Source organism: Somniosus microcephalus, chromosome 18 (genome assembly GCF_052327205.1).
Source record: "Somniosus microcephalus isolate GS21.2 chromosome 18, FLI_Smic_1.0, whole genome shotgun sequence".
In the NCBI taxonomy this organism is placed as follows: domain Eukaryota; kingdom Metazoa; phylum Chordata; class Chondrichthyes; order Squaliformes; family Somniosidae; genus Somniosus; species Somniosus microcephalus.
In genome coordinates, this window is record NC_141004.1 from 52,811,036 (window position 1) to 53,387,751 (window position 576,716).

The following is a 576,716-nucleotide window of genomic DNA, read 5'->3' on the forward strand; positions in this document are numbered from 1 at the left end:
AGATCTGGTCCTGTGTAATGAGACAGGATTAATAAAAAATGTCCTAGTAAAGGATCCCCTTGGAATGAGTGACCATAATATGGTTGAATTCTAAATTCAGTTTGAGGGTGAGAGAGTTGGATCTCAAACCAGCGTACTAAGCTTAAATAAAGGAGACTATGAAGGCATGAGAGTAGAATTGACTAAAGTGGACTGGGAAAACAGATTAAAGTGTAAGACGGTACAAGAGCAGTGGTCTACATTCAAGGAGATATTTCACATCTTTCAAGATAAATATATTCCACTGAGGAAAAAGGGGAGTAAAAGAAAAGACAGCCATCCGTGGCTTAGTAAAGTAATAAAGGATAGTATTCGACTGAAAACAAGGGCATATAAAGTAGCCAAATCTAGTGGAAGGATAGAAGATTGGGAAGCATTTAAAAGCCAGCAAACAATAACTAAAAGATTAATTAAGAAAGGGAAGATAGATTATGAAAGTAAACTAGCAAAAAATATAAAAACAGATAGCAAGAGTTTTTACAGCTGTATAAAAAGAAAAAGGGTGGCTAAAGTGAACGTTGGTCCCTTAGAGGATGGGACCGGGAAACTAGTGGTGGGGAACATGGAGATGGCAAAGACGCTGAACAAATATTTTGTATCAGTCTTTACAATAGAGGGCACTAAAAATATCCCAACACTGGACAAACAGGGGGCAATGGGGGGGGGGAGGAGCTAAACACGATTGAAATCACTAAGGAGATGGTACTCAGTAAAATAATTGGACTTAAGGCGGATAAATCCCCCGGACCTGATGGCCTACATCCTAGGTATTATGTCCGTGTATAATTGAGACACGGACTGCAGGAGTTGATTATAACAAGTCTTTACTGAATGGAGACAACCTGGAAACTGAAACTACAGAAGCCTGCCAGGGCCTTTTATACAGGGGTGGTCACTGCCGGTACTGCAGTCTGAGACCAGTTATTCCCTTAAAGGTACATACACAACAATTCCTCCCCTTTTAGATAAACAGTACATAACATTCATTTAACAACTAAATAATAACTAATTACAATTACAATTACGGCTGCTAGATACATTGGTTGAAGTTAAGCAATTATAAGTTCAGTCTCTGAGGAGGCTTCCTGATTCTGTCTGGATAACGCCTCTTTGGGATATCAGGTTCTTCTTGCAAGGTTGCGTCGGGATCAATGTCGTTGTTTGGTTCGTCTGCTTCCAATATCACCGATTCTGCAGTAGATGCAATTGGTACTTCGGTTTCATCGCCAGGTGTATCAGATCGTGGTGTGGAGTTGACGTTTTCCAGTGACTCTAGAATCTGGTCAGCATGGCGTCTTACAATGCTCTCTCCAACGACCACGGTATACATTAGAGGTCCTTGCCGTGTACAGATCGTTCCTGGCTGCCATTTCTCTGTGCGGTAGTCCCGGGCCAAAACTGGTTGACCTACCTTAAAACTCCTGGTCGGCCTTTCATTCATATTCTGAAACTGCCTGTTCTCCACATCTCTTCTGACGTTTGGCTTAACCAAATCCAAGCGGCATCGTAGTCTTCGATTGAAGAACATCATGGCTGGAGTTTGGTTGGTAACCGCATGTGTCGCATTCCGGTAGGCAAACAAGAAGTTATCCACCCTGTGCTGTAGGGGTATCTCTTCATTACACATTGCCTTGATAGCCTTCTTGAATGTTTGAACAAACCTCTCGGCCAATCCATTAGTGGCTGGATGATATGGGGCGGATGTGTAATGCTTAACACCATTGTTCTTAAAGAACCTCCGGAACTCATCAGACACAAACTGTGGTCCATTGTCAGAGCAAATCTGTTCAGGCAGCCCATTCCTGGCGAATATGGTTCGTAAGACTGTGATAGTTTTTTCTGTGGTGGTTGAGGACATTTTTATTACCTCTGGCCACTTTGAATGTGCATCCACCGCAATTAAAAACATCGAGTCCATAAAGGGACCAGCAAAATCAATGTGCACCCTTTGCCATGGAGATGAGGGCCACTCCCATGGATGTAGAGGGGCTTGTGGTGGGGCGTTTTGAACCTTCTGGCATCCTGTACAGCTCTTGGTCATCTCTTCGATTTCTCTATCGATTCCTGGCCACCACACAAACGCTCTGGCTAAGTTCTTCATTTTTACCCCTCCCAGATGACCCTCATGAAGCTCATTGAGCACTCTATCCTTCAATTTGGGTGGAATTACTACTCTGGATCCACACATCAAGGTTCCTCTGCACACTGACAGCTGTTCTCTTCTCGGCGAGAATGCTGGCAGCAGTGGTTCGCCATGTGCTGGCCATCCCTTCACCGTTAAATCATAGACCCAGGAGAGTATCGGGTCATTTCGTGTTTCCTTTTCTATGTTTGCATTCGTCACAGGGAGACATTCGACTATAGTCGAGTGGAATAACTCCACTGGATCCACTGCCAGTTCTTCTTCCACCATCGGCAACGGTAGGCGCGACAATCCATCAGCATTCCCATGCTGTTTAGTTCCTTTGTACTCGATGTCATATTGGTGTGCCCCTAGGAAAAGGGACCACCTCTGTAGCCGTTGTGCCGTCATTATCGGTACGCCCTTCTGAGGGTTGATGATCAGTTAGTAGAGTAAATTTCTGACCGTGCAGGTAGTGATTGAACTTCTTCACCCCCCACACCAGGCTGAGGGCCTCTCTGTCAATCTGGGCGTAGTTACGCTCGGCTGAAGTTAACGAGCGTGACGCAAAAGCTATCGGCCTCTCTGAACCATCAAGGAATTTATGTGACAGTACCGCCCCAACGCCGTAGGGAGACGCATCACACGCCAGTCTTATCGGTAGTGATGGGTTGTAGTGAGCCAATACTTCTCTTGAAGTGATTAGGTCCTCAATCTTCTGAAAGGCCCGCTTACATTCATCGCTCCATTTCCATGCTACTCCCGTTCGTAGTAGGGCGTTCAGTGGATGCAGAATTGTGGACAAATTCGGCAAAAACTTATGGTAGGAATTCACCAATCCGAGGAATGACCTCAGTTGCGACACATTTTCAGGCGCTGGAGCCTTAACTACTGCTTCAATTTTGTCAGGGGACTTATGCAACCCCTCTTCATCAATCACGTGGCCACAATACGACATCTGTTTCTTAAAAAACTCGCACTTGGGGCGATTGGCTCGTAGCCCATGTTCTCTTAGTCCAGTGAGCACCTGCTGTAGGTTGGCAAGGTGTTCACTGTCATCTTCACCTGTCACTAGGATGTCGTCTAAGTAACACTGAGTCCCCGGAATCCCTTGCAGGACTTGTTCCTTCGCTCTTTGCCATATCGCTGGAGCTGATGCTACTCCGAATACCAGTCGATTATACTGGTAAAGGCCTTTGTGAGTGTTTATCGTGAGATACTTCCTAGAGGATTCTTCAACCTCCATCTGCAAATATGCTTGTGCTAGGTCAATTTTTGTAAAACGCTTCCCTCCAGATAGTGAGGCGAAGATATCTTCTATCCTTGGAAGAGGATATTGTACTGTGTGAAGGACTGGGTTCACCGTCACCTTGAAGTCCCCACAGATGCGAACCTTCCTTGGCTCCTCAGACTTATTGTTTAACGTTTTCTTCATGACAGGAACGATGGGTGTCGCCCACTCGCTCCCGTCTACCTTAGATAACACGCCTGCATTCTCCAGATTCTCCAGCTCTGCCTCGACGGCTGGGCGAATTGCATATGGTGCCGGTCTTGCTTTGAAAAACTTGGGAATTGCATTCTCCTCTATTTTTATCGAGGCGGTTACGCCTTTAAGAGTGCCCAGTTCTTGTTGAAATACCTCTTTGGCGTCAGCTAAGATTGTTGACAATCGTCCAGGAGTGACGTCGTCATCGTTTTTACCAGCCACCATCAGTGCCTGAATGGAATGCCAGTCTAAACCTATCTTTCTGATCCATTCACGTCCCAATAACGGTGGTCCACCATCTTGCAGAATGTAGAGATACAATTTCCGTATTTTCTTGCCGTTGTATTCGACAGGCACCCTTATTTTTCCTCTGGTGTATACTTTTTGCCCGTATACGTCCTCAAGACAATGGATGTCTCTCTCAAGGGTATGTGTGAGAATAGCCGCTCGTAGTCTCGTCGATTCATGACGGTTAGAGCTGATCCTGTATCCAATTCCATTTTGACTTGGGACCCTGCTATCGTGAGGGTGACCCAAATGGTTCAGAGATCCTCTTTTGCGATTATGTTGTGAAGTTTGAGACAGCTTAGTCTCTTGTTCCCGGATTCACTATCGCTCATCTGGTCTTCGGAACTACTGTCCGTCATCTTTTGTACTTTCCTGTACGGTTCCTTAGTAGCCTTTTTGTTGTCGCTGGTCTTCTTCCCAGACCTGCAAACTCGTGCAATGTGTCCCATCTTTCCGCATTGCCTGCATATTTTGTCCTTGGACCAGCAATCCTTCTGGTCATGGTTTGTTCTGCCGCAGCGATAACATTTTGCAAATCCCCGTGTCATTTCGTGGGTGCCATATTCCTGTGGCTTTTGTTGTATTTCCGCAGCTCCCATTGCTGCTGCTTCGTACGATACTGCCACACTGAAAGCCTTATCTAGCGTCAGCTCTTTCTCTGAGAGTAACCTCTTCTGGGTTCCTTCCCTCAAGAGTCCACAGACAAATTTGTCCCGTAAGGTATCTGCCAGTCCTGCTCCGAACTGGCAGTGCTTTGATAGCTTGCGTAGTTCTGTAAGGTAATCAGCATTGCTCTCATTTTTATGCTGATTTCTCCTGTGGAATTTAAATCTTTCTGCTATCAGCAGCGGTGTAGGATTTAGGTGTTCCTGTAGGATAGCAACAATTTCGTTAAAACTCTTCGCCTTCGGTTTGGCTGGAGTAATCAGGTCCCGCAATAGGCCGTACGTTCTTGCGCCCATTAAATTTAGCAATACCGATGCCTTTTTCTCATCGGCTATTTCGTTTGCCTCGCAATATACCTCGACTCTTTCCACATACGTGGTCCAGTCTTCTATTGCATTATCAAAGGCAGTGATATCGCCAGTCTTTGGCATCTTGAAAATCTAAGATGGCGCCTCCCGCGCTTTGCCTTCGTCCCCGATGGATCAAAATGGCGCCTCCCGCGCTTTTCCTTCTTCCCCGCTGAGTTAAGATGGCGCCTCCCGCGCTTTCCCGCCGCTGCCGCTGCTGCCACGCTGTTGCTGGCGATTATATTTATTTTACTATCCTGTAATGGCGACGCCCTATGGTCTTCGCGCCTCCCCGATCGCTGCCGCCAACACCGCGCTCCGCGGTATTTTTATTTTTCTATCGCGCTTCAATATTTGCTCCGTTAATTGAAGAACCGTTCCCGTCGTGGAGCGGACCCTCTGGGACACTTCCCTCCCTCTTCTTAGTTCCGAACGCTGCCCGGCTTCGAAGCACCGGCCGCGCCCTGTTTGCTCCACCCTCTCTCTCTCTCTTTGCTTCCTGACTCGCTGCCCGGCCCCGTTGCAGAGCCACCCAATCGAGCTCTAGCCCGCCGCAGCCCAGGAAGGATCAGTGCACTACCTGCCACCAGCCCAATTAGCTGGGAAACCACAGACTGGAGAACCAAGCCTGGCTCTCGCAGTCTCTCCTGCACTTTTCAATTCGATGATTTGGAGGGCGGTTGCCCACGGCCGACGCTCGTTTCTCGAGTTTCTTTGGATTATTTTTTTTTCTTCTGGCTTCGACCTTCAATAACGTCGTCTGAGGTGCTGCCGAGTTGCAGGTAAGTTCGTTTCTTACTCGTCGCCAGTATTATGTCCGTGTATAATTGAGACACGGACTGCAGGAGTTGATTATAACAAGTCTTTACTGAATGGAGACAACCTGGAAACTGAAACTACAGAAGCCTGCCAGGGCCTTTTATACAGGGGTGGTCACTGCCGGTACTGCAGTCTGAGACCAGTTATTCCCTTAAAGGTACATACACAACACTAGGGTCTTGAGAGAAGTGGCGGTAGGGATTGGGGATGCATTGGTGATCATTTTCCAGAACTCCCTGGACTCAGGAAAGGTCCCGGCAGATTGGAAAACTGCTAATGTAACACCCTTATTTAAGAAGGGAAGTAGACAAAAGGCTGAAAACTATAGACCAGTTAGCCTAACATCTGTGGTTGGCAAAATGTTGGAGTCCATTATTAAAGAAACAGTAACAGAGCATTTGGATAAACATAATTTAATAGGACAGAGTCAGCATGGTTTTACGAAGGGGAAGTCATGTTTGACAAATTTGCTTGAATTCTTTGAGGATGTAACATACAGGGTGGATAAAGGGGAACCAGTGGATGTAATGTATTTGGACTTCCAAAAGGCATTTGACAAGGTTCCACACAAAAGATTACTGATCAAGATAAAAAAAAATCACAGGATTGGGGGTAATATATTGGCATGGGTGGAAGATTGGCTATCTAACAGAAAACAAAGAGTTGGGATAAATGGTTCGTTCTCGGGCTGGCAATCAGTAACTAGTGGTGTTCCGCAGGGGTCAGTGCTGGGACCCCAACTCTTTACAATCTATATAAACGATTTGGAGGAAGGGACCGAGTGCAACATATCCAAGTTTGCCGATGATACAAAGATGGGAGGGAAAGCAGTGAGTGAGGAGGACATAAAAAGCCTGCAAAAGGACATAGACAGGCTAAGTGAGTGGGCAGAGATTTGGCAGATGCAATGCAATGTTGGAAAGTGTGAGGTTATGCACTTTGGCAGAAAAAATCAAAGAGCAAGTTATTATCTAAATGGAGAGAAACTGCAAAGTGCTGCAGTACAAAGGGATCTGGGGGTCCTGGTGCATGAAACACAAAAAGTTAGTATGCAGGTGCAGCAGGTGATCAGGAAGGCCAATGGAATCTTGGCTTTTATTGCAAGGGGGATGGAGTATAAAAACAGGGAAGTCTTGCTGCAGTTATACAGGGTATTGGTGAGGCCACACCTGGAATACTGCGTGCAGTTTTGGTTTCCATATTTAAGAAAAGATATACTTGCTCTCGAGGCAGTTCAGAGAAGGTTCACTCGGCTGATTCCAGAGATGAGGGGTTGACGTATGAGGGAAGGTTGAGTAGGTTGGGACTCTACTCATTGGAGTTCAGAAGAATGAGAGGTGATCTTATCGAAACATATAAGATTGTGAGTGGGGCTTGATCGGGTGGATGCGGTGAGGATGTTTCCACTGATGGGTGAGACTAGAACTAGGGGGCATAATCTTAGAATAAGGGGCTGCCCTTTGAAAACTGAGATGAGGAGAAACTTCTTCAGTCAGAGGGTAGTAAATCTATGGAATTTGCTACCCCAGAGAGCTGTGGAAGCTGCAACATTAAATAAATTTAAAATGGAGATAGACATTTTCCTAGCAGATAAGGGAATTAGGGGTTACGGGGAAAGGGCAGGGAAGTGGACGTGAGTCTAGATTCAGATCAGCCATGATCCTATTGAATGGCGGAGCAGGCCCGAGGGGCCGTATGGCCTACTCCTGCTCCTATTTCTTATGTTCTTATGTTCTTATCTGTTCCGCTCTCTGGGACCTGAAGCTGAGGATTGCTGCCTTCCAAGCTTGTATTGTGTACCTGGGTCTTACCTACTGTTGAGATTAACTTATCTCTGGTACTTCCAAATAATCAGGATCGACTGCAATCAATATGGCGGGTATATTGTGTTTAATCAGTGTTTAAGGCAGAATATAACACACGAGTTACACAGCAAAAACATACGACCGTAACAAATAGCAAGTACCGACCCCAATTGGACAAACAGCTCTCCTTCTCGTCTCGCGTGGCTTCTCTCTCTCTCTCTTCTTGAACTGCCCAAGAGTGTTAGACCAGAGTCCGCATGGATTCACCCTCGGGAACTCTCCACTCCACCGTCTGTGCTAGGGACTTTTTCAGGTCTTTCTTTTATATTCTTTTTAGGGGTGGACCTGGGATAGAATATTGACAAGACCATTTAACCTATAGAGGTTCCCCTTAATACAAGGTGCCCAATGGTATGTCACGTTTTTTGTTTAAGCCATGGAAAAAGGGTCAACCCTCCTGTTATCTTCCACCTGTCAGGGGTCCTTTTAGCCATTACACATGGTTTCTGTACCTAGCCAATCATGGTCTTACAGCATGTTGAGGCCTGTTTTCCCCTTATCTCATCTGCCCTGTCCTCCCAAGGCTAGAGTCAACAACTCAGACATACCAGACTTGGCCTTCAGGCTCCTCCAGTCAGAGGCCCCATTGTTGGAACTGCTTGTTATCAGTTATTTATGTTCATACAGCCAGCCGTGCAAACTAACTATTTCATTTCATTATCAGACTATTGTACCGTGAAATGAATTATTAAATTCCCAAAGATATCCTCTATTCGATTCTCACAAATTGGTTAACTTAGGCATTTTAGCAAACAGCTTTGTTGAACAAAGTCAAAATCCTAACTTAGCATTATAGTATGGTTATTAGCAGTAATGGAAGAAACACAGATATTGGGCCTTGGTTGGCCAAACTAAAGATACAGTCAGCAGCCTTCCTAGCACAAAAACAGCAGATAGCTAGCCTGGGAAGCAAGGTAATATGTGACTACCACTGTATGGAATATTATAACATCTTTGCAAGTTTTCCAGGAAAATGAAACTTAAGCAGTTCCATTAAAACACAACTTATACATTAACCCCTTACTTGTCTCGAGCTCTAATACAATCATTGAAACACAGTATTATTCACGTCACAGCTTCATTCACATAACCATATACATTTTAGGTACCCCTAATTTCTAACACTAATTCAAGAGGCTCAACCAAGTAGAAGAGACTTTCCAGAATGCACCAATATCACTGTAAATTTTGTACTGATGGACTACAACTCCCAGAATGCACCAATGTCACTTCTGTTAATCTGGTGAACAGAAAAAAAGACTTGCATTTATATCATGCCTTTCATGACCTCAGGATGTCCCAAAGTGCTTTACAGTCAATGAAGTACTTTTGAAGTGCAGTCACTGTTGTAATATAGGAAACATTGCAGTCATTTGCACACAGCAAGCCCCCACAAACAGCTATGTAAGAATGACCAGATAATCTGTTTTTAGTGATGTTGATTGAGGGATAAATATTGGCCAGGACTCCAGGAAAGAACTCCCCTGCTCTTCTTCAAAATAGTGCCAATGGATCTATTACGTCCATCTGAGAGGACAGACAGGGCCTCGGTTTAATGTTTCATCTGAAAGACAGCACCTCCGACAGTGCAGCACTCCCTCAGCACTGCACTGAAGCGTCAGCCTAGATTTTTGTGCTCAAATCTCTCTGGAGTGGGACTGCAGATAAACACCGCCATCTTGTCCTGAGTCTAATAGTGGTCAGGGAGGGAGGGATCACAAACAGGAAGTCAGGCCCACAGTTCTACTGCTTTAATGATGCATCCCAATTCTCTGATTAGACAAATAATGTTGGGGTCAGTGTCTGTTAAGTCGCTGTGATGTGTTCATTGCAGGCATAATTTAGTCCTCCCGTAGATTCTGTGCACATTGCCTGCTTGTTTTATTCTAAAATTCACCAAGATATTTGTTCAGCAAATAAAGCAATATCTCACAGTCCAACCAAGTGTTCACCGCTAGGAGGCGAGCTGATCAATTTACAATCTGCTGATGCCTCGGGGATGCAATTCTGTGACAGCAGACTATTTCTGTTTTGAATCCTATGAATGATTGATAGTTTTATTTAATGATGAACAATACCCGTTTGAGGTTGTTTGGTCCCTGTTGGAACATCAAAGCATCTGGAGTGAGGGGGGGAGTGGGGGGTGGCTATCTGGCATCTGCCTACACCAGATCTTTACAAAGTATTTACACCACAGAAACAGGCCATTCGGCCCAACTGGTCCATGCCGGTGTTTATGCGCCACATGAGCCTCCTCATCTAACCCTCTCTTCATCCCCTCTTCATCTAACTCCATCAACGTATCTTTCTTTACCTTTCTTCCTCATGTGCTTATCTGGCTTCCTCTTGAATGCATCTCTTATTTCACAATCACAGAATCACAGAATCCCCACAGTGCAGATAGAGGCCATTTCAGCCCATCGAGCCTGCACCGACACATATCCCACCCGATCACCGTAACCCCTACACCAACACATATCCCACCCTATCCCTGTAACCCCGCTAACACTAGAGCCCCAGCCTGTTCAGCCTTTCCTGGTCGGTATAACTTCTCAGTTCTTGACCTTACTTCTTCTGGTTTCATGTTACTCACGGTAAGTTGAAGAATTAACCCTGAATCATGGTGAGTCACATATTGGAGAATACATGGGGTGCCCATTACATTCACCACAGAAAGGTAGAAAATAACACTTCGCCAACCAATGCGTACTGGTTAAAGTTATTGGTCAGACTTTATTTAAAGCTGAAATGTACAGAAGCAAAATGTCATTGCAAGATAAGAATGCACTGCAATAAACAAATTTACACACCGTAAGAGTTGGTCTATCCAGTTAAAAACAAGAAAAGACAAAGTCCTTGCAGTTTTTCTCAGAAAACCCTTGCAAATGCAGAGAGTGGCAGTGTGACACGGGAAACAAATATTACACCAAGGCAACTAGGGAACTAGAGACCCTGAGAGGATCTACAAGTTATAAAGTTGTCTTGTGTCTGATGTAAAAGCAGAACGTTTAATAATTTGCCCGTATAAACATACTTCATGGCAAACCATATATTAATGGTCCAAGAAACAAGGTTCTCCTAAATGGCATTCACACCTTCCTCGTTGTACGACTTCTCAATACCCAGCAGTGATTGCAAAATACAAATCTGTCTTTTTTTTAATTAATTCATGGGATGTAGGCGTCGCTGGCAAGGCCAGCAATTATTACCCATCCCTAGTTGCCCTTGAGAAGGTGGTGGTGAGCCGCCTTCTTGAACTGTTGCAGTCCGTGTGGTGAAGGTACTCCCACAGTGCTGTTAGGTAGGGAGTTCCAGGATTTTGACCCAGCGACGATGAAGGATCGGCGATATACTTCTAAGTCAGGATGGTGTGTGACTTGGAGGGGAACTTGGAGGTGGTGGTGTTCCCATGCGCCTGCTGCCCTTGTCCTTCTAGGTGGTAGAGGTCGCTGTAAGCTTTTTATTTCGACTGCCATTAAATTGACAGCAAGACCAATTCTTTTGAAACAATTTGGAATAAGTTTATTAAACACACACACATGCACATAGCCTATTGGACAAAACAATCAGTCTACTGGTATCCTATGGACTCTACTTGATTACAACAAAAAGGTAATGGGTTACAGATTTAAACAGACTTATACTTCCCTCTGAGTCAAGCAATGCACGCGGCCTTCTTCCTTGCTTCTTGGTCTGGTCTGTAGAGGGGGGCTTCCTGCTTTTCCACGTGGTCATCAAGAGAGAGCGCGAGAGAGCGAGCAACCTCCTGGGTTCCTTCTTTTATTTCTTTTTAAGTCCATTGTCTCTAGCATAAATTGCTAAAACCCCAGGATTGGGTCTTAGTTTCATGGCAGTTCTTAATTGGCTTTCCTTACCCATGTGTCTGTCTGCAGAGGCTGGTGCCATTTCTTGATTAAGTTCATTGTTTTGTTAACACCTTTTAATGGCTCTGAGTTTCGATGGTGAGTTCCGATGGGTTTTTGATGTGTTTGTTTACCCTGAAAGTCATGCTGTCTCTGTGGGGTTATCTTGTTATGCAGGTTTCTTTTGTTAAGTTTCGCGCCGTTGCCTTGTGCTCCGCTCCCAGGGAGATCCATACACATTAAATTCATCTTTATTACACACATCTTATATTAATAGTCTCGAGTCCATCACACATCATCATTTTGACAGAACATATATTTTTATTTTTACATTGTGGGTTTGGGTGGTGCTATCAAAGAAGCCTTGGCGAGTTGCTGCAGTGCATCTTGTAGATGGTACACACTGCAGACACGGTGCACCGGTGGTGAAGGAAGTTAATGTTTAAGGTGGTGGATGGAGTGCTAATCAAGCGGGCTGCTTTGTTTTGGATGGTCTCGAGTTTCTTGAGTGTTCTGAGAGATTGGAATTGAATTAATAGATAAAACACTTCATGTCCTTGAAAAAACCTGTAATTCGATTAATGTTGGGGTCAAAACCACCGGGATTGTAAAGCAGATGCACAAAACCTCCACTTTTGCCACATAATGGATTGTGGTGTAGGCCAAAGATAATGGCCCAGAACTTGGTGTCGGGGGCTTGCCGCGCGTGCAAGCCCCCAATCTGCACTCACCCTGCGCGCTGACATCTGAAGCCCGGGCCTGCTTGCATTTCCTGTCACAGGCCCGGTTCTGATGTCAGCGCGCAGTGCTTACCTGATCCAGCGGCGTAGTTAGTGCAATGTGCCGGCTGGGATCAGGTGAGCACTGTACAACCAATCAGGGGAGGGGAAGGTTCATTCATGAGTTTGAGAGTAAGAACTGTCAACTCATGAAAACTACGGGGGCCCAAAACACTATTTAAACTTTAAATAAAAATTTAAAAAACATCCCAATCATTAAATTAAGTATAAATAAGTTTTTAAAAATAATTTAAACAATAATTTTTTTTTTGAAAAAAATAAATTTTTAATAAAAAGGGTCTAAAATTAAACTTACCTTATTGTAGATTCTTTAAAATAATAAACCTGTGGAAAAAAAATTCTAAATTACACTAAAACACCACTTACCTGTAAAAATAAATACTTACGTGTGCTTTTTACAAGCGTAAAGACCGGAGGCCTTTAGACATGCGCAAATCCCCCAAAACAGAGGAAATCCAAGACGCACGCGCTGCCCCCTACAGCGCACGCGCTAGCCTCTTCAACTCTTGGGTTAGAGGAGAGGAAATGCCGGTTTTCAGCGCATGCGCTGTGCATGCTGAAAACCGGCATTTCCTCCGGCCAGACGCGTGAGTACCCCTTCCGTACTCACGCGTTTGGGGAGGAATTACTGCCCCATGATGTACTTGGCAGGGAATGTGGTGTGTATATATAAGGGACTGCACATATATAAGGGAATGTGACACATGTAAGGTAATTTGGTGTACAATGGGGTAAGAGAATGTGGTGTATATATAAGGGAACGTGGACAAATATAAGGCAATGTGGTGCTTATATAAGGCAATGTGGGGTTTATATAAGGCAATGTGATGCTTATGTTGGGGTATGGGATGCATAGAAAATGCTATGTAGGATAATGTGCTGTATATATAGGGCAGTGTTCTGTCCACGAGGGAAAGCGGTATCTATAAGAGAATGTGATTACATATAAGACAGGAATTTATATTTTGTCATGCAATGCTCGGCTTTCCACCCACTGACTAGAAATGGGTAGAAAGTCGCACCCTGTGCCGAGGAGGAAATCATTCCCATAGACTCTTAATATCATGAAGTGAATGACTGGCTGGATGTAGAGAATTCCTCACGGCTGGACCAACGAGAAGAGACCTGGGGGAAGTGATTATCTGCTGAAGAACCCTCAACCTATACAAAAAGGAAAACGAAGCATTTGTGAGGGAGTTTAAGGCATTATTTTAAACTCTCAACCTGCTGTTCAAAAGCTTTCTTGGTCTTTGTCTCATCAGAAATGTAAGTATTGAATCAGTTTTGTAACTCACTGCCAGCCATCCATTATATTATGGTATACAATACTATGTTACATTGTATTATGTTAAATAAGTAGCATATATTATCATTGTATTTCAATAGGATTGCTCTGACACTCAAAGGTCGAATGCAAATCAGCAAGAAATTCTAAATAATAAAAGAAAACATATTCTTAAATGCACCAAAATGTGTTAATGGTAGGGGCCCTTTTAAAAGGAAAGATTTACAATTATCATCGACCTTTCTGTTTTATTACTGTCTGTTTATTTCTTGAATGCTTTTACTTAAACTGATGACATCGCTGGGAGAACTGGTGGGAGGAATTACTCTGCCCAACAGTGTTAAGGAGCTCGTCAGTGTTTGTTAATTGAGCTGCATCAGCAACACAATTCCCAGGAAGGTCCCAATGAGGCCATCACCATTACTGCTTACACTTTTCTATAAGAAATGGGTTTTGATGAGGATACTGTGACTGAACATTAATAATATTTTTGTTCACAATCCAATCTGGATACTTAAATTTTTTGCAAAGCAATAAATCTTAAATATCGATAAATAATAAGCTGATTCATGTGTGTATCAAATCACAGTCAGGTTGCTGGTTGTGTCGGATGTGCATTTTAAGGAATTTTCCAATGGACTACCAGGTGTTCTCAGAGATGAAACGCTCTCAGAAAAATAACATCGCACGTTGCTCACTCTCCCCATCAATGTGCTGCTTGAAAGTATTCTGTAATAACCACAGCAAGAAAGAATTTGACAGGTAAATGTGCTGAAAATGCCGCTTTCTACATATTGCTCTTGCATTGTGCTCAGTTGCTGAGTGCTTGGGATGACAGCCCTTTATTAAGACGAGCAGGTCACAATATTTGCAGGAATACATTCTCATGCTATTAGTTGTAAACGTTTATGCTACTATACAAAGTGGTTCACAGATAATTTAACACTTTTTTTTCTCCCTTAAGAAATTCAGGAATAAAATAATGTATCTAATTTCAAAAGAAATCAAATCAAAGGGAAGGAAGCTACCTGCGCACTGACAGTAAATCACTGCTGGAACTATTAATAAGCAAAGGGCAAGTCCAAGAAGCCTCAGTCAATTTGATGGTGGCTGTGTGCTGAGTGGGTGGATGTGTTGCAACGTCTTATCACTGATATACAGGAGACTTTAGCTATGTTTTAGTCACCTTGTATGGCCATAAGACTGATTGGAATAAACATGAAGATATGCAAGTTAAATTAGGACTTAATATGGAATTAATTCTTCCAATTAAAACTGCCTACGTTACGTAATATTCAAACTGTCAGCATTATGTAAGAGATAAGCAATTTCCTCTGGTTTGACCCACTGCACTGACTTGTTAACCACACAAGACCTTCCAGCAAGTGAGAATCCTTGATGGAACTATGCAGAGCCCAGCCCTGCCTCACACAGGCATTAAGCCCCAGCAGTTGCTTGTTAGTTATGTGACCTCATTGTTTAGGAGCTTCAGTAATGAGTAAACCATATGTCCCTGCTGCCTGCTTACAGCGAATGGCTGACGTTTTTCACATTCTCAAAATTAAAGGCATGCTTTTTGCAACTTCTTTATTAAGGCTACAATTTTGGACTATTTCCCTCTCCGTCCATTCAGTTCTAAATAGTCTTTTCAATTTTCAGAGAATCCTGTGCACTATCTGCACAAAATTGATTAGCCTAGAAACGTTAGCGCTGGCCGGTAAGACCTGTTTTGAGGGAAAGAAATGGCGGCTGCTTCACCTCCGCCCGCTGGTCCCACAGCGGCCGTCATTTTCGGGAGGTCGGCAGCGCTGCCGCTGCCTGTGCTCGTCGCAAGTATTGAAATTAGCAGGAGCGTGACGTCAATCGGCGTACAACGCCGAATCGACACCCGCTCATCCATTTTGGAGATCGCCGCTCCTCTTACCGCCCTCTGCAAAGCACGCCTATGCGCGCATCTGCCGACAGTGCTTCACCATCGTAAACAGCAATTCCCTCCAAGTGACAAATTTAAGACAGCTAGAAAGTAAAGATAGAATTATTTCCACGTAGCTAATGTAGTGTTTATATTCATCGCAAACCTAGGTCTTGATAGCTAACCCTTGGGACTTGTAGGTACAGTTTAATTTTTTTTCCAGTGGTTTGCTTATTTGAAACTGTCCTGGTTGAGGTTGCAAGACTGAATGTGTAACAAATGGGAAGATGCAGAATATTGCAAGTGATTACTTCTGAGTGACTATAAGAGTAAGCTTAAGGTTTGGATTAGGAATCACCTCTGGATGTTCAGTCTTTCAATCTCTGAAATCTGAAGTGTGAATTCAACTTCTTGAAGTTATCAGCTATGAGTACTCTCTCCTCACCATGGAACAGTAAAAAGCCCTCAATTGTCAGACCCTCCTAAGCCAGTGACGAAAGTGACCTCAGCATATCAATGAAATTAGGACTACAGTATAATGGTTTCAAAAACTACAAAGCGCGAATTCGATCGTTCCTGTGCTGTATCTTTTTCTTCCTGCTTAATGAAAATTTAAACAAGCATTTAAAATAAATAGCTTTGCTTAGTCGCTATTCCTTTTGAATGAGATGTGAGGGTAAAGTGATAGGGGAGAGTCCTTGAAAGCACTAAATGGGCCATCTTGGCCCAATTGCAAAACAAAATGAAGAGTGTTCCCTTTTAGCTATGGCGTCCGCAGGGACCGCTTTCTCTTTAACCAACAATGAATGCTGCATGCCTTCTTCAGCGCAATGAGAGGTACAGACTGCAGTACAAACAAAATAATGAATCTGCCCAGTTTTACACCCACACCCTCCCCCTCCTCCTCCTATAAATGAAAGGAGGATCCCATAAAACCCGACGTACGAGCAAACCACAGACTTTCCCGGCGCAGTTGACAGAATCCCCACAAATGAGTAAACAAGTTGCCGAACCCTTTTTCGATTATTAGAAGTTTTGCGAGCCGGAGCCTGAGCTGATTTAAAAGTTAACACTTCCATAAGTAGGTTCCAGAGCTTTGCTTGTGTCACTTTGATGTACTTTAAATGACGAGAGCTTTCGCCACAAGAGCTGAATGCAATACCGTAACACTGACAGATTGGTGAGCAAGTGGCAGGTAAATTGCTGTAATAAACACAGGAACTGTTCCGTACATGGGCTACAGGTTGACTCATTTGCTCCTTGTTCTCCTTAAATCCAAGTGGTAACAGACACGGCCTTCGGCCTCCTGCTCAGTTTAGTACCAGAAAGAGCACGTTGCACCACAGGTTCTCTGCTCCACTGATGTAAATTGGCAGGCAGCACCAAAATACCAGCGCTCTTTCTGCGGGCGGCCTTTAGCCTTGGCCAGCGCTGTTACCGGCAGGTTTCCGGCCTACTTGAATTTCTAGGCCATCATTTTTAATATTTGTAATCATCTGCGGATATGATAATTGTGAAAGGACAAATACATCTTAAATTTTAATACACATTGGGTAAATATTTAATAAAGGAATTGCATCCAGCAGGCACTCAATAAGTCATCATTATCAGGATCAGGAACATAAGAATATAAGAAATAGGAGCGGGAGTAGGCCACTCGGCCCTTTGAGGCTGCTCCACCATTCAATAAGATCATGGCTGATCTTCTACCTCAACTCCACCTTCCTGCATTATCCCCATATCTCTTAATTCCCTTAGTATCCAAAAATCTATCGATCTCGGTCTTGAATAAACTCAACGACTGAGCCTCCACAGCCCTCTGGGGTCGAGAATTCCAAACAATCACAACTCTTTGAGTGAAGAAATTTCTCCTCATCTCCGTTTTAAATGGACGACCCCTTATTCTGAGACTGTGACCCCTAGTTCTAGACTCCCCAGCCAGGGGAAACAACCTCTCAGTATCAACCCTGTTAAGCCCCTTAAGAATTTTATATGTTTCAATGAGATCACCTCTTATTTTTCTAAACTCCAGAGAATATAGGCCTAGTCTACTCAATCTCTCCTCATAGGACAATCCCCTCATCCCAGGAACCAGTCTGGTGAACCTTTGTTGCACTCCTTCTATGGCAAGTATATCCTTCCTTAGGTAAGGAGACCAAAACTGTACACATTACTCCAGGTGTGGTCTCGCCAGGGTCCTATATAATTGCAGTAAGACTTTTTTACTCATATACTCCAATCCCTTTGTAATAAAGGTTAACATACCATTTGCTTTCCTAATTGCTTGCTGTGCCTGCATTTTGACTTTCTGTGATTCGTGTACAAGGACACCCAGGTCCATCTGATTACCAACATTTACCAGTCTCTCACCATTTAAAAAATATTCTGTTTTTCTATTTTTCCCACCAAAGTGGGTAACGTCACACTTCTCCACATTATATGCCATCTGCCATGTGCTTGCCCATTCACTTAACCTGTCTATATCTGTTTGCAGCCTCTTTGCAACCTCCTCACAGCTTAATTTCCTACTTAACTTTGTATCGTCAGCAAACTTGGATACATTACATTCGGTCCCCTCATCTAAGTCATTGATGTAGATTGTAAATAGCTCAGGCCCAAGCACTGATCCTCACGGTACCCCGCTAGTTACAGCCTGCCAACCCGAGAATGGCCTATTTATTCCTACAAACCTGCAACCACAGTTAGCAAAGGTGTGTGCTAGGAATAAGAGAAGACCAGATGGGAATGTTTCCTGTTGTTTTCCCATTTTGAACTGTTTGCATGATGCAGCGTCATAGGTACCGGTGGCTATGGATGAGCACAGCACAATTGCAAGCAGAAAGATTAGATCTGAAACAGAGAGAAACTGTAATTAGTGGTGCCGAAGGTTAGTATCGATTGAGATGTATGAAAATGTTATGTAGATTCATTATATGTGTGGTTTTAGAAAGAACTACTATGTGTTTCAGGTGGAAGGCAGAGGGATTGGTGAGTGAGGGGACATGGCAGAAGATAACCTGCAGTCCAGCAACCAGCAATTAGCAGAGAAATGTTGAGTATATTTGGGGCTTTCTAATAATCAGTTGTTGTCATGTTTTGTTTACAGGTTTTCTGGCACACCAACCAGTAAGAAAAGATCTTACACTGTGAATGGACCTTTTCCATGAAAACTGGGCACGGCTAATTGGCTTTCTACACACCACGTAGGGTTATTTAAGCGGTCAATCTTTAATAAGGCCAATAGATGTTGCTCTTAAATCATTTGACTGCTTGACAATTGCGTGTTATGAGTTTACAACTTTAATTGTGTCATCTTGGCTTGGCACAATACCATTGCTTGGCACAGTCATATTCGGAAGCCAATCGGATATCCTCTCACACATTTATCTATACAGAAAAATGGCGTATCAATGTTCAGCAATCTAATATGAAACAAAGTCCAACTCCAAATCAGGCCACTTTTTATGTTATTTTGTGAAGAACTGAATATGCTGCCTGCCTCTTTAAAACACACACTGAGGAGGCAGTGGGAACGTAATGTTAGATGGCGATCCTGGAGGGTTGCTTGATTGCCTTGGGCCAGTGAAGCGTTTCCACAGAGTTTTCTCTTTGAAGTTTTACCTCTTTTTATTAGTCTTCCTCAAGAGATGAAGCAAACATGGGATGTGTGTGGCCCAGTGCTTTGAAACTCCAGCAGACTGTGGCAGGAATTGGTAGGATAGGGGTCTGTGTCTGTGGTTTGCCATATGGTGAGCTCCTGATCTCAAGAGTTCCACAGTCGGAGGCACCAAGATGAAGTCAACGACATCCCCGCAAGGAGGGAACGGGAAAAATCCGAGCTCTTGTCACCCTAGGCTAACATGGAGCACCTTGGAAGACATATTTCCCCATAACAGCAGGTAAAATAAATCCTAATATCATTTCTGACTTGTAAAAATGAAACATGAGATGGAGCAGATGACCCATCACTGTCTGCAAAGACATCGTCACAGGAAAAAAAGCATAAACAAAAAAGAGGGTAAACTGAACATAGGTAAATGTAAGAAATTACTGGGGTAGAAATTAGGCTCGGGCAGTAGCGCTAAACGGGCGGTATCGCATCGGCGGCCCGTTATACGACACGCCCGATATTCAGTTCTATTGAACTGAATGGAACTGAGTATCAGGCGTGGAGTACAAGAGGTACATCCCGAGACGAATTTCTACCCACCCCATCATGTTTATATTCATTATAAAGAACATTGCACTCCAAAGTACATTGCACGTTAATGACACATCTTGGGACTAGGCCACTGTTCACAAACTGCTCGAGCTTCACTTTGATGCCTTATAATAAAAAAAACTTCACATCACATATTAATATAATTATTCATATCTTAAAAATATGTACAAATATTTCTCAGGACTTTTACTGCTTTATTCCAAAGAATATTTTAACTGCTAGAGAAGGGCGAGTGAGAAAGCTAATGAACTAACTGTAAGATATAAATCAAAGCGGCCTTATGCTCGCTCAATTAATTTAGTTCACTATATTTTGTAAGTAAATGTGATTATTTTAGCTATCAAACCTCTGATCTGTCTATCATTTTCCCCATCTATCAAAATGAACCTGGATGTGTAGCATAAGATGATATTTAATCCAATAGCAATCCTGTAATTAGAATAATTACTAATCTCGGGATCCACGCAGGAGTGAAAAACAAAAAGAGATTTCAAATCATAAAGACAAGGCCCACTCACAGAAACTGGCATCAGCCATTGAACATGTAAACCCGTGTATAAGAACCACAATATATACAAAGACATAAAATGGGAGCATCCAATATTAATATTCATATTCCTTCATATTATTCAGTCCTGTCACTAACTATTCCTGACTGGTCCTGACCTACTATACTAACAGATCAATGGATTCCGCTTGCTGCAGTACATATTTCATACTGTATGTGCGGTCTGATGAGCAATGTTTGGCTGACCCTCGGGATATTCCTTAAATAAAAACAGAAAATGCTGGAAATGCTCAGCAGGTCAGGCAGTACCTGTGGAGAGAGAAACAGAGTTAACATTTCAGGTCGATGACCTTTCGTCAGAACTGGAAAAAGTTAGAGATGTAACAGATTTTTCAGCAAGTGCAGGGGCAGGGAAAGGGGGGGGGGTGGTGGGGGGGGGCGGGGAGGAAAGAACAAAAGCAAAGGCCTGTGATAGGAATTTGCTTTTGTACCCGGGATATTTCTGATGTGCATCGCATGCCTCTAACGTGCCAGAGACGTGTGACGGTGCCCAGTGACAGCTGTTAATCTGAACTCCAAATATTCGTAACTCTTTGTAGCACTGAACATCTTTTGGAGGGCTCGATATCTCTACACTCTTCAACATCTACAAAGATCATTTCTGTAACTATCCTATTATTAACGTGAAAAATAAATGTTACAATCAGAGGGGAAAAAAGAACACAATTGAAGCTTATTACAGATTGTGGTAAACCACTGTTATACCTGTCTGTATGTGTATGTGTATTCCACTAGGTACAGGTCTGGACATGCCTCGGCTGACTCCTCCCACTATTCCAGGTATATAAGTGACTACCTCCCAGGCCCTTAGTATTCTGGACGGGTCGACCACTCGAGACTAGACCTTCATTCTTTAGTTAATAAAAGCTTGGTTGTTACTCGCTTAACCTCAGTCTTTTGAGTAATTGATGGCGCATCAATTTTATTAACTAAATTTTTTATAATGGAGAAGATCCTCACACCAGCATGCCTGGACCTGGACAGTCGGGAAGCGGACGCTTCCACCAAGTTTGCTCACTGGCTCATGTGCTTCTAGGCATTCCTGACTGCCTCCACTGCGGTCGTAACGGATGCGAACAAACTGTCTGTCCTGATCTCCAAGGTGAACCACCGAGTGTACTCAGTCATCCGGGACGCGACCTCGTACACAGCCGCCCTCCAGCTCCTCAAGACCCAGTACACGCGCCCTGTGAACGAAGTTTACGCCAGGCACCTCCTGGGGAGTCGCAAGCAACAACCTGGGGAATCGACTGAGGAATACCTCCAAGCACTGTCCGTGCTTGGCCGGGCCTGTGGGTGTAAGGCGGTAACGCCCACTAAGTACACGGAGGAACTGATCCGGGATGCCTTCGTAGCGGGCCACAGGTCCAACTACACCCGACAGCGACTGCTGGAGCAGAGTGACCTCACCCTCGACAAAGCCCCCGAAATCGCACTAACGCTGGACGCAGCCTACCGGGGCATGGATGCCTACTCCTCTGCACCGTGGACGCCGCGGGGAACGACAACCTGGGAAACGGTAGGACAGCCCCATAGCACCGTGCCACCCCAGCCACAGCCCAACAACGGCCCAACCACCGCAGCAGTGTCCCAAAGCCAGACAGCAGTATCCCAAGGCCAGAAATGCTACTTCTGTGGCCAGGCCAAACACCCCAGAGCGCGCTGCCCGGCGAAGAATGCGACCTGCTCGGGCTGCGGGAAAAAGGGACACTACGCTAGCGTCTGCAAGGCCAAAGCCACCCCGAATGCCAGCAGCGCCGCGTGTGGGCCGTGTGAGCCGCCATCTTGGGCCCCCAACAGCGCCGCGTGTGGGCCGTGCGGGCCGCCATCTTGGGCCTCCCCAGCCATGTGCGAACCACCGCAGCAGCAGCCATCTTGGACGACTCCAGCCACATGGGAATCATGGACGCCGTCATCTTGGACACCAGCCGGGACGCAGCAGGCCGCCAACCCCCCCCCATCTGATAACCGCAGCGACACACCGACCCCTACGCTGGCCTCTGTTACGCTGGACCAAACGAGACCGCACCAACTAGCTCGGTCCAAAATGGACGTTAAGGTAAACGGCCATGCAATAAACTGCCTTTTTGACTCCGGGAGCACAGAGAGCTTCATCCACCCCGACACGGTGCGGCATTGCTCTCTCCCAGTCCTGCCTGTGCACCAGCGGATTTCTATGGCCGCCGAGTCCCAGTCAGCGGACATTGGCGGCTACTGCGTGGTGACGCTAGTAGTAGACGGACTGTGTTCAATAATTTTAAACTCCTGGTCCTGCCCCAACTTTGCGCTGCCGTTCTACTGGGGTTGGATTTCCAGTGCCACCTCAAAAGCGTTACGATGGCGTACGGTGGCCCCCTCCCCCCACTCACAGTCCGCAGCCAGCAGCCTCCAAATTACCCACCGCACACCAGATGCAACCTCTCCACACTCAGAGTCCCACCCCCCGCACTGTTTGCTAACCTCACCCCCGACTGTAAGCCCATCGCCACAAAGAGCAGGCGATACAGTGCCGGGGACAGGGTTTTCATCAAAACCGAAGTGGAGCGGCTCCTGAAGGAGGGGATTATTGAGGGCAGCTCCAGCCCCTGGCGAGCCCAGGTTGTGGTCGTTAAGACCGGCGAGAAACAACGCCTGGTCATCGACTACAGCCAAACAATAAACCGCTACACCCTGCTGGACGCCTGCCCACTCCCCCGCATAGCTGACATGGTCAACCAGATCGCGCAGTACCGCGTCTTTTCGACCATTGACCTGAAATCAGCGTACCACCAGCTCCCCATCCGCCCCGAAGACCGCCAGTATACTGCTTTTGAGGCAAACGCCGCCTCTATCACTTCCTTAGGGCGCTGCAGGCCACTTTCCCTTACCTAGACAATGTGACCATCTGCGGCCATGACTTGCAGGACCATGACGCAAACCTCGAGAAATTCCTCCGCACCGCCCAACCCCTGAACCTGACATATAACAAGGAGAAGTGCATATTCCGCACAGACCGCCTCGCCATCCTTGGCTGTGTTGTGGAACACGGGGTCATCGGTCCCGACCCAGACCGGATGCGTCCCCTTATGGAACTCCCACTGCCCCACTGCCTAAAAGCTCTGAAGAGGTGCCTAGGGTTTTTTTCCTACTACGCCCAGTGGGTCCCCTACTATGCAGACAAAGCCCGTCTGCTGATCAAATCCACCTCTTTTCCCCTGATGGCAGAGGCCCGCTCGGCCTTCCACCGTATCAAGGAGGACATTGCCAAAGCCACCATGCACGCAGTGGATGAATCCATCCCCTTCCAGGTGGAAAGCGATGCGTCCGACTTCGCTCTGGCCGCCACCCTTAATCAGGCAGGGAGACCTGTGGCATTCTTCTCACGAACCCTCCAGGGCCCGGAGACCAGACACTCCGCAGTCGAGAAGGAGGCCCAGGCTATTGTGGAGGCTGTGCGTCATTGGAGGCACTACCTGGCCGGAAAACGATTTACCCTGCTCACTGACCAGCGTTCAGTTGCTTTTATGTTCAACAACAAGCAGAGGGGCAAAATCAAAAATGACAAGATCTTGAGGTGGAGAATCGAACTTTCCACCTACAATTACGAGATCTTGTACCGGCCTGGGAAGCTCAATGAACCCCCAGATGCCCTATCGCGTGGCACCTGCGCCAGCGCGCAGATCGATAGGCTGAGGGCCCTCCACAATGACCTCTGCCACCCGGGGGTCACCAGGTTCTTCCACTTCATCAAGGCCCGCAACTTGCCTTACTCCATTGAGGAGGACCATGACCAAGAACTGCCAAGTCTGCGCTGAGTGCAAACCGCACTTTTATAGACCAGACAGAGCCCACCTGATAAAAGCCACTCGCCCTTTCGAACGCCTGAGCGTCGATTTTAAAGGGCCTCTCCCCTCCTCCGACTGCAATGTGTACTTCCTCAACATCATTGACGAGTACTCCCGTTTCCCGTTCGCTATCCCCTGCCCGGACATGACCAGTGCCACGGTCATTAAATGTCTGAACAGCCTCTTCACCCTGTTCGGTTTCCCCAGCTATATCCATAGCGACCGGGGCTCATCGTTTATGAGCGACGAACTCCGCCAGTACCTGCTCGCTAGGGGTATAGCCACAAGCAGGACCACCAGTTACAACCCCCGGGGGAACGGACAGGTGGAAAGAGAGAATGCAACAGTTTGGAAGGCCGCCCTACTAGCCTTAAAGTCTAGGGGCCTTCCGACCTCCCGCTGGCAGGAGGTGCTCCCCGATGCACTCCACTCGATTCGGTCACTGCCCTGCACTGCCACCAATGCCACCCCTCACGAGAAAATGTTTGTCTTCCCAAGGAAGTCCACATCGGGGACAGCGTTACCACCATGGCTGACGTCCCCAGGGCCGGTACTACTGAGAAGACACGTGAGGACCAATAAAACGGACCCCCTGGTCGAGAGGGTCGACCTCCTCCACGCCAACCCCCAGTACGCTTACATTGCGTACCCGGACGGGCGGGAGGACACAGTCTCCATACGAGACCTCGCACCCTCGGGGACCGCTGTAACCCACTACCCATTACCACCCCCCCCCACGACACCCTCGGGGACCGCTGTAACCCACTACCCATTACCACCCCCCCCCCCACGACCCGATATCCAACCCCAGCAGCCGGCTCGCCTTGGACCGTCACCCATGAGGACTACACTCCAGTGCCCCAGCCTACACGGGACGCGACGCCGGAAGCTCCACCACCCCTGCCGTCGCCACGTCGATCACAGCGGCAGACAAGACCTCCAGAGAGACTCCAATACACGAACTTTTAAATAAACTTCACCCCGCCGGACTCATTTTTAAACAAGGGGTGAATGTGGTAAACCACTGTTATACCTGTCTGTGTGTGTATGTGTATTCCACTAGGTACAGGTCTGGACATGCCTCGGCTGACTCCTCCCACTATTCCAGGTATATAAGTGACTACCTCCCAGTCCCTTAGTATTCTGGACGGGTCGACCACTCGAGACTAGACCTTCATTCTTTAGTTAATAAAAGCCTGGTTGTTACTCGCTTAACCTCAGTCTTTTGAGTAATTGATGGCGCATCACAGATGTTTTAAAAATACTGTTGCTTCCAATTTTTTTTTAATTCATTCACAGGATCTGGGTGTCACTGGCAAAGCCAGCATTTATTGCCCATCCCTAATTGCCCTTGAATACTGGGTGTCTTGCTGGGCCATTTCAGAGGGCAGTTAAGAGTCAACCACTTTGCTGTGGGTCTGGAGTCACATATAGGCCAGACCGGGTAAGGACAGCGGATTTCCTTCCTTAAAGGACATTAGTGAACCAGATGGGTTTTTACAGCAATCCAGTAGTTTCATGGTCAACATTACTGACACTAGTTTTTTTTTTCAATTCAGATTTATTTAATTAACTGAATTTAAATTCCCCAGCTGCCGTGGTGGGATTAAAACTCATGTCCCCGGATCATTAGTTTAGGCCTCTGGATTACTAGTCTAGTAACATAACCACTACACTATCATTCCCAAATGAAACTAATAAAATATATGTAAAACTTTAGGAATATAATAAATTATCATGCCTGCCAGTGTACTACAGGTTATTTATGCCCCCTCATTAAATGTTACTGAAAAAGGATGTATCCCTCGTTTTAGCTGCTGACTCTCATGTCTCCCACCAGTTAACTTTGTTCAGTAAGTCCCGTGGACATTTTTGTGCTCAAGTCCCACTCCAGGGACCTGAGCACAAAAATCTAGGCTGACACTCCAGTGCAGTGCTGAGGGAGTGCTGCATTGTCGGAGGTGCCGTCTTTCGGATGAGACGTTAAACCAAGGCCCCATCTGCTCTCTCAGGTGCACGTAAAAGATCCTATGGCACTGTTTCGAAGAAGAGCAGGGGAGTTATCCCCGGAGTCCTGGCCAATATTTATCCCTCAATCAACAGATTATCTGGTCATTATCACATTGCTGTTTGTGGGAGCTTGCTGTGCGCAAATTGGCTGCCGCGTTTCCCACATTACAACAGTGACTACACTTCAAAAAGTACTTCATTGGCTGTAAAGTGCTTTGGGACGTCTGGTGGTCGTGAAAGACGCTATATAAATGCAAGTCTTTTTATTGGTCTTTCAGTGGTCGGGAAGTCACAGTAAAAATGACATTCATGAGAGCAAACAGAAGATGCTGAAAAAGAGCAGCTCCGTCCATCTGATGAAAGATGAGACCTGTTAGCATTTCAACTGAAGACCGACCCTCTTGTGATATTAAAAAAAATTACATTTTCGCCCATGTATATATAATTTCAAAGTTGTCATAATACAAAGGTGGACTCCCAAAGGTCTATTAAGCAAAACCAGTTTTTGATCCTCAGTCAGCCCTCTCTTACCTCATGGGATCTGTTACCTGCATTCCTCCTGATGTGATGGCAGGCATTCCACCTTCAGTCACCTACCCCTGTTTACGCATGTATCGTCCGCCAATCAATCGGGAGAGCCCTCCGAGGAAAGTCACCCCATAGTTTCCAATTATAATCAGGTGTTAAAACCACCAAAGTGAGGGAACACCACCATCGCCAGCCACTCTTCCATTGTTGATGAAGATGTTAGAACATTTTGATTACCAGACCAGAATAACTTTATGTTGATACCATTAGAGGTTGTATGTTTCTAAGAAATTGCTGAGAGGAATATAAGGACTGCCGACAGTGGTCCTAAATTTCTGTAGCGCTTGTTGTGATCTCCTGTCATAACCTCAATAACCTCACCAGGAGACTGTTGGAACCCCAGTGCAATGACCTAAAAGGTAATTTATACTGTTCCGCCGATCATACGTCGAAGTTACAGCAGGAGATTCAGACAACACCCACAGAAGTTTCAGGCAACTGTCTTTCTAAATCAAGCAACAACAACAACCTGTAACCTAGAAAAGCATCACAGAGGCTTAGTCAGGGAAAAAAATGAATGTCAAGCCAAAGGAGGAGAGATTAGGAGGGTGACAAAGAGCTTGGTCAAAGAGGTGGATTTTAAGGAGAGTCTGAAAGGAGGAGAGGTGGAGTGGCAGAAGGGTTCAGGGAGGGAATTCCAGAGCATAGGGTAGGTGACTGAAGGTGGAATGAAGGAAAGGAGGGACAGAGAGTTCGGTGGGGGGGTGGGGGAGGTTGTGGTTGTAGAGCTGGAAAATGTGAAAGAGATAGGGAAGGATGAAGCCATCAACGGAGTTAAACACAAGGATGAGAATTTTAAATTTGAGGCTGGGACCAGTAGAGATCAGCAAGGACAGGGGTGACGTGTCAGCATGAGGTTGTGTATGACACCAAAGTTGCGAACACTCTAGTCCAACCTAAGACAGTGGATGGAGTGGAAGCTAAAACCAGTGCCAAGGATGCAGAGTTTGTGGCAGAGCCCAAGACAATGGTTTTGGTCCTCCCAAGGTTCAACTGCAGGAAATTGCGACTCACCTGAGACTATGGGGGGAATTTTGCCAGCCCTGGGGAGGCGGGTATGGAGGCGGGACTGCCGGGAAAATGGCAGAAACTGAGAGCGGGTACCGACCCCGCTCCCAACCCGCCTCCATGCCATCTTCTTGGGAGGCGGGTCCCCGACTTGCGCAGAGACTCATCTCCTCGAGGCAGGAAGGGGGTTACAACCAATTAACTGCCTGTTAACAGATAGTTAACAGGCAGTTAAGAGGCTTATCCCCAATTTATCCACACAAGTGCGGGCTCCCCGATGGCTGTGAACCTCGCCAGGGTCGGTGAGGTGAGCAGTGGGTCTGCGGGGGTGAGAGGGATCGAAAAGTGTGCTGTGGAGGTGAGTGATGGGTGCAAGTGTGGAGAGGTAAGTATGGGAGGTGAGTGTAAAGTGTTAGAAAAAGTTTACTTACCTCTGCTTCTTCCTGCAGGCTTCAACCCTTGGAGATCCGAAGACTCCTCATCTGAACGACAGAGATGACAGAATGGCTGCTGCATTCTCCGATGGAACAACTATCTGATTTCTGCTCAGGAAAGAGGTTTGGTGAGTCTTCAGTACAAGGACTCACCATAGAACAGAGATTGTCAGTGTTTGAGTGACATCTTCTCAAAGCTGTCAAATGCTGACAATTCATCTGTCAAAAATTTGTGACAGATGAAACGTCATACGCTGATGTCCTCTGTCACCAGCTTTCCCTTAATTGGCCTGCTAAGCCCGTAGGCCTGCCCCCAACGCGTCCCCATTGATAAAATCCAGCCCTATATGTTGAACAAACAGTCTGACAGCACAGAGACAGTGGAGGAGTCAAGAGAGTTCAAAGAGAGCTGGGTGTTGTCAGCGTACATGTGAACCCAACCTCATGTCTTCGGAGATGTCACCAAGGGGCCGAATGTAGCTGAGGAAGGGAGGGGATCCAAAGTAAATGCCTAGGGAGGCTCTAGAGGTCATGGTGCAGGCGAGAAGAGAAACCATTGCCAAAGATGTACTGGATAGGATCATATAGGTAAGAGTGGAACCAAGTGAGGGCAGTGCCAATGAGCTGTACAACAGAGAAGAGGTGTTGGAGGAGAATGGTGTGGCCGACCATGTGATAGGCTGCAGGGAGGTTAAGAAGGACGAGGACGGATAGTGCACCATGGTCATACTCACAGAGGACATCATTTGTGGCTTTGATTATGGTCATTTTAGTGCTGTGACAAGGGTGGAAACCTGATTGAAAAGATTCAAAATGGAGTTGTGGGAAAGATGGTTATGGATTTGGGCAGTGACAACACGTTCAAGAACTTTGAAGAGGAAACAGAGGTTGGGTAGTAGTTTTCAAGGACAGAGGAATCGAGGGTGGGTTTTGGAGGAGAGTATGATGACAGCTATTTTGAAAGGGAGAGGGTCAGTACCTGAGGAGAGGGAACCATTTTCAATGTCAGTTAGCATGAAGGCCAGGAAGGAAAGTTGGGTGGCGAGTAGTTTAATGGGAATCGGGTCCAGGGATCAGGAGGTGAGTCTCACAGACAATCTGAACTCAGAGAGGGCATATGGGGAGATAGGCTATAGAGAAAGACACAGGGTCAGGGCTAGAATGGGGGGGGGTGCCTGGGGTGAGGAGGCTTGACTTGGTGGGCAAAGGGATGAGAGCAGAGACAGCTGATGGTCTTAATCTTGCAAAGAAATTCATGAGGTCTTCGCACATATTGGAAGTGAGGGTGGAGCAGGCAGGGGAGAGGGGTTTAAGGAGAGAATAGGGGAGAAAAGAAGCCGGGCATGATCCTTTTTCTCCAGGGTGATCCTAGTGAAGTGGGCCCAAATGTATGCAGTATAAGTCTGATTATTGTACAGTCGGGCAGGAAGGTTCAAACTCTGAGCAACATAAGGCCCTAGGCTCTGGAAATCCAGTCTTTGAAGCTTAGGCAATTCAATCATATTTATGCTTAGATTTCTTACTCACTGGCTTGTTCTATTTAAACTTTGTGTGCACTTCCTGTAGTGTATGTACCTTTAAGGGGAGAACTACTTTTTACAGCTCCTGTATACTGTAGTACTGGCAGTGACCACACCTGTATATAACCCTGAGTAGGGATCTGTACAGTTAGTTTAGAGTAACCCTCATCCAGTAAACACCTGTTCATTCTTCCCTGCAGTCTCTTGTCTAATTATTGAAGGACACACAACATCAAGATACACGGATCTAACATTGGCGACGAGAAGATTCAAACCTACCTGCAACTCTGCATCACCTTCCAGGGATTCGCTCCTGGAGAACAGTGAAAGAAGAAGGCCGAGTCCAGAAGCACGGGCGTCGACCATCCAGCGGAGACTCCAGCGAAACGGGCTGGCAACAGGTACGGCGCAGACCCTTCCCGGACAGCGGCGGCTAGAGCCGACCGACGGCACAGAAAAAGGCCGAGCAGCATCGACGGGAGAAGAGAGAGGGTAGAGCGCACAGGGCGCAGCCGGTGTTCAGGACTGAGCGGCGTCGACGGGAGAAGAGGGAGGGTAGAGTGCACAGGGCGCAGCCGGTGCTCAGGGCTGAGCAGCGTCAACGAGAGAGAGAGGCGCGCAGGAAAATGCGCAGATCGCAGCCGGTGTTCAAGGGCCGAGCAGCGTCAGCGGGGAAGAAAGGAAAGTGCGGGAGACGCCATTTTGAGCCGCAGCGGAGAAGAAGGGAGAGCACGGGAGACGCCATTTTGAGCCAGTCTAACCACACCCAGGGATGCCGAAGAGTGGCAGTGTCACAGCGTTCGACAATGAAGTCGAAGATTGGACGACATATGTCGAACGCATAGAAGTGTACTGCAAGGCAAATAAAGTGCCAGATGACAGGAAAGCGCTGGTATTGTTGAATTCAATGGGTGCAAAAACGTATGGCTTACTGCGAAGCCTAGTAACCCCAGAGAAGCCAGTGGAAAAGGATTTTGAAAACATAGTGTCAATCCTACAGGACCACTTAGACCCCACACTGCTGCTGATAGCGGAAAGATTTAAGTTTCACAAAAGGAACCAGCATAAAGATGAAAGTAATGCTGAGTTTTTAACGGAACTGCGCAAGCTATCGAAACTCTGCCAGTTTGGAACGGGACTAGCAGATACTTTAAGGGACAAGTTTGTGTGTGGGCTTCAAAGTGAAGGAACCCAGAAACGGCTTCTATCAGAAAAGGATCTTACGCTGGACAAGGCTTTCAGCATGGCAGTATCACATGAAGCAGCAGCACGGGGTGCTGCAGAGATACAACGGAGACCGCAAGAATATGGCACAAATGAAATGTCATACGGAACAGTGAAGTGCTATCGCTGCGGGAGAACAACACACGACCATAAGGATTGCTGGTTCAAGGACCAAGTGTGCAGACAGTGTGGAAAAGTAGGACACATAGCAAGAGTCTGCAGGTCAGAAAAGAAAACCAGCAGCAAGAAATCCCCACAGGAGAAGTACAAGAAGGTACATAAGGTGACGGAGAGTAGTGCAGACGAACAGAAAAGTGATACAGACTCTGGAAGCAAGGAGCTGGGTTGTCTGAAACTACATAATGTGATCAAAATGGAGGATCACCAAACTATCTGGGTCACGCTCAAGATAGCCGGAGTCCAAGTGAAAATGGAATTGGACACAGGATCAGCCCTAACAGTCATAAACCGAAGGGACTACAAGCGGCTGTTCTCACATATACCCTTGAGAGATACAGAGATTGTCTTGAAGACGTACACGGGGCAAAAACTCTACCCCAAAGGAAAAATAAGGGTGAACGTTATATATAACGGCAGGGAAACACCAAAAATGGACCTATATGTATTGCCAGATGGAGGACCACCACTATTAGGACGTGAATGGATCCGGAAGATATAGCTAGATTGGCATTCAATACAAGCACTGACTAGATGCCAAAAAGGATGACGACGTCACACCTGGACGACTGTCAAAAATGCTAACTGATGCAGAAGAAGTGTTCCAGGAGGGACTCGGAACACTAAAAGGCATAACAGCGACGATCAAAATAGAGGAAAATGCAAGCCCAAAGTTTTTAAAGGCCAGACCGGTACCTTATGCGATCCGCCCAGCCGTCGAAGCAGAGCTGGAAGGTTTGGAACATTCAGGAGTACTGTCCAAAGTGGACTGGAGCGAGTGGGCTACACCCATCGTTCCTGTAATGAAGAGGTCATTGAGTAATGCGCCTGGGGAACCAAAGAAGGTTCGCATCTGTGGGGACTTTAAGGTGACAGTGAACCCACTCCTTCACACTGTACAATATCTGCTTCCGCGGATTGAAGATATTTTCGCCTCGCTATCTGGAGGGAAACGCTTCACTAAGATTGATCTGGCCCAGGCGACCTGCAAATGGAGGTAAAAGAAGCCTCGAAACAACACTCATAAATGTCTCTACCAATACAACCGGCTAATGTTCGGGGTAGCATCAGCTCCGGCTATTTGGCAAGGGGCAATGGATCAAGTCCTGCAAGGGATTCCAGGGACCCAGTGTTATTTGGACAACATCCTGGTCACGGGCGAAAATGACAGTGATCACCTCGCCAACCTGGAGCAGGTGCTCACTAGATTGAAGGAATATGGGCTCCGAGCTAATCGCCACAAATGCGAGTTTTTCCAGAAGCAGATCTCGTATTGTGGCCACGTTATTGATGAAGAGGGGTTACATAAGTCCCCTGAAAAGATTGAGGCAGTAGTCAAGGCTCCAGCACCGGAAAATGTGTCACAACTGAGGTCGTTCCTCGGGCTGGTGAACTACTACCATAAGTTCTTGCCGAATTTGTCTACAGTACTACACCCACTGAACACCCTACTGCAAACAGGGGTACCATGGAAGTGGAATGACGAATGTAAACGAGCTTTCCAGAAGTGCAAATAATTGGTCACATCAAAAGAGGTGTTGGCTCATTTCAACCCAGCACTATCAATTCGGTTGGCGTGTGATGCATCACCCTATGGCATTGGAGCGGTGCTGTCGCACAAATTCCCGGACGGCTCAGAGAGGCCAGTAGCCTTTGCGTCTCGGTCACTAACCTCAGCCGAGCGTAACTACGCCCAGATTGACAGGGAGGCCCTCAGCTTAGTGTGGGGAGTGAAAAAGTTCAACCACTATCTGCACGGGCAGAAGTTCACCTTGCTGACTGACCACCAACCACTTGTCTCCATCTTTAATCCAAAGAAGGGCGTTCCGGTGATTACTGCGCAACGGTTACAAAGATGGTCACTTTTTCTAGGGGCGCACCAATATGAAATCAAGTATAAGAGCATGAAACAGCATGGAAACGCTGATGGGCTATCATGCCTGCCACTGCCTACTGCGGAGGAAGAACCAGCAGTGGACCCTGTCGAAATATTTTATTTGACTATAATTGAGCGCTTGCCAGTAACTAACGCTGATATAGAGAAGGGGACCCGAAATGACCCGACATTGTCTCGGGTGTATGACTTCACGGTGAAGGGATGGCCAACACATGGCGACTCACTGTTGCCAGCATTCTCATCCAGAAGAGAACTGCTGTCAGTATGCCAGGGGACCTTGATGTGTGGATCCCGAGTGGTAATTCCACCCAAGTTAAGGGAGAGAGTGCTCAATGAGCTTCACGAAGGCCATCTGGGAGGGGTGAAAATGAAAAGCCTTGCTAGGGCTTATGTGTGGTGGCCGGGGATCGATCAGCAAATTGAGGACCTGACAAAGAGCTGCTCAGGATGCCAGAAGGTCCAAAATGCACCACCACATGCCCCTCTACACCCATGGGAGTGGCCCTCATCTCCATGGCAACGGGTGCATATTGATTTTGCTGGTCCATTCATGGACTCAATGTTTTTAATAGCAGTGGATGCGCACTCGAAATGGCCTGAGGTGATCAAAATGTCCTCCACCACCATGGAGAAAACTATTGCAGTCCTATGGACCATATTTGCCACGAACGGCTTGCCAGAGCAGATTTGCTCTGATAACGGACCACAGTTTGTGTCCGAAGAGTTTCGAAGATTTATGAAAAGGAATGGGGTAAGGCATTACACATCCGCCCCGTATCATCCAGCCACAAATGGATTGGCTGAGAGGTTCGTACAAACCTTTAAAAAAGCAGTAAGGGCCATGTGCGATGACGACATTCCACTGCAGCATAAGGTGGACAATTTCCTGTTAGCCTACAGAAATGCGACACATGTAGTCACCAACCAGACCCCGGCCATGATGTTCTTTAACCGAAGGTTGAGATCTCGTCTGGATTTGCTCAGACCAAATGTACGAAGAGATGTTGAGAATAAACAATTCCTGCACATCAATGAGAAGCCGACAAGGAGCTTCAATGTAGGGCAACCAGTCTTGGCCCGCGACTACCGAACAGAGAAATGGCAGCCAGGAACGATATGCACACGGCAGGGGCCACTAATGTACACAGTGGATGTTGGGGAGAACATTGTGAGACGCCATGTTGACCAGATCCTAGAGTCACAGGAATGAGTCAACCCCACGTCTCGTGTACCTGGTGATGAACCCGACATACAGGCAGCATCTACCCCAGAAACAGCAGCATCGGAAGCTGATGAACCAACCGACGACAGGGGGCCAGAATCGCCTCCGCACCAAGAGCAAGACACTCAGGAAAGGCGCTATCCAGAAAGGATCAGGAAGCCTCCCCAAAGACTGAATTTATAAATAGACTATTTTCAGTTAATGTTGCATGTTAAAAGTGTTAATTGTAATTAGTTGATATTTAATTGTTAAATGAATGTCATGGTACTGTTAATCTAAAAGGGGAGGAATTGCAGTCTATGTACCTTTAAGGGGAGAACTACTTTTTACAGCTCCTGTATACTGTAGTACCGGCAGTGACCACACCTGTATATAACCCTGAGTAGGGATCTGTACAGTTAGTTTAGAGTAACCCTCATCCAGTAAACACCTGTTGATTCTTCCCTGCAGTCTCTTGTCTAATTATTGAAGGACACACAACATTAAGATACACGGATCTAACACTTCCAATAATACTTATTTTCTGCAATAGTTTTCTGCCATAGTTTACTGTCATGTTTAAATTTTAATATTTCTTATACGGAGTCTCATCGGTGACTGCTGTGGTATTAATGTATTGCTTATACTGATTGACTGAGTTGACTATGTAATCCATTCTAGCCTTGGCCCTCCCAGCAGCAACTCTCAGGTCCATTGGGGCCCTTCACCACAGTTGCCACCTCCACTCTATTCACATTACTGCTCCCCCACCATCAGCCATTCCTTTCACTTGCTCCCTTCCCTCCTGACTGTTGCTGTAATTTCCTAATCTGTAGCAATGTCTCAAATCAAATGTGTGAAAAAAGCAGGTAGATAACCTTCCAATGAAAAACTACTGAGGGCAGAAGGAAACAGTCACATCCAGAATGGTCAGTCAGCAAAAGCCACCAATTTAAAAAATAAATGGCGAATCAATGAAAACGCTCAAAATAATTTTTTCAGTTCCCAAATTCCTTTCTTTACTAAGCTGAGTACTTACTGCCAGAAATAAATTTATAGCATAATAAAAACATTAAAAAATACACATTGTCCAAGTAAATTAAATCTAAAGGCTTAGATTTTCCACCGAAATTATGTACAGAAGGCAGCATAACTCCATCAGACAACAATAAAAAAATTGCCCTCACCACATTACCAACTCTGCACTTAAGCAGTTAAAAAAAATATCCTTACTGAGACTCGTTCTTTATTTTCTTTTAATGCACTTTTGTGGCATAAGTATAAGTCACATTAAAAATTGGAAAGCTTCCCTGATTGCAGGTTATTAAACGTGCTGGGGAGGATTTTAACTCGGGTGCGGGATGGTGTCGTGTTATCCGAATTTTGTGTTTCCCACATGAATCTAAATGGATGTGGGAGATTGGTGCAATTTTAACTGAATTGGCCAATTGATTTCCAACGTGTGGGATGCCTTTGCAAATGGTTTTTTCATGACTGAAAGTCCCCTCCGATGACATCATCATTGCTGCTGCATTTAAGGTCCACAGCAAGCCTTGCTTCTTCTGCAGACTGCCAAGCTTCTTGACTGTGCAGTGTGAAGGAGCTGCAGCAAATATGACAAGCGGGAGGGCCAGATCAGCTCCTCGCTTTGACGAGGTGGCACTGCAGACATTAGTGGATGGGGCTAGGGTCAACAGGGAGGTGCTCTTCCCTTCATCAGGGAGGAAGAGGCCTCCCACTCAGACCAAGGCAGTGTGGATGCAGGTGGCTGAGGAGGTCAACTCCTTGGGAGTCACCCGCAGAACCTGGATACAGTGCAGGAAAAGATTTCATGACCTTCAGCGCACTGGAAAAGTGAGTATGAATTTCCCATCACCCTCAATCTGATCCTCATTGCCTTTCCTCACCAGCACTCAGCTTTAGCAATCTCTTCCTCCACATCCCACTTGACACTGACATCCATGCACCCTTACCCATTCCCTCTCTCTCTATGGTCACATTCACATAACTATTCCATCATGCAGCGCTCACACTCCCTATCACTGTGATGCTTTGAACACAACTGACAACACACAGGGAGGGCCCTTGGTCTTGCAACCTCACTCCATCTTTGTCTCACATCTCTGCCTCTTTCCTTTACTCCCCCACAGGACCATCACAAGCATCCGTTCCCCCTAGCCAGGAAGAAGAGGCTGAGCAGCCAGACTCCTCAGAGGAAGCTGCAACCTCTGAGGGCGCAGCGTCAGCAGAATTCTGCGCACCCAGCACCAGCGCAGACACTCACACCTCGTGGGACTTTCGGGATATAGAGTAGTGTTGTCACCTGGTGTATCACAGCTCACAAGTGAGCATCAGCAGATTGTGGAGACAGGGACAGCAGTGGAGAGTCCTAGTCGGAGGGCACAGGACTCTGCCAGCTCGGCTCAGCAGCATGTCGACCCTCTGTCTCTGGGTCCATCCATAAGATCAGAGGTGATGGAACTCTAGGCACAGATGCAGGAGTCTCTGGCAGGTTTTGTCTCCAGGGTCGCTGCGAGTGTGGAGCGAATGGAGGAGTCCATAGCGAACATGAGCAGAGCCTTTGTGGAGTCATTGGTGCATGAACGCATCACCACGGAAAGGATGGCTACCTCCGTGGAAAGGATTGCTACCTCCGTGGTAAGGCTGGCTACCATAGAGAGGATGGCTACGGTAGAGGAGAGGATGGCTACGGCCATGGAGGAGCTTAGTCGCCAGGGTATGGAAAACATGGTGAGTGTTCAGAATAGAATGACATCTCTTGAGGAGCGATGGGCATCTATTGAACAGAGAAACCAGACCTTCATGGAAGTCCTTCTGAATAGGACTGCATTTGCAGATACGGGTCCCCATGGCCCACCTGATGTGCAGCAAGGTGCTCTCCAGCCACTTGCAGGTGCTGAGGGGGACCTGACCCATGAGAGGGAGGTTGGTGACAGACCTCAAGGAAGTGGAGGCTCCTCTTCAAGCGCTCACACTTCCATGCCACTGCAGAGCCCTCGGTCAGAGCCCCACCGGAGTCCACACCCAAGTGAGATAGACGTCTCAACCCCTGCACAGCCGCAGGAGCAGCAGACTGTTGACGAGCCCTCACAGGCTCGCAACCCCAGAGGACGCCAGCCAAAGGTGTCGAGACAGGAGCAGCAGGAAAGTGAGCAAGGGGCCTCCACATCTGCTGAAGCCACAGGGGAGGCACCACATAGGAGCACGCGTAAGAGGAAAATTCTGCACAAATATTCACAAGGGTAGTCACTTGGGTGCAATTTTGTGTTTATTGTAAAAATGCCATCACGTCGTTATTGAACATAAAAATTCTGATGGCAAATGTTGCAGTTGTGGCGTGTGTCATTTTGCTATTGGGACTTCCACATTGAGGCCTTAGGAATACTTGCAACTGTCAATATGGTGGTCAGAGTGCTAGGAATCCTCTGGTTCTTGGACATTGTCAAAGCTCTGGTAAGAAGCTGCGAGGCAAAAGTGTTTGATTGACTAGGCTAAGCAAATCTGGCCAGGATGAGTGCATTCCTTGCATCCCGGGCAGCAATGTTCTCACGTAATGCTGCCGTTGGTTGATGGGCCTCTGCATGATGTTTGTTTTCGCACTCGTCCTCCTCCTCCTCCTCCTCCTCCTGAGGAGGATATGTGAGGAGCTACTTGGTCCTCAGGAATCTGCAAGCCACGACGCTGTGCCATGTTGTGAAGTGCACAGCAAACCACGACGATTCTGGAGACCCTGGCTGCTGAGTACTGTAGGGCTCCACCTGATCTATCCAGGCATCTGAAGCGCATCTTCAGCAAACCGATGGTTTGCTCGATAATGGATCTGGTGGAAATGTGGCTGGAGTTGTAGCGCTCCTCAGCTTCGTTGGCTGGCCTCCTCAACGACGTCATTAGCCATGTCCTCAGGGGATAGCCCTTGTCTCCAAGTAGCCATCCGTTAAGTTGGTTTGGCGGACTGAATAGCGGAGGCACACTAGAGTGGCGCAGTATGACGGAGGCATTGCAACTGCCAGGGTACATGGCACAAACATGCAAAATTTCCTTCTTGTGGTCACACACCAGCAGAACGTTGAGGGAGTGGAAGCCCTTGCAGTTGACAAAAATACCTGGATTGCGATGGGGTGCCCTAAGGGCCACATGTGTGCAGTCATTAGCTAATCCAAGCGCTCGTGCTGTGACACTTGCTCGATCCTTGGTGAAATGGATGTGATTGTGTGCGAGGGCAAAGAAGGCATCGGTTACCTGCGTGATGCAAGTGTGTGCGGCCGTCTGGGAGATGCCGCTGATGTCTGCTGCTGATCCCTGGAATGAGCCTGAGGCAAAAAAGTTGAGTGCGGTGGTGACTTTGACGGCCACTGGTAATGCTTGTCCACCTGGTCCTCTGGGCAGCAGGTCTTGCTGTAGCATTGCGCAGATGTCAGTCACTACCTCACACGAAAGTCGGAGACGCCTTTGGCACTGCTGCTCAGACATGTTGAGGTAGCTGACCCTGCATCTGTAGACCCTGTTGGGGGGTATCTCCTGCGCCAACGAGCTTCCAGGCGCTGGCCCCTTCTGGCCTGTGCAGCCTCAGGTGGGTGAGCAGCAGCCTGGCGCTCCTGCTGCTGCTGCTGTTGCTGGTGCTGCTGTTGTTCCTGGTTCTGCTGCTGCCGCAGCTGGTGCTCGAGCTCCTCTAATGCCCAGATGTGAAGGAAATAAATGGCTCCCATGCTTCTGGTATATGCCTCCGTTGAGGAAGTGCTGAGTGAAGGTGGCGAGAGGGGTTTCCCAGGAGGTCACACTGGAGATGGGTGTGAGGCTCCAACCTTCCACAGGTGTGGTTAAGCCTTCTAAAAGTTGCCCCAGACCTGAGACCACTAAGTCCTGCCACCTGCAAATCATGGCTGATCAAATCTCCTCTTTACTGGTTGACCTGCAGTTGATAGTCACCAATGCAATAGTGCTCCCGCCAGGTTTCACATTCGTGTTTCCCACCAGGCGTGTTTCATGTGGGAAAAGGGTTAAATTCGCAAGGGCCTTTCAAAATAGGATTATAGAGGCCATTTAGTGGTTGTTAAGGGCCTGTTGGCTGCAGGACGGAGTCGGGACCATCAGACATGACTGAGTAAAAATTGCTCGGAGTAGGGAACCAGGCGGGGGCGGGGGGGGGGGTCCCGCCCGCCAGTTTTTGCGATTTTAACCCCCCGCACGCCTCCAAGCCCAACTCCACAGATCAATGAAAATCGAGGCCGCTGCGTCTGATAGTCATGAATAGGCCCCAATTGTTTTTGCTGATTTATGCCCATTTTAAGTTTGGCCGTATTCTAATGAGATTGGGAGGATACTTGGGTATAAATTGACATCTGCAGAATGGGTGCAGCTTCGGGTGCGACTTCCAGGTTACGCCCACGGAGGAAACTCCAGGCCAAGTTGTTTAATCTAGTCTCCCAGTTGTCTTCCAACTGCACACAGCCCATGTACTTTGAACCAATCACAGGTGAAAGCAGAAAAGCAAGCGTTGGTTTGTCTTGCTTTCATTCCTCCTTAAGTATTCGATGGACCACAACATTGTTTTATTTAAAGCCAAGTTCTAAAATAAAATTGAATATTTTCCGACAACCCTCCCCACAGAGTGTACAGTTGCAGTGATTCCAGCAGCATTCACGGGGCTAAATATAACCATCGCAGGCTTGGGCAAGTTTTACTTTTTGTAGTCAGCAGCTGGCTATAATAAGTCTATGAATGTGAACATACCACCAGTGTTCATCACCCGCTACCAAAAATATTCTACAAGAGGGCAGCCTATTCATGTTTTACATTGTACCGTCTACTTAGGGCTCAGATGGATCGAAAGTGCTTTCTGCTTATTTATTAAAAGGCACGGCCGGATAGTTCCGTTTCGTTGAACACGGGACTCAGGTAGCGTTGCCAACCCTCCCGGGTTGTCTGGGAGTCTCCCGGGATCGGCAATCCATCTCCCTGGCGCTGCCGCTGGCAAACCGGGAGAAATGTACTTTGTACGTGCAGTTCGCGCCTCCATAACTCGTACTCTCCATTCCTGCCTTATTTGTACAGAGGTGTGGCGTGCATCACAGCGCCTTATTTGACGCAGGCAATGGGGTTTGTTTCTAGTCCTGCAATCATTTACTGATTGTGGGGGGAGTCCAGAACAAGGGGGCATAACCTTAAAATTAGAGCTAGGCCGTTCAGGGGTGATGTCAGGAAGCACTTCTTCACACAAAGGATAGTGGAAATCTGGAACACTCTCCCAAAAAAGCTGCTGAGGTGAGGTCAATTGAAAATTTCAAAACTGAGTTGGTTGATTTTTGTTAGGCAAGGTTATTAATTGTTACAGAACCAAGGCGGGGAGATGGAGTTGGGATACAGATCAGCCATGATCTAATTGAATGGTGGAACAGGCTTGAGGGGCTGAATGGCTTGTACTTTATTCCACTCTCCATACTGACATTCTGTCCTTCCTTTGCCTTCCTTCAGAGTTCACACTGCCACTCTTTCCTCCTGCCGTCACTCTCCCCCCACAACACTCTCAGTTAATGCTGACCACCTCCTTCCTCCCTACCCCAGAGCACTGTCCCCAGCTTCTCTCCCTCCCCGGTCCTCTTCATAGGAACATGATTAGGCCATTCGGCCCCTTGAGCCTGTTCTGCCATTTAATTAGTTCAGGGCTATCTGGATCTTAACTCCATCCACCCACTTTGGTTCCGTCACCCTTAATCCCCTTGCCTAACAAAAATCTACCAATCCAGTTTTGAAATTTTCGAGACTCAGGTAGGGCTACCAAACCAAAAGCCAAAATACTGCAGATGCTGGAAATCTGATATATAAACAGAAAATGCTGGAAATACTCAGCAGGTCAGGCAGCATCTGTGGAGAGAGAAACAGAGTTAACGTTTCAGGTCAATGACCCTTCGTCGGAACTGGAAAATGTTACAGATGTAACAGGTTTTATGCAAGTACAGGTGCAGGGAAAGGGGGGGCCTGAAGGGAGGAGGCTACTGAGCTTCCCGGGTGGTCTGGGAGTCGACGATTACGATCTAATCCCCCTCTCCATTGCCATCCATCTCCCTCCCTTTCATTGCCATCCATTTCCCTCTTCGACTGCCATCCATTTGCCTCCTTCAATTGCCATCAGTAACCCGCCCCCACCTGCCCAACCCATAGTTCGCCCTTACTGTGTCTAGTTGGTAACATACTAGACCAAGTCTTCCTCTCCTCTCACACTGGAGCAGAATTGTGGCCTTTGTGTACTGTAACCAGGAACTCTCTCTACCTACAATATACAGAGGCCACAATCCTTGCCATTAGCGCTGGGAATGGCAGTGAGGGGAGAGAGAGACCTGGGCTGGGACAATCGCAGCTTGGGTAGATGTGGCACGGTGGGGGGAGATGAACCTATTTTAGACTGATCTTTGTAAGTTAACAGTGATACGCTATCCAGGTCACCAAAATGCCATCAACATGAAACGTTGACTACTGGCATGTATGGCTTCAAGTAGAAGAGGCACTAGGGGAGAGAAGCCTAGATTTTGTTGATTTTTGGCAGCAAATACTGACCCACTGACCAAGCCCCCAAATCTACTACTGTCAGTATAAACACTGAGGCACAAAATTCGGATCAGTAGCGTCCGTTGTTTGGGCGCTACGGGTGCCAAAATGGTGTCCGTGCGCAGGTGGGGCAAATCGCGGCAGATGCCATATTGGTGAGGGGGTTAGTGTGCGTGCAGTGAACATCCGCCGGAAGTATGCAGATTAGGCAGATCATGGCGTCAATCAGCGTGCAACGTTGATTTGACGCCAGCAGTGCCATTTTGGAGCTCAACACTTCAGCTAACATCCTCTCTTAACCTCACACAGCTGAACATGCATTCCATAGCAGGAAGGACCCCCCACCGGCGCTATTTAAAGGGATCATTACCTACTTATAGGTTAGTTGCTGATTGATTTCTACTGGCTGTTGCTACAATTCTACAAGTGGTTGGTGCTTTCTATAGTTGTTTCAAGTTGCAAAGGTCTACAGGGATTGGTGTGGCAGGTACTGAAGGACTTTATCTTGACTTCCAGGCTTCTGCACTAATCACTTGCTGTCTAACATGGATGCACTAGTTGGAATTCCCCTTGGAAGACAGCATGACTTGGAGAATGAAGAGTCCAGAGCAGGACAAGCTGCTGGAAGAGGGAGGAGGAGGAGGGGAGAAGGGCTCTCAGCAGGAAGCCATATCTGCCCAGGGTGTTCAGGGAGCAATTCTCCTACCTGAACCTCAGTGAGGAACAATGTGTGAGATGTCTGCGCTTCAGTAAGGATGTCTTCACTGAAATCTGCCACCTGCTGCAGCCACAACAGCAACGTCAGATCAGGGCAAGGACCGCACTGCCAGTGGCTGTGAAGCTGACAGCGGCGATGAACTTTTATGCGCCAGGCTCCTTCCAAGCTGGAGCTGGAGATATTTGTAACATCTCACAGTTTGTCATCCTCTGTTGCATGAGGGAGGCCACCGACGCTCTCTATTCCAAGAGAGCTGATGACATTTCATTCTCTGTTGCTAGAGACCAGCAGGCAGAGCGAGCCGTGGCTTCGTGAGGATTGCTGGTTTCCCCATGGTGCAGGGTGCCATTGACTGCACGCACATCGCTTTGTGGGCACCGCATGTCAACTCTGCCATATACCAGAACCAAAAGGGATTGCACTCCCTCAACGTCCAACTGGTGTGCGGCCATGGGCAGTGAATCATGTAGGTCAATACCCAGTATCCAGATAACAGTCATGATGCCTTCATTCTGTGGCAGTCCGCTGTGTGCGTTTCAGCTAACACGGCAAACCATAGGGTGGCTACTGGGCAATAAGGGATACCCGCTGATGACATGTTCGCAGCACGCATACAATGAAAGACATGCTCCCACACAAAATGTGCTGAAACAACACTTCCGCTGCCTGGACGACTCTGGAGGAGCCCTGCAGTACTCGGCAGAGCTGGTATCAAGATTCGTGGAGGTCTGCTGCATACGGCACAACCTCGCCATCATGAGGGCACAGCCCTTGCCACCAGCTATACGGTGAGCAGCTGAGGAGGAGGAAGAGGAAGGAAGGAAGCAACCAGCACATCCCGTCTCCAGCCGAACTGTCTGTGATCGCCTCATTCAACTACGGTTCTACTGAACACAATCCCAAATCCCCATTGTACAACAGTCACACACTTCATCAGCCCTCAGTTCCTCACCATCACTGTGTCCTCTTGACCACAACACTGAAATAAAAGCTACCACAAAAGAAACATTCCAAACCAAATTTATAAATCAAACTGACGTAATAAAACTCACTACGCACTTGGTTTGAGTATAAAGCAAGGCTTTAATCAACTTGTTTCAGAACATGGAGGTCTAGTTGTACTTTACTAGTTCCTGTCTTACAAAATGTCCCTGGACAAGCTGGGCCCACGCCCAAGTATTTATACTCCTTGGACGGTGCCACCAGCTGGCTATCCAGTGTTATTTCATGAGTAGTTTCTTTATAATGATGAGATTTATAACATTCTTCCTGCCTAAAAGATTTGGAACTCCAACGACTTCCTCCTAACGGATTAGACGGACCACGAATAGCCGCAGACTTTTAGATCTTTGTTTATGGCTGGAAGGCACGTCTCCCCGGACCGTGTCTTGGTCCCTGGGCCACTTGATCCGTACCGGTGGATCAACAGGGCCCCTGTTGCCCTGATCGACCCGAGGGAGGCTGGGGAGATCGTGACTCCGGGTGCGGGTCCCCACAGGTGCAGAGCTGGCTTCATCCTGTTTGATAGCTGGGAATTGACCGGCGTCCTGGCCTCAGGTGGCCATCCCACGGGGAGCGCTCGGCTCCCCGAGTGGATCCGGTGGGGCAGCCGGCAGATCTCTCGATGTCCCAGGTAGGGCGTCATCTTCAAGGGAGCGCCGAGTGTCAGCATCATCACCGTGGGTCCCTCTATCAGTTGGGTCCGTGGGACCGACTGGAGAGGGAGCCAGGTCCTGGAGCGAAATGGTGGACTCCCGGCCATCATGGTGCTGAACGTGCACGTATGTGGGGTTAACGTCAGTGAGTTCTACCTCATCGACGAGGGGATCATTTTTAGAAGATCGGACGAATCTTCGGAGCAGCACGGGGCCAAGAGCTGCCAACCATGATGGTAGGGACGTCCCATGAGTGGAGCGACGCTGGAACCTGAAGAATAGTTCATGAGGCGTGACATTGGTGGACGTAGAAAGAAAAGACCTGATCGAATGCAATACGTCAGGGAGCATAGTTTCCCCCTGCTGGTCTGGTAGGTTGCGTGACCTTAGTGCAAGATGAACAGCGTTCCAAATGATAGCGTTGTATCTCTCAACCTGTCCATTACCGATGGGATGGTACGGTGTCGTTTTACTTGTGGCGATTCCCCGTTGGGAAAGATAACTTTTGAGTTCGCTTGACATGAAGGAGGTACCCCAATCAGAGTGGATGAAATTGGCCATACCGCAAAGGGGAAAGACTTGATCAAGGCATTTGATCACAGTGGCAGTAAGCATATTGGGACAGGGGAAAGCAAAGGGAAAGCGTGAATATTCATCCACCATAGTAAGTAAGTAGGTGTTTTACGTTGAGGAAGGCAATGGCCCTTTAAAGTCAATGTTGAGTCGCTGCATAGGCTGCATAGCGTGTATGAGCGAGCCATCCAATGGATGGAAAAATTGCGGTTTTAATTCCGCACAAATTCTGCAGGAGGAGCATGTTCTTTTCACATCTTCCGTAGAAAATGGGAGATTTTTAGATCGCACAAAGTGCAACATACGGGTAATGCCAGAATGGCATAAGTCAGTATGAAGATCCGCAAGAGTCGAAGTTGACATAGAAGAGCAGAATGCCCGCGTGAGGGTATCCGGGGCCACATTCTCTTTGCCGGGTCGATAATGTATGGTGTATCCAAAGGCGGCCAATTCCATCCTCCAGAGTTGTATTTTGTTATTCTTGATCTTAGTGCGTTTCCGGTTATCCAGCATAAAGGCCACGGAGCGCTGATCGGTTATAAGTTTGAAATGGCGCCGAGCGAGTAAATTACTCCATTTACGTACCGCTTCAATGATGGGCGTAGCCTCCTTCTCGACAGGAGGATAATGGAGCTCGCTACCCTGCAAAGTTCTGGACAGAAATGCAACGGGTCGACCACCTTGATTCAAGGTAGCAGAGATCGTCACATCCGATGCATCGCACTCGACCACGAAAGGAAGATTTTCACCAATGGAATGAAGCGTGGCTTTTTCCAGTTGTCGCTTGAGGAGGTTGAAAGCTGAAATAGCCGTTGCCTCCAATGGAAATGACTTTGCGTGAAGCAGGGGCTGGATCTTGTCGGAGAAGTGGGGTATCCATTTCGCATAATAGGTAAACATGCCAAGAGCCCGACGAAGAGAGCTGAGATTCGTAGGGGGAGGGAGCTCCTGAAGCGGACAAAGTCGCTCCGGATCCGGTTTGATGACACCGTTGCCCACCCAGTAGCCAAGGATGTTGACTGATGGTACTGATTTCACAGATTTGGACTCATTTAAGGTTAAGTTGTGACAACGGAGAACGTCAAAAAATTTCTGGAGATTGGCATTATGCTCCTTCTGGTCATGACCAGCAATGGTGATATTATCCAGATATGGAAAACTGTCCGTTAAGTTCTCCTATTTGACTAGGCTTTCCATTGCCCGTTGAAAGACGGCCACCCCATTGATGACCCCAAATGGAAGGCAACGAAACTGGTAAAGCCGACCATTGGCCTCAAAGGCCTGTAAGATTCGCAAAATTTCCACATTTCCCCCAAGATTATTATTAATAAAAGGGACCCTGCATGGACATTTTTAAGAAAAAGGGTACCCAAAGATGGTGTCCGCACCTCGTGACCAAAAGCCTGCAAGATTTTAAAAGCTTGGACTCTGTGGCACAAGCAGCTTTTGGGGAACTCGAAACCTAAAATGCAGTTTCTGTGAAGAAGGACTTTGTATTTTGGAAAGCAGACAGAACTTTGAATATGCATTAAGCCAGATCGTAGACAGATCAAAACCAGTTAGGCCTATACTTGAGGTCATCAAGTTGTTTGCATAAATAATCGGAAACAGCTTAAGGAAGCCATCGAGGCTGGACAGGCTGATTAAAATGCATTAATAACAATACAGCTCAGACATCAGGCCATTAGGTGCGATCAACGGCCATCTAAAAACAGTTAGATTAGATTGCTACAATTATTTAAACTAGCCCGCCAAAATTGGAACAATGAACTAACCTGATCTGGCGCGCAGATAAGGGTTTTTGTAAGGAGTATAATTGCAGGACCCAGGTAGCAATCTCGCTCTTGGCTCTTGCTCTGCTCTCCTGCTCGCTTGCTGCTCTCGTGGCTCCGGCCTCTTGGGCTGCCGCTCGTACTCATGCCCTGGCCTCGTGGCAGGTTCTCTCCCCGTAGCAGATTTTCAGTAACCAGTTACACCATACCAACAGCAGGGGAGGGGAACGAGACCCAAGTCCATAGCCATCCAGGATGCCCAGGCCGAAGGGGCGAGACGAAGTCGAGCAGGTAGCCCAGGACTTGTATAGTAGTCTGGCGAGTTGAGACGAGTGGAGATGAAGAAAACGATAACAACTCGATAAGGGCAGAGCAGGGCAGCGAAAAACATATCGATAAAGACCCAGCGCCTAGTTATAAGCTGGCGCTTGGGAAGACAAACATCTCGTTGAACACTACGAAAACGCAGGTGGCCACGCCATAACGAATAGACTGGCGTTCTTAAGCTTGGGTAGGAAAATCTAGGCAGGTAAAACTGCCGACTGCCCTGTAGGCACAACGGTGCTGCCGACGACCGCCCAAGGGAGAAGAAGAGGAGAACCCATTGCGACGAGACGACAACGGCAGCGGAGGGGAGAAGGTGTGTCGCAGCAGCAGCTCCAGCACCGCGCCCCTGAAGACCACGTGGCGACGGGGTACCTAGAAGGACCAAAAACCAGACCTCAAAACTCGCACTCGTTAACAGTTGGCTTTGTTTTGGATTGGTGAGCATGAATTCTGGCCCCTCATAGCTTAATCTAGTTAGGTATAGGGGGTGGGATAAGGATAAGGGGATTGTTAAGATAGTTTGTTTTCCCTCGATGTGCCGTGTGTTCCCCATTTCCTGTATAAGTATAGTTATTTTGTATTTGCCTGTAATTTTATACTAGTAACTTCTCGTAAGACTGTGTTAATTTCTATTTTAATAAAATCTTGGTTTTCTTACATCCAAACAACCTGTCTACTCGAGTCTTTCTGTATCGCCGCCTGTACCTAAGTCCGGTGTCCAGAACCCAGGGGCGTGGGAGCGATTCGAACCGCTCACAAACAGTCGGGCATAACTAACTGGGCACACGTGCCACCCAACCACACCACCACCCCCTACAGGCCGTATACTTTTTGTCAGAGTCCTTTAACGGTACTTGATGATATGCGCTCTTTAAATCAAAAGTTGAAAATACCTTGTAGTTGGCAAGGTTATTGACCATGTCATCGATGCGTGGTAGTGGGTAGGCATCCAGGTCGGTATACTGGTTAATAGTTTGCGAGTAATCGATGCAAAGACGTTTCTTGTGTTGCTTCAGAGGATTTTTAACAACGACGGCTTGAGCCCGCCAGGAAGATGAACACAGCTCAATGATATCGTCAGCTAGAAGGCAAGAGATTTCTGCCTCGATAAAGGATCGATCATCTTGGCTGAAACGTCGTGATTTAGTGACTATGGCCTTATATCGGGGGGAAAGATTGGCAAACAAGGAGGGCTCGTTGAGCAAAGCCACCGAAGGCACACAAAATGGTACTTTGGAAATAGTAAGCTCTGGCTTTGACCCTCCAAACTCGAAAGTGGGTCTTTTTTGTTGTTTCTGGAAATCCTGTCCCAGGAGCACATCACTGCATAGGTTCTTGAGCACCCCAAGCCGGGTGGAGAAATAAGTGTGGCCATTGAGAATAAGGTCGACAAGACAAAAGCCGGAAGAATTGGTGGTCAGTGTCGTCAGAGCCATTGCAATTTCCCTGTCCGAGAGGTAAATACGCAGTTTTAACTTACTGACAGCCCGCTCACTAATGAAGCTGTCAGAGCTGCATGAGTCGATTAGTGCACTCAAAATGTATCCATTTACCGAAACCTTCGTGGCTGCATGGGACAGACTTTGGGGAAAAACAGCTGTGATGGGAGGAGGGGCAGTTTTACCCTTGACAGCTGTAACCTTAGTAGTGGTTCTTGGGGGAGGAGCAGTTTCATAGATAGCAGCTGTAACCTTAGTAGTGGCTCTTGGGGGAGGAGCAGTTTTATAGATAGTAGCTGCAAAACTAACAGGAGCTCTCGACCGGTATACCTTAGAAAAGTAGCCTTTCTTACTAACAGCAGCTCTTGACTGGCATACCTTAGAAAAGTAACCTTTCTTGCTGCAATGATTGCAGGTCGCGTTACGAGCAGGACAAAATTTCCTATAATGGAATGCACCCCCACAGAAGAAAAACTTCCTTCCAGATTGCCAAGATGCCACTAGGGCAGGATCATCATCAGTGAAGGTTTCTAGGGTAAGGTTGTCATCAGCCAGGTTGGAGTCATCATCCGTGAGGGCTTCTGCCCGAGGCTTATCGAAGGAGTCACTAAAAGTGATAGCAGCAGCCTGTGCACGTGGTGAAAGATAGGTATCTGCATTCCACTTTGCTAAGTCCAGAGAACATGCCTGGTCATAGGCAGCCTGTAACTTGAGGGTTTTATTCTCCAACAGACGCTGACGTATGAAGGGAGACGCAATCCCATTAATAAAGGAATCATGAATTAACTCCTCCTGGTACTGCTCAGCTGTAACAGCTTTAAGATTACAATCCTTGCTGAGCCTGTGAAGTTTCTGAAGGAATTCGTCAAATGGTTCCCCGGGTTGTTGTCGAGTTGTGGCCAGTAGATGCCGAGCAAAAATTTCGTTTGGGGACTTGATATATAGCTGCTGTAGTATTTGGATAGCGGCGTCATAGTCTACGCAGTCTTTGATATAATCAAACACATGAGGGGATACGTAATTAGCAAGCATTCATAACTTATTAGGAACATTCTCACCACACTTCTCAAGGAAGTTGCTAAAGGTACGATACCAGTGTTTCCATACCTTAGCAGCTGTAAGTGAATTCGGGTCCAGGTCGAGACGGGCAGGTCTGAGTAGTTTCTCCATGATGGATCGATTACTTGTCTGAGTTCCCTTCTACAGTTCGAGTCGTAGCTGGCTGTTCCCGAAATCACCCAAAGCGTGGAGTCGATATCAAGTTGATTAAATTGACGTAATAAAACTCACTACACACTTGGTTTGAGCATAAAGCAAGGCTTTAATCAACTTGTTTCAGAACATGGAGGTCTAGTTGTACTTCACTAGTTCCTGTCTTACAAAATGTCCCTGGGCAAGCTGGGCCCACGCCCGAGTATTTATACTCCTTGGACGGCGCCACCAGCTGGCCGTCCAGTGTTATTTCATGAGTAGTTTCTTTATAATGATGAGATTTATAACACATACCATGCCATATTGCATACAAATGTCAACTAATCACCCATGTGCATTGCCTTAGTGTCTATCTTCCATGTGCCTTTGCCTTTCTAGTGCTCCTATGCAGTGCTACCCCAGTGGCTGCAGCATGGCTGGTGGAAGGCTGCTGATTTTCAGTGGGGTAGACAGCAGATGGCTTTGGAGGATGACCTAGAGCAGCTCTGGGCTTTGAAGGCCTGGCTTCAGACTGCACCATCTCGGCATAGGAGGCAGCAGCCTGGGGTGGCTGGCTGACAGGCAACAGCAAGGGCATGGTGGAGTGGCAGTGGTGGGAGGATGAATGCTGTCATCCTGAGAGAGGACAGCAGGTTCGTACTCCATGGGGCCACTGCCACTCCCCCGGGGTGGTGCCTCAGCAATCCTAGTAATCTGTTGGAGGACAGAATGCTGGACTGCTGTGACACCCTGCAAGTCCCTTTGGACACTGGTATCCGCAGCCATGATGGCAGCAATACTAGCTTGCATGGTAACAAGCTGACCATGCATGACAGCAGTCTGAGCTTCTACTGCAGCACCCAGACATTGGGTGGCTGCTGCTTCTTCTGCAATGGAAGCTGAGACATCGGCCATCAGATGCTGCATCATGGTTGGGTCCACAAGTGTGCTAATGGAGTTGGCCACCACTTCCATGCTGGAAACGATTGGCTCCAAGCTCTGCGCAAAGTCCTGTGCTAAGTTGGTGCTGGACTCCTCCATGCTCCTTGACATCGCACGCAGGTTTTCTGGCAGACCTGCCAATGCACCAAGCATTTCATTGTGCAGACCCATCAGTCTTCTTCTGTAGGTTGCCCCATCGACGTCTTCATTGGAGTCCTCTGCAACAAAACCCTTGTGCGACCTCGCCCTCCGAGGAGCTGGCAGCTGATCTACCCTTGCCCCCCTGCCCTGGCTGCAGGCCACTCGTGCCCGGTGTCGCACCACATGCAGATTTCGCCTCTATGCTATCCTCTAAATTACACGCAGTGTCAGCATCTGAGCTGGTGGCTGCGAGGGTGAAATAGATTGATGATGTTTCTTCATCATCACTGTATTGTTGCTCTTTCACCTGTTGCTCTTCCACCACTGCCTGGCCAAGTTGCAGCTCTTGGGTACCTGAAAGGAGAAAGACACAAGTGTTGGGTTGTGGTGAGGGGAGAGGGGAAATTAAGAGGTGCATGTTTACACCATCTGCAACTTGTAAATCAGAAGAGATTGTTGGATGTGGGGAAGTGGGATGTGAGAAGGAGGATTAGGTATGAGGATAAAGTCGTCTTCAATGAACTGGCTTGATGACCCAGCTGGACTTTTCTTGTCCATCATTTTTGTATGTTTGTAATACGCTTCTGTCAATGGCATCCAAGATACTGAACACACTGACAACCTCTGTCAAAATTAGACTAATGTGATAAGATCCTCCCAAACGCATACACAAACCATACAAAGTATGTTGTAAAAAATACAAGGCACTGAGGAGTGGGCTGAAGGTTATCAAACCATCTCTGAGTGCTGATTATGAGTAAAAACTGAATAGTGTTTGCTGTGATGGTTTATAGCTTTATTTGAACAATTAGATTATTTCCTTGTAACATGCTCTTTGGTGTCCAGTATCCTGTTATTTTCCTCAGTCTTTATAATGTATTTATAATCACTATATATTTAAACAATATTTGGGTTCTAAGAGACAGTCTCGCCATCATTTCCATAAAAATCAAAGAGTTATAATATTTAGCATCCATATTTTTGTTTCTATTTCAGTCAATATTTTTTATAATTAAATATTGGGTACTGATGACATTGGATGAACTAGCTTGAAAAAAGTAAGGTACAGAGACCAACAGCATTAAAGAGAAGAATTAACATACACCGTTGAAATGACATGATCTCTGAAGGCCACACACCAATCCTCGAGCTAATGACTAAATCTCTGCTAATATCAGTTCAGCTGTTGCGCACCAGTCATTCTCCGTGACTCCCGAGGCCAGTGTCAGCGATATCAACACAGACAGTTTAAACAAACCTTACACCAATGGAAAGACATAAACAAAAGGAAGTTGATGTCAATGATTCATTTCTGTAACGTTATTTTTCTTGGTAAAATGAAGGGTATTGATGCCTGGACTGTTTCTTTAAAGGGGTGCTGCATACATAAAAATAGCATTTGTCAATGTTTTCTTTTTTGGTTATACGCACACTTGTTATGTTCTAAAATCATGTTGAAACACATCACTGTGTCACATACGTGTGATGTAATGGCAAAAATGATGCACGACTCTTCTGGATTTTCTCTTCTCCAGAAAAACAAAACAAAAAAATAATTAAAAACTTTTTGAAGACGATGCCCCTTTAAATTTATTTCAGTGATCAAGCCACGTTTTATTGCGGCTACTTTCCTAAGAGTTCAGGTTTTTCTGCATTGGGTAGACATTGATTTCCAGCACAATGAATGACCAGTTAATCATTGTGTTTCAAACGGTTGCCAGCCCCTGCGAGCGCCGACTCGCCTCGTGTGCATCTGTTGCCTGTTGGGTGATTTTTATGCACCATGTGTGTCTGGGCGACATACTGCACCTGTGTTGGCAGTTCAGCAGGCGAAGACCTTCTGATGTAACCCTATGTAACAAGTTTGGTTACCCTGCATGTCATCGGGATTGTCTGCAGCTGTTCAAAACTTCACTGAAAATAACAGGAGATTGTTGGGGGTGGGGGAGGAGGGTTATTATCCTCCCTTTGTTAATTTCTGTGAGAAATTATATTTAAGTATGAAATGGTGTTTCCCCGTTTTCGACTCACATTTACTTGATTTAAATTAGAAAATTGTATAAAAAAGAAAGACTTGCATTTATAAAGCGCTTTTCATGACCACCAGACGTCCCAAAGCGCTTTACAGCCAACGAAGTACTTTTTGAAGTGTAGTCACTGTTGTTGTAATGTAGGAAACGTGGCAGTCAATTTGTGTACAGCAAGCTCCCACAAACAGCAATGTGATAACAAACAGATAATCTGCTTTTTAGTGACGTTGATTGAGGGATAAATATTGGCCAGGATACTGGGGAGAACTCCCCTGCTCTTCTTCAAAATAGTGCCTTAGGCTCTTTTACGTCCACCTGAGGGGGCAGACGGGGCCTCGGTTTAACATCTCATCTGAAGGACGGCACCTCCGACAGTGCAGCACTCCCTCAGTACTGCACTGGAGTGTCGGCCTAGATTTTTGTGCTGAAGTCTCTGGAGTGGGACTTAAACCCACAGCCTTCCGACTCAGAGGTGAGTGTGCTACCTACTGAGCCACAGCTGACACGAGGCTACAAGTGAACCCTCGAGGTATAAAGAAAGTCATATCTTTTGTCCTTGCCTGTCCGCCTCTCTACCTCTCTTTCCTCCTTTAAGACACACCTTAAAATCTACCTCTTTGGCCAAGCTTTTGGTCACCTGCCCTAATTTATCCTTATGTGGCTCGGTGTCAAATTTCTTGTCTTAAAATACTCCTGTGCAGCGTCTTGGGACGTTTTACTACGTTAAAGGCGCTATATAAATACAAGTTGTTGTTTTGCATTTAATAATCAATACTAAGGGTCTTATTGTTTTATATTTTGCCTCTTATTGGTATAAATGGCAGTTTACGACAATGCAAAAGATAGCACCTTTCTATATTAGTACCAATTCTGGTTGGTGTTACCCCCCTCAGTCTTTCCATTCCCCTACAATCTACAGGCTTTTAAACCCCAAACTGGGTGTCACATAATCACTGCCTTTTGATTTATCTCATCTTCTCTCCTACCCTTTTCAACCTTGACACTTTACCGAGGGTTTGAAATCCTATTCGCTGACGAGCCCGGACAAGTCACTTTCCAGCTATGGTGAGCTGAAAATAGCACCGATTTATATCAAGATTCCTACTCTCCTCTCTGCACTCTCACTCCTCCTTTCTCTGCAGCAATTTAGAATTTTCCCTGGTTGACGTTCAAGAAATCAACTATGGTGAATGAAGAGTTAACTTAAATAAAGCACTGTAGCAGCGCCAATATCATGAATCATTTGATTTGTGTTGTCAATAACTTCAAAAGAATATTGGTGTTCTGAGTCCTGAAATTAATATCCAAAAGTTACCCTACGAGGACCGTGTGTCAACATAATTAATGCCTGGTGTTCAACAGCACTGCCATGGTGAAATGTCACATTATTTCAAAGAACTCATGACCTTTAACAGCACACTTTGCTAACATTTTGCCAACAGTTTGCCAACTTTGCCAACAGTTCCCGTTCCATAAAGCAATAAAGCTGACAACATAATTCCTTCATTCGCAATACTACAACAACAACTTGAATTTACATGCGTTTCGAACATGACGGTGGCTTTCGGAACAGGAAGTGACATAAGCCGCATGGTATTTGCATTTCGATGTGACTTTGCTGCCACAAAGAAAAATAAATAAATAAAATTGAGATTTTGTGCCAGTGCCAAAGTTGCTTGAATTTGTACCAAATGTTTAATGTTACTGTCTCCCCATAATAAAATGAAAACCACTGTCTTTTGCTTTAATAGCCACTTGCAAACTGTCCTTTTATTTGAATATAAAATGCACGCATTATTTCTGAAGTTCCATAACATTTCAAGTTTTGCTTAACCGAAGCAAAGTGGCTTGTTTTGGTTCTATATGAATAATAACCCCAAAAAGCTGAATAATATGAGGTCATTAAGTTGCTCTCTGCTCTTCTATCATCCCATCCGTGGCCTCCTAAAGTCCAAATATCAGTCTTGAACCCTTTTCCGTTACCAAGTGTTGCATCAATTACTAATCCAAGTTTGAGAATGAGATCATACTGTGAATGGGGTGCTTCTGAGCAAGCATCCAACAGTTAGTCAAACATCCACATATCCTAGGGGTGTAATTGGGTCTCCTGTCCCTGTCTCAGTTAGGGAGAAAAGACTCTGCATGCACTAGTCCTCTACCAAAAGTCACCTCTGTTTGCAGAAGGGGGTGTGCAAGTACCATCAGGTGAGCACAAAGAAGACCTCTAGTTCAGTGTGACATGCCTGGTATCCATTGGTTGTTGCCCCTCTTCTCCCAAACACCTCAGAGTGAGATTTGCACTAGGAAATGGATTGGGGACAGCAAAAGTGGTAGGGCAAATAAACTGACAATTGGCACAAAGGTTTAGAAAAAAAATGTTGAAATGGAGTGTGATGGATTACTCGCCTGGATGACTGAAATATGCTCGCCGTAACATTACAGTGTCCTTTCCATGACCTTCCTTATATCTACTGCCACCTAGCAGCCTTGAACACCCATGGATGTGATTGCCAGCTAACATGTTACATGCCAGACCACTGGGAAATGGCATGCAGGATGTTCCCATCTCCAAATGAAGCAACCATCTCTTTGAGGTAGGCATTTTCAATGATGCTTGTCCCCATGGCCCCAGAAACTACATCAGGGCAGAAGTCAATGGAGTTTCAGCTGAATTGAACTTCCATCCATTTTCCATTTCCAGCCACCTGAATTCATTGCTGGAACAGAAAAAAAACTCTCAGTTTCCAGTTCAATTTTTGACCCATCCTTGACCTAAAGCAAAGCCTCTGTCTGCAAACATTGCTTCTGTTTCATCTCAATTCATGACTCCCTATCACCTCAGTCTCTTGGCCCAGAAATTCGGGTCGGAGGCTTCCCGCAGGTGCAAGCCACTGACCTGCACTTACCTAGCGCGCCGGCCGTTGTGCTGTGGGCCCGCATGGGATTCCGATCCTGGGCCTCCTCCAACTGTCGGCGCGCAGTGCTTGCATATCCCAGGGGCGCAGTTAGTTCAAAGTGTCCCCTGGGATCACGTGGGCCATGGAGAGCCAATGGTAGCAGGGAATGTCCATTCATAAATTTGACAGGAAGAGCTGTCAAAACTATAAATACAAATCAGCGCCAAAACATAACTAAAACTTCAAATAATTTTTTTATCACATTTTAAAAATAACCATTGTAGTGTATGTACTTTGAAGAAGGAACTATATTCTGCAGCCCCTGTATACTGCAGTACCAGTAGTGACCACCCCGGTATATAAGCCTGTATAGTAACTTTGTATAGTAGTTCCAGTTTTGTCTCCATTCAGTAAACACCTGTTATAACCAACTCCTGCAGTCCGTGTCTCAATTACACACGGACGTTACAACTATAAATTACATAAAATAACTATTTTAAACAATAATTTAAATTTTTGAAAAAATTAATTACAGTTTCTAACGGGGCTAAGAATAAACTTACCTTTAAAGTATTTAAAAATAATAAACCTGTGGAAAAAATGTTTTAATTTTACTTAATTCACCACTTACCTTGTTAAAAGCAAGTCTTGCGACTGCTTTTTAAAAGTGTAACTCCTGGAGACTTACCCTCCTGGAGAAACCTGTAAAAAAAACGTAAGTTCCAGGCGCACGCGCTGCCTCTCCGGCACACGTGTTTGACCTGTGAACCCCTTCCTTTAAGGGAACGGAAGTTCCGGTTTCCCGCGCATGCGCAGTGCATGCACGAAACCAGCACTTTCGTTGGGCCTACACGTGAGTACCCTGCGCGTACTCACCCGTGGGGACCCAAATTTCTGGGCCTGCAGTGTTTCCAAAGTACTACCATCAATGTAATACAGCACATCATAGAATCTAATCTTGGAACAAGCCTGTGATTGATAAGAGCTAAGGGAAGACCCACAATAACAATAACAGTATAGATTATATTAAGCAGAGAACAATTATTGAATGTAATGTGATAGCTCAGTGAGTAAAAGAACCTTGGAGTGTCCCAGATTTAATCCTGGTTCATGTTGAGTTAGCCAATCTCAACTGCAGCCACAATAGAGGCACTTCATATGCTGTCAGGGTTCCCACACTAGAGAAGAAAAGAAATGGACAGGGCTTTCACTTCCGATTGCCATCCAATGACTTGTTTTTATATATTAATTTACGGGATGTGGGTATTGCTGGCAAGGCCAGCGTGTATTGCCCATCCCCAATTGCCCTCGAGAAGGTTGTAGTGAGCCACCTTCTTGAACCGCTGCAGTCTGTGTGGTGACAGTACTCCCACAGTGCTGTTAGGGAGGGAGTTCCAGGATTTTGACCGAGCGACGATGAATGAACAGTGCTATATTTCCAAGTCAGGATGGTGTGTGACTTGGAGAGGAACTTGGAGGTGGTGGTGTTCCCATGCGCCTGCTGCCCTTGTCCTTCTAGGTGGTAGAGGTTGCGGGTTTGGGAGGTGCTGTCGAAGGAGCCTTGGCGACTCCTACTGGAAGTACAGGTGCTAATGGCAGGTGAGACGAGGGTCAGCCTCTTGACACATGCTTGAATAGCCCATGACTCTCTCTTGGTGCACACACATTTGAAAGCTGGATACGTACTTTACAACATTTGGCCTTTTAATTTAGGCAAATAAACAAAAGCTTCTCATATTATCCAGTTGATTAAAGAATGTGATGTACAATGAAACATGATAGATGGTAGAAGTGAATGGCAGGCACACTATGCTCAAGATTCGGGTCAACATTAATCAGTCATAGCAACATATACCCTGCAACTAGCAGCTGTCGGTCTGTCACAAGAAATCATACAGGGATCACTGAAATGTCATATCACATCTCATAACAGTCCAGGGTCTGAGAGACCCCTAACGACTAGATCCCAAATAAATATTAACACAGTACCTTTTACATTTATTTCTTTGCCAATATATCCTGTTAAAGGTAGGACTTCCTTGAAACACTGATTGACAAAATTCCCTCTTTACATGGATCACCTAGCAGGCTAGATATTTTTCAGCGTTTTTTTTGGTCAAACCAAATTGGTTTAATTTGAGATCAGATAATCTTAATAAAATACTGCATGGGATGTATACAAGGATATGATGGTGTTAAATTATTCAACCAACTAATGTGACATGGGGATCCAAAGACTAAATTTATAGCCCCGATTTTAACTCGGGTGAGAATCGGTCAGGCGGGGGCCAAGACAAGCGGCAAACACCCCTGACCTCGGCAGCGTGATCCCAGGCAATTTTAACTCCCGGCCCTTTTTTGAATAAGAACATAAGAAATAGGCCCCCAACCAGATACCCGCCCAAAACCAGTAGAAAGCGGCAGCTGGACAGCAGGCGGGAGCAGGAGGCCATCGGTGGGGACCGAAGGAACGGTCCCTGGAACTCAGGTAAGTCGTGGACAGGGGGGTTTCAGGAAGACATTTCAATCGGGAAGGGGGAGAGCCCAGGGCAGAAAAGGCCCAAACCTTTCTTGTGGAGAAGCACTCCTGCAACTCCAGGACCCCCAAGGAAAGTAAAGACAAATGTAATAGCTTACCTCCTTGGGCTTCTTCTGACCCCGACTCTTTTTCCCATGACCTTCACCTGGTAGGAAAGCCACAATGGCTTGTCCACTCAGCCATTAGTTAAAACAGCAGTCGGGCTCCAATGATGTCATCGAAGCCCAATCTACATATTTAAAGATGGACCCCTCTGGTTTCCGGCAGGCATTCTTGCCGTCTGCTCAGAAGAGTGGGTTAAAATTGAAGACTGCGGGAAGGAAGTTGGGTGTCAGTGGTTAAGTATCCAGGTGATTTTAACTGCCCACTCGGCCGATTTCTGGCAGGCGGGCTGGGTTATATAAACATAATAACAACAATTTGCATTTATATAGCACCTTTAACAATAGTAAAACGTTCCAAGGTGTTTCACAGGAGCGTTATCATACAAAATTTGACACCGAGCCACATAAGAAATTAGGACAGGTGACCAAAAGCTTGGTCAAAGAGGTAGGTTTTAAGAAGTGTCATAAAGGAGGAGAGAGAGGCGGAGAGGTTTAGGGAGGGAATTCCAAAGCTTTGAGCCTAGGTAGCTGAAGGCACGGCTGCCAATGGTGGAGCGATTAAAATTGGGAATGCACAAGAGGCCAGAATTTGAGGAATGCAGATATCTCGGTGGGTTGTATGGCTGGAGAAGGTTACAGAGATAGGGAGGGGCGAGGCCATGGAGGGATGAGAATTTTTAAAATGAGGCGAGCCAGACCGTGAGCACAGGGGTGATGGGTAAACGGGACTTGGTGCGAGTTAGGACACGGGCAGCAGAGTTTTTGATGAGTTCAGTTTTATGTAGGTTGGAAGATTGGAGTCCAGCCAGGAGAGTATTGGAATAGTCAAGTCTAGAGGTAACAAAGACATGGATGAGGGTTTCAGCAGCAGATGAGTTGAGGTGGAGCAGAGCCGAGTGATTTTACAGAGATAGAAGTAGGCGGTCTGGGACTGGGAATTCTGACTGAAAGAATTTTATTCCCCAGCATGAACATCCCTCACTTTAATGAGTAACATATTTGCAAGTATAGTTAGTTTTTATCCAACTCTAGTGTTTGATGATGTCTTATTGCATTGAGTTTGGCTGCTAGAGTACTTTCTGATGGCCTGGATTTTACTTCAGAGAATCAAAACAATTGCTCTGGATGTTCATGCTAATAATTCACTCATGTTACCATAGTTTTATATATTTGCAAATTGACATATTGAGAAATAATGCATCACACTGATAACTAACAACTAAAGTTTGTAAATTATACAACAGCAGAATGCAGCAAAGTTATTTTCTAATGTGTGTCCATTATATTATATTTTAGCACATCAACTGTGTCAGAAATTCTTCTTGAAGTTCTAATCAAATGTTTTATGTCTAATCTATAATAAAAACAAGAGAATCGCATCTACACTTCATCACAGTGCACTTGGGATCTTTTTGTCACATTTTGTCTTTCCTGCAAGATTATGTTTGGGACATAAGGTAAATTCACTTACCCAGGTCTACAGTTACATGTTGCGAAATTCAAAATCCTACTTTTTTTTTTCTATCTCAAGCCCTTGGTATTTGATTTAAACTGTTAATAATCCGACTAGGTCTGTAATTTTTATAAATAGGTGAATACTTTCTCGCGCTTATTACCTGTGGCAACAATTTTCACTGGAACCTTTCCAAGGAGAAAAAAAACAAACTCAATCACGTGAGGAAGGGATTTGATATCCTACGCAGCAGCCCTTCAAACAGAGGCAATACAGTGAAAGTGTAAAGAGAGTTGTCCACTGTGCTCTACTGTTACACTGGCCTGTGTGGTACAGTAACATGAGCTCAATTATTTGTTAAACTTCCAGGGTTGTAGCCTCCAACCTCAACATGACACCACTTGTTCAGTACTGTGAGCACTGTGACAGCTGGGAAAATCCCCGGTATTTTGTTTGTGAAACTGATTTTAAAATCACAAATATTTTTTTTTAAAGCTTCAGAGTAATGCTGTTTATATTGCTCATAGGTTCAAAGTCCAGTGAGGTGTAAAGATAACAAGATCTCATTCATCACTTGTGCAATGTACACCAGTCAGACACAGAGGCCCCGATATTTACAGGGAGACGGGGAGAAGGGGGGAGGCCGAAAAAGGCCGAAGAATCCGACAAAGCCGGGGACCCGGCGGTCCGTCCGAATTTAATGGCAGGACCTCACTATCAATTTTTTCTCAACCAGTGCCTGTCCAGCAGTTGGCCAAATTGGCAGCCTGACCAGCTGGTGGGAGGGAAAAAAAACCAGCGGGAGGAGGCCAGGGACCCTTAGGGACGATCCCCTGCAATCGGAAGAGGAGAAGGTCGGAGCTTGGTGGAGGGTGGAGGGGACGTGGGCTACGATCACAAAATCATAGAATCATAGAATGGTTACTGTAGTGTATGTAACTGTTCTACCTTTTAAGAGAACTATTGTATGTAACCGTCCACCTTTAAGAGAACTATTTTAGGTGTGGCACTACTTTATCTTGGCTGCTGTATACTGTAATACCGACGGTGACCACACCGGTATATAAGTGCTGTGTCAGGATTTATTGGGCAGATTCGCCCTGACCTTCGAATAGTAAAGTCCTGTTAAAGTTACTCTTGTAGTCTGTGTATTAATTCGCCATAATACCTACAGACTTTACAGTGGCGACGAGTTCGATCTTACCCTGCGGCAACAATACTTCCGAAGCAGTTAACGAGCGTCGAGAAGAGGCACCCGCCCTCGTCGTTCTGCTGAGAGAAAACTCGAGTCTGCAGAGCAAGGAAGAAGGAAGAATTCAGACACGAAGCCTTCCATCAGCAACAGGCACTGATTGTCCCTTCTGCCACGGTGGTGAGTGAGCCGATCAGCACGAGAAGCAAGTCGGCCACGGTGACTGTGAGTAAAGGGAAAATAAAAAAAAATAAACGGAGGATAAGGGCAGTGAACTCGACCACGGTCGGGGGAAAGGAGCCGGACAGAAGTCGGGCCCAGAGGCGCTGAGACTGGGGCAGCGTGGAGCACGGAAGCCGCGGTACAAGCGGGCTGGGAGACGCAACGGCGTCGTGAGACAGCTAGACCGCGACCGGCGGAAAAGGCCGGGCAGCTACCGAGGCCACGAGGCGCTGCGACCGGGATCGTAAGGCGCGGGAAGATATAAAAATAAATAAACCGCGGTGAACTCAGCCGCAGCCGGGGAGGAAAGCACCGGACTGCGAGAGGGCTGGGAGGCGCGATTGGAGTGAAAAAGGCCGGGCAGCGACCGAGGCCACGAAGCGCTGCGACCGGGATCATAAGGCGCGGGAAGATATAAAAATAAATAAATCGCGGAGAACTCAGCCGCAGCCGGGGAGGAAAGCACCGGACTGCGAGAGGGCTGGGAGGTGCGATTGGAAGCCGCTGAGGGAGAGACAGAGCCCGAGCGAGCGGGAGAGACAGAGCCCGAGCGAGGGAGACTGAGCGAGATCCAGCCCAGCGGCTGAAACTGTTCGCCGTCAACGGGTTGTACCCAGCGCCGGTTGCCCTGCCGAGAAAAGGGAACAAGGAACGCACTGAAGCCGACGCGCAGGCTGCGAACCCCGAAAGCCAGCGGTCGTCGCCCGAGGGAAAAGCTTACCCCTCCCGCCAGGGGAAGAAACGCGGGAAGCCGCCAGTAGGCGGGGAAGAAGACAGAAGCGGGAAACCGCCATTTTGAAAGTGGGCGGGGAAAGAAGACAAGCGCGGGAAACCGCCATTTTGAAAAAAAAAGTTAAAGAAATATTTCGTTGTTGTTTCTCAGGAAGAGTGTGAAGATGCCTAAGCGTAGTAACATCAACGGTTTCGATTCCGATGTGGAAGATTGGGCCACGTATGTAGAACGCATCGAGATATATTGTAAGGTCAATAAGATAGCAAATTATGACAAAGCTCTAACCTTACTAAACTCAATGGGTGCGAAGACATATGGGTTATTGAAGCATCTTCTATCACCAGCTAAACCGGCGGATCAGTCTTTCGCTAATATTGTTGCTGTCCTGAAGGATCATTTTAACCCTGCACCGCTGATGTTAGCGGAACGATCTAAATTTTACGTGAGAACGCAACGAAAAGAGGAAAGCAACGCGGAGTACCTGGTTGAACTGCGTAGGCTAGCAAAATACTGTCAGTTTGGGGTAAATCTGACAGAGGCACTGAGAGACAAGTTCGTGTGCGGGATGTCGGAGGAAGGAACACAAAAACGACTGCTCGAAGAGAACGATCTTACACTTGATAAGGCTGTCCTTATTGCAGCATCGCACGAAGCCGCAGCGAGAGGCACGGCAGAAATGCAGCGGAAGACAGCGGTACTCAGTGTGGATCAAATGACTTCGGGTACAACGAAATGTTATCGTTGTGGGAAGACAACACGCGACCAGAACCAATGCTGGTTTAAAAACCAGGAATGTAGAAAAGGTGGCAAGCTTGGTCACATAGCTAAGGTATGCCGGTCAGGAAAGAAGACCAGCAATAATAAGTCACCGCAGAAGAAGTACAGAAAGGTACATAAGGTGACTGGGAAGAGTCCAGATGAACAGAATTCGGACTCAGACTCCAACAGCAAGGAACTGGGTAGTCTGAGGATTCACAATGTGAGTAAAGAAGCTGACCGACAAACTATCTGGGTCACACTACAGATTGCAAAAGTCCAAGTGAAGATGGAAGTGGACACCGGATCGGCGTTGACGGTCATGAATAAGCAAGATTACAAAAAGTTATTCAAACATATTCCCCTACGGGATACAGAGATAGTATTGCAGACATACACGGGGCACAAAGTATACCCCATCGGAAAGATAAAAGTCAAGGTGAGATACAAGGACAAAGATCACCAAGGGATGGACATGTATGTGCTGCCCAAGGGAGGTCCACCACTTCTGGGACGGGAGTGGATCAGGAAAATAAAGATAGACTGGCATTCACTAAACACAATGACGGTAGATTCCGGAAAGGAAGATGTCATACCTGAACGGTTGTCCAGAATATTGGACGAAGCTAAAGAGGTATTCCAGCAAGGACTGGGAACACTGAGAGGAATTAAAGCAAAAATCAAGATTGCAGGACATGCAAGCCCAAAATTTTTCAAAGCCAGATCGGTACCTTACGCGATACGACCTGCTGTGGAGGCAGAACTGGAAGAGCTTGAACGTTCAGGGGTACTGTCTAAGGTGGACTGGAGTGAGTGGGCCACGCCCATTGTTCCCATCATGAAGTCTTCATCAAGTAACAAGCCAGGGGGACCGGGAAAGGTCCGCATCTGCGGAGACTTCAAGATCACAGTTAATCCGGTACTTCACACGGTACAATACCCGCTTCCGCGGATTGAGGATATCTTTGCTTCATTGTCTGGCGGGAAACACTTCACCAAGATAGACCTGGCACAAGCATACTTACAAATGGAAGTCGAGGAAGAGTCGCGCCAGTATCTCACAATCAACACGCACAGAGGCTTGTATCGTTATAATAGACTGGTTTTTGGAGTAGCTTCGGCTCCAGCAATTTGGCAGAGGGCCATGGAGCAGGTCTTACAGGGTATTCCAAGCACGCAGTGTTACTTGGACGATATCCTGATTACGGGAGAAGACGAGGAGGAACACCTCACAAATTTGAAACTGGTGCTCACCAGGTTGAAGGAATATGGCCTTCGAGTTAATCGCCAGAAATGTGAGTTCTTCCAGAAACGGATCTCGTACTGCGGTCATGTCATTGACCAAGAGGGGCTGCACAAGTCACCTGACAAGATAGAAGCTGTCGTGAAGGCCCCCGCTCCGGAAAATGTATCACAGTTGAGATCGTTTCTGGGGTTGATTAATTATTACCACAAGTTTCTGCCAAATCTATCCACGGTGCTGCATCCGCTGAATGCTCTGTTGCGGAAAGAAGTACCATGGAAGTGGAGCGAGGACTGTAAGAAGGCCTTTCGCAGAAGCAAGGCGTTGATTACCTCTGAGGAAGTGTTGGCTCATTTCAACCCAACGTTACCTCTTCGTCTAGCTTGTGATGCTTCCCCTTATGGAATTGGAGCAGTACTTTCACACAAGTTACCAAATGGCTTGGAAAGGCCAGTCGCATTTGCGTCCCGATCATTGACCTCCGCTGAGCGAAATTATGCTCAGATAGATAGGGAGGCCCTCAGCCTTGTGTGGGGAGTAAAGAAATTCAATCATTACCTGCAGGGCAAGAAGTTCACATTACTGACAGACCACCAGCCGTTGGTGTCCATATTCAACCCTAACAAGGCCGTTTCCACTATGACAGCGCAAAGGCTACAGAGGTGGTCCGTGTTACTTGGGGCACACCAATATGACATCGAATACAAAAGGTCCAAACAGCATGGAAATGCTGATGGGTTATCGCGCCTACCGTTGCCAGTAGTAGAAGAGGCGGCTACAGTGGACCCGGTAGAGATGTTCCACTCATCCATAGTGGAATGTCTACCAGTAACAAATTCGATGATCGAAAATGAAACAAGAAATGACCCGACTATCTCACGAGTCTACGATTTAACAGTGGAGGGATGGCCAGCACATGGCGAACCAACGCTGCCCGCATTTTCGCAAAGAAAAGAACAGCTGTCAGTGTGCCGAGGAACCTTGATGTGTGGATCTAGAGTGGTGATCCCACCCAAACTTCAGCATAAGGTGCTAAAGGAGCTTCACGAGGGGCATCTGGGTGGAGTGAAAATGAAGAACCTAGCAAGAGCGTTTGTGTGGTGGCCAGGTATTGATGGAGACATCGAAGAAATAACCAAGAGCTGTCTAGGATGCCAGAAGGTCCAAAACGCGCCACCACAAGCTCCTCTGCATCCATGGGAGTGGCCCTCATCTCCTTGGCAAAGGGTACACGTCGACTTTGCTGGTCCATTTATGGACTCAATGTTTCTAATCGCGGTGGATGCACACTCCAAGTGGCCGGAGGTAATAAAGATGTCCTCCACCACCACGGAAAAAACCATCACAGTATTAAGGACCATATTTGCCAGGAATGGGCTGCCGGAACAGATCTGTTCTGATAATGGACCGCAATTTGTGTCCGAAGAATTCAGGAAGTTCTTAAAAAGGAATGGGGTCAAGCACTACACGTCAGCCCCATACCATCCCGCCACCAATGGATTAGCTGAAAGGTTTGTCCAGACCTTCAAGAAGGCCATAAAGGCTATGGGTAATGAAGACATCAACCTACAACATAAGGTAGATAACTTCTTGTTGGCGTACAGGAATGCAACACATGCGGTCACAAACCAAACTCCCGCCATGATGTTTTTCAATAGAAGACTAAGATGCCGGCTGGATTTGATTAAGTCAAACGTCAGAAGGGACGTAGAGAACCGGCAATTTCAGGGCATGAATGAAAGGCCAACTAGATCCTTTCAGATAGGTCAACAAGTTTTGGCCCGGGACTACCGTACCGAGAAATGGCAGCCTGGAACTATTGGGAAAAGGCTAGGGCCACTGATGTATACCGTGGACATTGGTGACAGCATAATAAGGCGCCATGTTGACCAGATCATAGGGTCATCCACAAAGGACCAACCTATTCCACAACCTTACACGGCTAATGTTGAAGCAGAGATACCCAGAGCACCTACCTCCGATCTGGTAATACTGGAATCAGATGAACCTGACATTGTCCTTCAAGCCGAATCGACCTTGCCAGAAGAACCTACTACCCCGCCGAAAACTACTACACCACCGAGGCGTTATCCGGACAGAGTCAGGAAGCCTCCAGAGAGACTGAATCTGTGAACTGTTTTGCATAAGTTGTATATATGTTATGATGTTATGTTAATGGGGAATAAGTATGTTGTAAGCTAAAAAGGGAGGATTGTAGTGTATGTAACTGTTCTACCTTTTAAGAGAACTATTGTATGTAACCGTCCACCTTTAAGAGAACTATTTTAGGTGTGGCACTACTTTATCTTGGCTGCTGTATACTGTAATACCGACGGTGACCACACCGGTATATAAGTGCTGTGTCAGGATTTATTGGGCAGATTCGCCCTGACCTTCGAATAGTAAAGTCCTGTTAAAGTTACTCTTGTAGTCTGTGTATTAATTCGCCATACCGACAGACTTTACAGTTACAGCACAGAAGGAGGCCATTCGGCCTGTCGAGCCCGTGCCGGCTCTCTGCAAGAGCACTTCAGCTAGTCCCACTCCCCCGCCCATCTTCTATCGATGCCTGCCCTGCACAACTTATGTAGATATTTTATTAGATTGATGTTTAAACTTATTCTAGAAGCCCTTACTATCACGGATAAGTATTATCTGACAGGAAAATCCAGGACTAGTATCTGTGTCTATTACCAATATGCAAGGCGAATAATTTCAGGGTTTTTTGTGCAAAATAAGACAAAATTACAGAATACAAAACCCAAAATAAGTCAGAATCCAAAAGTAATGGAAATGGAAATTTGACTTATTCGCTCTGATTTTCTGAGGTACTGCTAGCAGATTTTCAATCTTCTTTTGCATCTCCTCATACTCTTTTTAGGTGAAGTCCTCAGAGAATTTCCAGAGTAAATGTTGCTCGAGTGTTGGTGAAGTCTTGACAAAGTGTCCCAGAAAGTCTCCCAATGTGTCTCAGAGGTCCTCTCACAGCTCCAGCAGCAATGATCATGAAATGGTGAGTATCCCTTTAAGTGGAGCATCCCTTTAAGTAGCGCTTGAAATCAACATCAACGCCGTGTTTACTCCCAGTAGCTGGTTGCTGTTAGGAGAGGGCGCTAGTTGAAGCGCTAGCCACCAAAATGCCATGCAACCTCTTTAATGAGCGCTAGCAGGTATTTTAATTGGCAATCAGCTGTTTAATCAGCCGCCAGGCGGCCATTCCTAGCGCTGGCTTCAACTCCTTTACCAAGATGTCTTGCGCTAAACGCAGGCTAAACCGGCATTGCAGCTTAAGACCCATCTCGGCCACTTCAGAGGCACGTTAGTGCCTAAGGTATCCGACGAAAATCGCCCCCTTATCTCTTAAAGGCGCCTTCAGGAGAGGTGAGCAGAAGAAAATAAAAATAGGCCATTAACATTTAGCAGATCATGTCATATATTAAAAACTTTAAATTTCCTTCCCAATGGACCAGTGAGTAAATGGTATGGTACCGAGTCATGCACATCAGGAGGTCCCAGGTTCATTCACAAATCTGTGTTAAGTTAGCTGACCTCAACCAAGATTGTAATAGAAGTACTGCAATTTTCCTCAGCACCCCTTGCCTAGGAAGAGTAAAATTCAGACAGACTCACGATCCTGATCTATATCCAGTGAACCCCGCCCCCCACCGCCCCGCTGAAAAATGCATGTGTACCGATGTGAGGTGAGGACAGGATTGCGGTCAGCTATGAAACCCAGCACAGTTGAATTCCCTCTTAATCGTCAAGCTTGGATTTTCCAAACCAGGGTTGCCTGCTTGGCAGGAATAAATCAGGTGAAATCAATTGGAAAATTGGGCAAGATGTGCTTACTGGATTGAGCACATCATTGGCATGTTGAAGGTCCATTGGATTGATCTGGCAATGTCCTGCAATATACTCCAGCTAGGGACTTAATGATCATGGTGGTCGGCTGTATGCTGTACTACCTTGCCTTACAAAGAGGCTTCATCACCAGGCAGCAAGGGGATCAGTAGGTGGAGCAACATCGGCCCAAAGAGGAATCATAGAGTGGGCTGGATTTTCATTGAGGAGTCGAGTAGGAGGCGGGACTACAACTTTCGGGGTTGTAGTCCCACCTCCATCGAGTTCTAGCCAACCCACGTGATTTTGACTTGATTGACCTTGTTGAGCCCACTCAGCGGGCTCAGCAGGCCAATTAAGGGCCACCCAGCAACAGGTGACATCACAGATTGATATTTCATCTGTCAAGACCTTTTGACAGATGAAATATCAGTGTTTCACAGCTGTTTAAAGCTGTCAAACACTGACAATCTGTACTCCAGGTTAATTCCTTCCTCTCAAGATGATTTAGAGATCTCCCTGGAACAGAAAGCTGAATGCTGAAATTTTTGACAGCTCGCAGCCATTCTGCTTTCTGTGCCAGTGAGATGAGGGACTCCCGAGACCTGAAGGAAGGAAGGCTGTAAAGGTAAGTAAAGGTATGTAAAACTTTTTTAAACACTTTACACACACCAAACACACTTACCTTTGCACTCATGCACCCATCACTCACCTGAACACCGGATATCTCGACCCCTCCAAGCCCTTCATCCCGACGGTCCGCCTCCTCTAACTTGGCGTGGTTTGGAGCCGTCGGGAATCCCACACTTCAACATTAAAAATAGGGATTAGGCTAAAAACTGCCTGTTAACTACCTGTTAACAGGCAGTTAATTGGCACTAATCCCCTTCCCGCCTCTGGGAGGCGGGTCCCAGGGCGGGGCGGGTACCCACCTCCTTTGAAACTGGCATGGAGGTGGGTTGGGTGCGGGATGGGTTTGTGCCCCCCGATTTCGGGATTTTAATCCCCCACACGCCTCCAATCCCGCCTCCACAGCCCAATGAAAATCCTGCCCATAGAGTCATAACGGTACAGAAGGAGGCCATTCAGCCCATCGAGTCCGTGCCGGCTCTCTGTAGAGCAATCCAGTCAGTCCCATTCCCCCGCTTTATCCCCGTAGCCCTGCAAGTTTATTTCCCTCAAGTGCCTATCCAGTCTCCCCTTGAAAACATCGAGTGTCTCCGCTTCCACCACTTCCGTCGGCAGCGAGTTCCAGGTCCTCACCACTCGCTGCATAAAAAAGTTTGTCCTCACGTCCCCCCTGTATCTCTTGCCCAAAACCTTAAATCTGTGTCCCCTAGTCCTTCTATCATCAACTAGTGGGAACAGCCTTTCCCCATCTAGCCTACCCAAACCCATCATAATCTTGTACACCTCTATCAAATCACCCCTCAACCTCCTTTGCTCTAACGAAAACAAATCCAGCTTCTCCAACCTATCCTTGTAGCTAAGATCCCCCATCCACACAACCATTCTGGTAAATCTCCTCTGCACCCTCTCAAGGGCCTTCACATCCTTCCTAAATTGTGGTGACCAGAACTGGACACAATACTCCAGTTGTGGCCTAACCAGCGTTTTATAAAGGTTCAGCATAACTTCTCTACTTTTGTACTCTATACCTCTATTTATGAAGCCCAAGATCCCATATGCTTTGCTAACCACTCTCTCAATATGTCCTGCCACCTTCAGGGACCTATGCACATTAACTCCCAGATCCCTCTGTCCCTGCATACTCTTTAAAACTGTGCCATTAAGTGTATATTGCTTCTCCCTGTTCCTTCTGCCAAAATGCATCACCTCACACTTCTCTGTATTAAATTCCATCTGCCACTCGTCTGCCCATTCTGCTAGCCTTTCTATGTCCTGTTGCAGTCGATTGGTATCATCCTCACTGTTTGCCACACCCCCAAGTTTGGTGTCATCAGCAAATTTAGAAATTCTACTCTGTATTCCAATATCTAGGTCATTTATATATATCAAAAAAGCAGTGATCCCAGCACTGACTCTTGGGGAACACCACTGTCTACCATCCTCCAGTCTGAAAAACAGCCATTTACCATAACTAACTGTTTTCTATCCTTAAGCCAATTCCTTATCCAAGCTGCCACTGACCCACCTATTCCATGAGCCTCAATTTTGTTAACCAGCCTTCTATGTGGTACTTTGTCAAACACCTTCCGAAAATCCATGTAGACAACATCCATTGCATCCCCTTCATCAATCCTCCCTATTACTTCATCAAAAAATTCAATTAGATTGGTCAAACACAATCTGCCTTTTACAAATCCGTGTTGGCTCTCCTTAATTAGCTTAAACCTCTCCAAGTGCCCATTAATTTTTTCCTTCATTATTGTTTCTAAAACTTTACCCACCACTGATGTTAAGCTGACCGGCCTGTAGTTACTAGGATTGTCCTTACACCCTTTCTTGAACAATGGTGTCACATTTGCCACTTTCCATCCTCAGGCATCTCCCCTGCATCTAGGAAGATTGGAAAATTATGGCAAGACCTTCCGCTATCTCCTCCCCCAATTCCCTTAGCAACCTGGGCTGTAAGCCATCAGGACCAGGCGACGCCAGGTTTTGGAGCTTGAGCGGCAGCTGGAGTCACAACAGTGCAACTGCGAGGCTGAGAAATACTTGGAAAGCACGTTTCTAGAAGTGGTCACCCTGCAGCCTCAGAATGTGAAGAAACTCCCATTCAATAATAGCTCATGATATATTCCCATTTATTCTATCTGAGGACAGAAACTCCAGAATCTTTTCAAGAACAATTTCTGTATGCACAACTTCAATGCAACTATAATTTTAATGAGAAACCATATTGAGTGGATCTCGTATTTATTACCGTGGCGCTTCCCACTGGTGCCCATGTGGCTACTTCATTGGCAAGAAGAATATACGGACCGAGGTTTTGTGGCCATCATATAGCAGAAAAAGAAAATAAATTAAAAATGTGAAGATTTCATGCTATTATAAAACTACCCAATGCAGAGTAAAGATTCATAAAGCACAAGGTTCAGATGGAATTTTTTTTATTTTTTTTATTCATTGATGGGATGTGGGCGTCGCTGGCTAGGCCTGCATTTAGTGCCCATCCCTAATTGCCCTTGAGAAGATGGTGGTGAGCCGCCTTCTTGAACTGCTGCAGTCCATATGGTGTAGGTACACCCACAATGCTGTTAGGAAGGGAGTTCCAGGATTTTGGCCCAGCGACAGTGAAGGATTGGCGATACAGGTCCAAGTCAGGATGGTGTGTGGCTTGGAGGGGAACTTGTAGGTGGTGATGTTCCCATCCGTCTGCTGCCCTTGTCCTTCTAAGTGGTAGAGGTCGCGGGTTTGGAAGGTGCTGTTGAAGGAGCTTTGGCGAGTTGCTGCAGTGCATCTTGTAGATGGTATACACTGCAGCCACAGTGCGCCGGTGGTGGAGGGAGTGAATATTGAAGGTGGTGGATGGAGTGCCAATCAAGCGGGCTGCTTTATCCTGAATGGTGTCGAGCTTCTTGAGTGTTGTTGGAGCTGCACTCATCCAGGCAAGTGGAGAGTATTCCATCACACTCCTGACTTGTGCCTTGTAGATGGTGGAAAGACTTTGGGGAGTCAGGAGGTGAGACACTCGCCGCAGAATTCCCAGCCTCTGGCCTGCTCTTGTAGCCACAGTATTTATATGGCTGGTCCAGTTCAGTTTCTGATCAATGGTAACCCCCAGGATGTTGATAGTGCAGGATTCAGCGATGGTAATGCCATTGAATGTCAAGGGGAGATGGTTAGAGTCTCGCTTGTTGGAGATGGTCATTGCCTGGCACTTGTGTGGTGCGAATGTTACTTGCCACTTGTCAGCCCAAGTCTGAATGTTGTCCAGGTCTTGCTGCATATGGACACGGACTGCATCAGTATCTGATGAGTCTCGAATGGTGTTGAACAATGTGCAATCATCAGCGAACATCCCCACTTCTGACCTTATGATGGAGGGAAGGTCATTGATGAAACAGCTGAAGATGGTTGGGCCTAGGACACTGCCCTGAGGAACTCCTGCAGTGATGTCATATGATTGAGATGAATGACCTCTAACAACCACAGCCAACTTCCTTTGTGCTAGGTATGATTTCAACCAATGGAGAGTTTTCCCCTTGATTCCCATTGACTTCAGTTTTGCTAGGGCTCCTTGATGCCACACTCGATCAAATGCTGCCTTGATGTCAAGGGCAGTCACTCTCACCTCACCTCTTGAGTTCAGCTCTTTTGTCCATGTTTGGACCAAGGCTGTAATGAGGTCAGGAGCTGAGTGGCCCTGGCGGAACCCAAACTGGGCGTCAGTTAGCAGGTTATTGCTGAGTAAGTGCCGCTTGATAGCACTGTCGACGACACCTTCCATCACTTTGCTGATGATTGAGAGTAGGCTGATGGGACGGTAATTGGCCGGGTCGGATTTGTCCTGCTTTTTGTAGACAGGACATACTTGGGCGATTTTCCACATTGCCGGGTAGATGCCAGTGTTATAGCTGTACTGGAACAGCTTGGCTAGGGGCGCAGCTAGTTCTGGAGCACAAGTCTTCAGTACTATTGCCGGAATGTTGTCAGGGCCCATAGCCTTTGCAGTATCCAGTGTCTTCAGCCGTTTCTTCACATCACGTGGAGTGAATTGAATGGGCTGAAGACTGGCATCTGTGATGCTGGGGACCTCAGGAGGAGGCTGAGATGGATCATCCACTCGGCACTTCTGGCTGAAGATAGTTGCAAATGCTTCAGCCTTGTCTTTTGCACTCACGTGCTGGGCTCCACCATCATTGAGGATGGGGATATTTTTGGAGCCTCCTCCTCCTGTTAACTGTTTAATTGTCCACCACCACTCATGACTGGATGTGGCAGGACTGCAGAGCTTTGATTTAATCCGATGGTTGTGAGATCGCTTAGCTCTGTCTATCGCATGTTGCTTCCGTTGTTTGGCATGCAAGTAGTCCTGTGTTGTAGCCTCACCAGGTTGACACCTCATTTTTCGGTATGCCTGGTGCTGTTCCCGGCATGCTCTCCTGCACTCTTCGTTAAACCAGGGTTGATCTCCCGGCTTGATGGTAATGGTAGAGTGAGGGATATGCTGGGCCATGAGGTTACAGATTGTGGTTGAATACAATTCTGCTGCTGCTGATGGCCCACAGCGCCTCATGGATGCCCAGTTTTGAGTTGCCAGATCTGTTCGAAATCTGTCCCATTTAGCACGGTGGTAGTGCCACACAACACAGTGGAGGGTATCCTCAACATGAAGACGGGACTTCGTCTCCACAAGGACTGTGCGGTGGTCACTTCCACCAATGCTGTCATGGACAGATGCATCTGCAACAGGTAGATGCACTGGAGACTACCAAACGACAAGAAGCATCAAACACGGGTAGAGTCATAGAGTCATAGAGTTATACAGCACAGAAAGAGGCCCTTCGGCCCATCGCGTCCCCGCCGGCCATCAGGCCCTGTCTAATCTAATCCCATTTTCCAGCACTTGGTCTGTAGCCTTGTATGCTATGGCGTTTCAAGTGCTCATCCAAATGCTTCTTGAATGTTGTGAGGGTACCTGCCTCTACCACCCTTTCAGGCAGTGAGTTCCAGATTCCAACCACCCTCTGGGTGAAAAAGTTCTTCCTCAAATCCCCTCTAAACCTCCTGCCCCTTACCTTGAATCTATGCCCCCTTGTTATTGACCCCTCTACTAAGGGAAAAAGTTTCTTTCTATCTACCCTATCTATGCCCCTCATAAATTTGTACACCTCAATTAGGTCCCCCCTCAGCCTTCTCTGCTCCAAGGAAAACAACCCCAGCCTGTCCAGTCTTTCTTCATAGCTGAAGCGCTCCAGCCCAGGTAACAGCCTGGTGAATCTCCTCTGCACCCTCTCCAAAGCAATAACATCCTTCCTATAGTGTGGCGATCAGAACTGCACACAGTATTCCAGCTGTGGCCTAACCAGCGTTTTGTACAGCTCCATCATAACTTCCCTCCTCTTATATTCTATGCCTCGGCTAATGAAGGCAAGTATCCCATATGCCTTTTTAACCACCTTACCCACCTGTTCTGCTGCCTTCAGGGACCTATGTACATGCACACCAAGGTCCCTCTGATCCTCTGTCTTTCCTAGGGTCTTACCATTCATTGTGTATTCCCTTGCCTTGTTAGTCCCTCCAAAATGCATCACCTCAAAATTTTCAGGGTTAAATTCCATTTGCCACTGTTCCGCCCATCTGACCAACCCATCTATATCGTCCTGCAGACTGAGGCTACCCTCCTCGCTATTTACCACCCCACCAATTTTCGTGTCATCTGCGAACTTACTGATCATACCTTTTACATTCACATCCAAATCATTAATGTAGACCACAAACAGCAAGGGACCCAGCACCGATCCCTGCGGTACCCCACTGGACACAGGCTTCCAGTCACAAAAACAACCTTCGACCATCACCCTCTGCCTTCTGCCACTAAGCCAGTTTTGGATCCAATGTGCCAAGGCACCCTGGATCCCATGGGCTCTTACCTTCTTGACCAGTCTCCTATGCGGGACTTTATCGAAAGCCTTACTGAAATCCATGTATACCACATCCACTGCACTATCCTCATCCACACACCTAGTCACCCCCTCGAAAAATTCAAATTAGTCAGACATGATCTTCCCTTGAAAAAGCCATGCTGACTATCCCTGATTAATCCTTGCCTCTCCAAGTGGAGATTAATTCTGTCCCTCAGAATTTTTTCCAATAATTTCCCTACCACTGATGTTAGGCTCACTGGCCTGTAATTCCCTGGTTTATCCCTACTACCCTTCTTGAATAATGATACTACGTTAGCTGTTCTCCAGTCCTCTGGCACATCCACTGTGGCCAGAGAGGTTCTGAAAATTTGTGTCAGAGCCCCTGCAATCTCCTCCTTTGCCTCACACAGCAGCCTGAGACACATCTCGTCCGGGCCTGGGGATTTATCCACTTTTAAGCCTGCTAAAACTGCCAGTACCTCCTCCCTCTCGATGCTAATATGTTCAAGTATATCACAGTCCCCCTGCCCGATTTCTATGTCTACATCGTCCTTCTCCATAGTGAACACAGATGCAAAAAATTCATTTAAAACCCCACCTACATCTTCTGGCTCCACACACAGATTGCCACTTTGGTCCCTAATGGGCCCTACTCTTTCCCTAGTTATCCTCTTGCCCTTAATATACTTATAAAACACCTTAGGATTTTCCTTTATTTTGCTCGCCAGTGTTATTTCATGGCCCCTCCTCGCTCTCCTAATTTCTTTTTTAAGTATCCCCCTGCATTTTTTATACTCTTCTAGGGCTTCCTCTGTCTTTAGTCCTTTGTATCTGCCAAAAGCCCTCCTTTTTTTCCTAATCCATTCTCGTATATCCCTTGACATCCAAGGTTCCCTGGGCTTGCTGGTCTCACCCTTGACCTTTATGGCAACATGTTGCCATTATACTCTCTCAATTTCCTTTCTGAAAGACTCCCATTGCTCCGATGTGGATTTTCCTACAAGTAGCTGTAGTGTCTGAATATAAATAATACACGGACTGCAGGAGAACAATAATAACAGGTATTTACTGAACAGAGGGTACTCTTTTATTTGGACCCAAAAAAAAAACAATTCGACTGTAAATAAACAAAAGTTCAACTAAAGCTTAACAAATCAAATTAAAATTTGGTTTTCCATGTTGATGATGCACTCCAGTCCCCGCGGCGCCCACCGGTCGCGGAAATACTCAAGCGCACCGGCGGACACCGCGTGCTCCATCTCCAGGGCCACCCGGGCGCGAACATGGCCGCGGAAGAGATGCAGGCAATCCGGCTGGACGACCCCCTCGACCGCCCGCTGCCTGGACCAATTGATGGCTCTTTTAGCCAGGCCCAGGAGCAGGCCCACAAGGAGGTCCTCCAACCTGTCCGCTCCCCTCCGCACCGGGTGACCGTAGATCAAGAGCGTGGGACTGAAGTGCAACCAAAAATCGAGGAGCAGCCCCTTCAAGTAGTGAAAGAGGGGCTGCAACCTCTCACAATCCATATAAACGTGAAACACGGACTCCTCCAGGCCGCAAAAAATGCAGGCGGCCTGGGAGTCCGTGAACCTACTTAAAACCTTATTGCACGGGACCGCTCCATGCAACACCCTCCAGGCCAAGTCCCCGATGGAACAAGGGAGGACTCCCGCATAGAGAGCCCTCCATTGGGGACCTCCGCTACCGCCGGTCGGCAAAACGCCACGCCAAGGCGTGTCCGGACGGTAGACGAAGATGGCAAAGTGGAGAGTGTGCAGGAGCAGCCCGTACAGGAAACCCCTCCGCGCGGAATGAAAAGGCACGGAGGGTATTTCCTCGAGACGGCTCAAGTTGTGAGGCGCCGGTTCCCGAGGGGAGTTTCGGGGCCGGGCGCCGATGAGGATTTCCGTCCGAACGGGGGTAAGCTCGGACGGGATCGCCCCACGTGCTTGAGCCGCCTCGATACACCTAGTGGAGTCGGGGCCCAGTGCCGCTTTTACCGATTCGATGGTTTCGACCGCGAGCTGGACGTTGGCCCAGGACAGGCGCCGCGCCAGCTCCTCCGGCGCCATCCAGCCCGCTCCTCCGCCATCGAGCAGGTCCCCGACTCTGGTCACCTTGCCAGCCACAGCCCTACCCTCCGCCAGCCATCCGAACCCGTGTTCGTGGAGGTGCGGATTCCTGAGCAGCGGCTCCCGAAGGAGAGCCGCCGCTCCTGACGGGGGAGAGCTCCGCCTGGAAGCGACGTAGTTCCAAACCCATAGTAGTTCCTGGTAGAAGACAGGCAGCTCCCGCAGGCCGGCACGCCTGCTGCCCACTTTCGCAAACAGGAGCTGCGTGTCGTAATTGAGGCCATGCAGCTGGCGGAAGAAAAACGTCGCCAGCGCACACCATCTCGGAGGATTGTCGACGTACAGGTATCTCTGCAGCGTCTGAAGATGGAAAGTCGCAGCCTGGGTGCGAAGGCACACCAGCGCCTGACCGCCCTCCCTAAGCGGGAGACACAGAACCGCGGCAGAGACCCAGTGCTTCCTTTTGTCCCAGAAGAAGTCGATAAGCTTCTTCTGAATCTTGGCGACAAACGCAGGGGGAGGGATCAAAGTGACCAACCGGTACCACAACATGGCGGCCACCAGCTGGTTTATGACCAGCGCTCGACCCCTGTAGGACAACACTCGGAGCAGTCCTGTCCAGCGTCCTAGGCGAGCGGTGACTTTGGCCTCCAGCTCTTGCCAGTTCGCCGGCCAAGCGTCCTCAGCAGGGCTAAGGTAGACTCCCAAATAGAGGAGGTGCGTGGTGCTCCAGGCGAAAGGCCTGAACTCCTCCGGCAGGGAGTCCACCCGCCACTGACCCACCAGGAGTCCGGAACATTTCTCCCAGTTGATCTTGGCGGAGGATGCGTCCGAGTAAATCTGCTGGCATTCCCGCATCCTCCGCAAGTCAGCGGGATCCGTGACCATGAGGAGCACGTCATCGGCATAAGCCGAGAGGACCACCTCCACGCCCGGCCCTTGCAGAGCCAGTCCCGTCAACCTCTTCCGCAAGAGTCGCAGGAAAGGCTCCACGCAAATGGCATATAACTGACCGGACATGGGGCATCCCTGACGCACCTCCCTCCCGAAGTGAAGGGGCGCCGTCAAGGACCCGTTAACTTTAATCAGACACTCCGCGGCGGCGTACAGAAGTCGGATCCGGGCGACGAAATGCGTCCCGAACCCGAATGCGCGCAGAGTCCCGAAGAGATACTCGTGATCCACCCTGTCGAACGCCTTCTCCTGATCCAGGGAAAGGAAGGCGACCGACAGACCAGCCCTCTGGGAGTGGTGGACCAGGTCCCGGACCAGATGGATGTTATCGTGGATGGTCCGGCCCGGGACCGTGTAGGACTGGTCGGGGTGGATCATGTGGGCCAGCACGGTGCCAAGGCGAGCAGACATGGCCCTGGCAAAGATTTTATAGTCCGTGCTGAGGAGGGAGACCGGGCGCCAGTTCTTAAGGAGGCGGAGATCGCCCTTCTTAGGCAGCAGGACAATGACCGCCCTGCGCCAAGAGAGGGGCATCTCCCCGGTCGCCAAACTTTCCCCCAGGACCCGCGCGTAGTCACCCCCCAAGACGTCCCAGAACGCCCTGTGGAACTCCACGGTCAGCCCGTCCAGCCCCGGGGACTTTCCCCTAGAGAGCTGGCGGAGGGCGCCAGTCAGCTCCGCCAGACTTAGCGGAGCGTCCAATTTTTCGGCGCCCTCCGGGCCAACCTTCGTCAGGTCCTCCCACAAAACTCTGCGCGCATCCTCGCTGGACGGATCCGGAGAGAACAGAGCCCCGTAATAGGCGCGGGTCTCCGCGCTGATTCCCTCCGGATCTGAGACCAGAGATCCGTCGTCGGCCAGCAGCCCCAAGAGCTGCTTACGGACCCCCCGTCTTTTTTCCAGCGAGTAGAAGAAGGGGGAGCCGCGGTCCAGGTCCCACAGGAGCTGGATCCGCGACCTCACGTACGCGCCTCGGGACCCAACGAGCTGCAGGTCCTTCAGCGCGCCCTTCTTCTCTTCGTACACCTTCCGCAGGGCCGGGTCCTCGACGACCTGACCGAGACGGGACTCCAGGTCGAGCACCTCCTTCTCCAACCGCCCGACCCGGGCCTCCCGCCTCTTGGTCGACCCCTTCGCGTACTCCTGACAGAAGAGACGGATGTGAGCCTTGCCCACATCCCACCATAGCCTCAAGGAGGGGAAGCCCCCCTGCTTCCTTCTCCAGTCGGCCCAGAATCGACGAAACGAATCCCGGAACCGTGCGTCCTCCAGCAGCAGGTTGTTAAAATGCCAGTACACGGACCCCCCCCCGCGCGCGCAGCGGAGCGAGCTCCGCCCACACCAGGTGGTGGTCCGTGCACGGCACCGGCCGCATGGAAGCTGCCGGAACGCAGGAGACGAACGCCCGGGAAATGTAGAGGCGGTCGATTCTGGACCTTCCTCCCCCAGACCTCACGCTAGTGAAGGCGCTGGAGTCGGGGTGGAGATTTCGCCAGACGTCCACCAAGTCGAAGGACCCAACCAGGTCCCTCAACTTCTCCATCGCCGCCGGGCTTCGCGGGGGACCCGAACGGTCCCTCGCCTCGAGGGTGCAGTTAAAATCCCCCCCGAGGATGACGCACTCGCCCACGTCGATGGAGCCCAAGAGAGCGGACACTTCTTCGAAGAAGCGCACTTGCTGCGCACTGGTCTGAGGGGCGTACACGTTCACTAGATGGAGCGGCACGCCCCCCAGGCGAACAGTGACATGGAGCAAGCGACCCGGCACGTGCTCCTTGACCCCCAAGATCTCCGGCTGAAAATGCGGGGCCAGCAAGATAGCCACCCCGCTGGAATTGTTGGAGAGGTGACTCATGCTGACCCCTCCTTGCCACTCCAGGAGCCACGTGGCTTCGTCTCCCGGAACGGTGTGGGTTTCTTGCAGGAAGCACACCGCATACTTCCCGTCCCGAGGGACCGAGAAGTTATTGAATCTGCGGCGCGCCTCCCTGCTGCCGTTGATGTTGAGGCTGGCTATGGTTATCTTCATGTCAGAAGCATAGTGCAACCTCTACCTACACCTAACGGGGCGAGGAAGCGCAGCCGCTGGTCCGCCGCCACTTCCTCAGCAGCCCAGTGAGAAACGTTGTGAGCCGACGCAGCTCGAGCGGGTTCACACCCTCGTCCGCGCCCAAGATCTTAACGGCGGCGCGGACGGAATCGATGAGCAGCGCCAGCTCCGACCACCTGTCGAGGGCCAGCCGGACCTTATTGCGCTGACCCAGGCACGTGGCCATAAAATCCCGGAGTTCCCTTACGGAAATGAGGGGAGACTCGGCAAGGGGCACGAGGTCATCCATCGCCACGTCGGCGCTGGAGTCCGAATCGTCCTCCGTGCCCATCACCGAGTCCCCATCCTCCTCCAGGGGGTCGTCACCAGCGGCCAACCCGTCCGCCGCGCAGTGCGAAGCGAACGACTCGGCCGCGCCAGCCAGCCCCGCCTCCGCCCGGATCCCACCCCCAGGATCGGCGGCAGAGGATTTCTCCCTGGGCTCCTCTAGGGGTGCCGGGCCAGAAGACGGCGGCGGTTCAGAGCTCCCCTCCACCTCAGACGCCGGAACGACCGGAGAAACCGGGGAGAGAACAATTTCCAGCTCCTCCAGTACGTCCGGCACCAGAGACGCAGCCAGGGGGCCATCCTCCTCCCCGCCACCAACCTCCGACCCAGCGGACGGGGGGTTTTGAATTAAAAGCTCTACCAGGACGAGCATCCCCTGGGAGACGTCCGGGTCGCATTGGGCGAGCTCATTATCCTCGAGCTCGCCCGACCCAACCCCCAGGCTGCCCGACCCGGCGAGGGGTAACGACACCGATAAAAGGTCAACTTCAATTACTGCCGCGGGTTGTTCCGCAACCCCCCCCACGGGCAGGGTCTCATCCCCATCCCCGGGAGGCACGTGCTGGACAGACACATCTGCCTCAGCCTCCCGAGGGACAGGCGACCCCTGCCGATCGCTGGTGATGACGACAGCGCTGGGGGGGCGGGGGGGCGCAGTACCCGCGGCGGGCGACGACTCCCCCTGCTTGGAGGGACCTTCCTCCTCCCGGTCCTCCTCCTCATCCAGGGGGTCGCGCCTTCTTTTTAGCACGGAGGGAGCGAGGGAGACCTCCATGTCTGCAAAGGCCTCCTCCTCGACTCCCTCCGGCGGAGCAGGTTTGTCGGGTTCCTCGGGCCCGAGCCCGGCCGCAGGTATTGGCATTACCGCTGCGGCGGTTGCGGCCACAGGCTCGGGCACGGGGCCCCTCCCGCTCACATCTGCCCTGATCAACTCCGCGAGGAGCGCGGGTGTAAGGGGCTCAAGGGGCAAGGGCTCACCATCCACGGGGGGACCTGCCCTAAGGTGCTTCTTTTTTCCCCGCGCCTTCTTTCCGGCCGGACACGCTCCCTCCCCCCCGCCGGAGGCCTTGGTGGCATCGGCCCCCGACGTCAACCGCGCATCAGACGTACTTGACGCGTGGGCAGATCCGGGGGGAAGGGCGGCGGCGGCGGCGCCAGCCTCGGCCGCACGAGATGATCCGGCGGCCTTGGAGGCAGGGCAGTTCCTCCTGATGTGCCCCACCTCCCTGCAGGCATGGCACCTCACACCGTCCGACGTCCAAAAGGCGCGGTAGGCGGTCCCCTCGTGGAGGACGACGAACGCCCCTTCAGTGTCCTCCTCCCGCGCCAGCTGGATAAACAGCTGGCGCCGGAAGGAGAAGACGTGGCGAAGGCTGGCCTCCCGGAAGCCGAGCGGGATGGGCGTGATCCCCGACCTCACCTCCCCAAGTTGTCGCAAATGGGGAAGGAGGAGCTCACCAGGAACATAGGGCGGGACGTTGGAAATAATGATCCTCTGCGCGGTGGCCTCGAGAGGATCCACCGGCAGGAAGGTCCCGCCCACGGTGAGCCCCTTGGCGACAGCCAGGGACACCGCCCGCTCCGACCCCAGGAAGAACACAGCCTTCCCATACATTTTCGAGGCCGCGACGATGGCTGAGGGGCCGACAACCCCAGCCATGGCCTTGACGCAGGCCTCGATGGTCATAGTGGGGTGAGTGTAGCTCTTCACCCCAAGCTTTTTTGTTATTAATCGAAAAGGTGACGGGGCAGCAGGAACAGCGGGAGCAGCTGTGGCCGTGGCTACCACTCTCGCATAGGTCCCGGCTGGCCCCGCCACCGGCGAAGACGCAGTCGCCATTCTGGGGTGCTTTTTTTAAGGGCTACACTCACCCCAAGTCACAGGCCTGAAGGTGTTAATGGCCTCGGTGTATATATATTTTTTTTGTCCTCTATTGAGCAGAGGGAGCTGATTAAAATGAGGACACACCTCTCTCCTTATTGATTTAAATTGGGAGAGTGGCCTCTCCCCTCTGCTCAATTGGCAATTAATAAAATAGATGAAACTAAGGTGCCTTAGAAAGACAGGCAGAGAGAGACAAAGAGAGAGAGAGAGAGGTGGGGGGGTGGGAAGGAGGGAGGCCGCAAAGGGCAGTGTTGCCACTCAGGATGGTGGGTGGGTGTAGGCAGGGTTGCACTCTCCGATGGAAAAAGTCTTTGGTGATGGTGGTCTTCTGGCAGGGGGAGAAGACGTCTTCACCTGGAAAAGCTGGAGAAGCCCAGGCTTAGTCCTGCAACAGGTCTTAACGATGTAATTAAATTAAATTAAAGACTTCACCTTGGGCAGCTCCAAGCTCTCCCAGGGCAGGCAATAGAAGGGATGCTAATTAGTGGTGTGTGTGGCCTAGCTTTTAACAAGAGCACACACACACACACACACTACACCCCTTGATGATCCGGCCTTGCTTCTTCTTTTCTCCCCCCACCTAAAATACAAAGTCTTGGGAGAGTGCCCCAAATAACACCCACCTGTAGATGTTCCGGATGAAGTTTTCTTCCCTCCTTTCAAGCAGTTGGTTTCTCTCCCCTCTCTCCCTCTCCTGAAGTGGAGGCCAAATTGGGGAGGCAGTGATAGAAAGGCCTCTCCCCTGGTTGATGTTGATGTAGGCCTCCTTTCTCCTTCTCCTCCTCTGTCCTCTCTCTCCAGGCACCTCAGTTGATGTAATGATGGTGGAGTTGGTGGTGGTGGTCCAACGTTCTCCTCCTCTTCCTGGTCAGGGGACCACCACTTTAATCCACTCTCCAAAGTCTGGCTGCTCCCTCTGCTCGTGCTTGCAGCTGAACAGAGGGTAACTTAAGACTGAAGTACAGAAGCCTGCTATGGCTTTATATACAGGGGTGGTCACTGCCGGTACTGCAGTATAGAATCAGTTCTTCTCTTAAAGGTACATACACAACAGTAGCTGATCCCAGTCCACTTTGGCCAGATCCTGCCTTAACATATTAAAATCGGCCTTCCCCCAATTTAGAACCTTTATTTCCGGTCCATCTCTGTCCTTTTCCATGACTACCTTAAATCTCACCGAATTATGGTCACTGTCACCAAAGTGCTCACCTACTAACACTTCTACCACTTGCCCGGCCACATTCCCTAGAATTAGGTCCAGTACCGCCCCCTCTCTTGTAGGACTTTCTACATGTTGGCTCAAAAAGCTCTCCTGGATGCACTTTAAGAATTCTGCACCCTCTAAGCCTTTCACACTCTATCCCAGTTAATATTGGGGAAGTTGAAATCCCCCACTATTATTACCCTATTATTTGCACAGTTCTCTGAGATTTGCCTACATATCTGTTCCTCTATCTCCCCCTGACTGTTTGGGGGCCTATAGTACACTCCCAGCAAAGTGCTTGCCCCCTTTTTGTTTTTAAGTTCTACCCATATGGCCTCATTAGAGGAACCTATTAATATATCATCCCTCCTTACAGCAGTAATTGACTCCTTAATTAATATTGCGACACCCCCTCCTCTTTTACCACCCCCCCCCCGTCTCGCCTGAAGATTCTATACCCCGGAATATTGAGCTGCCAGTCTTGCCCCTCCCTCAACCATGTCTCCGTGATAGCAACAATATCATACTCCCATGTGTTCATCAACACCTTCAGTTCATCCACCTTATTCGCAAGACTCCTTGCATTAAAATAAATGCCATCCAGCCTTGCCCTACTCCCTTGTGCCGTTACATATTTGCTCTGCCTTCCAAGCTGACTTGTTTTTTCCTCTATATTTGGCTGTACATCACCCCCTATTATAGCTCCACTCTGTATCCCATCCCCCTGCCAAGTTAGTTTAAACCCCCCCCCCCCCGCAACAGTGCCAGCAAACCTCCCCGCAAGGATATTTGTCCCGTTCTGGTTCAGGTGCAACCTGTCTGACTTGTACAAGCCCCACCTTCCCCAGAAGCAGGCCCAGTGATCCAGGAAGCTAAAGCCCTCCCTCCTGCACCAACTCTTTAGCCACGCATTCATCTGCTCTATCCTCCTATTCCTATACTCACTAGCACGTGGCACCGGGAGCAATCCAGAGATTACAACCTTTGAGGTCCTGCTCTTTAATCTGCTACCTAGCTCCCTAAATTCTTGCTGCAGGACCTCATCCCTCTTGCTACCCATGTCATTGGTCCCAATGTGAACCACAACCTCTGACTGTTCACCCTCCCCCTTCAGAATGCCCTGCTGCCGTTCAGTGACATCCTTGACCCTGGCACCAGGGAGGCAACAAACCATCTTGGAGTCACGTCTATGGCCACAGAAACGCCTATCTGTTCCCCTTACGATAGAATCCCCTACCACTATTGCTCTCCCACTCTTTTTCCTCCCTTCCTGAGCAGCAGAAGCACCCCTGGTGCCAGGAAGTTGGCTGCTGCTGCCTTCCCCTGGTAAGTCATCCCCCTCAACAGTATGCAAATCGGTATACCTGTTTGAGAGGGGGATGACCACAGGGGTCCCCTGCACTACCTGCCTGCTTCTACTGCTCCGCCTGATGGTCACCCATTTCCCTTCTGCCTGTGCAGCCCTTACCTGCGGTGTGACCAACTCACTAAACGTGTTATCCACGACCCTCTCAGCATCGCAAATGCTCCAAAACTCATCCATCCGCAGCTCCAGTGCCTCAATGCGGTCTGCTAGTAGCTGCAGCTGGATACATTTCCGGCACACATGGTCGTCAGGGACACCGGCAGCGTCCCTGAATTCCCACATAGCGCAGGTGGAGCATAACACGGGGCTGGGCTGTCCTGACATGACTTACCCTTTAATTAATTTAAATTAATTCAATACCACCAATTAAAGATATACTCTAGGGTGCTTGTATGCCAGAAGTCCCCGCTACACCAGAGAGACCCTAGAAAATATAAACCGCAGAATTGAAGTTACCTTACAGCTAAATGATATAATTTAAGGGCTCTGGTTTACAAACAAACTATAAACCACGGAGTTTAATTTTAAAAAGAGAAATACTTGCCACCCAATCACTTACCTGCTTTCTGATGATGTTACCCTTCGATTTCTTTTTACTTCTCTCCTTCCCTCTGAGTTCCGAGATTGGAGGTTAGTACGCCTACCTGGTCTCTTGGAGCCTTTTATACTCACCGCTCACCGCTCAGCCCGCGATTCCCGCCGACTCTCGCTCCGCACTGAGGCCTACCTGGTCTCTTGGAGCCTTTTATACTCACCGCTCAGCCCGTGATTACCGCTGACTCTCGCTCCGCACTGAGGCCTACCTGGTCTCTTGGAGCCTTTTATACTCACCGCTCAGCCCGCGATTCCCGCCGACTCTCGCTCCGCACTGAGGCCTACCTGGTCTCTTGGAGCCTTTTATACTCACCGCTCACCGCTCAGCCCGCGATTCCCGCCGACTCTCGCTCCGCACTGAGGCCTACCTGGTCTCTTGGAGCCTTTTATACTCACCGCTCAGCCCGCGATTCCCGCCGACTCTCGCTCCGCACTGAGGCCTACCTGGTCTCTTGGAGCCTTTTATACTCACCGCTCACCGCTCAGCCCGCGATTCCCGCCGACTCTCGCTCCGCACTGAGGCCTACCTGGTCTCTTGGAGCCTTTTATACTCACCGCTCACCGCTCAGCCCGTGATTCCCGCCGACTCTCGCTCCGCACTGAGGCCTACCTGGTCTCTTGGAGACTTTTATACTCACCGCTCACCGCTCAGCCCGCAATTCCCGCCGACTCTCACTCCGCACTGAGGCCTACCTGGTCTCTTGGAGCATTTTATACTCACCGCTCACCGCTCAGCCCGCGATTCCCGCCAACTCTCGCTCCGCACTGAGGCCTACCTGGTCTCTTGGAGACTTTTATACTCACCGCTCACCGCTCAGCCCGCGATTCCTGCCGACTCTCGCTCCGTACTACAGTTAAAAACAAATTGCAAAGCTACTTGGTTGCAGACTGGTAAATAAGTAATATGAGTCCAATTTTCGGAAAAGGTCAAACACATGATCCTGGGAATTATAGGCTGGTTAGTTTGATGCTTATACTGTATTTGATAATAAAGGAGGCAATTCAGATGCATCTTTGAAAATTAAAGTTGATATATCAAAGTCAACAAGGTTCATGAAAAAGCCACATTGTGGCAGGTAGGTTTATTGAAACAGTTTGAGGATATAAATAAGCAGAGGATGAGAATAATTTGAATGGTTCTGTACATCATGACTTTCACAATCACCAGATGAAGTCACACTGGAGATGTATAGTCAAAATAATAGCTTATGATATCATGGAAGAAGCTCCAAATTAGAGAATAAATTGGCTGGAGAGCAGGAAGCAGTGAAAGTTTCCGCAGTGATAGTGGAGAGTGAGCATCAGGGAGAAGCAGCGTTTTTTTAAATTAAGATATCTTAGTGAAAACCCCAAGGCTGATAGTTCAGGATGTTGCTATGGTTGAAAAGAATGGGAAAGCAACTGAAATGAAGGAAGTAGTAATAATCAGGTACATGAAAAGAAGTGGAGAAGGGTCCTCACCCGAAATGTTAACTTGCCCGTTCTCACCACAGATGCTGACTGACCTGCTCTGTGTTTCCTGGCTTTTGTTTCAGATTTCCAGCACCCGACTAATTTTGTTTTTTAGTGGTAATTAGGGGTTGAAGTGGGAAGAGACAGTCCGGGAGGTCCTTCCAGTTCTTGTCTCTCTGGGTACTTCTGATATCATTTCTTCATTTTCTCGCAAGATTTCCAAAGTTGGCTTTTTCCATTGCCTGTTGGATCTCACAATATTATGAAGAGACTTTATCGCGACTGCTTCTGCAGATTTGCTGGCATACACTCCCAGATCAGCCCATTGTTAATGTAGTTCATTTTATCGTTGATCTTGGTTTGCCAACACTGCCTCCCAATTCGCCCCAACAGCCTTGTAATCTGCCCGCTCAATAAAATCTTTCCAGGTTAAGGTTGGGGTAAACTGGTCTTTTTAAAGTGGGAATAGGCTTGGAGTTAACTTTAGTACTAGTGTTAGCATCAATTTATTTCAGGGAGTTTATTTTGAAGGCTTTGTGCTCAATGGATATGCTGGAGTGAAGGTGTGGGGGAGGGGGCGTGCGGTGTATTACAGGTGCCATGTGTTTCATGATAATAGACTTGCTGCCACCTCAATGGTTTTGCTGTTGTTTACCTTACTGTTGGCCATGCTGCTAAAACTCTCCAGGGCAAAGGTCATAGGTAGGGTCAATCATTTCATGAGCCAAAGGAACAGAAGCAATTGTTGGGTGCTCTTTTTTTTTAAAACATATTGGGGGGAAAATTCGTGTGGTTTGCGCCACACGTTAGCACCGCAAGATGGCGCTTAAATGTCATTGACAGCTGTAATGACAGCTGATGCCGGTCCCAGCGCCGCACGCCATATCGGTGTTGCCGGTAGCGCTGCCGGTAAACTCAATCACCAAGGACCTCACCATCACAGAGATCGTGACGTCAGTGAGTGTGCAATGCTCACTGGATGTCCGATCTCCCAACTTCGTTATAGCCACTTCCTTAACGGCAGCGCAGAACGACGACAGGGAGAGCTGGCATCTACCAGCAAGAAGCAGGCTGCACCGACGATATTTAAAGGCACCATCCCCAATCTGCTCCAACAGGGTTCTGCAATTTCAGTGCCTGTTTGCTACTTCCTGCAACTGAAACAGCTTTCTTTAGTTATTTTGAGTTTTTTTGGTGACAGGGAGTGTTGATTCAAGTGCAGAAGTCACTTATTATTTGTTAAAGGCTTCTGCTCACAACACTTCCTCACAGTCATAGGGGCTGCGGGATTGCAGGATTACCTCAGGAGGACAACAAGGCAGAGGAGGACGAGGAACAGGAGGATGAGGAGGAAGGGGAAGAGCAGGAGGAGAAGGATGAGGATGAGGAGGAGGACGAGAAGGAGGAGGAGAAGGAAAAGGAGGGAGGGCGGAGGAAGCAAGATAATCGGCCTTCTGGACGGGCTGTCCGTGACCGGCTCATCAGACTCCAATTCACATGAATGAAACCCCAGATCCCCGTAGCTCACCACATCCCCATCATACAATCTCTGTCTCATGGCATATCACAGCGTCCTCCTGGGCACAAAGGTGAAATGAGAGAGATCACAAAATATTATAAACACACTTATTAATGTATCTATAAACATATCACATATAACACAAGAATTCTAATAACTAGTGCCCTTTGTGCTTGCCATAGTTGAATAGCTGTCATTGTGTGCAAGGTGAGAGATGTGGGTGTTAGTGTTGCTAGGTAGAGATTGTTGGTGGGTGAGTGCTGGGGGTGTGGTGCATTGAGCAGTGTGTGAAGCTTGTGGTACAGGTGGTGGTATATAGCATTTGTTGAAGCCTTCACTTACCCTGACCACCTGTGTGAGCTCATTAAACTTCATCCTGCAATGTGTGTGGGTCCTGGGGAGCACAGTGCTGCCCATGACATGGTGTGCCACCTCCCTCCACATAGTCTGGTAGACTTGTGGTGAGGGCCTCCTGCGAGTTGATGGCTACAGGACCACCCACCTTCTCTCTACCGCTAAAACCAATGCCTCCAAAACTTCCTCGGAAAACCTCCGGGCTCTCTCCCTGGGGCGGAGATCTGCCATCAAGATTTGTGAGTAAGTGCTTCTTCTTGTCCTTCTTCTTATGGTTGTTGAGGCAGCTGCACGCCCAACAATGCAGAGAATGAGATGCTGCAGCATCAATGAACCTCCCTTTAAGTAGTGATAAAAGCCTGTGGCAATCATTACCTGTGTTTAGACTGCCCCCGATATTGGTCTATCTTTTCAGTGTAACACCAATGAGCTTAAGCTTTTAGAATAGAATCATGACTGCAATCATTTTAATGAGGAGTGAGGACGAATTTTATGTGCAGCCTAGACAATTTTCAACTGGCGCTACTTAACCATTTTTAGTCTAAACACTGCCCATTTCTTGACTATAATGAATTTCTAGCCTTTTCTATCTTAATCACTGAAAGTTCTGTGCTTTACTAGCCTAGAGATTGCAAGAAGAAGGGAAGGCAGAGAGAAGTCAAAAGTTCCATAGTTTGCAGATCTTGGGACAAGTCACAATTTCAATAGTAAGAATGCAGTGGCTCCAAAGACCTGAGAGCTTTTGATCCGGGCATAAATGTCAGGATCAGACCACCAGTGACTCCTGCAATGACCCCATCAAAGTGTATCGAATCAGGGCAGGATCACCTAATTTTTAGAAATCAGGCAGATGCCTGCCACAGGGGGAGAGGAGAGCGGGGGAGGAGAGGAGGAGGGGAGAGGGGAGGAGAGGGGGAGAAAAAAGGTGAGGAAGAGGAGAGGAAGAGGAGAGGAGAGTTCAGGAGGAGGAGAGAAAAGGAGAGGAAGAGAGGAATGGGAGAGGAGGGGAGGGGGAAGAGGAGAGGGGGAGTGGAGGATGTCCCTCCCCACCCCCACCCAGGAATATTTCCAATGGCGGTCAGGGGGAAGGGCGGTGGAGAAAAAGTTTTTAAAAATTCAAATCTCATAAGGTCCTAGCCCCAGGTGGAACAGGAAGAAATCCACAGGCCTCTTGTCCCAGCCCTCCCTCTCCCCACTGGCATCTGTTTCAGAACCTTGTGCCCTTAGGTCCCCGGCGACGGCCGGCTCCCACCTCAATTTCCGCGCACGCTCCCACCAGCCGGCCTTCATATCATTCTCGCCGGCTTCGAGTGGGACACTGATTTCAAATATGGGCCTTCAAATATAATCAGCCAGATCTCAACATCCCCGGACTCCGAGTGTGCCGCCCACTTCGGCGCTCGCACGCACCCATTTAAATTCGGGGCCTATATCTGGGCAAAGAGCAAACATGAATACTAATTACTGATCACTGGAGTAACAGAGGCTGAACATAATGGTGGCAAAATTAATTTTAACCTCATTCCAGTAGGAATGCAGAAGGTGACTGATCCACAGGCATCTGAAAATTGAATTATTGCTTTCAACCATACTATCAATAAGCAGTGGATGTGTGGAAGTAAAGTTCAATGTTCTGCTGCTGGCTGTGCTCCCAGTGCAGTGTTGTGAAAATGAAACAGCTTGAGTTAATCTGACAACATCATGCCATATCCTTAGTGTGTTTCGGTGTGGATTTACTGAATGCAAATGCATTGTTTTTTTTCTATATTATCCGTTCAGGGAACCTGCTTCTGTCCATTTTCTATATCTAGGTGCATTTTTCATCACCAATATGATGGGCTGTAAACTAAAGTGTCTATCTAAAGGTAAAGTGCTAAATCTAAAGATGAGGTCCTATTCCTCGAGCTAACATTGAGCTTCATTGGAACAGTTTAGGAGACCAAGGACAGAGAGGTCAGAGTGGGAATGGGGCGGAAAATTAAAATGCCAAGCGACCGGAAGCTCAGGGTCATGCTTACAGACTGGACTGAGGTGTCCAGCAAAGCGATCATCCAATCTGCGTTTGGTCACGCCAATGTAGAGGAGACCGCATTGTCAGCACCGAATAGGGCGTATTAAATTGAAAGAAGTACAAGTAAATCGCTGGAAGGAGTGTTTGGGGCCCTGTCTATCTAAAGGCATGGCAACAAAGGTCAAATGTCATGGCTATTACCAATCTAGTTAGAGCCTCCAAATTCTGGCAATTTAAGTAGGCTGATTAATCTGAAATTAATCAGTGTCCAGCGCCCAGAAATACAGGTGATTATTGTTTTCTCCAATAGTTTAATGAAGGAATAAACGTGTCTTTTTCCGAGTGGCAGGCAGTGACTAGTGGGGTACCGCAGGGATCGTTCCTTGGACCCCAGCTATTCACAATATATATTAATGATCTAGACGAGGGAACTAGATGTAATATCTCCAAGTTTGCAGACGACACAAAGCTGGGTGGGCGTGTGTGCTGTGAGGAGGATGCCGAGAAACTCCAGTATGATTTGGACAGGTTGGGTGATTGGGCAGAAGCATGGCAGATGCAATATAATGTGGATAAATGCGAGGTTATCCACTTTGGTGTCAAAAACAGGAAGGCAGATTATTATCTGAATGGCAATAGATTGGGAGAAGGGGAAGTGCAACGAGACCTGGGTGTCCTTGTGCACCAGTCACTGAAGGTAAGCATGCAGCTGCAGCAGGTGGTTAAGAAGGCAAATGGTATGTTGACCTTCGTAGCGAGAGGGTTTGAGTACAGGAACAAGAATGTCTTGCTGCAGCTGTACAGGGCCTTGGTGAGACCACATCTTGAGTATTGTGTGCAGTTTTGGTCGCCTTATCTGAGGAAGGATGTTCTTGCCATGGAGGGAGTGCAGCGAAGATTCACCAGGCTGATACCTGGGATGGCAGGAATGACGTATGAGGAGAGATTGGGTCGATTGGGCTTATACTCGCTGGAGTTTAGAAGAATGAGAGGGAATCTCATTGAAACTTATAAAATTCTAACAGGACTAGACAGACTAGATGCAGGAAGGATGTTCCCGATGGTCGGGGAGTCCAGAACCAGGGGTCACAGTCTAAGGATAAGGGGTAAGCCATTTAGGACACAGATGAGGAGGAATTTCTTCACCCAGAGAGTGGTGAACCTGTGGAATTCTCTACCGCAGAAGGCAGTAGAGGCCAATTCATTAAATATATTCAAGAAGGAGTTGGATATATTTCTTAAGGCTAAAGGGATCAAGGGATATGGAGCAAAGGCAGGAACGGGGTACTGAATTTGGATGATCAGCCATGATCTCATTGAATGGCGGAGCAGGCTCGAGGGGCTGAATGGCCTACTCCTGCTCCTATCTTCTATGTTTCTATGAATATGTTAACACCCAATAATGCCCAGGGAGACTATTCCTACCTCAGCGCTAAGAGTGAGATGTTGAAGGTGTGCTCTGTGTATTGGAATAAAAATTTGATAACTTTATGATTCGGTATTGTGCATACCTCATTGCAGCAGTCTGGGATTGCACAGGGCTGGAAAAGTGAAATGTACGGCATTCTTGATAAAGCAAACTGAACATCAGTATACAAATTGTAAATCAGTGTGATTATAATATCATACGTTATGCCAGCTTGACTTTGTATCCATATTAATATGTAGACGTAAAAAGAAAAAGTAATGCTGGAAATACACAGCAAATCCATCAGCACCTGAAAAGAGGTTTTCCTTATCCAGCCTGACAAATTGTCATACACCTCTAATATTAACAAGTATTTTCTCATTTCAGGTGTTGCTGGATCTGTTGTATATTTTCAGCATTTTCTGGGGGGTTTTTTTATTTCAGATTTCCTGCATTTTCAGCTTTTCTCTCTCTCTCTCTCAATAGATACATAACTTTAGAAAAAAAACTATCAGCCATTTATTAATTTAATAGCAGATGGCCTAAATATTAATTCAGCGATTCAACTGTGAACAATCTGAAGCGTGCCATTACGATCACTGAAATCACAGCGGCCAAATGCTGGGACACAAGACATAGCATTGTTAAAACTTGGTAATCTAACCCAACAACTTCTTTAAAAGGGTCTTTAGCATTTCTCCCTGGTGAAATCATTAATGCTCAGAGTTCAATTGCTTGCACGCTCCGAGTGCCAAAGTGCATATAGCTTTCTAAATCTCTTCATAGGAGCGGAGATCTCATCAAAAGATTAATTCGCTATCAGAGTAAAAATTTAGAAGCGCTGGTCAGAAAGAACTAAGAGCGTCGCACTGAAGGCAGCACCTGTCCCATGGAACAAATACAGCAGCTCATTCTGGTAGTTAGTAAGTGGAGAAACTGTTATTATTCTAGGCATTAGGCGCAAAGTGAGATATGGAAGCAATGCATTCCTTGGCTAATGTGGTCACGTTCTAGGCATTTCTTCACAATAAGTTATTCAGTGCACAGCTGCTCGAAGTCTGCTGCTGTATGTCACTGGCAGAGATTTAAATCGGGCAATTAAAGAGCCAGCAACAACAAGAACTCAGAACATTTTACCTGCTCAACAAAACAGTCTTCTTGGTGTAGTAACTTATTCATCCTCGACTAGCTGACGTGAGTGGAGCATAAATGCCGGCATGGACTGGTTGGGCCGAATGGCCTGTTTCTGTGCCGTATATCCTATGTAATCCTGTGTAAAACTCGCCGCTCAGGCCACAATGACAGCAGCTCCATTCGTGATCTGATAACATTCCAGTACTGGAAAGCGCCTAGTATTTTAGCCATTTTTTGCTCTCCCCAGGAAAGGTTTACATTAAGGTGAATTGGTTTTTTTGGGGGTGGGGTGGTCTTGGTCATCCAGTGAAAGAATGAAGTTAGCAACTTAGCACTGATGGCTTATGTCAGCTGTGGCTCAGTGTATAGCACACTTGCTGCTGAGTTCTAGAAGGTTGTGGGTTCAAGGACTTGAGCACATAAAGCTAGGCTGACAGTGCTGAGGGAGTGCTGCACTGTCGGAGGCGCCATCTTTTGGATGAAATGTTAAATCGAGGCCCCGTCTGCTCTCTCAGGTGGGCGTAAAAGATCCCATGGTACTTGTAGTGTCCGTGTGTTGATAAAGACACTGAAGACAGGAGTTGGTTCATAGGTATTTACTAAGCAAAGTCTGGGGGGGGGTTCTAACGGATATACACAATATACAGGCTTATATAGCCCGAGTGGCAATTACCAGCATTACAGCACACATGGGGCTCTTAAAGGCACATACACCACAATTCCTCCCCTTTTAGCTAACCAGTACATCATATTTTAAGTAATTATTAATTACATGTTATAAGCAAAATAATATACATTGCTGTAGTTAATTAATTATAAGTTAGTCTCTCAGGAGGCTTCCTGACTCAGTCCGGATAACGCCTCGGGGGTGTAGTAGTTTCTGGTGGTGTAGTAGGTTCTTCTGGCAAGGCTGATTCAGCTTGAATGCCAGTGTCGGGTTCATCGGGTTCCAGTATCACCGGATTGGAGGTAGATATGGGTATCTCTACTTCATCGTTAGATGTATAGAGTTGTGGTGTAGGTTGTCCCTTTTCGGATGACTTTATGATTTGGTCAGCATGGCGCCTTATTATGCTTTCTCCGATGTCCACGGTATACATCAGTGGTCCTAGTCGTGTGCAGATAGTTCCAGGCTGCCATTTCTCGGTACGGTAGTCCCGGGCCAAAACTTGTTGACCTATCTGGAAGGTTCTAGTTGGCCTTTCATTCATGCCTTGAAACTGTCGGTTCTCCACGTCCCTTCTGATGTTGGGCTTGACCAAATCCAGCCGGCACCTTAGGTTTCTATTGAAGAACATCATGGCGGGAGTTTGGTTGGTAACCATATGTGTTGCATTCCTGTATGCGAATAAGAAGTTATCCACCTTGCGCTGAAGTTTTATGTCTTCATTACCCATGGCCTTTATGGCCTTCTTGAAGGTCTGGACAAACCTTTCAGCCAATCCATTGGTGGCGGGATGGTATGGGGCGGACGTGTAGTGCTTAACCCCATTGTTTTTTAAGAACTTTCTGAATTCTTCGGACACAAATTGCAGTCCATTATCAGAACATATCTGTTCCGGCAGCCCATTCCTGGCAAATATGGTCCTTAATACTGTGATGGTTATTTCCGTGGTGGTGGAGGGCATCTTTATTACCTCCAGCCACTTGGAGTGTGCATCAACCGCGATTAAGAACATTGAGTCCATAAATGGACCAGCAAAGTCGATGTGCACCCTTTGCCAGGGAGATGAGGGCCACTCCCATGGATGTAGAGGGGCTTGTGGTGGAGCGTTTTGGACCTTCTGGCATCCTAGGCAGCTCTTGGTCATTTCTTCGATGTCTCCATCGATACCTGGCCACCATACAAACGCCCTAGCTAGGTTCTTCATTTTCACTTCACCCAGATGCCCCTCGTGAAGCTCCTTTAGCACTTTATCCTGGAGTTTGGGTGGAATCACCACTCTGGATCCACACATCAAGGTTCCTCGGCACACTGACAGCTGTTCTCTTCTTTGTGAGAATGTTGGCAACAGTGGTTCGCCATGTGCTGGCCATCCCTTCACTGTTAAATCGTAGACCCGTGAGAGAGTCGGGTCATTTCTCGTCTCCCTTTCAAATGGCAGAATTTGTCACTGGTAGACATTCCACTATGGTAGAGTGGAACATCCCTACTGGGTCTACTGTAGGTGCCTCTTCTACCGTTGGCAACGGTAGGCGCGATAAACCGTCAGCATTCCCATGCTGTTTTGACCCTTTGTATTCTATATTGTATTGGTGTGCCCCTAGAAAAAGGGACCACCTCTGTAGCCTTTGCGCTGTCATAATGGGAACACCTTTTTTAGGGTTGAATATGGAGATGAGGGGTTGATGGTCAGTCAACAAGGTAAATTTTTGTCCGTGTAGGGAATGGTTGAATTTCTTCACTCCCCATACCAGGCTGAGTGCTTCCCTGTCGATTTGGGCATAGTTACGCTCAGCTGAGTTTAATGAGCGTGACGCAAAAGCTATCGGCCATTCTGAGCCATCAGGGAATTTATGGGATAATACTGCTCCTATGCTGTAAGGGGATGCATCGCACGCCAGTCTGATTGGCAGTGATGGGTTGTAATGAGCCAAAACTTCTTCGGATGTGATTAAGTCTTTGCATTTATGGAAGGCACGTTTACAGTCTTCGTTCCATTTCCAAATCATTCCTGTTTGTAGAAGTTCATTAAGAGGGTGTAGAAGAGTTGATAAGTTCGGTAAAAATTTATGATAGTAATTTATTAATCCCAGGAACGACCTTAATTGTGAAACATTTTCAGGTGCTGGGGCTTTTATAACCGCTTCAATTTTTTCAGGTGACTTATGCAACCCTTCATTATTAATTATGTGGCCACAATATGATATCTGATTTTGGAAAAATTCGCACTTGGGGCGATTCGCTCGTAGGCCCCGTTCTTTCAGCCTAGTGAGCACCTGCTCCAAATTGGCAAGGTGCTCGTTGTCGTTTTCTCCTGTTACAAGGATGTCGTCTAGGTAGCATTGAGTCCCCGGAATCCCTTGCAGGACTTGCTCCATAGCTCTTTGCCAGATAGCTGGAGCTGATGCTACTCCAAAAACCAGTCGATTGTACTGGTACAGGCCTTTGTGTGTGTTTATCGTGAGATACTTTTTAGAGGCCTCCTCAACCTCCATCTGTAGATATGCCTGTGCCAAGTCAATTTTGGTGAAACGTTTCCCTCCGGATAGTGAGGCGAAAATATCTTCTATCCTCGGAAGAGGATACTGTACTGTGTGAAGGACTGGGTTTACAGTCACCTTGAAGTCACCACAGATGCGAATTTTTCTCTGTTCTTCAGATTTATCTTTATTCAATGCTTTTTTCATGACTGGAACGATGGGTGTTGCCCATTCGCTCCAATCTATTTTGGATAATACGCCTGCTTTTTCCAAATTCTCCAGCTCTGCCTCGACTGCTGGACGTATTGCGTATGGCACCGGTCTTGCCTTAAAAAATTTGGGAATTGCTGCATCTTCCACTTTTATTGAGGCGGTGATGCCTTTCAAGGTTCCTAGTTTCTCTTGAAACACTTCTTTGGCGTTGGCCAAGATGTCTTTTAATCGTTCAGGTATGATGTCATCATTGTTTTTTTCCTTACTGGTCACCGTCAGTGCCTGAATGGAGTGCCAGTCTAAACGTATCTTCCTGATCCATTCACGTCCCAACAACGGTGGACCACCATCTTGTAGAATGTATAAATACAACTTTTGTATTTCTTTGCCGTTGTATACAACAGGCACCCTTATTTTTCCTTTGGGGTATACTTTCTGCCCCGTATATGTTTTTAAGATAATCGATGTGTCTTTTAGAGGTATATGCGAAAATAGCCTCTCGTAATCCCGTCGATTTATTACGGTTAGAGCTGATCCTGTATCTAGCTCCATTTTAACTGGGGACCCTGCTATTGTGAGGGTAACCCAAATGGTTTGGTAATCATCTTTGGCAAGTACATTATGTAATTTGAGACAGCTTAGTCTCTTGTTTTCGAAGTCGCTATCGCTCTTCTGGTCTTCGGAGCTACTGTCCGTCATCATTTGTACCTTCCTGTACTTTTCTTTATTGATTTTTTTTTTCTGTCAGTGGATTTATTTTGTCCAGATCGGCATACCCGTGCAATGTGTCCAATCTTTCCGCATTGCCTGCATGCTTTGTCCTTGAGCCAGCAGTCCCTCTGGTTATGGGTGGATCTGCCGCAGCGATAACATCTTTCGAAACCCTGTGTCATTTCATGGGTGCCGAAGTCCTGTGTCTTTTGTTGTATCTCTGCAGCTCCTTTTGCTGCTGCTTCGTATGAGACAGCCATACTGAAAGCTTTGTCCAATGTTAAATCTTTTTCAGAAAGCAGTCTTTTTTGTGTTCCTTCACTTAAGAGACCGCAAACGAATTTGTCTCGAAGATAATCTGATAGTCCTGCCCCGAATTGGCAGTACTTTGATAGCTTTCTTAATTCGGTTAGGTAATCAGCGTTACTTTCATTCTTGTGTTGATTTCTCTTGAAGAACTTGAATCGTTCCGCTATCAGCAGCGGTGTTGGGTTTAAGTGCTCCTGCAGGGTATCAACAATTTCTTTAAAATTCTTGTCCTTTGGTTTGGCTGGAGTGATAAAGTTTCGTAACAGCCCGTATGTCTTTGCGCCCATTAAGTTCAGAAGTACTGAAGCTTTTTTTTCATCTTCTATTCCATTTGCAGTGCAATATAACTCTACTCTTTCCACGTATGTGGTCCAATCCTCTATTTCGCTATCAAAAGCATCAATATTGCCAGACTTAGGCATTTCAGAAAAGATATGGTGCTTCCCGTGCTTTTTTTTCTTTTCTGTAGCAAAGATATGGCGCTTCCCGCGCTTTCCCGCCGCTGCTGCCAATAACAACGCTGTTTACTGCGGTTTCCGTTCTCTTTTTTTTTTAATTTACTGTTGGAGACTCGTTCCCGCCGGAGGTCTGAACGCTGACCTGCTTGCCGCGCCGGCCGTCTCCCGAGTGCTCCCTCCCAGTCCGTTATTGCTTGCCTCCGATTTCGCTGCCTGTCTCAGCTATAGAGCCAGCTGCTGGAGCCCCAGCCTGATGCCCAGGAAGGATTAGCGCAGTACCTGCCACCAGCTTGGCCAGCTGGTGAAACCACAGCTTCTCTCACTTCCTTGAGTCTTCTGGACGCCCGAGGAATCGATGTCCTTGAGGTGCTGCCGAATTGCAGGTAAGTCCGTTTCCACTTCGTCGCCACTGTAGTGTCCGTGTGTTGATAAAGACACTGAAGACAGGAGTTGGTTCATAGGTATTTACTAAGCAAAGTCTGGGGGGTGGGTTCTAACGGATATACACAATATACAGGCTTATACAGCCCGAGTGGCAATTACCGGCATTACAGCACACCTGGGGCTCTTAAAGGCACATACACCACAGTACTATTTTGAAGAAGAGCAGGGGAGTTATCCCCGGTGTTCGGGCCAATATTTATCCCTCAACCAACATAACAAAAACGAACAGATTATCACATTGCTGTTTGTGGGAGCTTGCTGTGCACAAATTGGCTGCCGCGTTTCCCACATTACAAGTGACTCCACTTCAAAAGTACTTCATTGGCTGTAAAGCGCTTTGAGACGTCCCATGGTCATGAAAGGCGCTATATAAATGCAGGTCTTTCTTTGGTTTTAAAGATTTGGGGGCTGAAAACAAGCGATAGTGAATCAGCAACCCCATTTTCCCATTGAAGCCATTCGCAATCCACGATCGCCTGTTTTCCACTGCCGCCCAAGACTAATCCACACCCCCCCCACCGTAGAGTTAAATTATAAGGTCATTTCAAACACAACATAATGTAGATTTTGTTCTTTGCTATGCCATTTTTATGCGTTTTAATTTTTCTGTTTGTTTTAATTTGTTAAATTAGCCATATGCTGCAGAGCCTGTGGTCTCCAGGCCCAAAGCCACATAAATAGTCTGTGGGCCATTGGGAAATACATTTTACTTGCCATGAGGACATGCTGGAAATTATTATTTTCTGAATGGGTCAGCTGCCTGGTAAAGGTTGTGTATTTTCTCCTCTCATCTCCCATAGATGCTGTCGTTAGCTGGTGTTTGGAGATCAGGTAGCAGATATATTGCTCAAAATAACAACAGAAAATGCTGGAAAAACTCAGCAGGCCAGACAACATCCGTGGAGAGAAATTAGAGTCAACGTTTCGGGTCAAAACCCTTTGTCAAGACTAAAGAGGCACAGGAAATGAAATAGATTAAGAGGCCAGGCTGGGAGAGAACAAAAGAGAAGAGACATTAAGAGGTATTCAAAATGAGACGAGATGGTGATAGGACTAGTGGAGACAAAAGACAGCTCTAGATTAGGTGTGAAACACGCTGGCAGAATGGGAGACAGCTGCCGTGTGGGAGAGAGAAAAAAAAATAAGTGAAAATGTAATAGGGGCCGAGGTTATGATCTGAAATTGTTGAACTCGATATTGAGTCCGGAAGGCTGTAAGGTGCCTAATCGGAAGATGAGGTGCTGTTCCTCGAGTATACATTGAGCTTTGGTGGAACAATGCAAGAGGCCAAGGACGGTGAGGTCCGAGTGGGAATGAGGCGGTGAATTAAAATGACAGGCGACCGGAAGCTCGGTGTCATCCTTACGGACTAAACAGAGGTGTTCCGCAAAGCGGTCACCCAATCTGCGTTTGATCTCCCAATAGGCATTTGAGCAAGATATCTTGCTCAAATGCCTATTCATTATGCATGAATCAACGCTGTGAATATTAGCCGGCCATTTAACCATGGCGGCATATCACCGATCCCACACCCGCACATTCCAGCTGGAGTAACCTAGCCAGAGATCAGGAAAGACAAACTGGCTCATTGGGTAAAGGGCTGGAGGGCATCATGTCCAAATTTGCAGACAATACTAAAACAGAAGGCACACTAAATAATTCTAAAGGCAGCTGATAAAGGATATTAATAAGCTGGTGGAATGGACAAAAAAGTAGCAAATGGAATTCAATGTCAGTAAATGTGAAGTGGGACATTTTGGTTAAAGAATGGGGTAAAGTTGGGGATGTGGAAGAGCAGAGGCATTTAGGGTTCAGGTTCACTAAACATTAAAAGCAACACCTAAAGTGGATAAGACCATAAAGAAAGCCAATGGAATACTGGGTTTTATGGCAAGAAGTATAAAATATAAAAATCGAGATATAATAGTGAATCTAGATAAAACCTTAGTCAGACAACAGGTAGAGTATTGTGTGCAGTTCTGGGCTCCACACGATAGGAAGGATGTTGAGACAATAAAGAAGGCACAATGCAGATTCCCTAGGCTGCTGCCTGGTCTGAGGAAATACAAACACAAAGCAAGACTTGAAAAACAAGGGCTGCTTTCATTAGAACAAAGTAGATTAAGGGCTGATTTGGTAAAGGTGTTTAGCATTATGCAGGGTTGGGACTGAGTAGATAGAAACAGACTGTTTCTGGCAGTTGAGGGGTCTTGACTGTGGGGGACATCGATATAAGATTAAATGTAAAAGATTTACGACAGAGAGTTTGAGAACCTTTCTTATACAGACGGTCGTGAGGCTGTGGAATGCACCACCGGAGTCAGTGATTGAAGCAGAGACCATGTCAACATTTAACATTTAAAAATAGGTTAGATAGTTGGTTGAAGGAAAGGGGAATATAGGGATATGGGAGCAGGATAGGCCCTTAAGAGTATGACTACTGCTCATATGGAGGATAACCGACAATGGGGACTGGTTAGGTCAAGCGGCCTGTTTCCGTGTTGTAATCTATATTTAATTCTAGGCAATTTTGGCAATGTAGCCCAATTGTAGTGCAATTATTACCACTCTGACTGAGGTCAGCTAGCTTGTCACAGACCAGGAGTAAATTCTGAGATCTTCCTATTCTGTATTACTCAGTTCCACACTAGGCAGTGAATTTACCAGCTGAGCCATGAAGTGATCTACCTGGGAAGATTTTCATTGGAATTCCTTGGTTAAATTGAGAGAGGTCGATAACAGAATAGGAGATCCAAAACTGATATTGGAATACACTGTCCAAAACTGATTCACATGCCGTTGAAGAAAATGAACAATATTTAAAAAAAATTCAAGTCACATTTAGGGGTAAACGTTCCAAGACTCCATGCTGCCAGCGAAGCCTCGTACACAAGCAATGCTTATCGGGGAATTGCGGGCAAGCTGCCAGGTTTTATCCACTGAAATCAATGGATGGAAAAACCTGGGCCGCCCACCTGCCATTTTCCATTACGTGCTGCATGCCTGTGAGGCTCTGCTGATGGTGTCAGGAAATGGACCCTCCAGTATGCTGCAAAACTGTTCCTGAGTAAATTGCCACAAAAATGTTATGCAAGACAGCAAAAAAGGCATCATTCTCAGATGATAATTGAAAGTGCACAGTTTTAGTGTTTTAGTGCAGCATGTTTTAGTCAACATAGGAGTGAGGAGGATCATTGCACTGAATTTCGAAAGGGACTTTGTCACAGGATGGGACATTGTTGAATTTGCCCATCACACAGATACAAAATGTTCCTAATTTCAGTGCTTAGTAGAATACACCACTGAAATTCCTAGAGCTATGGAAAATGGGGAGGCGGGGGGTGGGGGGCGGTTGCGGGGAAGGCCAATTGAGCCCGACAGACCAAGAAAGTTCCAGGTTTGATCCCCAGACTATACCAAGTTAACTGATCTCTACATGCAATACAGGAGGGGATCTAAAAGTGCCTCAGCCCTGCGGGTTAGAGAGAAGAACATAAGAACATAAGAAATAGGAGCAGGAGTAGGCCAATCGGCCCCTCGAGCCTGCTCCACCATTCAATAAGATCATGGCTGATCTGATCCTAACCTCCAATCTACTATCACTCTCTATCCCACCCGAACCCATGTGATCTCCCGGGAGAGGCGAAAAACCAGATAAAAAACCCAATGGCCAATTTGGGAGAAAAAATCTGGGAAATTCCTCTCCGACCCATCTAGGCGATCGAAACTTGTCCAGGAGATCACGCTGTCCCTGTATTTCCTACAGTACTTACCTTCTGTAAAAGGTGATCTCCACCCCAGCCAGGAACAGGCCCAATTTACTCTTGAAGGACACCTAGCTGGCAGCCTGTTCGATGTCTCCACTAATCCCTGTGAATAGAACCATCTCCTGAAATCTAACACAGAATTAGAACACAAGAAGTAGGAGCAGGACCAGGCTACATCGCCCCTGGGCACGCTCCGCTACCCACAGGGACATGACCGTTCCGAACCTAGACTCATGTCCAATTTCCTGCCCGCTCCCCGTAACCCCTAATTCCACTTACTTCTAGGAAACTGTCTATTTCTGTTTTAAATTTATTTAATGATGTAGCTTCCACAGCTTTCTGGGGCAGCAAATTCAACAGACCTACTACCCTCTGAGTGAAGAAGTTTCTCCTCATCTCAGTTTTGAAAGAGCAGCCCCTTATTCTAAGATTATGCCCGCCCCTAGTTCTAGTTTCACCCATCATTGGGAACATCCTCACCGCATCCACCCGATCAAGCCCCTTCACAATCTTATATGTTTCGATAAGATCGCCTCTCATTCTTCTGAACTCCAACGAGTAGAGTCCCAATCTACTCAACCTCTCCTCATATGTCCACCCCCTCATCCCCGGAATTAACCGAGTGAACCTTCTTTGTACTGACTCGAGAGCAAGTATGTCTTTCTTAAGTATGGACACCAAAACTGTATGCAGTATTCCAGGTGCGGTCTCACCAATACCTTGTACAACTGCAGCAATACCTCCCTGTTTTTATATTCTATCCCCCTAGCAATAAAAGCCAACATTCCATTGGCCGTCTTGATCACTTGCTGCACCTGCATACTAACTTTTTGAGTTTCGTGCACCAGGACCCCCAGATCCCTTTGTACTACAGTACTTTCCAGCTTCTTGCCATTAAGATAATAACTTGCTCTATGATTTTTCCTGCCAAAGTGCATAACCTCACACTTTCCAGTATTGTATTCCATCTGCCAAATCTCTGCCCACTTACTTAGCCTGTCTATGTCCCTTTGCAGGTTTTTTATGTCCTCCTCACTCACTACTTTCCCTCCCATCTTTGTATCATCTGCAAACTTTGATATGTTACACTCAGTCCCCTCCTCCAAATTGTTAATATAGATTGTAAAGATTTGGGGACCCAGCACTGACCCCTGCGGAACACCACTAGTTACTGATTGCCAGTCTGAGAATGAACCATTTATCCCAACTCTCTGCTTTCTGTTAGATAGCCAATCCTCCACCCATGCCAGAATATTACCCCCAATCCCGTGACTTTTTATCTTGAGCAATAATCTTTTGTGTGGCACCTTGTCAAATGCCTTTTGGAAGTCTAAATACACTACGTCCACTGGTTCCACTTTATCCACCCTGTATGTTACTTCCTCAAAGAACTCAAGCAAATTTGTCAAACATGACTTCCCCTTCATAAAACCATGCTGACTTTGTCCTATTAAATTATGTTTATCCAAATATCCCGTTACTGTCTCCTTAATAATGGACTCTAAAATTTTACCAATCACAGATGTTAGGCTAACAGGTCTATAGATTCCCGCCTTCTGCCTACTACCCTTTTTAAATAAGGGTGTTACATTAGCAGTTTTCCAATCTGCTGGGGTGTTTGCTGAGTCCAGGGAGTTTTGGAAAATTATTACCAATGCATCCACAATCCCGACCGTCACTTCCCTCAAGACCCTAGGATATAAGCCATCAGGTCCAGGGGATTTATCCGCCTTGAGTCCCATTATTTTACCGAGTACCACTTCCTTAGTGATTTTAATCGTATTTAGCTCCTCCCCCCCTAGAGCCCCCTGTTTGTCCAGTGTTGGGATATTCTTACTGTCCTCTACCGTAAAGACTGATACAAAATATTTGTTCAGCGTTTTTGCCATCTCCATGTTTCCCACCATTAATTTCCCGGTCTCATCCTCTAAGGGACCAACATTTACTTTAGCCACCCTTTTTCTTTTTATATAACTATAGAATCTTTTGCTATCTGTTTTTATATTTTTTGCTAATTTACTTTCATAATCTAGCTTCCCTTTCTTAATCAATCTTTTAGTTATTTTTTGCTGTCTTTTAAAGACTTCCCAATCTTCTATCCTCCCACTAGATTTGGCTACCTTATATGCCCTTGTTTTTAGTCGGATACTATCCTTAATTACTTTACTTAGCCACAGATGGCTATCTTTTCTTTTACACCCTTTTTTCCTCAGTGGAATATTTTTTTTTTGGAAGTTGTGAAATAACTCCTTAAATGTACACCACTGATCATGTACCGTCTTACCCTTTAATCTATTTTCCCAGTCCACTCTAATCAATTCCGCTCTCATACCTTCATAGTCTCCTTTATTCAAGCTCAGCACGCATGTTTGAGATCCAACCTTCTCACCCTCTAATTGAGTATGGAATTCAACCATGTTATGGTCACTCATTCCAAGGGGACCCTTTACTAGGACATTTTTAATTAATCCTGTCTCATTACACAGGACCAAATCTAAGGTTGCTTGCCCCCTGGTCGGTTCAGTGACATACTGCTCAAGAAACCCATCCCTAATACACTCAATGAACTCATGCTCAAGGCTGCCCTGCCCAATTTGATTTGTCCAGTTAATGTGATAGTTAAAATCCCCCATAATTATAGATGTTCCCTTATTACAAGCATCAACTATTTCCTGATTAATACTCCGTCCAACAGAGTTGCAACTGTTTGGAGGCCTATAGACTACGCCCACTAGTGTTTTTTCCCCCTTATTATTCCTTATCTCCACCCAAACTGTTTCACTATCCTGATCTTTTGACCCAATATAATTTCTCTGTATTACAGTGATTCCTTCCTTTATTAACATAGCCACCCCACCTCCCCTTCCTTCCTGCCTGTCCTTCCTGATTGTTAAATAACCTGATATGTTTAATTCCCAGTCATGGTCACCCTGCAGCCATGTTTCTGTAATGGCCACAAGATCATACCCATATATAGTTATTTTTGTTGTTAACTCGTCCATTTTGTTACGAATGCTACGTGCATTCAGATAAAGAACTTTCAAATATGTTTTGTGACACTTAGTTCCTGCTTTTTCCCCTTTTACTACTTTACCTTTTACTCCATACCTTCTGTCCCTTCCTGACACGCTCTGGTTTTTAATTCCCCCACTGCTACCTAAGTCTATGACCTTCTCCGTTGTCATTTTTATTATTTGCTCTCTAGAAACCTCCCTCCCACTAATTAGTTTAAAGCCCTCTCTACAGCCCTAGTTATTTAATTCGCCAGGATTCTAGTCCCAGCACTGGCCAAGTGAAGTCCATCCCATCGGAACAGCTCCCTCCTGTCCGAGTACTGGTGCCAGTGTCCCAAGAAGCAAAACCCATTTTTCCCACACCAGTCTTTGAGCCACGCATTTAACTCTCTCATTTTATTTGTCCTAGCCAAATTCGCTCGTGGCTCAGGTAATAATCCAGAGATTATTACCCTTGAGGGTCTGTTTTTTAATTTGACCCCTAGCTGCTCTTACTCCTTTAACAGAACCTTCTTCCTTGTCCTATCTACGTCATTTGTACCAACATGGACCACGACAACTGGATCCTCCCCCTCCCACTTCAAGTTTCTTTCCAGCCCAGAAGAGATGTCCTTAACCCTGGCACCGGGCAGGCAACACAGCCTTCGGGACTCCCGCTCTTGACTGCAGAGAACCCTATCTATCCCCCAAATGACACTATCCCCTACCACTACAACATTTTTTTTTACTCCCCCCTCTTGAATGGCCCCCTGTTCCATGGTGCTGTGGCCAGGTTGCTCATTCTCCCTGCAGTCCCCGCTCCCATCCTCACAGGGAGTAAGATCCTCAAACCTGTCTGACAAGAGCAAGGGCTGCGGCTCCTTCAACACTACCTCCTGGATCCCCGTACCTGCCTCACTCATAGCCACACCGTCCTGTCCCTGACCACAGACTACATCTGAATTAATTAATTTCATAGGTGTGACTACCTCCTGAAACAGAGTCCAGGAACTTCTCCCCCTCCCTGATGTGTCGCAGTGTCTGAAGCTCGGTCTCAAGCACCTCAATACGGAGCCAGAGTTCCTCTAGCAGCAAACACTTGTCGCAAATGTAATCACCGTGAGCCTCAATGGGGTCCATCGGCTCCCACATTTCGCAACAATAACACATCATCTGCTCCATTCTATGTAATTAATTTAATTTCTTATTATTAGTTATGAAGACCCTCTGCCCAGGTATAGATGATAATATCACACCACTATTTAATAGGACTTACCAACTTAGAGGTATAAAAGAGAAGGAAGAGAACCTACCAACCAGCTGATCACCAACCTCCCTTTTGAATGCTGTCTGTGGTGCCTGTTAGGTTGATTCGTCTCGCTGCTCCGCTTCCGCAGTGCTGTCTAAGCCTGGGAGTAGGGAACAAAACAGAGCAAAAACACCCCGACCTCCCACTTGCCCGAACTCTCCCACTTACCAAACTCTCGCTCCACTCAACGCCACCGCACTTGCGTTGCCGCACTAGGCCCGCCCCTTTTTATACCCGGATTCTACTTCTGGTTTAAACTCCCCAACAGCTTTACTTACTCTAAAAAATTAAACTTACTTTAAATAATTAACTTTTCCCCTCACTTAAATTCACTAAATACACTTAAATGACTTTTCTCCCACTTACCAAACTCTCGCTCCACTCAACGCCACCGCACTCGCCATTCCTGATTCTACCCAGTGGCCTCGACTGGGAGTGCACGTGTGTGGACATTAGGTGAGTACAGGGTCAGACTCAGCTATGATATACCCTGTGATCAAACAGCCTATGGCACTCAGTGTCAAGGCTCACACATTAACATTGGTGACTTTGGCAAGGTACTTGAGTGTGACTGCCAATAGAATCATATCCCAGCAAAGAGTCAATGCTTCCAAGAGGCAGGGGAAGAAAACTTAGGAACAGCAGAGTGCAATAGAATATTCAGATGCTTTGTAAAAAGAGCCTCACATTTTTATTGTAACTGGCTACTAAACTTTAAGGTAACACTTTGAACCAAAATATATAATCAGAGGTTACTGTCAAAACATTTCCATTGTTCCTTCTTGCCAATGTACAAACCAAATCCCAGCCATTCCCATTATGCAGGGTTCCAATATACTGACCACTTTGCAGTCATTCCTATTGTACAGAAATAGCCTGACATTTAAAAACAAAATCCTAGTCCGAGCATTATGGCTACACTATTCTTAGTGATCAGTGCAGTAAGTATAGTCCACCTCGAAAGAGCAGCACTTTTTACAATCTAATCCTATGTGTTAAAGTGTATGCTTTCTTAAGTAGTTACTATTTTTCTTTACAATGAATTGTTGTGTGTTACAAAGCTTAATTGTTAAAATCAGGATTTTATAGAATGACAAACCACACGATATACTGTTCCCAGAACGAGAAGTTTCAAAACAAGAAATGTCTTTATTCAGACAGGATGAAGATGTGCACTAAAATACAGGGAATAACCCTACATCTCACTGTAAGATACAGTGCATAATGCCCAAGAACAGTCACAAATCACAGCTTGCTTTTGCTAATATCCACTTTGTGATACATAATAGGAGTACGGTAGCATAGTGGTCATGTTACTGCACCATTAATCCAGAGGCCTGGATGAATAATCCAGAGAATATGAGTTCAAATCCACAGCTTGGGATTTTGAATTCAGTTTAGGAAATCATAGAAATAAAAAGCTGCTATCAATAAAGATTGTCGTAAAGCCCAATTGGTTCACTAATGTCCTTTAGGGAAGAACCTGCCATCCTTACCCAGTCTGGCCTATATGTGACTCCAGTCCCACACTAGCTCTTGACTCTTAACTGCCCTCTGAAGTAACCTAGCAGTTGTATCAAACCACTACAAAGAATAATTGCAGGGATTCAAGAAGGCGACCTACCATCACCTTCTCAAGGGCAGCTAGGAATGGGAAATAAATGCCGGCCTCGCCAGCAACACCTACATCCTGAGAATCAATTTTTAAAAATTGTCTGGTGACACCACTGTGATCATTTAAAAGGACAAGCAGAAATATGTCCATTCAGGTTAATGAGCAACGTTTAAAACTTTTGATCAAAAAGTCAACAACCAATAATTGAGCACAGTTTCACGAAGCTTTGAACAAGGCTACATTAACACATGGACCTAGGGGCCCGTGCCCAGGAGCCTCGACCAAATATGGGGCTCCCGCCAAGGGGCCCCCATAAACACAGCTCACCCTAAACTTAAACAGCACTGCCTGCCGGTTACTTCAATTGCAATGTACGGCAGGCAATGATTGGAATTTGAGCCTTGGGAAGAGGGTTAGTCACCTGACTGTGGTCGCGCCTGTGCCTTGCAGCCTGCATATGGTCCCAGCAATGGGAAGACGTGATGGAAGAAGCCTGTGAGCAGATAGCTAAGAGTGGAAGACACTGTCAGGGCCTCACAGCAGGGCAGGAAGACTCAGTGGAAGACCTTATGAGCAGTGTTTTGATAGATTAGGGGGGGTGGAAGGGAGGGGGCAGTTGTACGGAGGCGGGAGGGGACCCAAATGTTCCTGGTGCCCAGCAGCCAAGAATTCTTAATGCGGCTCTGGCTTTGAGTTTGGATGACACTGGATCTGTTCAAATGAAGCTCCTGTCATTAAGTTTCTGAGCTGGTTTTTGGTTAATTCTGGTATTTATTTTAATGGAGTAAATGATCCAGTGGCAGAGATGGTTTATTCAGGACTCATTTAAAGCAACAGCGACTGCGCTTCAAAGTACTTCATTGGTTGAGCGATATTTTGCGCTATCCTAAGGATGTGATAAGGCACTATATAAATGCAACTTCTACTTTTATTACAGATACTGATCTGAGACTGGTATCTACTGGCTGAAATGGGCAATTAGCCTACATATGCGGCAGACAAACCTTGGCCTAGCCAGCACTGAGGTGCAGGGATAATGGAACTCTGGGCACCTAGGCGGGTAGATGGAGATAAGATACAGATCAGCCATGATCTAATTGAATGGCGGAACAGGCTCGAGGGGCTGAATGGCCTCCTCCTGCTGCTGTGTTCTTCCTATGTTCCATTATGATGATGACCTGACACCAGTGTTAAACTGCCACTTTTGTGTCACTTCTTAAGAATATATTGAAAGAGGACTGAAAACTGTTCATGATTTGTTCTCTCAACCAGTGTGTGGCAGGGAGAGAGGCAGGAGGGGAATAAAAGGAAGTAAATATGTATATTAATAAAAATAAATAGGCGATAGAAAGGTGCTAAACACTGCCCACAAACTGAAATACTTTATGAGATGATGATGCAGTGCACCACGACTAGATATTATCATGTAGTGATACCTGATGCTTTAGGAATGCAAATCCAGCATACTTTGAGTTGTGGCTATGTATTAATTTACAGCTACAACACATCCCAGAAACACTTTAGATTCCTTTAACAGCATATCACAGCTATTAATTTATATGGAACTTAATACTGAAACATACAAACTGCATAATAATGTGCCCATTAATCATTTAGACCAAAGCAAGTTGGAAGGTCAGTTATTTCTATGGTCGTGTGATGTGCTATAATTATATATCATATTATAGAATTTTTTCCATTATATCATTATAATCTTGACATCAGAGAAATGAATGGAAAAAAACAAAGGAATAAAAGTTTAGTCTATCCATCAAACTGTTCCTTCCATGGAACAAGTAAAATCTACTCTATCACGAATGGTACCAAAATTAAGAATTCTAGCAGATCTCATGTTCATGGTGAGTCAAAGGCCATAGGGCTAGAAATTCATTATAGCCAAGAAATGGGCAGTGTTTAGACTAAAAATGGTTAAGTAGTGCCACCTGAAAATCATCTAGCATGCACGCAATATTCGTCCTCACTCCTCATTAAAATGATTGCAGTCATGATTCTAGTCTAAAAACCCAAGCTCATTGGCTTTACACTGAAAAGATGGAACAATATCGGGTGTAAACTAAACTCAAGTAATGATTGCCACCAGCTTTTTTCACGACTTAAATGGGAGGTTCTTTGATGCTGTAGCACCTCACTCTCAGCATTGTTGGTGTACAGCTGCCTCAATAACTATAAGAAGAAGGACAAGAAGGAGCACTTAACTTACAAATCCTGATGGCAGATCTCTGCCCCAGGGAGAGAGCCCGGAGGTTTTTGGAGGAAGCTTTGGAGGCATTGGTTTTAGTGGCGGAGAGAAGGTGGGTGGTCCTATACCCGCCAACTGGCAGGAGGCCCTCGCATCAAGTCTGCCAGACTCTGTGGAGGGAGGTGTCACACCATGTCACGGGCAGCACTGTGCTCCCCAGGGCCCACACACAGTGCAGGAAGAAGTTTAACAAGCTCAGACGGGTAGTCAGGGTGATTGAAGGCTTCAACAAATGCTACATACCACCATCTATACCACAATCTTCACACAATGCTCAATGCACCACACCCCGAGCACTTACTCACCAACAATCACACTCACATCTCACACCTTGCACACAATGACAGCTATTCAACTACGGCAGCCGCAAGGGTCATTAGTTCAGAAATCACAGAAATCACAGAAACCCCACAGTGCAGATAGAGGCCATTTCGGCCCATCGAGCCTGCACCGACACATATCCCACCCGATCCCCGTAACCCCTACACCAACACATATCCCACCCTATCCCCGTAACCCCACGTATTTAATCCCCCTAACACTAAGGGTCAATTTATCATAGACAATCATCCTAACCCGCACATCTTTGGACTGTGGGAGGAAACCGGAGCACCCGGAGGAAACCCACGCAAACACAGGGAGAATGTGCAAACTCCACACAGACAGTCACCCGAGGCCAGATTCGAACCCGGGTCCCTGGCGCTATGAGGCAACAGTGCTAACGACTATGCCACCGTGCCACATAGAATTCATGTCATATGTGTGATATGTTTATAGATAAATTTATTAAGTGTGTTTGGAATATTTTGTGGTCTCTCTCATTTCACCTTTTTGCCCAGGAGGATGCTGTGATATGGCATGAGACAGGGATTGTATGATGGGGATGTGGTGAGCTACGGGGATCTGGGGTTTCATTCATGTCAATTGGAGTCTGATAAGCCGGTCACGGACAGCCCATCCAGAAGGCCAATTGTCTTGCTGCCTCTGCCCTCCCCCCTCGGCCTCCTCCTCTGCCTCATCGTCCTCCTGAGGTAATCCCGCAATCCCACAGCCCCCATGACTGTGAGGAAGTGTTGTGAGCAGAAGCCTTTAACAAACAATGAGTGACCTCTGCATTTGAATCAACATTCCCTGTCACCAAAAAAACTTGAAATAACTAAAGAGAGCTGTTTCAGTTGCAGGAAGTAGCAAACAGGCACTGAAACTGCAAAACCCTGTCAGGTACAGCTGATTGGGGATGGTACCTTTAAATATCGCTGCTGCAGCCTACTTCCTGCTGGTAGGTGCCAGCTCTCCCTGTCATGCTGCACTGCTGTTAAAGTAAGTGGCTATAACGAAGTTGGGAGATCTGACATCCAGTGAGCATTGCACACTCACTGACGTCACGATCTCCCTGATGGTGAGGTCCCTGGTGATCGAGTTTACTGGCAGCACTACCGGCAACACCGATATGGCGTGCGGCGCTGGATACAGCATCAGCTGTCGTTACAGCTGTCAACGGCGTTTTAACACCATTTTGTGGCACTAACGTGTGGTGAAAACCACATGAATTTCTAGCCCGAACTGTTTAAAATGGCTGGGGGTTACTGGGGTGTGGGAATGGGGTAGCGTTGTGCATCTCCACAGAAAGTATTTGGAAAGATATAAGAGATCTGCTCAATGTTTTCTTGATTGCTTCCTAGAAAATAAAGTGTTTTCATTAAGCAAGTAGGAAAACCAATAGATTTGTTCCTCTAACATACCATATTTGCATAATTAAATAGAGCTACATTCACAGGTTGAAACAGCTCTTGATGTAGGATATCAAATGGGTGTGAATTTTATGGTGAGTGACAAGATTGTAAAACATAAGAAAAGAATAAGCTAATGTGCAGCTTTCTTTACTAAATATCTTAGCATCAGCACCTCATGTTACAGGAAAACTCCTCAGCCCTGTTACTTACCTCCTCTCCTTCAAAAGCCTTCGCAAAACCTACGTTCTTGTCTATGCTTTTGGTCACTTCCCCTAACGCTTCTCCCTTCAATGCTCAATCTCTGTTTTCACCTCTGAGAAGCATTTTATTGGATTAAAGACACTGCATACTGCAAATCATTATTGTGGTAGTTTTATGAAAGTCAAATTTGAGCCAATCAAGTCCAAGTGTTACAGGTACTTTGCATTTCAAGTGTGATATGTGCGGTATGATGGACACAGGTACGCAATGGACAAAAATTCTATAAATATATTAATAGATATACAGGGCACCCTGTAACATTGTGTGAAATGAAATATAATATCAATCCACTGTGAATCTTGGGGTGCAATATGGCTTCAGTGTGAACCATGTGATGACATTACAGGAGCATGCTGATCATTGAAATCGATTTACTATCCCTGTACTGAATAAGATTGGCCAGCCCTATTTAGTAAAAAGCTATAAGAAAGGACTCTCTTTCTATATAACACAGGTAGAAGTGTATTTCAAGGTAGTAACATCTTAATTTTCAGATGACAATGACAAACCACTCAGGATTGTGGTTTATAACATCATCTGAATTCAGTGATGTATTACTGTCTTGCAACTTACCCGAGTCTATTTCTCATATTCTATACATTTGAAAGATGTTTGGGAATAGGTAGAAGGGAGCAATCTAATCAAGGGATTCAGATAGTAATGCAAGTCATGCTGGATCCGTTTGCAACTCAGCCAATATATATAATTATGAAAACAGAGGCATCTTAGCCTTCACAAATAATATAGTATATCTATTACAAAAAAGCCTGCTGCTGTTCCGTAATATTCTAATTTATTATATAGCCACTGGCTACAGTGCACAATAACCTGGTAATATGCTGAAAATAAAACACAAAGTGCAAACTGTACCAGTCACAAAATGCTGCATTAATGGAATTGTTTATAAGCTTGAACACATTAAGGGAATTCAAATCTAAACTGCAGATATGAGGAAAGAAGCAGAGGATTTCTGAATCTAAACATTAGCTTTCTTTTTCATTTTTCACCCGTTCTCTTTTGGTGCTTCCTTCAGTTACACACCCTTCTAGCAGCCGAGAGAACAGACAGAGCTGATCTGCCCTCGGCCCTCTGTAGCTAGTTACATGGAGCTGTGGAACAGCAGCACCAAGCAGATTCATTCAATGGTTCCTCCTCCACCTTCTATGTCGGTGGAAGGACCGAGCCTTCCCCCATGGCCCAGCCAGAATTTGGAAGCCTCCACACAGAAAATTGTTCCTCATATTGTCCTGCAACTCATCTCTATGACATTGCATATTATCACCACTGTACCGCTGGGCTGCCAATGAAACACTGCTGATTTGTTAACAGTGTAATCAGCTTTCCAGGGCCCTGTGGCTTCACTTAACCTGGAACATACAAGGCTGCATCCAAACACCTACCTGAACATAACTGTTTAAAGAGTCAGAAACATCAACACTGGCACGGTACCACGCTGGCACCATTCACATCAATCTTGGCTTAGTGGCAGCTTTGAATGTTATCCCCATTTGTTTTCAGCACAAAGGCTTGTAATATCAATTTACTGATATCACTCACCACAGCCCACACAATGGAGAGCAATGAGGGTGAAAAACAGTTAGACAATATCACTTCAAAAGAATTCTACACACAAAACAAATTGCATAACTTATATAATGAAACATCTGTACATAACTTGTTTATATTATCCAAAATACACATTACAATGCATAGTATATACTTCACAAAATGTAATGAACATAAATTAAAATGCAATCTATGACTCATTGATTTTACATAAAATATGCCACATGATGTGTATATATTACACAAAGCAGCAAATCAGGGAAGGAGTAACAACAATATCAGGTTTGGGGTATGATTATGCTTATATTTTTTGGCATCATCTGAACTTCTTGATTATGTTGCAGGTTTGTAACTCCCTCCAAGGTGTCACTTATTCAGCAAATCCTGCTCCTGCACTTTAAAAACTTTTATTTCAATGTAAAATAGCAATGTTTTATATTCAGAGCAAGAGTGATATTCTGCCCTTGCAGCGCGTTCCTATGCAGAGCTAGACAGGTAGCTAACAACTTGATATCTTCCCATAAAAATCACAAGGCTTGACTTTTCTTGTAAACTTTACTGAAAGATTCTTACTGTGAAACTGAAATACAATAGAGAAATGGAAGCACACATTAGTATACAAGCACATAACTGATATGCATACACAAATTTAGGTGCGCCTGAGCAACACAGTACATTTGGCATGTAACTTACCAAAACACGTGGAAACACAGCTTACTGTGAATATACATTTAGCAAACTGAAAGGCATTCTCTTTAAATTAGCCCTGTACATAGTGCATCAAAATACAGCTACAAGTTAACCAGCTAGACAGAGAGCGAGCACTTCACGGCTAGCTGTGTAAGCTTGCTTACAGAGAAAAGTTACAAACTAAACATTTTCTGCAAAATATAGTGTACACTAATCATCTATAACATTCTCAAGTACTTACAGACAAATAGTGTCCAAGGCTGGAGCATGACAAGAATATAACTTCCCAGACCATGTGTGGCTGCAGGTCTGTAATATATAGTAGTTTACTTTACGGCACTTTACTGTGCTTTACTGCACTTTACTGTGCTTTACTGCGCTTTACTGCAGTTGCTAGGTACCAAATATCCACTAGGTGGCGGCACACAATGGAAATCGACCCAAATTACTCAAACCCCTGAATTAACTGGAAAACTAACATAAATTCCTAAAGAAAGGCAGCACAAGTGATGATTAGATTGGATTACAATCAGATTCCCTTCCCTTTCATATAAGAACAAAACGATTTTCACAAACAGAAATAGGTCATTAGAGAAGGAAAGATAGAAAGAACTATCATTTATATGGCGACCTTAATGACCTCAGGACGGCTCAAAACACTTTAAAACCAATTAAATATTTTGTAGTGTAGTTACTATTGTAATGTACAAACAACAACCCTACATTACAACAGTAACTACACTACAAAAGTATTTTGTAAGTAAAAGAACAGCAACCCTTGTGGACAGATCTATACTCCACTTACCCACTTCCTCATCATATCCCCAATGACACCTCTCTCCAGGACAACAGACTGGCTTCCTCCGAAAGGGCACAGGAATCTTTGGAATTCTCATGGAAAAGGGGGGGGGGTCGATAATACAGCGCTATGGAACCATTCACGGGGGCACTAGAGAAATTCACCGATTTGGTCAGTCCACCCTTCCTCCAGAAACACACCCAATTGCCACTTGAACACATTTTTACTGGCTGCTTCAATGTCTTTCCCATTTCCCAGTTAACTTATTCCCTTTATTACCTTTTGTGAGAAAAAGGTTCGCTTTTCTTTTCTTACCCCTAACCTTCTAATTGTTTTAATTGTGTTCCCTGTTTTTTTCAACCTTTCATCAAAATGAACAATGTCTTGCTCCTCGTGGAATTCTGGAAGTAACATTCATGGAGAAACAGCCCAATTACTCAAATATTACACAACGTCCAACAAGGAGAAACTCATAACAAAGATTTATTTTTTCATTAGATGATGTGAATATTGTCACCACTGTGTCAGCCAATGAGTTGAAGGCAGGGCGGGACTTACAACACAGTCTTTTTTACAGCAAACAAAGTCTATTTACTCAGTAAACAGCAAACAGAGTCTATTTAAACAGTGCTTTACAGCAAACAAACTATTTACTCAGCAAACAGTCTAGTTAAAAAGAATATCTACAAAGTACAGCAAACAGAACTCATGTCTGAAACTACAGCAGTCTCCCGATAAAAGCTGGGTTATTTCCCTAGCAAAATGCAGAGAGGATAGTTACATAATACAAATTTATGTGCATAAAATCAATCTCAGTCACTTACAGCAAGCGTGATTGACAGGGGAATTACTCAATCATTCCATTCTGGCCGGGAATAATGGTGTCACTATATGGAGCCTTAATTAGGTATTCTGTTCTGAGTTTGTGCTCTGCTTCCCAGGCTTACCTAGGGTAGAGCTTCTGCTAGTTTGCATTAGTTTTATCGGTGTAATCCGGGCCAAACCAACACAAAAGACCGGGGAATTTTAAAACGCGTTACGTCAAGCATAAATCGAAGTTCCGCGATCTTTAATGCTGGTTTAAAAATCATTTCGCCCGAAGTCAGCCCCCCCTCCCCCTCCCCCACCCCCCTATCAAAATAGTGCGTTTGGTGAGTTTCTGCAAAGTACGACAATTTTTGGCATATGAGGAGGGTCTTCAAATTGAGCTTGTTTTCTTAGCTGCATGGGTAGGCACATTTTAAAAGTTTTTATATACTAAGAAAGTGACTAGTGTACACCAATGAAACTAGTAAATGTTTCTGCATAGTTTTTTAAAGTCATTTTCAGTGATTTAAACTCAGGTTACTCACAGGTGGAGGACTAGACACTTATTAAAAATACTTATTTTTTGTGATAAACCCATTTTCAGCTGTATTAATAAAACTGTGCCAGGTTACAATGCTTAAATACATCCAAGAATATTTTTTAATGCAAAGAAAAAATAGAAATAAGTACATTCTAGTACGCTGACCGATTGCGCTGGTTCATGGCAAATTTTAAGTTTGTGATTATGCAAATGAATTTTGGCGGAAGCTTGAACCTTAACCTAACCAGCGCATTTGGCGCCCAATTTCCCAATTGCACCCAAACCGGAAATTTACCTTACCTAAGTTTTGCTATTTAACTATAAATAATAATAATAGAAAATCAAAGTATTAGATACAAATAATAACAGGATGCATGAATTTGAATGGATACTGAATTACATCTGCGCACCCTGGCCCAATTATTGCCAGCCCTCTAATTCCACTTGACTGGATGCCTATGCTTAATCTGACTCCCTGCATGCAACACCATGAGAGACTGACTAGTGTATGATATCAACTTGGATCAGTGGTAGTGCTCTCACCTCTGAGTCAGGAGATTGTGGGTTCATGTCCCTCTCCAAAACTTGAGCAATAAATCTAAGCTAAAACACTTTACAGACTCGTTGAAAGCCCAAGTCAATTACTTAAATCTATCTATCTGTACAAACATTTTGACAATATCTACCACATTCCAAAGTGTCTAAAGTATAAAAAATAGAAAAAGGCAATTATTTCAAACTGGTTTTTTTCTTACCTGGAACCAGAAATTTACAAGCATGTTCCAGTTTGCAAATTCCACTCATGAATTGCAATTAAACTCTGACTGACCTCAAGTTGTGCTTAATTACAGGCCAATTAGACTTTTAGACCTTAACAGGACAGACCACTTTAAGCTCCTCCTTAACAGCAGAATAAGACATTGTATGTTGCATTACAACACTCCTGGCACTATAAAGCGGAGTATTCTTCAACTTACCATGAGCATCATCATGGAACGTGAAAAGGAGTAGGTCTTTCAGCCCCTCGAGTTTGTTCCACCAGTCAATGAGATCATGGTTGATCTGTATCCTAACTCCATCCACCCGCCATGACTCCATATCCCGTAATATCCATGACTAGCAAAAATCCGTCGATCTCAGATTTAAAATTATTAATTGAGCTAGCATCTACTGCTTTTTGTGAGAGAGAGAGTTCCGCACTTCTACCACCCTTTGCGCGAAGAAGTGTTTCCTAACTTCTCTCCTGAATGGCCTGGCTCTGATTTTAAGGTTATGTGCCCTTTGTCCTAGACTTCCCCACCAGCGGGAAACATTTCTCTCTATCTATCCTATCAATTCAACAACAACAACAACTTGTATTTACATAGTGCCTTTAATGTAGTGAAACGTCCCAAGGTGCTTCACAGGAGTATTATAAGACAAAAAATTTGACACCGAGCCACATAAGGAAAAATTAGGGCAGGTGACCAAAAGCTTGGTCAAAGAGGTAGGTTTTAAGGAGTGTCTTAAAGGAGGAAAGAGAGGTAGAGAGGCAGGGAATTCCAGAGCTTAGGGTATAGGCAACAGAAGGCATGGCCACCAATGGTTGAGCGATTATAATCAGGGATGCTCAAGAGGGCAGAATTAGAGGAGCGCAAATATCTTGGGGGTTTGTGGGGCTGAAGGAGAGTACAGAGATAGGAAGGGGTGAGGCCATGGAGGGATTTGAAAACAAGGATGAGAATTTTGAAATCAAGGCACTGCTTAACCAGGAGCCAATGTAGGTCAGCAAGCACATGGGTGATGGGTGAATGGGACCTGGTGCGAGTTAGGACACGGGCAGCCGAGTTTTGGATGACCTCAAGTTTACATAGGGTAGAATATGGGAGACCAGCTGGAGTGCGTTGGAATAGTCAAGTCTAGAGGTAACAAAGGCATGGATGAGGGTTTTAGCAGTGGATGAGCTGAGGCAAGGGCGGAGATGAACAATGTTACGGAGGTGGAAATAGGCGGTCTTAGTTATGCCGTGGCTATGTGGTCGGATGCTCATTTCAAGGTCAAATATAACACCAAGGTTGCAAACAGTGTGGTTCAGCCTCAGACAAATCAAAATCGTAAAATCCTCATGGCTGACTGCGTAGCACTCTCACCTCTGACTCAGAAGGCTGTGGGTTCAAGTCCCACTCCAGGACTTGGAGGGGTCGTGATGTCGGTGTTCAGGTGAGTGATGGGTGCATGAGTGCAAAGGTAAGTATGTTTGGTGTGTCTAAAGTGTGTAAAGAAGTTTAAATTACCTGTACTTACCTTTACAGCCTTCCTTCCTCTAGGCGTCGGGAGTCCATCACTCAGCCGGCACTGAAAGCAGAATGGCTGCGATCTGTCAAAAGTGACAGCCTGCAGCTTTCAATGTTGGTGAGAGTTCTAACTGAGTCTGCGTAGAAGGACTCAGGTTAGAAGTCAGACTGTCAGTGTTTGACAGCTTCAAACAGCTGTGAAACGCTGATATTTCATCTGCTAACATCTCTTGACAGATGAGATTTCAGTCTGTGATGTTACCTGTTGCCGGGTGGCCCTTAATTGGCCTGCTGAGCCCGCTGGGCGGGCTCAACAAGGTCAATCAAGGGAAAATCGCGTGGATTGGCTGCATGTCGATGGAGGCGGGACTAAAACCCGAAAGTTGTAGTCCCGCCTCCTTCCTGACTGCTGAATGAAAATCCAGCCCTCCAGTGCAGTGCTGAGGGAGTGCTGCACTGTCGGAGGTGCAGTCTTTCAGATGAGACGTTTAATTGAGGCCCCATCTGCTCTCTCAAGTGGACGTAAAAGATCCCATGGCACTATTTTGAAGAAGAGCAGAGGAGTTATCCCCGGTGTCCTGCCAATATTCATCCCTCAATCAACATAACAAAAACAGATTATCTGTTTGTGGGAGCTTGCTGTACGCAATTGGCTGCAGTGTTTCCGACATTTCAGCAGTGTCTACACTTCAAAAGTACTTCATTGGCTGTAAAACACTTTGAGAAATCCTAAGGTCGTAAAAGGCGCTATATAAATGCAAGTCTTTCTTTTATATTCCAAGGAATAAAAGCTTAGTTTATTCAATATCACCTCATAATCTAACCCTATCAGCCTTGGTAACATTCTAGTGGATCTACTCCTTCCAAGGCCAGTATATCCTTTCTAAGGTGTGGTGCCCAGAACTGTACACAGTGCTCCAGGTGTGGTCTAACCAGGGCTTTGTATAGCTGTAGCAAAACATCCTCCCCTTTATATTCTAGCCCTCTAGTTATAAAGGCTAACATTCCATTAGCCTTTTTGACTACTGTCTTGTCTTCTACCGCCTAACCAATCTCCTAACCAGGTCAATAATTTACCTTCAGTTCCATGAGCTTTAATATTAGCCAACAGTCTCTTATGTGGAACCTTATCAACTGCCTTCTGGAAGTCCATATAAACTACATCCATAGACATTCCCCTCTCTACTACTTTAGTTACTTCCTCAACAAATGCATTTAGGCTTATTGGACGTAACCTACTGTTTACAAATCCATGTTGACTCTCTCTAATCAGATCAAATTTCTCTAAGTGCTCAGTCACTGTCCTTAATTATAGAATCCAATAACTTCCCCACAAAAGATGTTAGACTCACAGGTCTATAATTTCCTGCTTTCTCTCTCGCTCACCTTTCATATAAGAGTTACATTTGCAATTTTCCAATCTAAAGGGACAATTTCTGAATCTAGACAGCTTTGAGAGATTATGGATAAATCATCTGCAATTTCCTCACCTACTTCTGTTAAACTCCTGGGGTGGAAACCATCAGGTCCTGGGGATTCGTCAGTCTTTAATCTGCTAGGAAAAATAATCTTACTGAGAGGAAAAAGAAAACAATGGTAAGGGCAAAAGCTGTCACTGAGTTTTCATAGTACAGTCGTTACTATCAGGATATAAGAAAATCTGGAATAAGGAAAGACCAGTTACTAGGATTTAGTTTTTTTTAATCTTTTGAAATGAAGAATAGTTATAAACTATAATCTATGAAAATATATATTGCAGGACATGACATTATTTTGAGGAAAAAGTGCTCAGCAAGCTTTTTGGGAAGGATCAAGAGATAGAACAGGCATTCATTACTTCACTCCTAATGTTTCAACGTGATGCAATGTTACGCATCAACAAGATTGTAAATTATTGTACTGCCTTTATAAACAAACTAGCATGGTTTACCAAAGAGGCCAGTAAAGATTTTCTCATGAGAAGGGACCCCTTTAAAAGCTTCACTCTCGATAAGTTTTTAGTTTTTGATTAATACAGTTCAGTTCTGGTAAAATTACATAGAAATACATAGTTTACAGATAAAACAGACCACTCGTCCCAATAGGTCAGTGCCAGTGTTTATGATCCACACGAATCTCTTCCCACCTTACTTCATCTCACCCTATCAACATATCCAGCTATTCCTTTCTTCCTCATATACTTATCTAGCTTCCTCTTAAATGCATCAATTTAACAGAAACATTTACCCAGTTTACTGTGGTGGGTGTTGTAATATCTTACTATTGGGATGCATCAGGACATAGGCTCTCCAATTTGTCCATTAAAAGGACGTCAAAGATTCACTTCACCTTACATCAAAACAAGTATGGCTTAGTAGATTTAAGGTGTTGACTTGGGCTTTCAATGAGTGTAAAGTGCTGTGAGATGTTTCAAAATCACAATTCTTTATAAATTGTAAAACGTTGCATGTATGTAGCGCCTTCACCACACAATGAATAACTTTGAAGGGCACTGACTGTTGTTATGTCGGCAAACTCAATGGTGTAGAAGGAGTAACTGGAAAAAATGGATTTGATAAAAAAATTTAGTCATTTACGAACGTGTCCTTGTGAAGTCTGTCCCTGTGCTGTGAGTAAAGTATACGCTCAGTGTTGTCAGATGTTGTCTGTGTTAAGGGCAGCGCCTGCTCAAATCCCCAGTAATAGGGGACTCTGTGTTGTTGGCAGGAGCTGACTCTGTCTGACTGATTCCAACACGTTCATCGTTAATAATCGGCACAATGGAGGCGTTGTGCTATTGTACCATTCGCCATCATCCATCACTGTTTAACTTGACACCACGCATCACAGGGATCTAATCCTCGGGCAGGAATGAATCGCAAAGGGGTTTGAAAAAAGAAATAGTTCTTGATTGGTGCGTATGAAGACCATCCTGGGCACGGCAGTAATGTGGAAACTCGATGCGGACTCCGGAATAGTTGGGGGCTTTCTGTGCAAGTTTACAAGGTGTGAAGGCTGTCGGTGAAAGTGAAAACGGGTTCGGGCTGACCTTTCGCTGCCCGTGTCCAGAGACACACGTGTGTCCACAATGCCAAAACACATCAACACTGCGAGCATTTCAAACATCACCGCCTCGGTCTAAACTATTCCATTCAGTTACACCTTACATTGCCCCATCTCCAACAAGTCCAGACTGACCTTACAGGTGGATTTTAAAACACTGAGAATAGGTACACTGGACAAACTACGGTGAAGGGCGCTGCAGGTTATTTCTGAAAGACCATTTTTTCCCCAGCAGCTAAACATTGTATTGTTATTTCTGAGAGTTAAGTATTTCCATATTGAGATGAAACAATGAGTTCAGGCTCTCCCACACCTGACTCCAGCAGCTCCCAGGTCGCACAGGAGCTGCTCCCCGTATTTACTGACTCGGGAACGTCAGAAGCTTGGTTTATTAGCCCGTGTGGAAACTTGCCAAAACCCTGAGCCGGTTTGTTAGGATATTCACCATTTAGCACTCAGGAAAGCGCAGCGACTTTCCAAACTTGCAGGTTGAATTGGTTATAGTTTAGAAAACTACGATTATTTAAAAAAATCATTCGGGTCGTAACTCCCAGTGAGTTGGTCCCCGCTATCAGCACTCCAGGGAATAGGTGAAATCAGATTGAAGTTTTGATGCCTGTCGACAGCTAAGAGTTGGATAGAATGTCTGCGCTTTCTATATATATCCCGGTGATTTCATGCCAGCGGAGACTTTAAATGCCACCTAACAGTTGGCGTTGACATACTCTTCTGCAGTTGATGCTGGAGATAAGTGGAGACTAAATAGCCCCATTGATAATGGAGCTCTTTGAAACCAACCCTTACTACTTTTCAGACCAACGCTTTTTCGACAACGAAAATCTGTTCCCCACCCGTTTGCAAGGGTTTGAGCAGCCCGTGTACCAGGAGCGGCTGGGGACTGGTCTGTGCACCGATGCCAGATCGCTGGAAGCCGGCTTGGAGGAGCACGTGTACCCGGTATCGGAGCTCCAGCAGCAGCAGCAGCAACAACAGCAGCAGCAGGGCTGCCCCGGCCAGTGCTTGCTGTGGGCCTGCAAAACCTGCAAGAGGAAATCGGTGTCCTTGGACAGAAGAAAGGCGGCTACCTTGAGGGAGAAGAGGAGGCTGAAGAAAGTGAACGAGGCTTTCGAGGCGCTGAAGCGCAGTACTTTGCTGAACCCCAACCAGAGACTGCCCAAAGTGGAGATCCTCCGCAGCGCCATCCAGTACATCGAGAGACTCCAGGCTCTGCTCAGCACCCTGAACCAGCCAGACAAACTACATTACAGTGGCAGCAACACACGCCAAGGGGCAAGTATCCCGTGCACAGCACAGGGGACCGACCAAGTAACCCAGTCCAGACAGCTCAGCAACCGGGGTAGTCAACCTCACAACCCTGGAGACCTGACCAGAGCAAACCCATCAGTTGACTGGATCTTGCTCAATGGTTTGGGTTGAGTTGGCATTTCCCCTCCATCGCCCAGCTTAGCTCTGACACCATCTCCAGGATTGTAAAATGGTCGTTTTTTAAATAAAAGTTTGTCTCTTGTTGGCCGTGGTGATTGTTTCGCTGTCTGGTAAACCTTGTTTTCTAAGGTTAGAAAGAAATCGAGACTTCTATGTAACTAGCGCCTCTGAACGTCCCAAAGCGCTTTATGAAGCGCTGTTTTTGAAGTATTGTTAGTGCTGTAATGTAGGCAATCCTGCTCTGAAAGTTCAGCAGGGTCTAGTATCTGCAGTCCCTAACAGTCATCCGCTCAGACCCCATTTACCGTAGTTCTGTTCTACTAAAAAGTGACATTAATATTAACAAATTGATTTTGTGTAGAAATATCTGGAAAGATGAGTTGATGCAGGGCTAGATTGGTTTTAGTTGAGATTGAATTTTAAGCTTTTACCCTATTGGGCTCATTAAATATTTTAAAACGACAGTGGTACGGAAACATGAATTTGAAAAGAAGCTTAATGTGATGGCTCTGTCTGATGGAACGGATCAAGAAATTAATGAGAGGGTTTCCATTCGCACTGTTGGAGGTTGACCATAACTCGCTCAGTGTAACTCGCTCACTTGCATTTCTATAGCGCCTTTCACGACCTCAGGACGTCCCCAGGCGCTTTACAGCCAATGAAGTACTTTAATTGCATCATTTTATTGAAAGAAGTTATTGCAAAAAACTTATGAATGGCAGTCTATAAATTGACACTAAACGTGCGAGTGATTTTGGCAGATAAATCAGTAAAAAGGGGGTCAAGGTAACCATTTCACACGCGAGGCTAAATACAGGGCTGTGTAAAAGTTGGTGTTTTTTTATCACAGACAAGGGACGCCTCAGAGGGAACAGGTGCTTTGCGGAGTGTGTTAAACAACTGTTGAAAGAAAATAATAATAATTTGAAGCATTGTCATTCTGCATGTTTAGAAGACTGTAGGCAGTTTGACTTTGACTATAAATGCTCTCTGTAAATGCCATACCTGCTCATTGTTTCCATTACTGCGGTTGTAGGTCGGTGTCGCCAGCGAGTGCGGATCAACCAGCGCCTCCTGCAGCCCCGAGTGGAGCAGCTCCTCCGACCACTGCAGCACCCCGTACAACAATCCCAGGGGTAGGTATACTGCCGAGTGGGAGTCCCGGCCGAGAGTCGGTCGCTGGCGAGTTCTTTTATTTCCACCGCGAGGAACCATATCGCCTTCAGCAACACTGAGCGAGTTCTGGGCACCCTCCAAAAGTGGAAATGAAAACCCTCTCTCATGAACATGAATTGCTCTGTTTATACCTATTCATTTATTCAAATTAAATTCATATTTACTGCTCTTGAGAATGGGAATAAGTAATATAGTGAAATGGAAATATAATTTGCACTTTCATAGTTGTAGTCAACGTGGGTCCGAGGAGGTACATTTCTAGGCAATGACCCGCCGTCTCTCTATCTTGTCCAGTGTGTTGTAATGCTATGCTTTTAATTCTTCACACACACTATAGCCGCCTTTCAATACTGGTGTCTTTTTTAAAACGGGCAAAATTGCACTTTGCATAAAAACTACAAGACAACGGCAAAACTGCGGCAAAGGATCCACAAGCCCTTGGTCAGCCTGAAGCAAAGCAGAGTCCAGTTAATGGACACCTGCATGGATTTCAGCAACATTCTTTGGCCAGCCCATCAGGAAGCAGATTTTAGCAGACTTTAGTAGACTGGGAGGTGAGCCGCTCCCCCGCCTGATATCATTCCCTCGGACAATCCCCCAGCTCAGACCAGGAATAATCCTCATAAGGAAATCCAAGTGAAGCCCACTGTAACTCAGGTCTTAGACCTGACGTATAATGCGTCTGAATATCAGATCACTTAGGATATCACAAGTTAATAACACAGGCAGGTTTGCCTAGAGAAAATGCAACTTTTACACAAATTGTGTTTTTAAAAAAATGGTATGTGCTGTTCTTGTTTCTATGGGCTTGCCAGGTTTTGTAAGAATCAATTTGATTTTGTTTTATATTACACAAAACTGTGTCTAATCCCCCACTGTTACCCACAACAACTTTAACTCAGTGAACTATCCCAAGGCAATTCACAAGGGGCAACATCGAATATGGGAGAGAAGAGTTGGGAGGTGAACAATAGTGTGGTCGACGGGATATCTTTTGAGGAGAATTTTGAAGGTGGTAGGTGATGTAGTGAAGTGGAATGGTTTAGGAAGAGAATTCCAGAGTGTGAGGGCACAATGACTGAAGCTCTGCCATCGATGGTGGAGCAGAAGAAGAAGGAAATCACAGTAAACCAAGGTCAGAAGAAAAGTGGGTGAGAGGTGGGCGTAGGGTTGGAGGAGCTTGCAGAGGTAGGGTGGAGCAAGGCATTCAGTGATCTGTAAACAAGGACAAAGATGTTGAAAGCAATGCGCCGAGGGATTTGGCTCCAGTGAAAGATGATAAGCAAACAGGAATTAGTACGGGACAGGATGTGGTTAGTGGAACACTGGATAAGTTAAAGTTTGTGCAGGCTGGAGTTTGGGAGGCGGACTAGGAGATCATTGCAAAAGTTGAGCCTAGAGGTGATGAGAGGGTGGAGGAGGACATCAGTGGCACTGGGCATGAGGTGAATAATATTCTGGTGGTGGAAACAGGCAATCTTGGTGATGGACTGGATATAAGGTTTGAAACTTGACTCCAGTGAATAGGGCATGTTGTGCACTGTGCTGCCAGGTTCAGACAGAGCAAGGAGCCAGGGAAGGGGATATAATGGAGGGGGTCTATGGTACAATGATTTTGGTGGGATCTGAAAAGGTCAGCTTTGGTTTGGTTTTCCCAGTGTTGAGCTGGTGGAACTTTAGGCTCATCCATGACTTGATGTCAGCCAGGCAGCTGGACAGCACGGAACAGTCGTGGAGTCAAGGATGATAGTGGAAGGTCACAAGCTGGGTGTTGTCAGTATATATATATATTTGGAAGCTGAAACATGCTTATTAATAATGCTGCTGACAGGCAGCATGTAGATGAGAAATAAACGGAAGCCAAGGATGGGACCTTGGGAACGGGAGCAAAGCCATTGCTGGAGATGCATTGTCTATGTAAGAATCAATAGTAATGGAACCATGAAAGAGCAATGCCACAGAGGTAGACTACAGAGGAGAGGCAGTGGAGGAAGATGGGGTGATCAACCATACCAAATGCCACAGAGAGGTTAAGTAAAGCGAGAAGGGATAATGCAGCCCAGACAGTCATAAAGATTATCATTGGAACCGATTCAGATTCATTGTCGTGGTTTGAGCTTCAAACCAAGAAAGAAGACATCTCTTCTGGTATTCAAGTGATTTTGAACTTGAGGGCAGGAGCAAAATCTCAGACCTTTATAGTTACTGTACATCATTTGTCCCATGTCTGACAGCATTTCATGAGAGGGAAATGGCTATCTTCCAATGGGCAATAAATACATGAGCTCTGGTGCACCCTTTATTCTTACCTTCTAAATGCCAGAATTCAAACACCAATCTTTCCATGATATAACATTTCAGATTAATAATCAACAAATATAGTGTGACATTGGCTCATTATCAATGCTGTTCTCTTTTAGATCACCTACTATCTGTGAATAAGGTCCAGTCTTCTGGAGGTACCAGCTTGCGCTCTCTCTCCTCTATAGTGGACAGTATCGCACCAGAGGATTCGCCAAACAGCTATTTGGAGGACAACCCACCAAACTGACCGACTGCAGATGCTTTTTCCATGCATCTTTTTATAATAGGAAGCTTTTTTTATTTTTATACATTTTTGGTGTGTGTTATGCATAAGGTTTGTTGACTCAAAAGGCTTGTTTTATTAGAAAAAAATCATTCCTAATTCTTAAAGCTGTTTAAAATGGCCAATCCTTTTTATAGAGCTTTATGACCAATGTGTGCTTTTGTAACTAAAGAGTCAGAAGTTACCGATGTAAATATAAATTTCTCCTTTTTACTGTTCATTTGTTTTGAGTGAGTTTGTTACTTGGATTTTTTTGCTAAATTATTTTGCTTTTTACAATAAAGTTATAAAATATTTTAACTGTGGCATTAATGGAAGAAACTATGTAAAATAATTTATTGACTCATTTAGTAGTCCGTTTCTGTATGAATTGCGAGGGTGGGGAGAGGGACAATTATCGTTCCTTTTTGTAATGCCCACCTTAAAAAACAGACTCTTATTTAAAACAAATATCAAAATATGTATCAAATTTCTTCTATACCTATCCCTAAAACAGCATTTCACTGTACATCTCGGGAGGTTATTGTACTGTTGCTGTCTTTCCTTCTACAAGCCTTCGGATAACACTACTCGGATCACTTTATGGGACTAGGCCCAAATACTTGTAGCAGCACAACATGTTGAGGCCTGCATGATTCTTCTGTATATTGACTGTCACTTGATGCCTACATTCCCTCCTTTAGGTGATTGCTGCCACACAGTGTACATTGTACTTTGTTTTAGTGAGGGTGACGTGCAAGAGAGGTCTCAATAATTTCCACTGCCACACCTCTGCACAAATGCACTTTTATCATTAAGATCTTTTTAATAAGAACAAACTAAATTTAAAATATTTGCAGATCAAACCCTGGAACCTGTGAAAAGACAGATTTCAATTCAATTTTGTTTTTTCACTGCTTTTAGGAACAGCTCTCTACATACTTAGAATGGAGAGATTGAGTAGACTCGGCCTGTATTCGCTAGAGTTTAGAAGAATGAGAGGTTATCTCATTGAAACATACAAAATTCTTACAGGGCTTGACAGGGTAGATGCAGGGAGGATGTTTCCCTTGGCTGGGGAGTCTAGAACCAGGGGTCACAGTCTCAGAATAAGCGGTCGGCCATTTAGGACTGAGATGAGGAGAAATTTCTTCACTCAGAGGGTGGTGAATCTTTGGAATTCTCTGCCCCAGAGGGCTGTGGAGGCTCAGTCGTTGAGTATATTCAAGACAGAGATCGATAGATTTTTGGATATTAAGGGAATCAAGGGATATGGGGATAGTGCAGGAAAGTGGAGATGAGGTAGAAGATCAGCCATGATCTTATTGAATGGCGGAGCAGGCTCGAAGGGCCAAATGGCTGACTCCTGCTCCTATTTCTTATGTTCTTATGTTCTTAATGCTTAATGTGCAGATTCTCTACATCCCCCATGGTGAAATCAGGACTATTTTCCTACTCTAACTCATTGTTTAACGGGCACTGGAAACTCCTTACCTCCCTCTGGTCTTTCCTCCTACAACCTACAGGCTTTCAAAACCAAACCTTGGACTCAAGTAATCAGTACTTCCTGGTTTACCTCATACTTTCTCTTTGCAACCTTGGTGGTGCCATCCCAATGGGCCTTGGCCCTCACCTTGGTTTATCAGTTAAAAAAAGAGGTACAGTATTAGGAGTTAATAGGCCTCTTCTCAATGAGCAAACACTTCATTGTCATTTGGAGTGCACAAGGAATAATACAGCATGAGGTTACATTGTGACTTGAGAGTAGGCCTTTTGCATTCTGTTAATGATCACAACATCACTACACAGCGATTCAGTTTAAAAGTAACAGTGCAGAAACAATGGCAGCAACCTTTTCCTATCACAGTCCTGTAAAACCCTGAACTTCTGAATTCCATTTTTTTCTCTGCATGCCTTTTGCTCCCGCTGATGGTGAAATTATCTTTGTAATTTTAAATCTAGCATATTTATTTTATTAATGGAAAGGATAACTGGATGGATGAGTTCCATCACGACTTGATGCTTACCCACAGAGTTCTTCAATATAACAAAAACCCTGTGTTTCAGTTTTGCTGGAATCTTTGTTTATAGAGATGCCCCATGGAGCCCTGTAAACCTCCAGCTTAGCCAACCTGTCAGGGGTGGCGTCGGTCAGGGAAAATGCTAATATTGATTTCAGTGTTTTTTCTTTTAGCATCAAAATCAAAAGTACATTTTAAAGTGGCAGCGTTATGTTCATAAGACACACAGTAGTTTACCCTGTTACATATGAACAAACAAAACTGATGGGCAGGAAAAGATCAGCTGGTCCATCAAGCCCACCCCACACCACAATGGCCAGAGCAGCACGACCAACCCCTTCTTCCCTCCCACAACCTTCCCCTCCCCTCTTATAGACCTCTATCAGGTCACTGCTAAGCCTACACTGCTCTAAAGTAAATAGACCAAGGACCTTGACTCTGTGTAGCTGAGGTTCTTTAAGCTAGGAATCATTCTTGTAGCTTCTCCTCTGGACTTTTTCCAAGGTCACTACATCACCCATCATGTGGGGGGACCAAAACTGGGCACAGTACACCAGATGCGGTGTGACCAGTGAAACACTGATACACAGAGAGGGGTGCAGTCCCACGGACAACAATAGCATCATGGTTACATCTAAATATTTTTAATGCGAACTGGCAAAAAAGACAAATATCTGAAAACCAAATTGAAAAATTATGTCCTTCAGCAAAAAATATTGAATATTCCTCATACAGCTAAGATTTTGGAAAGGTGTATTCTGGAGGATGTGATAAAGTATTATATAGATGCCAGTTCTATCTAGCTATTCCTGTGAAGGCCTAAAAACTGCGAAATTGGTGACACCAGTCCTTTAAACTCTATGAAAGCGAGCACTGTGGTAGCAGTGGCAGCAGCGGCACTTGTTAGCTGACCCAAGACCACGGGGACACAAGCAGGACAGAGACTGAGGCCTCTCTATGGGTTTACTTAAGGCCTGCGTGTTTAAAGTGAATTCTGTTAAAAGTAAAGGACTTAAATCTCCTTGCAACGAAACCTCAGTCGCTGCAATTCACTTCATATCAGCAGAATAAGGAAATCCCAGTTTCCAGTTCTGACAAAAGGCTACACTGAATAATCAGCTTGTTTTTTTTAAAAACAAATATGACGAATCTGCTGTGTATTTCTAGCATTTTCAGTTTTTAATCATAATTTTAGCATTTGCAGTTTTTTTCTTTATATTTAAAAATAATCCTATTAATAAGTGTGTGTCATGTTTGGAGGAGATGTTTAAAATTCTACAATTATTAATGTTTTTATGAACATTGCATGTGTGCTCATGAAAGCAACTCCAAGTCATGCAAAGTCCTTCCTCTTTCACTCATTCCACCAGACAACAACTTGCATTTATATAGCACCTATAATGTAGAAACACATCCCAAGCTGACTTAAAGAGGCCTAATCAAACAAAAATGGATGTTGAGCTAAAGAACCAGAAATTAGGAGGAGTGACCAAAAGCGTCAAAGTGCTGGGTTTGAACAGAGGGTTTTAAAGGAGGAGAGGAGGAGGGAGTGATGGATTGCAACACACGTCTGGCTGGCCTCCCACATTCTACCCTACGTAAACTTGAGGTCATCCAAAACTCGGCTGCCCATGCCCTAACTCGCACCAAGTCCCATTCGCCCAAAACCCCTGCGATCGCTGACCTACATTGGCTCCTGGTTAAGCAGCGCCTCGATTTCAAAATTCTCATCCTTGTTTCAAATCCCTCCATGGCCTCATCCCTCCCTATCTCTGAAATCTCCTTCAGCCCCACAACCCCCCGAGATATCTGCGCTCCTCTAATTCTGCCCTCTTGAGCATCCGTGATTATAATCACTCAACCACTGGTGGCCGTGCCTTCTGTTGCCTAGGCCCTCAGCTCTGGAATTCCCTGACTAAACCTCTCCACCTCACTACCTCTCTTTCCTCCTTTAAGATACTCCTTAAAACCTACCTCTTTGACCAGACGGGTGGGGGTTAATGGAATCAACGGTGAGGGTACAGTATTTGTGGCGGAAATCAAAGACAGCCAACACTTGATAATCACCAAGAGCTAAGTTACAACTTTCAGATCTACCTTAGATATTCTCTTGGGTTCAGTGGTGTTGGTCACTTCTGTAAGTGGTCTCTGCGTCTTAGGTTCAGGAGTGTGTCCATATACCCAATGGGGCAGAAATTCGGATCGGGGGCTTGCCGCGCGTGCAAGCCCCCGATCTGCACTTACCTGACGCGCCTGCCGTTCACCTCCAGGGACGCCTGGAATTCCTTTTTGAAAGAGAAGAATCCCGGGCAGCGTCTGACGTCACGCCGCCCAGGAGTGCAGCCAGCGCAAAGCCTGGAGCGCGCTGTGCAACTGAGACACGCCCCTTGAGGTCTCAGTTTAATAGGACACGCCCCCAATGTTTCTCACAAGCAGCAAAGCATTTTTACATGCAGAGCAGCATTTTAAATAGGTTTTTGGTATTTTTATGAAGCTTTTGGTAACTTTTATAAACTTTTAAAAACGTTTACATTATTTTGAAGAATCTGAAGTAGTTTTAAACAGAATTAAAGCAATTTAAAGACTTTTAAAAGCCCTGAAAGAATTTTTTTCATTCCATTTATTTATTTAGCAACGTCGTCGTCATACGTGTCTTCACACTGTTCCCTTTGGGGAACTGTATGAAGTGGTGGAAGGATTTATGGCCGTGATTAACGCTCCTTCCGTGACCGTAACCATCTTCGTACCAGCCATTAGGGTGGTTAGTCCTATGGCAGGAGGGTTTTACGGGCTCCCACAACCTATACAAGGAGGGGGGCCACCCACACCCACGGACGCAAATATCCCACTGGATGTCAACCCAGAATTTAGAGCCGGACCTCCGACTCCACTTGCCGGGACTGTCTGGAGCAGGGTTCGAAACCCTACCCCGCCTGGCCCAGCGGCGGGGATCCTACCGCTACGCCAAAGGCCCAATCCGATTAGCAACGTGAAATGGCTGGAATGAGCACAATTCACGGCATTAAAAGAACTCACAATTGAACTGATGATGACCTCAGCAATCTCCTCAATGAGGTGGAGGCGCAGCGCCTGCTCATCATTGGTAATGAGAAGTCCAAGGCGCCGCAAAAAGGACAGATGATAGCTTGGTCTTTCAAGTGGCAGCATAGGGCTCCAGTCACGGGGAGGGAAAAGGCGCAGGAAACGTATGGGTGTCACCTTTTGCGCGGAGTGGGCCTTTTGCGTAGTGGTAAGCATCCCCGCCGCTGGGCCAGAAGGAGTAGGGTTTCGAACCCCGCTCCAGACAGTCCCGGCAAGTGGAGTCGGAGCTCCAACTATAAATTCTGGGTGGACATCCAGCGGGATACTTGCGTCCGCGGGTGTGGGTGGCCCCCCCCCCCTCAGATGGGTTGTGGGAGCCCGTAAAACCCTCACGCCATAGGACTAACCACCCTAATGGCTGGTATGAAGATGGTTATGGTCACGGAAGGAGCGTTAACGTGGCCAGAAATCCTTCCACCACTTCATACAGTTCCTGAAAGGGAACAGTGTGAGGATACGTATGACGATGACCTCTTGCGCAATGCACCTCCTTGGACCCTCAGTCGCAGATGCGAGGGGGCAAATCGTGCAATTGTTAAATTTTTCATTTTATTGACATGTAAAATGTTGGCCCAGTAATTCCGTTCCAAACGCGTGAGTACGGTCGGGGTACTCACGCGTCTGGCCGGAGGAAATGCCGGTTTTCAGCATGCACAGCGCATGCGGGGAAAACCGGTATTTCCTGTCCTCTGAACGAAGGGGTTCAGAGGCAGAACGCGTGCGACTGCACAGGCAGCGCGTGCGCAGTAAAATTCGCCGGTTTCATTCATGCTTTCAGTGAGGTTAAGTCCTTACAACTTACACATGAAAAGAGCATGAGTACAGTTGCTCCAGAGGCTGCGGAGGAAGATATATTTTATCGTGGAGCTTCTGAAAGGCATTTGTTTGGGAAAGGGAGGAAAGTTATTTTAAGAAATGCTGAGGTAAGTTTTAAAGTTTATTTTTGTTTTTTAAAACGGGTTTTCAGTACTGTAGGTAGAAGGAGCAATTGTGGCTATGTGAATTGAATTTGCTGTGTTTATTAAATGTGAAAATGACTCCAACATTTTTAAGAAAGAAACTTTTCATCAGTAATATACTCTTTTAAGTAATTATGTATGTATGTCTGTATATATTCTTTTGCGTATATGTATGTATGTATATATTCCTTTACTTATGTGTATGAATGTATGTATTTAATTATGACTTTCAGAGAAAGTAACTTATTGGAAAATCATAATTAAATACATACATTCATACACATAAGTAAAGGAATATATACATACATACATATACGTAAAGGAATATATACGGACATACATACATAATTACTTAAAAGAATATATTGCTGATGAAAAGTTTCTTTCTTAAAAATGTTGGAAATGTTACATTATTCATTTTAGAACAGTCATTTTCACATTTAATAAACACAGCAAATTCAATTCACACAGCCACAATTGCTCCTTCTACCTACAGTACTGAAAACCCGTTTAAAAAAAAAATTAAACTTTAAAACTTACCTCAGCATTTCTTAACATAACTTTCCTCCCTTTCCCAAACAAAAAAATGCCTTTCAGAAGCTCCACGATAAAATATATCTTCCTCCGCAGCCTCTGGAGCAACTTTACACATGCTTTTTTCATGTGTAAGTTGTAAGGACTTAACCTCACTGAATCCATGAGTGAAATCGGCGAAGTTCACTGCGCACGCGCTGCCTGTGCAGTCGCACGCGCTGTACCTCTGAACCCCTTCGTTCAGAGGACAGGAAATGCCGGTTTTCCCCGCATGCGCTGTGCATGCTGAAAACCGGCATTTCCTCCGGCCAGACGCATGAGTACCCCAACCGTACTCACGCGTTTGGAACGGAATTACTGGGCCAATATCTAATCATAAAATGGTGCAACCCAGGGGCATAACAATAGTACCCCCATCTGATCAGAACTAGATATCATGTTTTTCACACATGCAATCATGTGAACATCTCCAACCTTTCAGTAGGAGGACTGAAAACATTTTAGTGAGCTGAAGTCAGATATGAATTGTTAAGCTGCTTTATTTTACAAACAGCAAGTGAACATATCTGTTACGTTTGCAAAGATAATCCAGAGGCCGTAAACAGAGTTCAGTTCATGTTGCTTTTTAATGGCTGCTCCACACACACACACCCAGGCAAAAGCAATTGAATACCTATACACAATACAATGATAACAGCACTATCAAACTCCATGTGCTCAGGCCAAGGCAATCGAGTACCTATCACCAATGTCAGACATAACATTTCCTCCCCCCTCACAGGATTTCAAACATGAAATGTAGTGACAAAGTCCTGTAGGTGGCCAGGGCGAGAACGTGTACGAACAGGCTGAGGTGCGGACTGGTGAAGAGCAGGCCGAAGTGGGGACTGGCGAGGAGCAGGCTGAGGCACAATATCTGCTTGAGGGTTGGCTGGCTGAGCCACATGTGCATCCCGCCACTCTGGGGGTAAGGCTTGGGGATTAGGTCCGTATAATCCCGCATCAGGGGGTGCTGGCACCTTCCGAAGGCAGCTGGCATGCCACCGAGAGCCGTCAGTGAGGCAGAAAGTGGCTGGTCCAAGTTGGCGGCTGATTTGGAGAGGGGAGGACCAGAATGATGCCATCTTATTGTTGCAGTGAGGCCTGCGGACTCTGACCCAATTGGAGACTGAGATGTTGGGCGCCTTGGCCCTCTTCGACTGGTCGAAGTGGAGTTTCATCTTCTCCTGCTGTCTAGCGACTGTGGCTTGAGCCGGTGGAGCAGGGCTCTGAGCTAGCGAGGGGCGGAGCCTGCCAAGGGGCAACATGAGCTCACGGCCTAGCATGAGGGATGCGGGTGAGACCCTTGTAGTGGAATGCTGGGAGGCTCTGTAGTGCAGCAGTGTGTGGAGGGGGGCCTTGTCAAACGCACACCCCTGGGATAGGTGTGCTCTGAGGCCATTTTTCAGTGTCTGGTTAAAACGCTTCACCCCCCCATTTGACTCGGGGTGGTAGTACGCTGTGCGTATGTGACGGATGCCCTTGCTCTCAAGGTAAGAGGAGAGTTCCGAAGAGACCATTTGGGGGCCATTGTCTGTGGTGATGGCCTTTGGATGCCCCCAGCGGGAGAAGAAGGACTCAAGGATATCAATGGTGACCCGAGAGGTGAGGGAGCCCATGGCAGTGACCTCTGGCCATTTTGAGTGCAGGTCATAGGTCACCACTAGGAACCGTTGATGGTGGGGGACACCATGGATCTCCCCGCAGATGTCCAGCTGCAGGTGCTCCCAGGGCTGAGAGGGCCAGGCAAGGGGTTGCAGGGGTGGAGGAGCTTGGTGGCCAGTCTTGCCACTTACAAGGCAGGCTGCACAGTCCTTGACCAAGGCCTCAATTTCCCTGTCGATACCCGGCCACCACACTAGGTCTCGGCATCGTTGTTTGAGCTTCACTATGCCCAAGTGGCCCTCATGCGCCATGGATAAAACACGCGCACGAAGGGCACTTGGGACCACAGTGCAGAGCCCACGTGCAACACAGGAATCATTCCAGCAGGAAAGCTCCTCTTTAACTCTGGAGTAGGCAGACAGTTCCTCAGGCACCTTGCGAGGCCAGCCATCTCTGATGAAGGTGCACTGCTGGGAGAGGGCCGGATCCTGTTCAGAGGCCTCTTTGAGCTCCTGGAGAGAGACTGTGGTTTGGAGAGGCGTGTGCAGCATCTGGACGATATCCTGTTCCACATGGTCAGACCCGACGAGTGGGGCTGGGGCAGAGACAGTGCGGGAGAGCAGATCGGCAACAACATTGTCACGTCCTGGTGTGAACTGGAGACTGAAATTGTATTGGCGGAGGCGGTCAGACCAGCGGTGTAGACGCAGTGGTCTGTGGCCCGTGCCGGATGTCGACAGCAGGGCAGTGAGAGCCTGGTGATCGGTTCGCAGGGTGAAGGCACGGCCATACGTGTACAGGTGCCACCACTCACATGCCCAGACGCACGCCAGCGCCTCACGCTCGCCTACTGAGTACTTCTGTTCGGTGGGGCTAAGGGCTCGGGAGGCAAAGGCGATTGGTTTCTCCACTCCATTCTGTATCTGCGATAACACCGCCCCCACAGCTGCAGCAGACGCGTCGCAGGTGACGAGGGTGGGGCTGGCAACGTCAAAGTGAGCCAACACTGGAGGCGACGTGAGCTGCGATTTGAGGAGGCGAACAGCTTCTGTACAGACTTGTGACCACACCCAGGGCTCATCCTTTCGCAGGAGCTGGCACAGTGGGGCTGTGGTGGCTGAGTACTGGGGCAAAAACTTCAGATAGTACCCAGTCATGCCAAGGAAGGAGGCAACCTGTGCTGCAGAGCTGGGTTCTGGGATGCTGTGAATGGCATCCACGTTTGACTGGAGTGGGGATATACCGTCAGCCGACAACCAAAACCCCACAAATTCGAGCTCTGAAACAGCAAAGACACACTTTTCGCCATTCAGTGTGAGCTTGTGTTTTGCTAGAGCCGTGAAAACTCTGTGAAGGCGTTCGTCGTGAGTGGAGGTCGAGGGCCCATGCACGACGATGTCACCCAGGTAGATGGCCACCCCAGGAATGTCCGCGAGCACAGAGGACATCACCTTTTGGAAGCAGCTGGGTGCAGAGCTAAGTCCAAATGGCATCCTGGTGTACCAAAAGACACCAGCATGTGTCACAAAAGCAGTGAGGTCCCTGCTGCTGGGGTGGAGGGGAACCTGTAGATAGCCCTGTCGAAGGTCCAGTTTCGAGAACAGGATGGAACCATAGAACTGCGCTGTGAGTTCCTCTGACGTGGGCAGTGGATATTTGTCAGGGATTACGGCCTTATTCACTGCTCGATGAACGACACAGACGCGTAGACCACCTGACTTTTTCGTTGCAACCACCAGGTTGGAGACCCATGGGGAGGCATCAACTGGTTCGATGATGCCAGCTTCCAGTAGCTGCTTTAGTTCAGCTGTGACCCCGTCACGGAGAGCAAGCGGGATGCGGCGCAGTGGCTGAATGACAGGGGTAACGGTGGAGTCAACCATGGGCTGGTGGGTGAAGGTAGTCAGGCAGCCCAGACCCTCGAAGAGTGCTGGCCATGTTTGGCGCCACGGTGAGGCGACGTGCAGAATCGCAGACCCGCCGGTGTCCAAGAGAGAAAAACCCAGGTCAGTGAAAAGATCCAGTCCCATCAGGTTAGCTCCTTGGCGTGCCACATGAAAACAAAAATCTGGCAAAACTTTTGTTCCATAGCGTACAGTGAGGTTGACTAAGCCCACTAGTCCAATTTTTGAATTACCATACCCGCAAAGGGCAGTGGAGGGCGCAGAGAGTGGCAGGGAGCTGAAAAAGCGTTTGAATGTGTCCACATTCAGCAGTGAGACGCTGGCACCGGTATCCAACAACAGCGGAATGCACACATCATTCAGGTTAATTGTGCATGACTTGAAAACCACTACTGGCCCAGAGCTCACGTTGTGAATTATAGTGCTTGAGGACTGAGAGTGTTCATTTGTAACAACCGGGGCAGGCTTGGCTGCGCGCGGGGCAATTCTGCGCTCTGGTAGCATGTGAACGAGATCCACAGTTTCCACACTGTTGCCGCGGTAGTGCGCATTGCTGCTGTCGCGCGAGCATTACCGTGTCAGAGCTGTCGGGGCCGAGGGCGCCGTCACTGGGTGTGTGTGCTAGTTTCACTGCACATTCGGCTGCAGACTCCACTTGAAAGGCAATGTTGACTGCCTGTGACAACGACAGATCGTGGGACTCGAGTAACAGTCTTTCACGCACTCTCACGTTGTTGGTGTGCTCTATTAGTTGATCACGCACCATCTCATCTTGTAGTGCACTGAACTTGCATGAGCTAGCTAACCCCCTCAAATTAGCCACGTATTGACGCACAGACTCGCCGGGGAGTTGGTGACGCTGTCTAAAAATGAATCGCCGCAGGAGGGCACTTTGTGGGGCAGAGAAGTGTGTGCTTAACAGAGCCACAGCCTCATCATATGTTTGAATTGAGTCTGCTGTGCATAATGTCCCAAGAACACGCTGGCCCTCCGCTCCCAAGCAATGGGATAACAGTGCCTTTTTCCGTGATGTGCTCACATTTTCTAGTCCAAGAGCAATGAGATAGGTTTCAAAGGACTGTAACCAGCAAACCCATGGGATCAGCGGCTCACCGGGTAGTGCAAGGGAGGGAGGAGGTGGTGGAAGAGAGATTTCAGCCATCCTCGTCGCCAAATGTTGCGTTTGCAAAGATAATCCAGAGGCCGTAAACAGAGTTCAGTTCATGTTGCTTTTTAATGGCTGCTCCACACACACACTCCCAGGCAAAAGCAATCGAATACCTATACACAATACAATGATAACAGCACTATCAAACTCCATGTGTTCAGGCCAAGGCAATCGAGTACCTATCACCAATGTCAGACATAACAATATCAAATGATAGTTATAATCAAAGCTGATTTACTTCACTTAGCTTCAAACCCTTCCTCTTGATTAAGAGTAACCATACCACGCTACCCTAAGTTAGTGAGCTACCAACTTATCCAGTTAGCTCTCTGATTCTGACCAGCTCTGAGCACAAGATAAGTGAGTTCTCACTCACTGGGCTGGAGGCTGGGGCTCCTTCCCAGATCTAATTGAACTGACTGACCTTTGAACACAATGTTTTCTCTTGTTATCACTTCCGACAACCGGCAGTAGGTGGGTTATCACTCCAACTTCTTTCCTATTTCGTGATTTGCCAACAGACCCGTCAATAAAACCAGCTACCCACCATCACCACCAAGAGTGGATGCTCAGCGAACAGCACATGCTGAAATAAAAACAGAAAATGCTGGAGAAACTCAGCAGGTCAGGCAGCATTTGTGAAGAGAGAAACAGAGTTAATGTTTCAGGTCGATGACCTTTCATCAGAACTGGAAAAAAGCAGGAAATGGAACAGATTTTTAAGCAAATTTAGTGGCTGGGAAATGGGGGAGGGGATGAAAGAACAAAAGGGAAGGCCTGTGATAGGATAGAAGGCAGGAGAGGTTAAGAGACATTTAGAGATATTCAAGGCAAGAGGAGGTGGTAATGGGACAGGTTAAGAAACAAAGGCTGGCTCTAGATGAAGTGTAAATTGCGCTGGCAGAATGGAAGACAGCTGCCGTGTGGGAGAGAAGAAAAAAAGTCACAGACAAAAAGTGGATAAAAAATATATATAGGATAGGGGCCGAGGTTATGATCTGAAATTGTTGAACTCTATGTTGAGTCCAGAGGGCTGTAAAGTGCCTAATCGAAAGATGAGGTGCTGTTCCTCGAGCTTACACTGAGCTTCAGTGGAACAATGCAAGAGGCCGAGGACGGAGAGGTCTGAGTGGGAGTGGAGCGGTGAATTAAAGTGACAGGCGACTGGAAGCTCGGGGTCCCCCTTACGGACTGAGCAGAGGTGTTCTGCAAAACGGTCACCCAATCTGCGTTTGGTCTCCCCAATGTAGAGGAGACCACATCGTGAGCAGCGAATACAGTATACTAAATTGCAAGAAGTACAAGTAAATCGCTGTTTCACCTGGAAGGGGTGTTTGGGGCCCTGGACAGTGGGAAGGGGGGAGGTATAAGGGCCTGTATAAGGGCAGGTGTTGCATCTCCTGCGCTTGCACGGGAAGGTGCCGGGTGAAGGGGAAAGGCTGTTGGAGGTGATAGAGGAGTGGACCAGGGAGCGGTCCCTTCGGAATGCTGAAAGGGGAGGTGAGGGGAAGACGTGTTTGGTGGTGGGATCACGCTGGGGGTGGCGGAAATGGCGGAGGATGATCCGTTGAATGTGGAGGCTGTTGGGGTGAAAGGTGAGGACAAGGGGAACTCTATTGTGGTTCCGGGAGGGAGGGGCAGGGGTGAGGGCAGAACTGCGGGAGATAGAACGGACATGGTCAATGGCCGTGTCAACCACAGTAGAGGGGAATCCTCAGTTGAGGAAAAAGGAAGACATGTCGGAAGCACTGGTGTGGAAGGTGGCATCGTTGGAGCAAATGTGGCGGAGACGGAGAAACTGGGAGAATGGAATAGAGTCCTTACAGGAAGCAGGGTGGGAGGAAGTGTAGTCCAGGTAGCTGTGGGAGTCAGTGGGCTTGTAGTGAATGTTGGTCAATAACCTATCCACAGAGATGGAGATGGAGAAGTCGAGGAAGGGAAGGGAAGAGTCGGAGATGGACCATGTGAAGGTGAGGGAAGGGTGGAAATTGGAAGCAAAGTGAATGAAATTATCTAGTTCAGGGCGAGAGCAGGAAACGGCACCGATACAGTCATCAATGTACCGGAAAAAGAGGTGAGGGACGGGGCCTGAGTAGAAACATAAACATAGAAGATAGGAGCAGGAGTAGGCCATTCGGCCCTTCGAGCCTGCTCCACCATTCAATGAGATCATGGCTGATCATCCAAATTCAGTACCCTGTCCCTGCCTTCTCCCCATATCCCTTGATCCCTTTAGCCTTAAGAAATATATCCAACCCTTTCTTGAATATATTTAATGAACTGGCCTCCACCGCCCTCTGTGGCAGAGAATTCCACAGGTTCACCACTCTCTGGGTGAAGAAATTCCTCCTCATTTCAGTCCTAAATGGCTTACCCCTTATCCTTAGACTATGACCCCTGGTTCTGGACTCCCCGGCCATCAGAAACATCCTTCCTGCATCTAGTCTGTCCAGGCCTGACAGAATTTTATAGGTTTCGATGAGATCCCCTCTCAATCTTCTAAACTCCAGTGAGTATAAGCCCAATCGACACAATCTCTCCTCATACGTCATTCCTGCCATCCCAGGTATCAGCCTGGTGAATCTTCGCTGCACTCCTTCCATGGCAAGAACTGGAACAAAGAGTGTTCCACATATCCCATGAAAAGGTAAGCATAGCTAGGACCCATGCGGGTTCCCTTGGCAACACCTTTGATTTGGAGGAAGAGAGTGGAGTCAAAGGAGAAGTTGTTCAATGTGAGAACAAGTTCAGCCAGGTGGAGGAGGGTGGTGGTGGATGGGGATTGGTTGGGCCTCTGTTCAAGGAAGAAGCGGCGCGCCCTCAGGCCATCCTGGTGGGGGATGGAGGTGTAGAGGGATTGGACGTCCATAGTGAAAAGGAGGCGGTTGAGGCCGGGAAACTGGAAACTGTTAAAGTTGCGGAGGGCGTCGGAAGAGTCGCGGATGTAGGTGGGAAGAGACTGGACAAGGGGAGAAAAAATAAAGTCGAGATAGGAAGAGATAAGTTCCTTGGGGCAAGAACAGGCTGAAACAATGGGTCTACCAGGGCAGTCCTGTTTGTGGATCTTGGGAAGGAGGTAGCAGCGGGCTGTGCGGGGTTGGGGAACTATGAGGTTGGCGGCTGTGGGGGGAAGATCTCCAGAGGAAATGAGGTCAGTGACAGTCTTGGAAACGGTGGCTTGATGTTCGGTAGTGGGGTCATGGTCCAGGCGGAGGTAGGAGGAGGTGTCGGAGAGTTGGCGTTCAGCTTCCGCTAGGTAGAGGTCAGTTTGCTAAACAACAACAGCACCACCCTTGTCAGCGGGTTTAATGACAATGTTGGGGTTGGATCTGAGAGAATGGAGTGCTGCAAGTTCAGAGGGAGGTAGGTTGGAGTGAGTGAGGGGAGCGGAGAAATGGAGACGGCCGATGTCACGCCGGCAGTTTGCAATGAAAAGATCTAGAGAGGGTAAGAGGCCAGAGGGAGGGGTCCAGGTAGAACGAGAATTCTGAAAGCGGGAGAAAGGGTCAGCCGTGCGGGAGGAAGACTCCTGGCCAAAAAAGTGGGCACGGAGATGAAGGCGGCGGAAAAAGAGCTCAGCATCGTGCCGTGCTTGAACTTCATTGAGGTGGGGGCGTAAGGGGATGAAGCTCAGGCCTTTGCTAAGGACTGATCCTTCGGGGTCAGAGAGGGATAGGTCAAAGGGGATAGTGAAAACGCGGCAGGGGGTGAGATTGGGAGAAGGGATGGGGTCAGAGGAAAGTGAAGAGGAAGAAGGTTCCGGAGGGGCGTTGGTGTCCAAGAATTGTTGAAGCTAGCGATCCTTGACACCTGAAAGGAATAAATTAAGTTTTTTCTTAAAGCGCCGGATGAGGCGAAGGATGAAATGGAACTGTGGACCCAGACAGCTTTGAGATAGAGTGAGTCAGTGCTGCTGAAGAGAGAGGACGAGGGTGTTCATGTGGCGGCGCATGGCATTCAGCGTGGATCTCAGGATACGGCGAGAGCAGTAGTTTGAGGAACGCTGAATATCTTGGAGATATCTATAATCCCGGGTGGATCCAAAACACGAAGGGTGGAATTTCAGTTGGAATCCATGTGGAGTAAGTCAAAACCGGAGAGAGTTGCTGAGGAAAGATATGTGGCTGTGAAAGCGAGTTTTGGTAGATACCTGATCAAACATGAGAAGAGAGACGGAAAGCAATGAAGATGAACAAGGTAAAAGAGACAAACGGAAATCCCGTCGGAGAGAAGAGCTTAACTTCTTCAAGGTGGGCACTCCTGGAAGAGAGGTGGCAGTGAATTAAACACTAATACAGAAAGAAAATACTGCAGATGCTGGAAATCTGAAATAAAAACAGAAAATGCTGGAGATACTCAGCACGTCAGGCAGCATCTGTGAAGAGAGAAACAGAGTTAACGTTTCAGGTCGATGATCTTAAACATAGAAACATAGAAACATAGAAGATAGGAGCAGGAGTAGGCCATTCAGCCCCTCGAGCCTACTCCGCCATTCAATGAGATCATGGCTGATCATCCAAATTCAGTACCCTGTTCCTGCCTTCTCTCCATATCCCTTGATCACTTTAGCCTTAAGAAATATATCCAACTCCTTCCTGAATATAGTTAATGAATTGGTCTCTGCTGCCTTCTTTGGTAGAGAATTCCACAGGTTCACCACTCTCTGGGTGAAGAAATTCCTCCTCATCTCTGTCCTAAATGGCTTACCCCTTATCCTTAGACTGTGGCCCCTGGTTCTAGACTCCCCGACCATCGGGAACATCCTTCCAGCATCTAGACTGTCTAGTCCTGTTAGAATTTTATAAGTTTCGATGAGATCCCCTCTCATTCTTCAAAACTCCAGCGAGTACAAGCCCAATCAACCCAATCTCTCCTCATGCGTCATTCCTGCCATCCCAGGTATCAGCCTGGTGAATCTTCGCTGCACTCCTTCCATGTCAAGAACATCCTTCCTCAGATAAGGCGACCAAAACTGCACACAATACTCAAGATGTGGTCTCACCAAGGCCCTGTACAACTGCAGCAAGACATCCTTGTTCCTGTACTCAAACCCTCTCGCTACGAAGGCCAACATACCATTTGCCTTCTTAACCGCCTGCTGCACCTGCATGCCTACCTTCAGCGACTGGTGCACAAGGACGCCCAGGTCTCGTTGCACTTCCCCTTCTCCCAATCTATTGCCATTCAGATAATAATCTGCCTTCCTGTTTTTGACACCAAAGTGGATAACCTCGCATTTATCCACATTATATTGCATCTGCCATGCTTCTGCCCAATCACCCAAACTGTCCAAATCATACTGGAGTTTCTCGGCATCCTCCTCACAGCACACACGCCCACCCAGCTTTGTGTCGTCTGCAAACTTGGAGATATTACATCTAGTTCCCTCATCCAGATCATTAATATATATTGTGAATAGCTGGGGTCCAAGGACCAATCCCTGCAGTACCCCACTAGTTACCGCCTGCCACTCGGAAAAAGAGCCGTTTATTCTAACTCTTTCCTTTCTGTCTGCCAACCAGTTCTCTATCCAAGTCAATACCCTGCCCCCAATCCCATGTGCCTTAATTTTACACGCTAATCTCTTATGTGGGACCTTATCAAAAGCCTTTTGAAATTCCAAATACACCACATCCACTGGTTCTCCCTTATCTATTTTACCAGTTACATCCTCAAAAAATTCCAGTAGATTAGTCAAGCACGATTTACCTTTTGTAAATCCATGTTGACTTTGTCCGATCCGGTCACTTTTTTCCAAGTGCTCTGCTATTACATCCTTTATAATGGACTCTAGCAATTTCCCCACTACCGATGTCAGGTTTACCGGTCTGTAATTCCCCGTTTTCTCTCTACCACCCTTTTTGAACAGTGGGGTAACATTAGCTACCCGGCAATCCATGGGTACTGTTCCAGAGTCTATCGAATTTTGGAAGATGACCAGCAATGCATCTACTATTTCTCGGGCCACTTCCTTAAGTACCCTAGGATGTAGATTATCAGGCCCTGGGGATTTATCGGCCTTCAATCCCATCAATTTCCCTAACACCATTTCCCTACAAATACTGATTTCTATCAGTTCCTCCCTTTCATTAGATCCTATGTTCCCTGACATCTTTAGGAGGTTATTTGTGTCCTCCTTTGTGAAGACAGAACCAAAGTATGTATTTAATTGGTCTGCCATTTCTTTGTTCCCCATTATAAATTCCCCTGATTCTGACTGCAAGGGACCTATGCTTGACTTCACCAATCTTTTTCTCTTCACATATCTATAAAAGCTTTTACAGTCAGTTTTTATGTTCCCTGAAATCTTACTCTCATACTCTATTTCCCCCCTCTTAATTCTTCCGTCAGAACTGGAAAAAAGCAGGAAATGGAACAGATTTTTAAGCAAGTATAGGGGCTGGGAAAGGGGGCAGGGGATGAACAAACAAAAGGGAAGGTCTCTGATGTTACATGCTGAGCTTTGAATAAATCAACCTGACAATAATAGGTTCCTAGTCATTGTGTAAACAGTCCTCATGAGCCTAGCTCATTAACACATACATGCTTCCTTTTCTCAGGGGCTGCAGCATATTACTGTAACGAGAATTCTAATTCTTTGTGGGCCCTCTTAATTTAAATCACACCATTTAAATGCAATTCATTTCCAAATCATTTCTGTGGCAAAATGGTCAAACAAATCCTGAAACTTGATGAGCTTCATTACTCATGTCCATCAGTGAGGAGCTCCATTAAACCAGCGTGGATCTTTCCTGAATGCTAGTCTGTGCTACCTTTTGTAACAGTTTTGTTAAAAAATTAATTTAGTAGTATAAAGCAAATATTGTCTATTCAAATGAAATTCTAGGAAAATAAGTCAAAATTAATATTACTGATACCAAAACCCTTTGCTATTCTGAGCATAACGTAAGGATCACTCATATTTTACATATAAAGCCCTTCCAATTTGCAGTAGTTTCTTTTATCTCTAGATCTCATTTGGGCATACAGGGTAGGATAAAGGAAAAAAGGGAAGCTTATGACAGATACCGAGGACTCAATACTGCAGAAAGCCGAGAGGCGTATAGAAAGTGCAGGGGTGACATTAAAAAGGAAATTAGGAAAGCAATGAGAGGGGGCATGAAAAAATATTGGCAAGTAAAATCAAGGAAAACCCAAAGATGTTTTATAAATACAGTAAGAGCAAGAGGACAACTAAAGTAAGAGTAGGGCCTATTAGGGACCATAAAGGTAACCTGTGATGGAAGCAGAAGACATGGGTATGGTTCTTAATGAATACTTTGCGTCTGTTTTCACAAAAGAGAGGGATGATACAGACATTACAATCAGGGAGGAGGAGTGTGAAATATTAGAGGAAATAAACATAGTGAAAGAGGAAGTATTAAGGGGTTTAGCATCTTTGAAAATGGATAAATCCCCAGGCCTGGATGAAATGTATCCCAGACGGTTAAGAGAAGTAAGAGAGGAAATAGCAGAGGCTCTGACCATCATTTTCCAATCCTCTCTGGCTATTGGTGTGGTGCCAGAGGACTGCTAACATGGTACCGTTGTTTAAAAAGGGAGAAAGGGATAGACCGAGTAATTACAGGCCAGTCAGCCTAACCTCGGTGGTGGGAAAATTATTGGAAAAAGTTCTGAGGGACAGGATAAATCTTCATTTAGAAAGACACGGATTAATCAGGGACAGTCAACATGGATTTGTTAAGGGAAGGTCATGTCTGACTAACTTGATTGAATTTTTTGAGGAGGTAACAAGGAGGGTCGATGAGGGTAGTGCATTTGATGTAGTCTATATGGATTTTAGCAACGCTTTTGATAAGGTCCCACATGGCAGACTGGTCACGAAAGTAAAAGCCCATGGGATACAAGGCAAAGTGGCAAGTTGGATCCAAAATCGACTCAGAGGCAGGAAACAAAGGGTAATGGTCGAAGGGTGTTTTTGTGACTGGAAGGCTGTTTCCAGTGGGGTTCCGCAGGGCTCAGTACTGGGTCCTTTGCTTTTTGTGGTATATATCAATGATTTGGACTTGAATGTAGGAAGTATGATTAAGAAGTTTGCAGATGATGCAAAAATTGGCTGTGTGGTTGATAATGAAGAAGAAAGCTGCAGACTGCAGGAAGATATCAATGGACTGGTCAGGTGGGCAGAACAGTAGGAAATGGAATTCAATCTGGAGAAGTGTGAGGTAATGCATTTGGGGAGGGCTAACAAGGCAAGGGAATACACTATAAATGGTGGGACACTGAGAAGTGCAGAAGATCAGAGGGACCTTGGAGTGCATGTCCACAGACCCCTGAAGGTAGCAGGACAGGTAGATAAGGTGGTTAAGAAGGCATACGGGATACTTGCCTTTATTAGCCAAGGCATAAAATATAAGAGGAGGGAGGTTATGCTTGAACTGTATAAAACACTAGTTAGGCCTCAGCTAGAATACTGCGTGCAGTTCTGGTCACCACATTACAGGAAAGATGTGATTGCACTAGAAGGGGTGCAGAGGAGATTTACGAGGATGTTGCCTGGGGTGGGGAATTTTAGCTATGAGGAAAGATTGGATGGGCTGGGGTTGTTTTCTTTGGAACAGTAGAGGCGGCTGAGGGGAGACCTAATTGAGGTGTATAAAATTATGAGGGGCCCAGAAAGAGTGGCTAGGAAGGACCTATTTCCCTTAGCAGAAGGGTCAATAACCAGGGGGCATAGGTTTAAATTAATTGGTCGGAGGTTTAGAGGGGATTTGAGGAGAAATCTTTTCACCCAGAGGGTGCTGGGGGTCTGGAACTCACTGCCTGAAAGGGTGGTAGAGGCAGAGACCCTCATCACATTTAAAAAGTACTTGGATATGCACTTGAAGTGCCGTACCCTACAAGGCTACGGACCAAGTGCTGGAAAGTGGGATTAGACTGGATAGCTCTTTGTCGGCTGGCGCGGACAAGATGGGCCGAATGGCCCCCTTCTGTGCTGTCAATTTCTATGATTTCTATGATCACTCATATTTTACGTACAGAGCCCTTCCAATTTGCAGCAGTTTCTTTTATCTCTCGATCTCATTAACAAACTGGGTCAGGGAGAGATGCTGCAGTGTGAGGTATAGGCCAGCTCGTGCTGCCTTCAGAAGCTGTGCAGCTGAAAGAGCAGCTGGTTCATATCGTCATGCTTCCTCATCCCTTGATATGCAACTAGAGAGGACTCCGGGGACGGAGTTTTCCTTAAATCCTATACATTGGAGTAGGCTTACAAAGTATGTGTGGTAGTCTGGATTCCCCCAGACGCACCCTAAATCACCAGCAGCATGGTGCGCAGAAATCTTTGCAGCCGAGACTCATGCAGTTGCAAATCTGTGTCAGTTACCAGACTATGGGTGATTATAGTTGGCAATACTGGCTCAGTTTTATTTTGTCACCAGATTGCACTTTAGTTGGTCCAGTAAGAATGCGGGGGGTGGCGGGCGGGGGGGGAAGAAAAACAAAACAGAGTAACCATGATCACCGCAATGCTCATATCACTCTCTGACGATACTTTACTATTACTGGTTATTGATAAAGGTGTACCTGGAGCAAGTCATTGTTTCAGGAAATTGTACACCAAGTATTATATTTAACCGACTTTTACAGACTTAGTGGCGCGTAATTTACGGTCGGGCTGACGGCAAACTGGCAGCGTTCGCCGTCATTCTGCCTTTGAAACTGACCGCAACTTTGGGATTTGGCGCAGGCGGAAATCCTGAAGTTACTGTCTGTCATTGACAGCTCGAAACAGGCTGCGCTTTGCTTCCCCCACCCCCCTCCACCCACAGAGCCGGCAATCTGTGTAATCATCCAAATCACCGACACTGACAAAACCTTCGGCTCTTCCGCAGTAATATCGCTGTTAAATTCCCCACTAAAAGTTAGACCCAAAGGGATTAGGTGTAACTGCGGTTTTGACAGCGTATTGACTGCTAAACAAAGGTTAAGAGCCTGGAAAACTAATTTTAATTTTGTGCAGTTTGAAATTTGTCCATTTAAATAAAAATTATTTTTAAGGAACCTTTAAAACCAAACATTTTTTTTAAGAGTTTGTCCATCTTTAGTTCAGGTTTGTCTTTTCCCCATGTGAAAGCCCCAATTTTTCTTTTGCTCTCTCTAACATTTTTAAAAAGTTAGAATTTTAAGTGTTTACTCATATTTGCTGTCTGTGAAAATTCTGCGTTTTGATTGGCTGCTCAGACAGCTTGTTGATGTCACAGCAGTTTGCACAAGGGGATCCCCACTATACTCTGTTGATTTGAATTGAATGTTGGAAAACCCGAAGTTCTTGACACAGAGATCGCAAGATCTTTGTGTAAAGCTTACTTCAGGGCCAGGAGTGAACACCTTCGTTTCGCTGCTGACTGCAAATTCCAGGCCACCATGTACTTGGTTTGTTAAATGCAACTTTTATTTCCACTTGCACCTTAGAATAACAAAGGATGGTTAAAGCTTAGTGCTATAATCTTATAAGGAATACACAATACAAGATTTCTACTGTCCTACTTAGATACCAGTGATAAGACTTATTGCGCTAATCAAATTATTTTGACACATGGTCCTGTCCCATGTGAATCCATTGGCTGTCGGTGCAGAAAGTGACTCGATGAGACCTGGGTAAACCAGGGCCCATGATGAGATCGATGTACATCTTTATGTCATCTCCAACTTCAACTCCATCCCAACATCCAAGTCAACTCTATGTCTGGGTCCAGATCAACTCCAGCTCCTCTGGCACTTCATGTTCATTTCCAAGTCAGTACCAACACCACATCTATATCCATTTGAGGTCAGCTACACTCCATTTACAGGTCCACATTCACCTCCAGATCTGCTGCACTAGTTGATCTTAAGGGGGAACTTCCTTCCGGACTTCAAACTCTGGGTCCTAGCTTTCTTTGTTGCACAATGGGTCTGTAGGTCAATTACTAAATATCACGCAAATGCAATAAAATGAAACATCGCATTTGATATTTTGCCATTTTTAATCTATTCCTAGTTGGGGCAGTGGCATCGCTTTTATTTCTGCATATCTGAGAGACAACACAAAAATAATGTAGGAAAAGGATTAACATAACGGAGGGAAATCCTGGAGAAACTGTACCATTATTAAAGTTTGAGGAGGGGGTTCTAAAGTCTTAAATTTAAACATGCCTTTGTCTTTAGTCTGTTGAATTATTTTTCAGATACTTTCTTGAACACAGCACATGGAAGGTGCTTTTAGTAACACTCAGTACTATTTCATAGATATAATGAGATATGCAAATCAATTAAAAATTTTCTTGAATTTTATGGGGAAATTTTCAACGTCATTGGGCAGTAACCTGGCAATCAGCTCTGCTCGGTACCACCCCAGCAGTGAAGTTGCAAGTGACCCCCTATATAGTTTGGTTTTCATAAGAATCTACACTTTAAAATGATGTTACCTTTAGTACTGAATCAACAGACTGTAAGAACTGTTCTGTTCAATCCCTCACTACAAAACTTTGAAATGAATTATAATTTAATCAAAACACTTCTATGCCTCTAACCATGAAGGAAAAAGAAACTGTAAAGAAGAATATTAATATTAATATTTAAAATAGTTAATTAGAGAGAGAGAGAGTTTTACAGCACAGAAAGAGGCCCTTCGGCCCATCGTGTCTGCGCCGCCCATCCATCCCTGTCCAGTCTAATCCCATTTTCCAGCATTTGGTCCATAGCCTTGTATGCAATGGCATTTCAAGTGCTCATCCAAATGCTTCTTGAATGTTGTGAGGGTTCCTGCCTCCACCACCCTTTCAGGCATTGAGTTCCACATTCCAACCACCCTCTGGGTGAAAAGGTTCCTCCTCAAATCCCCTCTAAATCTCCTGCCCCTTACCCTGAATCTATGCCCCCTTGTTATTGACCCCCCCACTAAGGGGAAAAGTTCCTCTTTATCTACCCTATCTATGCCCCTCATTATTTTGTACACCTCAATCAGGTCCCCCCTCAGCCTTCTCTGCTCCAAGGAAAACAACTCCAGCCTGTCCAGCCTCTCTTCATAGCTGAGGCGCTCCATCCCAGGTAACATCCTGGTGAATCTTCTCTGCACCCTCTCCAAAGCAATCACATCCTTCCTATAGTGAGGCGACCAGAACTGCACACAGTACTCCAGCTGTGGCCTCACCAGCGTTTTGTACAGCTCCATCATAACCTCCCTGCTCTTATATTCTATGCCTCGGCTAATGAAGGCAAGTATCCCATATGCCTTTTTAACCACCTTATCTACCTGCTCCGCTGCCTTCAGGGATCTATGTACATGTACACCAAGGTCCCTCTGACCCTCTGTACTTCCTAGGGTCCTACCACTCATTGTGTATTCCCTTGCCTTATTTGTCCGTCCAAAATGCATCACCTCGCACTTTTGAGAGTTAAATTCCATTTGCCACTTTTCCGCCCATCTGACCAACCCGTTTATATCGTCCTGTAGCCGGAGGCTTTCCTCCTCGAAATTTACCACCCCACCAATTTTCGTGTCATCTGCGAACTTACTGATCATACCTTTTACATTCTCATCCAAATCATTTATGTAGATCACAAACAATAAGGGACCCAGCACCGATCCCTGAGGTACCCCACTGGACACAGGCTTCCAGTCACAAAAGCAACCTTCGACCATCACCCTCTGCCTCCTGCCACTCAGCCAGTTTAGGATCCAACGCGCCAAGGCACCCTGGATCCCATGGGCTCTTACCTTCTTGACCAGTCTCCTATGCGGGACTTTGTCAAACGCTTTACTGAAGTCCATGTAAACCACATCCACAGCATTTCCCTCATCCACCCCACTAGTCACCCCCTCGAAAAATTCGATCAATTTTAGGAAGTTTTAACACTCCGGTATTTCAGTATAGTGTCAATGCCGAGCTGTAAGTGGAGCTTGAGTCTCCTACAAACTTAGTGTGTCTTTATCTGACCAGTATCTAGGTAAATGTAACAAATCCCAGGAATTGAATAGAGAACCCTTGTCACCGTATTCTGGCTTACCAGAAGATATCATGAACTGCTACTTGATCTCCTAATCTTCAGTAGGCAGATGAATATACATTTTAATCAAACTGAGGCTCAAGCTAAAAACCAACAGAATAATTTATTCAACATTATACAGGAAATAGAACAGTATTCTGTACAAGCAATATATTTTCAGTCATTGAAATCTTTACTATTCTGCTTGAAATGTCAGAACAACAAACACACATCTGCTGCACTACCTCACAACATAACATTGATCTTAAAAACACAGTCAATTCCTATATGGCAAAAAACTGCCACTGATCTCACCCAGTCTCCCCGCTGGCTTCAGAATGACTGACAAGCTGGAATAAAGTCTTACGCAGAGACATAATTCGACATCCTTCGAAGACAGACTGAATCAAAAGGTTAGACAGCTATATCTCTTTTAATTACAACAGGTTAACAGCCCTTCACAGTTTGTCAATTACATATGATGTTTGCCCACACAAGTACATCTGCCATTTATAGAAAAGTTCAAAGATGTTCTCTCAGCCGTTTTGTACCTGACCACTATGTCAAGCTAAGCAAATTGAATAGAGTGGAATGGCTTGACTTATTGATCTGTGTTAAAGATTTTGAATAACTTGTCAGATGGGTCCCCATTCATGTATAATGACAAGAATGAAAACATGCAGACCAAGGTCTTCCTGGACTTAATATATTTCCACCTTGTCCTGAATTGCAAAAAATAGCCAGACTGTAATAGTACTCCATACAATTTGCAGAAACAGCTCGCAGTGACTAACCTTAACCTTCCATGTGCTATGTTCAACAAGGAAGAATCTGAAAAATAATCTAACAGACTAAAGTACTTCATTTTGTCACAGGTGTGTCTACAATTGTAAGACAAGCTATAGCTTACAACACCAATCAGGTAAATCTAGCTTTTTTTGTTATGCACCATCTGTGACTTTTGGATTCCTAAGAGAATTATTGGGCCCTATATTCCGATCCCTAAGGGTGAGTACACGCTGTGTACACACCCATAGGGACATCGGAAATGCCGGTTTCAGGCATGCCGAGCACATGCGCTGAAAACTGGCATTTCCGATCTGTCAAGAATGCTCTTGGAGAAGGGCCTCTGCGGGCGGATAGTTCCGTTTTCTGGAGAACCTCCGCCCACAGAAAACCCTTAGAAATCTTACGCCTGGTAAAAGCGTAAGGCCTGCTTTTACCAGCATAAGTGTTGAAAAAGTTAAAAAAAAAAAAATTATTTTCGTTCATTTATCATTTAAAAATACTTTTAAAAAGTTAAGTTTATTTTTAGCCCTGTGAAAAAAAAATTTCAAAAAATTAAATTTTTGTTTAAAATATTTAATTTATTGTAATTTCAACTCATTTTAAAATGTGATTAAAAAAATAAATTATTTAATGTTTTACAGTGTTTTTGGGGTGATCTCCATTCATATATTTGACAGGTCTATCTGTCAAATGTATGAAGGGAGATTCCCTTCTCCTATTGGTTCACCATGGCCAACGTGATCCCAGGGATGCTTGCGAAGCGTAGGCGCCTCTGGGATACCTGGGCCCTGCGCATTTCGAGTTGGAGAGGCCCAGGAGCGGAAATGTCCGGACCTCTGGAGCCCTCAGGTAAGTCCATAGATTTTTTCCAGATCGGAGGCCTCCGCACGCAGGAAGCCTCTGATCGGAAAATACGGGCGATTAGTTTTGAAATCAATCTGCTTATTAGACATTGTAGCTGGCAATTACATGTGGCCCCAAGCCAGTCAGGGGCCCTGAATGCATCCCGTTCCTGTAACCGGTCAGCGGTCAGTCTAGCCAGGCTGAGATCTCAGTGAAACGTACTCATTTTCTATATGGCTGGTCGGTCTGCCCCATCATCGGAGAAATCAGGAGGGGTGCTAGGTCTGTGCAACCTGGACAATGGCACAGTCAGGGACCCTGAACGGATCCAGTACCCAAACCGAGCCCGTGCCTGGATACCTCATAAGGCAAATGCCACCCCTGCTGATATCATAGATCAGAAAAGTCAGATTTTTGAGTTAATAAAACCAAACCGGTAAAGATAAACTTGCTGGAGTTTTGAAGAATGAGAGGGGGTCTCATTGAAACTTATAAAATTCTAACAGGACTAGACAGACTAAATGCAGGAAGGATGTTCCCGATGGCGGGGGAGTCCAGAACCAGGGGTCACAGTCTAAGGATAAGGGGTAAGCCATTTAGGACAGAGATGAGGAGGGATTTCTTCACCCAGAGAGTGGTGAACCTGTGGAATTCTCTGCCACACAGGACAGTTGAGGCCAATTCATTAAATATATTCAAGAAGGAGTTGGATATATTTCTTAAGGCTAAAGGGATCAAGGGATATGGGGAGAAAGCAGGGACAGGGTACTGAGTTTGGATGATCAGCCATGATCTCATTGAATGGCGGAGCAGGCTCGAGGGGCCGAATGGCCTACTCCTGCTCCTATCTTCTATGTTTCTATGTTTCTAAATAGAATTGATTTGCTCTTGATTCTAACAAATTCAATCAGAAAAGTACGTGTCAAAGAAAGATAAAAGCAAAATACTGCGGATGCTAGATATCTGAAATAAAAACAGAAAATGCTGGATAATACTCAGCAGGTCAGGCAGCATCTGTGGAGAGAAACAGAGTTAATGGCTGCAATTTCGCCTACCTGGGCGGCTTCACGGTGGGAGAGGTCGGCGGCGGGGGGGGAGGGCGACCCCGCTGCTGCGTGGATCCCATTGATAAATTGAATCTTGCCCTAATGGGCCTTGTTAGGCCCGCCCTGCGCGTTTCCCGGCCTTATTAAAGGGTGCGGGTCTGGTAACATCACCGGATGACGCGATTATTGTCGGTTTATTTAAAGGGGCCATGGCCCCAGTTACTGTCAGTTGCAAATTGATAGCATTCAGTGCTGTCAGTGTTTGAATCTCTGCACTATGAGCTTACAGCACCAACGAGCAGCACCTCGCTCTTCACAGATGAGTCCCTCCATCATCTTGTGGAGGGAGTGAGAGCACGTAAGGAGGTTCTCTTCCCTGCAGACGGCAGGAAGAGGCCTCCCCAGCAGACAAAGGCAGCGTGGCTGCAGATATCGCAGGAGGTTACGGGGCTGTCAGTGGTGTTCGTACCTGGGTGCAGTGCCGCATGAGGTTCAATGATCTAGTAAGATCAGGAAAAGTGAGCATTAAGCCACAATTACCTTGATGCTGCTGTGCATCTCATCACATTTGCACCACTCTACATTGCCACCCCTACTCCTGCACAACGCTACACAGCCCAACATCCCTTGTACCTTCATCCATCCCTCTAACTCTATCTACATTATCAGGTCACCATCTTACTATGCAGCCCTCACACTGAGCCTTATCGTTATGCAAAGACAGCAACCAACAACACAAAAGGAGGCAGCTTGGTATTACCAACCCAATATTTCCATACAATTGCATGCCTTTCATCATTGCCTCATATGGGGTGTGATGTCATGACAAGATGAATGCTCATCATGTGGGTAATGGTATGTGTCTGCAGTAGACATCCTGTATATCTAACTGATGTCTTCACTCTCCCACAGGTCCATCACGAGCCCCCCCCGCAATGTCCAGGAGAAACAGCAAGAAGACTCCTCAGAGGAGCCTCCTGCCTCTGAGGGCGCAGCGTCACCTCAGACAACGCAACCCAGCACCAGCGCAGAGTCGCACACCTCGGTGGGTATGTCGCGAGATAGAGTAGTGTTGTCACCTGGTGTCTCACAGATCACAACTGAGGAGCAGCAGATGGTGCAGAGATCGACAGCAGTGGAGAGTCCTCATCAGAGGGCGCAGGATTCTCCTAGCTCTGCTCAGCTGCATGCAGATGTTGAGGCTCAGGGGCCATCCAGGAAGCGGGCGATCCTGGAGCTGCAGGAACAAGTGCAGGAGGCTCTGACTGGTTTTGCGACCGCGGTGACTGCGAGTGTGCAGAGAATGGAGGAGTCCATCTCCAGCATGAGCAACACTGTGGCACAGTCACTGGCAACTATAGCTTCCTCCATGGATAGGATGGCCACCAGCATGGAGGAGACACAGCGCCAGTCGCATGAGAACATGGTTTCTCTTCAAAATAGATGCTCATCTATGGAGGAGAGAAATCAGAGGCTCAGAGACATCCTTTGTAGGAGGGATGTCAGTATAGACCTGAGCCCTCATGGCCCCACTGAAGTGCAGCAAGGTGCTCTCCAGCTTCTTGCTAGCATGAGAGGGATGATGTTGGGAGGGGACATGGAAGTGGGGGCTCCGCTCCAAACACTGTGACTCCACCCCCTTGCCAACCCCTCGGTCAGAGCCCCAGATGCCTCCCGGACAGTGATGGCCGAGTCTGCGCCTGCACAGTCGCCGGAGGAGCAGACTTTGGCAGAGCAATCAGTGACTCCGAAACCCAGAGGACGACCGCCAAAGGCGTCTAAGCAGGCACAGCATGGAGGTGAGGAGGCTGCCTCTACCTCTGCTTCAGCCACAGAGGTAGCACGACATAGAAGCACCAGGAAAAGAAAGATCCCACACAAATAGTTACAAGAGTAGTCAATCGGGTGTGTCTTTCTTCATCAATGTCATGTTCGTAGTCTATGAAGTGCTGTTAATAAATCATCTAATTGTCACACTTGGAGGTCGTTGGCAAATTCGTGTGATAAAATGGAAGTGGCAGAGTGAAGGGTCAGGGCTTATTTCACACCCAGCAATGGTGGTGAGAGTCAAAACAAGAGACGAATCATTGTGTGACTGCTGCATGGTGTTGGTGTTAGGTGATGCAAACCTGGGTGGCAGCCACATGTATGAGCTGCATGAAGTTATTGAAATCTGCCATTGATAAGGGTATCCCTGGCATGACGGGCAGCAACGTACTCACGTACTGGTCGCAATGGGACCGCTGGCTCGTCCAGGTGTTCCTCATCCTCGTAACCAACCTCATGGTGAACCGTCTTGTCCTCATCCTCCTTGACCTCCGATGAGGCTCTGCGCTCAACGGTGTCTTCCTTATCCAGTACTAATCCTCGCTGCTGTGTTATGTTGTGCAGGGCGCAGCACACCACGACTATTCGTGAGACCCTAGCTGGTGGATCCAGATCTGTCGAGGCATCTGAAGCGTACTTTGAGCAAGCCTATTGTCTGCTCAATTACACTTCTGTTGGCGATGTGGCTTTGATTATAACATCCCTCAGGCTCATTTATTGGCCTCCTCAAAGGTGTCATGAGCCACGTCTTCAGGGGATTGTACTTGTCTCCAAGCAACCAACTGACAAGACTGTTTGGCGGTGTGAAGAGTTGAGGGAGGGTGGACTGGCGCAGGATGCACGAGTCAGGGCAGCTGCCAAGGAACTTGGCGCACACATGGATGATAATCTTCCTATGATTGCAGACCAGCTGAACGTTGAGGGAGTGGAAGCCCTTGCGGTTAACAAATACTACTGGGTTGTGATGGGGTGCTCTGATGGCCACATGTGTGCAGTTGATGACTCCCTGCACCCGTGGGAAGCCAGCTAGAGCGACAAAGCCAAGCGCACGTTCATTGACGGCGGCTTCATCAGTGGCAAAATGAATATAATTTGCAGACTTGTTAAAGAGGGCATTGGTTACCTGTGCGATGCATTTGTGTGCAGCCGACTGCGAGATGCCGCAAAGATCTGCTGCAGATGCCTGGAATGAGCCTGAGGCGAAGAAGTTGATGGCAAAGGAGAGTTTGACAGCCACTGGTAAGGAGTGTCCACCCCTTCCTCTGGGCTGCAGGTCTTCCTCCAGCAAAGCGCAAATGTCGGCAATGACCTGGCGCGATAGCCTGGGCCTCTTTTGGCACTGCTGCTCTGTCGTGTTGAGGAAGCTCATTCTCTGCCTGTATACCCTGTGTTGGGGATATGGCCTCCGACGCGGTGCACCAATGCGCTGATGCCCTATGTCCTGTGCAGCATCAGGTGGTTGAGGAGAGGGTTGCCGCTCTTGCTGTTGCTGCTGCTGCTGGTGTGGCTGGTTCTGCTGCTGCTGCGGCTGATCATCATCAGATTCAGAGGACCAAGGTGACAGAGCATAAGAACATAAGAACATAAGAAATAGGAGCAGGAATAGGCCACTTGGCCCCTTGAGCCTGCTCCGTCATTCAATAAGATCATGGTTGATCTAGGGCTCAAAGTCCCCATAACCCTTCACTCCCTTATCTTGCAAAAATGTGTCTATCTCCACTTTAAATGTATTTAATGACCCAGCCTCCACAGCTCTCTGGGGCAGAGAATTCCACAGATTTATGACCCTCAGAGAAGAAGTTCCTCCTCATCTCAGTTCTAAAAGGGCGACCCTTTATTCTGAGACTGTGCCCCCGAGTTCTAGATTTCCCCACGAGGGGAATCATCCTCTCTGCATCTACCCTGTCGAGCCCCCTCAGTATCTTATATGTTTCGATAAGATCACCTCTCATTCTTCTAAATTCCAATGAGTATAGGCCCAGCCTGCTCAACCTTTCCTCATAAGTTAACCCCCTCATCTCTGGAATTAACCTAGTGAACCTTCTCTGAACTGCCTCCAATGCAAGTATATCCTTCCTTAAATAAGGAGACCAAAACTGTACGCAGTACTCAAGGTGTGGTCTCACCAATACCTTGTACAGTTGTAACAGGACTTCCCTACTTTTATACTCCAAACCCCTTGAAATAAAGGCTAACATTCCATTTTCCTTTTTGATTACTTGCTGTACCTGCATGCTAACTTTTTGTGTTCCATGCACAAGGACCCCCAGGTCCCTCTGAACTGTAACATTTTGTAATCTCTCTTCATTTAAATAATAGTTTGCTTTTTTATTTTTCCTGCCAAAGTGGATAACCTCGCTCTTTCCCATATTATACTCCATCTGCCAAATGTTTGCCCACTCACCTAGCCTGTCTATATCCCTTTTCAGATTCTTTGAATTCTCTGCACAACTTGCTTTCCCACCCATCTTTGTATCATCTGCAAACTTGGCTACATTACACTCAATCCCTTCATCTAAGTCATTAATGTAGATTGTAAATAGTTGGGGCCCCAGCACCTTATTGAATGCCTTCTGGAAATCCAAATACACCACATCCACTGGCTCACCCTTGTCCACCCTGATTGTTACATCCTCAAAGAACTCCAGCAAATTTGTTAAACATGATTTCCCTTTCCTAATACCATGCTGACTCTGTTTGACTGCAGTATGTTTTTCTAAATGCCCTGCTACTGCTTCCTTAATGAAGGACTCCAGCATTTTCCCCAACGACAGATGTTAGGCTAACTGGTCTATAGTTTCCTGCTTTCGGTCTCCCTCCTTTCTTAAATAGGGGTGTTACATTAGCGGTTTTCCAATCCGCTGGGACCTCTCCAGAGTCCAGGGAATTTTGGTATATTGCAACCAATGCATCCACTATCTCTGCAGCCACTTCTTTTAAGACCCTGGGATGCATAAATCGTGTCCATTCTGATGATTCATATGGCAGGTGAAGTTGAGATGACAGAAGCAATCTATCAAGGGTTAGATATGATGTTGCAAGGAGGTGACACTGAATAGAGAGTTTACTGCAAACACTTCCCAAATGCATAAAGCTTAAAAACCTGTTCCAAATACTCAAGCCTGAAGCTTATGAGAGTGGAAATTGACCAGCTGTAAAATGGCAGGTTTTAAACCACTTTATGCAGCTGTCACCTATTGAAAGAAATGGAGAGTTGTTCAGAACCCGACATACTTACCTGACGTGATCCCCGAGCGATGGGAAACTCGTGGAAAACTTGGGAAAATACATTGTGCCTGCTAAAATGGTGAGTAAATAGGTTTAAACACCCTCTCAACTAGCACAATTGCCTGACGCGCCGCTTAGTGCCGTGTCTGCAAAGTGCAGGCAGAACCAGCACTAGGGAAACTCACAAGGAAGCGGGTTCAGAGGGGGATACCACCCCACTGTCAATCATTTGAATTTTGACAGCGAACCCGCCTCTGAACCCACCCTCTGAGCGCCGGCAAAATTCAGCCCAATGTTCCAGGTCGACATTAACTCTGTTTCTCTCTCCATAGATGCTGAGTATTTGCCAGCATTTTCTGTTTCTATACCAGAGAAAGATGTTGGGTTAGCAACTGGATCACATTACTCCCATTTAATGGGCGTAAAACAGGTACAATGAGGCCCAAATTTGGGGACCAAGGATGCCTGAAAATACAGCCAACCAGCCAAAATTGGGCCAGCTATTTGTCACATGTCCCTGATGGCCACCAATAACAGGCATGCGCACCTTACATATGCAAATGAGAGGCCTAGCACCTGGCATCAGGCCTGCCCCGTTCAGGATTCTTCAGCTACTGCTGCAGCCGCCAATTAAAAGGTCAGATTTTATTTACAAAGAATATTCCCGCGGCGAGAGAAGCAGAATTGGTCCTCCTGACTCCACAGTAGTCCTGACAGCTGTCGTCAGCCACAATCAGCGCCCCCTCCTGCTGTCTTACCCCCCCCTCTGCTCCCCGCCCCCCAGAAACTACCTGAGGGCCGCTGCTGGCGAGGCGAGCGGCCCGAAATTCATCTTTTGAAATGGGTGAGCTATCTGTGGAGGTGTGACAGCTCACCTAAATGATTGAAATGATGCTCAAGGCCCAATTTCAGGCTGACCTACCCGTCTGAATGCTTGAAAACAGGTCCAGACAAATTCCTACTCTGTGAACTATCAAATGGCATCTTGCTGAGACATTCTCATTTGTATATTTTAATATAATGGTTTTCCCTTTAAAGTATATGGCCAGACAGATCATGGAATCATAGAAGATTTTAGCACAGACGGAGGTCATATTCCTCATTATGTCTGTATTATGCTCTTTGCTGGAGCAATCCAAAAATTAACTGCCCTGCTCTGTAATCTCCCCATGGCCCTCTATCTTTCCCTGCTTCAAATATTTATCCAATTTTTCCTTAAAAGATGCAAAAGTCCATTCTTCAGCCATTCACTGTAGCAAAGCATTCCATGCTCCAACATGTAAAGAAGTTTCTCTTAACCTCTCTCAATCTCTTAGACCCCTTATTAGAGACTCCCCAACCAGAGAAAATAGTCTTTACCTATTCACTGTGAAAACCCTTCACAATTTAAAAAAACTTCCATTAAATATTCTCTTAGCCTTCTCTGCTCCAGTGGAAATAGTCCTCATATCTCCAGTCTCTACTCATCACTTTAGCTGCCCATCCCTGCCATTACCATAGTGAATCTATGTTGTTTGCTTTCTACGGCTTTAATGTTCTTTCTATGATAGGGCACCCAAAGTTATACACACAGCTCTGTGCTTTAAACAATGTTTTGTTGTAAATGTATCATTAGTTCTATACTCTTGTACTCTATTCCTCTATTTAGAAAATCCAAAATCTGTTGGCTTTTTTTTGCTTTATCTACCTGCACTTTCAGAGAATTATGTACTTGAACCCTTAGGTCTCTGTTCATCTGCACCCTTTAGCATCTTTCAACTGAGTGTATACTACCATTCCTTTTTTTTCCTGCCTCACACATATCCACATTAAGTTGCATCTCCCATCAGTTTGCCTATTCTACTAACCTGCTCACGTCTTCCTGAAGTCTTTCATAGTTCTCCCTGCTGTTTGCCAAACTGTCTACTTTTGTGCTGTCTTCAACTTGCAAGGTAGTATCCCTGTACTCAAGTCCAAATCATTTATATATACCAACAACAAAAGTGGGCCTAGCACTCATTCCTGGGGTACACCACTTCCTTCTCCAATTCAAGCAACACCTATTTATCCTAACTCTTTGGCCAAAAAATTAGGGGGCTTTACGCCACCCATTACTGTCAAAAATTGGCGAAAGAGCAGCAGCGGCCGCTATTTTGCCAGCTGGTTGCTGGTTGCTGGTCCCATGGCACCCTCTATTTTTGATGTCCCCATAGCACTGCCATTAAGCATTAGCGCCTTGCAAAAAGAAATGGCGGATTGGTGACATCAGTCGGCCTGCAACGCTGACTTAACGTCACCACGGCCAACTTCAACCCTCGTGCTGAGTTCAGCGCGGGGTCATAACCATGCCAGGTAAACCCAGCGTGCAAAGAGACTGACAGAGGCGCTGTCAGCACCTCTTAAAGAGACACACACATCTTTCAGGTAAGTTTGCATTTAAGCTTTTGGATTGTTTTTTAAAAATTTATTGAATTAGTGGCTTGCTGCAATAGATGTTAAAAGTTTTTTAAGTATGTAGGGATTGTGGCTGAATGCTTGCAAGGCCTCGAAAGGTAAAGGAAGGCCTCTGAGAAAACAGAAAATGCTGCAAATACTCAGACGATCAGGCAACATCCGTGGAGAGAGAAACAGAGTTCACATCTCAGGTCAAGATGCTGCCTGACCTGCTGAGTATTTCCAGTATTTTATGCTGTCATTTCACATTTACAGCATCTGCTCACAGAGAGAAGAGGAAGAAGCAGAAGAGGAGGAAGCCAAAGAGGAAGAAGCAGTTGGAAAGATGCATCCAGACAGCCCCTCTCTAGCTGGGATATCAGGGATAGAATCATCCGCCTGCGGTCCCAGTGACCACAACCCCAATTCCCCTTTCAACATTAGCTCCACACCTACCTTCCCTCTGTTACTGACCATCACAGCATCCTCTTGGCCACGATGCTGAAATGAAAGCGACCACAAAGCAAACTTTCCAATCCAACTTTATCCATATATGCATCCAATATGACATCAAGAAATCATCTCATCACCCTTATGCATTCCCTTAGTGACTGCCTTGTGTGTGCCTTTGCCTATCCTGCTGATGTCACGCAGTGCTACCCCAGTGGCTGCAGCATGGCTGGTGGAAGGCTGCTGACTTTCAGTGGGGAACACTGCAAATGGCCTTGCTGGTTGACCTTGAGGAGTTGCTGGCTGCGTGTATCAAATCAATCTTCTTCTTGTTTGTCTTCACTCTCCTCTCCCTCTTCTTGGTCACCCACTGGCTGGGCAGGCTACATTTCTTGGGTGTGTGAAATGAGGAAGGCACAAGGCTGCAGTTGTGGTGAGGGGAGGGCGGGAAAGCAAGGGGTGCATGCGAGAAGGAGGATGACGGATGAGGATACCAGCATTTTGTATCCTTTCAGCCCCACTGCTGGCCAAGGCTCAGGCATGCCACTGCCAAGAATGGCCAACACTATCTCCTCCAAAGGGTTGAAATGAGGATTGAGGCTAGGAATGAGAGAAGTGCCTCATGATTGGTACAGATTGTTTGGAGGTAAGTGATTGGATGTGTGTGTGTGGGGGGGTTGGTGGATGCCGTGCATTGGGAAGTGTGAGGGGCTAGTGATGCAGTTGTCAGATGACGGCTTTTGAAGGTGCATTCCCTGACCTTGATCAGTGGTCTGAGGTCATGAAGCTTCTTTGGGCATTGGAGCCAGGTGGTGGAGGTGACACTGCTCGCAGTGACGGCCTCAGTGATGTGGTCCCAAATCGTTCTTTCTGGAGGGCCTCCTGGCCCCTGTGGGTAGAGGACCTCTCTTGAAGTGTTGATCCCCTGCACAAAGCTGCAGTGCTACATCCGAGACCCTGGGTGCCCCTTCCCTGGCTTGCTGAACCATTTGTGTTAGTGCTGAAGCACTTTCCCATTTTTTGAGCTTTAAGTGCTGAAGAATCCCTTTTGAGATTTCTTTTTACTGGTAATTTTTTTATTGAAAGGCAGTAAGGGCTGAAAGCTGCATCTTTTCACTGCATTGTCATTTTGTATTAGTTCTGAATGCATTGCCCCTTTAACTCATAGCCGCTTTAATTGCCCACAGTGCCTTGCGAACTCCACAGCCTCGCTCCCACAGGCTGTAAGAAGCAGCAACGCCGACTGTGGACGGGAACTTCGGGTCGGAGGCCTTCATTAACACCACCAGTACAGCGTTGCACGGTAAGGTGGCGCTGCACTCCACATCGCCAACCCCCAGAGCCAACTTTTCAAAGGTAGCGCTGCGATCATTTTTAGCGGCCGTTAACTCGAGTTGCCTGTGACTCCGGCAATTCTCTTGGCATACACAAATTTTTCCCCCAGTGTTTCCTGTCTGTCAACCAATTTTCTGTCCATGCTGCGTCTAACAAGCCTCTAAAAGTCGCACCTGAATTTTTCGGAACAAGCCTCTTGTGAGGCTTTGGATATATTGTACAAGCATCTGACCGAGTGCCCTCTGAAAATCCATATACACCACATTCCAGTTATCTTTCACTTCTGCAAAAAACTCTCTTAAATTTGTCAAACAGGACTGGCCTTTGCAAACCTGTGCTGCCAGCCCTTGATTATCCCATGCATTTTTAAATGCTCTCCAATTTTATCTCGAGTTATGGATTCCAGGAGTTTGCCAACAACTGATATTAGACTAACTGGTCTATAGTTTCCCCCTTCTTGAACGCTCCAGTCCACTGGCAGAGTTTGCATAGTTAAGGAGCATTGGTGAATTGCAGCCAGAGCCTCTATTATCTTCCCTCTGACTCGCCATCAGGGTAGCGATTTCCCAAGAATCAATTCCTTTTGTACCGTTAGCTCTGACAATTGTTCCAGATCCTTCTCTAGTAAACTTATGTTCTCTATTTGTAAAAACCGATGGAAAAAATTTATTTAACATCTCCGCCACACCTTCATCCTTCATAATCCTTTACCCCTGAGTGGTCCCAACCTTTTTAAACTATTATTTTGCTATTTATATGCTTTCAAAAGGCCTTAGTATTTTCTTCTATTTTTATTCGTTTATGGGATGTGGGCATCGCTGGCAAGGCTGGCATTTATTGCCCATCCCTAATTGCCCTTGAGAAGGTGGTGCTGAGCCGCCTTCTTGAACCGCTGCAGTCCGTGTGGTGAAGGTACTCCCACAGTGCTGTTAGGGAGGGAGTTCCAGGATTTTGACCCAGCGATGATGAAGGAATGGCCGATATACTTCCAAGTCTTTTATATTATCTGCTGGCTTTTTTTCATTTTCCCTTTTTGCCCTTCTAAGCTCAATTTTCACTTCTCAACTACCTGTTCTATTTTCCCCATGATTCTCTTTAGACTGAGGCATTGGAGCACTGACTGGTGATCCAACAGGACAGAGTATTAAAGATGAAAAGATGAATCATAAAATCATAGCATGATACAGCACAGAAGGAGGCCATTTGGCCCATTGAGCCAGTGTGCGCTTATCCTTCAGTTTTTAGTTCTGACAAAGGCTGATGCCAGTAACACTAACCCGTCTTTTCTTTTACAGATACTGGTGACTGGTTGTGTATTTCCAGCATTTTCAGGTTGTGTTGAAAAGGAAAAGAGATCCCACTATTGGAGGAAATAACTACGCTGGGGGTGGGGAGGGCAGGGGGTGTATCATTGTGAGGAGACAGAGGCTCAAACATTTCTGCAAACTCACAAAAACTATTTAAAATGTAGCGAATATTTTGCAATAGTGTAAAAGCATCTGGGTCAAAGGCACATTATTCAAGAGCACCATGAGCAAGAATGAGTGACAATAATACTTTTCAGAATTGTAAAAAAGGTGTCTAGCAAACTCCATCAATAGTGAGGTAGCGTACTTATTGATTATACAGCCATCAACCCTGGGAGAACCTGATCACCTCTCCAAATTAAATCTAGGATGTGTGTTGTGATTCCAATTCAGAGTTGTAGCACGTCTAAATTATTATTCTCATTTTCACACATATTATATGATGTTATGCGCTTTAAAATTGCCCATTATACCCACAGAATAAATGAAAGACTGTTACTGCTGCCTTATAACTTAAGTTGAATATCTCCTGTCATATTGATAATGATCGCCACAACAGAGTAAAACCCTGCCCATTGATGTAGGATGTCAGACTGAATTACCTGGAAGATTTTCACCTATATCTTATTCATAGTAGAAACTTCCCCAATGCAGCATTTACTTTTGTTTACCACGGTCACCAGACTAGCAATATACTAGCAGTAGGTTTCCAATGTGCTTCTCCACAACTAGTGATTTACAAACAAATTCAGAATGGACAGTGTTCCAAGAATTCAGCTGTCACTCCACCATTTATTCAGTTTTGAATATACAAGAGAATAACCTGGATGTATTACACTGATCCTGTGGCACAATGTATTTTGTGCAAATCCTACCTCTTATGGTGACAACGATAAGCAAGTCAATGCATTTTTATCGAGAAGTATACATTGCTACAAAATTGGACCTTTGTTTTGAGTGGGGAATGAATTTTATGCTCACGGTGAGGGATGTTAGATTGAGGAATGGGACGCTCATCTATTTTTGGCACCTAGTGTCTTCACCAAATTCCGCAGCCAGGTACAGCCAGTGCCAGACACAGAGTAAAACTCCCTTTACTCAGCACCAACAAAAAGCACCTGCGTCCTCAGAAGAGCAACTCCACTGGACCAAATACTGGGGCAGGAGGGAGCTGTTCCGTTGGGACGGGCTTCACTTGGCCAGTGCTGGGACTAGAGTCCTGGCGGATCATATAACTAGGGCTGTAGAGAGGGCTTTAAACTAACTAGTGTGGGGGAGGTTCCTAGAGAGCAAATAATAAAAATGACAACAGAGAAGGTCATAGACTTAGGTAGCAGTGGGGAAATTAAAAACCAGAGCGTGTCAGGAAGGGGCAGAAGGTATGGAGTAAAAGGTAAAGTAATAAAAAGGGCAAAAGCAGGAACTAAGTGTCACAAAACATATTTGAAAGTTCTCTATCTGAATGCACGTAGCATTCGTAACAAAATAGACGAGTTAATGGCACAAATAACTACATATGGGTATGGTCTTGTGGCCATTACAGAAACATGGCTGCAGGGTGACAATGCCTGGGAATTAAACATACCAGGTTATTTAACGATCAGGAAGGACAGGCAGGAAGGAAGGGGAGGTGGGGTGGCTATGTTAATAAAGGAAGGAATCACTGTATTACAGAGAAATGATATTAGGTCAAAAGATCAGGATAATGAAACAGTTTGGGTGGAGGTAAGGAATAATAAGGGGAAAAAACACTAGTGGGCGTAGTCTATAGGCCTCCGAGCAGTGGCAACTCTGTTGGACGGAGTATCAATCAGGAAATAGTTGAGGCTTGTAATAAGGGAACATCTATAATTATGGGGGATTTTAACTATCATATTAATTGGACAAATCAAATTGGGCAGGGCTGCCTTGAGGATGAGTTCATTGAGTGTATTAGGGATGGGTTTCTTGAGCAGTATGTAACTGAACCGACCAGGGGGCAAGCAACCTTAGATCTGGTCCTGTGTAACGAGACAGGATTAATTAAAAATGTCCTAGTAAAGGATCCCCTTGGAATGAGTGACCATAACATGGTTGAATTCCATATTCAATTAGAGGGTGAGAAGGTTGGATCTCAAACAAGCGTGCTAAGCTTGAATAAAGGAGACTATGAAGGTATGAGAGCGGAATTGAGTAGAGTGGATTGGGAAAATAGATTAAAGGGTAAGACGATACATGATCAGTAGTGTACATTTAAGGAGTTATTTTACAACTTCCAAAAAATATATATTCCACCGAGAAGAAAAGGGTGTAAAAGAAAAGACAGCCATCCATGGCTAAGTAAAGAAATTAAGGATAGTATTCGACTAAAAACAAGGGCATATAAGGTAGCCAAATCTAGTGGGAGGATAGAGGATTGGGAAAACTTTAAAAGACAGCAAAAAATAACAAAAAGATTGATTAAGAAAGGGAAGATAGATTATGAAAGTAAATTAGCAAAAAATATAAAAACAGATAGTAAGAGTTTTTATAGTTATATAAAAAGAAAAAGGGTGGCTAAAGTAAATGTTGGTCCCTTAGAGGATGAGACCGGGAAATTAATGGTGGGAAATATGGAGATGGCAAAAACACTGAATGAATATTTTATATCAGTCTTTACAGTAGAAGACACTAAGAATATCCCAACACTGGACAAACAGGGGGCTATAGGGGGGGAGGAGCTAAACACGATCAAAATCATTAAGGAAGTGGTACTCGGTAAAATAATGGGACTCAAGGCGGATAAATCACCTGGACCTGATGGCTTACATCCTAGGATCTTGAGGGAAGTGGCGGTAGGGATTGTGGATGCATTGGTAATAATTTTCCAAAACTCCCTGGACTCGGCAAAGGTCCCGGCAGACTGGAAAACTGCTAATGTAACACCCTTATTTAAAAAGGGCAGTAGACAGAAGGCTGGAAACTATAGACCGGTTAGCCTAACATCTGTGGTAGGTAAAATTTTGGAGTCCATTATTAAGGAGACAGTAACAGGACATTTGGATAATCATAACTTAATAGGACAAAGTCAGCATGGTTTTATGAAGGGGAAGTCATGTTTGACAAATTTGCTGGAGTTCGTTGAGGAAGTAACGTATAGGGTGGTAAAGGGGAACCAGTGGACGTAGTGTATTTAGACTTCCAAAAGGTATTTGACAAGGTGCCACACAAAAGATTATTGCTTAAGATAAAAAATCACGGGATTGGGGGTAATATTCTGGCATGGATAGAGGATTGGCTATCTAACAGAAGGCAGAGAGTTGGGATAAATGGTTCATTCTCAGACTGGCAATCAGTAACTAGTGGTGTTCCGCAGGGGTCACTGCTGGGTCCCCAACTCTTTACAATCTATATTAACGATTTGGAGGAGGGGACCGAGTGTAACATATCAAAGTTTGCAGGTGATACTAAGATGGGAGGGAAAGTAGTGAGTGAGGAGGACATAAAAACCTGCAAGGGGACATAGACAGGCTAAGTAAGTGGGCAGAGATTTGGCAGATGGAATACAATACTGGAAAGTGTGAGGTTATGCACTTTGGCAGGAAAAATCGTAGAGCAAGTTATTATCTTAATGGCAAGAAGCTGGAAAGTACTGAAGTACAAAGGGATCTGGGGGTCCTGGTGCACGAAACTCAAAAGGTTAGTATGCAGGTGCAGCAAGTGATTAAGAAGGCCAATGGAATGTTGGCTTTCATTGCTAGGGGGATAGAATATAAAAATAGGGGGAGGTATTGCTTCAGTTGTACAAGGTATTGGTGAGACCGCACCTGGAATACTGCGTACAGTTTTGGTGTCCATACTTAAGAAAGGACATACTTGCTCTCGAGTCAGTACAAAGAAGGTTCACTCGGTTAATCCCGGGGATGAGGGGATGGACATATGAGGAGAGGTTGAGTAGATTGGGACTCTACTCATTGGAGTTCAGAAGAATGAGAGGCGATCTTATTGAAACATATAAGATTGTGAAGGGATTGGATCGGGTGGATGCGGGGAAGATGTTCCCGATGATGGGTGAAACGAGAACTAGGGGGCATAGTCTTAGAATAAGGGGCTGCTCTTTCAAAACTGAGATGAGGAGGAACTACTTCACTCAGAGGGTGGTAGGTCCATGGAATATGCTGCCCCAAAAAGCTGTAGAAGCTACATCATTACATAAATTTAAAACAGAAATAGACAGTTTCCTAGAAGTAAAGGGAATTAAGGGTTATGGGGAGCGGGTAGGAATTTGGACATGAGTCTAGTTTCGGATCGGTCATGGCCCTGTGGGTAGCGGAGCGGGCCCAGGGGCCGTGTAGCCTGATCCTGCTCCTATTTCGTGTGTCTAATTCTGTTAGATTCAGGAGATGGTTCTGTGATAGTGGATTGGCGGTTAGGATCAGATCAGCCATGATCTTATTGAATGGCAGAGCAGGCTTGAGGGGCCGATTGGCCTACTCCTGCTCCTATTTCTTATGCCTGTGGACCCCCGAAAATTGCTGATTAGTGATGACTTATGGGTACTTTTGCACCATGGACTCACACACAAGATTGGTAAACCTGTTTTGTTTAGAATTTTTTTAAATTTATTCTTTCATGGGATGTGGGCATCGCTGGCAAGGCCAGCTTTTATTGCCCATCCCTAATTGCCATTGAGAAGGTGGTGGTGAGCTGCCTTCTTGAACCACTGCAGTCCGTGTGGTGAAGGTGCTCCCACAGTGCTATTATGGAAGGAGTTCCAGGATTTTGATCCAGCGATGATGAAGGATCGGCGATATACTTCCAAGTCAGGATGGTGTGTGACTTGGAGGGGAACTTGGAGGTGGTGGTGTTCCTATGCGCCTGCTGCCCTTGTCCTTCTAGGTGGTAGAGGTTGTGGGTTTGGGAGGTGCTGCCGAAGAAGCCTTGGCGAGTTGCTGCAATGAATCTTGTAGCTGGTACACACTGCAGCCACGGTACACTGGTGGTGGAGGGAGTGAATGTTTAAGGTGGTGGATGGGGTGCCAATCAAGCGGGCTGCTTTATCTTGGATGGTGTCGAGCTTCTTGAGTGTTGTTGGAGCTGCTCTCATCCAGGCAAGTGGAGAGTATTCCATCACACTCCTGATTTGTGCCTTGTAGATGGTGGAAAGGCTTTGGGAGTCAGGAGGTGAGATACTCGCCGCAGAATACCCAGCCTCTGACCTGCTCTTGTTGCCACAGTATTGATGTGGCTGGTCCAGTTAAGTTTCTGGTCAATAGTAACCCCCAGGGTATTGATGGTGGGGGATTCGGTGATGGTAGTGCTGTTGAATGTCAAGGGGCGGTGGTTAGACGTTCGCTTGTTGGAAATAGTCATTGCCTGGCACTTGTGTGATGTGAATGTTACCTGCCACTTATCAACCCAAGCCTGAATATCATCCAGGTCTTGCTGCATGTGGCCATGGGTGGCTTCATTATCTGAGGAGTTGCGAATGGCACTGAACACTGTGGAGTCATCAGTGAACATCCCCACTTCTGACCTTATGATGGAGGGAAGGACATTGATGAAGCAGCTGAAGATGGTTGGGCCTAGGACACTGCCCTGAGAAACTCCTGCAGCGATGTCCTGGGGCTGTGATGATTGACCTCCAACCACCACAGCCATCTTCCTCTGAGCTAGGTATGACTCCAGCCAGTGAAGAGTTCCCCCCGCTTCCCACTGACTTCAGTTTTACTAGGGCTCCTTGATGCCACACATGGTCAAATGCTGCCTGGATGCCAAGGGCAGTCACTCTCACCTCACCTCTGGAATTCAGCTCCTTTGACCATGTTTGGACCAAGGCTGTAATGAGATCTGGAGCTGAGTGATCCTGGCAGAACCCAAACTGGGCATCAGTGAGCAGGTTATTGGTAAGTGCCGCTTGATAGCACTGTCGATGACACATTCCATCACTTTGCTGATGTTTGAGAGTAGACTGATTGGGCGGGAATTGGCCGGATTGGATTTATCCTGCTTTTTGTGGACAGGACATACCTGGGCACTTTTCCACATTGTCAGATAGATGCCAGTGTTATAGCCATACTGAACTGGATAGGTTCAGAGAGATTACAAGAGATTTTCATGAAACAATCATATTTTTAATCTTAAAACCTGTGCTAAAGAAAACCATGGTCAGTAATTACCACATTTCAAGGATCAAATCTGTCCCTTTACAAAAGTAAGATGGGGAAAAACAAGCACTGGAAAAGTAAGTGTCTGGGATCAAGAGCTAAAAGATGTGTCCCAGCCAGCTGGATTCAGGATGAGAGTCCCCATCAAGTGATAGCTGCAGTGACCAAGTTGAACCATTTTCTACACACACAGAAACTGACCATCGTTGCTTGGTAAACCAGAGCAGGAAGTTCACAGAGATGAAAAAAATGCCATCTTGCAACACTTGATCCAGGTCTTCAGAACAGGTTAAATAGGCCGACATTACTAAGTCAGGTCCAAGCCTCGATGCTGTACTCCATTTTTCAACCACTTTGATGATGTTAGCGATAAACCAGTGAGATCATTCTCCAAGAAACAACACTCTGACCATCCCATAAACTGCAGACCATTGCATTAACATTAGCCCACAAAGGATACTAAGGTGTGGTTAAAATATTCACCATGAAAAAGTATGGATTCTGGACATAGGCAAATGTGAGGAAGACTTTATCAATACCTGGATTCCATGCTGAGCCACATTGCCCATGATCAATACTCGACCTCTGCAGGAACCTTGCATAAAGTGACACTTGACTGCTGCGGTGCATTTCCCTCTGGAGATTATCGCATGGTCATTACTGAGCTCTCCAGGTATCCAGTAGTGGAGATTATCGCATGGCCATTACGGAGCTCTCCAGGTATCCAGTAGTCGACATCATGAAATCTACAGCAACAAGCAGTTTGTCCACAGTTAGACAAATGTTTTCCCGTTTGGTAGTCCCTGAAGTGATAAGACTGCTCAGTGTTCACCCTTCAAATGGCAACTCCAAAAGCTTTGCACATCATTTATTCTTCTGATGTCAGAGGGCCAGCCCTCGTTGGTTGAAAGGCAATTCAGAGAGTCAGTGCTCAGAGAAAAAAAACTCCAGAAAACTAGCTTCACTGTATTCATCAAAAGAACTAAGTCTCAGGACTATTAATCTAAAATCAATTCAAGGCCAGACCCCTGGAGACAATGTTTCAATCGATTGAACCAGCCAGTCCTATAAAAATACTTAAGCAATCTTCTCTACTTAGGCAGTCCCTCGGAACCGAGGATGGCTTGCTTCCATAGAAACATAGAAGATAGGAGAGGAGTAGGCCATTCGGCCCTTCGAGCCTGCTCCGCCATTCAATGAGATCATGGCTGATCATCCAAATTCAGTACCCTGTCCCTGCCTTCTCCCCATATCCCTTGATCCCTTTAGCCTTAAGAAATATATCCAACTCCTTCTTGAATATATTTAATGAATTGGCCTCCACCGCCCTCTGTGGCAGAGAATTCCATAGGTTCACCACTCTCTGGGTGAAGAAATTCCTCCTCATCACAGTCCTCAATGGCTTACCCCTTATCCTTAGACTATGACCCCTGGTTCTGGACTCCCCGGCCATCGGAAACATCCTTCCTGCATCTAGTCTGTCCAGGCCTGACAGAATTTTATAGGTTTCGATGAGATCCCCTCTCAATCTTCTAAACTCCAGTGAGTATAAGCCCAATTGACACAATCTCTCCTCATATGTCATTCCTGCCATCCCAGGTATCAGCCTGGTGAATCTTCGCTGCACTCCTTCCATGGCAAGAACGTCCTTCCTCAGATAAGGCGACCAAAACTGCACACAATACTCAAGGTGCGGTCTCACCAAGGCCCTGTACAACTGCAGCAAGACATCCTTGTTCCTGTACTTGAACCCTCTTGCTACAAAGGCCAACATACCATTTGCCTTCTTAACCGCCTGCTGCACCTGCATGCTTACCTTCAGTGACTGGTGCGCAAGAACACCCAGGTCTCTTTGCACTTCCCCTTCTCCCAATCTATTGCCATTCAAATAATAATCTGCCTTCCTGTTTTTGCCACCAAAGTGGATAACCTCACATTTATCCACATTATAGTGCATTTGCCATGTTTCTGCCCAATCACCCAACCTGTCCAAATCGTACTGGAGTTTAACGACATCCTCCTCACAGCACACCCTCCCACCCAGCTTTGTGTCATCTGCAAATTTGGAGATATTACATCCAATTCCCTCGTCCAGATCATTAATATCTATTGTGAACGGCTGGGGTCCTAGGACCGATCCTTGCGGTACCCCACTGCCTGCCACTCGGAAAATGACCCGTTTATTCCAACCCGTTGCTTTCTATCCGCCAACCAGTTCTCTATCCAAGTCAATACCTTGCCCCCAATCCCATGTGCCTTAATTTTGCACGCTTATCTCTTATGCGGGACCTTATCGAAAACCTTCTGAAAGTCCAAATACACCACATCCACTGGTTCTCCCTTATCTATTTTACCAGTTACATCCTCAAAAAATTTCAGTAGATTAGTCAAGCACGATTTACCTTTTGTAAATCCATGTTGACTTTGTCCGATCCTGTCACTGCTTTCCAAGTGCTCTGCTATTACATCTTTTATAATGGACTCTAGCATTTTCCCCACTACTGATGTCAGGCTAAAAATGAGTTACATAGAAACATAGAAGATAGGAGCAGGAGTAGGCCATTCAGCCCATCGAGCCTGTTCCGCCATTTAATGAGATCATGGCTGATCATCCAAATTCAGTACCCTGTCCCTGCTTTCTCCCCATATCCCTTGATCCCTTTAGCCTTAAGAAATATATCTAACTCCTTCTTGAATATATTTAATAAGTTGGCCTCAACTGCCTTCTGTGGTAGAGAATTCCACAGGTTCACCTCATCTCAGTCCTAAATGGCTTACCCCTTATCCTTCTCAGGTGACTGATGAGTCCAATGCGGGACCTACAGTCTCTATCACAGGTGGGGTGGGGCAGAGCAGTACGGCGTTCTGGTCTGTCGCTATTGGGGTTGTCCATGAGGGCCCTGACGTTCCAGGTCCCAAACTTCATTTTAAAGGGTGGAAGATGCCTGTGCGTGAATTCTTTTAACGTGGGGTGGCCGTTGCACACCAGCTACCACACGGGCCTGACAGAGCAAGGTCTTGGTGCAATGGCAAGGGGGTCCAAGACGATTGGAGACCAGGCTTTGTTACGTCGGCCTAGCACACACACACACAAGCATACTCCTACTGTCCTCCTCCCTCCTTCCCGCAGGTCCTCAGAGTAAAATACATTCCAACCAGGGGGTTGGACAATTTTTTTCTTTTCCTGTATTTTAGTTGGCATAACAAGACACAATTGGAGACAACTATAACAGACGACTTTTACAAATATGACCCGCGATGATTGCTGGGGAGTTTGACCAGAACACAGTATTCCAATTTCCAGTAACCTAAATTTATGCTTCGTATTGAGTAAGTTCTCTTGTATCTTCCTGCCTATATACTTCCCCATTAAAAAAAATCCAAATACAATTTTGCACTGTTTTCTTTCACATAATTTGTGTTGGGACATAATTGGGGAAATCTGTTGGACAATGGGATGCCCTTTTATAAATAGTAAAGCAACACAAATAAAGATGGTCATTGCGTTTGTTCAGAATCTTGGCTGAAATAAAGAGTTGCTTGCAATGTCATTTAGATAAAAATTTACAACTGCAACTCCATGAAATAAAGCCACTGTTGCATTTGCTACTGCTGTGAACAGAGCAGCCCTGGACCGCTGTCTAAAACAGAATACCCACCATGAAACCAGTATATGGATTTTAATGTTCTGGTCTAATATCTCGTGACAGGACGCTGCCTTCGAATGTTCCTTCACTCTCGGCACCACAGCCACCTTCAGTGAAGAGCTTTTTAAAGAAGGTGGGTCTCACTCTAAAAGAAAGATGCACAGGCTCATTTAATCTCATTAATGGGCTTTCTTTATTCAATAAATGCAGCAATGGAATTCAAGTCAACAGCTGTGGCTGTATAAAGATTTGGGAGCAGCAGAGTATTCTTTCCAACTCCCTGACTGCTGTCTCAATAGCAACATCACTCCCATCTCAAATAGTAATTACCAGCTCTTGGCAGACTCCATCTGCTGATTTGCCCTCAGCTCTTGACAGACTTGACTCTTAGTGGCCCATCTGAGGGCTTTTATCCTTGACATTTTCCAGGTTCTGCTTCAGGTCCCAAGCTGCTCTCAGATACATGCCTATGTTCTTGACCATCCAACTAATTAAGATGAGAGACTTTTGACGTTGAAAATTCAGAACCTCAGCCAGGTCATCAGGAGGAGGAGCTAGAGACAGTTCATCGCTGATGAATTTTGAAAAGGAATCCTTTAATAAGTGTTAGGCTCGTAATTTATATATTCTAGGGGCCTAATTCCTGAATGGACACATAACTTTAGCAGTGGGACAAAAGGCTGTGCAAATTGGGTGCAGGCTGTCCCACTGATAAATGGGTATATACTTTGTGCCTGTTTTACACCCGAAAAATGGGTGCAACACATACCAATTTCTTCTCCAATGTCTACTGGGATACCCTCATACGCTAACCTAGACTAATGGGCCTATAGTTTCCAGTATCTGACTTGTCACCCTTTGTGAAAATGAGAACTATATGAGCATCCTTCCAATCCAAGGGAACAATCCCAAACTCTAATGAACTGTTGATGTACAATAATTTAGTTTGCTCTTGTTTCAAAAGTAGTGTGTTCCCATTGACAAAGGTCAACAATAGTTTCTTCATAAATCAGGACAACACACACCTTGAATCCTGATCGTTAACAGAAAAATCATGAGACAGCATTGTAGTGTATGTACCCGTCTACCTTTAAGGGAACTATTGAATGTAACCGTTCACCTTTAATAGAACTACTTTAGGTGTGGCACTATTTGTTTGGCTTCTGTATACTGTAATACCGACAGTGACCACACCAGTATATAAGTGTTGTGGCAGGATAACTGGGGCAGATTCGCCCTGACCTCTGAATAGTAAAGACCTGTTTGTTTGTTACTCCTGAAGTCTGTGTCGTTATTAACTGTACAACCCACAGACTTTACAAGCATTACCTCAAAACCTCGAGCATTGGCAGGCCAACCAGAGGCCCAGAGTCTGAATGGTAATTACATTTTACTGTGGCAGAGCCACCAGGGGACTCTGATCTAATGTACATAATTATCTTTAACAAATTATTAGCTACAGAATGAATCGGTATCTTTGTTCATATTATTGCATGTACATAGCGCGGTCCCTTTAAGAATGAGACCAAACGCGATGACGTCATCACGTTGATCACGTGATCCTCCAGCAGCGGGAAAACATGATGACATCATGACATCAGGCTGGGGAGCCGCCCTAGCCAGTCCTCGTGGAGCCAGCAAAGAGTACAGACCTGTAATTTAGTTCTCCTGTGTTTTTGTGTTAAACTCTGTTGAATAGTATTAAACATCGTTTGTTTGATAGACTGACTCGACCTCAGTCCTTTAGTTAGGAATCTAGCCATTCCTACATTACAACCCTTATTTGAATGGTTCACTTATTCCTGTGCCGTCACTACATAATGATCTAAGGAAAACAAATAAAATGATCTGGACCATTAGTGTAGTATTTATGGAATAACAATACCCAAAGGTATTCAGTTCAAATTCCATTTGAATAAATCTGATCACCTTGTGGGATAGCATCATAAAAAAATGACTATTATTGTCATTAAAAAAATCAACTGGTTCACGAATGTCCTTCAGGGAAGGAATCCTGCCATCCCTTGTGACTTTAATACACACGACATGTTTGACTTTTAATTCCCTCGGAAATGGCTTAGGACGCCACTCAGTTGCACAAACGATCACTAAGAATACTATCCCCACCACCATCTTCTCAAGGGAAACTAGAGATAGGCAATAAATGCATCATGGCCAACATCCCTCACATCCTAAGAACAAAATAAATTAATCTGCAGAGAGAAGCAGACACATTGGGCTGGATTTTCATTAAGCTGTCGGGAAGGAGGCGAGACTACAACTTTCAGGTTTTAGTCCCGCCTCCATCGACGTCCAGCCAATCGACGCGATTTTCCCTTGATTGACCTTGTTGAGCCCGCCCAACGGGCTCAGCAGGCCAATTAAGGGCCACCCGGCAACAGGTGACGTCACAGACTGAAATTTCATCTGTCAAGTGTTTTTGACAGATGAAATAGCAGTATTTCACAGCTGTTTGAAGCTGTCAAACACTGACAGTCTGACTTCTAACCTGAGTCCTTCTACACAGACTCAGTTAGAACTCTCACCGACACTGAAAGCTGAAGGCTGTCACTTTTGACAGATCGCAGCCGTTCAGCTTTCAGTTCCGGCTGAGTGATGGACTCCCGACGCCTAGAGAAAGAAAGGCTGTTAAGGTAAGTACAGGTAATTTAAACTTCTTCACACACTTTAGGCACACCAAACACAATTACCTTTGCACTCATGCACCCATCACTCACCTGAACACTGACATCGCGACCCCTCCAAGTCCTTCAACCCGACGGCCCACCTGCTCTAACCTGGCGTGGTTTTGAGCCGCCGGGAATCCCATACGACACCCCTCAAAATAGGGATTAGGCTAAAAACTGCCTGTTAACAGGCAGTTAATTGGCACTAATCCCTTCCCGCCTCGGGTCGGCGGGTCCTAGTGCGGGGCGGGTACCCGCCTCCCTTGAAACTTACGTGGAGGCGGGTTTTGGGCGGGATGGTGTCGGGACTCCCGAATTCGGGACTTATGCCCCCCGCACGCCTGAAAGCCCGCCTCACAGCACACTGAATATCTGGCCCAATGGTTAACCAATTACAAAAGAGTATTAATGACAGTGGCTGTGTAGCAGCCCCATCTCTTAGTGGAAGAAGGGTCTAGGAGATGAAAAGCATCAAGTTACAAGACTTGGTAATCACTGTTTTAGGACAGACCTTTAATTCTTCGTCTCCCACTGTCAAGACAATTTGCCAAGGAAGTTTGCAATCCCCACATCAAAAGCATTGCTATTAGCTGGTAATGCACAGGCTGTTGTTCTAAACCATTTTTCCAAAAGTTCCCCTTGAAATTCCATAAAACAAAATTTAGACTAAACTACAACATTTCAAGCCAACTGAATGGTGAGGCATTTGACTTAAATCTGCGATAAAACTTTAGTCAAACCCTTGCTGTAACAAATTTATTACTTCAAAGTCCCCACTGAATGTTTTCCCTAATCCCAGTGGAAGGTTGCCACTAATCCCAGAAAGGGTGGGTGGGTGGATGGATTGGGTGCTGGGCAGGGATGTGATATCATGGTTCGAGGTCCTAGAGTTGCTTTGCTGTTGATGAGAATTCTTTGAAAAACATAATTTATGTCTCCATATTATATCAGAAGTAAATGAAACAATGGATTGATATCTTAAACTTCAAACTTTAAGTGTCCATTTCACATTTTAGAAATTTCTGCACAGCCCACTCAAAAATTCCACTCTTCGGTCCAGAAGTGACTGGGTGGCAACCATATCCAGCCAGATAGTGGTTTCAGTAAGATGAATCCAACTGCCAATTGGGATGGTTCATCGTATTGGCGTACTAACACACACGGTCACGGTGCTGTTGCAGGGTTCTGACTGCTTTCCTCCACGTGCTGAGCTCCTGGTTTCAGCTGAGCCATTAGAGGAGGTGCCGAGTCAACGCGACCCTCACAGGCGAAGAGAAAATAGGAAATCACTGATTCGTGCTGGAAACGGTTCACGTCGGCATTAGGTAAACATCCCAGTAATGTTCTCCTTGGTTGAACAGCCTTGCCAGTATTCACAACTTAGGATCACTCTTGTAGAATGGTGTCTTGAGTACAGCATCGGAGGGCAGGTGGGTCCATGTAACCAAGTCCAAGGAAGGTGTCAGTGCTTTCAGAAGAGAAGGGGGGGGGGGGGGGAAGAACACCCGGCCCCATTATGATATGCTGGTTGGGTCAGGATTTCTATTAACTTTGGATTTTAAAAATGCCAAGAAAAAAAATGAACAACAGATAAACAGGACTCCTGGTTCCAGGACTGCAATTCCATGATTTGATTGAAAGAATGTAACTGTATACACAAAAATAAAAGGATGAAACAAAACACAACATTTTAATGACATTTTTTTATTGGCAGTGGAAAATAATTGTTTCAGTTCTAGTGTCCACTGAAACCAGGCAACAAATAATACTGTGACAAAAGAAACAAAAGATTTGGATATACTGTACAAAACAAGAGCATTTCAAGTGCAAAGACCACAACGTTGTGTTCTCAGTTGGTTACTCAAACTTGCAAACAATTACATTTTATTCCTGTAAGCAACAGAAAGGAAGACCACACCGTTAGACACAGATGAACATGTCTTTCCAAGTGTGCACCAACTCCAGCTTAAAACGTCCGGGTCTATCACTCAGCTATTGAACTTGCCTGAAATTAGAATCGTCTTTCTCCCCCACAATGCCATAGTTATACTTTATAAAATGATGCAGGAATTATTCATGGTGCATAGTGCTGAAATGTGTGGAACTGTGCACCATCAAAACACAATATTAATTGCTCTCCATTATCATTGATACTGGATAAAATGTGGAACGCGAGAGGAAAGGCTGGAAACCTTGGGTGGTTTGCCTTAAATATAAATATATATATCAGTAAGATGATAATGAAATTATGTACAGTGATGCTAAAGATACACAACTATTCTGTGAAAGAAAAGAATTGGACTTTTGTTTTAAAAACAGGATGTCTAAGGCTGCTCATGAAGTTCAAGGTTTTAATATACTTACCAGCACATATTATTTTATGATATGCTGATTAATCCTATGCCAGCTCCACATTCTTTTGGACCACATGCGAGTCCATTATTAATTTTTGGAGGTTATGAATTTCATAAAATTGAGTGACTTTAATTTTGGAAGCCTGTAATTTTACCTATAACTCAAGTATTATACATAATAATGAGGTCTCAAAATTACTCTTGCCTGAATCAAAAATGTACTGTATACAAACACTTTTCATTCACTGCATGTATAAGTTGATTATTAAGATTAAATCTACACCATCAAACCCAACTCATCATCCTTTTTGGACCATAATACAAGCTGACTGTTAATTAAAATTGAATTATTTACCTTCCTTCTAACAGCATAACTTGTTAGATTGTGTGAATTGGGTCTTCATAGCTATCAGCATTAGACAGCTCAGAGATCACATTAGCTAAATAAAACAAGTTGGCTATTGCATTAGTAATGTAGATGATAAAAGATGTTTGATCCAATATTTAAAACACTTGGTGTGTGTTGAACAGAAACTATCATCTGATGAGTGTCCAGCAGTTCACCAGGTTTGCAAACAAATGTTTTGCTGAAGCCCATGACTCATAGATCACCTCCTCATGTTCAGTAAATTCAGTTGTATTTGCAAAACTTTCATCCCAACACTCATTACATCTGTGCTGACACGTTTAAACGTTCATTAAACCAACACCAGTTCACCCACTCCCCAGCATGGCACCTGTTGGTGTAAATAAACCTCACCAGGCAATGTTGGTAAAGGGGCTTTTAATGGAGTTTTCAGAGCTAGACATTCCTGACTCAAAACTTAACACAGTGCCCTTTTAAATGAAGCGTTAAAGATTTAAATGATGTCGATGAGCACCATTTGTGCCATTCCAGCTATCACTACACGTGCTACAAAAACTATAAATTACAAATTTACACACTTCACAAATTAATTTCTCTACCCAAAACCTAAAATAAGTGAAAAGGCAGGAGATATATAGGTTAAGCGCCCTGCTTGGACTTTTATTTGAAACTTGCAAGGTACATACCTTATTGCATATTTGTCATCTCACTTCAAGGTGGAATACAAGTACACAAGGAGATGTGTGGCAGCAAAGTGCAGCAAAGCACAACACTAGAGCAGCAGGAAGCTGTCATACCTCCAAGATAAGTGGCTTTGGAAACATGCACACAAAAGACATTTGCATGTTGTGGGTTAACAAAACTGTATTAAATTAGGTCTTTTCTGACAAGCCATCAACAGACCAGTCACACCACGATTTACATGGGTCATAATTGGGGGGGGTTGCAGCTCAGACAAGTGAAGCTCTTGGAAGATTAGATAAATTCAGCCACACTGGTAGTTGGGATAAGTTTATGCTGTAGCAGCTGCTTTATCTGCTCTCAGGCCAACTTTTATAGTGTGGGCATTTGCTTTTTTTTTCTGTTTGTTTTTTATTCTGGCTGACATGACCAGGTATTTCATGATATTGTGTCACGAGCTGCATCATCACATGCTCTTCAGATGACAATATCCCTTAAATAAAATGATGGCACTTGTCTTTATTAGCTCCAACAAGCTGTATTTAGCCCCCCTCAAAAATACAGTATGACACTGTGAACCGCCAATGTTACGTGTGCACCAACACTTTACGTTCACTGTAGTGGCACGATCCGAGGAACATCTCAAAGGATTCTTGGTAATTCTCCAGGTTTAACCCACAGGTCACCTCAACATGTGAAAAAATTTTTTTAAAGTGCATTTATATTTGAAAGGTTTATGTGCAGCTCACAAACCCATCCCTTTTTGCTCTGTATATTTGTTGAATGGTTTGGGTGACATAGCAAAAGAGGATCTCCTTAAAACGTGTCCAGATTTGGTGTGAAGGGATTGGTCCACATAATATAGGAGAAGCTATTTAAAAAAAGTTTCTTCTGAGTATTTGTTACAATAAAATGTCAGTTTCTGCAAATACCCATCCTGTTGACACTAAAAAGTGGAAGATCTCCAATTAGATCCCCTTGATTTATGTTAACCCCACCTCACCCACTGTACCCTACCCTAATAAAATGTAGGGTGTACAGAGCTCCAGCAATGAATCCCATGGATACAGATGTATTAGATTGTAATATTTACAAATTAAAAACACATGGTTCTGATCAACAGGTAAGTAGATAGTAATTAGTTTCTTAGAGATCAAATTGCATTAGTGGTCAACACCCCCCGCCCCCCCGCCACTATCGGTGTGTTGCTAAATAAAAATAGTGCAAGGTAAGATCTGTTAACCAAGCTTTGCACCATCACCACAGCACACTCAGAAGACATGTTCATCGTCAAAAACCAGGCAATAATAAGTAACAGAATGCTGTACAGTCAGTCAAACGACTTTAGAGTTGAGAGTTATCATTCACCGTTTTGTCAGTTTATGTACATTAATTTTTTTTTTCTTTGAATTAGTACATTTGGTAAAATGACAATTACCATATGACAAGGCAAACTTGGCGAGAATAAATGAAAGTGCAAAACCTAGGACTGAGTACAATGCCTGAAAGAGGAAAAAAAAGAGAGGTTTTAAAAGAGAATGCCCATAAGCATTTGATGAGCTGGGGATTTCATTCCAGAGATGAAAGAAAGGTGCTTCACTTTTTCCATTTTTACTTCATTAAATATGGTCATAATTTATGGGCAAATGGAGGAGTACAGACCTAGTTCACGTTACAAAATGTGCTCTGTGTATCCAAGAGATTTTAAATTGTGCTTATGGTATTTGAGTGAATGAGTGGGTGCGCATGGCGGTGAGCGGTGTCTTTAAATAGAGCAGAATTGGACTTTGATGAGACAGGATTAGCCCCTTTCCATTATATTTGGATAATTTAATCGCTTTCAAAACTCTGATCAACACACTTCCTGAGCTGCTTCTTCACAATCCGCTAATTTGAAAAGTACGTATTTGAACACAACAAAGTACAGCAATATGATTCTTTCACAAAAAAGGTTAATAAAAAACAATTGGATGAATTGAACTGAACTGCCACAAGAAAGTACTAAGTATATTTTAAACACGATTCAATTAGTGTGACTGCAGTTAAAAACTAGCATCAAGAAAACTCAGTGCGTGGTGCTGACAATAAACTTCATTAACCTGCACACTGAGATATTTGTCGGATACTGTCAGTATTTTCTGAAGGGAAAAATGTATTAAAAAGCAGAGACAATGTTCGTTTAACATAATTTTAAAAAAGTTTTAAAAAACACAATTTAAATATTTTAACAACTTTGGAAATCTAGCCATTTGATGAATTATTTTGATTATGAAATATGGAGGATAAAAAACACAGCTACTCAATAAGTCTGCCTTCCCATGATTAGACCAAGTTATTTTCATGCATTTTTATTAAGCATGCTTTCTTCTAAGAGCTAAGGAGGGTAGTGGGGACTGTTTTCAAATTTATTAGGTAGAAGAAAATTGGATTTAGAAGATGCTGATAGCATCATCCAAATTTATTGGGCAAATTCAATAAAACTTTGGGTGACAAAATTGCAGCCGTTATTAAAATAAGTATTTACGACAGCCTATTCTTTCTGGGCTTTAATGTATAATGATATCCTTCGCAGGCAGCAAATTACAAGCGCAGCTCAGTGTCACTTCCTTCTGTGGTCCTATTCACCCCCTGCACGTTACAGGATGCTGAACTCGTTGAATAAGATTTGCAAAGAAATTGTAGCACATTTTTCTTTGTGGCACTTGGGAATTAAAATGCTATACTGAGCATATTTAATTACTGTATTTGCAAAAGAGTCTATGTTCAAGAATCATTTTGACTGCTCCCCACAAAGTGCTGAATTAAAATCATGCCCCCTTCACTAGCTTAGAAGGACAATGTATCAATTTATTAAAAATGAATTTTAGAAAACATGATTAACATTTCGTCAATCCTCATGCAAGTTATCAATGTTCAATATTTTTCAAGGGATCGTCACACAGACTCGAGGAACAGAAAGTGCCAGTGCTTAGCCACTTTAACACACTTTAAAAGGAACCTGGCTAAATTCCTCAGGTAATATCTGAATAAGCTGAAATAAGTGTTAGTTTGATACTAACTTTGTGAAATCAGTTCCCTATGTCCCAGGTAGGCAGGGCATGGCCACTTTAACAGCAGGCATCTGCCACGCAACATTTATCTTAAGCTACTATTATATTCATTTAAAAATAGGGAAATCACAACAGGAAATAACTTGTTTAAACATTACAAGGCATCTGTTGATAAAATGCTAATAATTTTCTTTTAACCCTACAACTTACAGAATATTTGAAGAACCTTTTGCATTAGAAACCACCCATTTCAAAATGTTGTGAATTGTTCAGTGATCTTCAGTGTTTACTATTGTATCTAAAATCAGAATGGTCAGCATTGAAGGTTAAAACCTTTTTTGGATGTTGTGCTGCTTTGCAACATCGTAAAATTGGAAGTAATATTTCTACTGTACATAATTTTTAAAAAATATCCTTTGTAACCAGGTCTGTACGTATAGCAATGAAAGGGGGTAATGAGAAACAGAGAAAAGTGTTTGGTTAGTGAACTGAAAAGACATACAGGATATGATGTGTAAGACTCAGGGATTCATTGGGCAAAGTTAAAGGAAACAAACCCTTTGTGTAAACACAAGGCCGATTTAAAAACCTGTTGCAGTACTATTAGGAGTCAGTATATATTTTTTTTAAACGTTCAGTGGAGTAAGAGTTTCCGGGAGCTGGGAACTGTCATCAAACGGAGAATCAATGCTTTTGCACACAGGAGGAGTCTGTTTAACACCTGTCGTTTCCACAACAACCTAAAAATAATAATGATTCAAGCTACCCAGTCATATGTTATGCTACAATTTACATAGCAGAGAAATAATTGCACACTTCATTCGTTGAAAACGAACAATTCCTCATCAAATGGAACAGGATGTCCTTGAAAAGTATCGGCAAGATAAAAATGGCAGCAACATCAATGATTAAGACAGCATTTAGGTTGAATCTACATACTTCAAATTCCATTAAATTATCTAAAAAAAATGCTGTTACAGTCAGCCATATTTATATACATTTACATAAAAAACTTGCGTTACTTCATGGCCATACGTTTACATACAGCAGGTATGATACATTTAAGAAAAATTACTACAACCAATGAAACCACAACGGTACTTGGTTAAAAGTTGACAGAACTTACTACGGACTGTACCAGAACAATATTACAGTAAAACAGCTCGAAAATGGAACCCTAGAATTCTCTACCAGCTTTGTAAAGGATAACCCCACAAAGGAAGTCATTACCAGATAAATAAAATGATAGTGTAAGATTTTCTCTGAACTGAAGTAAACTATTGCCCATTTATATTCAATGTACATTCGAACCATCTGTGCCTTTATAATTATTGTGCAGCAGCATTTGACCTCCATTGTTGATCTCACAGAGATGTAGTGGATTAGTCCCGAAAGGCAGCGAGCATGTGTCCATACAGGTAGTGGGAATGCACTGGAAGAGACAAATTGCCAATCATTAATTAGATATTTTCCACGCCAGCTTTCTCCCTTCCTGTCCTGAAAGTGTTGACTCTTACTGGGGGGTACAGTTCTACAGACACCAGCAGTCCTCCAAGTGCTTTGCCCATGAGGCCATTCTTCACATGCTAGCTAGACATGAAAACATCAGCAGCTTATTCAACTGTGGCAGGCAGCACAGTTAGTGCATTTCTACCCTCACCTGACCTCCATGCACTCACACTTTGCAGTGGGTGAGTCACTGGATAATGGGCAGAGGTAAGAACCTTGGTTATTTTTATTTTCTCTCCCCAGTTCAGGGCACTGAGGCCAATTGTAATGCCCCAACTGCTGCTCCAGCTATCTCAAAGATCAGAGTTACATTTTGTTTAAGGTAGGAGAGTTACGCTTTGTTTTAGTTGGGATCACAGTGTAGTTGTTATTTAGGGTCTTCATAACTATTGCACAACACACAAGACAGCTCAGATCCTTTGTGAAGATAGGGTAGAGTTGGTCCAAAAGGTTCATCTTTTAAACCTGAACTTTTACACTGATTTCAGTGCAGTACTGAGGAATCAAATATTAAAACCAAGGGCTTATCTACTTGTTCAGGTGGACATAAAACTATTTGAAGAACAGCGGGGGAGTTCTCCCGATATCCCGGGCAACATTCCTCCCTCAACTAACACCAAAAATAGATTAACTGGATATTTATCCCATGGGTAGTGCAGCAATGGTTATGGTACTAGACTAGTAACCTAGAGGTTGTTAGTGTGGTAATTTGTGACTGGCACCAGGAAGGAAGAATTATACTAAATGCCCAACTGGTTCCCTAATGTCCTTCCCGGATGGGAAGCTGGCAGTGGTCTGGTCTACCTTCGACTAACAGTACTTTTTAGCAAGCTCTGAATACTCACTAGGTAGTCCACTTCACCATTTACTTTCCTGATACCTGCCACACACTTGTATTCGACAGGTGCTTTTACCAGTCATGGTGAAAGAAATGCAGTTTTCTAAAGGCGACCAGATTTCAAATTTGTTAAACTGGAACATTCCACTCTTTCAAAAAGAGAGGGAGGTGGAAAAAATGGAAATTAATTTTCAAAACTAGTTCAAAGAGTGGTTAAGTGGGTCTTTTACTTCCTTGGAAATCAGTCTGAAGGGATGTTAATTGGGGCAGTGAGGTGATCAGTGCACATAACCTCACCTTCACAAATTCAGACACTGTGCCAGACTAAAGGCGGGGGGGGGGGGGGGGGGGGAAAGAGTGGGAACAAATCTGTAATCCTGATGGTGAGAGAGCTGGAGTAGCAGTAAATGCTAGTCATTGGAAAGTTATTCAGTACAATCCGTGACCCATTGTGATCCAGAACAATTTTTTTTCCCCAACTGAGAGTGCTAATTCAGCTCCGCCACACTGAATAACTCATGCTCCCCGCATGGTGTCATCTGCACTATTTAAACTGAAGGAAAATAGAAAAAGATATGCAGTTGATAAGTTTGCAATCTCAAATACATTTTAATTTTTTTAATTGTTTTTTTTTAAAAAAGGCTTTGTTCTTTATTTCAAACTTCTTTTTAAATTGCATACGGACAATGTTAAAGTGGCAAAAAAAATGTTCAAAGTTGAAATCAGGCAGCTCTGGGACAAGCAGTAAAACTCATCAATCCTACACTTACAGCTTGAAGAATGAGAATGTCTTCCTTTTAGAACCAGAACATTCATCAGAAGCAACTGCAAGTGTCCTTGGCAATATCCCAAAATCAAGCAATCCATCGCACCAATTTGCTTTCTACTCCCAAGCCTTTTAGTCTAGAGTGACACTACCAAATTCAGTAAAGCTTTGTGTTAGCAACTAAGTGGGAAGTAGATTACAGGCTTCATTTTCTGTGATTAACCTCCTTCAGAAAAACTGAATGCTGAGAGACCAACAATGAGCTAGAATGATATCTAGATCTCCATGGAATTGTCTGAATCCATGGCTGAAGTCTGCACCCAAATGTAGGAGAAATTTCACCTGTGAAAACCAGGTTGAACGCAGTGGGGGATGGGAGAAAACCTTTAGCTGTATTTCTGGGGAAAGGAAATTTGATTGAGGTGCATGGGAGCCACTGAACGTAAAAAAATAATTAAGATTTCAAAAAGAATTAGTGTTAGCACACTGAAGAGTTTCCGAGATTACAGTAGTCATAAAAAGAGGATTTGATCATCGACAACAATGCTTTTCTGGCAGTCATGAAAAATGCCTATGGGTGTAGTCTGTAGAACAGTAAACCCTTCTGAGGAATGTCACGGTTCATATTATATTTACTATACTGTTCTTCACGACTGCACAGTCAGGTTACTTTCAAGTACAATGTTCTTACACACAGACAGCATAACAGATGAACTATTTCATCTGTTGCCCTTGAAAAATTGGACACTCTCAACTTGTTGCCTGGGGCATGAGAACATTGTTGCTAGGCAATGCTGGTTAAACAATTGACATCATTCACTGAGCTCAGTCATGAGAATAGGCCGGCTCATCATGGGAAATTGCCACAACACTCAATATATTCCTCACAAGGCCTTTTCTTCAAGGCATCAATTTTACACTTATACATTGCACGTGAGGGTAGAATTATGCCCGAGTCCCGACTGGCATTAGTTTGCAGGGCCACCAATTATTTAACTGATCATATCACCTTATCTAATAATCAAAGATGCCTGCAAGTTTCACTAGCAGTTTAGGTTTAGAAATGAGAAAAAAGTCTGACATTTAGTGACAAGATTGATGTATAAATGATAACATATTTTGCACCATCCACATGCTGGTAACATTAATACTGTATAGAAAAGCTGCAGACTGATCCTTGTACCAGGCACATGAAAGCTACAAGTTGTCAGGGCTGAAATTCTTCAACATCGCAAATATATAGTTTCAGATCGCAAGCAATTCCTGGTTATTATTGTGTCTTTCTGTGTATGGCACTGCAGTGGTGAGCAGAAGTTCCCCAAATCCTCTGTTCTATCCACACAGCAATGAAAGTCAGAAAGTAAAAGATGCATACTCACCGGTAATCACTGCTGACTCCCTGACTGATCTGGATGTCAGCAGGAGTATGTGCGTACTGTCGATGTGTCTAACCTTGGCGTCCCTGATGTACCAACTATTTTCCAGTCATGACAAATGACAAAAAACACACACAACATGCAGTAAGTACAGCAAGTCATTCCTGCAGATTAGCACAAACATAGAAAGCCAAGCTTCAAACAAGCGCTCTCAAAAAAACAATACTGGGGGCTCAGTGTTTAACCATCCGCAACCAGCCTCTCCGCATTCGCATTTAAACAGACAATGTTGTAAACACCTGGAGGGTCTGGGTTATATAAAAAAAAATCCCCACATCATGCACAATTCTTAGACTAGATAGGACGCACATTTGTGCCAATAACTTCCTAAGGCTAGCTACTGGAAAGTACAACCAGGTTAGCTTAACCTCCAATTTTTCCTGCTTCCGCAGTGAGGAACTGTTGAGTATCATTTCCTCAGCAGCTCCTTCTAAGATGGCTGCTAAGGTCAGAAACTCCGCTTGTGGGTGATGTGTGTGTAACAGCCACCTGTTACTACTTCACTCAGCTGCTTTTACAACAACAACCTGTATTTATATAGCACCTTTAATGTAGGAAAACGTCCCAAGGCGCTTCACAGGAGAGTAATCAGACAAAAAACTGAGCCAAAGGAGGAGATATTAGGACAGGTGACTAAAAGCTGGGTAGGTTTTAAGGAGCGTCTTAAAGAATGAAAGAGAAGCAGAAAGGTTTAGGGAAGGAACTCCACAGCTTAGGGCCTAGACAAATGAAGGCACAGCTGCCAATGGAGGGCTGAAGGAAATCGGGGATGCACAAGAGTAGAGTTGGAGGAACGCTGAGTTCTCAAAGGGTTGTAGGGCTGGAGCAGGTTACCGGGACAGGGAGTGACAAGGCCATGGAGGCATTTGAACAAGAGGATGAGAATTTTAAAATGGAGACGTTGGTGGACCGGCAACCAATGTAGGTTAGCGAGCACAGGGGTGAATGGGACTTGGTGTGGGTTAGGATACAGGCAGCAGGCTATTGGAGGAGCTCAAGTTTTTGGAGCATGGAAGAAGGAAGGCTGGCCAGGAGAGCACTGGAATAGTAGATGCTGGAGGTAATAAAAGCATTGGTGAGGGTTGCAGCAGCAGATATGCTGAGGCAGGGGCGTAGACGGGAGATGTTACAGAGGGTGCCAGTTGCACTGTGGCACCTCAAGTTAGTGGCTGTTATTCAAATCTGAGCCGAGAAAGTGAGTGTTGGCAGGCTATTGGATCACAGGGTCACTTGCAGCCAAACCTGGTCCCGTTCTCACCTGACATTTAGAACCGTAGAATTGCAGCAGTGGTTGCTGGAACCCTGGCTGACATTCTCTTGCCTAACCCAGGGCGCAGGCCTGGCTAAGATCAGCTAACTCAGCACGGATCAGGGATCTCTGGCTCTGCTACTTAACCAGCACCTTAACCAGCTGAACCACAAAGAGAGCGCAGGGTCAGCATTTTGACATGAGCAGGTTAAGTGGATCACAGCTCTGCCTTGCTGCCAATACGCAGTTTGATGTATATACAGACTGCAGTGGGACTGCGACTGCTATAAAAAGCTCATCATCCTGATTAGCACTCCATGCAAACCTGCAGACGTGGGATTAGGTAGGTTACATGGGCGCTGGAGATATCAGCGAAAAGCAATAAAAATGATCTTCTGAGTAGTAAGATTCCCAGGGAATTATTTCAAGAACTCTAAAAACTGCTTCAATTCAGTAAAATGGATTTCTTTCCATAATTCCCCTGGAAACCAAGCTAGGAACAACAGACACTCTAACAAGAAATGAGGGAGTGAGAGAGCTCCATTATTATTTTATATTCCAGAATTTCATACGTATCATTAATAACTCATGTATCCCATAAGAAAGTTTTTTGAATAAGATATAAATCACCCTGGGTAATTGCACATGTTGCATTGTGTGAAATGTTAATTCATGGCATGTAATTGGGCTCAGATATTAATGTCTTGTTGGGATTGTTAATTAGTGCAGTACGGCTTTAACATTAAAACAAAGATTTGATACTTCTGTTTCCAATGATGTTGATCCATACAACAATGGCTGTTGTATTTTGAGCCTGACAAATGTTCCAGTTGTCACTGCGAAAGGCCGGGTTCTATCCCGTTTCATGCACTTCAATGTTATGTTACTGCAACACAGCCAATAAGACAGTTAGATTTATGAAGGATAAATACAGATGCACCAAAATGTGCTGTGACCTCCGCTTTCACCATACCACTGTGTGGAAGTGATTCCTCATCACATACGGTGGAGAGTTGATGAGAGGCTGATTTCATTTACCTTCTGGTTGAAGTTTCTTCGGCTGTACTGAAGGAGCTGGGGCGGACATTGCTGTAACCCTGAACCCTGCGGGTAGTGTTTCTGTAGACCCAGCCATCATGGCGATACCGTGGACCTCTCGCGGCCGAAAGCGCTTTCGCCATGATGGTGCGCGCCTGAAACTTTTGTCATCGCCCTGTAATACCAGAAGGAATAAAGCTGTGGCACTACGAGAATTTGAGAGATTTAAGAGTTGGATTACTCGATCATCTTCAACAGTTAACATACAACAGAGATTGCCTTATTTCCTGTCACTTTTTAGGAATCCTGAATGAACTTCAGCTCCCACCAGAAACTCAATACCCATGACACCAATTCAATCCCCCTCCCAGGCCAACGTGTCTACTTGAATCGAACTGTTCGCAACTTTGGTGTCCTAACTTGATCCCGAGCTGAGCTCATGACTCCATATCCTCTCCACTGTAAAGTGCGGCTACTTCCACCGCTTACCGATGCCCCTGCCTCAGCCCATCTGCTGCTTTAAACCTTCATGTGTGCCTTTTTCAGCTCCAGACATGCAAATACCCTGGTGGAAAGGCAAAGTAGAGAAGCCTCACCAAATGAGGCCCAGTCAAGGTTCCAGCCTATCCTGCTCAAAGTTCTAATTCCACTGCTCCCTTGGCTGGCCTCCTATCCTTCACCCTCCGTAAACTTCAGCTCATCCAAAACTCTGCTGCCTGTATCCGATCCTGCAATAGGTCCCGCTCCTATATCACCCATCACCCTTGTTCTTGCTCACCTACATCGGCTCCCGGTCTCCCAACTCCTTCAATTTAGAATTCTCAGCCCTGTGCTTTAAATTCCCTTCATGACCTCACCACTTCCTATATTCGTATCGTCCTCCATCCTTACAACACCCGGCTACCGACCATAGAGCACATATACCAGAAACGCTGTTTACGGAGGTCACGGACCATCATCAAAGACCCTACCCACCCCAGCCACAGTCTGTTCGCCCTCCTGCCATCTGGGAGACGCTACAGATGCATTTGCACCCGAACGACCAGATTTAGGAACAGCTTCTTTCCCAGGGCTGTCATCCTACTGAACTCCACAAATAAACTCTAAAGCCTGCACATCTGCCAATGCACTTTATTATGGTTATGTTTATGTTAATGTATTACAAGCCAAATGTATGTTGAATGTTTAAATGTCTTAATCTAAATGTACACTCTCGGGAGCCGCAAGCCTACATTTCGTTGTACTGCACTTGTGCACTAACAATGACAATAAAGTTGATTATGATTATGATTATGAAAACTCTCTGTTCATTTTATGCTGGCCTCTTGTGCATCTCCCATTTCTTTGTCCCACCTTGCCTTGACCTCTCAAGGCTCTACGCTTTGGAATCCCCTCCATAAACCTCTCTGGCTTTTCACCTCACTTTCCTCCTTTAAGACCTTCCTTAAAAACTACCTTTTTGACCAAGGCCTAGAAAAATGGGGCGCCAGCCTCGCCAGGGCGCTAAAAGTAGCGCCCCGGAAGTAGTCGCCGCCGCCTGCCGGAAATTGACTTTGCGCGCCCCAGAGGGAAGCGCGGCGCTACTGGAGGCGCCCCGCATCCCTCTTGGGGTGCTGCAACTCAATATCGCTGCGCAACATGCCGCAGTGCCACACGCTGCGGCACGGCGTGCTGTGGTACGGCAGGCCTTAATCCCCTTCTTAAAGGGGAGGGGCCTGCTGCAGCGCGATCAAAGATCGCGAGTGCCGGCAAAAGAGCCTGGCACCGAGGAGAAGTGCCGGGCTCTTGGAACACAGCCGGCACTCCGCGGGGGGGGGCTCAGGAGGCTGGGGACGACGGCGCGGAGAGGTGCTGGCAGGCAGCCAGCAAAAAAAATGGCCGCCCCGCACCTCAGCGCCTCTACCGCCGCAGGTAGGCCCCCCTGAACCGGTCGCAAATAGCGACCAGCGTTAAAGCAGGGGGCGCAACTAAATTTCGCGATCGGGGCGGTAGCGGGGCGCTGCGCACACCGATGATGTCATCGGTAGCGGCGCAGCGCTAACGGCTAGCGCCGCCATTAGCGTACCGCTAAATTTAGCGGGAGGCGTGGCCAGTGACGTCCAACCCACTTACTGCCCTCTTAAGGCGCTAACGGGTGGTGTAGCCCACTGAATTTCTAAGCCCAAGTTTCTTATGGCCCCTCCTAATAGCTCCTTCTTTGCCTCGGCATCCATTTTTGTTTGATCACGCTTCTGTGAAGTGCTGTGGGACATTTTCTAATTTGTAGGCACTATATAAATGCAAATTGTTGTTCTCCAGATTACTGTTTCACTAGCAGCTATTAGTAATTTATCTGGGAAAGTATCTAGTGATAGAAGTTCAATGTATCAACTATAAGTTTCAACATTAAATACCCTGTTGTAAAGGCAAAGTGGAGCAGCCTCCCCAAATGAGGCCTAGTCAAGGTTTCAGCCTATCCTGCCCAAAGTTTTAGGGGTAAAATTGGGTAGCGCCCCGAAAAAGTTAGCACCCCCATGGCCTATTTTCCCAGGTAGCACCCCAAGAGGGAGGAGGGGCACTACTGGAAGCGTCCTGCGTCCCTCTTGGGGCGCTGTGAGGCAATATCAAGGTACTGCAGGCTTTTCTCCCCTTATTAAAGGGGAGGGGCCTGGCGCAGCGCGTCCCAGCGTCCAGCTGGGCCACCAGGGATTGGGAGTGCTGGCAAACGAGCCCAGCACTCAAGAGGAGTGCCGGACTCACGGAGAGCAGGGGCCGGGGGCAGCAACGGCGACAGGTGCTGGCAGGTGGCCAGCAATGTAAATGGCCGCCCACCACCTCCCCTTTAACTAGTGCCACTCTGGCTGCAGGTAGGCCCCCCTGACCCCGACGGACATAGCATCCAGTGGTAAGTCGGGGGGCGCCACCCAATATTACAGCCGGGGCACGAGCGGAGTGTTGCCCATGGTGATGACGTCATCGCCGGTGGTGCAGCGCTGCGCCGCGTGGCGCTAACAGTTAGCACTACTGCTAAACTCCTGCTGAATTTCGTGGGCGGCGTTAACGGCGCCGCACCCAGGCGCTATATGATTTGCAAACGGGAGGCGCAAATCAACTGAATTTAGCCCCCCTAAACTCTAGTAACTCAGTCAGATGACAGAAGTTAAACAATGAATTTCTTTTGAAAAGTCCAAATTTTCATTACAAGCTCAATGTCAGGATGTGTGACAGGAGATCCTCTCATGCGTGATGTTGAGATAAAAAGCTGAACTTGGAACACGTTACATGAAGTGATTTTATTGGAATTTAATCCAATATCATCGAGTTCATTCAGTGTTTTCACTACAGCTCGTATCTTTCACAAACTTCAAATTTGTGAGGCGATTTATCAAGAACAAAGATTACTTTCAGGCCTCAAGGAGACATTTCATGAGTTTTAACCTTCTTGAAAGCCTTACCTGTGTTAGTCACCTCCTAGTATCAAATAAATTTAAGCACAGGAGGTGGTGATTTTGGCCCACCTTACTTGTACTGCTGCTAGCTCAACAGCAAAGTTATCTACTCCCTCTAAAGTGCTGCGACTGAATTGGCTTCATTGTCAATTTTGGTAATGGATTCCATATTCTAAGAATGTTTTGCATGAGGGAAAACACCTTCTAACCTGTCCTTCAATGCTTGTAATACTGATAGTGAGTCTGTAATCCTCATTCTACCAATTCATCGAAATAATCTTGAAATATTTACCCTCTCAAACCCCTTCATAATTATGAACAGTTTTATTAATTCTCCCTTTAACTGCGTCTGCTCCACTGCATACAGCCTTAGTTTTCCAAGTCTCCCATTATAAATATACCCCATCACAGTATGTGTGTCTTTCCCATGGCTCCAATATTCTTACGTAAATGGAGTGCCTAAAACTGTACCTCACCCACCTAATCCTTTATTTAGGAATACTTGGTCTCAAACTACATTGGAGAATCCTTTAAATGTTTACCTGGATTATTAGAACTGAGGGCTAAAATTAACAAAAATATTCTGGTACAAGGATGGATTGGTCCACTGATAGGGTTAGTATGCTAACACCACCACTATAACAACTTACATCTATATGTTGCTCTCAATGTAGTAAACTTATCTTGGCACTCTCCAGAAGAGTAACAGACACTGAGCAACAGTAGAGCATAGGGCAGGTGATCAAAGGAATGGTTGAAGAGATAAATTTTGAGAATACATTTGAAGGTTGGAAGAGGTGTTCTAAGCCAGAGGGGTTCACAGAGAAAGGGTCAATAATTTGAAGGCACTGCCAGCAAAGGTGGTGGGGAAAGGGGGGGGTGGCAGTGGAGAATGCACAGAGAGCCAAAGTTAGAGGAATAGAGGGCATGTGCTGGAGAAGGCTGCTAATTAAGGTAGGCCAAAGCCCTGAAGAGATGTGTAAAAGAAGAATCATAGAATCATACAGCACATAAGGAGGCCATTTGGCCCATAATGCCTGTACCAGCTCTCTAAAAGAGGAATCCATTTGGTTCCATTCCTTAACCTTTCCCTATGCTCAGTTCAATTTATCTTTTTCAAATGGAGGATTTTGAATTCAGTGTGACTGAAGGAACGGGGCAATAGTCAGTGGGATTTAGTGCGAGATCTGATGTAGGTTGAAGTTTGGGAGCTGACAAAGATGGGGATGAAGGAAGGGTTAGCGGTGAGTGATGTTGTGGAGGTGCTAATAGGCAGTCTTGGTGATGGATAGGACTGGATTCAGTCTGAGCGAGTAGCTTGGAGGGGGATGCAGCTGGGAAATTTGGCTCAGAGGTTTTGGCGAGAGCCAAACAGAATGGCTTCAGTGCAGGGTGGGAAGATAAGTCATTGAAGGAGATGTGCTGGTTATGTTAGGATAGGTCAGAGTGGAATCAAGCGAGGGCAGTACCATGAAGGAAAGTCAGTGGAAGAAGATGGAAAAGTCGTCTGTGTCAACTGTTAGAGAGAGGTTGAGGAGGACAAGGATAATGCAACATGGCATTCAAACCCAGCCCATTCTGATGGGACAAAAGATTACCCTCTTCCTTGAATCCAGCTCCTGGCATATGTGGGCCCACAACTCAAAATACCTAAACATGGCCAAAATGGTACCTAATTTTCCCTCAGTGAAAGTGTGAATGAATCCCTAATACTCACATCATCCAGCTTCCGCTCAGTTCCTAAGGCCAACAGGTTGTTGAATTCACGCTCCAAGACCTGCCTTGCCTATTAGAAAGTCAGAGTTAAAATCCATTTTTAACTCTAGCAGTTGTTATAATTATTTGGAAATCATATGGACACAGGAAACAGAGACATCGATACAGAGCTTACTTGAGTGTTTTGTGTGGGAATTTGTAACAATAATGCTAGACTGTTGTAATCAAAATTTTCATCCAGGGCTACTAAGGCTCCATGTACCCCGCTTTCGACGATGTTGTTTGCATACTCCCGAAGTCCAATAGACTGCACCCAGTGAATGACTTGATCGTTAGTCCACACCAGCACATCTAGGCAAGAGTCAAATACAGATCATTGTTTCACAGTAAAGAAACGTTATTTGCACCAATTGGGGTTTTTAAATAGGGAATTACTTCAATTCTGGAAAAAGCCATGCTTCTTACACTGCTCTGTATTAAGCACGACAGAGATACTGCATAATGTACAGGGATTGGCAGTTTTGAAGACTGTTTCTGAACGATTCACGAGTTCAGAGTGTTATTTAGAAGCTATGGTTCAGTGATGCAACAGTATAAATAAGATGAGCAGACAGGACAGTAGACATGGCTCAGTATACTCATTCCTCCAAATACACTGGGATTCCATAAAGGGGCTTTAGTTATGCAAGAGGTTAAGCATTTGAATTACTGAAACAGAAAAAAAGAGCCCAACAGCAGCACGAATCCTCTTCACCTGTCTTAGAAAAAATCTTCCATTAAACTATCTTAATAAACCGCTTCCCTCCCCACAGAGACCCACCATTTCAAGTCTCTTTGTATAACTAGGCAGCTGAGCCTGCTACAGACAACTAGGTGGTTGGCACTCTGAATTAGTATCAAAGCTAGCTGTAGGTGCTTCAACCTAACCGCTCACCTTGCAATAATAACCTACATCTAAGCCTTTAAGGACCTAGAATGTCTCATGTCCACAAGCAGCAAAAACCCTCAATAAACTGAAGGTTTCTAGGTGAGCTAGGAAATAGACTGGTTATTTTTTAAAATACTGCGAACAGCCGAGGAGGAGCGGATCGAGCTGGGAACCGGAGCAGAGGCCAGTAAATAAAAAGCATGGTCGGAGGGGGGCCTGAACTCACTGCGAGCAGCCGAGGAGGAGCGGACCTAGCCGGGAACTGGAGCAGAGGCCAGTAAATAAAGAGCGCGGTCGGAGGGGGGCCTGAACTCACTTCGAGCAGCCGAGGAGGAGCGGACCTAGCTGGGAACCGGAGCAGAGGCCAGTAAATAAAGAGCGCGGTCGGAGGGGGGCCTGAACTCACTGCGAGCAGCCGAGGAGGAGCAGATCGAGCTGGGAACCGGAGCAGAGGCCAGTAAATAAAGAGCGAGGTCGGAGGGGGGCCTGAACTCACTGCGAGCAGCCGAGGAGGAGCAGATCGAGCTGGGAACCGGAGCAGAGGCCAGTAAATAAAGAGCGAGGTCGGAGGGGGGCCTGAACTCACTGCGAGCAGCCGAGGAGGAGCGGACCTAGCCGGGAACCGGAGCAGAGGCCAGTAAATAAAGAGCGCGGTCGGAGGGGGGCCTGAACTCACTGCGAGCAGCCGAGGAGGAGCGGACCTAGCCGGGAACCGGAGCAGAGGCCAGTAAATAAAGAGCACGGTCGGAGAGGGGCCTGAACTCACTGCGAGCAGCCGAGGAGGAGCGGACCTAGCCGGGAACCGGAGCAGAGGCCAGTAAATAAAGAGCGCGGTCGGAGGGGGGCCTGAACTCACTGCGAGCAGCCGAGGAGGAGCGGACCTAGCTGGGAACCGGAGCAGAGGCCAGTAAATAAAGAGCGCGGTCGGAGAGGGGCCTGAACTCACTGCGAGCAGCCGAGGAGGAGCGGACCTAGCTGGGAACCGGAGCAGAGGCCAGTAAATAAAGAGCGCGGTCGGAGGGGGGCCTGAGCTCACTGCGAGCAGCCGAGGAGGAGCAGATCGAGCTGGGAACCGGAGCAGAGGCCAGTAAATAAAGAGCGCGGTCGGAGGGGGGCCTGAACTCACTGCGAGCAGCCGAGGAGGAGCAGATTGAGCTGGGAACCGGAGCAGAGGCCAGTAAATAAAGAGCGAGGTCGGAGGGGGGCCTGAACTCACTGCGAGCAGCCAAGGAGGAGCGGATCGAGCTGGGAACCGGAGCAGAGGCCAGTAAATAAAGAGCGCGGTCGGAGAGGGGCCTGAACTCACTGCGAGCAGCCGAGGGGGAGCGGATCGAGCTGGGAACCGGAGCAGAGGCCAGTAAATAAAGAGCGCGGTCGGAGAGGGGCCTGAACTCACTGCGAGCAGGAGCGGATCGAGCTGGGAACCGGAGCAGAGAGGAAAAAAATCCAGGAGTCCAAAAAAACAAGGTGTGATGTCACAGGACAGCAGGTAGGTGATTGGTTGGTGAGTATTAAGGTTTCTTTTCGCTCCAACCCGAGGATATGGTTTAAACTAGGATCGGGAAACTATAACAAACTGTATTAAATTTACAGCTTAACTAATTAAATTAATTAATATAACTATAAAATGGCGGCGCGCATGGACGCAGCAGCTTTGTCTCTCCCGAGACTGAGCGTTTTTATCCTCTTTCTGAGTCTCTTCTGGACTCTGCTAATACGGGAATTGAGGGCGGACCTACTGTACAGCCGGCAGACGCTCCTCGATATCGGGGCTGACTGTGTGCGGCTCACACTCGGCGCCGTCGATCTGCCTCCCGACATCGCCCGATCCCCGGGACCAGCGTAGCGTCCTTCCCCAGCCGGAAGTCGGCGCAGACCGCGCAGAGAGCACAAGCAGAAGCGGGGCAAGAGGGCCGGAATCCAAAATAGGCTGAAGAGGGCCCCACACAAACCCTCCCTCCCAAGTATTTTCCTGGCCAACGTCAGGTCACTGGAAAATAAAATGGATGAGATCAAACTTGATCTCTCCTCACAGAAAAGGACAAAGGAATGCTGTGCCATGATCTTCACAGAGACCTGGTTGAACAACGGCATCCCTGACACCACCATCCAGCTAGAAGGACGCACGGTCTTCCGCGCCGACAGAACTGCAGACTCCGGTAAGAGCAAGGGAGGCGGGTTGTGCATTTACACTAACAATGCCTGGTGCACTAACACGGACATAATCGATAGATCCTGTTCGGCTGATTTGGAATTCCTCATGGTAAGGTGCAGACCCTTCTACCTGCCTCGGGAATTCACGGCTGTTATCATCACTGCGGTCTACATCCCACCACACGCTAATGCCAAACTAGCACTGAAGGACCTCTACAGGGCCATCAGCGAACAACAAACTGCGCACCCAGACGGAGCTTTTATCGTCGCGGGGGACTTCAATCACATAAACCTAAAATCTGTACTCCCGAAATTCCACCAGAATGTTTCCTGCCCCACAAGAGGGGAGAACACACTGGATCAAGTCTACATGAGCATTGTAGACGCTTATAAGGCCATTCCCTGCCCCCACCTTGGAAAGTCTGACCACCTCTCCCTGTTTCTAGCCCCGGCATACAAACCGCTCATCAAAAGAGTGAAAACATCAGTGAGATCAGTAAAAGTATGGCCAGAGGGGGCAGTCTCGGAGCTTCAGGATTGCTTCGAACACACTGATTGGAGCATGTTTGCCCATAATGACATCGAGGAATACGCATCCACAGTGCTATTCTACATCAACAGTTGCGTCGAGGTAGTCACGACCCATAAAAATATCAGGACATACCCCAACCAGAAACCCTGGATGAACGGAGAGGTCCGCTCGCTGTTGAAAGCACGCGACGTAGCATTTAAATCTGGCGATGCGGCAGCTTACAGTGCAGCTAGGACCAACCTAAAAAAGGGTATCAGGACTGCTAAAACGAAACAGACACTGCGGATTGAGGATCATTTCCACAACAACTCGGACCCCCGGCGCATGTGGCAAGGCATCCAGTCCATCACTGACTACAAGAGTAAAAACACCAGCCCCCCGGTTAGCGATGCCTCCCTTCCGGAGGAGCTTAACAACTTCTACGCTCGCTTTGACAGGGACAACAGGGAGCCAGCTACCAAAGCCTTGCCACCCCCGGAAGACCAGGTGCTCACTCTGTCGACCTCCGACGTAAGGGGTGTTCTACGCGGAGTGAACACACGTAAGGCTGCTGGACCTGATAGCATCCCTGGACGGGTACTCAAGGAATGTGCTGATCAGCTGGCTGATGTCTTCACCGCCATCTTCAATCTGTCACTGGCCCAGGCAGTAGTCCCTACATGCTTCAAGACTGCTACCATTATTCCTGTGCCAAAGCAAACGGCTGTGACGTGTCTGAATGACTATCGACCTGTCGCACTCACACCCATCATAATGAAATGTTTCGAGAGACTGGTCCTGGCTCACATCAAAGCCAGTGTTCCCGTCTCTCTTGACCAACACCAGTTTGCCTATCGTGCAAACAGATCAACGGAGGATGCAATCACAACTGCTCTACACTCTGCATTGAATCACTTAGACGGTAAAGAGACCTACATCAGAATGCTGTTCATAGACTACAGCTCAGCATTCAACACTATCGTCCCCAACAAGCTGGCCACCAAACTCCACACTCTTGGCCTGAACACTTCCCTTTGCAACTGGACCCTGGACTTCCTAACAAACAGACCCCAGTCTGTCAAATTAGGTAACCACACCTCCCACCCCCTGACCCTGAACACAGGGGCCCCACAAGGATGTGTGCTGAGCCCCCTTCTCTACTCCCTCTTCACCCACGACTGTGTGGCTGTTCATGGTTCCAACACCATCATCAAGTTTGCGGATGATACCACAGTGGTAGGCCAGATCACCAACAACGATGAGTCAGCCTACAGGGAGGAGGTCCAGCATCTCGTGAAGTGGTGCGCCGATAACAACCTGGCCCTTAACATCAAGAAAACCAAGGAAATCATTGTGGACTTCAGGAAGTCTAAAGGCGGAAGGCACACCCCCATCCACATCCATGGGGCTGTGGTGGAAAGGGTGGACAGCTTTAAGTTCCTCGGAGTCCACATCACGGAAGACCTCTCCTGGTCCCTCAATACCTCCTCTTTGGTGAAGAAGGCCCAGCAGCGCCTATATTTCCTAAGGAGGCTGAAGGGATGTAACCTGTCACCCCTGATCCTCTCTAACTTTTACCGCTGCACAATAGAGAGCATCCTGACAAACTATCACAGTATGGTATGGCAGCTGTAGCTACTATGACCGGAAAGCCCTGCAGCGGGTAGTCAAAACTGCCCAACGCATTACCGGCACCCGGCTACCGACCATAGAGAACATATACCAGAAACGCTGTTTACGGAGGTCACTGACCATCATCAAAGACCCTACCCACCCCAGCCACAGTCTGTTCACCCCCCTGCCATCTGGGAGACGCTACAGATGCATTCGCACCCGAACGACCAGATTTAGGAACAGCTTCTTTCCCAGGGCTGTCATCCTACTGAACTCCACAAATAAACTCTAAAGCCTGCACATCTGCCAATGCACTTTATTATGTTTATGTTAATGTATTACAAGCCAAATGAATGTTGAATGTTTAAATGTCTTAATCTAAATGTACACTCTCGGGAGTCGCAAGCCTACATTTCGTTGTACTGCACTTGTGCACTAACAATGACAATAAAGTTGATTATGATTATGATTATAAATAATCATTGATTAAAGGCTTTAATTAATTAAATAAATAAAATAAGTCTAGACTTATTTGGGAGGAGGCAGCGGACCTGGGCGAGACCAGCGCAGGAGCAGAGTGAGAGAGGCAGCAACTCAACAGAGGCAGAATCTGAAAGAGCAGAAAAAGTGACGTCGGCACAAGGGAAGGAGCTGATTGGTGAGTAGCTGGTGAGTGTTTTTTTTTTTAATTTTAAGTTTATTTCTGCTAAGTTAGTTCTTAGTCTATTAAATAGAGGTGTGGCAGGGCAGCTCAGTCCCGTGGAGTGCACATCCTGTGCCATGTCGGAAGTCCTGGACGCTTTGCGTAGCCTGGACGACAACATGTGCAGGAAGTGTCACCAGCTACTGCAGCTCGAGATCCGTGTTTCGGAGCTTGAGCGGCGGCTGAAGTCACTGCGGTGCATCCGCGAGGTGGAGAGTTACGTGGATAACATGTTTCCGAAGGTGGCCACCCCGCAGCTTAAGAGTGTGCAGGCAGAGAGGGAATGGGTGACCACCAAACAGAAGAGGAGGACCAGGCAGGTAGTGCAGGAGTTCCTGGAGTACATCGTGCTCTCCAACCATTATTCTGTTCTGAGTACTGGTAGGGGCAATGGTTCCTCCGGGGAGTGCAGCCAGAGACAAGTCCACGGCACCACGGGTGGCTCAGCTACACAGGGGCTGGGGGAGGAAAAAGAGTGGAAGAGCAATAGTGGTAGGGGATTCGATAGGGGAGCAGACAGGCATTTCTGCGGCCGCAGACGTGACTCCAGGATGGTATGTTGCCTCCCTGGTGCCAGGGTCAAGAATGTCACTGAGTGGCTGCAGGACACTCTGAGGAGGGAGGGTGAACAGCCAGAGGTCATTGTCCATATTGGAACCAACGACATAGGCAGAAAGAAGGGCGAGGTCCTGCAGGCAGACTATAGGGAGCTAGGAAAGAGATTAGAAAGCAGGACCTCAAAGATAGGAATCTCCGGATTACTCCTGGTGCCACATGCTAGTGAGTACAGGAATAGGAGGATAGAACAGATGATTACGTGGCTGAAGAGATGGTGCAGCAGGGAGGGCTTTAGGTTCCTGAGGCATTGGGACCGTTTCTGGGGAAGGTGGGACCTGTACAAGCCAGACGGGTTACACCTCAACAGAGCCGAGACCTCACGCGGAAGTTTGCTAGTGCTATTGGGGAGGGTTTAAACTAGCTTGGCAGGGGGATGGGCACAAGCATAAAGGGCTGGATTTTCATTCAGCAGTTGGGAAGGAGGCGGGACTACAACTTTCGGGTTTTAGTCCCACCTACATCGACGTCCGGCCAATCCACGCGATTTTCACTTGATTGACCTTGTTGAGCCCGTCCAGCGGGCTCAGCAGGCCAGTTAAGGGCCACCCGACAACAGGTGACGTCACAGACTGAAATTTCATCTGTCAAGACATCTTGACAGATGAAATATCAGTGTTTCACAGCTGTTTGAAGCTGTCAAACACTGACAGTCTGACTTCTAACCTGAGTCCTTCTCCACAGACTCAGTTAGAACTCACACCAGCAATGAAAGCTGAAGGCTGTCGCTTTTGACAGCTCGCAGCCATTCTGCTTTCAGTGCCAGCTGAGTGATGGGCTCCCGAAACCTAGAGGAAGAAAGGCTGTTTAGGTAAGTACAGGTAATTTAAACTTCTTTACACACTTTAGACACACCAAACACACTTACCTTTGCACTCATGCACCCATCACTCACCTGGACACCAACATCGCGACCCCACCAAGTCCTTCAACCCGACGGCCCGCCTGCTCTAACCTGGCGTGGCTTGGAGCCGTCGGGAATCCCACACGACATCCCTCAAAATAGGGATTAGGCTAAAAACTGCCTGTTAACTACCTGTTACAGGCAGTTAATTGGCACTAATCCCTTCCCGCCTTGGGTCGGCGGGTCCCAGTGCGGGGCGGGTACCCGCCTCCTTTGAAACTTACATGGAGGCGGGTTTTGGGCGGGATGGTGTCGGGACCCCCGAATTCGGGATTTTAGCCCCCCGCACGCCTAAAAGCCCGCCTCACGGCACGCTGAAAATCAAGGCCAAAGTAGAAAAGAGGAATAAGGTGCATAAAAGAGTGATTGTGTTGGATAGTACTAGAGAAGAAAGTAGTACTAGAGGCGAAAGAAGTACCATATTAGATAGGAGCAGACTAAGAAAGACTATGAAAAATTCAAAAATGGGTTTAGAATGCATGTACGTAAATGCACAAAGTGTGGTGAATAAGGTTGGTGAGCTACAAGCACAATTAGCCATGTGGCAATATGATGTTGTGGCAATAATGGAAACGTGGCTTAAAACCGGTGAGGACCGGGCACTTAATATTCAAGGGTACAAGTTGTTCAGAAAAGATAGGGAAGGAAAAAAGGGAGGTGGGGTGGCAGTGCTAATTAAGGAAGACATTGCAGTGTTGGAAAGGGAGGATGTTCTTGAGGGGATAAGGACAGAATCCATTTGGCTAACATTGAGGAGCAAAAAGGGTATGAACACGCTATTGGGGGTATTCTATAGGCCGCCAAATAGTAAGAGGGAGATAGAGGAGCAAATCTGCAGGGAAATCACAGATATGCAAGAGCTATAGAGTAGTGATATTGGGGGGACTTTAATTACCCAAATATCGACTGGGATAATGCTTGGGTAAAGGGAAAGGATTGGGAGGAATTTCTGACATGTGTTCAGGAGATTTTCCTTGACCAGTATGTTCTTGGCCCAACTAGGAAGGAGGCATTGCTGGATCTGGTGCTGGGGAATGAGGTGGGCCAGGTCGACCAAGTGTCTGTGGGAGAACACTTGGGTACGAGTGATCAACGTATAAGATTTAGATTAGCAATGGAGATGAGCAAGGAACAATCTAGAGTGGAACTTCTAAACTGGAATAGGGCTAACTTCAATGGGATGCGAAAAGATCTAGCCAGGGTAAAATGAAACCAAAGATTGACAGGAAAAACTGTAATGGAACAATGGGTGATCTTTAAGGAGGAGATTTTCCAAGTACAGGCTAGGTACATTCCAACAAGAGGGAAGGGTAAGGGAACCAAAGCAAGGGCTCCTTGGATGATGCGGGAGATAGAGAAGATGATGAAACAAAAAAAAGAGGGTGTATGATGCATGTCAGGTGAATTCTTCAAGGGAGAACCAGACCAAATACAGTAAGTTGAGAGGGGAAGTGAAGATGAAAATAAGATTAGCAAAGAGAGAATATGAGAGTAGAATGGCAGTTAACATAAAAGGGAACCCAAAAATCTTTTATCGGCATGTAAACAGTAAGCGGGTAGTAAGAGGCAGGGTGAGGATATATGCTTGAGGCGCAGGGCAAGGCTAGAATACTCAATGAGTACTTTGTATCAGTATTTACTAAGGAGGTGGATGCTGACAAAATATCGGTGGAAGTGGAAAAGGTAGAAGCAATGGAAGGAGTGAAAATTGATAGACAGGATGTACTAGAAAGGCTGGGTATGCTTAGAGTGAACAAGTCGCCTGGTCCAGATGGCTTGCATCCCAGGTTGCTAAGGGAATTGGGGAAGGAGATAGCAGAAGGACTTGCCCTAGATGCGGGGGAGGTGCCTGAAGATTTGAAAGTGGCAAATGTGACACCGTTGTTCAAGAAAGGGTGTAAGGACAATCCTAGTAACTACAGGCCGGTCAGTTTAACATCAGTGGTGGATAAAGTTTTAAAAACAATAATCAAGGAAAAAATTAATGGGCACTTGGAGAGGTTTAAGCGAATTAAGGAGAGCCAACACAGATTTGTAAAAGGCAGATCATGTTTGACTAATCTAATTGATTTTTTTGATGAAGTAACAGAGGATTGATGAAGGGAATGCAATGGATGTTGTCTACATGGATTTTAGGAAGGCGTTTGACAAAGTACCACATAGAAGGCTGGTTAACAAAATTGAGGCTCATGGAATAGGTGGGTCAGTGGCACCTTGGATAAGGAATTGGCTTAAGGACAGAAAACAGCGAGTTGTGGTAAATGGCTGTTTTTCAGACTGGAGGATGATAGACAGTGGTGTTCCCCAAGGGTCAGCGCTGGGGCCACTGCTTTTTTTGATATATATAAATGACCTGGATATTGGAATACAGAGTAGAATTTCTAAATTTGCCGATGACACCAAACTTGGGGGTGCGGCAAACCGTGAGGATGATACCAGTCGACTGCAACAGGGCATAGAAATGTCCTTAATGACACAGTTTTAAAGAGTGTGCAGGGACAGTGGGACCTGGGAGTTAATGTGCATAGGTCCCTGAAGGTGGCAGGACATATTGAGAGAGTGGTTAGCAAAGCATATGGGATCTTGGGCTTCATAAATAGAGGTATTGAGTACAAAAGTAGAGACGTTATGCTGAACCTTTATAAAATGCTGGTTAGACTACAACTGGAGTATTGCGTCCAGTTCTGGTCACCACATTTTAGAAAGGATGTGAAGGCCCTTGAGAGGGTGCAGAGGAGATTTACCAGAATTGTTCCGGGGATGGGGGATCTTAGCTACAAGGACAGGTTGGAGAAGCTGGATTTGTTTTCATTAGAGCAAAGGAGGTTGAGGGGTGATTTGATAGAGGTGTACAAGATTATGACGGGTTTGGGTAGGCTAGACGGGGAAAGGCTGTTCCAACTAGTTGATGGTACAAGGACTAGGGGACACAGATTTAAGGTTTTGGGCAAGAGATATAGGGGGAACGCGAGGAAAAAAAATTTTATGCAGCGAGTGGTGAGGACCTGGAACTCGCTGCCGACGGAAGTGGTGGAAGCGGAGACACTCAATGTTTTCAAGGGGAGACTGGATAGGCACTTGAGGGAAATAAACTTGCAGGGCTACGGGGGTAGAGCGGGGAAATGGGACTGACTGGATTGCTCTACAGAGAGCCGGCATGGACACGATGGGCCGAATACCCTCCTTCTTTGCCGTATGACTCTACGAGGGATACTTTATACTGAAAGTAGTGCTACAAATGCTATTGTTCCATAATATCCTCATAAGCAGTAATATGACCAATACTGCAACTGATCAATATATTATATTTTTTGTGTACTGCTGAACCCAGTGTACTGCTGCATTAGCCAGCACCAGACAGCTGCTTAAAATTCTGCTCAGAGCATTAGTGCTACAAGAACAAAAGCAAAATACTGCGGATGCTGGAAATCTGAAATCAAAACAGAAAATGCTGGAAATACTCAGCAGGTCAGGCTGCATCTGCGGAAAGAGAAACAGAGTCAATGGGGGGAATTTTGCCAGCCCTGAGGAGGCAGGTTTGGAGGCGGGACTGCTGGGAAAATGGCAGAAACTGGGAGCGGGTACCAACCCTGCTCCGAACCCGCCTCCGTGCCATCTTCCTGGGAGGCAGGTCCCCGAGTCGAGCAGGGACCTGTCTCCTCGAGGCGGGAAGGGGATTACAGCCAATTAACTGCCTGTTAACAGGTAGTTAACAGGCAGTTTTGAGGCTTATCCAAATTTTACGTCTGCAAGTGTGGGCTCCCCAACGGCTGCAACCCTCGCCAGGGTCAGCGAGGTGAGCAGTGGGTCTGCGGAGGTGAGAGGGATTGAAAAGTGCGCTGTGGAGGTGAGTGATGGGTGCAAGTGTGGAGAGGTAAGTATGGGAGGTGAGTGTAAAGTGTCAGAAAAAGTTTACTTACCTTTGTTTCTTCCTGCAGGCTTCAACCCTTGGGGATCCGGAGGTGCCTCATCTCAACAGCAGAGATGACAGAATGCCTGCTGCATTCTCATATGCAGCAGCCATCTGATTTCTGCTGAATGTAATGAAATCTGTTTGTCTTGATCCTGTATTTCCTGTACTCATGTATATTACCCTCCCCCACGCTGTGTATAGTTTCACTTCCTCTTTCCTGACTAACCTGGAAGGTTCCAGGTCTTGGCTCTTGGCTCCGCCCCTGACTTCTCTTACATAAAGATCCCAGGATCTGTATGACTCATTCCTGTGAGCCAGTCGGTGTGTTGAGATGTAGCTCTGATCTTAGTGATTAAAAGCCAACTTGTTTAAGCCTGTAACTTCTAGTTTTGTGGTTATTGAAGGCACATCAATTTTAATCACTAAAGAATACTAGGATGGATTGACTCCTAAAACCAGAGCATCTGGACTTGGATCCACATTCTGCTGAAGCATCAAATCAATTTGGACACTGGCTCAAATGCTTCGAACTCTTCGCGAGGGCCTCATCCGCTAGCGAGGTAGATAAACTGAGTCTACTGACTACTCGCGTTAGTCATCGGATTTATTCGTTCATCCGGGACGCCACCTCTTACACGGAGGCCATCACTATCCTGAAGGCCCAATACCAGAGGCCGGTAAACAAAGTGTACGCCAGACATCTGCTGGCTACACGCAGGCAGCGACCTGAAGAATCAATGGACGATTTCTTACAGGGCCTAAAGGACTTGGTCCGGGACTGTAACTGCAAGGCCGTGACGGCCAACGTGTACTCTGACGAATTGGTCCGCGATTCCTTCATCACGGGCCTCAAATCGAATTATATCCGGCAGAGACTGCTGGAGAAGGAGGTCCTGGACTTAAAAAAGGCAGTGGCCACTTCGCGATCGCTGGACGTGGCCCAGAAAAACTCTGACTCTTATTCTTCCGGCCATGCGGCCCTCACCGCCTCGTGCGCGCTGAGCGGGCCGCCATCTTGGAATCAGCCATCTTCCCCATCCAGGTCTCAGACCCGCTCTACACCGCCGGAGTCCCCACACAGAAGTTCACCCAGGAGTCCTACTACAGCGACAATGTCTCGAAGCCCGAAATGCTACTTCTGCGACCAGGCCAAGCACCCCAGACAACGATGCCCAGCGAAGGACACTACATGCTTCAAATGTAAGAAAAAGGGGCATTTTAGCAAAGTCTGCAGGGGGAATCCGATTTCCAACTCCGTCACCGCCTCGTGCGTGCTGTGCGGGCCGCCATCTTGGGATCCGCCATCTTTTCCCAACTCAACGGCCGCCCAGGGCCCAACAGTGGCTTCGATCACGGTGGATCAATCCAGGCCACACCCGTTGACAAAATCCATGATGGACATACAGGTAAACGGGAATTTAACGAAATGTTTAATTGACTGTGGGAGTACCGAGAGTTTTATCCACCCTAGCCTGGTACGGTGGCACTCATTAACGGTAACCCCTACACGGAGCAGAATTGCTATGGCTGCTAAGCCCCACACTTCGGACATTTTGGGCTACTGTGTGGTAACACTGACTGTAAAAGGCACGGACTACAAGGATTTTAAACTCCTCGTGATGCCAGAACTCTGTGTTAATGTAATCTTGGGCCTGGACTTCCAGTGCCACCACGAAAGTGTCACGCTAGCATATGGCGGGTCCCAGCCGCCACTCACAGTCTGTGGCCTATCAACCTTAAAAATCAGCCCGCCCTCTTTATTCGCTAATCTCGCTCCGAACTGTAGGCCCATAGCGACCAAAAGTAGACGGTACAGTCTGGAAGACAGACACTTTATCAAGGCGGATGTGGACAGACTCCTGCGGGAAGGCATTATTGAATGCAGTACCAGTCCGTGGCGTGCCCAAGTAGTCATAATTAAAAATAGCGAAAAGAAACGGATGATAATTGACTACAGCCAGACTGTTAATATTTATACCCAGCTGGACGCCTACCCTTTACCCCGCCTATCAGAAATGGTCAACCAGATTGCGCAATACCGAGTCTTCTCGCCTATCGACCTCAAATCCGCGTATCACCAGCTCCCCATTAGAACGGAGGACCGCCCATACACCGCCTTTGAGGCGAACGGACGCCTCTACCATTTTCTCAGAGTGCCCTTCGGGGTAACAAATGGGGTCTCGGTCTTCCAACGTGAGATGGACCGCATGGTTGACGAGAATAAACTACAAGCTACCTACCCCTATCTGGACAATGTCACTATCTGCGGGCACAACCAGCAAGACCACGATCTAAATCTTGCGAGATTTTTAAAAACTGCCCTAAAGCTGAATCTAACCTACAACGAAGACAAATGTGTCTTCAACACAACCCGTCTCTGTATCCTCGGCTGTGTGGTGGAAGATGGGGTAATTGGACCGGACCCTGACCGATTACGCCCCCTAAAGGAACTGCCCCTGCCACACAATCCCAAAGCTTTAAAAAGGTGCCTGGGATTTTTTTCGTATTATGCCCAATGGGTGCTCAATTACTCTGATAAGGCCCGACCCCTCATTAAATCGACGTCCTTCCCACTATCAGCTGAAGCTCGGGAGGCTTTCACCAGTATCAAACAGGACATTGAAAGGGCTGCACTGTGTGCAGTGGACGAAAGCATTCCCTTTCAAGTTGAAAGCGATTCGTCAGACTTTGCCTTAGCTGCGATCCTCAATCAGGCTGGGAGACCTGTGGCCTTCTTCTCCCGAACCCTTCAGGGACCTGAAATCAGGCACTCTTCTGTCGAGAAGGAGGCACAGGCTATAGTGGAGGCAGTGCGGCACTGGAGACACTACCTAGCCGGCAAACGTTTCACCCTGCTCACCAACCAGCGGTCGGTGGCTTTCATGTTTAATAACAAACAAAGGGGGAAAATCAAGAATGACAAAATACTCAGGTGGAGGATCGAACTATCCACGTTCGACTATGATATTATGTACAGGCTGGGAGCCCTTAATGAACCCCCAGATGCCCTATCGCGGGGAATGTGTGCCAGCATTCATACGGACAAATTACAGGGTCTCCACAACGACCTCTGTCGCCCAGGGGTCACCCGACTATACCATTTTATAAAGTCCTGCAATCTGCCCCACTCCATCGAGGAGGTCAGGGCAATGACCAGAGCCTGCCGCATCTGTGCGGAATGCAAGCCTCGTTTCTACAGGCCTGACCGTGCACACCTTATCAAAGCCACACGGCCATTCGAGCGCCTAAGTCTGGACTTCAAGGGACCCCTTCCCTCTGCTGACTGAAACGTATACTTCCTCAATATTATTGATGAATATTCCCGCTTCTCCTTCGCCATTCCCTGCCCAGACATGACCAGTGCCACGGTCATCAAGTGTCTCTGTAATCTATTCTGCATGTTTGGCATGCCGAACTACATACACAGCGATAGGGGGACGTCATTCATGAGTGACGAGCTGCGCCAGTTCTTGCTCTCGAAGGGGATAGCCACTAGCAGAACCACTAGCTACAACCCCCGGGGTAATGGGCAAGTGGAAAGGGAGAATGCTACTGTTTGGAAGGCTGTCACGTTAGCCTTAAAGTCAAAAGGCCTTCCGACCTCCCGCTGGCAGGAAGTCCTCCCAGACGTGCTCCACTCCATAAGGTCTCTGTTATGTACAGCCACTAATGCTACCCCTCACGAAAAGATGTTCGTTTTCCCCCGGAAATCCACCTCGGGCATATCTCTACCCGCGTGGCTGACGTCTCCGGGGACAGTACTATTGCGGAAGCACGTGAGAGGCCATAAAACGGACCCCCTTGTGGAAAAGGTACAGCTCCTCCATGCAAACCCTCAGTACGCCTATATCGAATACTCTGACGGGCGAGAGGACACTGTTTCCATAAAAGACCTCGCTCCCTCAGGGAGCAGAGAGAACGATGAGAGACTACCTGAGGAAGACCTACACCAAAAAGAGACAGGACGCCCAGAGGTATCAATACCCAACTTTAACCTGGAGGACACTGCAGATAACCTGGAAGACACTGCGGAGGCCCGGACAGCGGAGGAACCAGAATCCACTCCCCTAGAGGCACCCCAACCGGCTTTGTGCCGATCACTGAGAACCGCAAAACCTCCTGAGAGACTCACTTATACCAACTTTTAAGAAACATCACCCCGATGGACTAAATCTAAAGAAGGGGTGAATGTAATGAAATCTGTTTGTCTTGATCCTGTATTTCCTGTACTCATGTATATTACCCTCCCCCACACTGTGTATAGTTTCACTTCCTCTTTCCTGACTAACCTGGAAGGTTCCAGGTCTTGGCTCTTGGCTCCGCCCCTGACTTCTCTTACATAAAGATCCCAGGATCTGTATGACTCATTCCTGTGAGCCAGTCGGTGTGTTGAGATGTAGCTCTGATCTTAGTGATTAAAAGCCAACTTGTTTAAGCCTATAACTTCTAGTTTTGTGGTTATTGAAGGCACATCACTGAGGAAAGAGGTTTTGGTGATCTTTGTGCAAGGACTCACCTAGGATACATATCGTCAGTGTTTGACATCTTCTCTAAGCTGTCAAACGCTGACAATTCATTTGTCAACAATTTTTGACAGATGAAACGTCATACGCTGACGTCCTCTGTCACCGGCTTTCCCTTAATTGGCGGGCTTAACAAGGTCAATCAAGGGAAAAGAGCGTGGGTTGGCCGGACATTGTTGGGGGCGGGACTAAAACCCAACAACCAGCAGTCCCGCCCTCAACGCGCCCCCATTGATAAAATCCAGCCCAATGTTTCAGGCCGATGACCCTTCATCAGAACTGGAAAAAAGTTAGAGATGTAACAGATTTTTAAGCAAGTGCAGGGACGGGGAAAGGGGGGAGGGGAGGAAAGAACAAAAGGGAAGGTCTGTCATAGGGTGGAAGGCAGGAGAGATTAAAAGGCAAAAGGGATGATGGTGCAAGGCAAAAGGAGATGGTAATGGGACAAGTTAAGAAATAAAAGATGAGTCTAGATGAATTGTAAATGGGAATGGCAGAATCATCAACAGCTGTCAGGTGAAAAATAAATAGGGGCAGAGGTTATGGTCTGAAATTGTTGAACTCGATGTTGAGTCCAGAAGGCTGTAAAGTGCCTAATCGAAAGATGAGGTGCTGTTCCTCGAGCTTACATTGAGCTTTGTTGGAACAGTGTAAGAGTCCGAGGACGGAGAGGTCAGAGTGGGAGTGGAGCAGAAAATTAAAGTGACAGGCGACCGGAAGCTCGAGGTCACGCTTGCGGACTGAACGTGCTATAAGAATGTTAGTGTTTATAATAAGGTTAGTGCTTTTGGCCCAGAAATTCCATTTGCAGCCCTCCTGCGATTTGGAAAAATCTCCGCCTGGACCGGAGGGCTCCCGGGAGGCGCAGAGTTCCATTGCTGTGCCTCTTCAAACTGCCGGTGTGCAGGGCGCACGTATCCCAGGGGCGCAGGTAGTTCACAGCGTCCCTGGGTCATGTGGGCCATGGGGAACCAATCAGAGCCGGAATCTCCATTCATAGACCTGTCAAATCTATGAATAGAGATCAGCCCAAAACATAAGGAAAACTTCAAATAAATTTTTAAAAAACATCACATTTTTAAAATTACTATAAATTAACTATTTTAAACAAAAATTTAAATTTTTGAAAAAATAATTAAAGTTTTTAACAGGGCTAAAAATAAACTTACCTTTTTTTTTAAAGTATTTTAAAATGATAAATCGGAAAAAAATTTTTTTTTTCACTTTCTTCATCTCTTAGCCTGGTAAAAGCAGGACTGGCGCAAGAATTATAAGTGTTTTCTGCGGGCGAAGGGTCTCCAAAAAACGGAACTATCCGCCCGCAGAGGCCCTTCTCCGGGGCAGCCGGAGGATCCGTCAAGAGCTTTCTTGACAGATCGGAAACGTCGGTTTCAAGCGCATGCGCAGTGCATGCCTGAAACCAGCATTTCCATTGGCCCTACGGGTGAGTACACAGCGCGTACACACCCGTAGGGACCGGAATTTCTTTATTTTCTTTCAGGGTTCTGAATAGAGCACTGCTCTGATGTGAAAAGTGTTAAGCAGTGCAGTCATCCTCAGGATTCTCTACAATTGTTCAGTTAACTCTAGTTAAGCACAATTACCAGACCATTACTAATGTTGTTACCCATTCATATCCTAGATTGTGTAGTTAACAATGTTACAACTGAGGCAATTGCTTTTCAGGGGATCTGCTGCTAAAGTGATCGCTAAAGTGATGGAACTGTACTGATAGTACAAACAACTGCAATTACACAGTCTAGCATGGGTTGTGATTTCAGAAAGCAGATTTCAATCTTCATACCTATTTGATCACTATAAACAGTGATCAATGGAACATGATTCTAATGTGTGTGTGTGTGTGTATGACAGCACACACCATATGCTACACTTCATTACAGATACAAACACAATCTTCGGAAAAAAAGAGAAAATCTGATGCTGGGTTGAAGCTAAAACTGATAAAACTTTACAACAATTAAACTTGTGACTCTGTTTCCTTCACAACAATTGAACTGTTTTGCCTTGGAAAGACATACAGTATTTCCATCTTAGCAAACTAATAAAAAACGATACCCCTGCCTGTCAGACACTATCACAGGAGGAGTGGGGAGTGAGAAAGGGAATGTAGAGACACTATACCCCATACTGATTCACTTGAGTGAGATGCTTATGTAATACCCACTGGAAATGTTATGTACGCTAAGTATGGTTATCAATCTTTAACTTAGACACTGTATTATCATTGTTATAAATCCCTGGGTTAAAGTTGCCATGTGAAGGTACGGCAAGAACTTTTAAGGACACAATGTGACTAAGAGCAGACTTTCCATAATTCTGCACCAGTATCAACTGTTGCAGACAGTGAGGCTGCGCAGTCTCCAGGCAGAAACCCCAGGAGGAAGGGGTGGAGTCGGGTTTTTCGAGCGGGAAAAGCTGCAGAGAGCGACTGGAAGAGGAGAGGGCAGGAGCTCTGAAAAGAGGGCTCAGGAGGCAAATGGCTGCCGCATCCCGTCCCGGGCTTCCAAACTCGGCCGCCGCCCTTCGTATTAGTAGCACTGCATCCTGAACTGGCTGGCTGCAAGTCAGCAGTACCGGGGGATGGTCGTCTGAACCCAGATCTGCAAGGCAGAGGTCTGGGGAGAGCTGCTTGCCTCGTGCTGATGGGGAGCTACTTGGAAAAGCTGCAGAGAGAGAGAGAGAGAGAGAGAGAGAGTCACCAACTCCAGCGGCTGCTGTGTGCTCTGCATCCAGAACTCAAAGTGGGATTCAGTGATCGTGAAGAGAATTCAACGAAGGGGTTCGGAGTCGTAAGTCTTGCAGACATTATACATACCATGAGCTCCAACTTAAGTGCGCCAACGAAAGAGTGCACTCGAATTTGGACACAGGGACAGTCCTTTGAATCCATGTAAATGGAGAATGTATGTTTATTATGTCTAGAGTCATTCTAATGTATGCAAATGTCTAATTTAGTTCATTGACCTGTAATCTTCTTATACTGTCTGATGTTAAAACTATAAAGTAAGATAGTTAGAATTAAGCCATTGTAGTAGTGATCTCCTTACTGGACTATAGAATACTGTCTATAACAGAGGCCACATCTCACATATATCTAAAGAACCGTGAAGGGGTTACACTTAGATTTGTCAAAGAATCTATCAGCCTGGTCCAGATTCAAACCATCACCCAGTCAGAGTCGAGGAGCTCCAGATGGGGTGCTGTGCTGAGCAGTTGTTTTTCACAGACAAAACATTAACACGGTCCGACCCACCCGGCTTCACTTGCAAGAGCTGCTGGCCGACCATTGAGTAGCACTGAGGTATTCTGCACAATGGACAATCTGAATCTCCTGATTAAAATGGGATTTGTCCTAGTCATAATGTGGAAGGGGGCTGGAAAGAATACAGAAATAAACTGCTGCACACATTTGTGAAAACAAGATAATAAAAAATGCCAGTGTAATTTTTACTAAGTACAATTTAGAAACTGAACAGCAGCAGTATTTCTTTCAAACTAACCTTTAATTTCATGTTGGCTTTCTTCTCTCCTCCGCTCTAGATCCTTCCTGTGATAGTTCAATCTCTTCAAACACATGATGCCGTAATGTAAACATGTGCTGGAAACAAGACAGGTGTCATTCAGTGCAACTTATAAAAAGCCATTTGACTACTTTGTGTCATCCTTGGCTCAGTGGGCGCACGCTCACCTTTGAGCCAAAAGGTTGTGGGTTCAAGCCCCACTTCAGAGACGTAAGCACGCAATCTAGGCCGACACTTCAACACAGTACTGAGGGAGTGCTGCACTGTCGAAGGTGCTGTCTTTTGGATGAGATGTTAAACTAAGGCTCTGTTTGCCCTCTCAGGTGGACATAAAAGATCCCATGGCACTATTCGAAGAAGAGCAGGGGATTGCTCCTGGTGTCCTGGCCAATATCTATTTCTCAAACAACATCACTAAAGTAGATTATTTGGTAATTCATTTCACTGTTGTTAGCGGGATCTTGCTGTGTGCATATTGGCTGTCTCCCTACATTACAACAGTGACTATATTTCAAAAGTATTTCATTGGGTGTGAAGCGCTTTGGGACATCCTGAGGTCATGAAAGGTGCTATATAAATGCAAGTTCTTTCTTTATTGGGATAAGTTTACTTTATGTATCAAAGCGCACAAATCAGTTGATTCAAAAGCAAACGTTTTATGAAACACCTATTCAAACATACCCCTGATATTTTATACAGTGACTGAACATTAGATTGGATGTAGCCTCTTTAGTCGTAATGCAGATCTAAGGCCAGTGTATAGTTTGTAATTACATACTGAAGCAAAAAGGATTCTGAATTACTACAAGTTCTGGCAATCTGCTATTGTTATTGTGTAGCACGATAATCTGAATTATTAAAAAAAGTCACTCATTGCCTCCACAATGAGGCATCGTGTGACACGGACCATGCTAATATAGAAAACTCTCTCGTGGAAACCCCGGCATATTTATTAGCATAATTAGCTAGCCTTGTATTAGGCAGAGTGGGAAAGTAATGGATTTTTAAGGTACTTTAATACTCCACGGCCTCGGCCTTTTCATGTACTGCTCACAGTTCCCTTATTAAACTTTGCCATCTCTTTCAAAATGCTTCTTGTACAGCTCTATAGGGATCATTATTAAATTAAAAAAATTGGAAAATGGTTTTGTTCTAGTCTTTAACTACTGTGTTCTATCCATTTTAATATAAATGACATTATGCTTGCGGCTCATCTTGTTTCCCCCTCTTCCAGCCTATTAGAGTGATGGTGCTTTGAGTGGCACTGTGAATGGAATCACTCGACCGGAGTCAATTGGTGTTTAACTTTACTCAATTGGGAGCAATTCAGGGGAGAAAAGATGAATTCCCAACCATGAGAATTGAGTGGCACTTTCGGCATAGCTACAATAAAGGTCATTATGTTCCCCAGTTAGGTACTAAATTTCATGGCGGCCTCTTCAATTAAACTGCAACATATCTGTAAACATGTGGAGAGCTTTACGCTACTTGACCGGAGAGCGATACAGAGCCAGGACTATAACTCAGGTCTGCAGGCTCCTCACTCTTAGCCATTACTGGTCTCAAACCAGTACTTGTGGTACTACAGTATTAGAATGGAAAACTGCAATACACTAAGTCGATTAGGAGGGAAATGTTTGTAACCTTTTATTATATAGAGGGATTTAAACAGAAGAGAGGGCTATGGCACATATGTGTAGATCCGGGTTTTGAACAAATCTAATAAGCCTTTTTAGAAGATCTTTCTGCCTTTGCACATTCTAACTTGCTGACTAACTACAGCTTAGCCAGGGGTTTAATCAATTGAATGGCTCCCTCTAATGGAAACATTTGCAATCATATGGCAAAACACATCAGCTCACCGATGAAAGCTGTCAACCATTTTCAGATGCATTCGCAGGTCTTTCTTGGTCAGGTGGTCAAGCATTCGCGCATCCACCAGGCACTCCATGAAGTAGCTGCGATACTGGGGCAGTCCAAGGCTGGGAAGCCATTCATTACCAATCCACTCGTGGTTCATGTCTCCATAAGCCAAAGTCTGGTGAGAAGCACAGATGAAGTCATTTACGATAGAAACATACGGGACTTTTCTTATGAGAATAGAAGCTGACCTCCCTCAATCATTTGCATACTGGAATTATTATTAAACTGTTGAAAGCAATATATGAACAGAGTAACTCGATCAAGGAGGACGGACTGGGAAGGATTCTGGTTCAAGTATCTATTTACATGCAGGATTTGGAAGTCCCCACCGAGCTCTAGATATCTCATTTTGTTTATAATGGCAACAGATCATAATTCAACAATCTTGGGAGGAAAAAAGTTTATAAAGAGAAAGAAATGTTGTTAGCTCCTGTTGTTGAAACAGCCTGCAGAGGTGTCAAGCACCTGCCAATGCAGAGAAACTTCCCACCAGTAATAACTAGCTTCTAATTGGCCTCAGGACATATTTAGAGACACTCTCCCCAACCGCCACAGGGAGGCATGGTGTTAAAGCCACACGCTGAATGAGGGGTTAAATATTACAACCATGCTCCAGACCACGCGACAATGACACTGGAGATAAGCGAGTCTTTCTTTAGAAAATAAATGGATGTCGATGATAAATTTAGTGAAACCAACAAGTGAAGACTTCTGGTAAAATGGAAAAATTTGAAACACAGACAATAATAACTTGTGTGGGAGTAACTGCTTTTAGCTTTTTTTTGAACAAAATTCCAAAAAGAAAAATGACTGTATCAGGCAGGTAGACTACGAGCGTGCAAATTCAGTCTGAAAGCCAGACTGTGTCAGCTGCCCTCATCCTTTTGGATTTCCTCCAAGAGTTTAAAGTAGCATTTTATTAATGTGAATGGATCAAGTATTTGAAGTCCTGCAGCTGCAGCTAAGATGTTACTGCAGTTAGAAGGCATTGTCATCTCAGTGCACAAGGTGCTACTACATATGAAGCAAAAAACATTGGTAATAGACCCCCACTGCAGAATATTGCTTCACACTTCCATTTGCAAGCCTGATAAGACGATACATAAATCATTTTTGGAACAACATTCGCTTCACAATCAAAATGTAAAAAAATATATATATTTTCCCCCTCCTCCCCATCTCTCCTGAAGGTGCTGACTCTCTGAAGTGTGTCTCCATAGATGCCAGCTAGGCTACAATTACCCAAGTGCCCATTCTTCATATTTAAGGTAGACACCAAGTGTCAGCAAGATGTTCAATTGCACATTTTTTCACCCAAGGTGCAATATTTCATCTTTGTCAGTGTTACAATTTAATTTGCCTTCAGAAACTAAGTATAAACATTCGCATGACTTCAGAGCGCAGTTCCTGTGTTTCTCTACATGTCAGATGAATACAATTTTATTATGAAAATTAACTAACTGTGAGAGTTCTCCCAAGAGCTTCTTGTGGATAAGGGCTCCAATAATTTTAATATTTTACAACCAGAGGTTTTATTTTAGGGCAGTGGCTGCAAGGTCCTCTTGAAGATATAAGTATTGAGGGGGATCTTGCAGGTGGGTACAAATGTCAGAATAATGAAGGGTTTTGGAGAGCGAGTTCCAAAGTGTGGGGACAAGATGGCTGCCACCAATGGTAGACATTTTAGAAAGATTTACTTAACACACATAATTATTGTAAGTCAAATTCAAACATATTTGAATGTCTGGTACACTCACCTGAGCCCAACTGCCCTCCTCATTCTCCTAACAGGTTAGCAAGTTAGTAAAAGCATTAATAGAAAAGAGGAAATGAAAAAAACACTCTGATTAGTTCAATCAATATACCTAAATTCCTGGGCTAGAACATTATTTCACCTCATCAATATTTGGCAAAACAGAACACAAGGTTGATATATATAGTAAGCCTCAGTAATTCAGGCCATTCAGTAAGGGAACAAGGTCTGTGAACATGGCAAGCAGCGCCAGGGTAAACTGCAGTACAAAGATTGTTACATTTCCATTATCTTAGTCTCTTTGGCAATAAAAATTTAAATCGGACAAGGAAACTACTTCTCGCCAAGGCAGGCATGCTTGACGATATTTCAATGAAAGAAGTACAGCCAAACCAATCATTGGAAAAATAAGAGTTCCTCCCCCAATTGGACAATGGGGCAAAGTAATTAAGAGTCAGCAATACATAGCGCATTGGTTAACTTATAAACCATGGGAATAGGAAAGGTGACTCCATGGGTTGATGAGGGTAGTACAGGTGATGTTGTGCATACGGACTTTCAAAAGGTGTTTGATAATGTACCACATAATAGATGTTAGCAAAATTGAAGCCCATGGGATTAAAGGGGCAGTTGCTACATGGTTATAAAATTGGCTAAGGGACAGAAAGCAGAGTAGTGGTGAACGATTGTTTTCAGACTGGAGGGAAGTGTGCAGTGGTGTCCCCCAGTGGTCAGTGTTGGGACCACTGGTCTTTTTGATATGTATTAATGACCTGGACTTGGGGAAACAGGGCATAATGTCAAAGTCTGCAGATGACATAGAACTTGGAAATGTAGTGAGGAGGACAGTAACAGATTTCAGGAGGACATAGACAGACTGATGAAATGGACAGACACATGGCAGATACAATTTAATGCACAGAAGTGTGAAGTGGTTCATTTTGGTAGGAATAATGAGGAGAGGCAATATAAACTAAATGGTAAAGTTTTAAAGGGAATGCAGGAACAGAGACCTGGGGGTGTACGTACACAAGTCTTTGAAGATGGCAGGACAAGTTAAAAAGCATACAGAATCCTTGGTTTTATAAATAGAGGCATAGAATACAAAAGCAATGAAGTTATGCTAACCCTTTATAAAGCACTGGTTAGGCCCCAGCTGGGGTATTGTGGCCAATTCTGGACACCACACTTTAGGACGGATGACAAGGCCTTAGAGAGGAAGCAGAGGAGATTTACTAGAATGGTACCAGGGATGAAAGACTTCAATTACGTGGAGATACTAGAGAAGCTGGGGTTGTTCTCCTTAGAGCAGAGAAGGTTAAGGGGAGATTTGATAGAGGTGTTCAAAATTATGAGGTGTTTTGATAGAGTAGATAGGAAGAAACTGTTTCCAGTGGCAGGAGGGTCGGTAACCAGAGGACACAGATTTAAGGTAATTGGTAAAAGAACCAGAGGCGACATGAGGGGGAAAAAAATTACACAGCGAGTTATGATGATCTGGAATGCACTTCCTGAAAGGGTGGTGAAAGAGGATTCAATAATAAATTTCAAAAGGGAATTGAATAACTACTTGAAGTGGCCTCCTTCTGTGCTATATCATTCTGTGACTGTAATATGAACGGTCTTAAACAGCCCATGTGATTTTGCCACATTTATGATATGGGTTATAGTTTGAATTCTGTGGAGGATAAGGAATATCTTAAAAGAATTAAAATCACTTACCCGAACAAAATATCCGACAGGATACATTCTAACAACATTACTTGTTAAGATGTAGCTTTAGTATCTCACAGGGGATTGCAGATGGTCCCGGTCAAACATCAGTCCCAAAACCACATCTTATTCAGTAATCTATTCTAGTTGCATGATGGGTACCCCTTGCTATGCTGCATTAAGCCTATTACTGTTAGAGACCCTCACTCGGACTATGTGATTAGAAGCCTGATTTACATTGGACACTAGAACCGCTTCAAAATAGATGAGGCTTATATTGCCTGAATATGTTGAATGACTTACTCAAGATTTGACAGGAAATTCTGTGATGGGCACTCGCATCAAGTTCCTGTCGGCATTATGTTAAGTCAGGTATTAACCAGTTTATTTTAAAGCATCACCCACTGGAAAATGTCCCCTTTAATTCCTTTGTCTACAAATTATTATCCTGGAAATTGCTGAGCCTGAAAACAAGTACGGTGAATATATATAAGAACTAAAACTGCTTACCATCACAATAAAAACAAATTACAAAACCAAACAACAAAGTACTGCACAACAGAAGTGTATAAACTTGCTCATGGTGAAAAGCTCCACTTCCATCCTGTTTAAAACAAAAATCTTTCTCCTTCAATAGGAACAACCGGAAGAAATCTCAAACTCCACAATTATTTTTTAAAATCATTTAAGTATCTTCTTTAAGGCGATGGAATAAAGCACTTTTCTATTTGTTACTCAATTGTGCCAGAATCAAACACTCCTAAGTCAAGAAAAGCATGGGTTAGATACAGAGTAAAGATCCTACTGTAGTTCAGCAACACACTTTAACCCCATACTTGCCCTCCTTAACTAACAGTCAACTGGTTGGCAAGTTACCACACAATTATGGGCAGTTGATAGAGAATGCCAAAACCCTTACATCTGACAGACTGATGAGATTTTCAACACATCCCTCAGGGCTAGATTCAATCCTAAATTCCAGGATATCACCTGACAGGATGAGTTCAAATGGTCTTTTTCATCCAAAACCTAACTGGTTATGTAATTTTGTTAGTCACTGAAGTAGGGATATAACTGACCATTTCACCTGTGTTTGTGCAGAAGTTGCTCATTATTTCTCTGCGTATTTTAGATTGCTCCTGTACTATTCCATGATAATAGACAGGTGATTTGCTCTCTGGTTTCTGTTAACGCTACTCTTGAACCAATAGCTATTCCTGATTCTTTTAATTTTCCCTCTCACCCTGTGGGGTAAGCATCTGGCTCTCACTCACCAATACAAAGAATCAATGCCATGAACCAGTGTCCGATCACCAACACACCACTTTGCCAGGCTTTTTTAAGTCAATTGAATTTCACTTAATCTGTGGGGTTTCCATATTTCTAAAATTCACTCCGCTCCCACTGTTAATTTCAGGAGTTCCGATTCCCAGAATACCTCATAAATGCATATCTAGATACAGGTTCATTCAACCGAGCAAGTATTTGTCTCATCATATAGCGGTTAAAATATACGTCGGACACAAGTACTTATTCCTTGTAGGTAACAAACTTCAGTTGATGTTTACAAATAGATAAAAGATGAGTGTTTGAAAAAGGTTAAATGAAAATAATGAACATAGAGACACAGTTCTTCAATACAGCGCAACAAAGTTGGACAGGGATAGACTAACCGTTTTTGCTGAAGCCGTCATGTTTTCCATTTCCTCATGAGTCACCCAGACATTTCCAGAGGACTATGTGGAAGGCCCAAACAGCACAAGGACAGTCCAGTAAGCAGTGTTAGAGGAGAAAAGTATTACACAAAAGGAAGAAGTGAAAGCAAGAGATAGTTCATTAAAAACACACTTTCCATGCACAGTCGCTGCCAGAATGCCACAAAACTGTAGAGATAAAGAGTTCCAAAGTCTCACTCACACTCATTCCCTTCAAACAAAAAATAGAACCCCCACTGTGTTTTCCTTCTGCAATGGAGAAGGGCAGGAGAGTTTGAGCTGCAGACTGCAACACCGAGAAGCTTTCGTGATCCATTAGAAGATGCACTTTCACAGGTCAGGAATGGTGCAGCCAGTTCCCTCTCCTCCTTCCCCAAAGAACTGCTCCATATCTAGGAAGCATTCCACCCCAGCAGCCTGGCTGAGATCTCCCGAAAGTAATTCACTAAGGTTAAGGATTACTTAGGTTTGTATTTATACTCGGGCTGACCCGAGGTGAGAAAAATCGAGGAGCCTCCCTTTGAAGGATGTCTTTCCCTTACTGCTCGCCATATCGCCAGTCTGTTTCTAGATCAAGCGCAAGCTGCTTCCACTAATGTGGGACATTTTTTTTTTTTTAATCTATCAACACAGGACACATCCTTCCTTTAAATGGAACCACATTGTTAAATGTCATTTTCATTTAGTATGTCTGGCATTCAAGTAATAAATAATTGAGCAAATCAACAAAAGAAACAACGGGAGTTTTTCACCGATGGCACATAATAGTTCAGAAATCCACCTCCTTTGACTGACCCTTCCAGAGAGGGCTTTCAGTTATTTGGCACATGAAAAAACTCAGTAAGATGACAAGCTTTGGTAAAAGCAGTCCCTCATCACATGGCTGTATTATTTGTGCAATTGTGTTTTGCAGCACAGACGGGTCCAAAGGATGAGCCTTTCATCACCATGTCCTTCAGAACTCGCAGCTCTAATAGAACTTGCACTGACAAACAAATCAGTGCAGCTCATTACATTGAAGTGGTGCGGAGGAGTTTAAAACTGCCCTCCTGTCTGCATTATCTGAATGGGCAATACAGCAGGATAAACTCATTTGTATTGGATTTTGATACAAAATTACTCTTTTGAACTTGAGTGGAAAGACTCCTTTAAAACTTTTCAAGTCCTTTTGATTTCAAAGTCTAATATATGTTTGCTTTTTTAATGTTTCTAAACCAGTTTTAATAAGTACAGGGACATAAAGTGCATAAATACATATTAAATAGAAGCACATCAAGCACCTGCATGCATTATAACTACAATACGATTGAAGGATTCAGACATCATAACCCACAAGTGTTATGTGCCACTTCACAACCATCTTCCCAAGATGAGTTTGCAGCTTATTTTCTTATGTTCAAACCACTCCAGTGGTTATAATCTTGAACATTATAACCATAAACTTCAACTGCGTTGGGGGCGTTAGTCAGTTTTATTATTTTCTTCTTTTGTACAGAAATAATATGATCACCATTATAAATTAATCATGCTTTTTTAAAAAATGTTATTGAGGGTGAAACAATCACATTCATATTTTATTAAAATATTTTGAACATAAAGTTTGAGTATCTCAAAGAATTAAAGTCACTCACTACATCAATATATGCATTTAATTATTATTGGTTTGCATATAATTTCAGTCTTATTGTTTCTGGAATGGACTGTTTGGTGGATGATAGGGAGACTTGACACATGATGGGCTGGATTTTGTCAATGGAGACGTGATGGAGGCGGGGCTCCCACTTTTTGGGTTGTAGTCCCGCCTCCATCGATTTGTGACCAACCCACTCGATTTTCCCTTGATTGACATTGTAAAGCCCACCCAGCGGGCTCAGCAGGCCAATTAAGGGACACCCGGTTACAGGTGACGTCAGGGATTGACATTTCATCTGTCAAGAGCTTTTGACAGATGAAATATCAGCGTTTGACAGCTCTGTGAAGCTGTCAAACACTGACAATCTGACTTCTAACTTGAGTCCTTCTCCACAGACTCAGTTAGAAATCTCTCCAGAACAGAAAGCAGAGGCTGCAACTTTTGACAGCTCACGGCCATTCTGCTTTCTGTGCCAGTGAGATGAGGGACTCCCGAGGCCTGAAGGAAGGAAGCCTGCATTAGTAAGTAAAGGTAAGTAAAACTTATTTAAACACTTTACACACACCAAACACACTTACCCCTGCACTCATGCACTCATCACTCACCTGAACACCGGCTATCTCGAACCCTCCAAGCCCTTCAGCCCGACGGTCCACCTCACTAACTTGACGTGGTTTGGAGCCGTCGGGCAGCCCACACTTCAGGGCTAAAAATAGGGATTAGGCCAAAAACTGCCCGTTAACTACCTGTTAACAGGCAGTTAATTGGCACTAATCCCCTTCCCACCTCGGGGAGGCGGTTCCCAGCACAGGTCGGGTACCCGCCTCCTGCGAAACGGGCATGGAGGCGGGAAGGGTTCGTGCCCCCCGATTCTGCAATTTTCCCCCCACTCCCGCCTCCAAACCCACCTCCATGGGGCTTGGAAATTCGAACCCATGATGTGTGTTGACTAAAACTGCCTTAAAATCATCAGTAAATGTATCAGAATTACTTGTTATCTCATTAGCATTTACTGTTTATCCCCTACTGTGACTGACTGTAAAGTTCAGTATTGAAATACCTGATATGTATTGGAACATACATTTATTTACAAACTAGCTGGAGTACCCGGCGTTGCCGAGGGAAATGAAGAAACCTCTGCCATGTTTATAAAACTGTTTATGAAACTGTTGGGATTGAAGAACTCTTCCTAAGCACCCAGGAGGTGGTTCTTTAACTTCGTTTTTTGTTAATGCTGCGTCCAAGTCTGTGACGTTTTTTTGAGGGCATGCTGTTATGAAAAAAGAACAAATAATTTTTATATATATATAAATGAGTTTGTCTGTCTGCCTGTCTGTGTGGGAAGGAGAGAGAGAGGGGGAAAGAGAGAGAGAGGGAAAGAGAGAGAGGGGGAAGGAGAGAGAGAGGGGAAAGGAGAGATAGAGAGAGAGGGAAGAGAGAGAGAGAGAGAGAGAGAGAGAGAGAGAGAGAGAGAGAGAGAGAGAGGGAAGGAGAGAGAGAGAGGGGAAGGAGAGAGAGGGGGAAGGAGAGAGGGGGGGAAGGAGAGAGAGAGAGAGGGGGAAGGAGAGAGAGAGGGGGAAGGAGAGAGAGAGAGGGGGAAGGAGAGATAGAGAGAGAGGGAAGGAGAGATAGAGAGAGAGGGAAGGAGAGAGAGAGAGAGGGAAGGAGAGAGAGAGAGAGAGAGGGAAGGAGAGAGAGAGAGAGAGGGGAAGGAGAGAGAGGGGAAGGAGAGAGAGAGGGGGAAGGAGAGAGAGAGGGGGAAGGAGAGAGAGAGAGAGAGGGAAGGAGAGAGAGAGGGAAGGAGAGAGAGAGAGGGAAGGAGAGAGAGGGGGAAGGAGAGAGAGAGAGGGGGAAGGAGAGAGAGAGAGAAAAAGAGAGAGAGAGGGGGGAAGGAGAGAGAGAGAGGGGGAAGGAGAGACAGGGGGAAGGAGAGAGAGAGGGAAGGAGAGAGAGAGAGAGAGGGAAGGAGAGAGAGACAGAGAGAGGGAGAGGGAAGGAGAGAGTTAGGGAAGGAGATAGAGAAGAGAGGAAGACACCCCGGGGAAGGGGTTGGACTCAGAGCCCGGCCGCGGTGACCCGGAGCCCCCGTGTGTGGCCTAGCGCCTCAGGCCCGGCCTGACTCACCTCAGCTGAGCTCCCGCTCAGTGTATCTGTTTTCCCGGTCCCACACTCACGGCAAGAGAGGGGGAAGGAGGGAGAGAGAGAGGGGGAAGGAGAGAGAGAGAGAGGGAAGAGGAGAGAGAGAGAGACAGAGAGGGAAGGAGAGAGTGAGGGAAGGAGATAGAGAAGAGAGGAAGACACCCCAGGGAAGGGGCTGGACTCAGAGCCCAGCCTTGGTGACCCGGAGCCCCCGTGCGTGGCGCAGCGCCTCAGGGCCGGCCCGAGTCACCCCAGCTCAGCTGACGCTCCGACCCGCCGCCGCCGCTCGCTGTCTCTCGGGCCGCGCGGTTCTCTCTGTGTAGATAAATAGGAGAGAGAGAGAGGGAGGGGGGAAGGAGAGAGAGGGGGGGACGCGCGGGTGTATCTGTCTCTGTGTGTGAACGCTTGCTGTCTCTCGGGCTGCGTGGTTGTCTCTGTCGATGTCTGTGTATCTGTTCTCCCGCTCCCGCACTAACGGCAGGATTAGGCCGCACCCACAAACGCCATGAAACGCCCCCCCGTGACGCACCGCGCTTCCCCCGTAGGATTGGTCAACCATCACATCACTCAACGCTAATGAGCGGGTTCCCCCGTAGGATTGGTCAACCATCACGTCACTCAATGCTTATGAGCGGATTTTGTCCCTTTTTTGAACGTTTTTTGTATACTGTCCGAGCAATTTTTGTCTGACCAAGAAGTAAATATGCCTATGACACTCCCCTAATCATAAGCTTTCTTTTGATATAACATATGTGTAGGTACGCTCTATAACTTTTGAGTTAAGCGTGGACATACACACAGACAGACGGACAGACACATTTATTTATATATATATACTACATGATGATAACATTCTTGAATCTAACACCAACAGGGAACCTCAAGGTGTGTGGTGTTATAGTGTTGACCATACATTTACCTTCATTTTATGCCAAGGACTGATCAGCCAACATCTCCCCCTTCCCTCACCATCACTATCTCAGTGCAAGCATTCCTATTCATCACTGCCAAGTGTATATTGAGAAAACTGGTGCAGGTCAGCATAGCCATCTCCACATCAGCAGAGCACACTGCAATCCAGTTATGTAAGTGGCCAATTATCAGGTAATAATTCCAATAAAGTCTGGCATCTTGAGAGTTTTGATGATAGTAATCGGGAAGTTGTGGAATGTTATTTACAGTTCAAATTGGCACACAATTGCGTGCATTTGTCAACCTTCAATCGGAAACCTTAAACTGATTAAAGCACTCAGGTGTTGCTCTTCCTCCTTAAACCACATTGAGCATTTTGGTAAGATTTTACCTTCCCCATTCAGGTGTGGAATATGCATTTTAACTCACCCTGTTTCAGAATACTCAAGTATGCTTCCAAGCATTTGCACAAACAGTTTCAAAGCACAAAGCAATGCCATTAACTTACCGTTCTTGATGTAGGTGGTGCTGAGGGACTTGTTAATGACACCATCTCCTGTATTGCCAGTCGGAGCTTCAATCGATGAAGGGGATTGCTGATTCCAATCTCCCTCTGTATCTCTGTGTCAGACAAGGCAGACATGATAGCACCACTCTTCACGTTGGCTCGACAGGCTGCAACGTACCAGGCTGGCATTCCCACCCATAGCTGTTTAATGTTACAGCAAACATGGAAAATGAACATTATTTCCTGCTTTTATATGCTGGACACCTTTCCTTCTTAAACAAAATGTGCTCTATTTTGTTTCAGCCCGACTGCAATGAAAACTTAAAATACCATTACTGTTTGGGGAAGAGGAGAGGTTAACCTTCAGTGGCCTTTGTGTAGGCCTTTTATGTGGTAATTATTGCAGTAAACCTACATAACTTGAAGTTGGGCGGAGAGGACAGCGCATCCCACAGGATTTCCTGTCCAAGCAATTCTGTTCAGTTGAGCTTGCAGCTGCAGTCTGACATTCCCCTCTGCTGCACTTTTGTTCCAGAGGGTTCACCTAGCCTACGGACAGCAGAAAATAAGGACAAGCTTCTCGGACAGGAAGCCTGCCTCAGAGTAGACAGGAGATACAGGGGCACCTGATTCATAAAAGATGTTTTCCAAAGATTGTGCTTTTGTTTTCTTGTAAACACTCTGACCTGAGTGATGCCAAAACACACCAGTACATGACTTGGTTGTGACATTGTCTAGTCAAAAATGGTGCACAGTTTCTCTTGTTTATTCTACTTCAACCAATTAATGAAAGGTTCAGCAAATACTTTTAAATGTAGAGTTTATCGCTCCAAGAACATAAAGCAGGCAGTTTGAACCCCGAGAATGCCACCTTATGAAAGTGGAGTACTTGGTGTAGCTTTCAAATGTCTTGTGCAGACAAAAAAAAAGGAAAGTTAAAAACAACAATTTGCATTTACAAGGTGCCTTTAACATAGAAAAACATCCCAAGGTGCACAGATGCATATGGAAAATGAGCACTGTGCCAAAGAAGAGATTAGATGGGGTGACCAAAGCTTGGTCAAAGAGGTGGGTTTTAAAGGAGGACAGGAAGGTGGAGAGTTGGTGGGATTTAGGACGTAATTCCAGAGTGTGGGACTGAGATGGATGAAGGCACGGCCAAAGAGGGGATGCAAAAAAGTTGGAATCAGAAAAGCATTGAGCTTGGTGGCGGGAATTACAAGGTTGGCCATATAGGAATTTAAACACAAGGATACAATTTTTTTATTTGAGGCATTGTAAGTCAGAGAGGATGGAAGCGATAAGTGAGCAGGACTTTGTGCAGGATAGGCTACCAGCAGCAAAGTTTAGTATGAGCTGCCGTTTATGGAGAGTGGAAGATGGGAGGCTAGCAAGGAGAACATCTAAGTAATTGAGCCTGGAAATGATAAAGTTATGTTTGATGGTTTCAGTGGTGAATGGGCTGAGATGGGGTGGAGATGGGTGATGTTCAATAGGTAGTAGGTGGTCTTTGTAATGGAAAGGATATATGTTCAAAAACTGAGCTTGGGGAGGATGCGGAGGTTGCGAACAGTATAATTCAGTCTGAGACAGTGGCTGGAGATGGTGATGGAGTCATTGGCTGGAGAGTGGAGTCTGTGATAGGGATCGAAGGTGATGGCTTCGGTCTTCCCAATGTTTAGCTGGAGGAAGTTAAGACTCATGTAAAACTGGATATTGAACAAGCAGTCTTATAGCATAGAGGCAGCGGAGGGGTTAAGAGAGGTGGTGGAAAGGTAAAGCTGGGTGTCAGTGTACACGTGGAAGCTGTCCCCATGTTTGTAGCTGATGTCAACAAGGAGCACCATGTAAATAACGAAGAGGAAACATCAAGGATAGGTCCTTGGAGGAATCAAGAGAATTGATTGGCGGTGAGAAGAGAAGGTATTGCTAGAGATGCTCAGGCCACAATTGATTGGTTGAGGAAACATTAATATCCTACAGTGGTTTAGAAAACAACACCAGATTGAACCATTTTTTTTGTTTCTTCAGCCTTCCTAAATTAAATGTAATTTTTAGGTCATTGGTCACAGTCTTAATTGGAAAGTGCAGTCCAGGAAAAAAAGCATTTCCAATTATCTAAAGATCCAGTAAATTGTGCTACATATTCAGTTTGAATTATCACAGTAAAATTTGAGTCTAGGAAAACAGGGGTTGAAAGTTAGGTAATTAATATGGAGCAGCGATGCATTGGTGTTCTCAATTTTAATGGTTGGGTGGTCTTAATTCCATGGTTGACAGCTCTGTAGGCATTTACCTCTAGCCACGATACTACTGTTGGTCCATCCCATTGTGCAAATGGCATACCTTTCCTCCGAGCATCCTCTAGCAGCTCATGCCTAGAAAACAATTATAATTAAGATCAGCTTATCGTGTTCCTTTGATTAATGCCTCACCAAATGCAAAGTGCTGGATTCAATTCAGGTTGGAAACCTCTGAACCGGCTGCAAAGATAATGGTCCGGATTTTGCTGTAATAATAATGGTGAGGCTATCGGCGATCACCATTATTATGGTGTAAATCGGACAGAAACTTCTGGCATCCGCACATGCACAGTTAAACGCAGAAATCCAGAAGTTGTTGTCAGAGATACCCTGCTCTGTCACAGGGTGCGTTGTTAGAGTGCTCGCCGATAGACCTGGCATTGAAATGACTGCAATGGCATGGACTTGCTGTATTTACCCACGAGTTCCACACTAAAAATGGCTGTTGCATTCAGGAGTAGGTGAGTTTTTAAATGGCGCGATAAGTGATAATTACTGCTGAGCAACCTCTCTGGCCCTGAAAAAAAGTGTGGAGTCCCATTCCCTCAGAAGAAAATTAGTGTTGGAGATTTTTAAAAAAGTAAATAATTTTTTTAAAACTTTTTCTGTCTGTCTCTTTTATCTCTCTCCCTTAATCCCATCTGTATTTCCCAATCTTTATTTTGCTTCCTGTACATCATTTATATCGAGTTTATATTTCCTGCTTCATACTTCCTGGTTTAGACTCTCCGTGTCGCAGTGAGGATTCTTCAATCTGATTGGTTGAAGAGCCTCGTTGTTCTTTCCCTGCTCACAGATGCCACAGATAGAGGGCGCGCGCTTGAACAGATGCCTGATAACAGGAAGTCACTGCTCTAAAGCCGGTCATATCTTTGTGGCCTGCTGTCAGCAAGGTGAACATAGAAACATAGAAGATAGGAACAGGAGTAGGCCACTCGGCCCTTCGAGCCTGCTCCGCCATTCAACGAGATCATGGCTGATCATCCAAACCCTAGCACCCGGTCCCTACACCGACAGCCATCCCACCCAAGCCCTATCCCCATAATCCCGTAACCCAACATATTTAATCCGCACTAACACTAAGGGCCAATTTTTTTTTTTTTTTTTTTATCATGGCCAATCAACCTAACCCGCACATCTTTGGACTGTGGGAGGAAACCGGAGCACCCGGAGGAAACCCACGCAAACATGGGGAGAATGTGCAAACTCCACACAGACAGTCACCCGAGGCCAGATTTGAACCCGGGTCCCTGGCGCTGTGAGGCAACAGTGCTAACCACTATGCCACCAGTGCTAACCACTATGCGAACTACGAGCGCCGTTCCTTCACTGCTGACCGCAAAATCCGGGCCATTAATAATTAATTCCTCTAAAGGGAGGAACGTTCCATTTTATTTTTTGCACTATCCTTTCAAAAGCCAGGAAACCCAAAGCTTTCCCTCAACACAGATTTTCTCTTCATCCTACATTCCATCTTATGCCTTGAGTCAGTTGAGGTAGTCAGCAGCAAACCTATCCCTCCACCTATCCCTATTCCCATGCATTACCTTTAACACTGGGCCCGATTGTAGGCTGGTTGGAGCACAGTAACTGTTTGCTCTGCCCACAAATACAATAGGGTGGAATGATCATGGTGCTCCCATTTATAAAGAACAAAATTGACAGGCTGCAATTTAATCTCAATATTCTCTGCTGAGTTAATGATTTGACCATCGACTCCAAATAAGAACACTTGGCCCTAAAATTGGAAATGTTATTTCTTATTGAAACTACAAGGAATTTTGTAAATAAAAGAACATATGCTAACTCGGGCCCTTTTTTTTTAAAGTGCATATTACAGTAGTGCAATAAACAAATATGCAAGCTTAAATTATATTCTATTTTTACTTATTACAAATGGGAATCTTAATACTGATGCCAATTTAAGGATTGGGAACAGGAGGCCAGAATATTTTGGGATATTCCACTGGAATGGAGATTGGAAATAAAATTCAATTCTTGAAACATTAGTTAAAAGTCCAGGGTTTTATTTGAATCTTTCTTCACTATCGTGCGCAATAACAACCTGAAAGTTCACCTGCGTCACAAAGTGTCAGAAGCAGGGCTTCCTGCACAAGTTATATTTTGTATGTAAATGCAATTCGAGCAATGCGGAGTCAGGTTTTGACAGCCTGCTGCTTCAAACTGTCTTAACACTGCAGGTGTTGAATTTGAAATTTGAGATTTCAGGAGTGTGATTCTGTCAGTCTTATGCTGTTATATAGGCCACACAAGTCACAAATCCCTCTAATTAGTGTTTTGATGATGTTCTCTTTCTGAAAAATACATTTCAGGTTCAAAAAAGAAGTACATTTGTATACTAGAATAGCACAAAATATCAATAATCCGAACATAGAGTTGATGTTTTACTCAAGTCAAAAGTCAAGCAAGTGTTAAGAGGGCATGCAGTGCAGTATTGAGGACAGGAGGTGAATTTGTTGTAGAAAACCAGAACGAAAGTACTAATACAAGATTAATATAGATTAGAGTCATGGACAGGCCAAATCTGTGAGATAAGACGAGCTTCTAGAAAAGCTGGTAATACTGAAGGCAAGTCAACAGACCTTCCTTAACCAGGGCTGATTCATACTGCAACTGGATGTGTTTCCAAGTTAATGATGAAGGGTTCCACTTGAAATGTTAGGCCATTTTTTCTCTTTTCAAATGTTGATGGGCCTTCTGTGTTTTTTTTAATTAGGTTTGAACATTGTTGACTTTCAAGAATTTTGGGCTTACACACATTCATGGACCGTTTTATTCTGCGGTGGGGGGGGTGGTGAGGGAGGACATGTGGGTAGCATTAAAGGAAATCCAAGTCATTTTAGGCACCTAACCCATTGAGGTTAAATAGGTGCAACAAATACTCTGTGGCTTAATATGTAGCACAATGGACATGGATGGTGCATTAATATGATCTATGAAGTAGAATCATGACGCAAGTATGGAAGTGCACAGAATTGGCTCTGCAGAGTCAGTGGACCAGGCTGGAGGACTTTAACCTGTCAGCAGCTCCCAAAAGCCAAACCAATCTGGGTTTGTATTCGCAGTGACAACCTGTAGGCTGGGTCATTTATATTCACCTTAATGGCCCTTCCTCAAGGTACAAGTTAAAGTACTGTTATAGTTCTCTACAAACCTCACTCCCAGAGATCCAATAAAAATTGGTTCATATTATCAAAGGTTATTTAAGCACCACAGGATGTTAGAACAACAGTAACATCTGCAGTTCATTTAACAACAATTTCCTGTTTTTTATTATGTCCTTGCGGAACGATATTAAGTAGAGGTCAAGCATTTCAAAACAGAGGGAGCAGGTCACACTGGGCTTGGACGAAAGTTACTAAGCCACGTTTTCTGACAGAGAATGATGCCTGACACAAGGAAAGACTCATAGCAACCTACAGAGAGGATGAAAAAAAATCATTACTTCATTAGCTGATGACTAAATGCAAAGAGTGCAGAGTTTGTGCTTATTCAGTGAGATTCACCCAACAGGATTTCTTGGGCACACTGAAATCCATCAGAAACTGAAGACCAACTTGTTATCATTAAAAATCACACTTCAAAAAAACCAAGTGCAACAATCAGAGGTCGTGAGGGAAAGGAAGAGAAATGCAACCAAAACAAACGGCACTCAGTGAACAGAACTTACCCGGAACTGTTCATAAGAGGATGAAAAGAATGAATGAAGAGGGAAGAGAGAAAATAAACACTTCGTGTTACTAGCTGGCGTTAACAAATAATACTGGTGCAAAATAAAGTAAAAAGCTGGCAGCAAAGCCATGAAAATAAAAATGGCTTATGGTTGGATTGGAACAAAACATTAAAATATCAGAATCTCTCTCATTCTGTTCAATGTTTTCTGATGAAGTCCAGTGGACTATATTTTTCTCAGTCACAGAGTGGTCAAAGACAATCAAGAAGCTGCCTCAGTGATCCTGCAATAAACCACATACCAGGCTACAGTTTAAGATTTACAGGCAGAATTAGGGAAATGTCTCCTTTGCGTTTAACGTTTTAAGGGCGATAGTTCTCCTGTGGGTCCCTGTACGTTCAAGTCAATAAGGAACCATATTAGTATAAGAAATTCTTAGGCCGCGATCTTACCTGAGGAGGCGCGTTGGGGGTGGGACTGCTGGTTTCTGGGTTCTAGTCCTGCCCCCAGCGATGTCTGACCAACAAATGCTATTTTCCCTTGATTGGCCTGTTAAGTCTGGCGTGCGGGTTTGCTGGCCAATTAAAGGAAAGTCGGTGTCAGATGACGTCAGCGTATGACGCTTCACCTGCCGGTTTTGTTAAAGGGACAGGTCCCATAATCTTTTGACAGATGAATTGTCAGTGTTTGACAGCATTGAGGTGCTGTCAAATACTGACAATCACTGTCCAAAGGTGAGCCCTTGCACCCAGGCTCACCAATGACTCTCTCCTTAGGAGAAAACAGATGGCAGCTGCATGTGAGATTGCAGAAGCCATCTGTCAATTCTCCCGATCAGATGAGGCTTCACAGAAACATCAAATCTTGTCACCTGCAGGTACATATAAACAGAATAAAAATATTTCTCACTACATTCTCTCACCTGTCATACTTACCTGTGCACCATTGCACCCATCACACTACCTCTGCAGCTGTCATTTGCACACTTACACTGCAGCAAACCCACAGCTTGCCTTGCTGACCCTGGCGGGGTTTCCCGCCGTCGGGAAGGCCACATCAGCAGGCAGAAAATGGTGAAAAGACTCTTACAGGCAGTTAATTAGCTATAATCCCCTTCCCGCCGCTAGGAGATGGGTCCCTGCGCAAGTTGGGGACCCACCTCCCGGGAAGATGGTTCGGAGGCGGGCTGGGAGCGGGGTTGGGACCCACTCCCAATTTTTCCCATTTTCCCAGCAGTCCCGCCTCCAAGCCCGCCTCCTAAGGCCTGGTAAAATCCAGCCCTTAGAGTCTGCCTTTCAGCAGAGCTCCTCTGATGCTTTGCAATTAGAATAAAAGAACCAATAAAAAGTTACAACTATCTTAATTTACTGATCCATTCAAGACACTTGACTGAAGCTTTAAAAAAGAAATAATTAGTTCAAGAAAGCTGGAGTTACAGGACTTGAGGCATTGTGCTGTTTTGAAGTTTCTTCACTATATTGTATATAGTGGAAGACGCACTTCAGATTCGGAATTCCACATATGGTCGGCTCTGGGGAGAAAGGGAAGAGTGAAGGCTCAAGGCATCACCTGACACTAGGCTACATGAAGGTACTGGCAGACTCCAGGCACTAGGTTATGGAGAAGCATTGGTAGAGACATGTCACCAGGCTACAAAGAGGCATAGGCAGAGTCTTGGCACCACATTACAAGGATAACAAAGGAACATTAGGACCCAAGCACTAGGATGTAGAGGGGCATCGACAGATCCCTGGTACCAGGCTACAAAGGGGCACTGATAGAACCGTGGCACCAGGTTACAGAGGTACTGAGAACCCTTGTATCATAGTACAGATAGGCATTAGCAGAGTCCTGGCAGCTGGTTGTCTAACTACCCTACTGGATGTGGAATTATGTGCGATGCAGTGAGATCAAGGGGAGTGGGAATGAATTCTAGAGCAGATATTGCTTTACTTTCATTGAAAATAAATAAATGAAGCATACTCAATTCATATTGCAAACAATCACATGATAAGGACTCTCCCACTTTTTTTTAAATGACTTAAAACTTACTTTTTCTTTAGCCTTCGGTCCCTTTCTGCTTGTGTTCCAAGCTTGCCCAGAGTAAGGGAGTCCTGGATGCCCATTTCTGCATCCAATATGCCACCTAGTTAACAATAAATGAACACTGAGAAAACATTGATTTTATTGTCACTTTAATCCAAGTTCCAATAGTTGGAAAAAGAAAGTGGGATTCCTACATCTACTGATGGATTAAAGCATAAGGACGTCACTGCAACCAGCCAAAGGATGCTACAAAAGCAATAGGACTGCGGTGGTAGAAGATGTTGACGCGCCAATGGCTTGCGATAGGATGTGGATTCATGCTCACAACTCTCCTGTTGGCACATTCCTCATCTCAGCCATGCTGTCATTGCAAGGTGCTGAGTGGAGGCCAGGAAGGAAGATAAAATGGGCGGGGCAAGTGACCCATGCCATTCTTACACATCTCCTAATAGAAGACTCGGGAGTGTTATTGGCAGAGATCTGACGTCAGGCTGGCTGCTTTTTTTTCATATTTAGGTGTATAGTGTGAGTGGGGGAGGGAAGAGAGAGAGACCTACAAAAGGGAGAATAGATCTTCTAGGGTCCAAAAAAAGTAACCAAAAGTAAACAATTCTTGTCAGGTTAAATGGAAGAAATATAACCAGAGAATTTTCCCATACAGTAAAATTAACCTTGTTAGCCCTGAGTATTTGTGAAATGAGCACCTCCATCCCAATTGTCAAAACAATGGTTTTAACGCTAGCAGTAAAAGATATTAGATTCTTGAGCTATCTCATTACACCTCCATATATCTTTTCCAAAAAAAGTATCCAAATATATAATTTAACTAATTAATACCACCTCTCTCCCCTTCACGCTCACACACAGACCGTATCATTTAAGTTAATAAAAACAGAAAATGTTGGAAACACTCAGCAGGTCATTTAAATTGATACTACTTACCAAAATATCCATATCCTGTGAGGAGAGAGAGGAAAGAAAGCAATATGTAGATTTACTCGTATGCAAAATATACAGCTTATTCTTAAAATGCTCTTTTAAGTGCGATACCATTTTATTCTCCCGCTCAGATGTATTGCCTGGTGCACTAGAGGTCCAGCATGATGACTGGATAATACTGCAGGTTACAGCACTAGGCAGGATTGTTTTCCTCTTTCCAATTTCCCCTACGATTTCCTTTCCCCGCTCCTCCTCTGTTGAATGCTGTGACTCAGTAATGACATAGCATTCCATTGTTATTGGATGTCTTTTAGCATCATCCCCAAGCAAGAGTCCAGACTGTGAGGACTGGTGGCCTATTCAACTGTGAAAGGCATCACAGCTTAACTCAATTGTATCAAGATCTCCATGCATGCATATTTTCCAACGGAGGTCACCGAATAGTAATCAGGAGTGAAAACCCTGATAAGCGTTTCTGCTCCCTAAATTAGCAAAGCAAAAAACAATTGTAACTACAGACCATCAACTGAGCTGAGATCAGGTAACTCAGCACAGACAGAATTGAACGGGAGACCTCCCTGCCCAGTATCGCTTAAAATACCTCAGGCAAACAACCAAGATGGGCAGCACACCGGCTTAACAAAGAGAGGTATAGGGAGACACAGATTGGGAGATGATCAGAACAAAAAAGCTGTTGAGGAGGTCAAGAATATTTCAAAACTGAGATTGATAGATTTTTGTTCGGTAAAGCTATTAATGGATATGGAACCAAGGTGGGTAGATGGAATTAAGATACAGATCAGCCATGATCTAATTGAATGGCGGAGCAGGCTCAAAGGGCTACTCCTGTTCCTATGTAACAATGTAAACCATTGATATTCAGCGTATTATGCATTTGCCAGTGTCACAATGAACACATTGCACCAACCTATGCATATTGGCAAACATGCCAGCTTACACATGTGGCAATTCTTTTTGAGCAAAATAAAAATTGCAGGGAAGAAAGGGCATTTAAAACTGTTCCAAGTTACAAAACTGGACAGATCTGCAGCAAGCTATTTAACAGTTTACTCAGAGGAGCCTGTAACACTCAGTATGGTATTGAATTAAGTGGCTGTGTATTTTTAATATATACTATAAGTACTTATTTTCTGACAGTGGACTCCATTTTAACCCCAAAAACTTTGAATGCAAAAATTCAGACTTTCATTAAGCAAAATGCACTAAAAGGAGCCGTCAAATTAAATGTAACTAACCCCTCCACCACCACCCCCAAAAAAAAGTCAAAGTTTGTTTCTCAGGCAGCCCAGAACAGGTGCAGTAAAACACAAGCATCATACACACCATGAGGGGCAAAGGTTACAATTGAACACAGCTTAACATGAATAAGGGTGAAAGGTCACAGTTGTCAAATTCAAAAAGCTGTAAGTATTCCATCAAACCAGTTATCCCCGCACATCCCCCCCCCCCACCACCACTTTAGTACTCCATCAGACTGTTCGAGCTCCCCACGTTCCCTGCTCCCTGTCGCAGGTGTCCTGACTTTAGCCCAGTACTAATTTCAGGATATACGTTACCATAAGCAAAACTAATCCAATGAGCAATATAACTGATGAAATTATGGTCAGCATTTTGAGGATTGCTGTAATGCTGCTTTCAAAGGCCAAAAGCAAAAAATCAAGAGGAAATTTCAGCACCATGAAGCAACACCAGCAGAAAATACAACTTAATATTAACGGAGTGAGGGAAAAATGAAGTGGAAATAGTTGGTTGTGCAATTTGGTTAGTCGTCAGAAATCATTTTGTTTGTGGCTGTGTGAGTAAAGGTACGTCTGATCTAAGTTATTTGCTTGCCACTCTCCTAGCAGTACTTGGAATTTGTTATTTGGGGTTTCTAGCCTGCCCACATTACTTACATAGGAAAAAAATAGCCAGCCACCCTCCTGGCTTGACAAAGGTAATATATTGTGGCCCCATATTAATGGATGAACTGAAAGGATAGTATCTCGTATAATTTAATTTTTCTTTCACCAATTTTATCCCCGCCTCTATTTACTGATGTACTGCTCCATGTGTTCACTTCCAGCAGGAGCAGGGACCCTGGCTGAGTTCCCCTTCCTGAGTCCAAGGACTCGGAGGCCAGTTGAACACCACTACCACCTCACTGGCTAAGAGCACTGCCTTTAATGAGACTGGGACTACCTGGTCTATATGACTCAGTTACACACTGAATAACACGCTGAACCCTCAGGGAGATTTAATTCACTTTTTGAAAATCAGCCATACGTACCATGGACTGATGCCATTTCCTTGCCAAGCTGGCCCAGCCGCCCCTTCTCCTTCTTGCCAAACAGGCGGCCAATAGATGACTTGATACCCTTCTTCTTTGAGGCTTTATGCAGCGAGTCTTGGCTGCTGTTGTTGCTGCTGGGATTGCTAGCCAGTTCCTCTGCTGTCAATATGCTGAAAAGCAACCATCACAATAGCAATCAAAAAAAGGCAAGATAATCAAAACAGGACACATTACACAACTGAGAGGTGGCCTCTGTTGTATCCGTGTGTTAATGGAGACACGGAATGCAGGAGTAGGTTTCACAGGTGTTTACTGAGCAAAGTCTGGAGGTGACCTAACAGATACAAGACACTATACAGGCTTATATAGCCTGAGTGGCCATTACTGGCATTACAGTATACAGGGGCTCTTAAAGGCACATACACCACAGCCTCTTATACCCAGGATCAATTATTAATAATCTGCTTCCACTTTCAATAAATTCTGTATCCAAAAGCGTGCCATCAAGTATTGTTAATTTTGTTTCTAAGATACTTCATCATAATCTGGGCTACTATTAGAACAGAAGGCACTTTAAAAACTCCTATGTCTTTATGAGACCAGTTAATATAGCACGTACCAGTCTCGATACACGTAATAAGTAATGCAAAGTCACCACTGCACATCAGGTAGGATATATTAGCCTTGGAGGGAGTGCAGCACAGATTTACCAGAATGATACCAGGGCTAAAAGGGTTAAATTATGAGGACAGATTGCATAGACTAGGCTTGTATTCCCTTGAGTATAGAAGATTAAGGGCTAATCTAATCGAGGTGTTTAAGATGATTAAAGGATTTGATAGCGTAGATAGAGAGAAACGATTTACTCTGTCCAGAACAAGGGCATAAACTTAAAATTAGAGCAAGGCTGTTCAGGGGCAATGTCAGAAATCATTTCTTCACACAAAGGGCAGTGAAAATCTGGAACTCTCGCCCCCAAAAAACTGATGAGCCTAGGTCAACTGAAATGTCAAAACTGAGATTGATAGATATATGTTAGGCAAGGGTATAAAGGGATATGGAGTTGAGGTACAGATCAGCCATTATCTGACTGAATGGCAGAACAGGCTCGAGGGGATGAATGGCCTACTCCTATTCTTATGTTCCTACGTAACACACTGAGTTCCTTTGCCACTTCCCATATCATTCTCTGTCCAGCAGCAATGAAGCTGGGTGCATGGATACTTGACCAAATCCGAACGCTCTCCCACCCAGAGAGGAAAGAGCAATGAAATTCAAATCTCTGACCTCTGGAAAGGACTGGCTGCTAAATTTGTCAGATTTTGGCAAGAGAGACAAGGATTTCAAACCTCTGCAATCCAGGGACGCTGCTCGTAAAGGCAAGAAGGCACAGGTTCAAACAAGTGAAACGTCAATTTAGGATTGATGTCAGGAGGTGCTTCATACACAGAAGTAATCAACACATGGAACACATGAAATTCAATTAGCATCGGCAAAAGGCCTACCAACTTTATATTTGAATACCTTGTTATGAATTGAATTTCCTGCTTATTGTCCTTTATTACTCCAAATACTAAATGAGTATTTACTGCAAATACTAAAGCACTCCTTATTTTGCTTTTTTTGTTTGATAACGCTCCTGTGAAACATCTTGGGATGTTTTACTACGTTAAAGGCGCTATATAAATGCAAGTTGTTCTTGCTTCCGTCCTGAAATGCTGATTTTTAAATATATTTACAGTGCAAATGAGTCACAGAGATAGACTGTGACAAACTGTTAAAAAGACCATTTTAGAATTCAGAGGCACTTCTTGGGACTAACTGGAGGAGGAAATTATTCTCAGTTCACAAACCTGAATAAATTATACAAATGTGACAGTTCTAATAAGAAAATAATGGCCCAGAAATTAGGTTCGGGGACTTGCCGCGCGTGCAAGCCCCCGATGTGCACTTACCCGGCGCGCTGACATTTCAATCCTGGCCCGCATTGCATTTCCTGTCACTGGCCCGCCTCAGGTCCTGCCGCGCTGTGCGTGCATGACCCAGCGGCGTACTTAGTGCGATGAGCCGGCTGGGATCACGTGAGCACTGGGCAACCAATGGGAGGTTGCAAAAGTTCATTCATGAGTTTGATAGTAAGAACTGTCAAACTCATGAAAACTCCTGGCCCCAAAACACTACTTAAACTTGAAAGAAAATTTAAAAAAACATCGCACTACTTAAATAAACTATAAATAACTGTAAAAAACTATTTTAAACAATAATTTTAAATTTTGAAAAAAATTATTATATAAAAAATCGGGGCTAAAAATACATTTACCTGACTGTAAAGTCTTCAAAAAAAATGAACCTGTGGAAAATTTTTCTAATTTTACTTAATAGACCACTTACCTGTTAAAAGTAAGTACTTACGGCTGCTTTTTCCACGCGTAAAAACCGGAGTCTTTTCCCCACGCGTTCCGCCTCTTAACCCCTTGGGTCAGAGGAGAGGAAATGCCGGTTTTCCCCGCATGCGCTGTGCATGCTGAAAACCGGCAATTCCTCCGGGCCCACGCGTGAGTACCCCGCCCATACTCACGCGTTGGGACAGGAATTACTGGCCCAATAACAACAGTCTTTGGTGTAGAGGAAGCAGAGTTTCTTCAAGGAGTGAGGATGATCCCTTAACCCAGGAGTGGCTTTCTTGGATACTAGTGGACAAATGAAGTATTGGGATTGTGCGTTCTGTATCTATCACACTGTGCTGATTTCTCATACCACCTGGATGCCTCACCGTAATGACATGACTGATATTGTAACTCCTTTCGGGGGAAATCAGAGACACACATTTACGTGCCACCAATCTCTAGGACTGCGGTGCACCTCGAAATTCATTCGCTAATTGTTTTTTTTAAAACTTGAAACGTGGTTTAAAAATATGAAAGTCTCCTTACCCTCGACCTTCTTCTTGACTGGTTGACTGGAGTGAGTGTGCCAGCTTTTCCAGCCTCATGGTCCTCGGTGAGGAAGGAGGGGATGTTTCACATCTGATTGTGGTTTTATCCTCACGGTTGTCATCCCTCATCACTGGAGACTAAAGCACATGTTGAAAGGTGAACCGAGTGTAGTGGCAGAATTGCTGTCCTGAAGACACAGTCTAATGATCCAATAGCAAGCAACAACATAACAAGTGAATTACAGCACGTTTAATACAAACACTCCTGTGTTAACTCCTTCCAACACACAATGTAGAACCCCGTGATGCTGGGTTAAGTGTGGAAGTTACAACATCTTGCATCTATATAGCAACTGTAACTTAAACAACACCCCAAGGTTCTTCACAGACTAGTAGTAGAAGACTTAGGAGAGATGCCTGAAAGCACAGGTGAAACCACAGTTTCTGTGGAGTTGAGTAAAACAGTGTCAAGGTGGAATCATTTAGGGAGAGAATTCCAAAGAGTAGGGCCCACACAGTGGAATGGTTGAATGAAGGAGATGGGATACCTGGGGCTAGAGGACAAAATAGCACATGCTGGGCATAGTGCTGGAAGAGTTTGTAGAGGCAGGGTGAGGAGAGGCCAAGGATGGATTTATAAGCGAGAATGAAACTTTTCAAATTGGAATTTGAGGAGTTGGGGGACAGGGACTCAATAGAGGTTAGTGAAGATGGAAGCAATGGGCAAGCCAATTAAGTGTGGGATAGGAAGCAGGCAGTGGAGTTTTTGAATTGGAGTTTGCGTCGAGTGGAGTTTGGGAGACTAGTGAGAAAGCATGGGAGAAGTTTGGAGGCAATGAAAATTTGGATAGTGGTTTCAATGGTGGTAGAATGAGGTAATAGCAAAAGTGGGTGATATGAGGGTGCACTCTGTCCGGTTCAGCTTGAGCAAAGAGCCAGGGAAGGGGAGGGAGTTAGGGGCAAGTGTACAGAATTTCTGCCCTGAGCCAAATGAGATGGCTTTGGTCTTCCCAATGTCTGGCTAATCCACAACTTGTAAAGTAGAGATAGTTCATGGAAGATAAATATTCCGTCACATTTTAATTTTCTCCGTCAATGGTCAGCAAGCTTAAGTAATGGGTAGCTGATCCCCACAGACCAGTAAAATCCAGGATTGATTCCTAGTCTGTGCTGAATTGCTGATCTCAGCTGGTTGACAGTGGCAATGGCCTTAACATCTCTGTGCTAGCGAGGCAAATACAAAATCAACCAGGGTCCCCCCTCTCCCACTTCAGTGACCCCTGCTGGAAGGGTATGCACACCACATGAGTACAGCACTGGACTCAGCTGTGAGGCCCACAGTGTTTGAATAGCTCTCCTAACATTCAAAATCAAGGCTCACACGTGAAGAATTATTCTTTGGGTGAAGTACCTGTAATGTCCGTGTGTAATTGAGACACGGACTGCAGAAGTTGGTTATAACAGGTGTTTACTGAATGGAGACAAAACTGGAACTACTATACAAAGTTACTGCACAGGCTTATATACAGGGGTGGTCACTACTGGTACTGCAGTATACAGGGGCTGCAGAATATAGTTCCTTCTTCAAGGTACATACACTACAATTCCTCCCCTTTTAGCTAAACAGTACATAACATTCGATTAATAATTAAATAACATATTTACAATTACAGTTGCTATATACATTAGCTGAAGTTAATCAATTATAAATTCAGTCTTTGAGGAGGCTTCCTGATTCTGTCCGGATAACGCCTCTTTGGGGTATCAGGTTCTTCTGGCAAAGTTGATTCGAGATCAACGTCGTTGTTTGGTTCGTCTGCTTCCAATATCACCGATTCTGAGGTAGATGCAATTGGTACTTCAGTTTCATCACCAGGTGTATAGGATCGTGGTGTAGATTTGACGTTTTCCAGTGACTCTAGAATCTGGTCAGCATGGTGTCTTACAATGCTCTCTCCAATGTCCACGGTATACATTAGAGGTCCTTGCCGTGTGCAGATCGTTCCTGGCTGCCATTTCTCTGTGCGGTAGTCCCGGGCCAAAACTGGTTGACCTATCTTGAAACTCCTGGTTGGCCTTTCATTCATATTCTGAAACTGCCTGTTCTCCACATCTCTTCTGATGTTTGGCTTAACCAAATCCAAGCGGCATCTTAGTCTTCGATTAAAGAACATCATGGCTGGAGTTTGGTTGGTAACCGCATGTGTCGCATTCCGGTAGGCAAACAAGAAGTTATCCACCTTGTGTTGTAGGGGTATGTCTTCATTACACATTGCCTTGATAGCCTTCTTGAATGTTTGAACGAACCTCTCAGCCAATCCATTGGTGGCTGGATGATATGGGGCGGATGTGTAATGCTTAACACCATTGTTCTTTAAGAACCTCCAGAACTCTTCAGACACAAACTGTGGTCCATTGTCAGAGCAAATCTGTTCAGGCAGCCCATTTCTGGCGAATATGGTTCGTAAGACTGTGATAGTTTTTTCTGTGGTGGTTGAGGACATTTTTATTACCTCTGGCCACTTTGAATGTGCATCCACCGCAATTAAAAACATCGAGTCCATAAATGGGCCAGCAAAATCAATGTGTACCCTTTGTCATGGAGATGAGGGCCACTCCCATGGATGTAGAGGGGCTTGTGGTGGGGCGTTTTGGACCTTCTGGCATCCTGTACAGCTCTTGGTCATCTCTTCGATTTCTCTATCGATTCACGGCCACCACACAAACGCTCTGGCTAAGTTCTTCATTTTTACCCCTCCCAGATGACCCTCATGAAGCTCATTGAGCACTCTATCCTTCAATTTGGGTGGAATTACTACTCTGGATCCACACATCAAGGTTCCTCTGCACACTGACAGCTGTTCTCTTCTCGGCGAGAATGCTGGCAACAGTGGTTCGCCATGTGCTGGCCATCCCTTCACCGTTAAATCATAGACCCTGGAGAGTGTCGGGTCATTTCGTGTTTCCTTTTCTAGGTTTGCATTCATCACAGGTAGACATTCGACTATGGTCGAGTGGAATATCTCCACAGGATCCACTGCAGGTGCTTCTTCCACCGTCGGCAACGGTAGGCGCGACAATCCATCAGCATTCCCATGCTGTTTAGTTCCTTTGTACTCGATGTCATATTGGTGTGCCACTAGGAAAAGGGACCACCTCTGTAGCCGTTGTGCTGTCATTATCGGGACGCCCTTCTTAGGGTTGAAAATGGAGACAAGAGGTTGATGATCAGTTAGTAGAGCAAATTTCTGTCCGTGCAGGTAGTGATTGAACTTGTTCACCCCCCACACCAGGCTGAGGGCCTCTCTGTCAATCTGGGCGTAGTTACGCTCGGCTGCAGGTAACGAGCATGACGCAAAAGCTATCGGCCTCTCTGAACCATCAAGGGATTTATGTGACAGTACCGCTCCAACACCGTAGGGAGATGCATCACACGCCAGTCTTATCGGTAGTGATGGGTTGTAGTGAGCCAATACTTCTCTTGAAGTGATCAGGCCTTTACACTTCTGAAAGGCCCGCTTACATTCATCGCTCCATTTCCATGCTACTCCAGTTTGTAGCAGGGTGTTCAGTGGGTGCAGAATTGTGGACAAATTCGGCAAAAACTTATGGTAGTAATTCACCAATCCGAGGAATGACCTCAGTTGCGACACATTTTCAGGCGCTGGAGCCTTAACTACCGCTTCAATTTTGTCAGGGGACTTATGTAACCCCTCTTCATCAATCACGTGGCCACAATACGATATTTGTTTCTTAAAAAACTCGCACTTGGGGCGATTGGCTCGTAGCCCATGTTCTCTTAGTCTAGTGAGCACCTGCTCTAGGTTGGCAAGGTGTTCACTGTCATTTTCACCTGTCACTAGGATGTCGTCCAAGTAACACTGAGTCCCCGGAATCCCTTGCAGAACTTGTTCCATCGCTCTTTGCCATATAGCCGGAGCTGATGCTACTCCGAATACCAGTCGACTATACTGGTAAAGACCTTTGTGAGTGTTTATCGTGAGATATTTCCTAGAGGATTCTTCAACCTCCATCTGCAAATATGCTTGCGCTAGGTCAATTTGTGTAAAACGTTTCCTTCCAGATAGTGAGGCAAAAATATCTTCTATCCTCGGAAGAGGATACTGTACTGTGTGAAGGACTGGGTTCACAGTCACCTTGAAGTCCCCACAGATGCGAACCTTCCTTGGCTCCTCAGACTTATTGTTTAACGTTTTCTTCATGACAGGAACGATGGGTGTCGCCCACTCGCTCCAGTCTACCTTAGATAACACGCCTGCATTCTCCAGATTCTCCAGCTCTGCCTCGACGGCTGGGCGAATTGCATACAGTACCGGTCTTGCTTTGAAAAACTTGGGAATTGCATTCTCTTCTATTTTTATCGAGGCGGTTACGCCTTTAAGAGTTCCCAGTCCTTGTTGAAATACCTCTTTAGCGTTAGCTAAGATTTTTGACAATCGTCCAGGTGTGACATCGTCATCCTTTTGTACTTTCCTGTACTGTTCCTTAGTAGTCTTTTTGTTGTCGTTAGTCTTCTTCCCGGACCTGCAAACTCATGCAATGTGTCCCATCTTTCCGCATTGCCTGCATGTTTTGTCCTTGGACCAGCAGTCCTTCTGGTCATGGGTTGTTCTTCCGCAGCGATAACATTTTTCAAATCCCCGTGTCATTTCATGGGTGCCGTATTCCTGTGGCTTTTGCTGTATTTCCGCAGCTCCCCTTGCTGCTGCTTCGTACGATACTGCCACGCTGAAAGCCTTATCTAGCATCAGCTCTTTCTCTGAGAGTAACCGCTTCTGGGTTCCTTCATTCAGGAGTCCACAGACAAATTTGTCCCGTAGGGTATCTGCCAGTCCTGCTCCGAACTGGCAGTGCTTTGATAGCTTGCGTAGTTCCGTAAGGTAATCAGCATTGCTCTCATCTTTATGCTGATTTCTCTTGTGGAATTTAAATCTTTCTGCTATCAGCAGCGGTGTAGGATTTAGGTGTTCCTGTAGGATATCAACAATTTCGTTAAAACTCTTCGCCATCGGTTTGACTGGAGTGATCAGGTTCCGCAATAGGCCGTACGTTCTTGCGCCCATTAAGTTTAGTAGTACCGATGCCTTTTTCTCATCGGCTACTTCATTTGCCTTGCAATATACTTCGACTCTTTCCATATACGTGGTCCAGTCTTCTATTGTATTATCGAAGGCAGTGATATTGCCAGTCTTCGGCATCTTGGAAATCTAAGATGGCGCCTCCCGCGCTTTGCCTTCTTCCCCGATTGAACAAAATGGCGCCTCCCGCGCTTTGCCTTCTTCCCCGCTGGATTAAGATGGCGCCTCCCGTGCTTTCTGCCTTTTCCGCTGCTGCCAGCGCTGTTGCTGGTGTTTTTATGCCTTGATGGCGACGCCCTATGGTCTTCGCGTGCTTCCCCCCGCGCTGCTGCCAACGCCGCTCTCCGTGGTCCCCGTGGCAAACTGCAGCTCCTCGCGGCTTTCTGCGCTTCTAATTTCTTTTATTTTAATTACTGTTCCCGTCGTCAGAGCAGACCCTATGGGACACTTTACTCCCTCTTCTCGGGTCTGTACGCTGCCCGGCTTCATAGCACCGGCCGCGCCCTGTGTGCTCTACCCTCTCTCTCTCTCCTCTTCCCGACAACGCTGCTCGGCCCCGTTGAAAAGCCACCCGATCAAGCTCTAGCCCGCCGCAGCCCAGGAAGGATCAGTGTACTACCTGCCACCAGCCCGATTAGCTGGAACACCATAGACTGAATAACCAAGCCCAACTCTCGACAGCCTCTCCTGCAAATCTTCGAATTCGATGAATCAGAGGGCGGTTGCCCACGGTCGACGCCCGTTTCTTCTGTTTGTTTTTTTTTCTTTTTGGATTTCTTCCTTCTGGCTTCGACCTCTAATAACTTCGCTTCAGGGATGGATCCCCGTGAGGTGGTGCAGAACTGTAGGTAAGTTCGGATCTGTTCGTCGCCAATGTAATGTCCGTGTGTAATTGAGACACGGACTGCAGAAGTTGGTTATAACAGGTGTTTACTGAATGGAGACAAAACTGGAACTGCTATACAAAGTTACTACACAGGCTTATATACAGGGGTGGTCACTACTGGTACTGCAGTATACAGGGGCTGCAGAATATAGTTCCTTCTTCAAGGTACATACACTACAGTACCAATAAGCGAACGACACCCATAAGCCACGGCGCATTAACAAGCAAACTACTTCAGGACAGGAGGCACAGAATTAACAAAAAACAGAAATGAATTTGATAAGAGCAGAATGTTAGGCGTGGGCGAGTGAGGGCATGGATTTCAGCCTTGGCACAGTTTGTAAACATAGTGGGGAATCTTGGGAAAAACACCTTGATTCAAATAGTATTTGCTGTAAACTATGACATACATTCAAAGAGAAAGAAAACTACAAATTCTGGACATTTGGGGTTGAAAACAGAAATTCTAGAAATGCACAGTAAGTTAGCATCTGAAAGAGAAAAAAACTGGTTAAATGTTTTGGCTGCAACTCCATCAGAAGTATATGCTGGACTAGTTGTTAATATGATACCTACTACTTTTATACAGCCAGCTGAATATTCGCACCAATGTGTAAGTTTGTATCCACACATTTGTAGATCACAAACGGCTCCATGAAGGTATAGCTAACAGCAGATTTCATGACACCTATACCACATAGACTATTTTCTACTGTGGTGAGAAACTATTTTCTAAAGTAACCATGTTTCTGTGGCGTCATTCAGTGTAAAATCAAACAAATTCATACAAGAGATCTAGAGGTATTGTTTAAACAGAACCAGTGGTCAACTGTAATATTAACATGATGCCAAGGCCAGTGAAGCTGACTGATTAAGGATGAGTTTCATGTCAAGTTGGCTGTGTGCACAAAAAGAAAAAGTGCACATTTAGATGGGATTTTAATTGAGTTTGTTCAAAACATGTGTATTTATTATTAGATCAAGGTTGGAATGCAAGATTCCAACTATTCAAAATAACTAATATATATCAACAGTAGAAACTGGAAAAAAATGAAGGAGATTCCCTACAGGCGTCGGCCTCTCGTCAGACCCATTACTTCTAGATCTATGGCAAGACTAAGGAAGAAGCTTAGGTGACCAGGCATATGTTTTATTAGAGGACAAGGGCACAATAACACAAAGAATCACAGAAACACTTTTCCCTTCATTCTATTTTTTATCCCATAAAAGGACTCAAAGCGACGAGACAGAGAGTGAGAAAGACTGAGATGTAGAATGGCCTGATTAGTGAAGGCAGCTCAGCCCCAAACTATGCAAGACAGTGAACTGTGAGGGCATGATTACTGGACACGTCAGCCAATCCCTGACCTCTACTTTAACTACCCTGATCCACTGGTCAGTCTGATATTCTGTGAAACTGTGCCCAGTGATCTTTCCTCCTCAACTTGACACCAACCTGCAAACATCAAAGTAAAACAGAAATGATTTGGGGAACCAGTGTAGGTAAAAAAGGAAGTGCCTTGCCATAGCTGACAATCCTTGCCTCCCGTCAATTCAACAATGAAGCCATTGAATGTTGCTCTCTTGAGCCTCCTGGTGGCCCGGTACAGATTGGCACTGACAAAGGCTTGTCCGTGGGAATAAAGAAGAAATGGTGCATGCCATGGAGAAAAGAAGGTCAAAGAAAAGGACACAAATAAAGAGAACAGGAATAAATAGAGAAAAAACAACCAAGTCCTGTCCTAAGTAGCATAAAGTAGACACAGGCATTATATGGCATGGGACTAAGCCATACAGATCAGCAAAATCCCAAGTATGATCCCTGGTCTGGCCCAGGTTAATTAATCTCAGCCAGTGTGGCCATGGGGCACTGCAATTGGCTGCAGGGTCCGCAGCCTGAGGAAAAGTGGCAACGTCAGCCCTGGTTCTCACTCCCAGTTGCTAGCCATTGACCCTTGGAATGTACAGTGTTGGTTGAGGGCAGGATCAGGCCTCCACTGTCAAATACCTTTCATTGCTTTAAGCTCATGCAAGAAGAATGGCCACTTGGGTGAGGTACTAAATGTTTGCCACTTCCTGCGGAACTGTACCCCAGCATCAGTCACCAGGAGATGAGTACAGAAAAGGGAGGAGGAAATAAATCATGAGGAAAATTGTATTTTAAAAATACCACTGCCAACAAGCATGCCCATCAGCTCTAATTACCTTCCGACGGTGTTTCCTTAAATCACTAGGCTGAACGTCGGTCGCAGGAAAAAGGAGAGAAAGACAATCAATGAAGTAAAGGATTCAAATCACACAAGTACGTCAGCTCAGACTGGGCATTATAGGCACTGACTTGAGGGGAGCAGTGCAATTACCCCAATCTGAGGGGTCACTGCCAGCAGGGCAGTGGTAATATCGGGCGGGGAGAGTGAGACTACTTGGGGAATCGATTATCAGCCAATTCAGGTTTTTTTCAATCCACAAAGTTGCCCCATCAATCAGTGCTGCTCCCTCAATTTTTCAGTCAAGGTAGCACTTATGCTGAGCATTCAACTTTTAACCCTACCGCATAAAACATTAGATAAGAAAGGCAAGGACTAAAGTTCAAAATATTTGGTATCTGCATGTACAACAGATCTATTTGAAAACTGCTTGCTGAGTTCTTGATTTCAAATCATTAGCCACAAGTTACTTCTAACTTTTGTGTTTTATTGGGATGGAAATACTTTTACAATTTTGTTTAAACGAGTGTTAATCACATTGGCAAAGAAACGGACTTGTACATGTTAGAAAGTCTAACAGTGGGAAAGTTGAGGCTGATGTATTCTGGATTAATGAAGCTTTTTACCGGTGATAGTTCAGCTCCTTCATAATTGCTAACCTCAGTAACCCCTCAAAGCCATTTTCCTTGCAGTTACTCAGCGCTATTTAAATAAAACCGTTCAACATATCAACCCAAGTAGCTAATGGCAAACTGGTAGACACTCAGAAATGCAGTACCTGAAGTGCTGGTCAAATTAATATTGGCTCCTCCATCACCAACAAAACCTGTTCTGCTCTCAAATATCCGTGTTTCTGCTGTGGTGAGCAGTGCACAGCAACCAGATACAGACGCTGATGCTGAGCATTAAATAAGAATGGGATGCAAAAGAATGCTTACCTTAAAGTCAGTGTACACTGTACACCCCTAATAATTAGATGACCTACTAAAATATACTGTTTGAAATATTTAGATATTAGATGCTTATGAAAATGGTGCTTATGATCTAAAATATTTGATGGGAATCTGAACGTCATCACATTCTTATAAATTCCTGTTATGATTGCAAGATGGTGAATAAGATGCATCATTTTTTCTAATTCCAGATTAATTGCTAAAGTAGAAACTAGAAAGACACTTACTCCTTTGTCCCTCCATCTGCTACCCACAACATGATTTCACATTGGAGTGCCTTGCTTCAACACGACTTGGGTTAGACTTCCTGCATATAGCAAGAATACTTGAAAGTACAGATTTGACCCTTGCAGGCACCTATAGCATATTCACCTCCAGTTCGGCATAGTTTTAGAGCCAACTTGTTTGTTCCTGCACCCATCCTCGAAACTCAACTCTCTCTTTCTCATTCAGTACAGCACTCACCAGCGTCATGATGCCCATACGGTCCAGGTCATGGGAAGAACTGCGTGGAGTAAGTTTGGGTGTGGAGTGCCCGCTGACAGGTGGAGAAGAACTGGCGAGAGATAGGGCGGTGAGGGAAGTTGGAATGGAGGTCCCTGTTCGAATACGGGTTAAATTTAGCCCATCCATGCTTCCACTTCCCACACGGCACTCAATCTCCTCAGCTCGTTGTTCAGTGGACTCCTTCTCCTCTTGGATCATCCTGGCATGGAAAAGACTTGGTTAAGTTAGTCTTACAAGGTCAATGATTATTCAAATATTACACAGTTATTTACAGAACCTCTCAATAATCAATGAACAGCTCCTTAGATTCCAGTTAAAAATACAAATTCATGTAACTAGGATCCTGTTATATTACTGCAATAACATTATGCATACGGCAATAGTCATAATAGACAAACTAGCTCATAAAGCAAATCGAAAGAAGCATTTATGATGCAGAGTAAATCATCACTTCATGAAGCAAGTAGTATGTTGTTATAACACAAAGCCATCCCCACAACAGCTTTGAGAAGTTTCCATGCTCAGTATTTGCCTTGCCTGATTTCATTGTTAATGGCGTCAAGCTGTTCCTGTAGCATCATGGCGAGAGTCTGAGCGTCCGAGTGTCCGCTGGGTGAAAGCAGGTCCGCTGAACTGAACATTGTCTCTCCATCCTCGTCGTCAATGTCAGACATTTCTGTGTCACTTTCAAAGGCATGCGTCACGCTGGCCAGAACGTTTGCTTTCTGAGCGCACTCCCAGTCCTGCTCGTTTAGAGTTTGAATCTGGATAGGCATAAATATAGCGGCCAATCACAGAGTGTCACCACTTGGTGTAAATCTGCAATTATTATGCAGCTGGGCTACACAGTTGGAATTTAGATTTATGTTAAAATCAACCTGTCTATCCTGTTCTATGAAGTCCCAAGATTTCCATTTATGCCCACAATGCCCAACATGTAAGGACCTCGTTTTGGTCATGATGTCAGGAGTGGTGTTCAAATTTGTAGATAATATGAAAATGGGAGGCATTTTAAATGATTCTGAGGTTCAGCAAAACCTTCAAGGGGTTAATGATAAGATAGCGAAATAGGCAAAAAAGTGTCAGATGAAATTCAATGTCAGTAAACACAAGGTATAAGTATAGTTTGGTTAAAAATAGTAATACTTGTACTTTAGATAGTGGAAGATTGTGGAAGAACACAGGGATTTGGGGGGTTCAGATTCACAAAACACTAAAAGCAGAATCTCAAGTGGACAAGGCTATAAAAAAGCTAATGGAATATTGAGTTATATGGCAGAGATATAGATGATGGCAAATCTAGTAAGACCACAGTTGGAGTATTGTGTGCAGTTTTGGGATCCACACTATAGGAAGGTTGTTGAGGCAATCTCAAAACCTGTTACAACAAAACGCATATATATATATATTCAGCACAAAATATAAGATTAGCAAAAACTCACATTTATTGAAGTCTATTGAAAAGCAGGGATTTAAAAGAGGTAAAAGATATATATCAAAGATGAGACAGTTTAAAACAATAACCTTATTTTCACCATCTTATTTAAGACAATGATTTCAAGACAAAGGTTTATTAACAAAGCTAAGGTTAGAATTAAAATGCACCATTATAAAATAAAATGACACTTGAGGATAATGTGTAATTTTCTTATGCAAATCATATTAAATATACCTGCAATAGATAATGGTCACTAATTTATTTGTATATACAGGACTTTAAAGAATATCTTTCATCTGAATATTGCCCTCAGTTCAGGTATATTACATGTCTGTTCATGCCAACACACACTAAGCTCAGACTCACCTGAAATTCCTCATTTGTGCAGAATCCCCCATTTATTACATTCTCCATTCTCACCAACTGGATCTTAACTGGATCTAGCCAGACTTTTGAAAAAAGTGACAATGAAAGCCCTTGTCCCACTGCCTGAAGTCGGGATGTTGAATTGGGTTCCATCAACTTCAAGACCCAAGCACACAATCTAAGCTGGTACTCCAGTCCAATACCAAGGGAGTGCTGCATTGTTGGAGATGCCATCTTTCAGATGAAATGTCTGTTCAAGTGGTTCAGGAGGATGTTAAAGATTCCATAGCACTATCTACATAACAGCAGTTCTCTCAAAATCCTGGCCAACACTATTCCTTCAACCAACTGAACCAAAAACAATTTATCGGATTGCTCATTTTACTGCTGTTTGTTGTACTATCTTGCTGCGAGCTAAATTATACCACGTTTGCTTATATGAGCAACTGCATTTCAAAAGTAATTCATTATATGTGAAATGTTTTGACACGTTTCTGAAGGCCCAAAAACCAGGACGTCTAGAATTCTACAGCATTTCAGGGACAAGTTCAATGGCAAGAAAATAGAAATTGTGAGACGCTTCTTTTTAGGATTGGGCGACATATCAAATATTGTATATTCATTGCTTCCTGTTCAGAAAACTTGCATTTTGAACTGTTTAAAAGCATTTACTTTAATTGGGGGGGAAGTGGGGTAGAGGAGGAGTGAGAGGGGAGGGTACATTTTTGGAAGAACACTGGTAACATTCTATTTGCTGCTTTACTTACAGCTTTCCAGTTAAGCTAACTAGACTATAGCACCAAATTCACTCCTTTGCTGAATATCATATTTCCTATCTGAAATCACCAGTTGCTATATTCATGGAACTCTTTGAAATAACCAGGGCTTTGTTTGTCACCTCATTCATATATTTGAGGTTTCCCGAGTGTTTCACCTGATCTTGCTTCCCGAGAGACACTTAATTCCTTGAGATTGTTCCTAACACATACTTCACTGATCTCTCCATAGGTTAGAAAGCTCAGACACATGAATGGATCCAGAATATCTGTACAACTTTCAATTGCAAAAATTGCGATGAGGGTTTCATTTCATGAACTTTCTGTTTCCTGATTCTCTATACTACTTCTACCTAACTTTATCCTTAAAGGACCTATCTGGCCTTTCACGCATCCTCTGCTACTTAATAGCCAAGTTTCCCATCTGGTTAAGTGCAGACTAACATACCTACGTAGGTTCCGCAGTTATGGATAATGTGAACTCCTTTCTTTATGCAGCATTAAACAGCCACCCGTTGATGTCAGCTGTTCTGCTCATTTTTTATTCATCCCAGAAAACACTAGGAAGAACTACATTTGCACCCTGCACCTTAATATTTATTTTTATTTAGTTCTTCAGACCTCTAGACTTGATGTAATTTTTCCCCACATGTAATATGACCATCTCCCTCACCCCAAATTAACTCACCAGCCCTCGTTTCTAAATTCCATATTCTCAATCCAGAAATATGTAACCTTATTTTCTCCATACAAGTCACTTTCTATATATCTTACTATTGAGTTTCCAATTACCATGATAGGTTTAGCTGCACCATTACTTCCGCCTCCTGAACTGCGGCAACCCCTCCCTTTACCCTATTATATTTACTTCACTTACATTTGCCTTATTTTGATATCACTCTGCAGACGTTCAAGAATTTTACCTTGTTTATACAAGAGAGCTCAGTGACAATCAGCAACATGCTGATGCTACTGCGCAGCCTATTGTTTTTCATGGTGTCATTTTATCCTCGTTTTAATGGCTAAAACAGATCTCACCACAACAGCTTTAGCAGCTGCTGCAGCACACACTTGCCATCTTAGCCAAGATGCCAGCACTGCAGCGGCTTTTTCAGACCAAGTCATTTCTGGATATCTCAGTAACTGGCTCATAAGAACATAAGAAATAGGAGCAGGAGTAGGCCAATCGGCCCCTCGAGCCTGCTCCGCCATTCAATAAGATCATGGCTGATCTGATCCTAACCTCAAATCTTCTATCACTCTGCATCTACCCGAACCCATGTGATCTCCCGGGAGAGGCGAAAAACCAGATGAAGACCCAATGGCCAATTTGGGAGAAAAAATCTGGGAAATTCCTCTCCGACCCATCTAGGCGATCGAAATTCTTCCAGGAGATCACTGTCCCTATATTTTCTACAGTACTTACCTTCTGTAAAGGCGATCTCCACCCCAGTCAGGAACAGGAATAAAACCATCTCCTGAAATCTAACACAGAATTAGAACACAGTAGGAGCAGAACCAGGCTACACGGCCCCTGGGCCCACTCCACTACCCACAGGGCCATGACCATTCCGAACGAAGACTCATGTCCAATTTCCTGCCCGCTCCCCGTAACCCTTAATTCCCTTTACTTCTAGGAAACTATCTATTTCTGTTTTAAATTTATTTAATGATGTAGCTTCCACAGCCTTCTGGAGCAGCAAATTCCACAAACCCACCACCCTCTGAGTGAAGAAGTTTCTCCTCATCTCAGTTTTGAAAGAGCAGTCCCTTATTTTAAGATTATGCCCCCTAGTTCTAGTTTCACCCTTCATTGGGAACATCCTCACCGCATCTACCCGATCAAGCCCCTTCACAATCTTATATGTTTCAATAAGATCGCCTCTCATTCTTCTGAACTCCAATGAGTAGAGTCCCAATCTACTCAACCTCTCCTCATATGACCACCCCCTCATCCCCGGGATTAACCGAGTGAACCTTCTTTGTACTGACTCGAGAGCAAGTATGTCTTTTCTTAAGTATGGACACCAAAACTGTATGCAGTATTCCAGGTGCGGTCTCACCAATACCTTGTACAACTGCAGCAATACCTCCCTGTTTTTATATTCCATCCCCCTAGCAATAAAAGCCAACATTCCATTGGCCTTCTTGATCACTTGCTGCACCTGCATACTAACTTTTTGAGTTTCGTGCACCAGGACCCCCAGATCCCTTTGTACTACAGTACTTTCCAGTTTCTTGCCATTAAGATAATAACTTGCTCTATGATTTTTCCTGCCAAAGTGCATAACCTCACACTTTCCAGTATTGTATTCCATCTGCCAAATCTCTGCCTACTTACTTAGCCTGTCTATGTCCCTTTGCAGGTTTTTTATGTCCTCCTCACTCACTACTTTCCGTCCCATCTTTGTATCATCTGCAAATTTTGATATGTTACACTCGGTCCCCTCCTCCAAATCGTTAATATAGATTGTAAAGAGTTGGGGACCCAGCACTGACCCCTGCGGAACACCACTAGTTACTGGTTGCCAATCTGAGAACGAACCATTTATCCCAACTCTCTGCTTTCTGTTAGAGAGCCAATCCTCCACCCACGCCAGAATATTACCCCCAATCCCGTGATTTTTTATCTTGAGCAATAATTTTTTGTGTGGCACCTTGTCAAATGCCTTTTGGAAGTCTAAATACACTACGTCCACTGGTTCCCTTTATCCACCCTGTATGTTACTTCCTCAAAAAACTCAAGCAAATTTGTCAAACATGACTTCCCCTTCGTGAAACCATGCTGAGTTTGTCCTATTAAATTATGTTTATCCAAATGTCCCGTTACTGTCTCCTTAATAATGGACTCTAACATTTTACCAACCACAGATGTTAGGCTAACAGGTCTATAGTTTCCAGCCTTCTGCCTACTACCCTTTTTAAATAAGGGTGTTACATTAGCAGTTTTCCAATCTGCCGGGACCTTTGCTGAGTCCAATGAGTTTTGGAAAATTATTACCAATGCATCCACAATCCCTACCGCCACTTCCCTCAAGACCCTAGGATGCAAGCCATCAGGTCCAGGGGATTTATCCGCCTTGAGTCCCATTACTTTACCAAGTACCACTTCCTTAGTGATTTTAATCGTATTTAGCTCCTCTCCCGCTAGAGCCCCCTGTTTGTCCAGTGTTGGGATATTCTTAGTGTCCTCTACTGTAAAGACTGATACAAAATAATTGTTCAGTGTTTTTGCCATCTCCATGTTTCCCACCATTAATTTCCCAGTCTCATCCTCTAAGGGACCAACATTTACTTTAGCCACCCTTTTTCTTTTTATAAACTATAGAAACTTTTGCTGTCTGTTTTTATATTTTTTGCTCATTTACTTTCATAATCTATCTTCCCTTTCTTAATCAATCTTTTAGTTATTTTTTGCTGTCTTTTAAAGACTTCCCAATCTTCCATCCTCCCACTAGATTTGGCTACCTTATATGCCCTTGTTTTTAGTCGGATACTATCCTTAATTACTTTACTTAGCCACGGATGGCTATCTTTTCTTTTACACCCTTTTTTCCTCAGTGGAATATATATTTTTTGGAAGTTGTAAAATAACTCCTTAAATGTACACCACTGATCATGTACCGTCTTACCCTTTAATCTATTTTCCCAGTCCACTCTAATCAATTCCGCTCTCATACCTTCATAGTCTCCTTTATTCAAGCTCAGCACGCTTGTTTGAGATCCAACCTTCTCACCCTCTAATTGAATATGGAATTCAACCATGTTATGGTCACTCATTCCAAGGGGATCCTTTACTAGGACATTTTTAATTAATCCTGTCTCATTACACAGGACCAAATCTAAGGTTGCTTGCCCCCTGGTTGGTTCAGTTACATACTGCTCAAGAAACCCATCCCTAATACACTCAATGAACTCATCCTCAAGGCTGCTCTGCCCAATTTGATTTGTCCAGTTAATATAATAATTAAACTCCCCCATAATTATAGCTGTTCCCTTATTACAAGCCTCAACTATTTCCTGATTAATACTCCGTCCAACAGAGTTGCAACTGTTCGGAGGCCTATAGACTACACCCACTAGTGTTTTTTTCCCCTTATTATTCCTTATCTCCACCCAAACTGTTTCACTATCCTGCTCCTTTGACCCAATATCATTTCTCTGTATTATAGTGATTCCTTCCTTTATTAACATAGCCACCCCACCTCCTCTCCCTTCCTGCCTGTCCTTCCTGATTGTTAAATAACCTGGTATGTTTAATTCCCAGTCATGGTCACCCTGCAGCCATGTAATGGCCACAAGATCATACCCATATGATCTGAGAATTCCATAAACAGGAGCACTGCCTCCTTAAACAAAAAGATGGACAGAAAAATATCAATAAAAAAAACATGAGTTAAAGTTCTCCCAATCTGTGCAATCATTGCTCAAAACAAGCCCTCTCCGTACCTTAGTAGGTTCATCCCGCAGAGTGGTGAAGCGCCCTTTCGGAGGTCGCCATAGCACTGTTGGTGTCCCGTAGTGTTCAGATGGTGTCTCTACCACAGAACTGAGCGGGTACCTCAGATCTGTTGCACTGCCAAAGTGAGATCTACAAGAAAGTGTTCAATTACTATTTTTAAATTAAGATTATATCATATTTGTTTCAACTACTTCAAACAAGTTTCCAAGATTGTGTTTTCATGTCCGATTCATGAGCACAACTGCGCTCCTCTAATTCTGCCCTCTTGCGCATCCCTGATTATAATCACTCAACCATTGGTGGCGGTGCCTTCTGTTGCCTAGGCCCTAAGCTCTGGAATTCCCTGCCTAAACCTCTCCGCCTCGCTACCTCTCTTTCCTCCTTTAAGATGCTCCTTAAAACCTACCTATTTGACCAAGCTTTTGGTCACCTGCCCTAATTTATCCTTATGTGAATCGGTGTCAAATTTTTTGTCTTAAAATACTCCTGTGCAGCGTCTTGGGATGTTTTACTACGTTAAAGGTGCTATATAAATACAAGTTGTTGTTGTTATGAAATTTCAACACAAACACTACCTAACTGTACACCTACAATTCTGGGAAATGTGGTATTATAAATGCGGAGAATAATACTTTTTCACATAGAGAAGGTGTTTCAACTTGTGAGGGAGTCCAAAACTACGGGCCATAAATATAAGATAATCACTAATAAATCCAATAAGGAATGCAGGAGAAACTTCTTTACTCAAGAGAGTGGCGAGAATGTGGAGCTTGCTACCACATGGAGTGGTTGAGGCAAATAGCATATATCCATTTAAGAGAAAGTTTGATAAGTGCATGAGGGTGAAAGGAATAGAAGGAAATGTTGATAGGGTGAGTTGAAGTAAATCGAGTGGGAGGAGGTTAGTGTGGAGCATAAACACCAGCACAGACCTGTTGGGCTGAATGGCCTGTTTCTGTGCTGTAAATGCTTTGCAACATTTCTGAAGTCGCATCTCATGTGTATTCAAGTAAGGAAGATGCACTTCAATTTTCTACTGATGGATTCCGAGTTTAGCCAGCATGTGCCTGAACCATAGAGATCAGGGGGATCCAAGGTTGAATGCATTAAGCAGTGGTGGTAAGGCCACTGAAGCTTTTTTTTATACGTTTGATGGTAGTGAGTTAAACGATGTAATTCAAACGAGCAGTTCTGATACCATAAGTATCAGTGAAGCTTGAGAAGCTCATGATCAGTAATAAAAGCCTGAATGCAACACTGACAAGGTAGTATTTATTGCCCAACCCTAGTTGACCTGAGGGTTTTAAGAGTCAACCATGTAGTACAGGACTGGAGTCACATGCAGGCCAGATTGGGATAGAGTGGCTCCTGCAGAATGTTAGTGAACTGATTGGGTATTGCAGTTTACAATAATCAGGCAGCTTTCATGGTCATTTTTCTGGTACCAGCCCACCATTTACCAGATTTATTGAATTCAATTTTACAACATGCCACGGTGGGATTTGAACCCAAGGTTGCTAGTCCAGTACTATAACCACTAGGCTACGTTGCTCTCGCACAGTGGACAGATTGCAGTTTCTGCACGACTGCTCTGTGTGGCGCTTGCACAGGGGTCATTTGTCAACACAGTTCCTACATTACAACAGTGACTACACTTCAAAAAAAGGGGGTAGAGAGAAAACGGGGAACTATAGATTTATAAAATTCTAACAGGACTAGACAGACTAGATGCAGGAAGGAAGTTCCCAATGGCGGGGGAGTCCAGAACCAGGGGTCACAGTCTAAAGATAAGGGGTAAGCCATTTAGGACAGAGATGAGGAGGAATTTCTTCACCCAGAGAGTGGTGAACCTGTGGAATTCTGTACCACAGAAGGCAGTTGAGGCCAATTCATTAAATATATTCAAGAAGGAGTTAGATATATTTCTTAAGGCTAAAGGGATCAAGGGATATGGGGAGAAAGCAGGGACAGGGTACTGAATTTGGATCATCAGCCATGATCTCATTAAATGGCGGAGCAGGCTCGAGGGGCCGAATGGCCTGCTCCTGCTCCTATCTTCTATTTTTCTATGTTTTCTGTGAAAGACAATCCTGTGGGTTTCTTTTTAATCCTCTGTACCAGGTGTCCAATAAAGTTTGGGCCTGCTTTTTTTAATGCAATGAACTGGACTCTACTGGTCATTAAAAAGAACTTGAAAGTAATTTACTGCTGTGTATAAAGTAGAACATCGCATAGATACTAGCAATGGAAATGGGAACTCCTGCCGATAGAAATCAATGAACAAGTTTTCTCGCGTTGGAATGTCCCACTTACTCTTAAACGGAACTAACTGAACCAACAGCAACATGACTTTTTCAAGATCAGGAGTCAACTGTTTGTCTAATTACCGTGGATGCACACTTTCCGCAAATGCTCCTGTCCTTAATTTCAGCTGCTCCACTTCGGCCCTTAACTTTCCTATTTCGTTTGCCAGTCTCTCCTATGTAAAACAGACACACGCACATTAGATATCACTGCTAGGAAACCTGCAAAGAAAAGAAAAAAACAGCACACACCGAGGCAAGTATTTACTGAGACACTGCAACCAAAGGCCCCCTGTGCCACAAAGACAGACAGAACCTTCTTTCCGATCAGCAAACTTCTTAATACCGCCTGTCATTTTAATAAATCCCGGAGTTTCTATGATCAAGGTGGACTTGTAAAAGATGATTAGCTCTCTGGGACAGCTCATGGCTGAACTTTGTTAACAAATGAAAACAACATGAATGCGAGTGGCAATCATCCTTTTTATGCTCCCACTGTTAATTATGTAAAGGATGAGTTGTGTGTAAAAATAAAAGCCCCCTGCCTGCAAGGAGAAATGATTGAGTTCAAGGACATGCCCCTACCCTGGAAACCAGACATATTGTTCAGGGAAGATCAGTGATTCCTGCTCAGCTGACATCAGTGCAGTTGCTCTTATGAAAATGCAGGTGCCGATTTTAATCCTTGATGCCCAGTTCCATCTCAGTGGGATAACATTCATATATAAAACAGTTAACAATCAACTAAACAACACTATTGTTGTTGAAACCACTCTGCTTCAGATGCCTTGTGCTAGCTAAACTATTCTGCAGGGAAAGCAGAGAAATTAGGCAACATTAGCTGTAATGATGCAGTTGGTATTGGTTTATGAGAAGCAGGTTTCAATGGACGACTGCTAATAGATGAAAGATAAGGCTACAAACATGCTGCCACTGGAAAATGCTGAGAAAGAAAATAGAAATTGTAGAAACGTGGCCACACTGATCAATGAAAATGGGGAGGTGAAAAATAGAGGCACTACAAATGGTGGCCACATGCAATTTGTAACATGGGGCTCAGAAATTGCATCACCAGCTTGAACATCAGGAGGTTTGAAGTCAGGTTAAATGTCAGAGTGCATGGATATGTACAGAAATATAGAAAAATGAGCATAGTGTGACTTTCTCGGCACTTCCTTCATGACAATCTACTCAGATTCATGAGATTGACTGACCACTTGGTACATGCCAGAACAAGACAGCATGGCAGAACTAAACAATATGCAAACGTGGGACATTTTCCTTAAAATGACTTCTTAAAGTAGTCATGTATCTAAGCTTGATTCTGCCAAGATTCAGATTTTCCAGAGTTTGCCTGAATTGTGTTATCGGGGTCAGCAAAAAGGGGACTGCATTGTGAATATGAGCCTGTTGTTTTCTCAGTGCAGTCAATATGCAATTACAAACTAATCTGTAACTAAAAACCAAAAGCACCTCGAGGCTGCTAGCACGCACTTGCTATGTCAGCAGAATAAAAGTTAATGGGTTTTGAGACCCAGTCATGTATTTCAATGCGGATTTAATATTCAGACAATGCAAACATTTAAAACAAGAGCTTTAACACCTTGTAAAACAAAAACTACACGTGTCTAAAAAGTCACAATATTTCATCCTATCCAACTGGATTACAAGGGGAATTATTTTACATTGAAATGTACAGCAACCGATCCCAATAGGTTTCTAAAGAGCTTATGAGAGTAGTGCTGAACTGATATTGTTGAAGCAGTTTCAGGAGCTGCTTAGTGTTGAGCATTCATCTGGTTTACACTGACATTGGGCAAGCACAGTTGCCCTATGATTACGTAGGTAACTTTACAACTCTGACTACAGTCCCAAGATCCAGAAAATGTCTTGGTCAGCGTTCGTGTGGCCACATTAGTGGCATTGTCAGTATTTGTGTGGCCGCATTGGTGGTATGGTCAGTGTTCGTGTGGCCACATTGGTGGCATTGTCAGTATTTGTGTGGCTGCACTGGTGGTATGGTCAGTGTTTGCGTGGCCACATTGGTGGTATGGTCAGTGTTCGTGTGGCCACACTGGTGGTATGGTCAGTGTTTGTGTGGCCACACTGGTGGTATGGTCAGTGTTTGTGTGGCCACACTGGTGGTATGGTCAGTGTTTGTGTGGCCACATTGGTGGTATTATTAATGTTTGTGTGGCCACATTGGTGGCATGGTCAGTGTTTGCGTGGCCACATTGGTGGTATGGTCAGTGTTTGTGTGGCCACATTGGTGGTATGGTCAGTGTTTGTGTGGCCACATTGGTGGTATGGTCAGTGTTTGTGTGGCCACATTGGTGGTATGGTCAGTGTTTGTGTGGTCACATTGGTGGTATGGTCAGTGTTTGTGTGGCCACATTGGCGGTATGGTCAGTGTTTGTGTGGCCACATTGGTGGTATGGTCAGTGTTTGTGTGGCCACATTGGTGGTATGGTCAGTGTTTGTGTGGCCACACTGGCGGTATGGTCAGTGTTTGTGTGGCCACACTGGCGGTATGGTCAGTGTTTGTGTGACCACATTGGGACAAATTGGCGACACATTGACGCCAAAGGGAGAGAATAAAACTACTTCACAAGGTGGAGCTCCAAGCTTCCACAGGTGCCTGTGTCACCTTGTTGATATTAGAATTCGACCTCAATAAAGCAAACAAGAGATAAAATATATTGTAAACAAGAGGCAAGCATCAGCATGTCACTACTACCCAAAGAGTCACTGACACCTGTACCTTGTCCTGATGATATTCCTCAAGTTGTTTTCTTGTATTTTCCACTTCTTGTATTAATGTATTCTGGGAGGGGGGAAAAAACGAGAAAAGATTTTTAAGAGATGGCTGTTTGCTATCAACACAGTTATTTTTGACTGTTTGTATTGTATATTTAACTGGAGAGTTGATATTCTGGGAGGATGAAATCAAACGGACCAAAGAGCCTCCTCTGTCCAAACACATCTTGTAAATAGCAATGTACCCTGAAGTATCATGGAGTGTTATTAGTACACTGAAATTAACAGAAACACAAATGTATATATTTGAATCATAATTGTTCCAAGTTTTAACCTTAGTGAAAGAGAATTAATGCTTAATACTCCTGTCTAAAGATAAGGGGTAAGCCATTTAGGACAGAGATGAGGAGGAATTTCTTCACCCAGAGAGTGGTGAACCTGTGGAATTCTCTACCACAGAAGACAGTTGACACCAATTCATTAAATATATTCAAGAAGGAGTTAGATATATTTCTTAAGGCTAAAGGGATTAAGGGATATGGGGAGAAAGCAGGGACAGGGTACTGAATTTGGATGATCAGCCATGATCTCATTAAATGGCGGAGCAGGCTCGAGGGGCCGAATGGCCTACTCCTGCTCCTATCTTTTATATTTCTACTAGCTGGGGGTGCCCGGCGGTGCCGAGGCTTTTTTGAGGGCATATTGTTGTTGGAAGAGAGAGAGGGAGCGACTGGGGGGGGTAGAGAGAGAGCGACTGGGGGGGGGGGAAGAGAGAGAGCGACTGGGGGGAAGAGAGAGAGCGACTGGGGGGAAGAGAGAGAGCGACTGGGGGGAAGAGAGAGAGCGACTGGGGGGAAGAGAGAGAGCGACGGGGGGGAAGAGAGAGAGCGACGGGGGGGAAGAGAGAGAGCGACTGGGGGGAAGAGAGAGAGCGACTGGGGGGAAGAGAGAGAGCGACTGGGGGGAAGAGAGAGAGCGACTGGGGGGAAGAGAGAGAGCGACTGGGGGAAGAGAGAGAGCGACTGGGGGGAAGAGAGAGAGCGACTGGGGGGAAGAGAGAGAGCGACTGGGGGGGAAGAGAGAGAGAGCGACTGGGGGGAAGAGAGAGAGCGACTGGGGGGAAGAGAGAGAGCGACTGGGGGGAAGAGAGAGAGCGACTGGGGGGAAGAGAGAGAGCGACTGGGGGGAAGAGAGAGAGCGACTGGGGGGAAGAGAGAGAGCGACTGGGGGGAAGAGAGAGAGCGACTGGGGGGAAGAGAGAGAGCGACTGGGGGGAAGAGAGAGAGCGACTGGGGGGAAGAGAGAGAGCGACTGGGGGGAAGAGAGAGAGCGACTGGGGGGAAGAGAGAGAGCGACTGGGGGGAAGAGAGAGAGCGACTGGGGGGAAGAGAGAGAGCGACTGGGGGGAAGAGAGAGAGCGACGGGGGGAAGAGAGAGAGCGACTGGGGGGGAAGAGAGAGAGCGACTGGGGGGAAGAGAGAGAGCGACTGGGGGAAAGAGAGAGAGCGACTGGGGGAAAGAGAGAGAGCGACTGGGGGAAAGAGAGAGAGCGACTGGGGGAAAGAGAGAGAGCGACTGGGGGAAAGAGAGAGAGCGACTGGGGGGAAGAGAGAGAGCGACTGGGGGGAAGAGAGAGAGCGACTGGGGGGAAGAGAGAGAGCGACTGGGGGGAAGAGAGAGAGCGACTGGGGGGAAGAGAGAGAGCGACTGGGGGGAAGAGAGAGAGCGACTGGGGGGAAGAGAGAGAGCGACTGGGGGAAGAGAGAGAGCGACTGGGGGGAAGAGAGAGAGCGACTGGGGGGAAGAGAGAGAGCGACTGGGGGGAAGAGAGAGAGCGACTGGGGGGAAGAGAGAGAGCGACTGGGGGGAAGAGAGAGAGCGACTGGGGGGAAGAGAGAGAGCGATGGGGGGGAAGAGAGAGAGCGACTGGGGGGGAAGAGAGAGAGCGACTGGGGGGAAGAGAGAGAGCGAGAGACGGGGGGAGTGAGCGCGACTGGGGGGGGAAGAGAGAGCGACTGGGGGGGAAGAGAGCGAGAGACTGGGGGGGGAAGAGAGAGAGCGAGAGACGGGGGGAAGAGAGAGAGCAAAAGACTGGGGGGAAGAGAGAGAGCGAGAGACTGGGGGGAAGAGAGAGAGCGAGAGACTGGGGGGGAAGAGAGAGAGAGCGAGAGACTGGGGGGGAAGAGAGAGCGAGAGACTGGGGGGGGAAGAGAGAGAGAGCGAGAGGCTGGGGGGGAAGAGAGAGAGAGCGAGAGACTGGGGGGGAAGAGAGAGAGAGCGAGAGACTGGGGGGGAAGAGAGAGAGCGACTGGGGGGAAGGGGAGGAAGGGGAAGGGGGAGGGGGAGGAAGGGAAGGGGAGGAAGGGAAGGGGAGGAAGGGGGAGGAAGGGAAGGGGGAGGAAGGGAAGGGGAGGAAGGGAAGGGGGAGGAAGGGAGGGAGGAGGGGGAGGGAGGGAAGGGGGGAGCAGGAGGGGGGAGGGAAGGGGGGAGCAGGAGGGGGGAGAGGGGAGGGGGGAGGGAAGGGGGGTAGGGGAGGGAGGGGGGAGAAGGTGGGGTAGGGAGGAGAGGGGGAGGGGGAGAAGGGGAGGGAGGAGAGGGGGAGGGAGGAGAGGGGGGAGGGAGGAGAGGGGGAGGGAGGAGAGGGAGGGGGAGGGAGGGGAGGCAGAGGGAAGGAGAGAGAGAGGGAAGGAGAGAGAGAGAGGGAAGGAGAGAGAGACAGAGAGAGAGAGAGGGAAGGAGAGAGAGAGAGAGATTGGGACCATGGTAAAGGATAGCAAACTGAGAAAAACCTTGACAATGAACAGACTTGGTGAACATAGCCTGGCGATCGAAAAAGGTAGACACAGGCAGACCTGGCTACCAAGAGAGGACAGGATATGCTCTCACTGCAGTCAGGGAGTGGTGGAGACAGAGATGCACTTCCTCACAGCTTGTAGAAAATATCAGGGCATAAGGGAGAATTTCTACCCAAAATTCACAAAAATATGCCCGGAATTCAGAAATTTGAATGACGACCAAAAACTCCCATACCTACTAGGAGAAGAGAGAAATTGTGTAACCTTAGCAGCACACTATGTTACAGCTTGCCATAAACAGAGGGACAACCACTAAATATAAGAAAAGAGTATATACAAATTATATGAATGTATATTTATACACTCAGGGATATATCTGTTTATACACTGTATGGATAGATCTGTATTTTTGTGTACAACCATGAATGTTTTTCGATGCTTTGGCAACATAAGATGTACCTTGTCATGCCAATAAAGCGATTTGAATTTGAATTTGAATTTGAGAGATTGGTAGTGTGAGAGAGAGATTGGGAGTGAGAGAGAGAGAGACTGGGAGTGTGAGAGAGAGAGATTAGGAGTGTGTGAGAGAGAGAGATTGGGAGTGTGAGAGAGAGAGAGATTGGGAGTGTGAGAGAGAGAGATTGGTAGTGAGAGAGAGAGAGAGATTGGGAGTGTGAGAGAGAGAGAGAGATTGGGAGTGTGAGAGAGAGAGAGATTGAGAGTGTGAGAGAGAGAGATTGGGAGTGTGAGAGAGAGAGATTGGGAGTGTGAGAGAGAGAGAGATTGGGAGTGTGAGAGAGAGAGATTGGGAGTGTGAGAGAGAGAGAGATTGGGAGTGTGAGAGAGAGAGAGATTGGGAGTGTGAGAGAGAGAGAGATTGGGAGTGTGAGAGAGAGAGATTGGGAGTGTGAGAGAGAGAGATTGGGAGTGTGAGAGAGAGATTGGGAGTGTGAGAGAGAGAGATTGGGAGTGTGAGAGAGAGAGAGATTGGGAGTGTGAGAGAGAGAGAGAGAGACTGGGAGTGAGAGAGAGAGATTGGGAGTGTGAGAGAGAGAGAGATTGGGAGTGAGAGAGAGAGAGATTGGGAGTGTCAGAGAGAGAGATTGGGAGTGTGAGAGAGAGAGAGATTGGGAGTGTCAGAGAGAGAGATTGGGAGTGTGAGAGAGAGAGAGATTGGGAGTGTGAGAGAGAGACTGGGAGTGAGAGAGAGAGATTGGGAGTGTGAGAGAGAGATTGGGAGTGTGAGAGAGAGATTGGGAGTGTGAGAGAGAGAGAGAGAGAGATTGGGAGTGTGAGAGAGAGAGAGAGATTGGGAGTGTGAGAGAGAGAGAGATTGGGAGTGTGAGAGAGAGAGAGATTGGGAGTGTGAGAGAGAGATTGGGAGTGTGAGAGAGAGAGATTGGGAGTGTGAGAGAGAGAGATTGGGAGTGTGAGAGAGAGAGATTGGGAGTGTGAGAGAGAGAGAGATTGGGAGTGTGAGAGAGAGAGAGATTGGGAGTGTGAGAGAGAGAGAGATTGGGAGGGTGAGAGAGAGAGAGATTGGGAGTGTGAGAGAGAGAGAGATTGGGAGTGTGAGAGAGAGAGAGAGAGACTGGGCCGCCGCGGCCGCTCACCTGCTGGCTTTGGGTCGGGCTCTCAGGCGGGGCTGTTGACGCCGCGGGGAAGTTTTGTGCGCGGCAGCTCCCGGCACGGCCCGCCGCGGCCGGTGACCTGGTGGCTTTGGGTCGGGCTCTGGGGCGGGGCTGTTGACGCCACGGGGAAGTTTTGTGTGCGGTGGCTCCCGGCACGGCCCGCAACTCAAGGCCCAGGCTTCCCGGGCTGCTAGGCCGTGCCCGGCGCCGGCACAGCCGCTCGAAATGGCCGTCAAAGTAGGCGAGCCTCCAGGCGAAGGGCAGGGGATCACTTCATTTCCTACTGTTGCTAAATACAATTTAAAACTCAAATAAATTGTTATTTTCCTTAGTTCCCTAACACACAGAAAGTGTGGGAAAAAAATCGTGAAGAATCAAGATGGCGGCCACTCACCTCGGTTCAGAATGATAAGGCCCGCCCACACACGCACCGATTGGTCAACCATCAGGTCACTGAACTGTAGGATTGGTCAATCGTCAAGTCACTCAACACTCAACTGTAGGATGGCCCGCCCGCACGCGCAATGAACCCGCCTCCGTGACGCAGCGATTGGTCAACCATCGGTCAACTGTCAGGTCGCTCGATCGTACGATTGGTCAACCTTCACGTCACTCAATGCTAATGAGCAAATGAGCGGAACTTTTCCCATTTAATGAGCGGAATTTTGAAAGTTTTTTGGATACCGTGGGCACGATTTTTGTCTGACGGAAAAGTAAATATGCCTATGACCGGTCCGTAATCGTAAGCTTTCTTTTGATGTGACGCGCGTGTAGGTACGCTCTATAACTTTCGAACGTATAGAGAACAGACAGACAGACAGACAGAAGAGCTCTTTTATATATATATACTAGCTAAAGTGCCCGGTGGTGCCGAGGCTTTTTCGAGGGCATGTTGTTGTTGGAAGAGCGAGAGAGAGAGCAACTGGGGGGGGGGGGGGAAGAGAGAGAGAGCAACTGGGGGGCGGGGGGGAAGAGAGAGAGAGAGAGAGCGCGACTGGGGGGGAAGAGAGAGAGCGACTGGGGGGTAGAGAGAGAGCGACTGGGGGGAACAGAGAGAGCGGGTGGGGGAAGGGAGGGCGGGGGGGAAGGGGCGGGGGGAAGGGGGGAAGGGAAGGGAGGGGGGGAAAGGGGCAGGGGGGAAGGGAAGGGGGGGCGGGGGGGAGGCGGGGGGGAAGGGGGGGCGGGGGGCGGGGGGGAAGGGGGGGGCGGAAGGGGGGGAAGGGAGGGGGGAAGGGAGGGGGGGAAGGAGGGGGGAAGGAGGGGGGGAAGGGAGGGGGAGGGGGGAAGGGAGGGGAGGGGGGCGGGAAGGAAGGGAGGGGGGGGGCGGGGGGGAATGGGGGGGCGGGGGGGAAGGGGGGGGGCGGTGGGGGGGACGGGAAGGGGAAGGGGGGGGCGGGGGGCGGAAGGGGGGGCGGAAGGGGGGGGCGGGGGGGCGGAAGGGGCCAGGCCGAGAGCTCCGCTCTCCGAGCCCCGCCCCCCCCGGCCGAGAGCCCTGCTCTCCGAGCCCCGCACCCCCCGGCCGAGCCCGATTGCGGCTCTGAGAGACGGCCAGCGGCCGAGCCCCGCCCCCCCCCGGCCGAGCCCGATTGCGGCTCTGAGAGACGGCCGGCGGCCGAGCCCCGCCCCCCCCCCAGCCGAGCCCGATTGCGGCTCTGAGAGACGGCCGGCGGCCGAGCCCCGACCCCCCCCCCCGGCCGAGCCCGATTGCGGCTCTGAGAGACGGCCGGCGGCCGAGCCCCGCCCCTCCCCCCGGCCGAGCCCGATTGCGGCTCTGAGAGACGGCCGGCGGCCGAGCCCCGCCTCCTTCCCCCCCCCCACCGGCCGAGACCGATTGCGGCTCTGAGAGACGGCCGGTGGCCGAGCCCCGCCCCCCCCGCCCGAGCCGAGTGCGGAACAGAGACGCCGCGTCTCACCTGCTCCTGCTGCGCGCGCACCCTGACCCTCGTGGCTGACGCCGTTGCCCCGGGTAACGTGATGCGTGGGGGGGGGGGCGGGGGGGGTGGTGAGGAGCTTAGCAGAAGCCCTAGCTCGGGCCTGGCTGGGCAAGAAAGGCCCAGGCTTTCAGGGCCTAACAAAAAAAACGGGGAAAGGTAGCAAAAAGAATGTTGAGGTTAGAAAAAATATTTACAAATGAATGAAGTTTTTTTTAAAACAATTTAATAAATTCAATTTTATTTTGCTGGAAATGTATATTTGAAAAGAAAGACGCAGAAAGCAGGAAAAAGAACGGAAGCAAGATGGCGGCGACTCACCTCGGTTCAGAACGATAAGGCCCGCCCACAACACGCACCGATTAGTCGACCGTCAGGTCACCAAAGAGTAGGATTGGTCAATCGTCCCGTCACTCGACCGTAGGAGGGCCCGGCCGCACGCGGCAGCAAGCCGCCGTACGATTGGTCGACCTCGAGGTCACTCTGTCGCTAATGAGCGGATAATGAGATGCTAATGAGCGGAACGTTGAAGGTTTTTGGGATACCGCGGGCGCGATTTTAGCCTGGCCGAAATGTAAATACGCTTAAAACCGTCTCGGAAGCGTAAGCTTTCTTTGGAGATAACGGCGCTCATAGGTCCGCCCTGTAACTTTTCGAGCGCATAGCCCGACAGACGCACACGCGATGACAGACAGAATGACAGACAGACAGAATGACACACAGAAGTACCGATTTATATATATAGACTAGCTGAAGTGCCCGGCGGTTGCCGAGGCTTTTTCGAGGGAATGTTGTTGTGAGGAAGAGAGAGAGAGAGAGCGACTGGGGGGAAGAGAGAGAGCGACTGGGGGGAAGAGAGAGAGCGACTGGGGGGAAGAGAGAGAGCGACTGGGGGGAAGAGAGGGGGGAGGGGGGGAGGGGAGGGGGAGGGGAGGGAGGGGAGGGGAGGGGGAGGGAGGGAGGGCGGGGAAGGGAGGGGAGAGGGGGAGGGCGGGGGGGGAAGGGGAGGGCGGGGGGAAGGGAGGGCGGGGGGGGAAGGGAGGGGGGAAGGGAGGGGGGGGAAGGAGGGGGGGAAAGGGGCGGGGGGGGAAGGGAGGGGGGCGGGGGGGAAGGCAGGGGGAGGGGGGCGGGGGGAAGGCAGGGGGAGGGGGGCGGGGGGAAGGGAGGGGGGGGCGGGGGGGGAGAAGGGGGGGGCGGGGGGGAATGGGGGGGCGGGAAGAGGAAGGGGGGGCGGGGGAGAAGGGGGGGCGGTGGGGGGGGGACGGGAAGGGGAAGGGAGGGGCGGGGGGGCGGAAGGGGGCCAGGCCGAGGAGCCACCGCTCTCCCTCCGAGCCCCGCCCCCCCCCGCCGAGAGCCCTGCTCTCCGAGCCCCGCCCCCCCCGGCCGAGCCGATTGCGGCTCTGAGAGACGGCCAGCGGGCCGAGCCCCGCCCCCCCCCAGCCGAGCCCAATTGCGGCTCTGAGAGACGGCCGGCGGCCGAGCCCCGCCCCCCCCAGCCGAGCCCAATTGCGGCTCTGAGAGACGGCCGGCGGCCGAAGCCCCGACCCCCCCCCCCCCCCGGCCGAGCCCCGATTGCGGCTCTGAGAGACGGCCGGCGGCCGAGCCCCGCCCCTCCCCCCCGGCCGAGCCCCGATTGCGGCTCTGAGAGACGGCCGGCGGCCGAGCCCCGCCTCCTCCCCCCCACCCCCCCCGGCCGAGCCCCGATTGCGGCTCTGAGAGACGGCCGGCGGGCCGAGCCCCGCCCCCCCCGCCCGAGCCGAGTGCGGAACAGAGACGCCGCGTCTCACCTGCTCCTGCTGCGCGCGCGACACCTGACCCTCGTGGCTGACGCCGTTGCCCCGGGTAACGTGATGCGTGTGGGGGGGGGGGCGGGGGGGGTGGTGAGGAGCTTAGCAGAAGCCCGAGCTCGGGCCTGGCTGGGCAAGAAAGGCCCAGGCTTTCAGGGCCTAACAAAAAAACGGGGAAAGGTAGCAAAAAGAATGTTGAGGTTAGAAAAAATATTTACAAATGAATGAAGTTTTTTTTTAAAACAATTTAATAAATTCAATTTTATTTTGCTGGAAATGTATATTTGAAAAGAAAGACGCAGAAAGCAGGAAAAAGAACGGAAGCAAGATGGCGGCGACTCACCTCGGTTCAGAACAATAAGGCCCGCCCACACACGCACCGATTAGTCGACCATCAGGTCACCAAAGAGTAGGATTGGGTCAATCGTCCCGTCACTCGACTGTAGGAGGGCCCGGCCGCACGCGGCAGCAAGCCGCCGTACGATTGGTCGACCTCGAGGTCACTCTGTCGCTAATGAGCGGATAATGAGATGCTAATGAGCGGAACGTGAAGGTTTTTGGGATACCGCGGGCGCGATTTAGCCTGGCCGAAATGTAAATACGCTTTAAAACCGTCTCGGAAGCGTAAGCTTTCTTTGGAGATAACGCGCGCATAGGTCCCGCCCTGTAACTTTCGAGCGCATAGCCCGACAGACGCACACGCGATGACAGACAGAATGACAGACAGACAGAATGGACACACAGAAGTACCGATTTATATATATAGACTAGCTGAAGTGCCCGGCGGTGCCGAGGCTTTTTCGAGGGAATGTTGTTGTTGGAAGAGAGAGAGAGAGAGCGACTGGGGGGAAGAGAGAGAGCGACCTGGGGGGAAGAGAGAGAGCGACTGGGGGGAAGAGAGAGAGCGACTGGGGGGAAGAGAGAGAGCGACTGGGGGGAAGAGAGGGGGGAGGGGGGGAGGGGAGGGAGGGAGGGCGGGGAAGGGAGGGGAGAGGGGGGAGGGCGGGGGGGGGAAGGGAGGGGGGAGGGCGGGGGGGGAAAAGGGGGGGAAGGGAGGGGGGTGGGGGGGAAGGGAGGGCGGGGGGGATGGGGGGGGGCCCCCCCCGAGGGTCGCGGCCCCCGCCCCCCCCCCCCCGAGGTGAAGACCGCCGATTGCGCGCGGCAGGAGCTGAGACGCGGCGTCTCTCTCTGGCTCGGCCGGCGGGCCCCGGTTGCCAGGGTAACCGTGACGCTGACCAAGCCCCGCCCCCCGGCCGAGCCAGAGAGAGAGACGTCGCGTCTCAGCTGCTCCTGCTGGCTGCGCAGGCGGCCCCCCCCCCACGAGGGTCGCGGCCCCCCCCCCCCGACCCCCCCGAGGTGAAGACCGCCGATTGCGCGTGCAGCAGGAGCTGAGACGCGGCGTCTCTCTCTGGCTCGGCCGGCCGGCCCGGTTGCCAGGGTAACCGTGACGCTGACCAAGCCCCGCCCCCCGGCCGAGCCAGAGAGAGAGACGCCGCGTCTCAGCTGCTCCCGCTGCGCTGCGCGCGGGCCCCCCCCCCCCCCCGAGGGTCGCGCACCCCCCCCCCCCCGAGGTGAAGACCGCCGATTGCGGCTGTGCGAGACGGCCGGGGGGCCGGTTGCCAGGCTGACGCTGGACGCTCAGCAAGCCCCGCCCCCCGGCCGAGCCAGAGAGAGGACGCCGCGGTCTCAGCTCCTGCTGCGCGTGCACCCTAGCGGCGCTGGGCTGAGGCTCGGCCCTCCCAGCCTTCGAGTGGGGCCGGGAGGTGCCTAGCTCGGGCGTGGGTGCGGAGGAGAAGCCGAGGCTTCGAGGCCTACCTGGAAAAACGGGGAAAGGTAGGAAAATTAATGAGGTTAGATAAGTTCAATTACTTTCTAAATCATTTTTTTTAAAACATATGTGTTTTAAAAGCAACGTTTTTTTTTTTAAGACGCAGAAAGCGGGAAAAAGAAAGGAAAAGTTTGGAATCAAGATGGCGGCGACTCACCTCGGTTCAGAACGATAAGGCCCGGCCACACACGCACTGATTGGCCCGGCGGCACACGCCAGCAACCCGGCGTACGATTGGTCGAGCTCGAGGTCGAGGTCACTCTGTCGCTAATGAGCGGATAATGAGATGCTAATGAGCGGAACGTTGAAGGTTTTTGGGATACCGCGGGTGCGATTTTAGCCCGGCCGAAACGTAAATACGCTTAAAACCGTCTCGGAAGCGTAGCTTTCTTTGGAGGTAACGCGCGCGTAGGTACGCCCTGTAACTTTCGAGCGCATAGCCCGACAGGCGCACAGGCGATGACAGACAGAATGACAGACAGACAGACAGATGTACCGATTTATATATATAGATAGATAGATAGATAGATAGATGGTTCAGGAGGCCGGGCACGGGATCGCAGGCAGGTGTTGGCAGGCGGCCAGCAACAAAAATGGCCGCCCCGCACCTCGCCTTTAAATAGCACCTCCCCGGCCGCAGGTAGGCCCCCCTGACCCTGTCAGGCATATCATCCGGCGGTAAATCGGGGGGAGCTCCCGTAGATCGCAGCCGGGGTGCTGCGCACGGCGATGACGTCATCGGCGGCGGCGCAGCACCGCGGGGCGCTACCAGTTAGCACCACTGCTAGCCTCCCGTTGAATTTCGCGGGAGGCGCCGCGCCCGGGCGCTAGTTGCTTTGCACCCTGTTAGCACCCTCTTAGGGCGCTAATGGGAGGTGCAAAGCAACCCAATTTTTCCCCCCTTGGAATTCTCTGCCCCAGAGGGCTGTGAATGCTGAGTCTTTGAGTAGATTCAAGACTGAGATAGATAGATTTTTGAACTCTAGGGGAATCGAGGGATATGGAGATCGGGCAGGAAAGTGGAGTTGAGGTCGACGATCATCCATGATCTTATTGAATGGCGGAGCAGGCTTGAGGGGTCGTATGGCCTACTCCTGCTCTTATTTCTTATGTTCTTATCTTATTTTCTAACCCTCCGAGAACTCTGTGGTCCTCCAACTCTGGCCTCTTGCGCATCCTGAAATCTCTTTGTCCCACCATTGGCGGCCGTGCCTTCAGCAGTCTAGACCCCAAGCTCTGAAATTCTCACCCCACAGCTCTCCATCTCTCTCTCTCTCTCCCCTTAAGGCCCTCCGTAAAACCCACCTCTTTGACCCTTCCTAATATCTCCTTCTTTGATTCTGTGTTGATTTTTGTCTGGTTAGCTTCTGTGAAGCGCCTTGTGATGTTTTTCTACGTTAAAGGCCCGTTGTAGTTGGATGACCTGTCATACTAGAGGAGCAGCCTAGATGATTGAAGGGTAGGTTGAGTATTTCAGTCCTCCAGACAATACTAAATTTGACAAGACAATATGAAGAACATATCACTGCCAATCAGTTACACTTCATTCTTACATTTCACTTCCTTTTTATTAACCAACTATGCCGATCTCCCGTGGCATTGCACATGGATAGTCAAGGCAATTTTATTTAGGTTAGGCAGGGTTTGAGGATAAGGTTAATGGAACCAAGGTGGGAAAGGGGAGAGGCGGGGAGGGTACAGGTGGGGAAGTGAGATGAGGAGACAATAACAGGGGAGGGCATGCAATAAAACAAAACATCCAAAACAATGTTTTTGCCACTGCCCCATATTACTTAAATGAAATGGCACAGATTAACCCTTTGGAGTACTGATTGTCATTTAGAGATGATCAAGAATCACTAATGAAATCAGTTTGGGTTGTCTATATATACCTTGTTTACACTGATGCCTGGTGCCATAATATGGGCTTACTATTTGGACTTGCTTCTGTATTTTATGGAACCACCCCATTTATAACGTGAGGAACACCAGAAGCCAAAGGTGCTTATTTTTTGGAATTCTTTAGGGAGGCAACTAAATGAGTGGATTGACTTTTCAAAAGGCTTTTGATAAAGTTCCACGTATTTAACAATAATAAACCAATAGAATTAACAGAAAATTAGCCAGTTGGATTGTGAGCTGACTTGATAAAGAAAAACAGAAGGCAGCGGTTAATAGGAAAAATGAATAGCTAAGCAGGGAAGGAAATGACCAATTAGAGTTGTGTTCACTATTCATAAATTATTTGGATGACAGTACCTCTTTTAATATAAAGTATGCTAATGAGACCAACTCTATGACCAGGTGACAAGGAAGGTGAACAACATTCTGAGAAGCCTGGATCAATGAAGCACATGGGCCATAGAATGGCAGATAGATTTTAAATTTAAATATAAGTTAATAAAACCTGGGAAGGGAAACATTCATCATCTTGGGCCTAAGGTAGCCCACACCACCTGTTGATCCTCTACTTTAAAACAAGCAATGCTATCAATATCCCTATAACCTTCAATAATCCCTCTTCTCGGCAGTAATCGATCCAGCCCCCCTTTTAAAGCTGTTAATTGACCTTGAATCAACAGACCTTCACTCGGAGCCTGTTCCACATGTCTGCTATCCTGAAGAGTTTGTTTTCCGAATCTCTAATCTCGCTCAGAACTTACGAATATCATACATGAGTTCTCTCATTCGATCTATGCTCATTGTATAAATAGCTTGCTCACTTCAACCCTGTTTTAACTTTTATTATTTTGAAAGGCTGTTTCATCACTCTCTTGTTACTCTTCCTTTCCCTCTTCTCTGAACTCTTTATGTATCTCAATCCTTTTTGAGGTAAGGTGACCAAAACTGCACATCTCACTCCAGAACAGGTCTCACCATTGATCTATACTATATCAATAATACTTGTTCAACTGCCATCCAATGAAAATAATTACCAGAAAGTTAAACAGTTCTGATTATTTCTGTAACAATTTCCTGTCATTAAACTCAGATTGTTAATATTAAAAAGTATATTGTGATCTAGGATCTTGCAGTATCGTAATATACCACTAGATGCCATGTGTCGCTACTACTGCGAGAACTGGAAGTGATCTATTCAAACAAATGATGAAGAATGTTCATGGCTTAATGATGACAACAGATGCTTGTCAAATAAGCCATCTAAGCTTTTATTACAAACCTTTAAAGCACAAGGTCCTGGCTTCATGGTGTAGATTCACAGTGGCATTGTGTTTCTGCTGCTATGAATGACACCTTGGTAAATCTAAATTTTATTACTCCTGTCTATAATACTACATTGCCAGACTTGTCTTGTGCAACCCTTGGCCACATTAAATGTGGTTTGCAACCTATATAGAGCTGGGGGAGCAGGGCTCAGAATTCACACATATTATAGCAGACTCATCATCAATCAATCCATCTAATCTTCATTATTCTGTCAGTCATTATACTACATACAATGCTTATTGCCAAATCTTTGCACAATTGGCACTAATTCATGTCATTTGTTTTGCCTGCAGTTGTTTCCAGTGCTAAAATAGTATTATTTGCATTAGTTGGTGCAAGTTCCAGGCTTTCAAACGGCCATCTCCCCAAAATGATTCACTTCTCCTTTCAAGGGGATAAAAATTGCTCCGTGCACTGAGATCAATGCAATGGATGATACAAGTATGAAGTGGTTTTTTTTTTGTTTTATATTTACGTCAAGGTTGGTGTTCAACTTAGTGCATGGAGCAATTTTGAAAATGTAGGCCTTCTTGCTGATCACATGATCCATTTCAGACCCTGATAATAGAACAATGCTTCGTTCACCAGACGCCCAGCACTGGGCACAGACAGCACCATCTCCACGTACTTTCTCTTCAAGAGCAGCCATTCGTTCCTTCAGGTGGAGTTGGAGCCTTTCGTTTGATTCTGACAGCAGTCGATCCACGGTGTCCGACAGACGTTTGTTATGCTCTTCGTTCATCTTTTCTCGTTGGCGAGCCTGCAATCATGAACGGAGACACAGTTAATGATGTGTAAAAACACCCCAGCAAGTATACTTACTTGTCTTTAAGCCAACCGGTCAGATCTCTCCTCAGAGAACCAACTGGGTTTTTACAACAATCTGGAAACTTTCTTGGTCATTTCTCTCTGGTGCCAGCCCACAAATGACCAGATTTACTGAATTCAATTTCACAATTGACCATGGTGGGAAGTGAACCCACCACCTCTGGGCTGTTGGTCCAATAGCATAACCACTGTGCTGCTGTCCTCTTGAGATGAACACGATAATAATAATAGTTATTGCAAAGTCAGGGGTAGGTTTCTGACTGCAATCTTAACCCTAGAGTAGGAACCTTGGGAAGAAACTAAAGAGTAGGGTCAACTTGATCCAGAAACTCGCCGGATCCACATGGGGAGCAGACGCTCAAACCCTCCGTACAGCAGCACTCGTCCTGGTGTACTCTACAGCGGAGTACTGCTCTCCGGCATGGCTATCGAGTCCGCATGTCAAATCCGTTGATATCCAGCTGAATTCTACTATGAGAATTATCACCGGTACGCTTTTATTGACACCAACACCTTAGCTGCCCGTGCTTGCAAACATCGCACCACCACACCTACGTCGCAAATATTCAGTCTCCAGAGAATACAACCACTACACCAGCAAAGACATGTCAATCCAGGCCGACTTGAGCAACCTACCACCAACCCGTCTCAAATTTAGACGGCCATTTTGGACTGTCGCCGAGACCCTTCAGCGATCTCCCCTCAGCCTTGATGACCGATGGCGAAATGCTTGGAAGAACTGTGACATACGGAATGGATTCCTTATAGAGGACCCCACAGTATAACCCGAAGGATCAAACCTTCCTCGCAAACAGTGGACAACCATCAACTGCCTCAGAACTGGTCATGGTAGATGCTGCCACCTTCTCCATGCGACTGTGGAGCTTCTATTCAGAGCCTGGTGCACATCATTGAGCACTGCCCTCAGAGGAAATCCGCAGGCAGCCTACAAGATATCCACACTGTTACACCGGAAGCTTTGGCCTGGCTATCCAACTTAGATATTGACATTTGATTTGCTTTGCTACTACCATATGAAAGAAGAGGAGAGTAGGAACAACTACTATTTTAATAAAATGAAAAATGAATTCTGCTCATCCTGCCACCCATATTTACTCTATTCTCTCTCATTTGCTCTGCTTTTCCTTACGCTTCAATTTTACTTTTTTCTCGTTAATGTAACCTGTTCTATATTATTAACCCATTGTAGCTGTTAAACATTTATCCTTTTGGCTTCTCCTTAGCATCCTCTTTCCATTTTGGATGTGGGAGCAAGTTTAAAAAGTTTGGGTTGCCCAGTCTGAAAACAAGCTTTAATAGTTGGATTTTGAGCAGATCTGAAGCCCAGACACGGTTACATCATAGAGGTGACGTAAAAACCGTTCAAGAGTCTGTGAAGTAAGTATACTTGCCAATAGCCCTCATGGCCCAGATGAGTAAATCAGTCTGTGGAGCATGGAGTTTATCCAAAGTTGATTTTTTTTTTTAAGTGGAAAGTACTTACACCTATGGCTAAATTCACATTTGAAAAATTATAAATTCAATAGTTTACTCAAACTGAGCTTTGGAGAAAGCCTAACTTGTAACAGTTTATTTTTGAAGTACACTAATAATGGCCCATTGCCTCTGTCTGTCTGGTAACTCAATCGTAAACAATTTTCTGAGCAAACAAGGTCAGGAATAGGTCAAAAGCAAAATACTGCAGATGCGGGAAATGCTCAGCAGGTCGGGCAGCATCTGTGGAGAGAAGTCATGCTATTTGAAGTTGAGTGATCTTAACAATTTTGGGCCCTTTTATACCAAACGCATGGAATAAAGAATTTTTTTTTAATATAATGCTGACCAAATATTTGTGCTATTAACCAATATGGTAAGTGTTAGCATATTCACAACTGCAGTTTGGAATCTGTATCCTAACTAAGCCTATTTTTGCAGTGAAATCCATCCATTCATTAAGTTGACATATCAGCAGAAAAGTGGCAAAATATTACCCTCATGACAAACTCATTTTATCCACAATACTGCTCTACCCTATTGAGAAACAATGCAAAAAATATGGTTCAAAACTAAATCATAGAAATTCATGAATTGTAAAGTTACAGCCCATCAAGTCTGGTCCAGTGTTTTTCTCCATATGGCCTAGTCTAATCCGACTCCCCTGTTCACTTTCCTTTTTCAGCATCTAATTGCCTTTTAAACAAAGTTAGGGACTCTGCTTCAACAATGGCTGCAGCAGAGAATTTCATATTCTAACTTCCCTCTCAATATTTTTTTTCTAACCTCTTTTAATTCTCTTTGTGATCATCTTAAATTTGTGCCCTCGCATTACCATCTCATCAACCAGTGGTAACCATCATGTGTGAAGGAATAAGCTATATTCAGAAAAATACACCATTCTATGAAAGAATTCTGGCCTTTGTAACATGACAAACTGGGCTTGAAAATCTAAAAACCTAACAATGGAGAAGCTGTAAACAGCATACAGGCAATTGAGATAAGATAAGTTGTTGACACTGAATCAATAGCCTTATTGAAACAGGAGCTTGGAGGTTCCTGATAGTCTGAAGCCTTGGCAAGAACACAATGGTACACCCTGTTAAGGTGTTTTAAATTACACTTTGGAAAGAATCACATAAGATTAAGAAACATATGTCTTCGTAAAAATGACATCAAATGAAACACAGGAGACACGAGTCTGTGTTGCAAACAGCTGAGGTAACTAAGAAGACAATGGTGCACCCGGTTGAGGTGTTTTAATATACACATCGTAAAAAGACACAAATAGAAGACCTTGGTAAGAATGACATCAAATAGATACATCAGCTGTCACACCGTTTTTATGACAAGCTTCGAACACCTAAAGGTAGAGACACGATTCTTAATGTTACCAGCTGAACTGACTGTAAGAATAGCAGAAGTCAGCAGAAAAATGACTAGAGCTAATTAGCTTACATCAGCAGAAAACTTCAAAGGAAATACCACTGAGAAAGGGTATAAAAATTGAACTTTCAAATGGGATGATAGATTCGCTGTAAAGGGGCAAAGCGATTCTCGGCTTCCGAGCTAGCTCTGTAAGTCTTCAACTCTTTGTATTTCGGGGATCAAGGTATTGTATTTGATTTTGGTGGATATCCTGGAATAAACTAAGAACTGTAAAACTAGCGAAGTTAAGATTTGAGATTAAGGATCTCTGATAATAGAATTGTAAGATTTTTGTATTTGGAACTGTTAATGTTGCGATTGAATCACCAACTGTAAATTACATGTCGGTTCTTTAATAAATCGATATATTTTTAGAATTGTCTCACATAATACTTCTGTATCAAACTCGCAAACTCAATCTCTGTACGCTCTTTGGTGAGGAGTTACAGAATTCTGGGGGAGTTTTCTGGAGTTTTCTGGACCCTCATAATATCTGGAACGTTACAGTCTAGCTAAACTTATTAAAAGTGCTATCTGGAGGATGGTAACATCGTCAGGTTGTTCCTTTCCTTTAGACCCAATTAACCGTCTTTAGGATACGTCTACCTCAAACTTTAGTTGAAAGTGAATGTCTGGGGAATACGCCTGATCCGGGGTAGCCCTAAAGGGGCTAGGACTAGTAATTATCCCTTCACATGAACCTCAATCTAATCCTTCATAATCTTGAAGGCCTTCATCAGATTATCCCTAAACTTTCTCAACTCTAGTGAAAAAAGTCCCTTCTCAAGTCTCCCTTCAGAACAGTGACTCGTATCTCTGATAGCATCCGAGTGAATCAATGATGCACCTTTTCCATTGCTTTTCTAACCTTCCTGCAAGTGTTCACAATGCTCCATCTGCGACCTAAGGTCTTGTATAAATTCAGCATTACCTCCAGTTTCTACTCTACGCCTCTGGATACAAAACTAAGGATTCCATTTATCTCTTTTATGGCCTTATTTACTTGCACTGCTGCTTTTAATGGCCTAAACATCTGCACGCCTCTGTCCCTCTACTCCAATTAAGATTTCCTTTCCCCATTCTGACATCCATGATTCATTATTTCACATTTTTCTACATCAAACTTAAACTGTTTCCATCTGCACATTCTGCTAATCAATCTTGTCCTCCTGCAGTCTTTCACAATCTTCATAGCAATTTGTTACAACCAACCTTCCATTATAGCAATCTGCGGCCAATTAGCTCAGTTGGTTGGAACATGGTGCTAATAACACCAAGTTCAAAGGTTCGATCCCCGTACAGGCCATTGGAATATTTTCCCGTCTTTTGGATGAGATGTTAAACCGAGGCCCCGTTTGCTCTCTCAGGTGGATGTAAAAGATCCCATGGCAGTATATCGAACAAGGGGTAGTGGGACTAGCTGAAGTGCTCTTGCAGAGAGCTGGCACAGGCTCGATGGGCCAAATGGCCTCCTTCTGTGCTGCAACCATTCTATGATTCTATATATTGCCCCTTCAATTTTATGTATATGCATTAAATAAGAGTTGTTTCAACACATAACCCAATGGAATATTCAATATTCAGGAAAGATAGGCTAAAAGGAAAGTGAGGTGGGGTAGCATTGCTGGTTAAAGAAGGGATTAACACAATTGTAAGGAAGGATATTAACTCTGGGTGTTATGTAACGAGAAAGGATTAATTAGCAATCTTGTTGTACGAGGCCCCTTGGGTCGGATCGATCATAATATGATCGAATTCTTCATTAAGATGAAGAATGAAGTAGTCGACTCAGAGACTAGGGTCCTAAATTTAAATAAAGGAAACTATGATAGTCTGAGGCGCGAGTTGGGTAGGATTGATTGGGGAATGTCACTCAAAGGGTTGACGGTGGATAGGCAATGGCAAACATTCAAAGACCGCATGGATGAACTACAGAATTTGTTCATCACAGTTTGGCATAAAAATAAAACAAAAAAGGTGACTCAACCATGACTAACAAGGGAAATTAGAGATAGCATAAGATCCAAGGAGAGGACATATAAATTGGCCAGAAAAAGCAGTAAACCTGAGGATTGGGAGCAGTTTAGGATTCAACAAAGGAATTAATTAAGAAAGGGAAAATAGAATATGAGCGTACGCTTTCAGGGAACATAAAAACTGACTGTAAAAGCTTTTATAGATATGTGAAGAGAAAAAGATTGGTGAAGTCAAGCGTAGGTCCCTTGCAGTCAGAATCAGGGGAATTTATAATGGGGAACAAAGAAATGGCAGACCAATTAAATACATACTTTGGTTCTGTCTTCACAAAGGAGGACACAAATAACCTCCCAGAGATGTCGGGGAACATAGGGTCTGATGAAAGGGAGGAACTGAAAGAAATCAGTATTTGTAGGGAAATGGTGTTAGGGAAATTGATGGGATTGAAGGCCGATAAATCCCCAGGGCCTGATAATCTACATCCTAGGGTACTTAAGGAAGTGTCCCTAGAAATAGTAGATGCATTGTTGATCATCTTCCAACATTCGATGGAATCTGGAACAGTACCCATGGATTGGAGGGTAGCTAATGTTACCCCACTATTCAAAAAAGGTGGTAGAGGGAAAACCGGGAATTACAGACTGACATCGGTAGTGGGGAAAATGCTAGAGTCCATTATAAAAGATGTAATAGCAGAGCACTTGGAAAATAGTGACAGGATCGGACAAAGTCAACATGGATTTACAAAAGGTAAATCGTGCTTGACTAATCTACTGGAATTTTTTGAGGATGTAACTGGTAAAATAGATAAGGGAGAACCAGTGGATGTGGTGTATTTGGACTTTCAGAAGGCTTTCGATAAGGTCCCGCATAAGAGATTAGCGTGTAAAGTTAAGGCACATGGGACTGGGGGCAAGGTATTGACTTGGATAGAGAACTGGTTGGCAGATAGAAAGCAAAGTGTTGGAATAAACGGGTCTTTTTCCGAGTGGCAGGCAGTGACTAGTGGGGTACCGCAGGGATCGGTCCTTGGACCCCAGCTATTCACAATATATATTAATGATCTAGACAAGGGAACTAGATGTAATATCTCCAAATTTGCAGACGACACATTGCTGGGTGGGCGTGTGTGCTGTGAGGAGGATGATTTGGACAGGTTGGGTGATTGAGCAAAAGCATGGCAGATGCAATATAACGTGGATAAATGTGAGGTTATCCACTTTGGTGGCAAAAACAGGAAGGCAGATTATTATCTGAATGGCAATAGATTGGGAGAAGGGGAAGTGCAACGAGACCTGGGTGTCCTTGTGCACCAGTCGCTGAAGGTAAGCATGCAAGTGTAGCAGGCGGTTAAGAAGGCAAATGATATGTTGGCCTTCGTAGCGAGAGGGTTTGAGTACAGGAACAAGGATGTCTTGCTGCAGTTATACAGGGCCTTGGTGAGACCACATCTTGAGTACTGTGTGCAGTTTTTGTCGCCTTATCTGAGGAAGGGTGTTCTTGCCATGGAGGGAGTTCACCAAAGGTTCACCAGGCTGATACCTGGGATGGCAGGAATGACGTATGAGGAGAGATTGGGTTGATTGGGCTTGTACTCGCTGGAGTTTAGAAGAATGAGAGGGGATCTCATTGAAACTTATAAAATTCTGACAGGGCTGGACAGACTAGATGCAGGAAGGATGTTCCCGATGGTCGAGGAGTCCAGAACCAGGGGTCACAGTCTAAGGATAAGGGGTAGGCCATTTAGGACAGAAATGAGGAGGAATTTCTTCACCCAGAGTGGTGAACCTGTGGAATTCTCTACCACAGAAGGCAGTGGAGGCCAATACATTAAATATATTCAAGAAGGAGTTGGATATATTTCTTAAGGCTAAAGGGATCAAGGGGTATGGGGAGAAAGCAGGGACCGGGTACTGAATTTGGATGATCAGCCATGATCGCATTGAATGGCGGAGCAGGCTCGAGGGGCCGAATGGCCTACTCCTGCTCCTATCTTCTATGTTTCTATGTTTCTATACTACTTACCACATTTTTTTCAATTTCAGAACAACCTATCCTATCCTTTGCTTAGGTATGTCTTACTTTAGGGTACTATTTCCATCATTGAAAACCAATCGTCCAATCATTGCTCTCTAGAACTCTTTTCCAAAATTATAGCCTCTAGCTACATCTGTCCCTGCCTCAGAAGACTTCTAAAAGAATAAATATATCTTTAGTCTCCTCCAAATTCCTTCATTTCCTTCTTAGTGTCCATCTCTTTCACCCCCTAGTTCCCTCCCCACAAAGCTGAGGTGAAGGGAATTCTATGAATATAAATTGTTGTGGATGAAGACATCGGGACTAAGCTCTCAGAATGATGACCATGTAAGGTAATAACAACCTGGTTAGTTGCCTTTTTCATACAGAAGCTGCACAGTGTTCCGGTCTACAGAATAGTGAAATTCTTGCTCACTTTATTTACTCTGCTGTTCAATTTTTGCAAGCCTCCATCAGTTTGATTCATCAGAGCACTGCTATCTACAGCTCTTCGGTTGCTGATTGCCTGTCAATATTAATTTTGCTCCCCTCTTTCCTTTGCAAAACCAGATACCATCAATCACCACTTTTTCAAGGTATAGGTTTGACAAAGGTACAGTAAATTGCCCCATAGACTGTGCTGGCTTACAAGTTGTTCTATTAAGCTCACCAATGTGTCCTTATGTTTCATGTGACCCCAGTATTACCTACAGACCATTATACAAAACTCTCAAAACCCTTCATGTTTTCAGAGGCTCCAATCAATCTCCATATGATTATCTTTTTAACAGCACCTTTGTAAGTAGGAAACCTGTCTTTATGTTTAATGAATCAGTATATTTATTCCACTATCTATCACAATCAACACAATGGAAATGAGCAATGAAAAACTGACATATATAGGTAGACAAGTGATTAACACATTAGAAGCTATCATACTTTAAATCCAAATTTCCTCAAGGGCATTTCAGTTAAAACAGCAGGTGCCATTTTTCCTTCCATTATTAACAATATACAACTTACCCTTCCAAGCTCTTGATTTTTTTCTTCTAGCTGGTTCTCCAGTTGTCTTAAGCGCTCTTCTATGCTCCCGTGCCTTTCTTCTGCCTAACAGAAAGGGAGGTGAAAGGTTATTCTTCATTCATAAGGTTGTTCTACCTGGTCAGAGGTGCCTGAGGCAGAGTTTGCAGAGACTGGAGGTGCTCCAGTCCATGACTGACATTAGGCTCAAGACACCACTGTCAAGTCAAAACCTAGCAATATGTACTGAAGAAAAATATTTTCATAAATTCCAGGGTTTTAGGACAAATTACATAGGACACATCCTCAAATTATTTAGCATTTCTAAATCATTTCAAAATGTTGCTCGTTACTGAGAACAATTTTGTCACTCCAAGCTGCACAATAACAGAACAAGATGGAACCTAGATAACCTCTGCTATCTTTCAGCACTATCTCTTCAACTGAATATTTATTTGACTTAAAAGTGAGTCAATATTATTGGAGGAAAATGATGAAAATTGGCTCTGTAATCTTATCCGGTATCTACTCACTATGAAGGCTGCTCATGTATAAGATGATCTCCTACTCTTCAGCTGAATTTGTGACTTCTTTTCAAAACAGCTTCAAATTTCCCACTCTCTGAGGAGCTGCTCCAAACAGCAGGTTTCCACCAGTGCAGGACATTTGATTTACTGCACTGCAGAGTATGGAGCAGGTGCTGATGATGTGAAACTGGAAGTGGTAATTTGGTGTTGTGCAAAATGCTATGGGAATGGAGCAGGAGATTGGCTCTGTAGGGAATTGCAATAAAAACATCTGCGCTGTGACTTGCTCTATGCTCAGCTTCCACTTGTGCTTAGGAGGAATGTTCACTATTGTACATGGGAACATGGGAATTGCTAAACAAAAAAAGACCACAGTCCATCTAGCTCGCTCTCTACCATTCTGATAGTCGCATATTACAATAATAACTGTTGACTAATCATGACAATCAATCTCTTATCAATGAGCCTACAACAGACCCAGACATGAGGAGGTAATCCCCCAGTGGTGGAAAGCTTTGGGATCCATGGGGTCACAGTCACCTGTTCCTCTCAAACATGCTATACCTACCATACATCACGTCTCAAATTACTCAGGTACTCTATCCCAAAATATTACTCTCTGAAACACATAAATTTTATACTTGTATATATGACATCCTTCCACTTTAACCACAAACATTGATACCACTTTCCCGTCTTATAATCAATATATAAAGTAATTCTCTCTTTGTCAGAAAGGAGAAATTAGCAAGTGATGGTTATTTTGAACTATGTAAGATAAGATTGCTATCTTTGCAAGCCCAAAACCAGATGGGGCAGAGCAAGATTGTAATCATTGCTTAACTTTGCAGGGTTTCTTTACTGATGAAGATTCATCAAAAACGTTAATAACCTCAATAATTAACATCTCCATATCATGAGACCCAGAAACAAGTGTTAATAACCTCAATAATTAATATCTCCACATCATAAGACCCAGAAACAAGTTTTAATAACCTCAATAATTAATATCTCCACATCATGAGACCCAGAAACGTGGAAAAAAATGTATTTTAGTTTAACAACCAAACTGTTAATGCTCACTCAAAACCAGACCCTCAAATCTAACACCAGGCAGATGATGACCCTGGAGTGAGTATGTACAACCAGATGCCATATTGTCAGTGAGTCTTCACATTGACTGGCGCCCAATCGCTTACGATGCAATTTAAGATTCAGAGTTCCATAAAGACCGTGTCAAAAGAATAGATTTATCTGAAAAGTGAAACACTATCCAAACAAAAGCTTAAATTAGCCAACAGTAATAACTTAGAACTGCTGCGTAGAGACAGCCAACTGGCTATTACTTATATACAACCGATCTCAGCAGTAACAATCAGGTACCTGCTTCCATTAAACAAAGTGTTTGTGCTGGAATCCATCCACAAATTAGTGTGACCAGATTGTTCCTAGAATTAGATAATAAAAAACACACACCTTCTGCCCACTCCTTCCTCAAAATATAACCTCTTCCCCCCTCTCTATTCACTTCTTAGCATGCAACAACATGTCTGTTTAACGTCACTGACTCCTGCAGAATAAGAACGACAGCAACCATTACTGGTCAATTTGGAGAAACGGTAGATAAAGTCCTCTATCCTATTGGATGACGAGACATTTTTATGATTAAAATCTGCTGTAATTACATCCAACTCAAAATCCCTCTAGATTTGTAATGGTTTCTGCAGCAGTTACTAAAACGGTTGCTGTCTTCCCAACAGATTTTGCTCTACCGTAAACATGCACATCATTCGCATTTAATCCCATCAGCTGACCTACAGTGATGGCCAAAATCAAGCAAACCAGGTAATAGGAAATGACAGATTCCTAACCCAAACTCTGCAGAATGGAAAGGAAAAAAAACCTGCAAATGCTGGAAATCTTAAATAAAAACAGAAAATGCTGGAAACGCTCAGCAAGTCAGTCAGCACCTGTGGCGAGAACAGGCGAGTTAACAGTTCAGGTGTAGACTCCGTCATAACCTTTACTTGTCTGTTATCTCCACAGATACTGACTGACCTCTTTAGTGTTTCCCAAGTCTGTGGATGTCATCAAACATTTAGTGCAGATTTTACCCAGAAACTGACCAATGGCAATACCTTTTAGATGCAGAAAGAAAATAAGTGAATTAATTGTGGTGCCTGACTGAATACTGATTTATAAATCAATTTCTGTGATAAAGACAGAAGCGTTTACTCTGGTTAAATTAATAAGGTTCTAAACTGTAATGGCTTAGATAGAGCATGCCAGGATTAAAAGGGTTTAGTAGAAGCACAGAATCTTTTGGAAAGAAGAAGCCCTTTCAGCCCATTGTGCCTGTGCCGGCTCTTTGAAAGTGCTATCCAACTTCAGTTACTGTTACAAGAATTTAATTAATGTTCACCTAAAAACAAATGATGAGGCATTAGCACAAAAGCAATAAGTATCTCAATCTTGGAATCCTATCAAGCACTTTGGCACTGAGAGTGTAGCCTCTTGATCTGGAAACAATCAACATATGGAAGCTTCTGTGCACTTTAAAAAAAAAAAAAAAAATGTTTTCTGTCAATGAATATGCAACAAAAATATAATGCAAATGAAATTAAAATGGTATACAGGAAACTTTGGTTTATCCGGAGGTTGAATGTCCGGAAACCTCGATCCACCAGCAGAAATCAGGAGTCGTTTTGTTAGGTTTTTTTTCTTCTCGTGGCTTTTTTTCCAACAGTCAGGCTCTGCAAAGTCTCTCTGAAGCTGTTGCTAAGCTACAGAGATGCTTCCAAGGTACGGGCTGACTGTTTAGAAGCTGTTGCTAAGCAACAGTGTTTGTTGCCAGATACGGAGCTGAAAACCTCCGTATGCTTCAACATTAGCGCTGGTTTGTCCGGCAGTTTTGATAGATCGGCAACAGCTCGGTCCCGTTGGTGCCGGATATCACAAAGTTTCCTGTAAATATAATTGAGAAGCTGAACTTCACTGTAACATACTTAACATAAAAATGTTTCACAGATTTTAGGTACTGCAACGATTTAGTTCTGATGGAAGGTCATCAACCTGAAATGTTAACTTTGTTTCTCTCTTCACAGATGCTGCCTGACCTGCTGAGTAATTCCAGCATTTTCTGTTTTTATATCTTTGAAAAGCTATCAGCTTTTAAACATTGAATAATCTGTGAATCTAACATGGTATGGGGTTGTATTTATCCTCTAGGATGCTGTTGGACTGCTGGGAATTTTTTCAATATCCTCAGGATATGGGTGTCTCAAGCAAGGCTGGCATTTATTGCCGATCCCTCGTTGGCCTTGAAAAGAAGGTGGTGGGCCACCTTATTGAACCGCTGCAGTTCGTGTGGTGAAGGTGCTCCCACAATACTGTTAGGTAGGGAGTTCCAGGATTTGACGCAGTGACAATATCTGTTCAAGTCAGGATGGTGCGTGATTAGGAGGGGAACCTGCTGCCCTTGTCCCTCTAATGGTGGAGGTCGTAGGTTTGGGAGGGGCTGCTGAAGAAGCCTTGGTGAGTTGCTGCAGTGCATCTTGTAGATAGTACACACTGCTGATGAGTTTACTCATTTGCAGTAACCATTTCCTGGTTGTGACACAATTTTTGTTTCAAAGACTATCCTGGTGATGTGACCACCCAGCCTGTGTCTACTAGGCTCTTGGTTGGCTGGAAAACCAGATGGTAAAGCTTCTTTTTCTCAGCATATACATTTTTTTTAATTTAAAGTTTCTTCCTCCTCCACAATGGATGATGGGATCGGGGGAAAAAGAGGCAAGTAAATTAAACATTTTAAATTTAAAGTTTCTTCCTCCTCCACAATGGATGGTGGGATCGGGGGGAAAAGGGGCAAGTAAATTAAACATTTTAAATTTAAAGTTTCTTCCTCCTCCACAATGGATGGTGGGATCGGGGGGAAAAGGGGCAAGTAAATTAAACATTTTAAATTTAAAGACGTAAGGAAAAACGGGTTTGAATGTGTAGAACAGGTGATGCACCTTGAAGGAGAGAAGAAAATTGAAGTAAAAAAAGAACAAAGAGGGAAAAAGGAAGAGAATACGAGAAAAGAATAAGAGTTTCATTTTAATGTAAAATTTGGTCTTGTGTTCAATTTAGTAGTTTAAGGTGAATATTACAATAAGAAAACAGTTCTTGAAGCCTCTAATTTTATTACTGTAATTTTGGTTACTGCAGTGTCACAATATTCATAGCTGTTTATAACTCTCTCACGAATAAAGGAACTTACTGACCTCCACGACACATGGTTTATGGCTGCCTCTCTAATACTTGCGCCTCACCATTACACCACAATTCAACATACAATTTATAGCTTCTTCACAATACAGAAACTATCTAATCCATCCTTTAGATAAAATAAATTGTAAGGCAGTCACAGACGTTGCAGAGATTTAAGGAACATAAACAATAGTAGACACCTTGCCTGCATCATACTTGGGAAGGAAGGGCAAATGGGTCAACTGTAGAGCACCAAAATAATGACGGAATGATTGCCTTATTGTTAACTACTGGAGCTCAATAATGAATTAAGCACATGAACTGTCTCCTGCAGGTTTCAGTGGCACTTGGTTTAAGTGGAAGTCGACAAGCATTTGTTCAGAGCTACATCTTTGGCATCTCTAAGTAGAGACAACTGGAAAAACTAGAAGGAAATGGACAGTGTTTCTTCTAAAAATGATGAATGTTAACAACTTTTTCAGCATGGTCTGATGCACAAGGGCATTGTTGGAACTTTTTTGTAATCACTTAGTGTGTCTTGTTGTAAATTTGTACCAAGTTCCAAATGATACCAGCTTAGTACTGCAACTGGCTAAATCAGATCTTTATTGGTCTGAGCTGGAACTGTGAGCAAAATCCAGAGATGTGACAAATTATCATCGAAAAGTGTTAACCACCTAAATAAGGGCCCCTGGTAAAAGGTCACCAAAAAGGCTGTTAGATATTAGATCTTCAGTCATGTAGAGATATCTACAACCAGTTTTAAATGGACAGTTTAAAGCCAATTAGAACAAAAGTGCTTTTAAAGAATTGATTGAAGCGAAGCTTCACAGCTGTATCAACTGTGACAAATCATTAATTAGTTAAGTTTCTCAACTTCAGACAGAGACCGTTTATCACAGCCAGAGCTGTGCATTCTCTTCATATCTCCAGAGTTTTCGTTCTGTAAGTCAAAATACTCAACTATGCCACTAGATTTTTGTACTACAGGTCCAACATCGAGACACAAACTCAAAAATCTTCTGTGCAACTGAATCAAGTTGCTACCAGGATGCTTTTAAAGACTTAATTATGGGACTTCCCTTCCTTTTTGAAGACCGATTATCACACTGAGAGCACACACCTTTGTCAGTGCTGCAACCCGCTGGGCAAGTTCAGCCTCCACCTCAGGCAAAGTCTCGGCCTTCCTCATCGTCTGTTGCAGCTTTTGCTCGGCTAGCTCCAGCAGCTCCTGGATATGTCGACTCTTCTCTTCACTCTTTGTAAAAGAGAACAGCAGCATGTTGTAAATGCGCGAGTGCTGCAGTAACATTCATTCTGCTGACAGATGTTCCAACACTTCACATCCCTTTCTGCAAAACTGGAGAAAGCAGTAAGTAACAAAACACAGCCACATTCTGCACTGCCAACTACCTGAGAAAGTCTCTTAAAATTAGTCTGGAGACCGTTAAAGATTTCCATCAGTCTACTCTGAACTGATTAAATTATTTTTTTTTTAATTGCACTGAGTGTTTAAGACTACTCCACTATATAAAGCGTATGCTGTTTAGGTTCAGATTATCCTCCTTCAATATTGCGCATAGAACTAAAACAAGTGTTTTTTTTATCTTAAACTATTTATTCCTTATTTTCTCTCTCTTTGGCTCCCTACAACATGCATCTCTCACCCTGAGTCCGTGACCAGAAACTTCCCCTTCACCACTTGCCAATGTCTCTATTTAATCTTATGTGGTGAAATGTCAGAGTGGTCTAATTGACTCCAATTTTCCCTTTGTCCTCGAGAGAAGCACCTGGCCTTCACCTCTGCTTCAAGATCTGGTTGAGATAAAGATCTCGGAGTAAGAGCAATTACGAGAGTGAACTCTCACCACATGGAGCATTAAACCAGCATGGACCACCTTCAGCCCTCCGACCTCACCTCTTTTCATTACATTTGAAGATGGAAGCAAAAAAATTACATTTCAAATTACAGGCCCTGTAACTCATCACTTATATTTTAAACAACATCTGAGTAAAAATTGAATACAAGCAAAAAAATGGGAGAGCTTGTGGTATTTATATACAATTTGCATTTATTCTTCATTTGCATTTCTTCACCATTAATAGATGAAGACCATATTAATTTAAGTTAGTCAATTCATTTATTATACATTGAGAAACAGTAAGCATTAAATCCTGCAGTGTGACTTGATGTTATTAAATTCTGCATTTTTGTCTACTAAGTTGTAATAAATGACAGTGTTAGAGCCCAGAGCTGTGAAGCTAAGTACAACACTTCATGTTTACTTTTTCAACTAAAATTAACAGAGGAAAATATATCCAAATGATTATAGCACTGCAGACATATTCTGCCACTTGTTTCATACTTGTTCTTCATCTGTGAAGGAATAGCCATGATTCAGAGAAATACATGATACCATGAACAGAAATCTATTATTATTAATAAAAAGACATACTGGGTTTAAAAGACACAAGTCTCAGCAGAAAAGGCTGTGAACAGAAATACAGGCTTCTGAGATAAGATCAGTTGATAACAAAGTTGTAAACAAGCTTTGAAATGGGAATTAGTTAAATATACTAAAACAATGAAAGATTGAAGCAAACCATTGGTGCTTCCGAAAGGTCTATGGTTTGCAACGAACACAATGCCCAGTTTAAAGTGTGAAGAGCTAACACGTAAAACTGAAATACAAATATTAAAAGAGGCATGTGCCTTTGAAAACATGACATCAAGTAAAGAAACCTGCTGGTCAAATAGTTTTATGTTAAACTTGGATGACAGGAAACACGATTAAATATGCAACCAATTGAGATAGCTAGAAAACAAGTAAACACACAGTGGTTTTGATTTACATATTGTAAATATACCAACAAGAAGGCTTTGAAAATATGACTTCAATAGAGACACCAAGCAATTGCATTGTGTTTGTATTAAACTTGGATCACCATGGAGTCAAAATGTCTGCAAAAAAACAGTAAAGCCAATATTAAGAATTGAATGAAAGAATCTTTGGTAAAAATGACATCAAACAGAAACCATTGCTGTCATTGTTTTTATGATGGTTTTTGGAACACCTAAAGGTAGAGAAATAATTATGCATGCAATAGTTGAATTGATAGTAAGATAGAAAGCATTCGAAAGAGGTATCAATAAAGACAATTAGCTGACATCAGCAGAGAACATTAAAGAAGAAACCACTGCCAAAAGGGTATAAAAATAAGACCTTTTTCAACAGAAAAGTCAGAACACGCTGAACGGGCAAAGCGTTTCTCAACTTTCCAGAGGCATCTCTGTAAGTCTTTAACTATGAGTCTCGGGAAGTCATAGTAATTGATTTTGGTGGATGTTCTGGATTTAGAAATAAGTAAGAAATGTAATGAAGTAAAGATTTGAGAATAAGGATTTCTGAGAAATAAGAAATGTAAGCTAATTGTATTTTGAATTGTTAATGTTGCGACTGATTCAACAGATGTTAACTGAATGTCGGCTCTTAAATAAAACTATATATTTTTAGAATTGTCTCAAAGAGTAATTCTGTATAGACTCGCGAACCCACAAATTCTATACACACTTTTGTAAGGAGTTGCAGAATTCTGGGGGTATTCCGGACCCTTATAATATCCGGAAGGTTACAGTCTAGTTCAACTTATTAAAAGTACTACCTGGAGGACTGTAACATCATTAGTCGTTCCTTTCCTTTAGGGAGAGATAGCCTGAACCTTTAGACCCATTTAAGCATCTTATGCAATTCGGCTATCTCTAACTTAAGTTGAGGGTGAACGTCTGGGGAATACGCCTGGTCTGGGATAGCCCAAAAGGGCTAGGACTGTAATTATCCCTTCACATCTATGCTTCTCAAATAAAAGCCTATAATTTTTGACCTAATGATATCATAGCTTTTAATTCCTACCTACATATAGAATAATGAAGGGTATGTATGTGCCTAAAGCACCTATGGGACAAATGACATTTGCCCTGTGTCTGGAATTTTAGAAATAAAAAGTAGCCTGGGACCAGTTCTTACAGACCCACTCAACACAACCCCACTCAGCACCATTGAAATAACGTTCCAGAGAAGGCAGATACTGAGCATAGGAGCAGAAAGAAGCCAGGAAGGATGTTGGGAAAATTCAGCTCACATCATGGGTTGAATTTTGTGTCATTGACTCAACGTCCCCAAGTTGGCTGCCCTGTTCATCATGCAGATTTATGTGGAACAGTGCCGATGTGTGGGTTTTTTTAAGTTAAAAATGCTGCTGACTAGTCAGCCTGGTGTCACAGAAGGTGAGTGTGCTGATTTGCTGTGGCAGAACATAAGAAATATCAGCAGGAGTAGGCCATTTTGCCCTTCGAGCCTGCTCCGCCATTCAATAAGATCATGGCTGATCTTCTACCACATCTCCACTTTCCTGCACTATCCCCATATCCCTTGATTCCCTTAATATCCAAAAATCTCTTGGTCTCTCTCTCGAATAAACTCAATGATGACTAAGCCTCTTCTGGACCTCCCCAAAGCTACAGGACGAATCTGTGGAATCATTCCAAGGACAAAAGCTGCTGTTACTTTAATCCCAGAAAGTACACTGAAGATAAATCCTTCATTTTATTCTCTCTCTCTCGTTTCATTACATTTCTGTTGTGTGGACTCTCTAAGTTTCCCTTTATTAAATTGTAACTGTTTGACAATCTGCAGAAAAGATTAATCCATGAGGCTCTTATCTGCTTCTCTTAGGTCTGCATTAGGGCAGCTGGCCAGGAGCTTGCCGGACTGTAACTTTATAGCATAATTTAATTCCTGGCCATCCTTTACCCACATTGTTCAATGAAGGTATATAGATTATTCTTATCTTGTTCCACAACATAGCCATACAAATTCTAGGTTTTTTTGTGTCCAGGTTTGCAGTACGTGGTGGGAGTGATACTGTGAACACAGTGAGAGCTTTCGGTGTGTATTAAAGAATCGTCAAAGACTGCTGGTCTTGGGCCATAAAGGAAATACCCTGTAAACTATGATTAGAGCTAAGGGTGTCAGATCTTGCTAGTTTCACATTATCACCATCAGCATTGATCCCCTTTAGAGACACTTTTTTTTTGATGCACTGCCCAAAGTTTCATTTAATTGCACATGGCAAGGGTAGATTGACCTGTGCTCTGGAAACCAGTGGCAAGCTAACATCTCCAGCTGCTTATGATGTATGTTAGTGCTTGCCTTGTGATAGCGCTGCTGTAAGATGGATTAATGCTTGCAGTAGCTGGTCCTGATGAGCCATTCACCAACTTGCTCAATACTTTGTGTTTAACGGACAGAATAATGTACCCAACATAAGAAATAGGAGCAGGAGTAGGCCATTCGGCCCTTCGAGCCTGCCCCGCCATTCAATAAGATCATGGCTGATCTTCTACCTCATCTGCACTTTCCTGAACTATCCCCATATCCCTTGATTCCTTTAATATTCAAAAATCTATCAATCTCTGTCTTGAATATACTCAACAACTGAGCCTCCACAGCCCTCTGGGGTAGAGAATTCCAAAGATTCACCACCCTCTGAGTGAAGAAATTTCTCCTCATCTCAGTCCTAAATGGCTGACCCCTTGTTCTGAGACTGTGACCCCTGGTTCTAGACTCCCCAGCCAGGGGAAACATCCTCCCTGCATCTACCCTGTCAAGCACTGTAACAATTTTTGTATGTTTCAATGAGATCACCTCTCATTCTTCTAAACTCTAGAGAATATAGGCCTAGTCTACTCAATCTGTCCTCATAGGACAATCCCCCCATCCCAGAAACCAGTCTGGTGAACCTTCGTTGCACTCCCTCTATCCTTCCTTAGGTAAGGAGACCAAAATTGTACATAATACTCCAGGTGTGGTCTCACCAGGGCCCTATATAATTGCAGTAAGATGTCTTTACTCTTATACTCAAATCCTCTTGCAATAAAGGCCAACATACCATTTGCTTTCCTAATTGTTTGCTGTACCTGCATGTTAACTTTCAGTGATTCGTATACAAGGACACCCAGGTCCCTCTGAACACCAACATTTCCCAATCTCTCTCCATTTAAAAAATATTCTGCTTTTTTATTTTTCCCTACCAAAGTGGCTAACTTCACATGTCTCCACATTATATTCCATTTGCCATGTTCTTGCCCACTCACTTAGCCTGTCTATATCCCCATGAAGCATCCTTCTCACAACTTACATTCCCACCCAGCTTTGTATTATCAGCAAATTTGGATATATTACATTTGGTCCCCTCATCCAAATCATTGATATAGATTGTAAATAGCTGAGGCCCAAGCACTGATCCTTGCGGTACCCCACTAGTTACAGCCTGCCATCCCAAAAACGACCCGTTTATTCCTACTCTCTGTTTTCTGTCCGTTAACCAATCCTCAATCCATGCTAGTATATTACCCCCAATCCCATGAGCCCTAATTTTATTTAATAACCTCTTGTGTGGCACCTTATCGAATGCCTTCTCAAAATCCAAATACACCACATCCACTCGTTCCCCCTTATCTATTCTGCTAGTTACAACCTCAAAAAACTGTAACAGATTTGTCAAACACGATTTCCCTTTCATAAATCTGTGTTGGCTCTGCCCAATCCTATTATTATTTTCTAAGTGCCCTGTTACCACGTCCTTAATAATAGATTCTAGCATTTTCCCTACTACTGATGTCAGGCTAACTGGTCTGTAATTCCCCGTTTTCTCTCTCCCTCCTTTCTTAAATAGTGGGGTTACATTTGCTACTTTCCAATCCGCGGGAACCGTTCTAGAATCTATGGAATTTTGGAAAATGACAACCAATGCATCCACTATCTCTATAGCCACCTCTTTCAAAACCCTATGATGTCGGCCATCAGGTCCAGGAGATTTATCAGCTTTCATTCCCATTAATTTCTCCAGTACTATTTTTTTTACTAATACTAATTTCTTTCTGTTCCTCATTCTCGCTAGAGCCTTGGTTCTCTACTATTTCTGGGAAATTTTTTGAATCTTCTTCCGTGAAGACAGACACAAAGGGCTGGATTTTCATTGAGGAGTTGGGTTGGAGACGGGACTACAACTTTCGGGGTTGTAGTCCCGCCTCCATCGAGTTCTAGCCAACCCACTTGATTGACCTTGTTGAGCCCGCCCAGCGTACTCAGCAGGCCAATTAAGGGCCACCCGGCAACAAATGACGTCACAGATTGAAATTTCATCTGTCGAGACCTTTTGACAGATGAAATATCAGCGTTTCACAGCTGTTTTGAAGCTGTCAAACACTGACAATCTGTATTCTAAGGCCTAGAATTTCAGTTGCTTGCGCCACCAGTTTGCACCCAAAGAGGCCACTCAGAGGCTTTAGCGCCACTGGCCACAACCACCGCGATATTTAGCGGGGCGCTAATGGCGGCGTTAGCCTGTAGCGCTGCGCCGCCACCGATGACGTCATCGGTGTGCGCAGCGCCCCGCTACCACCCCGAACGCCATATTAGGTCGCGCCCGCCTCTTCTGCGCCAGCCACAAATAGCGACCGGTACACAGGGGCCAACCTGTGGCAGTAGTGGCGCGAGTTAAGGTGGAGGTGCGGTCGGCCACTTTTTCGGCGGCTGCCTGCCCGCACCTCCGTCCCCGGCCTCCTACACCCCCCCCCCCCCCGCGGCATTGCCGGCTGTTTCCCGAGAGCCCGGCACTTCTCCTTGGTGCCGGGCTCATTTGCCGGCACTCGCGAGCGGGGATCACGCTGTTGCAGCCACCTCCCCCTTAACAGTGGGAGGAAGGCCTGCAGTACCGCAGCATGCCGTACCGCAGCGGGTGGCGCTGCGGCACTTTGCGCGCCGATATTCAGTTTCAGCGCCCCAAGCGGGGCGCGGGAAGCCTCGTTTAGCGGCCGGTTTCCATTTGGGGCGCAGAAACTGAATATCCCGATGGCGCAAGTGGCTCCGCGCGCAGCGGTAATTCCGGCGCCCAGGCGAGCTTGGCGAGCTTGGCGCCCCAAACTGAATTTTTAGCCCTAAGTTAATTCCTTACTCTCAGGATGATTTAGAGATCTCCCTGGAACAGAAAGCTGAATGCTGCAATTTTTGACAGCTCGCAGCCATTCTGCTTTCTGTGCCGGTGAGATGAGGGACTCCCGAGACCTGAAGGAAGGAAGGCTGCAAAGGTATGTAAAACTTCTTTAAACACATTACACACACTTACCTTTGCACTCATGCACCCATCACTCACCTGAACACCGGACATCTCGACCCCTCCAAGCCCTTCATCCCGACGGTCCGCCTCCTCTAACTTGGCGTGGTTTGGAGCCGTCGGGAATCCCACACTTCAACATTAAAAATAGGGATTAGGCTAAAAATGCCTGTTAACTACCTGTTAACAGGCAGTTAATTGACACTAATCCCCTTCCTGCCTCGGGGAGGCGGGTCCCAGTGCGGGTCGGGTACCCGCCTCCTTTGAAACTGGCATGGAGGTGGGTTGGGGGTGGGATGGTGTCGGGACCCCCGATTTCGGGATTTTAACAACCCCCACACTTCCAATCCCGACTCCACGGCCCAATGAAAATCCTGCCCAAAGTATTTGTTTAATTTCTCTGCCATTTCCTTATTCCCCATTATAATTTCTCCTGTCTCAGCCTGTAAAGGACCCACATTTACTTTCACTAATCGTTTCCTTTTTACACACCTATAGTAGCTTTTACAGTCTGTTTTTGTGTCTCTCACTAGTTTACTCTCATATTCTATTTTCCCTTTCTTTATCAATTTCTTGGTCCTCCTTTGCTGAATTTTAAAATCCTCCCAATCCTCAGGCTTACTGCTCTTTTTGGCAACATTATAAGCCTCTTCCTTTGATCTAAAACTATCTTTAACTTCTCTTGTTAGCCACAGTTGGATCACTTTTCCTATGGGGTTTTAGTGCCTTAAAGAAATGTATACAGGTAGACTACCCTTTATCCGGACTTCCGAAAACCGAAACCCTCTAAAAACCAAAGGTTTTTCCGGTCAGCGTAAGTCGTGCGCACGACATGACCAGAGTGGCGCACGACTTACAGGCCTAGCCAGATAAGGGATAGTGTAGCATTTTTCCGCACTTCTGAAAACCGAAATCGCTCAGCGTAAGTGTACCAGCCTTTATCCACACATCCGAAACCAGAAAACCTCTGAAAGCCGAAAGTGGAGCAAAGCATAACTTCTGAAAACCGAAATGCGCACGACCGCGACCCCCGCCGACCCCCACCCCCGACCCCCCGGCCGAACCCGACCCCCACCGACCCCCGACCCCCCCGCCGTACCCCACCCCCGCCGTGTTTGAAGTTTTACTGAATGTTTTCCTTACAAATAAACTGTACTACAGTATTTATCCCTGTAACTACAGTATTTATAGTCGTTATTTTCGGATAAGGGATAGTGTATCCTTTATCCGCACTCCCGAAAACCGAATTACCTCTGAAAACCGAAGTGTTTTCGCGCACCTTCCGAAATCCGAAATTTTCCTAAAATCGAAACACGGCTGGTCCCGAGGTTTTCGGATAAAGGATAGTCTACCTGTATTTGTTTTAAATTATGCATTAATTCTTTAAATGCTAGCCATTGCTTGTCTACCGTCATACCTTTTAATGTAGTTTCCCAATCTACCTTAGCCAGCTCGACCCTCATACCTACGTAGTTTGCTTTGTTTAGATTTACGACCCTAGTTTTGGATTTAACTAAATCACTTTCAAACTCAATATAAATTTCTATCATATTATGGTCTCTAAAGGCCCTTTTACTACAAGGTTATTAATTAACCCTTTTTCATTGCACAATACTAGATCTAAAATAGCCTGTTCCTTAGTTGGTTCCTCAACATACTGATCTAGAAAACTATCTTGCATACATGCCATGAATTCGTCCTCCACACTATTACTGCAAATTTGGTTTGGCCAGTCTATATGTAGGTTAAAGTCCCCCATCATCACTGTATTACCCTTGTTACATGCGCCTCTAATTTCCTGATTTATACTGTGCCGTACATTACAACTACTGTTTGGGGGCCTATAAACAACTCCCACCAATGTATTCTGCCCCTTGCTGTTTCTTAGTTCCACCCAAACTGATTCTACTTCTTGATTTTCAGAGCCAAGATCCTTTCTCTCTACTGTCTTTATCCCATCCTTTTATCAGGGGCACCCCTCCTCCTTTTCCATTCTGCCTATCTTCTAAAAGTTAAGTATCCTGGAATATTTAGTTCCCAACCTTAGCCACTTTGCAACCACATCTCCATTATGGCTATTAGATCAAACCTGTTAATTTATCTATTTTGTTGCGAATGCTTCGCGCATTCAGATATAGTGCCTTTAGCTTTGACTTATTTCTGTTTGTCCCTGATGTCACCTTAGTCACTGATGCCCTATTACCTTTGTTACTCTCTCTGTCCCTTCCTGACCCACTGCTTATTTTTACCCAAAACTCTACTCTGCTCTAGAGCCTTGACATTTCTCTCGGGGCTTTTAAATTTACTCTTTCCCGAATCCTCCCGCCCCACCCCCCCTTCATTAGTTTAAAGGCCTGTCGACTGCCCAATTATTCGGTTCGCCAGGACACTGGTCCCAGCCCGGTGGAGCCTGTCCCCACAGAACAGCTCCCTCTTTCCCCAGTACTGGTGCCAGTGCCCATGAACTGAAACCGCCTCCTCTCACACCACTCTTTGAGCCACGCATTTAAACCTCTAATCTGTTTGTCGCTATGCCAATTTGCGCGTGGCTCAGGTAACAATCCAGAGATTATTACCTTTGAGGTTCTGCTTTTTAATTTGGATCCTAGCTCCTCAAACTCCCTCAGCAGAACCTCATTCCTAGTTCTACCTAAGTCGTTCGTTCTTACGTGGACCACAACAACTGGATCCTACCCCTCCCACTCCAAGTTCTCCTCCAGCCGCAAGGAGATGTCTTTAACCCTGGCACCGTGCAGGCAACGCAACCTTCGGAACTCTCGGTTGCAGCTGTAGAGAACAGTATCTATCCCCCTGACTATATTGTCCCCTACCACAACTACATTCCCTTTCACTCCCCCCACTTGAATGGCCTCCTGTACCATGGTCAGCTTGCTCATCCGTCCTGCAGACTTGTCCTCTTGCTGCCTATGTGGATGAGGAACAAGGGCAAAGGCTGAGGCTCCTCCAGCACTGCACCTGGGGTCCCCGTACCTGCCTGATTCGCAGTCACACTCTCCTGTCCCTAACCAGACCTGTACCACTACCTAACCTAAGGGGTGTGACTGCCTCCTGGATCAAAGTGCCCAGGTAACTCTCCCCATCCCTGATGCCCTGCAATGTCTGCACCTCAGACTCCAGCTCAAAAACTCTGAGCTGAAGTTGCTCAAGATGCAGGCACTTACTGCAAACGTGGTTGTCCGGGATCACAATGCTCTCCACAAACTCCCACATGCTGCAGTTGCGGCACAACACCTGCACTGCCATCCCTATATGAGCTTGTTTTATTTAATTAAATTTTATTAAATATGTAATTAGGTAACTTAGTTTACAGTGTAGTTTCTTGACCACTTACTTGATCTAGATTAAGGTAAGGGTACTGAAATTAAATATCTACCTGTAACACAAAGTACTACAAGTAGTGTAGGCAAAAGGCAGCAACTCCTTCCCCCTCGTCTCTGAATTCTCACTCTTTCCAAATTCCCAAATAAAACACTCTGTTCAAGACCACTCCGTTTAATGCCACTCTGTGCAGACATAGGTTCACATCAGTGGTTTACCATGTGGTGCGTTTCCAATCTTAAGCAGGTTATCGGGGAACGGGCATGCATTTTTCCGCAGAGGAGCAGAGTTAACCCAACCTGCCCCTGAGCACCGCCGTTGACAAAAGCTGTCAAGTACTTGCCCTCTTTGTATTGGAACAGAGCGAGAGGTGAAACAGTGCGAGAGGTAGAACAGCATACAAAAGAGGAACAAAGGGAAAAAAAAGAAAAATCAAAGACTGGTCGTGACACCCAAAGATCTTAGAATAAGTGACTCCTTCCTAGTTACATGGGTACATGAACCATAGTCTTTTAGAGTGCTTGTGTATTATAACAGCACCATCTACTTAGCAAACTACTGCAGGTTTCACTGAAAACATGCCAAATGGTGGGAGTGACTGTCATTTTATTGTTACCTGTTGGAAATGAATGAATAGTTTCAACACCCACGTTAATTCTTTCATCAGCTAAAAACATTTTACCTGGCGGTGTAGAGAATCCTTATTTGCAAGCTCATGTTCAAGTTTGTCATTAAGATCATGTACTGACGTGGACTCTCTTTGTGCAGCTAAATAACGTTTTTCAAGCGTCGTAATCCTCTCCTCCATGTCATCCTTCTGCGCCATTGCCTAAAGCCAACAAAAGAGAGAGTTAAATGTAATACTAGGTCACAACAGAACTCTAACCAGGTGTCAGCCTTGGCTCAGTTAGTAGCACTCTCACCTCAGGCCAGAAGATTGTGGGTTCAAGCCCCTTGATAATCAAGGCTGACACTTCAGTGTAGCACTGAGGGGGCGCTGCATTATCTGAAGTGCCATCAGGTGGGTGTAAAAACACCCAAGGCACCATTTGAAGAGGAGCTGGGGAGTTCTCCCAGCATTCAAGCCAACATTTATCCCTCAATCAACACCACTTAAAACAGATTATCTGATTGCTCTTTGTTATTGCGGGCGTGCCCGTTCCCCGGTAACCTATATTGCTACATCTGCATAGCAAGAGTAAATGCATTTTAAAAATATATATTTCATTGGCTGTGAAGCACTATGGAACATTCTGAAATCATCAATTTCTTTACCAGGGCTAGTACTGTGACTCAATCAACAAAGCTCCCTAAAAACACTTGAATTGTTCAACTGATAATTTTTGCCACTCACTCCGAGGTGCGTGTTATTCTTTTGGTGGTGAGGATGAGAAAATGAAATACAGATGCTCAAGCACACCAACACCAGTTATATCATACTATGCCATCTTCATCCAGCAGATTGGATAGTTCAACTCAAACCTCAGCACCAGTTTGTTCTTGTTTCCTGTCGTTGGAAACTTCCTATGGTTGGAGTCCCACAGCACCAATGTTTTCTGCTTTAGCCCTGGTACTGGAATGGTGGGTATAAGTCCAACACAGAGAGACAAGCAACTAGTACATATTTTGACAATACAGACACTCCGCTTTGAGCATAGATGAACAGTAAGAAGAAATTGGGTATTATTCAGATTTCCCCATGAGGGGAAACTTTCCTCTCTACTAGGTGTAGCAAGATTGTAAATGGATTTAAAAAGAAAGTGCTTATGATTTCTCTACACTGAGAGCACAGAGGAAATCTTGTCCCATGAGTAGTTCCTGCTCTTGTCTTGGTGATCATGAATTCAACCCGGATGTCATGGAAGGTGGCCAAACAGAAGCTCTTTGAGGTGGTGGAATAATTGGTGGCAAGTCTTCTCAGCTGCCCTCTTGCATTCACCGGTGTCTGGTTAAAGAGTGGCTTTAGCAGATGCCCAGGCAATAGGATGTCTTCCTGCTCCCACGGTAAACATAGAAGATAGGAGTAGGAGTAGGCCATTCGGCCCCTCGAGGCTGCTCCGCCATTCAATGCGATCATGGCTGATCATCCAAATTCAGTACCCTGTCCCTGCTTTCTCTCCATATCCCTTGATTCCCCTTAGCCTTAAGAAGTATATCTAACTCCTTCTTGAATATATTTAATGAATTGGCCTCAACTGTCTTCTGTGGTAGAGAATTCCACAGGTTCACCACTCTCTGGGTGAAGATTTTCCTCCTCATCTCAGTCCTAAATGGCTTACCCCTTATCCTTAAGACTGTGACCTCTGGTTCTGGACTCCCCCGCCATCAGGAACAGCCGTCCTGCATCTAGTCTGTCTAGTCCTGTTAGAATTTTATAAGTTTCAATGAGATCCCCTCTCATTCTTCTAAACTCCAGCGAATATAAGCCCAATCGACCCAATCTCTCCTCATATGTCATTCCTGCCATCCCAGGTATCAGCCTGGTGAATCTTCGCTGCACTCCCTCCATGGCAAGAACATCCTTCCTCAGATAAGGCGACCAAAACTGCACACAATACTCAAGGTGTGGTCTCACCAAGGCCCTGTACAACTGCAGCAAGACATCCTTGCTCCTGTACTCGAATCCTCTCGGTATGAGGGCCAACATACTATTTACCTTCTTAACTGCCTGCTGCACCTGCATGCTTACCTTCAGCGACTGGTGCGCAAGGACACCCAGGTCTCGTTGCACTTCCCCTTTTCCCAATCTATTGCCGTTCAGATAATAATCTGCCTTCCTGTTTTTGCCACCAAAGTGGATAACCTCGCATTTATCCACATTATACTGCATCTGCCATGCATCTGCCCAATCGCCAAACCTGCCCAAATCGTACTGGAGTTTCTCTGCATCCTCCTCACAGCACACATGCCCACCCCGCTTTGTGTCGTCTACAAACTTGGAGATATTACATCTAGTTCCCTCGTCTAGATCATTAATATATATTGTGAATAGCTGGGGTCCTAGCACCGATCCCTGTGGTACCCCACTAGTCACTGCCTTCCACATGGAAAAAGATCCGTTTATTCCAACTCTTTGCTTCCTGTCTGCCAAACAGTTTTCTATCCAAGTCAGTACCTTACCCCCAATCCCATGTGCTTTAACTTTGCATTCTAGTCTCTTATGCGGGACCTTATCGAAAGCCTTTTGAAAGTCCAAATACACCACATCCACTGGTTCTCCCTTATCTATTCTACCAGTTACATCCTCAAAAAATTCCAGTAGATTAGTCAAGCATGATTTACCTTTTGTAAATCCATGTTGACTTTGTCCGATCCTGTCACTGTTTTCCAAGTGCTCTGCTATTACATCTTTTATAATGGACTCTAGCATTTTCCCCATTACCCATGTCAGGCTTACCGGTCTATAATTCCCCATTTTTTCTCTACCACCTTTTTTAAATAAAGGGGTTACAATTAGCTACCCTCCAATCCATGGGAACTGTTCCAGAGTCTATAGAATTTTGGAAGATGACCAGCAATGCATCTATTATTTCTAGGGCCACTTCCTGAAGTACCCTAGGATGTAGATTATCAGGCCCTGGGGATTTATCGGCCTTCAATCCCATCAATTTCCCTACAAATACTGATTTCATTCAGTTCCTCCCTCTCATTAGACCCTATGTTCCCCGACATCTCTGGGAGTTTATTTGTGTCCTCCTTTGTGATGACAGAACCAAAGTATGTATTTAATTGGTCTGCCATGTCTTTGTTCCCTATTATAAATTCCCCTGATTCTGACTGCAAGGGACCTATGCTTGACTTTACCAATCTTTTTCTCTTCACATATCTATAGAAGCTTTTACAGTCAGTTTTTATGTTCCCTGAAAGTTTACTCTCATACTCTATTTTCCCCCTCTTAATTAATCCCTTTGTCCTCCTTTGCTGAATCCTAAACTGCTCCCAATCCTCAGGTTTGCTGCTTTTTCTGGCCAATTTATATGTTCTCTCCTTGGATCTTATGCTGTCTCTAATTTCCCTTGTTAGCCAATGTTGAGTCACCTTTTTGTTTTATTTTTATGCCAAACAGGGATGAACAAATTCTGTAGTTCATCCATGCGATCTTTAAATGTTTGCATTTACCTATTCACCGTCAACCCTTTAAGTAACATTCCGCAATCCATCCTAGCTAACTCGCGCCTCATACCATCGTAGTTTCCTTTATTTAAATTCAGTACCCAAGTCTCTGAATCAACTACTTCACTCTCCATCTTAATGAAGAATTCTATCAGATTATGATCGCTCCTCCCCAAGGGGCCTCGCACAACAAGATTGCTAATTAATCCTTTCTCATTACATAATACCCAGTCCAAGATGGCCTGATCTCTAGTTGGTTCCTCGACATATTGGTCCAGGAAACCATCCCATATACACACTAGGAATTCCTCTTCCACAGTATTGTTACTAATTTGGTTAGACCAATCTATATGTAGATTAAAGTCACCCATGATAACTGCTGTTCCTTTATTGCATGCATCTCCAATTTCCCGTTTAATGCCATCCCCAACCTCAGCATTACTGTTTGGGGATCTGTATACAACTCCCACTAACATTTTCTGCCCCTTGGCTAATATCCTTCCTTACTATTGTGTTAATCTCTTTAACCAGCAATGCTACCCCACTGCCTTTTCCTTTTTGCCTGTCCTTCCTGAATATTGAATACCCCTGGATGTTTAATTCCCAGCCTTGGTCACCCTGGAGCCGTGTCTCCGTAATCCCAATTATATCATATCCGTTTACATTTATTTGCACAGCTAATTCATCCACCTTATTACGAATGCGCCTCGCATTAAGACACAAAGCCTTCAGGCTTGTTTTTTTAACACTCTTAGACCTTTTAGAATTATTGTTTACTGTGGCCATGTTTGATTTACACCCTTGATTTCTCTGACTTCCACTTTTGCTTTTCTCCTTCATGTCTTTTGCTTCTATCCTTGCTTCCCTTTCCTCTGTCTTCCTGCACAGGTTCCCAACCCCCTGCCATTTTAGTTTAAACCCTCCCCAACAGCACTAGCAAACACTCCCCCTAGGACATCGGTCCCGGTCCTGCCCAGGTGCAAACCGTCCAGTTTGTACTGGTCACACCTCCCCCAGAACCGGTTCCAATGTCGAGCAGTGGCTTACAATAAGGAGAATAAACAGAAAGGAAGGAAAAACAAGGAGCAAGAAAAATCTGAGTTACTGTGCTCATCCTTCCAGGATTATGATGTGGACGGCCATGGGGTCTCTCTCTCTCTCTCTCTTTATTCATCTCATTAAGAATGTCAAATTTCAACTCTGACCATGAAAATTCTTTCCCACAGAAAGGGAGAGTTGACTTTTACCAGTCAGAATAACATTATCAGACTCCTGACAACAGGCCTGTCACTCATTTGGTCTGGGAATAGTGTGTCCCAGGGGGGTGTAAAACGCAGAATACCTCTGACCTTTTAGTAATCAATGGTAGCAACATTAAACACACAGTAACATGAAGTCAAGGATACATATGCAACAAACATCTACTAGAGCAGAAGGTTGGATCATACTGTGATCCTATTACCTGACATTAGTACTAGGGAAAAACTTTCAACCATAAATTATTGCAGTTTTCATTAATAACCTTATGATGTCAAAAATCTTCACTGAAGAATTTTGATACTCAAAAAAGAGGAACAAGCAGGCCAATTTTATAAAATGCAAACAGTTGTAAAATTTTATTACCATTTCTGATGAAAATATTTCCATTCTACAGTGGAGAGAAAAAGATAAGAACATATTTAGATTATTAGTGTTTTAAACTATTTGAACCGGGTCACATCTCACCTCCCTGATGTCTCTTTGGTACTTGCTGTTCATCTCCTCTGATCTGATCAGATCTTTCCTGGCTGTGTCCAGGTCTTCCTCCAGTTCTGCCACTCGCGCTGATAATGTGGACAGGCGCTCTTTCACCTGCGTCACCTCAAAGTTCTGTTTCTCCAGCAATTCCTGCATCTCCACAACCCGACTAACCTCATCGTTGGGATCAATGGAACCATTTGAAAGCCTCTGCAATGTTAATGGCAAAACAGCAGGCATTATGTACATGGTGTTCTACATGTATTCAAAATAGGGGACTGTGATAATTAAGAGATGTCACTTTGAACATCAAAGTTAAACATAAACTAATAAAATCAGCTTCATGTTTTAGTGCTTACAATGATCAACTCAGGCATATTTAAATGGTCTTTATTGACTAGTGGGCTCCCAATACAAGTTCAAATTGGAAAGATTGGATAGGCTGGGGTTGTTTTCTTTGGAACACAGGAGGCTGAGGGGAGACTTGACTGAGGTGTATAAAATTATGAGGGGCCTAGAGATAGTGGATAGGAAGGACCCATTTCCCCTGGCAGAGAGGTCAATAACCAGGCCGCATAGATTTAAAGTAATTGGTAGAAGGATTAGAGGGGAGTTGAGGAGAACTTTTTTCACCCAGAGGGTGGTGGGGGTCTGGAACTCACTGCCTGAAAGGGTGGTAGAGGCAGAACCCTCACCGCATTTAAAAAATACTTCGATAGGCACTTGAAGTGCTGTAACCTACAAAGTTATGGACCAAGAGCTGGAAAGTGGGATTAGGCTGGATAGCTCTTTTTCGACCTGCACAGACACACTGGGCTGGATTTTATCAATGAAGGCGTGTAGGAGGCGGGACTACAACTTTTGGGGTTGTAGTCCCGCCTCCATCGAGTTGTGGCCAACCCACTCAATTTTCACTTGATTGACCTTGTTGAGTCCACCCAGCGGGCTCAGCAGGCCAATTAAAGGCCACCCAGCAACAGGTGACGTCACAGATTGACATTTCATCTGTCAAGAGCTTTTGACAGATGAAATATCAGCGTTTGACAGCTCTTTGAAGCTGTCAAACACTGACAATTTGTACTCTAAGTTAATTCCTTCCTCTCAGGCTGATTTAGAGATCTCTCCAGAACAGAAAGTAGAATGCTGCAGATTTTGACAGTTCGCGGCCATTCTGCTTTCTGTGCCGGTGAGATGAGGGACTCCCGAGACCTGAAGGAAGGAAGGCTGCATTATTAAGTAACGGTAAGTAAAATTTATTTAAACACTTTACACACACCAAACACACTTACTTCTGCACTCATGCACCCATCACTCACCTGAACACCAGACATCTCGAACCCTCCAAGCCCTTTAGCCCGACGGTCCGCCTCGCTAACTTGGCGTGGTTTGGAGCCGTCGGGATGCCCACACTTCAGGGATAAAAATAGGGATTAGGCTAAAAACTGCCTGTTAACTACCTGTTAACAGGCAGTTAATTGGCACTAATCCCCTTCCCGCCTCAGGGAGGCGGCTCCCAGCACAGGTCGGGTACCCGCCTCCTGTGAAACGGGCATGGAAGCGGGTTAGGGGAGGGATGGGTTCGTGCCCCCCCCCCGACTTCACAATTTTAACCCCCCACATGCCTCCAATCCCGCCTCAACGACCCGATGAAATTCGAGCCCAATGCGTTCAATGGCCTCCTTCTGTGCCATAAATTTAAATGATTCCATGAAATACAAATTGATCTATACTGGTAGACATGTAAATTATTACTTTAAATGGCTCATTAACAGTAGTCAAACAATGAACATTTAAATTTTTCCCATTCCTTTTCGAAATCTTTGCTCTACATAGTTCTGCACAACTCAAGCAACACAATTATAAGAGATGATAGGGGGAAATATTAGTTGTCAGCCACCAACAAAACAGCACAATCGGAAGTTATCAAGACTTCACTCAACAACAAAATGTACCAATCTGATCTGTAATTTACTGACCATCTTATTCAGTGTTAGAATAGTCAATTGTTCAACTTGCAAGAAAAGAACTTGGAGAAACATAACCACATTTGAGAGATTATTTTTTGATAAATATAAATCTTAAATGTCTCACCTGAAAGCTTATGGTAAATGATACTAGCTACTGTTCTATTTTGAGGCAACTTTCAATGCATTATGTTTGGGTATCCAATGTACAGGGCCTGTGGCAGACCGAGTGACTGAAGTATTTGCGCCTGTCCTGTAAAAGGCCAGCAAAGTGACTTTGCTCCACCTGCCTGTTCGGGATGTTCTTCAGCCAGTGCAGATGAAATGTGGGCCGTCATTTAAATGCAGATGATTTCTCAGCTTGCTGGCACCGGCCAACAATAGGTTTTCACATAGCTGACCTGGCCAGAACATCCTCCCTACAACTGGAAAGGTTCCCTCCAAACTGACAAAGCCACGAATGTGCATGTACAAATCCCCACTGCTGACGAACCCACACTGTAGTGTAAGCAGGGTTGATTCAGGGCAGTGAAAAATTATTAAACCATTTCAATTGGATGGGGTCTATAAATGTGGCATTGCTCGGGGGGGCGGGTATTGTGCTCAGAATTCTGTTGTCAAGTCTTACAGCTGCCAGGTAACCAGGGGAGTTCCTCAATAATATTTTAGAGTGGATGTCAGTGTAGTTGAAGGCGAGGCATCAGGTTTTAGGCATTCTAACAAGTAGCTGTAAAGTGCTGCGAATTGTCCCTGAAACCCAGGAAAAGAACCAAAGGCCTTGGTGTAGAAAAGTTGAAAAAAAGTAAGAGAGCAGTTGAGAAAAATCAAGTATTACTTGTGAGGTAAACCCAAGCTCAAATCTGAGCAGTTATCTGTGCTCAAGGATCTAGATCCCACTGATGGCACAGGGAATTGTTGGCTTCAATGAGACTGAGTGAGAAACTAGTGTAATTCAATAACCATGATTTTATTTTAAAACCAATTTATTTTCTTACTAGATAATATTTGTTTAAATACATTTCACCAGGATTGCTTATTTAGCATTTATGAAAATTAGTAGTTGCATTCAAAACCCAAAGGTTCAAAATAAGAGTCCAAAATGGAACAATTGCAAATATGGCACATAGTCGTCTTGTAGCATCACTGCAGAAACAACTCATGAGGCTATTTTACATTTCATTTCAAAATTGTACTATGAATATTTTGCACTTTTCAAATATCATTTGCTCCATATATAAAGGGCAGATTTGCAGATCAATAACAGTCAAGTGGAAATTGATTAAGCAATAAAGTTAGAATGAAGTGCTAATTAGAGAGAGCTTTAAAGAAAGGAATGCAAAATCAGACGACTTACAGCAATTCACAGTTCAAACAACAGGCTTATTCTAACCCTCAGAGGCTATACAATTAGTTTATAAATAGATCTCCGAATGACAAAAGGTGAAAATGATGCATGCAATCTGAGAAGACCTTTACTTTGAACAGAGTTGATGTTAATTAAGATAAAAAGCAAAGCACTCTAACTTTGTGGTGGCAAATTACTGTGAAGAACATTTCTGGATTTTTTTTCACACTCCTTAACAATCTATTTTAGCCAGCTTATTTGCATGAATTTTCCATTTATAGCCAAATCAACATGAAGTATATAAAAATTGGAATCAGCAATGTTCCGGTAGATGGATCTGTATTGCGAAGTTTCTTTCCCTAACTTTTCTGTATATTTTGATAATTTCTAAAGGAAAAGAACTTAACCAAAATTAGCAATCTCCAGGTTTGTAGAAACCCCGATACCTGGATCTGCCCTCCAAATATTTTATCGTAATGGAGTTCTGGGCCTGTTCCTTTAACCAGGAGTGATGGCCTAAAGTAGTACATTTTGGGGAAGGGAGACCCGCAGTGCTGCTTTAGGTGTCAGCCATGGGTCAGTGGGTAGTACTCTCACCTTCCTTAGAAGGTTGTGGGTTCAAGTCCCACTCCAGGGACTTGAGCACAAAAATCTAGGCTGACACTCCAGGAGTGCTGCACTGTCGGAGGTGCTGTCTTTCAGATGAGACGTTAAACCGAGGCCCCGCCTGCTCTCCAAGGTGGATGTAAAAGATCCCATGGCGCTATTTCGAAGAGCAGCAGGGGAGTTATCCCCGGTGTCCTGTCCAATATTTAATCCCTCAATCAACATCACTAAAACAGATTATCTGGTCATTATCACATTGCTGTTTGTGGGAGCTTGATGTGCGCAAATTGGCTGCCGCATTTCCTACATTACAACTGTGACTACACTTCATTGGCTGTAAAGCACTTTGGGACTTCCTGAGGTGGTGAAATATATATAAGTGCAAGCCTTTCTTTCTTTAGATAGGAGATCGGAAGAGCTGGAAATTTTGTAGTTTTTTTAATATATAGTGCATTAGCACATTTCTCAGAATGCCCAAAGGGCTTCTATTGAATGAATTACTTTTAAACTGCAGTCACTTATGAGAGCAAAGATGGCAGCCATTTTGTGCACAGCAGAGTCCCGCAAGCAGCAATGAGATGAATGGCCAGTTTCTATATTTTTGGTGGTTTTGACTGAGGGAGGGGTTTTGACCAGGATACTAGGAGAATTCCCAGCTCTTCTTTGAATAGTGTCATGAAATCTTTTACATCCAACTGAAGCACTGGAACAGGAAGACAGGGCCTCCGTTTACTGCCTCATTCATAGGATAGCACCTCTAAAAATGCAACCAAGTGTCAGCCCAAATTATGTGCTCAAATCTGAAGTGGGGCATGAAGCCACAACCTGTGGGCTCACAGCTGGGGGCTAGGGTATTTCCTCGGGGACTCCCTAGAAATCTATTAACTGAACTCCTGCATCACTGATATTGTAATAAGTTGTGAATTTTAGTAACTACTGAGGTATGTTTGTATATATGTGTTTTTTGGAAGGTAGTAATTTTTTGTGCTCATTAAGGTGAAGGATGTTAGTGCTGGGGAATGACTACTTTTCAACCAGTGTCAGTATCGAACAGTCTCAGGTCAGATACTGCACAGTGAAATGCAATGTAACATTTTCTCAACAACATGTCTCAATCAGAACTTTGAACAAGTATCAAATGTGAGCTTCCGGTCGCCTGTCACTTTATTTCTCCGCTTCACTCTGTTAGATCCGTGATTCTTAAAATAGGATGTTTCCCCAAGAACTACACGGAGGCTGTAACTTAACAATCAACAGGTGTTTACTGGAGTGGAGTAGTCTCAAGACTGGGGTACAGAGGCAGGCTCAAGGCTTATATACAGGTGTGGTCACTGCTGGTACTACAGTATACAAGAGCTGTCAAAGTAGTTCCCTCTTAAAGGTATATACACTACAATTCCTCCCCTTTTAGATTAACAGTACCCATAACATTCAAATAACAATTAACACTTTAACATGCACATTAAACAGAAATAGTCCATTTATAAATTCAGTCTTTGGGGCGGCTTCCTGATCCTTTCTGGATAGCGCCTTTCCTGAGGTTCTTGTTCTTGGTGCGGAGGCGATTCTGGCCCCTTTCCATCGGTTCCCACTGCTACTGTTTCTGAGGTAGATGCTGCTGGTATGTCGGGTTCATTTCCAGGTACGCGAGACATGGGGTTGACTCGTTCCTGTGACGCCAAGATCTGGTCGACGTGGCGTCTCACAATGTTCTCCCCGACATCCACTGTGTACATTAATGGCCCCTGCCTTGTGCATATCGTTCCGGGTTGCCATTTCTCTGTTCGGAGTCACGGGCCAAGACTGGTTGTCCTACATTGAAGCTCCTTGTCAGCTTCTCATTGATGTGCTGGAATTGTTTATCCTCGACATTTCTTCGCACATTTGGTCTGAGCAAATCCAGACGAGATCTCAACCTTCGGTTAAAGAACATCATGGCCGGGGTCTGGTTGGTGATTGTATGTGTCGCATTTCTGTAGGCTAACAGGAAATTGTCCACTTTATGCTGCAGTGGAATGTCGTCATCGCACATGGCCCTTACTGCTTTTTTAAAGGTTTGTACAAACCTCTCAGCCAATCCATTGGTGGCTGGATGATACGGAGCGGAGGTGTAATGCCTTACCCCATTCCTTTTCATAAATCTTCGAAACTCTTCAGACACAAACTGTGGTCCGTTATCAGAGCAAATCTGCTCTGGCAAGCCGTTCCTGGCAAAGATGGTCCGTAGGACTGCAATAGTTTTCTCCGTGGTGGTGGAGGACATTTGGATCACCTCAGGCCATTTCGAGTGTGCATCCACAGCTATTAAAAACATCGAGTCCATGAATGGACCAGCAAAATCAATATGCACCCGTTGCCATGGAGAGGAGGGCCACTCCCAGGGGTGTAGAGGGGCATGTGGTGGTGCATTTTGGACCTTCTGGCATCCTGAGCAGCTCTTAGTTAGGTCCTCGATTTGTTGATCAATCCCCGGCCACCACACATAAGCCCTAGCAAGGCTTTTCATTTTCACCCCTCCCAGATGACCTTCGTGAAGCTCATTTAGCACTCTCTCTCTTAACTTGGGTGGAATTACCACTCGGGATCCACACATCACTGTCCCCTGGCATACTGACAGCTGTTCTCTTCTGGATGAGAATGCTGGCAACAGTGAGTAGTCATGTATTGGCCATCCCCTCACCATCAAATCATATACCCGAGACAATTCGGATCATTGCGGGTCTCCTTCTCTATATCCGCGTTAGTTACTGGCAATTGTTCAATTATTGAGAATAAAATATCTCGATAGGGTCCACTGCTGGTGCTTCCTCCACAGTAGGCAGTGGCAGGCGTGATAGCCCATCACCATTTCCATGCTGTTTCGTGCCTTTATATTCTATTTCATATTGGTTTGCCCCTAGAAAAAGGGACCATCTTTGTAACCGTTGTGCAGTCATCACCGGAACGCCCTTCTTTGGATTAAAGATGGAGACAAGTGGTTGGTGGTCAGTCAGCAAGGTGAACTTCTGTCCATGCAGATAGTGGTTGAATTTTTTTTACTCCCCATACCAGGCTGAGAGCCTCCCTGTCGATCTGGGCGTAGTTGCGCTCGGCTGAGGTTAGTGACCGAGACGCAAAGGCTACTGGCCTCTCCAACCCGTCCGGGAATTTGTGCAACAACACCGCTCCAATACCATAGGGTGCTGCATCACATGCCAACCGGATTGGTAGTGCTGGGTTAAAATGGGCCAACACCTCTTTTGATGTGATCAAATCTTTGCACTTCTGGAAAGCTCGTTTACATTCGTCATTCCACTTCCATAGTACCCCCGTTTGCAGTAGGGTATTCAGTGGGTGTACTACTGTAGACAAATTTGTTAAGAACTTATGGTAGTAGTTCACCAACCCGAGGAACGACCTCAGTTGTGACACATTTTCCGGTGTTGGAGCCTTGACTACTGCCTCAATCTTTTCAGAGGACTTATGTAACCCCTCTTCATCAATAATGTGGCCACAATACGAGATCTGCTTCTGGAAAAACTCGCAATTGTGGCGATTAGCTCGTAGCCCATATTCCTTTAATCTAGTGAGCACCTTCTCCAGGTTGGCGAGGTGATCACTGTCATTTTCGCCCGTGACCAGGATGTCGTCCAAATAACACTGGGTCCCTGGAATCCCTTGCAGGACTTGATCCATTGCCCTTTGCCAAATAGCCGGAGCCGATGCTACCCCGAACACTAGTCGGTTGTATTGATAGAGACCTTTATGAGTGTTGATCGTGAGGTATTGTTTCGAGGCTTCTTCTACCTCCATTTGCAAGTACGCCTGGGCCAGATCGATTTTGGTGAAGCGTTTACCTCCAGATAGCGAGGCGAAAATATCCTCAATCCGTGGAAGCGGATATTGAACCGTGTGAAGGACTGGGTTCACTGTCACCTTAAAATCCCCACAGATGCGGTCCTTCTTTGGTTCCCCAGGCGTATTACTCAACAACCTCTTCATTACAGGGACGATGGGTGTAGCTCACTCGCTCCAGTCTACTTTGGACAGTACTCCTGAACGTTCCAACCCTTCCAGCTCTCCTTGAACGGCTGGTCGGATCGCATAAGGCACCGGTCTGGCCTTAAAAAACTTTGGACTTGCATTTTCCTCTATTTTAATCGTTGCTGTTATGCCTTTTAGTGTTCCGAGTCCCTCCTGGAACACGTCTTGTGCGTCAGTTAGCATTTTTGACAGTTGTCCAGGTGTGGCGTCGTCATCCTTTTTGGCCTCAACCTTCAGTGCCTGTATGGAATGCCAATCTAATTGTATCTTCCGGATCCATTCACGTCCTAGTAGTGGTGGTCCTCCATCTGGCAATACATATAGGTCCATTTTAGGTATTTCCTGGCCTTTGTATATCACTTTCACCCTTATTTTTCCTTTGGGGTAGACTTTTTGCCCCGTGTACGTCTTCAAGACAATCTCTGTAGCTTCCAAGGGTATATGTGAAAATAGCCGCTTGTAGTCCCTTTGGTTTATGACTGTTAGGGCTGATCCAGTGTCCAATTCCATTTTCACTTGGACTCCGTCTATCTTGAGTGTGACCCAGATAGTCTGGTGATCCTCCATTTTGGTTACCTTATGTAGTTTCAGACAACCCAGCTCCTTGCTTCCGGAGTCTGTATCACTTCCCTGTTCATCTGAACTACTGTCCATCACCTTATGTACCTTTTTGTACTTCTCCTGTGGAGATTTCATGCTGCTGGTTTTCTTCCCTGACCTGCAGACTCTTGCTATGTGTCCTGTTTTTCCACACTGTCTGCACACTTGGTCCTTGAACCAACAATCCTTCTGGTCGTGTGTTGTTCTGCCGCAGCAATAACACTTCCCTGCTCCATATGACATTTCATTGGTGCCGTATTCTTGCGGTCTCCGTTGTATCTCTGCAGCGCCCCGTGCAGCTGCTTCGTGTGATACTGCCATGCTGAAAGCCTTGTCCAGCGTAAGATCCTTTTCTGATAGAAGCCGTTTCTGGGTTCCTTCACTTTGAAGCCCGCACACAAACTTGTCCCTTAACGTATCCGATAGTCCCACTCCAAACTGGCAGTATTTCGATAACTTGCGCAGTTCCGTTAAGTGCTCAGCATTACTTTCGTCTTTATGCTGGTTCCTTTTGTGGAACTTAAATCTTTCTGCTATCAGCAGCGGTGTGGGACTTAAGTGATCCTGTAGGATTTCTACTATGCTTTCGAAATTCTTATCCACGGGCTTCTCTGGGGTTATCAGGTTTCGCAGTAAGCCATAAGTTTTTGCACCCATGGAATTTAACAAAACCAGTGCTTTCCTAGCATCTGGTACTTCATTCGCCCTGCAGTACACCTCAATGCGTTCCACATATGTCGCCCAATCTTCGACTTCATTGTCGAACGCCGTGATACTGCCACTCTTCGCCATCCCTGGGTGTGATTTAACTGTCTAAAATGGCATCTCCCGCGCTCTCCCTTCTTCTCCGCTGGCACAAAATGGCGTCTCCCGCGCTTTCCTTCCTTCCCGCGCTCGCCCTTCTTCTCCGCTGCGGCTTCTAAAAATGGCGTCTCCCGCGCTCTCCCTTCTTCTCCGCGGCTCAATGGCGTCTCCCGCGCTCTCCCTTCTTCTCCCCGCAGACGCGGTTCAGCCCTTGAGCCCTGGCTGTGCTCTGCGTGTTCTCCTGTGCGCCTTTCCAGTTGCCGTCGCTCGGTCCTGAACCCGGCTGCTGCTTTACCCTCTCGCTCTCTCTGCTTGTTTTTCCTCGACGCCGCTTGGTTTTCAACCCCCGGCCGCGCCCTGTGCGCTTCACCCTCTCTCTTACCCCGTCGACGCTGCTCGGCTTTTCTACGCCTTCGGTCGGCTCCAGCCGCCGCTGTCCGGGAAGGGTGTGCGCTGCACCTGTTGCCAGTCTGTTGCTGGATCGTCACGGCTGGGGAACCAAGCCCAGCTCTCAACAGCCTCTCCTGCGATATTTACTTGCTGCCGGATGACTGGGTGGTTGCTCGTGGTCGACGCCCGTGCTTCTGGCCTCGACTTTCTTCCACCGTCCTCCCGGAGCGACTCCTTGACGGGAATTGCAGAGTTGCAGGCAGATTCGAATCGACCTCGTCACCACTGTTAGATCCGTGATTCTTAAAATAGGATGTTTCCCCAAGAACTACACGGAGGCTGTAACTTAACAATCAACAGGTGGTTACTGGAGTAGAGTAGTCTCAAGACTGGGAGTACAGAGGCAGGCTCAAGGCTTATATACAGGTGTGGTCACTGCCGGTACTACAGTATACAGGAGCTGTCAAAGTAGTTTTCTCTTAAAGGTACATGCACTACACACTCCCACTCTGATCTCTCTGTCCTCGGCCTATTACATTGTTCCAATGAAGCTCAACATAAGCTCGAGGAACAGCACCTCATCTTTCGATTAGGCACTTTACAACCTTCCAGACTCAACATCGAGTTCAACAATTTCAGATAATAATCCCTGCCCCCGTTTTTCATGCTGTATGATTTTTGCCATTCCCATTTGCAACATTTTATCTTTCCTGCCTCTTACAAAAGTACAGGATGTTCTTTCAATTCCTTCCTCCCCTCCTAAACCACCCCCACTCCCCCCATCTCTGCACCTGCTTAATATCTGTTACATCTCCAGCTTTTTCCAGTTCTGATGAAGGGTCCCAGACCTGAAACGTTAACTCTGTTTCTCTCTCCACGGATGCTGCCTGGCCTGCTGAGTATTTCCAGCATTTTCTGTTGTTATTTCAGATTTCCAGCATCCGCAGTATTTTGCTATCGTATAAGTATCAAATGTGAATGTTTCCATTATTAGACCCAAACTACGAAAGATTAGCATCAATCGGGCGAGTTCTGTACATTTTGATGTGGTGGATCCAAGTAATCAAAATTATTTTGTTTAGAGCCCTTATAGCTGGCAGAGAGAAGAGACTTTCAGCCCATCATCCGGACAATGCTCAAACCAACTGGGCCTCTCAGTTTCCAGAAAGCCATTTTAATCTTCGGTCTGGTGTCATTCTCTAACAGACATTTACATTTGGTGGCAGCTGTGTGTCAAGCTACATGAAGTTTACAACCCAGCGTCTCTTTGCTAGAGCAATCCAATCCTAATCCCACTAGCCTAATCTCTCCCCGTAGCCCTGTATCTTCCTCTGCTTAAATACTGATCCAATTTTCCCATAAGATACTATGGGGGAAAAATTGAGTCGTGCCCCCTTTGGAGCACTAACTTCGCCGAGGCGCTACTTTTAGCGCCCTGAAATTATTAGCGCACGCGCGGCCGAAATTGACAGGTAGCGCCCCAAGAGGGAAGCGGAGTGCTACTGGAAGTGCCCTGCCTCCCACTTGGGGCGCTGCGAGTGAATATTGCGGTGCTATGTGCCACAGCATCACGGTACATTAGAGTGGACTGGGAAAATGGATTAAAGGGTAAGACGGTACATGATCAGTGGTGTACATTTAAGGAGTTATTTTACAACTTCCAAAAAATATATATTCCACTGAGGAAAAAAGGGTGTAAAAGAAAAGATAACCATCCGTGGCTAAGTAAAGTAATTAAGGATAGTATCCGACTAAAAACAAGGGCATATAAGGTAGCCAAATCTAGTGGGAGGATGGAAGATTGGGAAGTCTTTAAAAGACAGCAAAAAATAACTAAAAGATTGATTAAGAAAGGGAAGATAGATTATGAAAGTAAATTAGCAAAAAATATAAAAAGAGTCGGCAAAAGTTTCCATAGTTATATAAAAAGAAAAAGGGTGGCTAAAGTAAATGTTGGTCCCTTAGAGGATGAGACCGGGAAATTAATGGTGGGAAACATGGAGATGGCAAAAACACTGCACAATTATTTTGTATCAGTCTTTACAGTGGAAGACACTAAGAATATCCCAACACTGGACAAACAGGGGGCTCTAGGGGGGGAGGAACTAAATATGATTAAAATCACTAAGGAAGTGGTACTTGGTAAAATAATGGGACTCAAGGCGGATAAGTCCCCTGGACCTGATGGCATTCATCCTAGGGTCTTGAGGGAAGTGGCGGTAAGGATTGTGGATGCATTGGTAATAATTTTCCAAAACTCCCTGGACTCAGCAAAGGTCCCGGCAGATTGGAAAACTGCTAATGTAACACCCTTATTTAAAAAGGGCAGTAGACAGAAGGCTGGAAACTATAGACCTGTTAGCCTAACATCTGTGGTTGGTAAAATGTTAGAGTCCATTATTAAGGAGACAGTAACAGGACATTTGGATAAACATAATTTAATAGGACAAACTCAGCATGGTTTCATGAAGGGGAAGTCATGTTTGACAAATTTGCTGGAGTTTTTTGAGAAAGTAACATACAGGGTGGATAAAGGGGAACCAGTGGACGTAGTGTATTTAGACTTCCAAAAGGCATTTGACAAGGTGCCACACAAAAGATTATTGCTCAAGATAAAAAATCACAGGATTGGGGGTAATATTCTGGCGTGGGTGGAGGATTGGCTCTAACAGAAAGTTGGGATAAATGGTTCGTTCTCAGATTGGCAACCAGTAACTAGTGGTGTTCCGCAGGGGTCAGTGCTGGGTCCCCAACTCTTTACAATCTATATTAACGATTTGGAGGAGGGGACCGAGTGTAACATAACAAAGTTTGCAGATGATACAAAGATGGGACGGAAAGTAGTGAGTGAGGAGGACATAAAAAACCTGCAAAGGGACATAGACAGGCTAAGTAAGTGGGCAGAGATTTGGCAGATGGAATACAATACTGGAAAGTGTGAGGTTATGCACTTTGGCAGGAAAAATCATAGAGCAAGTTATTATCTTAATGGCAAGAAACTGGAAAGTACTGTAGTACAAAGGGATCTGGGGGTCCTGGTGCACAAAACTCAAAAAGTTAGTATGCAGGTGCAGCAAGTGATCAGGAAGGCCAATGGAATGTTGGCTTTTATTGCTAGGGGGATGGAATATAAAAACAGGGAGGTATTGCTTCAGTTGTACAAGGTATTGGTGAGACCGCACCTAGAATACTGCATACAGTTTTGGTGTCCATACTTAAGAAAAGACATACTTGCTCTCGAGTCAGTACAAAGAAGATTCACTCGGTTAATCCCGGGGATGAGGGGGCGGTCATATGAGGAGAGGTTGAGTAGATTGGGACTCTACTCATTGGAGTTCAGAAGAATGAGAGGCGATCTTATTGAAACATATAAGATTGTGAAGGGGCTTGATCGGGTGGATGCGGTGAGGATGTTCCCAATGAAGGGTGAAACTAGAACTAGGGGTCATAATCTTAAAATAAGGGGCTGCTCTTTCAAAACTGAGATGAGGAGAAACTTCTTCACTCAGAGGGTGGTAGGTTTGTGGAATTTGCTGCCCCAGAAAGCTGTGGAAGCTACATCATTAAATAAATTTAAAACAGAAATAGATAGTTTCCTAGGGGTAAAGGGAATTAAGGGTTACGGGGAGCAGGCAGGAAATTGGACATGAGTCTAGGTTCGGAATGGTCATGGCCCTGTGGGTGGTGGAGTGGGCCCAGGGGCCGTGTAGCCTTGTTCTGCTCCTACTGTGTTCTAATTCTGTGTTAGATTTCAGGAGATGGTTTTATTCCTGTTCCTGGCTGGGGTGGAGATCGCCTTTACAGAAGGTAAGTACTGTAGAAAATATAGGGACAGAGTGATCTCCTGGAAGAACTTCGATCGCCTAGATGGGTCGGAGAGGAATTTCCCAGATTTTTTTCTCCCAAATTGGCCATGGGGTCTTTTATCTGGTTTCTCGCCTCTCCGGGGAGATCACATGGGTTCGGGTGGATGCAGAGTGATAGAAGATTTGAGGTTAGGATCAGATCAGCCATGATCTTATTGAATGGTGGAGCAGGCTCGAGGGGCCGATTGGCCTACTCCTGCTCCTATTTCTTATGTTCTTATGTACTGCAGGCCTTCCTCTCCTTCTTAAAGGGGAGGGCCTAGCGCAGCGCGACCCAGGGCTCAGCTGGGCCACCAGGGATCGCAGTGCCGGCAAAAGAGTCCGGCACTCAAGAGAAGTGCCGGGCTCATGGAGCTCGGCCGGCACTCCGCGGGGGGGGGGGTGCAGAGGAGGCCGGGGACGGCAGAGGGGGCAGGTGCTGGCAGGTGGCAAGCAATAAAAATGGCCGCGCGGCACCTTCCCTTTAATTTGCGCCACCGCGGCCACAGGTAGGCCCCCCTGACTTCGTTGGTATTAGTGTCCGGCGGTAAGTCGGGGCGCTACTGAAGATCGCGGCTGAGGCACAAGAGCTGCGCTGCGCACGGCGATGACATCATCGCTGGCGGCGCACCACCACGGGGCGCTAACGGTTACAGCCACCACTAACCTCCCGCTGAATTTCATGGGAGGTGTTGGCGGCGCTGCGGCCAGGCGTTAGCACGAGGTGCAAAGCAACCGAAGTTTTAGGCCTATGATCTCTCACTCAACCACTCCAAGTAGCAAAGCATTCAGTCAATAGCTCTTGCATAAAAAGTTCTCCAATCCTCTCTCTTCGCTGTCTTAGTAATAATTTAAAATTGTTGACTCCTCATCACGGACATCCAAACACGGGGAAAGTCTTGATCGGGGAATGTTACTCAAAGGACTGACGGTGGATAGGCAATGGCAAACATTTAAAGATCGCATGGATGAACTACAGAATTTGTTCATCCCTGTTTGGCATAAAAATAAAACAAAAAAGGTGAATCAACCGTGGCTAACAAGGGAAATTAGGGATAGCATAAGATCCACGGAGAGAACATATAAATTAGCCAGAAAAAGCAGTAAACCTGAGGATTTGGAGCAGTTTAGGATTCAACAAAAGAGGAAAAAGGGATTAATTAAGAGGGGGAAAATAGAGTATGAGTGTAAGTTTGCAGGGAACATAAAAACTGACTGTAAAAGCTTCTGTAGATATATGAAGAGAAAAAGATTGGTGAAGTCAAGTGTAGGTCCCTTGCAGTCAGAATCAGGGGAATTTATAATGGGGAACAAAGAAATGGCAGACCAATTAAATACATACTTTGGTTCTGTCTTCACAAAGGAGGACACAAATAACCTCCCAGAGATGTCGGGGAACATAGGGTCTAATGAGAGGGAGGAACTGAAAGAAATCAGCATTTGTAGGGAAATGGTGTTAGGGAAATTGACGGGATTGAAGGCCGATAAATCCCCAGGGCCTGATAATCTACATCCTAGGGTACTTAAGGAAGTGGCCCTAGAAATAGTAGATGCATTGCCGGTCATCTTCCAAAATTCTATAGACTCTGGAACCGTTCCCATGGATTGGAGGGTAGCTAATGTTACCCCACTATTCAAAAAAGGTGGTAGAGAGAAAACAGGGAATTACAGACTGGTAAGCCTGACATTGGTAGTGGGGAAAATGCTAGAACCATTATAAAAAATGCAATAGCAGAGCACTTGGAAAACAGTGACAGAATCGGACAAAGTCAACATGGATTTACAAAAGGTAAATCGTGCTTGACTAATCTACTGGAATTTTTTGAGGATATAACTGGTAAAATAGATAAGGGAGAACCAGTGGATGTGGTGTATTTGGACTTTCAGAAGGCTTTCAATAAGGTCCTGCATAAGAGATTAGCGTTTAAAGTTAAAGCACATGGGATTGGGGGCAAGGTACTGACTTGGATAGAGAACTGGTTGGCAGACAGGAAGCAAAGAGTTGGAATAAACGGGTCTTTTTCCGAGTGGCAGGCAGTGACTAGTGGGGTACCGCAGGGGTCGGTGCTAGGACCCCAGCTATTCACAATATATATTAATGATCTAGACGAGGGAACTAGATGTAATATCTCCATGTTTGCAGATGACACAAAGCTGGGTGTGCGTGTGTGCTGTGAGGAGGATGCCGAGAAACTCCAGTATGATTTGGACAGGTTGGGTGATTGGGCAGATGCATGGCAGATGCAGTATAATGTGGATAAATGCGAGGTTATCCACTTTGGTGGCAAAAACAGGAAGGCAGATTATTATCTGAACAGCAATAGATTGGGAGAAGGGGAAGTGCAACGAGACCTGGGTGTCCTTGTGCACCAGTCGCTGAAGGTAAGCATGCAGGTGCAGCAGGCGGTTAAGAAGGTAAATGGTATGTTGGCCTTCGTAGCGAGAGGGTTCGAGTACAGGAACAAGGATGTCTTGCTGCAGTTGTACAGGGCCTTGGTGAGACCACATCTTGAGTATTGTGTGCAGTTTTGGTCACCTTATCTGAGGAAGGATGTTCTTGCCATGGAGGGAGTGCAGCCAAGATTCACCAGACTGATACCTGGGATGGCAGGAATGACGTATGAGGAGAGATTGGGTCGATTGTGCTTATACTCGCTGGAGTTTAGAAGAATGAGAGGGGATCTCATTGATACTTATAAAAATATAACAGGACTAGACAGACTAAATGAATTAAGAATGTTCCCGATGGCCGGCGAGTCCAGAACCAGGGGTCACAGTCTAAGGATAAGGGGTAAGCCATTTAGGACAGAGATGAGGAGGAATTTCTTCACCCAGAGATTGGTGAACCTGTGGAATTCTCTACCACAGAAGGCAGTTGAGGCCAATTCATTAAATATATTCAAGAATGAGTTAGATATATTTCTTAAGGCTAAAGGGATCAAGGGATATGGGGAGAAGGCAGGGACAGGTACTGAATTTGGATGATCAGTCATGATCTCTGTACTGGCCGCGCTAGACGTGCTCCTATCTAGTTATCCAGCAAGTTAAACACTTATTCAAAAATAATTCTTCTGAAGCCGGTTGCTGTTTTGAAGCTTTACTTGAACAAATTTGTGAAACTGTAAACAAAGACAAAGTATGTTTTGTACATAAACTGAGTACTATACATTTGATATTACATAAGATATAAACATATTTACAACAGTAGAATAGACTAATTGTATAACTAACTAACATTTGGACTAACTTCTATAACTATCAAATATTAACCTTTTATAAACATAGTATTATCAAAATATTACTCTGACAACGTTGCTATTATGCTAAGGAACAAAGATACTCACAGATATTGCGCTTGGCCTAACATATGAAATCAGATTACATTAGATTGTAAGACCCTTATGGAATCCTCCATTACTGCCAGGTTCTTCCTGGAATTCTACTTCCTGTGTTACACAGGAAGAAAGGAACAAAGGTCAAATGACCTCACACAGGAAGAAAGATCAGATGACCTTTCCAGCATACAAACTGTTAACACAATAACCACCACCAGAGGGTGCTATCTGCACACATAAAATGTTCATTGGTCCAGAACAATCTCATTGAATGGCGGAGCAGGCTCGAGGGGCCGAATGGCCTACTCCTGCTCCTATCTTCTATGCTTCTATGTTTCCATATTCATTCTAACAAAATCCTCCATAATTTCAAAAATCTCAATTACATTTCCTCTCAATCTTTTCCTCTCCAGTGCAAATGCTCCTAATCTCGAGTCTCTCCTCATAACTATAGTTTCCCATCCTGGCATCATCCCAGTGAATATAAACTGTACAAACTCTATGACCTTAATGTCTTTTCTATAATGGAGTGTTCAAAACTGCACACAGTTTTCTAAATGTGGCCTAACCAATGTTTTATAATAAGTAATTCTGATAGAGTGGAACAATTTCAGAACAAAATTATGTTTGCCATGAAAATATTTCACTTCAGCAGGAGCTGAAAGTGAAGTAGACGCCATGAATTAAATTAAGAGCAAAACACATTTACCAGAGCCGAGACAGAGTGAAAAGTAAAGCCAATTGTAGAATGGCACACTGCCGAAAGACAAATGGAACGAGGTGTGTGTGTGTGTGTGTGAGACTTCATGGAAGGACACAGAAATCTGCAGGAAGAACAAAGCATTTTTAACGCCCCGACTGTTTCTGAAACGTGAACATGTTCACAATAAAGCAAACCAGGCAGCATCACTGAGTACATCATGAGAAAGATTGTAATCCCCCGACTGCCTCTGCAGTGCAGCTGACCAGAAGTGCTCCGAGCACTGCGGGAGAATTTACTCATCGAGGCAACGTTGGGCTGCAGGAGCACTGACAAAAATGCAAATTGGCAGCAGCTCTTCTGGGCTTGAAAACACTTGAACACCTCAAAGACTGACATCATCAGTCCTGTGAAGTCAACACATCGGTTTTCAGAATCCAGAGGTTTGATTGGATGGGAAACTGGCCTTCCAACAAGTGGTAAGCCAGTAAAAATCCACCCCACCCCACCTCCAAGATGCATGCTGGTACAGTAATAGGGAAGTAGAAAAATGAAATTAGGTGAAACCTTTTAAACTTCATATAAAATGGGGAAAAAAGGTTAGGATAGTATGGACATTTAATAAAAAGAGTAAAATTAAAGTTAAAATAAGGAGGGGATGGAGAAGAGAAAATACAGGAAACTTTCTGGTATCCGGCACTGACGGGACCGAGCTGGTGCCGTTAGATCAAAACTGCCGTATAAACCAGCGGCAATGTTAAAACATACGGAGCTTTTCAGCTCCGTGAGAATCAACAAACCCTGTTGCTTAGCAACAGCTTCAAAACAGTCGGCTGCAGCTGCAAGCGTCTCTAGCTGAAGCTGTTGCTTAGCTACAGACCTTGCAGAGCCTGACTGGGGAAAAAAAAGCAACGAGAAGTAATAAAACTTATAGAAAACTGCTCCTGAATTTTGCCGGTAGATAGAGCTTTCCGGACTTTTATCCTCCGGTTAAACAAAAGTTTCCTGTAATAGAAAATCTAAAGGTAAAACATTTAAATACTTATTTATTATGTAAAATTTTGCATTAGGTGTTTTAGTAGTTTAATGTTATTATGGTGAGAGTTGTTTGAGTCACTTTAGGACCATAACATTAATGTTTAGTTCAGTATCACATGGTACAGGTAGAATTTTTTTTTAAAGTCAGTTAGCTAAGGGAGACAGGAGTCTCCCTGAACCTTCCAGCAGTCTAAGCACGAAAGATTTTAAAATGTTCAATAAATAATATAAGTCAGCATATTACTGGGGTTTTCAATCTCTAGAAATGCTAATAATACATTGATATGCACAATGCAGCAGATTTCCTTGATTTATGGAAGAGTAGCGCTCAGATTTTCAATGTAATTGGCTCGTAATTTCATTACAAGAGTGAGTTCCATTTACTTACAGTGTAAGTGAATTAAAATCATTGACTGTTGCGTTTCAGCTGATGCAAGCTCCCCAGAATGAAGACCATCCTTCCAATGTTCTGACATTAATGAACAACTAACATGTCTTTATTTTACCTCTTGCAGCACCAAAGAGACAGTGTGCAAATCTATTATAATGAAATAGCAACAGAAAATGCTGGAAATACACTGCACATCCGTCAGCATCGGGAAAATTGTTCAACATTTCAGTGGGGCTGAAATATTACAAACATTTCTTTGCAACAATCCATCCCTACCTGAACCACCAGCCTTTCTTCTCTTTCACATCTAATAACCTCCTTTGTATTTTCAGCATATTTTGTTTTTCACACTTCAAAACGCTGAGTTTTCTTTTTCTCAACCTTTTATATTCAGCTCTTTTTTTCTTCCTGAGCTATTGCATAGCAAGTATTCCACTGGTTCTCATAAAAAAAACAGCAACATTCAAACATATGAAAGTGTTAGTGCTGTCTTGGGAAATTAAGAGATAAGCTGCACCAGTCCATTTATCTTGTTGTAATAAGATGTAACGGATAGTGCTAAACTTCATTTTCCACCTACACGGTCTAAACAGACCTTAACCGAGACTCTGTCTTCGACGCGAGTGCCCTCAACTCCATCCCGCAGCATGCTACCCGCCACCATCTCAGCACAACCCCAGCCCGGCATGAGGTTGAAAAGGCCATCCGACAACTGAAGAACAAGGAGGCCTCAGGAGCAGATGGAATCCCTGCCGAGGCACTAAAGCATGGTGGAGAAGCACTACTGGCGCGAATTCATGAACTCATTTCTCTTGTCTGGAAGGAGGAGAGCATGCCAGGGGATTTCAGTGACGCCGTAATTGTGGCCATCTTCAAGAAAGGTGACAATTCCGATTGTGGTAATTACAGAGGAGTTTCCCTGCTATCTGCCACAGGGAAAGTCATCGCACGAATCCTCCTCAATCGCCTTCTCCCAGTGGCTGAAGAGCTCTTCCCAGAGTTGCAATGCAGATTCCGCCCATTAAGGGACACAATGGACATGATCTTCACCGCGCGCCAATTACAAGAGAAATGCAGGGAACAGTACTATCTGCTTTACATGGCCTTCTTTGACCTCACAAAGGTCTTCGACACTGTCAACCGTGAGGGATTATGGAGTGTCCTCCTCAAATTCGGCTGCCCTCAAAAGTTTGTCACCATCCTCCGCCTGCTTCACGACGACATGCAAGCCGTGATCCTGACCAACGGTTCCACCACAGACCCAATTCACGTACGGACCAGGGTTAAGCAAGGCTGCGTCATCGCACCATTGCTCTTCTCAATCTTCCTTGCTGCAATGCTCCATCTCACCCTCCGTAAGCTCCCCACTGGAGTGGAGCTAATTTACAGAACAAACAGGAAACTATTCAACCTCTGTCGCCTCCAGTCCAGATCCAAGGTCGTCCCATCCTCTGTCGTCGAATTACAGTAAGCAGATGACGCTTGTGTCTGCGCACACTCGGAGGTCGAACTCCAAACCATCGTTAACACCTTCACCGAAGCGTACGAGAGCATGGGCCTCACATTAAACATCCGTAAGACAAAGGTCCACTACCAACCTGCCCCCGCCACACAGTACTGCCCCCCGATTATCAAAATCCATGACAAGGCCTTAGACAACGTGGACCACTTTCCATGCCTCGGGAGCCTACTGTCAACAAGGGCAGACGTCGATGACGAAGTCCAACACCGCCTTCAGTGTGCCAGTGCAGCCTTCGGTCGCCTGAGGAAGAGAGTGTTTGAAGACCAGGACCTCAAACCCGGCACCAAGCTCATGGTCTACAGAGCAGCAGTAATACCCGCCCTCCTGCATGCCTCAGAGACATGGACCATGTACAGCAGGCACCTCAAAGCACTGGAGAGGTACCACCAATGCTGCCTCTGCAAGATCCTGCAAATCCATTGGCAGGATAGGCACACCAACGTCAGTGTTCTCACTCAGGCCAACATCCCCAGCATCGAAGCTTTGATCACGCTTGATCAGCTCTGATGGAGGGGTCACATCGTCCGCATGCCCGATACGAGACTCCCAAAACAAGCGCTCTACTCGGAGCTCCGACATGGCAAGAAAGCCCCAGGTGGGCAGAGGAAACACTTCAAGGACACCCTCAAAGCCTTCTTGAAAAAGTGCAACATCCCCACCGACACCTGGGAATCCCTGGCCCAAGACCGCACAAAGTGGAGGAGAAGCATCCGGGAAGGCGCCGAATACCTCGAGTCTCTTCGCTGGGAGCAAGCGGAAGTCAAATGCAAACAGCGCAAGGAGCACACATCAACCCAAGCACTCCACCCACTCGCCCCTTCAACCACCGTCTGCCCCACCTGTGACAGAGACTGTAGGTCCCTCATTGGATTCATCAGTCACCTGAAAACTCATTTTTAATGTGGAAGCAAGTCATCCTCGGTTCCGAGGGACTGCCTAAGAAGAGAAGGTTCAGTTCTTTTCTAATGTGGTTGGTTTGGTACATTATTGCATTATGTATCATATAAAAATAGACACACAACACACACACACACACACACACACACACCACACACACACAATAATTTGAATGAACCATCAGCTATTGGCTGGCGGTGCTTGACCTTCCAATCAATTTATTTTGCAAGTGAGCAATCGCAAAAAGTTTCAGCCAAGTTCCTCTTGTATATTGCGGGAGGAGAGAACATATTGCTCCACAAGGAATTACTGAGAATCTCATTTGCCTTCTCTTGCTGTTGAGCATCTCATCACTTCCCATCCATAGGAAGCTTTGTAAAATGGAGACCAGAACTGTTCACTAGGGTGAAATGAGGTATTTTGATCGGCTTCCTCAATCTCCATGCTAATGAACTGGCATGACAAACTGTGAAGGGGGAAAGTCATAAACTGGGGATGATTTGGAAAGGTGAGCACTGTGCTATAAATCCTTTTCCTGTTATAACATCTTCACACTTCCACCTCAACATAAGCCGAATACAGATCAACCATGAATGATGCAATAGGCGCAAGTGATGGAATGGCTTATTCCTGTTCCTATGTTACTTTGATGACCTCTGACAAAACCAGCTTTTAAAGGAAAAATATTTGCATTTTTGAAAAAGCAGTCTTGAGTAATCTTGTTTTTGTCATTTTTGGATTGAGAGACAGAAAGTCAGATAGAAAGGATCGTCGTTAGATATCCCCTTTTCATACAAGAGTGATAATGTTTCACTATAGAATAATACAGAGATGACATTGTAATATGGACTTTCATTTCACAAATGGAAAGACAAATGAGTACCACATTCACAAGTGAGTTATTCAGGTCATTTCATTAATTGAATAGATGTGGATATTGCACTGCGGCCATACATTTTACTAGATGGCTTTTTACTTTAATTAATCCTAAAATGTTCCTTTCTACATGTTATTAAAATAAATATAGCTGAAATAATTATTGCTAATATAAAGTAATTTAATATGACTGGTGCTGATGGCTCCTCTCTGTATAAATTTTGAGATACAGCTGTCCATACTAACTAAAGTTGGGCTTTTTTGACTTTGATATTTGGTTTTGATGGGATTGCTCTCTCAAATTTCTACACGATAATCAGACAGCTCAATGCCATTTTTTTTTTAAGTTTCCCTTTCCTTGGGGCTGGATTCAAAAAGAATATTAATGATGTAATCTAATTTCTGGCAAGCTGACGATAATGTAGAGGAAAGATTGTATTATTGTGCACTATGGGCTGGATTTTAATTCAGGGGCGGGCTGGGGTCGTGTAATGCGCATTTCGTGTTATCCACCTGAATCTAAATCAATGTGGGAGATTGATGCGATTTTAACTTAATTGGCCAATTGAGTTCCAACGTGTGGGAACCCATGGCAAATGAGTTTTTCCAGTCTGAAAGTCGCCTCCGATGACGACATCATTGCTGCTGCATTTAAGGTCTGCAACAAGCCTTGCTTCTTCTGCAGACTGCCAACCTTTTGGCCTTTCATGCTACAGGGACCTGGAGGCAGAATGACCAGCGAGAGACCTAGGTCTGCTCGCAGGTTTGATGACGTTGCCTTGCAGGCTTTAGTTGAGGGAGCAAGAGCTTATAAATAGGTGCTTTTCCCTTCTTCAGAGAGGAAGAAGCCTCCCCAGCAGACCAAGGCTGTGTGGATCCAGGTGGCAGAAGAGGTCAACACATTATCAGTAACCCGCAGAACCTGGATTCAGTGCAGGAAGAGATTTCATGACCTTCTGCGCACTGGAAAAGTGAGTATGAATTTCCCATCACCCTCAATCTGATCCCCATTGCCTTTCCTCACCAGCACTCAGCTTTAGCAATCTCTTCCTCCACATCCCACTTGACACTGACATCCATGCACCCTTACCCATTCCCAGTCTCTCTATGGTCACATTCACCTAACTATTCAACTATGCAGCCCTCACACTCCCTATCACAGTGATGCTATGAAAACAACTGACAACACACAGGGAGGGCCCTTGGACTTGCCACCTCACTCCATCTTTGTCTCCTTCTAAGTATCTATGCTATGGAATCTCTACACTCACTCCTTCATTCTCACTCAACCTCCACTTGTCTCCCTCATTGCAGGAAAAGAGAGCTCACAATAAGCGAGAAAGAGCGAGGACAGAAGGAGGGCCACCCTTAGTAGCTCACCTGACCCCCAGGGAGGAGGCGATCCTGGAGATCATAGGAGTGGAGGAAGATGCGCAAGTGGGGGATGGACAGAGGGGTGCATCACAGCAAGCTGGTGACAGAATAGTTTTCCATCTCTCTCATTGACATTGCATGAGTCGCTGATAATGATTTAGAAGCTCTAACAGATGGACTTCTGATCATCTGCAATATGCATGTAACCTTGGCATCACATCTCTGACTCTTTCCTTTACTCCCCCACAGTACCATCGCAAGCACCCGTCCCCACTAGCCAGGAGGAAGAGCATGAGCCTCAAGACTCCTCAGAGGAAGCTGCAACCTCTGAGGGCGCAGCGTCAGCAGAATTCAGCACACCCAGCACCAGCGCAGACACTCACACCTCAGTGGGACCTTCAGGACATCATCATCATCGGCGACCACTCGAATTCGAGTATGGTATGTCCTTCATCAGTCATCTACTTGTGGGTCTTCAGGTGGCTGTGGAGGCCAATCCGAGATCCACAGACTCTACTACAGCGTGGGCATGTAAGACTATTGGTAGTGATTGGAGTATGGGTCTTCTTAAGTTGTTGTCTCTCCTTACGGCGCTGGCGTTTATCCTCAGCGGCACGCTGGAGATTCTTTTCATGTAGTGCGGCACCGTTGTGGATGCATTTTCTCCAATTGTCTCTGTCCAGTGCGATTTCCTCCCAGTTATTAATATCGATATGGAACTTTTTAAGAATTACTTTGATGTTATCTTTGTAACGCTTCTTTTGACCACCAGGAGGCCTCTGCCCTTCCTTCAACTGGGAGTACAAAACCTGTTTTGGGAGACGCGAGTCTGACATGCGAATGACATGTCCAATCCATCGGAGTTGATGCTGCATGATGAGCGTAGTGATGCTGCAGATATTGGCCTCTTCAAGTATACTCCAGTTGGTACGCTTGTCCTCCCAGCTGACCCTCAAGATTTTGCGTAGAGAGCGTTGGTGGTATTGCTCTAAGGCTTTGAGATGTCTACTGTACGTAGTCCAGGTTTCAGCTCCATATAAAAGGGTGGGAAGGATGATGGCTTTGTATACAAGAATTTTAGTTTGGACTTGGAGGTCATGATTTTCAAAGACTCTCCTCCTCAGTTTAGAAAAGGCTGCACTTGCACAACTCAGGCGGTGATGGATTTCAGAATCAATGTCAGCTTTGGAGGATAAATGGCTACCAAGATATGGAAAGGTGTTGACATTTTCATGGGTGTTATTATCAATCTTTATAGAGGGAGGAGTTGCAAGCTGATTAGGTGATGGCTGGTGGAGCACCTGGGTTTTCTTTATATTCATGGTTTATATCCAGAAGTTTGTAGGCTCTGGAAAAAGCATTCAAGGTGTTTTGTAGATCATGCTCGGAAAGAGCTGTGATGGCGTTATCATCTGCATACTGTAACTCCATAATGGTAGTGATGGAGACTTTGCTCTTGGCCTTAAGCCTGTTGAGATTGAAAAGTCGGCCATCAGTACGGTAAAGGATTTGAATTCCGGTGGGCAGATCATTGCCGATGAGATGGAGGATAACTGAGATGAACACTGCAAAAAGGGTTGGAGCAATGATGCAGCCTGTTTTACTCCTGTCTCAACTGTAAAGGGCTCTGAAATAGAACCGCTGCTGCTGAGAACTTCTGCGGACATGTTGTCATGTAGCAGCCTCGGAACTAAGATGAATTTATCGGGGCAACCAAGCTTAAACAAGATATGCCATAAAGTCTGTCGGTGGACGGTGTCAAAAGCTTTAGTTAAGTCTATGAAAGCTATGAACAGTGGTTGCTTTTGTTCACGGCATTTCTCCTGTAATTGACGTGCTGTGAAGATCATGTCAGCTGTTCCACTGGATGGTCGGAAACCACACTGCGACTCCGGAAGCACCTCCTCAGATAACGGCAAAAGTCTGTTAGCAAGGACACGGGCAAGCACTTTTCCTGTGGAAGAAAGAAGGGAGATACCTCAGTAGTTACCACACACCGACTTTCCCCCCTTTTTAAAGATAGTAACAATCAAAGCGTCTCTGAGATCGTGTGGAATTTCTTCCTGCTGCCATATTTTTTAGGAGGAAGGCATGTATGTGTGTCAGGAGCTCAGGGCCACCTTTTTTAAGGATTTCTGCTGGAATCCCATCTGAGCGGCAGCTTTGTTGTTTTTCATGGACCTGATGGCATTCTTCACTTCTACAATGCTTGGGGGTGCCCCCATTTCCTCCCTTTCTGGTCTCTGCGGTAATTGATTGATGGACTCCAGATCTGCGCTACTGTGTCAGTTGAGCAGTTCTTGAAAATGCTCCCTCCATCTTGTGTCAATTGCCTCCTTGTCCTTGAGCAGAGTTAAACCGTCCTTAGAGCGTAAGGGGTTTAAGCCACGGTAGCTTGGTCCGAAAACTGCCTTGGTGGCACTGAAGAAGCCTCTGGAGTCCCCAGTATCAGCCATACGTTGTATTTCTAGGGACTTTTGAGACCACCAGTTGTTCTTCATCTCCCTTATTCTCTGCTGGACATCTGCCTTAACTCTAGCATGAGCCTCTCTTTTGGCCTTGCTGCTGATGTTGTTTTGCCAGGCGCAGAAAGCTTTCCTTATCCTTTCTATGAGCTGCTCAATTTCTGAGTCGTTCTCATCAAACCAGTCCTGATGTTTTCTAGACTTAAAACCGAGTATGTTCTGGGAGGTGTTGAGGATAGTGGCTTTCAGCAGTTCCCAATGTTCTCCAGTATCATGTGGGTATTCCTTTGGAAGATTTTGCCTGATGGAATCCTGAAAGCACTGCTGTATGGCAGTGTCGTCAAGACATTCAGGCCTAGAAATTGGCCTGAGGCGCCCAAGCGGCGCAAAGTTCGCCTGGGCGCTGGAATTTGCGCCGCGATCGCCACATTAGCGATCGCCGCAAATTCAGCTGAAGTGCCCCTAGAGGGAGACGGGGCGCGGCTCGAGGCGCTCCGCGTCCCTTTTAGGGCGCTGTAAGTGAATTTCACAGCGCTACGTGCCGCAGCGCCACACGCTGCGGCACGGCACGCTGCGGTACTGCAGGCCTTCCTTCCACTGTTAAGGGGGAGGGGTCTGCAACAGCGCGAGTGCCGGCAAAAGAGCCCGGCACCAAGGAGAAGTGCCAGGCTCTCGGGAAACAGCCGGCAATGCCGCGGGGAGGGGAGGTGGGGGGGGGGACCAGGAGGCCGGGGACGGAGGTGCTGGCAGGCGGCTGCCCCGCACCTCCACCTTAACTTGCGCCTCTGCCAGCGCAGCAAGGCCCCGTGAACCAGGCGCGGGTAGCAAACGGCGCTACATCGGCATTCGCTACCAAATATTGCGATCGGGGCGCTGCGCACACCGATGACGTCATCGGTGGCGGCGCAGCGCAAAAGACTAACGCCACCATTAGCGCCCCTGCTGAATATCGCGGAAGGCGCAGCCAGTGGCGCTACAGCCACTGACTGCCTCTTTAGGCGCTAACAGGTGGCGCTACTCACCCAATTTTTCCCCCTCAATGTTTAATTTTGGCCGGACTGCTTCTTCTGAGCACGTATCTTGGGCTTTAGTTTGAGGGACATAGTTGCTCGGTTAAGGCGATGATCTGTCCAGCAGTCATCAGTGCTGAACATGGCCCTAGTGACCAGAACATCACGACGATCCCTTGCCCGTATAATGACATAGTCAATGAGATGCCACAATTTTGAGCGGGGGTGCCTCCAGGAGGTTTTGTACTTGTTTTTTTGTCGGAAGAAAGTGTTTGTGATTATGAGGTTGTGCTCAGCACATTTAGTGAGAAGAAGTAGTCCGTTTGAGTTGGACTTTCCGATGCCCTCTTTTCCTATGATGCCTTTCCATAGTTGGTAATCCCGACCGACCCTGGCATTGAAGTCCCCAAGAAGAATGACTTTATCGTCTTTTGGGATACCAGACAAGGTTTTATCCAGGTCAGCATAGAAGATCTCCTTTACTTCACCTAGCGAATCCAGGGTGGGAGCATAAGCACTCACAACTATTGCCATCTGATTGTTGGATAGGGTTAGACGCATTTTCATGAGGCGTTAATTGATTCCCACAGGAAATTCGGAGAGTTGGCTAACAAGTTCATTTTTGATGGCAAATCTAACTCCATGGATCCGGGGATTTTCTGTTGGCTTCCCTTTCCAGTAGAATGTGTAACCCCCCTTCTCCTCCTTCAATTGACCTTCTTCTGCTAGTCGAGTTTCAGATAGGGCCGCTATATCAATGTTGCATCGTTTCAGCTCTCTGCATACAATGGCCGTCCTTCTCTCCGGTCGATCACTTGTTGCACTGTCTACTAGTGTCCGCACATTCCATGCTCCGAAGTTCAATTTTCTGTCTTTAGGACCGCATTTTGGTGACCCCTCTGGATGCGGTATTCCAGACAGGGTGTTATTGTGGCAGGCTATTTTTGGGGCACCTTTTCTAGCCCCCTCCCTGTTCAGGGTGAGCAGAGCGGATCCTAAATAGGGCTGCTCAGTCGTGGATGTAGCTGCCGGGGGGCTCCCCTGCCTCGATCCAGGAGCCCGACGACTGAATCAGACACCCACCGCCTAGTGTGCCAGCTTGTGATTAGCAGCTTCCAGACCTCACAATCCTGCCCCCATCACCACTTACTGATCGCCACAGGACTTTATGCTGGCATGTTGTAAAGGTAAATGTAGATCCCTCTGAAGGACGCCTGTGCGTGGTATCTTTTAGCGTGGGGTGGTTGGTGCACAGCCAGCCACCACACGATCCTTGACAGAAAAGGGGCCAGGGTCCAGTGGCAAGGAAAAACCGAGACGACTGGAGACCCGTCTCTGCTGCAGCCTTCTTCCACCTTCACAGCCGTTGTGATGCTTCTCGCAGTCCCTGAACCAAAGTGACTCAGAGTTACCACCGTCATCTGCCTGTTCCACCGTTGAGGACTTGGTATGGATCTCACTTCGTCTGGAACCTCCCCCTTGACCTTACCGCCTTGGGTGACCCTGCCAAGAGCTGTGCTCCCAACGGCATCGCTCACAGGTTCATAGATTCACGCAAGCCTCTCCACCACGACAAGGTGGCGATCCAAGGAAAGGACCTTCAGGACATAGAGTAGTGTTGTCACCTGATGTATCACAGCTCACAAGTGACCATCAGCAGATTGTGGAGACAGGGACAGCAGTGGAGAGTCCAGTCGGAGGGCGCAGGACTCTGCCAGCTTGGCTCAGCTGCATGTCGACCTTCTGCCTCTGGGTCCATCCATAAGATCAGTGGTGCTGGAACTCCAGGAACAGATGCAGGAGTCTCTGGCAGGTTTTATCTCCAGGGTCTCTGCGAGTGTGGAGCGAATGGAGGAGTCCATAGCGAACATGAGCAGAGCCTTTGTGGAGTCATTGGCGCATGTACGCATCACCATGGAAAGGATGGCAACCACCATGGAGGTGATAAGTCGCCAGAGTGCAGAAAACATGGTGAGTGTTCAGAATAGAATGCCATCTCTGGAGGAGTGATGGTCATCTATTGAACAGAGAAACCAAACTTTCATGGAGGTCCTTCTGAGTAGGACTGCCAGTGCAGATACGGGTCCCCATGGCCCCCCTGATGTGCAGCAAGGTGCTCTCAAGCCACTTGCAAGCGCTGAGGGGGACCTGACCCATGAGAGGGAAGTTGGCGGCAGACATCAAGGAAATGGGGGCTCCTCTCCAAGCGCTCACACTCCCATGCCACTGCAGAGCCCTCGGTCAGAGCCCCACCAGAGTCCACACCCAACTGAGATCGGCAGCTCAACCCCTGCACAGTCACAGGAGCAGCAGACTGTTGCCGAACCCTCACAGGTTCGCAACCCCAGAGGACGCCCGCCAAAAGTGTCGAGACAGGAGCAGCAGGAAAGTGAGCAAGGGGCTTCCACATCTGCTGAAGCCACAGGGGAAGCACCACGTAGGAGCATGTGTAAGAGAAAGATACTGCACAAATAGTCACAAGGGTAGGCACTTGGGTGAAATTTGATGTTTTCTGTGAAAAAGCCATCAGATGAATAATGTAAATAAAAAAGCTGATGGCTACTGCTCTAGTTGTGGCGTGTGTCATTTCGCGATTGGGACTTTCACATTGAGGGCTTAGGATTACTTGTAATTGTCAGTATGGTGGTCAAATTGCTAGGAATCCGCTGGTCCTTGGCCATTGTCGATGCTCAGGTAAGAAGCTGCGAGGCAAAAATGCTTGATTGGCTAGGCTAAGCAAATCTGGCCAAGATGAGTGCGTTCCTTGCATCCTGGGTAGCAATGTTCTCGCGTACTGCTGCCGCTGGTTGATAGGCCTCTGCAAGATGTTCATTTTCGCTCTCCCTCCTCCTCCTCCTCATCTGAGGAGGATATGTGACGAGCCACTTGGTCCTCAGGAATCTGCAAGCCACGATGCTGTGCCATGTTGTGAAGTGCACAGCAAATCACAACCATTCTGGAGACTCTGGCTGCTGAGTACTGCAGAGTTCCACCTGATCTGTCCAGGCATCTGAAGCGCATCTTCAGCAAACCGATGGTTTGCTCAATTATGGCTCTGGTGGACATGTGGCTGGAGTTGTAGCTCTCCTCAGCTTTGTTGGATGGGCTCCTCAATGGCGTCATTAGCCACGTCTTCAGGGGATAGCCCTTGTCTCCAAGTAGCCATCCGTTAAGTTGGTCTGGCAGACTGAATAGTGGAGGCACACTAGACTGGCGCAGTATGAAGGAGTCATGGCAACTGCCAGGGTACTTGGCACAAACATGCAACATTTCCTTCTTGTGGTCACACACCAGCTGAACGTTAAGGGAGTGGAAGCCCTTGCGGTTGACAAAAATACCTGGATTGCGATGGGGTGCCTTAAGGGCCACATGTGTGCAGTCAATGACGCCCTGCACCCTTGGAAAGCCTGCCAGATTAGCTAATCCAACCGCACGCGCCGTGACACTTGCTTGATCCTTGGTGAAATGGATGTGATTGTGCACGATGGCAAAGAGGGCATCGGTTACCTGCGTGATGCAAGTGTGTGCGGCCACCTGGGAGATGCCGCTGATGTCTGCTGCTGATCCCTGGAATGAGCCTGAGGCAAAAAAGTTGAGTGCGGTGGTGACTTTGACGGCCACTGGTAAGGGTTGTCCACCTGGTCCTCAGGTCTTGTTGCAGCATTGCGCAGATGTCACCCACTACCTCTCGCAAAAGCTGGAGCTGCCTTTGGCACTGCTGCTCAGACATGTTGAGGTAGCTGACCCTGAGTCTGTAGACCCTGTTTGGGGGGTATCTCCTGCGCAGACGGGCTTTCATGCGCTGGCCCCTTCTGGCCTGTGCAGCTTCAGGTGGGTGAGCAGCAGCTTGGCGCTCCTGTTGTTGCTGCTGCTGTTGTTCCTGGTTCTGCTGGTGCCGCGGCTGGTCTTCGTCCTCATCTTCGTCCCCAGTCTGTCAAATTAGGTAACCACACCTCCCCCCACTCCCCCCGACCCTGAACACGGGGGCCCCACAAGGATGTGTGCTGAGCCCCCTCCTCTACTCCCTCTTCACCCACGACTGTGTGGCTGTTCATGGTTCCAACACCATCATCAAGTTTGCGGATGATACCACGGTAGTAGGCCAGATCACCAACAACGATGAGTCAGCCTACAGGGAGGAGGTCCAGCATCTCGTGAAGTGGTGCGCCGATAACAACCTGGCCCTTAACGTCAAGAAAACCAAAGAAATCATTCATTGTGGACTTCAGGAAGTCTAAAGGCGGAAGTCACACCCCCATCCACATCAATGGGGATGTGGTGGAAAGGGTGGACAGCTTTAAGTTCCTCGGAGTCCACATCACGGAAGACCTCTCCTGGTCCCTCAATACCTCCTCTCTGGTGAAGAAGGCTCAGCAGCGCCTATGTTTCCTAAGGAGGCTGAAGGGATGTAACCTGTCACCCCTGATCCTCTCTAACTTTTACCGCTGCACAATAGAGAGCATCCTGACGAACTGTATCACAGTATGGTATGGCAGCTGTAGCTACTATGACCGGAAAGCCCTGCAGCGGGTAGTCAAAACTGCCCAACGCATTACCAGCACCCGGCTACCGACCATAGAGCACATATACCAGAAACGCTGTTTACGGAGGTCACGGTCCATCATCAAAGACCCTACCCACCCCAGCCACAGTCTGTTCGCCCTCCTGCCATCTGGGAGATGCTACAGATGCATTCGCACCCGTACGACCAGATTTAGGAACAGCTTCTTTCCCAGGACTGTCATTCTACTGAACTCCACAAATAAACTCTAAAGCCTGCACATCTGCCAATGCACTTTATTATGGTTATGTTTATGTTAATGTATTACAAGCCAAATGTATGTTGAATGTTTAAATGTCTTAATCTAAATGTACACTCTCGGGAGCCGCAAGCCTACATTTCGTTGTACTGCACTTGTGCACTAACAATGACAATAAAGTTGATTATGATTATGATCTAATGTCCAGAAGGGAAGGAAATAAATGACTCCCATGCTTCTGGTATATGCCACAGTTGAGGAAGTGCTCAGTGAAGGTGGCGAGAGGGGTTTCCCAGGAGGTCACACTGGAGATGGGTGTCAGGCTCCAAACTTCCACAGCTGTGGTCATGCCTTCTAAAAGTTCCCCTAGACCTGAGACTACAAAGTCCTGCCACCTGCAAATGATGGCTGATCAAATCTCCTCTTTTTAATGGTTGAGCTGCAGCTGATAGTCAGCAATCCAATTGTGCTCCCACCAGGTTTCACCGTCGTGTTTCAGAACAGGCGTGATTCACGTGGGGAAAGGGTCAAAATCGCAAAGGCCTTTCAAAATGGCATTATAGAGGCAACTTAGTGCTTGTTAAGGGCCTTAACGGCCTATCCCGCCTCTTGGAGGCAGGACGGAGATGGGACCATTAGACACGAATTAATGAAAATTGCTTGGAGGCGGGGTTGGGCCCGTCTGCCAGTTTTTTGCAATTTTAACCCCCCACACTGTAACATTTGCATGCTGAGTTGTTATTGGCCTGCAGGCATCTGTAAGGACTGCTATTGTTCTGGAAGACCCAGGCTACGGGTCCTAACTCCATCTTGTCCCCACTGTGCTGTATGAGTAAGTCACAGACCTAATGCTTCATAAAAGAGTTTAAACTGTAATACTTCGTTGTCCTGCAATTTATTATTTTTGTACAAAGTGTGCAAAACAAGACATGGTGTCAGAACAGGGATTTGAAATGGACATCGTTGGAGCTCCCTTAACTCTAATGAATTGGGAATCTTTGAACTTAGCTAGAGAATGGCGCAAGTTCAAGCAACACGTGGAGTTAATTTTTCCCGGGTCTGTTGAAAAGCAAAGGGGAGGAAGAAAGATGCAGCTACCTACTCCTGTGGATCGGAGAAAAAGGGAGAGACATTTTTAACACATGGTCTCTCACCGCGGATGAAGCAAAGGTATTGAAAAGTTATTTTGACCATTTTGAAGCATATGTGATGCCCAAGACAAATACGATATTCGCTAGGTACAAGTTTCAGGAGAAAGTACAAGGAGCTAGTGAGACGTTTGAACAGTTCGTGACTGAGTTAAAACTGCTGGTAAAAGACTGTGAATATTCAGATAAAGAGGAGATGGTCAGAGACTGCATCGTGTTTGGAATACATTCAGCTAAAGTGAGAGAGAAACTTTTGAATGTTGGGTCCGGGCTAACGCTGGACAAAGCTATGGACATAGCTAGATCGCACGAGATAGCACAAGCACAGTTGAAAACCATAACCGGCGCCACAAACAGCTTGTGTGAACAGACAGTGCACGCAGTTAACAGACACACACCAAAGAACACCGCCCAGAGAGCGTGTTTCAGAACAGAAAGAACAAAGAGTTCTAAAAATGAGCAACACAGACATAAAACGCTTCAAAAACTGTGGTTATTGTGGAAACAAGATGCATGGAGAAAAGGAGCATTGCCCTGCCAACGGAAGGCAATGTGCTAAATGTGGTAAACGGAACCACTTTGCTAAAGTTTACAGGACTGTTTTTGGAAGAGTAGTACACACAGTGAGTGACAGCCAAATGCCAGATAGAGAGCCAAATGCAGAGGAACTGTTTATTGATTCTGTGTCACAGAAAAAACAGATTTCAGAGACTGAGCAAGCCTTTGCCGATATTGAGATAGGAAAACAGGGCACTGAGCTTAGGTTTAAACTAGGCACTGGAGCTCAGGTTAATGTAATTCCTCTGAGTGAGTATCACAGCTTGAAGGATGAGTGTGTGCTACAGCCCACCTCACTCATGCTGACCAGCTATGGGGGTGAGCAGCTCATTGTAAAAGGCACATGCGTGATGAAATGCAAGTACAAAGAATGCGACATGATGTTGGACTTTTACATTGTTGACACTCGAGCACCTCCAGTGCTAGGTCTAAAGGCATGTTTAGACATGGACCTCATCAAGCTAGTGCTATCATTGACAGCACCAGTTGAGAAGCTGACAGTCATGGAGGAGTTTGCTGACGTTTTCAAAGGAATCGGACTAGTCCCAGGTGAATGCACTATTCACCTTGGCCCAGCAACAACCCCTGTGGTTTGCCCACCGAGAAGGCTACCCCTTGCTCTACGTAGTCGCCTGAAGGAGGAGCTGCAAAGCATGGAAAATACAGAAATCATCGTCCGGGAAACAGAACCGACAGAGTGGGTCAACAGAGTTGAGAAACCACGTACAGGCAAGCTCAGAGTCTGTCTCGGCCCCAGAGATTTGAACAAGGCTATCAAACGCCCTCACTACCCTCTACCAACGATAGATGACATCACAGCCAAGCTAGTGGGAGCACGTTGCTTCAGTGTAATGGACGCACGATCAGGATACTGGACTATCAAGCTCACGGAAGAGTCATCTAAGCTAACAACGTTAAACACACCATTTGGACGCTACCGATTTCTGCGTTTACCATTTTGTCTTATCTCAGCTCAGGATGAATTCCAGCGGAAGATCGACGAAACCTATGAAGGCCTCGACGGAGTAGTCACAATCGTAGATGACATCCTCATCTATGGCAGGAATAGAGAGGAACATGACAGGAAACTCCGTGCGATGCTACAAAGATCACAGCAGAAAGGTATCCGGCTCAACCCCGAGAAAAGCATAATCGGATCTACCGAGATCAGTTATTTCGGGCATCGCCTCTCAACTGATGGCATTAAGCCGGGTCCAGAGAAAATCTCCGCCATCAAGAAGATGGAGCCGCCGAAGAACCGCGCAGAGCTAGAGACAGTACTAGGCATGGTTAACTACTTAGCCAAGTTTGCCCCGAGCCTCTCCGAAATCAACGCACCCATGCGTCAGTTGCTCAAACAATCCAATGAGTTCCTGTGGGACAAACAACATGACACAGCATTTCAGAAAATGAAAGACCTAATCACCAGAGAACCAGGACCAGTTCTTGCCTACTTCGACCCCAACAAAGAGCTCAGACTACAAGTGGACGCGTCAAAGTACGGACTAGGCACAGTATTACTGCAAGAAGGAAAGCCCAACGGCTACGCTTCCAGATCTCTCACAGACAGTGAAATCAACTATGCTCAAATCGAGAAAGAGCTATATGCAATTCTGTTTGGATGTAAGCGTTTCCACCAGTACGCCTATGGCCGACAAGTCTTTGTGGAATCCGACCACAAGCCCCTCGAGTCAATCATGAGGAAACCACTAGCCGCAGCCCCACCAAGGCTACAGAGAATGATCCTTCAGCTACAGAAGTACGATTTCACAATCATTCACCATCCAGGCAAAGACATTCCTGTCGCAGACACGCTCTCCAGAAAGTCTCTTAGCTACCAGGACAGCAGCCTCAGTGAAGGCATGGATGTGCAGGTGCACATGGTGTACAACAGCTTACCTGTGAGTGACTCAAAACTGAAGGAGATCCGAGCAGGAACAGAGAAAGATGCACAACTCACACTGCTGAGCAAAATCATACATGAAGGAGAGCCTGAGGAAAGGAGGAAATGCCCTCAGAGCAGTTCAACAGAGTGTGATGAACAGAGCAATACACAAAACACATCATACTTAGCTGAACCTAAACCTGAACCTGAATTGTTGACCGATTCAGGAGCATGCTCAGTTTCATACCACACAAGGTCGGGACGAGAGGTCAAGCCTCGAGTTATCCTTGACTTGTGAACTGTCAAAGGGTGTAGGCGGATGGCTGCCCTAAAAAAAACCTGTACATCGTTATTGAAACGTTGATATGTTTTCAGTGCTAGTTAAATGCTGAGTTTACTTGTATGTTTATGCTACCTAGAACATTAGGTAGAAGAAAGGTTTAAAAGTAATGCATAACATTTTTCTTTTAAAAGAATGGGGATGTAACATTTGCATATTGAATTATCATTGGCCCGCAGGTATTTGTAAGGAATACCTATTATATTCACATGTGATCACATGCTGAGTTGTCATTGGCCTGCAGGCATCTGTCAGGACTGCTATTGTTCTGGAAGACCCAGGCTACGGGTCCTAACTCCATCTTGTCCCCACTGCTGTATGAGTAAGTCACAGACCTAATGCTTCATAAAAGAGTTTAAACTGTAATACTTCGTTGTCCTGCAATTTATTATTTTTGTACCAAGTGTGCAAAACAAGACACACACGCCTCCAATCCCGCCTCCACGGCCCAATGAAAATCCTGCCCTATGAGTTTTTATTCACTGAGGGTTTCTTCAAGAGGGGCAGAAAGTTCTAATTCCCTTTGTGAAATTCAATTTTTCTAAAACCAACATAATATAAAACAAACCAACATTTTCTGCACTATTCCAATGATCAACACTACTAAAGTGCTGAAAAGACCTTAAACTATCTCTGTACTAAACTGTGAACAGTATACTAATGGTAACTTTTACAAGTAATCTGGAGAGACAAAAGTCAAAAGCGCACCCTTTGTATTCTTGTGCAAAAGATGAAAATCGTAGATTGCACCCAAGTTACCACTGGCACAACCTGCCAAAGCTATTTACCTTCCACGTTGTCTTCTGAGCAGGTTCTGTGCCGTCTGAGATTTGTAATTCTTCTGGACTCTCACCAGCTGTTGCTTTCCTCTGCGTGTGTGCAGTCTGTTGCCTCAATACCGTCATCTGTAAAGAGAAACGTGCAATGAAAGCCTTGCAACAAAAGGCAATTAACAATGTATGGACTATGGAGGTCTCGTGTTGCATCATTTTTAGATGCTAAACTACAGTGCATATGACTGAGCTTGGCGAAAGCAACAAGTCAGTTACAGTCCAAGGGTTCAGATAATATCAAACTACATACATCCAAGCAAGAGGCGGAGGCGGAGATCACCTCATACAAAAGGTGAGTACTGCATAGAATTATCAGGGCCAACGTGATCTCCTGGACTAGTTTCAATCGCCTAAGGCGTCGGAGAGGAATTTCCCAGATTTTGTTCCCCAAAATTGTCCTGGTTTTTAATCTGGTTTTTCACCTCTCCCAGGAGATCAGATGGTTTTGGGTGGGGTGGAGAGTGTATATATTGGTATCACTATTGTGTGGGACAGGCTGCATGGACCAGAGGGTCTTTTCCTGTCTGCCATTGTTCGTATGTTTGCACAAATATTAGCAATGAAGCCAAAAAGACAAGAACTGAGGCATGCTCAGGGCAAATCAGGAAGGGAAAGATGTAGGCAGGAGAGTCAGGACACAATCAAGAGACCAGGAGAGGAAAGGTTCTTGTCTTTATTTGCAGAGTAGTAAGAGGGCCAAAATACAAAAATAATAAATATTAAAAAATTATTTTCAAATTATCTGCCAGAACCAGGGAAAATCAGAGGGGTGCAATGGTTGTTGGAGGAAGAATAGACACCCACTCTGGCTGGTCTCTGGGCTTTCCTTTTGTGCTACCACGCTCTCCAGAATTAACACCTTATGCTATGAGAAAAAAATATAGTTGAAGAAATGGGGTATTTGTAAGGAATACCTATTATATTCACATGTGATCACATGCTGAGTTGTCATTGGCCTGCAGGCATCTGTCAGGACTGCTATTGTTCTGGAAGACCCAGGCTACGGGTCCTAACTCCATCTTGTCCCCACTGCTGTATGAGTAAGTCACAGACCTAATGCTTCATAAAAGAGTTTAAACTGTAATACTTCGTTGTCCTGCAATTTATTATTTTTGTACCAAGTGTGCAAAACAAGACACACACGCCTCCAATCCCGCCTCCACGGCCCAATGAAAATCCTGCCCTATGAGTTTTTATTCACTGAGGGTTTCTTCAAGAGGGGCAGAAAGTTCTAATTCCCTTTGTGAAATTCAATTTTTCTAAAACCAACATAATATAAAACAAACCAACATTTTCTGCACTATTCCAATGATCAACACTACTAAAGTGCTGAAAAGACCTTAAACTATCTCTGTACTAAACTGTGAACAGTATACTAATGGTAACTTTTACAAGTAATCTGGAGAGACAAAAGTCAAAAGCGCACCCTTTGTATTCTTGTGCAAAAGATGAAAATCGTAGATTGCACCCAAGTTACCACTGGCACAACCTGCCAAAGCTATTTACCTTCCACGTTGTCTTCTGAGCAGGTTCTGTGCCGTCTGAGATTTGTAATTCTTCTGGACTCTCACCAGCTGTTGCTTTCCTCTGCGTGTGTGCAGTCTGTTGCCTCAATACCGTCATCTGTAAAGAGAAACGTGCAATGAAAGCCTTGCAACAAAAGGCAATTAACAATGTATGGACTATGGAGGTCTCGTGTTGCATCATTTTTAGATGCTAAACTACAGTGCATATGACTGAGCTTGGCGAAAGCAACAAGTCAGTTACAGTCCAAGGGTTCAGATAATATCAAACTACATACATCCAAGCAAGAGGCGGAGGCGGAGATCACCTCATACAAAAGGTGAGTACTGCATAGAATTATCAGGGCCAACGTGATCTCCTGGACTAGTTTCAATCGCCTAAGGCGTCGGAGAGGAATTTCCCAGATTTTGTTCCCCAAAATTGTCCTGGTTTTTAATCTGGTTTTTCACCTCTCCCAGGAGATCAGATGGTTTTGGGTGGGGTGGAGAGTGTATATATTGGTATCACTATTGTGTGGGACAGGCTGCATGGACCAGAGGGTCTTTTCCTGTCTGCCATTGTTCGTATGTTTGCACAAATATTAGCAATGAAGCCAAAAAGACAAGAACTGAGGCATGCTCAGGGCAAATCAGGAAGGGAAAGATGTAGGCAGGAGAGTCAGGACACAATCAAGAGACCAGGAGAGGAAAGGTTCTTGTCTTTATTTGCAGAGTAGTAAGAGGGCCAAAATACAAAAATAATAAATATTAAAAAATTATTTTCAAATTATCTGCCAGAACCAGGGAAAATCAGAGGGGTGCAATGGTTGTTGGAGGAAGAATAGACACCCACTCTGGCTGGTCTCTGGGCTTTCCTTTTGTGCTACCACGCTCTCCAGAATTAACACCTTATGCTATGAGAAAAAAATATAGTTGAAGAAATGGGGTGAAGAATGTGATTTTTGCCCATCATCGTTGAAAGTTTCTGAATTTTCCTCTTTTGGGTATAAAATCAATCAACTTAATATTGATAAAAACCAAGTACCCCGGCAGAGCTGCCACAATGCTGACTTTTCACATATGCTACGTGCACCCACGCCAGCCATCGTGATTTAAGCTGACAGCCAGCATTTCAACCCATGTGTCAGCTTGCTCGTGTATCACGAGAAAAATCATCTCTTTTTCCCCACTAAAAAGAAAAAAGACTTGCATTTGAGGGGCCAAAATACAACAGAACCGAAAACTAAGACACAGAACAACAACTTGCATTTATATAGCACTTTTAACATAGTAACACAACCTAAGGTGCTTTACAGGAGCGTGATTAAGCAAAATTTGACACCGAGCCACGTAAGGTGATTTTAGGATAGGTGACCAAAAACTTGGTCAAAAAGGTAGGTTTTAAGAAACGTCTTAAAGGAGGGGAGAGAACTAGAGGCGGAGAGGTTTAGGGAGGGAATTCCAGAGTTTAGGGCCTAGGCAGCTGAAGGCATGGCCGCCAAAGGTGGAGCGATTATAATCAGGGGTGCGCAAGAAGCCAGAATTAGAGGAGCAGAGATATCGGAGGGTTGTAGGAGCTTATAGAAATAGGGAAAGGCGAGGCCCTGGAGGGATTTGAAAACAAGGATGAGAATTTTAAAATTGAGGCATTGACAGACTGGGAACTAATGTAGGTCAGCTAGCATGGGGTGATGGGTGAACGGGACTTGCTGTGAGTTAGAATATGAGCAGCATTGTTTTGGATGAGCTCAAGTTTATGGAGGGTGAAAAATGAGAGGTCGGCCAGGAGAGTATTGGAATAGTTGAATCTAGAGGTAACAAAGGCATGGCTGAGGGTTTCAGCAGGAGATGAGCTGAGGCAGGATTGGTGTAAGAATAAGCCATTTGCTGTAAATTTTGCTGTAACTTGATCAAACTTAAAAATTGACCACATTTTATGTACCATCATGCTTCACGAGGACAAAAGACTGGTTGCTGTGAGAACTTTGAAAAATAAGATGCTATGGTTGGAAGCTGTGAAGGCTGCCAACTGTCTTTCAACAGATAAGGAAAAAAGACTTTGAAGGTTCTGTGGAAACAGATTATGGGACTGTTGAATTATTGTAAAAACAGAAACATCTTCAGACTATGGAATGCAACCAGCCTTGAAGTCCACGGATGCTTAATGGACTATTGATAAGAGTAACTGAAAAACAACTATTGCTGTATAGTTAGGGACACGTACGCAGTGGGAGAGTTGCCAGGTTTTACGGTATAAAAAATACTGCTAAAAAACACTCCCGGCTGCAGCCGGGCAACCTGGTCAGTTGTCAGGAATCATATGTCTAGTCATCGCCGAATTGACCAATTGCTGGTGTTAGTAAGTTTGTGGTGTTTTGCTTGAGCTTAAAGTAAAGGGATAGCTCTGTGTATGCGGACGTATAATTGGGAATTGTTCTACGCTACATAACTGTTGGATGCTTACTTGTAATCTCTTGCTGATTTTTAAATAAAAGAAGTTTCACAGATTCATGGGTGTGTAATTGGCAAATTAACTTTTATATAGCGAAGTGTGATGTGGTACATTTTGATAGGAAGATTAAGAAGGCCACATACTCCTTGGAAAATAAGTGTCTAAATGGGGTAGAGGAGCAAAGGGATCGAGAGGAACAGATATACAAATCACAAAAAGTAGCGACGCAGGTTAATAAGGCCATAAAAAAGCAAACAAAGCCCTTAGGTTCATTTCTAGAGGGATAGAATTGAAAAGCAGTTCTATACATGTTAAACTTGTATAGAACCTTGGCTAGACTACACGGGGTACTGTGAACAGTTCTGGTCCCCATATTATAAAAAGGATATAGAGGCACTGGAAAAGGTGCAAAAAAGATTTACAAGGATGATACCAGACTGGGGCTCTTTATTCTAGAAAAGAGAAGACTGAGGAGAGACCTGATGGAGGTCTTTAAGATTATGAACGGGTTTGATAGGGTAGACGTGGAGAAGATGTTTCCACTTCAAATCACAGAAATCACAGAAACCCCACAGTGCAGATAGAGGCCATTTCGGCCCATCGAGCCTGCACCGACACATATCCCACCCGATCCCCGTAACCCCTACACCAACACATATCCCACCCTATCCCCGTAACCCCACGTATTTAATCCCCCTAACACTAAGGGTCAATTTATCATAGCCAATCAACCTAACCCGCACTTGTGGGGGAGTCCAGGACTAGAGGCCATAAATATAAGATAGTCACTAATAAATCCAACAGGGAATTCAGGAGAAACTTCTTTAACCAGAGAGTGGTTAGAATGTGGAACTCGCTACCACAGGGAGTTGTTGAGGCAAATAGCATAGATGTATTTAAGGGGGACCACATGAGGGCGAGCGGAATAGGTGGTTATGTTGATGGGGTTAGATGAACAGGGGTGGGAGGAGGCTCGTGTGGAGCATAAACACCGGCATGGACCTGTTGGGCCCCAATGGTCTTTTTCTGTGCTATAAATTGTGTAATTATGTAGTTATATAGATGTAAGTCTTTCTTTTCTTTTCATTGGTGGCCTACTTGATGATAGGAGGTGTTGCTCCCAAGCTCAATCCAATTCTCACCAGACACTGACTGATGCACATTTCCAGCAATAGCCAGTGGATAGCAATCCAGAGCTGGAACCCTGACTGAATTTCCCCATACAATTCAAGAGTCTTGAGGCCAATTTCAGTACTGGCTGAAAGCAGCAAACTCAGCACAGACAATAAAAACTACTGGCTTTCTGGTATGTAAGCTATTCACAGGTGTAACATTATATGGTTTTCCAACTATCCTTCTTATCGCCTCTCGGAGTCAGACTGCCAATTTAATGCAGAATAGGGAGAATGCTAGTGCTATGTGCTATCCACATTTGGATTGAGATATATATGTACTTGAAAAGGAGAAATGTGTAGGTCCATGCGGAAGGAGCAGGGGAGTGGGACTAATTGGATAGCTCTTCCAAAGAGCTGGTACAGACACGATGGGCTGAATGGCCTCCTCCTGTCCTGTATGAATCTATGATTCCTTTACTCTTTTGTAACAGAAACCATTTTTTTTTTTACAGCATCATGTCAAAATCTAAATTCAGATTTTTTTCTTACGCTATTACTAAGCCACTCTTCCAGTGTCATTTTTATATCTTGTCATCACTGTGGAATCCATCCCATTTCTGCTCAAGCTAAAAATTCTTTTTCAGAATTACAAGTCACGCTGAAGCAGCAGTGCAGCCCAAGGTGATGTTTGTAATAATTTATAATGGTAGATAATGAATGTGATTGGTGCCCAGGGCTAGTCGTTAATCAACACCGTTTCAAGTCAGAAATTAATTTTAACCTAACAGAGAAATGTCTGTCCAACGTTTTATCGCGAGCAAAGGATTTTTGCGACGCCTTGGGTGGAATTAGAAGATAGTTGTAGTGCATCTAAGAATTATTAAAGGGGGAGAAGCGGTGTTGGACGATAGATTAACTCAATGAAGTGGTGCCAGAAAGTTATACACAAATATTTCAAACATTTGACATCATGTGTGGTATACATGCAATGGTTCTACACAGCATCAATGCTGCATGACAATGAGCAATACCAGCAGAGGTCCAGTGTTACACCAACTCCCAACTACTCCACTTGCTGCTGAACAACAGCAAGGAACCAATTTATTCTCCATCTTATTTCCTCCCACTCCTCCGCAACCACCTGTTATTCTGTAACCTAGGGAAGTAGCTAGGTATCTACTATACTATAAGCAATGAAAAAGATGGGTTACATGCTGCTCAGAAACATTGCTTCCAGCTATCCATCTCTCAGCCACTGGTATCTACCCATGCAGAGAATCACCGGTAACAAACTGCATCCCAACAACATGTGAGATAATGAGTCGATTGCCCCAATCCCATTGTAGCAACACGATGTTAATTATTTGTTTAAAGCCCTTTCAAATACATTATATGAAATAGCAAATCGGCTGGGTGTGAATTATTGGCCCAGAAATTAGTGTCCCAACGTGCGAATAAGCACCGTGTACTCACGCGTGGGACCGATGGAATTGCCGGTTTTCCGCATGCGCGGGAAACCGGCATTTCCGATCCTCTGAACCAAGGGGTTCAGAGGTCAAACGCGTGCGCGCGGGAGTCTGCGCGTGCGCGTTGAACTTCCTTTTTTTTTTCCAGGTTTGCCCATGCGTGAAGGCCTCCACTTTTTACACTTTAAAAAAGCAGACGTAAGGACTTAATTTTAAAAGGTAAGTGTTCTATTAATTAAAATTAGAATTTTTTTTCCACAGGTTTATTATTTTTAAAGACTTTACAGTAAGGTTAGTGTAATTTTAGCCCCGATTTTTTATAAAATTATTTTTTTCAAAAATTTAAATTATTGTTTAAAATAGTTATTTAAAGTTATTTATAGTTCATTTAAATAGTGTGATGTTTTCTTAAATTTTATTTCAAGTTTAAGTACTGTTTTGGGCGCCCGGAGTTTTCATGAGTTCGACAGTTCTTACTGTCAAACTCATGAATGAACTTTTGCATCCTCCGATTGGTTGCCCAGTGCTCACGTGATCCCAGCCGACACATCGCACTAAGTACGCCGCTGGGTCACGCAAGCACAGTGCGCCGGGAGCTGAACCGGGCCACAGACAGGAAGTCCACGCAGGCCCAGGCCTCAACTGCCGGCGCGCTGTGCACTCGCGGGAAGCCCCCGACATGAATTTCTGGGCCATTGAGTCCCAGATATCTACGATACCATAAGTAATGAAAAAGATTGGTTACACGCTGCTCAGAAACATTCCTTGCCCCTCATCACCCCTCAAAGTTATCTTGGAGCCATGAATCTCCAGCACGCAACTCCGTTGCTGGCCCATTGGAGCACTGTCGTACGCAACTGAGCCATTCGGATCAGAAAGGTTCCAGTCTCAATCCTCAGTCTAAGCTGAGTTAGCAAACAGCCGGTTTAGTGATAGGAGCTCCGCTGGGATGTCTTCCATGTTGTTCACAATTTATATTAACGATTTAGACTTTGGAATCAAAAACACAATTTCTAAATTTGTGGATGTCACCAAATTGGAGGGGATGATCAATACTGAGGAGGACTGCAACAAATTACAGGAGGACATTAATAAACTTGCAGAATGGGCATATAATTGGCAAATTAAGTTCAACACAGATAAATGTGAGGTATTATATTTTGGTAGGAAGAATAGGGAGGTCATTTATTACTTGGAGCGTGTGAGTCCAGGTGGGGTAGAGGAACAAAGGGATCTTGGAGTACAAATACACAAATCACTAAAAGTTGCGCCACAGGTTAGCAAGGCCATTAAAAATGCAAACCAAGCACTAGGCTTTATTTCTAGAGATATAGAATTGAAAAGTAGGGAAGTTATGCTAAACCTGTATCGAACCTTGGTTAGACCACACTTAGAGTACTGCGTGCAGTTCTGGTCGCCATATTATAAAAAGGATATAGAGGCACTGGAGAGGGTGCAGAGAAGATTTACAAGGATGATACCAGAAATGCGAGGGTTTACATATCAGGAAAGGATGAACAGGCTGGGTCTCTTTTCTCTTGAAAAAAGAAGGTTGAGGGGTGACTATATAGAGGTCTTTAAAATTATGAAAGGTTTTGATGGAGTGGATACAGAGAGAATGTTTCCACTTGTGGGGAAGAGCATAACTAGAGGCCATCAATATAAGATAGTCACCAAGAAATCCAATAGGGAATTCAGAAGAAACTTCTTTACCCAAAGAGTGGTGAGAATGTGGAACTCGCTACCACAGGGAGTGGTTGAAGCGAAAAGTATAGATGCATTTAAGGGGAGGCTAGGCAAGTATATGAGGGAGAAGGGAATAGAGGGTTATGCTGATAGATTTAGATGAGGAAAGACGGGAGGAGGCTCGAGTGGAGCATAAACGCCGGCATGGACTGGTTGGGCCGGATGGCCTGTTTCTGTGCCGTACATCCTATGTAATTTAATCCTACATAAGTAGCCTGTTGGTTCTCGCATGAAGAATAGTAATTTGGGCAAGGTATTGGAGGGTACCTGGTGCCTTTGGAACCATGTCCCAACACAAATCAGCACCTTGACAGGCCCAATTTTATTTTAGTACATCTATATATATATATAAAAGGATCGTGGTGTCTGTCTGTCTGTATGTATATCCGGGCTTAACTCAAAAGTTATAGAGCGTACCTACACATATGTTATATCAAAGGAAAGCTTATGATTAGGGGAGTGTCATAGGCATATTTACTTTTTGGTCAGACAAAAATTGTTCAGACACTATACAAAAAACGGACAAAATCCGCTGATTAGCGGTTGACCAATCCTACAGCTCATTAGCGTTGAGTGACGTGAAGTTTGACCAATCCTACGGGGGGAGCGCGCTGCGTCACGGGGGGCGTTTCATGGCGTGTGTGGGCGGGGCCTAATCCTTCAAACTGCCGTTAGTGCGGTAGCGCGAAAAACCAGAGACCGGAGCGGCAGGGGTCCATCGGGCCAGGCCTGAGGCGCTCTTTCCTCCCCCTCTCTCTCCAGGCTAATCCCAAAATAAATCCAGCAGCGGAGCGGCATCGGAGGCCCACAGCGGGAGCTCATCAGGGCTCACTCGGGCCGGGCCTGAGGTGCTAGGCCACGCACGGGGGCTCGGGCCGGAGCGGGAGCTCAGCTGAGCTGAGTCGGGCCGGGCTTGAGGCGCTAGGCCGCGCACGGGGGCTCGGGCTGGAGCTCAGCTGAGGTGAGTCGGGCTGGGCCTGAGGCCCTAGGGAGGGAGGGAGAGAGAGGAAAGGAGGGAGAGACAGGAGGAGAGAGAGGAGAGGGGGAGAGAGAGTGGGGAGGGAGGGGGAGAGGGAGAGAGAGAGAGAGAGTGGGGAGAGAGAGAGAGGGGCAGGGAGAGAGAGGGGGAGGGAGGGAAAGAGTGAGGGGGTGGGAGAGGGGGGGAGAGAAGGAGCGCGGGGAGGGAGACTCCGTCTCCTCACACAACACACACACAGCCCGAGCGATGAGAACCTCCGGCTTCACCTACATCTCCTCTCTCTGGATCCTTTTTTAAAAATTTTAAACCCACAATCTCGCCTTCTTCCTTCCTTCCTTCCTTCGGCTGCTGAGATTCAAACTTCCCGCCGACCTCACAAAATGGCGGCCACCCTTCTTCACCCGCCGGGCTCTGAGTCCAGCCCCTTCCCCGGGGTGTCTTCCTCTCTTCTCTATCTCTCTCTCTCTCTCCTTCCCTCTCTCTCTCCTTCCCTCTCTCTGTCTCTCCTTCCCTCTCTCTGTCTCTCTCCTTCCCTCTCTGTCTCTCTCCTTCCCTCTCTCTGTCTCTCTCCTTCCCTCTCTCTCTCTCTCCTTCCCTCTCTCTCTCTCTCCTTCCCTCTCTCTCTCTCTCTCTCCTTCCCTCTCTCTCTCTCCTTCCCTCTCTGTCTCTCTCTCCTTCCCCCTCTCTCTGTCTCTCTCTCCTTCTCTCTCTCCTTCCCTCTCTCTCTCTCCTTCCCTCTGTCTCTCTCTCTCCTTCCCTCTCTCTCTCTCTCTCCTTCCCCCTCTCTCTCTCCTTCCCCCTCTCTCTCTCTCCTTCCCCTTCTCTCTCTCCTTCCCCCTTCTCTCTCTCCTTCCCCCTTTCTCTCTCTCTCCTTCCCCCTCTCTCTCCTTCCCTCTTTCTCTCTCGCTCCTTCCCCCTCTCTCTCTCCTTCCCTCTCTCTCTCCTTCCCTCTCTCTCTCCTTCCATCTCTCTCTCTCCTTCCCCCTCTCTCTCTCTCTCTCCTTCCCCCCTCTCTCTCTCTCTCTCCTCCCCCCTCTCTCTCTCTCTCTCTCTCTCTCTCTCCTCCCCCTCTCTCTCTCTCTCTCTCTCCTCCCCCCTCTCTCTCCTTCCCCCTCTCTCTCTCTCTCTCTCCTTCCCTCTCTCTCTCTCTCCTTCCCCCTCTCTCTCTCCTTCCCACACAGACAGACAGACTCATTTATATATATATAAATTATTTTTTCTTTTTTCATAACAGCATGCCCTCAAGGAAACGTAGCAGACTTGGACGCACCACTTCTGACTGGCGACCTCCATTAACAAAAAACGAAGTTGAAGAACCACTTCCTGGGTGCTTAGGAAGAGTTCTTCAATCCCAACAGTCTCATAAACAGTTTTATAAACATGGCACAGGGTTCTTGAGTTCCCTCGGCACCACCGGGCACTCCAGCTAGTATTTGATATATGAACTATACCTAGATTCCTCATTATGAGTAAACTAACCAACCAACCAACATTACAGGTACTTCAGTAAGAAGGTACAGATAATATTGTACTGTATGATAATACAGGTAGATAATAGCATCACCAGCCCAGTAGTAGACAAGTACTCCTGTTTCAGCACTAACTTACTCAAGAAATATATTAAATAATGCTCCCCTGGATTTTAGTGGTCATTGCCAAAATAAATACACTTCAAGTATTCTATTTATGCATTGTGACGACCATTTTAATGGGCTGAAGGTGATTGAACATTAAACCTGAAGCAATTAAAATTCTCATCCCGCAACAGCCCATCGGTTCTCCTCTAAAACTATAATTTTCCTAAAATGAAACAAAATGGTTCTGGTTGACCAAAAATGCCTTTTGTTACCATTAACAAACACCCTGATTAAAATCAAAAGCATTCTGTCCATTAGTTTCAAGCTTCATTTACACAGTAACATGACAAGTTTGTCAATTTTAGCTTAATTAATGGCCCAGAAATTCGGGTCTCTACGGGTGAGTACTCATGGGGTACTCACGCGTAGGCCCAACGAAAGTGCCGGTTTCGTGCATGCACTGCGCATGCGCGGGAAATCGGCACTTCCGTTCCCCTGAAAGAAGGGGTTGACAGGTGGAACGCGTGCGCCGGAGAGGCAGCGCGTGCGCATCAAACTTACGTTTTTTTTGCAGGTTTCTCCAGGAGGGTAAGTCTCCAGGAGTTACACATGTAAAAAGCAGGCACAAGGCCTGCTTTTAACAAGGTAAGTGGTGAATTAATTAAAATTAAAACATTTTTTCCACAAGTTTATTATTTTTAAATACTTTAAAGAAAGGTAAGTTTATTTTTAGCCTCGTGAGAAAATGTAATTAATTTTTTCAAAAATTTAAATTATTGTTTAAAATAGTTATTTAATGTAATTTATAGTTATTTTAAAAATGTGATTTTTTAAAAATTTATTTGAAGTTTTAGTGATGTTTTGGGGCTTATAGTATTTATAGGTTTGACAGCTCTTCCTGTCAAACTTATGAATGAAGCATTCCCTGCTACCATTGGCTCTCCATGGCCCACGTGATCCCAGGGGACGCATCGAACTAACTGCGCCCCTGGGATATGCAAGCACTGCGCGCCGGCAGTTGGAGCAGGCCTAGGATCGGAATCCCACACGGGCCCACAGCTCAACGGCCGGCGCGCTAGGTAAGTGCAGGTCGGGGGCTTGCACCCGCGGGAGCCTCCGACCCGAATTTCTGGGCCATTAATGCCTTCAGCATTAGTCCTCACAACATACTGCTGGTAAAATGCATTACTTTTTCAATTGTTGAGAAATAGTAATGAATATTAAATAGTTATATTTTAGAAAAACCTGAGCAAGGCTAACTTTTCTTTAGCATTACAGTCTATAAATCTTACTTTTCTGGTTGAAGTCATATGATTCAAACTATGATCAGAATTTTTTTCATTTTTAACTCAGAAATCTACCATATTTCATGATTTTTGTAGTAGAAATGATGTTCGATCGTGGTATCAGGACAAAAAAAAAGCATTTCTTCCCCTCTCCTAAACTTGTCAAGTGCTATAAAGCCAAGTAATAATCAAAAGTTCCTTTGGGTATGTCTTGAAGTTTCAAAGCTTCAATGTGTTTCTTTTCCACAGACATGAAGCTCTTCAAAAGTAACAACTTGTTTCTCTCGCATTAAGTTTTCCCATTGTCAGTGAGCAGGAACTAGTACTTTCACTCTGTTACAGTAGGTTGTAATGGGCTTGGCCACGATCCGAAAGAACTGAACTGTGTCACTACTTTGAAGCTTAATTATCTTTAGAAGACATATGCTTATTTATAAACCATTTGACACACTGTACATACACATTAGGGCATGCAGTGCCATAGTCTTTCCTGATTATTAATGTATATAAAACACTGCATTTTTGAAGTGTTTTCAATTGGCATGAGATTGCTTCTATGCATTTTATTTATTGTGGGATAGGCCTCTCAAAAGGTATAATCATCAGTGTATTATCGCTTTACCTCAAGCCTATGTTTAATCAATCACTGAACTGAATACATGCCTTCCTGATACATTAAGTTATGATATATGAATTTTTCCTCATCTCAACATGGGTTTCACTCTATTTCTCACCTTTACCAACAAACTGATGGATATCATCAAAAGCAATATTGTTTCATTATGAACAACTGAAAGACCAACAATGACCAAATCACCACAAGCAGACAGAGACAGAATTGGACAGTGGCAGGCAATTGGTTTGTTATTTTCAGCACAGAAAAGTTAAGCCAATAACCCTGCTGAATGATGACCCACAGCATTTCACATTTACTTCTACTCAATAAGGATAGTAAATCTTTTCAGTTACAAACATTCATCTCCTTGGCTTAATCATATTTCAAATACACTAGGGTAAACAAGTGACAAAGATGTCAGCCAAAACTGGGGACACAGAAGGAAACCTTCAGAATTCTACAATAAACAAAGCATTCTACTATGATAAAGTAAACAAGGAAAACCATTCCCACTGGCTCGTGAATTGGTAAGTAGGGAGCATAAATTTAAGAAAGTCATCAGAAACCCAGAGAGGGGTTTGGATAAATTATTCTATCCAGAGGGTTGTTAGGACAGGCAATGCTATATCAGAAACAATTGTGAAAACAGAATTGATAATAGCTTTTAAAAGGGAAATGGATAAATATTTTTTTTAATTAAAAAAGGGTATGGGGACAACACAGTGGAATGGGACCAAGTGGATGACTCTTTCAGAGAGCTGTCACATAAGCTGTGAGCTAATTGACCTCCTTCTGTGCTGTAAAACTCTATGGTTCTTTAATCAACTCCTCAGTATTGGAATACTATAAGCCCTATTTTCCTGCCTCAGAGAAAACCCAGTGCTTGATTCATAAAGTCCAAACCATTTAAAGTCTATAGCTAGAATTTTTACCTTCGAGTCGGGGCAGTTGCGTGCAGGCCGCGTAGTGGGTCACCATCCTGAAGTTTTCAACAGCGCGTTCTGCACTGCGTGTTAAACTCAATTACATCAATTGAAACAGTCGTGCGGGTTTCCCGACCAATTAATTGGAGCGGGTCTGATGACGTCACTGAAGACTCGCCTTCAGCTCAGATATTTAAAGGAGCCTTGCACACATCACAGTTGAAGGTTGTTGGAGGAGGCATACAGGTGGTTGGGAGAGGTGGCAATACCTACATTTCAAAGAGATTTGTGGGTGCAAGCAAGGATTGAGTCACAGCGACAGGGATGCCTCCCTGGAAGTCCTGGTCCAGGGAGTCAGAGTACGCAGGGATGTCCTATTCCCTGGCAGCTGCAGGAAAGGAGCTGCCAGTGAAACCAAGAGGGCATGGCTGGAGATCGCCCAAGAAGTAAAAAGCAGGGGTGTTGTCAGCCGCTCTGGATATAGTGCCGGAAGAGATTTAATGATCTCATGAGGCCAGGAAAGGTGAGCACAATGCCACACTCAACTACATCCTGATGTGCCTGTCACCCCAACCCCATCTTCCCAAGTCTACTCCTGCACGTCACTCCTCACACCAACCTACCTTGCAGGTGCAGCCATCCCTCACTGTCTATGCACCTACTCACGTCCCCAACTGACTATCCACCACTGACACTCACCCTCAGCCTAATGCCATCATAGCAAGTAACGCCACAGAAGGAGGCCACTTGACAATGTCACACCACTCCATCATAGTCACCCTCTACAGATGTAGCCCATACATCCCTTACACTCATTCCATCACTCTCACTCAAAGTTCTCTTCTTTTCCTCCTTGCAGGAGAAGAGTGCGTAGAACAGGAGAGAGAGAGAGAAAACCGGAGGTGGCCCTCCAATATATACAAATTTGATGCCAGCAGAGCAGGAGGATCTTGAAATAAGTGTGGTGACAGAGCAGCTGGCGGTGGGAGACGGAGAGAGGGGGACCTCCCAGCAACCTGGTGACAGAATTAAATATCCCACATGGCATGCAACAGTCACTCATGGTGACTGATGTTAGCAGCCAGTGAAATATCATGATGTGCATAATGTTCACGTAACACATTCTTATCATGAGGTCTAATCATGTCTTTACTCTCCCACAGGTCCACCCCCCCACCCCCCGCCACTACCAACGTCCAGCCGGAGGAGGAAGATGACTCCTTAGAGGAAGCTCCATTCTCTGAGGGTGCACCGTCACCAGGCCCATGCGCACCCAGCATCAGCGCAGATACTCGCACGTCGGTGAGTCCAGCGAGACTTAGAGGATGAGACCGAGAAATTAATAGTGGGAAATATGGAGATGGCAAAAACACTGAATGAATATTTTATATCAGTCTTTACAGTAGAAGACACTAAGAATATCCCAACACTGGACAAACAGGGGGCTAAAGGGGGGGGAGGAGCTAAACACGATCAAAATCACTAAGGAAGTGGTACTCGGTAAAATAATGGGACTCAAGTTGGATAAATCACCTGGACCTGATGGCTTACATCCTAGGGTCTTGAGGGAAGTGGCGGTAGGGATTGTGGATGCATTGGTAATAATTTTCCAAAACTCCCTGGACTCGGCAAAGGTCCCGGCAGACTGGAAAACTGCTAATGTAACACCCTTATTTAAAAAGGGCAGTAGACAGAAGGCTGGAAACTATAGACCGGTTAGCCTAACATCTGTGGTAGGTAAAATTTTGAAGTCCATTATTAAGGAGACAGTAACAGGACATTTGGATAATCATAATTTAATAGGACAAAGTCAGCATGGTTTTATGAAGGGGAAGTCATGTTTGACAAATTTGCTGGAGTTCTTTGAGGAAGTAACGTATAGGGTGGTAAAGGGGAACCAGTGGACGTAGTGTATTTAGGCTTCCAAAAGGCATTTGACAAGGTGCCACACAAAAGATTATTGCTTAAGATAAAAAATCATGGGATTGGGGGTAATATTCTGGCATGGATAGAGGATTGGCTATCTAACAGAAGGCAGAGAGTTGGGATAAATGGTTCATTCTCAGACTGGCAATCAGTAACGAGTGGTGTTCCGCAGGGGTCAGTGCTGGGTCCTCAACTCTTTACAAGCTATATTAACGATTTGGAGGAGGGGACCGAGTGTAACATATCAAAGTTTGCAGATGATACTAAGATGGGAGGGAAAGTAGTGAGTGAGGAGGACATAAAAAACCTGCAAGGGGACATAGACAGGCTAAGTAAGTGGGCAGAGATTTGGCAGATGGAATACAATACTGGAAAGTGTGAGGTTATGCACTTTGGCAGGAAAAATCGTAGAGCAAGTTATTATTTTAATGGCAAGAAACTGGAAAGTACTGAAGTACAAAGGGATCTGGGGGTCCTGGTGCACGAAACTCAAAAGGTTAGTATGCAGGTGCAGCAAGTGATTAAGAAGGCCAATGGAATGTTGGCTTTCATTGCTAGGGGGATAGAATATAAAAATAGGGAGGTATTGCTTCAGTTGTACAAGGTATTGGTGAGACCGCACCTGGAATACTGCATACAGTTTTGGTGTCCATACTTAAGAAAAGACATACTTGCTCTCGAGTCAGTACAAAGAAGATTCACTCGGTTAATCCCGGGGATGAGGGGATGGACATATGAGGAGAGGTTGAGTAGATTGGGACTCTACTCATTGGAGTTCAGAAGAATGAGAGGCGATCTTATTGAAACATATAAGATTGTGAAGGGGTTGGATCGGGTGGATGCGGGGAAGATGTTCCCGATGATGGGTGAAACTAGAACTAGGGGGCATAGTCTTAGAATAAGGGGCTGCTCTTTCAAAACTGAGATGAGGAGGAACTACTTCACTCAGAGGGTGGTAGGTCCATGGAATATGCTGCCCCAAAAAGCTGTAGAAGCTACATCATTACATAAATTTAAAACAGAAATAGACAGTTTCCTAGAAGTAAAGGGAATTAAGGGTTACGGGGAGCGGGCAGGAATTTGGACATGAGTCTAGGTTCGGAATGGTCATGGCCCTGTGGGTAGCGGAGCGGGCCCAGGGGCCGTGTAGCCTGATCCTGCTCCTATTTCGTGTGTCTAATTCTGTTAGATTCAGGAGATGGTTCTGTGATAGTGGATTGGCGGTTAGGATCAGATCAGCCATGATCTTATTGAATGGCGGAGCAGGCTCGAGGGGCCGATTGGCCTACTCCTGCTCCTATTTCTTATGTTCTTATGAGACGCAGAGCAGTGTTGTCACCTGGTGTCTCACACATCACAAGTGAGCAAGAGCAGATGGTGGAGACAGAGACAACAGTGGAGACTCCTCGCCGGAGGGCGCAGGACGCTCTAAGCTCTGCTCAGCTGGTGTAGATGCTGAACCTCGGGGGCCGTTGACAAAGAGGTTGATCTTGGAGGAGTAGCAACAAATGCGCGAGGCTCTGGCAGCTTTTCCAGCCGCGATGTGCGCGATTGTACAGAGAATGGAGGGGTCCATCTCCAACTTGAGCAGCATTACCTCGCAGGCGATGGCGACGATGTGCTGTTCCATGGAAAAGATGGCCATCTGCATGGAGCAGCAAATGTTCCAGTCACACGAGAACATGCTTGCTGTGGACAATAGATTGCAGACTCTCATTGACCTTATCTCTAGGGGGGATACCAACATAGACTTGGGCGTTCATCGCCCCACTGCTGTGCAGCAAGGTGCTCTCCAGCTCCTTGCTAGCAGGGATGTGCGGGTGGCCCAGGAGAGGGATGACGGTGAGAGGGTCATGAAAGTGGGTGCTCTTCTCAAAGTGCTCCCATTTCAGTCAGAGCCCCACATGCTGTCTCGGATCCCGATGGACAAGTCTGCCCCTGCACAGTCACAGGAGGAGCAGTCTTTGGTGGGAACACCCAGATGACGCCTGCTAAAAGTGTCAAAGCAGTCACTGCAGGGAAGTGAGCAGCCTGCCTCTACCTTTGCTGAAGCCACAGGGGCTGCACCTCATAGAAGCACTCAGAAAAGAAAAAAGACACAATTGTAGATGAATAAGGGTTTGCCAAAATGTTAGTGTTAAGTTCTATTTATGATGCGCATAAATTTATTTCTTTGCACATCTTGTCCATTTTTGCCTACTACCTGGGAAATTGCCTTGCCACTTGGAGTGAATGGTGAGACATTACTTAACCTCAAGCAATGGGTGATTGGTTGACAGAAATGGTTTTGTCATTTTGGGACTTCTTTGTGATGTTGGTGGGGTGGGGGGGTGGGGGGAGGGGAGAGGGGAGTTGGTACAGCATCTTGGAGACAGTTGGGTGCACTGGTGCAACTTAAGTAAATCGGGCCATTATGAGGCCATCCCAGGCCTCCCGGGCAGCAATATGTGCCGCTGCTGGTGCCATCTCCACCTCAGGTTCCTCCTTCTCCTTCTAAGAGGCTGTGTGCTCTGCGCCTTGCTCCTCCTGCAGCTCCAATCCTCGCTGCTGCGCTATGTTATGCAGCGTGCAGCATACGATGACGATTCTGGAGACCCTGGCTGGTGCGCACTGAAGGTCTCCTCCAGATCTGTCAAGGCATCTGAAGCGCATCTTCAGCATGCCGATTGTTTGCTCTATGACACATCTGGTGGACATGTGGCTTTCATTATAGTGCTCCTCGGCATCATTGCTTGGCCTCCTCAAGGGTATCATCAGCCACGTCTTCAGTGGATAGCCCTGGTCTTCAAGCAGGCAGCCAGTATGTCTGTTTGGAGGTGCGAAGAGCTGAGGGAGGGTGGACTGGCACAGCATGAAAGAGTCATGACAGCTGCCAGGGAATCTGACACACACGTGCATGATGAACTTTTTATGGTTACAGACGAGCTGCACATTGAATGGGTGGAAGCCTTTCAGGTTCACAAACACTCCTGGGTGATGATGGGGTCCCCCGAAGGCCACATGTGTGCAGTCAATGACACCCTGCACCTGTGGGAAGCCAGCCAAAGCCGTAAAGCCGAGTGCCCGCTCAGTATACTGGATTCATCAGTGGCAAAGTTTACATAAGTGGCTGACTTATGGAGCATGGCATCGGTCACCTGGGTGATGCATTTGTGGGAGCAAATATCTGCTGCAGATATTTGGAGCAGATATAGAAGGAGCCTGAGGTGAAGATGTTGAGGGCAGTGGTGACTTTGACAGCCACTGGTAAGGCGTGTCCACCAGATCCTCTGGGCAGCAGGTCTTCTGCCAGCAAGCTACAAATGTTTGCCGCGACCTAGCACGATAGCCTGAGCCTCCTGAAACACTGCTGTTCAGTCATGTCCAGGAAGCTCATCCTCTGCCTGTATACCCTGTGTTAGGGGTATCGCCTCTGGTGCAGTGCACCCCTGTGCTGATTCCCCTCTCTCCTGTGGAGCATCAGGTCAGTGAGGAGAAGGCTGCTGGGTGTTGCTGCTGCTGTGGCTGGTGCTGGGGCTCATCTTGGTCCGAATCTGAGGTCCAGGGTGAGACAGCATAAGTGGCACCCATGCTGATCTGATAGATGCCAGGTAAAGTAGAGATCAGAGGCACAATCCTCCAAAGTATTGAGAGTGACTTGCAATGTGGTGAGAGTGGCTTCTGAGGTTGCAGAAATCACCTGCAAACTCCTGAAAGCAAAATCTCTGCACAAAATGGTGTCAGCAAGAGCCTTTCCATTAGGCAAGGAAGCAGGTGTAAGCTGTGTGTATTTATGTACTTTTTCCATCTGTCACTTAATGAAGTAGCACGATGGCCACTGAGCTCCCACCTTGCTTTCACAGGCGAGCTTCCCGAGGTCAGTGAATCCCATGTGCAACCAGTTAAATTTGAAACTTCACGTTTAAAAGGCTGTTAAGGGTCTCTCAATGAGCTGTTAACTACCTCAATAAGGCCGCCTGCCTCTCCCGAGCGGGTCCGTGGCGCGCTTCGAAATGCGCCCGAGTTAAATGCAGAATTGGCGGGATGACGCCGGATTCTCAACGTGCTGGCAATTTCAGCGCTTTTAACTGCCGACCCACCCGCTCTGCAATGTGAAAATTCAGGCCAATGGATCAAATTAGAAAAGACAATTCCATCCTAAAATCCACCTTTACCAGAACCAAAGATTATGATTCTGCCAGTACCATTAGAATTCCTCATTCTTGAGCTAAAGTTTCATATTTAAGTCAGAGTACTAAAGTGTAGCTGCAGCAGCTTTTGGGTTTCTGTTATCAACACTATTTCTCCTGATCTGGAATTATCTCTGACATCGTCATCAGCCAGAACTCTAATCTATCCCTGTACATTTCAGTTTGGCTCAGTTCAAAGCACTCTCACCTCTGAGTTATGAACTTATAGGATCAAGTCCCATCCTATTCAGGATTTAAGTACATAATCTATGCTGAAGACTTTAGTCTAATGCTGAGGGGATGTTATATTGCCAGAGGTGTCGTCTTTCGAATGAGATGTTAAACCAAGGTCACACCTGCCCATTCTGATCATTCAGGTGGACATTAAAGATTCCCTAGCTTATTTCAAGAACCAAATTCTCCTGCTGTCCTGACCTAACCCTCCTCCTTCAGCCAACACCATCAAAAACACATTAACTGGTGTCTCATCTTTGTACTGTTTGTGGGAGTTTGCTGTGCACCAAAATAGCTGTTCCATTTACACACTCAACAATAACCATACAATCCCTTTCATAGATCTTCAAGGTGACAAGTTGTGTATGGGTGATGCAGGTTCCAGTTCACCCACGTCAGAACTGAAGATTAGCAGTTGGTGCCATGTTATTACTACAAAATGTCTTGCATGTTAAGGCCATGGGGGGAATTTTAATATGAGTGAGCAGGTGGGAGTGCGTGCAGGTTAAATGGGCAAAAATTCCAAGCATGTTGGGAAGCCGGCTCCAACCTGCCGACTTCTGGATTTTACAGAGGCGGGACAAGGGGCAGACGGCCAACCTACCTGCTCCCAGGACGCGGGTTGGCATTTTAAGTATGTTACTGAGGCTGGAGGCCTCCGATTTAACCTGCTTTGCAAGTTTTACCGTGGCCGGACGTGTTTCCCGGGCCTCGCGAATCCCGGCAGCTGCAACGAGGCGAGCACAGCCTTGGGGAGCACACCTTGTGGGCCAGGAGGAGCAGGAGTGCTTCCTCCCGGCCCCCCAAACTCCCCCACCATTGGACCCCTTCCCCATACAAATCCCCTCCCCCGGGGTCAGGTATCGGAACCCCCTTGGAATCGAACCCCCCACCCCACGGGTCGGGGATTGGACCCCCATCCCACCCACCTTCCCGGGGTCAGGGATCGGACCTAGTTCGTCCTGTGGCCTCCTCCAGAGTGCTCCCGCCCGACTGGAAACCAAGCCTGTCAATCTGTCAATGGGAACCTGTCAGGACCAAAAGTCGCATGCTGTGGAGTTAAATCTCAGGGAACCCAGACCTCCCGGAGGTGATGTGTTAATGACTGGAAGTTGCAGTTTCCTATGTGTATTTTCCTCCAGACTAGTTTTCACAACTTATAAGGGATGTTCCTCAAGACTCAATAATCAGTGAGCATCTAGTTGTCCACATCACTGCCTGTACATCTTCATATATTAACATTTCAAAGATGTCTAACAATTAATTTCTGAACACAAGTGATTGACATTCTCCTATAGACATTGCACTTGCTACTCCGTTTCTCATGTCTCCTTCAAAATCTTCATTATTGCCCTTGCGACTTCCTCACTGAAATCTCTTCCCTATTCATATCATTTAGCCTTTGCACTCTGAATCCTCATCCTTGCTGACCTCAATCAATACCTAAATTCCCCTGCCCCTTCTCTCCTTTTACTCTTCCTCCTCGATCCTCAATCAATCTCACTCAGCAGATGAACCACTCCCCACCACAACTCACACACACACACACGTAACCTCTTGACCTTGCCATCATGAAAGGCCTCGTTACATCCAAGTTCTTGATCCGCAACAAAGATATATGATATCATCTATTTAACCATCCCTACCTGCCTGCCCACCACCAATCCCTATACCTTAATCTTGAACGTCCTTATTCTCACCAGATGCCTCATGTCTTCCAACCCATAATTCCATGGTACAACATTCCCATTGCAACCTTAAATCTAAGGGCTGCATGCTTGAGTGTACATGGGGAATTTGGTCACCCAACATCAGATTTGGATTAACCACTTCAAGAAGCATCACCTCTCCCATTCAGAAGACAATCCTCTACCTATTGTTGGACCATCTTGGAGGGAAAGAACAACTGCAAACTCATCCTCACCACAAAGGGCCTCTTTTCTACCTCTCTGTTCCACTCCCCCAACCTATCCTTACCTCATACACCAAGTGTGACGATCTGGTGGATTTATTCATCTCCAAAACTGAAGTTATCCATTGAGATGCCTCAGTTTCATCCTGCGATACCCCAGCCTCCACCCTCTGGAATTTCTCATCAACCTTGCCCCTCAACCCGCATCAGATACACCAGTTGTTCCCATGACGCTCTGCTTACCCAGCTCGTGATTGCTCAACTACTTCTCCTTAACCCAATGGTCAACAGCAACTGCTCCCTGTCCTCTGGCATTGTTTCCCTCTCTAACCTCACATCACCTCTCCAAGGTTCTTGAATGTATCACAGCCACCCAACTCCACCCTCATCCCTTGAGCTACCCTTGTTATTTTAATCCCGTCAATCCAGTTTCCAATCTACCCATAGCACCATTTACATAAAGTCATAAATAGACTGTTTGACTCTGCCAACTCCATTGCCCTCAACTGCATTTCCTCCATAATCCACCTTACTGCATTGCTCCATCATGGTTCCATCCCTATTTGTCCCAAAGCACGAGGCACATTACCTGCAAAAGATTCTCCTCCCAGTGTGATCCAATGCTGCATTCTTTGTCCCCTCCTATTCCCCATGTGCTGCCTCTCAGCAAAATTGTCCACAAACATGTAGTCAGCTTCCAAAGGTATACCAGTGACACCCAGCTTTACCTCTCTGCCCCCACTCTAGAATCCACAACCGTTCTGTTGTTGAACTTGAAATCGTAAATGAACTGGAACTTTCTGAAGCCATTCTGTTTGGCCCTAATGAAAAACCCATCTTCTTATCCCTAGATTCTAACCCCTTCCAAGTTTCCTGCATAGGCCAAAACAGACAGTACACAAGCTTGGTGTCGTATTTGTCTCTGACCTCAACTTCAAAGACCACATCCAGACAATCACCAAAACTGCCTACTTCTATTGCCATTGTTCTAGCTATTGCTGCCCCTGCCTCACTGCCATTAAAACCCTTATCCACATCTTCATCGCCTCCATGTTTGACTTCCCCAATGCTTTCCCTGCTGAGGCTCCACTGCATAAACTCCAACTCACCCAGAACCCCACTGCATTTTATCCGATACCATGTCCTACGCATTTATCACCCCCGTCCACACCTGCTCCCCATCCTCCAGTGCGCAATGATTTCAAAATCCTCATCTTTGTTTATAAATCACTCCATGAACGTCCTCCACCGTACTGTTGCAGCTTCCCCCAGGCTCTACATCTCAGCTTTAACCCTCCACTCTTCTGATGCTTGCTGAGTGTTCACCGTCCTTCTATCAGTGACAAAGCCTTCATACAGCACACCTTTGCACTATCAAATTCTCCTCTGCCTCGTTCTATCCTTCCCCACTTTCAGAAGGATTCCTCAAAACTTCTCTTCAATTGCCCCTTCTATCACTTTCCCTAATCTTCCTCCCAAATTCCTGCTTAATGTCAGATTCCCTTTTGTAAAAGTTCCTAGGCATTTTAGTAATTGAAGTGCAAGCTGTTGTTTATATTTATCTATGAAAGACAACATGTCAGAGATGAATATTGTAGCTGATAGATTTGGGTTGATATGCTGGAGATTTTGCTCAGTTATGTTTGCAGGACAAGGAGACTGTTGACAGTTGCCTTTTCAATAATTTATAGTGGTGGTTTTTCTATCTACTAAATAAGATAAGAGAAGGCCATGTGCAAACTGTCCACTTGAAAGAGAGTTAGCCTTTTCTTGTTGTATATGTTCTGACATTCTTGACACTTAATCCAAAAATTCCCAAGCGCACATTGGGTTGGGGTTTGTGAGACCCCGAAATCGGCCAAAAAGCGCAAAAAACTGAGGAATTTTAAGCGCAAATTATGTCCAGTGCAAATCGAGTTTCCGCAATTTTTTGTGCTAGTTTAAAAAATATCATACTCGAAGCCAGCCCCGCCCACAAAACTGGCGGGTTTCCGCTAATTGTGCCCATTTGCAGGCCTTCAAGGAGGCTCTAAAAATTAAGCTGGTTTTCTGTTTTAGGTGGAAGGACAGTAACAGGGACGTTTTAAAAGCTTTAAAAAAATGTTTTAATTTACTAAGAAACTGACTACTGTACATTAATATAATTAGCAAATGGTTCTATATAGTTTTTTTAAAAGTCATTTTCAGTTATTTATTACACTAATTAAAAATGCTTATTTTTTGTGATAACCCCATTTTCAGCTGTATTAATAAAGGTTCGTCAAGTTACCATTCATATAAATCAAGGAATATTTTTTAATACCAACATTTATTTTTAAATTACATTCTAAAACGCTGCTCAATTGCACTGGTTCATGTAAGATTTTACCTTTGGCAATATGCAAATGGATTTGAGCAGAAACTTGAGTTAAAAAAAACACTGAAAACTAGTGCAATTTTGAGCGCAATTTGTGCCCGGATCTCTGATTGCGCCCAAAGCGGAAACTCTTGGCCATCATCTTTTCCTTTGGTCCTGATTTTCACATAGACACAGCAGCAGCTTTTTCAACCAAACTGCTTTTGCATAAAAAATACATTATGTTCATTGTTTTCTATTAAATTTTTAGATTGAATTCCTGAATTGCTTGAAGTTTACAGATATTCTGAGCCATGCACAATATTTCTTGACAAATTTATTAAGCATTTATCTAGGTTCATTTGCAGCTGAGAGATTTTCTTCAGCCGAGTTGTCCTTTTGTTCCCACTTGAAATATTCTTCACATATATTTGAAGAACTATGGGGGAAATCTATCTCATAACATTATACTCATCACTATTTGGTGCACAGCTGGAGATCATTTATAGTAGTTTGAGGCTCAGGAGTTTGACATTTTTCATTAAGACAAAGATCTCTACAAATGTCTCATACCTGCGGAGGTGGCACAATTCTACTCCATTCAACATCTCTCTGGCTTAGCCATTTTATTGCTTTGTTAGTTAATAGCCCTATTTCTCTCTAAAGAAGATGAAACTATTTCTGAAAATGCATGCACCAAGCCGAGAATCTTAACATAACTTCATTTTATTCAGCTCCACCAATCAATGTCTATTAGGAGCAACAGAAAGAAGTGTAATTATTCCGTTCCTTCTTACTAGGGGTAGTTTTTAAAAAAACGATGAGACTTTCAGATACAACTGTATTGACGATATGGCTTTCTCCGTGTGACACGTTTTCATATTAATCATAAGTATCAGCTTGGCTGAGTAGCAGCACTCTCACCTCAGTCTGAAGGTTGTGGGTTGATGCTCCATTCCAGGACTTGCGTGCATAATCTAGGCTAACACTTAATGCAGCACTGCCTCAGTACTGCACTGATCAGAAGCACTGTTTCTCAGACTAGCCATTAAACCAATGATTAGTCTGCCTGTTCAGGTGGACAGAGATTACAAGATACTATTTGAAGAAGAGCAGGGAGTTCTCCTGCAATCCTGGCCAACACTCATCCCTCCATCAACATTATGAAAACAGATTAATTGGTCATTCATCTCACTTGCTGCTTGTGGGGCCTTGCTGTGCACCATTGGTTGCCACGTGTCTGTAAAACAACAACAGCTGTGATGTGCTTTGGGACATGAAAGGCTCTATATATAGTGCCTATCCAGTCTCCCCTTGAAAACACTGAGTGTCTCCGCTTCCACCACTTTCCATCGGCAGTGAGTTCCAGGTCATCACCACTTGCTGCATAACAAAGTTTTTACAACATAAGAAATAGGAGCAGAAGTAGGTCATTCGGCCCTTCGAGCCTGCTCCGCCATTCAATGAGATCGTGGCTGATCTTCTGCCTCAACTCCATTCACCGGCCCTATCGCCATATCCCTTGATGCCCTTACTAGTCAGAAATCTATCGACTTCTGTTTTGCATATACCCAATGACTGAACCGCCACAGCCCTCTGGGGTAGAGAATTCCAAAGATTCACCACCCTCTGTGTGAAGAAATTTCTTCTCATCTCAGTCCTGAATGGCCTACCCTTTATCCTGAGGCTGTGGCCCCTGGTTCTAGACTCCCCAGTCAAGGAAACATTCTCCCAGCATCCATCCTATCAAGCCCTGTAATAATTTTGTATGCTTCAATGAGATCCCCTCTCATTCTTCTGAATTCAAAAGAATACAGGCCTAGTTTACTCAATCTCTTCTCATACGACTGTCCCGTCATCCCAGGAATCAATCTCGTGAACCTTCGTTGCACTTAGCGATTTATTTTTCCTCACGTCCCCCCTGTATCTCTTGCCCCAAACCTTAAATCTGTGTCCCCTAGTCCTTGTACCATCAACTAGTGGGAACAGCCTTTCCCCGTCTAGCCTATCCAAACCTGTCATAATCTTGTACACCTCTATCAGATCACCCCTCAACCTCCTTTGCTCTAATGAAAACAAATCCAGCTTCTCCAACCTGTCCTTGTAGCTAAGATGTTATGATGTTACAAATCTTATGCCCTCAGATTACAACAAAACACTCCAACCACAAACAGAAAGTTATTTTGACAGTGTCTCTTTTTCTGTGCAGCATCACAATCACCATACACCATCAGGCTTTTCATTTTGACATTGGTTTTTTTGCTGAAAAAAATATTCTCACTACATTTGCTATTAATAACCTGAACGAATCTGGACAGGATCACTGCAAAGGCTGTCAGTAATTGTGGAGAAACTAATTCAGTTGTATTGAAATGAGCAAAAAGGTGTTTCTAAATCATTCAGCCCTTTTTTTATGCACTCTAGTGTGTGAAGAGACAAGGGAGGACCATTTGTGAGGCAATAACAATCGTTATGATGGAGTCAACAGGAGGTACCATGTATCAAAAGGGTGACAAGAGAGATAGAGCAACTATACGCTGATTAGTCTTGCTTCAATTCAATGTAAAAATTGATCATCGGGAATAAACTTTAGGATTATCTGTAGAACAACAGCTTTAGATGGGGAAGATCCTTCCCGACCAACAGTTGATAAAAGTTACACACAAAAAGCTATTAGTTAAAACCAAAGCAACAGAGATTCAGAGTAAAAACTTAGGAGTGGATAAAAAATTGACTGGAGCAGAAAAGTATGGGTACTTGTTAGCGGAGCAGCATCAGGGTGAGGAGATGGGGAAGTGCTGAGTGGGGTGGCCCAGATCTCAGTATTGGGACCACTACCCTTTCTAATTTTCATCAACGCCTTGGACAAATTTGTTACATTTGCAGATGATACCAAAGTAGGAGGGGCAGTGCAATCAGACGTGGCAGTTCGGTAATGACAAAATGAACTAAACAAAATGTGAACAAGTCAAAGAATGGCAGATGAAATTTGATGCAGACAAATGTAAAATGCTGCACACTGGAAGGAAAAAAGGGCAAGATACATACTTCACGAAATAGAGAGAGACTCAGGCGACTTAGTAGACTTGATGCTCAACATTCAGAAGGTTATACCTATCAGGAAAAATTGAACAGGCTGGGTCTCTTTTCTCTAGAAAAGAGAAGACTGAGGGGTGACCTGATCGAGGTCTTTAGGATTATGAAAGGGTTTGATAGGGTCGATGTAGAGAAGATGTTTCCACTTATGGGTGAGACTAGAACTAGGAGTCATAAATATAAGACTGTCACTAATAAATCCAACAGGGAATTCAGGAGAAACTTCTTTACACAGAGTGGTTAGAATGTGGAACTCACTACCACAAGTAGTAGTTGAGGGGCATAGCATAGACACATTTAAGGGGAAGCTAGATAAGCACATGAGCGAGAAAGGAATAGAAGGATATATTGATGGGGTTAGATGTGTGAAGTAATTAAAATTTATAATTAATATCATTAAGTGTTAGACATTGGACCTTGTTAAGGAAGAATATGTATTCAAAGTAACTTGAGCTTGTTACGAAAACAGGAACTGTTATCTTAAGAAAACATGTTACTGAACAAATCATCTGGTCAGAGACAAAGAGCAGTTGTTGCAGCAATAAGACTAAGCCAAGGCCGCAGTAGGTCCCAGAACCAACTGATAACAGAAATGTGATTAATCGGGAATGTAAATGTCATGCTTTATATTTGCCATTCAGACGTTGATAGCTTTGCACCCGCCCCTAGGGCAGGGTATGATTTTTGTGTATAATTGTGAACGTCGCTAGGGTATCGGGGAGTCGAATCTGAGAAGGGTCTCAGAAGGTTCTCCCCAGGCCTGTGAAAATTAAAGGATCGTTTTGAACCATCACTCAAAGTCTGTCATCTGTACCCAACTAAGCGTCGACCTTGTATATCACTTGGTCCGCTTTTGGCCTACATCAATGTGGCACACACCAGCATAGATCTGTTAGGTCAAATGGCCTGTTTATAAGCTGTAAATACTTTGTAATGTATCTAACCAATACAGAGTGACAATCAACTAAGCCAACAGAATATTTTAATTACATATCCAAAATATTAGAATCGAAGTCAGAAGTTGTCATCAGACTGTTAAGTACTCGGGTCAGGCCGCATCTCTGGTACTGTGCCCAGTTCTAGTTGAGAAACAAGGGAGACATTCAAGCGCTGGAAGTAGTGCTGGAAAGAGTCACGACGGTGATCCCTAGGCCGGGATCTTACCTGAAGAGGCGTGTTGGGGGCGGGACTGCTGCCTTTCGGGTTAGAGTCCCGCCCCCAGCAACGTCCGACGCACAGACGCTATTTTGCGTCAATTGGCCTTGCGGATGATGTCAGTTGATGACGCGTCATCTGCCAGTTTTCTTAAAGGGGCCACAATCATTTCTTTTCGACAGATTATTTTTTCAGTGTTCGACAGCATTGAGGTGCTGCAAACACTGACAATCACTGTACAAAGGTGAGCCCTTGTACCCAGGCTCTCCAGTGACTCTCTCCTTAGGCTAGAACAGATGGCAGCTGCAGGTGAGGTTACAGAAGTGATTTGCCACTGGTCAGAGGGGTTCTCCCAATGAGGTGGGACTACACAAACACTTCAAAGCGTGTCACGTACAGAAAATTCTAAACACATTAGAAATGACTTTCCCAACATTTTCTTACCTCTGCAACTCACCAGTATCCCATTGGATCCTTCACACCACTTCTGCAGCTGTCATCTGTACACAAACATTACAGTAGACCCAAAGCACGCCACACTTATCCTGACGGGGTTTCCCGACGTTGGGAAGCCCACAGTAGAAGTGTCAAAATTGGAAAAAGCCTGTTAACTACCTGGTAACAAGCAATTAACTGGCTATAATCCTCTTCCTGCCACTAGGAGTCGGGCCCCTGCGCAAATCAGGGCCCCGACTCCTGGAACGATTGATTGGAAGCGGGTTCAGGACCCGCTGCCAATCTTTTTGATTTTGCCAGCAGACCCGCCTCCAAACCCGACCCCTGAGCGCTGGCAAAATCGCCCCCCTAGTGTCAGGAGTCTCAAATGACAGACTGGAGAGATGAGGGGGGAAAAATTGAGTCACGCCCCCTTTGGGGCGCTAACTTCACGGGGGCGCTACTTTTAGCGGCCCAGCGGCTGAAATTCACCAGTAGCGCCCCAAGAGGGAAGTGGGGTATACTGGACGCGCCCCACCTACCTCTTGGGGTGCTGCGAGTGAATATCGCGGCGCTGCAGCACGTCGTGCCGCGGTACTGCAGGCCTTCCGCCCCTTCTTAAAGGCGAGGGACCTAGCGCTGCGCAACCCATGGCCCAGCTGGACCACCAGGGATCGGAGTGCCGGCAAAAGAGCCCGGCACTCAAGAGAAGTGCCGGGCTCACAGCGCGCAGCCAGCACTCCGCGGGGGGGCTGCAGAGGAGGCCGGGGCCGGCAGAGGGGGCAGGTGCTGGCAGTCAGCCAGCAACAAAAATGGCCACCCGGCACCTTCCCTTTAATTAGTGCTGCCCCGGCTGCAGGTAGGCCCCGCTGACCCCGTCAGACATAGCATCCGACGGTAAGTCAGGGGGCGCTACCGAAGATCGTGGCCGGGGCGCTGCGTACAGCGATGATGTCATCACCGGTGGTGCAGCGCCGTGGGGCGCTAACAGTTACCGCCGCCGCTAACCTCCCGCTGAATTTCGCAGGAGGAGTTGGCGGCGCCGCACCCAGCCGCTAGTTGCTTTGCGTCCCATTAGTGCCCTCTTAATGTGCTAACGGGAGGCGCAAAGCAACTGAATTTTTAGGCCGAGGCCTTTTCAGCCTGTAAATGAGGCATACAAGAGGTGGATCTTATAGGTAATTAACAACTAAAACGACTTGTATTTAAGTAGCATTTTAACGTAGTAAAATGTCCCAAGGCTCTTAAGATAGTAAACAGTATGGAAAAAGCTAACCCGGAATACTGCTTTGATTTAACCTGAGAGAATTGGACAAGGTTCAGACTCGTAAAATTAGGACTGATATCAGCAGAGAGCAATCAAGACACGGAATGGACTTCCAGGCAGAGTGGTGGGGGAAGAAATCATTTGAGAAACCATTGGATGCAGCAATGGCATGGGATGGAGCATTGGGTTGTTCTAGATGGATGAATTAAGGTGGACTAAACAAAAACAAACCCTTCAAACTCTTCATTTTTAAAGCAGAAAGCAGATGGCACGATGGTCTGGAATGTTAGGACACAAGTTCAAGGTGTTCTCCAAAGGGTGACTTTAGTAATGTTGGCAGTGGCACAAGAATAGGGGAAATTTTGCATCTCCTCACTGAGCGCAAAGTTCAGCAGAAGAAAAATAGCCATCCCTGATACTTTCCTATGGAACTTCCTCAATGTCTTGGGACATTGTAACATCCAGCTTTATTTAATGAGATAGGCATATTTATTGTTGTGAAGAAATGGCTTTTCTTGATAATGGACAGAAATCAAATGATACATGTAACTCTAGATAAACAAGGCACAAACACCCTGGGACCAGCAGATCAGCATGAAGTAACCTCCTGAGCCTCCTCTTTAGATCTTAGCCCTTATTAATTTCTCCACTTGAAATATTCAGTACAGTGATAGTACTGGAATCAAGTAGGACTTCTGTGAGCTAATGAAAGGACCTCGTCTCAATAGAAATGTAGCAGATGTTGGAGATGATCGAAGCTTTTATGGATAATGAAGCTAATTCTTCCGTTGTGGCACAGGAGATTTCAACAGATAAGTTGCTGGCTGGTGCAGATGTGACTCATCAGAATCTAACCTCCTCACAGCAATGAGAGTGCTGAAGAGCTTCATTTCAAAGGCCATTTTTCTCTATTTGCTTCTGAGCAGTATTTCCTCTTCCTCATCTGAATCCTGCTCACTTCCCAGCAAGCTTTTCAGCAATCCAAATACCACATTAAAAATACAGCGTCAACAAGAAAATAGTCTACAGTGAGTCCTGCTAGAATTACCCTTAGGTCCTTCCTACATTTCCACATTTATTAACACCGAAGTTGGTAGACATCAGATTGTCTTCTATCAGATTGCAACTTTCATTATGCTGAACAAGCGCAATAGTGGAATATTCTTTAAAAGAAAATTAAGAGGGGGAGAAATTCGGTGGAGCCGCAAATGGGGTGCCAAGCTCGCCTGGGCGCCGGAATTAGCGCAGCGATCGGAGCAGTTGCGACCGCCGGAAATTCAGCTTGAATGCCCCAAGAGGGACACGGGGCGAGGCTCGAGGCGCTCCGCGTCCCTCTTAGGGCGCTGAAACTGAATATCGCAGCGCAACGTGCCGCAGCGCCACATGCTGCGGCACGGCGCGCTGCGGTACTGCAGGCCTTCCTCCTATTCTTAATGGGGAGGGGCCTGCACCAGCGCGATCAGAGATCGCGAGTGCCGGCAAAAGAGCCCGGCACCGAGGAGAAGTGCCGGGTTCTCAGAAAACAGCCGGCACTGCCGCGGGGGGAGGTCAGGAGGCCGGGGACAGAGGTGCTGGCAGGCGGCCGCCGAAAAAAAGGCCGCCCCGCACCTCCACCTTAATTTGCGCCACTGCCGCCGATGACGTCATCGGTGGCGGCGCAGCGCAACAGGCTAACGCCGCCATTAGCACCCCAGCTAAATATCGCGGGAGGCGTGGCCAGTGGCGCTAAAGCCACTGAGTGCCCTCTTTAGGTGCTAACTTGTGGCGCAGCCCACCGAATTTCTAGGCCAGAGAATTTGTACAAGTTCGATTGTGAAGATGAAGTGTTGCACAAGGCGGAATACCTTCCACATGGGAGATGGGAAAGACAGACAGACTTTTCTTTATGAAGTGTAGTCACTGTCGTAATGTAGGTCAACATCAATCATACCTACTGCGACCAATATTACATTTTTGTCTTAAATGCTAGTCTTAAAAAATCATGATGTTTAATGTTTTGAAAAGATTTGCATTGGACCAGAAAGTCATGTTTTCCAAGCAGGCTAGACCTAGCAATTTGAGACCTTTAAAACTGCGGCAGACGTCGCCTTTCTGCTTCCATACTATCACCAATGAGGCTGGTCTATAATCAGCGAGGCCCTACCATGCAAGCTGTAGAGTTTAGTACCTTTAGTAGGCTCTGTCCACAGCTTCTATAAAGCTACCGAAGTACAGTAATCCAAGGCAACGGATTGATTACACGATCTTGACCCAAATTTGCATTTAATTCACAGAGAAGCTTGATAAAATGGGCTATCACAAAAGTTCACAGGAATTTGCAAAATTAGTATTTCACAGAATTCCAAAAGTTTATCTGCCATGTGGACAGAAATTGCACCAGACTGTGCACTGACTCCCTCCATCTAAAGACCACATGGAGAGCTCCCTTGATGGCTCATTTGGGAAATGAGTGTGTAAGAGACCAGAGGCCCAGGTTTGATTTCTGTTTTTGTTGAGTTAGCCAGAGCAGCAGTTAGTGCACTTCAATTGATAATACTGTCCCCATGGAAAGTAAAAATCACCCAGGAATCCCGCTCCTGGTCACTATTCAATGTCTGGAAAGTGCGCGTGAGCACATTGAACGAGAACAGGGATGAAACTTAGCCATGATGCCTTTCAGGAGTGAATGGCCTGCCAACACTCACTTCTCCTGGTTTACACATGAAGAATATCACTTGACCAAAGGTCAACAGGCACCAGTGTGACCAAACCCAGCAGGTGTCAATATCTACAGGAGAAAAGGAAGGGAGGAATAGGGACAAAAAACAAACTAATCGACCACTCTTCAATTATTACAACACTACTTGTAGGTTTGCAGTAAAAGGATCTGTAGTTCCAGCAATTAAAATGATACTGGTTTATTAATCTCAATAGCTAAAGCCTGCCAAGCACCCTGTATAGTAAGATAGCAAAATACTGCGGATGTTGGAAATCCGAAATAACAACAGAAAATGCTGGAAAAACTCAGCAGGTCAGGCAACATCCGTGGACAGAAATTTGAGTTGACGTTTCGGGTCGAACCCTTCTTCAAAACTGGAAAGAAAAGATAGATCGGAGGCAGGGCTGCGATCGGACAAAAGAATAAAAGAAACAAAAGAAGTAAAAAAGGGACAATGAAAGGTGTTAGAAGCTAGACGAGATGGTAATAGGCTGAGATTGGGTGTAAAGTGTACTGGCAGGGCAAGGGATAGCTGCCAGGTGTGAGAGCCAAACAAAAGGAAAGGGGGGGGGGTGGGGAAGGAGTGGAAAAATTACAAGAAAAAATGAAATAGGGGCCGAGGTTATGATCTGAAATTGTTGAACTCGATATTGAGGCCGGAAGGCTGCAGAGTGCCCAATCGGAAGATGAGGTGCTGTTCCTCGAGTTTACGTTGAGCTTCCGTGGAACAATACAAGAGGCCAAGGACGGTGAGGTCCGAGTGGGAATGGAGCGTTGAATTAAAATGACAGGCGAGGAACAGCACCTCATCTTCCGATTAGGCACTCTGCAGCCTTCCGGACTCAATATCGAGTTCAACAATTTCAGATCATAACCTTGGCCCCTATTTCATTTTTTCTTGTAATTTTTCCACTCCTTTCTCCCCCCCCCTTTCCTTTTGTTTCGCTCTCACACCTGGCAGCTATCCCTTGCCCTGCCAGTACACTTTACACCCAATCTCAGCCTATTACCATCTCATCTAGCTTCTAGCACCTTTTATTGTCTCTTTTTTACTTCTTTTGTTTCTTTTATTCTTTTGTCCGATCGCAGCCCTGCCTCCGATCTATCTTTTCTTTCCAGTTTTGAAGAAGGGTTCGACCCGAAACGTCAACTCAAATTTCTGTCCACGGATGTTGCCTGACCTGCTGAGTTTTTCCAGCATTTTCTGTGGTTACTCTGTATAGTAATGTGGTTTGTAATCCCATTGATGGGATAGGTTGCTACTGGACTACAATAGTTTGTTAATTGTCAGAGGTGACCCATAAAAGTCCACAGTTTTTCTTCTTTAATTGGGAAAACTTACTTTTCCAGATAAAATAATCTATCAACCCTTATAGTTTAACCAAGAGACAAGTTGTTTTTTTGGTGGTGAAAGAGGAGGAAGATTTATGAAAGTAAAGAAAACTATAAGTAATACATTGATCTTCAATGGAGGGTTGAGGGATCATGCTAAAGCACTCTCCCTCCTCCCACCCCCACTAAAGCCTACTGCTTATATTTCTTCACTGTAGTGATATACAATGTGCAGGTTATAATAATGGATTGAAAATAGCCAGTGAAAGAATATAACGAAGCGCCAAACAATAATCAAGCTGCAGCATGCATCAGTTACACCGAGAAGGGTGAATACTTATTTCATTTGCAGCTCACTAAACCATTTGACATGATTTTACCGACTCTAAGTAGAACAGATATTGACTTCCTTCACCTTGCTTCACTTCTTCCATTAGTTCTGAGTTATTGAGCAGTTTCCAAAAATGCTTTATATGAAGGCTTTATTATTAATAAGAAAATGGGCTACTTCAGACTCCTCTTACTTTACAATTTTTAAAAATTCTTTCTCAGGATGTGGCAGTCATTCTCGGCATTTATTGCTCATTGCAAGTTGCCCTGAGAAGATGGTGGTGGTCAGTCACCCCATTTTGAGCGGTTTGATACAACTGAGTGACTTGTACTTCAGAGGGCAGTTGTCAACTACATTGGTGTGGGACTGGAGTCACATATAGGCCAGACCGGATAAAGATGGCAGGTTTTCTTCCCTAAAGGGCATTAGTGAATCAGTTGGGGTTTTCAAACAATAAAAACAGTTTTATTGTCACTTTTACTGATATCAGTTTTTTATTTCCAGATTTGAAAAAAAACTGAATTCAAAATTCTCAAATGGCTATGGTGGGATTTCAACTTCTGATTATTAGTCCAGGCCTCTGAACTACTAGTCCAGTAACATAATGACTATTGTACTCATTATGTGCAATACACTCAGTGAAAAGATGTTTACAGGAAAATAAATTCAGGCCCAACACAGTTCATGAGTTCCAATAACAGATTGGAATGCAATTATCTAAATCATATACAAAAGCAAAATACTGCGGCTGTTCAAAATCCAAAATAAAAACAAAAAATACTGGAAATACTCAGCAGGTCAGGCAGCATCTGTGGAGAGAGAGACAGAGTTAACGTTTCAGGTCGATGATCTTTCGTCAGAGTTCTGCAAGGTCCTGACAAATGGTGCCTGACCTGCTGAGTATTTCCAGCATTTTCTGTTTTTATCCAAATCATATCTTAGTTTAGTGGTTGTATTTGTCCATGAACAATGCCATGGAAGATTAATTAGAATATTAGTGAGTCCAATTCATTAATTTGCTCATACAACATTCGAGGGGAAGAATTGCACTTTTCCCAAAAAATAAACCCTCACTTTAAGCGCATTTCCAATTTTGTTACACATAGTGCACAAAGCGAATCTTTCCCAATGAACATATTAGTCTTGCTCCACTGAAGTACTGCCTTGTAAATCATTGGTACCATACGTACAAGATACCTTATCACTATTAAATTACTGTATTGAAATAGGAAAACATGCTTTAGAAATATGGACAAGAATGGACCCATGTAATCAATTGAAATGCCTTGAGTGACGAATGACACAAACAGATTACAAATAGTTAGATGATTATTAATCCTGGTGTTGACTCATTAGCCAAAATCTTGATGTAAGTAAGTGGGGGATTCCATTCTACAGCACTAACAAAACACCTCTTTCAGAACCACTTGGGTCTCCATGATGCTCTGGAACTACACTGAAATGCACCTAATGTTATGGCCACAGACCTTGTTCAAGATCTGCATAGATCAACGATGCAAGAACTGAACTGCTGGCCTGCAAACAGTGCCCTCACAGCAGGCAGTCTGCTTGTTACTGACTTTGCTGTGCCTCTTGCAGCATAGTGAGATAGACCTCCTGAGATGGCGCTCTGCACCATCAAAAGCACTCATTCATATTAGAAGCATTGCCAACCGTGTGTAAGGATCACCATTATTGGCAGCACTGTAATGCAAATATGGCATATAAGCAATCATTTAAATGTTAATCTTGTAGATGAACGAGCAAAGATAATTACCCAACATTCACCTCTATTTCTCAACACTGTGGAAAAAACATCTAACCTGACGAGATTACATTTCTGGATATAGAGAAAGCCTTCATATTTCAGCCCAACAGATTAAATTTCCAAGAAGACGACAGCAGCATTTTGTATTATTTAAACCTTTAAACGGTCACAAGGTTTCAAATCAGAACACCAGAATTTATTTGCTCAATTAAAAAAAAATCATCATTCATTAACTAGCATATTAACTGGCTAGAATGTCCTCATAATCTGCGCATGGAGATGGCACGGAGACCAGAGCAACATGGATTGTTTAACATTTTATCAGCTTAGAATGCTAGCTTTAAATTGAGGAAATCTAAAAGCCCTTTATTTACAGTAATTGAGTCAAAAGTTGAAAAGAACTCAAAAGTGCCTGTTGAGGTTGTATGTGGCTCTGAAGGAGATTGAAATAAAAGCAAAGTCAAGTTAAATCAAAAATTATTCTTTCTGACCAATGGCACAAATCACTATTCCTCAAAATACATCTTTAGGCTTTTAAAGCAGTTGCTTTCATATCTACTGGAGCTACTCAGCATCTGCTCTGGCTGAGACAACAGGCGGCCAACTGTGGCCATTTCTGTGCCTCAATCAATGCCAGGATATGGCCAGCCAGAAATGGATACTGTGGTGAGCATCCCCAAATTCCACCGCCCCACCATTGGCGGTCGTGCCTTCAGCTGCCTACGCTCTAAGCTGTGGAATTCTCTCTACCTCTCTCTGCTCTTTTAAGACGCTCCTGAAAAGCTACCTCTTTGACCAAGCTTTTGGTCACCTGTCCTAATATTTCCTTATGTGGCTCGGTGTCAAATTTTGTCTGATAGCGCTCCTGTGCAGCTCCTTGGGACGTGTTACTATGTTAAAGGTGCTCTGTAAATGCAAGTTGTTGTTGTTCCCACAAGTTAGAAGCAACTGGTTAACAACTTTTCCTCCCTCTCATTTGGCCTCCACTTGGTCATGTGCCGAATGGTTTAACTAAAGCATTGCTTACATGTTTACATTGCTGGTCTGTCATAAATGGCAGCTGCATGGTTGACAGCATACCAGCAATGTAAACAAGAGTACTGGCTCCCCTGGGAGAAGTGTACACTTATGAAGATGGTGGTTTCCATCTCCAACTGCAACACAAAGCTTGCCAACAGGCTTCTAGCTGTAAGTACCCCCACCCATTTAATATAGACCAGCAAAGAGGCTTATGGACCTTCCAAGTCATTGGAGAAGATGCCACTGCCAGACCAAGTCATAAACAACTACTTTAAAACAGCCATTTAGTTATTAAGGCTTTAAATTATATTTTACCACAAAACCTTGGTTGGACCACACTTGAAGTACTGTGCACAGTTCTGGTCTCCATATTACGAAAAGGATATAGAGGCACTGGAGAAAGTGCAAAAACGATTTTCAAGGCTCATACTAGAACTGAGAGGTTATAACTATCAGCAAAGACTAAACAGGCTGCGACTCTTTTCTGTAGAAAAGTGAAGAGTGAGAGGTGACATGACAGAGGTCTTTAAGATTATGAAAGGTTTTGATAGGGTAGATGCCGAGAAGATGTTTCCATATGTGGGGGAATACAAAACAAGGGGCCATAAATATTAGATAGTCACTAATAAATCCAATAAGGAATTCAAGAGAAACTTTTTTACTCAGAGTGGTGAGAATGTGGAACTTGGTACAACATGGAGTGTTTGAGGCAATTAGCATAGATGCATTTAAGGCGAAGCTGGATAAGTACATAAAGGAGAAAGGAATAGAAAGATATTTTGATAGGATAAGATGAAGTCGGGTGGGAGGAGGCTTGTGTGGAGCATAAACACCAGCATAGACCTGTTGGGCCGAATGGCCTGTTTCTGTGCTGCAAAATTCTATGTAATTCTATGACTCCATTAATAATGGACCCACAACAAATTGTTATCAGAGATTGTGATAGAGGTCACTGCAAGTTAACTAAAATTATCTTGTTTGCAAATGCGATGATGCAACACTTAGGTTTATAAATGGAAGATTTGTCTTCCAAAGTAGCAACCCTTTTAAAACACATTTCCAAATGTGGCACTTCAGTCTGTAAATAGAATCAGTGGTGAAAGTCTGATAATGTGCCGTCGCCACAGCTGTCTCTTCTTAGCCGGTTATCCGCATTGCGCTTTGCAGAACAGACCTGACAGCTTGAAGGTGCTGTTGCTTTTGAAAATCTTTTATTTAAAAGTTTCCAAAAATATTCAGCGCAAAGGTTTTGGGAGGTGTAAACTTAGCATGAGTGGCCAGCATCCTCCTCTGACGACACAGGCTGTACATCTTTTTGAACCTCATTTACATCTCCAATAGTAACCCTACTTAGGGATTCAAGAATTTTGAGGCCTTTTGAAAAGCTGTGTGGGCGGGTTTTGCTCATGGCAGATCACCCTCCGATTAGTCATTCACAGGGAACTAAGCTGCTTGTCAAGATTATATTGGCCGTAAGAATTTCTGCAGGCAATAAAATTAAATTGAAAGATTGCCTGAGAATCACAGATAGATACACATTCAGAAATGATGCATCGGCAGAAAAATCTTAGGTTTAAAATAACACCTTGCAGTGCATCATCACTGAATGCTCATTCATAACCTGAACAGTTTATTTCATTTATTAGGGGTGGGGGGGGGACATCATTTTATCATGTACAATATGATTTTATTTCATTTTGCGCCTCACAATTCAAAATTCATGCATCGGCATAAGACTTTGTTGTATCATACAGTGCTAACATAACCCGCTAATAAATCAGTGACACAAATTAATTTGCAATGAAGTGATTTTGGTCCTGCATCAACACAAACCACGCTGCATAATTTAGGAGTGAAGTAGGCCAGCTCAAATTTCGACAAATGTTGAGAAACCACCTCGAAGAGGTAGCCACGTACTCCTTTAGTTTCACACTGCAACTGGTGCAAGGCTTACCTTAGATGCTTCAATGTTAACCTTTTTAATGTTAGCAGAGAGCCAAGTGGTTCCTCAGCTCTTCACCAACATTATATTTTAACCGGCATCCCGTTGCTGGTGAATGGAGGTGTGTGCATGCAAGCAGCTTTGTCTCCCTTGGGCAGAGAGTCATTCGAACCTGAAAGTATAGCTCTCATCTGCCAGACCCCAACTTTAAATTACTGGTCTCAAAGCAGCAGCTGTAGAATAATTGCAGCCTCATGCAGTTACCATAAATATGGCCACAAAATATTAATCCATTACACTTTTTTGTCCAAGGCTAATACAATCTCATCGAGGACTCTAGTGATAGGCTGGAGATACAGGAAAGGGAATGTCTGACTTAGAGAACAGAGGCCAGAAGTGAGGGGATCTACAGGAAACAGTTAGCGCAGGGATACACTGAGGAAATAACTTTGAACAATACCTTTCAGCTCTTCTAAACCAAGCGCATTGAGTCCATTCATTACATTGTCAGCAACATTCAAAACTGAAGACACGGGAGCGGTTGCGTTTCCTGTTACAATGATTGTGCGTCAAATGCTGCTGAAAACAAGGCCCGCCAAAGGACACCCATCAATGCAATATTGAGACTACTTCAGTTGGCAAAATTGGATCGATCGAACATAAAATTTCTGGCTGCCTTTGATATAACAGACAACATCAGACATGCTCATGCTGTTACATTATGGAGCGGAAGGAGTCTATGATTTCTTTTTAAAACACGGCTAGGAACTGGAGAGATGATGCAGCTGTTCACAATCTCAATGAATATTTGATGCCAATGAACAAGTCAACATGAAGTGAATGTGTTCTGACAGGCCTAACCAAAACCTGACGAGATGCTGGACATGGGCATGTACCGTGAGACTCCACTGTACTGGTCGGTCTGACTGGAATTCAGCAGATCCTTTGAAATGGCTCAATTTCTAGTGTCAGACATTAGCAAAGAAACAGCAGCAAAACAGTGATGCAAATGTGAACATGCAAAACCAGCAGGACCTCCAGAACAAATAAAAGTCGCAAGCAGAAACACATGGAATTTACTGCAAAGTTATTGACACAGAGGAGGATAGGGAACATGTCTGGCCAGAGGTAAATCCTCCACACCATGCTGCAACCAATAGCGTTGTGTAAGAAACATAGAAACATAGAAGATAGGAGCAGGAGTAGGCCATTCGGCCCTTCGAGCCTGCTCCGCCATTCAATGTGATCATGGCTGATCATCCAAATTCAGTACCCTGTCCCTGCCTTTTCCCCATATCCCTTGATCCCTTCAGCCTCAAGAAACATATCCAACTCTTTCTTGAATATATTTAATGAACTGGCCTCCACCGCCCTCTGTGGCAGAGAATTCCACAGGTTCACCACTCTCTGGGTGAAGAAATTCCTCCTCATTTCAGTCCTAAATGGCTTACCCCTTATCCTTAGACTGTGACCCCTGGTTCTGGACTCCCCGGCCATCAGAAACATCCTTCCTGCATCTAGTCTGTCCAGACCTGACAGAATTTTATAGGTTTATAGAGATCGCCACCTAAGTCACCATACAGCACCAGAAAGCACACCACAGCTCAAACTCTAACACAAGGCACTCAAACCAAGAACAGTTAGACAATGAAGTAACCAAAACAATCCATACAGACCAAACAAGAAGTTTATAGGAAAAGAGCAAGAGGCACAGCTGCAATTCACTCAAGTAAAAGCACAACTGGTTCAGAGAGATTACAAGAGATTTTCATGAAACAATCATATTTTTAATCTTCAAACTTGTGCTAAAGAAAACCACGGTCAGTAATTACCACAATTCAAGGATTGAATCTGTCCTTTACAAATAGATGGGGGGAAAATGGAAAATCAAGCACTGGAAAAGAAAATATCTGGGATGGCAGAAGAGCTAAAAGATGTGTCCCAGCCAGCTGGATTCAGGATGAGAGTCCCCATCAAGTGATAGCTGCAGTGACCAAGTTGAACCATTTTCTACACACACAGAAACTGACCATCATTGCTTCGTAAACCAGAGCAGGAAGTTCACAGAGATGAAAAAAATGCCATCTTGCAACACTTGCTCCAGGTCTTCAGAAGAGGTTAAATAGCCCGACATTACTAAGTCAGGTCCAAGCAACTCAAGCCTTGATGCTGTACTCAATTTTTCAACCACTTTGATGATGTTAACGATAAACCAGTGAGATCATTCTCCAAGAAACAACACTCCGACCATCCCGTAAACTGCAGACCATTGCATTAACATTAGCCCACAAAGGATACTAATTTGTCATTAAAATATTCACTTCATGAAAAAGTATGGATTCTGGACATCAGCAAATGTGAGGAAGACTTTATCAATACCTGGATTCCATGCTGAGCCACATTGCCCACGATCAATACTCGACCTCTGCAGGAACCTTGCAAAAAGTAACACTTGACTGCTGTGGTGCATTTCCCTCTGGAGATTATCGCATGGCCATTACTGAGCTCTCCAGGTATCCAGTAGTGGAGATTATCGCATGGCCATTACTGAGCTCTCCAGGTATCCAGTAGTGGAGATTATCGCATGGCCATTACTGAGCTCTCCAGGTATCCAGTAGTGGAGATTATCGCATGGCCATTACTGAGCTCTCCAGGTATCCAGTAGTGGAGATTATCGCATGGCCATTACTGAGCTCTCCAGGTATCCAGTAGTGGAGATTATCGCATGGCCATTACTGAGCTCTCCAGGTATCCAGTAGTGGAGATTATCGCATGGCCATTACTGAGCTCTCCAGGTATCCAGTAGTGGAGATTATCGCATGGCCATTACTGAGCTCTCCAGGTATCCAGTAGTCGACATCATGAAATCTACAGCAACAAGCGGTTAGACAAATGTTTTCCCGTTTGGCAGTCCCTGAAGTGATAAGACTGCTCAGTGTTCACCCTTCAATGGCAACTCCAAAAGCTTTGCACATCATTTCTTCTTCTGATGTCAGAGGGTCAGCCCTCGTCAGTTGAAAGCCAATTCGGAGAATCAGTGCTCAGAGAAAAAAAACTCCAGAAAACTAGCTTCACTGTATTCATCAAAAGAACTCAGTAAATTCCTGTATAGCTACAGAGCAACATCCACAATCCACAGGTATGTTACCTGCAGGTTTTGGTATCAAACTCTGAACCAGGCTGCCAACTGTCCCCAACAACAAAATACAAACTGACAATGTAAAGATACGCTGAGCAACAATCCTGAGCTATGCCATCTAAAACTGACAACAATTGCCCAGTTTTGCTTTGCCAGTGACCAAGAAACTATCACAATCATTTAATCCTGAACCATGCAGTGTGATTAATGTCACAATGTCCATAATTACTGTTCAGTGACAGGGTCATGCTATCACAAAGAATTTATCACACTTCAAGCTTCTCAAATACCAGAGACAGCTTCCATTTACTTCAAGTGGACTTCAAAAGAAAGACAAGCAATCAGTTACTGTAGTAAGAAAGACTATAATTACAGAATCTACCACAAGAACACCCAAGATGCTAAAGCGTAAGAGGCGACCACCATGGTATCTGATCAAAATATATAAAATCCTAACTTCAGCAGCTACTGCAAATAACTGCACCTCATAGCTGTTATTCTGATATGGACCCAGTGTGGCAGTTTAGACAGTATAAAGTAATGACGCTTTTCGTGAGATAACATTGGTGATACTTCAGCTGTTTTGCATCTGGTATTAACACTATCTCATCAAGGACCCCAGTTGAAATCCACTTCAGACAGTTTAAATATTATAAATTAGGTCATATGTAGCATTATGTACAGTTCTTCCATGTGTATCCTTTGCTAGAATGCCAACATTTTTGTTTGAAGCTGAGACTTTCTAAGTAAGGGGATCAACACACCCCTGTAGCCTGCAGAGAGAGTTAGACTCGATTCAGACAAACAGGACAATGTCTGATGCAAATATAAAGCAAGCTGCAACTACCATATGAAAATATTTGGCTGTCTGAGATCTGATGACTTGAGATAGAGAATGAAGAATTCAAGTTATTATGTTTTGCCCCTGGCCCTGTCTGCCCCTCATTCCTATCCTCTTATCTCTCTGTAGATTAGCCCCCATCTCTCCACCCCTTTGGATCTTCAGGCTAATCTCCTTGACGATATCTACCTCCTGTTCCTTTGACTCCCCACCCACACCCCACCCAGTTTGAACTCTTGCAAACATGGTAAATAGCCTTCTCTACACAGACACCATTCTCCTCCTATTCAAAACGATTGTCATTAACTACCATTCCCCCGCCCGTCCCGCCTGCCCCCCCCCACCCCACCTCAAACAGCCAACTCTCAATCAAATCTATCCTTTCAAATAGCACCCCACATCAAACCTCCCATTCCTCTCCAAGGTCCTTGAATACATCGCCATCCTTGTCTATGCTTTTGACTTCTTCAAAGCAATCCTCGCTGGCCTCCCACACTCGGCCCTACACAAATGGCAACTCATCTAAAACTCTGCTGCCCACATTCAGTCTCGCTTGCTCATCATCCCTATCCTTAATCTCCTGTCCCCAAAACCAAATTCAAAGTCCTCATTCTTGTGATGAACTACTCAGCCCAACTACCAAACTCCCTCCCTAAACCTCTCTATCTTGCTACTTCTCTCTCTTTTTGATCATAGTTTAGTTGGTTTCTATTTCTCCTTTGTGAAGCACCTTAGCGCATTCTACTACATTAAAGGTGCTATACAAATATAAGTTGTAGTAAGAGCTGAGGTTTTGGCAGTAATCCCTCTGCTTTGCCAAATGACGAACACTTTTTGCATCATTACTACAGATAGATCAGATAGAAGAGTATAAAAATACTTAATTAACGCTATATATTTTATTGTAGGACAGAGCAATTTCAGACAGTCAAAACACATACGTTCTGCTAGTAGATTGCTGTAGGAATTTGTTGAAGTACTGCTGATGCAAGATACAAGTTATAGCTTTAATACAGCGATTAGACTATCTCCCTCTTCACATTAACACAGTTTATGGCCTCACGAAACAGCAAGAGCTCCTCTTCTGCAGGAATCTGACAACAATCCTCGTTTTGTTATTAATGTAAGCAAAGGATCAATGAGCCTGGTTTATAATTTGACCTTGAGGCATGTTTTTGATACGTTGCGGTGGACAAGGGGAGAAGGAGGAAAGGTTCCTGCTGTTCACTGCAAATCCTGCTACTTTCCATTGAAAAATCAGAATGTTTCAGTCTTCAGATTATTTTAAGCTCCATTATTTCAGTGCTTAGCTCTTCTCTTTTCAAATTCCTCATGCCATGGAAGACCTTCTGTCCAAAAGAGAAGTCAGGCGTTCTGCTCCCAGGTCCCTGGCAACACCAGTGTGTGTAGATATTCCCCTAGTGCAAACACCTCTGTTACTTGCTCTCACTGGGGGAGTAGCCAGCTTGTGTACTCTGCATTCCCTAGTGGATTGGCCAAGACTAGGAACAAAACTGACTGCCTGTAGAAAGAGTGAACACAAACCTGCGGCAGACTATTCAATTCTACAGCTTTTAACTGCAACAATATGCGCAACCAGGCTGTCTGCATACTTTGCTGCATTTATGCCGGATCTTTGAATCTTTATCCTTTTTTAGAACAAGACTAACATTTACTCCTGGTCAACCTTGATTAACACTTGATCTGTTCTACAAACATGTTTTTCATAAAGACCCGATTCTTCCCTATTCATCTCCGTTCCTTTTGTTGAGTGCACACTCACACTAATGGCCCAGAAATTCGGGTCAAGGGCTTCCCGCGGGTGCAAGCCTCCGACCTGCACTTACCTTGCGTGCCGGTCATTGTGCTGTGGGCCCACGTGGAATTCCGATCCTGGGCCTGCTCCAGCTGCCGGCGCGCAGTGCTTGCGTATCCCAGGGGCGCAGTTAGTTCGAAGCGTCCCCTGGGATCACGTGGGCCATGGGGAGCCAATCGGAGCAGGGAATGCTTCATTCATAAGTTTGACAGGAAGGGCTGTGAAACTTATAAATACTACAAGCCCCAAAACATCACTAAATCTTCAAATAAATTTTAAAAAACATCGCATTTTTAAATAAACTATAAATTACATGAAATAACTATTTTAAACAATAATGTTAAATTTTGAAAAAAATAATTTTATTTTCTAACGGGACTAAAAATAAACTTACCTTTCTTTAAAGTATTTAAAAATAATAAACCTGTGGAAAAAATGTTTTAATTTTAATTAATTCACCACTTACCTTGTAAAAAGCAGGCCTTGCGACTGCTTTTTACATGTCTAACTTCTGGAGACTTACCCTCCCGGGAAAACCTGCAAAAAAAAACGTAAGTTCGATGCACACGCGCTGCCTCTCCTGCGCACGCGTTCGAACTCTGAACCCCTTCTTTCAGAGGAACGGAAGTGCCAGTTTCCCACGTATGTGCAGTGCATGCAGGAAACCGGCACTTCCATTGGGCTTACGGGTGAGTACCCCGTGCGTACTCACCCGTGGAGACCCGAATTTCTGGGCCATTATGGTTGTAAATGAACAACCTACAAATGTTTTCATCTTTTTATAAAAAACTAAAAGATTTGCAAGTCTATTGTGTCCCAAGAATATATGTGCAGGTAAAGATTAGTCCATAATTTTCTGTCAAAATAATGGAGAGGCTAATGGCACTCGCCGTTATTTATGCGCAAATGCTGCAGTAATTTCAGGCGAAAACAGATGAAAGGTTAAACGCAAAAATCCAGAAGTTGCTGTCCGAGAAGTGCCGCTCTGTTGTTGGCTTTGCGAAAATGCCATCTCACTGTCTGACTCAGCATTAAAATGCATTGAATGGCGTGAGGTTGCTGTATTTACACGGTAGATACAAACTAAACTTGCCACAGAAAGTGAAGTCTCATCATTACAAGCCTAAGCATCTATTAATGATGTGATAATTGTTAATAACTGCAAAACAAACCTCTCTGCACTGAAAATTAACTATTACAAGTACGGAGTCTCATTTCTTTTGTGTCAACACATTTTTGAGCTGAAGGGTGCAGGGGCAAGTCTAACTAACTAACTAACTAACTTAGATGCCCCGCTGCAGTAAATTTTGGTCCATTGCCATGCTGATTACTGCTGTACAATGTCTGGAGAATCTTTTACTGTATGCGAAGCAAGGTGAACATCTACTTATGCTTTTTCAAACAAAAAGGGACATGTAAAATGTGCTCGAAGCCTCATTAACTTCCCTTAAAGCAATTTCCAGACACCTTATCAAAGCATCCCATTCAAACGACTGCCATTTGCTCATCAAAATTATATGCTGTGGGTCTGAAGTTGAAAAGGAACATCTAAATCAGTACAATTAAGAGGACTGTGTTGATGAGACGAATGAGTTATTTCATGCCCTTTTATTCTGCTTCTAAATATACAGGCTACATACAATTTGTTGTGTATGGATTCTCATCTCTGGAGGGAAAATTGTACATAGTATATGGAAGTAACGGAGCAAGTGCTCTTTCCTTCCATCACATTTTCTCAATTTCCACAGTGCCATGTTGATCAATAGAAGTTCTCTGCTCATCAGATTGACTGACAACAGACACTGAAAACACAAGAGATCAAGAGGAATAATTGGCACTGCACTGCTCCCAGCTCCGGCTAGCAGATTCCAGTGGAGGAACTAACCACTGCAAAGCAAATGTTTAAAAAAATAAAAGCATGCCTTTTCAGCAGGATATAGATGCTTTCCTGATGTTTTGAAAATCATTCAATTTAACAATTGACAAAATTGTGTTTCAGTTTGTAGCTAATTCAACAGTTCCTTTACATTCTCAATATATGGGGTTTTTACTGGTTAAACAATGCTTTATCAACTCTGCAAATTATAGTGGCTCTGTAAATACAAGTTGTTGGCAATCCTTGATAGTTATTGACATACTGTGACCATGATGATTGGAAATGCTCAGAAATTTGCCAGCGGAGATTTCTCTCCTTCCTTCTTCTGGAGATATCAACTCCTTTACTGGGGAGCAATTCCACAGATATTTAATTTAATTGCATTCTGTAGCAAGTGAGCCAAGTCATGGCATCTCACACGGTTGAATTCCTGCTAGCTAGTAAAAAGGAGTTAAAACATAGTTGAATTTTTCATCCTAATCAGAACCAGGATACGCTGGACTGAATAACTCCACGAGGACTAACATGAACTGGTGCTCATCCTGTAATTATGGTTTTAACACTATATATTGTATGGAGAACATATGCAGTTCCCCATTAACGTGGTGAAATAAAAACCTAATATGATACTAATTCAGTTGCTGTCCATGGTGACACCCATCAATGTCGTACGTAAAATAACCTCTGCAGAAATGGTTTCAAACACCGCTTGGATATATTAAAGCTAACAATGAAGGCTTGAATACGTTTCGGACAAAACATAACAAAGGATTCGGATGATATTAATAAACCAGTTGAGCTTCAGATTCACAGGTTATAGCCTCTGAACTTTTATTCATGCTCATTCAGACTCTAGTCCATGCATTAAACTATCCCAATCAATACATTAATTTACTAATTCACTTCTGTTCCCACAACAGGATTTTTCATATCATGCCACTATAGAAGGGACTGGGACATGGGCCATGTTTGGTTTTCCAGCAGCAGCAGCAGTTTGTTCATTTTGTGGTCAGCACACAGGCCTCAAACCAGTGCAGCTGACCTCACTATTTTGAGACAGTACAGATGAGACGCTCGTATTATAGTTCTTTTAAAAACATTCTAAAATGTAATGACCCTCAACACTGACAGAATAGCTGTTCTTAAAACTTACCCACTTCTTATTGGCATTTGTTTGGATGGAAGTGGAGAAAAAAATAATACAGTCCTTCGAGACTCATGTGTAAAGTAAGCCCATTCTTCGCAGTGCTGCACCATGAAATTAATTGTTGTACTAAATGTTAACTGTGGTGCTGGGTGCAATTACTTCAAGGCACTCAAAAGTGCAGTCTGAAGCCCCAATGCTGCACTTTGTTCTTTGCATGGAAGCAAACTGTGAAGGTTACCTTCAGCCACCAATTTCAATACAGTATGAAATCAAACCTCATATTTATATCTTCTGAACAACAGAGCTGTAGTAAAAACAGAAAATGCTGGAAATACTCAGCAGGTCAGGCAGCAACTGTGGAGAGAGAAACAGAGTTAACGTTTCAGCTCGATGACCTTTCGTCAGGATCTTCAGGTCATTGACCTGAAACATTGGGGGCGATTTTCCCAGCCCCGAGGAGGCGGGTTTGGCGGCGGGACAGTTGGCAAAAACTGAGGGCGGGTTCAGAACCCGCCTCCGCGCAATTTTGCTGGAGGCGGGTTTGATGGGTGCGATTCGGTCCCGCCTCCATCAGTCGGGAGAGGTAGTTAAGACCCTTAAATAGTCGTTAGGGGCCCCTATATTCCTATTTTGACAGGCCTTTGTTATTTTGCCACATTTTGTGTGTGTTGCACGACCCTCCTAAACCACGCCAGCTGATCCTGGCGGGTTGACAAGTGGGTGGCCTCCTCACAGTTGCAGCTCCACCATTAAAACGGAGCTTTCAACAGGGATCAGTTGCAGGTGGCAGAACTTTTGTTCCACAGGTCTTTCAGCACTTTTAGCAGGTCTACCGAAGTCGGAGGTGCTGCAGCTTCTATCTCTCAACTGTGGGACCTCCTTGGAATCCCTCTCCCCGCTTGGACTGAGCACTTCCCCAACGGAGGTATCTGCCAGCAGCATGGGAACCATTTATTTCCTTTCACCGTGGACCTCAGATTCGGATGAGGAGCAGCCACGGCAGCAGCAGAACCAGGCAGCTCAGCAGCAACAGCAGCAGGAGCGCCAACCTCCTGCTCACCCACCTGATGCTGCACAGGACACAAGGCGCCAGCGCATGGAAGCACATCGCCGCAGGAGATACCCTCCTCTCAGGGTTTACAGACAGAGGATGAGCTACCTCAACATGACCGAGCAGCAGTGTCAAAGGAGGCTGAGACTTTTGCGACAGGTTGTCAGAGGCATCTGCGTAATGCTGCACCAACACCTGGAGCCCAGAGGAGCGGGTGGACACCCCTTACCAGTGGCTGTCAAAGTTACCACCGCACTCAACTTTTTTGCCTCAGACTCCTTCCAGGGATCATCAGTAGACATCAGCGGCATCTCCCAGTCGGCTGCCCACAGTTGCATCACGCAGGTTACCGATGCCCTTTTCGCAAAGGCGCACAATTACATCCACTTCTCAAAGAATCAAGCAAGTGTAACCGCGCATTCAGTTGCCTTTGCAAATATGCAGGGCATCATAAACTGCACACATGTGGCCCTTAGGGCACCCCATCAAAACCCAGCTATCTTTGTCATCTGCAAGGGCTTCCACTCCCTCAACGTACAGCTGGTGTGTAACCACAAGAAGGAGACTTTGCATGTTTGCACCCAGTTCTGTGGTAGTTGCCATGACTCTTTCATCCTGCGGAACTCTAGTGTTCCTCCGCTCTTCAATCTGCTAAACGAACTTAACGGATGGCTCCTTCGTGACAAGGGCTACCCCCTGAAGACGTGGCTAATGACGCCGATCAGGAAGCCAGCTAACGAGGTTGAGGAGCGCTACAACGCCAGCCACATTTCAACCAGGTCCATCATCGAGCAAACCATTGGCTTGCTGAAGATGCGAATCTGATGCCTTGACAGATCAAGTGGAGCCCTGCAGTATTCAGCAGCCAGGGTCTCCAGAATGATCATGGTCTGCTGTGCATTACACAACATGGCACAGCGTCATGGCTTGCAGCTTCCTGATGAGCAAGTGGCTCAGTTCATAGCCTGCGAGGAGGAGGAGGACCGAGCGGCGGCGTATCGACCAGCAGCAGCACGCGAGCACATGGCTGCCTGTGATGCAAGGGATGCACTCATCCTGGCCAGATTTGCATAGGTTGCCCATTGTGGCACATGTGCTTGGCTCCTTCTTAACACATGATAGACAATGGACATGACTCTCTGGCCTCCTTTCACCCTGACCACCAACCTGACCACTCACGTGTCGCGGAGCCCGCAATGTGGAGCTGCCTAAGCCAAAATAACAGATGCCATCACGCCAACAGTTTGCCATCACCTAATTTTAATGCATTCACACAGGAATGGCATTTCATCAATAAACAGAAATAATCACCCAATCTTCACACAGATCTAAAGGTTATATCCCTTGCCAGCTGGACCCACACAGCCTTGGTTTCTTTGGGAGGCCTCTTCCTCCCAGATGAGGGGAAGAGCACCTCCCTGCTAGCTCTCTTCCCCTCAACCTCAACCAGCATACCCAGCGCCTGATCTGAGAACCTCAGGGAGACCCTTGCCTTGGAGCTGGCCATTCTTCAAGGAGCTAAAAGGTTGGAGGTGGTGCACCATCGACCAAAAACTAGGGGAAGAGCCAAGGCAGCAAGCAGCCCTTAAATGAAGCTGGGTAAGTGACGTCAGCAGAGGCGCAAATTTTTCCCACCTCACAGTGGAGGCGGGTTTGGAACCCACCCAAACCGAAACCCGCCTCCATTGGGAAAATCGCGCCCATTGACTGTTTCTCTCTCCACAGATGCTGCCTGACCTGCTGAGTATTTCCAACATTTTCTGTTTTTATTTCAGATTTCCAGCATCCGCAGTATTTGGCTTTTATTAAAGAGCTGCAGTTGTTTTTTGTGGGGACATTATATATACAAAGTCTCAACGTGTTCTAAATAATCTCTCTCGACTGAAATTTTTAAACCGTGCAAGTTGGGTCGTAATCTTTAGACATGTTCAAACTGGCTAGGTGGTGGGATGTGGGGGGGATGAAGGGGTAGAACATTGGGTGGAATTTCCCTGGAGTCTCCAGGAATTGAAGATTAATCTCCCAGACACTGCCACGAGCAACGGGAGCGGGAGAAAATTCAGCAGAGCATTAAAAAAAGTGTGTGTTTTATTCATTTTCTTTGTGCACTTTTGTTTCAGTTATATAAAAAAAATGGAGGCGAGGAAAAAGGCCGTTTGATTGGCCGGGATATTTGGAGGCAGGAGGTCATGTGATGAAACCTCCAGCAAGGTCCAGCCAGAGTTGGCAACCCAGGTGGAATTATTGCTCAGGTTCTGATGCTTGTTTTGATGCTGATGAAAATTTATTGAAAACTTAATAGTTTTAATAATTACTGCCCCCACAACAGGGGACAGAAGTAAATGAAGAAAGAAAAAGGGAACTTTTATTTTGAAATAGAGAACTACCTGTACAGCCCACTCAAAAGACAGACAAGATGGCACCCCTATATTAAGTGAACGCTAGAGCATTTTAATTCAGCTTAAAGTACTGCAAACTGCTTTGCTGGAAAAACTCAGCAGGCCAGGCAACATCCGTGGAGAGAAAATAGAGTCGATGTTTCGGGTCTAACCCTTTTTCAAAACTGGAAAGGAAATGAAATAGATCGAAAGGCAGGGCTGCGATAGAACAAAGAAAAGTGAAGAGACATTAAGAGGTATTCAAAACCAGACGAGATGGTAATAGGACAGTGGTGACAAAAGACGGCTCAGATTAGGTGTGAAGTGTGCTGGCAGGATGAGAGACAGCTGCCGTGTGGGAGAGAGAGAAAAAAGGAAAGGGGGGGGGGGAAGGTAAAACCCAAAACAAAGGGGTGGAAAAAAATATAAGTAAAAATGTAATAGGGGCCGAGGTTGTGATCTGAAATTGTTGAACTCGATATTGAGTCCGGAAGGCTGCAAAGTGCCTAATCGGAAGATGAGGTGCTGTTCCTCGAGTTTACGCTGAGCTTCCGTGGAACAATGCAAGAGGCCAAGGACGGTGAGGTCCGAGTGGGAATGGAGCGGTGAATTAAAATGACAGGCGATGACAAGTTAATTCAACCTATTTATACATAACTACATTGTTTGAAACAAAATTAATGCACAGAAAGATGTTAGGAGTAAATGATCTGTCTCGAGACCCCATTTGATAGAGTGAGCAGGAAGCGTGCAGCATAAATATCACGAGGTCAGTACTTCCCAAACTAAACAACGCAGAAATCAAAAAGTGCACCTCAACAGATTTCAAGTTTCCACCAATACTCAAGTCTACAGTTAAACTCTAGTGCGTTTTAGGCAACAAGCAACCGTGTAGAAATTTACAGTCCTACCTCCTGATTGGCTGAAGACAGTTGTTCTTCCAGCGTCGATACCCTCTCCAGTGCAACTCGGAGACGCTCACGAACCTTGAGGAATTAAAACCAGGAAATGTGTTCAAGGACTTTGTGGTTCATCGTTGTAGGTAAAAATAATAAAACTGAACACGTGGAAAGAGAGATGGGGCAGCACAGCGCTGGAGTAACATGTTGTGCTAAGGAACGGTGGGACCCAGCTTCACACCCACAGCCACCTAGTACAGCAAATTAGCTATCTTAGCCATGCTGTCGTGAGGAGCTATTGGGTGGGTTGGTGAGGTGGAAACGTGACCCTCAGCAGTCAATCATTAAGCTGCACAGATGTGGGAACAGCACGCTCTAAGGATGTGGTTATATTGCATACTACGATGAGAGACCAGTTCATTTTCAAGTGCACAATGGTTGCATAGATCTGATGCCTACTGTCACTCACAGATGAAATGTAGTTGGTAATTCCTAAGTGGGTTTCCAGACTCTGAATGGGTGCACATCTGATGTCAATATGTTGCCACACTATAAAACAAATACCATCATGGAACAGCATGTTTGATACAAGTCTGACCATAACCCAGACCATGAGGAACTCCAGCTTATACTGCTGCCACGAATTTGAATTTCGATTGGAGAACTAAAACTGCTGGGAACTTTACTCCTGTGTTGAAGTGTGCTCCAATGTCAATCTGACTCTGGAGATATAATGCCAGTTATGCTTCTCCATGAAGCAAAAACTGCTTTGCTGTGATCTAAATGCGGCTGAATAATTGTACGAGGAGCTAGCCATGATGCTGGGAGACTAGGAAGGAGGGATGGAGAAAAAACATGCTCATCGTTTATGCGACACTGAATGGTTTTCTTTTTAAATTGTCAGCATGGTAGCACAACAGACTTCAAAGGGGCAGTCGATAAGGGCTTGTGACAATGAGAGCTTTTGGGATAATTCAAACACCATAAATATCGAGAAGACTATGAACCCTGAATCCATCTCAGGAGATGAAAGGATCACCAGGAAGCAAGTGAAGAATTTAAAGTAACCCCATAAATACAGTAAAGAAAGATCAGTTAGATTCACATATTCAGGATATAAAGCAATCTCCCATATTGTGCATTGCTATTTGTTCAGCTCATCAATAAAGTGATCAGTACCATTAATTAAAATGGATAAGAAGTACCAATTGCATTAAAATAAAATACTGTGACAAGCAGCAACAAAAGGGCCAGTTCTTAACTCATGCTGTGCTCTCAAGCTCCATGGTGATTCTTCAGGAAGCTCCATGTGATATTAACAGTTGGAGATCAGTGGCAGCTCATGTTAAGAACACAGCCTGCTATACGTGGCTGAACACAGCCTGCTATACGTGGCTGAACACAACCTGCTATACGTGGCTGAATACAGCCTGCTATACGTGGCTGAACACAACCTGCTATACGTGGCTGAATACAGCCTGCTATACGTGGCTGAATACAGCCTGCTATACGTGGCTGAATACAGCCTGCTATACGTGGCTGAATACAGCCTGCTATACGTGGCTGAATACAGCCTGCTATACGTGGCTGAATACAGCCTGCTATACGTGGCTGAATACAGCCTGCTATACGTGGCTGAACACAACCTGCTATACGTGGCTGAACACAGCCTGCTATACGTGGCTGAAGACAGCCTGCTATACGTGGCTGAACACAACCTGCTATACGTGGCTGAATACAGCCTGCTATACGTGGCTGAACACAGCCTGCTATACGTGGCTGAACACAGCCTGCTATACGTGGCTGAACACAGCCTGCTATACGTGGCTGAAGACAACCTGCTATACGTGGCTGAACACAGCCTGCTATACGTGGCTGAAGACAGCCTGCTATACGTGGCTGAACACAGCCTGCTATACGTGGCTGAAGACAGCCTGCTATACGTGGCTGAACACAACCTGCTATACGTGGCTGAAGACAGCCTGCTATACGTGGCTGAACACAGCCTGCTATACGTGGCTGAACACAGCCTGCTATACGTGGCTGAACACAGCCTGCTATACGTGGCTGAACACAGCCTGCTATACGTGGCTGAATACAGCCTGCTATACGTGGCTGAACACAGCCTGCTATACGTGGCTGAACACAGCCTGCTATACGTGGCGCTATACGTGGCTGAATACAGCCTGCTATACCTGGCTGAATACAGCCTGCTATACATGGCTGAATACAGCCTGCTATACGTGGCTGAATACAGCCTGCTATACGTGGCTGAATACAGCCTGCTATACGTGGCTGAACATAGCCTGCTATACGTGGCTATCAGTCACTTTCTATTTTATCTCTTGTGTGCCACATTTCAGTTTTCTTGTATCATCATCACCCAAGTTTCTGATGTGGAGGCAGGCTGAATGCTCATTGATTATGAGCTTTGCCTGAACGAGGTTTATGTGGGTAGATAAAGAAGCCATTAATTTAAACAGAATGCTAATGGTCTCCATGAGTCATGCCACTACAGGAGTCACTCCAAAAATACGCAGATTGGGAATTTGTCATGTGGGGAACTGCATATAGAAATCTGACATTTCAGTATTCTACAGCACAGTGCATCACTGCACTCTCTTGCCAAATCATGATTTGGTCACTGCCCTGGGAACATTCCCACTTTAGCAATGCAATGTCCTAGCCCAGTACATTAGGTCATGGCTGAATTTGAAGTTTGTCAATTTTTGTTGAATTATTTATTTCCACAGTTTAATTTAATAATCCAATCTGTTTAACTGATGAGCCAATAGCTCAGCAGCTAAACAGAATTTAATTTTAAATTAAATTTAATGGACATATTTATGATTTGAACTTTTTTAGCACTAGAACACAGGCAGTTTGGCAGAATTAAGAAGTGTGTTCTTAGTCATTGAGCTTGGGAATTTATTTTAAAGAGTGATAAAATTGAGGGGTTTAAGAAAGTAGAATCACAGAATGTTGCAGTGCAGAAAATAGGCCATTCAGCCCATCAATTCTGTGTCCTCAATTCTCACCAGATGAGCCAGCTAGTCTAAACAGTCTCTTCTGCACACCCATACTCTTAACATTTCTCTTTTTCAAATCACTACGTTCCAATTAAAGTAGTTATGGACTCTGCTTCAACAACAGTTTGTGGCAGAGAAATCTAACTGTCCTTTAATTCTTGTTGTGATTATCTTCAACTGGTGCTCTCTTGTTACCATCTGACTGATCAATGGAAATAATTACTATTACCTAATCATAACTCTTTATAATCTTGAAGACCTCCATCAGACTATCCCTAAACTTTCTCAGCTCTAGTGTAAAAAGCCCCAACTTCTCAAGTCCTTTGTCACAACTGTAATCACTTATATCTGGCAATACCTTATTGAATATGTGCTTCCATTGCTTTTATATCCTTCCAATAATTGGGTGGCCACAACTGTATGCAATACTCCAATAGTGGCCTCTTTGATTTTGCATTCTAAGCTTCTAAATGCAAAAGTGAGGATTCAGTTTGCCTCAGAGGGACCTTGGTGTGCATGTACATAGATCCCTGAAGGCAGCAGGACAGGTAGATAAGGTGGTTAAAAAGGCATATGGGTACTTGCCTTCATTAGCCGAGGCATAGAATATAAGAGCAGGGAGGTTATGATGGAGCTGTACAAAACGCTAGTTAGGCCACAGCTGGAATACTGTGTGTAGTTCTGGTCGCCACACTATAGAAAGGATGTGATTGTATTGGAGAGGGTGCAGAGGAGATTCACCAGGATGTTACCTGGGCTGGAGCGCTTCAGCTATGAGGAGAGACTGGACAGGCTGGGGCTGTTTTCCTTAGAGCAGAGAAGGCTGAGGGGTGACCTGATTGAGGTGTACAAAATTATATGGGGCATAGATAGGGTAGATAGAAAAGAACTTTTCCCCTTAGTAGAAGGGTCAATAACCAGGGGGCATAGTTTCAAGGTAAGGGGCAGGAGGTTTAGAGAGGATTTGAGGAAAAACTTTTTCACCCAGAGGGTGGTTGGAATCTGGAACTCACTGCCTGAAAGGGTGGTAGAGGCAGAAACCCTCACAACATTCAAGCAGCATTTAGATGAGCACTTGAAATGCCATAGCATACAAGGCTACGGACCAAGTGCTGGAAAATGGGATTAGATTAGACAGGGCTTGATGGCTGGCGCGGACATGATGATCTGAAGGGCCTCTTTCTGTGCTGTATAACTCCATGACTCTTTTATGGCCTTATCGATTTGCGCTGTCACTTTGAATGATCTATGCATCTCCACACCAAGGTCCCGCTGTTCTTCTCTCCTTTGAAAATGTCATCTTTTAAGGTGTATTTCCTATGACTATTTTTACTTCTAAAATATATTATTTCATATTTCTCTATTTTGAACTGCATCTGTCCCATCTTCAAGCAGTAGTCTGAACTGTTAGTATGACCTGTATAAGAAACAATTATCTCCTTTTTAATCCAGCATATTAAAAGATCACAGCAGTTTTCATTAAAGAGAACGCTCAAATCAGTCCAAAACCAGACTTGAATAGAAATGTTGCCTCTGAAAGAAACTAGTCTGTTGGGAATGAATAGACGTTGAAGGGCGTGGATGAATGGCGAGATCTAGAAGTTCATATGCATAATTGCCTGAAAGTGCTGGTATAGGTAGATAAAACCATTAAAAACTAGCCAACAATATTTGGGTTTTATAAATAGTGCCATAGAGTACAAGAGGTAGAGATAATGATAAATCGCTACAAAACACTAGAGCACTGTGTGCAGTCTTTTAGGTGCCATATTATAGAAAAGACAGTAAAGCTATAGAGTTTCTACAGCATAGATTTACCAGGATGATCCTGAGAATGGGACACTATAGTTATGAGGAGAGACATGAGATACTAAGACTATTTCACTAGTAGCAGAGAAGGCCGAGAGGAGCTTTAACAGAGTTTTTTTTTTAATTACACAAAGGTTTTAATAATGTGAATAGGAAAAGACTATTTTCTCTGGTAGGGGAATCAAGTAATGAGGGGTCGTCAACTTAAAACTAAGGGAGAGAGGTTAGGAAAAATGTCTTTATACAGGACATGCAAAACTCTGCAACAGGGAACAGCTGATGCAGAGACCATGCACCTTTAAGGGAAAACTGGCTAATTATTTGAAACCAACAGAGATACACGGCTACAATAGCAAAATACTGGAAATCTGAAATAACAACAGAAAATGCTGGAAACACTCAGCAGGTCAGGGCAGCATCCGTGGAGAGAGAAACAGAGTTATTGGCCCCGATTTCCCCCCAGCCGTCGGGCGGGGTTCAGGCGGGCGGGGGCTGAAAATCCCGAATTTGGGGGTCCCGACACCATCTTGCCCAAAACCCCACCCTACGTAAGTTTCAGGGGCGGCGGGTACCCGCCCCGCACTGGGACCCGCCGAAACCAGGCAGGAAGGGATTACATAAGAACATAAGAAATAGGAGCAGGAGTAGGCCAATCGGCCCCTCGAGCCTGCTCCACCATTCAATAAGATCATGGTTGATCTGATCCTAACCTCAAATCTTCTATCACTCTCCATCCCACCCAAACCCATGTGATCTCCCGGGAGAGGCGAAAAACCAGTTAAAAAACCCAATGGCCAATTTGGGAGAAAAAATCTGGGAAATTCCTCTCCGACCCATCTAGGCGATCGAAACTCTTCCAGGAGATCACTCTGTCCCTATATTTTCTACAGTACTTACCTTCTGTAAAGGCGATCTCCACCCCAGCCAGGAACAGGAATAAAACCATCTCCTGAAATCTAACACAGAATTAGAACACAAGAAGTAGGAGCAGAACCAGGCTACACGGCCCCTGGGCCCGCTCCACTACCCACAGGGCCATGACCATTCCGAACCTAGACTCATGTCCAATTTCCTGCCCGCTCCCCGTAACCCTTAATTCCCTTTACTTCTAGGAAACTATCTATTACAGGTAGTTAACAGGCAGTTTTTAGCCTAATCCCTATTTTGAGGGGTTTCGTGTGGGTTTCCCGATGGCTCCAAACCACGCCAGGTTCGAGCAGGCGGGCCGTCGGGTTGAAGGAGTTGGAGGGGTCGCGATGTTGGCGCTCAGGTGAGTGATGGGTGCATGAGTGCAAAGGTAAGTGTGTTTGGTGTGTCTAAAGTGTGTAAAGAACTTTTACTTACCTGTACTTACCTTCACAGCCTTTCTTCCTGTAGCCGTCGGGAGCGCATCACTCAGCCGGAACTGAAAGCTGAACGGCTGCGATCTGTCAAAAGTGACAGCCTTCAGCTTTGAGTGCCGGTAAGAGTTCTAACTGAGTCTGTGCAGAATGACTCATGTCAGAACTCAGACTGTCGGTGTTTGACAGCTTCAAACAGCTGTGAAACACTGATATTTCATCTATCAAAAACTCTTGACAGATGAAATTTCAGTCTGTGACGTCACCTGTTGCCGGATGGCCCTTAATTGGCCTGCTGAGCCCGCTGGGCGGGCTTAACAAGGTCAATCAAGGGAAAATTGCGCGGATTGGCCGGACGTCGAAGTAGGCGGGTCAAAAACCCGAAAGGGCAAGTCCCGCCTTCTTCCCGACAGGTTCGGGAAAATCTACCCCAACGTTTCAGGTCTGGGACTCTTCCTCAGAACTGGAAAAAGTTAGGGATGTAACTGGAAAAAGTTAGGGATGTAACAGGTTTTAAGCAGGTGCAGAGGCAGGGAAAGGGAGGTGGAAGGAGAGAAAGGAACTAAAGGGACGGTCTGTGCTAGAATGGAAGGCAGGTGAGATTAAATGCTGCAAATGGAGATGGCAGAATAATCAACAGCTGCCGCCTGAAAAAAAGGGGGCAGGGGTAACAGTCTGAAATTGTTGAACTCAATGTTGATACAGTGCTATGGGGAGAGAGCATAGAAGTAGGATTGGTTTGGATTGCTCTAGTATAAAGCTAGCGCAGACATAATAGGCCAAATGGCCTCTTTACGTGCTGCAAATTGTGATGGAAGTAAATATACTTATTTCATTGATTGAAGTAAAAATACACTTTTACTTACAAACAAGGTCTGCAGTGCAAGACATCTGAAATCCAGCAGTACAACCTTTCAAATTAGAAGGAAAATAGCTGTATACAGGAAACTTTGGTTTATCCGGAGGTTGTATGGCCGGAAACCTCGATCTAACGGCAGAAATCAGCAGCCGTTTTGTTAGGTTTTTTTTCTTTTTTTTTCTTCTTCTAGCATTTTTTTAAACAGTCAGTCTCTGGAAAGCCTCTCTGAAGCTGTTGCTAAGCTACAGAGACGCTTCCAAGGTATGGGCCGACTGTTTACAAGCTGTTGCTAAGCAACAGTGTTTGTTGTCAGATACGGAGATGAAAACCTCCGTATCCTTCAACATTAGCGCTGGTCTGTCCGGAAGTTTTCATAGATCAGCATCACGCCGGTCCTGTCGGTGCCGGATATCGTGAAGTTTCCTGTACTAGGTTTACACTGACCTCTCTATATTTGTTTGTGTAGATGCAAATTTTAAAATGTACTGTCTTCAACTTAATTTACAGATGAATAATTCAAAGCCCTGCATATAAACTTTAATTTTTGCAAGACTGTTATTCCTCACACTGTGTCGGTAGAATCTGAACCAATCATCTCCCTGAAGGAGAGTAGCTGACTTTGGATTGACTCTCATTCCCAATAGATTGGGTAAAATTCCTCACAAAGCCAATCTTTACAGTTTACCATGAATTAACCACAGGGCAGGTTGGGTAAAAACCAAAGTCACATCTGGGGGCTGTCAACCAGAGATTTTGATGGTCAGTCACAATTCTAGTCCGTAGTAAACGGGTGAAAGCAGTATTTAAAAAGCCATCACCCAAAGTATTTCAATTACAGTCTACAGTCCTAGAACTAAATCACTTTTTAACAGGAGTTCCCCAGTAACTCTATGATCATGATTCTTTGAAAATGGAGGCAATCTAAGGAATTGGTTATTAAATCGAATTATTCTAGGCCAAACAGTTAGAGCAACCATTCTTCTTTTATGCAGCACTGTTTATTCTCATTCATATGCAGAGGAGTACCACAACAGAATACAGTATTCCCATGGCCACAGCATTTATGTTGGAAGCAAAGTGGATTAACAGCAGATCACACATAATGAAAATTGCAGCAAAGAAATAAACACAATGCCACTTGGCATCTGTCATAACAAATATTCAATTTCTAAGTTTTCATAATTGCAGTGATGCCTTCAGAGCTACAAGAAAAGCTTTTAACATTTAGGGAGAATGTCAGGCGTTTCCATCTCAGCATTTGGGCAGAATCAGTGAAAATCCAAAGTCAGATGCAGGGACCGTCAATCACATTGTGACTTTGGTGGTCAGTTCCAATTCCAGTCCAAGTCCACAGTAAATGGGTAACAGCAATCTGACCCCAAGTATTTAAGGAGCCATCACCCAAAGCATTTTAAATACAGTGTTTCACTTCAATAGCCAATTTGCTTTTTTTTTAATTCAGGGGAGTTTCCCAGAAGATCTCTGATCATGATTCTAAAGAACTAGAGGCTACTCTGTCCTTGCTATTTATCATACACTTTGAGTGCGTTCACAAAGACACAAACGTGATCCTCAGTCATAATTCTTTGTTCCCTGTCCCACCAATTACCTTCTCACCTTTTCATCCAAAGCTTTATGATGTTCAAATAATGATTTCAGTGCCTTCAAAACCTCCACTTCACTGGAAACTCCTGATGGAGATTGCGATTGTCGCTTCACCACAGTCATTCGCAGCGATCGCTCATGTCTCGACACAAGGCACTCCAGATGTTCAAGTAATAGCTGTTGAATAAACATGGTGGTATAAGTTAGTTGGGTTTTACTTCACTATTTTATCAGGTTCATCAAAACCAAGCAGTTCCACATTTAAATTAACAGCTCAAACTTCCCAGCATGGGCTGGACATCCTTTTCATGTGTCCAAGAATATTAGGATACGATTTTGAATGAATGTACTGATGATGACAACAACTTGCATTTATATAGTACCTTTAATGTAGTAAGATGTCCTAAGACGTTTCACAGGAGCGTTATCAAACAAAATCTGACACTGAGCCACATAAGGAGATATTAGGACAGATTACCAAAAGCTTGGTCAAAGCAGTAGGTTTTAAGAAGCGGTTTAAAGGAGGAAAGAGAGGTAGAGAGGCAGAAAGGTTTAGGGAGGGAATTCCAGAGCTTAGGGCCTTGGCAGCTGAAGGTACGGCCGCCAATGGTGGAGCGAATCGGGATGCGCAAGAGGCCAGAATTGGCGGAATTTCTCAGAGGGTTGTGGGGCTGGAGGAGATTACAGAGATAGGGAGGGGCGAGGCCATGGAGGGATTTGAAAACAAGAATGAGAATTTTAAAATCGAGGCGCTGTCGGACTGGAAGCCAATGTAGGTCAGCGAGCATAGGGGTGATGGGTGAACTGGACATGGTGCGAGTTAGGAGACGGGCAGTAGCGTTTTGGATGAGCTCGAGTTTATGGAGGGTGGAAGATGGGAGGCCGACCAGGAGAGTCAAGTCTAAAGGTAACAAAGGCATGGGTGAGGGTTTCAGCAGCAGAAGAGCTGATGCAGGGGTGGAAATGGGTGATGTTACAGAGGTGGAAGTAGGCAGTCTTGGTGATGGAGCAGATATGTGGTCAGGAGCTTATCTCAGTCTTATGGTCAAGCCAAGCCATTTCACTGTGTGTTACGGCTACCAATGGCAATCTCTGTCTGGCACCTGATTGATCTGCTCCTTTTTGCAGTGCATCAATCTCTCCAAGCCTTTCGTTGTCAGGTGGCATGTCTCCATGCTTCACCTGGGTGAAGATATTATGGATAATAGCCCAATCAGAATGAATCCTGATTGTCTGCCTTAACTGTTCATCACCTCCAGCCCTACAGCCCTCCGAGACCTCTGCGCTCCTCCAATTCTGACCTCTTCAGCATCTATGATTTCCATCACTCCGCCATTGGTGGCCGTGCCTTCAGCTGCCTGAGCCCCAAGTTCTGGAATTCTCTCTTCTCTGGAAGCCTCTCTACCTCCTTTAAGTCGCTCCTTAAAAGCTACCTCTTTGACCAAGCTTTTGGTCACCTGTCCTACTATCTCTTGATGCGGCTCATTGTCAAATTTTGTCTGATAATACTGATGTGAAGTACCTTGGGATTTTTTTACTATGTTAAAGGTGCGATATAAATTTTGTTGTTAACTGGGCCAAGTTGATGTTGATATGGATATCCTGGTTTAATGTAGGTCACTCCAATTTGTAGTTTTTTTTTATCATGAGGATCCGTCATACCTTTCCATCCCACAAGCCCCCAGTAGTAAAGGGGTTTGGTCAGGTTTGTCTATTTTTGTATGTGGTTGTGGTATCTATTGTCCCCCATTTTATTTAGCAACTGCTCTGTTCCTTCTTTTGCTCTCTGGTCCTTTCCAGAGTTTCCCATCACTTTTCTCACTGTTGCTGGGCTCCACAATATCCGTTATCCTCCAGAGTGCACCAGATTGATTCTAGGGATACCTTGGTAACTAAAGGTATGGTGACTCCTAATTGTTGAAGATTTGACTCTTTGTTTGAATGAGTGTTTGGAGCTTGAATTTGAGTGTTTGTTTATAACGATTGGAGTTTTGCCATTAGTTACTGATGTAAAAAAACTACTAGGCACTTTGTCTAAGTATTAAACAAGGCTTTAATCAACTGTTTTTCAACATGGAGGTCTAGTTGTGTCCTTCACTAGTTCCTGTTAAAGAATGTCCTGAGCAAGCTGGGCCCATGCCCGAGTATTTATACTCTCCCTGGACAGCGCCACCAGCAGGCCGCCCAGTATCATTTCATAAGTCATTTCCACATGAATGACAAGATTCATGTCAATTACTATTTAATTTCTGCAAATCAAGTTGCTTTAGAGCTGAAACTGTTTAGATATAATTGTGCATCACCTCTTTGAGCAACATTCTTTGTGAGGAAAAAGGCAGCAGCACAACTGATGTTGGACAAAGCAGCTGAAAAACATCATACCATAGTCTCATCAGCAAAAGCAGTGGGAGAATGAGCCAGAGGACAGAGACACAGAGAGAGCGAGAGCGAGAGCATAAGCCAGAGAGAGAGAGAGAGAGGCAGAGAGAGAGAGAGAGAGAGAGAGACAGAGAGAGAGAGACAGAGAGAGAGGCAGAGAGAGGGAGAGAGAGAGAGAGCGGCAGAGAGAGAGACAGAGAGAGAGAGAGAGAGGCAGAGAGGGAGAGAGAGATACAGAGAGAGAGAGAGAGACAGAGCGAGAGAGAGACAGAGAGAGAGACACAGAACGAGAGAGACACCGAGAGAGAGAGAGAGAGACAGAGAGAGACAGAGACAGAGAGAGACAGAGACAGAGAAAGAGAGAGCGACAGAGAGGCACAGAGAGAGAGAGAGGGGCACAGAGAGAGAGGGAGAAAGAGAGGCAGAGAGAGAGAGAGAGAGGCAGAGTGAGAGACAGAGAGAGGTACAGACAGAGAGAGAGAGGCAGAGAGAGAGAGAGGCACAGAGAGAGAGAGAGAGAGGCACAGAGAGAGAGAGAGAGAGGCACAGAGAGAAAGGCACAGAGAGAGAGAGAGAGGCACAGAGCGAGAGAGAGGCACAGAGAGAGAGAGAAAGGCAAAGAGAGAGAGAGAAAGGCACAGAGAGAGAGAGAAAGGCACAGAGAGAGAGAGAGAAAGGCACAGAGAGAGAGAGAGAAAGGCACAGAGAGAGAGAGAGAGGCACAGAGAGAGAGAGAGAGAGAGGCACAGAGAGAGAGAGGCAGAGAGAGAGAGAGAGAGTGGGGGCACAGGGAGAGAGAGAGAGAGAGAAAGGCACAGAGAGAGAGAGAAAGGCACAGAGAGAGAGAGATAGAAAGGCACAGAGAGAGTGACGGCAGAGAGCGCCAGAGCACACGCGAGAGAGAGAGAGAGCCAGAGCGCGCACGAGACACAGAGAGAGCCAGAGCGCGCACGAGAAAGAGAGAAGGCCAGAGCGCGCGCGAGAAACAGAGAGAGCCAGAGCGCGCACGAGAAACAGAAAGAGCCAGAGCGCGCGCGAGACACAGAGAGAGAGCCAGAGTGCGCGCGAGACACAGAGAGAGAGCCAGAGCGGCGCGAGACAGAGAGCCAGAGCGTGCGCGAGACAGAGAGCCAAAGCGCACGCGAGAGAGAGAGCCAGAGTGTGCGCGAGGCACAGAGAGAGCCAGACCGTGCGTGAGACAGAGAGAGCCAGACTGCGCGTGAGACAGAGAGCACCAGACCACGCGTGAGACAGAGAGCACCAGACCGCGCGCAAGACACAGAGTGCCAGAGACACACAGAGAGCCAGAGCGCGCGCGAGACACAGAGAGCCAGAGCGCGCGCGAGACACAGAGAGAGCCAGAGCGCGCGCGAGACACAGAGAGAGCCAGAGCGCACGCGAGACACAGAGCCAGAGCGCGCGCGAGACACAGAGAGAGCCAGAGCGCGCGCAAGACAGAGAGCCAGAGTGCGCGCGAGACACAGAGAGAGCCAGAGCGCGCGCGAGACAGAGAGAGAGCCAGAGCGCACGCGAGACACAGAGCCAGAGCGCGCGCGAGACACAGAGAGAGCCAGAGCGCGCGCGAGACACAGAGAGAGCCAGAGCGCGCGCGAGACACAGAGAGAGCCAGAGCGCACGCGAGACACAGAGCCAGAGCGCGCGCGAGACACAGAGAGAGCCAGAGCGCGCGCAAGACAGAGAGCCAGAGTGCGCGCGAGACACAGAGAGAGCCAGAGCGCGCGCGAGACAGAGAGAGCCAGAGCGCGCGTGAGACACAGAGAGAGCCAGACCGTGTGTGAGACACAGAGCACCAGAGACACAGAGAGCCAGAGCGAGCGCGAGACACAGAGAGAGCCAGAGTGCGCATGAGACACAGAGAGAGCCAGAGCGCGCGTGAGACACAGAGAGAGAGCACAGGCGAGAGAGAGCGCGCGAGACAGAGAGAGAGCGCGTGAAACAGGGAGAGTGCGAGACAGAGAGCGCGCGTGAAACAGGGAGAGTGCGAGACAGAGAGCGCGCGTGAAACAGGGAGAGTGCGAGACAGAGAGCGCGCGTGAAACAGGGAGAGTGCGAGACAGAGAAAGAGCGCGGTTGAGAGAGAGAGAGCGCGAGACAGAGAGAGAGCGCGTGAAACAGGGAGAGTGCGAGACAGAGAGAGAGCACGAGACAGTGAAAGCAAGGCAGAGGGGGCAGGCAGTGCGAGACTGAGAGGGAGAGGGCGATTGAGAGGAAGAGGGAGTGCATAGATAGAATAGAGTTATCTTGATGGAAAGGGTACAGAATACAATAAATAGCAGGAAGCTGGAGGAAGGACGTCACCTCTCCGGATTCAATCCAGAGAACACTTTACCCGCAGAGACAAATAAACTGATTAAACTGTCCTTCAATTGCTTTTTCTCTTTTAATCCTGATCAAGCTTTGACTTCTCTGTCTGATTCCAATTTAATATCTCTAACACAGTACAATCAGCCAGCTCTTGACATACTTAAGTGTATTGTGATGGACCAAATTATAAACGAACTGTACTGCATAGAATTTACTTTTTGGAAAACAAGGCTGGTAAATAGCAAAAGAGCAGCAGTGATATCTGGTTTAACGGCATTGCTAACAAGAGATGATGAAAGTAAGAGTGAAGGAACTGTCTTTAACAGTTAGTTGAAGAGTAGTGGAAGGAAGGTGAAATGGGTGAAAATCAGAACTGGGGTGGGTTGAACAGAGTCATGTTAAAGTACACAAATTTTTCAATACATTTTACCAGAGTAGGGCAGGATCGACATTTGTGCCCATGACTGCCTCTATACATCAAGTGGTTGATATTGGTTCACGTCTCAGTAAAAAGTCTTCACCAAAGTCTGGGGAGTGGGGAGGGGAGTGGAGAAGGAAAAGAAATGGAGATTGACTCACTGCCAAGTTAGTCTAACATCCAGCAGTCGAGTCAGAAATTATAAGGCCTAAGGCACAGCAGATGGTAGCAGGCCCTCCCCTTTGACTGGGAATTGGTCCAGGGAGAGCTAAAGAGAGAACGAAAATGAACATAATTTTAAATGGCCAAAAATGTTTTAAAAAAATTTAGGGGATGGAACACCTAAGTAAGTAGGAGTTAGAAAAGGTAAGTAGCCAGGATAAGGGAGGGGAAGCTTTAATACATCAAAGGCTTTGTTAAAGAAAAATGCTGGCCATTTTGTATAAAGAAAATGAAGTTGGCTGTTGCACTAATTAACTGACCAGAAATTTAGTACTGGAAGCTGAAAGTGGCAGTTGGAATAAGAAGTGGAGTACAACTGGCTGAATGATAACATCATTAAAGCTGGGGAGTGAATTAAGTTTTATGCAACAGCGTTTGAAGATTCTAAAAGGAAGAGATTAAATGGATCTTAGTTGCTAATGTCTAAGAATTTGACAGTTATCCATGAGTTGAGTTATCTTAGATGAAGCAAAATATGACTCAATTTGAATAAAAGACAGAAAAACCAAACTGTCCTTGCCCCTTCCTTGAAGACAATGAAGTTTTCGTTAGTGGATTATTAGTCGGAAATAGAAGGATCCGTCTGTCTGTTTGTCTGTCTGTCTGTATGTCTGTCCGCTATACACTCAAAAGTTATGGAGCGTACCTACACATATGTTATATCAAAAGAAAGCTTATGATTAGGGGAGTTTCATAGGTGTATTTACTTTTTGGTCAGACAAAAATTGTTTGGACAGTATACAAAAAACGTTCAAAAATCCGCTCATTAGCGGTTGACCAATCCTACCGCTCATTAGCGTTGAGTGACGTGATGGTTGACCAATCCTACAGTTCAGTGACCTGATGGTTGACCAATCGGTGCGTCATGGGGGGCGTTTCATTCCGTGTGTGGGCGGGACCTAATCCTGCAGCCTCCCGAAACGTAGCCGCCATTTTTTTCACTGCTTTTACTCAACAGCGAGCGGGGCAGCTGCGGCGGCCCGCCGGAGCGGGAGGTGAGTTGGGGTCACTCGGTCCGGGCCTGACAACCGCTCAGCCCGAGACACAGAGCGGGGGAGCGGCAGCGGCCGGCCGTAAACCGCGCGGCCCTGTAAACTGCCGTTTTACAAAAAAGCCTTGGCAACGCCGGGCCCCCCCAACTAGTTTTATATAAAAGGTGGTTAAACGCACAGAAAAGCCCACACAAGATAAAAGACAAGATGGAGAATTTTTTTTTTTGAAGATGCAGGCGTTCCAAAATTAAAAACAGAAATGATGAAAATGCACAACTGGTCGGTCAGCCTGATTTTAAGCATATACAGTTTTTTTCTTCTTTTTTTGGAAGAGAGCATATTTAATTCACTACTTAGTAATGAGCCCAAGGTAGAGAAAATGAGAAGATAAGGGAGCATCAGGGTGTTGCCAATCAAACTGTGAATCGATCAAACATTATGTCATGAGCTAGAAAAAAATATAAATGAATGCACTCAAATCCAGAAGTGCTGATTTTAAAGCAATGGGTGGAAAACTGGGAGAAGAGCACAAATTAAGGGCTTTTAACAATACATTACAACCAGTATAAATTAGTTACTATCAAAACCTAGAGCTAACAATTAAATGGGATGCTCAGTTGCTGCGTTGTACAAAATCTGACCAGATGGAGGACCAAATAGCTACTGTTTGATCTTCAGTCATCATTGGTGCTGTACTGGAGATCAAAAAAGAAAGCGTTTGTTTATAAGCCAACACGTTGAGGCATTTTCAGGCAAAGTTCCTAAACAGTTAGCTTTGAAAGGTCACCTGACACTCCTCCAGTTTGGTTGCCAGGGTCAGGTCATGCCACAATACAAATTTTTCCAAAGCATTTAAAGAGATGTTTTGTCATCGCATTTTAACCGAGGGGGGTCAGTGGATAAATTCACTGCCCAGTGTGATACCTAACTACGCAGACTAGGAAGGTTTGAACTTTCAGTGTGCATTAAGGAAGCTGTCCTCAAGCTTGGGAGCAAGTAGGGGCCGGAGAGGAAAACACGAGTGTCTCTGTTCTTAAGAAGTATCCTTAGCCTGCTGGAAGGTACGATGTCGAGTGAAGACAGTATTCGGATTGGCTCTGCTAAGTCTCCCTCCCAAGTCAAGTAGCTTGTGGACTCGCACATCGAGAATGATCGCTTGGAGGAAACATCTCAAGGGTTCTTGGCATCCACAGAACTTCAACACAACATGAGCGTGTCGTCAGCAAAAGAGAAGGGGGAAGTGGTGGAAAGTTTAGAGGACACAGCTATACTGCACTACAGAGCTTCGGAACACCAACACAATACATCACCCACCAAACACCTGATCCCAGCTGCTCTGGGAGGTACTGAGTGTAATTCAGAAACTTGCATACTTGGAGAGAAAGAAAAATCAGTGGGAGAGGCCTCTACTTTCCTGTTCCTGCTCAACTCCTAAAGTCTGGTTTTCTAGCAGGGTGAAGCTCAACCTCAATAAAATACATTTATAACAGCACCCACAATCAGGCACATACATATTACATAGAATGTACAGCACAGAAACAGGCCATTCGGGCCAACTGGTCCATGCTGGTGTACTTCTCTCTGCACAGACTTGCTGTTTGAAACTACTGCCAATGTCCTTTTAAGTTGAACCTCGTAACAGATATCACTTCAACTCATCCTGTAAAATCGGATTGGTCTACTCACTCTGGTATTATTCCTCTCTGCTTTCAGTTCAGAGATCTCCTCCTCTTTCTCCAAAAGTTGTTCCCTGCAGGCATTCAATTCCTTTGTTAGTGCGGCAAACTCCTGCAAAAGGAACAGAAGATTGGCACATCTGTTTAGTAATAATTCAATACAGTACATTCAAGCATTTAATGGCAATTGAAAATATATGTTGGAGTCAGGAATTATCTGTTCCAGGTGATGTTCTGTAAACTTGCTCCTCCTATATTAGTTTTTGAAGAGTCCACACACATCACTAACAACTGCGAAAGTTGAATGCTCCGAAGTCGTCATGAAAAAATAAAGGCAGCTGTTTTTTCCAAAAAGAAAATGTCCCCCCACTCCTGTTTTTGCATTGGAAAGCCATCTTAGGAACAGCTAGCTGCCACTCCCAGACCACTGGCCTCAGTTCAGCATTAGTAACATGGGAACCACATACCGCAACCAAGGGGTTAAAACGTGGCAGGTGAGTAAGAATGCACAATGGCACAAGAGTGCATAAGTACATGTGAAGGGAGTGTAAAAATAGACACTTCCATACAAAAACATACAAGGAAGACTTTAAAAAAGATAAGCCACTTTCATTCCTGCTCATGGTTCTGAAAAGAAAGTTTAGTGAAAACTGTTAGGACTGCAACTCTAAAAGGAAACTTCTAGGAGAGTTGGAGCTGTAAAAGTGTCAGATTGTTTTTTTACAATTTTATTACAGTTTAACACCAATAGAGTAGGCTAACGTCACTATCAATAATACAAAACCTGCACTGTTACGTTGAGCAGGAGGAACAAAAAGGAATTAGGGATGGGGTTGATAGAGCTGGTAAAAAGTACTTTTTTTTTAAGGCTTTTGAAAGCAGTAGGAGGGTTGTAAATGGAGGGATTTTGGGACAGAGTACCAGGATATGGAGGAGATGGTGTGAAGAGGACAGGGAAGCAGTTGATTATTGTCAGAGGAGTGAAGTAGGCAAGTTGGAACCCAAGACAGCGGAGACGCCAGAGGTATAGCAAAGCTCTTAAGATAAGGATAAGGATTTTGAAACTGATTTGAAGGTGCACAGGGAGTCAGTGGTACCTGGCTGGGGTAATGGAATTACAGGACTTTGAATAAGTAATTACACAGACAGTGACATTCTAAATGAGTTGTAATTTATGTCGAGTGGAAGTAGGGAGGCTGGCTGGTAAAGCATTGAAGAATTCAAGCCTCAAGGTGAAAAGACATTAATTAGACACTCAGCAGCAGTAAGGGAGAGAGAAAGGCAGGGACAAGTGAAGTTTCCAAGGTGGAAGAAGGCAGTCATGGTGATGGAATGAATGTTGCAAAGAAACTCATTTCAGAATCAGGTGGCACACCAAGATCCCACACCACTGGATCAGCCCATCAACGGATAAATGCACCATTTGGTGCTGAGCCACGTAGATTGAGAGACACCCAGGTTGTCTCTGCTCTGTGTTGACTTAGCTCGTCTTGGATCAACAGTTGGGATAGGAGTCCTCAAGTTAGGGGAACGGGGAGATAAAGGTGGTCCACAAAACCATGGCAGAAACCGTGTGGGTTCCAACTCTTGATTACGATCCAGTGACACCTGATGGAAAGTGCGAGTTTGGACATCAATGAGAAGAGTTTTAGATTTGGCTGCAATGTCTTCTCCATCTTAAACAGTCTGCTGGCACTCGCTATCAGCCTAAATATGAAGAATGCAGACCAGAAAGCTTCCAGCACCCATGGGACCAATCCTCTAGCATAAATCACCATCTTCAAGAGAAAAGGTGACAAAACTAGGGAGGGCGAAACAAAAGAAAAGAAAATCAGCCAGGCATCCTTAATAGAACACTCAATGTCAAACCAGCAACCCAACATATTTGAATAGAAGTATAGACCCTCAAAACATAATCCAATAGACTTAATAAACCAAGCCTCTCACAGACTTTGAGTGTGTTAACTTCACATTAAATCAAAATAGGGCAGAGGGAGAAAACACAAAGAGCATCATAAATCTATAATAAGGAGGCCAAAAAGCAAATAAATTAACTCAAATGAAATGGAAAGTTATTATTAAATATGAATACATACAACAAAATTGTGGCAATCTTGTATGGTGCCAAAAATGCCAAGACCCATGAGAAACATGTCCGCAATAATGCCAAAGGGTTAAACAACTTTATTTTTCCAGCAATATTAATTGTTTTAATGACATCTATTCACTACCATCAAGAACTAAGGGATTCTAGACAATACAAATTCCAGAATGTGAAGAAAGGCCCTGACAACTGTCTCCAAGAACATTGTTTTCATTCTGAAAAGTTATTGCTGTAGAATTTGGAGAATACAATGAGACGTTCTAGGCCAGCTTCACATCTGACAGCTCCAGTAACAACAGAGCTGTCTGAGCATGGTGACAATGTTTCACCAACATGTCCCAGTTGCCTTGGATTTAGTTGAAGGCTGTGTTAATGCTGAAGGAACTGAAGCACAAAGTCACATATTGTGATCTTCAAAATCTCAATTCTGGTGTTCCGCTGCACAGTTAGTGAAGGAATTTCACATGGAGATAGGTCAAAAGAATCAGCGGGATTCAGTCAGCCAACACAGGCTAGTTTCTGAATTTAAATTCAAAGACATCTTATCCATGTAAAACATTTCACTGCATGCAATCTCACTGAACATGTCTATCGGGAATGATGAAATAAAAACAATGGGAAGAGAAATAATTTTCCTCATCAAGAAATGATTTCCAAACTATTCCAGACAAGCATCACAGGGGAAACTAAATGCCAATTACTGACAAACTATTTGTATTTTCTATTGTATATTAGAAAATAAATATAGACAAGGAAGGTTATTCTGAGATCATCCATTGGGAAAGAAAAACATACAGTCCCCTTACCACAGCATCGAATGACGATGATTTTCACCTTCTTTATCCCATCCAGGAGTCAACCACATAGTGCCAGACTAGAGGCACGTGCAGCAGGTTCCCTTTCCTGAAGGACTTCAGTGAACCAGTCTGTTCTTTACAACAAAACGGCTGCTTTCTTGTCTATTCTTCTGGTGCTAAGCCACAAATTACCAGATTTATTAAATTCAATTTCACAACCTGTCATGGTGGGCTTTGAACTCACCACCTTTGTGCTGCTTGTCCAGTATTATAACCTCTAGGCTACCATATCCTCAATCTGTACACAAAACACACACACACACACACACACACACACACAGTTTTCTTCATCTTCTCACCCAGGGACCACCTAGTTCCTGAGTGCAAAGGCCAGAACAAAGTGGCCAAGATCCAGTTCTCCATCCCTTTTACATTGGCCCAGGATTTCTGGTGCTCTCCTAGGGAGGAAGAAATAACCTGCACCTGCAGGAGGTACAGGCCAGTTGGAGCCATTCAAATGAGGTAGGAAAAGGTTTTCCAGGCCTTCCACCTCATATTCCAGCTCAAATGCTTGCTGGCACCCAGAAAAACGTGGCACTATGACCTGCCTCTGTACCCCCACTGACAAGAAGGGTTTCGGGGGTCCTAGGTGCAGGCTGAAGGATAGAGGTGAGAATTTTTTTTTGAATGTTTCAATCACCCACCAGGATATTCCGGTCAAATCAGGAACTTCTGGCTGCTGACCTATACGCAGCCTGAAGGTCCTAGTTTCTGAGGCCTGACATGCAGCTGCATTTTATTTTCCAGTCCCTTCCGGCAACTCTAGGCCCTGCCAGGGGTCGGGCCTGTGCCAGAGGTGCAGGCACTCCTGGCCAGGGCTGCTCCTATCCTGTGTTGGGACAGGAAATCTAGCCTACGCTGTTTTCACAGGTAAACCAAGCACAAGAAGCATGCCAGACTACATCATTAAACACAAGAGGCAAACTGTACCAGTTCCCTCAGTAACATTTTGGTGAAGGTCACAATCTTAAGCCTACCATGTCTCCTTTGAATCCAGGCTCCCACAACCGGTGGGCTGTAAACAGAGGGTCAGACACACATGAAGGACCACATGAAGATACATGTCTGCTGAGGACCATGTGAGGCGGAGGTGGACGATCACTGGACTGAAGGCTGTATTATGAGCATCATTTCACTGGTTTAACATGCAGACATAGAGCACAACAAAACACAAGAGGCACATCAGAGTGGAACATCATCAAAAGGCATGTCAAAGTTGACCAAACCCAAGAGGCACATCAGACTAGACCAAAATGAAAACTCAAGAGGAACATCAGAGTAAACCAACATCAAACAGGAGAAGCACAGAGTAGATCTACGTGTATACAAGCTGCAAGATCAAAAGTCTACACGATTCTCACATCACCGACAGACTGATGGATGTACAACTGATTAAAAAAAAACTCATTGCATCAACCAAGTGCACCAACATTTCTCAACGGTATATAACCAAGGTCTTTCACAAACATCCAATTAAACCCACGCACACCTGAACTGTGCAGGTGAATGTCACACAGAATCAGAACAGCGAGATGAATGCAGATTTTGCAGCAAACAGCTAAGTTTTTTTTTGAGACCTCAAGATCTGATTCGGATTCTATTGGGCACCTGACAAGTGTTTCCCTGGCCTGTGGGGGAAGGTGGCATCTCACTTTAGAACTTCACCACCAGGAAAAATGAACGAGTATTTACCTCATCAATTGGATTCTAGAAACAAGCATCTCCCAGTCCAAAAACAATCAAGGTACAGGGTGAATAAACCCAGCACTAGACTGCTACAAATCAGGCCATCCGAGTAACAATGCTAAACAGGCACTACCCGGGTCATGGCAACCAGACACAAGTTGTGGCCCCGGAATAGTTATTTTCCCACTATATTGGGAAGCAAAAGCTCGTGTCATTAGGAGGGGAACAAAAGGAGTGGAAATAAAGACAGTATGAGGGGGACTAAGAGTCCCAGACCTAAAACGTTAACTCAGTTTCTCTCTCCACGGATGCTGCCTGGCCTGCTGAGTATTTCCAGCATTTTCTGTTGTTATTCCATGTTACATTGTATGCTCTTATCCAATATCAATATCAATTGGCCTACCTCCATACACAGGTGCAATTATAAATGATTAAATAGGTACACTGTTCTGTAGACAGCTCTGAGTTGGAGGACTTGTTCCCAAGCACAGCAAGGAGGTTTTTACCATCTGCTCTGATGGACCTAGACTCTCTGGAGTTTAGAAGAATGAGAGGTGATCTGATTGAAACATACAAGATTCTGAAGGGGATGGACAGGGTAGATGTTGAGAGGTTGTTTCCCCTGGCTGGAGTGTCTAGAACTAGGGGGCATAGTCACAGGATAAGGGGTCGGCCATTTAAGACCAAGATGAGGAAGAATTTCTTCATTCAGAGGGTTGTGAATCTTTGGAATTCTCTGCCCCAGAGGGCTGTGAATGCTGAGTCTTTGAGTATATTCAAGACAGAGATCGATAGATTTTTGGACTCTAGGGAATCAAGGGATATGGAGATCGGGCGGGAAAGGGGAGTTGAGGTCGATGATCAGCCATGATTTTACTGAATGGCGGAACAGGCTCGAGGGGCTGTATAGCCTACGCCTGCTCGTATTTCTTAGGTTAATCCACGATGTGGTCATGTGCCCTTTGTTTCTCTTCATCTTTCCTTGGTTTTCTAAAGGCTTTGATGAGAGCTGAGATACAGTTCCATGGATGTTGAAAATCATCCGGTGTCCTGTTAAAGTATCCATTCTTCCTCCATGAGAAAATCGGGAGCATCTGCAGGCTATTTCACTGTGGAGGCATCACAATCAAACCCAATTCTGCCCTACGAACAAGCAATCTTAGCTTAGGTACAACATGCCACCCCTGCTGCAATACCAGGATACAATAAATCCAATTTTTACACACTGCATTATTAGGTTTTTTTGCAGAGTAAGATTTATTTGGTGTTCCTTACCTATTCTCTCACCTTTCCTCCATTATCTGTCAATGGGAGCATGCGTATTGATATGATTAGCTGAGGTATACAACACTATAATCTGTTTTCAGGAAGCATTCCTTGCAATTCAGTACATTGGAGACCAGAAATTTGCTGCAACCGCATTTCAGTTTAAAATCTCCTGGACAATCCTAATCTCCTGCAAACCTGCTTATTGAGGGAGAGTAGTGACTGTCAGGAACAGTGGTCAATATTGATTTGTGGAAACCAATCTAATAGTGTATAGGACTTAAAATGCACACACAGATTGTAACCATAAACATTAGGAAGGCAGACAAACCTCAATCGATGGATTTAAATATGGCTTCGATATACACTGGAGGCAGGCAAACAGAATAATTAATAAGGAAATACTGGAACAGCAAGTGTGCTGGAAGAGTGAAACCAGGAATGTCACAAATGGCTTATAAAATGTCTTACTAATTGTTGAATAAAAACTGAATATTTGTTCTCAATTATATGTTTTGTTTATAATCACAAAAAAAATTAATATGTTGAGGAAATTCATAGAAATTTGTGCGGCAAGATTTTGATTTTCACAAGTGAGGCCACACAATAAGTCATATATGCTTGACAATTAATTGTGGTCAGTGAATACTTATGACCCCCGCTCCAAAAAAAAGTCCCACGATAACAATTTGCAATCAAGTATTTTTAATAATGTGTGCGATTTGGGTTCAGTCTTATTGCACAACTGAGCCACAAGGAATTTATCAGAGAAGCAAGAAGATAAAATGCCTTCCTCTTCTTCCCCTGCCCCTAATGTGGAGTCAACGGCCACAGTACAATGAAAATGGGCTTAGACTACAGCTTTAGAATCAGTGTGAAGCAGTGTTAAACCAGCAGAAAATGTGCCCCCAACACCATTTGAACCTTCTTGGAGTTAACTTAAATGTTCACAGAATATGGACACGCACACTATCTGAACATTTAAAATGTAGCTGCTGGGAGAGGAGCTTTGTACAGGTGTGTAACCACAGATAGATGAAGCTCTCTCCTGAGCAGAATTGCCGTTCCAGCCAGGCAATGTAAACAGGGTACAGCTTGGCTTGAATGAACAAATGAACGCAAGAAAAGAAACTTGCATTTCTACAGTGTCGTATCACAGCTCAGAAAAACATTGCAAAGTGTTTCACATACAGTGAATTAAATTGTGACGTTTCTGTTGTTACAGCATCTGAAGGACTCCACAATACAAAACCACACTGATTATAACAATTGGCAGGGGATCTTTTCAAAGTTCTAGAATATTAGAATATAGAAACAGGTCACTCAGCCTCTCAGGTCTGTACTGGTGCTTTTCTCCATGAGCCACCTAGTCTAACTGCAATCTCTTGCTCACTCCTCATACCCTTGAATATTTCTCCTTTGCAAGTAACCAATTTATTTTAGAAGATTTTACGCACTGTGCTTCATCAATGGTTTGTGGCAGAGAATTCCACATTTGAACCACTTTTTGTGGAGAGAACCTTCCATTTCACTCTGAGATCACCTTGAATTTGGACCCTCCCATTACTATAGCAGTGGAATAAATGTATTGTGGCGGTACCACTGGTTGTCCCTTACATTGAGACACATAATTCCCTTTAACTTACCTTACTGTATGTTTCTTACCCTTTGGGGCCGTTGCCCCTTTAACTTACCTGTTGGGGCCATTGCCCTAGCGCGCTGACGTCACGTCACGTACAACGTGATGTGCGTGCGCCGGCACAGCCCGGCCTAGCGTCTTCAGCCTCAACGGCCAGCCGACGGGAGCGACGCGATCTTCCGCTCCCGCGGCAAGCACCGGCACAGCCCGGCCTAGCGTCTTCGGCCTCAACGGCCAGCCGACGGGAGCGACGCGATCTTCCGCTCCCGCAGCAAGCACCGGTACAGCCTGGCCTCCCGACTTCGGCCTCAACAGCCAGCGACGCAACAACGCGCATCACGTGATGCCCTAAGCGCGGGAAACGCGAACAACGTGATGACGCCACAACACAAACGCGATGACGTCATCACGCTCCCCACAGGACTGTGAACTCAGTCCTTGTGGAGTCCCCGCTGGGACAAGATCTACACCACGGTGCTCCTACAGTCAGCCATCTTACCTGCTATCTTACCTGCTGTAATTAGCCTGTTCCTGTAAATAAACAACTTATTTATAGTTCGTCGAAGTCAAACTCTCTTATTTAGTGGCGATCTACACGAACCGCTACAGTATCACCATTACCTGCTCATAACCCCTAATCTTGAAGACTGCTAGCAGGTCATCATTTAACCTTCCCAACTCAACCGACAAGAATCTTTACTTCTCAGGTAACATTGCTGCCAGCTCCCAACATGTTGTTCTTGCGCAGCCAATGGCAACCCCAAAGTAACCTTGTTAATGTGCTAGCGACAGCTGTTGTTAAAATCCAGTTTAAAAAAACTCTCTCACCACTGGCCACAATGAATTAAGTTACATCAAGTCTACAGCACAGAAACAGGCCATTCCGCCCAACTGGTCTATGCCTGCATTTATGATCCACATGAGCCTCCTCCCACCCCTCTTCATCTAACCCTATCAGCATATCCTTCTATTCCTTTCTCCCTCATGTGCTTATCTAGCTTCACCTTAAATCCATCTATGCTATTTGCCTCAACTACTCCATGGGGTAGCATGTTCCACATTCTTACCACTCTCTGGGTAAAGAGGTTTCTCCTGAATTCCCTATTGAATTTATTAGTGACTATCTTATATTTATGGCCCATGCTTGTGGACTCCCTCACAAGTGGAAACATCTTCTCTATGTGAAAAAGTATTTTTCTCCATATTTATAATAGCATATTTCCCAGAATTGTAGTTGTAAAATGAGGCAGTGTTTGTGTTGAAAGATGTATTGTGTAATAGTAAAGAACATTCAATGTGCTAGCTTGACGTTAGAACACTGCAGACAAACTAGGAAAGAAAGCAACTACAGACAATTTACTTGAGGCGTATCCCAGATGCTAGAACAAACAGGAGACAACAGATTTTTCTTTTAAATGTGGCAGGTGAACTCCAAGCTAACCAAAGAGGATGTATGTTTATAAACGTCATTCAAGGTGTAGACTTAAACAGGAAGAGCAAAATTTCTGCCCGTCACTTTACGACATAAACTGAACAGTTCTAACTTTTCCAAGCAACTCAAAGCAACATATTAATATAAATAAATAAAAACAGAAAATGCTGGAAATACTCAGCAGGTCGGGCAGCATCTGTGGAGAGAGAAACAGAGTTAACGTTTCAGGTCGATGACTTTTCGTCAGAACTGGAAAAAGTTAGAGATGCAACTGCTGAGTGTTTCCAGCATTTTCTGTTTTTTTCCAGATTTCCAGCTTCCGCGGTATTTTGCTTTTGTTTGACATAACATGCTATGCTGTTAAGCCTACCTCAGGCTGTGATTCTGAATGTAGTTTTTTCTACATTAAACACGAGCTAATGTGTTTTGCAATTTTAAAGCCAAGTTACTTCTCTCTACCTGGTGCTAATGTTGGCCATCATCTAATTTGTAACTGAGCACATGTAGTACAACAAAGCAATTATTTGTGTACATCAAACTATCTTCAATATCTTTGGGGTGAGTCAAGAATGGAGTAGATTTAACCAGTGTTGTGTTTAGTTCCTACTGATGACCAGACTGTGGCTAGAACATTCAATTGCGCTGTCTTATTACATATAAAAGTCCTAGAAACGAACATAATTCCTGAGCTACTATTTCTACATTCACCAGTTTTACATTTTTTTTTTAACAGTTGTAGTTAAAAAAATAAAGCAGGAATCTTTGAATCAAATTTACACCTTGACAAAAATCTTCTATTAAAATGTTCTCTCCACCCCTCCTGCCTTTCAAGCATGTTCAGTATATGTACTTTACTGCTACAAGAATTTCAATTATAGCAATCGAATGACTGTCACTCACCAACACGTCCCTCAGTGACATTTTATTGAAAACAAGCATGTTTCATTCTGAAAATCTTTTCAATTCTTGAGAACCTGCTCAGGTTACCAAGTCTTGAAATGAACCCTGCAACACCACTCAATCCCATCAACTACAACTGAAGACAGGACTGTGACTGACAGCACACGGTTGCCAAGAGTCTGCTTTTGGAGCAGATGATCGGGTTATTTTGGTGTCTGTTCACCGTTGGAAGCATGGTGGTTCTGGGAACACATTTCTGGCTCTGGCTGATCCCTCTGCCGAAAGGGTAGTGGTGCGTTCGCCTCGTTAGGCCATGGGGATCAACCATGGAAAGTTGTTTCAGGAACCACCATGCAAACAGTGCAAAATGGGGTTGGCAGCTATGTGAAAGTGTCAGTTGCTATTCAGTTATGTGCCACCATTCAGAATAACCCTCTAATATTCAACTGGTTCTTTCTTTATTTTACCTTGGTCGCAACTGCATTCTCTTTAAACACATATAAGTTCCAATTTGTCCAAAACCCAGTTTCCAAAGTGCAGTATTTGGAGGACGGAGAGGTTGATGATAGCTATTTTTGTAAAATCAAACCACTACCTCAACAACAGCACTGATACAAAGTGAATCACAGAGCCTCATACAGAATTGCAAGGTCTTCAGATGCCATGTCACTGAATCCACAACAAGCAGCAGCTCACATCACATCGGGCTTCAGCACTTCACCCTGTCAATGCACACACTTATGGTGTTCAGTGTCAAAATAGTGGTCGTTCCTCATGGCAAGCAATAATTAATGAACTCATATATCCAAGACTGTCTCTCCTTCTCTCTGGAAAACCTGAGAGTAACCCTTAAAATTTGAGTATTATTTTAGTTGAAAATTGATCGCAAAATGCGGGTGTGCAACCAACCTAAGGTTCTATAATAATTTCGTCACATATCCCTTGCTAAAACGGTCAAAGCGCGAGCTGCCAGTGAGAGCCTCGGGAGTCGGGGGGGGGGGGGGAAGAGAGGAAGACTGGAGAATGGGATTGGAGATTCGGAGGAAGTCAGAGAGAGATTGGGGGTCAGAGAAAGAGGGAAAATGGGGGTCAGGGAGAGGGGGCGAAATGAGGGTCAGGAGGAGGGAAATGGGGTCAGAGAGAGGGGGAACTCCAGAGGGCTGCGGATGCTCAGTCGATGAATATATTCAAGAATGAGATCGATAGATTTTCGGGCACTAAGAGAATCAGGGGATTATGAGGATTATAGGGATAGGGCGGCAAAGTGAAGTTGATGTAGAAGTTCAGCCATGGTCTTATTGAATGGCGGAGCAGGCTCGAGGGGCTGTAGTGCCTACCCCTGCTCCTATTTCTTATGTTCTGAATACCAGTAGAGTGTGGATGTACAATGTTTTAGGACTTGAGGCATGTGAAGCTGCAAAAAAGCTAAGACGACTGTAGGTTTTGTAAATGGGGTTGTAGAGGACCAAAACAAAGAGGTATTGTTAAACATACACAAGTCATTGATTAGGCCACAATTAGAATATTGGGTCAAGTTTTGTGCGCCCTGCTTTAGAAAGGGTGTCAAGCCTTTGGAGAGAATAAAGCAATTCACTATGATAAAAGGGATGAGAGGCTTTAGTTATGTGGAGAGACTAGAGAAACTGGAGCCATTGTCAGTAATACAGAGAAGATGGAGATCTGAGAGATGTGTTGAAAATGAGATACGTTTTGAACAGCTAAATTGAGATTAAAAAAAACTATATCCACTGCTTGGTAAGAAGCAGTCTGGAGAATTATTGTGGTTTACACAGAGGTTTGTACAACATGGAATACCCTACCAGAAACAGGGTGAAAGCAGAATCCATAATAACTTTTAAAAGGGAAGTGGATAAATATTTAAACGAGAAAATAGTTAAAGTCTGTGGCACAAGATCAGGGGAATGGGTCTAAAGGGATAGCAATGGGCCAAATACCCGCCTTCTATGCTGTAACATTCTATGATTCTATAATACTTCCACAGAGCAGATATCCTCCAATCAGCCTTCCACTAGAAGAAGCAGATGTATCCCCTCAACCACTGTTAATGTCCCCACTGAACTGAGAGGAAAAAAACTTTGTTGCTGGTCATCTGCAAATCTTGAAAGACAACTGCTGATGAGATTAGCAGAGTAGCTCCATGTACAAAGACATTTTGTTTCTCTGTACACGCATGTGAGCATTTTTTTTAAATCAGAGGTTTACTCGAGTCCAAACTGACGAGAATTTGACCAAATTCACGGATTTGTAAATTAATTCAAATGGATTGATTGTTGATTGTGGTATGTAATTTGGCATTTCTCCTTAAGACAAAGGACTGAAAAAAAGAAACTTTACAGCTGTTCTTTCTATTTTCATATTCCTTCAGCAATTGGACTTCTTATGACTGCCATCAAATGTGCACCATTGAGAGTTCTCCCTTTGCATCTCATCAGTTGAGAGCTATTCTCTTTAGCCCAGCTTATCATATCTGATAGCTGCATCTGTTATGATTTCATAGTTGTCAACAATCTGCCTTTGACATGGATTGTCAGCATTTCTAGTGGCTGCTTGTACGGCAGGTTAATATTCAGCTGTTTTGAGGCTCAGGGACGTTTCCAGAAGCAGTCACTCATCACCTCTTCCTGCACAGGTGCAGAAGAGGGGAAGTGCGATGGCTAATGGGGCAACTTCACCAAGCCTCCAAAAACTGTTCATCAACTGTCAAGGCAGTTGCTGTGGCCTTAAATGGTGCTTAAAACAATAATCCCAGACTTCAGTTTGAAACAAGTGATAGATAATCGTAGTATTTGAACTAGAAGCACAGGATGTGAAATAAGTGACTGATAATTTGAGATGAAGGCATGCCACCCCAGGATCTGAAAAGATTCCTTCTCAAAGCAAGTGAGGAGTCTCCAGTTCAGGAGCCCACCACCTGTCACTGGTCTCCATGCATGCCAACCATCCACTTTTACGCGAACAATTAGCATTTGGAGCCCGGAATCAGTAGAATTCGAACCTCATTCCATCCTGCTCCTCCCGAGTGGAGGGGCTAACGCACCCAACCTGGCCTCTGTCTGCTTCCAGCACAAATGGTCCAAAGTGCCACATCTGTATATCGAAGGCAGGAACTCGTATTCTCACAAGCGTTCCCGCCTCGACTATAGAAATTACTTTTGGCTTCAAATGCTGAATCACAGTACACTGGAAAATGCACCAGACAAGTGTCAAAAATTAGAATTACCTGAAGGGATATGCCCTCACACCACCTCCCCTTCCTCCCACCCTACCCCATCCCCACCACTACCTCCTCAACATGGAAATTAATTTTGCAACATTAATCTATTCTTTCCTTCAAAAATACTTAAACCCACAGCTGAAAAATAGATTTTTATGTACTTCAGTTTTCCACCCTATAATTTAACTCGCCTTGAAGCAGTGACCTTGGTCATATGCCTTGTCAGGGTGTTTTTTGGCTATGTATTGCTTGAGGTTGCAGCTATTTTTTGGGCTTGTGTTAGTTTTTTTGAAGCTGTTTGTCAGCTTTTCCAAATTTTGTAAGTAGGCATGTATGACAGAATCATACATAAGTGAGTTATTACCCAGTAAACTGCATAATACAGCAATTACAACAATTTGCATTTATTTGGTGCTCTTAGTATTGGAAAGATGCCCCAGAGTGCTTTACAAAAGTGACAAATGAAAATGGACACCGAATGGGAAGAATAGATAAAATGGATTATGGGACAGAGCCAAAGTTGTTGAACAGACCTTAGCAGAAAGGGGGGAGGCAAGGCAAAGGGCTTTTGTGCAGGAGTACCAGACATCTGGAGAAGTTGGCAAAAAACAGAGAGCAATGGTGGAGAGTAGAGGATGAGGAATGAGGAGTAGAACATTATCAGAGGAGCAAAGGCTGAGAGCAGGGACGCAAGACTGAAGGAGGTCACCAAGACTCAGTAGTGCAGTCTTGGACATAGTTAAAGGTGAAGAAAAGGATTCTGAAATTGATTTTTTTGGGACACAGGGAGCAACGGCGCCTGGCAAGGGCCAGGGTAATTGAAGTGCACGGTTTCAGCTGGGCAAAAGCACAAATGCTGGACGAGTTTGCAGGTTGAGGAGGATGGAAGCAAAGGGCCCAGCCAGATGAGCATTTGAAAGGTCTAACTTCGATAGGCACAAATTGGAGTCTCGGCAGTGGTAAGGAAGAAGAAGTGGGTGAAGAAATGTAATGTATCGTGGTGGAAGAATGCAGATGTGGGAAAGAAAACTCAGCTCGGGATTGAGCAGCATGACAAGAATCCTCAATGGTGGCCATAAAATGATTTTGCAGTTGGGGAGGTTGATTGAGTTAGCAGAAGCTCAGGAGTTTATGGGGCAAAAGGGATGTTTTCTATTTTTCAATTTAGGAGAAATGTTGGCATTGAAGAAGTAAGATTAATGGACAATTGGAGAGATATACAATTGTCTTGAAAAAAAGGACCAGGCAGAAAGATAAAGCTGAATGTCTTTTGCATACATATGGAACCTGATCCTGTACTACAGGGGATGTCACCAAGGGGAAGACAAAAGACAAGGAAAAAGAGGGGTCCAACTTGGAGCCTGGGGGCAGGGGTGGCGGGAGGAGGGTCGGAGATGGGGTGGGGTGACGGACCTGGGCGGTTACAGGAGGAGAAACCATTTGAGATGTAATGACGGCACTAGGACAGGTAAGAATGGAACCAAGAAAGAGCAAAGCCATAAAGATGGATTACCAAGGAGAGGAAGCTAGCACTAACAGCAGCATCAAAAGCAGCAAAAAGTTCTAAGAGGATGAGGATGGACAATTGACTAGATCACAGTCACAGAGGATATCATTTACAAGTGATAAAAGCAACTTCTGTACTGTAGGCAAGTTGTAGGTCATGAGCAAGGTGTCCATCAGTAAAGGAAACAAGGAAGAAGGAGGATGAAAAGGTACAATAAAGAAACACCAAGGTGGACCCGGCATATAAGGAGCAGTGTGTTCAATATTACTTCCGACCACAGCTTCCAAACTTGGAGATGTAACACCTGCCCCTATACCTCCCCGCTTCCCACTGTCCAGGGCCCCAAACACCCCTTCCAGGTGAAACAGCGATTTACTTGTACTTCTCGCAATCTAGTATACTGTATTCGCTGCTCATGATGCGGTCTCCTCTACATTGGGGAGACCAAACGCAGATTGGGTGACTGCTTTGCAGAACACCTCCGTTCAGTCCGTAAGGGTGACCCCGAGCTTCCGGCCGCCTGTCATTTTAATTCACCGCTCCATTCCCACTCGGAACTCACCGTCCTTGGCCTCTTGTATTGTTCCATGGAAGCTCAACATAAACTCGAGGAACAGCACCTCATCTTCCGATTAGGCACTCTGCAGCCTTCTGGACTCAATATCAAGTTCAACAATTTCAGATCATAACCTCGGCCCCTATTACATTTTTTCTTGTAATTTTTCCACTCCTTTCCCCCCCCCCCCATTTCCTTTTGTTTCTCTCTCACATCTGGCAGCTATCTCTTGCCCTGCCAGTACACTTTACACCTAATCTCAGCCTATTACCATCTCATCTAGCTTCGAATACCTTTTATTGTCTCTTTTACTTCTTTTGTTTCTTTTAATTCTTTTGTCCGATCGCAGCCCTGCCTTCCATCTATTTTCTTTTCTTTCCAGTTTTGAAGAAGGGTTCGACCCGAAACGTCAACTCAAATTTCTCTCCACGGATGTTGCCTGAGTTTTTCCAGCATTTTCTGTTGTTATTTCCAAAACAACCGTCTATCACTGAAATAGATCAGTGGACAGTCTATCACATATCAAACTATGCCTCATGTCAGCCAAAAATTTCAAACTAAAACTAATGAGTCATCAGCAGCTGCTATCATCACAGCCTTCTTCATGAAGGTGTTTGTGTGGGAACACAAGAGATTCATTTGAAAGTAAATAAAGATGCCAAACCAGAAGAAAAAAACTTGGTCATAATCAGATATAAAGCATTTTTACAGCAAGCATACTGCTGCACAAAAAGTATTTTTTCAGTTGTTTTGTCAGTTAAATGGTGCAGAAGTCATAATTTAGCTATTTTCTTGACGGATGGGTTTGAATTATTATTTTGAATTGGAAGGGGCTCATGGTGCCCATAGGTTTATGTCTATTCTGAGATGCATTTCAAAGGCTTCTTGGCAGCATAAACTACTGCCTGCTTCAAGCATAATTGACCTTGAATAGAGAAGTTTAGCATTTCTGATGCACATGGTCAAACACAAGTTCCAACAAGAGCTGAAGACAAGACCCACGACACAACTGAGTGCTAGCTGCACGCTTCAATCAACCTATGTACCATTCAAAACCCAACCAAGCAGCTCCACTCTTCAATCCAGTCACTGTAAGATAAAGCAAAGCAGGCTTAATTTCTTTTTATTTAGTATTTTCCCCACTGATGTCTCCTGCCCTGGTTAAGTCCCTTGATTTGAGACAATATGGCAAGTGAGGCCCATTCCTTTTTCCAAGTCCACATTAGTTTAGGGCTGTGGCTGAATGTACAGCAGACAACCAGGACAATAGTTTCCTAACGGACCACAAGAGCCTGGTGAGTTTTTCCCCCAACTTGAGATCATTCTTTGCTGATATGCGGAGCTCAAGGGGGAAGGCCTCCTCTAAGAATCTGCAGTAACAAAATGTGGATTTGGATTGAAACTCAGGTTGCCATTTGTTGTAACCTTAATAGTCTTGTGTGAAATTATTGTCCAAGATGAACATTTGCGTCTCAACTTTGACAGCCTTCAAGTTCAGGGATTTGGGAAAATGTACCTTCTTACTGCTGTTGGTGTTCAGGCATCAAGAGACTATATAGAATCATACAACACAGAAGGAGACCATTAAGCCCATCGTATCTGTGCCAGCTCTTTGAAAGAGCTCTCCAATTAGTCCCACTCCCCTGATCTTTCCCCATAGCCCTGCAAATTTCTCCTTTTCAAGTATTTATCCAATTCCCCTTTGAAAGTTACCATTGAATCTGCTTCCACCACTCTTTCAGGCAGTGCATTCCAGATCATAACAACTCACTGCGTAAAATAAATTTGCCTCAACTCCCCTATAGCTTTTTTGCAAATTATCTTAAATCTGTGTCCTTTAGTTACCGACCCTCCTGCCAGTGGATCAGTTTCTCCCTATCTACTCTATCAAAACACCTCACAATTTTGAACACCGCTATTAAATTTCCCCATAACCTTCTCTGCTCTAAAGAGAACAATCCCAGTTTCTCCAGCCTCTCTACATAACTGAAGTTACCATAGAATATGGACAGATCATAACAAGGGATCCTACATGTACCAACAGCCGTACTTCTCCCTCTCACCTTCCCACCAAAATAAAGGGAAACATACTACTGAACATCAGAATGCACAGCATGAGAACACAGTTCATTTCATCAAGCCCATTTCTTTCACTGACCATTAATAGGCCACACTTAGGGCTTGATTTTATCAACCCTGAGGAGGCAGGTCAGCTGCTAAAATCGGAAAAAATGGCTTCAGACACCCAACCCACCTCCATCCCACCCCACGCGATTTTCCTGAGTGTCTGTTCAGCTGCTCCCAAACTGACCCGACTCTAACCGGTGGGACAGGTAGTTAAGGCAGTCCCGACTCCAACCGGTGGGACAGGTAGTTAAGGCAGTCCCGACTCTAACCGGTGGGACAGGTAGTTAAGGCAGTAAAGTCCATTTCATTCAAATCGTCAAACCATTTATTGATTTACATCCTAGTTTTTAAATATGAAGTTAAAAAAATACAATATTGCTTGCTTTCTAAAAATAATTCCCCTGCTAGATCTAAGAAAACTTGCATTGCTAGAGTCATATAAAATACTTGACATTGTCGTGCTAACAGTAGTTTAAATTGTTCTTCACTGCACTTAGTATTTCCACTCATTTTTTTAATCTTCCAATCGTGAAGGGGGCTGGCCAAACCTACTCAATAAAGAACAATGATACTTCATCAAACCACCATGAATTACATGCTTAAGGACATAATATGTTCTATTTTATTTCTGACTTCTAGCAGAAGGAGGTTATTTTTCTTTTCATCGGCATATCTTTCGGATGAGACGTTAAACCGAAGCCACGGCTGTCTGTATAAGATCCCATGCCACAATTCAAAGAACAGGACATATTCAGTGTTCTAGTCAACACTGCTCCCTCAGCCAACACTACCAAAAGCAGATTATCTGGTCATCTATCTAATTTTCTGTTTGTGGGATTTGCTGTGCACATTTGCTTACATAACAGCAGGAACTGCAGGGGGTAGGGGACGAGACATGAGACTTGAGTGGGGTGGGCCTATAATCTCTGGAATTTGGAAGAATTAAGGTGATTTTGTTGAAACAGCTAGGATTCTAGGGGGAGGGGGCTTGACAGGGTGGATGCTCAGAGGTTGTTTACCCTGGCTGGAGAGTCTAGGACTGGAGGGGGCGCATAATCTCAGGATAAGAGGTCGGCCATTTAGGACTGCGATGAGGAGAAATTTCTTCACTCAGAGGGTTGTGAATCTTTGGAATTTTCTACTCCAGAGGGCTATGGATGCTCAGTCGTTGAGTATATTCAAGGATCGATAGATTTTTGGACACTAAGGGAATCACGGTATATGGGGATCTGGCGGGAAAGTGGAGTTGAGGTCAAAGATCAGCCATGATCTTATTGAATGGCGGCACAGGCTCGAGGGGTCATATGGCCTACTCCTGCTCCTATCTCTTAAGTTCTTATGAAGCACTTTTGGACATCCTGAGAACATGATAAAGGTGCTATCTAACTGCAAGTCATAATTTTTTTCTCAGTAAATGCCAATAATGTACTTCAGTAATGTGGGAGGGTCGGAATTCTCACCTTGGGTACTTTGTGCAAGGGGACAAATTCCAACCTTTCACAATCTTACTTCTTATTCAACATAAAAACAAAATGTCTCTGCATTTGTTGGCAACCTGTAAACAAGACCAGGCTACAATTTCAGTACTCTGGGCAATTTTGGGTACCCATTACAGAAAGGATAAAGTGCAACTTAGATTTACTAAAATGGGAGCAGACATGAGAAGATACAGTTTTGCTGCAAGACTTGATAACTAGGGCTGTATTCAATGGAGGTGAGGCAGTTAAGGGAAACAGTTAACACTTGACAGAAGTGTTCAAAATTATGAAGCACTTTGAAAGGGTAAATAGTTAAAGATTAAGGGTGAAAGTCCCTCCTCTCCCGACCCCGATGAACCACCACACCCCGCCACCCCCGCCGGTTGATGAATTGGTAACAAAGGGCCATAAAGTTAGTACGAATACTAGATGAACACAGGGGAAGGTCAGAAGAAATGTTTCCATACTATTGAAGGCGAGTTCCTTATAATATTAGGAAGAGAAGTAGACAAACACTAGAAGAATATTGAAGAACAGAGAGAAAAAAAACAGAAATGGGATTAAAGTTGGTAGCTCTTGTCTGAAGCTGGAAGAAACATGGTGGGTCACAACCTCGTTCTGGGCTGAAATCTCTATGATTTTGTCGAGTGTTCACATCACATAAAGCTCAAGATTTCATTCTAATAATTTCAAGTTGATCCCAGAATTTTTTTTTAAAACAAGAAAGATTTCACTCATTATTTTAACAAAATGATCCATCCTTTTGCCCCCACTGAAATGGCAGATGCTCAGCATTGAAAGGGTGATGCCGTCACAGTCACTTATCTTCAAAGACACCATGGGGGGAAAATTCAGTTGGTTTGCACCTCCCGTTAGTGCCTTAAGAGGGCGCTAATGGGGCGCAAAGCAACTAGCGCCCGGGCGCGGCGATGTTTGCGCTGCTCACGAAATTAACTAGACATTTTGCGGCGGCGCTAAACACTACTGCCAGATCTCCTGCGCCGGCCGATCGTTACGTCAGTCGAGTGTGTAACGCCCCGGTAGCGCCCTGGACCGGATATTGAGTGGCGCCCCCTGCCTTACCGCCTGCCGCTAGCAACGACAGGTTGAGGGGAGCGTTTTGCAGCCAGGAAGGGACTGGGGGAGTGCTATTTAAAGGTGACCGCTTCCTGCCTTTTTTTGTTGGTGACATTTTTGCACCACGCATTTTGAGAGAGAGAGAGAGAGACTTCTGGAGAGATTCAATGCTGTGTGAAGGAGTTTTGGGGGGAGATTTGCCCTTCCTTGTATCGATTTAGAAGAGACTGTGGGGGCTGCACTCTGAGCTCTTTCCCTGGGTCTCTCCATTGTTCTTTCCAGCAGATTTAATGTACAGGTCTCTCCAGGTCGAGATTCAAGGCTGCAATGAGCAGGGTGTGGATGGAGCGCAAGATCAACCCTCCCCTTTAAGAACTGGCCGGCGCCATTGTGTCTGTGTTCCATTGCTAACTGACATCACATGAGCTTCGCCAGCGCTCTGAGGTAGCACCTCGCTCCTCGGTCTTTCCACCTTAAGACAGGTGTGAAGCGCCTGATTTTACGCTCCAATCACCTCCAGGGGTGATAAAAGCCAAGAATGCAGTCGGAGGCGATAATTAGCGCCAGGCGCTAATCTTTGTGCCCGGCCGATAATTGCACCCCAAATGGGGCGATACTGAATTTCTCCCCCCATATTTATAAATGGAAAAGGGTAGAATGTTGTCATTGCATCTGCCAGTACAAATCATGCTCATCTCGAGTTTAATAATCACACACACACACACTCTGCAGCAAGCGGTTACACCGCAAGCTCTCTCCAGCCAATATGGCAGCGCAGAGGCGTTCAGAAGCAGAATTTCAGGAACTCATCTTCAAACTGCAAGACTGAGCAGCTCCAGTTAAAAATGAGGTAGAATTCTATTCGGAGCATTGGCAAACACAAACTTAATACTCCCAGCCTAAGAGAGTTACACAGCAGCTCAATGTCGCATCACTAATTTACATAACCAGGGCAGAGGAAGGCAATGGAAGGTTCTTTCATGCCAGTACAGTATTTCCAAACAAGTAATCCCAATTCTCAAAGATATTCAATTTTTCATGCCACAGAAGGTCGCTGAGGAGGCAGTATCTCAGTCTACGTGTTATTAGGTCTTGGCCTTTGAAATGAGCACTGTATGAGCACCACAAATTACTGCATCCAATCAAAATAACCACTACAGTCACACTCCATTTCAATGCTAAATATACAGGATTATAACTTTTCCATCACTGCCAATTAGAACAAAATCCACCCAGCGTTAAATCCAGATAAGTTACCTCAGAGGGCCATCTAAGGACATGAGCTTGTTCAGTACTCTGTGACTGATGAGAGAACCTGGCCCCCCACAAATAAATCAATAACATTCCATTTAACGCCAACAATGTGAGCTGAAGGCCAGCTTTTCAGAGGCTGGGAAGCCAACTTCCCCGGAGAGTTGAGTCATCAGTTGAGCAGTTGTCTCCCAACCCTGCAAGAAGGTTCCGACATTGTGCAAAAACCTACAGCAATTCACTTGAGGGAGGGGAAACTGAAGGATGGAGTCCTCCATCACTATCCCTGGGTATATAGTGTCCCACCGGCAGGACAGACCCACCAGGGGTGGCGGCACAGTAGTATACAGTCGGGCGGGAGTGGCCCTGGGAGTCCTCAACAATGACGCCAGACCCCATGAAGTCTCGTGGCATCAGGTCAAACATGGGCAAGGAAATCGGCTGATTACCACCTACCGCCCTCCCTCAGCTGATGAATCAGTACACCTTCATGTTGAACACCACCTGGAAGAAGCGCTGAGGTTAGCAAGGGCACAGAATGTACTCTGGGTGGGGGATTTCAATGTCCATCACCAAGAGTCACTTGGTAGTATCACTACTGACTAAGCTGGCCAAGTTCTGAAGGACATAGCTGCCAGACTGGGCCTGTGGCAGATGGTGAGAGAACGAACACGCAGGGAAAACCTACTTGACCTCATCCTCAGCAATTTACTGTCACAGATGCATCTGTCCATGACAGTATTGGTAGGAGTGACCACTGCACAGTTCTTGTGGAGACGAAGTCCCTTTCCTCAGGACAGTGTCCTGGGCCCAACCATCTTCAGCTGCTTCATTGACCGTCCCTCCATCATAAGGTTCGAAGTCCTGTCTTCACACTGAGGACACCCTCCATAGTGTTGTGTGGAACTACCACTGTGCTAAATTCAGAACAGATCTAGCAGCTCAAAAATGAGCATACATGAGGCGCTGTTCGCCATCAGCACAGCAGAACTGTATTCCACCACAATCTGTAACCTCATGGCCCGGCATATCCCTCATTCTACCATTACCATCAGGCCAGGGGACCAACCCTGGTTCAATAAGGAGTGTAGAAGAGTATACCAGGAGCAGCACCAGGCATACCTAAAATTGAGGTGCCAACCTGGTGAAGCTATAACACAGGACTACATGCATGCTAAACAGTGGAAGCAACATGTTTGTAGACAGAGCTAAGCAATCCCACAACCGACGGATCAGATCAAAGCTCTGCAGTCCTGCCACATCCAGTTACGAATGGAGGTGGACAATTAAACAACTAATGGGAGGAGAAGGCTCCATGAACATCCCCATCCTCACTGATGGCGGAGCCCAGCAGTTGAGTGCAAAAGACAAGTCTGAAGCGTTTGCAACCATCTTCAGTCAGAAGTGCTGAGTGGATGATACATGGCTGCCTCCTCCTCAGCTACCAGCCATCACAGAAGCCAGTCTTCAGCCAATGTGATTCACTCCACGTGATATCAAGAAACGGCTGAGCGCATTGGATACAGCAAAGGCTATGGCCCCGACACCATCCCGGCTGAAGGGCTGAAGACTTGTGCTCCAGAACTAGCCACACCTCTAGCCAAGCAGATCCAGTACAGCTACAACGCTGGCATTGACCTGACATAGTGGAAAACTGCCCAGGTATGTCCTGTCCACAAAAAGGAAGACAAATCCAATCTGGTCAATTACAGCCTCATCAGCCTACTCTCAATCATCAGCAAAGTGATGGAAAGTGTCGTCGACAGTGCTATCAAGCGGCACTTACTCACCAATAATCTGGTCACCAATGTTCAGTTTGGGTTCCGCCAGGACCACTCGGGTCCAGACCTCATTACAGCCTTGGTCCAAACATGGACAAAAGAGCTCAATTCTAGATGCGAGGTGAGAGTGTCTGCATTTGACATCAAGGCAGCATTTGACCGAGTGCGGCATCAAGGAGCCCTAGTAAAACTGAAGTCAATGGGAATCGGGGGGAAAACGCTCCACTGGCTGGAGTCATACCTAGCACAAAGGAAGATGGTTGTGGTTGTTGCAGGCCAATCATCTCAGCCCCAGGACATCGCTGTAGCAGTTCGTCAGGACAGTGTCCTAGGCCCAACCATCTTCAGCTGCTTCATCAATGACCTTCCCCTCATCATAAGGTCAGAAGTGGAGATGTTCGCTGAAGATTGCAGAGTGTTCAATGCCATTCACAACTCCTCAGATAATGAAGCAGTCCATGTCCCCATGCAGCAAGACCTGGACGACATTCAGGCTTGGACTGATAAGCGGCAAGTAACATTCGCGCCACAAAAGTGCCAGGCAATGACTATCTCCAACAAGCGAGAGTCTAACCACTTCCCCTTGACATTCAAAGGCATTACCATCGCCGAATCCACCACCATCAACATCCTGGGGGTCACCATTGATCAGAAACTTAACTGGACCAGCCACATAAATACTGTGGCAACAAGAGCAGGTCAGAGGCTAGGTATTCTGTGGCGAGTGTCTCGCCTCCTGACTCCCCAAAGCCTTTCCACCATCTACAAAGCACAAGTAAGGAATGTGATGGAATACTCTCCACTTGCCTGGATGAGTGCAGCTCCAACAACACTCAAGAAGCTCAACACCATCCAGGACAAAGCAGCCCGCTTGATTGGCACCCCATCCACCACCTAAAACATTCACTCCCTCCACCACCGGTGTACCGTGGCTGCAGTGTGTACCATCTACAAGATGCACTGCAGCAACTCGCCAAGGCTTCTTCGGCAGCACCTCCCAAACCTGTGACCTCTTCCACCTAGAAGGACAAGGGCAGCAGGCGCATGGGAACACCACCACCTGCAAGTTTCCCTCCAAGTCACACACCATCCTGACTTAGAAGTATATCACCGTTCCTTCATTGTCGCTGGGTCAAAATCCTGAAACTCCCTACCTAACAGCACAGTGGGAGTACCTTCACCACAGAGACTGCAGCGGTTCAAGAAGGCGGCTAACCACCACCTTCTCAAGGGCAATTACGGACAGGCAATAAATGTTGGCCTTGTCAGTGATGCCCACATCCCATAAACGAATTTTAAAAAATTATGTTAAGGAACCAACTAGGGAACTGGCTATTTTATATCTAGTATTGCGCAATGAGAAAGAGTTAATTAATAACCTTGTAGTAAAGAGGCCTTTAGGGAAGACTGACCATAATATGATAGAATTTTATATTCAGTTTGAAAGTGTTTTGAAACTAGGATCTTAAATCCAAACAAAGCAAACTATGTAGGTATGAGGGGCGAGTTGGCTAAGGTACATTGGGAAACTACATTAAAAGGTATGACGATAGACAAGCAATGGCTAGCATTTAAAGAATTAATACATAATTTACAACAATTATACATTCCTTTAAGGCACAAAAACCCCACGGGAAATGTGGTCCAACCATGGCTAACAAGAGAAGTTAAAGGTAGTATCAGATCAAAGGAAGAGGCTTATAACGTTGCCAAAAAGAGTAGTAAGCCTGAAGATTGCAAGGATTTTAGAATTCAGCAAAGGAGGACCAAGAAATTGATAAAGAAATGGAAAATAGAATGAGAGTAAACTAGCAAGAGACATAAAAACAGACTTTAAAAGCTTCTATGGGTATGCAAAAAGGAAAACGTTAGCAAAAGTAAATCTGGGTCCCTTACTGGCTGAGACAGGAGAAATTATAATGGGGAATAAGGAAATGGAAGAGAAATTAAACAAATACTTTGGGCTGGATTTTCATTCAGAAGTCGGGAAGGAGGCGGGACTACAACTTTCGGGTTTTAGTCCCGCCTCCATCGAGATGCGGCCAATCCACGTGATTTTCACTTGGTTGACCTTGTTGAGCCCGCCCAGCAGGCTCAGCAGGCCAATTAAGGGCCACCCGGCAACATGTGACGTCACAGACTGAAATTTCATCTGTCAAGACGCGTTGACAGATGAAATATCAGTGTTTCACAGCTGTTTGAAGCTGTCAAACACTGACAGTCTGACTTCTAACCTGAGTCCTTCTACGCAGACTCAGTTAGAAATCTCGCCGGCACTGAAAGCTGCAGGCTGTCACTTTTGACAGCTCGCGGCCATTCTGCTTTCTGTGCCGGCTGAATGATGGACGCCCGAAGCCTAGAGGAAGGAAGGCTGTAAAGGTAAGTACAGGTAATTTAAACTTCTTTACACACTTTAGACACACCAAACACACTTACCTTTGTACTCATGCACCCATCACTCACATGAACACTGGCATCTCGACCCCTCCAAGTCCTTCAACCCGACGGCCCGACTCCTCTAACCTGGCGTGGTTTGGAGCCGTCGGGAATCCCACACGACACCCTTCAAAATAGGGATTAGGCTAAAAACTGCCTGTTAACAACCTGTTAACAGGCAGTTAATTGGCACTAATCCCTTCCCGCCTCGGGTCGGCAGGTCCCAGTGCGGGGCGGGTACCCGCCTCCTTTGAAACTTACGTGGAGGCGGGTTTTGGGCGGGATGGTGTCGGGACCCCCGAATTTGGGATTTTAGCCCCCCGCACGCCTAAAAGCCCGCCTTACGGCACACTGAAAATCGACCCCTTTGTGTCTGTCTTCACGGAAGAAGAAGCAAAACACTTCCCGGAAATAGTGGAGAACCAAGGCTCCAGCGAGAATGAGGAACTGAAAGAAATTAGTATTAGTAAAAAAATAGTACTGGAGAAATTAATGGGACTAAAAGCCGATAAATCCCCTGGACCTGATGGCCTACATCCTAGGGTTTTGAAAGAGGTGGCTATAGAGATAGTGGATGCATTGGTTGTCATTTTCCAAAATTCCATAGATTCTAGAACAGTCCCCGTGAATTGGAAGGTAGCAAATGTAACCCCACTATTTAGGAAAGGAGGGAGAGAGAAAATGGGGAACTACAGACCAGTTAGCCTGACATCAGTAGTAGGGAAAATGCTAGAATCTATTATTAAGGACGTGGTAACAGGGCGCTTAGAAAATAATAATAGGATTGTATAAAGTGTGTGTCTATACTTAATCCAATAATGAAGAGACAGCTTGGAAGATTCAACGTAGGTCTTTACTGAGGGGAGATCAGTACCCACAGTACTATTTATACCCCTATGGCCAGGAGTGGTACTACGGTATCACTACGCCCTACCAAGTAGTGCTGCCCTGGCCATAGGTTTAAAGTAACATACCTATTACATACACAACAGATTGGGCAGAGTCAACACGGATTTATGAAAGGGAAATCGTGTTTGACAAATCTGTTTTTTGAGGTTGTAACTGGCAGAATAGATGAGGGGGAACCAGTGGATGTGGTGTATTTGGATTTTCAGGAGGCATTCGATAAGGTGCCACACAAGAGATTATTAAACAAAATTAGGGCTCATGGGATTGGGGGTAATATACTAGCATGGATTGAGGATTGGTTAACGGACAGAAAACAGACAGTAAGAATAAATGGGTAATTTTCGGGTTGGCAGGCTGTAACTCATGGGGTACCATAAGGATCAGTGCTTGGGCCTCAACTATTCACAATCTACATCAATGATTTGGATGAGGGGACCAAATGTAATATATCCAAGTTTGCTGATGATACAAAGCTGGGTGGGAATGTAGACAGGCTAAGTGAATGGGCAAGAACATGGCAAATGAAATATAATGTGGAGAAATGTGAAGTTATCCACTTTGGTAGGAAAAATAGAAAAGTTTTTTTTAAATGGTGAGAGATTGGGAAATGTTGGTGTTCAGAGGGACCTGGGTGTCCTTGTACACGAATCACAAAGTTAACATGCAGGTACAGCAAGCAATTAGGAAAGCAAATGGTATGTTGGCCTTTATTACAAGAGGATTTAAGTGTAAGAGTAAAGGCATCTTACTGCAATTATATAGGGCCCTGGTGAGACCACACCTGGAGTATTGTGTACAGTTTTGGTCTCCTTACCTAAGGAAGGATATACTTGCCATAGAGGGAGTGCAACGAAGGTTCACCAGACTGATTCCTGGGATGGTGGGATTGTCCTATGAGGAGAGATTGAGTAGACTAGGCCTATATTCTCTAGAGTTTAGAAGAATAAGAGGTGATCTCATTGAAACATACACAATTCTTACAGGGCTTGACAGGGTAGATGCAGGGAGGATGCTTTCCCTGGCTGGAGAGTCTCAAACCAGGGGTCACAGTCTCAGAAGGGGTCAGCCAATTAGAACTGAGATGAAGAGACATTTCTTCACTCAGAAAGTGGTGAATTTTTGGAATTCTCTACCCCAGAGGGCTGTGGAGACTCAATCGTTGAGTATATTCAAGACAGAGATCGATAAATTTTTGAATATTAAGGGAATCCAGGGATATGGGGATAGTTCAGGAAAGTGCAGATGAGGTAGAAGATCAGCCATGATCTTATTGAATGGCGGGGCAGGCTCAAAGGGCCGAATGGCCTACTCCTGCTCCTATTTCTTATGTTAGGTATATTATTCTGTCCGTTAAACACAAAGTATTGAGCAAGTTGGTGAATGGCTCATCAGGACCAGCTACTGCAAGCATTAATCCATCTTACAGCAGCGCTATCACAAGGCAAGCACTAACATACATCATAAGCAGCTGGAGATGTTAGCTTGCCACTGGTTTCCAGAGCACAGGTCAATCTACCCTTGCCATGTGCAATTAAATGAAACTTTGGGCAGTGCATCAAAAAAAAGTGTCTCTAAAGGGGATCAATGCTGATGGTGATAATGTGAAACTAGCAAGATCTGACACCCTTAGCTCTAATCATAGTTTACAGGGTATTTCCTTTATGGCCCAAGACCAGCAGTCTTTGACGATTCTTTAATACACACCGAAAGCTCTCACTGTGTTCACAGTATCACTCCCACCACGTACTGCAAACCTGGACACAAAAAAACCTAGAATTTGTATGGCTATGTTGTGGAACAAGATAAGAATAATCTATATACCTTCATTGAACAATGTGGGTAAAGGACGGCCAGGAATTAAATTGTGCTATAAAGTTACAGTCCGGCAAGCTCCTGGCCAGCTGCCCTAATGCAGACCTAAGAGAAGCAGATAAGAGCCTCATGGATTAATCTTTTCTGCAGATTGTCAAACAGTTACAATTTAATAAAGGAAAATTTAGAGAGTCCACACAACAGAAATGTAATGAAACGAGAGAGAGAGAGAATAAAATGAAGGATTTATCTTTACAGTGTACGTTCTGGGATTAAAGTAACAGCAGCTTTCGTCCTTGGAATGATTCCACAGATTCATCCTGTAGCTTTGGGGAGGTCCAGAAGAGGCAGATCATGAAGTACGACCCTGAATCATTTTCAGACCACAGAGTACTACCTTTAATATCAAGTTTGATAGATTAATCATTTAGCATTTTATAGCAAAGATCATTTATCTGGTATCATGGTTAATGAAAGTTTCCTGTGCTGTGCTTTGAATGCAGTTTGTGCCTGGACGCACAGTTAACATATTGGCCTGGAATTTGTGCTCCCGATGACAGCGTACACTCCTTCTGAAAGGCCCCACAAGTTCCGGGTTTCCGCATGCGCAAAAACCAGAACTTGTGATCTGTCAAGGTACGCCTTGACAGATCTACCGAACCGAAAGTAAAATCACTTTCGTTGGCGCAGAATTGGGCTATTTGCCCAAATACTGCCCAGCAAATGCCCACAAAACTCTTGCAGCTGGTAAAAGGAAGTGTAGGGCCTGTTTTCACTAGCATAAGAGTCAATATAAATCTTAAATTGAATTAAAAATAAAATTTAAAAACTAAAAATGCACAAACAACTTAAAATTACTTTATGCAAATTTTGGCCCAGATTAAAATCTTTAAAATTATTTTTCAAAAAATTACATTTTCAATTTATTTGATTTTTAATGAAATTTGAAAATGAGAACAGTTATTTTTATTAGAATTGTGTAAATTCTTTGATTATTTGAGGATTCCATTGCATGTCATTAGGGGATTCTGTTCGGAAATGATGGCAATGGAATCCTCCTTTCTCATTGGAGGACCGGGCCCACATGATCCCAGAGACGCTTCCGAACTGCCTGCGTCCCTGGGATCCGTGGGCCTTTACGCAGGCGTACGCCGGCAGGCCCGGGACTGGAACTAGCCACAGCCCGGGAGCCTGAAGGTAAGTGCGGATATTTTTAGCGGGTCAAAGGCGTACTCCAGAGGAACGCTTCCGACCGCAAATTCCGGGCCACTTTGTAAATGCTGTAGCAACATTCCAACAAGGCAAACTTGTCATACGGCACATAAATCCAGTATTAATTGTTTTCTTCTCTTCAGAGAGGTTATGAACATTACAGAGGGAGGACAAAAGCTATTAATTCACAGTGAACCACAGAATGGTAAACATTTAATTCTTTGGCAAACTAAAAAATACTAAAATGTAAAGATGAACATTCTCCAAAACAAAAGTAGATATGCCACTAATTAAGGAAAGAGCAAACCAGCTGCTGTGGCTCAGTAAGCTGGGGACCAGGGTCTCCATAATACATGCGAAAGCTTTGTGATTCATATAAATGCAAGTTGTTGTTATTTATACAGCAGAAGTATAAATGAACAGCAGAAGTATACATGAACAATGTGTATTTACCAAAGGTATTGGGATATGAAATTGGCTAAGTGACAAGAAACAGAGAGTAGTGGTGAATGGTTGTTTTTCAGACTGGCGGAAGGTATACAGTAGGGTTCCCCAGGGGTCGGTACTAGGACCACTGCTTTTCTTGATATATATTAATGACTTAGACTTGGGTGTACAGGGCACAATTTCAAAATTTGCAGATGACACAAAACTTGGAAGTATAGTGAACAGTGAGGAGGATAGTGATACACTTCAAGGGGACATAGACAGGCTGGTGGAATGGGCGGACACGTGGCAGATGAAATTTAACGCAGAAAAGTGTGAAGTGATACATTTTAGTAGGAAGAACGAGGAGAGGACATATAAACTAAAAAGTACAATTCTAAAGCGGCATATACCAGAAGCATGGGAACCATTTATTTCCTTTCCTCCTGGGCATCAGATTCGGACGAAGACCAGCTGTGGCATCAGCAGAACCATGAACAACAGCACCACCAACAGCAGCAGCATCAACAGGAGTGCCAAGCTGCTGCTCACCCACCTGAAGCTGCACAGGCCAGAAGACGCCAGCGCGCGACCACATTGCTGCCCGGGATGCAAGAGACGCACTCATCTTGGCCAGATTTGCTTAGCCTGCACAATCAAACATTTTGCCTCGCACCTTCTTATCAGACCATCGACAATGGCCAAGAACCTGCGGATTCCTATCACTCTGACCACCATACTGACAATTGCAAGTCGACCTAAGCCCTCAATGTGGAAGTCCCATTAGCGAAATGACACACGCCACAACTGCAACAGTTTGCCATCAGAATTTTTTATGACAATAAGCAACTGATGGCTTTTCAAAATTAAACACATTACACCCAAGTGACTACCCTTGTGACTACTTGTGTATTATCTTCCTCTTACGCATGCTCCTACCTGGTGCTTCCCCTGTGGCTTCAGCAGATGTGGAGGCCCCTTACTCACTTTCTTGCTGCTCCTGTCTCAACACCTTTGGCGGATGTCCTCTGGGGTTATGAACCTGTGAGGGCTCGGCAACAGTCTGCTGCTCCTGCGGCTGTGCAGGGGTTGAGACGCTGATCTCAGTTGGGTGGGGACTCTGACCGAGGGCTCTGCAGTGGCATGGTCGTGTGAGCGCTTGGAGAGGAGCCCCCACTGCCTTGTTGTCTGCCACCAACATCCCTCTCATGGGTCAGCCCCACTTCAGAGCTAGCAAGTGGCTGGACAGCACCTTGCTACACTGCAGGGGGGGCCACGAGGACCCGTTTCTGCACTGGAAGTCCTACTCCAGAGGACTTGCATGAAGGTCTGGTTTGTTTGCTCAATAGCTGACCATCGCTTCTCAGAAGATGTCAGTCTATTCTGAACAATTACCATGTTTTCCATACCCTGGCGACGAAGCTCCTCCATGGCCGTAGCCATCCTCTCCTCTACCGTAGCCATCCTCCTCTACGGTAGCCAGCCTTACCATGGAGGTAGCCATCCTTTCCATGGAGGTTGCCATCCTTTCCGTGGTGATGCGTTCATGCGCCAACGCCTCCACAAAGGCTCTGCTCATGTTAGTGATGGACTCCTCCATTCGCTCCACACTCGCAGCGACCCTGGAGACAAAACCTGCCAGAGACTCCTGCACCTGTTCCTGGAGTTCCAGCACCGCTCTCCTTCTGGATGGACCCAGAAGCACAGGGTCGACATGCAGCGGAGCCGAGCTGGGAGCGTCCTCTCCAATACGACGAGGACTCTCCACTGTTGTCCCTGTCTCCACCATCTGCTGATGCTCACTTGTGAGCTGTGATACACCAGGTGACAACTCTACTCTATGTCCCGAAGGTCCCACCGAGGTGTGAGTGTCTGCGCCAGTGCAGGGTGCGCTGAATTCTGCTGACGGAGCGCCCTCAGAGTTTGCAGCTTCCTCTGAGGAGTCTGGAAGCTCAGGCTCTTCCTGCTGGACAGTGGGAACGGGGGCTCTCGATGGTCCTGTGGGGGAGTAAAGGAAAGAGTTATAGATGTGAGGTAAAGGTTGCATGCACATTGAATTGTGCAGATGATCATAAGTCAATCTGTTAGAGCATCAGAATCATTATCAGTCACTCATGTAATGTCAATGAGAGAGATGCCACCAGCTTGCTGTGATGCGCCCGCCTGTCCATCCCCCACTTGGGAATCCTCCTCGATCCGGGCAATTTCCAGGGCTGCCTCCTCAGAGGTGGTGAGCTGGGCTACTGAGGGTGGCCCTCCTCCTGTCCTCGCTCTTTCCCTCTTATTGTGGGCTCTCTTTTCCTGCAATGAGGGACACAAGTGGAGTTTGAGTGAGAATGAAGGAGTGAGTATAGAGAATCCATAGCATAGATGCTTAGAAGGAGACAAAGGGCCCTCCCTGTGTGTTGTAAGTTGTCATTGCGTCACAGTGATAGAGAGTGTGAGGGCTGCATGGTCGAATAGTTAAGCGAATGTGACCATAGAGGGATAGGGAATGGGTAAGAGTGCAGGGATGTCAGTGTCAAGTGGGATGTGGAGGAAGAGGTTGGCAAAGCAGAGTGCTGGTGAGGAGAGGCGATGGGGATGAGATTGAGGGTGATGAGAAAGTCATACTCACTTTTCCTGTGCGGAGAAGGTCACGAAACCTCTTCCTGCACTGCAGCCAGGTTCTGCGGCACATAGAGATGGCATTGTCCTCCTGGGCCACTTGCATCCACACAGCTTTAGTCTGTTGTGGTGGCTTTTTTCTCCCTGAAGAGCACCTCCTTATTAGATCTTGCTCCCTGCACCAGAGCTTGGAGCGAGGTGCACACTTTTGCTTGCTGGTGGACATGGTCGGTAAATGAAGTCCTTCATACAATGTCCAAAGCGTTTCCAGTCTCCAGAAGAAGCAAGGCTGCTTGCAGGCCTTAAATCCAGCAGCACTGATGACGTCATCGGAGACGACCTTCAGGATGGAAAGACTAATTGGGACAGGGGTTCCCACACGCTGGAAATCAAGTGTCCAATTAGGGGAAAATCGCACTTCTTTCCCACTTCACATCGGAATCAGGGTCCTGACACGAAAACCACCTGACATGCCCCAGCCCACCCCCAATGGCAAAATCGAGCCCATAGAGTACAAAAGCAAGTAAGCTATGATGAACTTTTATAAAATACTGGTTCGGACTCAACTGGAGTATTGTGTTCAATTCTCGGCACCACACTTTAGGAAGGATGTGAAGGCCTTGGAGAGGGTGCAGAAAAGATTTACAAGAATGGTTCCAGGGATGAGGGACGTCAGTTATGTGGATAGACTGGAGAAGCTGGGGTTGTTCTCCTTAGAGCAGAGACGGTTGAGAGGGGATTTGATTGAGGTGTTCAAAATCATGAGGGGTCTAGACAGAGTAGATAGAGAGAAACTGTTCCCATTGACGGAAGGGTTGAGAACCAGAGGACACAGATTTAAGCTGAGGAAAAACTCTTTTACGCAGCGAGTGGTTAGGATCTGGAATTCACTGCCTGAAAGGGTGGTGGAGGCAGATTCAATCTTATCTTTCAAAAGGGAGTTGGAGAAGTATCTGAAGGAAAAAAATTTGCAGGGCTACGGGGAAAGGGCAGGGGAGTGGGACTAGCTGAAGTGCTCGTGCAGAGCCGGCACGGGCTCGACGGGCCGAATGGCCTCCTTCTGTGCTGTAACCATTCTATGATTCTAATTCTATTACAGTACAAGTTAGTTAACTGGAGCAACAGCAGAAAATAAAGGCATTCAATTTGAAGATAGCTATCGGGGACTTAGGGTTCATGCAAAATAAACTGAATGGTGCTAACCACATAACCTGAACTCCACAGAAGCAAGTGAGTGATGAGAGTCGGGGCACGAGTTCTCCACCTCTGTAATCTGCATGATATTTATACAAAACATTTGATCTGATTTTTTTAAATGAAGAATTTAAAGTAATGATTGTGTCACATCATGTGAAGCTGCCCAAAATTAACAAAACTAGCATAGTACGTAATTGGACTTTTTAAATTGTATAAACCATAAACATTAAAATAAGAACTGCAAATTGGAACACGAATGCAAAGCATCACTACGGGGGCACAAAGTGATTTCCCATGCCACAAATATCTTGCTATGGTGAGATGCTTTACCATAGGAGAAGGGAAAGCTCAGGAGCCGAATCATTCCCAGGCCATTTCCATGAATCTTTAGCAGCTGGGTCCTAAGTGGCATTGGCAGAATGACGGGAACAAGTCACCTGCACTATTCCTGCTTCTTCTCCACAGCAGAGAGATCAGCAGATTGGTGAGAAAATTGAAGCATTTAATACCTCATAATGCAGCAATAAGGATATATGGTGTCATTAAAATTTCAGCCAAGTCCATCCTGATGGTTTGAAAATAATTGCAACAGCAGCTGAGTGGAGGTGCGAATCACTGACTTAACAACCAGTCTAATTTAAATAAGGGTTTCATTTATATTCATTGGGGAGCAATTAAGATCTAAGAAAAATTCTTTTCATTGAAGGAAGGGCACTTACGATTAAATCACGACTCCTATTTAGCAGCAAAGGCACCAGCGGTCACTCATCATTATTTGAAAGGTATTGTGAGAATATAGGGTGATTTCCTGGTTACTAAATTTATTTGCAGTTGTGTTAAAGCATATTTTTTGGCTTTTTCAGTGAAGGTGACGATTTGTTAATCTAAACTACATCAACCTGAACAAGCCCCTTTGGCATATCCATGAATTTTGTTTCCAGCAATGAAACAGGTGACAGTAAACCACGCCAGCAGAACTAGACATCCCTGAACATCTATATCATCATACTATGTATCATGTGCCTGACAGCTCAGCATAATACATGCATCACCAGAAGGGCTGTTTGATAATATCCTACAATACATTTCCATATTGGGCTTAAAATCAAGAATTAAACATATTTACAGTTCACATAATAGCTGAGTTTAGTACTATGGCTGACCTGCATAAATATCTTGTATATTTTTTATTACAATAATGTTCTCTCTGTTCATGGAGGATATATGATCAAACTAGCTGGGGGGGCCCGGCGTTGCCACAGCAATTTTGGGCCGCGCGGTTTATGGCCGGGCGCTGCCGCTCCCCCGCTCTGTGTCAACTGTTTCCCTCCCTGAACCTCTCTCTCTCCCTCCCCCACTCTCTCCCTGCCCCTCTCTCCCCCCCTCAATCTCCCTGCCCCTGTCTGTCCCCTCTCTCTGTCCCTCCCTCTCTCTCCCTCTACCCCTCTCCTCTCCCTCCCTACGGCTGGGTGCTGCCGGGTCCCGCGCTCTGTGTCACTCTTTCCCTCCCTGACCCTCTCTCTGTCCCTCCCCCTCTGTCTCCCTGCCCCTCTCTCTCCCTGCCCCCTCTCTCTCCCCCCCTCTCTCTCCCTGCCCCTGTATGTCCCCTCTCTCTCTCTCTCCCTCTCCCCCTCTGATCTCCCTCCCTCCCTCCCCCTCTTTTGGCACCCGGGGAAGGGCTTTGAAAATTGAGCCCGGCCGCGGTGGCCGTGTGGGGCCTAGCGGTTGAGGCCCGGCCGGGCTCTCAGGCCGAGACAGACCCCAGCTGATTACCCGGTGCGCCCAGCCGCCGCGCTGCGGGTAGCGCGGTTTATGGACGGCCGCTGACGCTCCCCCGCCCGCTTTGTGTCTCGGGCCAAGCGGTTGTGAGGCCCGGCCCGAGTGACTCCAACTCACCTCCCGCTCCCGGAGCCGCAATGTGGGGGTTTGTTTGGCTGGTGCTGTCACTGTGGGGATGAAAAAAATAGCGGCGAAGTGTCGGGAGGCTGCAGGATTAGGCCCGCCCACAGACGGCGGATTGGTCAACCATCAGGTCACTGAACTGTAGGATTGGTCAACCATCACATCACTCAACGCTAATGAGCGGTAGGTTTGGTCAACCGCTAATGAGTGGATTTTTGAACGTTTTTTGTATAGTGTCCGAACAATTTTTGTCTGACCAAAAAGTAAATACGCCTATTAGACTCCCCTAATGATAAGCTTTCTTTTGATATAACATGCGTGTTGGTACACTCTATAACTTTTGAGTGTATAGCAGACAGACAGACAGACAGACAAACAGACAGACAAACCAACCGCTTTATTATATAATATATAGATTAGCCTTTCAAATTGGCTCCCAAGGTATCTTCACACTTACTGAAAGTCCCCTTCTCTTGTAGGCAAACTGAGGCTGTTTCAATAGCAATGTCCCAAATAGTCCATGATACATTACAAGGCCATTGATTTCCCATACATCAGAATATAAATATTGATCCTTTGCCAAGAAGTTTAGCCTTGATTAAACAAGCAGCCTTGAACGCCAACTAAAGCCTTCATCATGGTGCCACAATTGCATGCTACAGTGTGCACAGTGATGAGCTAAAAATGAGGGCAGTCTATTGTTTCAAGTGCATAGCGACACCAATTCACAGTGTTTCAAGGCAGCATTTACATATTCCATCCACAACTGAGAATTCTGGCTTGTAATGATGTTTTTCTTTTAAATGAAGACACCAAAATGAAGGCTAAGAAAGAAAGACTTGCATTTATATAGCGCCTTTCACAACCACCGGATGTCTCAAAGCGCTTTACAGCCAATGAAGTACTTTTGAAGTGGAGTCACTGTTGCAATGACCCCAATGACCAACATTGTCAAAGTTCAAAAAAGAGTGAAGGAAGTAATATTGTTTTGCTTGAAATAAACTTTATCAGATGATCATGGAATCAGGAGGGTAAGTCCAAGATCATTTCATCTTGCATACTAAAGTGTGGGGATAACAGATACAGAATGGCTTTACAATATAGAATACTAGCTGGGGAGCCCCGCGTTGCGAGGGCAATTTTGGGGCGCTTGGTCTCCCTGCCCCTGTGTGTCCCCCCTCTCCCTGTCATGTCCTCTCCCTGTCCTATCCCTCCCTCCCTCCCCTCCCCTCCTCTCCCTCCCTCCCCTGTCTCCCTCCCTCCCCTGTCTCCCTCCCTCCCTCCCTCCCCTCGCCCACCCCCACCACTCCCCCGCTCCCCTCTGTCCCTCTCTCCGGCCCCTCCCCCTGCCTAGCGCCTGAGGTCCGGTGCCGTTGCGATAGCGGGCATGCACGGTCAGTGCGGGCGGCGCATGCGCAGTCAGTGCGGGCGGCGCATGCGCGGTCAGCGCATGTGCAGGCGGCGCGAGGCGGCCCGCGGGGAGCAGGCAAGACCGCCGGCGTGCCCCGTTGCCGGGATAACGGGGGCCGTGCGAATGCGTGCCGTCGTCAAGGCGGCCGCGCAACTGGTGGCCTCTTGTTTTTTTTAAACTCATCAGCTCTCCCCCCCCCCCGCGATTTCCCGAGGCTCTCCCCCCCGCGATTTCCCGAGGCTCTCCCCCCCCCCGCGATTTCCCGAGGCTCTCCCCCCCCCCGATTTCCCGAGGCTCGCCCCCCCCCGCGATTTCCCGAGGCTCTCCCCCCCCCCCACGATTTCCCGAGGCTCTCCCCCCCCCGCGATTTCCTGAGGCTCTCCCCCCCCCTATTAAATTGTTATTTAATTCCCTAACACATCATTAAAATATTTACCTTACTTCCCTAACACACTGAAAGTGTGGGGGAAAAAATTGTGAAAAATCAAGATGGCGGCCACTCACCTCAGTTCAGAAGGATAAGGCCCGCCCACACACGCACCGATTGGTCGACCGGTCAGGTCACCGAAGCGTAGGATTGGTCAATCGTCGAGTCACTCGACACTCAACTGTAGGAAGGAACCCGCCGTCCGATTGGTCGACCTCGACGTCACACGGTCGCTAATGAGATGCTAATGAGCGGAACGCTGAACGTTTTTCGGATACCGCGGGCGGGATTTTTGTTCGGCCGAAACGTAAATACGCCTATGACCGGTCCGGAATCGCAAGCTTTCTTTTGAGGCGACGCGCGCGTCGGTACGCTCTGTAACTTTCAAACGTATAGAGAACGGACAGACAGACAGACAGACATTGGGACAGACAGACAGAAGAGCCGCTTTATATATATAGATATAGGGGGAGAAATTGAGTATAGCCCCGTTTGGGGCGCCAGCCTCGCCAGGGCGCTAAAAGTAGCGCCCCGGAAGCATTCGCGGCCGCCCGCCGGAAATTGAGTGGTAGCGCCCCAAAGGGATGCATGGCGCTACTGGAGGTGCCCCGCATCCCTCTTGGGGCGCTGCGACTGAATATCATGGCGCAACGTGCCGCAGTGCGCGCGCTGTGGTATTGCAGGCCTTCCTCCCCTTCTTAAAGGGGAGGGGCCTTGTACAGCGCGATCTGGGGCCCAGCTGGGCCCCCGAGGATCGGGAGTGCAGGCAAAAGAGCCCGGCACCGAAGAGAAGTGCCGGGCTCTTGGAATGCAGCCGGCAATCCGCGTTGGGGGGGGGGGTTCAGGAGGCCGGGGACGGGAGCGCAGGCAGGTGCTGGCAGGCGGCCCGCACCTCTCCTTTAATTTGCATCTCCCCGGCCGCAGGTAGGCCCCCCTGAACTGGTCGGACATAGCGTCCGGCGGTAAATCAGGGGGCGCTGCCAAATATCGTGGCCGGGGCGTCAGCGGGGCGCTGCGCACACCGATGACGTCATCGGTAGCGGCGCAGCGCTAACAGTTAGCACCACCACTAACGTCCCGCGGAATTTAGCGGGAGGCGTGGACAGTGCCGCGCCCGGGCGCCAGTTGGCTTGCGACCCACTTAGTGCCCTCTTAAGGTGCTAATGGGTGGCGCAACCTACTGAATTTCTCCCCCATAGAGTTTTATCAACAATATCCCAGGTGCAAAACAATGTGGAAAACATCACAAACCACCAGGAGCAATAGCTACAATAATTGTCCATCAATGGTACCAACTTTGATTAAAATAAGCTTTTGCAATCCATCTAACAACTGCAACTGTCATCTGATACCCAAACAATACATTATTGAGCTTAGAATCATAGAATGTTACAGCACAGAAGGAGCCCATCTGGCTAATCGTGCCTGTGCCGGCTCTTTGAAATTTATTCAATTACTCCTACTCCCACGTTATTTCCCCATAGCCCTGCAAATTTTGCCTTTTCGAGTATGTATCCATTTCCCTTTTGATAATTCCAGCACCCTTTCAGGCAGTGCATTCCAGATCAGAGCATGCTGTGCAAAAAAAATATCTCCTCCTCTTCCCTCTGGTTCTTTTGCAGATTATCTTAAATCTGTGTCCTCTGCTTACCAACCCAGCTGCCAGTAGAAACAGTTTGCCTTATTTACTCTATTGAAACCTCTCATCATTTTCAACACCTTTTTATTAAATTTACTCTTGCGCTTCTGTTACAATGATTTCAAACTGTAATCCCAGTACATTGAAACGTGAGTATCTGTATCAGTCATAACAATATTTTTTATCCATCTAGAGACAAATGTTAACATGCAAAGAAATGCTGAAATATAGGCCGGAATTTTACTGGCGCTCAGAGGGCGGGTTTGGAGGCGGGTCTGCTGTCAAAAGCACAAAGATTGACAGCGGGTCGGTATCCCGCTGTAAACCCACCTCCTTGTCAGTTTCCCAAGTGTCGGGTCTGTCATCCCTGAACAGATCCGACATCAAGCGGCGGGTCAGCCAATTTAGATACTTAAAAGCTTGTTAAAAGGTAGTTAAGAACCATTTTCCCATGTACTTACCATTTTATCAGGTTTTTAATGAGGTTCCTGGAGAGCAGGTATCACGTCAAGTAAGGAGGTCGGGTGTTGTGTCAGCATGGAATGATTTACTAACCTGACAGCTGCAAGATTAGAAGCTGTTGCTTACTGCATTTGGAAGATAGATTGAGCTTATGCAGGTTGCAAGTGTTTGGAGCATCTCTTTTTCCAGTGTCACCTCATTGGAACAACCTCTCTCACCATTGACAGATCGCTTCTGTCATCTCAACCTCACCTGCCATCTATTCCATCAGCATTGGTGCCCTTGAAAAAATCTCACCTTGGTCCTCAGAATCCCACCACGATCAGCCCCAACACCAACATCATCGGGCACACCAGCAGTACCAACATCCACATCAACCTTCTCCGCAATCAACTGATGCTGCACTGGACACAGGGCATCATCGCCCATGCACACTGCTGCCCAGGACACCAGCGATGGCCTCACCATGTCCAGGTTTGTTTCACTTAACACTGAACACCCTGGCTGCTACATGATGCACCAGGTTGGCACCACCCCACACCAGCACCATAAAGCATCCCTACAATGTCCAAGTCATTCCTTTCACACTCATCACTATTGGGGGACGGGGGGGGACGTTATGCCTCACCATTCACTGGAACTCATTAAGACACTTACAAAGGGGCACACAAATCTGTCCAAGAAGGCAAAGTGTTGAAAATAAAGATTTCAATGCTTGACAACACATTAACAGAAACTTTACACGAGCATTGGCTAAAGCACACAAGTGCCTACCCTTGTGTACTGTTAGTTTGAATGATTGGACAAGGATGAGGGTGAATGTGAGGGTTGGCTAGCGAGATGGGGAAGTGATAACGTAGATAGAGAGGGATGGGTGGAGGTGCAAGGTAAGTTGGTGTGAGTAAGGATGTGCAGGAGTAGGGTTGGGAAGGCAGAGTGATGGTGATGTGATGAGTGGCACAGGAAGATGAGGTTGAGTGTGGCTTTGCAGTAACGTTTCTACTGAGATCATTGAAAGGTTTGCGCCACTGCAGTCAGGTCATCCTGACAACATCCCTGCTTGTGTCCTCCTGTGCAATGTGCAACCAGGCTGCGTTGGTGTCCTGGGGAGGTGTCTTCCATCCATGGGAAGGGAAGAGAACCTCCCTGCATGCTGCATGCATATGGAAGGAGTAATGGGAGAGCCTGGGTGTAGCTGTGCACCTTTGTGCAGTGCTTGTCAGTGTTCGCAGCACCTCAATGCTGCAGAACACGGACAGCACAACTGTCAAAATTAATGTGGACATGGCCCCTTTAATGAAACCGGCTGATGACGTGTCATCAAATGACGTCATCAGACCCGCTTCCTATTAATTGGTCAGGAACCTCACAGGGCGGGCTTAACAAGCCCCATCAACGGAAAATCATGCTGGAGGCCGGGATCGAGACAGATGCGGGGTCCCCACACGCCATGGGTGTCGCCCGCCACGGACCCACCGAGGTTGGAAAAATTCAGCCCATAACTTCTGAAATAGAAACAGTGGGCTGGATTTTCATTCACCAGTCGGGAAGGAGGCGGGACTACAACTTTCGGGTTTTAGTCCCACCTACATCGACGTCCGGCCAATCCACATGATTTTCCCTTGATTGACCTTGTTGAGCCCACCCAGCGGGCTCAGCAGGCCAATTAAGGGCCACCCGGCAACAGGTGACGTCACAGACTGAAATTTCATCTGTCAAAACGTCTTGACAGATGAAATATCAGTGTTTCACAGCTGTTTGAAGCTGTCAAACACTGACAGTCTGACTTCTAACCTGAGTCCTTCTACACAGACTCAGTTAGAACTCACACCGGCAATGAAAGCTGAAGGCTGTCACTTTTGACAGCTCGCAGCCATTTTGCTTTCAGTGCCGGCTGAGTGATGGAGTCCCGAAACCTAGAGGAAGAAAGGCTGTTAAGGTAAGTGCAGGTAAATTAAACTTCTTTACACACTTTAAACACACCAAACACACTTACCTTTGCATTCATGCACCCATCACTCACCTGAACACCGACATCATGACCCCTCCAAGTCTTTCAACCCGACGGCCCGCCTGCTCTAACCTGGCATGGTTTGGAGCCGTTGGGAATCCCACACGACACACCTCAAAATAGGGATTAGGTTAAAAACTGCCTGTTAACTACCTGTTAACAGGCAGTTAATTGGCACTAATCCCTTCCCGCCTCGGGTCGGCGGGTCCCAGTGTGGGGCGGGTACCCGCCTCCTTTGAAACTTACGTGGAGGCGGGTTTTGGGCGGGATGGTGTCGGGACCCCCGAATTCGGGATTTTAGCCCCCCACACGCCTAAAAGCCCGCCTCACGGCACACTGAAAATCGAGGCCAGTGAGTTTATTTTCTACTTGCTCAATACACACGTTTCCTTTCAATTCCTCCACTCTTCACTAAAAATAGTTATATTGCAGTATGCACAGCCTTTGGGAAGAAAATAGGTTAGTGCGCTGATATCAAGATCATCAAGACAAATGGATTGATATGAATGCCTGAAGTACCGACATGTTCATTAAAACAATGTGAAAATGTAATATGTTAACATTTACAAATATGCAAATCACCACATATATAAAATGTCTAAATTATGAAGTAATGATATTGAAGTATTTAGCCCCTAAAGTTGTTTCTAAAAGATGCACGACACACATTGGAGTGAATATTTAAACTATACTGCTGCAAATGAACATAGCAACTTACAGCTTCAGCTGCTCATATTCACTGCACACTGGAATTATTCAGCAGGATGTGGTAGTGCACCAAACACATTCCTGCTGTAACTCTTCCTCTCCCAAAATTGCCTGAAGATGTAATACAGGTAGACTATCCTTTATCCGAACTTCCGAAAACCGAAAACCTCTAAAAACCGAAAGTTTTTTCGTTCAGCGTAAGTTGTGCGCACGACATGACCAGAGTGGCGCACGACTTACGCTGAGCAGGGCAGAGGGTCACAGAGTTCCCTCCTGGGTAGGAGATTGCAGGCCGAGCCAGGCAGTGTGAAGGAGGTACCGGGAGAGTGAACCCAACAATACAGCGGCCGGTCCGATAGCTGCAGCGGCCCGTCCAATATTCTTTTCTCCCCCCCACACCCGACCCAACCCCCGACCCGTCCGATATTCTTTTCTCCCAACCCGACCCGAACCGCGGCCCATCCGATATTCTTTTCTCCCCCCTGACCCCCCCCGACCCCCCCACCCGACCCCGACCGAACCCCCACACCCCGACCCCCACCACCCCGACCCCCCCCACCCTGACCCCGACACCCCCCCGACCCCATCACCCCCCGACCCCGACACCCCCCCGACCCCGGCCCCCCCGACCCCGACCTGAACCGCGGCCCGTCCGATATTCTTTTCTCCACCCCCACCCGACCTGATTTGCGGGCCAGCTTAGTAGGAGTCAGCCGATATCCGGCTTTCCAGAGAAGCAGGAAGGGGAATGAGACACGGAACAGTCGCAAGAGGTAGCCTGAACTTTTAAAATTTATATTAAATACAAATTTCCCAGTCTTATAATAATACCTTCTGAAATCCGAAAAATTCCAAAAACCGAAACTCAGCTGGTCCCAAGGCTTTCGGATAAGGGATAGTGTACCTGTACTTGTTTATTTGTGCTGTGCTTCCCAAGTCCTCCATCTCTCTGGAAACTGCAGCCAGCTTCATGATTTAGATCTCACTGCTGCTCGTTTCAAGACACACACACACACACAAACACACAGGTTGGTTGCAGGGTGTGTGGGAGGAAGCATTTGTTTTCAATGTTGGTGTGTTGGAACAGCAGTAGGCCATTCAGCCCCTCGAGCCTGTTCCACCATTCAATTAGAACATGGCTGATCTGTATCTCAACTCCATCTACCCGCCTTGGTTCCGTAGCTCTTCATAGCCTTGCCTAACCATAATCTACTATTCTCAGTTTTGAAATTTTCAACTGACCCAGCCTCAACAGCTTTTTGGTGGGAGAGTTTTCCAGATTACCACTACCCTTTCTGTGGCGAACATAGGAAAAGGAGTAGGCCATTCAGCCCCTCAAGCCTGTGCCACAATTCAATGAGATCATGGCTGATCTGTATCCTAACTCCCTCCACCCGCCTTGGCTCCATACCCATTAATACTCTTGGCTAGCAAAAGTCCATCAATCTCACATGTAAAATTATTAATTGAGCTAGCATCTATTCCTTTTAATGAGAGGGAGTTCCACAATTCTACCATCCTTTGTGTGAAGGAGCATTTCCTAGTTTCTCTCCTGAATGGCCTGGCTCTGATTTTAAGGTTATGTCCCCTTGTCCTAGACTACCCCCACCAGCAGAAAAATGTTTCTCTCCAGCTAACATATCAATACCTATTAAAATCCTAAAAAAAAACTCAATCAAATTCTTGAAATTCTATATTCCAGGGGATACAGGCCTAGTTTATGTAATCTCTCCTTGTAATTTAATGCTTGATGCCCTGGTAACATTCTGGTGAATCTGCACTGCACTCCCTCCAAGGCCAATATATCCTTCCTAAGGTGTGGTGCCCAGAACTGTACACAGTGCTCCAGATGTGGTCTAACCAGGGCTTTGTATAGCTGTAGCAAAACATCCTCCCCTTTATATTCTAACCCTCTAGACATAATGGCTAACATTCCATTAACCTTCAATTCCACGAGCTTTAATTTTAGCTAATCTTATGTGAAACCTTATTGAATGCTTTCTGGAAGTCCATATAAACTACATCCATAGATATTACCCTATCTACTACTTTAGTTACTTCCTCAAAAAGTTCAGTTAGGTTCGTTAGACATGACCTACCCTTTACAAATCCATGTGGGCTCTCTCTAATCAGCTCAAATTTATCTAAGTGCTCAGTCACTCTGTCTTTAATTATAGATTCCAATTATTTCTCCACAACAGATGTTGGACTAACAGGTCTATAATTTCCTGGTTTCTCTCTCATCCTTCTTAAATAATGGAGTCACATTTGCAATTTTCCAATCTAACGGGACAATTGCTGACTCAAGAGAGCTTTGGAAGCTCAGCTTTTATTGCCATTATTTTTGTTACTGCTGTTTTCTTGCTTACGTTAACTTTAGTGAGTTCCAGTCCTTGATTCATTGTTAGTTTCCCATGAATGTCAAGTATATTATCCTCTTCCTCTACTGTGAAGACTGACACAAAATAATTTTTCAACATGTCTGCCATTTCCTTATTTTCATTTGCAATATTACCCACATCTATTTTTAAAGGGCCCACATTACCTTTGACTACCCTTTTTCTTCTAATATAATTGTACAAACTGTGTGTGTTAATCTGGGTATCCTTCACAACTTGCTTTTCATATGCCTTTTTGCAGCTCTTACTATCTTTTTGTCTTCCTTTGATGTTCTTTATATCTCTCCCAGTCCATCTGGATCTACACTCTTCTTTGCACTTTTCTAAGCTCTTTCCTTTAGTTTTATGCGAACTCTCACCTCTTTTGTCAACCCAGTTAAATCCTTTTTTGAACAACTCCCACTGTTTATCTGTAGTTTTACCCAATAATAGTTTTGACCAGTTTGCTGTCATTCGTCTCGGTCTTATCCCATTAAAGTTAACCGTACCAAAATCTACAATCTCAGTAACTGTGTTACATTGCTCCTGTTCAAAGCTAACATTGAATTTGATCATATTATTAGTTAAATGTTCCCTTATTGTTAGATTAACTAAGTCTAGCTCATTACTCATTACTAAATCTAGAATAACAACAGAAAACGCTGGAAAAACTCAGCAGGCCAGGCAGTCTCCGTGAAGAGAGAAACAGAGTTAACATTTCAGGTCGAAGACCTTTCGTCAGAACTGGATAAAAGCAGGAAATGGAAAGCAAGTTTAGGGGCTGGGAAAAGGCGGAGGGGAATAAAGAACAAAAGGGAAGGTCAGTGATAGGATAGAAAGCAGGAGAGATTAAGAGACATTGAGAGACATTGGCCTAGAAATTGGGTTGGGGCGCCAAAGTGGCGCAAAAGTCGCCTGAGTGCAGGGTTTAGCGCAGCGTTCGAGGCTTCAGCGATCGTCAGATATTCAGTTTCATTGCCCCTCGAGGGACACGGGGCGAGGCGCTCCGCGTCCCTCTTAGGGCGCTGAAACTGAATATCGCAGCGCAACGTGCTGCAGCGCCACACGCAGAGCCACGGCCCGCTGCGGTACTGCAGGCCTTCCTCCCACTGTTAAGGGGGAGGTGCCTGCAACAGCGCGATCCCCGCTCGCGAGTGCCGGCAAACGAGCCCGGCAGCAAAGAGAAGTGCTGGGCTCTCGGGAAACAGCCGGCAATGCCGCGGGGGGGGGGGGGGGTTAGGAGGCCGGGGACGGAGGTGCTGGCAGGCGGCCGCTGAAAAAGGCGACCGCCCCGCACCTCCACCTTAACTTGCACCGCTGCCGGCACAGTAAAGCCCCGTGAACCGGGCGCGGGTAGCGAACGGCGCAACAGCGGCGTTCGCTACCAAATATCGCGAATGGGGCGCTGCGCACACCGATGATGTCATCGGTGGCGGCGCAGCGCAAAAGGCTAACGCCCCCATTATCGCCCCAACTCAATATCGCAGGAGGCACAGCCAGTGGCACTACAGCCACTGCCTGCCTCTTTAGGCGCTAACAAGTGGCGCTACTCACCCAATTTCTCCCCCATTAAGAGATATTCAAGGTGAGAGGAGGTGGTAATGGGACAGGTTAAGGAACAAAGGATGGCTCTAGATGAAGTGTGAATTGCGCTGGCAGAATGAAGGACAGCTGCCATGTGGGAGGGAAGAGAAAAAGGGCCAAACAAAAAGTGTGGATAAAAAAAAAGTATGGTCTACTAAATCTAGTATGGTTTGCCCTCTTGTTGATTCTAGAACATATTGCTCCAGAAAACTATTTTGAATGCACTCAAGAAATTCACTACCTTTCTGACTTGAGCTACTCTGCTCTTCCCAATCTATACAATAATTAAAATTTCCCATTAAAACAACTCTGCTTGTGTTATAAGTCTCTCAAATCTCTGAATTAATACATTCTGACACTACATTGCTGCTATCATGAGGCCTGTAGACAACTCTCATTACAGTTTGATGTCCTCTCTCATTCCTCAATTCTAACGACATGGTCTCTGCTGATTGCTTTCCCTTCCCTATATCCTCTCTGGTGTCAAGAAGTGCATCCTGACATTGTACTTGCACGGCCTAGCTCTAATTTTAAGGTTATGCCCCTTCTTCTGGACTTCCCCACCAGAGGAAATAGTTTCATTCTATCAAATCCTTTAATCATCTTAAATACCTCAATTAGCTCACCCCTTAATCTTCTATATTCAAGGAAATACAAGTCTAGTCTATGCAGCCTGTCCTCATAATTTAACCCTTTTAGCTCAGTATCATTCTGGTGAATCTGCGCTACACCCAGTCTAAGGCCAAGGAGCACTATATTGCAAATCATACTCCGAAATTAGCCGTGGCAACAGCATATTTTAAATCACAATTCACATATTTATTCTGCAATTACTGGAATAATCATAAGCCTTTCTAAACAACATGCCCTGTAGCTACTATAAATGGCTAGCTGCATATTCTTGCAGAAGATTTATATAAATGCAGTTATACAATTTTCTGCAGTGAGGTATGGAATACAGGCTTCAGAAGTATGAGTAGATGCAAAATTACTAGCACACACTTAGATGATTCAGGACAGTGGTACTTTAAGCATATACTAATAATAGGCTGGAAGCTATCATCTCTGACTCTTCCCTTCCCTTCCTCGACTTCTCTATCTCCATTTCTCGGGATAGGTTGTCGGCTAATATCTACTAGAAACCAGTGACTCCCACAGCTACCTTGATTACGTGTCCTCCCACCCACACTGCCTGTAAGGAGTCTATTCCGTTCTCGCAGTTTTTTCCATCTCTGTCGCATCTGTTCCAACGATGCCACCTTCCATACTAGTGCTTCCGATACGTCTTCCTTTTTCATCAACTGAGGATTCCCCTGCTCCGTGGTCGACAGGGCCTTTGACCGTGTCCGTCCCATTTCCCGCAGTTCTGCTCTCACCCCTTCCCCTCCCTCCCAGAACCACAATAGGGTTCCCCTTGTCCTTACCTTCCACCCCACCAGCCTCCACATTCAACGGATCATCCTCCGCCATCTCCAGTGTGATTCCACTACCAAACACATCGTCCCCCTCCTCTTTCAGCACTCAGAAGGGACCATTCCCTCTGCGGCACCCTGGTACACGCCTCAATCACTCCCAACACCCCCTCCCCTTCCCATGGCACCTTCCCGGGCAAGCGCAGGAGATACAATACTTGCCCTTTTACCTCCTCCTTTCCCATCATCAAGGGCCTTAAACACTCCTTCCAGGTGAAACAGCGATTTACTTGTACTTCTTTCAATTTAGTATACTGTGTTCGCTGCTCATGATGCGGTCTCCTCTACACTGGGGAGACCAAACGCAGATTGGGTGATCACTCTGCGGAACACCTCCGTTCAGTCCGCAAGCGTGACCCTGAGCTTCTGGTCATTTGTCATTTTAATTCCCAGCCCCACTCGCACTCTAACCTCTCTGTCCTTCGTTTCCTACACAAAGATCAATAGAATCTCAAGGAACAGCCCCATATCTTCCGATTAGGCACTTTACAGCCTTCCGGACTCAACATCGAGTTCAACAATTTCAGATTATAACCACCGCTCCCATTCTTTCGGACAGCAGCTCATGGTAATGATTCTGCTATTGCCATTAACAGCTCCTCTAGACCCAGCTTTTGTTTCTTTATTTGTCCCCTTTCACCATCATCCCTTTAATCTCTCATTTAATCTCTCCTGCCTTCCACCCTATCACAGACGTTCCCTTTTGTTCTTTCCTCCCCTCCTTTCCCTGCTTCTGTACTTGCTTAAAACATGTTACAGCTCTAACTTTTTCCAGTTCTGATGAAAGGTCATCGACCTGAAATGTTGTGATGAAATAACTGTGTTCTGATATTTGTACTTGCACTTGTAATGTCTGGAATGTTCCACTAAGGGGAACCACTAATGCTCCTCCCTGGCCCCACCCCTCTTCTGGTATGTTCTACCAAGGGCTTGGTCGATGATGGACTCTGTTAACTCTGCCATGATTCTTATTTAATAAAAGGCTTCAGTCTTAAGCTTTAACTTCGGATTCGGGCAGTTATTTGGCACATCAATTTTATTAAATAACTACTTTTGGAAGATGGATCGATTTTTGAAACCAGAGCGTCTGGATATCGATCCCCATTCGGCAGATGCGTCGAAGAAATTTACGCATTGGCTCCGATGTTTTGGACACTTCATCGCATCATCGACCGATCCGACGGTTAACAAGTTGGGTCTTCTAACCAACTTGGTAAGTCATCAAACTTACTCTATAATTGAAGATATTACTACATATGAAGAGGCCCTCGCAGCTCTTAAAGCCCAGTACCTTAAGTCGGTTAACGAAGTATACGCCAGGTATCTCCTGTCTACTCGCAGGCAATTACCCGAGGAATCTCTGGACGATTTCCTGCAGGACCTTAAGGCTTTGGCTAAGGGTTGCAACTACAAGGCTGTCTCTGCCATAGTGTATCAGGAAGAAGCCATCCGCGATTCTTTCATATCTGGCCTCCGATCTAATTATATTAGACAGAGACTCCTCGAGAACGACTCGTTAGTTTTAAAAACGGTTGTCGCTGCTGCTCGATCGTTAGATGTAGCCCAGAAGAATTCAGAAGTGTATGCATCAGCCCATGCATCTCTCTCAGCCTCGTGTGTTCCAGTATGGAGGCATCCATAACACCAATGGAGCCCCCACTTAATCCTATTGTTGCGGCTGTGCCCCATGGGTCTAAGTGTTATTTTTGTGGCCAATCTAAACACCCCAGGCAAAGTTGCCCAGCCAGAGAGGCTACCTGTTATAAATGTAAGAAACGGGGACATTTTAGTAAAGTGTGTAAGGGTAATCCTGTACCCGATGTCTTCTCTGCTGCCGCCTATCGTTTTACTCTAGCCTCGGCTACGGTTGACCAGACCATACCGTGTTCCTTGTCAAAATCTATGATGGACATTAAGATTAATGGTCGTCCTACTGGGTGTTTGATAGACTGTGGCAGTACTGAAAGTTTTATACACCCCAACCTTGTTAACTCCTGTTCATTGAAGGTGTATCCTACTCGAAGTGAAATTGTGATGGCATCCAAATCCCTTACTTCGGAGGTAACTGGATATTGTAAAGTCACATTGACCGTTAAGGATACAGAGTATAAGGATTTTAAACTCCTCATATTACCTCAGTTGTGTGTGAACTTAATATTAGGCTTGGACTTCCAGTGTCAGCATGAGAGCATTACCCTTATGGGATCCCAGCCTCCGCTCACAGTCTGCGGCCTTTCTACTTTAAACGTAAGCCCGCCTTCTTTGTTTGCGAACCTTGCTCCTAATTGTAGACCTATAGCGACTAAGAGTCGACGGTATAGTTCAGAAGATAAAACATTTATAAAAGAGGAAGTGGAAAGGCTTCAACGGGAGGGAATCATCGAACACAGTGGTAGCCCGTGGCGTGCCCAGGTGGTGGTCGTTAAAACTAATGAGAAGAAAAGACTTGTGGTCGATTATAGCCAGACTATAAACTTGTATACCCAATTAGACGCCTATCCTTTGCCTCGTATTTCTGAGATGGTGAACCAGATAGCTCAGTACCGCGTGTTCTCCACCATTGATTTAAAGTCTGCCTACCATCAACTCCCCATCAAAATAGAAGACCGACCTTATACGGCCTTCGAAGCTAATGGGCGCCTGTTCCAATTCCTTCGGGTGCCCTTTGGAGTGATGAATGGGGTATCCGTCTTCCAACGGGAGATGGATCGTATGGTGGATGAATACGCGTTGAAAGCAACATTCCCGTACCTGGACAATGTTACCATCTGTGGGCGTGACCAACGGGAGCATGATCAAAATCTCGCGAAGTTCCTAGAGACTGCAAAGAGGTTAAACCTGACCTACAACGAAAACAAGTGTACCTTCAATACTACACGTTTGTGTATTCTTGGTTGCGTTGTGGAGAATGGGGTAATCGGGCCAGACCCTGAAAGATTACGCCCACTTAAGGAATTACCTTTACCTCACACTGTAAAAGCCTTAAGAAGGTGTCTGGGATTCTTCTCGTACTATGCCCAGTGGGTGGCTAGCTACTCAGATAAAGTCCGACCTCTTATTAAGTCGACGTCTTTTCCACTATCGGCGGAAGCTCAGGAGGCTTTCCTTAATATCAAACGGGACATTGAGAAGGCAGTGGTATGTGCCGTGGATGAGAAGATCCCATTTCAAGTGGAAAGTGATGCATCTGATTTTGCGTTGGCAGCAACTCTTAACCAAGCTGGTAGACCAGTAGCCTTCTTCTCTCGTACATTGCAAGGACCAGAAGTTCGACATTCTTCAGTGGAAAAGGAGGCACAGGCAATTATTGAAGCAGTCAGGTATTGGAGACATTATCTCGCTGGCCAACGTTTTACGCTCATTACTGACCAGCGATCTGTGGCCTTTATGTTCAACACTAAGCAGAGAGGCAAGATCAAAAATGATAAGATTTTAAGATGGCGAATAGAACTGTCAACATATGACTATGATATTCAGTACAGGCCTGGAGTATTTAATGAGCCATCGGATGCTTTGTCACGAGGAGTATGTGCTAGTCTAGGTACAGATAAGCTTCAAAGTCTCCACAACGCACTCTGCCACCCTGGGGTTACCAGAATGAGCCACTTCATTAAGTCCCACAATCTACCCTACTCTATTGAGGAGGTCCAGACAATGACCAGAACCTGTCATGTTTGTGCTGAATGCAAACCCCGCTTCTATAAGCCGTCCGAGCCAGCTCATCTTATTAAAGCAACTCGACCATTTGAGCGTTTGAGTCTCGATTTTTGAAGGTCCCCTTGCATCGAGCGACCGTAATGTCTATTTTCTTAATATTATAGACGAGTACTCTCGGTTCCCTTTTGTTATCCCCTGTCCGGATGTGACTAGTGCTGTTGTAATTAAATGCCTCTGCCAACTGTTTTCCTTGTTCGGCATGCCTAACTATATACATAGTGATAGGGGTTCTTCCTTTATGAGCGAAGAATTACGACAGTTTTTGCTATCGAAGGGAATTGCAATGAGTAGAACTACCAGCTATAACCCTCGTGGTAATGGGCAGGTCGAGAAAGAAAATGCGACAGTGTGGAAGGCTATCGTACTGTCTCTGAAGTCACGAGGCCTGCCGACCTCTCGCTGGCAGGATGTCCTGCCAGACGTGCTGCATTCCATAAGGTCTCTTGTGTACAGCGACGAATGCCACCCCTCATGAAAGGATGTTTAGTTTTCCAAGAAAAGCTACTAATGGAGTATCGTTACCCACATGGTTGACGACCACGGGCCCTGTGTTGTTGCGCAGACATGTGAGAGGCCACAAGACTGATCCACTGGTGGAGGAAGTACAACTCCTCCATGCTAATCCCCAGTATGCGTATCTATATATATAAATCGGTCGATCTGTCATTCTGTCTGTCATTCTGTCTGTCATTCTGTCTGTCATCGCCTGTGCGTCTGGCGGGCTATGCGCTCGAAAGTTACAGGGCGTACCTACGCGCGCGTTACCTCCAAAGAAAGCTTACGCTTCCGAGACGGTTTTAAGCGTATTTACGTTTCGGCCGGGCTAAAATCGCGCCCGCGGTATCCCAAAAACCTTCAACATTCTGCTCATTAGCATCTCATTATCCGCTCATTAGCGACCTCGAGGTCGACCAATCGTACGGCGGCTTGCTGCCGCGTGCGGCCGGGCCCTCCTACGGTCGAGTGACGGGACGATTGACCAATCCTACGCTTTGGTGACCTGACGGTCGACCAATCGGTGCGTGTGTGGGCGGGCCTTATCGTTCTGAACCGAGGTGAGTTGCCGCCATCTTGCTTCCATTCTTTTTCCTGCTTTCTGCGTCTTTCTTTTCAAATATACATTTCCAGCAAAATAAAATTCAATTTATTAAATTCTTTTAAAATAAATCACTCATTTGTAAATATTTTATCTAACCTGAACATTCTTTTTCCTACCTTTGCCCGTTTTTTCTTAGGCCTGAAAGCCTGGGCCTTTCTTGCCCAGCCAGGCCCGAGCTAGGTAACTGGGCTGCTGCTAAGCTCCTCACCCTCCCCCCCCACCCGCCGTGTCACGTTACCCAGGGCAACGGCGTCAGCCACGAGGGTCAGGGTGTGCGCGCAGCAGGAGCAGGTGAGACGCGGCGTCTCTGTTCCGCGCTCGGCGGGGCTCGGCCGCCGGCCGTCTCTCAGAGCCGCAATCGGGCTCGGCGGGGGGGGGGGGAGCGGGGCTCGGCCGCCGGCCGTCTCTCAGAGCCGCAATCGGTCTCGGCCGGGGGGGGGGGCGTGGCTCGGCCGCCGGCCGTCTCTCAGAGCCGCAATCGGGCTCGGCTGGGGGGGGGGGGGGGCGGGGCTCAGCCGTCGGCCGTCTCTCAGAGCCGCAATCGGGCTCGGCCGGGGGGGGGGGGGGGGGCGGGGCTCGGAGAGCGGGGCTCTCGGCCGGGGCTCGGAGAGCGGGGATCTCGGCCTGGCAACCCCCCCCCCCGCCCCCACCCCCCCTTCCAGCCGCCCCCCCTTCCCCGCCGCCCCCCCCGCCCCCCCCTTCTCCCCCCCTTCCCCCCTTCCCCGACCCTTCCCCCCCGCCCCTTCCCCCCCGCCCCTTCCCCCCGCTCTCTTCCCCCCACCCGCTCTCTCTCTTCCCCCCCAGTCGCTCTCTCTCTACCCCCCAGTCGCTCTCTCTCTTCCCCCCCAGTCGCGCTCTCTCTTCCCCCCCAGTCGCGCTCTCTCTTCCCCCCCAGTCGCGCTCTCTCTCTCTCTTCTCCCCCCCGCCCCCCAGTCGCTCTCTCTCTCTCTCTCTTCCAACAACAACATGCCCTCGAAAAAGCCTCGGCACCGCCGGGCACTTCAGCAAGTATTCAATATTCGGATGGGCGAGAGGATACGGTCTCTATTAAAGATCTTGCACCTGCTGGAGCCCGAAAAGAGTTCGACTCTGAGAGTAGAGTTTTCAATCGTGGTATTGGACCTTCAGAGACACAAACCCTCAGTGTGGAAAATACTGATGATTCTGGGAATTCGAATGAACCGGAGTTAGTACTCCGGGAGGAGCCTCAGCAAGAGCTACGTCGTTCCCAGAGGATTATCAGGCCACCTGACAGAATGAATCTATAGCAGGGGGTGAATGTGATGAAATAACTGTGTTCTGATATTTGTACTTGCACTTGTAATGTCTGGAATGTTCCACTAGGGGGAACCACTAATGCTCCTCCCTGGCCCCGCCCCTCTTCTGGTATGTTCTACCAAGGGCTCGGTCGATGATGGACTCTGTTAACTCTGCCATGATTCTTATTTAATAAAAGGCTTTAGTCTTAAGCTTTAACTTCGGATTCGGGCAGTTATTTGGCACATCAAATGTTAACTCTATTTCTCTCTCCACAGATGCTGCCTGACTTGTTGAGTATTTCAAGCATTTTCTGGTTTTATTGGAGGCTACATTTCTGTCTTTTGGATGAGTTTATTTGCAGTATCTGCCCAAAATAGCACGGGCACTAGGATAGTTGTGCATTAACTATACAGAGATGGCACAGTGGTTCCAATTGAGAGAATATGATGTTTGCGACTTGCCATTACAGTGCTCCCTGTCATGAACAAAGCAGAGAATCAGATGAAAACCAGCCATAGCTCAGTTAGGTGTGTGCAATGGACTTCTGGATTCAGGAACATTCAAGGCCAAAATGTCACCTTGGGAACGGTTGGTTTTCTCTCAGTAATTGCCATGCCCCCTTCCCACTCCCAAATTTGTGGAGCCTCAATTCTATGCTTACTTCTGTAGCCAGGAGGGTGGAAAGGTTGATGCAGGTTTCTCTTCAACTGCCTTCAATTATGCTCCATGATCACAGCTGGTTGAAGACAGATATGCTTTTGCTACGTGAGACTCTCTCGATTCCCTGTCTCCTTTGAAGTGGACGATTGTGAGGCTCCAGCGAGTTGCCCTGTAGACAACTGGCTGAACAGCCAAACAAAGCCGAAAGCAAGGCCCAGCTGGGATTTGAACCTCTGGTTTCAATGTCGGATGCTCATCAGATGATCTACAACACCTACTTTGGTTTGCTAAACTTCACCTAAAAGCAAGATGCCCTTTATTGAAAATGCTGGGCAGTATTTTTCTAGCTTGGACAGAGGGATAGAATTGCTGCCATAGATTTAGATCCCCAGGTGTTTCTGGGGTTGTACTTCTCCCTCTTGCTCCCCCACCACAAAAGCAACATTTCATTTGAAGTAAAACAGAATGGCAAAACTCAAGCCTCAACAATCTTGTTTATTGCCCTTTGAGGGCAGGCACTGGAAACTGCGGCCCATTGAAACATCATTACCAGACAATTTAAAATCCAATTTGATGTAAAGTAACTGCACGCCAGGCAGTCATCAGAGAGATTACAACCGAACAGTTTAATATTGCTACTGTTCATCAGAAGAGAAAGTAAAACTCAGCCCTATAAAAAGGTACACAATCAAACCATTTGGAAAATTACTGGGCAGTATTTATTTAGTGTCTCATTTTTTATAGGACAGCAGTCATTCTCTGTGACACACATGCTGGAGAATGACAGCTTTCTCTGTCTTAAGACAGCAATTCTTTACATTTACTCTTTTATGGCAGCTGTGTGATCCGTTCTTCACACTTAATGTGGCTATCAATCATTGTTTGTAGGACAGCACTGAACTTAAAAATCTGCAATTAATGGATATAAAGACTGGAAATCTATAATTAAGTGCTCTAGAAAATGACAGCATGGCCTTTTAAATAGCGGTAATAAAAAAAATACCATGGGCTCGATTTTGCCATTGGGGCGGGCTGGGGGCGTGTCAGGTGTTTTTCAAGTCCTGAACCCGACTCCAGTGTGATGTGGGAAAAAAGTGTGATTTTCCCCTAATTGGGCAATTGATTTTCAGCGTGTGGGAACCCCTGTCCCAATAAGTCTTTCCATCCTGAAAGTCGCCTCCGATGACATCATCAATGCTGCTGGATTTAAGGCCTGCAAGCAGCCTTGCTTCTTCTGGAGACTGCAAACTTTATGGCCATTGCTGTAAGCCCTTATTTCAGCCACAATGTCCAGCAGCAGGCCAAAGTCTGCTCCACGCTTTGATGAAGCCACCTTGCAAACTCTGGTGGAGGGAGCCAGATCCAAGAAGGAGGTGCTCTTCCCTTCCTCGGGGAGGAAAAAGCCTCCTCAGCAGACTAAAGCTGTGTGGATACAAGTGGCCCAGGAGGTCAATTCAATGTCTATGTGCCGCAGAACCTGGCTGCAGTGCAGGAAGAGGTTTCATGACCTTCTGCGCACTGGAAAAGTGAGTATGACTTTCCCATCACCCTCAATCTGATCCCCATCTCCTCTCCTCACCAGCACTCAGCTTTGACAAACTCTTCCTCCACATCCCACTTGACACTGACATCCCTGCACCCTTACCCATTCCCTCTCTCTTTATGGTCACATTCACCTAACCATTCGACTATGCAGCCCTCACACTCCCTATCGCTGTGATGCTATGAAAACAACTTACAACACACAGGGAGGGCCCTTGGTCTTGCCACCTCACTCCATTTTTGTCTCCTTCTAACCATCAATGATATGGATTCTCTACACTCACTCCTTCATTCTCACTCAAACTCCACTTGTCTCCCTCATTGCAGGAAAAGAGAGCTCACAATAAGAGGGAAAGAGCGAGGACAGGAGGAGGGCAACCCTCAATAGCTCAGCTCACCCCCTGGGAGGAGGTGGCCCTGGAGATCATGGGAGTGGAGGAGGATGCGCAAGTGGCAGACGGACAGACGGGTGCATCAGAGCAAGCTGGTGAGAGAATAGTTTTTCATCTCTCTCATTGACATTGTATGAGTCACTGATAATGATTCTGATGCTTTAACAGATTGACTTATGATCATCTGCTATATTCAATGTGCATGTAACCTTGGCCTCACATCTCTGACTCTTTCCTTTACTCCCCCACAGGACCATTGAAAGCCCCCGTCCCCACTATCCAGGAGGAACAGCCCGAGACTCCAGACTCCTCAAAGGAAGCTGCAACCTCTGAGGGCGCAGCGTCAGCAGAATTCAGCGCACCCAGCACCAGCGCAGACAATCACACCTCGGTGGGACCTTCGCGAAATAGTGTAGTGTTGTCACCTGGTGTAGCACAGCTCATAAGTGAGCATCAGCAGATAGTGGAGACAGGGACAGCAGTGGAGAGTTCTTGTTGGAGGGTGCAGGACTCTGCCAGCTTGGCTCAGCTGCATGTCGACCCTGTGCCTCCGGGTCCATCCAGAAGAAGAGTGGTGCTGGAACTCCAGGAACTCCAGGAGTCTCTGGCAGGTTTTGTCTCCAGGGTCGCTGCGAGTGTGGAGCGAATGGAGGAGTCCATCACTAACATGAGCAGAGCCTTTGCGGAGGCGTTGGCGCATGAACGCATCACCACAGAAAGGATGGCAACCTCCATGGAAAGGATGGCTCCTCCATGCTAAGGCTGGCTACCGTAGAGGAGAGGATGGCTACGGTAGAGGAGAGGATGGCTACATCCATGGAGGAGCTTAGTTGCCAGGGTATGGAAAACATGGTAATTGTTCAGAATAGACTGACATCTCGTGAGGAGCGATGGTCAGCTATTGAGCAAACAAACCAGACCTTCATGCAAGTCCTTGGGAGTAGGACTTCCAGTACAGAAACAGGTCCTCATGGCCCCCCTGAAGTGCAGCAAGGTGCTCTCAAGCCACTTGCTAGCTCTGAAGTGGGGCTGACCCATGAGAGGGATGTTGGTGGCAGACAACAAGTAAGTGGGGGCTCCTCTCCAAGCGCTCACACGACCATGCCACTGCAAAGCCCTCGGTCAGAGCCCCACCAGAGTCCCCACCCAACTGAGATGAGATCGGTGTCTCAACCCCTGCACAGCCGCAGGAGCAGCAGACTGTTGCCGAGCCCTCACAGGTTCGCAACCCCAGAGGATGCTCGCCAAAGGTGTCGAGACAGGAGCAGCAAGAAAGTGAGCAAGGGGCCTCCACATCTGCTGAAGCCACAGGGGAAGCACCAGGTAGGAGCATGCGTAAGAGGAAGATAATGCACAAGTAGTCACAAGGGTAGTCACTTGGGTGTAATGTTATGTTTAATTTTGAAAAGCCATCAGCTGGTTATTGTCATTAAAAATTCTGATGGCAAACTGTTGCAGTTGTGGTGTGTGTCATTTCACTAATGGGACTTCCACATTGAGGGCTTAGGATGACTTGCAATTGTCAGTATGGTGGTCAGAGTGATAGGAATCCGCAGGTTCTTGGCCATTGTTGATGGTCTGATAAGAAGGTGCGAGGCAAAAGTTTGATTGTGCAGGCTAAGCAAATCTGGCCAAGATGAGTGTGTGCCTTGCATCCCGGGCAGCAATGTGCTCGCATGCTGCTGCCGCTGGTTGGTGCGCCTCTGCAAGCTGTTCGTTGTCGCTCTCCTCCTCCTCCTCATCTGAGGAGGCTATGTGATGAGCCACTTGTTCCTCAGGAATCTGCAAGCCACGATGATATGCCATGTTGTGAAGTGCACAGCAAACCACGACCATTATGGAGACCCTGGCTGCTGAGTACTGCAGGGCTCCACCTGATCTATCAAGGCATCTGAAGCGCATCTTCAGCAAGCCGATGGTTTGCTCGATTATGGATCTGGTGGAAATGTGGCTGGAGTTGTAGCGCTCCTCAGCTTCGTTGGATGGGCTCCTCAACGACGTCATTAGCTACGTCTTCAGGGGATAGCCCTTGTCTCCATAGCCATCCGAAAAGTTGGTCTGGCAGACTGAAGAGCGGAGGCACACTAGACTGGTGCAGGAAGAAGGAGTCATGGCAACTGCCAGGGTACTTGGCACAAACATGCAAAATTTCCTTCTCCTGGTCACACACCAGCTGTACGTTGAGGAATTGGGAGCCCTTGCAGTTGACAAAAATACCTGGATTGTGATGGGGTGCCTTAAGGGCCACATGTGTGCAGTCAACGATGCCCAGCACCCTTGGAAAGCCTGCCAGATTGTCGAACCCAACCGCACGCGAAGTTACACTGGCTTGATCCTTGGAGAAATTGATGTAATTGTGCACGATGGCAAAGAGGACATTGGTTACCTGCATGATGCAAGTGTGTGCGGCCGCCTGGGAGATGCCGCTGATGTCTGCAGCTGATCCCTGGAATGAGCGTGAAGCAAAAAAGTTGAGTGCGGTGGTGACTTTGATGGCCACTGGTAAGGGGTGTCCACCTGCTCCTCTGGGCTCCAGGTCTTGCTGCAGCATTGCGCAGATGTCACCCACTACCTCTCGCGAAAGTCGGAGCCTCCTTTAGCACTGCTGCTCAGTCATGTTGAGGTAGCTGATCCTCTGTCTGTCGACCCTGTTTTGGGGGTATCTCCTGCGCCGACGTGCTTCCATGCGCTGGTGCCTTCTGGCCTGTGCAGCTTCAGGTGGGTGAGCCACAGCTTGGAGCTCCTGCTGTTGCTCCTGCAGTTGGTGCTGCTGTTGGTCAGGGTTCTGTTGCTGCCACGGCTGGTCTTCGTCCGAATCTGATGTCCAGGAGGAAAGGAAATAAATAGTTCCCATTCTTCTGGTATATACCTCAGTTGAGGAAGCGCTCATTCAAGATGGGGAGAGGGGTTTCCCAGGAGGTCACACTGGAGATGGGTGTCAGGCTCCAAACTTCCACAACAATGGGTATGCCTGCTAAAAGTTCCCCCAGACATGACAACAAAGTTCTGCCACCTGCAAATGATGATTGGTGAAAACTCCTTTTTAATGGTGGAGCTGCAGCTGTTAGTAAGCAGTCCACTTGTGAGGCCGCCAGGATTCACTGGCGTGTTCCAGAGGAGGCGTGCAGCACGTGGGTGAAGTGGTAAAATCAGAAAGGCCTCTCAAAATGGAATTATAGAGGCAATTAAGTGGTTGTTAAGGGCCTGAAGGGCCTATTCTGCCTCTTGGAGGCGGGATGGAAACGGGGTCAGAAAACTTGCATGTGGGAAAATTGCTCGGAGGCGGGATGTAGGCGGGATCGGGCCCGCCCGCCATTTTTTGCGATTTTACCACCTCACAAGCCTCCAATCCCGCCTCCTCGGGCCTGGCAATATCTGCCTCAGCCTTGCAACAGAGCAACTTATTGCTCATGAGAAAAGGGGAACTCAGAAAATCAAACAACCTATTAGAGAGCAAAAAGAAACAAATGACGGATAAAGGGAGGAGTGGGGGGGAGGAATCAAAGTGTTCACATCGTTATTCCCAGCACCCAAATTAGAAGCTTCATTAAATATAAGTTTGTCAAACGTTCATTTTAAATGCTATTGTTGAACTCAGTTCATGTCTAGAAGGTTGCAAGGTGAAGCCCATGGCTATCACTCACTTGAACTTGCATGCATTAGTTGGATGGGTTTAGTCAGATCTCAGCTGGGCTAAATAGAAAATTGAATTTTCAACTTCAAAACACGAAATTGAGCTTTTCCAACTCCACTGATGCCAAACATTTGGCAGAATTGTGCCTTTTCAGCCGATGTGACCATTCCCCTGGTGCTGTGTTTGAGGGGATAATGTGTTCAATTGTTGGTAGTTGAGTGGGAATGTCCATCCATTTCTATGGTGGTCCAGAGGGAATGTAGTCCAATGACAATGCATTGCATCCACTTCCTTGTGGTGTAATGATACCGCTTTAGGCCTGTATATTAGGCATCCGGAAACACACTCGCATGGAAATAGAACACTGACAAAACAATGTTGCATCTTAAGGGAAGGGGAATCGGCATCAGCTGGCTTGTTTTACTTCAACTGTGCCTCCTGTCTGTCAATTACTGGACTCTGAAACCTCATCACCCATCCCTCTTAACTACAAGTATATACAGTAAATAGCTGGTTCAGTAAACCTGTGCATAGCTGCAAAACAATCACTCTCAGTTTAGGTGACTAACAATTTCCTTAAAATTGGCTCTCATATGAAATCATCTGAATTCTGTTAGTTATGTTATAGCCTAGTAACATTATCTATGGTGGCGATCATCATGGTTAGAAAACGTCACCTGTCTGAGATCTGCAACCTTTTCTTGTGCTCGAAATTATATGGTCTGTTTATGTACAAATTTACTTGGATTTATGAAATAAACTGAAATGCTGCAGTTCATAGTTCTACCAATAAGAAAAACTACAGTCAGTGTTTGCTTAGCTCACAAGGTTTTACAGTGACAAGAACTCTTTCATTCCCCATACAACAGACACTCCCTTGCAAAACAACTGAAATCTTTGGTAACTTTCTAAAAAGTACAAAAAAAGACAGTCAATCAAATGGGTAAGACAATTACATCTATGGCTTTCTGAGAGGCTTATAACTATCAGGAAAGACGAAACAGACTGGGTCTCTCAGAATAACTCTCAGCAAAGATATATTCCAGTGAGAAGGAAAGACTCTAAGAGAAGGATGAAACATCCGTGGCTAACTAAGGAAGTAGAGAATGGTATCAAATTGAAAACAAAGGCATACAATGTTGCGAAGATTAATGGTAGACCAGATGATTGGGAATTTTTTAGAAACCAGCAAAGGGTGACTAAAAAAAAAGAGATAGATTATGAAAGTAAACTAGCAAGAAATATAAAAACAGATAGTAAGAGCTTCTACAGGTATATAAAAAGGAAGAGAGTAGCTAAAATAAACGTTGGTCCCTTAGAGGATGAGACTGGGGAATTCATAATGGGAAACAGGAAAATGGCAGAGACTTTGAACAAATATTTTGTATCAGTCTTCACAGTAGAAGACACTAAAAGCATCCCAATATTGGATAATCAAGGGGCTATAGGGAGGGGGAACTTAAAACAATCACTATCACTAGAGAAAAAGTACTCGGTAAAATAATGGGACTAAAGGTGGATAAGTCCCCTGGATGTGATGGCCTGCATCCTAGGGTCTTAAAAAAGTGGCTGCAGAGATAGTGGATGCATTGGTTGCAATCTACCAAAATTCCCTGGATTCTGGAGATGTCTCAGCGGATTGGAAAACCGCAAATGTAACGCCCCTATTTAAGAAAGGAGGGAGACAGAAAGCAGGAAACTATAGACCAGTTAGCCTAACATCTGTCATTGGGAAAATGCTGGAGTCAATTATTAAAGAAGTAGTCGTAGGACATTTAGAAAATCATAATACAATCAAGCAGAGTCAGCATGGTTTTATGAAAGGGAAATCATGTTTGACAAATTTGCTGGAGTTCTTTGAGGATGTAATGAGCAGGGTGGATAAAGGGGAACCAGTAGATTCAGATTCAGATTCAATTTATTTGCCATATGTAACAAGTACAATGGAATGTTTGTTCCCCGTAGGGACGCGTCAGCTATACATACAGCGCCGCGTTCAGAGTCAATACAATGGCTTCCCGTGGCAGTGGGAGCACGATGTCCCTCAGCCGCTCCGTCCTCCTCTTCACCGCGGCCTCCTCCTCACTGTTGCCGGCTCCACGTGTGGTGGCCTGCTTCTCCCGCTCTGGCCACCATGCCCGGCTCCCCTCCTCCCATCCGGACTGCGAGTTACCCGAAATGTAGTGTATTTGGATTTCCAGAAGGCATTCGATAAGGTGCCATATAAAATGTTACTGCACAAGAGCTCACGGGGTTGGGGGTAATATTTTAGCATGGATAGAGGATTGGCTAACTAACAGAAAACAGAGAGTTGGCATAAATGGGACTGTAACTAGTGGGATGCCACAGGAATCAGCAATTTACAACCTATATTAATGACTTGGATGAAGGGACTGAGTGTAATGTAGCCAAATTTGCTGATGATACAAAGATGGGTGGGAAAGCAAGTTGTGAAGAGGGCACAAAGAATCTGCAAAGGGATATAGATAGGCTAAGTGAGTGGGCAAAAATTTGGCAGGTGGAGTATAATGTGGGAAAATGTGAGGTTATCCACTTTAGTAGGAAAAATAAAAAAGCAAATTATTATTTAAATGGGGAGAGACTACAGAATGCTGCGGTACAGAGGGATCGGGGGATCCTTGTACATGAAACACAAAAAGTTAGCATGCAGGTACAACAAGTAATTAGGAAGGCAAGGGGCCTTTATTGCAAGGGGGATGGAGTGTAAAAGTAGGGAAGTCCTGCTACAACTGTACAGGGTATTGGTGAGACCACACCTGGAGTACTGCGTACAGTTTTGGTCTCCTTATTTAAGGAGGGATATACTTGCATTGGAGGTAGTTCAGAGAAGGTTCACTAGGTTGATTCCTGAGATGGAGGGGTTGTCTTATGAAGAAAGGTTGAGCAGGTTGGGCCTATACTCATTGGAGTTTAGATGAGAGGTGATCTTATTGAAGCATATAAGATGCTGAGGGGGGCTTGACAAGGTAGATACAGAGAGGATGTTTCCCCTCGTGGGGGAATCTAGAACTAGGGGGCATAGTTTCAGAATAAGGGGTTGCCCATTTAAAACGATGATGAGGAGGAATTTCTTCTCTCAGAGGGTCGTGAATCTGTGGAATTCTCTACCGCAGAGAGCTGTAGAGGCTGGGTCATTAAATATATTTAAGGTGGAGATAAGACAGATTTTTGAACGATAAGGGAGTCAAGGGTTATGGGGAGCGGGCAGGGAAGTGGAGTTGAGGCCAAGATCAGGTCAGCCATAATCTTATTGAATGGCGGAGCAAGCTCGAAGGGCCAAATGGCCTACTCCTGCTCCTATTTCTTATGTTCTTAGCCTTCTCTCTTCTAGAGAAAAGAGACTTAAGGGTTGACATAACAGAGGTCTAAAATTATGAAGAAGTTTGATAGGGAAGACATAGAGAGGATGTTTCCACTTGTGGGGAGTCCAAAACTAGGAGTCATAAATATAAGATAGTCACTAATAAATCTAGTAAGGAATGCAGGAGAAACTTCTTTACCCAGAGAGTGGTGAGAATGTGGAACTCACTACCACATGGAGTAATTGAGGCAATTAGCATAGATGAATTTAAGGGGAAGCTAGATAAGTACATGAAGGAAAAAGGAATAAAAAGGTATGCTGATAGGGTGAGATGAAGTAGGGTGGGAAGAGGCTCATGTTGAGCATAAACACTGGCACAGATCAGTTGGGCCAAATGACCTATTTCTGTGCTGTAAATTCTATGTTATTTCTTAATTACTCAGCCACAAGAACAGACCATCAATTGATTGCACTAGGAGAAATGAGGCTAGAAACAGAGTAGTTTTGTAACCCTGTCTCTAAAACAACAGGTTCATTGAGCAACAATTTCAAGAGAAAATGATTGATCAGTGATACTGAGGGGAAACATTTTTATGTGAGAAGGGCTTTTTACAACAAAAACATTATTGGGAAGTGACCAAGTGGTTTTTTGAAGTAAATGATGTTTCACGAATAATCACTAAATTAAATACTAGGGGCAGGATTTTCATTGGGCCGTGGAGGCGGGATTGGAGGCGTGCGGGGGGTTAAAATCCTGAAATCGGGGGTCCCGACCCCATCCCGCACCCAACCCGCCTCCATGCCAGTTTCAAAGGAGGCGGGTACCTGACCTGTGCTGGGACCTGCCTCCCCGAGGCGGGAAGGGGATTAGTGCCAAATAACTGCCTGTTAACAGGCAGTTTTTAGCCTAATCCCTATTTTTTATGTTGAAGTGTGGGATTCCCGACGGCTCCAAACCACGCCAAGTTAGAGGAGGCGGACCGTCGGGATGAAGGGCTTGGAGGGGTCGAGATGTCGGTGTTCAGGTGAGTGATGGGTGCATGAGTGCAAAGGTAAGTGTGTTTGGTGTGTGTAAAGTGTTTAAATAAGTTTTACTTACATGTACTTACCTTTACAGCCTTCCTTCCTTCAGGTCTCGGGAGTGTCCCTCATCTCACCAGCACAGAAAGCAGATCTGTCAAAAATTGCAGCATTCAGCTTTCTGTTCCGGGGAGATCTCTAAATCATCCTGAGAGGAAGGAATTAACTTGGAGTACAGATTGTCAGTGTTTGACAGCTTCAAAGACCTGTGAAACGCTGATATTTCATCTGTCAAAAAGTCTTGACAGATGAAATTTCAATCTGTGACGTCACCTGTTGCCGGGTGGCCCTTAATTGGCCTGCTGAGCCCGCTGGGTGGGCTCAACAAGGTCAATCAAGTCTAAATCGCGTGGGTTGGCTAGAACTCGATGGAGGCGGGACTACAACCCCGAAAGTTGTAGTCCTGCCTCCTACCCGACTTCTCAATGAAAATCCAGCCCTAGAAGTCTGGAATAATTGGCACCAAGGTTGGCAGGGCTAATTTAAATCTGTCAACATCTTTATACCAATGCGTTGGAGGAAGAGGGATGAGCATGTGATGCACCTTTAACACAGGGAAAAATATACCGCCACCGCTAACCACATTTACGAATCTGAATCAATATTAAATAAACTCGTGGGAAAGGTTTCAGTTTAACGGAATACAAGGTTAAAACATAGGAAATGTAGAAAATCCCACCACCTTTTTCGTGTTCTAAGCATGCATTCCTTACATGATTGAATTAATTACCAATGTAACCATAAGCAGCTTCTTCAAAATACAATCAATGACTTTGCATCAGTGTAATTTGACTTCCATAGAGTACTGGTATATCTTCATAGGTTTTACAAAGTTGCAAGAGGTCATCTGTTGCCTAAGCGGGCTCAGCAGGCCAATTAAGGGCCACCCAGCAACAGGTGACGTCACAGATTGAAATTTCATCTGTCAAGACTTTTTGACAGATGAAATATCAGCGTTTCACAGCTGTTTGAAGCTGTCAAACACTGACAATCTGTACTCAAGTTAATTCCTTCCTCTCAGGAATGTATCTTTGCTTAAAAACCTGTTACATCTCCAACTTTTTCTAGTTCTGACGAAGTGTCATCGATCTGAAACGTTAGCTCTGTTGCTCTCTCTACAGATGCTGCCTGACCTGCATTTTCTGTTTTTATTTCAGATTCCAGCATCCGCAGTATTTTACTTTTGAATTTATCTTTGATGTTGGGCTGCACAGGTCCCTTGCCCTTCCTGTTGCAAATTATGCAGTCCAATGACACTGATTATTTTGTGTATTCCACCAATTTATGCCACTGATTATATAAACTTCTGCTGCTTGAAGTGGATGTGTGGAAGATGCATGCATGGCTGGCTGGGCTAGGCCACGGAGCTGTTCGATAAAGTGATGATTAAGTTATGTGTACATTTGCTACCTACAGCCAAAGGCATGAAAAAGGCAGAGGAGTTTCTAAACAAGTAACACACCACGTAGCAGGTGTAAAGGCTTTGAGGCAGCTTTGATTTTCTTCTCTTTTCACTTCTAAAGGTTGTACATAGATTATGCGTTCTTTTGAAGAGTCCCAGCCACAATATTAACAAGTCTTTCCCTTTCAGATGTTTACTGATCTGTTGTGCAGGTCCAGCACTCTACATTTTATTTCCCATCGGTACACAGCGCCTGATTAAATAAAGTTTGCAAGCTCTAAGTTCACAGAGTACCTTGGGTAAAATTAGTTATTCAGTGAGTTAGGTTAAGGTTGTACAGTCGCACCATCAATTTGTCACTTTTCTTAGGCAACAGATGACCTCTTGCAACTTTGTAAAACCTATGAAGATATACCAGTACTCTATGGAGGTCAAATCAAGACCAACAGAGCTAAGCAGATAGCGGAGTAAACCAGAATAATAGTTGACACCCGCTAGGAACAGCTGCATTAGGACTGTACCGTAGCATTATTCCAGTACAGCTGTGAATCAGTTGGTAACTCTCTTGGCTCTGAGTCACAAGGTTGTGGGTTCAAGCCCCACTCCAGAGACTTGAGCACAAAAATCTAGGCCGACACTCCAGTGCAGTACTGGGGGAGTACTGCACTGTCGGAGGTGCCGTCTTTTGGACGAGACATTAAACCGAGGCCTCATCTGCTCTCTCAGGTGGACATAAAAAATCCCATTGTACTATTTTGAAGAAGAGCAGGGGAGTTATCCCCGGTGTCCTGGGCCAATATTTATCCCTCAATCAACATCACTAAAACAGATTAGCTGGTCATTATCACATTGCGGTTTGTGGGAGCTTGCTGTGTGCAAATTGGCTGCCACGTTTTATACATTACAACAGTGACTATACTTCAAAACATACTTCATTGGCTGTAAAGCACTTTGGGATGTCCTGTGGTCATTAAAGGCATATAAATGCAAGACTTTCTTAACTTCTTTTACTGTGAATATCAAGTTCAGCTGCCTTCCGAGACAACCAAAGCATGAAATTTCAACTAAATTTATATTGCATTATACGAACCCTGAAAAATGACCCACAATTTCACATGGCTGACAAAACCAAAAGTCAAAAGAAATCCATTTCCCAGATTCCAAGAAAAATGATCCATTCTTCAGACCACTACATCTCAAAACAAATGTTTCCCATGCTGGGGTTGTAATCATTAATTTTCCATTTAGACTATACAATTCACTTTCCAGAACTGTCAAGGTTTTCAAAATCATGGAGGGCTATTCATGTCCTCCCAGTTAATGAAGCATGACTCCGTGTTATTTGCACTGAATCTTTCAGCAAACCCCACAGATGCAAGTGCGCCCATACAAATGGGACAATGATTTGAAATATGTGGCTTTAAAACCAGTTACTTCCAAACAGTGGGTCGTAATTGACCATTCTTCCACCTCCATTCAAAAGAACAATGGTGCTCAAGAAAACCACAAATGTATAAATTCAACATTGCCTTCGCAATAATAGTACTGCATTCAGCATGACATTAAGCCAGGTAGCTCCTTATTACAACTTTATTCACAGACTAGATACAAATGTTTGGTGAAAAAAAATTAAAAACAGAAATTGCTGGGCAAGAAATACTAAAATCTCACCCATTTGAGAAATTACATACGAAGATGGCATCTTATTTTGCTTATTAAAAACTCAAACTTTTATGATCCTTTGTGCTGACACCAGATACAAGGAGAGAAACTGAAGGCATTCGGGTAACCTTCAAACTAGCAATAAACTGCAAACCATGTGTATCTGTGCAACCATCAGGAGCTGGCTTTTGTGCTTCTGTTCATTTTTGAAGTTGGCCAATGGAGAACATTGCTAAACAGCAGCACAGGTTTAAAAACAATCTAAATTTGTGAGTGTCACAAAGTCTAGTAGCACGCGATTTCCTCGGGAACACCCTCCATGCCAACCCCCTCTCTGTGATATCCTAAGTTCTTTCCATTCCCTAGCCCAAGGGCACCTGGGACCAATCGGAGTTCTTTTTTTTTGCAATCACATGCAATTGTGGGTTGTTTTAGAGATTTGTATTATAGTGTCTGTTTCAAGTGACTGGCAATCTGGCTGAGATCACTTACCTCAGAACAGAGCAGAATCAAAGCTGGGACCTTCTTGCTTGGCATGATTCAGTACCATACCAAGATTTACCTACAAGGACATGAAGGGGGAGCTATTTCCATTTTCTCAGTAATAAAGTGTAGTTTCCCCATCTGCTGCTAAATAGATGTTTACTGGGGAACCCACTTAACCACCGCTAGAAGTTTTTAAACAGTGAATATGGGAGGAATGCAAGAAAGCAAGTCCTTTTCACTGCAGATACTTCCCCTTTAATAAGCCACCTCTCGCCACCCATTTGCATTAGTGGAATTTCTGTGGTGCAAACTACATACGGACTGGCCCCAAAATGACTCTCTCGGGACAAATACCAAGTAATCATAAAATTGTGATATCTGTCATGGTCATCGACAGATTATGGCATTTAATTAGGCACTAAATTTTGAGTGCCAGTATTTTATGAAGGAGAAGTTAAAATCCAACATTTGATCCTTAGGATCTTTAAGTGAAGATAAATTTTCAGTGTACTGCTCAATTAAGCTTTCTTTCCTATTAAAAATTCAATTACGCTTCCTCCCTAAAAAATGGGCTCAACTAATGGTAAACTTCAAAGCACCACAACATCACAAGATAATTATTTGATCAGATTTAGAAAGCATTGCAATTCTTTATATAATACAAATCTATAAGGGGGGAGAGGAGGAGGAGGAGGATGAGAAGAGACAGACCGATTTGGGGGTTATTTTGATTTTGATTTTGAATCAGACCAAGTACGCAGGCTTATTAAACGTTAAGCTCCTCAGCTGACCCACTGTACTGTATGAGCACTTACACAACTGTACGAGACTCCTGGAAGATAAGGGGTGAGTGAGCAGTTTACATTGCTTGATGACCACAACCTCAACACACTTTAAACTTATCCAATAACCAACAAACAAAAGAACCAGTAATTGCAACAAAACATCACTGCATGTTGATTTTGAAATGAGATAGCAACTTAGACAAACACTGCAGACAAGTTATTGAACTGACAGTTCTATTGGCTGAACAAGTCAGCCTCAGTTTAAGATTACTGATTGATCTGCACCTCCCCTCCACAAACCACACAAATATGGTAGGAATGACATCATGTAACACCATTTAGGTTCAATTTCTCTGAGATCATATTGTTCCTTTCCCCTCAACGAAGTAAGCTTGAATCCACAACTAAGTTCCTCTTATTATGCCCTTCAGCCAAAATGCCTCAAATGAATGGCAACAGACCTGTTGTGTAGGAGAGTAGTTAACATCAATAGACAGCATAAGGCAGAGTAGCTCAGGCAGTCAACAGAACAGGAGCCATTGTCACTGGTATTAGAAAACATAGGCTGCAGATTACCATAACGTGATCCATTGACCAATGATAAATACAGCTTAACACAAGACATATTGAATACAGTTTTAGAACTATATAAGATAAGCCACTGACCTCAATTGAAAGAAGTATTAATATATATAAAAGTAAAAAGTTGTGCATCGAACACAGGTCCATTATACTCCATATGCACACTTTGGTAGATGCAAACCAATCTTAAAAAAAAGGCCACGCAATTTATCCTGAGTTCTTCTAAGGTGGAGCCTGAAATTGACAAGGAAGTTGCTGACCTCATCACGTTTCCAAGCAGCCACAATTACCTTGATTCACACAGGGAGTACTTGAGCAGTGGCCTTAAAAGGGACAGACCAGGCTAGCAGCTAAACAGCAACAATTATAGAAACATAGAAACTAGGAGCAGGAGTAGGCCATTCGAGCCTGCTCCGCCATTCAACGTGATCATGGCTGATCATCCAAATTTCCCACCCAATCCCCGTAACCCCTGCACCAACACATATCCCACCCTATCCCCGTAACCCCACGTATTTAATCCCCCTAACACTAAGGGTCAATTTATCATAGCCAATCAACCTAACCCGCACATCTTTGGACTGTGGGAGGAAACCGGAGCACCCGGAGGAAACCCACGCAAACACGGGGAGAATGTGCAAACTCCACACAGACAGTCACCCGAGGCTGGATTCGGACCCGGGTCCCTGGCGCTGTGAGGCAACAGTGCTAACCACTATGCCACCATGCTCCACCTGATCCAGACCTTAGGCTGCCAGTGACCAAAGCTACTGCAGACCTGTAAATACTTTATTATTTTTACCATTTTACTTCTTCAGAATGCTTGCTGGATAATGTGGGCTTCACTCTTCCGCACAGAAGAGTTGAAGACAATAAAGGTTCAATTTTGAAAGCATCTAGGGCCTCGCCTTCAACCTTCAGACTGGAGCCTAATCTCTATTGCTGAAGTTATACTTATAAAGCCGATTTCACGCCAATTCCAAGCTCCAATTTTGCCCACGTGTATCTTCACAGGCCAGGCCAATGACACCAGCTGCTGACACTGGTACTGTGAGGATGTTAATGGAGCTTCATCAAACACTGCCCTGTGGCATCAAACACTGCCCTGTGGCATCAAACACTGCATTGTGGCATCATGTGCTGGATATTCTACTGGCAACTTTAGTTATCAAAAGAGTGCCTAGCTAGAGTCTTTAAATATCTCTGAACATAAAAGTTAACTGTGTGACACAAAAGCTGTTCAGAGATCCCAGCCAGCAGTTACATTGCTGCTGGCAAATCTTCAATCTGTTTGAAGACCACAGCTTGTAGGTGGCCTCTTTTGGAAGTATTCCAATACGCTAAGGAAGGCATCTTGACTTGGCAGTGCACTTTTGGGATTGGTTTTATGAAGATAGCGGCAGAATGCCATTCCCTGAAGTGTTGCCTACCAGTGTCATAAGCCTCCGAGATTTAGTCACAAAGTGACATGCCAGTAGAACGAAGCAAAGATTCTTTGGAACAGCCAATATGCTGCACCTCATTATAAGGCAGTATTAAAATCAAAGAAAATAAAGTTTAATTTTTTTGAAGAGGACTTTAAAAATAAAAAGAATGGAATTAATCAGCAGCGGCCTCCAGAAATAAATCCTGACAGACAAGATCAAAGCATCCTACTTGTGTAGTGATCACAGGGAAGCTGCTCTCATCCTAGCTTTGAAGTTACATTCAGCTCATGGAACAATGGTTAGGTTTAAACATTGAAAGGGGTAGATGTCAGGTAAATTAAACATTGAAAAGATCTGATGACCAACCAAAGCCATTGGAGAACCTCTTTATCTTCAAGAAAGCTGAAGAATCTTGAAAAGTAAAGAAACAAATTGAGGAAAGAATAAGCTCCAAGGAACCAGCCAACAATGTCACTCAAAGTCACCACTTGGAAGTTTTCACACACTGTAAGAAGGAAAGAACTTGTGTTTGTATAGCGCCTTTCACGACCTCAGGACGTCCCAGAGCACTTTACAGCCAATGAAGTACTTTTGAAGTGTAGTCACTGTTGTAAGTTAGGAAACTCGACTGCCAATTTGCACAAAGCAAGGTCCCACAAACAGCAATGATATCATGACTAAATCATCTTTAAGTAATGTTGGTTGTGGGATAAATATTGGCCAGGGTATTGGAGAAAACTCCCTTGCTCTTCTTCTAAATAGCACCATGAGATCTTTTACATCGACCTGAGAGAGCAGACGGAATCTCGGTTTAACATCTCATCTGAAAGACGGCACCTCCGACAAAGCAGCACTCCCTCAGTACTGCACTGGAGTGTCAGCCTGGTTTGCGTGCTCAAGCCTCTGGAGTGGAACTTGAATCCACAACCTTGTGACTCAGAGTACTAACAATGAGCCAGGATGAGACTGGCTGAAAGGACAAGTATAAAAGGATTACCAATCTTAAACCAAGTGCTCTATAAAAAGTTGTGCTGTATCTGTACATAAAATCTCAAACTATCTTTGTCTGGCACTCTCAAGCACTTGTTGTCCAAAAAAAAACATAGAAAGTATATGGACTTTGATACTTGTGTTTTTTTAATACAAAGAACTATGCAATAAGGACATGTCTGGAAAAGTCATAACAGTTGCTAGAAATAAACATTTTCATTTTATAAACTTGAACATCTAATTGTTGGTCTGAGAAGGATGAAGAACCATTACAAGTATATATTGTAACTGATAAAAGCAGCCACATGGCAGAAAGTTCCATATGGCTCGTTTTAAGTAAGTTGGTAAAGAAAAATGAAAGGGAAGCTCGAGCTCATCTTTCTCACTCTTCTTGCCTTCAATGTACACAGTAAAAGGTGCCTTTAAGAGGTACTCTCCCCACTAAAAAAAAGTGTCTGAAATGTTTTTGTTGTTGGGAAAGGTAGAAAGCATGGGTTGATTTTATTACAATAATACGAAGCACGTGTATCAAAATAGCAGGTTTGACCCTATTGACATTACATATGTTAGCAAACAAACATCATTTCCCTTTGATTTTCCTTAAAGACCATCCGCAGGGAGCGACATTTCGACAGTATACTTGGGGGGAGTAAACTGAACTCCATCCCAAAGGCATTGTAGGGACATTATCTGACATTGACTACATGAAGCACAGTGGAAAACAGGATCAGCCATGACAGCAACAAAATGAACAGCCTCAAACTGGGAAATAAAAATTAACTGGGAAACTCCACAGCACATATTGTAAATGATGAACATATGACATAATTTCAAGGCTACAATCTGTCAGGTAACAGAAACTGCTCTGTTTATTATATCACCCGAATCCAATAAGATTAATCAGCCTTGCTATAGTTGCAATCAATCCGCTGTTCCCCATGAAGTATTAGATTAGTATACAATTCCCAATATCATGCACTGAGCAATTTGACATATAGGCAGGTCATGTTTTGTATATTGAGATCAATGTATTTTGGTTAGATTACGAATAGGATACTGTCCTTTTTTTTTTTAAAAAGCAACTATTCTTTGCGGAAAAGAAAAAAAAATCCTTCCCTATGATCTGTAAACAGATCACAAATACATAAATCCCACTGTTGCTAGGTATCTAGAGAGGATGTGCCAAAAGGAACTTCTTGCATCATTCCAGACCATCTGCTCCTCAAAACAGAGTTCCATGGTGAAAGCCAAGAATTGTGGATATAGGAGAACAACAACAATAATTTGTATTTATATAGCGCCTTTAACATAGTAAAACATTCCAAGGCGTTTCACATTGTTAGCAAACAATATCAGACACCGAGCCACATAAGGAGATAGTGGGGCAGATGATCAAAAGCTTGGTCAAAGAGGTAGGTTTTAAGGAGCGTCTTAAAAGAGCAAAAAGAGGTGGAGCGGTGGAGAGGTTTAGGGAGGGAATTCCAGAGCTTAGGGCCTCGGCAACTGAAGCCACGGCCACCAATGGTGGAGCGATTAAAATTGTGAATATGCAAGAGGCCAGAATTGGAGGAGTGCAGACAGCTTAGAGGGTTATAGCCCGAGAGGAGGTTACCGAGATCGGGAGGAGCGAGGCCATGGAGGAATATGAAAACAAGGATGAGAATTTTTAAACCGAGGCGTTGCTCAACTGGGAGCCAATGTAGATCAGCGAGCACAGGGATGATGGGTGAACGGGACTTGGTGCAAGTTAGGACATGGGCAGCAGAGTTTTGGATGACCTTATGTTTATGGAGGGTGGAAGTTGTGAGGCCGGCCAGGAGTGCATTGGAATAGTCAAGTCTAGAGGTAACAAATGCAAGGATGAGGGTTTCAGCAGCAGATGAGCTGAGGTGGGGTGGAGTCGGACGACGTTATGGAAGTGGAAATAGGCAGTTTTCGTGATAGCGCGGATATGTGGTCGGAAGCTCATCTCGGGGTCAAATATGACACCAAGGTTACGAACAGTCTGATTCAGCCTCAGACAGTTGCCAGGGAGAGAGATGGAGTCAGTGGCTTGGGAACGGAGCTTGTTGCAGGGATCTAAGACAATGACTTCGGTCTTCCCAATATTTAGCTGGAGGAAATTTCTGCGCATCCAATACAGAATGTCGGACAAGCAGTCTGCCAATTTAGAGACCGTGGAGGAGTCGAGAGAGGTGGTGGTGAGGTAGAACTTGGTGTTGTCAGCGTACATGTGAAAACTGACGTCGTGTTTTCAGATGATGTCGTTGAGAGGCAGCATATAGATGAGAAATTGGAGAGGGCCAAGGATAGATCCTTGGGGTACACCAGAGGTAACAGTGCGGGAGCGGGAAGAGAAGCCATTGCAGGTGATTCTCTGGCTACAAATGGATAGATAAGAATTGAACCAGGTGAGTGTAGTCCCACCAGCTGGACGATGGTGGAGAGTCGGTGGAGGAGGATGGTGTTGTCAACCATGTCAAAAGCTGCAGACAGGTCAAGAAAGACGAGGAAGGATAGTTTACCACTGTCACATAGGTTGTCATTTGTGATAGGTTGTCATTTGTGACTTTGATAAGCGCCATTTCAGTACTGTGGCAGGGCGGAAACCTGATTGGAGGGATTCAAACATGGAGTTCCGGGAAAGGTGGGCACGGATTTTGGAGGCGACAGCGCGTTCATGGACTTGAGAGGAAAGGAGGTTGGAGTTGGGGTGGTAGTTTGCAAGGATGGAGGGGTGATAACGGCAGATTTGAAGTAGAGGGGGACAGTACCTGAGGAGAGAGAGCCGTTAACAATATCAGCTAACATGAGGGCCAGGAAGGGATGTTGGGTGGTCAGCAGTTTAGTGGGAATAGGAGAGCAGGAGGTGGGTCTCATGGACAGGATGAGCTCGGAGAGGTCAGGAGTGGAGATAGGAGAGAAACTGCAGAAAGATGTGAGTTCAGGGCTAGAGCAGGGGGAAACCTTAGAGGAAATTTGGTCCGGTGGGCATGAGGGAGGGAGGGCAACTGAACGGATGGTCTCAATCTTAGTGACAAAGAAGTCCATGAGCTCCTCGCACTTGTTATTGGAGGTGAGGGTGGAGGAGGCAGGGGAGAGGGGTTTAAGAAGGCGACTAGCAGTAGAGAATAGAAGCCAGGAGTTATCTCTGCCTACCAGGATGATTCTGGAATAGTGAGCAGTTTTGGCAGAGGAGAGCAGGACTCGATAATGCTTTATGTGGTCCAGCCAAATCTGGCGAATGGCTAAACCATAGCCAATATATGAAGGTAAACATAGGCAAGAATTGATGTTGGGAATTGTCACCAAATTGTCACAATAACACAATGGCCCAAAAATTCGGGTCTCCACAGGTGAGTACGCACGGGGTACTCACCCGTAGCCCAATGAAACTGCCGGTTTCATGCATGCACTGCGCATGCGCGGGAAACCGGCACTTCCGTTCCCCTGAAAGAAGGGGTTCAGAAGTCGAACGCGTGCGCAGGAGAGGCAGCACGTGTGCATCGAACTTATGTTTTTTTTGCAGGTTTTCCCGGGAGGGTAAGTCTCCAGAAGTTAGACATGTAAAAAGCAGTCGCAAGGCCTGCTTTTTACAAGGTAAGTGGTGAATTAATTAAAATTAAAACATTTTTTCCACAGGTTTATTATTTTTAAATACTTTAAAGAAAGGTAAGTTTATTTTTAGCCCCGTTAGAAAATGTGATTATTTTTTTCAAAAATTTAAATTATTGTTTAAAATAGTTATTTCATGTAACTTATAGTTTATTTTTAAAATGTGATTAAAAAAAAAATTATTTGAAGATTTAGTGATGTTTTGGGGCTTATAGTATTTATAGGTTTGACAGGTCTTCCTGTCAAACTTATGAATGAAGCATTCCCTGCTACCATTGGCTCTCCATGGCCCACGTGATCCCAGGGGACGCATCGAACTAACTGCGCCCCTGGGATACGCAAGCACTGCGCGTCGGCAGTTGGAGGAGGTCCAGGATCGGAATCCCATGCGGGCCCACAGCTCAACAGCCGGTGCGGTAGGTAAGTGCAGGTCGGGGGCTTGCACCCACGGGAAGCCTCCGACTCTAATTTCTGGGCCAATAAACTTAACCAGCTTCTCATGTACTAGGAAATAATAGGAGTTTACAACTGCTATGCTAAGCTATGATGTAAGTAACATTCTTAAATAGTTCTTTTTGTTTTCTAACCATCTACCACAGCAATCTGGTCTGACTATCACTATTTAAATGCCTTTGGTTAGATTTCCTGATTTCAACAGAAGAGGTTCATGAATACCTTCAAAAAGCAATCAGGATCAAGTAGATCAAATATATTGTTTTAAATACTGCCAGGAACACATTCAAATAAACCACACAAAATGTTTGTATTAAAATTGAATGACTTGACACTTCTATCAGGCATCAAACACAGGTAAAAATTCAAATCTGTAACCAAGGTATCAAGTTCATCTAAAGATGATATCTGTCAATGTTTTTTTTAACCTTTATACACCATGACAAAGTTAAAGGATTTGATACCCTGCCAAAAATGTTTTTAAATGCTTAATTTTTGTCACATCAATCTGTGTCTGCCTTACTACTTGCTGCTGCCAATAGATGGTCAAAATGGAAACTCTTTCACCAATGTCCTTCAACTTGATGAGCAGAAACAAAAATAACCCAAATAAAAAAGACCTTTTCTTTTAAATTGCCGAAAGCAGAATACTAGGAATGAATGAGACGAGAGTAGTCAGAAGCCTGAACAGACTCTGATGATCGTCGGCACTGCTCATGCCCGAAGACAGAGATTCTGGTCCAATTAGGATTAGTATTTTTTTCTTGTATATTTTAAAAGCTTCTTTTTAAATCTCTGAAAACTAGACAAGTACCCTCAATCCTCCATCGTACCTATGACCTTGTGTAACAGACAGCCACAGCAACTGTTCTTTTCCTTCCTTTCACCTCACCCCACACACTAAACAGACTAGCAAGTCACTAACGCTGACAGCTGGGGAGGGGGAACAAAGGCATATTCCCTGGTGTTCTAAAAAGCTCTCCTGCTTTGACGTACATCTCCAAGTTTCAAGCCTCTAACTCCAAAATCTGAGTGTTCATCCCTAATCTTCAGAGGCCTACACCTGGAGGAAACTGTAAAGTAATTTTTAATGAAGAAACCCTATTGGCGTACCAACATGCATTGAACAGGACACTATTAATGTTGCAGAAAAGGAGATAAGATAAAGTAAATCAGGAGGTACAGATAAGGTGATCGCCTCACTGTTATTTCTATCGCAAGTACCATGCCATTGGTTCACATTTTACTCTTGAAGACAGACACATGGATCAATGGTAAATGGCTTTAATAATTTTGGACACCGGTGGTGTGTACAATTAAACACAAGTATAACCAGCACAACTTGCAGCAAAACGGCAGAAACAGAATTTCCAAACTACAACAGCAGCAATAAAGTCCAGAAAATCTGCTTATTCTCATCTCACCGGGTAGAAGAGGGATTGGCACTTTAACACATCAAGTTAACCTGCAACACAGACTCCCTGAACAGGAATACATCAGAAAACATCTGCTCCTATTGTGGCTGCTTCCATTAACACACTTGCAGAACATTGACGTGCAAGTGTGATTGGTCTGTGTGAAGGTGTCCTGTGCTATTTTCAGCACCATTTGGGAAGTACGACTTCTTGTGTAAAACAAATCCGATACATGAAGAGGACGGGTCCCAGCTGGTGCATTATTCTATTTGATCTTTCATCACATAAATATTGAAAATCAGGACTTAAAAATCCCTGACTTCACAACAGATCCCACTAAAACTGTACAGATGTTCAGGCAATCTGTAGCCTCATTTTTAAAAATCGTGTTTCATTAACAGAATTTTTCATCAAAAGTCATGCTTCTCATGAAAAATAAAGGGGCAGTGTTCATAAAGCATATGGGGCTAGAAATTCGGTGCATTAGCACCTCTGGAGCGCTAACAGGGCACAAACGACTTTTCGCCCAGGCGCAGTGCCGCTAATGACTCCCGCTAAATTCAGCAGGAGTTCAGTGGCGGCAGTAACCGGTAGCGCCTCACTCCGCTACACAGGCGACAACGACATCATCATCGTGCACAGCGCCCCATTTTCACCCCACCTCCAAAATTGGCCCGCAGCCCATGAATCTGCGCCGGGCGATGACAGCGACCGATTCAGGGGGCGGGAATGGAGCAGCAGGAGGCTCGCGGGGCAGTAAGTAAAGGGGAGGTGGTGGGTGGGGGAAAAAAAATTGGCCGACTTACTTTTTGCAGCCCGCTGAACGCGGGGTCCGTCCCGCGATCTGGCAGCTTGGCACTTCTCCTGAGTGCCGGACTGCTGGCATGGCACCCCGCTCCCCGGTGGTCCAGGTAGGGCCCCAGGGTTGTGGGCTTGGGCTCGCCCCTTTAATGAGGGGAGGAGTCCTTCCATGCAGCAGCGCTACGTTTCCCAGTGCGTAGTGCTGCAGAATGCACCGCCCCAATATTCGGGATTAGCGCTCGAAGGAAGTGGCACGCTTGAATAAGCGCTCCATCTCCCTCTTGGGGTGCTAAAACTGATTTTAGCAATCGCCAGCACTATTTTTCGCTGGCGCCCAGGCGATGTTAGCGACCCAAAATGGTCGCTAACGAATTTTTCCCCCAGTGTTTACTGTTTAGCTGCTAAACACTTTTCCTTTGCTACCTTTTAACATTTGATGCTTACAGCAACCATTTGGGTTGCCCACTGTTCATCCATAAGGAGAAAGAGCTGGGTGAGGGAGTTAACACTTGTGTTGCCATCTATCTTGGAGAACTATGTCCTATTATTAAAAAAAACCTTTAAAATTCTATTCTAGAATGATCGAACATGAACATTTCAAAATGCCTTCAATGAAAAGGAGCATCAGGGTGAAAATAATAAAGCCCGTTTTTGTTAAACAACCATTCACATTCATGAGGTATCATCGATGACCTGGGATGAGGAAGAGCATTACTGTTGGAATATGAATTTCAATACACAAGGAATGACCTTTCTGTGGCAGGACAATGCAAATTTAGCCAATATGATGTATGACAAATATATGAAGAAAAGGTTTGCCAAATACTGTTCTGGGGGAGCGGTGTTGCTGTTCCAACTGAGTTGTCCATACTCTGTCAAAGTTATCAATGGAGATAGATGTAAACTTACTGAATTTTTTCTATTGCCCTTGTGATGAAATTATCCCCAAAGGCAGCCAGGGAGAAAACATTTTATACAAAGTTTCCCTGTATGTGACATCAAGAAGCCCCACTCCAGTGACAACACTGCTGCCTCAGTTCAATGCTTCTATTCGTGAATTCACATGGGAAAGCGGAGGAGAAAGAGAATAAAGATAGCCACACCAATATAATATCTCACTTAGTAACTCAGGATCATGGGGCAATTTGGTAGAATACACGTCTCCTTTAAGTCGCCAAACCACAAACTGGGTTTAAAATCACAGATGTGATGCATGTGATGTAAGTTACTGATGCACATATATTGGCAATCAATTCTTCACCACCACAGCATTTATCTAACTCCCCTGGATAGCCAGCATTTCCCATTAAATATGAATAGATAGAATGCTAAAAGCACAGATCATGTCAGCATGTTCCAACACAACAATCTCAAAAAATCAAATTGCCTCTCTAATAATGATACTTAAAGTAAAGATAGCACTTACCAACTGCATCACAGCACTTAATTCACACACTTAGAGACAGTACAGTTCACTGTACTGTTTTGCCAGTCCACATCCAGCAGTATTTCTCAAGCCTCTACTGTAAGCCCTACACCAGTTCAAATTTGATAGTAAAACTCACTTTGTATAAATCAACAAGCAGATCAATAACTATATAACCACAGATTTAGGAACACAACATACTTTGATTTTTAGATATCACATACAAGCACATTCTAGCAAATTCTCTTTGATTCATGCATTTTGAAGTCTTTGGGCTGGATTTTCATTGAGGAGGCGGGACTACAACTTTCGGGGTTGTAGTCCCGCCTCCATCGAATTCTAGCCAACCCACGTGATTTTGACTTGATTGACCTTGTTGAGCCCGCCTAGCGGGCTCAGCAGGCCAATTAAGGGCCACCCGGCAACAGGTGACATCACAGATTGATATTTCATCTGTCAAGACCTTTTGACAGATGAACTATCAGCATTTCACAGCTGTTTGAAGCTGTCAAACACTGACAATCTGTACTCCAGGTTAATTCCTTCCTCTGAGGATGATTTAGAGATCTCTTCGGAACAGAAAGCTGAATGCTGCAATTTTTGACAGATCGCGGCCATTCTGCTTTCTGTGCCGGTGAGATGAGGGACTCCCGAGACCTGAAGGAAGGAAGGCTGTAAAGGTAAGTAAAACTTCTTTAAACACTTTAAACACACTTACCTCTGCACTGATGCACCCATCACTCACCTGAACACCGGACATCTCGACCCCTCCAAGCCCTTCAGCCCGATGGCCCGCCTCGCTAACTTGGTGTGGTTTGGAGCCGTCGGGAATCCCACATTTCAACAATGAAAATAGCGATTAGGCTCAAACCTGCCTAATTGTTAAGTTAATTGGCACTAATCCCCTTCCTGCCTCGGGGAGGCGGGTCCCAGTGCGGGTCGGGTACCCGCCTCCTCTGAAACTGGCATGGAGGCGGGTTGGGGGTGGGATGGGTTTGTGCCCCCCGATTTTGGGATTTTAACCCCCAACACGCCTCCAATCCCGCCTCCACGGCCCAATGAAAATCCTGCCCTTTATCTTAACTTTTGCTTGCAGTGTAAACGGAGGTCTTTCAAAGAGGACTTTCCTCTCCAAAGTCCTTGGGGGGGGGGGGAAATTCAGTTGGTTGCGTCTCCCGTTAGCGCCTTAAGAGGGCGCTAATGGGACGCAACGCAACTAGCGCCCGGGCGCGGCATTGCCCACGCCTCCTGCAAAATTCAGCGGGAGGTTAGTGGTGGTGCTAACTGGTAGCGCCCTGCGCTGCTGGCGATGACGTCATTGGTGTGCGCAGTGCCCCGCTGACGCCCCGGCCACAATCTTCAGGAGCGCCCCCTGACTTACCGCCGGACGCTATGTCCAACGGGGTCAGGGGGGCGTACCTGCAGCCGGGGAGGCGCAATTTAAAGGCGAGGTGCGGGGCGGCCATTTTTGTTGCTGGCCGCCTGCCAGCACCTGCCTGCGCTCCCGTCCCAGACCTCCTGAAACACCCCCCGCCCCCCCGCGGAGTGCTGGCTGCGCTCCAAGAGCCCGGCACTTCGAGTGCCGGGCTCTTTTGCCTGCACTCCTGATCCCCGGGGGCCCAGGTCGCGCTGCACAAGGCCCCTCCCCTTTAAGGGGAGGAAGGCCTGCAATACCGCGGCGCGACGTGTCGCAGCGTGGCGCTGCGGCACATAACGGCGCAATATTGACTCACAGCACCCAAAGAGGGATGCGGGGCGCTTCCAGTAGCGCCCCACTTCCCTCTTGGGGCGCAACCACTCAATTTCCGGCGCGGGGACGCTAATTTTTCCGGGGCGCTACTTTTAGCACTCCGGCGAAGTTAGGGGGCGTTACTCAATTTTTAGCACCTTGAATATGTTGCCACCTCCCAAATCTGTGCCCATCTTTCCCACAACTCCATGTTTGAACCTTTCCAATCAGGTTTCCTCCAAGTAAACATTGGGAAGACCTTCGCCATTGTCTTCGGTCCCCGCCATAAACTCCATTCTCTAGCCACCGATTTCATCCCCTCCCTGGCCACCGTCTTAGGATGAACCAGTTTGGTCGTAAACTCAACATCTTATTCGAGTGAGTTGAGATGCTGACCCCATATCCTCTTCATCACCAAGACCGTCTACTTCCATCTCCATAACATCGCCCATCTCCGCCCCTGCCTCAGCTCATCTGCTGCCAAAACGCTCATCCATCCTTTTGTTACCTCTAGACTTGACTATTCCAATGCTTTCCAGGCCAGCCTACCATCTTCCACTCTCCATAAACTTTAGCTCATCCAAAACTCTGTTGCTATTATCCTAACTCGACCAAGTCCCATTCACCCATCACCCCTGTGTTCACTGACCTACATCACCTCCCAGTCCACTAACACCTTGAATTTAAAATTCTCATCCTTATGTTCAAATCCCTCCATGGCCTTGCTCCTCCCAATCTCAGTAACCCCCTCCAGCCCTACAACCCTCCGAGAACACTGTGCTCCTCCAATTCTAGCCTCTTGTGCATCCACAACTTCCTTTACCCCACCATTGGCGGCTGTGCCTTCAGCTGTCTAGGCGCTAAGCTCTGGAATTCACTGCCTAAACCTCTCTGCCTCTCCACCTGCACTCCTCCTTTGAGACGCACCTTAAAATCTACCTCTTTGACCAAGCATTTGGTCACCTATCCTAATGTCTCCTTCTTTAGCTCAGTGTCAATTCTTGTCTGATTACATTCCTGTGAAGTTCCTTGAGACATTAAAGACGCTATATAAATGCAAGTTGTTGTTGTATGCCAGAACATTGCTCAATCAGTTTCATTAGCTCTACATCATCTTTGAAGCAGCTCCGGAGAATAACACTTCCCAACTAGAGAGGAGAACTGGTGCCAGCATGTTTCACCATGCAACCAGCTGAGGAGCGAGGACAAAGTTAGGAATTAGAATCACTCTCCATTCGTCCGAGCTGCATGCAGTGATGGAAACCAATTGCAAAATCCACTGTACCCATCACAATATTAGTTTACAGTCACACTCCTTTATTTAGAAAAGGCATAAAAACATGCATGAAGCTGCACAGAACCATACAGGTTTACATCGCAGGAGGCCATTCAGCCCATCATGTCTGTGCTGGCATTTTGCTAGAGCAATCCAAAATGAATCTCGCTGTCCTGCTGTCTCCCCATAGCCCCACATTTTATCTGCATCTAATATTTACTCCATTTTTCCTTAAAGGATACAATGATTTCTCCCTCAATGTGCCATAGGCTGGATTTTGCACTAAGTTAATAATTTCAAAACTTTGGTGGCAATAGTTTTTTCAGTAGGTAACTGTCCATGCTGCAGTTTTTTCACAACCTCTGACCACACAGGTTTCAAAGCCATTTACCACTGATCCAGGTATCTGTGTCCAGGAGTGAAATGTGAACCAAAGTACTCTTATTCACAGAAACACTTTCAAAAAGTTGGGCCAAAGGTGAAATACACAGACACAAAAGTTTCTATGGAAACATCATTAAATCTGCTAAACAGAACAAGAGCAAAATCAATTTCGGTTCCTCTCCACTGAGAAACTAATCGACCAATATTAGGGCGTCAGTGTGACAGTATGTCCTCAGCAGGGTACTAACAGCTGAACACTATTCAGTGATGGAGGGGAAGGGAGAATTGTGTGCAAGTTAGGTTTGGATGAATAATACCAATACTATGATAGGTACTCAAATGATTTTACAGTACAATTAAAGCTGGTCTTTTTTCCCCCACATATTACATGCAATTTTATATTTTGAGTAGAAATTTCAAATTGGGCGAGAGCTGCAAGATTTCCCATCGCTCAAGCATAATTAACAAGGCATATGGTTGGGCATTTAATACAAGTTGCTTCATTTTAGGACCACATTTGGATACAAGAGTCAAAGGTTAATTTATTTAACAGTGAATACTGGCTCGAGGCTGCTAACTTGCCAAATCAACAATTTTAAATATATTCTTCAATTTTGGCAGCCAGCCAAAAATGGTTCCAAACCACATTTGTAGTGGCTAATTATTTAATATATAAAACTTATTCTTCATCATCATAATTTCCCCTTTTCCCTCCATTTCACTTTCCCTCTTCCATTCAATGCCATTTATTCCTCTCTTTAGTCCATCTTTTGGAAAATCGGGCCCATCTGCCCTCTCAGGTGGATGTAAAAGATCCCACGGCATTATTTCGAAGGGAGCAGGGGAGTTCTCCTCAGTGTCCTAGCCAATATTTATCCCTCAACCATCATCACAGAAATAGATTATCGTCATTATCACATTGCTGTTTGTGGGGCCTTGCTGTGCTCAAATTGGCTGCCGCGTTTCCTACATTACAACAGTGAATACACCTCAAAAATATTTAATTGGCTGTAGAGCGCTTTGGGGCATCCTGAGGTTGTGAATGGCACTATATAAATGCAAACCTTTCTTTCTTTCTCTTCCGTCCCACTTTCAATGCCATACATTCCCCCCTCCACCTGCTCCATCTCTTCTGTGTTCCACTTTCAACATTACTAGTCAGGATTGCAGTATTTGCGTAATGTAGGTGGGAACCAACATTCTCACAAGTGTCCCTAGCTATAGTACAGAGGCCACAGTTCTGGCCATTACTGCTGGAAGTGGCACAGAGGACAGACAGGGATATGTTTTGGTGCATGCACCACCGGCCTCAGGAGGAGTGGGACTGGGAAGAGGGCAGGGAAGGAGAGGGGCCTGGCTACACTGATTCTGCCAGCAAACACTGACGGGGTCCCCAAAGAACTGGTGGTTGGCATATATGGCAGCATTACATGTTCAGGTGAAAACTTAATGAGAAGACTTAGATGCCAAGTGACCAAAATCATAGAATCATAGAAAGTTACAGCACGGAAGGAGGCCATTTCGGCCCATCGTGTCCGCGCCAGCCGACAAAGAGCTATCCAGCCTAATCCCACTTCCCAGCTCTTGGTCCGTAGCCCTGCAGGTTACAGCATCCCAAGTGCACATCCAAGTACTTTTTAAATGTGGTTAGGGTTCCTGCCTCTACCACCCTTTCAGGCAGTGAGTTCCAGACCCCCCACAACCCTCTGGGTGAAGAAATTCCCCTCAAATCCCCTCTAAACCTTCCCCCAATTACTTTAAATCTGTGTCCCCTGGTTTTTGACCCCTCTGCTAAGGGAAATAGGTCCTTTCTAACCACTTTATCTATGTCCCTCATAATTTTATACACCTCAATAAGGTCTCCCCTCAGCCTCCTCTGTTCCAAGGAAAACAGACCCAGTCTATCCAGTCTTTCCTCATAGCTAAGATTTTCTACTCCCAGCAACATCCTTGTAAATCTCCTCGGTACCCTCTCTAGTGCAATCACATCTTTCCTATAATGTGGTGACCAGAACTGCACGCAGTAGTCTAGCTGAGGCCTAACTGGTGTTTTATACAGTTGAAGCATAACCCCCCCTTGCTCTTGTATTCTATGCCACAGCTAATAAAGGCAAGCATTCCGTATGCCTTCTTAACCACCTTATCTACCTGGCCTGCTACCTTCAGGGATCTGTGGACATGCACTCTAAGGTCCCTTTGTTCCTCTACATTATTCGGTGTCCTACCATTTAATGTGTATTCTCTTTCTTTGTTAGCCTTCCCCAAATGCATTACCTCACACTTCTCCGGATTGAATTCCATTTGCCACTGTTTTGCCCTCCTGACCAATTTATTGATATCTTCCTGCAGTCTACAGCTTCCTTCTTCAGTATCAACCACAGCCAATTTTAGTATAATCTGCAAACTTCTTAATCATACCCCCTATATTCAAGTCTAGATCATTGATATACTGTATACCACAAAAAGCAAGGGACCTAGTACTGAGCTCTGCAGAACCCCACTGGGAACAGGTGATTAAATTGTAGTTCTACTTATTGGCTAACAAATTCACAGGCAACTCTTTTGTTTTAAAAAGTTTACTTCTGGTCACATATTGTTCAATGCACACAAGCCTACATAGTCTACCTCACTAAAGTAGAAGACCACCACCTGGATGGATGATATGCTGAAGTAGGAGATTGTTTCTATACGTGATTTACGGTTATAATAATGAGCAGATATCAAAGTTTCAATACAGGCAAATGCCACCCATTTGATTGAAGAATATTAAGTACGAAACAAAGAAGGATAATTTAATCCAGCAAGTGCCCTCCTTTCACAAAGCCCAGTCATGCAATCTATTTTCCCGATTTAACCTATTGATATGTGCATAAATAATCTTGAATTCTCAAAGCTCATTTAACAAGGGTGCCACAAGATACATTAGTGCCTTTATTCAACCCTAGCTGGCTGTTCTGTAGGAAAACAGCCTCCTCCTCCCACCCTCCCCTACTATGAAGAACTTCGTGATTTCAAACAATACTTATCCCTTTCCCTTCAGTCCCATTCATAACCAGATGTGCATTCAACTCTTCTCAAAGGAGTTCGCCAACACAGTATATGACTGCATTTGCCGAGAGTCTGCTCCACATACCTACTACTCAATGTGAAAACAATTTCCTTCCAATCTCATCAGGTGGGGAAATCACATTAAACTGGCTCGGAATGTCACTGCTGCACTGGGACATCACTTTTCAAGATCTGACTTATTCCTACAGTTCTTTGGACACGACCCGCAAACTGAATGAGATGCGATGGATCATTCCTTGTGAAAAAGAATAAATGGTTGCAGATGAGAAACTGAATTGTCTTTGCTTTGACTAGGGCTAACTGTGTACAACCAATGTTGGATACCAAATCATTTTATGAGGAGGATTACCCCATTCCAGGAAACGCATCAGCATTGCCAGGTCCCACCGTCATATTTGGGGCAGTCTCTTTCTTTTCTGTGGTCAAAGTGAGGGATGTCTGTGCCTTAAAAGGGAAAGTGTTCCAAGTGCCAGCAATAAGCACTCTCAGGTCAGGTATAGTATAGCCAGATGCAGAGCAAAGCTTGCTCCACTCTGCACTCTCTGCTGCACCAGTGTGACATTGTTTCTATTTCTCACACAAACCATCCTTAGGCCTTCCTGATCGACATTGGCAATTAGTGCCAGTTTGGGCTGTAGGTCTATGCCCACTCGGAACTGGATGGAGATTACCCAACTTCATTTCACAAAGGACTCCTAACAGCAGACAGACGAGACTTTCATCCCGTCAAAGGTGATAGGCCCCCATTTGAGGTGTCGGTTGAGGTATGAATGTTGTCCAGGGCAACAGGAGTCTGCCCTGATCATTTATGAATTTTGCCACAGGATTCTTTATATCCATCTGAACAGGCAGACAGAACCGCAGTTCAACATTTCACGTGTAAGACGGCATCAACAATGCCGCATCCCTCAATACTACACCAAACCATCAGCCTAGATTATGTACTCAAGTCCTGGAGTGAGGTTTGAAGGTGTGAGGTTGCTACAAACTGAGCCAACTGAATACATATAATGATGACAGGTCTCTAAATCTATCACATCATCTTCCACCATTTGTGCTATTTAAAACACGGCCTTCGTTCCAAGTACATCTTATCCACCCCGATCTTCTTGCCAAAAGGACCATCACAGCAACACCTCCTGCTCACTCTTCCGTGACTCCGCTACTCTCCAGGCACTTCACTTTGCAACTAAAACAGATGCAATATCTGTCCATTCATGTTTCCCCACAATGTAACTAAGGCCTCAAGCATACGTTCCATATGACACAGCAGATTACATGTAATTCGTCTCATCTAGGATGCTGTGTTCACTGCCCATTACATCTCAGGCTTCTACCACTACTCCACCGCCACCCTGCATCTTGCTCATGCTCACAGGTAACTTGCAGTTTGCATAAGCAGAATGAGTCTCCTATGAACCAAAATTTGTGTCTTCATTCTCTGCTTGATAACGGATTTAACAATGAACTTTGAATCACAGCAAGCCAGTTACGGAAGAATATATGGGATGCATACTATGTTCTTTCATCAGAAGTCAAATCGCTCCATAGCATGAACTGCTTTTTCAGATTTATTGATTTTTAAATATACAGTACATTGAAGCAAAAGACACAGGGAGATACCAATACACTATGTTGTGGGATTTCTCTCTGTCCCAAAGCAGACGGAGACGAGCGTGTACTGGTTCCAAGCGATCTTTATTCAAGCACGTGCAGGGAGAGGCCCTCTCAGTCTGAGCTGAGGCGGGGGTCTAATTTTTATATTCGAGCAGTTGGCTTATATACAATCTTACATCTTGCTACCTTCATATCTTCGGGACTTGGCCAATTAATTGTCCAAGTCACGTACACTTAATCACATCTTCACAAAACACATCTTGTTTATCTCATTTGCCCTGTTTCCACATCTGCCATTGTTCTATCCAATTTACGTACGCTTAACCTCATCTTCGCAAATCACATCTTGGCAGCCCATTGTTCAATATATGGCCTCCTTGATTCTTTTACTCCCCCAATCATCATGTAATATGCTTTTTCCAACTGTCTTTGTTCTGCCAGACTTCTCCTTTATTACATCAGCCAGCTAGTCAGTTAAGCCGCTAATCTAACTTTTAACCCCTTCAGTCCCCCCTTTTGGCCCTTGGTGATAGCCCAAGATGGCCAACTAACTTCACCTGCCTGTGCTCCTCGCCCCATCACTGCTGGCTAGGCAGGTGGTTGGATTCGCATGGGTGTGGCTACTTAAACTACCTCTAACATTCCCTGCTTCTCTCCCAAGCTATACTGTGTTTTAACAACAGTTTTAGCAATGGTTTGGTTACGGCATCATTTACATTGAGTACAATACTCAAACATAAGTATGATGACAATTAGCAACTGCACCACCACCAACACATGAGATGCAATTCTGATCCGGGGTGTATGTCCACCCTAATACCCCAGTCCCAAAGTGTCTGCCAGCATGAGGCATCTTCCAGCTTGGCCTCCACATCCTTCTCCAGTTGTTTGACCTCCTACTCAATTTGGTGATACTGCTTAATTATCACCCCGGCCTCTTTCCTCAGTTCCAGTAGGTATTTTGGTAGTTTCGGGATGTCCTTCCCCTCAGGGAGTACATATTCAAGCATGCTGTCCTTTAGGTCCTCAGTTAGACTCACCTGTTCTTCGCAGGGCGACCATAGGTAGGTTATGGTGTCCGATCGTTGTTGGGGCCCGGGGGCAGAAGCAGAAACTTGAGCTGGTCACTGAGCACTGGATGTTACCATACTGGTATTGAGATTCACTGGTGGTCACAGAGTATTCTCCTTTTCCCATGTGCTGCTCGCGTTGGCTCATGGCGGGCACTGGAAATTTCAAGGGTACAGTTTAGGGTGGTGTTGAAGCCGCACATGGCTCCTGGCACCGTCCCCATGGGATGTGGGCAGACTACGTTACTCCCCCTTTCTCTGCATCCCTCTAGCAAGATCCCCGTCAAGAAGGAACCTTTCTGGGTTGCATAACTGGGTGTGTGGTGGTATCTGAGCCAATTGCCATTTCTTATGTTCCCGACATTCTCTACCTCGTAGAGGGGCTTGGATTCCCTTTCCTGCAGACTGGGTACAGCTAATACCATTCCTATCTAGGGAATTAACTGTGGATGCCCCTGCACTGTAAGCAGTGGCTATGTCATTTACCAGGTTCCTCTTGCGGCGAGATAGGCTCGACTGCACGCGTCCCCCAGAGGCCCGGAGGGCATCAGTAACTTTCATGTCGAAGAGCTGATGGTAAAACGACCTTGTACGCCACTCACACCATTTGGGTAACCCCATCTGGCTAATATTGAGGACAACTGAAACTATCTCATGGTGTACATTCTCAAATAAGTGCCTATCAGAATCCCGGAACACAAGCCCCCCTTTGGATCCCAAGTTAGGCTGCGGACACCTCAAGGGTTCCTCCATAGTCAAAGTGATGGTCTTCGGGGCTCCTGTTACTGGGGTGGTCGGTGTGGTTGTGGTCGTGGGAGTATCTCGGGGGTTCAGCTTCCAACACCAATTATCAGAGTTGGTGCACTTGGAGATTGGGCATAGTTCCCACCCTCCTTCTTCCTTCTGGGGTACCCCAGACATCTGAGTGAAATCCCTCACACATCTTACCTGCATTGTTCCTCCCTGTACACATGTTAATGTATCATCACTTTTCTTCCCAAAGCATACCACGCTCATGTTTGTCCATTTAACAGCCATCCCTGTGTTACCCCTATCTCCTGTATCGTCTAGCTTGTTGTCAAATATGCTTACGTCTGTTAACCCGGAGCTACAATTTAAATACACTGTTTTATCAACCGTGACAGTTAATGCCCCACGTTCCCGATCGCAACTGACGCTGCTCGAGTTCTTGTAATACAGGCCTCGTTGCTCCCTTCGGTCGACCGATTTGGCTCCTTCTGTGGTCGCCGTGGCCAGGCATATCAGTAAGGTCATCCATATCGGAGTCCTGTAGAGGGAGATAAACAGTGGACGCCGGTCGTCACCGGTTTAGCCCTTATTATTTACTGTGCTTTTGAATTTTTTAAGTTGTGTCCAGTGTTTTCACCGACCTTTTCCTTTCATATTTATGCATGCACAAGTGTCGCTGGTCATTAGGACCTCGTACGGTCCCTGCCAGCAAGGTGCCCATCCTGGTCTGGTGGGTAAGACTCTTACCATCACCCTGTCCCCTACTACTGGTAAATGTTGTTCTTCCTCCATTTCCTCCAATTCCATATCCCTGACTATTTGTTGGTTCCTGACTTCCTGTCTCAGATCATGCAGTTGTTTTGCATAGTTCCTTAATAAACCGCCTAATCCGGTCCTTGGCTGGTCCCACGTCTTCACTACCCGTGATCATTCCCTCGGGCAGTCTCATGGCCCGCCCAGTCATTAGTTCAAACGGGGTTAGTCCAGTTGTGTGATTGGGCGTAGCCCTCAACCTTATTAGGATGCTAGGTAGTAGGTCCACCCATCCCCTGCCGGTCTCGGCAATGGCCTTTGCGAGTGACGCCTTTAAGGTTCTATTCATTCTCTCTCCCATTCCCGAGCTCTGTGGGTGGTATGGTTTGTGAAACCTCTGTTTTACTCCTAATAGGGTGCATGTCTGCTTGATGACTTTGCCAGTGAAGTGTGTTCCCTGATCTGAGCCTATTTGCAGTGACACCCCCCATCGGGGCACTATTTCCTCAGCAAAAATCTTTGTGACGGTGGTAGCAGAGCAATCCCTTGTGGCGAATGCTTCTACCCATCGTGTGAGCTGGTCTATCACCACTAGGCAATACCTTTTACCTCGGCTAGGGGGCAGTGGTCCGGTGAAGTCTAGCTGGGCCTGCTCCCAAGGCCCTTAGGCTGAGGCTGGTGGGACAATCTGATCTTTACGACCTTGCCGGTATTGTATTGGGCACAGGTAATACATCTGAGGCAATATTTTGCTACGTCCCTGCCCATCCCCGGCCACCACCAGCTCCGTTCTATACAGGGAGTACATAGTATTTCTTCCGGAGTGTTGATTCTCATGATAGATTTTGAGCAGGTTTTGCCGTATGCATTCAGGGGCTACTACTTGTCCCTCCTTTTTCCAAATCCCATGTTCATCCTTATCTGCCCCTTTCCTTTTCCACCCTTCCTTCTCTGTTTCAGTCGTTCCTTCATGTAATATTTGCACATTTACTTCCTCTGAACTGATGGCACAAGTTGCCACCGGCTCCAGGGTCTCCATCTCCACAGCCCCCTTTGCTGCCTCGTCTGCCCACTGATTTCCCCTTTAGATATCATCCTGGACTTTCTGGTGTGCCTTGACCTTTATTACTGATGCCTGTCTGGGCAGCTTCGCCACCTCGACCAATTCCCTTACTGTCGTTTCATGTTGTGTATGTCCCCCACCAGAGGTTAGATATCCCCGTCTGCTCCAGGCGATCATGTAATCGTGGACCACCCCAAAAGTGTATCTGCTCTCTGTATAGATGTTCATGGTCTGGCCTTTAGCTAATTTCAGGGCTTCAGTGAGGGTCGTTAATTCGGCGACCTGTGCGGAAAGTCCCCTTAGGAGCCTCCCCTTTGATACTGTGTCACCCTCACTCTCACTATTCACCACCGCCCATCCCGTTCTATGTACTTTCGCGATCTGTCCACAAATAGGATTAGGTTCGTGTTGTCTATGGTTCTTCCCGGATCCCACTGAGGTCTTCGGGGTCAATGGCCTCCCTGCACTCATGCTCTTCTCCCATGTCCGTGATGCCTTCTGCAGGGTTGGGGCCATTATCTCGGACTATTTTTTACTGACTTATCCCATGGTAATAGTATGGCCTCCCAGGTAGCCTTTCGGCTATCCGAGACTGTTTTTAATCTGCCTGTGTTTAATAACTCCACCAGGGTATGTTTCGGGTGTAAGATAACTTCTCCCATCATAACTATCGGCTCACTAGTCCTCACAGCCCAGGTCGCGCAATCGATTGCGGCCGCACACCGGGGCATTCCGGTGACGACCGGGGATTGTTTTGTGGAGAAGTATGCCACGGGCCTCATTCAGTCTCCGTGTACCTGTGTCACTACTGCACTATAGTGTCCATTGTCATTGTTTGTATAAATGTGGAATGGTCTCTCCATATCTAGCAACCCGAGTGCTGGGGCTGGTATGAGCGCCTGTTTCAGTTGTGTGTACGCCCTTTCCTGTTCCTCCCCCCATTCTATGGGATCCAGTGCCTCCTTCCCTCCTTTCATTAAGTCCCGTATGGGGGCGGTCATTTGTGAGAATCCCTCTATAAAACTACGACAGTAGTTGAAGAGGCCCATGACCCTGCGCACGCCTCGCACATTCAGTGGTCGGGGCATTTTTCTAATGGCTTCCTTTTGGTCTAGGGGCATTGACCTCTTGGCTTGTTCTATGTTGTACCCCAAATACTGCACCCTTGTCTGGCCTATCTGGGCCTTCTTAGGATTTACCTTGAGGCCAGCGCTTGCCAGAGCCTCTAGGACCGTCACGACTGCCCCCATCTGTCCTCCGGTCATTACGGAGGTCATCCACATACTATAGTACTGTTGTACCGGGTCAGATCGAGGGGTTCTAGAAATCAAGCTCATAGCTCGGTGAAATATTGCTGGACTATTGTGGAATTCTTGCGGGACCCGCGTCCACATATACTGCTTATTCACTACCATGACGGCAAATTTTCTCGTGACTCCTCTGCCAATGGAATCAACCAAAATCCGTTAGCTATGTCCAAGACAGTGAATATTTTGTACTCTGGCTTGAGACCATTGAATATTGACGCTGGACTGGCAACTATGGGATACTCCTTTGGGGTTACATCATTTAAGGCTGTATAATCGATGGTTAAATGGTACAACCCATCCGGTTTTCCGACCGGCCATACTGGTGAGTTAGTCGAGGAGATTGTTGGTCGCACCACTCCCCGCTCCTTGAGCTGGCGGACAATGTCCGCTACTGCTCGCTAAGCCTCTGGTTTTATTGGGTACTGTCTATGTGATTTGTGCTGTGGTCCCTTTATTGTTACAGGCGTTGTCTTTACTAGTCCGCAATCCTGCTTATCCTTTGCCCATACCTCCAGGACCTGTTGACAGATCAAACCCCAGGCTCCCTTTTCCTTCCAGTCTATTTCAATAAGGCTGGCCATCCCTAGGCAGGCCGTTCCTGCAGCGATGGCCTCGGTTGGGTAGCTGTGTGTTCGAGTGCCCGTATGATTTGACCAAACTACTCGCCCCCCTTTTGGGTCTTTTAGGGCGCCTAACTCCTGGAGTATATCAATTCCCAGGACCGTGCCCTCTGTGGTTTTGCAGACCCATAGGTGGGTCGGGATCATCAGCTCGCCTACCTCCAGCAATATGGTCTCACTCCATTGGGCTCAGAGAGGTCTTCCACCTATTCCTGCTATAACTATGTGGTGTCGGGTAGTGCGGAGGGGTAAGTCGGTTATGGATACGGAAGCTCCGGTGTCTATTAACATTCTGCACCGCTGGCCCCCTAACAGTGCGTCAATAAAAATCCGGGGATCCCCCACTCCAGTCGTTCTGGAGGCTGGTACGACCTATTTCTCTGCAGCTAATTTTATCATTTCCCTTGTGAAGGAATAATCTATTAAAATACACCATCTTATGAAAGAATTCTGGCTTTATTAAAACATGACAAACTGGGTTTGGAAATTTAGAAACTTAACTGTGAAATAGCTGTGAAAGCATTCTGGCTATTGAGATAAGACAGTTGTTGATCCTGAATAAATAACCTTATTAAAACAGAAGGTGAAGGGCTCCAACAGGCTGACCTTTGGGAACAGAAACAATGGTTCACCCTGGATAAGGTGTTCTAATTTACACTTTGTAAAGAAGCACATAAGATAAGGAACATCTGCCCTCATAAAGATGACATAAAGTAAGGAACACCTGCCGTCACACCGTTTTTATATGGTAAACCTAGAACACCTAGAGATGAGACATGAGTCTGGCTGAGGTGGCTGTAAGAGTTGCAGAGGTCGGCAGAAAAATGATGAGATAATTAGCTTGCATCAGCAGAAAACCTTAAAGGAAATACCACTGGAAAAGGTATAAATATTGAACTCTCAAATGGGATAACAGACTCGCTTTAATTGGGCAAAGCGATTCTCAGCTTCCGAGGCGGCTCTGTAAGTCTCCAACTCTTTGTACCTAGGGGATCAAAGGTATTTGATTTTGGTGGATATCCTGTAGAACTTTAAGAACTGTAATACTGTAGTAAAGTTAAGATTTAAAAGTAAGATTCTCTGATAATAAGCTTGTAAGTTTTCTCTTTTTGGAACTGTTAATGTTGCGATTGACTCACCAACTGTAAATTACATGTCGGTTCTTTAATAAATCTATATATTTTTAGAATTGTCTCACATAAGACTTCTGTATCAAAAACTTGCGAACTCAATCTCTGTACACTCTTTAGTGAGGAGTTGCAGAATTCTGAGGGAGTTTTCCGGACCCTCGTAATATCCGGAACGTAACAGTCTAGCTAAACTTATTAAAAGCACTATCTGGAGGATGGTAACATTCTCGGGTTGTTCCTTTCCTTTAGGGAGAGATAGCCCGGACCTTTAGACCCAATTAAGCGTATTTAGGATTTGGCTACCTCAAACTTTAGTTGAAAGTGAACGTCTTGAGAAATACGCCTGATCTGGGGTAGCCCTAAAGGGGCTAGGACTAGTAATTATCCCTTCACCCTGACTTCTTCTCAGGTCAGGGGGGTGCTAGATTGTACTAGCCCCTATCTAGGTCCCTGACCCTCTTTGTCCCCTCCTCTGGCCCAGCAATCTGCTCGGCTGTGACCCATCTGACGACAGTTACCACACCTCTGGTCCTTGTTCCCTTTCTCCATTTTACATTCGCAGGCCCTGTGTCTGGGTTTGCCGCAGTTGTAACAATTCCCAGAACAGGCAACCGCCGCTACCCTCCCCCCGTGTGCTTCCTTACCCTTTCTGCTTCTCGTATCTACCTCGGTGGCCCACTCCACAACTTCCTCAAAGTCAGTTCCCACCGGTATTCCTAATTCAAGGATCTTCTGGTGTTCTGCACTAAGTTCTTCCTTCAACATTTTTAGAAACACTGGATCGTCTCTGCCTGGGTTATCTGTTCCCGAAAAGTCGCAGTACGTGGTGTATTTTCGCTCCGCGTACGCATGGGCCCCTTCACCTTTATTCTGGGTTAGTCCCACCACCACTGACCAGTTAGATTAGGCTTCCCCTAGTCCTCCCTTTACCAATCGCTTAAAATGGTTGCATCTTCCTAGCTGATTCAATCCCCGTGCATCCTTCCAATTTCCACTAAGGATTAAATTGGGCATCCCTAGCCAGGTTTGCCGGGGTACCTTGGACTTTACGAGGGCGTGTATATCTTCCGGGTGAAGTGAGTGTACATCTATCATCTCCTCTAACTTGTTTCGAAAGTCAGTGTTTGCATGGTTTGTTTTAGGGGTCGGGAGGTCCCTCGTCATCATCTGTTTCTTGGCTGGGGTGAACGAGACATATCGTACTGTAGTCTGAGCCTGCCCATTTCCCACTTGTCTAATCTCTGTTGTAATAGGGGCCATGGCCATTACGTCCTTCGTCCCGGTTTTGGGCATTGGCGGGGCCGATGGTCCCTCTGCATCATATTTAGGTGGGGGCTCCCAACCCCTGTCATCGTCCTGTCTGTCGTAATCTGCGGCTTCCTTCTCTAATTCTCCCCAGTCAACGTCGTCATTATCGTCTGTCACTCTAAACCTTAGTCCTGGTGCCCGCACCGCACTGACCTTAACCTTTTCCTTTTCTATATAACTTTGTACATGTTTACTGAGTCCTAAGTAGCTACAAATAATTATAAGTATTCCCTTCTCTTCCTTACCCTTACACTGGGTGCCCCACCATTCCCTTTGCCTGTCTGAACTGTCATTCGGACTCCAGCCTTTCTTTTTCATTTTCTCAATTAGTTTCTTATTTTTTCCTGCTATAAATTTGGTTATAGACCCTAATCTGCCCCTCCTGTGGCCTTTTTCTTAATTCCTCTGGCCTGCGCAAACGGTAACTCGGACCTTCCTGCTACAACGCGGTTCTGGTTACCTGCGGTGGCTCGCGGTTCTACTGCGCAGAGATCACTCCAGTACCCGCTAGTTTCCTGTTCAGATTCCCTACAGTCTCACGTCCAGCCTTCTGGGGTTCCGCACCCAACTATGGGTGGTAATATAAAGTAATATAAAATATGGGATTTCTCTCTGTCCCAAAGCAGACGGAGACGAGCGTGTACTGGTTCCAAGCGATCTTTATTCAAGCACGTGCAGGGAGAGGCCCTCTCAGTCTGAGCTGAGACGAGAGTCTAATTTTTATATTCGAGCAGTTGGCTTATATACAATCTTACATCTTGTTTCCTTCACATCTTCGGGACTTGGCCAATTAATTGTCCAAGTCACGTACACTTAATCACATCTCCACAAATCACATCTTGTTTATCTCATTTGCCCTGTTTCCACATCTGCCATTGTTCTATCCCATTTACGTACGCTTAACCTCATCTTCGCAAATCACATCTTGGCAGCCCATTGTTCAATGTATGGCCTCCTTGATTCTTTTACTCCCCCAATCATCATGTAATATGCTTTTTCCAACTGTCTTTGTTCTGCCAAACTTCTCCTTTATTACATCAGCCAGCTAGTCAGTTAAGCTGCTAACCTGTGGAATTCTCTACCACAGAAGGCAATAGAGGCCAATACATTAAATATATTCAAGAAGGAGTTGGATATATTTCTTAAGGCTAAAGGGATCAAGGGGTATGGGGCGAAAGCAGGGACCGGGTACTGAATTTGGATGATCAGCCATGATCGCATTGAATGGCGGAGCAGGCTCGAAGGGCCGAATGGCCTACTCCTGCTCCTATCTTCTATGTTTCTATGTTTCTAACTTTTAACCCCTTCACACTACGATACAAAATCTTCAACAATATATAAACTTGTTTGACTCTCTTAACCCAAAAAAGATCAAAGTCCAAAATTCTTGCAACTCTTCTCAGCAAATACTAGGTAACAATCTCTGATCGTGATTTACTTAAGATGATTGGTCACTGCATTTGTCTTCTGCATTATTTATAAAGGTATGTGAATTGAAGATTAGCTGGATTGTAAGGGGCCTTTTTTGATGCAGAGTCACAACTGCCGAGGATGATCATTTTTACTTGAATTAGCTATCAAAGCAACAGTGGAATATGCAACGATAATGATGTCAATTATGAGTTACAATTAACCAAGGTTTAGCTCAGTACTTACAGAATATAAAGTGGTCCGCATCTAATATGTGCATTCCAATCATCCCCATTGGTCAAGCCGCATTCATTAACGCTTAAAATCTGGTTCCCCAGCTAAAGGGATCACAGGGATTCCATTCATCAGCTACCTGTTTACCTGCAACCTGAGTCTTTTTCACTTTGTAAGATTTTGGAGAGCATAAGATAAAGGCATATATTTCTATTTGTTACCCTGAGTAGCCCCTATAATGGGTAGAGCAAATGCATCTTTGCCTTACATGTCCACCTGCATAATCCTGACTTCTTCTACTCTTCCTCCCATTCTCATTTCAAACCTTCTGGGGGAGAAATTGGGTATAGCCCCGTTTGGGATGCTAGTTCTGGCGAAGCGCAAAGCCTAGCGCCAGTTGCGATTTAGCGCCACCTGGTGCGACATTGGGTCGTTGCGCCCCGGAGGGTGATTGCGGCGCTAAATCAGGCGCTGCACGAGGCTCTTAAGGCGCTAACCCGGGGGCGCAACCCAATTTAGCGGCGGCGGGGCACAGCGCAGGTGCTTTCAATAACCACTTTCCCTGAGACACACTGGCGCCGGCCAGCTCTGAAAGGGGCAGGTCAATTGGCATCACCAGACACACTCACTGCCTTGTAGGCCTTCAAAGCGGTGGGAGCCTACCTGTGGCGCACCAGCCTAGCAAGAAATGGAAAGGGTGAGGCAGAGGGCGGAACGCCTCACTGATGGGGCATTGGATGCTTTGGTTGGCGCAGTGGAATCAAGGCCAAGGAAGATGGTCGGAATGTGATTTATGTTTTGGACAGTCTCCGGGGTGTGAGAGGCAGTTATGTGTCAGTGTATTAGTTTTGCTTTCTGTTGCCATAGCTTTCTCATGTTTGAAGGAACCACATTTTGTGTAATGAAACACTTTCTTCATTTACAATGGCCATGCCTTCTATTTACATGCATCTTACCCTTCACAGGCTTGGGGGGTATCAGGCCGCTTCCATTCCTGTTCTTGGAATGGCAGCAAGCATTCCATGAGAGGGCCTAGAAGCTACTTCTGATCAGCCTCTGACGCGCAGCCTGAGAAGAGCCACTCGCGTAGAAGTTCAGGCCAGCAGGCATCTTCTCAGCCACCGACAGAGATGTCCTGCACCTTATCTGAGGCTGCAGATCTGGCTGAAGCAGCTGGCACAGCTCAGTCACCACCTCCTTTCTAAATCGCAGCCTTCTGACACACTGCTCCTCCGGCATGTTCACGTAGGAAAACTGCTGTCGGAAAACCCTGCCAGCGTAAGGTCTGCTGTGGCGACGTCTGTTGGCCCTCCTCCGTCTGGCCATGCCCGCCCCCCTCTCCCAGCATCTCAGTGCCCTTTCCAGATGATTCAGCAGCAGGACGTTCCCCTCCAATGCAGCCCCCATAATAAGTGCCCACAGGAAGGTTCCCCGTTGTCAAGGCTCACCAACAGCAAGGTGATGGTCAGAAGGCTGAAGATCATCTGCCTGCGCTGGCTCAGTGGTCAAATGGCTCTCAGTGTGCAGCTCAGCAACTCTTTGTAGCTCTCGAGGAAGTTGTGCACCAAAAATGGCTGCCGCTTTTAAACCACACCAGTCCCCTTTAAATAACGCTCCTCCAGCCCGAGAGCGACTTGGTAAGGTCCAGGTAAGCTGTCACTATTAGCGCCAGGCGCTACGGAGGGGGGCGCCACTGAATTTCCAGTCCGGGGCGCCCAAAAGGCGTTGCACACTTAAATGACATCATAATCAGCCTGCGCCCATGAGCGGGCGCTGAGATTTAGCGCCGGCGCTAAATGCATTCTCAATATGGGGCGAGGCGCTAGGCTAACGCCCCGCTTCTCGGCCTCTTTAGGCGTTAATCGGTGGTGCAACCAACCGAATTTCCCCCCCTCTGTCTTTGATTTCCTATATTGCTCCAATGAAGCTCAACACAAAATAAGGACCTCTTCCTCCTCCTGGACATTCTACAGCCCTCTAGACTTCAATGGCAAAGTTTAGCCATCTCCTCAATTTGCCTGAATTGTTAATGTGCATAGCTTGACTTGAGAAGTATGAGTAGGACGCATGTATTTGTAGGACCTTGTTGTGCACTAATTGGCTGCGGCATTTCCCTACATTACAATAGTGATGCCTCTTCAAAAGTACTTCATTGGCTGTGAAACATTTTGGGATGTCCTGAGGTGATGAAAGGTGTTATCAGAAGCAGATTGTTTCCTCATTGAGGACTGGCATCATTCCATTGTTTTTCCTTGCATGTTGGAGCCAAATTAACTTGTGCTTTATCCAGCAATGCTATGTCACACGCTTGTCCTAGATAACCTTGATGTCATGTACATCAATTTGTAATTCCTTCCAGCCATTAAAATCTATTTCCAGCCTACAGAATCCATTTTTGAAGGTAGTTAGTACATTTGAACTCCCCTCCCTTCATTGTTACTGTCATTCATCCAAATAAGACTTCTCCTGCTTTACTGTACCTGTTGTGATGAAGGATCTCACCCTGAACATGAACCGATCTGTTTTTTCAGAAGCTGACAGACCTGCTATGCAGTTTATTTGATAATATGGGGTTGGATCAAAACTGTTGAAGCACAAAGCAAATAAGAAGCAGCCACCTTTCTGTTTAAGATATAAATAATAAAAAAAGATAAAACATGTTGATTAAGAGAATGTTCAAAAATATCTCCACGAGAATCACATACATTCAGCATTCCTAGAGCAGAATATTTTTTCTTTGCTCCTAATGTCACATTACAGTGGGATGAATGATCACTAATTTTACAAAATTGTAAGTAGTCCATGTTAAGCAATTGATTGAACTTTGTTTTTTTAGTGGGGGGAGGGTGAGGAAGGTGGTGCTACTTAAGCCAAGTTTTCTTTTTGGGGGCATACTTTTTATCAGTGTTACATTATTGCATCACTGTCACGGTGCGCATCACTGATAAAACTTGGTAAAATAGCAAGAACACCACAACAGAATATCCTAGAATATTCAAGTGTCAAATGCAACACTCAAGCCAGCTACAGAGCTCAGGAAGAAAGTTTTTTTCATTTTCTTGATGCTTTCTCCCTTTGCCCAAAGGTGGATCCACACTAACTGTTACTGTAAATACATCTTGAATCCAGTAATAGGCTCCAACCTGACACTGCAACAAAGCTGAGCGAGACCTCCGAGAGAAGAAGTCTCCCTCAATTGCTTCAATGTCTGTTTGGACCTTGGTTCCCACTTTACACTTTTAAGTTTAATGTAGCTTATAGTTCATGCAGAAGATAGAACTGGTTTAATGACAGGTTGATCATCTGTTATTGGACCATTTAGAATTTTTTTGAAAAAATACCCAATAGTTATGAATGGACAATTCCCACTTATGTATAAACAAACATACAATAGTCAAAACCACCAAATTTATGCTTTCCTCCTCAAACATTAAAGAAGGGACAAGACATAATGGGCCTGGTTGCCTTGTCTCATCACAAGTACTATTTATACCAATAATACAAAATTTGAACTTAAGAAGTAGGAGCAGGAGTAGTAGGAGCAGGAGTAAGTCATTCAGCCCCTCGAGCCTGCTCTGCCATTAAATAAGATCATGGCTGATCTACTTCAACTCCACCTTCCCGCACTATCCCCATATTCCTTGATTCCCTTCGTATCCAAAAATCTATCGATCTCTGTCTTGAATATACTCAATGACTGAGCATCCAAAGCCCTCTGGGGTAAAGAATTCCAAAGATTCACAATCCTCTGAGTGAATACAGAATCTATATGGGTGGAGCTAAGAAATAGCGAGGGGCGAAAAACATTAATAGGAGTGGTATATAGGCCTCCAAATAGTAAAATAGAGGTTAGGGAGGGCATCACGAGGGAAATTAGAGAAGCGTGCAATAAGAGCACAGCTGTCATCATAGGTGACTTTAACTTACATATAGATTGGACTAGCCTAATCAGTAAAAATAATGAGGAGGAGGAATTCCTTGAGTGTTTAAGGGATGGTTATCTGGATCAATATGTCGAGGAACCAACTCGGGAACAGGCTATATTGGACTGGGTACTGTGCAATGAGAAGGGACTAATCAGTAATCTTGTTGTACGGGGACCCTTGGGTCAGAGCGATCATAACATGATCGATTTCTCACTCGAAATGGAGAGCGAAGAAATTGACTCAGAGACTAAGGTCCTGAATTTAAACAAGGGGAATTATGATGCCATGAGACGGGAACTGAGTAGGTCTGATTGGACAACGTTCCTGAGAGGACTGGAGGTAGATAAACAATGGCAAACATTTAAAGATAGAATGACAAAATTGCAAAAATTGTTTATACCAATCTGGCATAAAAGGAAATCTAAAAAGGTGACTCAACCGTGGATAACAGGGGAAATTAGAGACAGCATAAAATCCAAAGATAGGGCGTATAAAATAGCCAAAAAAAGCGCCAGAGCGGAAGATTGGGAACAGTTTAAGATAGAGCAAAGGAGGGCAAAGGGCATGATCAAGAGGGGCAAAATAGCTTACGAAAACAAGCTGGCGGAAAATATAAAAACTAACTCCAAAAGCTTTTATAAATATATCAAAAGGAAAAGACTGGTGAAAACCAAAGTTGGTCCATTGCAGTCAGATACGGGGGAATATATAATGGGAAATAAGGAAATGGCAGATCAACTAAATGCATACTTTGGGTCAGTCTTTACGAAGGAAGACACAAAAAACCTCCCTGGGATATCGGGAAAAATAGGGACATTGGCAAAGGAGGAACTGACGCAAATCAATATCTCTAAGGATATGGTGTTAAGGAAGCTAAAGGGATTGAAGGTGGACAAATCCCCAGGGCCTGATAACATGCATCCTAGGGTACTGAAGGAGGTGGCCCTAGAGATAGCGGATGCACTAAGGATGATTTTTCAGAATTCATTAGACTCGGGAACAGTGCCGATGGATTGGAGGGTAGCTAACGTTACCCCACTATTCAAAAAGGGGGGTAGGGAAAAAGCAGGTAATTACAGACCTGTAAGCCTTACATCAGTTGTGGGCAAAATGCTGGAGTCCATCATTAAGGATGAAATAGCGGAGCACTTAGCAAATGGGGACAGGATAGGACAGAGTCAACATGGATTTACAAAGGGTAAATCGTGCTTGACTAATCTATTGGAATTTTTTGAGGGAGTAACTGGTAGAATAGATGGGGGAGAGCCAGTAGATGTGGTGTACCTGGACTTCCAAAAGGCCTTCGATAAGGTCCCACATAAAAGATTAGCATGGAAAATTGAGGCTCATGGGATAAAGGGGAAAGTTTTGGCGTGGATAGGGAACTGGCTGTCAGATAGAAAACAGAGAGTTGGAATAAACGGCTCATTTTCTGAATGGCAGGCAGTAACAAGTGGGGTACCACAGGGATCTGTCCTGGGCCCCCAGCTGTTCACAATTTACATTAATGACCTGGATCAGGGAGTCGGATGCAGCATTTCCAAATTTGCAGACGACACTAAACTAGGAGGTGGGGTGGGCTCAGAGGAAGAGACCAGGAAGCTCCAGAGCGATTTGGACAGACTGGGCGATTGGGCGGATAAATGGCAGATGCACTATAATGTGGACAAGTGCGAAGTTATCCACCTTGGGTGCAGGAACGGGAGGGCAAATTATTATTTAAATGGCAATAGATTGGGAGAGGGGGAAGTACAGAGAGACCTGGGTGTTCTTGTACACCAGTCACTGAAGGCGAGCATGCAGGTGCAACAGGCGGTCAAGAAGGCAAACGGTATGCTGGCCTTCATAGCAAAAGGGTTAGAATACAGGAACAGGGATACCTTGCTGCAGCTGTACAGGGCACTGGTGAGACCACACCTCGAGTACTGTGTACAGTTTTGGTCGCCTCATCTGAGGAAGGATGTTCTTGCCATGGAGGGGGTGCAGCGGCGATTCACCAGGCTGATACCAGGAATGGCGGGAATGACCTATGAGGAGAGACTATGTAGTTTAGGGATGTACACACTGGAGTTTAGAAGATTGAGAGGGGACCTCATAGAAGTGTATAAAATTCTGACAGGTCTAGACAGACTGGATGCAGAAGGAATGTTTCCCTTGGCGGGTGAGAACAGAACTAGAGGACATAATTTAAGGATAAGGGCTAAACCATTTAGGACAGAGATGAGGGGGAATTTCTTCACTCAGAGAGTGGTGAACCTGTGGAACTCATTGCCACAGAGGGCAGTGTACGCCAGCTCATTAAATATATTTAAGAGGGAATTAGATATATTTCTACGGGCAAAAGGGGTTAAGGGTTACGGAGAGAAGGCGGGGACGGGATACTGAATTAAAGGATCAGCCATGATCTCATTAAATGGCGGAGCAGGCACGAAGGGCCGAATGGCCTACTCCTGCTCCTATCTTCTATGTATCTATGTATCTATGAAGAAATTTCTCCTCATCTCAGTCCTAAATGGCCAACCCCTTATCCCAAGACTATGACCCCTAGTTCTAGACTCCCCAGCCAGGGAAACATCCTCCCAGCATCTATCCTGTCAAGCCCCTTAAGAATGCTTCAGATTGTAAGTACTGTACCAGCAGCTAGCACTTAATGCTTTATCCGCTCCTAGCACTGGCAGTAGAACATGTTGATTAGCTCAGGGAAGTACTGGTCTCGATCTTGGAGGAGGCAAGACAACAAGAAACCTATTTTCATGTTCTCATCAGTGCAACTGTTAATATCTAAAAGGTCATTGTTTTCCCTCTTCCGTAAGACACTTATCCACGTTCTAACTGAAAAACTAGACCACTGTCCCCAACACAACAGAAGTACTGCCACCTACAAATGTCTTTTTAAAATTATTAGTAAAAACTGATGAAGATGATGTACATTTTGCAAGGAACATAATAACTAAAGTGGTAGTAATTGGCACTAATTCCATTGGACTTTCCATTCTGAGCATCATGGCACGGTACACCACAGGAGAACATGGGCCTGATGCTTGAGCACAAACTGGGTAAAATTTGGCCCAAGATTTCAACCTCCTTGCCATACTTATTTTTCTAGTACTATTTTTTGAAATAAGAGAATGATTTAGGATTGGCATCGATTTCATAATAAACTATAACCAGACTTTCAGTGCACTTTAACGCATTCTTTCATTTGCATTCACTACACTCCGAGAGTCTTGGAATTATACTATGAACATTCATCATTCTCTCCATCAGTTCAGTGAGGTGTCAAGAAAAATTAACAGTCCTTTCCCTATACACACAGAATAAGTACCTCTACTGTAGCCTTGACATTGCCAATATTTTGTAAAATTGGGTTAAATATTTACTATTTAAATTTCTTCCTCGCTAACCCACATATATGGAACTGATTTGCACAGAATCTTTCTTAAATCTTCCAGAATTCAATATTTAAATCAATCCACAAGGCTTATGCCAATGTTATCATAAGGTATTATGCAAAATAAATTGGCAATTTCCTTCTGAAACAGCTAAAATAAGTACAATCATTCGGAAACACAATTGTTGCATTAAATTAATAATTTGCCAATTTAAGTACTTTGATTAGGTTTCATATTAAGCTGTCAACTGAGTAACAAATGATGAATCCTGCGGTTTCTGAGCAGAGTTTGAAATTGTCTTTGGTTGCCAGGCTATACCTTCATGTGACTTAGTTGTGAAGGCAAAAGCTTTTCCTTTCTCTTTGGAACTTGTATTTTTAGAATTGGTAACAATCTGCAAGGAGACCCTGTCAGTGCAATGGGAAGAGGAGAGGCTTATTGGTGGATTAGAGCACAAAGGGAAATTCTTAGTAAAGAGAACTAGAACTTCCCATAGCAGCAAACGCAATAGACCCATGTCTGCAAATCTCCTTAACCAATGAGATTTAGGCATCAAGAAATAAACAGAGGAAGAACTGAGAAGGAGGAGAAATGAGAGTAGGTGAACTCAATGTCAAAAGAATAAAGAGAGGGAAAGAAAGATTGGATTGAGAGAGAAAAAAGAGAAAGGAGAAGCAAGAAAAAAAATTAATCTAAAATTTGATATTTTTAAAAACTCCAACAACAATTTACTACCTGAAGGAACGAGTCTCCACACTTTTAATTGTTCACTTTCTGGGCCAGAGAGGTTGATTGGCAGTCATTAACAATTATCATGTCATTAAGTGGGTACTTACACTATTAATTACTAGGCTGAACTTTCTTGTGTTTAATGGGCAATTAATGTGCAAATGCAGCAACTTCATGAAAATCATGGAGGTTAAGGGTGAGATGCCGTTTTCGCTTAGCTAATGGTGGAGCAATGCAAATCGTCCAGCAACTTATGGCGATTCACAATTTACAAGCTATCTCTTCCTCGCCATAAGTTGCTGGCCGGTTTGCACATTAATCAAATTTCGGCCCATAATCTATGGGCAAAAACCATGCACCATAAGCGAAAAGGAAAATGACTAAATCAGATGGACAAGGAAGCGTCTATGGACAGAAAAGAAATGGCTGAACTTTTAAGGCTTACATTTTTAACTGATATAACTTGGATATTTATTAAAATGTTTCAAACAGCGGCTATGCACGGTAATGCAGAGATCTACAACTTTCTATAATACACAACGTTGTATATGTAGCACAATGCTAAACATCACCACACTAGAAGGAATGTATAGCACATTCTAATATAAGAAACAAACTGATAACACAGTAGTTTACATGATGTGAAATATTTTCACTTCCTAAGTGGCTATCTTTTTATCCTTCCACCTACATCTCACTGCTTCCTATAGTGCTCGGCATGTCTGCCATGTAACAGGTTCTCTATTTTAAAGAATGAGCCACTAGCCCACAGTCATAATGGTTTATATCATCAGAACTCCTGGATTACCATTTTGTAACTCATGTCAAAGGATTTTATATAGTAATATTATCAAAATATAAAAAGATCATTCAACCCATCCAGCTCATTTTGTTCCTACATCAACACCCAATCTCTTTACTGAACCAGGAGTTTATTCAATCCCATTTTAATGCTTCAATGGGAGTCATTATTTCCTGTACTAAATGGCAAGCAATTCCATAAGTCAATGTCCGTTAAGCAGAAGTTAATTTTGGGACTTCCCCAATTTAAAATCATGTCCCTGGGCTTTTACATTCATGTTTTACACACACCACCTCTTTACAGCCACCTTTTCCATTGCTGCATTATTTAAAACATTTCGGTCACATCCCTCCTTAATCATCTTTTTTGAAATGAGATGAGAATAAACTTCCTTAGCTTCAATTAACAACTGAATGACCCAAGATCTGTAATCACCTTTGTTGTAATTTTTCTGAATCCTTTGCACAGTTTCAATGTTGCAATACCATCTGAACTCGGTATGTCATGTGCTATTAAAAAAGTCAGCATCACATGATGTTCTATGCACCTATATCACCCTTCTCCAAATGTAAGGGCTGTCATACACGGTGTTGATACTTTCAATGGTTAACTCTTGTGCTTATGTCATCTGTGGCTCTCTTGGTACACCCTTGCCTCTGAGTCAGAAGGTTGTGGGTTCAAGTACCACTTGAGAGTTGAGAACAACAATCTAGGCTGACACTGAGGGAGTGCTGCACCATCGGAGGTGCCGTTTTTCAGATGAGACATTAAACCGTCTGCTTTCTCGGGTTGACATAAAAGGTCCCATTGCACTATTTCGAAGAGGAGCAGAGGAGTTATCCCCCATGTTCTGGCCAATATTTATCCCTCAATCAACATAAAAAAAGATTATCTGGTCATTATCACATTGCTCTTTGTGGGAGCTTGCTGTGCGCAAATTGGCTGCCGCGTTTCCTACATTACAACAGTGACAACACTTCAAAAATTACTTCATTGGCTGTAAAGCGCTTTGGGACGTCCAGTGTTCATGAAAGGATCTATATAAATACAAGTCTTTTTTTATATAATTTCTACGACTCACCTTCCAAAACGAGTGCCCTATTAATCACATTCACAATTTTCAGCGCCATTGTTAAGGATCTTTTTTTTTTTGCTGTCTGTGCATTCATCAGCCCAGTTTTAAGTCTCTCAGAAATTCTCAATATTGTCACTTTCTCACATAACCTCGGTCTTATCACATCTCCATCATGCTGTTTATAAATATTGTCAACTGAATCCTTGGCCACAGCTGTCCAACAACAACAACTACCTTTAGGCGACAACTAGTCATCTGATGTACAGCATCCTCCTTTATTCACTCCAGTCCCCTGGAAGTTCTTATTTTAGATATCTATCATCTGCCATGTTACTTTATACCACTAATTGTTGTAACCTCAAATAAGCTAGTGGATGTTCTCCAGTGCCAATCTCACAGTAACTCAAATGATATGCTGTTTCATAATGAGAGGAGCATTGCACCACATAACACACAATATAGTGCATGAGGTGTGCAGCCCTTTCCTAACAGGAATAAAGATAAATTGGCCCAGAAATTCGGGTCTCCACGGGTGAGTACGCATGGGGCACTCACCCGTAAGCCCAATGGAAGTGCCGGTTATGTGCATGCACGGGAAACCGGCACTTCCGTTCCCCTGAAAGAAGGGGTTAAGAGGTGTGGAACGCGTGTGCAGGAGAGGCAGCGCGTGCGCATTGAACTTACGTTTTTTTGCAGGTTTTCCCGGGAAGGTAAGTCTCCAGGAGTTAGACATGTAAAAAGCAGTCGCAAGGCCTGCTTTTAACAAGGTAAGTGGTGAATTAATTAAAATTGAAACATTTTTTCCACAGGTTTATTATTTTTAAATACTTTAAAGAATGGTAAGTTTATTTTTAGCCCGGTTAGAAAATGTGATTAATTTTTTCAACAATTTAAATTATTGTTTAAAATAGTTATTTCATGTAATTTATACAGTAGTTTATTTTAAAAATGTGATTTCTTAAAAAATTTATTTGAAGATTTAGTGATGTTTTGGGGCTTATAGTATTTATAGGTTTGACAGGTCTTCCGGTCAAACTTATGAATGAAGCATTCACTGCTCCGATTGGCTCTCCATGGCCCACGTGATCCCAGGGGACGCATCGAACTAACTGCGCCCCTGGATACGCGAGCACTGCGCGCTGGCAGTTGGAGCAGGCCCAGGATCGGAATCTCACGCGGGCCCACAGCTCAGCGGCCGGCGCACAAGGTAAGTGCAGGTCGGGGGCTTACACCCGCGGGAAGCCCCCGACCCGAATTTCTGGGCCATTGCCTGCTACCAAGGGGTTGTTTTTAATCTAGCCGCTTCCTGTAAGGCCAACAAACGTAACTGAAGCAGAGCAAAAAATCTATCTGCACAGCTACTCAAGGAAGTGTTGTAAATAGGCACATCTTGAGGCCAGTTACAGTCTAATTATTATTGTTGAGGCAGGTTTGTCTGATGAAGAAAACTCTGGAAGCAGCAATGCTCGCCTTCCTGCTGAGACACAGCGGAAAGGAATAGCTCATTGGTGTCCTAACCCTCTGGATTGCCAGCTGCTTGTAAATTCTCAGCTCCTACCCTTCAGAAAAGGCCAGTTCAGACATCATCAGAAACCAGCAAAAACATTCTTGGCTTTCTTTCTCTCATGTCTTTTTAAGACTGCACAGTTGTGATTTCTTGTTGTTTTACAGGTATAACACTTGAGTCAATTAAACACAAGTGTAACAAATACTTTGTATGCATGGCACCTCTCAAGTGTAACTGACGCACTCTTTCTTTACCCCAGCTATTATCTCATTTTCCCTGTAATGCGTTCCAGTCCTGTTCCTTTATTAACCCCCATTATCACTTTGTCATGAAGTGATAATGGCTCTTTAGTTGAGTATCCTGGAAAAGTTCAATATGCCTTATAGAGAAATGTCAGTTCCTTTTCTAATTGGCATAATAATTAACATGACTATTTCAGTAAGTCTTAAAGTCCCTTTAATTAACACTACTATTTCCTATGGTGAAAAATTTGGCACACAAAAGTTAAATTCTGCCAATTTTTCCCTCACCCACTGTCTGAACTTTAAAGGGTTCTACCTGTTCTTTAGTAGTTTGCTTACATGGAACACTTACACTGAATATAAATGATAAAATATGTTGCAGCAAAAATACATTTGTTCAAAATAATATCTGGTTATGGATGATCACTGACAGTTAAAACAGTATTGCTATGCTGATCCTAAGTCAAAAAAAGGTTGAAAATAATCAGCTCCTATTCATAAGCACATAAGAAATAGAAACAGAAAAATAGGAGCAGGAGTAGACCATTCGGCCCTTCTAGCCTGCTCCGCCATTCAATATGATCACGGCTGATCCTCTATCTCAATACCATATTCCCGCTCTCTCCCCAAACCCCTGGATGCCTTGTGTCTAGAAATCTATCTATCTCCTTCTTAAATATATTCAGTGACTTGGCCTCCACAGCCTTCTGTGGTAGAGAATTCCACAGGTTCACCACCCTCTGAGTGAAGAAATTTCTCCTCATCTCTGTCCTAAATGTCTACCCCATATCCTGAGACTGTGACCCCTCGTTCTAGAACCCCCCAGCCAGGGGAAACATCCTCCCTGCATCCAGTCTGTCTAGCCCTGTCAGAATTTTATACATTTCCACAAGATTCCCTCTCATTCTTCTAAACTCTAGTGAATACAGGCCTAGTCGACCCAATCTCTCCTCATACGACAGTCCTGCCATCCCAGGAATCAGTCTGGTGAACCTTCGCTGCACTCCCTCTATGGCAAGTATATCCTTTCTTAGGTAAGGAGACCAAAACTGTACACAGTACTCCAGGTGTGGTCTCACCAAGGCCCTGTATAACTGCAGTAAGACATCCTTGCTCCTGTACTCAAATCCTCTTGCAATGAAGGCCAACATACCATTTACCTTCCTAACTGCTTGCTGCACCTGCATGTTTGCTTTCAGTGACGGGTGTACAAGGACACCCAGGTCCCTTTGTACATCAACATTTCCCAATCTATCACCATTTAAATAATACTCTGCCTTTCTGTTTTTCCTACCGAAGTGGATAATTTCACATTTATCCACGTTATACTGCATCTGCCATGTATTTGCCCACTCACTCAACTTGTCTAAATCGCCTTGAAGCCTCTTTGCATCCTCCTCACAACTCACGATCCCACTTAGTCATCAGCAAACTTGGAAATATTACATTTGCTTCCCCCATCCAAATCATTGATATATATTGTGAATAGCTGGGGCCCAAGCACTGATCCTTGCAGTACCCAACTAGTCACCGCCTGCCACCCCGAAAAAGACCCATTTATTCCTACTCTCTGTTTCCTGTCTGTTAACCAATTTTCAATCCATGCCAATATATTACCCCCAATCCCATGTGCCTTAATTTTGCACACTAACCTCTTATGTGGGACTTTATCAAAGGCCTTCTGAAAATCCAAATACACCACATCCACTGGTTCTCCCTTGTCTATTCTACCAGTTACATCCTCAAAAAACTCCAGTAGGTTTGTCAAACACGAGGAGTAGGGGTAGGCCATACGGCCCCTCGAGCAATAAGATAATGGCTGAACTTCAACATCAAATCAACTTTCCTGCCCTATCCCCATATCCCTTGATTCCCTTAGTACCCAAAAATCTATTGATCTCTGTATTGAATATACTCATCAACTGAGCATCCACAGCCCTCTGGGGTGGAGAATTCCAAAAATTCACAACCCTCTGAGTGAAGAAATTGCTCCTCCTCTCAGTCTTAAATGGCTAACCCCTTATCCTGAGACTGTGACCCCCTGGTTCGAGACTCTCCACCCAGGGGAAACAGCCTCTCAGCATTTACCCTGTCAAGCCCTCTAAGAATTGTATACGTTTTAATGAAATCACCTCTCATTCTTCTAAACTCCAGAGAATATAGGCCCATTCTACTTAACCTCTCCTCACAGAATAATTGCTCCTATTAGGACAAGCCTCCCATCCCAGAAATCAATCTAGTGAACCTGTGTTGCACCCTGTCTAAGGCAAGTATATCCTTCCTTAGGTCAGGAGACCAAAACTGTGCACAGTACGATAGCAAAATACTGCAGATGTTGGAAATCCAAAATAACAACAGAAAATGCTGGAAAAACTCAGCAGGTCAGGCAACATCCGTGGAGAGAAATTTGAGTTGACGTTTTGGGTCGAACCCTTCTTCAAAACACAGTACTCCAGGTGTGGTCTCACCAAAGCCCTATATAATTACAGCAAGACTTACTTACTCTTATACGGTAACTCCATTGCAATTAAGGCTAACATACCTATTCAAACTGCTTATATGTATATTCAACTAAGCTTCACTGGAGACATCATCATCTACTGGTAAGGCAGATCTGAAAGGCCATGATACCTTTCATTTCCATTTATCATGATAACCAGGGTAATTATTATGTCAACCAGAAAAAGAGCTGACATTTTTATAAAAGGCACATTGAATTTTTCCTGGATACTCAACTAAAGAGCCATTATCGCTCCATGACAATGTGGTAATGGGGGTTAATAAAGGAACAAGTGGAAAACATCACAGGGAAAATGAGATAATAGCCGAGGTATAAAAGAAGTGTTATAAAAATTCTGCTCATGCAGATATGCAGTCAGTAAAACATTGAGATATCTAAATTAAATACCATGGGAGCTCATTACTGTCAGGTCTATTATGGGGACTGAGTAGCGGAGAAGGTTATCAGATAAACCTTTTAAACCCAGGACCTAAAGGTGAATCCTACCCGGATGATGGGGTAAAGATCTTCCTCCAGCAGCTATGAGGCTGTTAGGTGAAATTAATTTGAGGTTTCTTAATCCAGTTCCCAGGGAGCAAAGGCCCATTACACAAAACCAACTCCAATTTCACACCAGTTTGCACTAAATTGGTAATCTCACTCAAAGATGCCTCATGTGTAAATTAAAATGAAGCATCCACTTCAATAGGTGGGGTAGAATATAAAAAGTTTCAGTCCGTACCTCAATGGGAAATACCAGCACTACTTTTTCTATTTTCTTCTGACAGATTATGAATTCCTATGAAATTAGCCTGCTGTCACCATGTGGGCATGCCCCCAACATCTTTATATTAATAGATTACGTGCTCGGTGACTTTACATCAGCTTGGGCTCCATGGTGGGAAATGGGACACTTTGGCTCAAGAAAAGCACTTCTGGTAAAGTCCCCAGAAAGGACAGTAACAAATGGAATACTGTATAGAAAAAGTCTCTAATGTCAACGTCAAAATGGCTTTGAAGAATTCATACTGTGCTAACACACTTGCTGCAATGCAGTTAAATGGTTGAGGAATCATGCATAAACTGGGAATAAAAAAAACATTAACTGAAACTCAGTGGAAAGAAAGAATTCAATTATTTGTGCTGCCCAGTGCCAATGTATGCGTTATATTGAAGAGAGACATTAACTGCTTACATTCTCCCAGGACCAATTTAACAGACTCAGTTGCTATTTATCTACATGTAATTGCGTTGCTGATAACTAGGAGAATTTCCTCTTCAGCATCATAAAGGTTGCCCTACAGCAACACCAACTTGTATTTTTCCAGTGCTCTTCAATGCAGAAGGATGTCTCCAAGCCTTTAACATCAAGATAAAAAACAGAAAAGGAAGAGAGAAATGAAGAAACATAGAAGACAGGAGCAGGAGTAGGCCATTCGGCCCCTCGAGCCTGCTCCGCCATTTAATGAGATCATGACTGATCATCCAAATTCAGTACCCTGTCCCTGCCTTCTCCCTATATCCCTTTAGCCTTAAGAAATATATCTAACTCCTCCTTGAATATATTTAATGAATTGGCCTCAACTGTCTTCTGTGGTAGAGAATTCCACAGGTTCACCACTCTCTGGGTGAAGAAATTCCTCCTCATCTCTGTCCTAAATGGCTTACCCCTTATTCTTAGACTGTGACCCCTGGTTCTGGACTCCCCGGCCATCGCAAACATCCTTCCTGCATCTAGTCTGTCTAGTCCTGTTAGAATTTTATAAGTTTCAATGAGATCCCCTCTCATTCTTCTAAACTCCAGCGAGTATAAGCCCAATCGACCCAATCTCTCCTCATACGTCATTCCTGCCATCCCAGATATCAGTCTGGTGAATCTTCGCTGCACTCCCTCCATGGCAAGAACATCCTTCCTCAGATAAGGCGACCAAAACTGCACACAATACTCAAGGTGTGGTCTCACCAAGGCCCTGTACAACTGCAGCAAGGCATCCTTGTTCCTGTACTCGAACCCTCTCGCTACGAAGGCCAACATACCATTTGCCTTCTTAACCCCCTGCTGCACCTGCATGCTTACCTTCAGCGACTGGTGCACAAGGACACCCAGGTCTCGTTGCACGTCCCCTTCTCCCAATCTATTGCCGTTCAGATAATAATCTGCCTTCCTGTTTTTGCCACCAAAGTGGATAACCTCGCATTTAGCCACATTGTACTGCATCTGCCATGCTTCTGCCCAATCACCCAACCTGTCCAAATCATACTGGAGTTTCTCGGCATCTTCCTCACAGCACACATGCCACCCAGCGTGTCGTCTGCAAACTTGGAGATATTACATCTAGTTCCCTCGTCTAGATCATTTATATATTGTGAATAGCTGGGGTCCTAGGACCGATCCCTGCGGTACCCCACTAGTCACTGTCTGCCACTCGGAAAAAGACCCGTTTATTCCAACTCTTTGCTTCCTGTCTGCCAACCAGTTCTCTATCCAAGTCAGTACCTTGCCCCCAATCCCATGTGCTTTAACTTTACACGCTAATCTCTTACGCGGGACCTTATCGAAAGCCTTCTGAAAGTACAAATACACCACATCCACTGGTTCTCCCTTATCTATTTTACCAGTTACATCCTCAAAAAATTCCACATGGTCAGGTTCAGCCCCTCCCCCAAATGTCATGACCAGCACAACCTAAATCAAAATATTGCAGAAAATAATCTTAATTTGGTGCAAACTGCAAATCTCTCAAAAGAATGTTTAATGAGAAACAAAAAGTTCAGATTGATAAGGTCAAGCGTACTTTTCTGAGGCTGTGACTGAAGGCACTGTTGAAGTAGAAAGGGAAAGCTTTACCCTACGTCTACCACTTACTGCACGGGTGGGAGAGCTCGATACTGGTACTCGGTGCAGAAAATGGAGGAAAATAATTCCATTTCTAATAACGATACTGAATTCCACCAGCAAAAAAAAATAGATCCAACAATGCTTCACAATCATTTTTTTGGAAGGGGCAGAGAGGTACATAAGAAGTCATAGTAATTACAGCAGATCAAATGAGGGTTAGAGCAAGTACACTGCCACCTCGTATGTTTCTAATTGTGAGACTTATTATATTTCTTAACTAAATCTTTAAAAATGTCTTCAATCGCATCTTTGCGTTTTCCCACTCTGTACACCTTTGTTGGTGTATAACACTGGGCAGGTGAATTAGATCTGATGTTTTGCAACCAGCTGGTAGGAGGTACCCAATAATGTCCTGGGACAATTTGCCTCCTGTTTATCCATTAGTCACTCTGTTAGCAGGAGAGAGGGCATGGGGAGGGAGAGAGAGGGGGGCAGGGGGAGATCAAGATCAAATATGTAAAAAACTGGAAAAGCTCGAACTGGCCATAAAAGATAACCAAAACCCGTTAGACTCCCTAATAACTGAAAAAGAGCTATTTGAAAAACTCAAGGACCTGCGACCAGGAAAAGCTTGCAGTGCAGATGGCATCCTAAGCGAGATGATTAAACACACGGACGATAAAATGAAATTGACTATCCTAAAACTCTTCAACTTGGTTCGGAGTGTCGGTTACTTCCCTGATATCTGGAACAAAGGACTCATAATGCCCATATACAAAAGTGGAGACAAAGTTGACCCAAATAACTATCGAGGCATCTGTGTAAACAGTAACCTGGGGAAGGTATTCTGTAGTATCATAAACAAAAGACTTATAAACTTCCTTGAGGAGCACAATGTCTTGAGTAAAAGCCAAATTGGATTCGTACCAAATTATAGAACATCGGATCATATCTTCACCCTACACCCTAATTGACAAACATGTTCACCAAAACAAAAGCAAAATTTTTGCCTGCTTTATAGATTTCCAGAAGGCCTTCGATTCTATTTGGCACGACGGTCTATTCTTGAAACTTGTGTTTTCCCCCTACACCACTTTCAATATGATGTAATTAAATTAATGTATACAAACAATTAAATGTGCAGTTCAAATTGGAGACAAACAAACAAAATACTTCTCACAGGGGCGTGGTGTGGCCCATCTCACCGACACTCTTTAATATTTACATAAATGAATTGGCAAAACTTCTTGAACAATCTACAGCACCCGGCCTCACCCTATATGAATCCAAGGTTAAATTCCTCCTCTACGCAGATGACCTGGTTCTGCTCTCACCAACTGAGAAGGGTCTACAGCAGAACCTGGATCTGCTAGAGTCGTTCTGTCAGACCTGGGCCCTGACAATAAACCCCCAAAAAAACAAAGTTCTTGTGTTCCAGCAAAGATCCAGACAGCAGGGACCCAGGATAAATTTCACACTAGGAACAACTAAAATTGAATAAACCACAAACTACACATACTTAGGCTTAAAAATCAGTTCTACGGGAAATTTTCATCTGGCTGTGAATGAACTGAAAGAGAAAGCAAGAAGGGCTTTCTATGCCATTAAAAAATCAATCCAAATAGAAATCCCAATTGGCATTTGGCTCAAAATTTTTAAATCAGTAATTGAACCAATTGCACTCTATGGCAGTGAGGAGTGGGGACCGCTAACACAACAAGAATTTGCAAAATGGGACAAACACCCAATTGAGATACTACATGCAGAATTCTGTAAAAGTATCCTCCGGACTCAGAGGAAAACCGCAAACAATGCATGCAGGGCAGAACTAGGCCAATATCCACTACTAATTACTATCCAAAAAAGAGCCACCAAATTTTGGAAACACCTAAAAATGAGCAACCCCCACTGCTATCATTACAAAGCCCTGAAATGCCAAGAGAGGACCATAAAGAAGAGTCCCCTCAGTCAACTAGTCCTGGGACTCAGTGAAGTAACTACTAACACTACTAATAATAACCAGCCCCAGGACAGTGACATCGTAGCACAGAGAATTCGACCCAACACAATTGTCACTAAACAAAAGGAAAAATATCTGACATATTGGACAGAAACAACAAAAACCCAAAACAAACTCGATTGCTACTTGGCCCTAAACAGACAATACAACATGGCTGAATACCCGACCACGGTAAAAGATAGCAAATTGAGAAAAACCTTGACTATGTACAGACTTAGTGAGCATAGCCTGGCCATCGAAAAAGGCAGACACAGACAGACCTGGCTGCCAAGAGAGGACAGGATATGCTCTCACTGCAGTCAGGGAGTGGTGGAGACAGAGATGCACTTCCTCACAGCTTGTGGAAAATATCAGGGCATAAGGGGGAATTTCTACCCAAAATTCATAAAAATATGCCCTGAATTCAAAAATTTGAATGACGACCAAAAACTCCCATACCTATTAGGGGAACAGAGAAATTGTGTAGCTTTAGCGGCAAACTATGTTACAGCTTGCCATAAGCAGAGGGACAACCATTAAATCTAAGAAAAGAGTATATACATATTATATGAGTGTATATTTATACACACAGGGATATATCTGTTTATACACTGTATGGATAGATCTGCGTTTATGTGTTCAACCATAAATGTTTTTTTCGGTGCTTTGGCAACATAAGATGTACCTTGTCATGCCAATAAAGCAATTTGAATTGAATTGAATTGAAAAATTGAGAGTGGGGCAGGGGGGGAGAGAGGGGGACGGGGGGGAGAGAGGGGGACGGGGGGGAGAGAGGGGGACGGGGGGGGGGAGAGAGGGGGTGTTCTGGACATTGTGACATTCTGGACATTTTTACATGCAGTAGCACCCTCTGGTGGTGGTTATTGTGTTAGCAGTGTGTTTGTATGAAACAGAGGTCATTTGACCTTTGTTCCTTCCTTCCCGTGTGAGGTCATTTGACCTTTGTTCCTTTCTTCCTGAGAGAGGTCATTTGACCTTCGTACCTTTCTTCCTGTGTAACACAGGAAGTAGAATTCCAGGAAGAACCTGGCAGTAATGGAGGATTCCATAAGGGTTTCACAATCCAATGTAATCTGATTTCATATGTTAGGCCAAGCACAATATCTGTGAGTATCTTTGTTTCTTAGCATAATAGCAACGTTGTCAGAGTAGTATTTTGATAACATTATGTTTATAAAAAGGTTAATATTTGATAGTTATAGAAGTTAGTCCAAATGTTAGTTAGTTATACAATTAGTCTATTCTACTGTTGTAAATATGTTTATATCTTATGTAATATCGAATGTATAGTACTCAGTTTATGTACAAAACATACTTTATCTTTGTTTACAGTTTCACAAATTTGTTCAAGTAAAGGCTTCAAACAGCAAACAGCTTCACGAAGAATTATTCTGAATAGAGTGTTTAACTTGCTGGATAACTCGATAGGAGCACGTCTAGCGCGGCCAGTACAGTGAAAAGATATCAGTGAAAAGATACAGTGAAAAGATAGCAATACGGCTAGCTGTGAAGAGCGGAGCAGGAGGAACCCAGAGTAAGCCTTAACCTCATAGAGCACATCTACCTCACATCAACATGTCAGAAGATAATAACGAAAATGCTTTGCAGCAAGTAGAAGACCTTAAACAGGCAGATGAAACTGTAGAACGTGACAATCGGTCTATAATCTCTGGTTACTACAGATCGCAAGTTTGTTCACGGTCATCCGGTGGTTCTAGAGTAAGCATAGCCATCGCCAAAGCACGGGCTAAGCTAGTAGCAGCTCAAGCCAGAGCCGCGCATGCGGACAGTGAAATAGAAATAAAAGTAAGACAGGCCCGTCTCCAAGCTGAATCACAAGCCGAACAGGCCCGACACCAAGCTGACCTGGCCCGTCACCAGGTTGAACGACAAGCTGAACAGGCTCGAAACCAAGCTGACCTGGCCCGTCACCAGGTTGAACGACAAGCTGAACAGGCCCGTCTCCAAGCCACATTAGACGCTCTGCAGCAACAAAAAGAGATAGATGCTGCATTAGCCGAGACACAAGTATTCGAGGCAATTTTGGAGGGAGCTGTTCCCGAGACAGCTTACAAACCTTTAATTCCCGTTCCGTGGCAGAGTCCACGACAGCGCACCATAGATTACGTGAGCGACCATGCCGACATACAGTTTACAGGAGAAAGGGATGGAGGCCCGCACATCTCTACAGACGCAAGCACTTCGTATAACATGCCACAAGTTGCCAATCAAGGTCAAAGCAGACGGCGTGCCTCAAGCCGCAGAGTCTCCCCCAGCAGAAAGGAAGACACGGTGCAGAGGAATAGGACGCTGAATAGAGAGAGTCAGAGGCAAATCCCCTCTCGGTTCCTTGAGACCCCCAACAGAGCCCCTAGCCAAGGCAACCCTGGCACAGGTCCCAGCACCTACGACCTCGCCAAATACCTTGCACGCACCCAGCTGGTGACTTCGGGGTTAATTAAGTTTGATGACAGGCTGGAGAATTATCGGGCTTGGAAGTCCAGCTTCCACGATGCCATATCGGGCTTAGACCTGTTGGCAGGAGAAGAGCTCGGCCTCCTTATCAAATGGCTCGGCCCAGAGTCCGCCGGACAGGCCTGCAGGATAAAAGCGGCCAATGTGGGACAGCTGCCAGAGGGGTTGAAGAAGGCTTGGGCGAGGCTGGAAGAAAGCTATGGCTCGCCCGAAGCCATTGAAAGGGCTCTCTTTGACAGGTTGGAGAACTTTCCGAGGTTGACGAGTAAGGAACCCCAGAAGCTCCGCGACCTTGGAGATCTGCTGTCGGAACCCGAAGCCGCAAAGCAGGACAGCTACCTACCCGGTCTATCGTACTTAGACACTTCCAGAGGGGTAAGTCCCATCATTGAGAAGCTTCCATTTAACCTGCAGGAGAAGTGGATAACGTTTGGATCAAAGTTCAAGCTAAAGCACAACGTGGCATTCCCACCATTCTCTGCATTTGTTAAATTCATCCGTAAAGAAGCCAAAGCCAGGAACGACCCCAGCTTCAACTTCTTCTCCGCCCACCCAGCACTTGCCAGAAGAGACAAGTTCGACAGACATGGAAAGACACCAATATCTGTCCACAAAATGCAAGTGTCCTCAACTGAGCACACAAAGATTCAGAAGAAACCTGAGGATATGAGCAAACAATGCCCTATCCACAACAAGCCCCATCCTTTAAAGAAGTGCAGAGGCTTCAGGGAGATGTCCCTGGAAGATCGGAAACAATATCTTAAAGAGAACGCTATATGTTTCAAGTGCTGCTCTTCCACGAGCCATCTCGCCAAGAACTGCAAGGTAGATGCAAAATGCACTGAATGTGAAAGTGATCGGCACGTTTCAGCACTACACCCAGGCCCAGCTCCTTGGAAGTCAGAGACGCCTCCTCCCGCTTCAGAGCACGGCGGGGAGAGAGAGGGAGCTGCTGGTCCGGAGATTACATCCAGGTGCACCGAGGTGTGTGGAGAAGGAGTGAGCGCAAGAGCATGCTCCAAGATATGCCTCATTAATGTGTACCCTGCAGGATGTCGCCAGGAATCTGAAAAGATGTATGCCATACTAGATGAACAAAGCAATCGTTCTCTAGCAAGATGCGAGTTCTTCAACATCTACAAGGTCAAAGGAAGTCCGTCGCCTTACACGCTGAAGACGTGTGCTGGACTTTCAGAGACAGCCGGCAGGAGGGCCTGCGGTTACTTTGTTGAGTCAGCCGACGGGAAGATTAGTCTCCCCCTTCCTACACTCATCGAATGTAATCAAGTCCCCGACAACCGTTCTGAGATTCCCACTCCGAATGCAGCTCGTCATCACCGTCATCTGAGACGCATTGCAGACGAGATCCCACCTCTTGATCCAGATGCAAGCATACTTCTGTTGTTGGGAAGAGACATCCTGAGGGTACATAAGATAAGGGAACAGATCAACGGTCCACATGACGCCCCTTTCGCCCAAAGGCTAGACCTCGGCTGGGTCATTGTTGGAGATGTGTGCCTCAAGGGCGCTCACAAGCCATCTCAGGTGAGCACACTCAAGACTTCCATCTTGGAGAATGGTCGTCCAAACTACCTTACCCCATGCAGTAGTCAGATCCGAGTGACAGAGAAGTTCAGTCATACGGCTCAGCCTCAGAACCCCCCAGTGCTGATCTCCACAGACAGCACACACATGATGCTCACTGGAGAGAACCCGGGTTAGTCAGTCTTCTGTCGCACCGCCAATGACCACAAACTTGCTCCATCGATCGACGACATGAGGTTCCTCCAGATTATGGACAATGAGGTCTCTCATGACAGCTCTAACAGCTGGGTTGCACCCTTACCCTTCCGGAACCCCAGACGACGGCTGCCGAACAACAGGGGGTATGCCTATAATCGTCTTAACTCACTCCGTCGCACACTAGAGAAGAAGCCAGAGATGAAAGCACACTTCCTAGAATTTGTCAAGAAAATGCTTGTCAACGATCATGCAGAGATAGCTCCTCCACTCCAGGAAGGCCAAGAGTGTTGGTACCTCCCTTCCTTTGGAGTCTACCACCCCAAAAAGCCAGAACAGATCCGCGTGGTGTTTGACTCCAGTGCACCATATCAGGGCGTCTCTCTCAATGACGTACTCCTCACAGGGCCCGATCTTAACAACAGCCTCTTGGGAGTGCTCATGAGATTCAGGAAAGAGCCCGTCGCCATCACTGCCGATATCCAGCACATGTTTCATTGCTTCGTGGTGAGAGAAGACCGCAGAGACTTCCTCCGCTTCCTGTGGTATCGGGACAATGACCCCAATAGAGACATTGTGGACTACAGAATGCGTGTCCATGTCTTTGGGAATAGCCCATCCCCTGCTGTCGCCATATACGGACTAAGGAGGGCTGCCAAGGAAGAAGACGACGACTTTGGCAGTGATGTGAGAGGGTTCATCGAACGAGAGTTCTATGTCGACGACGCACTGAAGTCATTCCCGACCGAAGCAGAGGCCATCAGTACCCTCGGACGAGCCCAGGAACTACTTGCACTATCCAACCTCAGGCTGCATAAGATAGCCTCTAACAGACCAGCAGTGATGGAGGCATTCCCCCCCTGAAGATCGTGCTAAGGACGTCAAAGACCTAGACCTCTTCACTGATGACCTCCCCCTACAGCGTAGCCTAGGGGTGTCGTGGAACATAGCAACAGACACGTTCACGTTCCAAGTCTTAGACGGCAAGAAACCCTTCACACGTAGAGGAGTGCTCTCTACAGTCAACAGCCTATACGACCCTCTCGGCTTCTTAGCCCCTGTCACCATACAAGGTAGGCTGCTCCTCAGGGAACTCTCCACACGTGCTGAAGAGATGGTAGCAGAGTGGGACAGATGGAGAGACTCACTCCAAGACTTACAGGAGATCCGAATACCTCGCTGCTATTCGTCTTTCTCTCCTTTAAATGCCCAATTCAAAGAGCTTTGTGTCTTTGCAGACGCATCCGCTAAGGCCATTGCAAGTGTGGCTTATCTGAAGGTCACCACTCAGGAAGGACAAAACAAAATCGGCTTCGTCTTTGGTAAGGCCAAGTTGGCGCCCCAGCCAGACCTCACCATACCCAGATTGGAACTGTGCGCAGCAGTATTAGCAGTTGAGATTGCAGAGTTCATAGAAGACGAGATTGATCTGAAGTTCGACAGCATCACATATTATATAGACAGCAAAGTGGTGCTAGGATACATCCATAACCAAAGTAGACGGTTCTACGTATACGTGAACAATAGAGTCCAACGTATTCGACAGTCCACGTCCCCTGACCAGTGGAAGTACGTCCCTACAGACCTGAACCCAGCTGACCATGGGTCTAGATCTGTAACAGCGTCCCTACTCAGCAGCACGACTTGGCTGTCAGGACCTGCTTTTCTTCAGGATCCGTTCCCACACTTCTCCGAAATCAACGAGTCATTCGACCTACTCAACCCTGTTTCTGACTGCGAGATACGCTCACAAGTAACAGCGAACGTTGCTCAAATCTGTAAGGACCTGATGAGCACCAAATGCTTCGAGCGTTTCTCCAAATGGAACACTCTCATAAAGACGATAGCACACCTAACCCATATAGCTCATACCTTCTCCCAGCCTACGCAAGGGAGTAACTGCCATGGGTGGCACATCTGTCGTAAGAGTCACTCTGAAGAGGAGCTCAAGAGAGCCACAATCCTTGTGATAAAGAGTGTCCAACACGAGTGTTATTCAGAAGAGTTGAAGTGCATAGCAGCAGAACACAACCTACCCCCTCACAGCAGTCTACGGAAGCTGCATCCCATCGTCGACACCGACGGCCTTCTCAGAGTTGGGGGACGCATATTGCAGTCTCAACTAGGAACGAATGCAACCAACCCCATCCTCATTCCAGGTTGTCATCATCTGGCCATTCTGCTTGTGCGTTATCATCATGAGGCTGTAAAGCACCAGGGCAGACATTTCACCGAAGGTGCCATCAGAGCAGACGGCCTCTGGTTGGTTGGAGCTAAGAGATGTATCAGCGGCACGCTTTTCAAATGTGTCACCTGCAAAAAACTCCGGGGGAAGACAGAGCACCAACAAATGGCAGAACTGCCAGCCGAGCGGCTACAAGTAGCACCACCTTTCACCTACGTAGGCGTAGATGTCTTCGGACCATGGGACGTGGTCTCACGCCGCACCAGAGGAGGGCACGCCAACAGCAAGAGGTGGGCGGTGATGTTCTCATGTATGTCCACAAGAGCTGTACACATTGAAGTCATAGAAACAATGAGCGCCTCCAGCTTCATAAACGCTCTGAGACGGTTTTTCTCAATTAGAGGCCCGGCAAAGCAAATACGCTCAGATTGCGGCACAAACTTTGTTGGCGCTTGCAGAGAGCTAAAGATGGATGGATCCAGTTCCAGCTCTCAGAGTGTGGAGACGTATCTCCAAGAGCAGAAATGCACCTGGGTATTCAACCCACCTCACTCATCCCACATGGGTGGCGCATGGGAGCGTATGATCGGCATTGCCCGCCGTATCCTCGACTGCATGCTTCTCCAAGGTAGATCGTCGTGCCTCACACATGAGGTCTTGACCACACTGATGGCTGAGGTCACCGCCGTGATGAATGCAAGGCCCCTCATTCCTGTATCTTCAGACCCAGAATCGCCCCTCATCCTCACTCCGGCCATGCTTTTGACCCAGAAGACAGGTGTTCCCCCTTGTCCTCCAGGAGAGTTTGGGGAAAGAGAACTCTTCAAGGAAGAATGGAAACGAGTCCAGAGTCTGGCAGACACGTTTTGGAACAGGAGCCGAAGGGAGTACCTCAACACACTACAGAGCTGACGCAAGTGGCAGGACAAGAGGCCGGATCTCAAAGAAGGAGATGTTGTCTTGATGATATGGCTATCATCGTGAACTCCCATCCCAGCCGGGACGGGAGAGTGAGAAAGGTGGACTTGAGAGTCATCAAAGAAGGAACAGCGAAGGTCTTCTCTCGGCCCATCTCTGAGGTGGTTCTTCTTTTGTCACCAGAGGACTCCAGTGACAAGTAGAGTTCGGACTATGTGGAGTCGTTAATGACCCCAGACGGGGAGTGTTCTGGGCATTATGTGACATTCTGGACATTTTTACATGCAGTAGCACCCTCTGGTGGTGGTTATTGTGTTAGCAGTGCGTTTGTATGAAGCAGAGGTCATTTGATCTTTGTTCCTTCCTTCCCGTGTGAGGTCATTTGACCTTTGTTCCTTCCTTCCCGTGTGAGGTCATTTGACCTTTGTTTCTTTCTTCCTGTGAGAGGTCATTTGACCTTTGTAGCTTTCTTCCTGTGTAACACAGGAAGTAGCATTCCAGGAAGAACCTGGCAGTAATGGAGGATTCCATAAGGGTTTCACAATCCAATGTAATCTGATTTCATATGTTAGGCCAAGCACAATATCTGTGAGTATCTTTGTTTCTTAGCATAATAGCAACGTTGTCAGAGTAGTATTTTGATAACACTAGGTTTATAAAAGGTTAATATTTGATAGTTATAGAAGTTAGTCCAAATGTTAGTTAGTTATACAATTAGTCTATTCTACTGTTGTAAATATGTTTATATCTTATGTAATATTGAATGTATAGTACTCAGTTTATGTACAAAACATACTTTATCTTTGTTTACAGTTTCACAAATTTGTTCAAGTAAAGGCTTCAAACAGCAAACAGCTTCACGAAGAATTATTTTGAATAGAGTGTTTAACTTGCTGGATAACTAGATAGGAGCACGTCTAACGCGGCCAGTACAGGGGGACCGGGGGGGGGGAGAGAGGGGGACGGGGGGGGAGAGGGGGAAAGGGGGCGGGAAGAGAGAGGGGGCGGGGGAAGAGAGAGGGGGCGGGGGAAGAGAGAGGGGGCGGGGGAAGAGAGAGGGGGGGCGGGGGGAGAGGGGGACGGGGGCGGAAAGAGAGAGGGGGCAGGGAAGAGAGAGGTGGCGGGGAAGAGAGAGGGGCGGGGAAGAGGGAGGGGCGGGGGAAGAGGGAGGGGCGGGGGAAGAGGGAGGGGGCGGGGGAAGAGGGAGGGGGCGGGGGAAGAGAAAGGGGGCGGGGGAAGAGAAAGGGGGCGGGGAAGAGAGAGGGGGCGGGGGAAGAGAGAGGGGGCGGGGGAAGAGAGAGGGAGCGGGGAAAGAGGGGGCGGCGGAAGAGGGGGCGGTGAAGAGGGGCCAAGGAAAGAGGGGGCGGGGAAAGAGGGGGGCAGGGAAAGAGGGGGGCGGGGGAAGAGAGAGAGAGAGGGGTCGGTGAAGAGAGAGAGAGGGATCAGGGGAAGAGAGAGAGCGGGATCAGGGGGAGAGAGCGGGGGATCAGGGGAAGAGAGCAAGAGACAGGACGGGGGTAAGAGAGAGAGAGACAGGACGGGGGTAAGAGAGAGAGAGACAGGACGGGGGTAAGAGAGAGAGAGACAGGATGGGGGTAAGAGAGAGAGAGACAGGACGGGGTAAGAGAGAGAGAGAGACAGGACGGGGTAAGAGAGAGAGAGAGAGACAGGACGGGGTAAGAGAGAGAGAGAGAGACAGGACGGGGTAAGAGAGAGAGAGAGACAGGACGGGGTAAGAGAGAGAGAGAGAGACAGGACGGGGTAAGAGAGAGAGAGACAGGGCGGGGTAAGAGAGAGAGAGACAGGACGGGGTAAGAGAGAGACAGGACGGGGTAACAGAGGGAGAGAGAGAGACAGGACGGGGTGAGAGAGAGAGAGAGAGAGAGAGAGACAGGACGGGGTGAGAGAGAGACAGGACGGGGTAAGAGAGAGAGAGAGACAGGACGGGGTAAGAGAGAGAGAGAGAGACAGGACGGGGTAAGAGAGAGAGACAGGACGGGGTAAGAGAGAGAGAGAAACAGGACGGGGTAAGAGAGAGAGAGGGGACGGGGTAAGAGAGAGAGAGAGGGGACGGGGTAAGAGAGAGAGACAGGACGGGGTAAGAGAGAGAGAGAGACAGGACGGGGTAAGAGAGAGAGAGACAGGACGGGGTAAGAGAGAGAGAGAGACAGGACGGGGTAAGAGAGAGAGAGACAGGACGGGGTGTGGTAAACCACTGTTATACCTGCCTGTGTGGGTGTTTGTATTCCACTGTGTACATGTCTGTACATGCCTCGGCTGACACCACCCACGAGTCCAGGTATAAAGGTGACTGCTCCACAGTCCCTCTGTATTCTGGACTGGTCGACCACTCGAGGCACACCTTCATTCTCTTGTTAATAAAAGCCTGTTAGTTACTTGCTTAACCTCAGTCTTTTGAGTAATTAATAGCGCATCAATTTTATTAACAAGATTTTTTATAATGGAGAAGATCCTCACACCAGCATGCCTGGACTTAGACCATCGGGAGGCGGACGCATCCACCAAGTTTGCTCACTGGCTTAGGTGCTTTGAAAGATTCCTGATCGCCTCCGCTGCAACGGTCAAATTGGATGAGGACAAACTGGATGTCCTGACCTCCAAAGTGAACCACCGAGCGTACTCGGTCATCCGGGACGCGACCTCGTACACGGCTGCTCTCAAGCTCCTCAAGGACCAGTACACGCGCCCAGTGAACGAGGTGTACGCCAGGCACCTCCTGGGGAGTCGTAAACAACAACCTGGGGAATCGACCGAGGAATACCTTCAGGCACTGTCTGTGCTTGGCCGGGCCTGTGGTTGTAAGGATGTAAAGGCCGTCGTGTACACAGAGGAACTTATCCGGGACGCTTTTGTAGCGGGCCACAGGTCCAATTACACCCGACAGCGACTGTTGGAGCAGAGTGACCTCGACCTCAACAAGGCCTCTGAACTCGCACTATCATTGGACGCAGCCTACCGGGCATGGATGCCTACTCCTCTGCACCGTGGACGCCGCGGGGAACGACAGCCTGGGACACGGTAGGACCGTCTCATAGCGCCGTGCCACCCCAGCCACATCCCAGCAACGGACCAACTACCGCAGCAGAGTCCCAAGGCCAGAAATGCTACTTCTGTGGCCAGGCCAAACACCCCAGAGCGCGCTGCCCGGCGAAAAATGCGATCTGCTCGGGCTGCGGGAAGAAGGGACACTACGCCAGCGTCTGCAGGGCCAAAGCCACCCCGAAACCCAGCAGTGCCGCGTGTGGGCCGTGCGGGCCGCCATCTTGGGCCACCCCAGCCATGTGCGAACCACCGGAACAGCAGCCATTTTGGACGCCTCCAGCCACATGGGGATCATGGACGGCGCCATCTTGGACGCCAGCCGGGATGCAGCAGGCCCCCAACACCGCCTCATCTGATACCCGCAGCGACACACCGACCCCTACGCTGGCCTCCGTTACGCTGGACCAAGCGAGACCGCACCAACTGGCCCGGTCCACAATGGACATGAAGGTAAATGGTCACGAAACAACCTGCCTTTTTGACTCTGGGAGCACGGAGAGCTTCATCCACCCCGACACGGTGCGGCGTTGCTCTCTCCCAGTCCTGCCTGCGCACCAGCGGATTTCTATGGCCTCCGAGTCCCAGTCGGCGGACATTGGCGGCTACTGCGTGGTGACACTCTTAGTAGACGGGGCTGTGTATGTTAATTTTAAACTTCTGGTCCTGCCCCACCTCTGCGCTGCCGTTCTACTGAGGTTAGATTTTCAGTGCCACCTTAAAAGTGTTACGATGGCGTACGGTGGACCCCTCCCCCCACTCACAGTCCACAGCCAGCAGCTTCCAAATTGCCCGCCGCGCACCAGGTGCAACCTCTCCACACTCAGAGTCACCCCCCCCCCCCCCCCCACTGTTTGCTAACCTCACCCCCCGACTGTAAGCCCATCGCCACAAAGAGCAGGCGATACAATGCCGGGGACACGGTTTTCATTAAAACCGAAGTGGAGCGGCTGCTGAAGGAGGGGATTATTGAGGGCAGCACCAGCCCCTGGCGAGCCCAGGTTGTGGTCGTTAAGACCGGCGAGAAGCAGCGCCTGGTCATCGACTACAGCCAGACAATAAATCGCTACACCCTGCTGGACGCTTACCCACTCCCCCGCATAGCTGATATGGTCAACCAGATCGCGCAGTACCGCGTCTTCTCGACCATTGACCTGAAATCAGCGTACCACCAGCTGCCTAGCCGCCCTGAGGACCGCCAGTATACTGCCTTTGAGGAAACGGCCACCTCTATCGCTTCCTTAGGGTTCCCTTTGGCGTCACCAACGGGGTCTCCGTCTTCCAAAGGGAGATGGACCGGATGGTCGATCAAAATGCGTTGCAGGCCACTTTCCCATATCTGGACAATGTGACCATCTGCGGCCATGACTTGCAGGACCATGGCGCAAACCTCGAAAAATTCCTCTGCACCGCCCAACTCCTGAACCTGACGTATAACAAGGAGAAGAGCATATTCCGCACAACCCGCCTCGCCATCCTTGGCTGTGTTGTGGAACACGGAGTCATCGGTCCCAACCCCGACCGGATGCGTCCCCTTATGGAACTCCCACTGCCCCACTGCCTCAAGGCCCTGAAGAGGTGCCTAGGGTTTTTCTCCTATTACGCCCAGTGGGTCCCCTACTATGCAGACAAGGCCCGTCCACTGATCAAGTCCACCTCTTTTCCCTTGACGGCAGAGGCCCGCTTAGCCTTCCACCGTATCAAGGAAGACATTGCCAAAGCCACCATGCACGCAGTGGATGAATCCATCCCCTTCCAGGTGTAAAGCGACGCGTCCGACTTTGCCCTGGCCGCTACCCTTAATCAGGCGGGGAGACCCGTGGCCTTCTTTTCACGAACCCTCCAGGGCCCGGAGACCAGACACTCCGCTGTTGAGAAGGAGGCCCAGGCGATTGTGGAGGCTGTGCGTCATTGGAGGCACTACCTGGCCGGAAAACGATTTACCCTGCTCACTGACCAGCGTTCAGTTGCTTTTATGTTTAACAACAGAGGGGCAAAATCAAAAACGACAAGATCTTGAGGTGGAGAATCAAACTTTCCACCTACAATTACGAGATCTTGTACCGGCCCGGGAAGCTCAATGAACCCCCGGATGCTCTATCGCGTGGCACCTGCGCCAGCGCGCAGATCGATAGACTGCGGGCCCTCCACAATGACCTCTGCCACCCAGGGGTCACCAGGTTCTTCCACTTCATCAAGGCCCGCAACCTGCCTTACTCCATTGAGGAGGTCAGGACCATGACCAGGAACTGCCAAGTCTGCGCTGAGTGCAAACCGCACTTTTATAGACCAGACAGGGCTTACCTGATAAAAGCCACTCGCCCCTTCGAGCGCCTGAGCGTTGATTTTAAAGGGCCTCTCCCCTCCTCCGACCGCAATGTGTACTTCCTCAACATTATTGATGAGTACTCCAGTTTCCCGTTCGCCATCCCCTGCCCGGACATGACCAGTGCCACGGTCATTAAATGTCTGAACGACCTCTTCACCCTGTTCGGTTTCCCCAGCTACATCCATAGCGACCGGGGCTCATCGTTTATGAGCGACGAACTCCGCCAGTACCTGCTCGCTAGGGGTATTGCCACAAGCAGGACCACCAGTTACAACCCCCGGGGGAACGGACAGGTGGAAAGAGAGAATGCGACAGTTTGGAAGGCCGCCCTGCTAGCCTTAAAGTCTAGGGGCCTTCCGACCTCCCGCTGGCAGGATGTGCTCCCCGATGCGCTCCACTCTATTCGGTCACTGCTCTGCACTGCCACTAACGCCACCCCTCATGAGAAAATGTTTGTCTTCCCAAGGAAGTCCACATCGGGGACATCGCTACCGCCATGGCTGACATCCCCAGGGCCGGTCCTACTGAGAAGACACGTGAGGACCCATAAAATGGACCCCCTGGTCGAGAGGGTCGACCTCCTCCACGCCAACCCCAAGTATGCTTACATTGCGTACCCGGACGGGCGGGAGGACACAGTCTCCATACGAGACCTCGCACCCTCGGGGGCCCCAGTAACCCACTACCCACTACCACCCCCCCCCACGATCCAATATCCAACCCCAGCAGACGGCACGCCTGGGCCCCGCGACCCGCTCGACACCCACGAGGACTACACACCAGTGCCCCAGCCTACGCGGGACTCGACGCCGGAAGCTTCACTACCCCTGCCGTCGCCACGTCGATCACAGCGGCAGACAAGACCTCCGGAGAGACTCCAATACACAAACTTTTAATACACTTCACCCCGCCGGACTCATTTTTAAACAAGGGGTGAATGTGGTAAACCACTGTTATACCTGCCTGTGTGGGTGTTTGTATTCCACTGTGTACATGTCTGTACATGCCTCGGCTGACTCCTCCCACGAGTCCAGGTATAAAGGTGACTGCTCCACAGTCCCTCTGTATTCTGGACTGGTCGACCACTCGAGGCACACCTTCATTCTCTTGTTAATAAAAGCCTGTTAGTTACTCGCTTAACCTCAGTCTTTTGAGTAATTAATAGCGCATCACGGGGTAAGAGAGAGAGAGAGACAGGACGGGGTAAGAGAGAGAGAGACAGGACGGGGTAAGAGAGAGAGAGACAGGACGGGGTAAGAGAGAGAGAGGGACAGGACGGGGTAAGAGAGAGAGACAGGACGGGGTAAGAGAGAGAGGCAGGACGGGGTAAGAGAGAGAGAGAGACAGGACGGGGTAAGAGAGAGAGAGAGAGACAGGACGGGGTGAGAGAGACAGACTGGGGGTAAGAGAGAGAGAGGGACAGGACGGGGTAAGAGAGAGACAGGACGGGGTAAGAGAGAGAGAGGGACAAGACGGGGTAAGAGAGAGAGACAGGACGGGGTAAGAGAGAGAGACAGGACGGGGTAAGAGAGAGAGAGGGACAGGACGGGGTAAGAGAGAGAGAGAGACAGGACGGGGTAAGAGAGAGAGACAGGACGGGGTAAGAGAGAGAGAGAGACAGGCTGGGGGTAAGAGAGAGAGAGAGACAGGACGGGGTAAGAGCGAGAGGGACAGGACGGGGTGAGAGAGAGAGACAGGACGGGGTAAGAGAGAGAGAGAGACAGGCTGGGGGTAAGAGAGAGAGAGAGACAGGACGGGGTAAGAGAGAGAGAGAGACAGGCTAGGGGTAAGAGAGAGAGACAGGACGGGGTAAGAGAGAGACAGGCTGGGGGTAAGAGAGAGAGAGACAGGCTGGGGGTAAGAGAGAGAGAGACAGGCTGGGGGTAAGAGAGAGAGAGAGGGAGAAACATGAAGCATTAAAGAAAATTCAAAACACGAGCGATAAGGTTTTGAAAAATCAGCTGCTACTTGTACAGTCAGTACATTTTTGGAACTGGATGAACCATGTTAGTTATCGGATTGCTGAAACAGGAGCGTGGTGTATTAAAAACAACTTAGATTTTGATTAATGCAGTAACTTGGGCACTAAATCAGCAAAAATATAATGCCTGTGATGCCAAACTAACCAAGCAGACTTTCATGAGCGAAATTATCCAGTTACTATGAAATTGAATATTTTTTCTGTCTCATTGCCCCTTAAATTTCCATCAGCATAACGATGCGCATGCAAAGAAAGGAATAGAATAAAATTTAAAGTTTAAGCAAATAGATGTGTTTAGAAATGAACTGTTAACTAAAGAGCTAGAATTGTATGCTTTGGTCACCCACCAAGCTCAAGCTTTGCAATCAAGTAGAAATGACAGTGCGATTCACTCTTCCAGTTGGGATTACTTTAAATTCCAACACCTATGGTGTAAAGGGTAAGCTGCTCCACAAGTAAGTGTTCAGGTTCAACTACAAAGCTAAATGCGAGAATTTTTCGGAACAGGAAAAGATAATGCGCCCCATCTTGCTGGAGTGGGACATCTCGCAGCGTGCTCCGCTAGTTAGACCTTTTTCTGAAACCTTCTGCTCAACATTTTTTGCACTGTAACTTGCTGGAAGTGCGAACTGATAATGGCAGGGCGAGGGCAACAGGGCATCTGGAACCTCTGAACGGCGGGACCAACAATGAGTCTCCTTAACCAATAAGATTTAAGGATCGAGAAAGAAACAGGAACAACAATGAAGAAGGATGAATTAGAGTCAAATCTGGTACAGAAAGAGAAATAGAAAGAAAGATTAGATTGAGAGAGAGAAAAGCGAGAGACAGAAAGGAAGAGTAAGAAAAAAAATTAAAAATTAGGCTTTTTAAAATCTCCAACAATTGGCTACATGCAGGAACTAACATTCAACACTTTAAACTTTTCCCATTCTGGGCCAGAGAGGTTGATGGGCATTGCATTAAATGGTCATGTCTTTAAAAAGGTACTTACGCTCTTAATTACCAGACTAAACTTTGAGGCGAGTTTAAAGGGCTATTAATGTGCAAATCCAGCAAGTTCTTAAAAATAACAGGGAGGTTAAGGGTGAGATAGCGTTTGTGGGAAGCAAACGGCGGAGTCTCGTAAATCGACCAACAAGTTCTAGAGATCATAACTCATGGCACATCTCTTAATCCTCTGAATTTTCTGGCTGATTTGCACATTAATAATGTTATTTTTCCAGAAAGATCCAGCCCGCTCTTTTCTGAGAATTTACTCCCACCTACTTACATTCTCTCCTCTCTTCAGATATCCATCCAGTTGCCTCTTGAACCCATTATATTCTCCACTTCAATGGCCTTTCCAAGTCATTTATTCCACAAGCTCTTTGACTTTGGTGAACAATTTGCTTCGGTCAATTCCCTTTGCAATTTGGAATATTTAAAATTCCGTCACCTCCAAACAAAACAAGCCTAATTTCCTGATAATCAAAATCATCTTCAGTGTTCCCTGCTATCCTTTCTTAAGGGCATTAGTACCCTTCCTACATGATTTGAGGACAAAGACTAGAGAACAGTATTATTTTCCACCTTTTCCTGTGTTTATACAGAACCACACACACTTCAAATGCATTGGAGCTTTTTAGAAAGTTGGACAGGAGGTGCGGAAAGAAAAATGGATGGGGTGGGGAAAGAAAATAAAAAATAGTATAGGATATACTGAAACCCATCAACTTGAGGAATCTAACAATAGGTCACAAGAGGCTTTACTTCTACTGCAACATTTCCAAAAGCATTTAAATCTTTCGCTTGTTAGCTTCACATTTATATTAAACAAAATGGTGGTTTTAAATAATTCATTGGGAGTTCTTTGTTGCGACTTGATAAGAGGCCACTTAATTTCACACACATCCCTCTAAAAATGGAAACTGCTAGGCTGTTGCTCTGCAGAGAGCCAAGACAAGATTCTTCCAAATTCAAATATTTCCAGCAAAGCTATTACAGTATATAATTACATGAAAACCTTAATTCCTTTATAATCTGCTTTAGAACCACAAAAATAGTTCTCTTATTATACCTTACGGTGAAATTAGTCTACTGTAATGAGATCACATTAGCTTCTCAGTTTTTCTGCATTTCCTATTTCAGGAGCTGTTTAGCCCTCAACAACATAGTTTATATGCCATAGCAAAATACTGCGGACGCTGGAAATCCGAAATAACAGAAAACGCTGGAAAAACTCAGCAGGCCAGGCAGCATCCGTGGAGAGAGAAACAGAGTTAACGTTTCAGGTCGATGACCTTTTGTCAGAACTGGAAAAAAGCAGGAAATGGAGCAGATTTAAAAGCAAGTTTAGGGGCTGGGAAAAGGGGGAGGGGATGAAAGAACAAAAGGGAAGGTCAGTGATAGGACAGAAAGCAGGAGAGATTAAGAGACATTGAGAGACATTAAGAGATATTCAAGGCAAGAGGAGGTGGTAATGGGACAGGTTAAGAAACAAAGGATGGCTCTAGATGAGGTGTGAATTGCGCTGGCAGAATGAAAGACAGCTGCCGTGTGGGAGGGAAGAAAAAAAGGGGAAACAAAGAGTGTGGATAAAAAAAAGAAAATATATATATGTGATAGGGGCCGAGGTTATGATCTGAAATTGTTGAACTCTATGTTGAGTCCAGAGGGCTGTAGAGTGCCTAATCGAAAGATGAGGTGCTGTTCCTCGAGCTTACGCTGAGCTTCCATGGAACAATGCAAGAGGCCGAGGACGGTGAGGTCTGAGTGGGAATGGAGCGGTGAATTAAAGTGACAGGACACCGGGAGCTCGGGGTCACCCTTACGGACTGAACTACAAGCCCACTGACTCCCACAGCTACCTGGACTACACTTCCTCCCACCCCGCCTCCTGTAAGGACTCTATTCCATTCTCCCAGTTTCTCCGTCTCTTCCGCATCTGCTCCGACGATGCCACCTTCCACACCAGTGCTTCCGACACGTCTTCCTTTTTCCTCAACCGAGGATTCCCTTCTACCGTGGTTGACACAGCCCTCGACCGTGTCCATTCTAACTCCCGCAATTCTGCCCTCACCCCTGCCCCTCCCTCCCGGAACCACGATTGAGTTCCCCTTATCCTCACCTTTCACCCCACCAGCCTCCACATTCAATGGATCATCCTCCGCCATTTCCGCCACCTCCAGCGTGATCCCACCACCAAACGCATCTTCCCCTCACCTCCCCTTTCAACATTCCGTAGGGACCGCTCCCTCCGCGACACCCTAGTCCACTCCTCTATCACCCCCAGCACCCCTTCCCCTTAGACCGGCACCTTCCCGTGCAAGCGCAAGAGATGCAACACATGCCTTTATACCTCCCCCCTTCCCACTGTCAAGGGCCCCAAACACCCCTTCCAGGTGAAACAGCGATTTACTTGTACTTCCTGCAATTTAGTATACTGTATTCGCTGCTCACAATGTGGTCTCCTCTACATTGGGGAGACCAAACGCAGATTGGGTGACCGCTTTGCGGAACACCTCTGTTCAGTCCGTAAGGGGGACCCCGAGCCGGATATCACAAAGTTTCCTGTATATTGCATTTTATAATATAATCAAAGGTTCATTTGCCTGCAAAATTACACAGTCAATGGAAAGGAGATTAGTGACAAGAGCAGTGCGGAAGATGATAAGAAACATTGAAACATCATTTAATTTGTGCGATTGAGCTCAAATAGTGCAGTGAAGTATATTTGCTACATAGACGTTTTAGTAAATAGCCGAATGGCTTCAGCGGGCGATTTGAGGAAGTAAGTTCAATCTTATGTTCATTTGTCTAAGTCCATGGAACTTCCATTTAATTTGGAGAATAGGTCCTTTACTGTTCTACCTTACATGGGTGTGCACTGACTTTTTGCATTTCATGTGTAACAGAAGATCTTGTTCACTACGATAATCCTTTAAAAGTGAGGAAGAGAGTGTTTGAAGACCAGGACCTCAAACCCGGCACTAAGCTCATGGTCTACAGAGCAGCAGTGTTACCCGCCCTGCTGTATGCCTCAGAGACATGGACCGTGTACAGCAGGCACCTCAAAGCACTGGAGAGATACCTCCAACGCTGCCTCCGCAAGATCCTGCAAATCCATTGGCAGGATAGGCGCACCAACGTCAGTGTTCTCACTCAGGCCGACATCCCCAGCATCGAAGCTTTGACCACGCTCGATCAGCTCCGATGGACGGGTCACATCGTCCGCATGCCCGATACAAGGCTCCCAAAACAAGCGCTCTTCTTGGCGCTCCGACACTGCAAGAGAGCCCCAGGTGGGCAGAGGAAACGTTTCAAGGACACCCTCAAAGCCTCCTTGAAGAAGTGTAACATCCCCACTGACACCTGGGAATCCCTGTCCCAAGGCCGCACAAAGTGGAGGAGAAGCATCCGGGAAGGCGCCGAACACCTCGAGTCTCTTCACCGGGAGCAAGCGGAATCCAAGCGCGAGGAGCACACGTCAACTCAAGCACCCCACCCACCCGCCCCTTCAACCACCGTCTGCCCCACCTGTGACAGAGACTGTAGGTCCCATATTGGACTCATCAGTCACCTGAGAACTCATTTTAATGTGGAAGCAAGTCATCCTTGGTTCTGAGGGATTGCCTAAGAAGAAGAAATCCTTTAAAAGTGCGGCAACACGACATAAATAAAAGTTGTATTGTGGGGGGAAAAATTCATATCACTTGGAGTTTTGTCATTATTTTAATGCAACTATTCTGAAAACACACCTGCACCCTTCAACATGGCTTAACTTAAGAACATAAGGAATAGGAGCAGGAGTAGGCCACTTGGCCCCTCGAGCCTGCTCCGCCATTCAATAAGATCATGGTTGATCTTGGGCTCAAATATGTTTTGATAAGATCACCTCTCATTCTTCTAAATTCCAATGAGTATAGGCCCAGCCTGCTCAACCATTCCTCATAAGTCAAACCCCTCATCTCTGGAATTAACCTAGTGAATCGTCTCTGAACTGCCTCCAATGCAAGTATATCCTTCCTTAAATAAGGAGACCAAAACTGTACGCAGTACTCAAGGTGTGGTCTCACCAATACCTTGTACAGTTGTAGCAGGACTTCCCTGTTTTTATACTCCAACCCCCTTGAAATAAAGGCCAACATTCCATTTTGATTACTTGCTGTACCTGCATGCTAACTTTTTGTGTTTCATACACAAGGACCCCCAGGTCCCTCTGAACTGTAGCATTTCGTAATCTCTCTCCATGTAAATAATAGTTTGCTTTTTTATTTTTCCTGCCAAAGTGGATAACCTCGCACTTTCCCACATTATACTCCATCTGCCAAATGTTTGCCCACTCACCTAGCCTGTCTATATCCCTTTGCAGATTCTTTGAGTCCTCTGCACAACTTGCTTTCCCACCCATCTTTGTATCATCTGCAAATTTGGCTACATTACACTTGATCCCTTCCTCCAAGTCATTAATGTAGATTGTAAATAGTTGGGGCCCCAGCACCAATCCTTGTGGCACCCCACCAGTTACCGTTTGCCAACCAGAAAATGACCCATTTATCCCGACTCTCTGCTTTCTGTTAGTTAGCCAATTCTCTATCCATCCATGCTAATATATTACCGCCAATTCCGTGAGCTCTTATCTTATGCAGTAACCTTTTATGTGGCACCTTATCGAATGCCTTCTGGAAATCCAAATTCACCACATCCACTGGCTCACCCTTGTCCACCCCGCTTGTTATATCCTCAAAGAACTCCAGCAAATTTGTTAAACATGATTTCCCTTTCCTAATACCATGCTGACTCTGCTTGACTGCAGTATGTTTTTCTAAATGCCCTGCTACTGCTTCCTTAATGAAGGACTCCAGCATTTTCCCCAACGACAGATGTTAGGCTAACTGGTCCATAGTTTCCTGCTTTCTGTCTCCCTCCTTTCTTCCTTTCTTAAATAGGGGTGTTACATTAGTGGTTTTCCAATCCGTTGGGACCCCTCCAGAGTCCAGGGAATTTTGGTATATTACAACTAATGCATCCACTATCTCTGCAGTCACTTCTTTTAAGACCCTGGGATGCTTCTGGCCATCTGGTCCAGGGGACTTGTCGTCTTTTAGTCCCATTATTTTACTGAGTACTACTTCCTTAGTGATAGTGATTGTCTTTAGTTCCCCACTCCCTGTGGCCCCTTGATTATCCATTATTGGGATGTTGTTAGTGTCTTCTACAGTGAAGACAGATGCAAAATATTTGTTCAGAGTCTCTGCCATTTCCCCGTTCCCCATTATTAATTCCCCAGTCTCATCCTCCAAGGGACCAACGTTTACTTTAGCTACCCTCTTCCTTTTTATATACCTGTAGAAGCTCTTACTATCTGTTTTAATGAGTCAACTGGTCTCAAACATACAAAAGTGTGAAATTTCGTCAGTAATACCACCCAAGCATTCTACTACAGATAGGTTATTTTTTCCTGTTAGTTCAAAAAAAATCTCTGTACATTTCCTATCGTAATTGAACATTGAGATGCGATTAGAATGCAATCAGGGGTTAACAAAGTCTCTGTCTCAGGGCAGTCTATGTGATTCCTTGCCTTCAGCCAAGTATCTACTGACTATTCCATCTGTCTTTTCAAATCAGCCATTACTGCGTCCTGCATTAGATTTGCTGTTTACAAATGTATCCATCAGTAAACAACTCTAGTGCACACATTGATACCAAGCACTGTTAACATTTCTATTTTGAACTAGGAAACAGGTATGACTGCTCTTACAAGATCAGCAACATCTCATAAGAACATAAGAAATAGGAGCAGGAGTAGGCCATTTGGCCCTTCGCGTCTGCTCTGCCATTCAATAAGATTATGACTGATCTTCTACTTCAACTCCAAATTCCCACACTATTCCCAGATCGCTTGATTCCCTTAATATCCTTCTTGGATGGGCAATTTTATGTACCAGCTATCTTCTGGGGCGGATGAAACAAGAGACAGAAAATGTAATTACCACGGTTCTGACTATATGCAGTTATTATCCAATAAATTTCAAAAACTTTTTATTGGTCACATTTTATCCCACGTACTAAAACAAAATTAAAACATCAGACTATCTACTTGTGACTAAAAAACTTACAAATTATGATGTGAAACTGAGAAGACTCTTGAGCTTCTCTTAGCCTGCAGTCGACAGGCTACATCCCATGTCTATTACTAATTAACACAACTAATTATATCAGTGCGAAATACCATCCATTTACTCTGATTTCTCCCATGTTACAATCTTGACACAAAAGAATTGTGCAATCTTTTACCATTACACAACCAAGTTGCTCTGAATAGCCAGTTTAAATTCTAATATAGGTCTTGTATAAGTCACGGTTATGTGAGGACTTTATGAGTGAAGTTTTCACATCAGAATGGCTCCAGTCACTCATTATAATTGATGACACTGCCATTCCTTCAATTGAATATATTTTGCACATGATCTTTTTTGATATACTGTTATCCGTGGCATTGTCCTGTATTTTTTTTAATGAAGTGTGACTGACATCTTGCTACAGTCAGTGAAATGTTGGGGGAGGTCTTGGAACATTGGGCAGCTTTGGTGGGTTTTGTTGCAAAACTTCACGGTGAAGAAAGCATGAGGCTAGAATCAGCCAACGAGCCTGACTGGTATTTCCCTCAAACCAAAGTTGGAGGACAAATTCTCTTAATGTACAGGAGGCGGGTTTGGAGACACAATGAAAATCAGCACAATCCTCAAGTTGGCACCCAAAGAGTATAATCTGCTTCTGTTTTGCCACTTCATTCCCAAATGCCAAGTATGTTACAACCCCAGTCTAGACTCTGCAGCTGGCTAGATTGCCTCTTCATTGGAGATGCCCTTCTCATTCAAATTCTGTGGCTTATTTTATGACAGGAAACTTGATGGTTGCTTTAAATGACTGGGACAGGGCTTGCAATGCACAGTAATGCTGTGGGAAGATGCCAGCAGATACAAGGCAGCTTCAGAGGGAGGGAGGGAGGGAGGGAAAAAAACTGGTGAGAAAGTGAAGCTGGACATTTAGGAATGCTGCATGTTACGCTAAGACCAAAAAATATTTAATGGCATGAATCATAGAATGGTTAAAGCACAAAAGGAAGCCATTCAGCCCATCGAGCTCATGCCAGCTCTCTGCAAGAGCACCTCAGCTAGTCCCACTCCCCGCCCTTTCCCGTAGCCCTGCAATTTTTTTCCTTCAGGTACTTATCCAATTCCCTTTTGAAAGCCACGATTGAGTCTGCCTCCACCACCCTTTCAGGCAGTACATTCCAGATCACAACCACTTGCTGCGTAAAAAGGTTTTTCCTCATGTCGCCTTTAGTTCTTCTGCCAATCACCTTAAATTTGTGTCCTCTGGTTCTCGACCCTTCTGCCAATGGGAACAGTTTCTCTTTATCTACTCTGTCTAGACCCATCATGATTTTGAATACCTCTATCAAATCTCTCAACCTTCCCTGCTCTAAGGAGAACAACCCCAGCTTCTCTAGTCTATCCAAGTAACAGAAATCCCTCATCCCTGGAACTATCCTTGTAAATCTTTTCTGCACCCTCTCTAAGGCCATCACCTCCTTCCTAAAGTGTGGTGCCCAGAATTGGACACAATACTCCAGTAGAGGCCAGACCAGTGTTCCATAAAGGTTCATCATAACTTCCTTGCTTTTGTACTCTATGGGGGAAAAATTCGGTTGCTTTGCGCCTCCCGTTAGCGCGCTAACAGGGTGCAAAGCAGCTAGCGCCCGGGCGCGGCGATGTTAGCGCTGCTCGTGAAATTGACCAGTTGTTTTGCGGCAGCGCTGAACACTACTGCCACGATCTCCTGTGCCCGCAGATCGTGACGTCAGTCAAGCGTGCAACGCCCCGGTAGCACCCCAGACCGGATATTGAATCACGTCCCCTGCCTTAGCGCCTGCTGCTAGGAATGACTGGTAGAGGGGAATGTTTTCAAGTTGGGAAGGGGCTGGGGGAGCGCTATTTAAAGGTGGGCGCTTCCTGCCTTTTCTAATTAGCAAAATCTTTGTCCTAAGGAGTACTGGCCCTCAGCACCCACTTTTGAGGTTCCTAAGCGCCGAGCTCTTTCTGTGGGCCTATCCATTAGTGCTTCCAACACAATTGCTTTTGAGGTCTCTCCAGGCCGAGATTCAAGGCTGCAATGAGCAGGGAGTGGCTGGCCAGCAAGATGGCCCCTCCCCTTTAAGAACTGGACAGTGCCAGTCTGTCTGGCTTCCATGGTAATTGGCATCGCCTGAGCTTCGGTAGCGTTCTGAGGTAGCGCCTCGCTCCCAGACGTTTGCGCCTTAAGAGAGGTGTGTAGCGCCTGATTTAACGCTCAAATCAGCTCCAGGGGCAATAGAGGCAAATTTTGCAGTCGGAGGCGATAATTAGCACCGGGCGCTAAACTTTGTGCCTGGCCGATATTAGCGCCCCAAAATGGGAGATACCCAATTTTTCCCCCTATGCCTCTATTTATGAAGCCCAGGATCCCGTATGCTTTTTTAACCACTTTCTCAACCTACCCTACCACCTTCAATGGTTTTTGCACACATACCCCCAGGTCTCTCTGTTCATGCACCCACTTTAGAATTGTACCCTTTAGTTTTTAGTTTATTAAGTGCCACATACATGTAGATAAATTCGTACACATACTTCACCTTGTTCTAACAACTAATTTCAACATCAGGAGATGGGTGTAGATCAGCTCATCATATGCTTCACAGATGAAAGAAACTGGATCATAATTTCACGCTTTACAACAGAGGCTTGCGGAGGGGGAGCTTGCTCCACGCACATTCAAACGTGAGCACCATCCATGGAGCAGGGATTGAACATTTACATTGGAATTTTCCAAGCAGCTCACCCTCAGCTGGTCTAAGATGCACTATATGTTGCAAAAGAGAATTGTGTTTTTTTTAAATCAGTGACCCAAAATTATATACAAGTCCTGTACGTCATGAGCCCAATCCCTTACAAAGTGCATTTTGTTACTGGAGCTTAGAAATGCAATGCACAGCTCTATAGTTTGATGGTTGCAACACAAACCAATTGTAATTCCTGATTTTGCCATTTCAATTAATTTTCCAGCTTTGAAGTAATTGAAATTTTGGAATCACTAAATTTGCGTGAAAGATAACAGCGTTGAACGGTTCTTGTTTTATTGTTGCACTTTCTTACAGCTGGCATCTCCCCAACTGCACGTAAACAAAACAGAATACAGGAAACAATGTTCCACTTGATTAAGCTTTGACCTAATTTTAAAATATAATTATTATTACATTCGCGATTACAGAGCTATTAGGCATATCAGATCGATTAAATTCAAAAATCTGCTGTAATCATGTAGAAAAATTACAAATAATTTCTTTTTAAAAAGTGTGCTGTGAGAATGCAAAAAATACACTTGTAAACTTAAATATAAACTAGTTGATTTCCCCAGGTGCTATTAAACATAATTTAAATAGATTAAAAATAAATTTATCCCCTAATTATTTGTATTTTGTTTGTTCTCTACATCAATTCATTTTTACAATGTCTTTTTTCTTCTAATATTCAACTTGCAATCTCAGTTTCTCTTTGTACTCAAAGCAATTATGCTTCTTTCATGATTTCTTGTATTGCTTTAAAGTATGTTTACTTTTATCTTGGTATTTAATAATCTGCTCGTATGTATTTAAATTTTGCACTTACCCAAAAGCATAAGCTGTGATTAAATCAGAGTCCTTTTTTTAATTAAAACAATCCAACGCATTTTTGATATTAAAAAAAACGTGGAAGGGAAGTGAACAGTTGAGTCTGTAAATTATGGGGGGCAGGATGGAGCAAAGTGGAACAATCAGGAAGCCCGAAGCAGGAGCAGGAATACAGAGGCACAGAATTGAGGGAAATGGAGAGAAATGCTGCTATCAGCAGAGAGAATCGCAGGAGTAAATGGCTCACATGAGGAATGAGAGTAGATCCTTCAATTTAGAAGAGCAGGCTTGGGAAAGGAAGTCAGTGAGGACAGACTCGATGCTGGGAGGGAGCAGCGGGAACAGGGCTTGGGACGACTGCCGGATAGGCAGGACAGGGCATGAAGGGCCAGGGCCTGCGGTCACATGATGACTTCTGGAAGTTGTAATCAGATTATTCACTTGTGTCACAGCAACTTCAGAGTACAATTGCACTCAATGCGACCAAGACCAGACCATGCAGTGGCTCACAGGAGTTGTACTGTGATTGCTTGGCTCATATTGGGCTGCGTCGTGAAGTATCGAACAGGGTGTGCCAGAGGTCAGGGACGCCCCCAAAGCCTGGCATGGTAAACTGTGCCATGCACTGGAGGGAAAGGAGAGAGAACACATTGTTCTTAAAGCAATTGGAAAAGGCGATGGACAAGTTTAGGGGTAAATTAGTGCTGTTTCGTGAATGCGGAATTATTTATGTTTCGGATGATAGAAATGTCATTTTTGGAGTGGAGGAGGTAGGGAATGGTCATGGCAGCGATATCTTGGAGAAATGTTTTGAGGGAATCTGATGGCATAGAAATTTTGGTGGAATGTGATTAAGTCGAATTCATTTTCAGTAGAATCTAAATGGACAGAAAATTTAAGAATAGTTTCATATAATTGGTGATTATTGAAAATAAAAAATAATCAATTCAAAAGGAGTAAAAACACAGAAACTTAAACACTGAACCAAAGAAGAAGCAGCAAACTAACCAATTGACACAATGGGCCAAATCTTCCTGGAACAATAACTTCGAGTTCACGACGCACACCGTTATTAACATGCAAATCAGCCAGCAAGTTCAGGGGATTAAGCAATATGCTGAGAGTTGCGAATCTCCAGAACTTGCTGGTTGATTTACACCGCTCCGCCGATTGCTTTGCACAAACGGTAGCCTCCCCATTATTTTTAAGAACTTGCTGGATTTTCACATTAATTTCCCATTAAACTCACCATAGAAAGTTAGGGCTCATAATTAACAGCGCAAATACCCTTTTAACATGATAATTGTTAATGAAATACCAATCAACCTCTCTGGCCCAGAAAGGGAACAGTTTAAACTGTTGAATCTTATTTCTGCATGTAGTAAATTCTTCAGAGATTTAAAAAAAGTAAAATTTTAAATTAAATTTTTTTCTTACTTTTCCCTTGTCTTTTTTCTCTCTCTTTCTTAATGCAATCTTTCTTTTTCTCTCTTTAATTCTCTTTCTGTGCCTGATTTGACTCTAATTCACCCTCCATCTTCATCGTTCCTCTGTTTCTTTCTCAATCCTTAAATCTCATTGGTTAAGGAGATGTGCTGTTGGTCGCATTGTTCACCAAGGTCCCAGATGCCCCATTGCTCTCACCATGCTGTTATCAGCTCGCACTTCCAGAAGTTATTATATTCAAGCTCAAGGGTGCAGGAAAAAATCTAACCATCGGCACACGGTGAGAGATGCCCTGATCCAGCAAGACTTGGCCCAACAGTTTGTGAAATAAATGACACATGGGAGAAAATTAGATATTGAAGATGTAGTGAGAGAGTTTGTACATGGAGATATGCCGAGTGCCTGAAAATTCCTAAGCATGAAGATATGATCACCAAAGAAACAATAACCTTAAAGGGGGATACTTCCCCTTCAGCTGCAGAATAATGCATTGCATATTGCATGGAAATGTATATTATCCAACTTACTGTAAGCAGATATACTTTCAGTAGAAAAATGCCAGGGGTTTAAAGCAACAAAGTTCCTTTACTGTGTACTCTTCCATCATGGCTCTCAACTGAAAATTTGTTGCACACTTTCCTCAGATAAACCTCCTCAGGATCAACATGCTGCATTGGAATTTTCATTCGGTGTCCCTCTTATTCAGACCTGACTTACGTCACAAAGAAGTACAGTACCACATTTTGCAACAGGAAATTGCACCTATTTAGAAGAAATCTCTGGTCTACAATTCTAAATAGAACATGCTAAAAGCAAATTGAAAAAGGGCAAGTACTGCAGAGGACAAGATCTTGGGGAACCATGTGAGTTAAAACAAGCTAGAGGATGCAGGGAGACCACTAGGCCACAAGTCAAATCTAGTCAAGTGGCTAGTGGACCCATTTTCATTTATCTTGTACTTGATGTGTGAACTCGTGTTATTTATTGCTCAATAAAAGTTTTGCTTTTAAATTGTTCATCTTGTGCAGGCCATTGTCAATGTGACAGTCCTGAAATTCCATGGGGGTTCTGCCAGTCTCCCGCTGTGGTCTGGACTCCCAAAGGCTCAAATCTTTTTTTTGGAAAACCCTGGGCTGATCTCACCTGTTTGCTCGGGGAGCAGATCGGATGATTGCTGGGCAAGATCCCCCCCCCACATCCGATCCCATCCCAAGGTTATACCAATGCCAAAGTTTCCATGAGCATCAGGTAGGCAGGCACCAGACGCACCTTCAGTGTTCCTGGCACCCGCCTGCCCCACCCGCTGACCATACAAACTCTGATGGGGGTCAGTGCTGGAGGTGAAAGAGGGAGCACTTTAGAAAAGGGGTTATTTAAGAAAACTTTATTAAATGGTCATTTGCCAACCAAGATGAGATAAAAACAGACCATTCATACATGAACTGATTCAATTAAATGTTATTTCACATGGACTTAAAAAACATCAAGCTTACCCAGCAACCATCCAGTACCCCATCCAAGTGACCATTCTTCATGTCTGAGCCCAGGAGTGTCAGCAGGATAGTTAACCCTGAAGACGGCAGAGCTGAACCCGATGTTATCTTCGCCTAATATCCTCTATCTAGCAGGGGTCACCGGATAATGTTCAGGAGCAAGATTTAATCCCCATTCCCTAGCTTGGGAATGCCTCAAATAATGAGAATACCCCAAACCTCTCCCCTTAGTTGAAGTCGGCTAACCCAACACAGGCCAGGAATCAAATCTACGAGCCCCTGGTCTATACAGCTCAGCACTGCAACAACAACAGCTTGTACTTATATAGCGCTTTTAACATAGTAAAACGTCGCAACACGCTTCACAGGAGTATTATAAGACAAAAAAATTGACACCGAGCCACATAAGGAGAAATTAGGGCAGATGATCAAAGAGTTAGGTTTTAAGGAGCGTCTTAAAGGAGGAAAGAGAGGTAGAGAGGCGGAGAGGTTTAGGGAGGGAATTCCAGAGCTTAGGGCCTTGGCAACAGACGGCAACACAACGTGCATTCATCAACTGAGCCATTACAGAAGCTCTATTTGTACTGGTTTTCCGTGGCTCATTTCATAATTTCTCTATTCCCATCAGTATTTCTACTCTTTCCCTCCCCCCCCACCCCAATTCCTAATTAATTTCTTCATAATTAATTTTCTAAATCTCTTATCATGTAATGTGCAGCTCTCCAATACATTAACTGCACTGGCAAAGGGAAAACAAAATAATTTCTCTTTCCCTGAACCTTATTGATGACATTTTCTTCTTCATTCTCACAGAAATGTAGCTTTGTAATCTTTGTGAAAAATAAATGTTGGAAAATGAGTCAAAGAAAAATGGTACCGGTTCCGTTCCTGGGGTTCTCTGCTGTTACTTTGTTTAGGATCTCCATGAAAAGCAGAGTCTGCATGTCAAACAATTTTGTTGATTCTAGCAGGGGGAAAAATTTGCCATTTGGACAGACTCGCACCTAGCAGGCGTTGAGCACACAATTGGCAGCCCTACACCGTGAACAGACTCCATTCATCACATTAAACACAAAATGCTCCGATACAGAACTCTTTCTAGTTGTGCTCAAGAAAAAGCAGGTCATGTCTGGCCTGTTGTATGTGTTAAACATTGGGTTTGAATGGACACAAATGAGCTTTCTTTTCAAGACGTTACTAACCGTTCAACCCACGTCAGCTGAAGCATCTCTAACAGGTGAGCAAACCTACACTGTGGCCAATTATATCTGCTAAGTCATCCATGCCAATTGTCATCATAATTAATGACACCAAGCACACCCGCTGTGTCCACTGTACGGTTCTGCAAACATGGCCAACTTTACAAGCTCTGCACAATGTGACAACTGAAGCATGTTGATTGAGACGCTCCACCTGAATCCTAATCTATGTCTCCCAGTCCTGCTGATTTAACGCTAAGAATTAACTGAATAGAAGCGTTTTTAATGTCTATTACACCAAGGTCTCTTTGGGTAGGCATAGTCAATAATTCTGAAATGTCATGCTAGTGTGTACTACATTTTCTTTTATCATCATTTTTGTCTCATTACTTATCATTGAAAGTACTAACAAACATTTAGAATAGAAATCTTGCATGTAAAAAGCTGCCTGTAACAATGTCATGGCATGTTCTAGTGGGTAGGAGGTGCTGTGGAGAATTTTTTCTGAAGTCTCTCCCAACTCCATTGCCATCATGTACATATGAAGAAAATTATATTCATCAACTGATCATGGATGGCATAAGAACATAAGAAGTAGGAGCAGGAGTAGGCCATACGGCCCCTCGGACCTGCTCCGCCATTCAATAGGATCATGGCTGATCCGAACCAAGACTCACGTCCACTTCCCTGCCCGCTCCCCGTAACCCCTAATTCCCTTATCAGCTAGGAAACTGTCTATGTCCGTTTTAAATCATGGGCAATTTACTAATATATAAAAACAATTAGAAAGCAGAGCACAAACTCAAGTGTAGTAAGTAGCACAAACAAGAAGGGTGCCAGACCTGGAACGTTAACTCTGTTTCTCTCTCCACGGATGCTGTCTGGCCTGCTGAATTTTTCCAGCATTTTCTGTTGTTATTAGCACAAACACTCTTTCAGCTTATTGTATTGCTTTGAGCGATACAGTGTAACACTAATTGCAGTAGTGCTGTCTATCCCAAAAGGATAGGGAGGTACAACTTCAGAATAGCGCTTGGTCTGAACTCATGACCAAAATATCTTGGTGTGCACATTTCAGCAGTGTGTCTTCATGTTAATCAATCAAGCAATAAAAGTCAAAGTCACAACCCCAAGTTCACAAGTTGTAATCACTTGCATTAAAGTACAAGTAATGCATCAGATTTTATGGTAATTGGAAATATTTTGGATTGACTTCAACCAAATTTAAAAAGGAATCAAATTCTTGGCAGACTTGTAACTGGACTATAAAGTAAAAGTGTCTATCACAATCAAGAGGAACACTGGGGATTTACAGATGACTGAGAATTGCATGCTCTCACATGGCAAAATGGAAGACATGACTTGCATAAATTAGATGTTTTAGCAATTAATTCTGTTGTGTCCCCTTGTGTTCTTATTGCTATGTAATACAGACACTTTTAACTCATTTTAGTTTACAGCTTTTACTCGGTGCTTTCATGATGTTGCTGCCGCATGGTGCGGAGTGATACAAGATGTCCGACCTTGCACTGTGCACTGCCTGACACAGTGTGCCACATAGCAATATAAATGCACTAACCAAAGTAGTTCCATATAACAATGTAATAAGTAGTTCCATTTAACGATGTGATAATATAACGATGTAACAAATTCCATTCTATTGTGCTTCTTTTATTCAATCTCAGTGCATTTAAAGATATTCTGTTACTGTCTCTTCATCAGCAAGACACTCACTTACTCTCTGTCGCCTGCCATTTGTTAGGTACCCTGTGCTGTACTCCATCCCCTACCAAAAATATGGGTCGGTAACTTTACTGCCAAGATCACCCTCTGACTGCCCTCCCTGTGGAAAAGCTGGGTCTCTGGCTCAATGGGTCCACCATTACAATAAGATGGCTCAGATCAAGATATTGAAGAGGAAGCATGTGTGGGGTGTGGGTGTGAGTGCACGCATGCGCACGAGAGAGTTTTCCACTATGCTATCACACCCCTTGTCATTTGTCCTTTGCATTAATCACATGGATCAAGATTGAACCATGACCATAACATCAATACTGCATGCATTAAAATGCAAACTGGATTAGAAAACCCTTGGAAAAACAATATACTACATTTCTATAAAATATACTGGAAGAGAAATGGTAATGCATAAAAACACAGAATAAAAATGTAAGGTAGAAATAAGAGTTATTTAAAAATGTTTTTCAAATTCATATATGCAGTTGCATCTCTCATAATTCCATAATGTGTTGCACTTTTACCGCCTCTCTCTCAATCTCAGTGGTTCCGTATGTCATTTCATTCTTCAAAACACACAAACCAATCAGAAATTTACCCAGTGTAATTCTTCATCTTAAAAGCTGATACAACAGTGGCTGTAACTAATTGAAGTTTGAAATAACTCGTTTCTTCATCTGTCGAATGTGCACATTTTCAGATGTGTAATGGATGGCTCAGCGAAGTACAAGATCAACGCTCTAAACAGCAAAAACAATTATTGTTCATCTGGCATCTTCCTCTTCTCTCATCTGCTAAGATGGCAGGGGCAGGTTACCTTACATACGCTCCGTTATTCTGCCACAACTGTTCTAGTGGAGGATATTCAAAAATAATAATTACATTTGAGTCACATCTCATCAAAACAACTCCAAGCTTTTCACACAACAAACCACTTTTTAGAGATTTATGTAGGCAAACATGGCAGCCATTTCACACCAGCAGTTTTATAAATCACAATGAGATGAACTGTTAATCTTTTCTTGCTGGTGTCCTTTGAGGGACTGAGAACACCAGATGGAAACCCCTCTCTTTCCTCAAATGAGGATAGAATGTATCATCACCTTGACAGGCAGATGGGACCTCAGTTTCACACCTAATCCAAAGGACAGCATTCTCAAACAATACAGCATGCTCAGTACCAAACTGGATTTAGATTATGCACACAAGTCCTGATATATTAATCATGGTTTATGATTAGTATACAATTTTACCTTATTAATCAAACTGGTGGTATTTGCCAACTAGATCCTTCTTGTAGCTATATTATTTTTGTGATCTTATATTGAATAATTGAGCAGAAAGCTCTATCTGCAACAATAAAAGATTTTACCCGTAAAAGTGACAATGCATCAAAGCAGAAAGAGAGAAAGGTGCTATAAGATGTTCAAGTAGAAGAGAAATAACACAAACAGCTCAGGTCGCAACTGCTTAATAAAAGAGAAAAACAAGTGAGAAAGAACAGAAGAACTTGCATTTATATAGCACCTTTCACCAGCTCCGGATGTCCCAAAGCACTTCACAGCCAATGAAGCACCATCACTATTGCAAAGTAGAGAATCAAGGCAGCACTGCAAAGTCCTACACACAGTAATGAGAAAAGTGACCAATTAAACTGCTTTGGGGGAAAATTAGGTGAATTTTTTTATGTAGTGAGTTGTTACAATCTGGAATGCACTGCCTGAAAGGGTGGTGGAAGCTGATTCAACAATAACTTTCAAAAGGAAATTGGATATATGGTTGAAATGGATACATTTGCAGGGCTGTTTGTGAAAGAGCAGAGGAGGGAGACTAATGGGATAGCTCTTGCAAAGAGCCAGCACAGGCATGCTGGGCCCAATGGCCTCCTTTTGTGCTGTATCATTCTAGGATTCCAAGTCCCTCACTGTGAAAATATCCTGTGTTAAGAGCTGTACATTTCCACAACGTAGCATTACAGGGCTCAGAGGAACGACTGACGATTGTGTACAGGTGAATAAATTACAGGTGCTGCCTACTTTCTGAAATGGGCTGCCTTCTTTAAACTGCTGTGCTTTGGTGCTGGCTGAGCCATATTCTACTGTGGAAAAGGCAGATTTACTCTTTTTAATGCAACACAGGCAACCCCTGGAGCTAGAAAAAGCAACTGGAGGTGACATTTAAATTCAAAATACCATTAGTTTAGATTTGGCTATCAACACTCTGCTGTCAAATGTATGAATACTGCAGGTGCAGGGGTCCCATTCTGAAGGCAACATTTGTGTAACATGTTGGATGGGGATTGATACAGTGGCACAAAGCTTCTGTCTCTCAGCAGAAAGTACCGATCATTGCTACTTTCATTCTGCCTGCAAAGAAACCCAGCAATAAATAGGCAAAGACAGAAAGAGGCAATCGCAGGAGTTACACAAACAGCAGAGATAAATTTGAGGTGAACTATTTTCCAATAAAATCGTTATGAAACAAGTTGAGTCTTCATATAACACTGTTGCTGCAGCAGTTTAATTGAAGTGATGATTTACTGGCCATTTTGCAACAGCATCTGCTGACGTGAAGCAATCGTACATGCAAAGTAAAATGAAGACAGATGGGAATTCACAGGACCAATCATAAGAAATCAGCACTTTCATACAAGAAGTGATGATCCTCCAGGATAAAAATGGGAAAAGAGCAGGAAGGGGCAGGCACCTGACATTAAGTGGCAGCCACAGTGTATTTATTTGTTCAATTTGTCTTCATGAATTTCTGAAGTTCCTGCTATGCATCTGCAAGTTGCCAACTACATTCATCTCACCCTTGCTGACAGCGTAACTGCTGGACTTATTAAAATGTGAGTGTGCAGAAGGCAATGCCCTGTCGATTCAATATTTCAGGGCCTTCTGATGAAAAGCACAAAATATTGTCGGTGACAGCGGCAATAAAGGTCTTTCTTTGATTTCTGACCTAGTGCGCCTCCTGCCTAACCCAATTATTGAGACTGGCCGTCTACACGAGTGCATCAACATTGCAATACTCTACACCAGCTTCACATAGCCAAAAAATGCAGCACTGCTTATTTGGAGAGCAACAATTGTATATTTATTTAATTTTGTTGTAACACTGAAATGTCACCTTTTTGTGGTGCCTGTTCCCGAGGCCTCTTGACACAACCCTGAGCATTCTCCGTAAACAGCAAGCTGAGCTATTACACTGAACTCAATTTATGTTTCTTGGTCAACAAAATTTTATTTCCAGGGTTGAGAGCCACCATGAAAAAGCACTCCGATTTTCTTGGGCTAATGTAAAATCTGAAAGAAAGGTTGAACAGAGGCCCGTTTGCAACATGTCCTCCTTTACATGAGCTGCCATAGCAAAGCTACACACAGACCTCAATCCAGCTCTTAACCATCATTATATAGCCAAAAATAACACGGTATACCTGGCACACCAGTGCTGACAGTAGGATCTTAGTACAATACCTATTTTTTTAATTAATTCTTGAGATGTGGCAGAAGTCAGCCAGGCCAAGAACTGATAAATCTCACCAAGTGAGTTTAATAACCAACAAGACTGATGACCTGGAATGTCAGTGTAATCCTTTTAATGCTAGATCTATCAGCCTATCACATCTGATTTCTGTTTCCTGTGAGTATTCACAGATGGATCAAGATAAGAGGGTTCAAAATACACAACAGAGGATGGTTTTGTTACACCTCAGCAATTGGTTGCTGATCTTTGAGGCACAGGAATAGTTCAGATAAACTTAATGCGGTTAAACATGCAATGTTCAATTAGCACCTGGTGGACATACACTGGGCATTCTTTCTGGAGCTGGCTTTTACTGTATGAAAATGTAGTAAGGAAACATACAAGCGCAATATGTTCACAAAATAAATGGCATTTACATAGCACATACACCCGAGTCAGAAATAAAAAAGCAAATTATTATTTAAATGGGGAGAGATTACAAAATGCTGAGGTACAGAGGGATCTGGGGGTCCTTGTACATGAATCACAAGAAGTTAGCATGCAGGTACAGCAAGTAATTAGGAAGGCAAATGGAGTGTTGGCCTTTATTGCAAAGGGAATGGAGTATAAAAGTAGGGAAGTCCTGTTACAACTGTACAGGGCGTTGGTGAGACCACACCTGGAGTACTGTGTACAGTTTTGGTCTCCTTATTTAAGGAAGGATATACTTGCATTGGAGGCAGTTCAGAGAAGGTTCATGAGGTTGATTCCTGAGATGAAGGGGTTGTCTTATGAAGAAAGGTTGAGCAGGTTGGGCCTATACTCATTGGAGTTTAGAAGAATGAGAGGGGATCTTATTGAAACATATAAGATTCTGAGGGGGATTGGCAGGGTAGATGCAGAGAGGATGTTTCCCTCGTGGGAGAATCTAGAACTAGGGGCATAATTTCAGAATAAAGGGGCACCCTTTTAAATCGGAAATGAGGAGGAATTTCTTCTCAGAGGGTCATGAATCTTTGGAATTCTCTTCCCCAGACAGCTGTGGAGGCTGGGTCATTGAATATATTTAAGGTGGAGATAGACAGATTTTTGAATGATAACGGAGTCAAGGGTTATGGGGAGCGGGCAAGGAAGTGGAGTTGAGGCCAAGATCAGATCAGCCATGATCTTATTGAATGGCGGAGCAGGTTCGAGGGGCCAAATGGCCTACTCCTGCTCCTACGTCTTATGTTCTTATGTTGTGGGTTCAAGTCCCACTCCAGAGACTTGAGCACAAAAATCTAGGCTGTCACTCCAGTGCAGTAGTGAGGGAGTGCTGCACTGTTGGAGATGCCGTCTTTAGGGTGAGACGTTAAACCGAGGCCCTGTCTGCTCTCTCAGGTAGATGTAAAAGATCCCATGGCACTATTTCGAAGAAGAGCAGGGGAGTTATCCCCGGTGTCCTGGCCAATATTTATCCCTCAATCAACATAACAAAAGCAGATTATCTGGTCATTAGGTCATTATCACATTGCTGTTTGTGGGACCTTGCTGTGCGCAAATTGGCTGCCGCGTTTCCTACATTACAACAGTGACAATACTTCAAAAGTACTTAATTGGCTGTAAAGTGCTTTGGGACGTCCGGTGGTCGTGAAAGACGCTATATTAATGCAAGTCTATCTTTTTCCTTTCTTTTACTACATGTCATAGAAACATTACTAAGCACTTCACTGTCATGTCAGAGAATGCAGTAGCCTTTTCACACAAAGTCCCCCAAACAGCAATAAGATGAATGACCAGTTCATCTATTTTTGATGGTGTTGCTTGAAGGTCAAATGATGGCTGGAACTCCCTGCTCTTCCTCAGAAAGTGCCACCATTTTAATGTCCACTTGAACTGCAGGAACAGGTTGACGTCTCATCCAAGGAAAGAAAACTCCTACAATCCCTCAGGACTGCATTGATACCAACCTAGATTACGTGCTCTAGTCCTGGAGTGGGGCTTGAACCCAACTATCAGAGCATTTTTAACGATTATTTGTTACTTTTTTGGGGGTAAGGAAATGAACGAAAAGCTACCATTCACTACCTAGAGGTCCGTTTCTCTTAAAATTCCTTTCATGCAAGATTCCTCGATGCAGTTTGGTCCTATAAAGCATTTTGGTTGCTATCAATGCTGTGACAATTTAATTACAGGCTGCTGCCTCAGCCTAGTATTTCAAATTATGACTGGGTCATTATAGTAATTTCTGTTATTCTAAGTATATAATTTTCTTTGGTGTATTTTTAAAGAGTTGATTTAATCTATGAAAATAAACATTTAAATCCTGGGTTGGCAGCAAGAGAGTAGGAAGAATTTGCGGTGGGTAATAACGGTGAACTAACAGCGTTCGCTGTTATCCCCCCTTTGAAACTGACCGCCACTTCAAAATGTAACGCATGCGCATCTAACCGTGGAAATCCTGAAGTTGCGGTTAGTCATTCACTGCGCCGACACTGGCTGCGCTGTGCACCTCCCCCCCCCCCGCATAGCTGGCAACCGGTGTAATCGGGGAAATCAGTGAAACTGACGAAAACTTGGGCGTTTCCATGGCAATATCGCTGTTAAATATCCCCTTAAATGTTAAGCCTTGTTGGATTAGGTTTAACTGGGGTTTTAACAGCGTATTGCCTGCTAAACAAATGTTATGGCCCTGAAAAACTCATTTTAATTTTGCGGAGTGTCAAATTTCTCCATTATGATAAAAAAATTGCAATTTTTAAGAAACTTTAAAGAAAATTATTTAATTTTTTTTTAAAGTTTGTTCCGATTTATTTCAGGTTTACCTTTTCCCCAGGTGCAAGCCCAATCTTTGTTTTGTTCTCTAACGTTTTTAAAAAGTCGGGATAAAAGGAGCTCCTTCACTTCCTTGTTCCCTGTCTGTGAGAATTCTGCACTGCGATTGGCTGCTTAAACAGCTTGTTGAGGTCACCGCAGATCACGAAGATTCCCCACTGTAGAGTGCTGCAATCTCTTGTGCGTTGCAAAAGGCAAACGTCTCGCCAAAGAGATCGTGAGAAAAGAGAAGAATGAAGGGTGACCTGATAGAGGTCTTTAAGATTATGAATGGATTTTATAGGACAGAGGAAAAGTTTCCACTTGTGGGGGGAGTCCAAAACTAGAGGTAATAAATATAAGATAGTCACTAATAAATCCAATAGGGAATTTAGTAGAAACATTTACCCAAAGTGTGGAACACGCTACCACAAGGAGTAGTTGAGGCAAATAGCATAGGTGCATTTAAGGGGAAGCTGGATAAGCCCATGAGGCAGAAGGGAATATGCTGATAGGGTTAGATGAAGTAGGATGGGGGGAGGCTCATGTGGAGCATAAACACCGGCACAGACCAGTTGGACCAAATGGGCTGTTTCTGTGCTGTACACTCAATACAGCCTTAGGACTTCGCCATACTGAAAGAAAGAACCAAGTGTCTTTTGCCCTTTCTCAATGAAGTCCCAAAGAAGTGTCCAGGCTGAATTTGGCATTCGCCAAGACTGCTAGGGATCAATATCAATCAACAATTGGGGCAGGGGTCCCTGTATCTTCACAGTATAGTCAGTTATCCTCAGGATCTTTGACAGTTAACTACTCAAGGACAATTAACAGCCTACTATATCAGTAAAACAAAAGCAAAATACTGCGGATGCTGGAAATCTGAAATAAAACAGAAAATGTTGTAAATTCTGAGCAGGTCAGGCATCTGTGGAGAGAGACACAAAATTAACGTTTCAGGTCGATGAGCTTTCGTCAGAACTGGTAGTTAGAAATGTAACAGATTTTAAGCAAGTACAGAGGTAGGGAAAGGGGAGGAAAGAACAAAAGGGAAGGTCTGCGATAGGGTGGAAGGTGGGAGTGATGAAATGACAAATTGGATGATGGAGCAAGGCAAATGGGAGGCGGTAATGGGACAGGTAAAAAAACAAAAGATGGGTCTAGAGGAGCTGTAAATGGCAGCAGCAGAACCATTACCAGCACCTGATAACCACTGCACCTATTTTCTGGACATGATCTGAAGTTATTGAAATCAACGTCGAGTTGGAAAGGCTGTAAAGGCCGAGGACAGAGAGGTCAGATTGGGAGTAGGATTGAGATTTAAATTGACAAGTGACTGGAAGCTCAGGGTCATGTTAGAATGGGAGGGAATTGAAGTGGCGAATCAAAGGGAGTTCAGTCAGACTTACTTCAGATAGTATCAGAAGGGATATGCATTTGGAAAACAGGTTTTAATTGTTATAGGCGACTGGTCACCATCAAACTAATCTATTTTACAGGACTCTGATACATCTACATTCAGCTCTTTTGTTATCAGTTCTGGTTTGTTCAGTTGCTCCCATGTTTCACCTTCAAGTTCGATCCGTCATATGTAACTGTATGACAAATGACAAGAAAAGGGCAGGGCTTTTTTTTAAGGATTCTAGGATATTCACCATATTGAGACTTAGATTTTGGCTTCATAACCTGCTTCACTATATAACACAACACACTGTCGAAATTAGTACGCAACCAAACCCCATTGTCTGGGTCCTGCTGCTCAGATCGCTGTTCGGAACTCACCACTTTATTGCCGGTTGTGAGGATGGCAGCGTTGTGGCCAACGAAAACCGCCTGGAAACTCCGCGAGTCCTGAGAGCGCAACACAAACTGGGAAGGCGGGAGAGAGAAACACAAACTGGGGGAGGTAGAGAATGAGAAACAAACTGGGGCGGGGGAGAGAGAGAGCAACACAAACTGGGGAGAAAGGGGGAGAGACAGAGAAACACAAACTGGTGCGAGGGCTAGTTCAGGTCGGCCTGTGCTGTGCGCTGTTGTATAAAGTGTTTTGTTCCGGGAGTCGGGCAGCTTTGGTGCTTCTCTCTGAGGATTGAGCCTTACCTCCCTGAAGCTGGGCTTCAGTGGTGATGTGTGGGAGTCAGTGAATTGAATTTGGTTTGGTTTTATTGATTATTTCTATAACTTGCTGTGAGTTGTAAAAAGTCATAAAATTGTATGAAAACTTTAGTTGGAAGTTACTTAAATCGATGATGTTTTTGTTGAATCATTGATAATTACTTGCTGTTTCTCATTGCGGTCGATACTGTTGAAACATCACTGAAGCAGTTTTTATTTAAACATTACTTATCCTTAAATCTTTCTATTCTTTTGTGTTCTTTCTTTTGATTTATAAATTATGTTATTCATCTCACTAGAAAACAAAGTCAAATACTTTATTCAGGGCTTGGTGATCTAAGACACGCAACTCAGGTGAATGCAACGACATTTGCAAACAGTGGGCTAATGTCATGTGATTAAGCATCACGAGTGGTGTCATGTGATCGAATGCCATGTGATCAAATGTCACATGATAAAATCTCCAGAAATAGTCAAACCAGAGTTGGCAACCCTAACGCATGCACCTTACACCCACTGTTCATTGTCTGCTGCTATCACCTACATTTACACCACCATTTTGCCAGAGGCAGGAACCTCAACTCTGTCAACAGTGCAGTAAAGGAAACCAGGTGGTACTCTGCAAATTGCAACTTAAAATGGTTCTTCTGTTATTGCTGTTGTGGAGCTATCATTTGAACATAAATAAGATGATTTCCACAGTGTTCGAACCCAGCACGGAAACCATTCTTGAAGCAGTTCTCCATATAAAAAGGACAGAAGCCCAGCCAGGTGGCCTACAATGGTCTTTTCCAATCCTGTACGTTTCTTTGTTGTATGAAGTTTGACAACTGAATTTAGGATGAAGGTTTGGGATGTTGTGCACTGGACTTTACATAAGGAACCCAACAGCTGTCAGATTTCTCAAAGTATTTTGTTAGGGCAAGAGTTGCTTTGAGGCTTTTAAGGTGCTTTCAATTAGTGTAAGAAAGCAAAAACGTCTCATTTGTGCCCCTTGATAGCACAGAACTGCAGACTCCGATTGTATTAATAGCATATATTACCAGCAGTCGGCCCTCACCGCAAGGCTAAAAGCAGAAGACTAGAAATAACAAACGTGCCACAAGCAAACAGTGCATCACCGCCAGAGAAAGCACGAGGCGTGAGCAGGGAAACAGATAGGTTTTGACAGCACAGATTTGGGCCTGGAGTTTCCGTTCGGTTGCACTGTTTTTTCGGCGCAATTCGCCCGAAATCAGCACAAAACATTGTGGAATTTTAAACGCAAATTAGGTTCAGCGCAAATCAAGCTTCCACGATGTTCTGCACTAGTTTAAAAAACTTTGCGCTTGAAGCTGGCCCCGCCCCAAATCAATCACCATGGCGAGTTTCCGCTAATTGCGCCCTTTGGCGGGCATTCAAGGAGGCTTTTAAAAGTAAGCTGGGTATGTTTGGGCGCAAGGGCACTAATAGACACATTTTAAAAGCTTTTGAATAGAATTTTTTTTTTAAATTTACTAAAACAGACTACTGTACACCAATATAATTAGCAAATGGTTCTGTATAGTTTTTTAAAGTCATTTTCAGTTATTTAAAACTGGGTTACTCACAGGTGGTGGACTAGACACTGATTAAAATGTTTATTTTTTTGTAATAAACCCATTTTCAGCTGTATTAATTAAACTGTTACCACTCTTCAGTATATCCAGGAATATTTTTTTTAAAAGCAAAAATATATTTTTTTAAATTACGTTCTAAAATGCTGCCCAATTGTGCTGGTTCAGGCAGCGTTTTAGAACTAAAGCGCACCAGTGATAATTCTCATATCATCATTCCCATAGTTATCCTGTGTTTTAGCCAACTCTTTCAAGCTTTGAAATGTTGTCTACCATGGGCCTTGATCTATGTTTCCCAATTGAAAAAAAAGGAACCTCAAGATTTCTGATGCTGAAAACCATGAGGGATTCATCAGAACTATAAGATTCAATGGTCACTTTAAATCTCTGACAGGCTTCCACAGCATATGCCAACTAGGATCTTCATTTATTGCAAAAACTGGTTTGGTTTGATTTGCTAATTGGTACTGGCTGCAATTTTTGTTGGTATATCTCTGCAGTTGTTCAAAAGGGAAATTCAATTAAATCAGATATCAGGGCAATTCATAAGGGTGGCACCCACACTCCTGGAGGGCAATTAAGAATGGGCAATAAATGCTACTGTAGAGTAGCGAAGGCAAAAGCCTTGGAGACATTTAAAAGACATTAGAAGTATGAGCTACATCCATGAGGAAGGCCCAACTTATCTTGAGTGATGCATTTGGCGATTCTGGTCTGTATGCTGGAATCGCTCAGAAACTGGTCCACTCTTGTACCAGTCTGGTGGGTGCAGGAGATGAGCAAGGGAGTAACAAGATGAAAGAAGGGAGAAGAGGGAAAGAGTGGGGAGCAATATTATCCTAGGACATTACAGTAATTGGAAAGAATCAATGACGTCAGGTTTAGCATTCAAGCAGACGCTTCCAGTTGCTCGTCAAGTGATCTGCTGCTGTTATAATGTTTGCATAATGCACAGATTGGATGGGAAAACAGGATTATTCTTTGTAGCTCAAGAAGTTGAAGATATATCTATATATATAAATCGGTACTTCTGTCATTCTGTCTATCTGTCTATCTGTCTGTCATCGCGTGTGCGTTGCGGGTATGCACTCGAAAGTTACAGGGCGTACCTACGCGCGCGTTACCTCCAAAGAAAGCTTACGCTTCCGAGACGGTTTTAAGCGTATTTACGTTTCGGCCGGGCTAAAATTGCGCCCGCGGTATCCCAAAAACCTTCAACATTCCGCTCATTAGCATCTCATTATCCGCTCATTAGCGACAGAGTGACCTCGAGCTCGACCAATCGTACGCCGGGTTGCTGGCGTGTGCCGCCGGGCCAATCGGTGCGCGTGTGGCCGGGCTTTATCGTTCTGAACCGAGGTGAGTCGCCGCCATCTTGATTCTAAACTTTTCCTTTCTTTTTCCCGCTTTCTGCGTCTTAAAAAAAAACGTTGCTTTTAAAACACATATTGTTTTTAAAAAAAATGATTTAGAAAGTAATTAACTTATCTAATCTCATTAATTTTCCTACCTTTCCCCATTTTTCCAGGTAGGCCTAGAAGCCTCGGCGTCTCCTCTGCACCCACGCCCGAGCTAGGCACCTCCCGGCCCCACTCGAAGGCTGGAGGGCCGAGCCTCAGCCCAGCGCCGCTAGGGTGCGCGCGCAGCAGGAGCTGAGACGTCTCTCTCTGCCGGGGCTTGCTGAGCGTCCAGCGTTACCCTGGCAACGGACGCAATCGGCGGTCTTCACCTCGGGGGGAGGGGGGGGCGGCCGCGACCCTCGGGGGGGGGGGGGCCGCGCGCGCAGCAGGAGCAGCTGAGACGCGGCGTCTCTCTCTCTGGCTTGGTCAGCGTCACGGTTGCCCTGGCAACCGGGCCCGCCGGCCGAGAGAGACGCCGCGTCTCAGCTCCTGCTGCGCGCGCAATCGGCGGTCTTCACCTCCGGGGGCGGGGGGGGCGCAACCCTCGGGGGGGGGGGGTCGCCCGCCGCCCTCCATCCCCCCCCTCCATCCCCCCCTCCCCTCCCCCGCCCTCCCTCCCCCCCCTGCCCTCCCCCCCTGCCCTCCCTTCCTCCCTCCCTCCCGCCCCCCCTCCCTCCCGCCCCCCCTCCCTCCCTCCTCCCTCCCCCCCGACCTCCCTTCCCCGCCCTCCCTTCCCCTCCCCTGCCCTCCCTCCCCCCCCCCTGCCCTCCCCCCCCTGCCCTCCCTTCCCCCCTCCCCTCCCCCCGCCCTCCCTTCCCCTTCCCCGCCCTCCCCCTCCCCTCCCCCCCGCCCTCCATTCCCCTCCCTCCCCCCTCCCCTCCCTCTCTTCCCCCCACCCCTCCCCTCCCTCTCTTCCCCCCACCCCTCCCCTCCCTCTCTTCCCCCCAGTCGCTCTCTCTCTTCCCCCCAGTCGCTCTCTCTCTCTCTTCCCCCCAGTCGCTCTCTCTCTCTCTTCCAACAACAACATTCCCTCGAAAAAGCCTCGGCACCGCCGGGCACTTCAGCTAGTACCACATATATTAGTTAAAGTGCACAACTGGATTGAACCAGTCCTCAGACACAGCTGAGGTTGTATTTTTGAAGCAGCACCAAAGAAGCAACTGGGAAGAAAAGAAACTAGATCATGTTGTGATTTGATGTCGTTAAAACTACCAAACTTCACCTCAACATGGTACCCTTTTTAAAATAAATCCAACCTTATTTGTCCATGATGTTTTTATGAAGGGTTTCATTGTTTTGCTCTATTTGAACTGAACAATTTAGTTTCGAGCTTCATCTTGCAAATTGTGAAAAAATGCTTTCAACATAAAGTGCAATCTTAATATAACCTCTCAATACGGAGTTATCCCAGCTGCATATTCAAGCACGGAAAGTTCAAACTAAACAGCACCAAGTGTCACTTCAGCTTGAGTGTACATTTTCATTTATGCTACTTTCTGTCAGCCTTACAATACACAGGAAAAACATTCCTTCAACTGTTGCAACAGAATTCTCTTTCATTTATAATGCATGTGATAGGAATTCTATTCTTTTGTTGAGGGGCCAACATTTCATATTTATATTCTGATATATTGCAACCAGTGAAGTGCCCACCAGCTCCACATATCTGGAGCAGAGGTGCCTTTGTACTCCGACTCAATCCTGCAGCCATTATTCTACATTTATAGAACTGATGGGTAAATAGATTCCTTGATTTTTCAGTAATTTTTCACTAATGAGCCAACAATGATAAAACTCATGTTCCAGCAGAACAGCAAGTCTCGAAGTAAAACACCTTAAATAATAGGCAGAATTAACCCTCAAAGCAATGCCGACAAGCTTACTCACTGTGTTACCCTGGGGCCATCGATGGGTTCATTTGTCTGGGCACTGTTGTATTGTGCGGGTCCATGAGTTTCAGTGGTAAACACACCCGAGTCTTAATCCAAGTTGTTACATCAAAAATTGAATCATCACTCTTCAGAACCAAGGTTTTCCATATGCTAGGTGATGTAATAAAACTCACGACGTACTTGGTTTGAGCATAAAGCAAGGCTTTAATCAACTTGTTTCAGAACATGGAGGTCTAGTTGTACTTCACTAGTACCTTGTCTTACAAAATGTCCCTGGCAAGCTGGGGCCGATGCACGATTATTTATACTCCTTGGATGGCGCTACCAGCTGGCCGTCCAGCGTTATTTCACGAGTAGTTTCTCGATGAATGATGAGATTTATAACACTAGATAGCCAGCCTTTAAAGCTGGATTCAGACAAGGAAATCCTTTTTAAAAAAAACAAATTCTCCACCTCAAATGCTTAGTGAGAGCAAGTAGCCAGAAAAGGTCAAGTAAAATATTTTGAAGTTAAAAAAACAAACTAGAAATGATTAAAATAGGATGGTAAAAGCAGACAGTAGGACAATCATAAGTAAAGTTTTCAAATATTTCTTTTTATGTAACTGTGGTAAACCACTGTTATTGTTTTCATTGTTGTTCACTACTGTTATCGTTATTGCACATTGTTACCTCTTGCTACTCACTGTGTACCAATGCATGCCTCAGCTGGCTCCGCCTACATGACCTGGTATAAAGGTGGCTGCCCGGCAACCCACTTCCTTCTTGGAACCAGTCGTCCACGAGAGGCATGCTCTGTTCTTTAGTTAATAAAAACCTTTTCATTACTTTCCTAATTCATCGCCTTTTATGGAGTAATTGATAAGCGTATCAATTTTATTAACTAAAAGTAAAATGTCCGGAACTGAGCAGCAACAACAGCAGGCGTTGCTGCGAGCCCTCAGACCAGCATGCCTGGACCTCGACCCCAAGCGGCGGGTTCATCTACCAATTTCGAACACTGGCTGAGCTGCTTTGAATCCTTCCTAGAAGCCTCCGCTGTGACATCGGAGGAGAACAAATTAAAAGTCCTGACCGCCCAGGTGAGCCCTCAAGTATATACACTCATCCGGGATGCTACTACGTACACGGCGGCTCTCGACTTGCTAAAAGGGCAATACACGCGCCCAGTGAATACGATTTACGCCAGACACCTCCTGGGATCCCGCAGGCAGCAACCGGGGGAATCGGTAGAGGCATTTTTACGGGCGTTACAGACGCTCTGCAGGGACTGCGACTGTAAGGCGGTAACGGCTGTGGCGCACGCGGAGGGACTTACCTGTGATGCCTTCGTTAAGGGCCTCCAGTCCGACTACTCCCGGCAGAGACTGCTCGAAAGCAAGGAGCTCGACCTGAAGACGGCCGTAGCCCTCGCGCTCTCACTAGATGCGGCCCACCGAAACCTCGAAGCATACGCACGTAACGGGGCCGCGCCATGGTCATCGCGACCTTGGGACATGGGACCGCCGCCCCCGGTACCAACTACTGCAGCGATGTCCCGAAAGCAACCGGGACCGCCGCCCCCGGTACCAACTACTGCAACGATGTCCCGTAACCAGGCCCAAAAATGCTATTTCTGTGGCCAGTTAAAACACCCCAGAGCGCGCTGCCCGGCGAAGACCGCTACCTGCTCTGGCTGCGGGAAGAAAGGCCAGTACGCCAACGCCTGCAGAGGGAAACACGTGAACGCCAGCAGCGCCGCGTGTGAACCGTGGGGGCAGCCATCTGCTCCGCCATTTTGTGCACCTCCGGCCACGTGGGGATCGAAATCATGGCCGCCGCCATTTTGCCCGCCGCACTCAACCGCCAATTTGTCTCCGGACTCGACCACCGTCTCGTCGGACGACCATATCAGCTCACTCAGCCATACACTGGCCTCCGTTACGCTGGATCAAGCCCTCCCTCATCATCTGTCCAGGTCCATGATGGACATTACGGTAAACGGCCGCGCCACTACTTGCCTGTTTGACAGCGGGAGCACAGAGAGTTTTATTCACCCCGATACGGTGCGTAGCCACTCCCTCACGGTCCTGCCAACGCGCCATCGGATTTCTATGGCATCCAAGTCCCATTCAACGGACATCGGCGGCTACTGTGTGGTGACCCTTTTGGTTAGGGGCACTGAATATAACAATTTTAAACTTCTTGTCCTGCCCCGTCTTTGCGCTGCCGTTCTGCTAGGGTTGGATTTTCAGTGCCACCTCAAAAGTGTCACATTGGCATACGGTGGACCCCTTCCCCCACTCACAGTCTGCAACCAACAGCTTTTAAATCGCCCGCCGCGCACCACTTGCAGCATTTCCACACTCAAAGTCCCCCCCCCCTCCCTTGTTCGCTTACCTCACCCGCGACTGTAAACCCATCGCTACCAAGGGCAGGCGGTACAGCGCCGGGGACAGAGCTTTTATTAGCGCTGAGGTGGAGCGACTCCTGAAGGAGGGCTTTATCGAAGGGAGCACCAGCCCATGGCGAGCCCAGGTTGTAGTCGTTAAGACCGCCGATAAACGCCGCCTGGTCATCGACTACAGCCAAACCATAAACCGGTACACCCAGCTGGACGCATACCCCCTTCCCCGCATATCTGATATGGTCAATCAGATTGCGCAATACAGGGTATTCTCCACCATTGACCTTAAGTCAGCATACCACCAACTCCCTATCCACCATGAGGACCGCCAGTATACTGCCTTCGAGGCAAACGGCCGCCTCTACCACTTCCTTAGGGTCCCCTTCGGCGTCACCAACGGGGTTTCGGTCTTCCAAAGGGAGATGGACCGGATGGTTGACCAGAACGCGCTGCAGGCCACCTTTCCCTATCTGGATAACGTCACCATCTGCGGCCACGACCAGCAGGACCATGACGTTAATCTAGCGAAATTCCTCCGTACGGCCCAGCGGCTGAATCTAACATACAATAAAGAGAAATGTATGTTTCACACCACGCGCCTTGCCATCCTCGGCTGCGTAGTGGAGAACGGAGTCATCAGGCCCGACCCCGACAGAATGCGCCCCCTTATGGAGCTCCCCCTCCCCCACTGCCTAAAAGCACTGAAGAGATGCCTGGGGTTTTTCTCTTACTATGCTCAGTGGGTGCCCAACTATGCGGACAAAGCCAGACCCCTCATCAAGTCCACCTCCTTCCCCCTGACATCAGAGGCGGGTGCTGCCTTCACTCTGATCAAGTGTGATATTGCGAAGGCCACAATGCACACAGTGGATGAGTCCATCCCTTTCCAAGTGGAGAGCGATGCATCCGACTTCGCCCTAGCTGCAACCCTTAACCAGGCGGGGAGACCCGTGGCCTTTTTCTCAAGGACCCTCCAAGGCCCCGAGATTCGACACTCCTCTGTCGAAAAGGAGGCCCAGGCTATTGTGGAAGCGGTGTGACACTGGAGGCATTACCTGGCCGGAAAACGATTTACCCTTCTCACTGACCAGCGTTCAGTTGCTTTTATGTTCAATAATAAGCAGAGGGGCAAAATCAAGAACGACAAGATCTTGAGGTGGAGAATTGAACTTTCCACCTACAATTACGATATCTTGTACCGGCCCGGGAAACTCAATGAGCCGCCAGATGCTCTATCACGAGGTACATGCGCCAACGCGCAAGTTGATAGACTGCGGACCCTCCACAATGACCTCTGCCACCCC

At 45.5% G+C, this 576,716-nt stretch overlaps 3 protein-coding genes and 1 long non-coding RNA gene across 4 annotated transcripts; 1 reads left to right on the top strand and 3 right to left on the bottom strand.

The window, feature by feature from the left end:
• Positions 1 to 122,024: 122,024 nt before the first annotated feature.
• On the top strand, positions 122,025 to 126,741 carry myog (myogenin). Its single transcript, XM_086011455.1, has 3 exons — positions 122,025 to 122,604; positions 123,797 to 123,896; positions 126,357 to 126,741. The coding sequence occupies exons 1-3, from the start codon at positions 122,092 to 122,094 to the stop codon at positions 126,485 to 126,487; spliced, it is 744 nt and encodes a 247-aa protein (XP_085867581.1). The 5' UTR covers positions 122,025 to 122,091; the 3' UTR covers positions 126,488 to 126,741.
• A 51,463-nt stretch (positions 126,742 to 178,204) lies between these two features.
• Positions 178,205 to 343,577, bottom strand: ppfia4 (PTPRF interacting protein alpha 4). The gene is made up of 27 exons (XM_086011458.1): positions 343,392 to 343,577; positions 306,716 to 306,937; positions 301,560 to 301,706; positions 290,487 to 290,621; positions 284,586 to 284,669; positions 276,448 to 276,579; positions 262,624 to 262,686; positions 259,947 to 260,038; positions 257,547 to 257,688; positions 251,055 to 251,281; positions 250,476 to 250,716; positions 249,056 to 249,085; positions 240,864 to 241,003; positions 237,928 to 238,100; positions 235,641 to 235,655; positions 234,705 to 234,798; positions 228,952 to 229,033; positions 226,656 to 226,856; positions 221,422 to 221,484; positions 218,040 to 218,066; positions 216,222 to 216,397; positions 214,339 to 214,436; positions 195,128 to 195,303; positions 194,954 to 195,022; positions 189,809 to 189,983; positions 187,465 to 187,559; positions 178,205 to 184,404 (listed from the first exon to the last, which is right to left on the bottom strand). Exons 1-26 carry the CDS (start codon positions 343,506 to 343,508, stop codon positions 187,501 to 187,503), a joined length of 3,180 nt encoding a protein of 1,059 aa, XP_085867584.1. The 5' UTR covers positions 343,509 to 343,577; the 3' UTR covers positions 178,205 to 184,404; positions 187,465 to 187,500.
• A 1,317-nt stretch (positions 343,578 to 344,894) lies between these two features.
• On the bottom strand, positions 344,895 to 412,703 carry LOC147105272 (liprin-alpha-2-like). The gene is made up of 4 exons (XM_086011456.1): positions 412,530 to 412,703; positions 404,520 to 404,684; positions 395,878 to 395,952; positions 344,895 to 345,059 (listed from the first exon to the last, which is right to left on the bottom strand). Exons 1-4 carry the CDS (start codon positions 412,686 to 412,688, stop codon positions 344,910 to 344,912), a joined length of 549 nt encoding a protein of 182 aa, XP_085867582.1. The 5' UTR covers positions 412,689 to 412,703; the 3' UTR covers positions 344,895 to 344,909.
• Positions 412,704 to 559,161: 146,458 nt separating this feature from the next.
• LOC147105273 (uncharacterized) lies at positions 559,162 to 568,169 on the bottom strand. The gene is made up of 2 exons (XR_015081723.1): positions 567,807 to 568,169; positions 559,162 to 560,620 (listed from the first exon to the last, which is right to left on the bottom strand). It is a non-coding gene; the product is annotated as an uncharacterized LOC147105273 (long non-coding RNA).
• Positions 568,170 to 576,716: the final 8,547 nt, after the last annotated feature.

What these genes read in the sequence shown, in the direction of transcription:
- myog (XM_086011455.1), top strand. Translation starts at nt 122,092, where the DNA reads ATGGAGCTCTTTGAAACCAACCCTTACTACTTTTCAGACCAACGCTTT. An exon ending in GCAGCAACACACGCCAAGGG is followed by an intron (nt 122,605 to 123,796) that starts GCAAGTATCCCG and finishes CTGCGGTTGTAG; the next exon opens with GTCGGTGTCGCCAGCGAGTG. An exon ending in CCCGTACAACAATCCCAGGG is followed by an intron (nt 123,897 to 126,356) that starts GTAGGTATACTG and finishes GTTCTCTTTTAG; the next exon opens with ATCACCTACTATCTGTGAAT.
- ppfia4 (XM_086011458.1), bottom strand. Translation starts at nt 343,508, where the DNA reads ATGACGGTATTGAGGCAACAGACTGCACACACGCAGAGGAAAGCAACA. An exon ending in AAGCCAACATGAAATTAAAG is followed by an intron (nt 195,304 to 214,338) that starts GTTAGTTTGAAA and finishes ACTCTTGCCTAG; the next exon opens with ATGTGCTGGTGTGGACTAAC. An exon ending in GAAGAAACTTCAACCAGAAG is followed by an intron (nt 187,560 to 189,808) that starts GTAAATGAAATC and finishes ACTGGAAAATAG; the next exon opens with TTGGTACATCAGGGACGCCA.
- LOC147105272 (XM_086011456.1), bottom strand. Translation starts at nt 412,688, where the DNA reads ATGTACTGTATTGAATTATTACTAAACAGATGTGCCAATCTTCTGTTC. An exon ending in CAGAGAGGAATAATACCAGA is followed by an intron (nt 404,685 to 412,529) that starts GTGAGTAGACCA and finishes TTTATTCAACAG; the next exon opens with CTATTACTTGAACATCTGGA. An exon ending in ATAAAGCTTTGGATGAAAAG is followed by an intron (nt 395,953 to 404,519) that starts GTGAGAAGGTAA and finishes TAATTCCTCAAG; the next exon opens with GTTCGTGAGCGTCTCCGAGT.